Source organism: Myotis yumanensis, unplaced genomic scaffold, assembly GCF_028538775.1.
Source record: "Myotis yumanensis isolate MYYU_CA2020_CCGP unplaced genomic scaffold, mMyoYum1.0.hap1 SCAF_15, whole genome shotgun sequence".
In the NCBI taxonomy this organism is placed as follows: Eukaryota; Metazoa; Chordata; class Mammalia; order Chiroptera; family Vespertilionidae; genus Myotis; species Myotis yumanensis.
In genome coordinates, this window is record NW_027223766.1 from 20,632,838 (window position 1) to 21,209,553 (window position 576,716).

General features: G+C 38.1%; 1 long non-coding RNA gene across 1 annotated transcript; it reads left to right on the forward strand.

Moving 5' to 3' along the window:
- The first annotated feature begins 118,938 nt into the window (after nucleotides 1-118,938).
- LOC138993130 (uncharacterized) lies at nucleotides 118,939-451,675 on the forward strand. The gene is made up of 3 exons (XR_011468233.1): nucleotides 118,939-119,026; nucleotides 286,942-287,007; nucleotides 451,586-451,675. It is a non-coding gene; the product is annotated as an uncharacterized lncRNA (long non-coding RNA).
- The last annotated feature ends 125,041 nt before the right edge of the window (nucleotides 451,676-576,716 follow it).

Genomic DNA, 576,716 nt, shown 5'->3' on the forward strand with positions numbered 1-576,716 from the left:
TCTTTATTGATTTCAGAGAAGAAGGGAGAAGGAGAGAGAGATAGAAACATCAATGATGGGAGAGAATCATTGATTGGCTGCTTCCTGCATGCCCCCCACTGGGGATCAAGGCGCAACCCAGGCATGTGCCCTTGGCCAGAATCGAACCTGGGACCCTTCAATCCGCAGGCAGACGCTCTATCCACTGAGCCAAGCCGGCCAGGGCGGCATTTTTTTTTTTTTTATCAAAAAAAAATCAGGTTTGTTGAACTATTTTTCTTTTTAAACCTCAGCTATTTATTGCCCACAGGTTTCATTATTCTGTAAGTATTTGAAGAGTATTTCTACTTATATTTTATTATTCAATTAGAATCAGAGTTAAATAAATTCTATGTGGATTTAGAAAGACATTTAAAGTAACACAATGATAGCATTACTATATTTATAATGATGGTATTTTAGAGACTGACGTGGAGAGGTTTTCCTAAACAAAGCAAAAATTGAAGGACTCACACAGATAAGGTTGACATATTTAACTACATAAAAAATTAAAAAATTCCTGTTCTGCAAAGGAAGAGACCATAATCAATGTTAAAAGACTAATGATAGATTAGGACAAGAAAATAAATACATCAACTATGCAAAGAGCTTCTGCAAAACAACATGAAGCTATCCAATAGGAAAATAATTTAATCTAGTACTTAAAGAAATATAAATGTCAAAAAAATGACATACAAAGATATTCAGAGAGTGGAGGTGGAACAGGGCATAAATGGTATTGGAAACATTAAAATAAAAAAGAAAGAGAAACTAGAAATTAAAAAAAATTTTTAAAATAGTCCACATTTTACAAAGTTAGGAATATGCAGAGTTATGAGGAAAATTGTTGTAGTGAAAATTGGCACAATCTTTTTGAGGAAGGTGGCTTGGATTCTGACACCTAAGAATCTGCCCTATGGAAATAATGGCATAAGTAATAGATATATGTATAAGGATTTTATGAAATGGCAGAAAATACAAAACAACCTAAGTGTTGTTCAGTAAGCAAACAATTAAATAAATTATCGTGTCTTCATTCTATAAAATAGAATGCTGATATATTCTGGATAGACACTTCTGACACATAATTAAGTTCAAAAGCAACTTGGAATATGCCACAGTCGTATTTGTTATTAAACAAAAGGCTGTGTGGCTAGGTCCATGCAGAAAAAATCTAAAAGAAGTTTCTGAACACTTAACTGGGGTAGGAGGGTCAAGAGTGGGGTTTCTCATAAGTTACTTTAAATATTTTTATAAAAAGTGAAGAGATTTATAGGTGACACAGATATTTACTGTTTATTATGTGTATAGCATTTTTTTCACAATTAAAAAAGTCAAGAGTAAAAGATTGCATGAATAAAAGTGTTAATAGTTCCTCTAGGTTCTTTTGCTCTCCATTATTTGCCCCTCAAATTTCATTACCTAAAACCATATTCTTTCATGTCGTTTGGATCAAGAATGCATTTAAAAATAATGATGATATTCATGAACAATATGTATTTTTGCTTAATCACAGATATTTGAACTTCTTTACTAGTAATTATATTTTTGAAGAAAACTCATGCCATTTAAAATACTTGATGATTATATTGCAATGACTTTATTGAGTTTCAATAATGGATAATTTTCAGTTTAACTTTGTAAATTAAGCCATTTCATGCTTATATTTTAACTATGATCATAGAACTACTTTTTAAATAGCAGAAGAAATAAAGATTTTTTTGTGGGGTGAAAATTCTCACTTTCAGCTTTGACAAGTGATTTTGGAGTATGATTTTATCTTTCTGATCTCCTTACATGTGTTTGTATTGTCATTTGCCCATTCTGTCTCCTGGTCCAGGAGTGAAAGGACAATGGTTTTTGCTTTTAAGGTTACTAAATTCACACTTTAATCTTTCAGGGGCTGCTATTTCCCGGTCACACTTGGATGTCTGATTGTCAGCTTTATGTCTCAGAAAGTATTCCCCACAATTCAGGTACAGTAAAGTATCTAGCTTCAGCTAGCCTCTGTGTACTATATAACTTTTATAGTCATTATAAAAAATAATTTATTGAAAAAACTTAAACCTTTTCCAACTCAAGTGACTTTTGATTTAAATGTCTATGATCCAGGCTATGGTAATCAGCAATGGCAGGTTTTTATCTTTCCTGAATTAAGTTTGCTGTTTAGATTACAAAGTTTAGAAAATATGAAAGTAACATCATCTTAAAGATAATGGGTTAGAAGAAATGGAGAGTCTATAGTCTACATTTTATCATTACTTGCTTTGGAATCACATTTAATACAAGGCCTGCAGACATGTCCTATTCTTTGTGTCATATTTTTTCTCTTCTATATATTTTTACTTTATTTGGGCTGCTACATAGTAAACTCTAAAATATAGCAAGCCTCACTCTGCCGTGACTATTTATTGGAAATACATTGTTAGGTGAAATTATGAGAAGCAAGTTAAGCTATTAACAGTAACATTAGATATTTAGAATAATAATTAATTATTAAAAGATTTTTAGGAGGTCATTTTAAGGTGGTGGTACAGGCAGCAAATCTCTGTAAATACTTAACTGTTTAACCTATAAAGACATAAACTCTCAAATGCTGTGATCTGAATTTGAAGGTGCTGAGCTGACAACGGTATTTCCTATGCCCACGGATGTAGCTGACAAGACCAATGTGTCCTCTGCACCCTTCGACACCCTGGTCAGGGATGGTATCCATGGCTTTGCAAGATGTGTTTCACTACCTGTGGGTTTCTTTGTTATCTAGACTTGGGCATTAAAATGAAATCACTGGTTACGCAAATGCAAATGCAAATAGCACCAATATATTTTTATATTTGCCAACTGAGCTCTTCTGACTTGTGGTCAAAGCAATTAAGTTATCCTTCATTTGTGGGTAGTTTGATGTGCCACGACCCAGAAATGTAATTTGTGTTGATACATGCCACCATTTTAAAAGAAAGCGATTTGCATGTGAGTTTGGTCAGAGCAGCTCTTCACTGTTTTTTTTGTTGTTGTTGGTTTTTTGGGGGGTGGGGGGTTGGTACCATTTAGCTCCCCATATTATCTAATTACTAATGCTAATGTTATAGCTGGTTTTCTTTTAAATGCATGGACTTTTTAAAAAAATTTAAAAATATAGCCAAAACCGGTTTGGCTCGGTGGATACAGCGTCAGCCTGCGGACTGAAAGGTCCCAGGTTCGATTTCGGTCAAGGGCATGTACCTGGGTTGCGGGCACATCCCCAGTAGGAGGCAGCTGGTCGATGTTTCTCTCTCATCGATGTTTCTAACTCTCTATCTCTCTCCTTTCCTCTCTGTAAAAAATCAATAAAAAATATATTTTAATAAAAAAAATTTAAAAATATAGTATGGCGCTGAAATAGACATGTTGAAAACAATCTCAGACTACAGTTAAGAGGGAATCTGTTTTCTTGTTTCTTTGCTTTTATAGATCCTGATGCTGATTAAGGTATGAAGGAGGACATGATTGCTGTCTATAGAAGCTTTAATAGCAATCTCATCTGTCAACTTTAAAATATATTGAAGGATAATGAAAGACAAGACAGCAAAGCTTCTTTTTAGAGAGATCTGAGGAGATCCTGAACACTGCCAACTTAGTAGAATAGCTTAAGTGAGCGTATGAGAAAAAATCCTCCCATAGTAAAAGAAGCTTCAAAAGAGGACTATATTAGAGAGGTTTACAGATGACGAGGTAAGCGAGAAAGTACTTACTGATTCTGACTGAGTGTGACTCCTAACAGAGTTGACAGTTTTGAACCACGCCTAGGCTTGCAAGCGGTAAAAGAAAAAGCAGAGGGATCCAGCAATAATTTCTTCAGTCTATTTTTGAGGAAGAATAGTCCTGCAAGGAGAAACTATGCTTCAAAGCTCATTAGCAGGATAAAATGTAATTTTCATCTTGATAAGAGTAAGCAGCCAGTTTAAAACTCACCTGAAGGAGCAGAAGCAGGAAAGCTCCTGCCTCTATGAAGCATGTCAGAGCAATTTTGTAACCTAAATTAAGGTAAGTGGTGACAAAACCTATTTAAACATTCCAGCATCTATCTAACTTGATTCAGTGTGTGCACCCCAACTCAATGGGATGCAGAGCCATACAGCAATATTCAACAATGTTCGAGGCCATCTTCCTTTAAATCCTGATTCTAATATTTCTTTTGGAAACAGTTATATCTAATTAATTCTTATTTGTTAACTCAGTTGTATTTTAACAACAACAACAATTTTCTAAATGAGACATATAATAGTTGGGAAGCTTCAGAAGCTGTAAAGAGAAGGTGTTGGATGATCAAGATAAGGTCAATGCTGCCCTAGATAGCACTACTGCCACCTAGTGGTACATAAATGAATTTGTAGGCATGGTTCAGGTACATAGAGCAGTATCTAATTAATTAAATATAATTTCAGCAGCAACCATTCTTCCAGATATCATCATTAAATATAAAAGAAATTTTTTACTAGTGACTGAAAGTAGCAAGTTTTACCTTCTTATTTACTTCAAGAAAGGACAACCCCTCACTTCACAACCTTCCATTATTCTTAAGTCTATACACACTCCATTGCCCTTATAATTGCATATAGAGAGTTTATTTTAGAAAAGAAATAGAAAGCAACGATAATCTCCTAGGCATGTAAGTTTATTTGGCGATTACAAAGGTACTTACTGCCAAATGGGCCATTAGGTAGACAAACAGATACTTCTTAAAATATTTTATAATATAAAAATGGATTTTATGGATTTTCCATTTGCTCAAATGCATAGCATAATTTCAACACTTCACATCCTTATAATTATTGAGGATTTTTAAGGGTGGCTAGTGAATACCTTCATAGCTTTCTCTCCTTCACTGATTCTTTGTTTTTAACACATCTGTAAACACATATTTGATATTTTATGTTCCTCATATTCAGGTTTCATCTTATTTTCATTGTGACTTTAATTTGTGGATGTGAATAATTACACAGTTTATTTTATATCTCAAAGAGAAAAAAAGTGCTTGCAGCCATAGTCTGTGAACTATATATAGGAAGGCATGTTACTCCATTACTTGCTCCTTCACCTTCCAGAGCAGCAGGTCAGATAGGAAGATGGTCCTCTTCGGAAACACATTCAAGCATGATGTTCCTGGGAAATAAGAAAATAAAGGCATAGCTAGCTAACCCTGGCATTTTCTTGCATTTCTATTATGAACTTTAGGAAGAATATAGTATTTTACTACCTGTAAAACGAGTACTATCAACTTGAGGGGCTTGAGAAGCATTGTTTATCATATTTACTCCTCCCAAGGGTCTGTTAGAACCTCTGAGTGAGTGAGTGACTACTGGATTGTGTGTGTCAAGAACCCCCCAACCCCATCCGAAGGTATTTCACCTCTACTCAGACCTCCATATCCAGCCCAAACACTGGAGAGCAAAAGAATCTAGAGGAAATATTAATACTTTTATCAATTTGGTTTAAAAATTTATCCAAAATTAGAATGTTTTACATTTCATTCTGTTTTGTTAAGTGAAAATATCATTAAGTAATTTTAAAACCTGCATAATAACAATCCCTATTTTATAGTCACTTATACCTCTCTTTCTACCTATTTATTATTTATCTGATTTTATGCCTAGAGATGTCTAGGCTGATGTTTACTTATGGTTAGTAAGAAAAACTTCTGGCTTGTTGGATTTAAAATCATTATTTCCTTGTGTTTTGGCTTGAATTTCACTTAAAAATCATGTATCATTTGTAAAATTAATTTTTTAAGATAAAAATAAAATCTGATGTTTTAACGTTAGCTCAGACCATTCCCTTTTCGTATGATTTTTGGTTTGGGGCTTGGTTGGTTATAGACTTGAAGTGAAGCATTTCAATATGTTGTTAATTTGGGGGACTGAAATAAGTGGTGCTATTTGACATGCTGAGTGCATAACACAAATATAATATTCAAATTAAATATTATGCCAGATGTACTCACGCTCCATACATATAGTTTGCAAATGTTGCTTATTGTGCGTTATGCATATTATGATTTCCTTTGATACCTAAAACTGTGAACTTTTGTTAGAATATGCATTATTTTGCTTCCAAACTCTTAACTCCATGTTGTTAAAATTGTGTAAATTAAAATCTGGTCTTTAAAAGGAGGGCTCTTTGGACTTCTTCAAATGGAGTCAGAAAAAGAGTTAAAATCAACTTAAGCAAAAAAATAATTATTTGCTGTGTGAACATAGAAATGTAATTTTAAAATTCAATGTAGGTTTTGGAACACAGAGAGCACTTTTGGAATATTTGATAATACTTAATTGACAACAATATGCTGTTTAGACTTTTTGAGTATACCCACATAAAAATATTAGGATCTAGCATAGAGCAGGAATGTGCTATCCTTGTCTATTGCCAGTGACATAGGTCTGCTGTCATCAACATGTGCAAATCACTCAAATAACCCTGGCCATTACATAGACTATTTTATGCAATCTACACCATAGATTACTTTTCTATCTTAGTTGTTTCTTGGTTATCTCATTACAAGTTTTTTTAAAAACATTTTTCACTTTCACTTGTCTTCCTTTGTAATATTTTTATTTTATCCTGCTGTGAATATGGAAATAGACTAAGGAAATGAAATTTAGTACTACAATCACTTATTGTTGTGTGAACATAGAAATGTAATTTTAAAATTCAATGTAGGTTTTGGAACACAGAGAGCACTTTGGGAATATTTGATAATACTTTATTGACAACAATATGCTGTTTAGACTTTGGACACTTTTTAAAAAATCCTCACCTGAGAATATATTTTTATTGATTTTAGGGAGAAGAAAGGAGAGGAAAACATTGATCACTTGCCTCTCATAAGTGTTATGATGACGGATGGAACCTGCAACCTAAGTATGTACCCTGACTGGGAATTAAACCTGCAACTTTCCTGGTGTATGGGACGATGTTCCAACCAACCGAGCCACCTGGCCAGGGCACTTATTGGACACTTTTAATATACGTAAGCACTGTGTTATGCGTAAGAAATACAAAGGTGAAAAAGACATAGACCTTGTTCTCAGAAAGTTGACAATATAGGAACTAAGGTGCAGAAACAATATATATCCATTCTGGTTTATTTGTCTCCAAAGTGAATGCTCTTTCATTGCCTAAAGCAATAGCAGTTTGGAAGTGTAAAGGGATGGTGAGGTTTTCAGTCAAACGACATGAGTTTGAATGGTAGCTCTGTTACTTGATAGCTGTGACCTGAATTCCAGCTGACTCATTAGGGAAAAAAATGAAGATAATACCAATGCAGTTGGGATGTGGAATGAATGAGAAAATATTCGTCAAACTAGTCTGTCCATTACTTGGTACACCCTTGATAATAATTAGTTTACTTCTTCTTCATTTAACTCTGAATATTTACAGGATAACTATCAACTATATTGCAGTATCTATAAAAAGGCTGTCTTTTCCTTCAATGCATTGTTTTTACTATATTTCACATCTGTATTTTTTTATGTGAATCTATCTCTATATCTGTATCCTTGCAGCCTTCTTCTTCTTCTTCTTCTTCTTCTTCTTCTTCTTCTTCTTCTTCTTCTTCTTCTTCTTTTTTGGTTAATACTCACCTGAGGATATTTTTCCATTGATTTTTAGGAAGAGTAGAAGGGAGAGGGAAAGACAGAAGTAAAACATCGATGTGAGAGAAACACATTGATTGGTTGCCTCTTGCACGAGCCCCAACCAGGGCCCAGGACTGGGAGGACCCTGCAACTAAGGTCCTTGACGATATTTGAGCCTGGAACCCTTTAGTCCACAAACCAATGTTCTATCCACTGAGCCAAACCAGCTAGGGCCAGTCTTCCTCTTTACTTGGTACTATATATTTTCATTCCTATTTCATTGTACATTGTCTTGACATAATTCCCTTTTTTTTATTATTGACTGAAACATTATTGTCCATATCCCTTAAATTCTTTACAATCCCCATCGTGAGAGCAGGCAGCCATCCCTCCTCCAATTTGCACCTGGGCTTGCCCCTTGTTTGTTAGAGAAAGAGGTGATTTTCCTGCCATCCAAAGCAAGTCTACCCACGTAGATTTTATACAAGTTCCCATTTTCTCAGGAGCTCTCCTGTCTCTCCCATCATCCCTTTCTGCTGCAGTATTTCCAGGAATATCTACCAGTCACTTCAACCCTATAACAAAACAAGTCTTTTCCTCATTCTTGCAGCTTCCTCTAGCGACCTTTGTACGTTTTTCCTCCCTTTAATGGCAAGTTTCCGGAAGAAGCATTTTACGTTTCTTTTCTCTACTCAGTTTCACTCCAGTCCTCGTCCACTCTAGTCTGACTAACTCAACCAACACTCAAGGAAAACTGCTTTCACTAAAGAATTTTACGACATTTGGTTTCCGAAATCCAACCACTTTGAAGGAATGTTTCTTGTCCTATTGACCTCTGTGCCGAATTGAAGAGTGGACCATTGCCCAGCTCTTCATTTCGGCCATGCGGACCAATTTGCTGTGATCTCTCTCTCACTTCTCACATCACATCTGTATTCTCCCAGCCAGAGCTTTTGTTTCTTCCCTGCCCCATTCGCTCTATCCTTTGCATAGCCTGTGACAACTGGTCAAAAATGAAACTTGAGAAGTAAAAATATGTTACGAAGAACGGTAAAAAGTGTCTAGGGATGGTAACAAACGACTCTAAAGTATCAGTGGTTTAACAGATACAGTTTTATTTCTCACCCATGCTTGGCCCAAGGTGGGTGTTTGGTGTGGGCAGCTCTCCTGGGTTGCTTCCCTCCAAGGAGGGAATCTGGGATGCAGGCTCCTTCCGTGTTTGGATGCCACTGACGCCAACATGGAGGTATCAGAGGTACTGCGGGAAGGGAAACGATTATGGCAAGAGCACAGCTACTAATTATCCGCCTCGGTCTGGAAGGGACACCCATCCCTTCTAATAACCCGCCATCAGCCGGAATAGCCACGCGGCTTCCCTTTGATGCCTGGTGGCCCGGAAAGGGAGTCCCTGGTTGAGCACGTGCTTCCCGGGAGCAACGCTAAAGTCTAGAAGAGAAGCACAGGTCTTCATTGTTAGCCAGACACAATTTATTACATTTTCAACTTTTATCTGACAGTTCTGGGTAATGATTGCATTCACTCTCCCAAAGGGTAACCAAGTGCTCTTCCGTGTCTCACCAGTGATCGCTATTAACATTCACTGTTATTTGAGATGCTGATGCATTTAATGTCCTAATGAGGTCCCAGGGAATGTAGCAGATTGTCTAAGAAGAGACCTGTCTCTATCTTCTCTCAAGTAAAACAGCTTTTCAGTCTCTCTCTGCCTCATCGATTCACCCTATTTTTAAAATCTCATCTGAAAACATTCCCTTCTCCCTGGATTATGCCTCTTAATTTACCTCTTCCTTTGCTCTTTATTATTTAACTTCGTATTGTTTAATTAAATCAGGCTACATGACTGTGTATTGAAGATGTTATTCAAAGGAAAGCTGTCATACAATATTTAGCATTTTTTATTTCACTTGATGTTTCCAAAGCACTTTATAGCATTAATTAGTAAATTGTCACAACATATCCGGGAGGTAAAATAATGATATGCGTTTCTTTTGAGAAGTAGTCCATCTCAGTGAAAGACAAAAGGATAGACTTGGCTTCACAGGTGCATCTGTGCTAAACTCCTTCTCCTTGGTCTAAGACCAATTGAAGTTTATAATGACAAAAATACTAGCAATACTTTCTTGAGGTCCTACAATGCGTCAGAAATCATGGTAAATACCTTACAAAGGATAACCTTACAAAGGTTAAATCTTTAATTGTCACAGTATCCCAGTTATGTAGTTTGAGGCATTATGTTTGACACCACCCACCTCCTTCACACTATTAAAAAGAGGTGTGTGTGTGGGGGGGGTGGGGGTGGGAGTGTAAGTAAAGAGGTCGCTATACCATGGCTCCTTCAGAGCAGGCTGCTGACAAATCTCCTGGTGTTTACCTGCAGGGTTCTGGGTGCCCTGCAGGAGGCCAGTGAGACCTACCTGGTTGTGCTGAGTGGGAGGGACTTCCTGAAACAGGCAACAAGTATGGAAACCATAAAGGAAATGTTTAAAGGGGTAGCATGTAGAGATTTGAAAACTTTGTACTAAAATGTTAACGTAAACAAGATAAGAAATAACTATATTTGGAGAAACTATTTGCAGCACATATGCAAAGTTAATATTTTATTATAACAAAACTTTTTTAAAATGGAAAGAATAAAAAATTAGAAAAAATGAGAGTAGAAAATTAAGCAAATTCATGTTATGCATGTAAAATAAGGATTGCCAAATAAAGCAATGAAATACGTTTTTAAAAATCTATAAGAGAGAATGTTTAAAGAGATTGTTAACATGCTCTGATACAAGGGTGTGTGAAAATGGCACCAGTGTGTTATTGATGGGAATAAATTGCTACAAGTTTTTAAAACTACGTATTTATATTTTAGATGGGCACCCTTTGACTCAATCATTCTACATCTGGGAACTGATATTAAGCGATTTGAGATGTGTGCAAAGATGTATTGAGTAGGACATTCTCTGAAGCACTTTTTAAATAAGAAATCTTGACATGTCCTCAATGTCAATCAGCATGGAAATGGCTACATAAGTTATCTTATAACCATACAATGCAATATTATGAAGTCATTAGAATCCATTATGTAGATCTATATTTATTGACAAATATTCTACAAGGGAGTAGAAATGGATTTGAGTGAGCCGATCTGTTCCGTGATTATCAGGTATATATTATTAAATTGCTACCTATGCTTACTATACAAGGAAGACTTCCAGAGTGAGATCCTTGAGAAAAGGAGCAAGAACAATTTTAGGTATTTTCATGTACAGTGGGGCCTTGACTTACGAGTTTGATTCGTTCCGAGACCAAGCTTGTTTAGGAGCTCATTAACTCAAATTACTCTATCAACTCAATGCAAAAAATCAGTCGAGAGACAGCTGGTATCTCAAAAAACTCATTAGTCAGGACACTCGTAAGTCAAGGCCCCACTGTATATTGCCCAAATGACTTCCAGAAGAGTATATTAATTTGTGCTTCTCAGAAGGACCGTTTTCCTGAACACTTATCAATCCCTAGAATTTTAGCTTTAAAACACTTTTGATAATTTGATGGATGAAACATATCTCAACATTGTTTTAATGAGCATTTCTTTGATTACTAGTGCTTTGTACACTTTTCCATATGCTTATAGACTGGTTGATTTCATCTTTTGTAAAGTGCTTTTTCATTTCATTTGTAATTTTTTTCTATTGTTTTCATTTTTAAAATTTGTGAGAGACTTTTGTTGCAAATATTTTTTACTGACTTTTTTGTATTGTCTCATTTTTTTTTCACAGTGGATCTTTGATGCACATAAGTTCTAATTTTTATATGATCACATTTAACAGTATCTTCTTTGAGTGGTTTTTGCTTTGGGCACAATCCTCAAAAAGGCCTCCACACCACACTTATGTAAATCATCACTCCTACTTTCTGTTAATATTTTATGATTTAATTTTTATATGTAAATCTGTAATCTAAGTGGAACTTATTTTGATGCTGTATAACATATGAGCTACTGTAACTTGTCGTACAAATGATTGGTAATGTGTTCCAATACCATTTAGTGAATAATACATTGTTTCCTCCATGATCGGAAGTTCCAGCTTTATCAGGAAAAGTTATTCATTTCTTTTTTTCTTTCTTTTTTTAAAAAATATATTTTATTGATTATTTACAGAGATGAAGGGAGAGGGATAGAGAGCCAGAAACATCGATCAGCTGCCCCCTGCACATCTCCCACTGGGGATGTGTCCACAACCAAGGTACATGCCCTTGACCGGAATCGAACCTGGGACCTTTCAGTCCGAAGGCCGATGCTCTATCCACTGAGCCAAACAGGTTAGGGCTCGCTCTTCCCTCCCTCCCTCCCTCCCTCCCTCCCTCCCTCCCTTCCTTCCTTCCTTCCTTCCTTCCTTCCTTCCTTCCTTCCTTCCTTCCTTCCTTCCCTTTTTTTTTTTTTTTTACTGCAAAAAGCCTTATTATTTTATTTGGTCCAATGCATGGGAGAGGGCTTCAGGGTGGTTAAAAGATGGCTAGTAGTTTCAGGGAGAGGCTCAGGTAAAAACCAGACACCAGGGGGTGCAAAGGGGCCCCTCAAAGGCCTCTGGGCGCTGTAGAGGTGAATCAGGTGTGGCCCATCTTCTTAATGAGTTTCACCTGCTCACCCCGGAAGTGGTTCTGCAGAAAGTCACAGGATGAGGGTGTGCGCAGGTAGAACCCAGGGCCTGCAGGTCCACAAGGGCCTGGTTCGGGTTCCTCTCCAGGGCTGCTTCCGTGGTGCCCGGAGTTTTGCCCACTCACCTTGGGGAGGCTTCAGCCCGTCCCGGAGAGAATGCAGCTGCAGCGCTGGGTTTGCATCTTTAAGAGACGCTCGGAGCCCCCGGGCTTCCAACTCGGGGAAGAAGCGGCCTGCGCCCTCCAGAGCCACGTCGTGGAGGTGGAACTAGAAGCCGGAGAGAGGTAGGTGTGGGGCCCGCAGGTGCAGGCTGGCCGGGCGGTTGACCGCAGCAGCCTCCACCTCGGTGGAATAATGCTGACGATTTTGGGAGCTTGTGGTTCGGAAATAAGGAGTTAAGGTAGAAAAACAATGGTGTGTTGGCTGGTCTCGGAGGTGGTTCTGAGGTGGTGAGTGGATGAGACGCAGGAGCGTGGCCTGAGGCTGGAAGAAGGGGTGGTTCTGGGTCTGCTCGTCCAAACACTGTTGAAGCAGGAGACAGAGCCGGGACCCCCGAGGGCACTGTGAGAAAACGTTATTTTTAATGTTTGTACTCAGTGGTTGGTAACTTGTAACATGTATTTCCCCCTTTTCCCCTTAATTTACATGGCCTTCCTACCCCCACTTTTAGTCCCATAATTTTCCTTAATATCAATCTAAACTACTATTTGAGACTTTAAAGAGGATGATTACTTTATTTTTTGGATGTCGAGTCAAGGCTCTGAAGAAAAGCTGTGTAATTAGTGCTATTTCCTCACATACACACACAGCACCAGGAAAGGCACACACTGAATACACGGTTTAACTTGGTAGGTTTATGAGATTTAAGAACACGGGGGCTGACTTCAGCTCGAATGCTGCTTGGAGCTTAGGTGATGCTTTCCTTTTTGGGGGAGGCAGGTAGATGTTTGCTCTCCTTTAGTTGTGAGACACTTACAGTTGTTTTCTAACTAGTCTCACCCGTTCTTGAAAAAAAAAGGAAAAATATTTGGACAATCTGAAAAAGTTAAGTGCGTCATATTTGCCAATGACTAATGAGAAGTTTGAAGATCCCCCCAAGGGAAAATGGTAAATAAAAAGTTGGAGGAAGACAAAATCTTGCAGCAATATAATGTCTCCCTGGCTTCATAATGCTGCCCCAGGTTGCTGTGTCCTGTCTCGGGAAGTTCTGCTTTCGAGGTCACAGAGGGTATTTTATTTTCCTGCTCGCAGCGAGGCGAGGTTCGACCACCCACCCATTTCTTTCACTTAATCAGGGAAGTGCACAAGGATGATTCATTCCATGACGCGGACCCCGGGGCTGACTCTGGAAGATGCTTTCTCAGCTGAAACTAAATGATGCTTTATGTGTCTTCCCTAAATAGAGAGATTAGAATGTTATTACAAAAAGGCACCAGAAAAGCTCATAAATATGTGATAAAGTCAGTGGTTTTGTAAGCGATTTTATTACTTAAGTTCAAGTATTTTTTCCTTGCTAGTCTTTGTCAACTATAAATTAAGATAGAAGAAGTTGGAGTAGGGGTGCCCAGAGCCATGCAGAATGCTTCAGGGATCACGTCTTTAAGGGTTATTAAACACAATTTGTTTTTGTCACATTTCCATTTATCTGTATGTTAGCAAGTCCAGGGAATGTGAGTTCTGACATCTTGTACATCCTTATTAATTATTCATGCTTGAGATTCTGTACTTGCTTGACCTTAAGGAACATGTGCTGTGTACCCCAGTGAGAATGGCCCAGAATACTCTGCCCATTTTGAATGAACACAGCTGACCCCTCTCCCCCCATTTTCTGGTTTCAGGCACATTATTTGTCTGGTACCCACCTCCCTTACTCCCCTATCCCTCCTTTGGAGGAAAAAATGATAACAATAAGTGGACGTGACCTTAAAGGGATGATATTAACATGCAGGGGTTTTTTAAAAAGATCCAAAGACCTTAAAATTCTAAGTTACAAGCCCCAAAGTGTTTTATTGTCAGAAATAAACTCTACACACCTGAGTTCTGCAATCATGTTTTTTAAATCCCCGATTATTTCTGTGAGTTCTGATGTGGAAAAGTAATGTGACTTCCTGTGTGGTCTATAATTGTGTTGTCTCCCTCTAGGCACTTGGGTTTGAAACCTTGGACATTTGTTAAGATAAAGATACTTTGATATTTGAAAGATAATGAAACCATTCAGATTTTATTCCTCAGAACTGTAGAACAACACAAACAGATTCCTTCTAAATATATGATATGAAGCAGCTGGTAACATTCAGTTTAGGATCGATGTGTCAATACTTCCCCTAAAATAGTTTCTTACAGCTATTTGGGGGTCTACAGATGTTCACTATCCAGGCAGAAGGATACACTGATGCTAAGAGTTCAGGTTTTTTATTTATTTTTTAACAAGAATTTCCTACTGTTGCTCGAATAAATAAGCCACACTGAAATAGCCATGTAAAAAATATTTGGTTCCTCAAAAGACTAATCTTCCTAGTGTTCAGAGATTTTATTTAGGAATTTCAGTCTTGACTTCCCTCACACCCTGCCGGTTCTGTCCAGGGCAGGATGAGAGAGACAGAGGCATCAGATGGCATGAGCCCATATTGCTAGGGCCCCTTAACTTGCCACTGAAAAGAGAATAGGAGCAGACAAAAGACAAAGGGGTCAGAAGTAGCTTTTGGGACTCTTCATTTCCAAAATGTCAGCCAGTGAGAGCTAAGGAGTAAAAAGCAAACTAACAATGAATAAAAATGAAAGAGCAACTGTGATACTGAGTAGTGTGGTATAATAATACAGTGGGGCCTTGACTTACAAGTTTAATTCGTTCCGAGACCGAGCTTGTTAAGGAGCTCGTTAACTCAAATTACTCTGTCAACTCAATGCAAAACATCGGCAGAGAGACAGCTGGTATCTCAAAAAACTCATTAGTCGGGACACTCGTAAGTCAAGGCCCCACTGTATTTTGGAAACATTGATTAGTATCATTCGCATCAATTTTTCCTCTTTTCCCCTTCCTCCCACTTAAGCAGAAGAGATGGTCAATGACCAACTTCCCCATTGGCCTAGGCTCTTTTCACAACTACATGGCAGGAAAAATAATCTTGAAGAGCAGGTTGAGAGAACATATCACGACCTCAAACTGGAAAGTGACTCTGGGCTTGGGGAGAAGGAAAAACAAAGGGAAAGCAATGAAAGTAGCCATATTGATGGGCCTTACATAGAAGAGCACTGCCCTCAGACTTTGGGGCAAACCCTGGAGATTAGCTTCTCCAGGAGCCCATCGTACGTGGAAGATTCCTGTGCAAGTAGCTTTATTGAGGAAGAGCTCCCAGGAGGTACCACTAGGGAAGTGAGAAGGTGGGTCAGAAAAGAGGGAAAAACCATGCAAGGGTGTGATGATTGAGGAGTATCATCAAGCAGCTTACTCAAATGATGAAAACCTATGACTTTAACTCCAATCCCAGTGGCCTTTCTTCTGCAGCTATGATCTAAAGAATATTTCTGTAATCTTCTCATACTAATCCAGAATCCAGGGGTCATTACAGAGTAGAGGCTATATTGTGGTCCCTGTCAGAATTTGTGGCTCACATCTGACACCCTCAAAATCACTCAGGGTGAAGCCAAGAGTTTCTGGTTTTCACAGGCTCCTCAGGGGTATGTGTGCAGCTGTGGAAGGACAGTTGTCCAGTCTTTGTTTGGGAGAGACCACTGGTTCAGAACATAGTTAGGGGTTTTAGGCAGGACAGGGTTTGAATCCTGGTTCTAGCATTTCCCATCTGTGTAAGTTTAGTTAAGTCATTGAAGTTCTCAAATACTCACTTCTGCCAAACTAGGCTATGTTGTATTTACTTCAAAAATCGTGTTGAGAAGTCAGCAAGATGATATTGGTAAAGTGCTAAGCCCAGGGCCAGGAAGGAGCAAGTTCCCAATAAGCAGAATCTACTATGATTTTATTATTTGTAGTCCTCACACTTTTCTGCAAATTACTGAAACTCAGGTCATCCGTTCTCTAAAAATGATGTTTTCCCCCTATGCCACACTGAATGTCAGTGTGGGACACTTTTCAGGACTTGAAAATGATTCGGCAAAGTGAACCTTTTGGTTAATGTTGTTTACTGGAGTGGGATTTGAGCTGTAGCAATTTAGACACTTGGCTGGCAGATGGTGGATGGCCTTGGGAGGCTATACCATTTGCTTAGAATACAGGGTTTGTAGTCTGTCTTCACCCGTCATTTCAAAATTGAGTCTCACTTAGAATTCCACAGAAGCAAATGAGCCTGTATGTAAAATCCTGGTGAAATAACCTCTCATTTAGTATTTATTTACAGCCTAGAAACCCAGCAGGTACAATCTCTGGTGTACTTAATCTTAAAAGCAAATTCAACAGTTCCCTTAGAGTTCCTAATTTCTGGGCATCTAAAAAGGTATTTTTGAAAACTAGCTTCCTCCCAGCCCCCAGCCCCATGACAGAAATAAAAAACAGGGAAAGACTTTTTCTCTCTTAATTTGTAAAGCAAACAGCAGAAATAAAAAGAGCAGGAGGAAGCCAGCTGCTGGAAAGACACCCAAATAGAATAGTTTTCAGTAGGTGAGAAAACACAGCATGAATGAAGCCAGAACAAGGGTGGTCTCTAGCTCTCAGACCTCTCATCACATGCATAAGCAAAATGAAGCATCAGTGATAGTTGAGGAACACTGAGGACAGGACTGAGAAGAAAAAAAATACTGGTTCATCTTAGCACATAGAGAGCACAAGGGCAAAGTCTGCTGAGAAAGCATCTATCAATCATGGATGTCCAATGGTGTCATCCCAGGACTAAGGGGCCAGGCTTTGCGGGGGAGTTCAGCACAGACACTCATTCTGAACATGGCTGGAGACATGAAGGATATTGACTTTTCACAACCAGCAAGACCAGTGGGCACTAGAACATGCATCTCCACATTGCCACTGGCCCTCTTCCCAATGTGCTCACCTGTATGAAACAACCTAGTCTGGTGAATATTCCTTTAATGTACTGTAAATGCAGTTTCCTAATATTTTGCTGGGAAATTTTGCATCTATATTCATCAAGGATATTTGCCTGTAATTGTCTGATTTTGTAATGTTCTAAGTACAATTGAAAAACCTGTATTCAGTTTTGGGATGAAATATTCTAAAAATGTCTATTAAGTCGATATTGTCTAAGGTGACATTTAAGACCATTATTTCATTAATAATTTTTTGTACAAACTAGCTATTCATTGATGGGGAATAGGGTACTAAAATCCACTACTATTATTGTATTACTGTGGATTTCTCCCTTTATGTCTGTTAACAATTGCTTTATATATTTAGGTGCTCTTATGTTGGGTACATAGACAATTACAAGTTATGTCTTGTTCTTGGATTGCTCCCTTTATGATAATGTAATGTTATCCTTTGTCTTTTTATACATTTTTTTTGCTTTAAAATCTATTTCTGATATAAGTATTGCTACTTCAGCTTTCTTTTCATTTTTGTTTGCATGAGATACCTTTTTTTATCCCTTCACTTTCAGTCCTTATGTGTCTTTTGGTTTGAAGTGAGTGTCTTGTAAGCAGCATATAGATGAGTCATGTTTTTTTAATTCTTTTATCCACTCTATATTTTTTAAAATATGTTTTTATTGACTTCAGAGAGCGGAAGAGAGAGATAGAAACATCAATTATGAGAGAGAATCATCAATCAGCTGCCTTCTCTGCACAACCCCAGTGGTGATTGTAAATCCAGGCATGTGCCCTGACCAGGAATCTCCTGGTTCACGGGTTGATGCTCAACCACTGAGCCACACCAGGGGGGCCACCCTAAGTCTTTTTATTGGAGCATTTAATCCAATTAAATATAAAGTCCTCATTGATAAATATATGGTTATTGCCATGTTGTTGTTTGGGAGTTGCTTTTATAACTGTCCTCTCTTCCTTTCTTCTCTTGATCTCTTCAGGTCTGCTTGTTTCTTCCTCATACTTTCTGACTCTTTATTGAAGTTGTCCCTAAGTTCCTCTACTCCATTCTCAAGTTAGGTGAGGCAATTTCTTTGAATTATTTATCAGGCAAATTACTTATTTCCGTTTCTTTAGAGTTTTTTGGGGGAGAATTTTTTTGTTCCTTCATTTGAGAGATAGTCTTCTGTCTTTTCATTTTGTCTGACCTTCTATGTTTGTTTATATGAATTAGACAACATTACTGCCTCTTCCAGTCTTGGGAAAGTGGCCTTGTATAGACGCAGGCTCTGTGGAGACTGCAGTGGTTTTGGCAGGCCAGCAGGAGCTGAGCTGGTACTTAAGGCATCAGGGGCAGCTTCATGTGGGGAGGCCAGGTGCTTGTAGTAATGCCTTGTTCATCCTGCCTACTCTCTTTCATGCCAAAAAGGGTTTGAGCAATGTGTCCAGGGACACACTGTAGAGACCTTGCAGACAGGCCAGAGGACCTGGAGAGAGCCCCCTGCACACCCTCTGCAGGTGGAGGGAATGAAAACAATGGAGCTCACTGGCCTTCTGACCCCAGAAAATCCCCGCAGAAAATCCTCCCATAACTCTCCAGTCTTCCTCTACAGTCTTTCTCTGGTTTATTGCACCAAAAGTGGTCCCACGTAGAAGAGACCTCTGTGCAGGCTTTGTGTGCAAGGAAGTTTGGGGAAGCTGCTTAGAGGAGAGCAGGAACTTAAGGCTCCTGGGGGACTAGCAGCCAGGCCTGAGCAGCTCTGGGCTGGAAGCCAGGTGGGTGTGGTGATACCCTGAACAGGCACTTCAGGGCCTCAGGCACTAGCCTGCCTACCCCATCCTGAGGAGCTGTGGGCAGGGAGGCCAGGTGGGTGTGGTAAAGCCCTGTTGTTCCAGCTTGCTCTCATTGTTCAAGGCAAAACACTCCGGGCAATAGAGCTGAGGTCCTGCTGAGGTGATCCAGCAGGTAGCCAACCCCCCACTCGCACCCCTCCTTCCCAATAGAACTCCTGCAGGTCTGGTGAGCGGGTGGGAAGTCAGCAATGGTGCTCCTGGGCTCCTCTGTGCTGGAGAGTTCTAGCTGGTCCTGGAGGGCTCTCTTGGCCTCCTGGCCTTCTCTAGTTGGTCTCTTTCACTTGTTTGTTGTTAGAAGCTGTTCATTCAGTGCTTGGTTGTCTCACAGAGTAATTGCTCCCCATATACATGTGAATTTGATTTTGCTCGTGGCGGGAGGGGGGGGGGGGCAGGGCAAATTCAACTTCCTTTTTGCTTCCACCATCTTAATTTGTTGCCATTTTTAAAGATTTGGTTGTTTTCTTTTTATTGAGTTGTAAGAGTTCTTTGTATACTCCATACAAATCATTCATCAGCTATTTTGTAAATAGGTTCTCATAGTCTGTGGCTTGTCTCTACTGGCACTTAAGAGTGCTTTAAAAAAGCAGAAATTTTTAATATGGTAAAGACCAAATTTATTAAGATTTTCTTTTGTGATTTTTGCTTTTTACATCTTATCCAAGAAATCTTCCCTATACCAGTCACAGACTTTCTCGTGTGTTTGTGTGTGTGTGTGTGTGTGTGTATGTGTGTGTGTTTTAGGAGTTTTATAATTTTAACACTTTAATTTAGGTCTAGATCCATTTTGAGTTAATTTTTATGTATGTTGTAATGGAAGAGTTGACATTTTTTTCTTCTTTTTAAAATATAATGCACAGTTGTTTCAGAAATACTTGTTGAAAAAACAATTTTTTAACCTCATTAAATTATCTTGATAACTTTGTCAAAATTATTTGAAAAATTGCATGTGAGTCTCTAAACACTGTATTTTATTCTATTGATCTATTTGGCTTTTTTTGGCATTTCTCGGCTTATAAGTACATATCTCTAATCATTCACCTTCACATGGCATTTTCCCTGTGTCTCTTTATACAGCCTTCCCTCTGTGCTTCTGTCTTTGTGTCTAAAATATATATATTTTTTTATTGATTTCAGAGAGGAAGGGAGAGGGAGATAGAAACATCAGTGATGAGAGAGAATCATTGATTGGCTGTCTTCTGCATGCCCCCTACTAGGGATCAAACCCCAAACCCAGGCATATGCCCTGAGTGGGAATCAAACCATGACTTCCTGGTTCATAGGTGGATACTCAAGCACTGAGCCACACTGGCCGGGCCCCAAGGCTGTTTTTAATCGAATGTCTGTGGAGTGTTTCATGGGTTGGCCTTATTTAAAGGACAATCTAGGGATTTGGACAAAAAATGGTTAAGTACAGCAGAGGAAGTATAGTGAACAGTATTCTAATAACTCTGTATGGTGCCAGGTGGGTACTAGAAATATTGGGAGACCAGTTTGTAAGTTATATGATTGTATAATCACTGTACACCTGAATCTAACATAAGGTAATATTGAATGTCAACTGTAAAAGAAAAAAAGTTTCCTGAAGGTCTGGAGCTGGCCATGGCCATGTGGACCTGTGCATGGAGGAAGCCTGCCTGAGCATGAGTTAGCACAGACAGCAAAGCCTAAACAAGGAGCAGGAAAATGCTAGGGCTTGTGCTCATTATTTTAATTTCTGCATAGAACCCCTAGATTTCAGTTACTGATGCCAACAAATGCCTAAGCTATTTTGAGTTCAGTTTCTGTCATATGTGACCATATAAATTTTGATTTATATAATTGTGATGAGAACACACACCCCCCTCTCAGAGGCAGACAGTACTTTTCAGAAAATAAGAGGAGACTTCCTACAGGCAATGCAGAGCCTTACATTATAATGCAGAGGCAACATCAATTTTCCTTTTCTCATCCTTCTGCTTCCATACCATGACCAGGGATGTGCCAAGCAACAGACTCAGCAACTTTTAGTTATTCTAACACCAGGCAGAATTTGGGGGATTAAATTCCCTCTCCTCTTCTCCTTCTCCCCATACCTTTTGACTAGGTCAAAGTGTTGGGCGGTACTGCTTCCCGCTCCCTAGATTCTGTAGATGGAAGCAATATAGAAATTGAGGAGGGGTGTGACTGCACACAATGAGCAAATGACTGTTTTACATTGGGAAGAAAATGCTCAAAGACATACAAATTCAAACAGTGACACTTTTTTTTTTTTTTTTTTTAAAGAACTCAATTACATGAGCAAGTTTTGATAAAATTGACACCTCAAAGTGGAAATGGTTCAGTGAAACCAGCGCTGTTACGTAACTGGCTGGAAAGTCAGATGATTGAACCTTTCTGAAAAGCGATTTGTCAGAATACATCCAGAAGTTCATGTATTTCCATTCCCCTTTGCCGAGTATTTATACTTCTGGGAATAGATACTAAATAACTTATCAGAAAATCAGATGGAAATTTATACACAATGATATTCTTTGGAACCTTGTTTATAATACGGAAAAGTTGGCAAAAATACATAACTGTCCAACAAAAATGAATGCTTAAATTAATTGGGACTCTTCTATATAAGAAAATATGGTATTGTCAAGAATTTGAAATATGACCCTGATATAGCATTGTAGAAAAGCCCTACACAAACTGGTTAATAGTAGGATCTCATATAAAAATATATGTATACTGCCCAACTCATCAGGTGTAGGCTGAGAATATCCCAATACTATGTGTTTGCATCTCCTAGGCCTTAACCAGCTTTCCAGCTGGTGAATTATTCTCATTTTTCCTTAAAAATCCAGCTCACATATACCTTCTGTGGATACCTTTCTTGGGAAGGTAGTGCCTAAGGGGAGTTAATCATTCTGTCCTAACAAATACCAAAGAGCAAACCACAGTTCCTGGGAATTTACTTACAAGTCCCTCTCCATCAGTGCCTTTGTCTCTACCACCCACTGACAGTGGCACCTGAGGTGAGACCATTTGCCATTGTGCATCTGTGCTGGCCTGGGGGACCTACGTCAGGTCTTGGCCAGCAAGGAACCATGGGGATACCTGGTTCCCATTAGCAACAGCAGCCTGCAGCGGGGTACTCTGAGCAGGCTTGTCATAGATGTATATCATCTTAAAAAAACCTTTCTACTCCAGAATGCAACACTTCATTACTGTGAGATGTTGATACATTAAAAAGAAGGCCACCTGTAATGTGTTAACTATTGGGTGGATTCCATGAATAAAATCAGCCAAGCTTTAAAAACATATATAATTGTCTTTAGAAACCATAAGGAAACCATGGAAATGACTCTTCTGTTACTAACACAAACCACAACCAAGGACCTGCCTCAGGCAATATGAAACCACTGCATAGTGTGACAAGTGAAGAGAAGGTGAATCCTTAGTTATTCTTTGTTGTCTTCTATCTAAACAAATGAGCAATTCTACCAATATAGTCCCTGCACTTGCTTTTAACGAGGTGCCTCCTCCGGAAATGTTTAAGTGGCAAGTCAGATTGACTGATAACTTCTCTCTCTGCCCAGCTGTCCACTTTCACAACTATGCTATTATTTTAATTATTACTATTTTGCCAGTAACCAGTTGCTAATGGCACCCACACTTCCTTTTATTATCATAACATTTTTCTAAAGGACTGGTAGCTTTCAGATAGATGTACCTCTGCCACATCTGACTCTGTGTTCTTGGACAGATTACTTAACATACTTGACAGCAAGTTGGGAAACGTTACAGGAGGTTTTGGGATCAATAATAAGACCTGATGTCTAAAAGAGAAATTTTAAGGATTACATGAGATATTGCATGTGAAGTGTTATATACATATCACTATATAATAAACTAGAGGCCTGGTGCACGAAATTCTTGCATGGTGGGGAGGGGGGCGTCCCCTCAGCCCAGCCTGTACCCTCTCCAATCTGGGACCCCTTGGGGGATGTCCGACTGCCGGTTTAGGCCCAATCCCTAAACCGGCAGTCGGACATACCTCTCACAATCCTGGACTGCTGGCTCCTAATCGCTCTCCTACCTGCCTGCCTGGTTGCCCCTAACTGCCCCTGGCCAGGTTGCCCCCAACTGCTTCCTCCCTGCCGGCCTGGTCACCCCTAACTTCCCCCCCCGCCGGCCTGGTCGCCCCCAACTGCCCCCCTCTGCTGGCCTGGTCACCCCTAACTGCCCCCACCTGCTGGCCTGGTTGCCCCCAACTGCCCCCCTGCCAGCCTGGTCACCCCACACAGCCTGCTGTTCAGTCGTTTGGTCGTCCCTCACTAACCCCCTTGCCAGCCTGGTCATAGGCATGAGGGTTAATTTGCATATTACCTCTATTATATAGGATGCTCAATATATGGTAGGTAATATTAGTTTTGCTATGGTTATTTTTATTATTGGATAACTATGGCAAGAAAATAATCTCTGTTTATTTCATAGTTAAGGCAGGTCTCCTATTGGGAGTGGGAAGACAGGAAAATCTCTCTGGAGTGGCCGTGAGATAGATAGGCCATCTAAGGATTGGTCAAGATGGGATCTGAGTTGGCAAAAGGGTGGCATTGTCTGTCCACTGCTATTCTGGGGGAAGTGGGCATTGGGTGGCTAGTACTGGACTACTGTCAAGAAGGCTCTCATCTTAGCTAGTAATTATATTTTATTAATGCTTTTGCTTCGTAAATGGGCAGGAATGGTTGTAGTCCGGAAATGTTTAAGTGGCAAGTCAGATTGACTGACAAGATTCTGATATTCCATGGAATAAGCCAGGGGCATACCTTTAGGGGCTATCTGGGTTTGCATTCCCATACCCCTTTATTTCTCTGTCCAATGCAATTTATCAAATAGTTTCTGTATCTTTCTTCATTATGCTCTCAAGGGCAGGAATAGATTTCATCATTCAGTCATTCATTCAACAAATACTTACTAAGCAATTACAATGGGCCTACTATGTTTATTATTGTATTTCCAGTTCCTAGCAGAGTAGCTGGCATATAATTGGTTTATAATTGTTCAAAGAGTAAGTGGGGAAAGTATGTGGTCTTGTGACATGTGAAGAAGGGGATTGCTCTGGAAGTAGTGGGAGAATCCAATGTGAAGAACAGAAAGAGACCAGTTAGAAAATTCCTCTACAGGGGAAGACATGCTATAAGTAAATATTTAAAGTTATGATTTTACAAGAGAATATTGCTTCATTGAGCAAAGATATTGGTGACAGCAGCCACAGCAAAGGATAAGGGGAAGAAAGAAAAGAGAATGTGGATAAATACTAAATTTAGAAGAGAAGTAGCCTTTGGGCAGGAGGGAGATACTGGGTTTGGGGAAGAACTTTATTTACATTTGTAGCATTTTATATCTTAAGCTGGGTAATAGGTAAATGGATACTCATAATTTTCTGTATAGTTTTCATATTTTATTTTATTTTTTTAAAGAAATATATATATATATATTTGTTTTTTTACAGAGAGGAAGGGAGAGGGATAGAGAGTTAGAAACATTGATGAGAGAGAAACATTGATTAGCTGCCTCCTGCACACCTCCTACTGGGGATGTGCCCGCAACCAAGGTACATGCCCTTGACCGGAATGGAACCTGGGACTTTTCAGTACACAGGCTGACGCTCTATTCACTGAGCCAAACCACTTAGAGCATAGTTTTCATATTTTATTTAAAAAATCAGAGGCTTATTATGATGTTTCATTGCCTCTAAGAATTTTTATAATTTTATTAAAAATGTATAAAATTATAAAATCTGTCATAAAGTTTAGTCAAGTCAACCTCAGTAATGCCCCTTCTACTAATACCCACTCATTCAGGCCTTTGGTAACCTTTTTCCAGGGACTCAGTGACTATTGTCTAACTGTCCTGGCTTCTCCCAGCCACCCCTGACTCTGTCCCAGAAAGGTCTTCTTAAAATGCACATCATGTCATTTTTCTGCTTTAAAACAGTTTAGTCTAAACTTGCCAACCCAGCATTCAAAGAATTGCACAGTTTAGCTCTTATTTACCTCTCTGATTTTTCTCCCCAATGTAGGACATTGGGTTCCAGTTACAGTAGCCCAATCACTCTCCAGCCCACCCACCATGCTTTCACCAGTCTTCATTTCTGTCTATGACACTTATAAAGGTGAGTGCAAAACCAGATGACTTTGTATTTTTTTGTTCAGTTTGGGATGATGCCTTTGAATAAACTGAAGCTATTGGTATCTGAGAACCTCATAAGAATAAGAGTAACAGCCGAAACCGGTTTGGCTCAGTGGATAGAGCATCGGCCTGCGGACTGAGGGGTCCCGGGTTCGATTCCGGTCAAGGGCATGTACCTGGGTTGCGGGCACATCCCCAGGAGGAGATGTGCAGAAGGCAGCTGATCGATGTTTCTCTCTCATCGATGTTTCTGACTATCTCTCTCCCTTCCTCTCTGTAAAAAATCAATAAAGTATATTAAAAAAAAAAAGAATAAGAGTAACATTAATCAAACATATCAGTAAGCAGATGTTAGATATATTCTGGTATCCACAGTGCCTAAAATAGTCCATTCTCTCTTATGGCAGTTGGCTTTCAGTATAATACCTCTTCAGTGAGAATGTAAGGCCAATATTGAGATTATAATAATAACTACACACAATTTAAAAACCAAACATTATGCAAGAGCTGAGGATTTGATTTGTGTGTGTTTTTTTATATACTTCTTACATATAGATGTGTGTGATCAATAGGTAGATTGGAAATAGAGGAGGTGAAACACTAGTCTGAAAATTTTTATTCTAATCCTAATTTTGCAAGAAATTCATTTTTCATAATGCTTGAAATCTTAAAGTTTCAATTACCTTGCCTGTTGGTTAGAAATAGTCGCCTAACTTTAACTCCAGGATCTAATCTGTCACATGTTTGCAAGCCTTTTGTCATGTAATACTAAAACCCAGTAGGAGTGCCTATCTAGTACAGCTTGTCCATGAGGGTGAGTTTCCTTCTAGTGTCCTATGAACTCACTGTCATTATATGACCTCAAGGAAATAGTCTTAATTTGTTACAAAAGCTGTTGACTTAACAATCATAGTTTGAGTAAATAAGATCACAACATATTTTACAGAAGAAACTGAACTCATCCTTCACCATGCGGTCTTTAGTGTAATACCTGCTGCTGGAGTAGATTCCAAATGGTGGCAGCCGTGTTAGGAGGAATGCCATTTACCACCTCCCTGGTTTGGTTTTAGAGAACCCCGGGAGGCCCCACTGGCTCCCCCCCCCCCCAACTTCAATCCCGAATGCCATTTTTAGAATTTTTAAAGACTTTTTATAAATATTGCCTATATTAAAAACTTCAGCCTGGCATTAAAGATCTGAGAAAAGTCTTTGGGAAAGTAATAAGAAAATCTGCAGAATAGGTAAGGAGAACTTATGTGTCCATAAGAGAGAGAAAAGGGTAAACACTATAGAAGCTGGAATTATTGAAATTTTTACTTGTTTATCAATTACGCCAAGACTTAGCACTTGTATATTTTGTTATTTTCCAAGTAAAATCCAAGTTCTAAATGAGAAGAAATGATAAACAGGTACAGTGACAGATATAATACATTAGGTTATTATTCAGCAAATAAGTCACACTTTCCTCATTAATGTTGGGCGTGGCTATGTGACTTGCTTTGCTTTTGATGGTCAAGAACTATAAAGAGGCCTGATATTTTACTCTATTTTCAAGCTAATAAATTCTTCTGTCACAATTTCACAGATATTGGCAAGAAACATGAGACCCCTGTGACAGAGACAAAGAACTTTATTGTAGCAATAACAGTAGCTACAGAATCAGAATTTTCTTGTGTTGGTTCCCCAAGCCCCAGTTCCCATAGACTGGTATGAAGAGGGTCATATGACATCTGCACTCAGTAAGTTGCATGACAGGTCAGAAACCCTGAGCTTAGGGGACCCCAATCTTTTATAATGGGCAGTCAGCATGTCTGCCTTTTATTCTGGAGGGAGGCCCTAGTTTTATTTTCTAAGGCTGTTTGCTACATATCCTTGAAAAGATAATCTACAATAAAGGTGCCTCTAATTAAAATATGTACAGAGATGTGAGTGGTCCATGGAACATTGTCTCTCAAAATCAGCCTTTGCAGGAGATATCTATTGCCATGTGGGTCAAGCTCAGTCAAGATACAGGCTAACATAGTGCTACCACAGCTAAACTCATCCTGAGTCATCTGAACAGCAGTCAGCATGAAAATGCATAAAGATGAGAATACATGGTTATGGCTGAGATGGTTTGTTATGTAGCATTGTTGTAGCAATAACTGAATGATACATAAATTGAAAAGGAAATGAGGTGACGTTATATTAAAAACTTTAATATTTGGGTTGACTTTGGGACCACATAGTGAGTGATGAGAAAGGTATTATAGGAGGTTAAAAAAATGACCTGTGTTATAAAATACAAAATATTTGTTGATACTGTTGTTTGCAGTAACTCAGAAGACAGAAAATATGTACCTAATAAACTTGTAGCATTTGATTAAGTTCAAAAGCATGAGCTGATAGCTACTCATCACACTTAATAAAATGCTATAAGGAAAAGATAAACTCAGTAAACACAATTGGTTGGTTTGCAAGGAGGATTGAAAGGGACTATTGAGAGCCCAGAAATCTCAGGTTTGGAAAATAAAATAGTTTTTTTTTAAATCAAAGCAAAGATGTGATAATTATAAAGGCCAAATTAGCTCAGAATTTAACGTCCTTTTTAAGACATATAAACAGATTACCCATCAGGGCACATACCCAGGTTGTGGGTTTGATCCCGGTTGGGGCACATGAGGGAGGCAATGGATGGATGTTTCACTCTCAAAATTGATGTTTCTCTCTCTCTAAATAAAAAATATAGGTATAGGAATTGCACTAAAACAAATATTTTTAAAAATGTGTTTGCATGGTTGGACTTATTCTCTTGCACCTTGGCTATTGCTATGGAGTAGTACATAGCCAGTAGCTGCTGGCCCTCTGGCCTGGACGCCAGTGTTAGATACATGGAATAGAGTTGTCTCTAACCTACAGGACTACAGTCTAAAGCAGAACTGCCTTAGCCAACGTGCAGATGTGCGAGACAGTAATAAATTCTCCTTGTTATGCTGCTGAAATTTTATGATTATTTTCTTTGTAGAAAAATACGGCTTCACTCAATGACAGAAAATGCTCATTTTTAGAAGAGAATAATGACAATATTATCGATTGTGGGTGGTGGTAAGAGGGCAAGAACTGAATCCCAGGCCAGTTTAGGTTTCAGAAAGATGAACAGCAATGAGTGTTCAAAGACGTCTATGGCCTTCTGAAACCAACATTTTTCTCTACTTGTAAAGTTGAATGATTTTAGTGAACTTCTGCCCCATGAGTCTTTATTTGAGGTTTCCTAAAATGAAATGCTAAGTGTTGTTTGTTTGCCTGCAGTATGTGAAGTGTTGGCATCCGGTACCCCTGGGACTAGTGAGCAGGAGTGGAATTTGGGCTCACTTGGAGTGCAATGACTTAGCAGTTGATCACATTTTGCAGAATCCTATTTGCAAGCTTAGAAAATTATCTCACACAGTTCACCATATGGCACAACTGATTTTTCTAAGGGAGCTATTGTATTTGAAAAATCAAAAACACTCACTAAATTCCCAAATCTCTTTTTTCTCTGTCTACTGTCATGGTTTCCATGACTACATTTCACAGGTCCATTTTACATCATAAATGTAAATGGTTTCTACTGAAAAACTCTATGTAGAATTTCAGATGGAAGAAAGAGAGAGAGGTTTACTCTTACAGGAAAACTGTGTGCTGACTTCCACAACTCTGTATGGAATTGGGCAGGACACAAATGAGAAATACATTAAAATCTGATTTCTCAAAATTTTATGATGAATCCTCTGACAGGCTAGAGATATTGGGGATACAAAACTTCAAATGACAGATATGGTTTGGTGAGAGTAAACTTGTATGTAATGAGTTGGATTCTTATAACTCCTAACAACCCTTAAATATTCTACTTTTTTTGTTTGTGGTTTAAGGTATGCTCTCAGCACTATTTTGGGGAGTGAGGTAGGGGAGAAGGGACAGTACATAAACTTTCCCCTCATGAATTTCTTTTTTAAAATCTCTTTTTAAAAATATATTTTTATTGCTTCAGAGAGGAAGAGAGAGAGAGAGAGAAAGATAGAAACATCACTAATGAGAGAGAATCATTATCGGCTGCTTCCTGCATGCCTCCTACTGGGGATCGAGCATGCAACCCCTTGATGGGCCCTTCACTGGAATCAAACCTGGGACCCTTCAGTCTGCAGGCCAACACTCTATCCATTGAGTCAAACCAGCTAGGGCCCCCTCATGAATTTCTTAGAATAAAAAAAGGCAGATAAACATGTGTTGTTGTTTTCTTTATATATTAGGAAAGGGAATGTTGAATTTAATTTTCATGCCTCCTTCTTAAAAATATTCTTTAGAGCTGGACTTTCCTACCTTTCATTTTGTTGAATACCGTATGTTGTTTTCAGTTGCATGAATACTGTCTAGTCCACGGAGTTATTATTGTGTTTAAAATGAATACGACTTAGCTTCTGGCAGGCTGCTTCCAGTGCCAGAGATCTTCATTGGTGTGTTTTTAAGCTCTGATGCAAGGCCTTTCTAGAGTTGTTGCTCAAAAGGAAAACTCCAAATGTGCCCCATTTTACAAACAGAGATCACTGCATCGAAGCTTCCCAATCCTTGTAGAATAACATCATGCTGTTTCCAGAGGAGTAATACTTGAAAGGTAGGTTTGATGTAAATGGATATTACTTTTTCTTCACTTGCATATTTCAAGATTTAACATTTTTCCTTGTTAGTAATTCACACAACTGAAATTGGCCTGTTAGCAGTGCAATCTCTACCTTGTGCAAGGGAAGTTTTCCTAGGTTTTCAGTGACGTCTAGAATTTGAAAAATCAACATTGGGCAGGTCAAGAATTGGATGACCTGAAAATGCATAAACTTTGTCAGAAGCTACTCTTGGTATCTGCAAGTCCTAGATTTTTGTGTTCTGTTTCTCAGTAAAGGGAGGTGGGGTGTTGATGTAAAGAGAGCCTTACTGCATTTCCAGGTTCTCGTCAGCGATTGAAGGTCATCGTTTCTGATGAAGGTTGAAGAGTGGAGGCATGAGATAGTAGAGTCATTATCCTTGCAGAAATTGCTGCTTCTACAAAATTCTATCCCCTATTTGTTTCTCTCCTGAATAATTCAGGGAAACCAGCTGATAAGCACATAGGAAGAGAAATTAGTAAACACTGGGGGCACAGGAGGAATTGCATGGAAGGGTTTGCATTTGTGTATGTGCATAATGATTAGGGGATTTTGTGAATCCTTCCTTTTGTGACTATTTGTGAAAAACTGCATTTATGCATAGGCATAAAAGGAAATATTATTAGTAATATGTACTTAATGATATGCCAAAGAAAACTTAGGTTTTCGAAATGGGACAAAAATTTTGCTCAGGCAGAGGAATAAAATGAATGTGCATTGTGTTGGGGCCGTGGTCGGCAAACTGCGGCTTGCGAGCCACATGCGGCTCTTTGGCCCCTTCCTAAGCCTTAGGAGTCCCCTAATTAAGTTAACAACAATGTGCCTACCTATATAGTTTAAGTGTAAAAAATTTGGCTCTCAAAAGAAATTTCAATCGTTGTACTGTTGATATTTGGCTCTGTTGACTAATGAGTTTGCCGACCACTGTGTTGGGATGGTGAGGGGACTTCAATGCAATAATCCAAAAATTTTCTTCTCTATCAAAGCAATGAAAACACTGGCAAAAATAGTCAAAATCAACTTTTTCAGAAATCTGTTTATTAACAAAGAGCTTGGAGCAATCTGGGGAGTTTTATTAAAGAACAATGGCTGAATTTGATCAGAACAGTGAATTTTGTGATATTTTAAGCTGCCCTATTCCCATTCTCCCTCCCCAGGTCTGTGCTAGCTTTGAAAAAAAAAACAAAAAACAAAAAACAGCTTCTAATCACTGCTTCCTCAGTGCAGATAGCCTTTTCCCCAAAGGCATTGTCAAAATGTCTTGCGGGAATTGTTTAACATTGTGACTGCCAGAGATGGCAAATAACAATTGGGGCAAATAGACTAACCAAAAGGCTTAAAATGGAAAACTGAGGAAGGTTCATTAGGAGCTTGGACAAGTTGTGACATATTTTTGGAAATCTGGAAGTGAATGCATATATGTAGGGCTGTGCACGTACCTCCCACCAGCAGGATAGGCAAACTCTGTATTGTACTAACTGTTTGGATGGTGTGTGTGCTACTCTATATAAGTATGGACCATGAATGAATTCTCTCTCTCTTAGCTGTCATGGTTTAAATGTCCCATCCTCGTTGGCAACCTGCTTTCAGCCTCATGTCATTTTACATGGTTGACATATGAGCCCATCTCTCCTTCTTGTCTTCTCCCCCTCCAACCCCCTTCAGTAAATTGGGTTTATAATAGAAACACTAACTCAACATTAACTAAAGTGATACTGCCAAGTGATATGATAAGACTGCAGAGTGATGTTTTATGGTAATAGATTATCTTTGGGCTCCGTTTCCAAGATCATGAGATGGTGCCTCACCCCTTAAAGGGCAAAGAGAAAGTGTGGGAGCCACAGCAGAAGGAAATCTATGGTATGTATGACTCCATTGTGTTTTCTTTTCCAGTTTGGTTAAAACAAACAAATAATATCCCAACCTTTGATTTTTTTGTTAAAACACAGAAAATATTTTTTAGAAAAAGAAACTCTATGTAAGAAGAGGAAACCTATAAAATGAATCATAATGAGGTCCAGTCTACCCAGTTTTTCTTTCCCTGGAGTTGTCAGTATGGTCACATTTATATAAACCTCTTTATATCTGTAACCCCTTAGCCCTAAAGTATTTGTTTAAATTCCTTCCTTGGTTTCTTTTAACTGATTTAAGACAGATAAAATTTTCAAAGAAAAAAAGAAAAGGAAATCAAGGCACAAACAATGTGAAGAAATATAGAGTGTTACAATAGTGAGCTTTGAAAAGATTTCTACTCTTATCTTAGCCACTTCCAGTGCTGGAGGCCTGATAGAATTCTTTAGGAACCTTGCCAGGCTTCCGTCTTTCTAAACCTGCTCCTCATCCCAGGCACCATCTTAAAACTGGGCTTTCACACCTACTATCTGTGTGATGTGTTACAAGTTACAAAACCTCAGTTATTTAATCTGAAAAATGGAAATAATAAGAGCACCTACCCCATTGGATTATGTGGAGGATCAAGTATTTTTAAGTACTTAGCACAATGCCTGGGGTAGAATTAAATATTCATTAAATATTAGCTATAATTATTGCCATGTATCTTGATGGACAAAACTGTACTCCTGGGAATCTAGTCATCTTTGGAGATAATGCCAGGAAAGAGGGGATTCCAAATTCTCCACTCTTCTAGAAACAACCCATTTAGATTTTATATTGGTCAGAGGAACATATTCCTTTCTTGGTGCAAAAAATGATGCCACCCATATCTGAAGTCTGTCCCTTCCAGAAATAGAGGCATGGAAGCTTGTCTTATACTTTACACATTTCCCATATATTTTCCTAAGAAGCCAAAGACCATAGGAGCCATGCATAATTTCAATAAACAAAATTTTGATTTGAGGGAAGAGAGTAACTATTATGGAGTTCAGTCCTAAAGTGGCATTGCTGGGCTTGGATAGTGGCTCAAATAGCCTTGAGCATTTTTACAGGCTTAAATTTTGAAGACCCAAAAGACACTGGCCAGGAAATAAAACTGAGTCTTCATAACTTTGCATAATTTTAGAAATCCACAAGGCTATGACCCACACCACTCCTGTGTAGATAACCAAGCTGTTGGGACCGCTCACTGTGCTTACCATGTGAAAGTTCTTGGGAGTTGTTTTTCTGGCCCAAAGTTTTTGGAGAAATATAACTTCTGGGCAAGAAGCAGGAAAATATTTCAAATTTCCTTGTTTTGGATATTTTTGTGATGAGTATAAAATAGATGTCATTGTAGGATACAGCTACATTTTGAGCTGAGTGGCCTGAAATTTGTGAGTTTGGAGAGTGGAGTAAGTAAAATGGTATCCATTCTTGGGCCAAGGATCATTCTGTTTGCACATGTTAAGTCTGGGAAATAAGGGTCTGTGTTAGAAAGAGGGCAGATGGCTGGATTTTTCCCAGTGGCAGATTGCTCGGCCGGCAAAGGCTCGCACCTGGTTGCCCTGCTGTCTGGCTATCTGGAAGCCTCCTGGATGACTTGGTCACTCCCATTCCACAAAGATGGATGTGCATTTGTACACTGTCTTTTCAATCTGGGAAAGGATGCAGATACTTCCAGTGGATTTGCATCTAATCTGAGGAAAACCTGATTCTTTGAGCAAAATGCTGCCCAGCAGGTGTGTGCCTCTTCATGCAATCCAAATGGCCAAGATACTTCTCCAAAATTTCAAAAGAAAATGTGACCGTTAACCATACTTCCCCTTAAATTAATCAGATTAGAGACCTCTTTCCTTGTTTTACCTACATGATTCTTTACAAAGTAAAATGATACCCAAGAGGACTTTGCCAGCTTCAGGCAAGAAGACACATAATTCAGGCAAAGCCACTGTGACCAAATTCACCTTCACAAACTGCTTTGGCTGGAACCCCTGGGGCTTGAGCCTGGAACATTCTTTCCTTGCTCACCTGCTCTTATCAGCCTCTCCAAAGAACAGGTGATCCAGCAGGAATAATCGATGGAGAAAAGATGATGCATTTAAGAACCAAGTTTGCATAGCTTTGTGATTCTATGTCTTTCCCTGAAGCAGAGCAAGGAAGTTGAAGGATGGGGCCCAACGTGTGAAGTCTGTGATGTAACAGCTTGTCCCAATATAAAACAAGACTGGCCATGACTCTGATTGGAATGAGGTTACAGCTTAATTAGAATATCACAATGGGATGGCACCTTAGAGGCGATAGGATGCAACCCTGAACCAACCACATGGATCTTTGATACCATAGTGCTGGAGAAGGGGTGTTGAGGGAAGAAGGGTGGGCTTGGACCAGGCACAGAGATTCTGGCATCCATGCCTGCCTTGGTGCCACAGACTAGAAATCTTATTCTGGCGAAGGTTGCCTGGCGAGTAATTGCCAGGATGGAGTGCTAAGCAAGCAGCCGCTGTGTCAGAGAATCTGACCTTGGGAAGATAATGAGACAAGGAGAATTCAGAACAGATGAAAGCCAAGAGCACCTACTTTATCTACTGACAGCCAGGGAACACCTTCATGCTCAATCAGTTCCTGCTAATGAGACAAGATGGGGCAAGATGGTAACACAGCAGTAACAGGCAAACTTTTTTTTTTTTTTCAGCTTAATGATCTATAACTTAGTTAGATCAAATTGTCTTTCAGGTCAGGCAGCAACATAAGTCTGAGCATAAAGAATACAAAGCAACACTTGAATCACTTTGGTTGTGTTTACTTTGTAAGGGGAGTGATGAGACCGAAAGAAAGAAAGAAAGAAGCCCCGCTCGCCGTGACCAGGCCATTTCCTGATGGACTTTTCTAGAGAAGTAGCGTGTTAATGTGGCTGTGCCACGGCCAGTGGATTCCTTCAATCATTCTCTTCTACAAATGCTGTCGCTAGCTGTTTTCACTGCAACAGGAATTTTAACGCGCACCTGACACTTTTATTAATGAGTGCTGTGGTCTCTCCAGTGCTGCAAGTTATTATAGGCCTCCTGCAGATGACACCATAGTCTCCAGGCAGATTTGAGTACCTATCAGCAGGGGAGTCTGAGGACACCTCCTGTTTTGTCTGAAGTTGCAGAAATGGTGTCCAGGTCACAGAGAAGGGATGGTTTCCTGGGTCACTTTCATGCCCTTGACATGGAACTAGGAGCTATATACACAGTTCCCTTTCATTTTCCATCCGACTCTGGGTGGTGATTCTTACTTAGCTTCGTTTATTGATGAGAAAGCTGAGGGCACACAGAAATTATGAAAGTTTGAAAAGGTGACCCTGATAAAATTATGAATAATCTTAAAAGCAAATCATGGAAAATTGCTAGAAAACGGGCAATGAGAAAATTATTTTTCTTAATTTTAAATAAAGTGAAAAAAACATATTCTTTTATACTGTATAGTAATGAAGTTGCATTCTATCACCAGCAAAATAATACAACTGAATTACTAAATAGGTGAGTTTTGCATATTTGCAAAAGAAACAGTGATCAATAGAAGTCATCACTAAAGTATTAAGAATAAGAAATAACAAATTATTACCATTTATGTCTGCTAATAAAGCTATTGGATGGATAGTCCTGGGGAATGTCATAGACATGGTGTTTGCTGATTTTGACTAGGAAGTTCACCACCTCACTCACCAGGTCCCATGTACAACTGGATGAACTAGGGAGCTATTGACAAACTGAAGAAAATTAGGAGAGCAATTATAATCCTAAACTGTCTAGGAGAGGAGATAAGACAACAGCAATGTCTTAGATACCTGAGGAGTTAAATTCTTATTTATTCCAGAGGAAAGAATTTAGCTAGAAGTTAGATGGAAGTACCATATTTTTTCTGTGAATAAGACACTATTTTTTTGTAAAATTGTTAGACTGAAAATCAAGAGGTGTCTTATACACGGAAATCAGCTGAAGAGGGAGCCCTGTGGGTGCGTAGCTGCCCATACCTTGTCAAACAGGCTTCCTCCAATCACGAGCCTTATTGTTACTGACGTCAGCTGATGCCATAATTGGAGATGGAGGTGGAGAGTGCACAGATGCAACAGGGACCGGAGTGTTTTGGCCCATAAAGATGTCAAAAAATAAAAAGAGAAATACCGGTAAGTGATTGTCTTACTCTACAAAATTCAAACTGAATGTAATCAGCTATGCAAAAGAACATGGAAATAGAGCTGCAGAGAGACAATTTGGACCTCCTCCCACTGAGTGTATGATCAGACAGTGGAGAAAACAGGAAGAACAACTTCTTAAGATGCCAAAAAAGAAGAAGGCCTTCAGAGGAAAACCAGCAAAATGGGCAAACGTGGAGCAGAGGCTTAAGACTTGGATTATGGAGCAGCGCCAGAGTGGCTTACTCAGTGTCAGGCAAGAATGTTTGCAAGTGAAATGAACATTGTTGACTTTACAGGAAAGGCAAAATGGTGCTTCAATTTCATGAGGAGAGAAGGGTTGGCCACGAAAACACGAACAAAGTTAGCTCAGAAAATCCCACCAGTTTATGAGGATAATCTCACAAATATAGACAGCGACTCAGAAGACAGCTGTGATAGAGTAGAAGTTGAATAAATTGATATGTCTGGAACTAATAGTTATGAAGAAGAGAGCAGTGATGCAACAGAGGCTGAATAAAGTGATAGGCTGCATAATATAGCACTGGTATGTAAACATTGCCTGCAGTAATTACAAAATAAAAATGTGTTCTGTTTTATGCCTAAAATATTGATTTCTTAATTTTGGGTTGGAAAAGTGGGGGGCGTCTTATACATGGGGGCGTCTTATACACAGGAAAATATGGTAGATTCTTGTTTTAAAGGAATGCTTTAAAATAATTATAACATTCTGAAAACAGCATTCATTGACTATGGGGTAATGAGTTAGTTGCTATTTATTGAAATTTTATTTTCAGAGAGATTATAGAAAATATTTTTTTTTGCATTTGGCAGGGGATTGGACTAGATGACCTCTAAAATCTGTTTAAATTAAGGTGCTATGGCTGATTGATAATATTTTATGAATGTCATATATCTATTTCTCTATCCTTAAAGATGTAAAAAAGGACCTACACTTATTTTTTCTTATGTAATGTAAGTTTATATTTCATTTTTTCCCTTATATCTGCATAAATGTTCTTTAGCAATGCAATCTTTCTAAGTGACTCATTTATCCATTTATTATTATGTGTTACAAATTCTTTAAATATTTTGCAGGCAAAAAAACCCCCACAAAAAACAACAGAAACCAAGTGAACTGTGCAGAAGTTAAATTCAGCAATGTATCTGGCCAGCATCACCTAAAATAAGAGACCAACAATTAGTGAACTGTGAGGCAGAGTTAGAACAGATACTCAAAATTCACAAAGTAGAACCAAAACTCTTGTTCAGAATGGAAATAAGTACAAGAATCAAGGAACACTACCATGTACCTGGTTAAGCAGCAGGGCAACATGGACACATTTAATTCTGCATATCTTCTCAGTGTCCTTAGGATGTTGATTTGTATTGTATTGTATTGCATTGCATTATATTGCACTAGAGGCCCTGTGCATGAATTTGTGCACGGGTGGGGTCCCTCGGCCTGGCCGGTGATCAGGGACAATTGGGGCCGTCTCGCCCAGACTGATGGGGCTGGCCAGCCAACCTCCCTGGGAGGGAAGGACCACGGGAGGTTGGCCAGCCACAGGAGGTTGGCTGTGGGAGCACACTGAACACCAGAGGGCAGCTCCTGCGTTGAGCAGCTGCCCCCAGGTGGTCAGTGCGTGTCATAGCGACTGGTCATTTAGGCTTTTATATATCTATTCTATTCTATTCTATTCTATTCTATTCTATTCTAATGTGTCTAAATTTTACTTCCTGCCCTATTCACAATTAGTGTTAGAATCATTAAGTGTCTTAGCATTCAAGATTGGAGCACAAATTGAGAGACTATAGTGAAATCTAGGTTCTGTATGAAGTAAGCCAAGTCCCTTTTCTTTGTGTCTCTTCAAATACATTTCCCTTAAGTGTTAAATAATTAAAATAGAAGATATCTCCTAAGCCAGTCAAAGGTGATGTTATCCCCTCTATTATCTATGAAAGCATTTTAAAATTCTATGATAGTTGTTAACTGGATACTATATTGCTGTCATTCCTTTAGACTATAGATGCCTTGAAGGCAAAAGCTGTGTTTTGTCAAACTTTTGGTACATGGTAGGCCCTTAGTGAGTGTTTGTTGAACAAATGATTGAATATTGTTAATCCATTGTGTTGAATATTATTAACTCATTGAGTCCTGGGTCTGTAGTAGATTAGAGTCCAGGCTGGGAGGTCGATAGATCTTCAGATCTACATGATGGATCCATAGATCTGATGCTGTCAGTACTAGCCTTGTAATTCTCAGGAATTTACATAACTTTTCTGTCAGTTTTCTCGCTGGTATAATAAAGAAGTTGGAGTAGCTGTTCTCTTCTAGATCAATTCTATGGCCTATTTTTCTTCATGACATTTAAAGTCATTCCCCAATCACCTATGATAAATGGCTCTTTCACAAAGAGAAAGGACAGGTAGGAGGAGGCAGGGCTGAGAAGTGGTTCTGATAAATTGGGGGCAATGGACAATCCCTAAATCCCACTCCTTGCTTTTATAATTCAATAGATGACTTTGCCTCCTCCCAAAGTTTTCCTTTCCTAATTGCTTAGACAAATACTAAAAAGATCTTATTTTTCATCCTTTGAGTACCTGTCACTAATGTCAGGGGAAGGCGATGCAGAGTCGTGCTGGGTGGGCCAGCAGAAAGAAGCATAGGTGAGGATTAAAGTGTTAGCACTGTTCAGACATTGATTTTTAAGCCTTTGTTTCAGGGAAGTGATTTTAGCCACCTGGATAAGGGCTATTTTTTAGAATCTCTCTTTGTAATTGCACCTTCTTATGGGCATGATGGATGGTCAGGGTGACAGGCAACATCTGCCCCTGACGGCATGTTATGTTGTCCTGCAGAGAGGCAGTGTGGCCCAGTGGACCTCTCAGGGTGGGGCGAGTCAGACAGTACAAGTTCTAACCCCAGCTCTGTCCTTCAAACTTGCGGGATGACCTTATGGAAGTCATTTAACGACTCTGTGTCTCTGTTTTTTATCATCCGTAAACATAGAGGAAATAACAAGTTTTCAGCCTTTAGTGGAGAACTGGCTAATAAATCATTGAAACGTGCTTGGCAATAAAATGCTCTGCAGAAAAGCGGAAGACTAGTAGCATGCAAATGGACTAGGAATTGCACTTGTCCAGGAAAAGTTAACTTCGCTCAAACCTGCACCAGGTGAAATGAACATATTCACAGCAGAACATCTTTGAAATGACGAACAAAAGTTTTATGTGATCTGCCCAGCTCCCTGGACAGAATGGGCTGGTCTCAGTGTGGCTTGAGTTGAGGAATGTGGTCCCTCTGTGGCATGTGTGTCTTATTGAAGTTCTAATTCTACCACGAAAGAAGAGAATCTGAAATGGGATGTCAGGTCTGAAAAGTCAGTGGAGAACCTAGGGGCAGAGAGTTCAGGAAGAAGCAGGAGGAGGGAGGACTTCAAAGGAGCGGGTGTCCAGTTACAGTGATCTTTTTCTTATATAACTGTCCTGTGCTAGTATGTCTATGCCTTGAAGGCTAAAGCAGAGAGGTTCTGGTACTGAAAGACTGCTACCTAAGTAGTGTGTTGTTTTTTTTAAATCCAAAGACTGACCACTTTGAACTTTGATATTTAAATTTATCTTTACCCAACTACAAGAATGCTTTCTGTTCTGCCCACTTCTTCAATATGAATTACATCCATCCTTCCAATTTCCCTCTCCAGTAGTTTCTCCCAACTATAGGTCTTTACCTTTGATGACCTGAACTCCAGAGGGGGTCCGTATTTAGCCTTAGCTCATCTTGCTAATCTTGAGTGCAGCTAACACACATAGGATCTTATTACATAGGGGCTCCCTACCCAGAGGATGAATAAATTATGGAAAAACTCCTCCAGCTCTACTCCAACCCCATTTCTTCCCTGCCCTCCCCACCTCCTCTCCTTGTCTTGTCCAGTCCCCATTTGCAGTGCACAAACTGCTAGATTCTATGTGGGGTTCTTGTTATCTGGGTTATTGTTATCCTCTCTGATACTGTTGATAGGTGGTTTCCAAGTGTTCTCTGGGTGCAGATGTTGAGGATCATCTCTCTGCAAGCCCAGTTCTCCAGGTGCCTGGGCTGGTACTCCCCAACCCTGGGGGACTTCCTTGGGAGCCTATAGCTGTAGGGCTCACCCAGTGTTCATTCCACATTCTTGCCATCATTCTGGTCAGTCATATCTTGAATCCCCACTGGTCTTTCTAGTCCTCATGATTGAACTATGGTTTAGTCATCCTTTTATTGCCCCCCCCCAAAAAAACAACAACAACAACAGTTTTGCTATCATTATAGAAACAAAACTCATGCTCTTGCAGAAATAAAGGGTACAAAACAAAATACAAATCATGCAAAGTCCCAACTCCCAGCCCATTTTGTATGGCTTTTCAGACCTTTTAGTGTTATACACACTTATACACACATGTGCATCTACACACACACACACTTATAAGAAATGGGAATATAAAAATGTTTATCTTGTATGCTTATGTTTTTTATTAAACATGATGTTCTCAGTCAAGAATAGTGCTTTTCATGCTTATTATTAAACATGATTGGGAAAAGTGATTTTGAGTAGCTACATGGTGCTGCTTTATATAAATATGCTAAAATGTATCGTCAAACACCTAATGTTGGACGTTAATATTGTTTCCAACTGTCCTCTCTGGTAGATGAATATAAACATAAATGTATCTGCAGTTTATCAGCTTCTGTCCCTCTCCATTGGCACCGCCTGGTCCAAGTGACCACCGTCTTTCTCACGGGTGACTGCAGTACCGCATGTGGGTCAGCACGGGCTAGAGTCAGAACACGTAAGTTTGGACCCTGGATCTTTATCTTATAAATATGGCCTTGGGGAGGTTTTTTGGCCTCCCTCTGCCTCAGTTACCTTATCTGTTATATGGAGGCATCATTGGTAATGGTACTTGCTTAATGAGGTGTTAAAATAAAAAATAAAATACTATATATAAGACACTTGGAATAATAACTGGCATATAAGAACTTTTCAACATATGCTACTTTTTCAAGAACTCACTTGCATCCACTCTTGCTTGAATGTGCTCTGTTCTCCATGTGGTAGCAATGTATCAACATGCTGATCTTCCCAAAGTTTACAAACATGGTACGTTGAGTAGGTATAGCAAAGCTTCTATTTAGATTCAAAAGGGAGCTCAAGTATACACGTTGTTCAGAAGGGGGTTATTCAGTCTCCTAGGATTTGAAGCACTTGCTAGAAGTTCATGAGACCTTTGCACTGAAGCAATCGAGGTTTTTTTCTATGTTTTCCAAATATTATGCCGCATATCACCATAAATTGTTCCCAAATCAATCCCACCTCAAATAAAAATTTCCTGATACGGTTGATAGGAGTGTGTAGTGACTCATTGAGAACTTATGGAAAAGAACAGCCCAGATTTTATTTGATAAATTCTTCAGAACATTAATTTAACATCTTGTTCTCTAAAATATGTCCTCTTTGGTGGTAATAATTATTGTGGATGTGCATGAAGCTGAGTTTGAATCATTTAAGACCTCGACATTTACAAATAATGCCCAGTGGAGTTTATTTCTGAGATTGGTGTCTAGACAGTAATTCAAATAATGAAGTCTTTTTGTGTTTCAAGAAAGTTAGCAACCAAGGAAACAGCTTGTACTCTGTGGAGATGATTAAGTGTAGGTATTCTAGAGAAAACATCCTCTCACTCAGTTAAGAAGGGCCATTATGAAAGCATTTGGGGGTTTATAAAGGTGTGAGCCTTTAAAGCAGCATTTATTTATCATCAGTAGGGTTATGAAAAAAGTAAGAATCAAGTTATAAATTGTGTCAGCAGTGATAAGACTGTGAAATTAGTCAAACTGAAGGGCATCTGTAATTGCCCATTACGACTGAGGGACTGACCCTCAACCATGCTTTTAACAAAACTTCTTCCGTCAGAAGTAATTTCTGTCTAACTTTTGTCTTGCTTATTTCCAGTAACCTCAATCTTTTACAGGGTTATGATATCATTCTTTGGGTTTTGATGAGTTGACAGTTTTTGAAAAAACAAATCAAACTGTTAAAAAAAATAGGGCAATAGGGCCATAGCCAGTTTTGCTCAGTGGATAGAGCATCGGCCTGTGGATCGAAGAGTCTTGGGTTTGATTCTGGTCAAGGGCACATATCTCAGTTTGGTTTCAGGCTCCTCCTTGGCCCAGGTCCTGATCAGGGTGTGTGCAGGAGGCAACCAATCAATGTATTTCTCTCATATCGATATTTCTCTCTGTCTTTCCCTCTCTTTTCCTCTCTCTCTAAAAATCGATGGAAAAATATCCTCAGTGAGGAATTTTAAAAAATAGGGCAATTATAAGATTAAGCATATCTTATATTTTTCTTCTTGTCAGGGGCTGTGTGTGTGTGTGTGTGTGTGGTCAACAGGCTGCCTTTTGGGTGGGCATGAGGGGAACACTCCAGGAAATGTGGCCCCAGCTTTTTTTGTGAAATGCAGAGCACTTTAGAGCAGGAAGGGTAAGTTCTAGATCAGTGGAGCCAGTCGTTTCGTTCTACAGGTGGAAAAACAGCTATAAAGAATTTAAAAACTACTCCAAAGTCACATCACATTTGTGACTTATGATAAGTGGCATAAAAAGGATAGCTCTATGTTTAGGTATAGTCAAAAGATCCAACTTCCGATTTTTTTTTTGGTGTGTGTGTGTGTGTGTGTGTGGGGGGGGTAATATTTTAAAAAAAGAAGAAGAAGCAGGAGTCATGGTAAAACTGTTACTAGTTATAAGCTGTTTATACTAATTGTAGGCCCATCAGATTTTATGTTTTCCAAGGCAGCAATAGCCTGTGTGCAAACCACAAGTGCAGGGATTATATCCCTATTTGCCATGGCAAGAAATAGGAACCATATCTCCAGGAAGAAAAATGAAGGGAATATCTATAAGTATGTAGCCTGGTATGAATATTCAGACTTATTTTAATATAAAAATGTCTTCATCCTTTCTTTGCTATATGATAGAGAATCGAAGATTAAATTCTCTCTATTTTTTGAGGAAAAGAGAATTAGTTTTAGGTTGTTTGGGGGGCTTTAAAGGACCTTCAAAGCTTATTGGGAAAAAATAAAGAGGCATGTGTTGGGGAGCAGATGACAGAGAGAAAGGGGAATGATGTGGCAGAGACACATTCTTAGGAAGGCAGCAAGGAGCGCAAGGTTTTACCCGTGCCTCCCGGACTAACGAGCTTTCCTTGGACTTGGGAGAAGGGTGATGTTGGAGAGAAGCTTGTGGGTCTGTAGTCCTGGGAGCACCATTCCAGAGGCAGGAGTCCTTGATCAGGCCAGTCTTGAGGAGAGTCTTTGAATGATAGGAAATTGCAAAGGCTTGCAAGACTTTTAGTGGAGTTCCCTTTGTCTGCACAGGAACCTTGCTAGGGCTCCCTTTTCTTCAGTCCAACGAGTAGTTCAGTGAGGGCTTTACCTATGACTCACTGTGGCCAGGTCCTCTCTCACTATTAGGGTGCCATATGCCCAACGGGAAGTGGGTAGATCCTGGACAACTAGTGGAGTCAGATGGAGTCTGGATGGTGTGGAAATCTTTTCCTTTGTATTTTGAGAGGCTGAACTGAACTAATTTTGACCCCAAAATTGGGAGAGTGATTAGTGACATCCCACGAAAAGCAGAGGAAACCCAACTCTGGGAGTATCTAAAAAAGCCTGAGATAGGCACTGACCATTTCTTTTTTAAAAATTTTTATTGTTGAAAGTATTACATATGTTCCTTTTTTCCCTCATTGATTTCTCCCACCCACCCCTGTCCCCCACCCCAGGCCTTTACCACCCTATTGTCTGTGTTCATGGGTTATGTATATATGCATATGAGTTCATTGGTTGATCTCCCTTGCAGGTTGCCATGCCCTTCCCGCGCCCCCCCCCCCCCCGCCCTCCCCCCGCCTCCCCACCTGCCTCCCCTGCCTTCCCTCTGAGGTTTGACAGTCTGTTCGATGCTTCTATGACTCTGGGTCTATTTTTGTTCATCAGTTTACTAGAGGCCTGGTGCACGACATTCATGCACTTGGGCGGGGGGGGGTGGGGTGGGGGTTGGGGGGGCGGTCCCTCAGCCCTGCCTGCACACTCTCGCAGTCTGGGAGCCCTCAGGGAATGTCTGACTGATGGCTTAGGCTCACTCCCCACCAGTCAGACATCCTTAGCACTGCCGTGGAGGCGGGAGAGGTTCCCGCCACCACTGCTGCACTTGCCAACCGTGAGCCCGGCTTCCAGCTGAGTAGCACTCCCTTGTGGGAGCACACTGACCACCAGGGGGCAGCTCCTGTATTGAGCGTCTGCCCCCTGGTGGTCAGTGTGTGTCATAGTGACCTGTCGTTCGCTGTTGGTCGATTTGCATATTAGCCTTTATTATATAGGATGTTGTTCATTAGCTGACACTTCTTAAGTCACTTTGATATCTCTAAAATTACTGACTTTCAGGATTTGAAAAAGTGTATTTCTCAAACTATGACTAAGATAAAAATTTCATTACTGCATTGGAGTGAGACAGGATTGATCCCAAAGCTCCACTGTGACTTGCCCTTGCACAAACCTCGTGTGAACATCTCCACTAAAAGATAAAAGTAGGGAATGGAGCCACACTATGGATAAAGCAGATGTTGGTCTGACTTGGATCTCTGTCTCTCTATTTCTTGACCTTCCTTCCACTGTCCATCAGTTTGGGACTTGCCTAAAGCTGCACTGACTGCTCCTAATGTGTGGGCTTCCAGAATAGCTGGATGTGGGTGAGATGATTTACAAACTTTCCAGACATGATGCTTCTTTCTCCTGCCGCAGAAGCAGTGTGGGTGAGCTCATGAAGACCCCTCAGAAACACCTGACTGCACTGCCTGTGGCTATATCAGTAACCGACATGATGAACATAAGTTAGTTGTATGTGTCACTATGAATAATAAAAGGTAAAATACACTGATACAACATATTCAGAATTTCAGATATCCCAGATGTTCTACAGGGCAACTGATTTTGTTCCCTTACCAAGGCAAGGGCATGAAAAAGGGTGGGGTAGTTAATTATAAATTTAACACAGCTTAGAACACATAACAAACAAACGCAATCTGTGGGCTGTTTTCTGACACTGTTTCTGACAAACAAACTGGAGAGAGTTAAATGTAGGACAGTCAGGAGAGTTTGAATATGGTTTGGTATTAGGCGATATTAAAAATTATTGTTCACTTTATTAGTTTCAATAATGAAACTAATATAAGAAAAAATCTTTATTTTTTAGAAATGTTTATAGAAGTACTTATGAATAAAATATCATGTTTAAGATTTGCCTTAAACTACTTCACCAATAAAAAATGTAAACATAGAAAAATGTTAATCATTATTCAGTGCAGATCATGGATTTATAGAAATTAACTCTACTATTCTCTTTAACTCTTATTTTTAAATTTTAAATTAAAAATTTTTTAAAAATGGCCCTAACCAGTTTGGCTTAGTGGATAGAGCATCGGCCTGCGGACTGCAGGGTCCCAGGTTCGATTCCAGTCAAGGGCATGTACCTTGGTTGCAGGCACATCCCCAGTAGGTGGTGTTCAGGAGGCAGCTGATCGATGTTTCTCTCTCATCAGGGTTTCTAACTCTCTATCCCTCTCCCTTCCTCTCTGTAAAAAATCAATAAAATATATTTAAAAAATTTAAAAAATGTATTGACACTGATTTTCAATGCTTGGAAATGTTATTTTCTCGCATCTACTTTAGTGCCACCAATTTATTTATTTAGACATCTAGTAATCATTTCTAATTTATTCAGCCAGCCCACAGATTCAGTGCCAGCTATCTTCACAAAGGAAGTGCTCTTTCTTTTTCTCCTTCAGGTTTTGGAGCTCAGATCGTGAGAGTCTTTCATCCATGCTGACTTCAACCATTTCCTCTCCTAGGTTTCCTTTTGTTCAAATCAACTACAACATGGGATTTATTCCCATAGCACCGTGGTAGGCAAACTGCAGCTCGCGAGCCACATGCGGCTTTTTGGCCCCTTGAGTGTGGCTCTTCCACAAAATACCATGTGCGGGAGCATGTACAGTGCAATTGAAACTTCGTAGCCCATGCACAGAAGTCGGTTTTCGGCCTGGGCGAGTCTATTTTGAAGAGTACTGTTGATATTTGGCTCTGTTGACTAATGAGTTTGCCGACCACTACATAGCATGTTCCTTTTGAGTGGGGAAGGAGGCATGGCAAAACAAAAGGTAGCTCTGTTTTCAAACTCTGGCTCAGCCAATTACTTGTGATGTGACCCTCAATATACATCCTATCCTCTCAGATGCTCATCCGTAAAACGAAGGCAATGCATTCTGGGCGCCTGGCATGGCAGTTGCTCAGGCACCTTACCCATATCCCATTGGTACTCATGTTCCCATAGATGCCAACGACTTCCCACTGCAAATGTCTGCGGCACTGTCTGAAGGCTCTCTCTGGACACAAAAGCTGTTTGTTTGTTTTTTTTTCTTTTTGCTTCAGTTTCCCTTATCTTGTCTCAAAATGCTAACATTTTACTGAAAACCTGGAATCTGAATTATGGTTAAGTGAGAAAGTGGGAAGAAGAGATCAGGAAAAAATATAGAGCAGTGGTCCCAGAGCAAGGGGTGGTAATTGACAACTAGGATTTGAAGCTATCAGTCCTTAAGAATTCTTAGAAGTATTTGGGAAATGAGTTTATAAGTTTACACTTGTTTCCCAAATAATTTGGGGGTTAGGGTTATTTTCCTTTGGAATAGGTGACTGTAATCCTATAGAGTTTGGGGGCATAAGCCACACAAAATTTCCAAAATTAACATGTTGGTCATAATTCAGACGACCTAGCTGTAAAAATTCTGGAACCTCCCCAGTGGGTCAGTGAGGCACAAGGGAGTTTAGAGACAATGACTCAACTGTAAAAGGTGGCCGCCAATCCAACTTACAGTGTCTAAGGGAGTATGCTGTCATGGGCAGGCGTAGTAATAAGCACGTCTAGAAAGCAGGAGCATTCCTGTAGAGAATACCCATGTGGCTCTAGGTGGTACATGTAATTGGAAACATTTGGTTAGTAAATTTCAGAATACCTAAGCAAGTTATCCCAGATCCCACAGAGAGAGGCTCCCGGTTGCTTGTTAGGAGTTCTAATTAAAAATCAAATGGGAGAAGATGCTTTAAATAATCAATCTAGTTGAAATAGAACATTACAAATGTCTCCATGATTCCTGTTTGCTCACTGGCCCTCCAAATCCTAGATAATTGGGATTCAATTATATTTTCTTTTTCACAACCGAATTCAGGACCCCTATGTGTTTGTAGTTTTATGTTTTAACTAGAGGCCCAGTGCATGGATTCGTGCACAGGTCTGCACCCTCTCACAATCCAGGACCCCTCTGGGGATGTCCGATTGCTGGTTTCGGTCCGATCACTGGGCCAAAACCGGCAGTCCGACATCCCTGGAGGGATGTAGTAGTGCATGAAGTGGCAGGTGGCTGGGGAGGAGCCTGGGCCGGGTGCTGCACCACTCCCACTCATCCCCGCCCCACTGCGCCTGCTGGCGAGGAGGCCAAAGAGGCTCATGCACTGCAGCTGTGCTATCCAGCCCTGAGCCGGGCCTCTGGCACCTGTGGATCAGCTGAGCGGTGCTCTCACTGTGGGAGCGCACTGACCACCAGGGGGCAGCTCCTGCATTGAGCGTCTGCCCCCTGGTGGTCAATGCATGTCATAGCGACCAAGCAGTTGACCGGTTGACCAGTTGCTTAAGGTTTTATGTATATAGACTAGAGGCCCAATGCACGAAAATTTGTGCAAGAGTAGGCCTTCCTTCCCCCGGCTGCTGGCACCAGCTTCCCTCCAGCACCTGGGACCTGGGCTGCCAGCATTGGCTTCCTTCTGGCACCCGGGACCCAGGCTGGCTTCCCTCAGGCTGCCCGCAGGCACCCAGGACCCTGCTGGCTTCGCTCTGGCCCTGGCTTCGTCAGGAAGGACATCTGGAATGATGTCTGGAAGATGTCCAGTCTAATTAGCATATTACCCTTTTATTATTATAAATAAGTAATTTCTCATGTCCATCCAATGGTCATTACCTTTGGTAGTGATTTTTCTACTTTAAAGTTTTGCTGTTTTAAAAATATATCTATTTTTGCATTTATAATTTAAAAAGGAATTCCTGTTCATTATGACAAAAACAGTTATTTATAATCTCACTCCCTAGAAATAACCATTGTTAATATATTGAGTTCTATAATTTTAGTTTTTTTCGGCCCATATTACACACATATTTTCTTACAAAATTTTTGGCCAATTTTTTGCAGTCAATTTTTTTGTTATTAAAAATATATGAACATTTTCCTCTGTCATTAATTAGCCTCATCAATATTACTTTAATGATATCAATGATAAAGAAAATTGCATCATTTATTATGTTATTGGACATTTTTGTTTTTTCCTCCAATATTTGCCAACAAATAACAAGATAATGAACATTTTAAAATACACTTACATTTTTAAATGCAAATACTTAAATTTTTAAATAGATGCATGATTATTTCATCAGAATAAATTCATAGAAGTGGAACTTCTGATTGAGCACTATCTTAGTCAGCTTGGGCCATTATAACAAAGTACCACAGATTGGGTGGCTTATAAGCAGCAGAAATTTGTTTGTTACAGTTCTGGAGGCTGGAAGCCAAAGATCAGGGTTCTGGCGAGAGCCTTGTTTCAGGTTGCAGAGTGCTGACTTCTCATTGACTCCTCACAGAAAGAATGTGAGATGCCTCTTTGTTCTCTTCTTATATGGACACTTATCCCACCCCTGAGGGCCCCATCCTCATGACGTAATCACTTTCCAGAGGCTTAACCTTCTAATACCATCACCCTGGGATTACTTCTCAACTTGTGAATTTGGGGGTGGAGGTGGGAGGCAAACATTAAGTCCATAACAAGCAAGGAGGCAATTCTTTAAAAAAATTTCTTTTAATGCAGATTGATAACTAGGTATTCAAGAGGGTGGTACCAATCTACAATTTGATGTATTTTTTGTTTGTTTTTTAAGTTCTTGCCCTAATTTTTTTCTCATTGCAAATCTCTACAGTTATTTTCCTTATTTTTAAAATAAAATAATAATATGAGGAAAGTGAAGTGATATTAAAATAGCAAATATAAAGGCATATTTTTCTGTCTCTTCCTACTTTTGGGTGTCTCTGTGAAGTGTTAGAGAATCAGGCATTTCTCAGGCTCTATTACCACAGTCTGCCTTTCAACTTTCTAGAATCACTTCTTCGATCCATTCAGGTTCTTAAAAAAATCTGAGGGCTCATGTGAATGCAGAAAACCATCAACTCAAAGATGTATTTTCCTTTTTGTGGTTTTCCCACAGATCTCCCCTAGGTCAAAAGCTGCAGTTCTCCCAAATTACCACTAAGTGTCAGACAGGGAATAGTCAATCGCAAGTTTCGATGATTTTTTTTTTTCAGACTTGCAGCCTCTTTCACGTGGAAATATCTAATAAGAAAGCACATTCCGTAAGCACACAGTGAAATTTCTGATCCACTTCTCCTTAGATCCTGGGAAGAAAACAATAATCGGATGCACTGCTCTCAAAATTAACACAAAATCCTTTGATTCACAAAAATGTCTTTCTTCAGCTTTTTCCCCCCTTGTTCAGTTACTTGGTAATTTTGACCACTTTTCAGTGATAAATCTTCATTGTAGTGTTTATATTTATAAGAAACATACCACAAAAATCCCTGGATGAGTGCAAAGCAAACCCAAACTCTCTAAATTAATAAACTGTCTAAAAATAAAATACTCATTCAACTATAGCTGTTGATTTGAAAGGACTAAGCTAAAGTCACCTCATCACCCTTCAGGATTTTTCTACTAGATCATGTCAAAAAGATAGTCCTGTCAGGCAGTCGTTAAAAAAAAAACCCAAAACCATATGGCTCAACATAGCATTGTAATCAACAATTTCATAAATAACTCTTTCTGGGAGATGTGAGAATCCTAAAGTTATTTCCTGCTGTTTAGAAATACAGGGTGAGGCAAAAGTAGGTTTATAGTTACAAATACGTGAAACACAAAATTCTTATATTGTTATTTATTTTATTATTTTTCATACAAACAGCTATAAACCTACCTTTGCCCAACTCTATATTTCTTCTTCCTCTTTTTTAAATGTTTTTATTGATTTTAGAGAGAGAAGAAAGGTGGGGGGGAGAGAAATACCGATGAGAGAAACATCAATCGGCTGCCTCCTGCACACCCTCTACCGGGGATCTAGTCCACAACCCAGGCATGTGTCCTGACTGGGAATCCAACCAGTGACTTCTCGGTACATGGGACAATGCTCAGCCAACTGAGCCACACCGGTCAAGTCCCACCCTGTATTTTCTACCCAAATCAATTCCTAAATACAGATGGTAGCTGCTGACAATTATTGTAGAAAATGCATACTTTAAGAAACGTCTAGAGAAATGCAAACACTTTGATCAAATAGCCAGACGGCCTGTAGAATTGAGGCCATTCTATCTCTATTTGACTTTGCAATACATGTGAACCTATTTTTGAGATTTACTTTTGTTATTGGTTGAATTACATTTATCCAAAAAAAGATGTGTTCAATTCCTAGGTCCCATTACCTCACAGTGTGACCTTATTTAGAAATAGGGTCATTGCAGATATAATTATTTAAGATGAGGTCATCCTGGAGTTGGGGGTACCTCACCCAGGATAACTGCTGTTCTTATGAGATGGTGGCCAGATGAAGATAGAGGTGCACAGGGAGGATGCCCCATGATGACGAAGGAAGAGATTGGAGTTTACTGCTGTAAGCCAAGGGGCACCAAAGATTGCTAGTAAATCCCAAAAGCTGAGAGGAGGCAAGGAGGGATCTTCCCCTATAGGTTTCAGAGGAGCATGACCCTGTCACACCTTGATTTGGGACTGCCAGCCTCCAGAACTATGAGATAATCCATTTCTATTGTTTTAAACCACCCAGCCTTTGGTACTTTGTTACAGAAGCCCTAAGAAATGAATAAAACTTTCTTTAGAACAATGGAAATTTGTTAAACCTGCTTAAAAGTATACCCATTTATGAATATATCATACAAATAAAGATGTGTTCAGTATTTTCCAAATAGCACTAAAGGACATTCTTCCTCATTTGTTAGCAAATCTATAATAATAAAAGTATAATATGCTAATTAGACCAGGCATCCTTCTGGACATCCTTCCGGATGACCTTTCAGACGAAGCTAGAGCTATGAGGGAAACCCTGGTCCTGGTACCAGATGGAAGCCGGTGCCGGCAGCCGGGGGAAGGAAGGCCTACTCTTGCACGAATTTTCGTGTATTGGGCCTCTAGTTTGTTTTATAATGACATAACTTTGTGCTCTCGTGGATTGCTATCTGATGGTTGTGGAAATCAACAACCCTACAGCACACTCACAAATGGTGAAATGTCCATTTGGTGTCTCTATAGATTTGCTTGTCCACATACTAACATATCTCTGAAGTCAACAAGGCCCTTCAGAAGGCTAAGCTACAAAGCCAGTCTTGAAGACTGACATGTGAGAAGTGCCCAGACCAAGTGTGGTACTGGGATCATGTCCATAAACAGTGTCTCGAGTAGAGATTTGGACTTAGAAGATGCCCCAAAAATATCTGTTGGGTGTGATTTTAAAAGAAGTTCAGAAAATATTTCACTGAGATAAAGTGTTTATTAATTTATTGAGTACATATATATTGAGTATTATGACAATATTTTTGGCCAAAAAAAAAAAAAAAAAAAGCTGGCACTATTTTAGAACAACAAAAAAGAACAGAGAGCAGGAGAGACTGTGCTGGGGTAGCCACACTGTAACTCATCCCACTTATCAGTAAGGGCTCAATACATACTTGATGAGTTGCTGCCTAAAATTAGTTGTGAGGTGTAATTTAAAGAGGAGATAGCACCATTATTTTAGGCAGATAGAATTTACTGATATTATTGCCTTGTTTTATAGTGTCATTATGGTCTATGGGTTTTCAAAGTGTTGATGTGCAAGAAGAATAACCAATTAGACACCATTTCCCGAACCCCAAATTGGCTGTTTCTTGAACAACAACAAAATGAGTATATCCTTAACTCTATGCTGTGAAGATGAAATAAAACTCCCAAGGAAGATTGTATATGTGAGATCTGGGATTCTTTCAAACAAAGGATGCATACAAATCCAAATTATTACCCAAATCACAAAGGCAACCACTTATTTGGACTCACGATGTGCTAATTCTTGAGTCAAATTAACTCATTTCTTCTTCACCACAGACCTAGGGGGAAGGTGTGGGCATGTAAAGCAAAGCATGAGAGGTTAGTAACTTACCTGGGCCTGACAGCTGGTAAATGCTACAGTGGGGATTTGAGCAGGTATTCTGACTCCAGAGCCTGTGAACATTTATTGTGCACCTACGGTGTACTAGAAGCACCATAGTGAACAAGGAAGGAAGAGGACACGTAGGGAGTTGGAGCTTGTATTCTAGCAAGTCTAACTATTGCAGTACAAGTTGTCATTTCCTTCTCTAGTGGTTTTTTTCCCTTTCATTTAGTGGGCTGTCTCTCATTCCCAATGTGCCATAAACAATTTTACTGACGTGGGAGGTTTATGCAGTTAAACTATCAGGTGCAATGGGAATGTAATTGTTTGTGGGCCCCTGACTAAAAAGTTGATGGCACTAAGCCTTGCATCCAATTTGTTCAGACTACATACAGTTCATTCACAAAGCAAGAAGCACCATCTGACTAACGTTTTGCACATTATCATTTCACTTCCAAATGTCAAGTACTATTTTTTTTTAAAAAAACAACCGTCAGTCCTTCCGCTATGTTATAGTTGAGGTATTCACCCACACATAAGTTGTGGCTGCATCTTCCTCACTTTTCACATTGACAAACATGGTTTTTACCAAGTTGCAACTCACTAAAACGGACCTTAATTTTGAAGGACTTCCATGCCCATTTCTTCACAGTGGGTCTTTATGCAATGGACACAGAGTATACAATTGTTTTCCTTTCTTTTATTTCACAATTGGCAAACAGAGATTTTGTTCTTGTTTAGGACACTTTTAACCCTCAACTTTCCTTTTCATTTTCAATTCCAGTGTTTTCTTTTCCATCATTAGTTTAAATCAAACTGAGCAAGTTGATCTCTGATTCTTAGAAACACATTTCTAAGCCAACAGTGAGCAAATATCCATTGGAGCAACACGACTCTCTAACCACTAGAGAAGGTGTTTGTTTCGACCAAGATATATCTACAATTTTATTGGAGTAGCAAAAGCTTGGATAATTATTATTCTCTAAACTGATGTTGGTCCATAATTTGTCTGCCAGATTCTTCTTGGTGTCATTTACCTTTCTTCACTCAGGCTTACTTCTTTCCCTAGTTCTAGTGTCTTCCTCTGCTCAGATTAGCTTTCTGTTTGGAGATGTCTGCACTCTTAAGGCATGCATGGGTGTGCATGGTCAGTAGGAAGAGACCCAGGTAATCACATCTAAGTCTAGAAATATGCCAGAAACCTGGAAGAGTCTTCTAGAAAATCTATTGTAAGTGATACCAGTATCCCTCTTCCAGAACTGTCCTCTGCCCATTAACATTCCACCGGTGCTTATTTACTTGTATTTAGACATAGCAGCACCTGATTCTTGAACATTTCTCCCAAGTTACAGAGAAAATTGAGGAGGGAGTCATTCTCTTAAAGAAGACCAGAAAAAGGGGTTGGGTTAATGAAATCATTTTGTGCTTAGCATTACCAAATTTAGGACTAAGAACAGCCAATTTCCTAACGATTTAGCACATTTATTCTTCCAAGCCAAAGAGCACATCTGATCTGTCTTTAATGCAAAGGTCTTAGTGTAGGGCCGACTACACTCTGGCACTCGGTAGCTATGACTGACTGACCACCATACAACTGTCTGTCGGAGATTGCCAAGAAGGTTTGGCACACATGTCCTCAATTAACAGATTGGATCGTTGTTAATTATCTGGATGAGGGATTTGGCTCCCTGAGCTTGCCTTTTTTTTTTTTTTTCCAAACAGGAAGAAAAGATTCCACCATAGTGTTCTGAATGATTGGAATTTGTCCCACGTGGACACACTGGCATTTTCTCACAAGTAGTTTTTGAGGTGAATTTGGAGTTTAGAAAATTAACCCAATGGCTTAAATGACTTGGTTTTTAAAGTACCATATATCTGAATGTTCTAATTATAACGAAGATTTTAGAAATGCAGGTTTTTGGAAAATGTTATTTTCAGGATATTTAATTATTTCCATGGTTAACTACTGCTCATGACATTTTATTTGTCTAAACTGACTTCCTTTGCCACCCAACGTATTTCTGTTGCTTTCCTATATCATGGCCCACCTTCATCAGCAACACAGACTCATTCAACATTAACACGATAAAACTGCACTGAGAAATATAATTGTTAACCAGAATATAGATTATACATATCCAACCCTTATGCAAAAGTTACTCAGACATTTGTCTTGCTTTTAATTCTTATTCTAATTATTTTAAAAAACATATAATTCATTTTGTTAGTAAGTAAAGTATAGGGAACATCTTACTTTGATGGCCAAGAATATTGTTGAATCCCAGAGACTTCAACATCAATTTTCATCATAGACTACAAGATAAATGAATAGACAGATGTATACCAATTACAGTCTTTGAAAGATATTTTTTATGTCATAAAACATGCAAAAAATAAGATTAACAACAAAAACAAAGCAGCTACAACAACAAAACCTAGATAGAATATTAATTATTAAGCCACACTTCCCAGGATTGAAAACGGTTCTCCTACTTCCTAGTTGTGTGACCAGGGGCAATACTTAAGCCTTCTTTGCCTTAATTTAAATGGATTTCTTAAGCAGGAAATGTAGTTTTATAATTTAATCTTGAGTTAAACTATTCTTTCACTAGAGAGTTAAACCTGAAAATATCAATCTTTGGGAAGACATTGCCATGTCAATCAGGATTAATCACTCTATGCCTTTAAAATGTGTTATATGACCTTTTACTTAGGTGCTAATTCTGCCCTATAGTTTGTGGTGTATATGTTTACCCATCTCTGAAATCTAAAACCAAGACCACATAGTAAATATTTCCCATAATTAAGCAAGTCTTCCCTACCCAACATTCATTTCCATTTTTGCCAAAGGCTTCTAAACGAGGTCTTATATTGACAACTTAATTCATATTATAAAATATGCAAAATCATATACATAGAAGGGTAAAAAGAAGAATTATGTGTTTGTTTCCTTTTTTCCCCCTTTGGAAGTTCTAGACATTTTTTAATTCACATGAAGCCCAATTAGAGTATTAAAAATATAGATGCTCCCACCATTCCTGGTTATCTGGAGAATATTTGATTGTCTGTTTCCCTCTCACAATGGTCAACAGCCATATTAAACTACATAAACATTCATCTAGGAGTTTAGGAAAAGTCAAGCTACAGCTTCAATCACCAATGCGGGGTATAAAAAGCTTCCTTTATTAGATAAGAAGGAAGATAAGATTCTGGACAGTTTGTGCTTATTACAGGGATCTAAGCAGGAAACAAAGAAACATGAGAAAGTCTTGGTGATAAAAGGAGAAAAAAGGACTATTAGTGTTTAGAAAGTAAGTAAGTTCTGCTTAGGATAAAATGAAGAAGGGAATTATTGCAATGTATAAATCTTGACCTTCAGCAAAACCTTCACTAATTCTGTTGAAATAATAACTGTTTGCAATAATCTTTGTCTTTTTGTAGATCATCTACCCATACTCTTTTAGCACTTCTGCACAGAAATCCAAACTCTCTCATATTTTTCAATTGTATGTATGCTTCCATCAGTAGTTAGCAAATTACATGCAAGAGTGTATCTAGGTTTTAAAGCTATCTGAGGGGACCTTAGCAATTGAAATAATATTCCAATTGACTAAGATGACCAAAGGAAAAAAGTCCAAAGCCCTATTTACATGCCAACATCCACTCTAAAATATTTTTTTTGGGGGGGTGAGGGTGGGAGGGGAGAGCAGTGGATTCTTTCTTTACTTTAAAAAATTCAAATTAACCAGGGAAAACAACAAAAAGGAGTTCACTTATTTCTCCCAACCCCAACCCACCCCCTCTGTCAACTGCCAGTCTGTTCTCTGTTTCTATGAGGTTGGGTTTGTTTGTTTGTTTATATTTTTAGATTCTACATATAAAAGAGATCATATGGTATTTGTCTTTCACTGTCTGACTTATTTCACTTAGCCTAATGCCCTAGAGGCCTATCTGTGTTGTTGCAAATGATAAGATTTCATTATTTTTTATTACTGAGTTATATTCCATTGTGTATATACACTGCTCTTTCTTTATCCATTCATTCATCCTTTGACTCTTAGGTTGCTTCCATATCTTAGCTATTGTAAATAACGCTGTACTGAACATGCAGGTGCTGATATTTTTTTGAGTTATTGTTTGCATTTTCTTGAGATAAAAACCCAGAAATGGAATTGCTAGATCATAGGATAGTTTTATTTTTAACTTTTTGAGGAACCTCCGCAATGTTTTCCAAAATGGCTACACTGACTTACATTCCCACCAGCAGTACACAAAGGTTCCCTTTCTCCACATCTTTGCCAACATCTATTATTTCTAGTCTTTTTGATAATAGCCATTTTAACAGGTCTGAGGTGGTACTTACTGTGGGTTTGATTTGCACTTTCCTGATGATTAATGACATAGAGCAGCGGTTCTCAACCTGTGGGTCGCGACCCCTTTGGCAGTCGAACGACCTTTTCACAGGGGTCGCCTAAGACCATCCTGCATATCAGATTTTTACATTACGATCATAACAGTAGCAACATTACAGTTATGAAGTAGCAACGAAAATAATTTATGGTTGGGTCACAACATGAGAAACTGTATTTAAAGGGCCAGAAGGTTGAGAACCACTGACATAGAGCATCTTTTCATGTACCTCTTGACCACCTATATGTCTTCTTTAAAAAAAAATGTCAGATCCTTTGCTAAATCAGATTGTTTGCTTTTTTTGCTGTAAAGTTTTATGAGTTCTTTATATATTTTAAATGTTATTATCCCCTTTATCAAATATATGATTTGCAAATATGTTATCCAATTCAGTATGTTGCCTTTTCATTTTGCTGATAATTTTCTTTGATGTGTAGAAGATTTTTAGTTTGATGTGATACCACTTATTTGTTTTTGCTTTTGATGTCAGATTTAAAAAATCATCACCAAGACCAATGTCAAGGAGCTTATTATGTATATTTTCTTCAATGAATTTTATGGTGTCAGATCTTTAATCTATTGAGAGTTGATTTTTGTGTATGGTGTAGTGGTCTAGTTTCATTCTTTTGCATGTGGCTGTGCAATTTTCCCAACATTTTTTATTGAAACTACTGTCCTTTCCCTATTGCATATTCTTCGCTCATTTGTTATAAATTAATTGATCACAAATTCATGAGTTTATTTATGTGCTCTCAATTCTGTTCCATTAATCTGTTTCTGTTTTTATGTGAGTACCATGCTGGTTTTGTTAGTATAGCTTTATAATATAGTTTTTAATTCGGGAGCATATACCTCCAGATTTGTTTGTTGTTTTTTTTGCATTTTTATTTATTTTTCATTTTTTACCTCCAGGTTGCTTAGGCTATTCAGGGTATTGTATAGTTTCATACAAATTTTAGGATTGTCTGTTCTATTTCTGTGAAAAATGTCATTGGAATTTTGATAGAGTTTTACTGAATCTATAGTGTGGGTAGTATGGACATTTCAGCAATCGTAATTCTTCCAATGCATGAGCACAGAACAGCATTTCATTCATTTGTGTCTTCTTCCACTTATTTTATTAATGTTTTATAGTTTTAAATATGAAGGTTTTTCACCTACTTGCTTAAACTTATTCCTAGGTATTTTATTTTTCTTGATCAATTACATATGGGCTTGTTTTCTTAATTTCTCTTTCTAATAATTACTAGTGTATAGAAATGTAACAAATTTTTGTGTATTCATGCCCTGCCTGACACCATGTTATACATAGACCCAAGGACTCAAGAACAAAGGCTGCTCCATCTCATTAAAAGCAATAAAGTCAACAAATATGAAACCCAACCAATAAGATAAAAATGATATCGGTCTAGATTGATGGAAGCTGTTCTTCCTGCCGTAGCCTATGGAAAATCTTAACACTAGCTAATATCTATTTAGTTTTTATTCTGTGCCATACATTGTACCATGAATTTGTCACCTAACACTCATAGTAACTCTATGAGATAGGTAGTTATCTTCCCATTTTATAGGGAAGCAAACTGAGCTTTAAAGAAAGTTGGGTCATGAAGCTAATGAAGAGCAGAACTGAAAATAGAATTCATGTCTGTCTGACTTCAAAGACTTATCTTTCATTTCAGTTTCATGAGGCTGGAGAGATTTTTTTTTTTTTTTTTTTTTAAAGCAAGGGCATGTACTTAAACCTTCTGTGCCCAATATCCACATCTGTAAAATTGGGATGATATAAATATACCTATCTCATAGGGGTGCTAAGAGGATTAAATGGGTCAATTAATATAAAAAAGTGTTAGCTATTATAAATTAGGGATTTTTAGTTAGTTTTTATTTATTTAAATTGTAAGCACAATATGTGTAGTCAATTGCCCAAAGTAGAGTATTTTAGTAACTTTAATTGTTAAAAAACAAAGCCTTTTAGAGAAAGTGTGTTTTAGAAGGTTGTTGGCAATTTTTTATTTCTAGATGTGAGTATATTATTACTTCATTTTGATAAGCTCCAAGATAAGCCTCATAGTCAAACAAACAAGGCTTCCTGAAGAAAGCTGAGAAGCTGTGGCCTGGGTTCACTCACACTTGTTCTGCTTAGAGAGGGAGGCACAGAGGGCATAGGGCTTTCAAGGCAGGAGAAAACTGATTGTCCTGGGGATTATTACTGTTGCCTTCTATAGACTCTGAAAGCTTTCTTTAGTCAGAGATGGGCTGAGGAGTTGTTCTTAGGAGAGGACTGTGTCAAGTGTGGGGCAACCTAGTGGGAAGGTCTGGTCCTGACACAGGTTCTAACGTGTCTCTTGAACTAGCACACAGAGAAATCCGTGCTCTGAGCAGTAGTAGTGATGTTGAATAGACATTGGTTCCAGCTTTCTCTAAGTCCTCAGGTTATGGTAACAGCCTGTAGATATAGCAATAGGGAATATCCCTTTAGTGGATCAACTAGACAGGGGACAACAGAAGTCCAGAAAGGTTAAGGGGCCTGCCAGATTCGCTCAGGCAGTCCGTGATAAAGGTGGAACCAAAGCTCTAGTGTAACAACTTCTCATCAAACGTTCTTTCAGTTCCTTCCAGGCACTTCTAGAAATTTAGAAATGTGGATAGAACTGTATGGTGCCTGTAACTCTTTTATTCTTATTTTTCAATTAAAGTTGACTTTCAATATTATTTTGTATTAATTTCAGGTGTATAGCATAGTGGTTAGATAGTCATATGTTTTACAAAGTGTTTCCCCCAATATTTCCAGTACCCATCTATGGTGCTGGTAACTTTTTAAAATTGTTTTTATTAATTTTTATTGATTTCAGAGAGGAAGGGAGAGAGAGAGAGAGAGAGATAGAAACATCAATGATGAGAGAGAATTATTGATCAGCTGCCTCTTACACGCTACCCACTAGGGATGGAGCCCGAAACCTGGGCATGTACCCTTGACCAGAATCGAACCTGGGACCCTTCAGTCCTCAGGCCAATGCTCTATACGCTGAGCCAAACCAGTTAGGGCAGTGCCAGTAACTTTTGATAAAAATTTATTTATTTCCCTTTATTGATTAAGATATTACAAATGTGCCCTTATCTCCCCAATGTCCTCTCATCCCCCCAATCCTGCCCTCACCCTCACCCCCTGTTGTCCGCATCCATTGCTTATGCTTACATGCATGCATACAAGTCCTTTAGTTGATCTCTGCTAATGTTGCAAACCTTGTCAGTGTACTATGTCTTCTTCAATGGGGATGTGCACATGTCCGGGTAGAGGTTACCTGGTAGAATGTAGCTTCAGAGAAACGAGTCAGGAGCTATACCTGACCATGTGTGCAGTATGAAATATGCATTGGTCCACTCCTGCTCTCTAGTTATACCACTTTTATGTCTGTGTACTGACAAATGCAAAGGACACCAAAGGAAGCTTTCTACACACATAGCAAGCCACCCAATATACAGGAGGGTGATTTGGAGAACCACCTCTCTTTAATCAGGGGAGGAATTGGTGGTTCCAACATTTCTTCCCGGAAGAATGGAAATTAATATCTTGATCTTTTCCCTCCAGCAAAGACTGTCTGCTAATACCCCAACTACTTTCAGATTTATTGTGACAAGTGATACAGTATCATGTTCAAGGAAGAATTTTGGGATGCGTGCCTTGGAAACTTTTTTTTTGTTGCCCATCTGTTTTGCTTGTCGCAATTCCTGTTTGTTTAAGATGAACATGTGCCAGAAATGTGGAAAGGATGTGTGTAGCGACAAGTGCTATCGAGCCATTTTCACACTGGACTTATGGGAAGCATGTGCTGCCCATCTGTGAAGTTCTCATTTTATGCAAATTTAGAAAATATATTCTTATGTCATGTTGCCTTAATGCCCAGGGGTAGATTGGAACGTGCATAAGGAGGAGAGAGACAGGGAGGAAATAACCTCACTGCTAGTGACAGGGTGGCCTTGCTCTGACTGAAGGAAAGTCTGAGATGCATGCTGTTTGTCGGAAGTGGAAAGCCGGAGGGACATTCTCTCTCCAAGAGTGTGGTAAACAGTAAAGCAGTGTGCCTTTAAGGAGATTGGTTTTTAATCTATGAATGAGATTGTAAGAGTTCCTTTCTCAAGAAGCTTTGAATGGTAGAGAGACAAGAGTCCAGCCTTATCTGTGGGACTTTCTCCTCTTCTGGAACACTTTGTGATGATGGCTTCAGATATTCTCTGAATTCTGAAGCAGAGCATTTTTAAGGAGGACATCAGTGTGTTGTCAGGTCAGTGAATATCGCTGAGGGGCTGCTCTCGCTGGACCTTTAAGACTATGATTGGAGTCTCATTCATAACCGTGTTTCCAACTGAGTCAATGAGTATGTTAGGCTAAAGTCACCACAAGTAAATGGGGAAGGAAACTGCTCTCAGAGCACAGCCCTGTGGACTTAATGTGGGTTGGAGACGCTATCTGAAGCTGACTGTGTGGGGGTGTCCCCAGAGTAGGTCAGACTAAGGGTCTGGTGTGTTGAGAGTACTTGCCTCATTCGTGTCTCCACATTCAGGGTATTGGGTGGACATAACTCCTCATGTTTCATTTCAGCATAAAATATAACTACTTAAAAGGTTAGCTAAGTCTATCCTTAGTCTTCAAGACAATAACAATAAAAAGCTGAATATACTCCTCAACACAGTGAGGGTTAGAAAATTCTAGAATTCAGTTTAGGTTGTTAAGTTTTAGGTGCCTATTCATAAGCTAGTGGAGGTAAGGGTAGGTGGTTCGCTATAAGTATCAGAACTCAGATAAGTTCAAGGGTCCTATAACTGAATTTCTACATATCCACTACCATTGCTACACAATGACCCAAATATAGCTTAAAGATTAGCCTTTAGCAGAACTCAATTAAATCTTAGCTGATGTCTTCTTTTATCTGTCTAGAGAGGGGGAAACAATAGGGTCACTTTATTCTTCCACTTATACTTATTCCACTTTCATACAATGATAATAGGTCACTAGGTGACAACAGTGATTTGGGGAATGGCTTGATATAGAAGCGAGTACTAGGATGTAAAGGAGCAGCTGTAGATAGCCACACTTGGCTGAATGTTTTTAATTGTCATGCCCTGACTCTTGTAACAGCCTGCTGAGCTTGGCTTATGATGGACTGGCTGCCTGAGAGTGGGTCAACTTGCTCAGTGTCTGGCACATGCAAGTAGCTCAGTAAACAACTGTTAAATCAATGGCATGCCTTCAAAAAACATTTCTTCAAGTTGAATATAGGGTAAGTTACCTATAGGGTCAGTCACCTAGACCCTAGGGAGCCCTAGTCATGGTCAGAGCCTCTGTATCCCTAGTGGAAGTTTGTTGCTACTATTGTTCATAATACTTCTTATGGGCTTACTTCATGGGCTGTGCATGCTGGAGAAAGAGAGAGAGAGGTGGGAAGGGAGGGAGGGAGGGAGAGAGAGAGAGGAGAGAGAGAGAAGAGAAGAGAAGAGAAAGAAGCATAGAATAGCTTATTATTTGTTTGTTTTTAATTTTGAGAAAGAGAGAGAGAATTTGAGTTTCCTAAAAGAAAAAAGCTTTGAGAACTGAATCTTTAATTCTGAATATGCTGTAGCCAAATATCCATTTGGGCCCAGTTACTTTGTGTAGCTTTTATTTGAAGTCAGTTTCTCTTCCACTTAATTTGTATAACTTTTCTATCATGAGTGGCTGTTGTCCTCAAGCTATCTTTCACTGCCAAGCATTCCACTGTGGAAGGTTGAATGGAAGCTCCCATTACAACATATGCACACTGTAATTCCCAGAACTTGTAAACATGACCTTATTTATAAAAAGGTCTTTCCAGATGTAATAAGGGACTCAAAATGATATCATCCCGGATTATCTGTGTAGGCCCTAAATCCAATGACAAGCATCCTTATAAAAGATACACAGGGAGAAGAGGAGAAGGTCCTATGAAGACAGGCAGAGATTAGCATTATGTAGCTACAAAGCAAGCAATGCTTGCAGTCACCAGAAGGTGGAAGAGGAAGGCTGAATTCTCCCCTAGAGGCCTTGGAGATAGCAAGGCCCTGCCGATATCTTGATTTTGGACTTTTGGCTTTTAGAACTGTTAGAGAACACATTTCTGTTATTTTAAGCTCCCCAGTTTGTGGTAATTTATTACAGCAGCTGTAGAGAACTAACACACCTCCTGTGATGCTCTTCTGAGCAGAGCTTATATTCTAAATTCATTCCTCACTGCACCTCACCAAAGCTCTACTCTCCAGGTGATATTCCTTATGGACCCACATGGGTGAATAGCCCTGCCATCCAATAAACCAAGGTTTATCTGCATGTCTATTAATTATGGATGGCATTTGCATTTCTCTGGAGACCTTCCTGCCTGAATGAAAATAGTGTATTATTTTGATAATACTTTATGTCTTAAAGCATTTTTAGGAACATTATCTTATTCCTCCACAAAATACCACGTGCGGGCATGCACGTACAGTGTGATTGAAACTTCGTGGCCCATGTGCAGAAGTCGGTATTTTGTGGAAGAGCCGGTATTTTGTGGATGAGCCACACTGAAGGGGCCAAAGAGCCGCATGTGGCTCGCGAGCCGCAGTTTGCCAACCACTGAGTTAGAGACATCATCGCCCCATTTTGCAGATGAAGAAACTGAGCAATAATAGATGAAGTAACTTACCCCAGGACACCCAAACTGTAATGACACAGATAAGATTGGAACCCAAGTCTCTGGCTCAAAGGTCATTAATCTTCTTATAATCAAAGGACTCATGGAGAGATATATTGAACACAGTAGCATGTACATGCTTCTTAAATCATAGCAAAGAAGTAACTTGCAAAGCTGTCAACTACTAAATAACTAACCCTCTATCAAATTAGGTAAGTAACTCCCATCTCATTAGAGGGGAAAGTCAAATTCTTAGCAGTGGTCTACAGGATCTGGCCCCACTTCTTACCACAGCTTTTCCTCTCTCACCTCAACTCCTGCAAGCCTCCCCTTGCTCCCTCAGCTATAACCACCTCACCCTGTGTGCTGATGCTCTGATGCAGACTAGACCTCCTCCCCCTGGACACTGGCCTGTTCCTGGTCTGACATATTCATCTGCCAGCTATCCTTACTGCCAGCTCCCTCCTTCTTTTTGGTCTTTTTTTACAAATCACCTTCCCAGGGAGGTCCATCTTAATTACTCGAATTAAAATGGGACCTTAACCTCACCTTCAATTCCCGTTTGCTTCCCTGGTTAATTTTTCTTCATATCATTATGTATTCTGCTGGTCCTGAAGGACGAGTGAGACCACCAAAGGTAAAATAAAATGAAAATAGGCTGGAAAAGACAGTTTTATCCATGGGAACACCGTGAACAAAGGCATAGGGAATAAACATCTCGGGTCATCCTGGAGCCAACATAAAAGGCCAGCTGTGCACTTGGAAGTTTCTGTGTCATAGGGACACATGCTGCTCTGGCCAGGGCTTTGCTTCCTGTGTGTGAGACCAGTCAGTGGCAGCCTCAGGTCCCTGCTCTGGCTGTTTCCAAACCAGAACACAGTGACAGCCTGGAAATATCAAAACAGCATCTCTGAAGGCAAAGTAAAGAATTATTTGAGAAGTTTTCTGTTTTATTTATAAGGAAAAAAGAAAATGTATCAACAAAGTAGACAATCACAGATTAACTGCCTAAGATCTTTTGATATAATTAGGCAGTTGGTCTCTGGAACTACTGGTGTGATTTGCAGCACAAGGGCAACTGTCACACTCACCTGTGACAGCTAGTGCAACTCAGGGTCTAGTGTTGCACCTCACCTGCTCCATAAGACTCACAGCTTGCTCAAAGAAAGGAATATAAAGCATATTTAAAAAAATATATATTGTTATTGATTTCAGAGAGGAAGGGAGAGGGAAAGATAGACAGAAACATTAATGATAAGAGAGAATCATTGACTGGCTGCCTCCTGCATGACCAGGAATTGAACCATGACCTCCTGATTCATAGGTCTATGCTCAACCGCTGAGCCATGATGGCTGGGGGATGAAATATATTTTTAAGTCATGGAATATGAATATTGTTAACCAAAACCAAGTCTTAGTCAAAGAGGTATGTGTCGGTATGTCTGTGAAGTTCAAAATTTTATCCTCAGGACTTTGACAGAAAAGTTTAAGGTTGTTAGTTAAATTAAAATGAAAATAAGTGAGTTTCTACCATCTTTAATAGGGGCCTAGAAAAAGACCATTGACTGCTTGTTGATCATGTGATTAGGGAATAATAACTGAAGTCCTTCCCTCTGTGCCCTGCCCCTTCATTTTACCCCTGCAGAAACATGCAAATCAGGGTAAAGGAGAGAGGGCGCTAGACTGGAGTCTGACAGGCCACATGCATGAGCCTGGCTCAGAGCTCTGCATTTTTACAAGTGAGTTTGGACAAGCCCTTGGCCTCTCTCAGCCTGCTTCCTCATCACCTATCTCCAAGATTTGTTGTAAGAACCCACCTTTACCCTAGATATTAAAAAGGCCCAGTATTGCATGGTGTTCAAATTCCAGCTTTGTCTCAAGCTGAGCATTCAAACTTCTGCAAGTTGTTTAAGGCTCCTAAAACTCAGTTTTCTCATCTGCAAAATGGAGATAATAATAGTGCCATTTGCATAGAGTTGCTGTAAGGATGAAAACAACCCACAAAAAGCTACGTAGAAATCCTATATAATAAAAGGGTAATATGCAAATTGACCTAACAGCAGAATGACTGGGAATGACTGGTCACTATGACACACACTGACCACCAGGGGGCAGATGCTCAATGCAGGAGCTGCCCCCTGGTAGTCAGTGCGCTCCCACAGGGGGGAGCTCTGCTCAGTCACAAGCCAGGCTGACGGCTTCCAGCACAGCGGTGGTAGCAGGAGCCTCTCCCGCCTCCTCAGCAGCGCTAAGGATGGCTGACTGCAGCTTAGGCCTGCTCCCTGCTGGCAAGTGGACATCCCCTGAGGGCTCCGGGCTGCCAGAGGGATGTCTGACTGCCAGCTTAAGCCTGATCCCCCGGGGAGCAGGCCTAAGCCAGCAGGTGGACATCCCCTGAGGGGTCCCAGACTGCAAGAGGGCACAGGCCGGGAAACCCGCCCCCCCCCCCCCCCCCCCGAGTGCACAAATTTTTGTGCACCGGGCCTCTAGTGCATACATAAAACTCAATACATATAAATACTATAAGATTAGTTGTTATAGTTGTTCGTTAATTAAATATTATAATAATTATTTAGTACAGGTCTTGGCATGCAGAAGGTGCTCAGGAAATAAAGGTGGATAAGTTAAATTTTGCAACTAGCCACTTCCAGCAAAAAGGTGCTTCTTCCTTTTGTTGAGTATTCCGTTCAGAATGCAGTACCCATATGGAGTGTTGACCTAGACAGCAACAGGTCAGATGCCACAACAGCCAGGATTCATGTTGGGGAATAAATATGTTGGAGTGGCAATGCATTAATAAAGTTCGACAGTTCTACAAAAGAAAGTCCTGGAGAACCATATAAATTTCCTAAAAAATGGAGGATTACAAAGGACTAATATATTACTCCCAGTCTACAGGCAGTTATTTCATTTGCTCTTCCCAATAACTCTACAGATTGTCATTGTTACATATTCACTTTATACATTTGAGGACACTGTACCTTAGCGTGGAAAAGCAAATTGCTTTGGATTCCAATCAGGCTTTCCTGACTCTAGAATCCATATAACTACCCCTCAGCAGGATAAGGTCCTGAGCAAGACCAAGGCTTCTGTATTTAAAGTGCTTATCAGAGTAACTGTGCAAGTGAAGACAACTATGTAAATGGTGCAAGTTAACACAAAACTGTAAAGGTCCCAAAAAGGCATCATTATAAATGTTGGAATTTCTTTCACTAAAGGTTCAAAGGAGAGAGGCCACATGTGGGGAAACAGGATAGAATTTGTCATCTGGTCCTAGAAGGGATTCTTGGTTTTACTGGGCAGAACCAAGGGCAGGGGCTGGAGAGAGACACAGTCCAGCGAGGTCAACAGAATGCCATGTCAGGTGCCAGTGAGACCTGTTTTCCCAGCTCTGACATTTGGTGGAGGGATTGTGAACATTAGAGATCATGCATGTTCAGTGTCTCCATAAATGATGCTATTATGATTTCTCCAGGTAGCTAGGGGTAAATTATATGCTCTACTTAAGGGCATACCTAAGAATAAAGATAACAGGAAAAAAATCGAAATATTGAGACAAGAAGGAAAATTTGCCTCTACAAATACACACATGCTAGTGCATGAACATGAACATGAACTCAGGCATGTAACAAAAACAGAAATATTTTATCTGTGTCTTGGGAGTGGGCGGGGCTGGAGACCATTTTTACTTTAGGAATGAAAATGTAGCTGGTTTGCCAAGTGACTTCTTTTTCTGTATCTGGAGATTTACCAGGACAAGAAAAGAAGTACCTTTCCTCATCTTCAGTTTTTTTGGGTTCAGATATTAGTTTTCATGAAATATGGGGTCTGGTCAAGGGGCTGATCCCAGAAACGTAGCATATTTCTCACAACCACAGGACTAAAAAAAAAAAGCACTCCAAAACAAGCGGCAACCCAAAAAAACAACATATTGCCACCCTGCAAAAAAATCTAAGCGTGCCGAAAAAACAACAACATATGGCTGGGTGGGGTGTGACCAAAAGGAATATAGTTATCACGTTTTGAACATTCCTTTTACAGACTTGAGTGAAAAGAAATTTTCTAGGACAGGACGTGGAGTCGTCCCAAAGCCTGTCTTTTCTGAAAGCACAATTGGGGACAGGAAAAGCAAAGAAGGGTTTGTTCTGGGTGAGTTACAGCTGAGAGCCAGGAATGGAATCTCACCCTTGACCCAAGAATATGCTGAAAAGAACCAAAGCAGACAGAAGAGGAAGAGATAAGGTCGGGCTCTCTGCTTTGTAACCAGAGTGCTGTTGAGATTAAAACAGAGAGAGGAATGGAATGTACTTGAACATGCTCATTATCAACACCAAAGCCACAATATACACTGATAATAGCTCCGGGGTGCCATCATTATGTACCTGGAAGTCTGGGTTTCATTTGAACAAAACAGAATCAGCTTCAAGTGCAGTGCTCTGCTGGGGATCCCTATATATAACTGTTTCATAACTCAAGGTGAAGTCACATGGTGAAGCTAGAAGAGTTCAGGGCAATGAGTTTTCAAACTTTGGAACTTTTGCTAGTATCTAAACCTGGCCTGTTTGCCCACTAGTTGCACAAACCAAGGGTAACCTACAACAGAGCCCCGTCAGTGTAGACTGATACATCTTTGGATTATTTATTCTTTCTGTAGGAAATTATAGAGCATCATCATGCCAGGCCTAGAGATGGATAGATGCACAAGAAACATTCCTGCTCCCAGTGAGCTCCTAGCCTAGGAGGAAAACTTATCATTAGACAGATCATTAGCATTTACTGTTTGTACCATGATCACAAGTCTCTACTACAATTCCAATGTACAAAAAAGGAATGCTCTCTGTTTTCACACTGATCTCACCCAGTTCTTCCTTCTCTCGTCCTGCTGTACCACAGCTCTCGCTTGATGGTGGAATAAAGAAATGACATTTGTCCATTCAAGGTACCTATTTATATTTGGATACTAGTGGCCTGGTGCATGAATCAGTGCACATTGAAAGGAAATTAATTAGAAGAAATATTTTAATATCGCTATTTGCCCTTTCTCTATAATAGAAGTGTCAACCAAATTCATGATCGACAATGACAGATGGAAACACACATGTGCGATTGGTGCCAGTGAAAGCTTTATATGCATCATGCATGCGTGAGTCAACTTATCCTTTTATATATACACTAGAGGCCTGATGCACAAAGATTCATACAAGAATGGGCCTTCCTTCCCCTTGCTGCCAGCACCACCTTCGCTTTGGCCAGAACTGCCTTTCCACCTTCCCATACTGCCTAGAGGCCCGGAGTGGCTGGGGTGGTGTGGAACGCATGCATCATCACCATGATGATGACACAAGCATCCCGCCTTGCCCCCAGCCACTCAGCGCCTGCGTATGCAAATTAACCCACCATCTTTGTTGGGATAATTTGCATACTCACTCCTGATTGGCTGGTGGGTGTTGCGAAGGTATGGTCAATTTGCATCTTTCTCTTTTATTAGTGTAGACATTTTATATATGTACTAGAGACCCGGTGCACAAAAATTTGTGCACTAGGCGGGGTGGGGAGGGGGGGTCCCCCAGCCCGGCCTGTGCCCTCTTGCAGTCTGGGACCCCTCGGGAGATAATGACCTGCTGGCTTAGGCCTGCTCCCCGGTGGCAGAGGGCAGGCCCAATCCCTAAGTGCAGCCCCTGGTCAGGCTCAGACCAGGGCCGATTGGGGAGTTGGGGCGCCGCCCCCTGTCATGCACAGAGCAGGGCAGATCAGTGGGTTGGGGTGATGCACCCTGTCACACTCAGGGCAGGGCCAATGGGGAGGTTATGGCTCTACCCTGTCACACATAGAGCAAGGCCCGTGGAGGGGGGTTGGGGCGCCATCCTCTATCACCCACAGAGCAGGGCTGATCAGGGGGATGGGGCGCCACCTCTGTCACACTTGGGGCAGGGCTGATGGAGAGGTTATGGCTCTACCATGTCACACACAGAGCAGGGCTTGTGGCGGCGGCAGGGGGGGAGGGGGTTTGGGGCGCCGCACCCTGTCACACATAGAGCAGGGCTGATCAGGGGATTGGGGAGCTCCCCCCTATCAGGCACAGAGCAGGGCCCGTGGGGGGGGGTGGTGGGTTGGGGCGCCGCACCCTGTCAAACACAGAGCCCCAGGGCAATCAGGGGATTGGAGTACTCCCCCCTATCAGGCACAGAACAGGGCTGATCAGGGGGTTGGGGCGCCTTTCCCTGTCACAAACAGAGCAGGACGGATAGGGAGGTTGTTTCCCTGCCCCCTGTCACACACAGAGCCGCAGGGCGATCAGGGGGTTTGGGCGCTGCCCCCTGTCACGCTGATCCCGGTGCCGGGAGCCTCGCTGCTCCGCTGATCCCGGTGCTGGAAGGCATATTACCCTTTTACTATATAGGATAGAGTCCTGGTGCACGGGTGGGGGCTGGCTGGTTTGCCCTGAAGGGTGTCCTGGATCAGGGTGGGGGTCCCCACTGGGGTGCCTGGCCAGTCTGGCTGAGGGGCTGAGGGCTGTTTTCCGGGTGGTGAGTGACTGGAGCTCCCAACCGCTCCTTGTTTTCTTTTCTTTTCTTTTTTTTTTTTTTTTTTTTAATTCTGGGCCAGCTTTAGCTCTGAGGCCTCGCTGCTGAAAACATTGATACAAAGTTTCGGTCCGGCTGGGTTTCAGTCCGGCTGTTTTCTGGTGTTTTGTTTAGCTTCTTATTTGCAACATAGTACATAGTTGCTTAGAGTTGCAACTGAGAGGCCGGCAGTGGCAGGCGGGGAACGTTGGAGTCTGCAGCAAGCAAACTTCCCTGCTCGCTTCAGTGCCTGGCTGCCGGCCGCCATCTTGGCTGACAGTTAATTTGCATATACTCAACTGATTAGCCAATGAAAAGGGTAGCAGTTGTACGCTAATTACCATGTTTCTCTTTTATTAGTGTAGATGTGTGTGTGTGTGTGTGTGTGTTTGTATATAATAGACTTGCTTAATTAGACCTGCTTTCCGATTTAGCTAAACTTTTTCCAGCCCAGTGAAGCACCCCAACTTCTCTCTCAGGTAATTGTCAGCAACACAGCAGTAAATATCAACATGAAGCAGATTATTATTGTAGATCATGCAGAGAGAAAAAAGGGTAAAATATTTAACTGCAGCAGTATTTGACTATATTCTGTGTAATGAGAAAACCTGAAGTTGTTTCCAAGGTCCACCATTTCTTACTTCTTTTCAGTTGGGATAAGTTTCTAAGCTTTCTAAATCTCTGTTTTCCTGCTAATGAAAAGAAAATAGGATTCCACCGAGTCTCCTATCTACCTACTCCAGGACTTCTGTGAGGATCAAATGAGATGAGGCATGGAAAAACACTTCACAGACATTTGGTTAAAGTGTGAAATGTTTGCATCTGGCTGTAAAGCAAGTTGTATTCCTGGGCTGAAGAAACTGCAAGGAGGCTAGTTGTTGCTAGGGAGAGGAAGCTGGGCATTGCTATGTGACGTCATTACTGGGTGCCCACAGAGACAGTTTCTGGGCTGGGCTGGGCTGTAGGCCACATTTTGCACCATGGCGTCTCAGCAGCTTTGGCTGCAATTTGGTAGGCTGTTGTCCGGGGTGGTGGTGGGACCCGTGTCCCACTTGGGGGAAGCCGAGTGTTGCTTTGTGGGCGCCAGGACCATGGTGCCATTTCTCTGTAAATGACCAGTGCATATCACAGCAGCTCCTGAGTAGAGCACCTGTCCCCTGGTGGTCAGTGTGCATCATAGCGACTGGTCAGATGGATACTTAGCATATTAGCCGTTTATTTACACTAATAAAAGAGAAACATGCAAATTGGTGTCACACCGCTACCCTTCCCATTGTCTAATCAGGGCGATATGCAAATTAACTGCCAGCCAAGATGGCGGCTGGCAGCCAGGCAGCTTGAAGGGAACATGAGGCTTGCTTGCTTCAGTGACAGAGGACTTCAACGTTTCCCGCCTGCCGCTGCCGGCCTCTGAGCTTGCAATTTGAAACATTGTTACAAATACAGAAGCTAAACAAAACCTCAGAAACCTGCTTTCAGCCAGCTGGGATCTCAGAGCTGGAGTTGAAACAGTGTTTCGATTATAGAACCGAAACCAACCAGATACCTGCTTTCAGCAGCCAAGGCCTAAGAGCTGGAGCCAAGCCTCAGAGCTAAAGCTGGCCCAGAATAAAAAAAAAAAAAAAAGGAGCAGTTGGGAGCTTCAGTCACCCACCAGCCTGAAAACAGCCCTCGGCCCCTCACCCAGACTGGCCAGGCACCCCAGTGGGGACCCCTACCCTGAAGGGTGTGTGACCAGCTGCAAACAGCCATCATCCCCTCATCCAGGCTGGCCAGGCACCCCAGTGGGGACCCCCACCCTGATCCAGGACACCCTTCAGGGCAAACCAGCCGGCCCCCACCTGTGCACCAGGACTCTATCCTATATAGTAAAAGGGTAATATGCCTCCTGGCACCAGGATCAGCGTGACAGGGGGCAGTGCACAAACCCCCTGATCACCCTGCGGCTCTGTGTGTGACGGGGCGGGGCCACAACCTCCCTATCCGCCCTGCTCTGTTTGTGACAGGGAAAGGCGCCCCAACCCCCTGATCAGCCCTGTTCTGTGCCTGATAGGGGGGAGCTCTCCAACCCCCTGATCACCCTGCGGCTCTGTGCGTGACAGGGTGCAGTGCCCCAACCAGCGCCCCACCCCACCCCACGTGCCCTGCTCTGTGTGTGACGGGGTAGAGCCATAACCTCCCCTTCGGCCATGCCCTGAGTGTGACAGGGTGCAGTGCCCCCTGATCCACCCTGCTCTGTGTGTGACAGGCGGCGCTGCCCCAACTCCCCTATCAGCCCTACTCTGTGAGTGACAGGGGGGAGCTCCTCAACCCCCTGATTGGCCCTGCTCTGTGCATGACAGGGGGGAACTTCCCAACACTCTGATCGACCCTGCTCTGTGTGTGACAGGGGGGAGCTCCCCAACCCCCTGATTGACCCTGCTCTGTGCGTGACAGGGTTCGGAGCCCCAAACCCCCTGATTGGCCCTGCTCTGTGCGTGACGGGGTGGCGCCGCAACCTCCCTATCGACCCTGCCTTGAGTGTGACAGGGGGTGGTGCCCCAACCCCCCAATCGGCCTTATCCTGAGCATGACTGAGGGTGGCATCGCAACCTCCTGATCTGCCCTGCTCTGTGCATGACAGGGGGCGGCACCCCAACTCCCCAATCGGCCCTGCTCTGAGCCCGACCAGGGGCTACACCTAGGGATTGGGCCTGCCCTCTGCTGCCCGGGAGCAGGCCTAAGCCAGCAGGTTGTTATCTCCCGAGGGGTCCCAGACTGCAAGAGGGCACAGGCCGGGCTGAGGGACCCCCTCTCCCCCCTGAGTGCACAAATTTTTGTGCACCGGGCCTCTAGTATATATATATAGGTAAATGGATCTTTAAGGTAAACACTGTTTGTTCTGGATAAATCTCAATTCAGGGCAGTTGCCCTATGACAGAATAACACAGACTTGGTTGTTTATTAACAACTGAAATTTATTCCTCACAGTCCTGGAAGCTTTATGGCTGCCCAAGTGCTTATCTTGCATTTGCTGGACAGTAGGAGGCTCTGTCAGATGTTTAGAGGCCTAGGGGAGAGTGAGGACAAAATGGGTTTTGGGTGTCCTGCAATTCAACTCAATTCTGACACTATCTGGAGATAGCACCAGATCCCACATAGGAAGGGCTCAGCCCCACAAAACTGTGCCCCCCTTCAGATGCCAGTTGCAAGCCCAGGTTGTTCTCTGTGCTTCTCACAGACAGACTATAGATTGGGTTTAAATTAGTTTGCTAGAATGCCCCACAGAACTTTATTTACTAGACTAGAGGCCCAGTGCATGAATTCATGCACCAGTGGGGTCCCTTGGCCTGGCCTGCAGGATCAGGCTGAAACTGGCTCTCTGACATCCCCTGAGGGGTCCCAGACTGCAAGAGGGCTCAGGCCAGGCCGAGGGTCCCCACCGGTGCACGATCCGCGCTGGGGAGAGATTCAGGAGGTTGGCCAACCCAGGAGGGACTATGGGAGGGCTCCAGGGTGTGTCTGGCCCATCTCGCCCAGTCCTGATCAGCTGGGCCCCAGTAGCAAGCTAAACTATCGGTCAGAGCATCTGCCCCCTGGTGGTCAGTGCACATCAAAGTGACTGGTTGACCTGTCTACTGTCTGGCCCCTGGTGGTCAGTGCACATCATAGTGAGCAGTTGAGTGGCCTTAGCATATCATTAGCATGTTACGCTTTGGTTGGTTGAATGGCTCACCAGTCAACTGGACACTTAGCATATTAGGCGTTTATTATATAGGATTGCTTGTGTATTATAAAAGTATATAATTCAGGAAGAGCCCGATGGAAGAGATGTGTAGGACAAGGTATGGGGAAGGGTCTCAGAGCTTCCATGTCCTCTCAGAGGGCACCACTCTCACCGAATCTCCATGTGTTCAGCAACCTGGAAGCTCTCTAAAGCCGGTCCTTTTGGATTTTTAGGGAGGATTTATTACATGAGCATGATTCATTAAATCATTGATTATATCACTCCAACCAGATAGATAATCACATGGTTGGCTCCAGGGGCAGCCAGCCCCCATCCTTAAGTAGGAACCAATAGCCACCTTGTTATCATAACAAAAGACATCTTTGTATACTCCTGACTTCAGAAATTCTAAGGGTTTTTAAGAGCTCTGTGTCAGAAAGGGGGATGAGGACCAAATATATATTTGTTATTATGAATCCCAATATGGCAGAAGGCCAGGTATACATTCCCCTGCTCCTCTCCCTGTCAGACCCCATGGTACCAAGGCCACATCTCCTATAGCCAGTTATTCTTTCCATGTGCCATTCCTCTGCCTTTCTCAGACTCCCTCTCTTGGTCCATTCTCTATCCCTTCTTTGTTTCCCTTACCCCTATCCACACCTTTTAAATAAGCCCTTCATTAGACTCTTTTCGATTTTTTCCACTTGAGTGGGCTACCTGTTTCTTACCAGGACTGTGGCTCATACAGTCTCCCCTAGTTGGTGGTGAGCCTTTGAAGCCTAGGCTGTAGAGATTTTAAGGCGAGTCTGTCGTTCAGCCGTGTATTCTAGCACAGTAGCGGATGCTACACAGTTGAAGTTAAATTTACATCTCTGAATTAATTAATGAGAAAATGGATGATTAACACTTTGGAGGAGGAGGGGATAGACAGGAAAGGCTTCAAAGAGCAGGTGATTGTTGAGCTACATTTGAAGACTGTTATGCAGGAACATTCCTTGCAAAGAAAATAGCTTGTGCCAAAGAACAAGGTGTGACTGTTTGGGGAACTACAAGTAATAATTATTCTGGAGCACAGAACATATTGGGCTCCCATATAAGCTTTCTTTGGTACAAATGATTCTGCTGCTATTACAAAGTTTGAAATCACTGTCTCAGCCAAGTTTCTCACTTTACAGATAGAAAAAAAATAATATCTAGCAAAGGATAGAGGATAAATCTAGGAAAGAATGATCTAAGTTCATTGTAAGCCCTTTGGAGCAGTGTTTATTTATGACAGGAAGTTCAAGTCTCTTGACTCCATCTGCTACCTTGAGTATACTCAGCACTGGAAAACCAAAGAATTTGAGTCCCATAGAGTGAAAACAGACTTACTACAGACCTTGAGGCAAGCAGATTAACGGGGCCAATCTCATTGCATTGTTAGAGGCACGCTTGCCAAATGGAGTTGGCTATGTAGGGAAAGCTCTGGGGCAGACCTCTTGGGAGGCTAAGGACATTGCATTGCAGCAAGCAGACACAGTTAGGCCAAGATTCCATTCTGCATGGTTCCCTTCACCAGAGAGCTGGCCTGGGAGACCAGGTTTCAAGGGGTGAGTCAGATGGCAAGCATGTAAGATGCAGTCACTTGGTCTAGTCCTAAAGGTCCTGTCCTTGCTGAAGTAGAGTCACAAAAACTTGGGAGTCCACTGTCCAAATGGCAGGAGAGAGCTCCCTGCAGGAAACCACACCTAACACCTCTTCTTTGTAACTACTTTTCTCTGTGGGCTACTAGTGACAGAGGGGAAAAAAGCAAACTGGATGTCACTTAGCAATGTGGTAGTAATGACCATATCTGCCTCCTTCAACCTCGTGTAAGTAGAAGTGTGTGGTATAGCAGGTGCTAAAGTGAAAGGTTTAATTCATAAATGAGTGAATGAATAAATACCTTGTATCTCATCTGTTTATCTTGTTCCTCAGCTATTTACATAACCACAATATGGACTAAATGTTTGTGTCACCCCACCTTAATTTTGTTGAAACCCTAACCCTCCCATATGATAGTATTTGTATGTTAGTGCTGTAATAAACATGTTACATATATCAGTTTATTTAATCTTTAAAGGAGAGAGGCAGATATTAAATGAACCATTCTAAAGAGCTGTGTAACATGCCTTAGACCACATAGCTGGTCACCTTTTAGCCACTCTGCCACACTGCCTCCTGCTGTATGGACAGAGAGGCAGAAAAGTTGGTTGCCATAAGGTAGAGAAGATTGAAAAAGAGGCAGAGACAAGAAATGGCAAATGAGGAAACGATTTTTATTTTCAATTTACTGGTTTTAGCCCTTCCTGGGATTTTGCTTTTTTTCCTGGGTCATAATACATCCTATTTCCTTAACAAACTTAATTTTGCTTAATCTAGTTTAGAATCGTTTATATTACTTGCAAACAAATAGTTCCAACCAATGCTATGTGTGGAAAATATTATTCACCCAACTGTGATAGGTGAAGATATTGAACCTCAGAAAAATTAGGAGACCTAACACAAGAAAACAACAAAATCAAATAAAAAGCCCTCTCCTGATCAGTAGTCAAGGTAGTTCTCACACCAAGGTTGTCTACCCGATGAGCTCTTTCTACTGCACCATGTTGCCTCTTACTAAGTAAGGATAACCTTTTCTGCATTGATTAGCTCCATGTTATATTTAGTTAAAAGTTTCGTGGTGTGCTGTTAAAAGCTTAGGAAGAATGCTTTCAGTGCAGAAACAGTAAAACATAACAGAATGACACTTGGGAAAGTGAAAATTTTAATTATACATTGAACTCAAAGAATCAACCAAGATGAACGGGTTGTAATTTTCAGAGTTTGTGTGTGTTGGACAAGGGCAACGGGGGTAAAGAGAAAAAAAAGCAAGAGTGGGGCTCTTTGTTAGTGTGAAAAGCACCTTCCAAGTTGGCCATTAGCTCAAGGCCATTTCCGTAATAAATGGTAACAACATTGCCCATTGTTCCTAGGGTGACCATACATCTTCTGTGGGTGCTGTTGGTTTTAGCTCCTCTTTTGCAGCTTAGATGTTTCTTTTATTTATCTGCGCTATCTTACACAATATACTACCTAATTCACTAGAGAGCATTTAGCAGGCAAGCCACAAAACACATTTCATTACTGTAATTGGCCTACAGCCAGAAGGGGTGAACTGCAATGCCAATTATGATACTCTGACACAGGTAAGCTCTGGTTATGTTTGTCTTTGATGATGGCTAAGGGGTTAATGGTCATCCTTAGGATGGGAATTTTGGCCGAATTGTATACCTGTGCTCAGCAGACAAAACTATACAAAAGACTTTGGTTTATTCCGCAGGTGTTATCTTAGTAGTGAAGTTTGATAAGGGAGTACACTTGTGGTGCAACATGGTATAAGAAAAAGAAGCGTTTTCTTAAAAGAATCCCTGGTCTAAGCAGGATTCAGGGTTCAGTCTAGACCTGGCTACAAATAAACTGTGTGACCTTGACTAAGTTAGAGACTGTTTCCTTACCTGGAAAGTGAACAGATTCAATACATGTTTTTAAAGGTTTATACCAAATTCTAAACTTGAAAACTTTAGAGACCTTTAAATTATTTAAGTATAAAGAATTTAGTAAGGTTAGCAGAAAAGTAGACTAAATTAATTATTTAACTCTGGGCATAGGACAAGTCAGTGAATTTCTCAGAGGACAAGTTTTCTCAAGTAGAAATTCTTGGGGCAATAATTTCACGATAATAGAACTATTGTGTGAAGCTAATTAGATAACAAATGTTAAAGTGCTGGAAATTTTAAGAGAATTTGCTGTTAACTTAATTTTAAATAATGCTTAATCCATATGATTGCCATCTAGTGGCCATTAGAATAATTACACAACACAGATTCCCTGGGCTCCTGAAATCTGTGACAAACGTGTAGCATAAATGGGACCTACGAATGAGGTTTTAATCAGTTCCCCACATCAGTAAGTGCCAATTATAACCTAAATTATTTTACCTAAATTTTCAAAGATAAGTATCTTATTAGGATTATTAGGCATTTGTTGGCTTTTTAGCTAGTCAGCTTTTTAAAAATAATGGTGCAAGGTGTCTTTGGGGGATATTGCTTTTCTCTGATGGATCTATCCTGGGAAGGTGATCTTGAACAGGAAGACTACAAGAAACTGTCTGGACATGCCTAACAAAATCCCTATTGTTGCTCGGGTCCACAAGGTTAATGGTTACATCTCATTGGTGTGCCTCACTCTCCAGTGTCCCCATCAGGTTTTTATGTGACCCATATCTATATATATAAAACCCTAATATGCAAATAGACCGAACAGTGGAACAGTCGAACAACCAGTTGCTATGACATGCGCTGACCACCAGGGGGTGCGCGCGGAACATGGTGGGCATCGGCAGCAGGTGGCAGAGTGTGGAGCATGGTGGGCGTGGGCCATGGCGGGATGGTGGAGCAGGTAAGCGGGGGCGCCAGACCAAGGTGGGGCACCGGTTGCTGTCATTCGGGTGAGCCTCTAGTGGTTACTGAAAATTCTTTGCTACTGCATGCTGCAGTCCTGCCTGGTGCTCACACCCACTGCTGGACCCTGATTGCTTGGCACCGTCAGTGGCTACTGGCCCTGATCGCCCCTGAGGGCTTCTCCACCTCCCCCTGCTCCTGAGGAGCGATTGGGGCAGCAGGTGCTGCTTGCACCTGCTGACGGTGCTGGCCCCGCTTGCACCTGCTGCTGGCGCCAGCCCCAATCGTTCCACACCATCAGTGGGTGTGAGTGGGGCTGGCACCATCAGCGGGTGGGAGCAGCAGCTGCAGGAGCGGGGCTGCCAACAGACAGGGGACCGGGGGCCACAGTGGGAGGGGCTGGGCGGGGTGTGGAGGATGGGCTGAGACCTGCCCCTGTACCCACTGCAGCCTAGTGGCCCACAGTTCCTTTCAACGTGCACGAATTTGTGCACTGGGCCCCTAGTCTTTTTATTTTAATTAATTAATTTATTTTTAAAATATATTTTATTGATTTTTTACAGAGAGGAAAGGAGAGGAATAGGGAGTTAGGAACATTGATGAGACAGAAACATCGATCAGCTGCCTCCTGCACACCTCCCACTGGGGATGTGCCCGTAACCAAGGTACATGCCCTTGACCCGAATCGAACCCGGGACCTTTCAGTCCACAGGCCAACGCTCTATCCACTGAGCCAAACCAGTCACGGCAACCCCTAGTCTTTTTAATAAAAATCTTCATTTTATGTATGTGGAGCAGATTTAATTTTATTTTCAACCTAAGGGCCTTCACTTATATATTAAGGACAGCGCATTACTTTGTGATATTAGCAGCAAATCAATGGCCATACGACCTCCCATTTATTGCTCTTACTATAGGCTGTGGGCTATGCTAAATTTTTATCAGTGCAACCATTGTTTGAGTTTATTACCATAAACCCCCATTTTAAATATAATGAAAGTAAAGTTGAAAGAAGTGAAATAACTTGCCTAAGTTCACACAGTAATTAAGAGGCAGAGCCAAGGGAGGCCCCAGCCATTTTTAATGGCCTGGAGAAAGAATAGCAGGGCTCCCTTTTTTCAGTAATCTGTAATTTGGACGTTACATTTCTTTGCAGCCTAGGAATGTTAGTAGCTACATCACATTGTGAGCTTAACTGAATTTGTTAGCCAAAATCCTATGCTGTCCTTTATTTGAATTGGTATCATGCACTTCCCTATCATTGAGCCTTGCATGGTCCTTCCCCTTGAAAGAGAACACAGAACAGCCGGGACAGAGAAAAGTAGGAAAGAAAGCATTTTCCTCTGTCCTGTGACTTACACTCTGTCCTTGGAGTCATTCTGATTTATACTGGCGTGGAGCCATATCCATGCCAATCTAGTCCCCAGGAGTGACTGAGACCAAACAAATATTTTCATGGCACATGGCCAAACCCCCCTTTCCTTAGCTTCTCTTACCATGTGTAAAACAGGATATAATTTTAAAGAAGAATTTAATTATCTACTGATAGCAAAACAAAGACAAGCAATCCCCATGAGGAATCATAAGAAGTCTGAGTCAGAAATCTTACAGAGTTTTTGTAATGGGGTTAGTGGGGTTAAAATGGATCCTGTTCTACGTTTCATCCTGTCTGAGGGCCTATGAAGAAGATGACACTTTTTAATTCGGAGGCTTTTCTCTCTTCTCATCAGGAAGAGAGATCATGACCATAAAGATCTTTAGGAGAAGATGGAATAAATGTATTAATTCATTCAACAAATATTGGTGTCTGAATAAATACATGAAGACCTCGAGTCATTTTCAGAACCAGCCTCTCTGGACACCCTCTCGCCTGCACCACGATCCCTCCGCCTCCAGTCCTCGCTTCTCCTGAGCAGCAGCCAGTGCCCAGGAAGCACCCTCACGCCATCCTGCAGGAAAGGCTCTGATTATGAGGGTATAAAACCACACCGACGTCTCTATGCAAAGCCAGTTGGTTCCTACAGGAATCAAAGCCTGATGCCAGGCTCATTGGTGTAGGCCTGTGAATACCTGAGCCAACTGGGCATTCGGGCATTGTTGCTCCACGGAGTGAAGTGATTCTCTCCTGGCCTGAAAAAACCTACCACACCCTCCTCAGGGGCCCTGGTTACCTTCAGGGGAAGATCGATGAGAAACTGCAGTCTTCCAAGATCCATGTCCATCCAGGAGCAGGAAGTAAAATTGTCATCATTCATATGGAGCCAGCAAGGAGTGTATGACAACCCCCAGAGGCCTTGCTTTAACGTTGACAAAGTCTCCACAACCTAAAAGCCGTTGGCTTGACTGCGTTTTGTTTTCAGTAGCGGCCTTTGCAGCTCAGTGATGAACTCGGGAGCCCGGGGAGTTGTGCTTTTCTCCTACTTTTAGGACAGTAACCACCCAAAAAAATGACAATGAGGGGAAAAAATGCTTTTGCTTGTGACTTAATAAATGGTTCCTTTTCTCTGAAAGACTTGCACACTTTAAACAGTGTAATTGGAGCATATTCTGCCTAGAACAGTTTGGTGGCTAAGAGTCTCAGCTTCAATCAGATGGACTCTAATTGTGTGATTTTGAGCAAGTTACTTAAATTCCCTGAGGCCAGAGTTCTCATAATTAAGTGGAAATACTAATAACTCCACCTTTAAGATTGTTGGGAATATTGAAACAATATTATATATATATATATATATATATATATATATATATATATATATATATATTGCTTAGCACACAACTTAACCTAGTAAATGCTCAATCTAAATATTACATTACTAAATGAATTAATATGCATAACCCTAGTATACCTTAGGTGATTAACAAAATTTTAGGGTAATATTTGTAAACTGTGAAGCACTATTCAAATGTAAGGGCTGAATATAACTGGCACTTGCCTTAGTGACAAAGCTTTTAGTGCCATCATGGTCCAGTAAAGGATGAGTCAGAAGGAAAAGTAGGGCACATAGCAGATGGCTTTCCCAAGCATATGACCTACTCAGTCTTGAAAATCAGCCCAGGGCTGGTCAACTAAAATACTTGGGTATTTTTTATTTGAATTGCTCTCAAGTATTCCCTCCTGTCCTTGCTAAAAGGTCTGACCTTTCTTCTTTAAAACACAGAATACTTCAAGGAAAGCATTAGAAGGAGAAAGTTCATGTCTAAACCTTTGACCTTATCTTCCCCTACAGTCATTCTCATTCCTGCTTTGCGCATTACAGTCTGGTCCACAGGAATGCATCAGAGCTCAAATCTGAGTGTGACCAAGGTCCCCTTTCTTTCATTTCCCTTTGGACATCTAAAATTGGCCGAGCTATCCAAGAACTTGGCTGCAAACTTATGATTCTTGAACCCAATGACAAAGAAGCTGTGTCTTTCAGAATGACAAAAGGCCTTCTACTTCTCTTTCCTGATAGTTTTCATTTGTGGTTTGGGTCCCTCTTGTTGGACACTGTGCATGCCAGATAATGAGCAGAGCTAACTGACAGGTCTGGTGTGTAGCAAAACAGGCCAGAATTGATGAAGAGGCACTGCTGGGATTGGCTAAGTACTTAGGTGGTGTTAGATTATGCTTTGAATCCTCTTTAAATGTGTCTGATTCAATAAAATTTTTAATTTTTTTTCAAAGATGCAAATAATTTAAGGCACATTAGACCTCTACTTCAGCAGTTCCCAAACCATGGTGTGTGCATCTCTTTTGGGGAAGTGAGGGAGAGGTATCCCTGAGAGTCTGGGGGTTCCCTAGGACCAAAACAAGTAACATAATAATGCCTGGATATTTGGGGACCTTCTTTACTGGGTTGACATTTGCGCTAATGATGCAAAAGCAATAGTGAGCCAAACTGTGTGAATCAAGATAGTGGTATTTAACTCTACTTCTTATTTTCCATTGTGTTTTTCAACACCCCAAACTGACAGTAAAGAAAAAAAGAAAGGGTTGGTTTCATTTACAGATGTCCTTAAAGAAGAGTAAAAAGCATTTAGTTTTATTAAGTCTAGTCTTTTGAGTACCCGGAACACCATTTTTTACTTAAAAGAATGGCTATTAATTTATAATTATTAAGAGTTGAATATTTGGCACATAATTTCTTTAAAAACTGAACAAAATGAACTTACCACTTGAAGGAAAGCAACTCCCAGTACTTGTTACCAGTAGTAAAATTTAAACTTTCAAATGAAAATTAGAATTTTTGAAAACTTGAATTTACCACTGTGGGTTCAACTTCCCAATATGTAAATACTTTTCTAATGAGATAGATGGTGGTATTAACAAATATGACTTTTCGATATGTATTGTGTCATAAAATCTGTGAACATTTGGAGAACTTGCATAACTCAGTATTGTTTTACAAAGGTAGTTTCAACAAGTTTTGGTATAGTTTCAAAGAATATTTAAAGCACCTTAAAAGGCTATTAAAACATGACTTCCTTTTCCAACTTCACATGTGTTTGAGGCTGAATTTTCTTCATATACTCCAACCAAAACAACATCCTAACTAACTGACTCACAAGCAGATATGAGAACCCAGCTGTCTTCTGTTATGCAAGAAGTGAAAGACATTTGCAAAAATCTAGAACAATGCCAAATTTGTTACAACATATAGCATCTTTTCAAAAAATATATTATTTATGCTAACCTGTAATATTTTTATGAAATAGTTTTAGTATATTGAAGCTTCAATTTCTTGTATGATCGATTTTTATAGATATGACCAACATAGACAAAAGCTCTCTTTGGGGTCCTCAATAATTTTTAAGAGGGTAGAGTGGTCTTGGGACCAAAAAACTTGAGAACTACTGCTTCTTTTATCTGAAGAAAATCTGACATATTAAATAGCCATGACTTCATTCAGCCATTCTTTCAACATTCACTGAGTTCTTACTGTCTTCCAGGTACTATGCTAGCCTGATAGAGGAGAAGCATGCAAATAATTAGAAAGTGATATGATAATTCTGTAATAAAGAGATGTGTACTAGTACAGAGTACCAAGAAAGAAAGCATCACAAATAAGGAGACATTTAAACAAAGGCCTTTGTATGGAGTGGACATTTAATAAGAAGATGAAAAAAGGGAAAGGCATCCCAAAACAGAATCTGTGAAAACAGATCTGAGTGCTGGTGGAGGTGTGAACGCATAGTATTTTCATTTTTAGGGAAGTTGAGTGTAGTTGGAACAAAATGTACTAATATGTGTGGAGAAAATGGGGAAATTCACTCACTCAGGAAACAAGTGTATGGCAGAAGCCTTTGGATCAAAATGTATTAGTACGTGTGGAGAAAATGGGGAAATTCACTCATTCAGGAAACAAGTGTATGGCAGAAGCCTTTAGTGCCCCATCTCCATCAGAGCACTTGTAATTTCTGCTTCGCCTGTGGTGGGAAACTCTGCAAGCTCAAACTCACCCACAGCTGTTGGCCTCCACCTCCAATGTGAACACATCTTCCTACTCTCTGTTGTCTGACTCCGCTCCTCCTCTGATCTCTGGGGAATCTGGCTTGTCCTTAAGCTAGTGGCCATAAGGTACAGGAGCAGGCATGCTCCAGCCTCCTGTCCTTCAGGTAGACACCTCTGGGAGGCATTCCGTATGCTTTTCAGAGACGTGGGTGGAGTGAAAGTCCCATGACCTACAGTGACAACCTTACACATGCTCCCTTCTGTTGGCTTTTCCTCCTCCCTCACACTTGCTTCTTGGGAGCACCTCCCAAACAAACTGCCTGCACCCAAGTCATAGTCCCAGACTATGAGACAACCTAGATTAGAACTATAAGTCTACTACGTGCAGGTACTATGCAAGCAGCTGAGAATCTAATGCTAATGAAGCCAGGTTGTACCAAGCAGTTGAATCTCTGCATGTTGGTGATGTGGCACTATTGAGTGATTTTAGGCAGGGCAATAATATAATGAGATTTTTTTTTTCATTTTGCAATGTACCATCCATTCCAATGAATGTATACAACTTTATATACATACAAATGGCACTCATCAACTTGAAAAGATGCCCCGTACCCTTTAGCTATGACCCACTCCTATCTGTACAACCCCCATCTCCACTCTCAGTCACAAGCAACCGGTGATCTGCTTTCTGACTCTACTGATTTCCCTATTCTAGACTTTTATATAAATAGAATCATATATTATATGGACTTCTGTGACTGGCTTCTTTCACTGTTGAGGTATGTTCCCTCTATTCCACTTTGCTGGGAGTTCTTTTCATAAATGGGTGCTGGATTTTATCAAGTGCTTTTTCTGCATCTATTGATATGATCATGTGTTTTTTATTCTTTATTATGTCTATATGGTGTATCACATTTATTGATCTGTGGATGTTATACCAACTCTGCATCCCCAGAATAAATCCCATTTGGTCATGGTGCATGATCTTTTTGAATATTGCCGGACTCAGTTTGCTAATATTTTGTTGAGGATTTTAGCATCTATGTTCATCAGGGATATTGTCCTATAATTTCCTTTCTATGTAGTGTCTTCATCTGGTTTTGGGATTAGGATAATGCTGGCCTTGTAAAATGAGTTTGGGAGTCTTCCCTCTTGAATTGTGGAAGGTTTTGAAAAGGATAGGTATTAGTTCTTCTCTGAATGTCTGAGAAAATTCACCTGTGGTCCAGGGCTTGGTAAATGCTACTCTTGCTTTCTCTCATTGGTAGTTCCTTGAGAACAAAGGCTTTGATTTCATCATGATGAGTATAATGGCCTATGTAGGATAGTTGTTTGCTAAATATCTAAGGAATTAATCACCTGGTAAGTGGACACATATGCAGATGATTTTAACTGTGAATGATTTCAACATGAGAGGAGACTATGGTGTTTATTTGTGGGCTTCTTACCTTCCTGGATGGCTCCAACCTTCACTCATTTTACTATTTAGAAAAACCATAGTTTTTGGGACAGGAATGGGATGATGAATGAGACAGGAAAGTGGCAATGATTCAGGACAAGCTCACCCAGGGAAACAGTTCCAAGCATTTGTTGTACTGAAAACTTGTCAGGAGTATAATCCTCTCATGTTAGAGGAAGCTCATCAAAAACTCACAGCGGTCTTTATTGGCCTATGTTATTCCATGTACCAAGCACCTTTCTTAACAAAGCACCAACAAAGTCATCTAGTGACTTAAAACCCATTTAATAAAAATCCTTGTATTTCTGTATAATAGGCTAGAGGTTAAATAGTGTCCTAGGCTGTGGGCCTTTTGGGGAAGGTGTCCCTCAAACGAAGCCTCAGGGCCATTTCAGATTATAGCATCTGTTACTCCACAGAAACCCAAGCTATGCTGAAATACCAACCTTTTGTATTTTACCCTTGTTCTTTGTAGTACTTAATGCTAACCAGACAGACCATGTTGATTTGGGATTAACACTAATGCAAAGTAGCAAGATCTGGTGAGAGAAACTTCTCCCATAAATCTTTATGTAAACACAGACTTGTGTTTTTGTTCTATTGCCTAGGAGGGAAATGTCTCTAAAGTGGGGTTTCAAATTTGGAACATTAATCACTCTAGTTCCTTATGGAAGTGGTGAAATATGTTCCTGATAAAGTTTGGGTTTTCATCCCAATCTGCCCTTGATTAAAAAATACAAAAATACTTCATTTTATACAAATTCCCAGAGAAGCAAGAATTTTAACAATTTTTAATTATTTTTATTTTTAATTTTTAGTATAAGAAGGACAGTTTCAGAATCCTTGTTTACTTGTTTATAAATCACTATTTAACCTCAATTTGCACACCTTTGCCTTTTAAATGCATTTGTTTTAAAATATGTCATCCTTTTTCTCTTTCTTCCCTTTAATAACATTCAAAATATAGCAAAAACATTATGAATACCTGGTTTTCTTCTTTGTGATATCAGTTAGTGATATTAAAGAAAAGATTGTATCAAACTCTTCTGAGTACATTTTCTCGACCCATCTTTGTTTCTCAATTAGATTGGTCACTAGATGGCACCAGCAGCTTAGCAGGTGAATGGAAAATCAGCTTGTTAAAATCTGCACTGCCAACCTCTGGCAAGGGTGGTCATTATCATGACTTTGATGCTTTTATTTTTAAGAAAAGCCAACAGTTAGAGAATGTTGCTGTCTGAATATGTTGCAATTATAGGCATGTATTTTAAGAAAAAAAATATTGTCCAGTTTTAATATTCATTATATGTAGGTAGCCTCTGTAACTTTGGGGAAATTTGAAAATGATTAGCTTACTTTCCAGCTCTAAAGGGCTCTATAATCATTGAAAAAAAAGTAGTACATAGCCCTAGCTGGTTTGGCTCAATGGACAGAGTGTTGGGCTGTGAGCTACAGGCTCCTGGTTCGATTTAGGTCAAAGTCATGTACCTCGATTGTAGGCTTGATCTCTGGCCCTGGTCGGGGCACATGCGGAAGGCAACCAATCGATGCATCTCTCTCACATCAATGTTTCTCTCTACCTATCTCCCTCCCTCCCTTCCGCTCTTCTCTAAAAATCAGTGGGAAAATATCCTCAAGTGAGGACTTGAAAAAAATAGTACATAAAAGCTGGAAAAGTAACTCAATCCATACAAGGTTTCTTATGTATTGAATTTGTCAGGTAACTAAGTCTTCCCCTTCTTCCTAAATTGGTTCCTTAATCCAGGAGACTGCGTTTTACCCCTTCTTCAGTCCTCTGGTTGGTTGTGGGAGAGGAGCTGAAAGTGGCTGTTGACACATACATTGGATGATAGCACAGTGTGCAGACACTGTGACTCCTCGACTTCCATGCAATCTTTGCTCACCATGGATGAAAGGACTGATTCATCTAAGAGCCTGAGGCTGGAATTAATTATTTCTTGAATCTCTCGAAGGCCAAACTTTTATATATTCATAAATGACATCCCATTTCCCCAAGAGTTTCTGTAACTGTCATCTAAAGTTTCTTTTTTATCGTAGGGAATTGTGCCCACAGATGGGATTAGTCACCCACATGCCATTCATACCCAGAAAATATACTTCAAGATTATTTCCCACTAGTCCCGTGGTTGGCAAACTGTGGCTCGCGAGCCACATGGGCCCCTTGAGTGTGGCTCTTCCTAAGCCTTAGGAGTACCCTAATTAAGTTAATAACAATGTACCTACCTATATAGTTTAAGTTTAAAAAATTTGGCTCTCAAAAGAAATTTCAATCGTTGTACTGTTGATATTTGGCTCTGTTGACTAATGAGTTTGCCAACCATTGCACTTTCCCCCTTCCTGAGTGCTTTAGTTTAATTAGCCTAATATCTTCCAAATGCCATACTTGGTCTTTCCTCCTTGCCTTTTGCCTTTGCTTGAGCTCCATTTTACTTGGATACCTCATCGCCTCTCTCCACCAATGCATGCACAGCTGTTTCTTCAAGGTCTCTCTCTTCCATGAAACCTATCTTCCTCAATTTGATATTTTTCCTTTGTCTTAATTCCCATAGGACTAAGATTCTGTATTGGAATATACAATCTAGCACACCAGTCAAAATTCAGTGCATAATTTTCAAGTCCCTACCATCTTCAGGCACTGCTGAGAGATGAGGACTCAGCAGTGAACCAGAGGGGCACGCCTCCATACTCACAAGGCTTAGGGTCTAAGGGGAAGACAGACCATACCAAAGTAACTTACATGTAACAGAACTTAAAGACCAGAAATAGACTCTTATACACTCCATGACTGTCCTTGGAGTAAGTCAATTTTTAGAGAGAAAAAAAAACCTTATCAAAAATGAGAGATCTGGGATAAAAATGACTTTGGACTTATCAACAACATCAGAAGCAAAAGAAAATGGAGTAATACCTATCAAATTTTGTAGGTGCCTTATTTTCAACCTAGAATTTATACTCAGCTCAACAATCAGCAGGAGGGTAAGCTAAACACTTTGCAATATCAGATGAAAAATTCCCATAACCATCTCTCAAGAAACTGTTAGAGGATATGCCCCACTGAATAAGAGAGAGAGAGAGAGAGAGAGAGAGAGAGAGAGAGAGAGAGAGAGAGAGAGAGAGACAAAGAAAAAGGAATAAAGGAACACAGAGAACAGGATACCCCAAATAGAGATTAATCGAAAAACTATCACCAGGAGAATGAACAGACATTCTAGGATTCCAGGTGTGCACCAGATATGGAAGGACAGGCAAGGTGCTGAGAGCAGGACAAGCATGGCCATCACAAGGTTCTTTCTTCTTAACATGAGGACACAGTGCCTGGTGAGACTGACCAAGATTCCTGTCTATACCAGCCTCCCTTTGACCATGTATTTATGAAATTTCTCATCTTCTCTACTTGCCTTTTTTCCCTACGTGTGGACACTCACATTACTGAAAAAATTGTGCTTTAAACTTCTCCTGGTCTCTGGTGAGCTTAGAAATATAAAATACAGAGAAGCTTGTTCTCCATGACCAGAGTCCCATCTGATATTTTAAATCTGATTTATACGTAAGCCCTGCCACGTATCCCCACTGGGGTGAGCCCTGTGTTTCCTGGGAATCACTTGTGACCGTGCCCACTGACTTCCTTAGAAGAGGTTCTTGTAAATTGTCAGAAGCTGAAATCAGACTCACAGGCTCTTTCTGGATGCTTCTTTCTGATTGTGGCAGTATTTTCTTTCCATACACAGCTGGATCTGAGCTTACTACTCACCTTTTCAAAACTAAACATTTTACTGCTTAGGGATACATGTACATGTGCTAGAACTCTTAAGAATTGCAGAGACACAAAGAACACAAAAGTCAGGATCATGGCTACCTTTGAGGGAAGGGAAGGGATGGGTATCAAGGAGGAACATGCAGAAGGCTTCTAAGGTAGGCTGATGTTCCATTACTGGATAGAAAATACACAGCAGCTTATTGTATATTTATTTAAACTGTACATGTACACTCCTTTCTATACATGATACATTTCACAATTAACACCATATCCCATGGCAAATGTATTAGGCTTTGAGATCTGACGTAAAAACATTCGATTCTGTTTATCTGTATACTCTGTGTACTTCAATAGATGTTGAAGCCTTGCCTAGCAGGATCTCTATAAATCAGGTTTCAGACATTTTACCTTCAAATATATTGACTTTTGAGGTTCAGCATTTCAAAATTGCTAAAGACTGATAACTCAATTTCAAATGATAAATAATATTCAAGAATACCTTTACTGCGTTTTAGAGGCTGTCAGGTATTTTGTGACTATAAACAAACAACATAGTAATTTAATTTTAATTGATCAAGCTACTTCTTGTTTCAGATTATTAAATATCTATGTATAACTTCCAATGACATTCCCCCCCCGCCCCCCGAAAATTTTTATTGACTGGTCAGACCTAGAAATATATCTCAAGTACTCTTCCCTAGGCAGTGAGAACCGAAAGGGAAGAGACTGCAGAGGCTACGGGCGAACCTTGATGAAATGGATGACATGTGAAATCGGAGAGGCACATGAGGCATTATTAAATGATTAGGCTGAATATTGAAGGGCTAATGTAGCCTGGAGAATTGTGAGAAAATGGAGTTCCACATCTCTATTGAGAAAATCAGGATTTATTAAGCTGGTTGCTGGACTCATTCAAGCCCCATACTTGTTAAATTTAGAAATTATTTCTCATAGGATTTCAAGAATATTCCAAGGCTAGGGACTATAAATATTTCAGAAATTTCTATTGTGATTAAAATGCTTTCCCACACTACCAAAAGAATAACCCCTTGATGAAAGAAGTGTATAATAGCATGCTATCTTTATTTCCTAATGTGGGGATGGAAAGTCAAGGACAGTGTAGCATGGGAACAATCTACGCTAACGTAGGTGTTCATTGTGGACTTCTTGCTTAAAAAGACATTGTTAAGAAGAGATTAAGAAATAAAAATTATTTGACAGCTCATCTTAATTTCTTCATAGAGTTTCTATAATTACAATGCATCAGGAATATGAACAATGTTTAAGTAAATGCTAAAATCTAACATGCCTTAGATTTTTAGAAGAGTGTAAGCTGTTACTCAACACTGGCTTGTATTTAGGAGGACCAAGAGGCTAAGCATTCTCCTTGCACCCAAGTTAGAAAAAAGAACAATTCTCAAGTTAGCATGGGACCAAAAACTTTATTTGAAAAGGAAGTCAAAACAAAACAAAACATAAAACTATGAGGTAATTTTCTTGCCACAATACATATTGGCATTGAACAGACTAAAATTAGCTACAGTGAATATTCAAGAGACGGAGGATTGCCTTTATGCTTCTCAGACAGTTTGGTTTAATGGTTCTTTTTGTGAGCACCTCCCAAATTTTAAGTTGCCATTGTGTCAGAACATCAAATGGCTATCTCAACAGTTGCATGAATGTGGCCTACAATCTCCTCACAATAGTGTTAAGGGCAATTTCTGGTTCCAAATATAAAATTCAGCTTCTGGTTGAATATAGTGCTTGTTGCAATACTTATTCCATAGTCCTTTATTGAGGGCTTTTCCCCTCTCTGATATACTATGCCCATGTATTCATTTAAAAAACTGAGATAGTATCTTTGGTTGCTATTCTTAATGTTAAAATCTCTATTGGTAATAATTCCTTATACCTTTGAAAAATGTTTATTTAAGGTATCCCAAATGATACAAAAAGTTAATACAGTGAACACAAATGTACCTGCTACCTGGCTTAGATAAAAAACATAGTCAATAGAATGTGTTTATGCCCTTTCTGGATTACAACGCCTTTTCTTCCCTAACCAAAGGCTATTGTTCTCTGGAATTGTTTTCTGCCATTTCTTTGCATTTATTTATACTTTTACTATATATAAATCCATTTGTAAATAATATAATATGGCTTCACAGGTTTTTCACATTCATATAAATACTGTATATACTCTTCTGAAATTTGCTTTTCACACAATACTAGGTTTTTGAGATTCATGAGTGTTAATATGTGCAGCTACAGTTTATTTTTAGTATTTTATGAATATCTCACAATTTACTTATCCATGCTCCTGTTAATAAACATTCAGGCAATTTCCAACTTTTTTTTCCTACTATAAACAGTGTTCAAGAACATTCTTGTACTAGTTTCCTCATGCACATGTAAGAGAATAGAATAGGCACATGCTTAAAACCGGTATGTGCATCAGAGGTATGTGTAGCTTTACTATTATTAGAAATTGACCTAGTGTCCTCTGCACTGGTGGTAGCAATTTATATTCCCTAGATTGTAGATTAACAGCTCTCCTTTTTTTCAATATCCTTGACAACATTTTTAAAAATTATTATTTTTTTATTGATTAAGTTATTACATATGTGTCCTTATCCCCACATTACTTATTACCATTTGCAACAGCCTTGGATGGAACTGGAGAGCATTATGCTAAGTGAAATAAGCCAGTCAGAGAAAGATAAATATCACATGATCTCACTCATTTGTGGAATATAATGAACAACACAAACTGATGAACAAAAACAGATCCAGAGACAGAGAAGCATCAATCAGACCGTCAAACCTCAGAGGGAAGGTAGGGGAGGGTGGGGGTAAGGGGGAGAGATCAGCCAAAGGACTTATATGCATGCATATAAGCATAACCAACGGACACAGACACTAGGGGGGTGAGGGCTTGACAACATTTTTATGGTAAGATTATAAATTTCACCAATCTGATGGGTTATCTAAATGTGCAATAAGATTTTAAAGTGTTCTGTGAGGGTCTCCAGGTGATGGTAATTTTGGCATACTTGTAATTCACCACACATTTTTCTCTAACCATGAGTTATCAATATTTCTTTGACACAGAAGATTGATCCTAAATGCATGAGAGAACATTTCTAACAACTTCACAACTCTGTCTCCATCCTCAAGTTCTGATCTTCAGGCCTTGGAAGTGATGGGAGGAAGTGGGTTGTTTGGTCACCTAGAGCACTTTAGACAATATCAGGCCACTGGGCAGTGCATGTCAGGTATATTTGGGATGCTGTTATTGTTTTTTTCTCTACCTACGCTGGGCAAATCATCTATCCATTCTTAGAAAGGGGGAGAAGAAGGTAGACATGCTAGCACATTAAATCAGATCTTGTCTTTGAGAGACTGACAGACTAGATATAAATGGAATTTTTGCTAATTACTGCAACTATGGCAACTTCAAATATGAGTGTAGCTTTTATTTTAAATGAAATTAGACACGGAGAAATATCAGTTAGTCTGATCATACATCCATTCAATAAGTATTTTACCATAGAACCAAATACATATAAGCTACTGGTTGTGTTCCCAACCAGTGGGAGAGAGAGATATACACAAACAAATAATCATGATGCCACAAATCTTTACAAAGGAGATAATGTGTAAAGGTATAGATAGAAAAGAAAATGGAGAAGCAAAACACTGATTTGAAAAATTATTTTAGGCTATGTTCAACTGAAAGATGGAAAAAAGTCAAAAATAAAATTAAAGCCAAGGTTGTCCATCAAGTCTAATATGTTATAACTAACTAGATGCCTGAGTTTAAATCTCAGCCTCGCCATTTACTAGATGTGTGACCTTGAAGAAGTGAAATATACTCTCTAAGCCACAGTTTTCTGATTAATAAAATAAAAAAATAACTATATATCTCTTAGAATTATTGTCATTAATGAATAATTTATATATGTAAAGTACTTTAAAAATTTACTGACATTGAGTTAACACTCAGTAAATGCTAGTGACTGTATGATCACTCAGTAATATTTTATGAAGCAGAATAAAGTTTCCCTTCATCCCAATGTGAGGATTTACCTCTATATTTTCTAATTTCATCAGTAATCTGGAAACAAATATCACCCACAAAATCATGGTTTCAGTCACTTTCACACTTCATGGTTTTCTCTATCTATTTAAAGACTTTGACTTCAGCTGCATATTTGAATCTTGTCTCAAGCCACATTAAACTTCTAATTTTGTTCCTTTTATAGGATGTCAGGACATTTGTCCACTGTGCATCAGAGATGCTTTAATCTCTGCTCTACTTTCTGAGTCTTTTAAATCTCATTCTGCCTCTGGGAACAGCATTTTCTCTTTCCCTTTCGATAGCATTGTGGAAGCTTTGTGTCTAACTGTTCTAAAACTTATCTTCACACTGGCTTCTTTGATTTTGAATGCCATTATTGGGGGGGGGGGTGTGAAGAAGATAAATATAGAATCTCTGTTTCTGTTTCATGTGCAAGTCTTGAGAGCCTCCACCTTGTGGCAGTGGCCAGCAGTGGGCTTTTTGTAAAGCCTTCTTGGTGCTTTTCTCAAACCCAGGCTAGGCTGTCATGCAGAGAAACGGCCACGGGCAGAGCCCCTATGCAATCTTTTGATGATTCTCCCCACTCTGTCCCTTTCTGATGGCACACCGTCACCCTATCTGAGTGAGATACTGGGTAAGGGGAGAGAGCAAAAAAAGAATCCAAACTGTGAAATAAGAAGGGAAAGGCTAAGAAAGGAGTGTGAGGGTAAAAAAAAAAGGCAGAGAGAGTGGAGCAAGAAATCAACATTTATTTAGGATTCATTATATGCCTAACACATAGAAGCTTTACACATGTGATCTCATTTCCTTCTCTGTGGGTGTGTATGTGTGTGATGTGGAGGGGCTGACTCATAGTGTGAGGGCTCCTTTAGCAAGTACTTAGTGAGCTTTATTTGGAAAGTAAATAAATATTTTGGATGTGGCAGAAGGTACGCCCACATATAGGTATTTTGGAATGTTGTTTCCCAGTTGTTGGCAGGAACATTTAATAAAACTCTTGAATCTAAAAGTATTTGTTTTAAATAATAATAATAATAATAATAATAATAATAACTTGTTCTCACTTCAGATTTAACCACAAGCAATTATCCACACCCACTAATTCATTGTCAGTTTTGAAAGAATTCAGCGAGTTCCTACAATGTGCAAAGGAGTGTGTTAGGCACTGCTGCGGGTATAGACAATTACGGTATGTGGAAGAGCCAGAATCTACTTTGCAAGTCTTATATTCTGTGGTTCTGAAAATAAAGTTAGCTGTGTAATGTGGGAGGAGCGGCATTGAAGAAATGAAACTTGATCAGGGTATTATTGATGAAAGAATGTAGATAGGCAGAGAGGAGAGAAGGAAGGCTTTCCACGTAGATCAAGAAAAAAACCCGATACCGAAGTCAGTGGGGCATGCTTTGAAAAGGCTAGTTAGGAATCACGTGGGAAGCATGCTTATGTGTTACAATTTATGTCTGAAAAAGTCCCAAGTACCAGATACGGCAATGCCCATTGTTATTCTCTAAATGTGACTTTCTGATAGTGGGCCCAGTATATGAAATTTTTATTTGCTCTGTATAGAAAATGTGCCACTCTGAAGCAAAGGCTAGTGAGTCATGGGTCAAGCTGTGAGCTCTCTGTGAGGGAGACTGAGTGCTACACTATTCATGATAAACTAGAGAATATGAAGATTGAAAGACAGTGGTTGAGGTGTTTATTTTTCTCCTGTCTGATGGCTCCACCATGAAATTAAATAAAGAGTCCAATTGCTTACTCCCTAAATGTTTCTGACTCTCGCTTCATCTCAATTCCCTATAACCCAACAATAATCCTTAAAAAACAAAACAAACAAACAAAAAACCACACCCTATGCCTGCAGCTGAAAGGCATTCTTATGCTACTCATTAATATTCCTTTGGGAGAAATATTCAGAGGAGTGTGTAGAATATAATTGTGCTCCAAGGATAATTGCTTGTGGTTAAATCTGAAGTGAGAACAAGTTATTATTATTATTATAGTTTTGAAAAGTTCTTATGGAGATTGCTTTCCACATCAAACTTAGGATTCGGCACTTGATCAGAACTAAGGGCGGTCGCTTACCTCACAGACACAAAAGCCAAGACACAAGGACAAGTATGAATGAATAAGCTTCTTGGTGTCCCTTGGCAAGGAGAGGTCCCTGTGCAGCCTGGACACAAGCCAGTGAGCTACTTGGGGTTGGCACAGTTCAGGGACAGGAAATAGCAGTGGGTTTTGCATCCGAAGACGTGAGCTTCAGTTCCAACTCTGCCCCTGTCCTGTCCTTACGTTTTTTACCACTTCTCTGAGCCACCATGTCTTGCTTTGTACAGTGGGAGAATGCTGCTTTCTCCACAGCACTGCGAAAATGCTGTGGAAACTATTAAGTGCGAGGCAATGGGAGTTTAATGTTATTGTGATTAAAAGGGACTCACGTGAACTGTACTGAAATTAGCGCTTACAGCAGCCCTGGCAGCTATAGAATTTCTAGCATCTCTATCCTCAGCCTGATGGACACACTGCTGAGGGCTGAGTATCCGGAACAGCAGGGTTAAAAACTGTTAATGGATTTCACTACTTTGTAGAATTTTAAAAACTATACTTGTTAGAGAACACAGTTTATTGATAACTATGTTATATCGTTAGTAATTGATTTGTGAAACATATAGTGGTTAATTAGCATGAATTATTTTCAGTCTGAGAGATACTCTGCTCATACCCACATTGGCTAGACCATGGGACTACTCCAAGAGAAAGGGTCATATACACACATGTGAGTTGTGACCAGCCCTTCATGCTTTTGAGCAGCATGAAAAACCGATGATTCCAACAGGCAGGCACATGTAAGGATATGCATTCAGCAGTCACTTGGAAGCTGGTTTCCTAGTTATTGGCTTAATTATCATGTATCATTGGGTTAAAGATGCTAATGGGTTTAGATCGCATCCTTCTTCAGTTTCCCATATCTTACTGAAAATTGGATAATGAATATCAGAAAAATTATTTTAAAAAAAAAACAATAAAAAATTATTTGGGTTTTAAGTGCTGTGCCTGTCAAGTGTGAGAGTAGAAGGACAAACTTATATACAATAGACCTTGAATAGCCTTTTGAAGAATCCACAGCTTCTTGGGGTCCAGATACTCCACATTATGTTAATTAACTCTGAGCAGTTGGTACAAATTTTAGCTATAAAAGTTTAATATACAGCCACTTCTATAAGAAATCATAGTGTACTAGCCTTTTATAACGAAGGGTAGCAGAACCTTCTCCTGAAGATAAATGCATACTATGAAAGTCTGTTCTACGTAGGTATATTATTATGCATTGAATTACATAGCATTTAGACCATGCTTTATAATTAAGTGTAAGTCCAGTGGTAAATAAGGATACACACCCATCCAACAAGATCCAATAAATCTTAAATCTGCCGATTATAGTCTCATTTATAGTCTCATTTATCAGGAAGGTATTCCCACTGCATTACATAAATGCAGTGTTAAAGAATGTCTCCCCAGATGGATAAAAAATCATTAAGTTTCATGCACATTTACCTAAGTGGGAGCTGATGTACTTGATGTCAGTGTCGGATTTCCTACCCTTTCTCAGCCTTCTGTGCCTGACATGTTGCTTTGTGTGCCATCTCAATGTGCTTCAGTGTTTCTTCTTCCTCAGGGTAGCCTGGTTACGCTCATGTAGCCCAGATCAGCTCTCCTGGAGTTGGCACAGCAGCAGCCTCTAACCAGTTCATGTCTCAGGGTGATTGGTTAGAGAAGACGGGGGAAAAGAAGGCCCCTGCTTGCCCAGGAAGCACATCTAGGCTGTATTTGAGCACTGTTGTTTATTTCTCTACATACTAACCTGGGGTTTAGAGGTATCTATGCATCTGAGGAGGTGTTTTATTCTTTTTATCGCTGATGCACATCATCAGTTATCAAATTAACATGTGGAAAGTGCAGAATTGCATTACAGAATTGCAGGAATCTGGATGCAGGAACCTGGATGCCTTTCAGTGCCCGCCCCTCCCCCCCCTCTTTTTTCTGCTCTTTTACAGCACAGCCAGAGAGATGGAAAAATGGGTCCCAGCTTTGGAGTTTCTCAGAGTCCTTATTTGGAGGCTCTCTGCCTGTATGAGAATCCCTACACTCTCATGAAAGTAGCGTTTTGCCTCACCTATGCTATATATATATATATATATATTGCTGGAGAAGGCCCAGAGAGTCCCATGAAGAGTCCTTTCTAACTTTTGAGACATAGAAATGGACTCAATGGTGAAGCCGTACACTGGATAAGGGTTGGCCGTGTGAGCATTTACATCCCTTGCCACCTTTGATCCTGTGTATGCTCTTATCTGGCTGAGATTACGCTGCTGCCTGCGTGTGGGTTCCCCTCCGGAAGTGCTGACTACGGCAACGGCTTTTGTAGGCTGATCATTTATTTTGAGAGTAAAGCCATGGGATGGATTTGGGGTAGGGGTGGTAAAGGGGACGGAAACAGAAGGAAGAAAAAAGTTCACTTAAGAGCGTGTTTGTGAGTTGCTCATATTGTGGGCTTGATCCTGCCACAGCCCTCTGGGGAGCTGTGCAGAATGCTTCTCGGTATCACCCATTCAAAGGATGAGTTGCCCATTTCCCTCGGCATCCTGGAAGCCCTTTATTCTGAAAATATCCATGAATACACGCAGAGAAACTTATGACCCTTAATATCCAGTCTTAGAGCAGTTCTGATTTCCTCCATGTACAAGGAGAATGAAGAGCTTTCCTGCACAGATTGTATCATGTTTCTACTGCTTTTAATGTTACCGTTATTATCTGTATTAACTTAATTCAGGAGTATATCTTAGGCATCTAATTCTATCCTTTCGTTTTTTCAAATGAGAAAGCAAGGGCCCAGAAAGGCAAGTCAGATTTCTAAAATCGCACAGCAGTCCAGAAAAAGAGCCTATTTTTACTACAATACTACTTGGCTCCCTGTTTAAGCCCTATCCACTACACCCCAGTGCCTTAAAAAATGCAAAAAAACATCTGAAGACAGGTTCTGTTTAGATTCCTGAGTTCCAGTACCCTGAGAGGTGAGGTAGCCAGCCACTATATACAAATAATAGTGATTGCAGGAACTCTCATTTGGATAAGCATTACTATTCACCAGTATCTCTTATCTTTAATTTCAGATATGTGGATGATTCTAATTCTCTGCATGGCCATGTGAGCAATTCTAGCCAATAAAATGTGAATGGAAGCGATATTTATAACTTTTGGGTCAAAACATTTGCCTGTACTTGAATCTCAAGCCTTCTCTTTCCCAAAAATATTGTTTCAGACACGTCATGTTCATGTGTTTAAAAGGATGGCATCTTCAGATAGTGAAGCCTCCACCAGCTGCATTTCTTGAGACACCACTGTGAACAGTCTCCCTTATAACCTATGCATGTTACACGCCATTGAGTTGGCTCTGACCCCTGATGGCTCTATGAGTGAGCGATGTCTGCAATGTCCTGTCTTCAATAGCCCTGTTATACCTGGGCAAGTAGTGTGAGCAAGATACCAACCTTCATGAGTTTGGGAGTTGTTGTTATCATAGCTTAACCTAGCCCATCCTAATTAATACATTTTGGGAGCAAGGTAATTATTCTCTATTTTTGAATCATCTTCATCTTTTATTGATTGTAGATCATGTTCATATCAAATACGTTTATTCTTTAATATGATAATAGACAAATCTGTTACATTTCCTAGCAACGCACCCTTCTATTAGCAATGATTTGCCTCTCTGTGGCATCCATGAAAATACACCTCACACACCTCCAACTACAAGGAATGTAGTTAAACAAGGACCCCAGTGCTTGTGCTCTAAAATCTATCAGTATGTTTGTTCAGAGACCATGTTTCCCATGGACTGCCCCAACTTCTAACTATGGTAAGAGTACTAGAGCAACCATGTTCTTGGATGAACTTCGACTTCGCTGACAGCCAACTTTGGGTCAAGGACTTCTTGATGACCGTGCCAAACCTTTCTACCTTCCTTGCCTCTCTCTTTCATTGAATATCAGATCTGCTCACCTAGCTTAGCCACTCCCCTACTATTTTCTCTCATACAGGTATTTTTCCTCAGTAAGACATTGCACATTTAATTCCATTTTTTGCATTTATTTCTTAAAGAACCCAGACTTACACACTGTCCATATCATAACCAAGATTTCCCCCAAATATAGAGAATTTCTGGGCTTGCTTTAATCCGTGATCACCTTCGTTATCTTAGAATTATTAAATTTTCTTTCATTCTTAGCTAGAAATTTTAAAGCAAGAAAAATGCTTAAGAGAACTGATCCAGGGTTTCTAAAAATGTAGAACAGTTGTACCAGAACCAGCTGTTGTGCTTGTTTAGTTCATCTCAGACCTCTGGGTATCTCTGAGGATGGGACCTAAAAGACGTACATTTCTGAACTAGCTCCCCAATTACCTCTTACTGTTTATTATAGAGAATCACTGATCAAGTTCACATAAAACTGAAATCCAGTGAAAGAAATAAAGGAATCCCAATTACTTAACCAATTCAAGTCAGAGTTCAGTCTAAAACATAGGTCTTCAGATTCCATTGTCAGCACATTAACTATGTACATGACATACTATATATATATATATATATATATATATATATATATATACACTGCATCACAGCTAAAAAATTCCTACTCTCAGATCATTTGATAAGTTCAATAATCAAAACTTACAGGAAAAAAATCTTTACCCCTTTGGTACACACAACACCTGTCATTGTCTTGAAAAAAATCTGACACACATCTGACCATTTTCAAAGACTTGGTCAAGGTGTTAGCCAACAGCTGTGAGCAATAGACTGCAGAGGTAATCATGACCACTTTTCCTGAGCCATAAACTAAAAATTTCACAGCTAATGTTAGGAATTAAAGAATAGCTGGAAAATTACATATGTGCTAATATTTTGGAATAGACTTTGAAGTGATTAGTTGATTTGGTGTTGATTTTAAATGTTTGAAATAATGAGGTCATGAAGAAGTGGGTCTCATTATTATGACCAGTTTAATAACTAAATTAGTTATTAACTGTTAATCAAGCTAATGAAACCAAATGATGTTTTCTTTTTTATCTAAGTAAGTCACATTTACAAGCCCTGTTAAAAAAAATAGCATATAAATGGAAAAGAATCTTGATAATTGAAGAAATAGCTCATTAAAATAAAAGAAAAAAATGAACAGGAACAAAGCTACAGTTTACCAGAAACATGCATAAATAAAAGATAAGGACCAAATCACAGAGTTTAGATGTACATATAAGTGGTGAAAAGTTAATGGGAAGTCAATATCTGTGTCAAACTGGAAATAAATATAATAACAATCCTATATAATAAAAGCCTAATATGCTAAGTGTCTGGTTATCTGGTTGGCCGTTCAACCAAAGCATAATATGCTAATGATATGCTAAGGCCGCTCAACTGCTCGTTATGACGTGCACTGACCACCAGGGGGCAGATGCTCCGACCGGTAGGTTAGCTTGCTGCTGGGGTCCAGCCGATCAGGACTGAGTGAGATGGGCTGGACAGTTCCTGGAGCCCTCTGGCAGTCCCTCCCCAGATGGCCAACCTCCCATGTCCCTCCCCAGCCCCAATCGTGCACTGGTGGGGTCCCTCCTCGGTCTGCACCCTCTCACAATCTGGGACATCTCGGGGGATATCAGAGAGCCAGTTTCGACCTGATCCCGTAGGCCAGGCCGAGGGACCCCACTGGTGTAGGAGGCCTATAGTAATATATAACAATGTAAACAACAAGTTCAGGCATGACTAGTAAACAACCACTCAAATTTGACAGGGGATAGTAAAAGCAGTCATTATTATCAATGGGGGAAGGAAGTGGAATCTGCAAGGGAAATGTAAGTGTATTTTCTCGTTTATCCTAGAAAAGTAAAACACAAATCTGCTTTTTAAAAAAAAATTTCAGTGGTTGGAATAGAACCACTTAAAGATAAAAGGACTTAAATAATAAGTTAGTTTATGGGAATAGAAAATTTGACTCTGAGATAAGTTTCTAGATGAACTCCATAAGGGTAAAAATCATATATATTTCACTCACTATTAAATACTCAACCCATGGAACAGTGTCTGGCACCTAGTTATCATTCAAACAGTGAAGAAATGAATGAATGAACCTGTTTTATAGTTGAAAGTCTAGAAGACTTTAGGTGTTTACTAAAGAAGGAAAGCTTAAAATAAATTCAAGTTTTTTAATATTTATGATTCTGTGGTGTAAGTTTGAATCTTATATCTAATGACTGGTGGGTGTGTTCAATGTTATGTCTAAAAACCCACTTTACTGGGTTCCATTATTCAATTCATCTAAGAGGAAGAAGAGAAAAAGTAGTGGAGAGATGATGTAGAATTTTTTGTAATTGAAAGGACATTAATGGATTTAGAAAATGTTAATTATTGCAGAAAATTATTGCAATAACAACAGCAGGAGGATGGAGTCTGAAAGAGCCAGTCAATTTTTAAATGTTTCTTTATTAATAATTTTCTTGTACCAGGGGGTTGTACCATGTTGATTAGCTGATTGTCTGCAGATAACTGCAGGAGAGACCGATTCAGGTCACAGCAAAAGTTGGTTTTATTTTTCCACAACCATGTTTTATTTTTAAAAAAAAAATATATTTTATTGATTTTTTACAGAGAGGTAGGGAGAGAGATAGAAACACCGATGAGAGAGAAACATCGACCAGCTGCCTCCTGCACATCTCCCACTGGGGATGTGCCCGCAACCCAGGTACATGCCCTTGACCGGAATCGAACCTGGGACCCTTCAGTCCGCAGGCCGACGCTCTATCCACTGAGCCAAACCGGTTCCGGCCACAACCATGTTTTAAATGTCAACCATAGATATTCTTTCTTACTAGCTTTTCTCCTGTATATGTATGTCCATGCACACTCACCACAACCTTCTCATATCCAACTAACACAACTGCCTGATGCTTACTGGGCACTTAGAAATATTTGTAGTTTGAGTTGAAAAATTAAATAAAAACAACCATTTCACAGAATCAGAATCCAGGTTGTAAAAACCACTTATTGATGAATGTATACATGGGGTGCTTTTGGCAGGTCTCATTTGATTATCTGATATTGTCAGGACAATTAAAATATACAATTACTGTAGCCTTATTCTGGGAATTCGGAGTAAAGTCAGGTCAAGACATCCCGAGAAGGGTGAAGTTCCTCTGATATGGAAAATTGATACTATGCAGCTCCGGGTAAGAGAATGGCTTTCTCCACTTAATGTTTTCATAGCAACCCAGGTTTCATTACCTTTGAATTGATCTTGGCCAAAGTTCTTAATATTTAGCATGTCAGCCTGGAACTCACTAGCATTGCTATTGGGAACTCCTATGAAACATTGTGGCTGGGTTCCCAGTAAGTACCTGTCTGCCTAAATACACTGTGACTATTACGTATAAAACACTTTATAGGTAATAGACACAGTATACTAAAATAAGCAAGGAACGATTTGCAAAACCAAGTTGCTTTTCCACATATTATTGTTTTGTATTTAAACAAATTAACAGGGGGAGGAGATTTTGCCCAACATATGCTATGTTATAATAGTTCTATTATTTTTACCATGCATACTATTACATTCAAATTAGTGCCTTCTTTATAATTAAAACATTTGACCAACAACTAGGGAAGGAAAAACAATTCTGCCTTTCAATCTATAGGATAAGAGTTGAAAATAAAGTAATATTTTGCTAATGTTTTTTCTGTCTTTAACATAACAAAATCAATATTACAATGCAGTCCAATAAAGAAATACTCTTTAGATAATATTTAGTAATTACTTAAGAATTTGCTTCATAAATATTTTTTATCAAAATATTGAAAATAAAATTTAAGTCAAATATCTTCTTAGTTCTTTCTACTGTAGCTCGCAGACAGAATTGGTCCCATTTCACCCTCTTCTGCCTTGGTAGTACCTTCTGCTTCTAATACTAAGCTTTTTTGCTTTCCTGGTTCTTCAATGGAAATATTTTCCCTACATTTTGCAGCTATTGATCTTCTAAAAAATATTCAATTCCAATTTCTTGACATTTCAATTTTATTGTATCTTAAGAGCATGATATTTTCAATTCCTACTCAGCCATATTTCTATATTGTACTAAGTAGCAGCTGATGGAAATTGCAGTGACAGCTGAGTCTGCATACAGGATTAAAAAAATACTGAATTTGTTAAAGCCTAGTCAGTCTCATCTAAAGAGCTTTTATTTTTGTGGTCTACAAGTATTAAATTCTATATTAATTTTATCTAAGAGCCAGCATAAATGAGGACACAATAATTGTGTGGTTAATTCTTAAAAGAAGTGTCAGTAATTAGCTGCTTTTATTGTATTACTAGAGGCCCGATGCACGAAAATTTGTGCAAGAGTAGGCCTTCCTTTCCCCGGCTGTCTGCACCAGCTTCCCTCCAGCACCCGGGACCCAGGCTTCCCTCCTCCCGCCTCTGGCAGGCACCTGGGACCCGGGTTGGCTTCCCTCAGGCCCCAGCTTTGTCAGGAAGGACGTCTGGAAGATGTCCGGTCTAATTAGCATATTACCCTTTTATTATTATAGATTGCTTCCCATAAATATATTGTTTATATGTTACTCCCATAGAAGTGACTGTTTCCATGGATTCTAAACAGCCAGAAGAAGTTAGGAGGAGTGTTTCAGGTATAATATGTCACCCCTTGTACAAGGATAAAGAGAGAGGTTAAAAACCCTCCCATGCAAATTCAAAAGCAAATACTGGTGCATGCTTTTCACCCTGGGTAGCATCTCTCGGGCATCTGAGAAGCTCTTTTAGTCAGTTCTCCTTAGGTTTTTTTAAAATCGAACAAATGGTTTTTTAAATAGAAAAACATGTTTCAGTATGTATTTTGCATCTTATTTACTTAGAAATTGGTTTTAAACTTATTATAATAATTATCAGGAATATGGTAAAATCTGTCACTGTGTTCATTCTCTCCTGGGTAAAATATGAATTTACTTAGGAAATTGAAATTCAGCAAAAAGAAAATAATATTTTAACTTTTTAAAAGAATGCTTAGAATGAAAATACAAATGTTCTAACAATTTTTTAAAATTTCATTTAAGCCATAAATCTACAAATGCATTCTTTGGAGAAGTAGTTTTCAGAAGACAAATATACCTACATTTATATGGAATTTTACATATGTAGCTTAATATTTAACTTAGTTTAATATTTAATCAAGACTTTTTCTATTATAGAAAATTAGAGAATCAGATAATTTTTAAATGTTAGTTTAATATTCTCAGCAACCTTACGGCTTAATATTCTTGAAAGAGTTTACATTTTAAAACTATGCTTAAAATGAGTGATATTAGATAGCTATTTCATTCTGGCGCCATAATATAAATAGAACTTTATTTTTGCAAGATTTATTTAACAACCACATTATTAATAGAAACATTTTATTACATTAGCACTGATATACTCAACAACAGTCTTCATGGCAATGATGTTTGTTTAGAAATAGGCTATAATTTTGAAATTTACAACATTGAATTAGTACAACTGTACATGTTTCTATTATTATACACCCTGTAATACATAAAAATTAAAAAGGATTTTGAACCTTTTAAAAGAATCTCCATTTCATTTGAGAAGAGATTGTTCCATACTGAAAAAACTCATTTTTAAGCACATAACACTCCTTATGTGTTTGCCTATGCTGCGACCATACCTAATCACTTCTACTCAGAGCGGGTTCTTTGCTAAAGAGGTCTTCACAATTTGATATATAACAAAAAAAAGAGTGCAGAAATGTAACTACAGAAATAATTTGACAGACTGAACATTTCAAAACACTGCCGTTTCACTATCCTCCAGAATAGAAGCAAATTATCAAAGGAGTGCTCAAAAATTAAAATCGGGTGGCCCCTTCAAATGTACAATATGATTAGAGCTTTTGAATTTCACAGATTAAATGTTTCTAAGAGCTTAATGTTTTCACCGTTTATTGCGACCCAGAGCCATCTGGCTTTTGTAATTCATGTCCTGCCTCTTAGGGGCAGCAGAGGGCGCGCTAGCATTGTTGACTCTAGGTACCTCCTGGTGCATTGCGCTAGCATCTTTTCTAAAAAAAATTTTATCTTTATTGTTGAAAGTATTACAGATGTCCCCCTCTTTCCCACCATTGACCCTACCATCCCGCTCCCACCCTCTCCCCAGGACGAAAACCTACGATTTCCCTGGAGGGTTGTCCTTGAGCATCTGAAAGGGTCAAGCTGTTCCTATATTATTCTGAGAAGCTTTAATTTCAGACCACTAAATGAAAATTGTGATTGTCAAAGGGCCTCCACGGCGCACTGAGCCGAAATTCTCCAATTACGAAGTCTTGATTGATGTATTGGAAAAACGCTGAGCATAGGGTTTCATAACGGGGGAATTGGCAATGGACATTAAAGCAGATGATTATTTTTAAGAGAATTAGGAAATAGTCTTTTAAAAAAACTAGAAATATCACAAATCAATAACCACTTCAGACTTAATCGCAGCAAGCAGATTACTAAACTGTGTGTTCCCTTATCTAAGTGGTATTTTACCTTCTCTTTCATAGCATGCACTTTATTTCTACTTAGAAAGTAATTTCTTAAACTGATTAAGCTTTCAGGAGGATGAGTTTAGACTGCCCTACACAGGAAGGATTGGGGTGAGAGAGATTAGGTGTGTTTCTGTTACGTAATGTGAATTATAGCACTGCGCAGGCAGGAATATTTTGCAACATTGGACCTTGTTCCTGGATGAACTACCTGGGGGGATGGTAACACAGGCGATCAGTACAGTTGCATAAATACTGAAAGGAAACCCAGGCTTTCATGCTAACATGTAATGTTTTAAACCCATTTCAATATGACTGCTCTCAATGGGCACATGAAGAAGAATATTCCCCCAACCCTTTCCTTTTATTATTCAAGTAGTCCCCCCCTTTCCTCATATGTTTTACCTACTCCCTCCCAAATTGTATAACATAAAATATAAACCTAAGTCATCAATATATATGAAAGACCAGACTCGTAGAGTTCTAAAATCAGAAGACAAATAAAATCTACCCTGAGGGGGTGGGGCAAGTATATATCTGGCTGGGGATATTGTGCTTGGTCATTTATTTTATGAATCATTTCATGTATCTCAATCATTCAGGTATACAAGAATGAATCGGATGAAATGTATGACCCATTTATAGCCCATTTCTATGTCTGGATCAAAATTTGTGTTGCTGCCTCTATTGCCCATCTAAATTGTTTTATCTGTTCCTAATTTTAACATCATTTACGTTTTTGAATTTATAAACTAACGCAAGTAAACGCGTAGCAATTTATTTTGAAAGCCCAGGCTGGCTACAAATTGGTCGCTTGGTTCTTGCTCCATCTCTGTCTCCCTCTCCTCTTCGATTCATTATTTAGTGAGAATATTTATTTATAGAAATGCTATCACTATTTAGGTTAAGGCAGTGAAATAGGCTGAGATATTTAAATATGTATTGAATACATTGATACTGACCCACATGTCCCTAGACTCCTAAAGCGAATCTTCAGTGACTAGGATTTAGAAATCCGCCCTGCTGTATTCCACCTGCCAGAAATATGAGGATGTTTCTGTGGCCGGTTTTTCCGCAGTGCGGGGTTTCAGGCCTCCTGGCCCTGCAGTGCCTCCCGCCAGCCTGGAAGCCTGAAGCAGGCTCTGCACTTGGGACCTGCCAGGGAAGGCTGCTCTGGGGTGAACTTGGCCCCAGGCTTCAGGCTAGGTGGTGGGCTCCTTTTGGGGGTCACCTAGTCAGTCCCCATCCCATCCTGTCCTGGCACTTCTTTAAGCCCACACTTGAGTCCCTTTGGTGAAAACACCAGCATTTTGCGTACCTGAGGACCGTATGTTTTAAGGTACATGACCTAAAAAGAAAATAAAATAAAAAGAGAGACTTAATTCTCCTCATTCTCCTTACAAGTCCAGCTCATTGCTTAGATTCGGGTGTCGGCCTAAATAGATCGAAGTTGTGTCCCAGGGCACATACACGAACTGTATATGCATATGACTACCTGAAGTGTGGCAACAGCTAGAGTGAACTGTTTCGGTAAATATTAGGTTTTGCTGTGTATGGCACTTCTCTGCTTTTAATTTTTCTTTCGCAAATTGCCTAATGTCCTGTTAATCTTTGGGACAGGGCAGGAGGGTCCTATTGCATTTGGGTGAAATCACAGGGAAGAAGGCCCTGGTCAGCACCGCGGACAGCGGCAGGCGAGGAGGGCGCGGCCACCTTCGTGGATCCTCCTCAGCTCCTCTCCTTTGTTCGCGGCCCCTGCAGGCCAAGGCAGAACAAAGGCATCTATCAAGGCTGGCTTTCTCAGCCTGGGTTTGTCTCTGGCTCTAAGGCCCTGGTGCAAACCTTAACAAAGTCCACCTCATTGACTTTCACATAATTTACAAAGTCCTTCTAAAGTTTCTTGTCCTACTCCTTTGACTAATTTGGCCATTGGGGCTATAGCGAAACAAGGGAATTATCTGGGCTTGTAAAAGCCAGGCTAGGCCGACTGGAGCCTGGGAAGAGAAAGAGAAAGTGCTGATGGTGGTGGTGGTGCGGGGGTGGGGAGTGGGAGTGCGGGGGAGGGTGGTGGTGGTTCTGAGCGTCCCCAAGGAGCTGAGCTGGTTGAGGTTTCTTGCGCAAGGTGGTGAGGGCGCCATTTAAGGTTATTTTCCTCTCTCCCGTCGGTTCTGTGACCGCAGCTTGGCCCAGATCGCACACAATCACACTACCACCTCTTGGAAGAATCACTGCTTTCTACACGCTTCCACGCTCTAGAATATTTGCACAAACTGGAACTCCTGCTCTCCTGACAGCTGTCACTGGCGTGCTCCTAACCTCCCCTTGGGGATTTGCCTGCGGGTTTCAAGCTCTGACTGAGAACTAGGGCCCCTTTGGCTGGCGGAACACTGGGTGGTTCTGAATCAGTTTCAGGGTCTCTATCCTCAAAGGATGGGTTCCTTCTACCACCTTTCAAATCCCACGGCTGTTGCCTTTTCCCCTTTCATATCCAGAGTCGCTCGGGTGTCCTTCAAGTGCAGCCGTAGGCTCCGCTCTTGGCATTCACCGCGTGCCTTAATTGTATGACATTAAATCAAGGTCCGCTGTGAACACGGAGGGCAGAGTCTGGTCTTGATCCGAAAGTGACTGACCCCCTGCGAACTCCACACATCTCCTCCTGCCCTTCCCCCTCCCGGGAGCGCGGAGTCCCCAGGACTCCACCAGGGTCTGCGCTCAGAAGCCCAGCTCCTGTCTCCGCTCGCTCGCCTCCTGCCATCGCTGCCAGGGCCGCTGCTAATGAGATGCCTGCGCCTGCCTCTGCGTCTATCTACACGCCGTTTACCGCGCACCCACAAAACCTACATGCGCCCATAAATCCAGTCTTCAGAGAAGGCGTGGATCGCAGTTAATTCCCCCTTGGGCGGGCACAGATCTAATGTCGCAATCGTGTTATTTCACGGAGGGCAGTTAACCGGGTGGGTGGGTTTGCTCGGCAGCTCTTCTAAGTCACTTGCATGTAAGGAATGGCAGGTTTTAAGGACCGGGCCAGGGCAGGTTCTGCGGCAGGAAGCCTTGCCAACCCTTTCCTGCTGCGGGGATGAGACCCAGCACCCGCAGGAGAAGAGAATCATACGTGTGCGCATGTAAGGGGGATGCGCAGATACGCCTCGGCTCTGTGTCCTCTGAGAATGTCACCGCGGGTTGGGTTGGGAGCTGTGGGGAAGCTAGGAGAGTCCAAGGACAGGCTGGGTCATCTTTCTTTATAATTCGGAAAAATTAACTCAGCCGCACCTGCCTAGTCCCCAGAGAGCTGGGCGGCCCATCTGGTCTGGCTGCGGCTTTGCTGCGCAGAGAAAAGGCTGTTCCTCCCAAGGCTTCCTGCCCCACTGCCCGGGAGCGCGGACGCAAGGCTGGGCCTGGCTCGGGGTCCGAGCAGCGCAGTGGACACGCACCCCTCAAACTGCGGCCGGAGTCCAGAGGCCGGAGGAACCTGGGCCGGGCGGAGGGCGGAGGGAGGGCGAGCTGGAGAGAGGAAGGGGTGAGGGGGGTTGACCTCTACGGGCGGGCGGAGCCCTCAGCGCAGCGGGCGGGAGGCGGCGGCTTCTGCGGCTCTTTTTGTGGCATCGGCTCCGGCGCGATCAGCCTGGAGGGAAAGGCCCGCTGCGGGTCCAGGGGTCCGAGGAGCGGCGATCCGAGGCCACGGGCGGCGTCGAGCTCGGCTGCGGCAAGAGAGAGCGCCCAGAGCCGGTCCCGCTCGGAGAGCCCGGAACACGCCCCTGAAAAACAGAATCACAGGGAAGAATTAGAGAGGGAGGCGGGAGGGGAGTGGGAGGCTGGGGAGAAGGGGCAGGAGGCGGGAGGGAGCAGGCGAGAGAGAGAGAGAGAGAGAGAGAGAGAGAGAAGGTGATGGGAGGAAGGGACCCCAGCTGGCAGGCCGAGAGCTCGTACCCAAGCTTTACCCGGCGCCCAGGAGCCCACGGCGGCGAGTGGAGTAGGGAAGCGCAGCCCCAGGGGGCGGCCCGGCGGCGGTGCGTGCAGGTCCCGGCTGCGGAAGCCCCCAGGTGGGGGCCAGACGCTGCGGCACCACCGCGGCCAGAGAAACACATTTCTCGGGCAGGAACCTGCAAAACGCGTCTGTGGATGGTCCTCCGGTGCAGCCCAGCCATTTCCGCACCTTGTGCCCCCTTCCCCTGCCTCACCCCTTCGCGCAGACCACACTCCGGATCTGCACGCCCCACCCCGGCTGGGCTTAGGACCCTACAAAACTGCAAGACCAGCGAGTCTGAGCAAGAAAATCGAAACGATCGATAAGAGGAAGAACTACGTATAGACATAGCCTACCTACTAGCCCTGCTCAAACCTGCAGAGGACCAAAGCGCGTTCAATCGCTGCTCGGCGCCGCGTTCGCGGAGGAAAGAGGAGGTGGAGAGGCTGCCGTGGTATAAGGTGCTTTGGGGTGGGAGGTGGGGGTGGGGAGGGGGTGGGTCGGAGCGGTCCGGTCTTTCCCCCTCGCTTGCTGATCCAGAATTAGGGATTAATGGCTCGCTCCAGCCAAACAAATAAGGCATCTGCCTTCAGCACAAGAGGATTACACGGGCTGCTGACGTCACCAGTCAGACAGATGTTGGCTCCCAAAGTCCTGAGCAGCTCGCTGTGTCCTTGAAACCAAAGAGCCGCAGAAGGCGCTCAGCCCCCAAGAGCTGCGCCTGGGTACAGCAAAGGGCGAGCACCCTGCCCTTGCCTCCCCCTACCCCCAGGAGCCAACACAGAGGCCCGCGGACAGCCCCCTAAGACGTATCGCCCCTAGTCTCACTAGCCCTTCCCTCACAGCCCTTCCCTCAATGCTCAGCTCGCTCAAGGCAAGCCAAAGACCCTTCTCAGGGGCCTCTCCCTAAAATGGAGACAAGGGCCGACCCCTTCAGAACATCTCCTCTAGATCCCTCATTCTAAGCTCTTGGGCCCCTGTTCGCTCACACATGGTTGGCCAAGGAACAGCACAATGAGCATCTTAGGCCGGACAGAGCCCACGCTCCAGGTGAAGAGCAAGCAGCAGAGCAGGGCTATCTGCATCTCTACTCGCTCCACAGCCATCCTGTCCTCAGGCCAGGGTCTAGGTTTCTGTTTGATCTTATCACGAATGACATTCCAGACGAAAGTGCCTCTCTCAACAATGACCCTCTCCCAAACTTCAAACTCCGTGCCCCAACCAGAGCCTCAAGCCACCAGCCTGAGCCATGGGGACCTCACCATGGTCCTGACCATTGTGTTTTCTTTGCAAGCACTTTGAAGATGTTGTGTGTGTGTGTGTGTGTGTGTGTGTGTGTGTGTGTCTCCAAAACATGTCTAGCAACTAATGTTAAGAATACGTACATTCAAATGACTACAGTTTTATTTGATAGCCAAATACAATGAATAAAGAGAAATGAATTTCTTTATAAACCATATGCCCTCAATTTAATGTTGTTTTGAAATTCAATTTTACATATAAGCTATTCCAATGTCTCGAACTGGTGTATTATATTTTCTTTATATGATTCCCCAGGCCTTTACAAGTCGCACTGAAGTCAGGTTATAAAATAAACCAAAGATAACATGAAGTTGGAAATTTAAGTGAGCAACAATGAATGTGTTATGTAACCCACAAATGAAATGGTTTTCAATGAAATGAAATTCTATAAAGCAATAAAGGCAACTCAAACAATGTTTGAAACAAAATAAATTAATCTTTCATACAGAGCCACACTGAACCAACCCTCTGCCTCTAATCCAGTAAATATATATATATATATATATGAAATATCTGCGACTTTATTAGGAAAAAGTGTTTGTCCACAACATTGCACTGTTAATTATAGACTGCAATGCCTAAATACGAGGAGTAGATGGATTATATCTCTACTCATATTATCCCTGTCTATCAAAATGGCATTTAATTTTTCTAATTCTATGCATTTAGAAATTCAGTCGCTGATAAAAATCAGTTTAATTTGCTCTAGTGTCATTCAGCTAATGCCAGCCTAAAATGGTAAAATTTCTCTACCGGCATTCTGCTTCAAGGCCTTCTAAAAAACAGCCCACATCTTAAATGGATGGATTTAAATTTGTTCTTTACCAGTAACAAAAGGTAGACCTCATCTTACTTTAAGTGGATAAAGAACATATACTGTTTGAGACAGAGGATACATAAGTCATTCTTTTTTAAAACCTGGTTTGAATAAGTTTGAAATGCCACACTTTATAGGAGTCTAATTCCTTCTAAAAATCAGAGGGATTGTTTTTTTTCGCCTAATGTGTTTTGAATGTAAACTTTCATTCTGCTCCTACAAAATTTTACTAGAGTCCCTTTTTCTCAGTGATTTAATATTAGTTCGCTGTCCATGGTCTTGATCCACATGAAGGGAGATGCTAGTGGTGCATTTTTGAAAAATATAAATCACAATGTTTTTTACACCAATTTGATGCCCTTACATTTTAAGATAATGCCAAAGGGGTAGACATCTGTAGGCTTTAAATTTTCTTTCCCATTCTACTTCTTTGCATTTTTTTTCTATATTTGCCACCAAAATTGAGAGGAAGCAGATTCGGAAAGTTTGCATTTCACTATTTTTGAGCTGACAAAAATCACATTCCATTTAGAGGTCCAAAGAATTGTAAATATAAAATAGTATTTTCAACACACACACACATATATATAGTTTTAAAAAAGTCACATAGACATCTTTGTATAGGCATGATTGTCCATTTTTACATAGAGTTTAACGAGTGCAGAAATTTTTACAAAAATGGTAGATTAAGGGAAAAAAGCCAAACAACAGCCTTCTTACCTCTCTGTTCATAGAAAGACACATATAGGTAGATAGGTATCACACATTCTCTCTCTCTCTCTCTCTCTCTCTCTCTCTCTCTCTCTCTCTCTCTCTCACACACACACACACACACACACTAAAGAGCATTAAACTGAATCTCTTCTTTTAAAAGCTTATTTTTTTTCTAATGAAGTAAAGGAGGCATATGCTATAGTACTTAAGGCTACTTAATAATTCCTTCTGTCAAAAAACAAACAAGATTTCACCTTCACCTTCGGTGTAAGAAAACAAAAGACTGACCTGGCAGAGTAACATTTTCTGGGGGTAAGAGAATAAAGAAAAACTTCCCTCTTTCCTCCAGATTGTCAGGAAAACTGTTATTTACATAGATGCACATGAACACATATAAACAGACACGTATTGTCCGAATCCTTGAGAACCGCTCCTGATCTTTTGAAGGGCACGGACCTGCACACATTGGCCATATTTTTGTTTTGATACAAGTATCCCATCTGTAAGAAAACAGGCTCACCACGCCGGGCCACGGGACCAAACTTCAGTGACGAGCTCTTTTTCCCGGCATGAGAAAGCTCTTTGCCACGAGGTGCTTAGAACTTGGCAAAACCCTGGAACCGGAAGAAAATGGCCTAAACACAATAGAACTCGCCATTTTCTCCTTGGGAAGCACAAAGCGCTTGGCGCTGCCCGGCACACAAAGAAAGCGTGGGCCCGCGGAATTCTTGCACATTTTAAAAGAGGCCCCAAAAATACCTCCCAGAAGCACAACTGCTCCCGCCTGGGCGCTCCGAGAGACCCTTCTCCACCCTCGCTCAACCCTGGCCTCAAGCAGATTCTTTATTTGAGATGGGGTGATGCTAGCGACAGAGCTACCCCCGCTGAGACTAAGCCCCGCAAATCAAGGAGGCCAGCCCGCGGCGGCTCCGCACTCCATTCCAGGCCAGGGATACTCACATGCTCCCTCTCTCCCCCTGGGGTACCTCCTTCCAATTCATCCCGACTCTGCACGTCTGGGAGTCCGGGAGCATAGGATTCTCGGTGACTCGATTTCCATCCAGTGCCTGGGACCAACCTTGCAGCCCGGAGCCCGGTGGGAGGCTGTCGAGGGTGCTGGCAATGCGGGAACTCCGGGACTCGGTGCCTCCCGCCGCCCCCGCCCCCTGCTCCAAGTCGCCGCAGCCCAGGCAGCCCCGTCCCGTTCTGCAAGCTCGAAACGGCGGACGCTCTTCACCCTCTCACGTGCAGAAAGTGCAAGCTTCGAGGAAGCCCCTGGGAATAACAACATCCCCAACTCAACCGGCGCCCCGACTCACAAAGCAAACACTCCCCATCAGCCAGCGAGACAGAGCCCGGCGAAGGCAGGAAAAGATAGTACTTACAGCCCGTGCGCGTGTGGGTAATCCGCGTCTCAGCCCGTGAGGTCAGGTTGTTTGTTTGAAAAGTATGTACGCATCTCTGTACATTTGATTTTGCACATCTTCCAGCGCTGAGAAAGAACGAAAGCAAGAATCTTGTTGCCTAGCGGGGGGTGGGGGAGGGGGATGGAGATTTTCATTGTCTACCCTCTGCACACGCAGCCCAAGGAAAGACGCTCATTGCCTTGTGGGGCTCCTTCTACTTTCTGCTTGAAATTCAGAAGCTTTCAACGCAGTCAAGCGGGGGTTTGGTCTCCCTCCCTGCCTCCCTCCCTCTGCGTTTTCTTCTCTCTCTCTCTCTCTCTCTCTCTCTCTCTCTCCCTCTCTCCCTCCTCTTTTCCCTCCTCTCCCCTCTCCTCTCTCCCCTCCCTCTCTTCTCCAGCCTGAAGTCAGCCTCTCTCTCTCTTGCTTCTTCTTCGTCTTTTTTTTTTTTTTTTCAAAAGAGGGCAGGTCGCTTCCTGCATCCCAATGAGTTAAATCAGTCACTTACTTCTCATGCATCAGCAGCCTCTTTAACAACCCGAGGGCTGTAGGCACAAAAGAGCATTTAGCTGCCTCCAATTTGTGTAGAAGGCCTGTCCTTAATTTGTTTTTGGGGTATAATTAAATCATGTATTTCACGTAATATAAAAATACCAAGTTCCCAACTTTAGCAAATGAACTGCTAATGGTAACCTTTGAAAATATATAACCCCTTCTGGTCGGTAGAAAGGGCCTAGGGTGGTCCAGCTATGCAAAGGCCAGAGGTTTGGGCCCAAATCTACCTGCCCCTCCCCCTTTCACACGTCAAGGTCACAGTCATATGATCTACCCCCCTCATTGATTTAAAATAGAGCCTTTTAAAATTATTATTATTTAAATGGACCCTTCGCCTTGGAAAGGAATTAAGTCTTTTTTTGTGGTACGGGAAGATCGTAGGATTAAATAAATAAATAAATGCATCCTTAATCTGAAACTCACACGTAAGCAGATCCAATGGTGATCAGATGTTGGGATGGGTGGGGGAAGGTTGACATACCCTGTGAGCGTGTGTGTGGTTTTCATCTCCCCCATCCTCGCCTGGCGAATTCTGAGGTCTCTCGGCTTTGCTCGAGGTTCTTCCGGTGGCTGAGTGGGCCTACGCGAGACAGGGCGCCTTTTTATTTTTATTTTTTGGTAACCTCTCCCAGAGCATCTGAGGGGTCCGGAGCTCAGGACACCGCCCCATGGTCAGGGGGGTCATGCGTACAGCCCCCCCCCCTCTTCTAAAGGGGCTGGGGCACAAAGAGCAACTCTGCCTTCCCGCAGTTTCTCTTTGAGAAAAAAGAACCCCAGGCCCGGCCATTGTTCTTCCTCAAAGAAGGGGGCCAAGGGTGACCACAGAGACCTCCTCTTCCCCACACTCGCCACCCACCTCCTTCCTCACCCCACCAAAGGCCACTGCTGGGGGGAAATTTGGGAATATGTTCTTACTCGTGAGACTCTTGTCTGGAAGACCATGGGATCCAATATCTTGGTTATCTTTTTTGTATCTCCTTCAGCAAAATTCTGTTCAGTCGTGAGTCCCCAGCCCCCATTTTCTGGTTCTAATTGCCTGTTGAGAAACATTGTATTTGGATTCGGGGGTTGGGATCGCAGATAACTGCATTTAGTTCCATCGAAAGGGAATGAAACAATGCACCTCGCCACAGTACCTCCTCTGAATATCCGTTCTTATGCTCTAAGTCACCCTGGGCCTGGGGTTTTGGGTGAGGCTGTGTTTCACCTTGAACATTTATCAAACCGGACTCTGCCGCCTTTGCTGCCGCAGCAGGAGGCGCAGGCCGCCGCCCCCCCCCGCCCCCCCCCCGCCCCCGCCCCCCCCGACATCTGCTTGAAGTCCACAATACCTCCGGCAGGGTATTTGCAAAAAGTGAAAACTGACCATGAAAAGGATTTGTTTTGAAAATAGAAAGTATATGTACTTATGTTATATATTCGCACCTATCTATTTATTCCCCAAATGCTGAGTTGGGGGGCACAAGTTACCCAAGACTTAACAACATCTCTGCGGCTGAGCCCAGACCAAGGGCCTGGATGCTCCGTGTTTTATTAGCGGCGAGAGACAAGGCTCTCTTTGGAGGCAGCAGAAGGAATGCGCATCATTCCGCTGCCCTGCTGCCCTTTATCTTTCACCGGGTGATGCTCATTCTATCCGTTTCCAGTTTATTGACCTGGGATGTGGGACTGTTAAAGATCGGAACGCCTCGCCAAAGCCTGAGGGAGACAAGGTCACGCGGTGCGCACCGCATCCCGCCGCCTGGAAGGTGCGGCTCCGGGCTCTGGTTCGCCAGAAGGGTCTGCCCTGTGGGGTGACGACTTCTGACGACCCTGGGGGGGGGGGGGGGCCTTAACCCAGAAATCCTTCCACCCCCTCCCCGTGGCTATGGCAATGCGAGCTTTGCCTCTTCTTCCCGGATCCTGGAATTTCAGACTTGTTCGTGGAGAGGCCTTAGGAGGAAACTCGGGCGGCCTTTGCCTTTCCTCCATACCGGCCGCTCCCTCCCCCGCTGTTTATTCCACGTAGAGGTTGCGAAGGAAAACACTAGAGGTCAGAGACGAATGCTGGAACATTCGCCCGGGCCTTTCACCCCACCCCCCTACCCCTGGCAGATGGCGAGGCCGGGACACCTGCGCAGCGGCCGGCAGCCGCTGCCTCCGCGCAGCTCTCCGGACGCGGGCCCCAGTGTCGTATCCAATAAGGTCACCTAACATCCAGGTTCCAGATCGCCCAGGGAAACTTTCTCCGGGACCTTCCGGTCCATTCGGAGAACAGAGCTTCCCCTCCTCGGCCGGGGAACCCGATCGGGAGACTCCTTTGCAGCCCCGGTTTTTTTTGGGTTTTGCATTTAGTTCTGCATTTAGAACTAAACGCGGAAACTTCCTCCTGCCCAGCGCACCTCCTCTCCAGGGCTCAGAGCTTATGAAAATGTAACCCAACTCATTGCCAGAGTTGTTGCTAATTAGTGGATAATAAACTTCTGTAGCCAGGGCACAAAAGTCTTTTAAAAGTGCAAAGGTGTTCTTTGTTATGGCATCAGAAAAGAGATTAGCATATCAATTGGACTGGGGGGACCGGACAATGAGCCCTCCTCCCCCTTAGCCGCCCAGAGTTCGCCGCCCGGCGCTGCCACCTCCTCCTCTTCTGCCCTTCCTCCTCCTCCTCCTCCTCCTCCTCCTCCTCCTCCTCCTCCTCCTCCTCTTCCTCTTCCTCTCAAGGCTCCAAAGCTGTCAAGTAGCCGTGGGGGAGCTCGGGGCGGCGGGCCGGCCTAGCGGGCGGGCGCAGTGCGAGCTTCCCGCCGCGCACCTGGCCGCACCCTCGCCCTCTCCCGGCGCCGCGGCGCAGGGGGAATGGGGAGGCGCGTGGCTGGACGCGCGGGGACGCGGAGCCCAAGCCGGTCCGGGCAGCAGCGAGGGTGAGGACCGCGCCTGTCCCCGAGCCAGGCCCTGAGCGCGGCCTGGAATGGCCCCTCGCTGCGCCCCCTCCCGCAGGCCCGCGCCCTCCGCGCGAATCCCAGGTGCCGATCCGCTCCTGGGCCACGGGGAGCCGCGGGCGCCCCCCCCCTCCTGCGGCCTTTCTCCCGGACCCGCTGACCTCCCGGCCCTCGATTGCACGCGCCGGGCCGGTAGCCACCGTTTGGGGCCACCCGAGGCCTTCAGTCTCGAGGCGGCCACGTCTTGGGGGCGGCGGGTCTATCGGCTGGTCCCGGGGCGAGGTGCCCGCCGACTGCGCGCGCCCGGGGGGCCGCCGAGGCGAGGCGACCGGAGGAGCCCAGGCCTGACCTCGCCTGGCCCCGCAACCCTCCCTCCTCCCCGCAACCCTTCCTCCTCCCCGCCCAAGCCGGTCCCGAGGGAGCCGGCTCCCTGGGTCGACAGAAAATTCGGAAAAACCGCCCCCGGCCAGGTGCAGGGAAGCCGAGCAGGAGCCAGCGCCTCGGAGGCGTAGATGCGGCCCAGGCCCGCGGGGGCCTGACCCCCGCTCCCTCCGTGGCCCCGCCCGGCTGTTTGGCCCTGGGCTGCGCGGGCCAGGGCCGCGGGGCCTGGGAGGGGAGGCGCAGAGACCCGCGTGGGAAGAGAGGCGAGATGGGGAACGAGCAGCGAAGGCGCGCTTCGCTCGCGGGCGGCCGGGCGGGACCCGCCACTCGCTGGCCGGTTGCTCGCCTCTGCGCCCGCGGTCCCCGGAGCACGGGCCACCCCGGCCTGGGAGCGTTTTCTTTTCTGTTTCTTCTCCCCTCCCCCTTTCCCCTTTCTCCCTAGAGGCAGCTTCTGTCCTCTAACTGCATTTCAAAAAAAAAAAAAAGAAAGAAAAAAGAAATCTCCGGGGCCCTCCTTTTCCACCAGGCTGGCCTCCTCCTAACACTGGTGTTCGGCGAACAAGCGCCAAACTTACACAAGTTTCTCCCCCAAACGAACCGCTTTAACTGCCGGGAGGAATGTGGGGGGGGGGGGGGGGTAGCGGAGGGGGAAGTGGAGGCCGGTGGCTCCCTAAATGCAAAACACCAGAGAGGAATGTGAAAAGAGCTTTACTTTCCCTGCGAAATCTCCATTGTTGCTTGGCAAACAATAGGAGCCCGGGCGACTGTGGGGCTGTGAGAATGAATAGGCCATCGGCGGGATGTGTGCGGGTCAGTGCTTGGGGTCCCGAGCCCAAAGCCCCTTTCTCAGCTTGCCACAATAAACCAGAGCAAGGTTTAGTCTTTCCTGGGTCACCGGCCATCCTCTATTATTCAACACTTCACAACAAAAAACACTTATTAATCAGCGCTGACCAGAGGCCCCTTTTGAAACAAGAGAAGAGGAGAGAGAGAGAGAGAGAGAGGGAGAGAGAGAGAAGGGTGAAAAGAAGATTGAGGAGCCCTGGACAAATCTTTCTAAAGCCAGAGCAACCATAGGATCCTTTCCTCCAGTGGCCAAAGTTTATTTGACACAACAAACTTTCTAATCAGGCCGCGGAGACCTGGATTTCTCCTCGGTTGCCTCACTCTCCGTGGTGGCTTCCTCCGAAGATTTTTTTGGAGACTTTGTTGCGAGGAAGGATGGCGTTAGGTCAAATTGCTCAGGCCTGATCTTAAAGATCTAATTGCCATTGGAAGAGAAGCCTGTTTCCCAGCTGGGCCTCCACTCTGGAGATGGCACAAGGAAGACTGTCCAGCTCTGCTCTGGGCACCCTGCTGATGGATGAGGTGTCAGGCCAGTAGTCATGTGAGGACTGGTTTCCAAATGGTATGGGCCGCAGTGATACTTATTGGTGATGCTGAATGCAATCTATAGATTTTCTACTTCATGATGTTTCATTCTGGGTGTAGTAAACGACTAAACTTGCTTTGCTAGGATCAAGAGGGACTGATTATTCCTATGTTTAGACAGGGATTTAGAGAAAAGAATGTGATGAATAGTTTTCGAGAAGAAAATGATTCCGAATGCTCCATGCCACTACAATCTGGGTTCTTGGCTGAACTTTGATCATTTATTTTTTGCAGTTTATTTGATGTTTGCAACCTAATTGTATTTCTTTCATTTATCTGGTTACATGATAATTATGAATACATGCTCAGACATATATGGATACTCATATACATCAAAGTGAAGTGTTATATCCATCAGCTTTATGGATGAATTTCATCCATTTGGGACTCAGCTAGATACTTTTGATGGCAAAATTTTGTCACTTTTTGATTTGAGGTTGAAAGCCAATATTTCCTGGTTAGTCTGTCTGTTTTGCATTACTCAAGTTGTAATTTAGCCAAGTGAGCAAAGCTCCTTTGTAAGGGCTGATGTGTACAAGTGAAAAGAGGGAGCAGATATTGAATCATGGTTGTCAAGAGACATAAAACAATTATTTTCCTAAAGAAATAGAAGTGAATGTCAAAGCAGTATTCTTTTTAAGTTTAAAATTTTGTTTGTGTGCACTTTTGGATCCCCGTGTAACATAACTAAGCATTTCACTTGTTATGACTCAAAGAGTCCTTTAAATCCAGAAAATGTATGGACTGTGAGTTCAGCAAATTAAGCTGTAGAACTAGATGGCTTGGTAATGAAGGCAAGGAGGCAGAATTACTTGGTAGTAAACGACACCAGTATGTACCAGAGTTTATGTACTAAAGGCAAAAATGGGTTGCATGGTTTGGTCTCAGGATCTATTTTACTTAGATGCCTAGTATTTGAGATTGGCTTTTTATGTAGAAAATATTGTGTTACTCAGATTTTGCAGAGCTCAACGGTTCTTGCAATGGAGTAATCAACTGTTATCTGCATTATTTAAAGCCTGGGATTAAAGGCCTTGGAGTCCAATGCTGACAAGCTCTCACATGTAGGCAGGGGAAAGTTAAGTATTCTTTTCTTTCTGCATATACTTTGAAAATAATTTGGTTAAGTGTGGTGAATTATTTTTAAAATTTATGCATAGGAAACAATGAATAATTCTTTTATAAGTTGTCTCCCAAACGAGCAAATAAGGTCATTCAGAAAAAGAGTAGGAATATGTTTAAGACAAAACAACGTGTCACCTAAAATGCATTGCTTTTTCAGGATTATTCTTTTAAAACACATATTTGCTAGAGAAACCGCCACTGTTTCAGAACAGTGTTAAGGATGTGGATATGCAGACTATATTCATTCAACAAATTCATTTGTACGACATGACAATTTTATTTCACGCTTTTCCTTTTAGTATTTTTGCTTTCTAATTTGCTTAAAGGAAACAACATTCCATTTGTATGTGTATTTTTACTTGTAAACTGAAGGCATGTACTAAATGGGACTAATTATTCACAGATTATCTTCTGAATGAGTTCTACTGAATAAGCAAATAGTTGAAAAAGGCTTTAATCATAATATATAATACTTTGAATATCTATCTATCTATCTATCTATCTATCTATAATATGTCACATAGCACCACATAGCACATCATTTTAACACTTATTTATAGACTCAAAATCCTATTCTTTCTTTCTGTGTTTTTTTTTTTTTTCTAAGAAATTAGATAAATAACATTGTAATGACATTCCCTTAAACATACCAGTGAATTTGTATGGAAATTGGAATAGCTTCCACATTTGGCAAAGGGGAAAAGAAGAATACATAAACATTATATTCAGCAAATGTTTAAAATAGAGAAATGTTATTTGTTGATATTATTTACCATGGAAGCAATACTTATTAAATTTGGTATATCTTTATGAAATCATTGTTATTCCAAAGTACATTTATTTGGTACTATATACACACTGTTGCATTTTTTTTTAAAAAGAAAATACATCTGTAACAAAAACCTGAACATTACATAATAGATTTAGCACATCATAAAAATTACTTTATAGGTAAGTAATCTACATTATGGAAAAACATTTTTTTTGCCTTAAAGAAATCCATTTAGATATTGAAAAAATATGACATATTTAAATAAATCTCAACTACAGAAGGAAAGAAATATCTTGATAGAACTTGTGCATCTTAATTCAAATGAAGGTTAGATAGCAAAGCCTATGTGGCTATAAAATGAAAAGTATACACAATCTGGTAAGCTTATTTTGAAACATATTTTCATTTTTGCATTTGTTTTCCTTCCTGACAGATGCATATAATTCAGAAGTTTTTCCATCTTGACAGAATTTGTCAAATTCAGTTCCAATTTATATCAACATGATTTGACAAAGTATAGTATCAATAGGTTATCATGAAGTATAAATGTAAACTCTACCAAATGTTGCCTTAATACATGCTGCTTTTTCTTTTATCTAAAAATAAATCAATATGGTTTTTCATGATAGAGAGAAGGTGAAAAGGAACTGATTGAAATTTGACTTGCCCCCTATGATTCACCCTGTTGCCAAAGAATCTGGTTCCTAAGACTTCTGTGGAGAGACTCAACCTGGTACTTATTTATTTATAAACTTCCACCTCACTAGAGATTCAAAGTTATAGTTAGGAAACTAGAATCTCACACGATATGTGTTTATTTGATGCTTTGAATTAAATACTTCATGAGTACACCAAAGGTAATTTTTAATGGAAAAGTTTCATTAGGGTTACATGCATCCCATCTAAGCATCCCTGATGTATTTCTGTATAGACCATGATATGGCATCTCATTTTTTGAAAACAAAGGAAAGTCAAGCTTCTGAACGAAACTTTATCCCCCAAATTATTTCCACAGTTCTTCTTAGTTTAACATTTCCATCAACTAATTACATTTTGATACATATGCTGATAAGTCCATTTTGGCTTAGGCAACATTTTTCCACCCAGAAATCTATCTGCTTTTATAACCATTTGTGACAAAGCAGAATATTCTAGAGAATTTCACAAAAGGCTTTGACGGTGTGTGTGTGTGAACTATTTAAATTTCATTGCTTTGTAGCAGTTTAATTTTAAGTTTAAAAGGAATTATTCAGCACTCCCTATATGGTAATTTTTAAATGAGAGCTAAGTTTTAGACATGCCTACGAAATAAAATTATAAGATAGATATTTACCTTAGCAATCAGAGGCTGAGTCAATAAGGTTGACGCAAGTATTTCTTTAATAGAAGGAGGAAATCTGAAGGTACTATAGAAAACTAGCTGTGTTGAGGTTATGGCAAAGGACTAAAGTACTTTTGTTTGCTTTTTGTGTGTGTGTGCTGTTAGGGGTTAGGATGTAGCTCCATGTCCTTGAACTCCTCTAGTTCCCCTTACATGATTTATTGCTTTTGTGGGAATACTAATGGGGGTAGTGGGGTTGGAGAGGAGGAGGGGTGGGCAGTAGACTCTACTGAACCAGTCTCCCTGTACCAGAAGAAGATCCATTTTTCTAGCTTTTCTTTTTCTGTGATTCTCCTGCCTCTCCACTCAAAATGCCTAAGAGACCCCATGAAAATTAAGCGCTGGTAAAAATCATCTGTTCTGTACCCGACGACAAAGGCATCAAGAGGCCCGAGAAGGACTCAGGTCTCACGTCAAGACAGGCCCTTTGGAGTTCATGCTGATCTGCTGCAATATTATGTTATGTTTTATGTATGTGCATGATGTTTTATTTCCCAGTAGTTACACATACATTGCTGATGCATGGATACCATATTTAAAATTAAAACCTGAGAACACTTACTTGAACATATTTTGTAAGGAAAAAACATTAGAGGGGAAAAGGCACTAGCCAAAGTGAAGGAAAATATGTAATGACACTGCATTGCAATTAGCTTTCATCAAACTTCAGTTTTCTGAAGACCACGGTGAACTGAAGTTTCTGAATGTCCCACGAGTTTTTGTAGATACTCTAGCTCTTTATGAAAGGTACCATTGATAAAACCAGCCAGCTGAAATCTGACTCTATCTCAGCTGCTTGTTATCCCAAGGTGGGCCGGGGATCCCCTGAGGCCTAGAAACAAGCAGCTTTGGTTGTACTTACACATACACCCTAGAGCTTAGCCAGGACAAGGCATTCTGGGGCAACCTGGGAGGAACTGAGACTGGGGCTGTGGGGCGAGGCCAGAAAGGCTGAGCCTGGCCTGACAGGTTCCTTGGGCTTTTTGTGAAGGACCATGCTCTCAGGAGCAGAGCCACAGTTGCTTCAAAGTGCTAGGATAATACCAGTTTCACGCTTTGGTGTGGACCTGGGTTTGCTAACAGTAATACTGATGGTCCCTACAGCTTTAAAGAAAATGAGCTTTGTGATTAAGCTTTCCTGTCCTCTCCCTTCACCTCTTCTTCTTTCTCTCCTCCTCCTCTTCCTCCTTCTCTTCTTCTCTCCCTCTCTGACTACAGTGGTGTGGAATAAGCCCCGTGGATAGATACATACCCTGCTAGTGGTTTATTTGCTCTGTTAGGTATACTTTAAAACTGGTCAGGTAAGGGCTGAAATGAAGTGTCTTTACTCATTTTTTTTTCTCCTATTTCTTTCTTCTGAATGCTGCACTCTTCGAAGAACCTAAATGTCTTAGATGACTGTACGTGCTCAAAGCCTCACCCTGGAGTGGAGAGGTCTGGCCGAAGGCCTGGGAAAGACCAGGCTGCAGGTGCGGTTTACTTCCAGGGCGGACTGCAGGTGTCCTGAAGTTTGCTAATTGGAGGCATATCTCTGGGACTTCCAAACACAACTGCTGACCTTTAGGTGCCCTCTTCGTTTTAGAAGTTCTTCTGGATTTGGGAAGAAAAGGAACGAGCTGCCATTCCTGGATAGTGCTATTTTGATCGTGTTCCCATCCCCTTCTGCAGTGTGTGTACATGTCTGGGTATATGTAAGCATGCAGAGGGTGAGAGAGAACAAGATAGAGAGACGGGGAGAGGAGACATACTGGTAGGAGTAGTTGTGGAGATATGGGAATGTCCTTAGTTTAAAGTTGGAATGCATACCATCCTATATAATAAAAGCCTAATATGCAAATTGTTCCCTCTACCGGGAGTTTGACCGCTCCCTATGACATGCACTGACTACCAGGGGGTGGCACAGAACATGGCGGGCGTCGGTGACGCAGTGCTTGCAGCGGGTGGCAGTGGAGGCACTCCTGGCCCGACAAGAGTGGGATTGCAGCAGGGATGGTGGAGCAGGTGAGTGGGTGGTGCCAGGCCAAGGCAAATGCAAGCGGGGCTCAATACCCCCGCAGATGGCGACCAGTGGCAGCAGCAGGGGGCAGGGCTGCCACCCGGCTCCCAGGTGCTGAGGGAGCCAGGTGGGGCCAATGACTCAGGCAGAGGGAGGTGTGTGAGGGTCTGGGGGCCCAGGTGCTGCCCAGGGCCCAGAGGTCAGCTGGGACCTGCCCTTCCATGCATATGCTGGTGCTTTGATCACCAGCCAGGTCTAGGGACAGCATCTCTGCAAGAATTTCATGCACCGGGCTTCTAGTACTTACATAAACATGGTTATCAAGACATTTTTGGAACATCAAAACAAGAAAAATAAGCTAGGAGAAATAATTGTGCAACTTTACACTGTATCTTGTTTGGTAATGTACGTCAATAGATGGATCAAGAGATTAAGGAGACTCAAAATATGAATTGCCCGGGAGATAGAATTGTTGGGTTGTAAGAGAGGTTGTCTGTGGATCCTCCAACCTTTAACTAATATGGTGGGAAGACGGGAAGGAAAGAGACATGACATTGGTTGGGTTTCCTATACGTCATGTGTTCTAGCAGGCTCCCTCACAGCACATTATTTCATATATTCTCACCAGAACCCTTGAAGGCAAGGATTAATTTTTCTTCATTTTAGAGATTAGTAAACTGAAGCTCTGGAGGGTTATATAACATGACCAGGAGTCACACAGCTAACACATTTTGGAGTCCTGATTAGAATTCCAATGAGCTTATCTCCAGAATCTATTTTCTTTTTCTCAAATCAGAAATATCTCACATAATTGATTTCCCTCATAATCATTTATGACAAATCTAAGTGTTTAATCACCAGGTGTTTTCCCAGACTCATCTTTCTCTCTCCTCTCCTCTCTGTGGTTATTTCATACTCGGTCAGAGGGGCAGACCTCACGCCAAAGCTCTATTCTTTGGCTCAAACTGTTCAGTTCATCCACAATGCCTTGGACAGACCAGGATATTGACTTGGGTTGCGATTTAGAGGTGTGTGAATTGATAGGTTTGGGGCCAAACCTATTTACATACATATAAAAACATGGCTTGGTATTTTATGTTATATTAAACTGTGAAAGAGAGAAATTGGGTAAAGGCACTAACAATGATGCTTTTCAGAAATTTAATTTTTAAATTTTTTTTACTTTATTAAGGTATTATATATGTGTCCTTATCCCCCCATTGCTCCCCCACCCCCCACTCATGCCCTCACCCCCCTGGTGTCTATGTCCATTGGTCAGGCTTATATGCATGCATACAAGTCCTTTGGTTGATCTCTCCTCCTTACCGCCACCCTCCCCTACCTTCCCTCTGAAGTTTGAGCATCTGATCAATGCTTTGTCTCTGGATCTGTTTTTGTTCATCAGTTTATGTTCATTATATTCCACAACTGAGTGAGATCATGTGATATTTATCTTTCTCTGACTGACTTATTTCGCTTAGCATAATGCTCTCCAGGTCCATCCATGCTGTTGCAAATGGTAGGGGTTCCTTCCTTTTTACAGCAGCATAGTATTCCATTTTATAGATGTACCACAGTCTTTTAATCCACTCATCTGCTGATGGGCACTCAGGCTGTTTCCAAATCTTAGCTATTGTAAATTGTGCTGCTGTGAACATAGGGGTGCATATATTCTTTCTGGTTGGTGTTTCTAGTTTCGTGGGATATATTCCTAGAAGAAGGATCACTGGGTCAAATGGGAGTTCCATTCAGAAATTTAATTTGAGGATGTGATGATTCCTTTTCCTCACCCCCACCCAGTTTTTAAATATTTATTTTTAAAAAGCTTTCCCCCTCTATCCTGTTTCACATACTAATGCACAATCTAGTTAATTAAATCATGTGTGTGAAACTGAGGGCTTGAGCTAGTACTTTATTCAGGATAGGCATCATTTAGCAGCAGAATTAGCTCTTTCAAGCCCTCAGTTCACTATGTTGCACTTATTAAATGTTTGGTATTTAGTGCTTAATTCCCAAAGAAAGGGAAAATAAGAGTATGCTAGTAATATACCTCTATTGCATGGAGTTTTCTCTGAGTATACTTTTAGTATATTGAATGTAATTCTCTGCTCCAGCTTTTTTTTAAAAAAAGTACTTTTATTGATTTCAGAGAGGAAGAGAGAGGGAAAGAGAGATAGAAACATCAATGATGAGAGAGAATCATTGGTTGGCTGCCTCCTGCACGCCCACACTGGGGGTGGGGGGGGTGGGGGTGGGGGAGGGTCGAGCCCACAACCCTGGCATGTGCCCTGACCTGAAATCAAACTGTGACCTCTTGGTTCATAGGTCGATGCCCAACCACTGAGCCATGCCGGCCGGGCTGCTTCAGCTTTCTTATCATGAGAGTAATAATCCTGATTCTAATGGGACCTGTAAAATTTAATTAATATTGGTAAAACACCTTGAAAATGATAAATAATATAAAGCATAAACATTTAAAAATGCTAAGTTAGAAAACATTTAGCTTCAGGTTAAATTAATACTTCTAGTTTCTTATTGAAATACTAGTTTTCTTTCAAGATTTTCATAATAAATACTTAAATGACTATTACTCACATACAAAGACTATTTTTGAAAAAAAATAAACAACAACAAAAAGACCTTAATGTAAGTAATTCAAGAATTTCTTTTATTGAGCTAAAAACTCAGAGGAACTGTAGGTTAAAATGAAAATAGAGTAGTACTGCCCTAACTGGCTTGGCTCAGTGGATAGAGTGTCGACCGGCGGACTCAGGCGTCCCAGGTTTGATTCTGGTCAAGGGAATGTACCTTGGTTGCGGGCACATCCCCAGTAGGGGGTGTGCAGGAGGCAGCTGATCGATGTTTCTCTCTCTCATCGATGTTTCTAACTCTCTATCCCTCTCCCTTCCTCTCTATAAAAAATCAATAAAATATATTAAAAAAAAGAAAATAGAGTAGTATTTTTAAAATTAAAGTATTTTAGTGATTAAAATGACTTAGTAAATGAAGATAGAAACATGAAAGATAGAACATTAAAATTTAATGTACTGGTTTTGGATAGGCATTAACAGTGCACATCACACCAAGTATTTGCTCGCTCTCTCTCTCTCTCTCTCTCTCTCTCTAAATATATATATATATATATATTAGGATTTTGGATATAAATTCCTGTTTGCAGTATTGCTCAAAACTAAGGATTGAGCCGAAACCGGTTTGGCTCAGTGGATGGAGCGTCGGCCTGCGGGCTGAGGGGTCCCAGGTTCGATTCCGGTCAAGGGCATGTGCCTGGGTTGCGGGCACATCCCCAGTGGGAGATGTGCAGGAGGCAGCTGGTCGATGTTTCTCTCTCATCGATGTTTCTGGCTCTCTATCTCTCTCCCTTCCTCTCTGTAGAAAATCAATAAAATATATTAAAAAAAAACACACAAAAAAAACTAAGGATTGAGAATTACTATGGGGAACATAGAAAAAGAAACAATAAGAGCACATACTCACTTGATTGTTTTTCAGAATAGTAATCTAATGTTCAGTTCTCAAAATAGTAGTCCAATAATCTTTACATCTTGAGTTTTATTTGGAATCAAATCTCAGGTGAAACAGTATAGCTCTTTGACTTTAATTTCTCCATCTGATAAATGAAGATTAAATTGCTTACTTGCAAAGGAGATTATAAACATTAGTTAATTAATAGGTTTGGACATTGCTAATAAATACCCTTTTTAAAATTCAGTTTTCAAGGCTTCACACTCAGACATACTAAAAATGCAGAAGTTTTGTGTTTATATATAATGTACCTCAATATTTGGGTTGTTCAGATGTGTACCTGGAAGATTCAAAACACAGATGAGGCTCTAGCTGGTTTGGCTCAGTGGATAGAGCGTAAGCCTGCAGACTGAAGGGTCCCAGGTTCGATTCCAGTCAAGAGCACATGCCCGGGTTGTGGGCTTGATCCCCAGTAGGGGGTGTGCAGGAGGCAAACGATCAATGATTTTCTCTCATCATTGATGTTTCTATCTCTTTCTGCCTGTCCCTTCCTCTCTGAAATCAATAAAAATATATTAAAAACAAACAAACAAACAAACAAACAAACAAACAAACACAGATGAGTTTCTTGGATGGCTGAATGCTGGTTTCAAGGTAACCAAATCACAGTGGAACTTTGGGTAGAAAATGTTAAGTTCTACTGGTTTCACCAATGAGGCTTAAGATTTGTATGTGTTTTTGAGTGTATGTGTGTGCAATAAGTATGTACTTTCTTTTGCCTTTTAGGTAGAAATCAGAAAAATCACAATGAGTTTAAACGAGCGCTCATCTTCAGTTTCTAATATGTACACAGTGTCTGAAGGCATGGCAGAGTCACATGTGAATCAGCACGTAGGGGTTTAAATGGAGCTGGTTGGATCTGACCTGCTTAAGCTAATTATAAGGAACTAGAGGCTTGGTGCATGAAATTTGTGCACTCACAGGGGGCGGGTCCCTCAGCCCGGCCTGCGCCCTCTCACAATCCGGCAGTCGGACATCCTTAGTGCTGCTGTGGTGGCAGGAGAGGCTCTTGCCATCGCCGCTGCACTCGCCAGCTGTGAGCCCGGCTTCTGGCTGAGCAGCGCTCCCCTTGTGGGAGTGTACTGACCACCAGGGGACTGCTCTTGCATTGAGCGTCTGCCCCCTGGTGGCCAGTGCACATCATAGCGACCTGTCATTCTGCCATTCGGTCAATTTACATATTAGTCTTTTATTAATAGTATTGTTTCAGGTTTGCAGGAATTAACTTATAATAGTATCATCTGAGCATTAAATAACTTAGACACCGTGGTAGTCTTCCAGGGTAAATGGGTTTTACTTGTACATGGTGTCATGGAAAAGGCACTGAATGAGGATTGGGAGCTCCCATTTCTTTTTCTTTTCTTTTTTTTTTTTTTAATAAATATTTATTGTTGAAAGTATTACATATGTCTCCTTTTCCCCCCAATTGCCTTTTCTCACCCCACCCCCAAGCCTTCAGCTCCCATTTCTAAGGCTTTGCTCCATTTCTAACCAGTTGAATGAAGAGGGAGCAGTGCCTGTCTCCTCCACTGTAAAATAAGTGCATTAACATCATGCTCTTCAGGTCCTGCAACCTGGATCTCTTGATTCCTAGGCTGATGCCCTCCTCATTGTTTTACCCTATCTTTGCAAAGGTGTTGGTATGGGCCAGGAATCAACTCCAGACAAACTACGTGGCAGGGAGTATTGCCTGCAGAGAGCTGTGCACATATTCAATAAGTGCATGTTGCTAGAAATACTTGATGATTAATTAACCATCTAGAGAAAGCCTGTGATCAATGTTGATGACTAAGTCTTAATGGCAAAATAGTTAACATTTATTGAGCACCTCTAATATGCTAGGGACTTTATTTGCAGTTTGCATATGATACCTCATTTAAGCAATCATCCAGGAAACACATCTAAATCTTACTGGAGTTTTGACATTAAAGTATTATTGGCTATTCTTCTTAGGAAAAGTCTTTTCTGCTGGACTTGTTTGCAGCCTCCCTCAAGATGTCATTTGAAAAAATTCAATAAAGGCAATTGGATTTGCATTAGAAGAAAGCAGGGCTAAATATCATAGAAAACTGAAACTAAGGCATTGAATGTATAAATTGCATCTTGAATGCTCTAACCAACACCAATGTTCAACCCAGAATCTTTCTCATTATCCATGGTTCTTTTCTTTCTCTGAATATTAGGCAGGAAGTAGGGTTTAAAAAATTTACACCGTGTAAATATCGCAAGAATCCATTTTCTCCTCTCTATCCATGGGATAATTGTTTTAGTTCAGACATTCACCTCCTCTTGTGGAATATTATGATAGCCTTCTCACTGTTCTCCCTTCTTACCCTGTTCTAATCTATTGTCTTTTCTTGCTGTCAGATTGTTTTCTAATGCTCAAATTGGCCAATATCAGCATTTTTTGACCTCCTACATGGGACATTGCCTCTTTGCCATCTCTGTTCCAGGAGGAGGTTGCTGCCCCATCCTCTGGTTTGTGCATACTTTGATATAGACTTCTTCGCAAATATATTTTATTATTTTTTCTCCTATTGGTTTGTGAACTTTCTAGAGTGAAACATCTTTGAATGATATCAGTCATTGGCAGATTATTAATAATTGTTGAAGGAATAAAGCATTTGGGGAGCCTGAGCTATTTCCTGTGTTTGTTTGAGGAGACACCTCTTTCTTTCTGTGACTATCATCTTGGCCATCAACAAAAGGTTAGATAAAATTTTGATTTTTAAGTTTCCATTTCTTCTGCCCCACAAATATTTCTCTCAAAGGTTTTATGTTGTTAAGCCAGTTTTATAGTTATATCTCATTGAGAATTTTGGCATTTCAAAGCCTCATGCTTGTCTCAATTTGTAAGTCAATAAACTTTTTTCTCTAGCTGCTATATTTAGAGCAGTATAGAGCCAACCAGTTTGATGGGAACAATTTGGGATCTCAAAGCATAGCCGTAGAGTAAGAAAGAGCTAGTTTCTAATGATGATTCCATCATCTATTAGTTGTGTGAGCTTGAGTGAATTTCTTAGCCACTCTGAACCTTAATCTCCTTTTCGTACATAGAGATAATTCTTAGGATTTAGAACTGCTTTCAATCATTCAGTATTATGACATGTCCAAAGCATCTGGTATAGTGCCTAGCATAGAGTAGATTCTCATTGTAGTAGCTGTTATTATTATTATTATTATTATTTAGCATTGAATGTCTGCCACAGTGGAGAGTAACATCAGAGTTCATTAAAATTGCTTTTCTAATCCATTATATTGTTTGATTCTCATGAAAAACACAACCCTACAATTTTGATCCATGAAAAGGGCTTGGTTCATTCACCTTAGAATTTCTTATAGGCAACTTCTTTTGCCAGGTGACACTTGAGCAGGGCCCAGAGATAACTATTTCAGGATCAGTTATGGAAGGCCTACTTCTCCTGTCTGATAGTAAGAACTAAAATCTTAGGGCCAAGGTTATCATGAGAGTCAAAGATGAATTCCTAGACCCAAAGGAAAATGTTCTCAGTGATGAGTCCAAGATGATACAGGAGGCTGCAGGAAGCAAGGCAGGAGGAAACATTCTTAGGATGATCTGAAGGAAAATGAGTGAAGAAGGAGCTTTCTTAGAGGCTCTGCAGAAGCTTCTCAGATTTGTAAAACCAGAATCTGGGGACTGAGAATTGCCATGTTCTAGCAAATAAAGTTAATGGCGAGGGTGTTCAGGAGCCTTTTACACTTAGCAGAGATAGCCAAAGGTTTTTTAGCATCAAGTTATGTCTTCAAATTTCTTACCAAATTTCTTCACATTCCATGAAATATGGACTTGTTTTTGTTAATGAGCCTCTTTTCACACACAGATGTGCAAAAGGCATCTCAAATTTAATATGTCCAACACAGAGGCCTTGAGTTTCTACCCTCTTTGAAACCTACCCTCTGCCAAATCCTCCCAATTTCCCCCTCTCAGTATGACACATACATTCATTCACCTGAAGTCTTTTCTTTCTTACCCCATATCCATCCATCCATCCATCCATCCATCCATCCATCCATCCATCCACCCACCCACCCACCCATCCACCCACCCACAAACCCTATTATTTCTCTCTTCAAAATATTTCCTAAATCTGGTGACTTTTCTCTATCTTTCGCACTATCCTCTTATACTGAGCCACCATAATTTCTCTCTTGATCTACTGCAATAGTTTTCAAACTGGTATCCTTATTTCTATTCTTGACTGGCCTATTCTCCAATCATAGCCCATCCTCCACAGAGCTGCCAGTGAGCTATTAAAATGTAAATCAAATTGCAGGGCTCCACTGCTCAAACCCACACAAAGCTTTTATCACACTCGAAATAAAATCCAGAGTCCTTGCAATAACCCCCAATTCCCTACATGATCTGCCTACCTCCGACCCCTTCTAGTTTTTTCCTTTTCTCCCCACTCATTCCTTTCTAGCCATTCTGGCCTTCCTATTTGTGAACCTTGTGTATTATGAAACTAATAGATTTTCCCTCTTGACTGGTTTCTAATAAGTTTAGAGCAAAATTTATCATCTATCTCTAGTAAGACTATAACAATACACAGTTTTAAAAAATTGCCAATCTCATTTCTGACTTGGCCTTACTTTCTTGCTATTATGTTGTACTTCTCTTACCTCAATGAATTAAAACTTAAATGTAATTGCTACTATCTTTCTTATTGTAAAATCTATATATATGTATATGATGGGAAAATCAGGAAATACAACAAAAAATAAAACAATATTCTTAACTACATTATCCCCATTCCAATCATCCAGGGTCTCCCCATTACATTTATTATAAAGTTTCAACACCTTGAGATGAGTTCAAAATCCTGGTGTCTGCTTACTTCCAGTCTCATCTCTCAACTCTTCCTTTTCACTTGGCTACTGTCTGTTCATTCCTCAGGTTTCAGTGGAAATGTTAGGAGGCTTTTGCAGATATTTCATCTGTGAGCCTTTGACCTCACTGAATCCTAGCACTCTATTGTAAGAGTTTGTTGCCCCTATTGGAGGACAAGGGCACTGTCTTTCTTATACTTCATTGTATCCACAGCTTAGTATCTGGCCCATAGAAAGCTCTTAATGAATATTGATGAGTGAGTGAATAAATGAATGGATGAGAAGCTCTTGCTAGGAGAGTGTTTCTTAAAGTATCTGTCTAGGGCTGACTTTATACAAGAAATATATTATGAGAGGTGGGCAGGGAGTAGGTGTGAATTATAAAACACTTGGAACAGGTACACTTTAAGGGATAATATTTTTGGAATCCTTTCTCTTGTAGTGCACCCCAAAAGACTCAAGATTGCCAAAGCCCTTTCTTTGATAGGGGATCTCTTCAGTCATCTTTCCCTCAGTGCTATTCATGGCAGCTATTGAGCTTGAGTGCTTGAACATGGCAGAATCAAACAAAAAGTTGGAGAACCAGAACATGACCTTTGTCACCATTCTAATTTTATTGACTCACAGTATTCATTTTATTGATTTATAAAATCAATGGTGTTTTCTTTATGTCCATAGCCGGGTAGCAAGCACTGTGAGCTTGCAGCAAATTTGTGGCTATACTTTCAGGCTGTCTCTTATCAGGATGGTGGAGATTTGACTCAAAAGCAATCTGTTTTCTGAATTAATTAAATAGCTTTCATTGGACCCTGCCATATTTATGTAGCAGTTAAATCTTTACTCTAGGAGGAGCAATGGCAACACCACTGTTTACAGAGACAGAGCAGTATGCAGGGTTGGGAAATGCAGATAGTTCTGGTAAATAGTTCATTCTAGGCGTCCTGGTTTTTTAATAAATTGGCCCAAATTATCTCTTCATATGCAGGTGATTTTTATGAAAATGGGAAAGAAAGCATATCAAATTTAGACAGAATGCATAGAATTTTAGGTTTGGAGGACATTATGATGGAACTGATTTTGAATGTCATTTTTTTTTTTTTCATTTAGACTTTCTGTGGACACAAATTGACTATTCCCCATTCATTAAGTAGAAGTTTTTTTTCTTGACTACAAATAGTTAACCATTTATTGAGTGCCCACCATGTGTCATATAATCTTAAACTTTCAAAATAATATGATAGTTGGGTGTTTTTTACTCCCAAATTACTGATGAGTAAATGAAGGTGCAGGGATGGTAAATAACTTAAGCAAGATGACAATGCTGGGGTTCCACTCAGACTTCTTTGACCCTAAAGTCCCTCCTTCTACCACAATAAGGATCTAGGAAGAATGATGGAATTGTCAATGTATAATATAAAGTATTTGAAAATGTGTAACGGAAGCGGTAGAGGTCTTTTTTCTCTGATATGCAATTTTGCATTATAATGTAATGAATGGGTCTATTGTAAAGTTAGGAGAAAGTTCTCATGGAGGTGAGGGCAGGTGCTTTGGTGAGAGAATAGGTGTGATAAAATTGTGACATACTCATTGACTCTTAGAGCTGAAAAATAATAAAAAAGAAGGTGAAAGGTGAGACGTGAGGATGGATTATAGATCCATTGAGTCCCGGGGTTTATTAAGGAGCTAGGAGAAGACAGGAAGTAAAAAGGAGAGTATCCTAGAGGGAAGATCCTAAAAGCAGGCTTAGAAACAGACCCTGGTGCAGTGGCCAAAGGAAACAAGACAGAAATGGTACAAAGAACACAGAATACTTTGATCAGGAGAATGTGGCCCAAGTTAGGAAGCTTATACCAATCATGATCGATATGAGGGGGTGGTGCTTACAAAGTGATTATAGTTCCACTCTATAACTGGAAGCAAAAAGGTATTTTCCTCCAAAAACCATAGGAGGAAGAAACAAAGGCAACAAATACTGAAGTTTGATCTAGGGCTAGTTAGCAGAAGTCAGGTAGACAAGACAAAGGCCAAGGTCTAATTGACTGGCCTTCCAACCCAAGGGCAGTGACAACATTTAGTCTCTTGGAGGGATTGCTGAGTAACTGGCAGATTCCAAGATAAATTGGCTATAGTCTCCGTCCCGGTTCTAACAAGACTGCCTTGTGAAGGGAGGGGGGAGAGAAGGAGACAAATGTGTAAGCAGATAAATCACAGACAGAACAGTGAGTTATAGAGTATCTATACATACATAGAAGGCACTTTGGAAATATAAAAACAGTCATGACTATTTGAATAGGAACACACAGAAAAGTGCTATATACTAACACAGTTACAGAAGAATTAATTCTTCCTGGTGGCTTTAAGGAAAACTTCATTGAGCAGGGGATGTTTGAGAGATTTTGAACGATGCGATTTTCTCCAACCCGAGAATGAAATTACCTACCAAGAACAAGAATGAGGATGCTGTGCCCTTGTTCTTTCACAGAAATACTCTAGAATTAGAAGTATAATCTACTCAACCAGAAAAAGGCTCTCAAACTATAGACTCAACCACACCCTTCTCTTTCAACTAATATTAAAATGATCCAATGTAAACAGTTGCCTAGCTCCTGGGACATTAAACTTATAATAATGGCTTTCTTTGCACAAGTGTGTTTTGTAGTGGTGTCTACATCTACAGATAAAGCATGGGAGGAACTACTGGAGCTGTACCTTCTCCAGCGGTGGTTGGAGAGAATTCTATGTGTCTCTAGTAGGTGAGAGGATCAAACATGAGGTGCATGAATGTATGTGTCTGTACAAAGGGTGGGGTGTGTATAGGCATCCGAGCCTGATCAAGGCCAAATACAGGAAAGAGGCTGTGACTCCTTCTCCTTACCTTGAGGCTTATTTAATCACCTTTTGTTTGGAGTCCCTGTGGGAAGACTGTGCTGTCCTGCTATTTAGCTAATAGCCTTTGCAAAGATCTGGCCTCAGTCAGGTCCAACTCTCTTAAACAAAAGATCACATCGTATGTGAAGATGTTCTACCTCCCATAGTAAGAGAGTTAAATGAGACAGTCTCTTCTTCCAGACATCAGAGTTTAGTTTTCAAATTGTTTTCTCTGGTTTAGGATATAGTGTAGAACATGTCTAGTTGGTTTGCCATTGCTTCTCAGCAGCTGCCCTATGGTGGAAAAAGTCAGGCGCAGTATGTACCCGAAACTGTAGAAATGTCAGCATGTGCTCCACTGATATATTAATTCCAATACTGGTGATTCAGAAACACATATTGCATATACACCATATGGGCCTTAAATATTTATGAAACCTAAAAGTCACAAAAATAATTTCTTAGTGTAAAGGTTAAAAGTCTATTACTGTAAATTTTCATAAACTGTTTTAAGCATTTAATTTTTTTCAATTTGCAGATTACTCTATTACTAAAAGGACACTTAAAAAAACTTAACTTTTATTAATTACCTACTCTGTAAAAGATACTATGTTAGCATTATGGAGGAATAAAAAGAATGCCAGGAATATGTGAGATTCTTACCTAGTGTTTCTTATGTTCTGTTTTTATCCCTTCTTGGATGGTAATTTTTCACTGTAGGATAAGAATTGAAAAGGAGAATAGGGAAATCAGTTCACCCTGCCTTTGCCAAGTGAAGGCCTATAGGGGAAAGCAGAGGTTGGGAGAAGACTGTAAAGATATGATTGTAAAAACAGGTATCTTCAAATAAGGAAAACAACACCTTTTCCCCCCTTAGCATGTCCTTTAAGGTTGGTGTAATGCTAGAGTGATTTGGGATAATTTAGTCTAAAAAGTCTGGGCTAGTAACCCAGAAACCTGGCTTTAAGCTATGGTTCTTCCACTAATTAGTTGTATCTTCGTTTCCTAACTGATAAGTGAGAGTGATTAGTTTATCCTTAAATTTGAGGTCATAAAGATTTCTAGCCTTTACATGTTTACAATGAAGGCGATAGGCTGCTGAGAACTAGGATCATATCTGTTGATCACTATGGTACAGGGTGGGGCAAAAGTAGTTTTACAGTTGTTTGTGTGGAAAATATTACCATAATTAATAAATAATAATACAAGAATAAACTCTGTGTTTATGTACTTACAACTGTAAACCTCCTTTTGCCCTACCCTGTATACTACATACTTAGTACAATTCTGGGCATACAGACAACCTCAGACATAGTGTGGGTTTGGCTCCAGACCACCACATTAAAGAGAATATTTCAATAAAGTGAGTCATATGAATTTTTTTTGTTTCCCAGTACATAAAAAAAGTTATGTTTCCTCCCTACAACAGTCTATTGCGTATGAGATAGTATTGTGCCTAAAAAAATGTGTACATACTTTAATTAAAAATATTCTTTTGCCAAAAATGCTAAGCAACATCTGAGCCTTCAGCAAGTCATACTATTGTTGCTGATGAAGAGTCTTGCCTTGATGTTGATGCCTGCTGACTAATGAAGGTGGTGATTGCTGAAGGCTGGGTTGGCTGTGGCAGTTTCTTAACATAAGACAACAGTGACGTTTGGCACATCAAATCCTTCTTTTCACAAAGGATTTTTCTGCAGTGTATGATGCTGTTCCGTAGCATCTTACTCACAGGAGAACTTTAAAAATTGGAATCAGTTCTCTCAAACCCTGCCACTGCTTTATTAAGTTCATGTACTATCCTAAATCTGTTGCTGCCATTTTAGCAATCTTCATAGCATCTTCACCAGGAATAGATTTCATCTCAAGAAATCCCTTTCTTTGCTCATCCATAAGCAGCAGCTCCTCCTCCGTTAAAGTTTTATGAGAATACAACAATCCCATCACTTCTTCAGGTTCCACCTTTAATTATAGTTCTCTTGCTATTTCCACCACATCTGGAGTTACTTCATCCACTGAGATCTGGGCCTCTCAAAGTCATCCAGGAAAGTTGGAATCAACTTCTTCCAAACTCTAGTTAATGTTGCTATTTTGACTTCTTCCCATAAATTATAAAATGGTGAGTCTTAGCCCTGGCTGGTTTGGCTCAGTGGCTAGAGCGTTGGCCTATGGACTGAAGGGCCCAGGGTTCGATTCTGGTCAAGGGCACATGCGTGGGTTGTGGGCTTGATCCCCAGTGTGGGGCATGCAGGAGGCAGCTGATCAATAATTCTCTCATCATTGATGTTTCTATCTCTCTTTCCCTCTCCCTTCCTTTCTAAAATCAATAAAAATATATTTTTAAAAAATGTTGACTCTTTTCTAGAAGGTTTTCAATTGACTTTGCCCAGATCCATCAGATGAATCACTACCTATGGCAGCTATAGCCTTACAAAATGGATTTCTTAAATAATGACTTGAAAGTCAAAATTACTAGTACTCTTTGACCCATGGCTGCAGAATTGATTTTGTGTTAGCTGGCATGAAAACAACATTAATTGCATTGTCCATCTCCATCAGAGCTCTTGGATAACTAGGTGCATTGTCTATAAGCAGTCTTATTTTGAAAAACATCTTTTCTTTTCTTTTTTTCTGAGTAGTAGGGCTTAACAGCAAGCTTAAAATATTTAGTAAACCATGTAGTAAACAAATACGCTGTTGTCCCAGCTTTGTTGCTCCATTTATTGAGTACAGGCATTGTAGATTTAGCATAATTCTTAAGGTTCCTAAAATTTTCAGAATGGTAAATGAGCATTGGATTCAACTTAATGTCACCAGCTGCATTAGCCCCTGGGAAGAGAGTCAGCCTGTCCTTTGAAGCTTTGAAAATGGATTTCTCCTTTGTAGCTATGAAAGTCCTAAGAGGCATCTTCTTTCAAAATCAGGCAGTTTCATCTGCATTGAAAACCTGTTTAGTGTTGCCACCTTCATTAATTATCTTAGCTGGATCTTCTGGATAACCTGCTGCAGCTTCTACATCAGCACTTGCTGCTTCTCCTTACACAAGACACACATTTACCAATTAAGTTTGCTCTCTTATATGAACATGCTTTGTGGCATCCTAAAACAATTACAGTGGTAACATCAAAGATCACTGATCACACACCACCATAACAAGTATAATGATGATAAAACATTTGAAATACTTCAATAATTACCAAAATGTGACACAGATCCAAAGTGAACAAATGCTGTTGGAAAAATGGCACTGATAGACTTGCTCACCCTAGAACAGCCACAAATCTTGAATTTGCAAAAAACACCATGTCTACAAAGTGCAATAAAGTAAAGCAGCTTAAAACAAGGTATGCCTGTGTGTATTTAAGGAATATTTAGAACAAATGAAGGAATAAGATGATGTAGAAATATTATAAAAGCTACTTCTATTTTCTGAGAGCCAAAGACATTTATATTGTGGACCTGAAAAGTCACGAAATACCTATAATTTTCTTGACTGTACCCAATCCTCTTACCATGATTTAATCAACATCTAATTTTAATGAAAAATTTCCTGACGCCATCATGTTCTCTTTTCAGGTGATGTGACTTCTACCTTTATTGCTTACTTTTTGCAATAAGAGATGTTGGGTTAAGAGTTGCTTTGTCACATAATTTTAATATAAACATCCTTGTACTATATTTTGAGCACCTTTTTATCCATTTTAGTGTCTTCTTTTTAGTCTCTGTGTTATTGACCAATTTCTATGACTCATCTGTCTTGATAATTTCAGCTTATAGTTTGTCTTTCTACTTTAACTCCTGTGAACATCCTTGAATTTTTTTTTTTACTTATTGAATACCTGATTTTTTTTCTTAATGTTCCCATTTCTTCACCTTCACTTTATCAGTTTGATTATTCCCATGGGATCTCATTTGACTGACTTAGAATGGTTTATCTCCAATATCTAAGATCAGTTAAAAGATTAATAATTATATCAGTAGTATTATTTTTAGTGTTTCCTTTTGTCATCAATTTTTATAAGTTGTGCCTTGAACATTCCCTCATACCGGAGAACCTAATATTTACTTTTTATTATTTTTATAATACCTGGGGATATGTTTCTATTGATTTTGAGAGGGGGGAGGGAGGGAGGGGGAGAGGGAGAGAGAGAGAGAGGAAGAGAGAGAGAGAGAAACATTAGCTGCCTCTTATACATGCCAAGGGGGGGGGGGAGAGAGAGAGAGAGAGAGAGAGAGAGAGAGAGAAGAAGAAGAAGAAGAAGAAGAAGAAGAAGAAGAAGAAAAAAAAAAAGAGAGAGAGAGAGAGAGAGAGAGAGAGAGAGAGAGAGAGAGAGAAAACATTAGCTGCCTCTTATACATGCCCTGATTGGGGATTGAACCCACAACCTAGGTATGTGCCCTGATCAGGAATCATACCCACAGCCTTCTGTTGTATGGGTCAACACTCCCACCAACAAACTACCCAGCCAGAGCTCCTGTTTATTTTTACAGCTCCTTTATCCTCTGGGCTATCAAAGGACTTCGGAATTGTTTTGAATCCCTGTCTACTCTGGGTCCCGTGATTAGTGATTAAACCTTGACCGTTCAAGAGTGCATTAATCTTGCGCCTTCTTGATCTTGCAGTGGATCTGATGTGGCATTTCTGGGATCAAATACAGCCCGACTCTGCATTCTCTGCTCTTGTCTTTCTGGTTGTAAAAGGTCTAAAAGCATACTAATTGGGTCGTATAGAAATTTATGCAATCTGTCCTCAGCAAGACCTTCCCTGTTCTCTGTGACTTTACATCACCTTTGGGTACAGCAGTTTCAATCCATTTCTCTACTCCTAATGTCCCCAGTCTTGATCTTACTTTTTTTTCTTTTTTACACTGAACAGATGAGCTTTCCTGATTTACTGAGAGCATTGAGACTCTCTGTGACAATAATTCTGTTAACCTCTCTTTAATTCAGACAATCTCTTGTACCTTCACTCATTATTTGCCTTACTGCTGTCCCCTTTTTCCCGTGCAATTTGTGTTTGATCTTGTTGCCACCTGATTCCTATAGGAATCTGCTTATTTCTTTAAAGTTTAGGTTCTGAGATCTACCACTTGATTTTTTATTGTTTGTTATTTTGAGTATGTCATTTGATTTATAGGCTCAGTTTTCTCATCTGTAAAATGGGAAAATCATGCACATCACACTGGGTTCCCACAGGATCAAATGAGATAACAGATTCTTACGTTTTTCTAACTGCTTCTTTGTGGTGGTATAATCTTAGCTATTTGGAGCAGCATTGTAATATTTTTTTCCTCCCAAATCATTAACCTTCTCACTAAATAGGACCAGAATCACAGCAAGCAGCATACTCTAACTGCAGAATGTGTAAACATATTTATGATTTTTAAAAATCAGGCTAGAACTGGAGCTAAGCTGTTATCCCAAGGGGATTTTTTTTTCTAGAACCGTAGAGCTTCGGTTGTTAAGAAAAATGAGAACATTCAATTTTGAAAGTAATACTAGCAAGCAACTTGGGTATTAACATGACTTTTAAGAGCTCAGCTACTTTACCTACAAAATAATGGGGTTTGACTGGATGATCTCTAAGGTCCCTTGCAGCTTCAGGAATCTGTGATATTATGGCCCCGAGTCTGAGCTTCCCTTGTGGATATGAAATTCATAGACTGTACCTGTGTGTTTCCTAAAATATAAGGCAGCATCTCGGGGATGGTACTATTTCATCAGACAAAGAAGAATTTCTTGTTGCAAATGATTGTACTATTAGTTTTTGAGAGAAAACTCAATGATCTGCTCAGTGTACAAGGAGCAGTATTGAGTGTTTCCTAGCAGATAGATAGCTGGCAGGCTCAAAATGAGTATTGATGTGTTTATGTGGAGATAAGGATACACGTTAGCTTTTCTCAGAATTCCATTTTCAATTACTCTTGAACTAGTTTGAAAATTCATCGTCTTCACGCCAAATATCTCTTAGTGTGCTATGTATGCTGAGTAGCAGACCCTGACATCTCAAGGCTCACACAAGTATACTCAGGCAAAAATTAAATGGAATCAGGAGAGTGCAGATTCTGGTATTGCTCTGGTAGTCAGAAATTAAGACGGTCTGTCTATTAGATGATATACCCATGTCTTTTATCTTTTCATTCTTGTTTTGCTTCTTAACACCTTCCCTCTCTCTCTTTCTTTCTCCCTTTCTCTCTCTCTCTCTTTTTATTTTTGCCTTTCATGTAAAGTCAATTGCTTTTTTAGAAAAGAATGAGCAAATGCATGTATTTAGGTTTCTCTACCATAAGCTGCTCTTGTTAGTTGAAAGCAGAGGAAATATCGCAGGGACGTAGGACTCGGGCGGGTGGTGGTGGGGGTGGTTCTTTTTTTAAAATATACTTTATTGATTTTTTACAGAGAGGAAGGGAGAGGGATAGAGAGTTAGAAACATCGATTCAGCTGCCTCCTGCACACCTCCTACTGGGAATGTGCCCGCAACCAAGGTACATGCCCTTGACCAGAATCGAACCTGGGACCTTTCAGTCCGCAGACCGACACTCTATCCACTGAGCCAAACTGGTTAGGGTGGGGGTGGTTCTTGGGAGGTCATTCAGTCCACTACTCTAACTTTACACTCGCCACACTATACATAGATGACCTTTCTAGATAAAAAATTCCATCACCTTTCTTGCTCTCTCTTCCAATATTGAGCACCTCTCATTGTCAAAAATGCTGCAGTATTGAACCTGCTGCTAAATTGTCGTTAATGCTGGCAGCAGTGAATGTGTTGACACTTCAGGGAAAAGAAGGAACAGGGATCTTATTTCTATTTTCATGTTCCCAGAAAAATGCAATGTTTTTAAATATGATGCTTTACAGGATGGGTGTAGGGTATATGCCATCTAGAATCAAATTGATCCCCTTGAAATAAAATAAGACTATAATTCTCAGCTGCTTTAAATCCTGTCTTGGTCCCATATGTGGCCACAGCTGTGAGGGCCTCAGTATGGTTATTTTAAATCAAACAAACTATTTTTCTAAAGATAGACAATTAAAAATGTTACTAAAATTGTGGCATGCATATTTTTACAAAATGAAATTTTACTTATTTCACAGAATTTCATGGATTGTGGATTGAAAAGGGACCTTCAGTCCTCTATCAGATGCTTAAATCCCTTTAGAATGTCCAAATGACCATCTCTCCTCTATCTGAATATATCTTGGGGATGGAGTGTACGTGTAAAGGCTCTTTCATATTTAAGGCACACAAATGACTGAAATGTTCTGCATTGAATGAGGTTTGGGGAAAATCTAAGTATTTATTGATTCAGTCCTTTTTCCTTCAAGATTTGTAGTTTGTTTGTGATAAACCACTTTCCCCTTATCCCAATAAAACAAAGCAAAGCGCAATCAACCTGAATGTAATTTATAAAACCAAATAGATCAGTGAGAGCCTATTAAATTTATGTAATTATTTGGGTGGGTTTTTTTTTGGGGGGGGGGGGTGTTTGGTAGTAATCTAAACAGGTGATTTGTTAAGGCAGGCACACAAACAAAAGAGGATACCTGATTATATGTTTTTCCTTTGGGGGATCCATCCTATTATTGCCTGAACTATTGATGACTTCAGCTGTTACTTTTTTCTCCAAAGACTTAGGATCTGCCTTTTGTTTTGTATTTGTCAGAAACATGATATTAAATACAAATTAACTTATTTTCATTTCATAAAAGCAAAATCTTTGCTATAACATTTCCTCCAAGCCCAGTGCAAATGCAAAACATTCTTTTAGTTAAAAACAAGTCAGCTGAACTAAAAATGGAATCTATTAAGAATACTGTTTTTGAACACCACAAAACTATTTATTTTAGCTTGCTGCTGACATGAGAAACAGGCAAGTATTGGGGGAAGAAAGAGCTATTTGAGTAGATTGTGGGAAACGCAGGTGTGGTGGAACGCAGAAGTGTGCTGTGGGGGGACATACTACATTCTGCCTCTGACCCTTGAATTCTTCACACGCAAAAATGAGTTGGTTATAATACCTGATAGAGAAGGTTGTGAAGTGATTAGAAATGATCAAAGAAGGGCCATTTTTAGGACTCATATGCCTAATCTCGAGGTTTATTATGGATCTATAAATTGAGAAGGGTTTCAAGGAAGTTCCCAGAATTAAGGACTAACTTGTTGCTTCATGAGTTTGGGAGGTAGTTAATAGTACAAACATCATGGACTTTAGAGTCTGAAAGACTTGGTTTTGAATTCTGGGTGTGCCACTTGCCAGAAGAGTGACTTTAAGCAAGTTACTCATCTTTCTGAATCTACATTTCCTTATTATGAGTATCACACAAACAAAACACATGGCAATGACAGGTATTAAATAAGGGTTGATGCTTCCCCCCCTCCAATATGGCCAACCTATTGCAGATACTCCCACTGAGAGTGACCATAATCAGGAAGGGGGACACTATGTGGTTACTTTCAGAGACCCAAGGATTCAGACCACCAGGCAAGTTGTTAAGATTTGACATTGTAACATAGCTAACAAGATCACCACTGCTCCTCAAGTGGGGATTGCTATTGTTCTGTGAGGAAGTAAGGCATTTCCTCTTAATTCCCACTGAATACAGTATATCCTAAGACATAGAGTCCCTTTGACACCTCTGAGACAATGCTATGAATGCAATGTCTTCAATCCAATTATTGGTTCTATCAAGTGGTATTTCTCCAAAATTCATATGACTTCTTTTTTTTCTCTCTCTTTTTTCTCAAGAGACAGAAAGTGGTTGAAGTTTCTGAAGTATGGGCATTGAGGTAGAAATAGGGACCTGAATTCGAAATGCCTGGGTCTGGTTCTTAGCTCTGCTATTTACAAGCTGGGTGACTTTGGGCAAGTCACATACCTAACCTCAGCCTCAGCTTTCTTATTTATAGCACTAGAGGCCCGGTGCATGAAATTCGTGCACGGCGGGAGGGGGGGGGGGGGGGGGAGGGTGTCCCCTCAGCCCAGCCTGCATCCTCTCCAATCCGGGACACCTTGGGGGATGTCCAACTGCTGGTTTAGGCCCGATCCCCAGGATCAGCAGTCAGACATCCCTCTCACAATCCTGGACCACTGCCTCCTAATTGCTTACCTGCCTGCCTGCCTGATCACCCCTAACTGCCCCCTCCCTGCCAGTCTGGTTGCTCCTAACTGCCTGCCCCCCTGCCGGCCTGGTCACCCCTTACTGCCCCCGCTGCTGGCCTGTTTACTTCCAACTTTCCCCCTCTACTGGCCTGGTTGCCCCTAACTGCCCACCCATGCTGGTCTGGTCACCCCCAACTGCCCCCCCTGCTGGCCTGGTCACCCCCAACTGCCCCCCCCCCCCCCGCTGGCTTGGTCACCCTCAACTTCCCCCCTGCTGGCCTGGTCACCCCAAACTGCCCCCCTACTGCCAGCCTGGTCACCCCTCATGGCCCCCCCACCGGCCTGGTCGCCCCACGCAGCCTGCTGTTCAGTCATTTGGTTATCCCTCACTAACTCCCCTGCCAGCCTGGTTGTAGGCAGCCATCTTGTGAGGGTGTGAGGGTTAATTTGCATATTACCTATTTATTATATAGAATGAGAATAGTTATAATAAGTTGACATTTTCCAGAATTGTTTTGAGAATCAAAGGATATGATAAAGTTGCTGGAAACTGGCATGTGCTATACAAATGTGAAGGTTATTATGTTACTAGACTTGAGTGAATCAAGGATCACACCACCTTTGGAATCTCCAGTAAGACTGAGAGAGCCTGAATTACTGCACTTTCCATCATCACATGGTCCTCTAGGGGTCAGTGCCTTGGGAACATTGTGCTGAGTTCACAGCTGCCTGAGTCCACCATCTGGGCTTGACAGCTTCACAAGGAGACTGGTCTACCATACAGATTATACCTCTAACTCTGGCCATTCAAGAGGCAGACTGGACAATGTGGGAGGACAGTGACTGAAACATTACCACTAGACAAATAGCTCAAAATGCATGTCTTTCTTATGGATTCCCATCATAGATGAGGGGTAATGCATTTATCAAATTACCTAATAATTATATCACCATGCATGTTACAGGGTGCTTTTATATAGATCTTATGGTCTATCTGCATGTAAGAACCCCTGATGTCCATAAATCTAAGTATCATCATGATTCTTATTTAACAGACTAGAGCAGTGGTTCTCAACCTTCTGGCCCTTTAAATACAGTTCCTCATGTTGTGACCCCAACCATAAAATTATTTTTATTGCTACTTCATAACTATAATTTTACTACTGTTATGAATCATAATGTAAACATCTGATATGCAGGATGGTCTTAGGCAACCCCTGTGAAAGGGTCATTCGACCACCAAAGGGGTCACGACCCACAGGTTGAGAACCACTGGACTAGAGGCTTGGTGCACAAAGTTTGTGCATGGGGGTGGGTGTGTGTCCCTCAGCCCAGCCTACACCCTCTCCAATCTGGGACACCTTGAGGGAGTCGGACATCCCTTTCACAATCCAGGACTGCTGGCACCCAACCACTCGCTTGCCTGCCTGCCTGATTGCCCCTAACCGCTTCTGCCTGACAGCCTGATCACCCCCTAACTGCTCCCCTGCCAGCCTGATCGATGCCTAACTGCCCCCCCTGCCAGCCCGATTGCCCCTAACTGCCCTCCCCTGCTGGCCTAGTCACCCCTAACTGCCCTCCCCTGCTGACCTGGTTGCCCCAACTGCCCTCCCCTGCAGGCCTGGGTCCCCCCCCAACTGTCCTCTCCTGCAGGCCTGGTCCCCCCAACTGCTCTCCCCTGCTGGCCTGATCACCCACAACTGCCCTCCCCTGCTGGCCTGATCACCCACAACTGCCCTCCCCTGCTGGCCATCTTGTGTCCACATGGGGGCGGCCATCTTGTGTGTTGGAGTGATGGCCAATTTGCATATTACCTCTTTATTAGATAGGATTTACTTCAAATTAGTCAAGGAGATTATTCAATGTTGCCTCAATAGTTAAGGATGAAGAAGGATTATAAGTTGAGGTATTCAAATTGGATTGGATTCCTGATCTATTTTTTCCCTCGCACTCAACATCTTAAGGTGTTATTAATAACAAACCCAGACATTGGGAAAATGAAGCTGCAGTATGTTCAAAGGCAGCATGAGACCACTTCTGTTTTGCTATGCACACAGATAAGCCATTAGTGGCCCATGAAAATCTAGCACTTATCCATCAAGAGGACCAGCAGAATCTCACTTCTTTGTTGGATGTTCTTCTTTTGATCTGGAGTGATTAGGCAAAGGAGAATGCTAAATGTTAAGAGGAAAACAAGGGCAGGCTAAAAAAGCAGTGCTGGTAACAGAAGTTGTGAATATGAAAACTTAAAGAAGTACCGAAGTTTGTGCACAAGCACTTGAATGAATCGCTGTACTATGTTTGAAATTCTGTCTCCCTGCATTTTGACTTTCAACATCCGTGGTTGGACATAAGCGTATGAACACACATGAAAGCATCGCAAGAGGGTTTGCTTGTCCTCCTGTAAACTGACATCGGTTTGTATCAGGATAAAGTAAAATCTCCTTAGCCTGAAAAAACTCCAGGGTCCCAGTCTGCCTTTCCAGCATCTTCTCCACCCTTTCTTCCAAAAGTGGCATCCACTTTGATGACAACCATGCCAGGATGATGCCAGTTCCTGGAGAAGTCCATCTGAGTGGTCAGTTGGCTTTTCTGTCCCATCACTACCTTTTGATGCAAGACTATTACTTGTTGCTGCCACCGTTACTACAATTGAGATAATAAGTTAAAACATTTTATAAACTGTCCAGTGGGTAATGTTCTTTTCAAAATATGGCACTGAGAGAAAAATTTTCTTTTTCCTTTCTCTTACTTTTACCACTGATCACAATGTTTTCTGCTAAATGAACATGTCACAACCACTTACTTGTAAAATAATTTGAAGAATTCCTATTTAGAGTAATTAATTTCTGGTTTCATTATCCAAAATTGTTCTTCCTTCACCTCCATATCATTCTTTTCTTCCAATGAAAAATTGTTCAACTATGCCAGACTCATAATTTAAGTAAGAGTCAATATATGGAGTTTATTTTTATTTCTGTATTTATTTGAGTTTGGGGAAGGAATAAACTAATCCACAGTTTATAAATAAAACATCATTGAGTCTATAATGTATAATATCAGGGCTCCAAACAGCATTTATATTACATTAGTACCTTTATGAATTATCAATGTATCTGACTAATTTATTAGGTGAAGAAACAGAAAATAACCAAAAGACTTCATCTGAGCCTATGCAGTACAATATTTCACTGGACTAGACACAGTTTACTATTTAAAACCAACAAGTGTTAAATGCTAGCTTTAGAAGGGTAGATTATTATATACTAGAGGCCCAGTGCACGAAATTCATGCACTAGGGGATGGGGGTCCCTCAGCCCAGCCTTCCCCCTCTCACAGTCCAGGAGCCCTCAGTGGATGTCCTAATGATGTCCTAAGCCACAGTCTGGCAGCAGAGGCTCAGAGCAGGCGCCGTGTGTGTGTGTGTGTGTGTGTGTGTGTGTCTGCTGGGGGCCTGCCCCAAGCTGTGCCACAGAGGCTCGGAGCCGGCGCCCCGTGTGTGTGTGTGTGTGTGTGTGTGTGTGTGTGTGTCTGCTGGGGGCCTGCCCCAAGCTGTGCCACAGAGGCTCAGAGCAGTTGCCCCATGTTTGTGTGAGTGTGTGTGTCTGCTGGGGGCCTGTCCCCAGCCACTCCGCGGAGGCTTGGAGCAGGCACCCCTCTGTGTTGATCTCTCAGGCTCCTGGCCGCGCCTGCATGTTCTCTCCCTTGAGCGGCGGCCAGGGCGGGCTGGAAGCTTGGCTTCCTCCATCGCCAGGGGCAGCCCAAGCCTCCAGCTCTGTGGCTGCTTGGCTTCAGTCTTCAGTCTTCAGTCTTCATTCTTCACTTGGGCCGGAGCCTTCAGTCTTCGCTCCATGCCTGCGTATGCAAATTAACCGCCATCTTTGTTGGGTCAATTTGCATACCCATCTGATTAGCTGGTTGGCGTAGCAGAGCGACACCAATTTGCATGTTTCTCTTTTATTAGTGTAGATTTTTTTCTTTTTAAAAATATTTTTATTGATTTCAGAGAGGACAGAAGAGGGAGAGAGAGAAACATCAATGATGAGAGGGAATTATTGATTGATGCCTCCTGCATGCCCTCTACTGGGGATTGAGCCTGTAACCTGGGCATGTGCCTTGACCAGGAATCAAACCATGACCTCCTGGTTCATAGGTTGATGATCAACCACTAAGCCACACCAACCAGGCCTGTGTTATTTTATTTTTAAACAACAATGCCTTATTTCCCCCATTTTCTTATTTGTTTCTAGTTGGTGGCTGAGTCTCACTGGACCAGATGGACAACTTGAGGGTCTAAGAGGCAGAGAGAAGGGCAGGGGGACAGGCATGAAGATCTGCACCGAAGACTCTCATTTTGCTCAGACCCTGCCTTGCTCCTCTCCCCTTTCAGGCACACTATGCCTTCTCTCCCCCCAAAGAGTGGTCTCCCTTAGCTCATTTCTCTTAACACCCTCCACTTTATAATATCCTCCAAAAAGTGATGGGATTTTAGTTGTTTTTATCTTTATAACAAAATATCATGCTTATTATGCTGAATACTAGAGGCCCGATGTATGAAATTCGTGCAAGAGTAGGCCTTCCTTCCCCCCGGCTGCCAGCACTGGCTTCCCCCTCTGGCACCTAGGACCCGGGCTTCCCTCGAAGTCCTGGCTTTGTCTGGACCCGTCAGGTCTAATTAGCATTTTATGCTTTTATATATATAAATAACCTCATATTTGCATTTTTTCATTCATACATTCTAAGATTTATTTATATTAGTGTAGCTATAGTTTATTTGTTGATTTCTATATAATATTCAATTGTGTGAATCTACTTCAGGTCCCCACCCCCATACATTTTCCTGTGGATATACATTTGTGTCATTTCTACGTTTTGCTCTTACAGTGAACATTCTTGTATATATCTCTTCATGTTTGTGTGCCGATTGTCTAATTTAAAAATTTGCTCAAAAGCTAAAGAGCCTGACAGAACTGCTCTCAGTTATTCCTTTGTCTCAGCAACTTCAGTCCTGTACCACTAGAGGTTTTACCTTCCAGGATACAATGTGGCATGTCTTTAATGCCTTTCAACTTACTTGTTGCCATTTGCCTCCTTAGAGGTGTATTCCCTTCTTTGGTATAAATGGAGAGGTGCTGATGATGGTCAGAATGGGGCAAATGCTCTGGCTGCAGTGAGAGATGGCAACCATACAACAGAAGTCTACCTGCACCGCTATCCAGCTTTGCAATCAGGGTGAGGCAGTGGGATTGAGGAAGACACCTTCCTGTGTTCGTCCACAGTGGCCCAGCAAGGTTTAGCAGTGCCTGTGTTTCTCAGCCCCGCACCATTGGCCTCCATCTTCATGGTCAGGCCATTGGTCTTAGTTTTCAGAGTTGTAAGTTTTATCTGTTCACTATATCCAAAGAGTCTTTTTAAAAAATGCAAATCTGATTATGTTACTCTCTTGCTTTAAGCATTTTAAAGACCCCATAACTTTAAAAATAACACACACACACACACACACACACACACAAACTATATATATATATATATATATATATATATATATATATATATATATATATATTCCTTCGAGAGACTTAAGAGGCTCTGTATTATTTGGTTCCTTACAACCTAGGGGAACTATCCACATTCTCTAAGACAGTGGTTCTCAACCTGTGGGTCATGACTCCTTTAGTGGTCGAATGACCCTTTCACAGGGGTCGCCTAAGAACATCCTGCATATCAGATATTTACATTACAATTCAAACAGTAGCAACATTACAGTTATGAAGTAGCAACAAAAATAATTTTATGGTTGGGGTCACAACATGAGGAACTGTATTTAAAGGGCCAGAAGGTTGAGAACCACTGCTCCAAGATATCTTAGAAAATCTTTGGAAGTTCCCTTTCAATTCAGTTGACTTTAGTTGAAAATGGGAAGTCCCATTTCAATTTAACATCCTTAGGGTTCTATATCTTCATTCATTTTTTTATTCTGTTTGGCATGGGAATTTCCGGCCTATTTTCAGGCAATTTCTAAAAGAAATTAAGTTCATATAAAATAGGTAATACATAATATGAAGTATATAATTAGCCTGATCAAGTACTTATGTGCTTTTTAAAAATTCAGTACATGCAACCTACAATGAAAATTGAAAGATAAAAAATGCAGCTTTTTGGTTGGGGTTAAAAGAAACTGGATCAAATGTTTAGGTCTAGGATAAAAGATACATGGAGATAGAATGAAAATGCACTAGGGAAGATGGCAGATGGAGCAAATCTCAGAGAAGGAGAGAGAGACAAGTACAGCAGGCACTGGGGTGGAAGAGTTAACATAGGTTTCTCTGGGATGGGGGATTAGGTGGAGCAAGTGGTGAGGGTGTGGAGAATCTTTAATTGGATTGTGGCCACCTTTTCAGAAAGGTAACAAGTGTGGAGGGTGTGGTTGATGATAGAAATCATATTTGCAGTGAGTCCAACTGACAAGATTCTGTGGCTTTTTCTGGTAATGTTGAGTAGCCTGGAGGTGGAAACAGAAAATAATGGAGCTGAGTGCCTTGTTTAGCAGAATGTCAGTCTCTCAGTTTAGGACTATTTTTTTCACAAGGAAAGAAATCTTCTTTCTTTTACTTAATCTAATGTAGTTTTGTCATTTACCAAATCATCAGAATTTCTTTTGGAAAAGTGCAAACCATGATAATGTGCAACAATTGATCACTAATTCCTTTTTCTTTCTTTCTTTCTTTTTTTTTAAAAGGAATTCCTTAATATAAAAATTTTCATGGAAATAAATTTACTAATTACATTTTAAGTGTTAATGCTGCCTCACATATGGAACATGCCTATTCACTTTTTATATCATTATTGTCTTACAGATAGCTTTTTCCGTATATGTTGCTGTAATATTGCTATGTTATTTAAAACATTTCTTCATCTTTCAGTAGAATGATTTGAACAATATAGATCCTTTAGATAACATTATATTATATATGGAGTGCTGCCAATGAGGTTTTATAACTTCGGAGTTATAAAATGATTGTGTATTAAGTTCTTGGTATTGTGTTTAGTTATAGTAGGCAAAGTCTATTTCTTATTTCAAACAGTGATATATCCAAAGATGTTAGTTGCATTCTTCATCTTTTCCCTCTTGCGCAAGCCAAAGATGGTATTTTGATCAGCAGGAGTTGGTATTAGGTATTGACCTTTCCAATATTTTGAGTTCTGTTGACTTGTCTTCATTACTTTGTAAATGTTATCTTCTTGAGTGCAATGTCATCAGTCATGCTAAGCCAATAACCAGCTGAGACAGGTAGATTGCTCCATTAAAATATGTAGGTTGGGGGTATTTAGGGAAGTGAAACTATTTTTCTTGATACTATAATGGTGATACATGTCATTATAAATTTGTCAAACCTCATGGAATGTTCAGTGCAAAGAGTGAACCCTAATGTGAACTATGGACTTCAGTTAATAATATCGTAAAAATATTGGCTCATCAACTGTAACAAATATAACACACTAATGCACAGTGTTAATGATAATAGGGGAAAGTCGTCTGTGTGGGGGTGGAGGGAATGAGGATATTATGGGAAATCTTTGCAATTTCTGCTCAATTTTTCTGGAAACCTAAATGACTCTAAAAATGTTTATTATTTAAAACACTTTATAAGGTAACATAGAGGAGATAAAGATTCATAGCTAAAAGAAACAATCAACATTATAAAGACTGCTATATCAAGTAATATAGAAAGGAACAGAATATGGGTTAATTTAAAAGTTTATAGGTCACAAGTAAAGCATTGTAATTACCTGGTTACACATGCACTTCAAGCAACATATCCATGCTGGCTTAATTATGCATATAAAAGTAAATTCACTATATATATTAGAGGCCCAGTGCATGAAATTTGTGCACTGGTAGGGTCCCTAGCAGCTGCTGGCTGCTGTCGAGGTACTACCTCCCTTACTCCAGCCAGTCCCATCCCCTGGTTGAACTCCCAAACAACTCTTGGTTGAGGGGACACTTTGCATACTGTGCTTTTATGATATAGGATACTATTACTTGTATACAGGTAGGCATAAATGAACATGGGGACTGCTGCACTGGTTTTGAGCCATGCTCACTACTTGTATTTCTGGGAATGCATCAATTATGTTTTGTGGGAAGATATGGCTGTCATCAGCTTCTGAGATTCAAAATTCCTCCAAAGTTGCCTTATTTTCCTTTATGTAATTATTTGCCATTTAGTATAGATCTTCTTGAGACTATATCTGATTCTTTTCTGAATAGGTAACATGCTCCAAATATTTACAATTACCAGTCAGAATTTCACACTTAAAACTATCTCTTTACAATATTCCAAAGGGTAATCCATTGCTCTAGAATTCTGGTAAATGAGCTTATTCTCACTTTGTTTGAATCCTTCCTAATTTTGAAAATTAAAAATACCTACCTTAATTCATATTTTTTCCAATGATCACAGCATTGTAAGTTATTTTCTTATTTATTGGAAAGAGAACCATGATATCACATGTTATTCTAAGGAAGAGTATGAGGCTCCCTAAATCATGTGAGTTCAGGAATTCCAATAAAGTGTGTTTCCTTCTAGTACCTTGTTAATTAACTGGTAGTTGCCTGAGATTTCACTGTTCAATACTTAATTCTTTAACATAATTGTGTGACCACTGTTACAATTTGATTACCCAGGGAGAGGCATATAGAATAAAGAGATTGGAAAGGGAGAAAATCAACTTCCTGAAACTTTGCATCTGTGCCTAGAAGAGCTAGAAACCTGTGAGTGGTTTCCATCAGCAGATGCTCAAGAACATGAGATGATCATCTCTTATAACCAGTCAGCAGAAATGTTGGCTTTAACATCATGTTAGCCCAGCACTTGGCAGCTAGGTTATGGCAGTTAGGCTACGGTGACTCCAGATACACTTGCTGGGTTTTAATTCATTGCTTGGTAAGGTAATGCCTTTGAAGTATTTCCTCTGAAGTTGGAATATTTGCCCTAAAATGATACCATTCTGGAAGGTAGCATTTTATGATGCCAAGAACATAAACAGGAGGGAAAGATAGATCTGAATTCAAATTCTGGACCTGCCAGTTCTCTGTGACTTCAGACAAATGTCTTATTTTCTACTCTGGAAAAAGAGAGAATCCACTCATAGGATTACTTTGAGTTATGAGGCAATAAAATCACAGTATGAGTTCAGTGCCTGATACAGTGTTGGCACCCAATACATGGTAATGATTATTGTGGCCTCAAATGAAGTTTATCTTCCATTTTTTTTCCTGTACTTTTAGGATCTTCTTATAATTTGTCCTCAGAGGCTAATTCACTGGTAGGAGAAGTTGAGTTTCATAAACGAATTTAGACTTTCCTATGCAGTCTTTCTTTTAGATCATTTGGAATCTTGGAATAATAAAATGGGAAAGAACTTGGAGAGAACCTATTTCCAAAGCTTTATAATGCATACCCCAAAATATCTGACGCCAGAGGGTTTGATGTGACTACCTGAATCCCCGCAGTCCCTGGAGAGCTTCCATGGCTCTCCAGTCTTCCTTTACAGTCGCTCTCTGGTTTATTGCACCAAAAGTGGCCCCACATAGAAGAGACTTCTGTGCAGGCTGTAAGTGCAGGGCAGAAAGTTAAGGCACCTGGGGCACTAGCCTGCCAGCCCTGAGCAGCCCTGGGCAAAAAGGCCAGGTGGATGTAGCTCTTGGCAGGCAGGCCAGGTGAGTGTGGTGAGGCCCTTAACAGGCACTTCCGGGGCCTTGAGTCTTCTGGGTCCAGGCTGCTGGGATGGAGCAGCTCTAGGCAGAGTGACCAGTTGGGTGTGGGGAAGCCCTGCTGTTCCTGCTCGTTCCTTTTTTTTCCAAAGGCAAGAGGCTCCAGGCAATGCAGGTAAGCCAAAGATTCTCAACTGAGCTCTCATCTGCCCTGGGTGGAGGGAACATAAACAATGGTGTTTATGGCTCTGTCCCAGGAAGTTCTGGCAGGTCCTGCAGGGCTCCCTCAGCCTTCCAGCCTCCTCTATTGGTCTGGTTCTCTTGTTTGTTGTCAGGTTTCATTCAGTGCTGGGTGGTCTCACGGGAGTAATTGCTGCCCGTATACCTGTGCATTTGATTTTGCTCACAGAAGGGGTGAGTTCAGCGTCCTCCTATGCTGTCGCCACCTTGGACCTCTCCCTGTACTCCCAACTTTTAAGTCTGTTTTCTCAATGAATTCTTTTTATTCTGATGTTGAGGAGTTGAGAGAGAAGTAGTGGATTAAAAGGATGACCTGCTGCTCTTCCATATTGCCAGCACTATTTTAATAAACATTCATGTATGATTAAAAAAATAAACTCACAACAAGCTTTATTTTCTTACCAATATATGACAAGATTATATTTAAGTTGGGTTTTTAAAGTGCCTTTAGAAATGTAAAATTTTTAAAAAGTCACTGGCTTGTAAGGTACTATTTTTGGCCATCTGGTGCAATCCATCTATCTTGTCTAACACATTCCTTGTAAGCAGTTTTTCATTCTTGGCCTGGACATTGCAATGTCAAGGAATATACTACGTTTTGAGGTAGCCCCATATTAGGAGAACTCTTAATGTAAAAATTTTCTTTCCTATATAAAGCTAAAAGCTATCTGTTGTATCTTACAGTCATTAGTCTTGGTTCTACACTGGAGATTTGTGGAACAAGTTTAATCTCTCTTCCACATGACAGGCTTTCAAATATTTGAAGCCACCTCATGAACAAAAAGCTATAATGCAAAGCTCAAAAGAAACACTGTAATTGTGGTATGGAGATAGTACTTCTTGAGAGGCATTGAACTGGGTGGAGATCAAATCAGTTTAGGAATTAAGAGTTTGTGACAGTTAAGATGGACTGAGATGAGTGGATAAAATCTAAACAGGGGGATTAAGAGGTGAATTTTCCAAGTGGAGTCAACTGAGGAAGCAAAGATACAAAGAAAAGCACAGAATATGTCTCAGAAACAGTGCAGTTTGGCTGGTGCATAGGAGAAAGGTAAACTCTAAGAAAGGAAGATGGGGAAGGCATTATGAGAAGACTTGCATGCAAATCATTGAAGATTTCAGAAGTAGGAGGAGTCGTGTTTGGATCACAGCTTTGGGAAAGTTAATTGAGCACAAAACAGGACTGATGGAAATGTGGAAAACTAGGAGGTGAGATCAATTAGTGTTTTCTTACAAAAGTGTAGTCAGGAGCAACGAGGGCCTGAATATGTGACAGAGTTTGGAATGGAAAGGAGGTGGATGTGGTTTAGAATGTAGTATATAACTTGGAAGTAAATTTAATGGGATGGGCTAAGAAGGAAAGGAAGCAATGGAAAGGAAGGAACAAAAGATGACTCTGAGGTTTCATTTTATAGCTCCAGAAGAATGGTGTGCCCCAATGGGAATCAAACCATGACCTCCTGGTTCATAGGTCGATGCTCAACCACTGAGCCACACCAGCCAGGCCTGGCTAACTACTCTTGCTCTGAGTCCTTCACTGCCTTGATTCAATTTCAGCCCTCAGCTTCTTTTAGAATGGAAGAAGTTCCTCAGGATTCTTGAAGCTCTGTGCTGGCTCCTGTGAACATTCTAAGACATAACCATATTTTCTAGTGCTAAACATTTATATCAAATCCTGTAAGCAATAAAGCAAAATAATATTTTGGTTTTCTAAAATCCAGTAGAGATACTTGCTTGTGTTATGAAAATGCACATTAACTTTAGATTTTAAATAAAAGAATTACTAATGATATGTAAACTCTTTCTAATCTAGTTTATTGGTTTTTTCCCTTGACATAAAAGAGATTAGGAGTTCACAGTATAAAACAGAATAAATTGGAATCTGAACCTATAAAAAATTTAAAAATTATAAAAACCATAGATTCTTGGTGACTTATGTCAATAAATAAAGCAGAACTTTGTTAGGAATTAATCAATGCTTGTTTGCTTTTTGATATTAGAAAATTAAAATATCAGTTAATGTTTTTGAATACTTTATGAAGCTTTGTGGTGTTAGTATTCTGATATTTTGAGTTGGCACCACAATTTAAATTAGATGATTTTTTTTATTATAATGTTTTTCAAACTTTAATGTACAGAGGAATCACTTGGGAATCTAGTTACACAGATTCTAATTCTGTGGGTCTGCAGTTAGGCCTGAGATTCTAATAAACTCTCTGGTAAGATGCATGGATTACACTTTGAGCAGTAAGGATTTAGGGACAATTAGGGTAATCTTATTTATGTTACTCATTTTTATTATCATTTTATTAAATTAAGTTTTTTTTTATTATTTAACAACTAGTGCTATATTTCCTTGTGGAAAAGAATTTAAATATTTTATTGCAACCAAATTATTTTAATCTACAATGCCTCATTATTAAGTATAACTTTTCAGTTATATAACTTACTTCATTCTTTTTTCATGAGTTGCAACACAATGTAATAAGTAATCTCAAGTAAGAGTGTCATCTCTATGAGTTGATTTCATCAATGTTTCAGACAAAAACAAGTTTAATTTTTTAGCTAAAAACAAAAATGGCATTGTTATTCTGGTTGAGATGATGAAGACCTGGCATAACACTTGAGTGGGCAGAGCTATTAAGTTTTTACATGTTAAATCCCTTTGATGGGATATCAGTGGGAAATGATTAATTAAGAAAAAAATTAAAAGCAATCAAAATTGAAGATAAGGATGTGCAGTTGTATTTGCAAGTGTTACGGTTGAGCAGAAATATTATTTCTTGACATTATTTGTCTGGTACAAAGTTAAGGACTATTTATAGTTCGGGAAATGTCACAGAATTGTTTGTATCATGCTTAAAGAGTGGAGTCTAATCTTGGTGGCATACTTATTAGATTTTGTTTTCCTCTGCCAATGCAGTAAAACCCAAATCAGAGGTCTCTTAGGGGAGTTAGCCATTCACAGTAGATTGCAAAACAGGGATACAGGGTCACTTGGAAAAAAGCCCTATGCTATCAATTCTTGGATATGAGAAGAAAGATTTTAAGCTTATTTTATGCATTATACTAGTAGATCTGCAAACTTATCAAATCCGCATAACTTTTATCTTCTCTTTACAGTTATTTTGGCCTGGTAGAAGACATATTGGGCTACAAGACATTAGTGATTAGAGCAAGGAGGCAGAAAATGTTACTGAAATGAACACCTGCTGGGAGCAGGGGTGGAAAGCCCTGAATGGAACAGTAATATCTGTGGTCAGCAAGGACAGAGATGTCAGAGTCAAAAGGATATACACAAACAAATAAGCTGTTTTGTAAACAACATTGGGGAGGAGGGCATATGGTGAACACTAGTGAATGTAGTGTATTTGCTCACATTTGTAATGCATTAAAACTGTAGATACATACATTCTCCAGCTCAGTCATTCTGACATCCCAGAAAAACTTCGCAGAATTACCCCAGTTGAAGAGGACATGGGCTAGTTCATCTTCTAAGACTGATATGAAGTACACATGCCTTTTAAATAAAATTTTAAAAATGCGAAAAACTGATTTTTTAAAAAGAAAACATCATTTTTTTTATACTGATACTTTACCTTTTTTTTTTTTTTTTTACTATTTATTTGGGTAGATCCTAATATCTATATTATATTATTTTTCTTCAACCCAAAATAATTTTCTTTGTCACTTATTGTAGTGCAGGCATGCTAGTTTCAAATTCTCTCAGCTTTTGATTATCTCGAAGTATCTATTTCATTTCCATTTTTGTAAGTATTTTGGTTGAATGTAGAATTTTAGCTTGACACATTTTCTTGCTCACAATGTTTCTTGTTAAAAATTAGTAATTATTCTTATTTTTGATCTCCTGTATGTAATGTCTAGTTTTTGCTTGCTTTTAAAACTTTGTCTTTATCACTGGATTTCAACAATTTAATCACAATGCTTCTTCTTGTGAATTTCTTTATGTTATTTTGCTTAGAGTTTGGTGAACTTATTGTATCTGAGTTTTTAGTTTTCATCAAATTTGGAAAATTTTCATTTTTAACAATTTCTTGAGATATTTTTCTGTTTTCCTCTTTATGTATCTCCAATTACATGTAGACCATTTGATATTATCATACAGATCATTGAGAGTCTTATTTTTATTCCATGGGAATTGTTCCTAGCATTTTATTGCTCTGTGCTTCAATAGATTTGATAGTTTGTAATACTATTATTCTCAAATTTGCTTATTTTTTTTTCTGCAGTCTTGGATGTACCCATCTACTAAATTTATTTCAGAATTGTGTTTTCCAGTTCTTGAAATTCAATAATAGTTTTATTTCCCTCATTATGCTTAGATATTTCTTTAAAATCTTGAGTATATTTGTAATAGTTCTTTTAAAATTCTTGGTTACTAAGTCCATCATCTCTGTCATTTATGGGTCTGCTTCTATTGACTGATTTGGCTTCAGGCTATGAGTTAAAATTTGCTGCTCCTTTCCCTAGCTGGTTTGGCTCAGTGGACAGAGCGTTGGCTTGAGGACTAAAGGGTCCCAGGTTTGATTCTGGCCAAGGGCACAGGCCTGGGTTGTGGGGTTGACCTCCCCTCCCAGTAGGGGACATGCAGGAGGCAGCCAATCAATGATTCTCTCTCATCATTGCTGTTTCTATCTCTCTATTTCTCTCCCTTCCTCTCTGAAATCAATGAAAAAAAAATTTAAAAAAAGAATACGGTTCCTTAAATGTTAAAAAAAAACAAACTGCTGCTTCGTATGTCTTGAATGTTATTTTTCTTTAACAGTTGTCTTGTTTTGGCAGGTAACTAATTTACTTACAGTACAACTTAATCCTTTTATGGATCTAGACAGACCTTTATTCCAGGACTATTTCTAATGCATGACCCTTCTCTACTGAACAGTTCTAGTGAATGCTCTAGGACGGTATTCAACAAACTCTCTCCATTTGGCTGGTGGAAATTCAACTATCTCCCTTCTCTGCATGATCCCCGAGTGTTTGGCTTTGCAGAGTTTTATCCTGCAAAAAGTACAGTTTTATATTCAAACAAGGACAAAAGAAGAACCCTATTTAGATTTCTGGAGCTTTTTACACACAGCTCCCTTCTCTCTGATAGTCTTCTGTTCTAAGTACAACTCCTTGCATCTCCCTGTGCTCAGCTTGTTTCTATCTCCTCCCAGAAATGGTCTGTAAACTTTAATGGTAGAGGCAATCGTAGAGTCACTACATTTGTTTCCCTTCTCTTAGGGATCACAGTTTTACACTGCTTTTCAATGTTTGAAAACAGGTGGGGTTCTCCCCCAAATATTTTGTCCAGTTGTCTAGTTGTTTATCATGGGAAGGCAAGTCGCATTGCTGAAAGAACAAGTCTGGAACAGAGTTTTTCTCCAGCCATTTTAGCTTTTTAACAATTCTTCAACAACAACAACAACAGAATCAAGTTAATACTTGCCTTAAGGCCTTTGCAATTGTACTTAGAAGTCTTCTCTTTCGTCTCTACAAGCTGCATTCTTCTCATTCTTTACCAACCAAAATAAGCCTTTCTTTTAAAAAAATATTTTCATTGATTTCAGAGAGGAAGGGAGAGGGAGATAGAAACATCAATGATGAGAGATAATCATTGATAGGCTGCCTCCTGCATGCCCCATACTGGGGATTGAGCCTGCAACCTGGGCATGTGTCTTTAGCTGGAATCAAACCTGGGACCCTTCAGTCTGTAGGCCGACACTCTATCCAATGAACCTAACTGGTTGGGCCAAAATAAGCCTTTCTTGACTACATTATTTAAAGTCACTATTTATCATATTAATTCTTTTTTCCTTTCTTTCATAGAATTTATCACAGTCTGACATTATAATTATATATATAATGTCTCCCCTCCCCTTGCTATGGAAGTTCTCTAAAGAGAGAAACCTGTTGATTGTACTCTCATATTCCTTGGCTTCCTGAATGGATACCTGGCACATAGGAGGGAGCCAGCAAACATTTCCTGAATGTAAGTTTTAATAAAGGTAGTATCTAGCCGTATACTCTGAATTGTAAGGTAAAGAGGTGCTGAATAACACAGTACCAAAGGTCTACACACTAGAGTAGGTTATGCTGATATCTTTCCATATAATCTTTTTCTTCATGTATTGAATCCATTATGTTCACAAGGAAAAAAATAACTTTAAATTCCAGATATTTAGCTATGTTTCGTATTGGTCTCTACATCATATGCTATCTAAATATACTCTATCCTTATTAGTTGCATTAAACATATTGTCTATGACAATTCATTTGAAATAGAGGTGGATAAATATTTTCTCAACATGAACCTGAAATACATTGGTTTGGTTGTGTCTTAGTTTGGGCTGCTATAACAGAAATGCCATAGACTGGGTAGCTTTAACAACAAATTTTACTTTATATGGTCTGGGGTCTAGGAAGCCCAAGATCAAGGTGAAAGCACTAGCAGATCTGATGTCTTGTGAGGATACTCTCCCTCTCCCTAGTTTGTAGAGAGCCAAATTCTCATTTTTTTGCAGTATCTTCACATGGGGCTGATGATCTTTCTCATGTCTTTTCTTGTAAGGACATTAATCCTATTAATGAGGGCTCTATCCTCATGACTTAATTACTTTCCAAAGGTGCCACCTCAAATATTACTACATTAGGAATTAGATTTTTTTTTTTGGGGGGGGGGGCGCACAAGCATTCAGTCCATAGCTGGTGGAGAATATAATAGTTTGTATAATGGTGTGAATAAATATTATGTGCCAGTTTTAAATTTGATTGACATTGAAGGGGCTGGCCTGCTTTAGTATGAAATAACTATGTTTATGTTAATGATTTTATTTCTGAAGAGATAGAAAAATAGCTGACCTAAATAGTTATGCAGCACTTAGTTTTACATTCTCTTAGGTACATTTTTTTTATTAATCATCCACTTCACTAAAATGTAGGTCTGCATTTTTTTGCATTAAAAAAAAAAAGCCTGTCCATGATCTTGGAATTTGATATTCTCTTAGTATTACTGATTTATGTGATGGAATTCTAACTCTTTCCCCAGTTCGGGTTTGGTATTTGGGAGCATGGAAAACTTTGCGACAGCTTTTGGGCCCATGCTTAGTGATAGGAATCCTCTTGGAATCTGTAGAATAGCTTTTGTTGGTTTGATTTTTTGTCCCCAACTTTGTCATTAGAATTATGTTTATGGACTATTTTTTTCATCAGATATTGTTAACTTTTAGTATTTCATTTAGAATCATGAGTACATTTTAATACAAACTGAGACATTTATTTAATTTTAAAAGTTACTCCTCAGAAATGGTATCACTCTAAGTATAAACACTGAAATTTATCTTTGCTATAATTCAGTATAAAACTACAAACTTAAAAATCAACTCAATTTACATAGGTGAATAAATGATATAATTTATAATATATGCAATTTTTAAGATATTTTTCAAAATATTCTGGGAAACATAATACCTAAATGATAATAATCCAGCATAAATATTTAAAGGTTAAAAAGGATCCTCGTGATATGGTGAGGCAGTTTATTTTTTTAAATATACTTTGCTTGTAATTTTTCAGATGTGAAAGAGAAGGATCACTTTTATATCCTCAAAACGTTCTGAACATTATGACTTTTAGGCTCTTATATGAATAAAGCCAAGGTGGTGATGGGTGCCACTAGTAGCTTTTATCTCTTATCTATCTATCTATCTATCTATCTGTATTTATTTTTGCTACTAGAAGCTTTTAGGTAGAGGTGGGAGTGGCTTTCAAGATCTCATGTAATAGTGGTCCAAGAGTAACTTGTGTCTGTCTCTAATTTACATGGCCTCACTTAGCTGTTGTCATTTTCAGAGCACTTGCTCTCAAGGACACTTTCCCCAGAGTCCTAAGATATCTGATGTTAAATTAGAAGCCTCATCCCCACAGATAAGTGCTGAAAATAAATTTTCTGACCTAAATATGGTGTCTAGTGTTGTAGCCATTTTGCTTACTAAAGATACCATGGGTCCCTGTCAGTCCCCTCCCCACGTCTACTCCTCACTTGACTTACCTGATGGAGTAAGATTTAGCTTTTTTTTTTTTTTAAATTTTTCTTTCCTTTTAGATTGTTTGGGCTGGATTCCCCCCCACCCTCCACTTTTTCTTGCCAAAACAGAGAAATTATACTTAACCTCTTTTTGAGGGAAACATAAAATTTATAAGATTGAAAATAAAGGAATAATACATAGGAATATAATACCCATCGTTTCCTGCAGGTATCTGTGCCTTTCTTCATAGCTGTCTTTGGTGAATATTTGTTGACTAGATGAGCAGCTTAGTGAACAAATAAACATATTAACATATTTTAGAAATTCTTATACAAAGAAGATATGTTTTCAGATTGCCAAATCACCAAAACCTAGCAGAATTGGGTACCTAAATCTATTCTCTCAGTAGGGTATGACTAGTAAATATTTCACAAATAATGAAAACTGCCCTTTATGACTAAAGCAGTTCACCAACACCCATCACTATCGGCTCCACTTTGTGATCGGTAGTCGCGTAAGGAAGTAGGATGCCTCTGCTGAGAGACCCCATGCATCTATATACCTAAAGTTGTAGCATTTGTCATTTTATTCTGTAACTTGTGAATTAAAGAAGATTAATCTGTTGTGAACATATTGCAAATAGTTTAACATTTTTATGTTGAAATTGCTAATAATAAGGCAATTGTTCATAAGCATCACCATATTGTCTGACCTTTTTAGAAGTTATCTTACTTCAGACACCCATTTTCTTGCAAAGTTTCAAATTTCCCATTTGCTTTTTTTTACTTGATTTCTTCTCTCCTCCCTCCACCCCCTCCATGAGTTTAAGATGCTTTTCTAAGAGGGAAAAGTGTATCAATAAGTTCCTTAGCACTGCTAAAATTATCAGTGAACATCTTGTCAGACAGGGATGTGTGAATCTGTTTTGTAAGCCTCTATCCAAGGCCAGGTTTGTTGATGAAAGGAAACACTTTCTCATTTTTAAACCTGATTCCCGCCCTGTGTAGAACACATTAGTATAATGCAGAGGCTGTGGGAGAAGTCAACATTTTAATTTTCTAGCTTTCTTATTTGTCCATGGTTTTCCCTAAATGTGAAGTTTAAAACAATGGATTCCACTAGTTGCTCTTAATATTCACTTAATGCTTTCAGCAATCCTTTATTTCTTTTAGTTCAGGCAGAATTATACCTTAGTTCTAGAAATCTGTGAGGTAGGAGTGGCACTTTCTTTGTTATGTTCTTTAATGTCCTTCGATCTAGGTCCAGCATGCATCGGCTGCTACAGCTATTCCAGAATAATTTACTTAGCCACTAATGCCATCTCTGAAAGAGGAAATAAACCAGGTTTGTATAAATGTAGGATTCTAATGTGGCCACTGACATTAAGTCGCTAATGCGACCCTCTCATTAGCTTTTACTTTCAATTAGGTGTTCTCAAACAATTAGCTTTTGTGCTACATAATCTTATTTATAGCTTATACATTCCCTGATGAGAGAAGAAATTACTTCTGGGAAAGCTGAGTCTCAAACTTTTAATTTAGGTCCTAAATTCAGATACATTACCTCAGTTGGACTTTCTTCGTGTGGAATTACTAAGCTTAATTCTCTTGATCTTATGATTATCTAGGCATCATGAGCCTCTTAAAAAGAGAACTACTAAAATCCATGGGTGCTTAAAGAACACAGGGAAATAAATGCAGCAGAGGCTTCTCTTTACAAATGGCATTAAAAGTTTTCAGATTTTTCAAAGCATTTTCAGGGAAAAAAATCCTCACATCTTATTAATATTACTTAAAGCCTTATATACATAGGTTCCTATTCTTATGTGCCGATTTGTCAGAAGTTTTTGTTGTTGCTTCTTTGACTTGATTTCCTACCACAAACCTGAGACTCTGAAGTCACTTTAAATGATGGTCCTGATAGTTTTCAAAATCTGTAATAACATCTATTGTAGCTACAGTCACATGCTACCTTCCGGGGTGCCGTATCAAATTCTCTCCTAATAAGCTGTGGTCATTGCCTGCAAAGTGGTTGCTATAAATGTCAAGTCATATAATAGACATTAAATATGTATTTATCCATTTGCTCAAGAAATCTGTACTGGGCACCTAATATTTTCTAGATTCTGGAGAGTCAACATGTAAGAATAGAGATAGTCCTGCTATTTTATTGTATGTGGAGGACTCGGGTGGGAAAGGACAGATAGTAACAAGGAAACAAATAAAGAAGATAATTCCAGATTATAATAAGTGCTGTGTAAAGGTGTCATTTCCCACCTGAAGGATGGGAAGGAGCTAATGATGGCAGAGCATCCTAGTCAGAGAGAAGAGTAAGTACAAAGGCCCAAGGCAGGAACAAGCTTGACCCTTTGAGGAACTAAAAGTTCCATGTGGCTGGAATATAGCGAATGAATGAGAGAAGTATCAGAGATAAGGTTGGTTTGAAAGCATGAGTCATGTCATGGAGTCCAGATTGGATTTTATTTTAAAGGCAGCAGAAAGTCATGATGTATTTTAAGAAGGGTGGTATCTCATTAAACTTTAAAAAAAGGATGTCTCTAGCTGCTGTATGGAAAGTAGATTCTAGAGGTAAGTATAGAAAGAGGGAAAAACATTAGGAGCCTATTTAAGTGTGCTAGTATCTTAGTGTTCAGGACTAGAATGGGGTCGATATGATGGAGAGCAATAGATAGATTTAAGATATATCTGATATATTTTGATGGTGGATTGGCATTAGGGGATAAGGGAAACAGAGAAGTGAAGGATGATTTATTGATTTTTGACTTGAAGTGTCATTTGCTGAAAAATAGGGAATAATGGAAATATATAAACTGAAAGATCATAAGTAAAGAGGAAGCAAACTTGTAACAAGTCAGGAGGTCATGATAGTTAAATTTTCTTTATGTGTTTCTGTGTATCATATTGAACAAATATAATTGTGTGCAAAATTCTGTTAGTGCCATATGCAAGAATAGAACAGATATAATTTTGAATCAGTCAATTACTTTGTATTAAGGGATTATTATGTTCTACACACTCTGCAAAATCCATCATAGTACTCATTCTTGCTCTCCAGGCAGAAAAATTGACATGCCACAAGCAATTAAAATATGATGTGATGATGCTATAATGGAGGCGTATGTAAAAAACCATGGGAACAGAGAGGGAGATATAGTCACCCCTGAAGGCAGGGCAAAGGCACCTGGAAACAGTCATCATTCTAGCATTCTTAATAGGAGGGGCTGAAGCTTGCAGGAGGAGTGGGGACAGGGCAGGGGACCCAGTGATCTTGTCCTAATAACTGTGTTTGAGAGGGAGGCTGAGGATGCGTGCATGGAGCCCAAGTTCTCATGACTGTCACTGCCTCAAAAGCAACATCTGTGTTGGCATTTTATTTTATTTTATTTTTTTATTTTATTTTTTTTTTTATTTTTTTTTATTTTTCGCTTAAAGTATTACAAAGGGTATTACATAAGTGTCCTTTCCCCCCCCCCCCCCGCCCTTGACAAACCCCTACCTTCCCTTACCCCCCAGTGTCTTATGTCCATTAGTTATGCTTATATGCATGCATACAAGTCCTTCGGTTGATCTCTTACTCCCCTCCCTCCTGCCCCCCAACTCTCTCTGGCCTTCCCACTGCAGTTTGACAATCAGTTTGAGGCAGCTCTGCCTCTGTATCTATTATTGTTCAAAAGTTTGTAATGGTCTTTATTATCCATGAATGAGTGAGATCATGTGGTATTTTTCCTTCATTGACTGGCTTGTTTCACTTAGCATTATGCTCTCCAGTTCCATCCATGATGTTGCAAATGGTAGGAGTTCCTTCTTTTTAACAGCAGCATAGTATTCCATCGTGTAGATGTACCACAGTTTTCTAATCCATTCATCTACTGATGGGCACTTAGGCTGTTTCCAGATCTTAGCTATGGTGAATTGTGCTGCTATGAACATCTGGTTACATATATCCTTTCTGATAGGTGTTTCTGGTTTCTTGGGATATATTCCTAGTAGTGGGATCACAGGGTCAAATGGGAGTTCCATTTCCAATTTTTTGAGGAACCTCCATACTGCCTTCCATAGTGGCTGCACCAGTCTGCATTCCCACCAGCAGTGCACAAGTGTTCCTTTTTCTCCACATCCTCTCCAGCACTTGTCGTTTGTTGATTTGTTGATGATGGCCATTCTGACAGGTGTGAGATGGTACCTCATTGTTGTTTTGATTTGCATCTCTCGGATGATTAGTGACTTTGAGCATGTTTTCATATGCCTCTTGGCTTTCTGAATGTCCTCTTTTGAAAGGTGTCTATTTAGATCCTTTGCCCATTTTTTGATTGGATTGTTTATCTTCTTTTTGTTAAGTTGTATGAGTTCCCTATAAATTTTGGAGATTAAGCCCTTATCAGATATGACGTTGGCAAATATGTTTTCCCAAGAGGTGGGTTTTCTTGTTGTTTTGTTGATGGTTTCTTTTGCTGTGCAGAAGCTTTTTATTTTGATGTAGTCCCATTTGTTCAGTTTCTCTTTAGTTTCAACTGCCCTAGGAGCTGTATCAGTGAAGAAATTGTTTTGGCATAAGTCTGAGATTTTGTTGCCTTTGTATTCTTCTAGAATTTTTATGGTTTCCTGTCGTACATTTAAGTCCTTTATCCATTTTGAGTTTATTCTTGTGTATGGTGTAAGTTGGTGGTCTAGTTTCATTTTCTTGCATATATCTATCCAATTTTCCCAACACCATTTATTGAAGAGACTATCTTGGCTCCATTGTATGTTCATGCCTCCTTTGTCAAAAATTAATTGAGCATATTGGTTCGGGCTAATTTCTGGACTCTCTATTCTATTCCACTGGTCTATATGTCTGTTCTTGTGCCAGTACCAGGCAGTTTTGAGAACAGTGGCTTTGTAATACAGTTTGATATCTGGCATTGAGATCCCACCTACTTTGTTCTTTCTCAGGATCGCTGCAGCTATTCGGGGTCTTTTTTTATTCCAGATGAATTTTTGGAGAGTTCGTTCTAGATCTTTGAAGAAGGCCATTGGTATTTTAATGGGAAGTGCGTTGAATGTATAGATTGCTTTGGGTAGTATGGACATTTTAATGATGTTGATTCTACCAATCCAAGAACATGGTATGTTCTTCCATCTGTTTATGTCTTCCTCTATCTCTTTTTTCAACGTCCTGTAGTTTTCTGAGTAGAGGTCTTTAACCTCTTTAGTTAAGTTTATTCCTAGGTATCTTAATTTTTTTGGTGCGATGGTAAATGGGATTGTTTTTCTAATCTCTCTTTCTGAAAGTTCACTATTGGTGTATAGAAATGCCTCAGATTTCTTGGGGTTAATTTTGTATCCTGCTACATTGCCAAATTCATGTATTAAGTCTAGTAGCTTTTTGATGGAGTCTCTAGGGTTTTGTATGTATAATATCATGTCATCTGCAAATAAGGACAGTTTTACTTCCTCTTTTCCAATTTGGATGCCTTTTATTTCTTCTTCTTGCCTAATTGCAATGGCTAATACTTCCAGTACTATGTTGAACAGGAGTGGTGAGAGTGGGCATCCCTGTCTTGTTCCTGTTCTTAGGGGAAATGGTGTTAGTTTTTGTCCATTGAGTATGATGTTGGCTGTGGGCTTGTCATATATGGCTTTTATTATGTTGAGGTATGATCCTTCTATTCCCACCTTTCTGAGAGTTTTTATCAAAAATGGGTGTTGGATTTTGTCGAATGCTTTTTCTGCATCAATTGATATGACCATGTGGTTTTTTTCTTTCAATTTGTTTATGTGATGTATCACATTTATTGATTTACGGATGTTGTACCATCCTTGCATCTCTGGGATAAATCCTACTTGGTCATGGTGTATGATCCTTCTGATGTACTGCTGGATCCGATTTGCTAAGATTTTGTTGAGGATTTTGGCATCTATGTTCATGAGGGATATTGGCCTGTAATTCTCTTTCATTGTGATGTCTTTACCTGGTTTTGGTATTAGGGTGATGCTGGCTTCATAGAATGAGCTTGGAAGTGTTCCTTCCTCTTGAATTTTTTGTAGTAGTCTGAGGAGGGTAGGTTTTAGTTCTTCCTTGAATGTTTGGTAGAACTCCCCTGTGAAGCCGTCTGGCCCTGGGCTTTTGTTTGCTGGGAGCTTTCTGATGACTGCTTCAATTTCTTCCATAGTTATTGGCCTATTGAGGTTTTTAGATTCTTCCTGATTGAGTTTTGGAATGTTGTATTTTTCTAGGAATTTGTCCATTTCCTCCAGGTTGTCTAGTTTGTTGGAGTAGAGTTGCCCGTAGTATTGTTTAACAATCATTTGTATTTCTGTGGGGTCTGTTGTTATTTCGCCTCTATCATTTCTGATTTGGTTTATTTGGGACCTTTCTCTTTGCTTCTTGGTGAGCCTGGCGAGGGGTTTGTCAATCTTGTTTATCCTTTCAAAGAACCAGCTCTTGGTTTCATTGATTTTCTGTATTGTTTTTTTGGTCTCTATGTCATTGATTTCTGCTCTAATCTTTATTATCTCCTTCCTTCTGCTCACTCTGGGGTTTTCTTGTTGCTCTCTTTCTAATTCTTTGAGTTGTAGAGTTAGATGATTAACTACCATTTTTTCTTGTTTTTTGAGATAGGCCTGTAGAGCTATAAACTTCCCTCTCAGGACTGCTTTCATTGTGTCCCAGAGGTTTTGGATTGTTGTGTTTTCATTGTCATTAGTGTCCAGGATGTTTTTAATTTCTTCTTTGATGTCATCGGTAACCCAATCAATATTTAATAACATGCTATTCAGCTTCCAAGTGTTTGAGTATTTTGGGTTGTTTTTATTGTAGTTTATTTCTAACATTATGCCATCGTGGTCTGAGAAGATGCTTTTTATGATCTCAATCTTCTTGAATTTGTGGAGACTTTGCTTGTGACCCAATATGTGGTCTATTTTTGAATATGTCCCATGAGCACCTGAGAGGAATGTATATTCCGCAGCTGTGGGGTGTAGAGTTCTGAAGATGTCAATTAAGTCCATCTGATCTAGTGAGTCATTTAGGATTGCTGTTTCTTTGCTGATTGTTTGTCTAGCGGATTTATCCAGTGATGTCAGTGGTGTATTAAAGTCCCCTACTATGATTGTGTTATTGTCGATATCTCCCCTGATATCTTCCAGAAGTTTTCTTATGTATGTGGGTGCTCCTGCATTGGGTGCATATATGTTTACCAGGGTTATATCTTCTTGTTGTATTGATCCCTTTAGTATTATGAAGTGGCCTTCCTTATCTCTGGTTATGGCCTTCACTTTGAGATGTATTTTGTCAGATATAAGTATTGCTACCCCAGCTTTCTTTTCCTTTCCATTTGCGTGAAAGATATTTTTCCATCCCTTCACTTTCAGTCTGTGTGAGTCCTTTCCAATGAGGTGGGTCTCTTGTAGACAGCAGATGTATGGGTCATGTTTTTTTATCCATTCAGCCACTCGATGTCTTTTATTTGGAGCATTTAGTCCATTTACATTTAAAGTTATTATTGAAAGGTACTTGTTTGTAGCCATTTCTTTTTTTGTGTGTGTGTGTGGCTGATTTCTTTCTGAGCTTGATATTTCTTCTTTTACACCAGTCCCTTTAGCATTTCTTGCATGGCTGGCTTGGTGGTGATAAACTCCCTTAGCCCTTTTTTGTCTGTGAAGCTTCTTATTTCCCCTTCAATTTTGAATGATAGCCTTGCTGGATAGAGTATTCTTGGATTCAGTCCTTTGCTTTGCATCACTTTGTAGATTTCCGTCCATTCTTTTCTGGCCTGATGTGTTTCTGTTGAGAAATCATTTGATAATCGAATGGGAGATCCCTTGTATGTTACTTTCCGCCTCTCTCTTGCAGCCTGTAAGATTCTCTCTTTATCCTGAACATTTGCCATGGTAATTATGATGTGTCTTGGTGTGGGTCTTTTCGGGTTCACCTTGTTTGGGACTCTCTGGGCTTGTGTGACTTTTTTCTTCCCCACCTCAGGGAAGTTTTCTGATATTATTTCTTCGAATAGGTTTTCTAATCCATGTTCATCTTTCTGTTGTTCTGGCACCCCTATTATTCGTATGTTGCTTCGTTTCATGTTGTCCCAAAGTTCCCTTAGGCTCTCCTCCTGTCTTTTAATTTTTTTCTCCATTTGCAGTACAGTTTGAGTGTGTTTTGCTTCCTTGTCTTCTAATTCACTGATTCGGTCCTCCGCTTCTCCCAGTCTACTGTTGATACTTTCAATGGTGTTTTTTATTGCAGCTAAGTCGCTCTTCATTTCTTCTTGGGACTTACTTAAGTTGTTGATTTTTTCATCTGTTTCTTCTAGCTTCTTGCATACGTAGTTGAGTTTTTCATCTGTTTCTTCTTGCTTCTTGAACATCCGGTGCATGTACTCTAGGAACCTTATTCTGAATTCTTTTTCCGTCATGTTGCATATCTCTGTCTCACTTAGCTGCTTTTCTGGCGAGTCCTCCTTTTCTTTCCTTTGGGGGTTTCTTTGTCTACCCATGTTTGATCTCACTGACATTACTTGTTGTTGAATCGTTCAGTGGCTGGACCCTGGGTGGCAGTGGCTGCTCCCTGGGTGGCAGTGGCTCCTTGGTCTGTGGTTGCTCCTTGGGCGGTTGTGGTAGCAGCGGCTCCTCTGTTGATAGCAGAGCCTCTGATGGGTGCTGTTCACAGTTGTGGTGGCTCTTCTGGCTGGTGGAGGGTGGCTTCAGACTCAGCAACTGTTCCCCAGGCAGAGCGTGTGGTGATCAGGAGGCCGCTGTTGCTTGAATCTGTTGCGTTGATTTAGAGGCACAAAATACAACACAACAAGGCACAACGTACCGGGCACTGAACACTATTGTATTTCCGATATTACTAACCCCAAATAAAGGTGGCCACCCGAGCTAAGAGAGTTGGGAGGTAAGGGGGAAAGAAGAGAAAAAGGTAGAAGAGAAAAAAGCAAGAAAGAAAAAAAGGAGTGCAAAAATGAGATTGGAAAAGGGAGGGGAAAACGAGGAGGAAAAAAAAAGAAAAAAAAAAAAAAAAAAAAAAAAAGAAGAGAGAAAAGAGAGTGAAGTGTAAAAGGGGGAGAGACTATTTATGTGAGGAGGAAACTCCTATAGGACCGCCACTAATACCAACAAATTGCAGCAACAGATTCCTGGAGATGAATACAAACTATAAACAACCAATATTATCAAGCTACGCAAGGGGACAGAGAAGCGCAGAAATAACCGGGGGGGGGGGGGGGGGCGGGGAGAGGGAGAGGCAGGAAAATAAAAAGAATAAGCAGTCTAACCTTACAAACAATCAAAAAAAGAAGAAGAAAAAAGAAAAAAAAAGAAAAACAATATACTCGTCAATCAGACAAACAACGATAAAACAATAGAGAGAGAAAAGAAGAAGAAGAGAGAGAGGAAAAAAAAATGGATAGTGAAGGAAGATAAGGGAAAGGTGTGTATGGATTTAGAACAGGGGATTGGACGTAGGATATTTAAGCAGGGTTAAATTTTGACAGAGGGTAAAAAGAATAGGGAAGATCTAAAGCTGGAGTAGGGTAAGAGAAACAGGACAGCAAAAGGGAAAAAGTGGGGAAGATTGTTTAGCACAGAGGCAAATTGAGGTAGAGAAAAATGTTGCTAAAGGAACGATGAAAATAGAATGGAGAACATTAGTCCCAAAATAAAATAAAGACAAGATAAGATGACACTTTAAAAACTGGTAAAATGGTAGCGGTAATAATACTAGTTAAAAATAAAAATGTAGTAGCTGAAAGGGCAAAATCGGGTGATGGAGAAAAAGAAAAATGAAAAAAAAAAAAAAAAAAAAAAAAGAAAAGAAAAAAAAAAAAAGAAAAATGTTTTCTTAGTTAAAAGGAGAAAAAGTAATTTAAAAAAATAAAAATAAAAATGTGCATTAATGCAGGTGCTTCAGATCTTCTACTCTTCTTATTGGCACGCCCGGAATTCAGGAGAATGTTGACTTTCTCTCTGATACACTGCTCCTCCTTGTTGCAAGCCACAGTCCTTATTGCCTTATCTGTATTTACAGAGGAGTCAGTTCGTGGCTCTGCCTCTGGGTGGCAGTGTGTCTGGGTTGACCTCCGAGGTTATAATTTCTCTCCGACCAGTTCTCTATTGTACCTGAACCAGCTCCGCCCAGAGGTGGTTCCCTCGGCGCCACTCCCAGCTCTGTTTCCCAGGCTCCCCAAAAACAATCTTCCCCTACAAGCTCTGCTAGTGACCCCAACTGGGCACTCACATGCACTGGGCTCAACAATCAAACTCACAGAAGTAAGAGGAAGTGTGCAAACTAGAGCCTGGGAAGCTGTTCGAACTCGCAGGGTTCCACCCTCCAGAACCGCGCGGAGTGTCTGCGTGCGCTCAAGCCCCTGGCATCAACAAGTAGCCGGTTATCAGGGAAACTCTGAGGCAGCCCTCATGCATCCAGTCCAACTATGGGCTCATTTATAGTGTTACCTTCTGGCAGCAGCCCTGCGGGAGCCCTCCCCCCTTGCGAGACACGCTGGCCTCTATAGGCACGGATTTTGGAGAGCGCGGATTTTGGCGGACGCAGATTTCCCCCTGCGCCTGTGCGCGCGTTCCTCGCTCCAACCTGAACTGCGAACCGCACCTTTGAGGTAAGTCTAACCTTTCCGTGGAGGGGTGCAGGTCTCCCCTTGGCTCTTGCAGTCGCGCTGTTTGCGAATCGTTGCCTCCGGGTCAGTAGCCGATCTCTGGATGCCGGTGAACGCTGCCTGAGATGGCGCGGTCTCGCCGCTGCGCTGGCGCCCAGGGGGAGGTTTCAGCCTCAATCTCTAACCATCCGCATTTTTTAGGAGTTTTCTGTCTTTCCTGGCTGCAGACTGTCTCTCAGCTGAACCTCCCCAGCTTGATCGGGCCGATTGTTACCCGTTTCAGCTGCTCGCCCCTATCTGGTCCGGGACAAAGCACCAACACGTCTGTCTAAGCCTCCGCCATTTTCTCTCTCCCTGTGTTGGCATTTTAAAGTGAGAGAGGAACTTGGCCAAGTAGAAGGGGGACAAAAGCTTTCTACATAGGGTAAAAACATAATGTCCAGATACAAAGGGGAAGAATGGCAAGAGATGAAGGTGGAGAAGTAGACTGGAAACAGCTTGTGAAAGCCTCGGGTGCTGAACTTAGGAATCCTAGTCTTGCCCTTAAGGAGCTTTGCATCTAGAAAAAGAGTTGTACCACTCACTGCATGCTGATGGACTTACCCGTCTTCCATTTGACATAATTGAGAGCATAATAAATTCTCAGTGAAGACTTGATGATTAAGAGACAGATGTCTTTGCTGTGACAGTGCTGGGACTTGTGTTTCCCATGATTCAGGAGGAAAGCACCAGCAACCTGCTAAGAGCCAGGAGGGAATGATGCGGGCCCAACTGTTGAGAGGCTTCAACGTTAACTTTTAGGATTGTTTCTTTTCTCAAGTTCTATTTTTTTCTTTATAGTCTTTATTCTCCACCTTCTTTTCATCTTTATAGCTATTATCTTCCACTTTATGTCTTGGATTTCTCTTACTATTAAAGTGGCTTCCAAGTGCATGACAAGTCTGCCAGCTGCCAGCTGCCAGAAACCACTTGGTCAATAAAGTGCTTGAGAGAGAGTTTGGCCTGAGGGACCAGATTTGCATTTTGACTCTGTCATGTATTAGCTCTGTAACTTGTGCAAGTTCTTAAACTCTTTAAATCTAGATTTTTCTCTTTTAACCTGTAAGCTGAAGATAATACTAATGCTTACCTCATAGGGTTGTTTTAAAGGACAAATGAGATGATGTATATGAACTTAGTACAGTGCCCAAAGTACAATTGTAAGTTCTTAATAATTGGTAGCTATACCTCAGCAGTAGAAAACAACTCTTCTGTAGTTATTCTATAAATGCTGGCTGCTATATCATTAATGCTCAATAGGATTAACAAAACCAACAATCACACACCATAAGTAAAACATGTAACTTAGGTTTCCAATGGCCATATCACCACAGAAGCAAGGATAGAGTCATGTGCAAACAAATTTGTTTCTCTGGATCTACTTCCTTTTGCCTATGAAAACAACATACTTCACCCATTCTTCCTACATGGCTCAAGAGAACACAAAGATAGCTCTTGTGTCCTGAAGAACTGGCCCTTTAGGTCACAGCTTAGTTGCCTGCACCTCCACTGGCTCACTGTGGTCATAGCTCCTTTTGCTGATTCCCCTGTGGCTGCTGCCATCATTGCTCTGGATGTGTAGACCTTGTTATAGCCTCCCAGGTAGATCTGGGAGGGTCCAACTCCTGGCTTATTCCACCGTTTCCATTCTGGGCTCAGCCTTGGATCTTAATGGAGAAATAAGCCTTCCCCCATTGGCCTGTGACATTCCTCTCTGTGACATAGGCTACTTTGTAGTACTCCATCACACTGTTAGTGTACAATTACGAGCTCTTGTCACAGATATCTGAATGTTTATCAGCTACTTCTCTGTGTCGGATTCTTCTTGAAATACAGACATGATTCCTTGGGAATTAATTTGAAAACATTGAGTATGGAGGACATCATGATAGTCTTATAAAGCATGTTTGCTAATCTTGACTTTGTTGCTGAGATAGTTATTGGAAGTTACTCTAGGCGTTTACTTTTTACTTTTATTCTAAAAAATAAATCTCCTTTGTCCTTTTAACTTTCCTTAGGAAAAGCAAATGATAACTGTGTTTCCCTGGGAAGGTCCTCTTGAATTTCTATGGAAATCTGGCTTAGCCTTGTCTTGCCAGATATCAACACTATAAGGAAAGAAGACTCTTTTCCCATCTTCAAAAACTACTGTGAGAAGAAAGAAACTATAAGAAAACTCTATGATTACAGATATACATAATATGCAAACAAAAATGTTTTGTACATAACCCCAAATTTTAATGTTCTTGCTATATCAGTTAATCTTATTTTGAAGATTAGTGGGAAAACAGGAAAAATGGCAGGACATAAAGAATAATTAGGAAAAATTGCTCAGAAAAAAGAAGACAATGAAAGATAAAAGAGAAAATAAATTGAAAGAAATAGATGATTTTTTTTTCATTTGAGTACCTTACATCTGATAACAAGAAACCATGCCCTCTGGCTTCTCCTCTGCTTTTATCTAATAACTAGAGGCCTGGTGCATGAATTCATGCATAGGTGGGTTCCTTGGCCTGGCCAGTGATTGGGGCCAATTGGGGCAGCTGGGGGTAGGGACCACAGGAGGTTGGCCGGCTGCGGGGAGTTGGCTGTGGGAGCACACTGATCACCAGGGGACAGCGTCTGCCCCCTGGTGGTCAGTGCATATCATAGCTACCGGCAGTCATCTGGTCGTAACAGTTGCTTAGGCTTTTATATATATACTAGAGGCCCGGTGCACAAAAATTTGTGCACTGGCAGGGGGTGGGGGGCGGGGGGTGTCCTTCAGTCCCACTTGTGCCCTCTCACAGTCTGAGACCCCTCGAGAGATAATGACCTGCTGGCTTAGGCCCGCTCCCGGGTGGCAGAGGGCAGGCCCAATCCCTAGGTGCAGCCTCTGGTCGGGGTCAGAGCAGGGCCAATTGGGGAGTTGGGGCACCGCCCCCTGCCACACTCAAGGCAGGGTCGATGGGGAGGTTGTGGCGCCACCCCCTGTCACGCACAGAGCAGGGCCCATTAAGGGGGTTGGGGCTCTGTACCCTGTCACACACAGAGCAGGGCTGATCAGGGGGTTGGGGAGCTCCCCCCTGTCACGCACAGAGCAGGGTCAATCAGGGGGTTGGGGAGCTCCCCCCTGTCACGCACAGAGTAGGGCCGATAGGGGAGTTAGGGCACCGCCCCCTGTCACACACAGAGCAGGGTGGATCAGGGCATTGGGGTGCCTCCCCCTGTCACTCACAGAGCAGGGCCGATCACACTCAGGGCAAGGCCAATGGGGGGGGGGGGGTTGGGGCGCCGCACCCTGTCACACACAGAGCCGCAGGGCGATCAGGGGGTTGGGTAGCTCCCCCCGTCACGCACAGAGCAGGGCCCATCAGGGGGTTGAGGAGCTCCCCCCATCGCGAACAGAGCAGGGCGGATAGGGAGGTTGTGGCCCTGCCCCCTGTCACACACAGAGCCGCAGGGCGATCAGGGGGTTTGGTCGCTGCCCCCTGTCATGCTGATCCCAATGCCGGGAGGCCTCGCTGCTCCGCTGATCCCGGTGCTGGGAGGCATATTACCCTTTTACTGTATAGGATAGAAGCCTGGTGCACAGGTGGGGGTGGGCTGGTTTGCCCTGAAGGGTGTCCTGGATCAGGTTGGGGGTCCCGCTTGGTTGCCTGGCCAGCCTGGGTGAAGGGATGATGGCTGTTTGCATCTGGTCACACCCCCTTCAGGGTGGGGGTCCCGCTTGGGTGCCTGGCCAGCCTGGGTGAGGGGATGATGGCTGCTTGCATCTGGTCACTCCCCCTTTAGGGTGGGGGTCCCCACTGGGGTGCCTGGCCAGCCTGGGTGAGGGGCTGAGGGCTGTTTTCAGGCTGGCAGGTGACTGAAGCTCCCAACCTGTCCTTTATTCCTTTTTTTAAAATTCTGGGCCAGCTTTAGCTCTGAGGCTCGGCTCCAGCTATGAGACCTCCGCTGCTGAAAGCAGGTTTCTGGCCTTTGTTTACCTTCTGTATTGAAACAATGTTGCGGTCCTGCTGGCTGAAGCCCGGGGTTTTGTTTAGCTTCTATATTTGTTACAATGTTGCTTAGAGTGCAGCTGAGAGGCCGGCAAGGCAGGCGGGGAAGCTTGGCTTCCTCCGTCACTGAAGCAAGCAAGCCTCCCTGTTCACGCCAGCTGCCTGGCTGCCAGTCGCCATCTTGGTTTGCAGTTAATTTGCATATCTCACTGATTAGCCAATGGGAAGGGTAGTGGCCATACGGCTAATTACCATGTTTCTCTTTTATTAGATAGGATATATATATGTATGTGTATATATATATATATATTTATTTATATTTATATTTATATTTATATATTTATATTTATATATATGTTTCTGGTTCTTAATTTAAATATTATCATTTTTTTCATATTAAATTTTAAACAAGTATAGAATCTAAATAATTCAGAAATTCGACATTTCCATTTTTAAAGGTTTAAAAGATACCTCATTATAAAGTAAAAATAATTTTTGTGTGTCTAATGGCTACTTAAAGTATCATAAATAAGAAATTGAATTAAAACTTACAAGTAACTATGTTTATAACCTTTCCATTGGCAAGTAACTTGGCAGCAGATGGGATTCTTTAAATAAATATTCTGGTTTCCTGTCTCAAATGAATATTGGTGTTATTTGAAATAATAAACTATGCAGAAATAAACTGATAGGCAAAAGGAATTCTTTATTTTATAAAGACAAAGGAAAAAAGTATCTTACCAAGTCTTAAATTTGGGAAAGAAATCTCAAGAAAGTACTGTTTAGTGTCCACAGTGTCTCAGGGAGTGTGGTGGCAAGAGACAAGGATTTGAGACACTGATGAGAAAATACAATTGATTTACTTCCATTCTGTAACTGTTTAGGATAGAAGTTAGAAATAATAGATTGATAAAATCTAAGGCTGAGGACTGAGCCAGGGGTGTTTCACTCAGCTCTGTTGTTCTTTCTTAGGAGTATCCATGACTTTTGGTCCAACAGCTGCCTCACAAAGCCCACTCAGTTCTCTGACCCAGACCAACCCCCCATAGGAATCAGGAGCTGGATGAAGGTGGCTGGGCTAAAAAACAGTCTATTTATATACAAAAACATATTAAGCTTTGTTATCAAATACTGCTATGTTCCTTTTGTCTTCAAGTCACAGAGATGAAGACGGGTGTTAATATTCACTTTTTCTTTTGCTCTTTTCATATGTATATATTTCTGTCAAAACCCATCTGATTTTGTGAATTTTGCCATTATAATTATAGTAAACATTTCTATATGTCTTGATTGCTTCTTTTTTATATATATTTTTTATTGATTTTTTTACAGAGAGGAAGAGAGAGGGATAGAGAGTTAGAAACATCGATGAGAGAGAAACATCGATCAGCTGCCTCCCGCACACTCCCTACTGGGGATGTGCCCAAAACCAAGGTACATGCCCTTGACCAGAATCGAACCTGGGACCCTTCAGTCCGCAGGCCAACGCTCTCTCTACTGAGCCAAACCGGTCATGGCATTGATTGCTTCTTTTAAAAAAAATATATTTTATTGATTTCAGAGAGCAGAAGAGAGAGGGAGCAAGAGATAGAAACATCAATGATGAGAGAGAATCATTGATCGGTTGCCTCCTGCACACTCCCTACTGGGGATCAAGTCTGAAACCCGGGCATGTGCTCTGACCAGGAATTGAATTGTGACCTTCTGGTTCATGGGTCCATGCTCAACCACTGAGCCACACCAGCCAAACTTGGTTGCTTCTTTTAATTGCTATCATCTCTAATTTTTCTGACTTACTGCATTTTTTGGAGAAGCCTTCCTTGACCTTTTTGACCTGAGTAAGTTCTTAATGTGTACTATTGAAGCACAAATCCGATTATAACAGATTATAATATTTTTAAAGTATTTTAAGTATATGTACACATATAATACTTTACATGTATTCATATATTGAAAGTAAATTGTTTTAAATTGCACTCTTTATCATTAATAATTAACTGTCCTTTATTTTAGGGCCTGTTTCTTATTTTGTATTGCTTAAAAGTACCAAAAAAAAGCACTAATATAATGAGAAAAAATTAAATAGGTTTATAAATTTAAAAACTTAAATTTTTGATGGTGTTTCAAGAACAAAATTACACTGACATCTCTTAAAGTTCATGAGGATATGCTCATTTAAAAGGTTTGAGCTGGCATTTTGTGTTAAAATAGGTTATTTAACTCTTAGGAATTGCATAGTTACTGGCTTCCAAATTAGATTTATTATAGACAAGAAGGGACAGACATGAATTCGAACTTGGCAGAGTTGTAGGCCTGGGAGAGTATTCATTTTTGATGGAGAGAAAAACTATCTAGAAACACTGTCACAGTCATGCCTAGAATAATGTTTAACCAAATACCTGGGCATCCCATGGCCTAGTCAATTTCAGATATAAAATTAATCATCTGAACCAAAGTCAGATACAGGTCCTGTATCAAATCACACACTCAGACATCAGAACTGGGGCCCAGGGCCTAGGTCACAGAAGTTACAAAAGTATTTTCTGTGGAAGCTGAAGATCTGGTTTGGCCTCAGACTAAGAGAAGACTCAATAATGGAACTTATCCTAGCTGCTGGAATAAGGAAAGGGATGCCGGGCCAGATATACCACAGTTATCGTACATCTCCAAGTGATTCTGACTTACAAGAGGGAGGCTGACCAGGGAGGACTTGAGCCTAGTTGATGTTGGCATTGACTTTCGCTATGACTCACAGATTTAAATGGAAAGGTTTATTGAAAATGTCTCTCTGCAAGATTTGAATAAAGATTGAGAGTTCCCCTGGGCAGGAATATTGAGAATATGATGTGGATTTCAGAATGTCAGTATTCTCTTCCATTCTGTATTCCTGTGCCAGGAGGCCTCTGCCACAGTGATGTTGTTACCTGGAGTGGAACAACTTTGCACTTGGAGTTGGCAAGTTATGTGAAAAACTAGAATAGCTCGAGGAAGGAATTAAAAGTGAGTGAGGAGGTTGAAGACAAGGACAGCACAGATGGGTAAAGAAATACCCATGTTGGCTGTGACTATCTGGAAAGCTGTGGAAGAGGAGAGAAGAAGCTGTTGAGTCTGGAAAGCATCTAGGCAAAATTTTTGAAAGAAGAGGTACTGGATTTAAAAGAAAGTGGTAGAAAAAGTATTACCGAGTTGGGGCTGAATGACAGCGCAATCTTGACTTGGTGCTGCGAGTCTAAGGCAGTTTGTGGCCTTAAAAAAAGAACGGTATTATTTGAAGAGTGGGGATCAAGTAATGAGTCAGCTGACTTGGAAATGAAACCTGGATGAATAACCTTTTAAATGCATGACTATTATGTCAAAATGCACCGTGTCAACATAAATGTCTTTATGACCATCTACTCTTGTAAATAACTTTCAAATCTACTGTTTAAGATAAAAAAAGGTATTCCCTACATGAGAGTAAAGTAATGTACTCTCTCTGGTTGACTAAAGCTTGAGTGATATTGTTTCAACAGTATATTTTCTAATGTAGCTATTTTTCTAATATAGAAATGTAAAGTACTGTACACATTTGTTTACAACATATAAAATGTATTCTAGACCTTTTGTAGTTATTTGCAATGAATCTCTGGGTCAAAGGAATAAAATACATCCCTCTATTTGTTAAGGCATTTCTTCATTACACTTTTATTTGTAACTGCTACCATATCAGGTGCTGGTTATAGAGAAATAAAGGGTGAAATATATGTTCTCCAGGAGCCTATTTCTAATAGAGGACCAGACAAGTAAATGCTAAATAAATTAGAGATATGATAGAGGGATGTCATGGAAGCTTGTAAGGGAGCACCTAACCCAGATTAGAATGAATGAAAAAGTACATCTCGGTAACTATTTATTGGGACTCAGTAACCTCTGTGTTGAGTTTTGAGGAACAAAATAACTAGCCAAGAGAAGAACACTTCAGAGAGAGCAATATGGACATGGTCATGAAGAATTACTATAACAAGCTGCACTTGTCATATTATAAATAACTACAGAATATGGGGTATAGATGTTAGAGAGTTGGGAAAAAGAAGAGGTGCAGAGGAAAGTTAGAGAGACCTCTAGTTATTAGGACATGAGGAGGCATGCTTATCCTGATGTCAATATTCATCTGAAATCCTTGAAGAGTATTAACAATTTTCAAGTTTGTCTTTTAAAGACATTATCATGATAGTAGAGAGGAGCATGGTTAGAAGGAGATTAGCCTGGGGGCAAGATATATTGCAACCCAAACAGAATGTATGAGCTTCTGAGCTAATGTGATAGCAGTGGATATAAAGAGGGAGCATCCGCAGCAACTCCAACCATACTCACCGAGGCAGTGGCCGAAAGCTTGTTAATACCTCCCAATGGTAACCACTGAGATGTATCCTTTGATAGAGAATTGAATAAAGAAGATGTGGTTACATCTATACAATGGAATACTACTCAGCCATAAGAAAAGATGAAATACTGTCATCTGTGATGATATGGATGGACCTTGAGAGTGTTATGCTAAGCAAATGATTTTACTCATATGTGGGATATAAAACTGAAAGCAACAAATAAGCAAGCAAACAAACAAAAACTCACAGACACAGACATCAGTATGGTAGTTACCAGAGGGAAAGGGGAAGCGGGGAGGTGGTAAAAGGTAAAAGCAAGTCAAATATATGGTGACAGAAGATTTGACTTTGGCTGGTGGGCACACAATTCAATATAGTACAGATGATGTGTCACAGAATTGTATACTTGAAACCTATATAATTTCATTAACCAATGTCACCCCAATAAATTTAATATAAAAAGTAAAAATAATATAAAGAGGGAGCACCCAAATTGGAAAGGGGAAAGTAAAACTGTTATTATTTGCAGATGACATGATACTGTACATAGAGAAACCTAATGATTCCACCAAAGAACTGATAAATGAATTCAATAAAGTAATAGGATTCAAAATAAATATCTAGAAATCAGTTGCATTTTTATACATCAATAATGAACTATCAGAAAGGAAAGCTAATAAAACAATCCTATTTATGATCGCCTAAAAAATTGTACCTAGGAATAAATTTAGCCAAGGATGTAAAAGACCTGTACTCAGAAAATGATAAGAAACTGAAGAAATTGAAGATACAAATAAGTGGAAGCATATATTGTGTGTATTGATAGGAAGAATTAACTTCATTAAAATGTTCATATCACCTAAAGCAATGTATGGGTTCAATGCAATTCCTATCAGGACACCAATGATGTATTTCATATAACTACAACAAATATTTCAAAAATTTTATATGGAACCACAAAAGATCCCAAATAGCCACAGCAATCCTGAGAAAGAAGAACAAAGTTGGAGGAATCATGCTACCCAATATCAAACTATACTGCAAGGCCAAAGTAATCAAGACAGCATGGTACTGGCATACAAACAGACATATAGATCAATGGAGCAGAACAGAGAGCCCAGAAATAAATTCACACCTCTGTGGTCATTTAATATTTGACAAAGGAGGCAAGAATATACAATTGGATAACAATAGTCTAGTCAATAAATGGTGCTGTGAAAATTAGACATGTGCAAAAAAAATGAAACTAGATCACCTTCTTATACCATGTGCAAGAATAAACTCAAAATGGATTTAAGACTTAAATGTAAGACTCTAAACCATAAAAACCCTAGAAGAAAGCATAGGCAGTAATTTTGGATATAATGCATAGGGCAAGGGCAACAAACGAAAAACAAAACAAAAACCAATGGGACTACATCAAACTAAAAATTTTTGTACAGCAATGGAAAGTATAAAGAAAATGAAAAGACAATCCACTGATTGGAAGAACATGTTCGCCAATGACATATCTGATGAGGAGTTTATATCCAAAATTTATAAAGGACTTATAAAACTCAACACCCAAAAACTCCAAAAATAACAATTAAGAAATGGACAAAGGAACTGAATAGACACTTCCCAAAAAAGGACATATAGATGGCCAATAGACATATGAAAAGATGCTCAATGTCACTAATCATCAGAGAAATACAAATTAAAACCACAATGAGATAGCACCTCACACCTGTCAGAATGGCTATCATCAATAAGTCAACAAACAAGTGTTGATGAGGATGTGGAGAAAGGGGTACCCTAATGCACTGTTGGTGGCAGTGCAACCCTATGTTCATGATAGCATTATTTACAACTAGAGGCTCTGTGCATGAATCCGTGCACCGGTGGGGTACCCAGGTGTGTGGGAGGTGGGGGCCAAGATGCGATCAGCACTCTGGAAGGGCAGTGGGATGCCTTTGCCAGCCTGGGATCCAGATCTGTCCCGCCGCTTTATATCGTTTCTTCCTTGTGGAGCATCTAGGGAGGGGAAGCGGCCTTGGTGCCTAAGGCCAACTTCCAGGAGGCCAGCAGCGCTGTTGGGATCATGCTGCCAGTGCTGGTCCATCAGTGCCTGGCCCGTTCTCTGGAGATTGGACCTGCAGGACTACTGAGGGAGTGGTTGCCGCCAGGCTGATGGGCCACCAGAACAGGTCTCAACTGAGTGGCGCTCCCGCTATGGGAGTGCACTGACCACCAGGGGGCAGCTCCTGCATTGAGTGTCTGCCACCTGGTGGTCAGTGCACATCATAGCGACCACTCGTTCCAGTTGTTTGGTCACCTAGGCTTTTATATATATACACTAGAGGCCCGGTGCACAAAAATTTGTGCACTTGGGGGGGAAGGAGGGGCCCCTCAGCCCAGCCTGTGCCCTCTCGCAGTCTGGGACCCCTCGGGAGATAACGACATGCTAGCTTAGGCCTGCTCCTGGGTGGCAGAGGGCAGGCCCAGTCCCTAGGTGCAGCCCCTGGTCGGGCTCAGAGCAGGGCTGATTGGGGAGTTGGGGCACCGCCCCCTGTCATGCACAGAGCAGGGCGGATTGGGAGGTTGTGATGCCAACCTCAGTCACGCTCAGGGTAGGGCTGATTGGGGGGTTGAGGCACCGCCCCCTATCACACTCAAGGCAGGGTCAATGGGGAGGTTGCGGCACCACCCCCTGTCACGCACAGAGCAGGGCCAATCAGGGGGTTGGGGCGCTGCCCCCTGTCACTCACAGAGCAGGGCCAATCAGGGGGTTGGAGCACTGCCCCCCCGCCCCCCGTCACGCACAGAGCAGGGCCCATCAGGGGGTTGGGGAGCTCCTCCGTCACGCACAGAGCAGGGCCCATCAGGGGGTTGGGGAGCTCCCCTGTCACGCACAGAGTAGGGCCGATAGTGGAGTTAGGGCACCGCCTCCTGTCACACACAGAGCAGGGCGGATCAGGGGGTTGGGGCGCCACCACTGTCACACTCAGGGCAGGGCCGATGGGGAGGTTATGGCTCTACCCTGTCACACACAGAGCAGGGCCCGTGGGGGGGGGGGGGGGTTGGGGTGCTGCCCTCTATCACCCACAGAGCAGGGCCAATCAGGGGCTTGGGGCACTGCACCCTGTCACACACAGAGCAGGGCCAATCAGGGGCTTGGGGCACCACACCCTGTCACACACAGAGCCGCAGGGCGATCAGGGGGTTTGGGCGCTGCACCCTGTCATGCTGATCTGGTGCCAGGAGACCTCGGCTCTGCTGATCCCGGTGCTGGGAGGCATATTACCCTTTTACTATATAGGATAGAGGCCTGGGGGCCGGCTGGTTTGCCCTGAAGGGTGTCCTGGATCAGGGTGGGGGTCCCCACTGGGGTGCCTGGCCAGCCTGGATGAGGGGATGATGGCTGTTTGCAGCTGGTCACACACCCTTCAGGGTGGGGGTCCCCACTGGGGTGCCTGGCCAGTCTGGGTGAGGGGCTGAGGGCTGCTTTCAGGCTGGCGGTTTTGACTGAAGCTCCCAACTGCTCCTTTTTTTCTTTTTTTTTTTTTCTTCTGGGCCAGCTTTAGCTCTGGCTCTAGCTCTGAGGCTTCCGCTGCTGGTTTGTTTCGGTTCTATAATCGAAACAATGTATAACTTCAGCTCTGAGATCCCGGCCTTCTATATTTGTTAGAATGTTTCAAACTGCCAGCTCAGAGGTCGGCAAGTCAAGGCAGGCGGGGAACGTTGCAGTCTGCAGTCCCTGGAGCAAGCAAGCCTCATGTTCGCTTCCAGCTGCCTGGCTGCCGGCCGCCATCTTGGCTGACAGTTAATTTGCATAAGGATACGCTGATTAGCCAATGGGAAGGGTAGCGGTCGTACGCCAATTACCATTTTTCTCTTTTATTAGTGTAGATAGCCAAGATTTGGAAACAGCCCAAGTGTCCATCAAGAGATGAGTGGATAAAAAACTGTGGGAAATTTAAACAATGAAATACTACTTGGCCGTAAAAAAGAAGGAAATCTTATCCTTTGCAACTGTATGCATGGACCTGGAAAGTATTATGCTAAATGAAATAATCCAGTCAGAGGAAGACAAATACCATATGATTTCACTCCAATGTGGAATCTAATGAACAAAATAAGCCAACAAAATAGAAACAGACTCATAGCTATAGAGAACAGGCTGACAGCTGTCAGTGGGGAGGGCTCTTGGGGGACTGGGTGAAAAGGTGAGGTTATTAAGCAGTGCAAAGCAAAACAAAAACAAAAACTCATAGAGACAAAAGTATGGTGATTACCAGAGGAAGAGGGACACAGGGAGAAGTAGAAATGGATAAAGGCTAGATAAGTGATGCTGGAAGGAGACTTATTGGGATGGTGAGCACACAATACAATATACAGATGATGTAATTATAGAATTGTATACCTGAAGCTTACATAATTTTATTAGCTAACTAGGGACTCAAAGCATGAATTTGTGCACCTTGAAAGGAACTGTGGGCCGCGAGGCTGTGGTGGGCACAGGGGTGGGTCTTGGCCCATCCTCTGTGCACCTGCCTGGCCCCTCCTGCCATGGCCCCGGTCCCCTGTCTGCTGACACACCTGCTCCCACCGTGGCCGCTCCCATGCGCTGATGGCACTGGCCCCACTCGCATCCGCTGATGGTGCCAGCAGCGGGTGTGAGCGGGGCCAGTGCCATCAGTGGGTGCAAGCGGCGGCTGCTGCCCCAATTTCCCTTCAGGAGCAGGGGGTGGTGGAGAAGCCCTGAGGGGCAATCAGGGCCAGGAGCTGCTGCTCGCACCTGCTCATGGTGCCGAGCAATCAGAGGTGGCGCCGGGCACCGGCAGTGGGTGCGAATGGGGCTGGTGCTGGCAGCAGGTGTGAGAGCTGGGTGGGACTGTGGCACATGGGAACAAAGAATTTTCAGTAACCACCAAAGGCTCGCCCCGATGACAGCGACCGGCACCCCACCTTGGTCTGGTGCCCCTGCTCACCTGCCCCACCATCCTGCTACAGCCAATGCCTGCCATTTTCTGTGCTCTGCCACTTGCTGCTGACGCCCGCCATGTTGCATGCCCCCTGGTGGTCAGCACACGTCATAGTGACCGGTTGTTCTATTGTTCGGTTGTTCTGTGGTTCGGTCTATTTGCATATTCGGGTTTTACATATATAGATGTCATCCCAATCAATTCAATAAAATTTTAAAAAAATTTTCTGAAAAAGAAAAAAAGAAAGGTTTATGGGAAAAGAGAATGTGAAATCTTCGAGAGACCAAGGTAGTTATTTACCAGGATCACAACTACTAATGGATGAGAGAATTGAAGTCTCTCAGGATGGAACCAGTTTTATGGGGGTGTAGTCACTAATGCACAAAGACTGAAGAAATAACTCACTAAATGTGACCAGGAAAGAGTTAATGTATCACATCGTGTCAAATTTTCTACTAGTACTTAGGCCCTCGACAGAATTTGAATTAATGTATTTTCAACTACCTTGATAACATGCTGTATTTAATAAATGTTTTCCAATATAATATTTGCTCTACCAGCTCATTTCATATCTACCTTGTACTTTTTAATAAATGTGTTATAGATGAGCTTAAAAGCCCTGAATAACCTTGGACAGAGAATTGTATATTAATACCTTCCTTGACCTACAGCCTTAGAACATAAGCTTTCAAATAATGAATGCAAAAAACTCCCATTTAATTGTTCTTAGTTCTGTTGTTTGCATTATTCATGTGTACAGCACCTTGCAATCCTAGTATATATTGTTCTGCAAGGGTGGATTTGCTATGGGTTCTGCCCACTCCCAGCAAAGCTATGACCGACTATAACTCAAAAATACCAGATGGCTGTCTGTAATCAAACAGTAATGTAACAGAGAAAGATTAGTCCTGATTTTTAAATATGATGTTAAGCTTTTGCAAACCTATTTCAGGTTAAGCTCAGGTTATTGATTTATGTTATCATAGACATATAAAAATAGAATGTTGTGATATTGAAATGGCGTGTCTAGATTTGTCAATATTTACTGTTGTGAGAAAATACGAATGTGACCTCAACTTGTAATGTGTCTATATTCACTTGCTTAACCCAAAATAAGTTTATCTACCCAGTGCATTTAGAACTACAATGAAAACTTTCTTTGGTTCCATTAATGAGGCAGAGCCAGGCTCCCCTCCCCTGCCCTCTTCAGACCTCATTCATAACATTTGTGCACCTATTGGAATTCTTTGTTTATCTTTGTCCCTTCTGTGAGCTCTTTGAGAGGAGAAACTGTGTTTTTTATCTTTGTGTTTCCAGCTACAAGGCACAATGCATTTGTTCAATGAATGAATGAATGAGGTTGAAATCATGGACCCAGCAATTATAATTATCCTCGAGGTCTTCCGTATTAACTTGTATCATTAGTGATGGGTCTAAAAAATATTTTCAAATGCAATTTTGTTTGCATAAGAGAGTCCAGTTTTTGTTTGTTTATTTTTGTTGAACAGTGCGAAGCAGGTGGTACTCTCAAAGGCCTCTGGATGGGTGTTTGACTACCTGATTCCATGGATTAAGAGAAAATAGATAACTGGATTTTCTTTATTGTCTATTTCCTAAACAAACAAAAAAATGACATTTTAGTCATACAGATGCCACTTATTTAGGTAATGTGTCCTAGAAGATCATTTTTTTCCCCTCAAAAATAAATGCCCTTGCAATTTAAAGCTGTTTCCAAATGAGTAGTATGTGGCATCGGGAATGTCTTGACATCAGCTCCTCCTGCTTTCCTTGAAGCCTTTGAAGGCCATGGCTTGTATGTCTGGTTCTGCAGAGACACATCACTGCTCATCACCTATCTTCTTGCCAAAATCCTGCATATTTTTGTTCTGCTTTCCTTCCATTGCATTCACATGGTAAATACCACTCCCCCCACCAAAAAAAAATTAATTTATGTATCTGCCTTTCAATACCTACCCCAAAGCCACTTAATATCACTGGAGAAAATAAACTGGGTAGAGTAATTCATCCATTTATGGTCTCTACTTCTCCTGTGCCTTTGATACTACTGTGTAGCACACCTGTCTTTCTCTAGTCAGTTCTTTTTTTCTTTTTATTGACTTCAGAGAGGAAGGGAGAGAGAGAGAGAGAGAGAGAGAGAGAGAGAGAAACATCTATGATGAGAGAATATCATTGTTGGCTGTCTCCTGTATGGCCCCCTACTGGGGATTGAGCCCACAACCCAGGCATGTGCCCTGACTGGGAATCGAACTGTGACCTCCTGGTTCATACATAGGTCAATGGTCAACCACTGAGCAATACCGGCTGGGCCTCAGTGGGTTCTTACTCTCATGCTCCACAAATGTTATTTCATGCTCCAACACTGTTTTGAAGTTTTGACTCCACCAAATCCTGTTTTCTCTCTTCTTTCTTTCTTTAAAATATATTTTTTATTGTTGATAGTATTACAGATATCTCCCATTTTCTCTCCCTTTCCCCCCCTCCTCCAATCCTCTACCCTGCCCCCAGGTATTCACCTCCCTATTGCCCATGTCCATGGCTATGTATATAAGTATATAAGTTCTTTGGTTTATCGCTTCTTGCCCCTCAGCCCCACATCGAGGTATGTCAGTCTGTTCCATGCCTCCTTGCTTTGGGTCTTATTTTGTTGGTCAATTCCTTTCATTCATTAGATTCCACAAATAAGTGAGATCATTTGATATTTATCTTTCTCAGTTTGGCCTATTCCACTTAGCATAATATTTTCCAGGTCCATCCATGCTGTCCCAAAGGGTAAGAGACCTCTCTTTTTTACAGCTGCATAGTATTCCATAGTGTAAATGTCCCACAGTTTCTTTGATATCCTATATAATAAAAGGGTAATATGCAAATTGACCCTAACAGCAGAACGACCGGTTGCTATGACACACAATGACCACCAAGGGGCAGACACTCAATGTAGGAGCTGCCCCCTGGTGGTCAGTGCGCATCCACAGGAGGAGCACCGCTCAGCCAGAAGCCAGCTCATGGCTGGCCAGCGCAGTGGCAGGAGCCTCTCCCACCTCTGCAGCAGTGCTAAGGATGTCCGACTAATGGCTTAGGCCAGCTCCCCGCTGTTAGTTGGACATCCCCTGAGGGCTCCTGGGCTGCCAGGGGGATATCTAACTGCCAGTTCCGGCCCGCTCCCCCAGGGAGCAGGCCCAAGCAGACAGGTGGATATCCCCCAAGGGCTCCCGGACTGTGAGAGGGATGTCTGACTGCCAGCTTAGGCCTGCTCCCCAGGGGAGCAGGCCTAAGCCAGCAGGTGGACATCCCACAACAGGTCCTGGACTGCGAGAGGGCACAGGCCGGGCTAAGGGATCCCCCCACCCTCCCCCCCAAGTGCATGAATTTTCATGCACTGGGCCTCTAGTCGCTAATACCAGAAGATAATCACTGGTTCCTGTTCCATAGAGAGGTTAGAAGTCATTGGGCAGGTATGCCCTCCTCTCTTCCTGTTCCCCCTCCTGTTACTGTATAACATTTTCCCTCTTTTCCCAGACCAGTTCTTGTGTCTTTCCCTGCCTAACAAGGAGGATTTTGCACTACTGACTATCTCTTTCAGGTTCCTTCTCTACAAGCTCCCTCCTGTCAGCATTTAAACAGGCTCAAATCTTTCCTATATTTAAGAATCTTCACCTTTCCCCTACTGTATGCTGTTCTTATCATAGCTAAGTATCTTTTCTGTTTTATGTATTCCTGCTATTTTTTACATCTTTATCTGTCTCTCACTTTTTAACATGCTGAACTAGTTTCCAACTTAACTAATTCTGCTATTGAAATTCCTTCAGAAAATCAGAAATGACTTTTTTATAGAAAAATTCTGTGGATACCTTTAGGATTTATCTTTATGGTCTCTAGGTGACATTTGTGGTTGGGATCACTTCTTAATTCTTCAAAAACTTTTCCCTTGGCTCTTTGGACAATTCTCTCTCTCTTGATTTCCCCCTAATCTCTTTGGATTCTTCTTCTCAGTCTGGTTTGCAGCTACTTCTTTCTCTGCCTTTTCCTCAACCATTGGTTTTCCTAGAAGGTCAGTCCAAAGCCCTGCCTCCTGCTCATGGTCACATGTTCCCTGGATGATTTCATTCACCCTTTGGCCTTGAAGTACCATCTATTTGATTATAACTATCAAATCTATACCCCAGATCTTTCTTCTGAACTTCTCTTGGTACCCAACTGTCTTCTGGAGAATTTTTCAGTTTCTCATATAAACGTCAAACACTATATGTCTCCAAAAAAAAGTGACTAGTGTTCCCTCCCAGTGTGCTACTTTTCCTGTGATTTATAGCGATGAGTGGCAGCACGCAGTTGTTTAGTTGTTTAGCCTTGTGTATTTCCCTGGAACATCTCTATTCCCATGTACATATTCGTTTAATCACCCAATGCTGTGAATATTGTCTCTAAATCATTCAAATTCCCTCCAGGCCTATGATTCTGATGGGCTCTTGGACTGTTTCCAGATCTTAGCTATTGTAACTAATACTGCTATGAACATAAGGGTGCATATTTTCTTTCTGATTGGCATTTCAGACTTCTTAGAATGTAATCCTAGAAGAGGGGTCACTGGATCAAATGGCAGTCCCATTTTAAATTTTTTTGAGGAAACTCCACACTGTTTTCCATAGTGGTTGCACCAGTCTGCATCCCCACCAGCAGTGTACCAGAGTTTCTTTTTCTCCACATCCTTGTCAGCACTTGTTTGCTGATTTATTGATGGTAGCCATTCAGGTATGAGGTGATACCTCATTGTTGTTTTAATTTGCATCTCTCTGATGATTAGTGCCATTGAGCATGTTTTTATATGTCTCTTGGCCATTTCTATGTCCTCTTTGGAGAAGTGTCGATTTAGGTCCTTTGCCCATTTTTAATTGGATTGTTTGTCTCCTAATTGGAATAAGTTGTATGAATACTTTATATATTTTAGAAATTAACCCTCATAAGATGTATCATTGGCAAATATGTTTTCCCATACAGTGGGTTTCTCTTTTCATTTTGGTACTAATTCTGCTGTGCAGAATCTTTTTAGTTTGATGTAGTCCCACTTGTTTAATTTTTCTTTTGTTTCTCTTGCCCTAGGCAATGTATCCATGAAAATTCTGCTATGTGAGATGTCTGATATTTTGCTACCTGTGTGCTTATAGGATTTTCCAACCTGAGTAAGGTTTACTATGGCTCATCTTTCTGTTACATCAACAGTGTAGAAATGTTGCCAAGTACATGAAAATATAATATCAAATAAACTTGACTATGAAAGATTTTGTATTTATTTATTTTGTGAATCAGTGTACCCATAATTATGGAGTCTTTTGAAGACTTGGGACTTTTTGTTCATGAATGCTACAGCTTTTAATTTCTGAATATTGCATTTTTATCCTAGCAAGACCAGTAGTTATTGCTGAATAGTTTACATTCATGTACTTTTAAAATTTCTTTAAATAACACATACATTATTTTACTTGATCCTCATAATAACTTGCAGAGGAGGTAAAGTGCTTTTCCCATCATTTTTTTATGGTTTCATGACTTACATTTAAGTCTTTTACCCATTTTCAGTTTATTCTTGTGTATGGTGTAAATCGGTGGTCTAGGTTTTTTTTTGTTTTTTTTTTCATGTACCTGTCCAATTTTCCCAGCACCATTTATTGAAGAGACTTCCTTTATTCCTTTGTACACTTTTGCCTCTTTTGTCAAATATTAATGGAGCAAAATAGCTTTGGTAAATTTCTGGGTTCTCTGTTCTGTTCCATTAATCTATATGCCTATTCTTATGCCAGTACCAGGCTGTTTTAATTGTGGTGGCTTTGTAGTATAGCTTGATATCTGTTGTTGTGATACCTCCAACATTGTTCTTTCTCTGGATTGCTGTGGCTATTTGGGCTCTTTTTTAGTACCATATGACATTTTGGAGTATTTGTTCTACATCTGTGAAATATGTCATTGGCATTTTAATAGGGATTGCATTGAACCTATAAATTTCTTTGGGTATTATGGACATTTTTTCTACATCTGTGAAATATGTCATTGGTATTTTAATGGGGATTGCACTGAATCTATAGATTGCTCTGGGCAGTATGGACATTTTAATGATGTTAATTATACCAATCCATGAACATGGTATAGTCTTCTCCTTGTTTATATCTTCTTCTATATATATTTTTTTCAATGTGCTGTTGTAAACTGGGTCTTGAATGTTGTCGTCCCATGTGTGGATGGAATCTCCTCTCAGGCTGACTGACTGTGAGGCCCACCCTGACCACATTGTGCGAGCTATTGTGGAGGTGCTGACAGAACAGAACACAATACAACAAAACAAAATAAGAAACAAAACAAAGACATACACAAGACCCCTGAAACAACAAGAAAAACAACCACAAAAGAAGAGAGAATTAGGAAGGAGAAAAGCAAGCAAAATGCTAGAAGAAAAGAAAGAAAAAAATATATAAGGAGAAACAAAGGGGAAAGAAAAAGGAATATGAAAGGGCAGAGATGAAATTAAAAAAATAAGAAAAAAATAGGAGAAGGAAAATTGTATAAAAGAAAAGTGGAAGAAAAAATTTTGAAAAGAAAAAATAGAGGAGAAAGCAGATAGACCAAAAATAAGAAAAGGAAAAAAGGACGAGAGAGCAGGAGAAAGAAGAAAATAAATAGAGAAAGAAAAGGGAAGAGAAAGATTAGATATATGAAGGAAAAAATAGAGGCTAAATGATAACAAATCAATAAAGTAGAAAGTAAAAAAAGAAAGAAAAAGTGGTGTTTGTCTCAGCAAAGTTTAGAGCCTCCGGGGAGTTCCCTTTGGATCCTGCTCTTCTGATGACTGTGGCTCACTGTTTTGCCTGCCAATTCTGAGCTTCCCAGGAGGTACCTAGGTGCTAACCACTGTCAGAAACTGTCTTGCTTTGGCTTTCAGCAACCTGTTTAAAGCTTCAAACGATCCACACTTTGCGTCTGCCTCCACAGGATTTGGCTGTGCACAGAAGGGACCAAGCTGCACTGTAAGGCCGGTTTATTAGCAGCACAGGGCCCGCTGGATAGGTCAGAAAACTTCCCCAGATTTCCCAGGCTCTGTCTCCAGCCACCTTCACCTGCCAGCCAGCTGTTCATCACTCAAAGTCTGTTTCTAAAGGGGCTTTAGGTGGAATGGAAGTATTGACCCCTGAGTGGCCCATGAGGGGAAGGTGCTGTTCAGATTTCAAGGAATATGATGGTTGTGTTTCCTCATCCCAATGCTACTCCTGAGAGTGACTTAGAATATTTCTCTGCCTTTGGCTGAGTGGAGATCCTTGTATGCAACCCAGTGGGATCAACTGGATACCAGGAGTTTCTATCAGCTCTCCTATTGGAGGGAAGCACCTGTCAGGTTCCCAGGATAGTGGGGTGGAGGTCCCCACCCACAATCCAGTCACTGATGCCCCCTGAGACTGTTCAAACCCGTAGGCTTGACTTCTGCTCTGCAAAGTTCGAGTGCAGGAAGTGGCAGGCAGGGCCGCTGAGGGTGGGGCAGGCTGTATCATCTTTCCCTGAGCTGTGGCTTCTGGAAGAGGCCAGGCCTCTCTGGAAAAATGGTTGTTTCGGTTTGGGGTGGTACGACTGAATGTAGGTCTCCGGGCCACCGCTTTGCACATCTCCCCCAATGCTTCCCAGCCCAGCTTCTCCTTAGGCTCCTTGAGTCAGCACCGCCCTCCCTCCACTAAAGTCTCAGGTGAGTAGCTGCAAATAAAAACCCTGTGCTCTGGGTTAAAAACAAACAAACAACAACAAAAACCCCTTAGGGTTTATCTACTACCGGCTCTGGTCTCCCCAGCAGCCAGAAGCCCTGCCCCCTTTCATGGCTGGATGTTATGTGAGCCATTGTTCTTGGCTCTGTTGTCTTGGGCTGTGGAACCCAGCCTGGGTTCGGGCCTTGATCTTCTCAGGGAAATAACCCTCCCATAGCTGAGAGGTCCCTCTTCACTCTTGGCCTGCTGCCTGTGGAACCGCTCTTGGGACCTCACCCGTTCGGCCACTCTCCAGGTGCCTTCTGACCTTTCTTGATTTAATCTCCTCCTCAGCTGGTCCTCAGTTAGTAATTCCAGGCGAATGTTGCTCAAGTTAGTTGTATTTCCTGTCTGGCCCTGGGAGGAGGTGCAGACTGCCTATTCAGCTGCCAACTTCCCTCCAACTATTACTTCTCTTCTGCATCAAGTCAGCCCAGATATGAAACTCAGGTTCTCTCACAATTTTCAAAGAGCCTAACATTAATAATTGTGAGTGTGGGAAATTTACTGAAACTGGAGTGGAAGGGTATGGATGGGAGTCATGGAGGGTTTTATACTGTAGCAGTGTAGACAGCTTCAAATGGACCCTACAACCACCAGGGTCTCTAACTTGTCCATTGCAGTGATCCTTTTCTCTAATTTTTTTTCTTAACTCTCTTGCAAAACTCAAATTCTTCTTCATCTTGTGCAAAACTATTTATCTAGTCTCTGACCTTGCTTTCTGATCCATGCCTTCAATGCTCATTTTACCTCAAATAGCTTATTGAGATATGTTCCCTATCAAAGGCAGTTCATTTATTGAAAGAATGCTTTTTACTCTATTTTAATTTCTTATTGATTTCTTAGAGAGAGAAAAGAAGTATATGCTCATCATGTCTGATAGGAAACTTGCACCACAATGCTGTATAATTAATATATGTTGAACGTGATCCCAGATTGTTTCATGCTTTCAGAAGTATACACGGAAAGAAAACACTTCATGGGGTCAACTTTGCACGTGGTTGGTTGGTACTGCTTATGGCAGGGTTCATGTAAACACTCTCTCCTCTCTGACTCTATCTTTCCACTTCCTACACCCCTGGCTTATTCTCTCATTGCTGTTCTTCCTACCCCTACTAATACATATGCAACACAAAAGGGAAGAGGAAGTGTTTATGTCCCCAAATTGTATCAACTTGATAAGGACTAAGAAATCATGATGTGAAAGAAATGTGGGAAAAGTTAAAAAAAGAAGTGTGTGCATGAGAGAGAGAGGAATATCAATTTGTTGTTTCACTTATTTATTTGTTCATTGGTTGATTCTTGTATGTGCCTTCACTGGGGAATCAAACCCACAACCTTGGCAGATTGGGACAACACTTTAACCAATTGAACTACCTGGCCAGGCTTAAACTAATGCCTCCCAAAGCTCATTAGGATTCTATTATTCATTCCTTCATTCAGTAAGTATTTTTCAGGTGTGTGATGTGATAGGCACTGGGAATACAGAAGTTAAGAGGATGGGGTCCTTTATCTTGAAGAACTTAGTCTGGTCAGGAAATAGATGTGCCACGAAGAGGTATATTTACAGAGCTGAGAGCACAGAGAGGGTATGGGGATACTAGTTTAAAAGGGCAGGAAGTAGTTGTAGTGGCATTTCAAAGGGAAGAGGACTCAATGATTCCTGCTTATTTGTAGCCAGGTCAGAAATTTACAGAAGAAGCACATGGACGACTGTGGATGCTGAAGTTTAAATAGTTTTATGTTGGGGGTGGGGTGGTGGCCTTTTAGAAGGAGTTAATAATGTGGCATGACAGAAATTCTAGTGGTCTAGGTATATCAGTTGTAAATCTAACTCCCCCACTAAGTAGAAGGTGACCATGAGCAAACTGTCTGCCTTCTGGGATTTGGTTTCTTTGCTTTTTAAATAAGGGGAGAAGCACTTTTCCTCCTTTGGAAGTTACTGTTAGGAGCAAGTGAAAAAATGTATGTGTTATTTAAGGAAATATAAAAAGTACATGAATGCAAGCTATTCAGCAGTAACTACTGGTCTTGCTAGGATAACAATGTAATATTCACAAATTAAAAGCTGTAGCATTCATGAACAAAAAGTCCCAAGCCTTCAACAGACTCCATGATTACGGGTACACTGATTCACAAAGTAAATACAAAATCTTTTATAGTCAACTTAACTTTATTTTTTATTTGCATGTACTTGGCAACATTTCTACACTGTTGCTGTAACAGAAAGATGAGCCATAGTAAACCTGACCCTGATTCCCCTCCCCCCCAACCTGAGTAGATTGAAGGTGATGAGTCCAGGATTTTTAATACTGATGGTGGCTCCAAGTTTTTTGTCCATTTAATCTCATGGAGTATTCTGCCTGGAGAGAGTCCCCCTTTGCATGTGTGTTTAATTACAAAAGAATACTTTCAAACTGTGAGTCAATTTACGAAACAGCAAACTGTAACATCTCTGAAGGCCACACAGGAACAAAAAGGCAAACCGAGATCTACAGAAATGATTCTAAGCCATTAGCTGGCTCTGGGCTGAAGTGGTTTCAGGAAATATTCCTAGAGGTACAGTGTAACTTTAAAACACAAAGTCTACAGGATAAAAAAAAAAGTTAAAAAGTATTCTGATTGATGTAGATTAGTATATAATTCTCAAAAGAAACATTTTAGAATGATACATTGGGCTTAGAAATAACTTGTGATAAGATTCTTTTCTCAAATATAGAATGAACTATTATTTGCAATTCAACTTTTTGTGTATTAAAAAAGATCAGTGTACAAGAAACCTAAGTTAATATCCCCTATCCTTTAAAAATTAAAAACTTCCAAAAAAGCATTTTTAATGAGGAAAGTAATAGTGAATTTAAATATTTTATTGTTTTAATTATATGTTTTATAAAGGTCTTTTTATATTTAAAATATAATTTGGGAAACTGTGTTTTATTTAGTGTGTTTCAGTATGTCTTAATTAAAATTTATTTATTTATTTACCAAATCAAAGTTTAAAACGTTGTGGTGCAAGTCTAGGACAAAAATAAATAGCTAAAACCAATAATGAACTTGATTCAGTCTTTTATTCAGTACTAATGTTAAAAACAGAATATGAGACTACTCTCCTATTTTAATTCAAAATGACTAACGGAGTATAAGTAGAAACTATAATTTTGCTTCTACCTGAAAATCAAATATTTCATAGAATTTCAAAACTATTACAAAATAGAACAGTAACATCTAGCATTATGTCTCTAGGATTTGAGAAAGTGTTTGGCTGACTGATTTAAAATAACAATATGAATATTATGTAAAACTTTTATTGGATCAGATGAAAGTTTAGTTTTTGGTATCATGTAAGAGTAATTGAAATGTGAACTGATGTTTTATTGTTTTGAACATGTTGAATAATAACTAATCATCTGTTAGGCCAACTTCATTCAAGATTAGTACAATTATGAAATTATTAAGTTCTATGAAAGTGACTTTGGTCATTTGATCTAGTATTGACTAAACATAAATGGACTTATTTATAGAAATTTTTCTCTTCCAAGAGAATATTCCTTAAGGAACTAAAACTTTTATGATTAAATATTTTATTTTCAACCTTTAGAAAAGAGAGAATACATTCAAATAAGAATTACACAACAACCCTATAGCAATAAGTATTCTCATACAAACATAGTATTCTCAAGAGGGTATGAAAGGAAAGATGTCTTAAAAATTATGGTGATTTAATTTTATTTTGCCCTAGAATGACATTCTCTTGAGTATTTGTGAAAATGAAGATGAATATGCAGGGATACATTCGGTTGATTTTGTGCCAGATGGCCAGTTGCAGAGGCTGAACTAAGCTGAACTGATTGATTCGTTTTTGCCATATTGCATGCTGGCGTTCACCACAGTTCACATCATTCAAGTGGGAACATATTTGGTAGTTGTTTTTTTTTTTTTTAACCATTTCTTAAAAAACTTTCTTGGAGTGACCTCTGCTTTAAATACACTTTTTTCCCCCTGTTATATCAAATGGTCAGTTCCAGTAAACAGTTTCTTAAATTTAACTGTAATAGAAAAAAAGTTACACTTTCAATGTACTGTTTTGTGATCATAAGATAAATTATTCATATTGAGAGATAAATATTTAGAGTAAATAAAAAACCACTTGTCTAAATTTTAGGAGGAAATCCATAGTGAATAATAATTATGACTTAAATGAATTAAGTCCACAATAACTTTAAAGGAAAACAGGAGCATAGTTCCTACCTTCAAGCTGCTTGTATACAAATAGGGAGAAGAAGACAAATGTCAAATCTATTTTAATATTGTTGTTGTAATAAGTAGTTACATACACATATTAGCCATATTTACTTCACTATCTATAGAAAGCTACATGATTAAAAAGTGAAAATATAAACGACCGGGGTCCCTATTAGTCTATTTTAACAACAATATCTTAGTAGCCTCTTGGGGTATTTTGTCATTTCCTCATTGTGATTCTTCTCTGTTTTGTTCATCAATACTTATCTGAAGGGAAAGAGAGAGAGAAGTTCAAAATATGCAAAATCTAGGTCTCTTTATATAGGCTTCTTCCTAGTATGTGAAGGCTTTGGATATGAGCTATTTTATAGTGACTGATAATTTAAAAAGCAAACAGTGGCAAAAGCAGTTATCAAAATCCTGAAGAAAAAAATCACTAAAGGACTCTTGGCCTAGGGTGAGTGATAAATGCAATGTATATTTCATTCATAGGCATTAAACTCAAAGGAATAGTTGCATTTTCACAACTTTGGTGTTTCCCATTTTTAATATACACTTCATGGGTCACCAAACAAAAACTTGAACATTTAGCATAGTTTTTAAAATTTTCCCCCAAGAGTAAGATGTTCTTGTAACTAAGCAAAGCAAACCTTTAGAAAAATGAAAAAGCAAAAGAACAGTCAATCATCAGAAACCTAAAAAAAAAATCACAATTTTAAAAACTTTAATTACAACAAAGGACTTTGAATTTCTCATTTGAATTCCCCTTATTTCTTATAAAGGGAAAATATAGTCTGAAAAACACTTAAAAATTATCTATGGGCATGAGATACCAAGTTTTGAATTTTTGGTTATTCTTTCCCCACAGAAATTTTAGAGCAAATTGTAGGAAATGAAATGGATTTTCTCAAGGTGCACAAGGCTAAATTCTAATCTATTTTAGTTCTCATTTATATGTTTATCAAGATTCTGTGATGTCTTCTGTGAATGATGAGTGTGAGAAAAATTTAATAAGGAAACAGATTTTATTGTGAAAAGAGGGCTATAAATAGCATTACCTAGAAATGAAATTTGGCCTTTATTATTTGAGTTGAGAGGGAAAAACTTGCCAAATTATTCTGAGAAATTAGTTTTTTTTTTCATCTTCTGAAACTTGAAACTGACCAAATATATAAATCTCCACTCTGCCAAAAATTCCTATGACATCCACGGTACCTCTGGTGATTTGGTGAGTCAAGCAGAGTGGCCGGCACAGCAGACTATAGGATTGAAAGAGATTAAAGCGGTGAACCTACAGTACTTTATTGACCTAGGTTCCCACATTAACCTGATCTGATCCTGTAATTACTCTGAATACAACAGGGCTTACAGTTCTCCTTAATAACACCCCATGCTTTTTATTCTACAAAGAGATTTTGTACTCATATTCCTTACTTCTTTTCAGATTTGCAGATTTGTAGCAAGAGAGAATGTGTGTGGCTTTGCTGACACACCAGGAGAGAAACATACCTAATGTTCATGGGCAGTAAGTGACATAGTTTAACCTGTCCACAATTTTTTTTAAAAACTTAACTTGAAAGTTTTGTCTCCTATTTTCAGTTATCCAAATTTCCTCCTGCACTTGAGCAGCAAAACAAAACACATGAGTACAAACACTGGCTAATTATGAAGGAAGATTTGGCATTAAACTTAGAGAATGGTTAAAATACCATAATTTCATAGCCTCTTCCAACTTTTACTTTTAGAATATATATATATATATATTTAAAATTATATTGAAACCCATTACCTATTTTAACCTATTCAGAATGATATATAGTCAGAAAGATCATGTATATGAGTGATATACAATGGTATAATTAATAATCAGTATTTTCTTTCAATTTAAACAGCTGCAGCTAGCTGATAAGGTATATTATGAGAAGAAAGTAATACCTGACTATTAATAATTATGATTTGGGGTATCAAAAATAGTGACATAATCATTCTACTCTTAAAAATAGATTAAAGTCTATAATAATTGACTGAGTTAAGAATTAAAAAGGTAAATAACGGTCAATATTAGAAGTTGGCAATTCAGTGTGTCATGAAGTCTTTAAAAATGTTATAGAGGAGGAGTTCTACTTCTCCATTTATAGCTTTTAATTTTCAGTGCAGTTGTGTAAAATTTCGAAAGCACATCTTCATAGTTCAGAAGTGATAAATGTGCTTGTGAGTAAGAAAGTAAGTGAACGTGAGAGTCAAAACAAAATGGCCATCTGAGTTTCAGTAAGAGAAGAAATGACCAGACAGAGAAACAGCTTTACAAGTATTACTTACAACACCTGAAGTAAAAATATATTTTGTAAGATTTCTATGAATATCATATTTGTCAAAATAATAATCTCTCTAAAGTGCCAGCATGACTAAGGCTTTTCCAGGATAATAATTAAAATAAGACCATTCACAGACTAAGTTTTGTTAGTTCCATTTTTTTAAAACAAATATTTAAAAATCAAGTATGTTCTATCAATCCCCAGAAGGAAAGTAGGGGAGGGAGGGGGCAAGGGGAAGAGATTAACCAAAGGACTTGTATGCATGCATGTAAGCCAAACCAATGGACATGGACAACAAGGGGATGAGAGCATGAGTGTGTGTGTGGGGGGGAGGATGGGGGTTAATGGGGGTGATGAGGACACATTTGTAATACCTTAACTAATAAAGAATTTTTAAAAAATAAAATAAAAATCAAGTATGTTCAAGAAAAAAAAGTGTGCTACTCAATAAAGTAATGCTTTGACAGTTATGGGATATTGGATGGATGATATAATTTCACTTCTTTTTCAAGTTCCTGTTTAGAGCAATTAATACAAGTAGAATGTGGCATTTAATATCAGGACTTTGTTTTAAAATCTTTTATCATAATTTTCTCACCTTCCCAAATAAAGGGTTTATTATAAGTCAATTTGATTAGGCTGTCAAAAGACTCTTTCTTTGTTTCATTTTACTAAGAGTATGAATAATATACCAGTATATCATACTTTTAAGGAATAAGAAGTTGAAATGAGGCAGGTTAATAGTTTGCCAAACAATTTCAGTTTGCTTGTGTTTGCTGTGAGAACGATTTTGCTTTAAAAGTTTCATGTGCATACAATCTATTTAATAGTGTAATTCTTGGACACTATATTGTTATTTGAGGTTTTACATTGGAGGGAATATTAATAATGTAATTAATGGCATTATGAAAATGTTTCAGGCTTAAAAATACCAGTCAGTATTTTACAACTTTAAAAAGTATACGTAGCATGTGTTTGGTAAGCGATGCACAGTGAAATCTCATCTTTTTGGTAGCTATTTTTACCATAAGAATGAAAAAGCATTTGGAAACAGTAGGGTAGTTTTCATCTGTAGGATTAAAAGGAACCTGAACAGAAAAAAATGGATTCATATCATCTTTTTCGGTACTAAACCTAGAGAAACATATAGCAGTTGATTTATTATAAGTGGGTTGAATTTTCTCTCCTGGTGGGCCTTTCAAACCTTCAGTTGCTGTTCTTATCCTTGCTGTGTGAATATCATTTTTATATCACTTTTTGTTGAAAGGAATTTCCCATGAAAGCTCACAAAAGTAGCCTGGAATGTGATTATCCTTTTTCCATGAAAATTTTGATGGTTTTGGGTCAGTATTACACCTCTGTTCACTGACTTAATGTGCACCAGTCTCTATAAAAAAGGGAATTGTTCGTGAATGGGAATGGGCATTATAGTTCCAAGGACCAGAGAGGTTTTCCTCTGTAAAACACAAAAGCACCAAAATGACAGTAATAGGAAACCATGCTATTAGAAAATGCTATGGAGTTTGGTAAATTTTTATATTTCTGGTAGATGATAAAGTAACTATTTTCCTCCTCATCTTGGAAAAATTTAGTTCAAATAGAGGGTAGAAAAGAAAAAGTGTGTTTTTTATTACCCCCCCCCCTCCCCCCCGCCTTTGGAAAAACCTCCCTTAGCCCTTCCTTTAGGCTCTTCTATTTTTAAAATTTATGAAATCATTTGAATTATCTATGTCTAAATGTATTTGTCTTATTAAGAAAGAAGGTAGGATGTGATTAAGGACCATAAGTTGAACATTAGGATAAACAAATCATACATTTTTAAGTGCAAATACTATTGTGTTTTATTGCCATAAATGTAGACTTGTCAATAATTAATCATTTTATGTATAATCATTCATAGAACCCATTATAATAATGTTGGGTTAGAATATATTCTGTGAGTCCTAGAGAGCTTACCTCAGGCCTTTGAGGTGGTATTAACTGTTGGCGGACATCTGACAATTGCGCTTTAGAAAAAAAAATTCAGCTTTTAAATGCTTGCTTTTTTTGCAGCTATAAATAAATGTTTACTTTGGTTCAGTGATTTAATATAAGCACTGTTTATTTTCCCTTAAACTATGGAAACTTTGCGCTATTATAACGTTGTGACATTATTATATGTTGGCTTGTATTTGCATACGGCAAAAAATCATCCTGAAATTATTTAGTTTGTAAGATTGCACTCTGAGTGGTAACTTTAGCAAATCTGAAATTGAAGATTATAAAAGAAGGCTCTCAGCTGAGCAGTTTTCTTTCTAAATATAAACTAAAACAGTGAGAGTCATAAGTTTATATTCAGAGTGCTAAGTCTTATAAATATAAGCTTTTATTAAAATTTATATAATAAGAATTTTGAATTTTTCTCTGTAAGAACACTGTACATTTTAATTTTATTATGCACTAGTATTTCATAATTGACTGTGTAGAAATTATGAGAATGCATACAAATGCCTACAGTTTCAGTTTCTTTTTTTTTAATTGCTATGATTTTCTTTTTCTATTTTTTTTTTTTTTTTTTTAGAAAACATGGAGTTATTGTACATGTTTTACTAGGTAACTTTCATATGCCTTATTTTTTATTCATTAAAGCATAGGTCTGCTAAAAAAGGGAAGCATTTAAAAACACTTTTTCCTTTTTAGTGGAAAATCGTATGGTTTCCATATAAAAGGAGAATATTAATCCAGATTAGAAAACAAAACATAACACTGCCTGACTATTCTGAATGATGCAAGTAAAACTAAAAATTGAATAAAAAATGAGAATACACAGCAAAAACAATAAAAAACATTAACCTAATTCAAGAAAGCCTTTCTTAAACATTAATATGGATTGTTGCTTTGCATTACTTATGCAGAATTAATGGTGGGCTTTGCTGCATTCTAGATAATTCCCTTTTTAAAAATAAGCATGTTAAAAGCACAAGTAATACATGTGGTCTTGGACAAAATTCTTGGCTGTAGGGATATAATCAGAGCCTCCATTTTCCAACTTTCATCTTATATTTATTTTTCTCGTCATCAAACCAGGTATGCCAGGATTCTGGAAAACAAAGTAGATGGTTATTTTTTCCACCTGATGTCAGTTACATTCCTATATCCCTGCAAAACTTTAGTTACAACAAAATTTCCCATTGATGTATGTATAATTGTGCATATGTGTATGTGTAGACACACAATTGTGGCACGTGTGTACAAAATAGCCATAGGTTTCCAGGGAGGAGGGCCTTTATCTAAGAAAGGTTACAATAGATGTGTGTTACATACCTATTTAAACAATTCTAACTATTATTAGTAGCATAGTACAGGAAATTATGGCTGTGATCATGATTTTAAAAAGATTACAAATGTTACATTTAGCACCTACTTGGTGTCATGTACTTTTCACACATTTACTCCTAAATGGTAGCTATTATTATCCTCATTTTAAAAAGAAAATGAAGGCTCAGAGAGGTTAAGTGACTTGCCAAATGTAATGCCACTAGTAAATGTGAGTTTTAATCCCCATCCATATGGACCCACATGGTCTCTTATAAAGATTTAAAGTTTACAAAGCATCCTGACATAAAGGATTCTAAGATCACGAGTTCTAATAAAACATAAAATATCTAAAATGCTTAAAAAGTAAATTAATTTGATCACATTTGGGGTATTTCCATACTTGATAAGTTGACAGGGATAAATGCATATTATTTTACATTTTGTAAAAAGACTTTAAACAGGCTGTAAGACTCACATCCTTTACCTAATATAAGTGGCCTATTGGGCATAAGTGTTTCAAATGTAGTCTTCTATTTGCAAATCAGAACCAAGCACTAGATATTGTATGACTGAATGGGATGAAAAAGGAGATAATAAGGAACCTTTTTAAAAATTTCTTGCTCTAAAAAAATGACAAAACTCCATTTGTACATGTACATTGCCAGGTGGATTGAAAACAGGTAGATACTGTATGATGTTGATAGATTTCTTTTATTTTTACCAAATAATTTCCCCCTGAATGTTTCTAATCAATGAAATACCTTGATATTGCTTTATTTAATACTATTCTAGAATTATAGAATTATTTTAAAAATTTAAAAGTGAGCAATTATGTTTAGTCTTTTGCTATGCTCTCTGGATTATTATTATTATTTTTGCAAATAATTTTTATTTTTTGCTCTTGTGCTGGGTATTCCAAAGATAATAAATATAATTTATATTTAACAATGATGGGAGAATAATTCATGGCACTAGCCTTAGAACATAAAGGTGCTATGAAACTCCTTTATTTCTAATCTGGACATTCTATCAGCTCTCAGGAAATGGGGGTTTAGAGGAAGGAAAATCAATCACAAAGTGTTCAGGCACCCCAAATTTTCATTACAAGTCACATGAGTGAAATGGCTGAGGGATCCAGACCCAAACTATAATAAACCAAATTATTTTAAATGAGTTGTAGGTTTTCATACTTTCCGTGACAGTAGCAAATGACTGTGCTGCCCTAGCAATTCATTCAAATTAGTAATAGAAAACTGAACACCCAGGATAGAGGCTGGGTATCGTCCCTTGTAAGAGGTAATCTTCTATGGCCAGACATAACATTTCCTTAGCAGCACTTTTGCCAAAAACGTTTTACCTAAATCTCATTTAAAGAACAATTAGAAGAAGAAATGTAAGTTGTGAAACATTTAAAGGACTGACATGGATTTTTCAAAAGTGTTAATGCATGCAAGACAAACGCTGGGAACTGTTCTAGATTAAAGGTGACTAAAGAGAAATATAAATAAAATAATATAGTCCATAAGTCTTGATTGGATTCCAGGTCCCGACCTCAAAAAAGAAATTAGTTAGAAAGGACATTATCAAGAGAACTGGAAAAATTTTACACGTGGACTTTATAATATATACTACTATGGTAACAGTGTTAAACTGAGTATGATAATGGCATTGTGGTTTATGTAGCAGAATGCCCTTGTTCTTCGGAGGCACAGGCTGAAGTATTTAGGAGAGAAATGTCATGATGCTTGTAGGTTAAGTTCAAATAGTTCAGCATAAGAATATATGTTTTAGGTTGAAACATGATTTTTCCAATATTCAACAACCTTAGAAGCAAGCAAAAGCAAATGTGGCAAAAATGTTAACAAGTGTTCAATTAAGTGGATTTATTATAGGTTTTCAAATTTTCCGTAGCTATGAATATTCTCAAATAAGTTGGAAAAAGATTATACTTTTGTTTATTTTAGTGAGCTATAAAAATAAGTTAGTTGAAACTGGTGTGCTATCTTTAATGTACACAGCTAATTCCTATTATCCAAGCCAAATCAAACCTTTGTATTCTCAGTCACGGGGAGTCGTGCTCAAATTATCCAAATAATTGCGTCATAGATTCATGTCACTGTTACAGAAAATAGCTCTTACGGCTTATTCATCAGAAAGCCAGTTTAAAGTGTATTTTGTACCTTCAGCCATAGGCATATCCTTTGCTATATGAATTGGGATGTATTCTATTATTATGGAACTCAAAGACTCCAATACTTTGACTAGTTTTGCAATGGCAAATTTAACCTCAGTTTACATTGTGCAAATTAAGTTTTTTGTTGTTCAAGTGTCCTTGTTATACAAATTGAAATGCAGTATCTTCCCATTAAATATAGGATGTCTTTAGCAATGACCAAGATCTAAAACAAGCCGATATAATTTTTATAGTTCTCAGTATCTAAAGGGCCGGTTTAAAATCCTGGTTGGTAAGTTTGCATTTACCTGAGGGTGAGCTCTCTGCCCTATTTTCCAGTAAAATGCAAGCTGTGATGAATAGGCCGTAAGTGCGAGTCTACAGAGCTGCACATGGTGCCCTGTTGTATGTATCAGGCTGGGGATTTGTTTAGTGGTGATCACCCTTTCTGATTTGAAGATTGCATGACAAGGAACTATTAAAGTAAAGGGCAAAGAATTCAATTTCTTGATGTCGCGTTCCTTGGACAGGCTTTAAAAATAAGTCACTTAATGTTATCTGGATTTGTGTGTTGCCGCAGCACCTGCTAACACCACTATGCTTAAGGGCCTATCAGTGTTTTCGTTTTCAGGGTTTGTAGACTGTATCTTGATTCTCTAAACCCAAATAAGCTTCTGTCCAAACGGCAGGTTACAAGGTCTGTGGGGGAGGAGGGAGGAGTGGTGCATATTTTTATACTGAAATTAAAAAATGAATGTTTGCTTTAATATATGTCAGGAGGTAAAAAAATGAAAAAATCAGATTAACAAAATTGTTCTACCATTGGATCACTCAACATTTGGTTCTTTTGAAAAGGTCTATGAGTTCTGCAATTAGATATCTACTTAAAGATCCATTAAAATGGTAATTATAAGTTTCTGAAATTTTTGTGTGTGTTACATTTTAACCATGAACATACTAAAGTGCTACCTTTTAGCTATTGTCAAATTTCACCTTTTAAATGTGTCTAAGTAAAGCTTTTAAGAGTGGGCAATTATGCTTTATTATCATGTACTATTCTACTAATATAAAGATAACATCACTAATACTTTACATATATGTGTGTATTTTATATATACACATAGGTATACACACAGAGATTTTATACACTACCATTTCATTCAAGAAATATCTTCTCTGACATGTCTAGATATAAGGTCCTAAGTGATACATAATAAAAATAATGATTATGTTCTATATAAATATTAAAACTGAATATCCATCTTTAGCACTTGATACCACTTATGTCTATCTTAAAGTTAAAATGGAGGACTTCATTTTAATATAGCTACATTTTAGAAGTTTATATATAAGAGCAGAAATGCATTTGATAAATCTAATATTTTGTGGATTTGTGAATATTTTTTACAAATTCAAAAACTGAAAATAAAAAGGCAGTCATTCTACATTATAGAGCAAAAATACTGTGCTGCCATTAGAGTATTATTAAATATAATAAGATCTACTCACTTGCTTGTCTGCTGGTGAGTATTACATCACATAAATTAGAAGGCAAAGGGATAGATTGCCCTTAAGTAAAATACTGATAATTAGCAATAGTTCTTAGCTTTCCATGAAGAAGTATTGCATCTCCAAATAAGATATTAAAATATTAGAATAAAATAGTAAATGATTATTGTTTTGGTGACTTTAAACCTATATTTGAACAAATATGTTCAATGAATGCTATATCGTAAATTATTTCTAAGTTCAAAATATTGGGCCTGTGCATTAGAGATTGCCTTTTATGGGAAAAAATTATTAAATATCCTGGTATTTAAGTATCTTGGAATACCCAGGCTCACCAAGACTAGATTAAAAATTAGTTGGAAAGAAATATCAGTGATGATTTTCCTACTATCTCTGTTCTTTGGCTTTCTTTTTAAGGATTTTGATACTGGGTCACGTGCTGCAATATTTAAGCTTGATGGAATGGGTTCAGGATAGAGGCTTAAGATGGCTTAACTGGCATTTCTGCTTACATTTTAAAGACCTGGATCAGTGTCATCTGAGGTATCTTTGTGGCCTATTCAGACACAACGGAAAATATTAGAAATACAGATGGAACTTTGGGACAGGGGCCATGCCTTGCGTGTCAGGCTAATTTATGTTTTGGCCAAGTTGCTTGTTTCATACAAAGGTTTCTAGGGGTATTGATTTTCTTTTTTCCTGTTGACATTAAATGAGAAAGCCCCCCACCCGCCCCAATTTTCCCCCAGAAAGCCCACAGTTTTCTACATACATGGGTTCAGACTTAGTTTTAGTGGAAGTGAAACATAGTCAATAGAGGCAAATTAAAACCATATAATTTTGTAATCTTAGTTTAGCTATAATTGCGGCAATAAAACAGTGGAAAGAATAATTGTGGAACATATGTTTGTGAGTGACATTATCTAGGTGACTTCCCCTTTACGGCAATGTGCTGTCCTATTTGTTTCCCCCTCCCTATGTATTGGAATGACAAACCTGCAAGCCTGGAGTTAATGCTGATTGCAGCAGCTGCTTACACATGGAGTCTCCATAGCAACTGTGAAGGTTGCCATGCAACCATATTCTTTTAGGGACAGTGAAAATGCCCAAAGGCTTACTAAAAATACATGGGGAAAAATCTGAAATTTTCTTACTACTTTTAGTGGTTATAAAGAACTATGATACAAGTTGAAAGCACAGGTCAAGCAAATAAAAACCCAGCCCTGACCTTTCAAAAATTGCTTGCTGTTGCTTGAAATCTCAAGCTTTATTCACAGAGATGACTTTTGATCGATTGTAAAATTGGTAGCTTATGCAAGGCAGCCCTTGAAAATGGGAAGATTCAGTATGGTGCTATTGGTATTCCTCGGGAGGTTAAAGGTCAGGAGAAAGTCATCAATGCAATATTGATTGGTGGGGCTGAAAAATGCCCATGTTTACACCTTCGCTCTGCTTAGGGTTGCGTACCAAGCCATGAGTGGCCTCGTGCAGCCTCTGAGCGTGCTCTGGAACAAACCATTCCATCAGCAAATGTGACATCACTTCAGTCAGCTCAGCTGTTTCTGCAGCTTTCTATAAATAGCTGGATAAAAAATTGAAGACTACTTGCAGAACATTTAACCCAACCAACCTGCTTATCTGAATCAGTTAAGATGGGTTATGATTCTGGTTTTTAAAATCTTGTTATTATTCATATTTTGCATTGTAATTTGTTATTTTAACAGCAGAATCTTTTTGGTATGCATGTAAAATATGCTTATATATATATATGCCTTTATTATATCTTGACTCTTCTAAAAGGTGACCCTTTTAAGAAATTGAATAGACGTTGGTCAGCATCTAATGGGATAGGCTATGTCCTAACGTTTGATCATACATGCTCGTGTACATATAGATTTCTTATTCAATTTATTATTTTAGGAACACAAATTTAGTGAACAAAAGATATATCAGACAAGATGACTATCATTAAGTTATACCATTGTATGGCTTTAAAAATAATCAGAGATGAATATTTGAAAAGGATAAATAAAGAATTTATGTGCATTTTCTTTAAGCATAGAATGTGATCTTAATCAGTCATATTCTAACATTTTGCTGTGCAATTTTTTCAAAGATAGTTACATGGTTATATTTTCAAATGTATTAGTTTCTCTACAAATACTCTGAATTTGCAAACTATTTATATTAGACTAATACTAACATTTCAATCTTTTGTGTTTAAGGCATTTCTCAGGTTTCCATAGATTTTGTACCAGTACAGACAATAGCAGGTTATCTGAGTCACAATAATAAAAAATTTTACTACTTCAAATCGGCAATACAGACTTCCTGGGAACCTTGTAGGGAGCCTGTGTACCAAAATATGTGATTAGCTTATTTGATCTAGTTAGAGGATCAAAATGAACACTTTTTTCCCCAAGACTTTGAATATCCAGACCGATCTAAGAATGAATATATATGTATACCTAAAAATGGAATAAATTTCCATTATTTTGAAGCATGCTTAAGAACAATAAAGAACACCCATCTAGTAAGAAAAGCTCAATCTCTGCACCAGCTCATTTTACTATTTTTAGTTCTTTCTTTTGCTTTGTGGCCAGCAGTTTGTGTTTTTAAATACATTCAGCACCTTTTAAAGGAAAAATTATAGTAGGAAATGTAAATTTTATCTAATATATATTCTTTTCTTACAAAAATGAGCACAGATATCCTAGACTATTACCACATTTTTCCACATTTTCCTTTAATTGACAATTTATAAAGGCGATATAGCAAATGTATAATTAAATATAAATTAAATTAATAACTGAATTGAGAGCTAGATTTATTTTTAATAACAATTTACTTTATTATATAAGCAGAAAATACCTAGAACCAGGCATAAAATTAATCTATAGTATAGTGATCTGAAATGATAATTGTTTTTTTGAAAGATCATTCTAAAATTAAATATGTAAAAAAATTAATAACCAATAGATTTGAAATCAAGTTATTTGAACACAGCTAATACTTTTACAATTTAAAAACATTTGAATTGACATTGTTTAAGCAAACTGCAAACAGGTATAAGCAAACTATGCAATAAGTTGTATAAATGACCCATAAGCAAGACTGTCGATTTATACTCCACAGGGCTTTTTCTTAAGCTGCATATCTTCTTATGTTATAAATGGAAATATAATATGCAAGCTTGAAAAAAAAGTATTGTTATATCACTATCCCCCCTCACATTCTAGTATTTGGAAACATGAGAGAAAAATGTGCTAGTTTTAAGATTATTTATTTTCTTTCTTAGAGCTATTTGCTGTATTCAAACTATACATTTTTACTTTATTTTACTCTGGTTTGGTTTTAAACTTGATTTTTTCCTAAATTTTTTCAAAAGCAGCTTTGAATTTACATTTAATTGCCTTGTTTATGTACTCAAGCAAATTTAAGAATATACTAGTAGATGGACTATTTTTACTTAATTTGATAAATAAGCTTTCTAAATATGTGAAAATCCCCAAAATGTTCTGGCTTCTTAAGGTTGTTGTAATTTAAAGTGGTTTTTCAAAGAGCCATCCCAAAGTAGTGAGAAAAGTTACATGTAAATTCCATTTGAAAATGAAATAGAATTAGAATGTACAAATATGGTGCTATGTCTATTTATCTAAAATTAACAGTACATGTTCATCTATGCCTAAATCTATACCAGGGACAAGAGTACACTTAATATTTGAGCATTGGTTTTATATGTTCTACAAAAATTTTCAGATGAGCATGTTATAGCTTGGAAAGACAACTTATTAATAACTAAAATTTAACTGTTAATTAAAATACGATAAAATGCATCTTAAAAATAATTTAGGTCAGTATCTCAGGGCATTATCAACATTTTAAAAAGAAGGAAAAAAAAACACCTTTTTCATTTTTTTAATGACAGCGAACCATTAAATCGCATGAGAAATGTTGAAAAAAAGCTGGATTGTGCATAGATTGCTCTTTACCCAGGATGCACTTGTGTCTGCAAGATTCTGAATAGAGACACACCTGCTAGCTAGCTGATAACACTCTGGGGTCATTTCATTGAAGAAACTGTCAGCCAGGAGGAACTTAAAATAAAGCCACAGACAAAATCATGACCTGCACTGTTGAGACTAAAAAGGTGTAAAAGCAGAAAGAAAATGTAGATAAATGCACATTCCTTTGTACCATAACAAAACTTTTACATGTAAATTCAACTGAATAGGGAAGAATGGGGAAGACTGTTCCCCTCTACAGTAGAAACAAATTAGATTGTTCAGCTGCACATTTGGCTCTCAGCCAAAGGAGTCGTGTGCCATGCTTGTTTGCCTACCAGTGCTGCTTAGATTGGCAAATGCCCACGCCGTTTGAAGAGGGCAGGCGGATGACTGGATGCCTGCCAGGAAGTGTGTGGGACTGATGCCACTGCTGGACTCCACAGCCTGGTAGGAATGAGGAGTACAAAGGCATTCAATAATCTGAATGTCCCTTTCCTTCAAGAGCGTGGTGCCAGGCAGCATTTAATGAGAGATTGCTTTGTTACAAAGTCCTCAACATCAAGTGGGCTGGTGAGCTCATTAACCTGACTGCAGCAAATAAAAAAGGCGCACTCAGAAGACTCCCATGATAGCCTACTCAATGGTGTAAGAGCCCTTTTGCTTCCTTTATGGTGATCCATTAGCAAGCAGCAGTGTAAACACCATAAAGCAGGCCAGGTTTCTGATTGTTCAACTAAAGTCTGTTTCCCCTTGGGGATTATGCCACCAGTTGATATAGGATTTTTCCTCTTAAGATTTCTATCTACTCTATAATGACCTTCTTGGCAATGAAGGATTTGGGGGGTTGCTTTTAAGAGCTGAGCTCCAGTTAAGGAAACATGAATAGTTCAGGTGTCTGCAAGAAGGTAATGATGTAGGACATAGAGAGAAACAAGCTACAAAGTCAAGTGATCCCAAGGGGAAATCTTGCCGTGCACTTCTGAAGCCCAAAATGGTGAGCACATTACATTACTTCCCTATGTTCCCATTTATTTTTAGCGTTCATGGGGCTTTACATTTATACAAGAGGTAGGCCACCCCTGCAGTTAGGAGACAGTTAGTTCACTGAGCATCTGTCTCTGAGTGCTGCTCCGGCTCTCTGGGGATTGCATTACTCAGCAAAGGCTCTCCAGCAAGGCTTCATTTCTCCTCCATATGAAACGTATTGGATGGTCAGTTATGCAAAAATCAACTCAGAGCATCTACAGAGAATGCAATAGAAAAATTATTATTTTTTGCAACTGTCAAATTAGAAAGGCAAAGGAAGACCCAGATGAAAACACCAAACATTTCAACATGTTGTCTTTGGAAATCGAAAGGCCATCTGTTGCTTTGTTATGTATTCAATTACTAATCTGGGGATGTCAGACTAGGGGGACTGTGTGCCTTTAGGGATTGGTTTGAGGGGAGGAAAGTAAAAAGCCTGTTACTTTCAGGTCACCAGTTCAAATCCAGGACTAGTCACTGATGAGTGCTGCTCATTGTCTTTGGCTGGTACTTTGTGGTCAAGATAAAATGAGTTAATCACCTTGGTCTTGTTTTCAGTTGACATATGTCTTTAGTGATCAAAATTACTACCTATATTTGCAACATAATCTGGACACAGAAGCTGCTATTTTTGTTTTCTCTATAATTATTTTGGAAAAAAAAGGATCTTGTCTAACTGTGATAGAATCATTTGTGAGACTGTTTGGCACTTTGTTGATTAAAAAATAGAATATATCAGATTAACTTGTGCATATATTTGAGTGAAATATGACTCAATCGCTAGAGAACGGAATGAAAAGTAAAGGAATAGTGAAATTACTTTATGTGATAATAGCATTGGATCTACTCATCTGACCATACAAAACAAAAGCAGCTCTGTGCCTCAGTTTTCCAATTTATGTAAATAATACATTTTTAAAAGGTTATCGTTCATGTATGACCTATATATGTTTCTATATATGCAGTACCTACTTGTAGGACATATAGGTACACCTATGAATCTATACACAGATAGATGAATAGAAAGGTCAGGTTAAAAATATTGATCACTATTTTGAACTGGTGGCTTGTTCAACTTAAAATGGAAAATTCATAAGGAGAAAAGTACCCTTCACAGGCATATGGGAAATAGATTTTGAAGGTATGGTTAGACCACTAAAGTATCAGAAAGGCTAAATAAATATTTTAGAGGCTTCTTACTGGATGGTGAGCTTTTTGGAGGGAGTCACTATAGTTTATATTTGTCTTGCTTGTCATTGTTTTCCCTCTTAGTGCTTTACATAAATAAATTAAAATTTTTCTTTAATTTTTTTTCCATAGATATTTCTAAGCAGGGAGATAGAATTACACAGTAGAAAAAGCAAGGGTTTGGAACGAAGTCAATCCTGAATTATAAATCTAGCTTCTCCACTCATGAGCAGTGTGTCCTTGGACAGAGTACTTGACTTCTCTAAGCCTCAGTTTTTCTCACTTATAAAATAGACAGAAGTGCCTCCCTCTCTTAGGAGATTAAAGGACTCAAATCTGAAAAGTAACTTGAGCACTGCTGGCATATAGTAGATGTGTTCTTACTGTTATCTCAGCAACATTGCTATTTTGAGCTCCTGTTCCTTCCCTTATCCTGTATTTATTGAATATCTACTGTCCCATGCTCATTTTATTAAGCTGTGTCCAGTGATCTCTATTTGACATATTGTATTTCCTGCTGCTATCACCAGTGGTAATAGAGTCCTTTAGATCTGTAAAAAATTATGCCCTATTACTCAAAGAAACTAACCATAAGACTTGATGTAGACAGCTTATTGATCAACCCTCCCTTGGCAATGGTAAATAACTGAAAATCTAAGAAAATAGTAAACCCTCTTTTAAGTGCCCATAGTATGCCCTATATAGGGAGCTGGATATCAAGATTCTGTTTATTTTTAAAGTAGTTCAAAAATAATATTGACCCATGTGGTACTGTGAACTACAAAAGTCAGCCAAAGGCCCATGTTCCACTAGGAGGCAGCACCATGTCTCGAGAAGGTCCAGGACTGAGGTCAGTGAAGACCCGGGTTCAAATCAGCCTTGTCATTGACGAGCTGTGTGTGACTTGACACACCCTTCCAGGGTCCTTCTTTTTCATCCAGGGAGGAGGCATATGGCTTTATTTGAAAAGTTACTGTGAGAATGCCTTAAATAGCACTGGGTAATACAAGGTACACACAAGGCATTTATAATTGCTTGTTGCTTGCCACCAACACAAGGGCTACCTATGAACATGAACCCTGAAAGCTGCCCATGACTGGCGTTGGAACTAGAGAGGTGCCTGGCAGATCTGAAAGTATGTAACGAAACGGTGGTAGAGAATGTGACTCCACAGACTACTGGGGTTATCAGGGAGCAATAGATTGGGATAGTGTGGAGTGGGGGAAAGAGGCAGCTGTTTCTTCTTGACATTATGCAGAGTCAAGAAGAAATTGTCCTGAGATTGTTGTGCAGTGGAACTTCAAAATGACTGATCATGGACAATAGAATAAACCTAGAACTCTTTGTCACAACAGGAAATGAGCTAGTCTACAACACCATCTTTTTTTTTTGGTTAGGCAGCCACTTTAATCTTTTTTACTGGTCTCCTTTAATCCACTCTTGCCCTCTCTTTGCTACACTGAATCTAGATTTTTTTTCCCCAAAACACACATCACTGCCTTAGTATTCTCCTCTTGACTTTCTTACTCTAACTCCAATGGTCTTGCTCAGACTTCTATGGAGATATCAGCGGGCAAGGGGAACATTCAAAGGAGAAAATGCCACAATTGCTATAGTTTAAGCCAGTTAACAAAAGTCATCCAGTGAATGAATTTCATTGTCTTTCTGTCTAGAGTTTGTTTATTTACTGAAAATGAACGAAATTCTCAAGGCTCTTTGAATTCATCTATATTTATCACTCAGATCACTCCCTGTTTTGTAATCTCACTTCTTGTCCTCTCTTTATCCAAGCCTTTATATCTTAACTCCCCTACCCCCTGCAATGTGAATCTCACAAGACCACATGTTACTCTGCCTCTGATTATTAGTTACCACATTTGCATATGTGTTTGCTCATTATAATGTTATTAGCTTGTGGAGCAGGCCTTGTAACAGAAGTTACCAGGAGTGACACCATGCAGTTCTTTTTAGCCAGGACCTTCCTCAACTTGTAGCTGTCATTTTCGTGGTTGTAAGAACACATTATCTTCCTTTTCTTGCTTACCTTATTAATGCCTTCATATATTTTTTACACCAAGAATGTTCTCCTAAATGTACTGTTAGTTACTATAGTTCTACTAATATTACACAAAATATTGTCAAGCATAAAAAAACCCATGTGATTGTATCATTATAAACTAACCACCCAAATATGTGTAAGCACAATTTAGTGTCCCAATTTGTTATAGGGACCTGATATGTTATAGTGCTATTTGTATCTAAATCTATTTCTAAAAATAACCTATATGCATACTCACTCATATATAATATAAACATTAACTGTTTGGATATAGCTGTGCAGCAGAATCTCTTAGCCAATAAGAGCCAGTGTGACATTTTGTGCTAGATTTATTCTCTTAGCCAATCCATGTGAATGTATCATACTGAAAATGCTCTCAATGTCAGTGTCTCTTTTTGCCATCCTAATATATAAAAACCCAGGGTCTGTAACATCCAAAACGACCAAAGGCTTGACTGACCGGAAGTCAGTGCTGGGTTGCCATGGCTGTGGGCACCCCAACCCAGCACTGACTGCGAGGGGGCTGTGGATCAGGCCCGAAGAGAGACCTGGAGAGAAAAGCAGGGTCTGATCCGTAGCCTCCGTGGCAGCTGTTGATCAGCACTTGCCTCTCTCTTTCGCTCTGAGCCTGGCCAGCAGCCATGCCTCTCTTTTTCTTGGACCTCAGCTGGGGCTGCTGATCAGTCCCGCCTCTCTGATCAGGCCCGTTGATATGCCCAGAGATGCTGACTAGCATAGAAACCGACCAATCAGAACCAAATCTTGGTGAAGTGTGAGGAGCCAATGGCTGCCTAGGAGGCGGAGCTTTTGACGCTGACTGGCATAGAAACTGACCAATCAGAACCTAATCTAGGTGAACTGCAAAGGCAGAACCTAAGGTGGGGGCTGAGGAGGGGTTTTAAGGGCAACAGCTGTTTGGTGTAAGGTGTAAGAAAGTGGTTCAATTTTTTAATGACCGGTTTGGCAGTATAGTGCATATGGCTGGCTATCAGTCCAGATATAGAGATTATGTATTTTTGTCTGCCAAGAGCAACTCCTCCTAATGAAAAAGGCTTTTCCCCCTAATTTAAGCAATCCCATTCTATATAATCTATCTATACTACTAAAAGGGTAATATGCTAATTAGACTTGGTTGACTGGCCATCTTATGGACGTCTGACTTCCTTCCAGACAAAGCCATGGTGGTGGGGGCTGAGGCAGAGGCCGTTAGGGGTGATCAGGCTGGCAGGGGAGGGCAGTTGGGGGTGAGATCAGGCTGGCAGGGGAGGGCAGTTGGGGGTGAGATCAGGCTGGCAGGGGAGGGCACTTGGGGGTGAGAGGCTGGCAGTGGAGGGCAGTTGGGGGTGAGATCAGGCTGGCAGGGGAGGGCAGTTGGGGGCAACCAGGCTGGCAGGGGAGGGGAGTTGGGAGTAAGATCAGGCTGGCAGGGGAGGGCTATTGGGGGCAATCAGGCAGGCAGAGGCAATTAGGGGTGATCAGGCCAGAGGGAAGAGCAGTTAGCCATTGGGGGAGCCATTGGGGGCAAGATCAGGCTGGCGGGGGAGGGCAGTTAGGGGTGATCAGGCAGGCAGAGGCAGTTAGGGGCAATCAGGCAGGCAGAGAGGTTAGGGGCGATCAGGCAGGCAGGCAGGTGAACAGTTAGGAGCCAGCGGTCCCAGATTGCGAGAGGGATGTCTGACTGCTGGTTTAGGCCTGATCCCTGTGGGACATCCCCCAAGGGGTCCCTGATTGGAGAGGGTGCAGGCTGGGCTGAGGGAACCCTCCTGCCCCCGCCCCCCCCCCCCCCATGCATGAATTTCATGCACTGGGCCACTAGTCCTATATAATAAAAGCCTAATATGCTAAGTGTCCAGTCGACCAGTCGGCCATTCAACCAATCAAAGCATAAAATGCTAATGATATGCTAAGGCTGCCCAACTGCTCACTATGATGTGCACTGACTACCAGGGGGCAGACAGTTGACTGGTCAACCAGTCGCTATGATGTGCACTGACCACCAAGGGGTAAATGCTCTGACTGGTAGGTTAGCTTGCTGCTGGTGTCCAGCCAATTGGGATTGAGTGAGATGGACCGGACATGCCCTGGAGCCCTCCCACCCTGGAGCCCTCCTGAGGTCCCTCCCTAGCTGGCCAACCTCCTGCGTCTTTCCCCAGCCCGATTGTGCACCTGTGGGGTCCCTAGGCCTGGCCTGTGCCCTCTTGCAATCCATGACCCCTTGGAGGATATCGGAGAGCTGGTTTCAGCCTGATCCTGTAGGCCAGGCCAAGGGACCCCACTGGTGCATGAATCTGTGCACCAGGCTTCTTGTTGTTATATAATTCCTGTGAATAATTTTGACTCAGGATGGCTGCCAGAAAATGTGATGGATCAGCCTACCCTCCACAATCTAGAAAAGAATATATTGCCAAACATAAAGATTAATTTTTGCAAGTGGCTGAAGGAGTTTAATGAAATGGTAGAGAGAGCCAAATAGAGATGATAGGCAATTAGGGACTGGTGCTTTGACTTTAAAAAGGCCATGAAAAATATCAACGCAGCATGGAAGTACTAACCAACAATAACCAACTATAGTTGCAAGCCCATATGGCTGAAGCATGCTGTGATTCCAGGAATTTTGGAGAAAATGAAAGAGTGACTCTACACTCTGTCTATAAATGATTCTAAGAGCATATATCTCTGTAAGGACAATTCAGTTATTGCTGATTCGGTTGTCCCATTTCTAGAAATGCACCCAGTATTGCTCTATGGGATACCCTTCATGTGCCAAATTCTTAGCCTAATAGACTTCCCTGATCCAGGAAAAGTTTCTTTTTCAGACTCATACTACCCATCACGTTCAAGACATCCTCAATCCTCTAAGGATGGACTTTGGGCCAAGTATAGTTTGTTTCTTGTTTACCTCTCCAGATTTAGCTCTCAGTTTTCATTCTCACAGTGTCCTTTTGAAGGTGCCATTCCTTTTATCTAGGATGTTCACGGAAGCCTTCACTGATCATTCAGACAGGCCTCCATGCAATATGCCTCGAGACTGTTAATCTCTCCTTTATTTGCTGGTCACAGTTTACAGTTCTTATTCATTTATGGCACTGTATTATTCTATAATCACATGAGAGCAGGGATTATGTGAGTACCTTTACTTACCCTCTACCCCAGCACCTAACATGGTATGCTTGGCACACTGTATATGCCCAATTATTTTTTGTTGAAAGACTTGAGAGAGAGAGAGAGAGAGAGAGAGAGAGAGAGAGAGAGAGAGAACCATCAACTGTTTGCCTCCCATACTCACCCTGACCGATGAAGCTCCAACTAACTGAGCCACACTGGGCAGAGCACATAATGTATTATTAAATGCTGTAAAGGGGAGTTGAAATAGAGTTTAGAAAGGCACAGACAGGCTTCACAGCCACAAGGAGAAAAAGCCTATTAACACTTTTGGTTAAGGAATTCATTTTTTCCCCCTCACATTGTTTTATATTTCTACAATGGTCCCCAAATTATTCACTCATGAAAAAATTTTCCCAGCTGTCATGGTTCAGTGGTTCAGCATTGACCTATGAACCAGGAGGTCACAGTTTGATCTCTGGTCAGGGCACATGCCTGGGTTGTGGGCTCAATCCCCATTCAAGGGTGTGCAGGAGGCAGCTGATGGATGATTCTCTCTCATCATTGGTGTTTCTCCCTCTCCCTTCCTCTGAAATAAAAATATAAATTTAAAAACCTTACCATAATATTTGATGCAGTCCCTGGAGCGTTAAAGGTCATTTATGGTTTATGAGAAATTACATTGTGTGAAATAACATATCAAGCCCTGATGGGCTAAAGAGAAAATATACTGATTAGGGTTAAGGATGTACTTAGGACGGTGGACACGATGTAAACTCTCACAGTTCATGAAATCTAGTAAATTCTTAGAATATGAGAGTAAAGTTAATTGCTGATGTCTGTTGAATAGGGAGATGGAAATAAAGGGAACCAACTCATTTATTTGTATGTTTCAAAGTGTCTGCTGGAATATAGAATCACAGGATTTTAGGGTTAAAAGGCCAGAAGAAATAATTTAACTCTTAACAGCAATTCTGAATCTGTCAAAGTCAGTCCTGCTAATAAAGATCCCGAGGAAAGAAAATATTACAACTTTTTATTGTAACCTATTTTTAAACAACCGTTATTAGAAAAAAATATTTTTATGTTTCCTAGGGGTTTGTCATTGTTCAACTGTTTTGACTTTAATCTGGCCAAAATTAGGAGACACTTAAAAATTCTTTCATGGGAGAATTTAGTGTGTAGATTACTTCTCATTCTTCTAAGGAAATTCCTTAGAGAAACAAATCTCTCCCTCTTCTCTTGACCTCACTGGTACCTTCAACTCAGCTCTGCCCCTGGAGTTACTTTTGGGAACTGAAATGGGACAATAAGCAATGTCATACTTTTAGCCTGTTGTGACTATAGTTTTGAGTGCATTTGTTTTTAAAAAAAATAAATGTTGGGCCCGGCTGCGGTGGCTCAGTGGTTGAGTGTCAACCTATGAACCAGGAGGTCATAATTTGATTACCGGTCAGGACATATGTCTGGGTTAAGGGCTCAATCCCGAATCCTGAAGGAGGCAATTGATCAATGATTCTCTTTCATCATTGATGTTTCTATCTCTCTCCCTCTCCCTTCTTCTCTGAAATCAATAAAAATTTTAAAAAAATAAATAGATAAATGTTGATATTATGGGCATAAAAGTTCAAAAAATGTGTAGCTTTGTTATATACTTCATGAAAAATAGTAATTCCTTTTAATTTAATAAGTACATGTCAGAATTCAATTATTTAAGTTGTCCCAGCCCTTTTGCCTTTTGCAGATGAACTAATCTATGACTTCTAAACCTTTTTTCTTTTTACAGGATTATATTTCAATGACTTTCCCTACCAATAATAATTCACTATAAAGCCCCCATATATATTTAAACCATTATAGGTGGGAATAAATAGTAAACAAGCAGACAAGCTTCCTGCCTTCCTGGAACTGGCTTTCTAATGGGGCCCTTACACTCTCCCGAGTCACTAGGGAACCTGAAGAATGTATAAGACACAATTCCCCCTCCTCAAGAAATTTTACTGTAGCAGGAAGGGATGGAAAACATAAAATCAACTTTCATTAAACTTATGTAGCAGGTTCTGTGCAATGTGCTTTTACAAAAGTAATGTCATTTAAGCCACAAATACTTCTAGTTATGTATTATTTTCTCCATTTATATCGTGGAAGGCGAGATTCAGTAAAATTAAGCAACTTCCCAAAGATAACACAGGTTGGTGGAGTCAGGGATGAAATGAGGTATTTGGGGACAGCAGGGGCCTAACTATTTTTATAAAATTAAGTACACAAAGCAATATAAGGCACCATTGTAATTGCTGACACATAGGAGTTGTACTATAACAGTGCCTCTCACACTTTAGTGTGCCTATGAATCACCCAGGAATTTTTTTTTTAAGTCAGAATATGTATTAGTATGTCTGGGATGGGCCCTGAGATATTGTAATTCTAACAAGTTCTAAGGTGGTGATGATGCTGTTGGTTCAAGGACCACAGCAAGAGCTATAGGGATAGAACGGTGAGAGAAACAGTTCAGATGTGGGAGCACCTTAAAAAAGAGAGGACAATTGGAAGGGCCCTTGAATAATAGGAAGAATTTCATAAGTCAGAGATGACAAGGAGGAGGTAAAGTGAGCACTTCAGGTAGCAGAAAAGTGTAAGTAAGGATGTGAAGGTCAGAAAAATAAATGCAAAGCATGATATGGAGTGGTTTAAACAGCCTATGATAAAAAAGGTATAGGTAACACGTAGGAGCATAATGCATAATTACAGCCTGGAATATAGATGTTGAGGGGCTAAGGGTTATGAAATTAATTCTAAATGTAAAAGGAATCCATTGTAGACTTTTGAATGCTATAACATTACAAACAAGGTATTGCTTTAAGAAATTTAATCTGGCAATGTTGTATAGGAGGCAAGAAAAAAAGCAATGAATTAGGATATTTTAAAATGATGTAGATATTAAATGATAGGAACAAATTTCAATGATAACAGAAAAAACATAAAAGAATCAACCAATATTAATATTGACTGTATTTGTAACTGCTTAATTTAATAGGAAAAAGTATGGAGTCAATAATGAATCTAAATTTACCATCTATATTATTAGCAGAATGGTACTGCCATTGACAAACGTGGGGTACAAAAGGATTAATTGGTTAGAGAGAAAAAATAATATGCCCACAATATCCTTTGTTTCCCAATTCCCCTGCTTGTCATTACTGGGTCCATTCTTAGAGAGACTGTCTTTGGTGCCCATCTTCAGTAAGTAACTGTTTGGATTGATTCTAGAGTGAGGTTTTGTGGTAAGTGTGGCAACATAATATTTGGTGATAAAGAGATTATGATGGAGTGTGATGTCTTTGCTAGACAGGAAAAGACATCAGTTTAATACACCATTTTGGCCCCTACAACAGGAGGTGCTGAATATGTGGTGGTGATTAGAACTAAATGGAATTCAATTAAGTTAGCACCATCCAGTATCTTCAGCAATTCTCTGAACTGGCTTCTATATGAACAGAATGGAATATTTTATTTAAAAAATCTTCACCCAAGGATATGTTTATTGTTTTTTAGAGAGACAGAGGAAGGGAGGGAGGGAGGGAAGGAGGGAGGGAGGGAGGGAGAGAGAGAGAGAGAGAGAGAGAGAGAGAGAGAGAGAGATGTAAGAGAGAAATATCAATCTGTTGCCTCCTATATTCGCCCCGACCAGGGATCGAACCTGCAAGCTAGGTATATGCCCTGACGGAATCAAAGTGACAACCTTTTTGGTGTATAGGATAGATGCTTCAACCAACTGAGCCACTTGGCTTTAGAAGAACAGAATGGAATATTCTTTTTTTTTTTTTAATATATTTTATTGATTTTTTGCAGAGAGGAAGGGAGAGAGATAGAGAGCCAGAAACATCGATGAGAGAGAAACATCAACCAGCTGCCTCCTGCACATCTCCCACTGGGGATGTGCCCGCAACCCAGGTACATGCCCCCGACCGGAATCGAACCTGGGACCTTTCAGTCCGCAGGCCGACGCTCTATCCACTGAGCCAAACAGGTCTCGGCCAGAATGGAATATTCTTTACTTATTATGTTCACCCGGCTTGTAGCAGTTTGCTTGCCTACTCTCATTTACATGATGTTAGAAGGGGTACATATTTGAGTCCCAAATGATAAGTGATTTACTGTTATTTGGCCTTATTTATACACAAATATTTGGTTGACAGTCCTTAACAAAAATACAAATGTAACAATTAATAAAATATAGAATAAAGAGCAGATTTCTAAAAAGTGCTCAATGGCTTATGTAAGATGACAATGGATTATTGAAATGATATTTTAAATTAATTTGATCTAATAATTTTCTAAAAAATTAAATTGATTATAATATTTTAAGAATTATACATGATTTTCAAAGATAAAATTGGCGCATAAATAAATTTTTCTTTTCTGGGCTGAGACTTTAGTAGGTTAAAGTTTTAGCAATGTAGAATAACTAAAGACCATTCATTACTATACATGAATGAAAAATTATAAATAGAACACTGGTTTTGGGGGGAAATGCATTTCTTTAGAGAAAATTTTTATTTCATATTATTTTGAGTTTATAGCTGCTGGAATGCCATATTTAAAATGATTATTATAAAGGTTTAAAAGGTTATCAGTTTTTTTGAAGTTTAAGTGCAAATGTGCCTTTCTCTTCTCCTTCAATAGGAAGAAATGGATAGTCAAAGAAATACACAAAATTTTGTTTAGCCTTTGTAACTAGCTTGAGCAATTAAATTTTACAATTAATTACCAAGACTCATTTTAAGGCAAGTAATGTTGACCTCATTCCCCATTGAAATCCAGAGCTACTAATCAGTTACAAGTCTGGCTGGATTTAATTTCATTTCCATTATTTTTCTTTCACACCCTCTGCAGTAGTTTCCAAATGAGAAGAGAGCAGTCTTAAGAAAGTCTGTGAAAGAGAAATAGGTAAGTGGAAGAGTACTAGTGATGAAATGATTCTTTGGATGCAAAAGGAAGATAGCTGAGATTGAATTGATCTCCTATAGTTAATTTGACACGATTAACCCTAAGTGATTTATGTCCCTCGATAGCCCCAATGTCTCAGAAGGAAATGCCATGTATTAATTCTAGAGTTCAAACCCTGAGAAATCTGGACCCTTCCAATTGTGAAATCCTTTTCCAAGCATTTGTTTTCCTTGAGGACTGGTTATGATGTTGTGTGTCATGTAGGAATTCAGTAGTCACTAGAACTATTAGAATGGTCTCTTTTTTTACAGTAATCAGGAAAGACATTATTGTTAGAACACTAGAAAGAGTTCCAATGCTGTAGCATTGTTAAAATGTCATTATTTATTTTTAGTAACAGCATATATTTTGAATTAATGCCATAGTATACCACACCCAGTTGTTTGTTGCTTTCATTTAGTCTTCACAATCTAAAAATAGAAGAGACAAACAAAATAACAGCTTGGTTTGTTGTGTAGCTTTGAGTATAAAATCAATGATCCTGACTCTACAGGTCTTGCATTTGATATTTTGTTTTGTCTTGTTGTGGTTTAATATTAGTGTACAGAAGTGCTAAATATAGCCAAAGGCTATAAGGAAGAAGTCTTTACAAACTTGAACATGAGGAAATATTAATTCACTTTTGAGAGCGCCTCCCTCCTGCCCAGAGAAGGGCTGGCTTTTAAAAAATTCTATTTGAGCCCTAACTGGTTTGGCTCAGTGGATAGAGCGTCGGCCTGCGGATTCAAGGGTCCCAGGTTCGATTCCGGTCAAGGGCATATACCTTGGTTGCGGTCACATTCCCCAGTAGGGAGTGTGCAGGAGGCAGCTAAATTGATGTTTCTCTCTCATTAATGTTTCTAACTCTCTATCCCTCTCCCTTTCTCTCTGTAAAAAATCAATAAAATATATTTTAAAAAAATTCTATTTGAATTTCTATAGTCACTCATACAGAGACCTGTATATTTTGGAAACTATTGGGACACATATACAAGATGCCCCTGTGAATTCACATGTATTATAGGACCCATGAACCAATAAAAGGAAGCAGACCCAAGTCAGGGAATGGGTTACTCACATTGGCCAGAGGAACAACATATTTTGCAAAGTAAGAAGAGGTTAATGTGGATACATACTAGCTTTACTGAATCTCTTCTTTCTACATTTCTTAGTTTTTAGCGCTGGAATCACTGCTCTTTGCTATCTACTTCTGAATCTATTAAAGTAATTCACTAAATGATAAGAGAATGTCTATTAATTAATAATCTGTTTAATAAAATAAGAAAGCACAAGTTTAGGTCATGCTGAGATTGTAAAAGTTGTGGGTAAATCCTATAAAATCACAAGATAAAGCAGAATTTTGTTACAATCTGAGTGGCCGAGGATTCACATATTTGACCACCTCTAGGAGGATGGGACTGAAATGATCAGCTTAGAGTACAGATAGGTGATGTATGAGGGGTTTTAGAAATACGAGTACACTAGCCTTGGGAAAATGATCAGGTATATGATAGAAACCTTAATTATTTGATTAAGTCCTATTTTCCCTGATACAATGAGGATTGTGTTCTTAACATATTTTTTCCTGTTAAATTCTCAGTAGCCAAAAAGTGCCTGGCACATAGTATGTGCCTTGTAAATATTGGCTGACTAGTATCTATTTAATCTGCAGCCCTGTTCCAAGTACAAGTGAGAAATTTAAATGTACTTACTGCTGGCAGTTAGTTAGGGACAAACTTTACTCATGAGACTCTTCTTACAATGACTTTTCTAGGCAGCATAGTTAGGAAGGTAGGGATGTTCATCACTGAGTGGCCACCACTGGTGTTTTATGGAAGCTTAATCTCTATTTTTTCTTAGATAGATTTCCTTAGAAAGCTTAAGTTTCAGCTTTATTGTAGATAGAAAACAAAATCATGGTTTCTTTTGGATTAGAGTTTCTCTTTAATAAAGCTCTGGCCTCAGAGTTGATTGCCTATGTATACATATAAACTATTACCTATTATTAAAGTGTACACTTTTGTTGAAACAACATGATAAAACAACTTAAATAAATATTAGAGTAACTTTAATAAATATTAGAGTCTCTTCATTCTAATCCACATTTAAGCAACTTAAATAAATATTAGAGTCTCTTCATTCTAATCCACATCTCAAAATACAGATAATCAGCACTTAATAATTTTGAAATATTTGGGATCATAAATTTGTTTAATTAATTAGACATCAAACATTGATAAGGACACTAATGGATTACCTTGGTGAATGTAGTGTACTCAGAGTTGCTTCCCTTCTAGAGAGCTTTATATTGATACCTTAAGATAATATAGCTGCGCCCATGTGTTTACTCATTCAATAAATATCTGGTGAGGATTTTCTAGCAAGCAGGCACTCTGCTAGGAGCTGGGTCTACAAAATCTAATAATATATGTGCCCTGCCTTGAGAAGATCTCAATCTAGGAGTAGAGATAGAAAAATAGAGTACATAAAATTATAACTTAAGTGCCAGAGAAGTGTAGAAGAAGGACAGTAAACTACATCATTGCCCTGGCTGGTGTAGCTCAGCTGGTTGAGTGTAGTCCCATGCACCAAAGGTCACTGTTTTAATTCCTAGTCAGGGATATACCCTATGCCTGGGATGTGGGCTATATCTTCAGTAGGGGGCATGTAGGAGGCAGCCAATCAGTGTTTCTTCCTGATTTAGAAACTGTTTGAGTGGAAAGGAGCTTTGCATAAAGAAGTACTAAGAAAAAAGTTTAGAAAAAAGTTTGAACTCAGATGAGAGCAAAGCTTGAATGTTTACCTAAAAACCATTTTTATTTCTTAGAAAGTAGACATAAAATTTTTAAACATTAACACGATTCAAATTTTACTCTTAGAGACTTAATTTGTTAGTTCTAAGGAGTCATTCATTCATGCATGTGTGAATTTACCAAAATTTATTGAATCCTGAGGAAATCATGGTGCTAGATAGGGAGAATGTTGGGAGGGTATTACAGTAGTTTCTCTCTAAGTCAATGATCGTGCCAGTGGCACTGAAAAAATAAGATGAGTTCAAGAGTTATTTTAAAGGAAGAACGGATGAATCAAAGATGAATGTAAAGTTTCATAACTGAGCAAGTGGTTATGCCATTAAGAGAAACATGGCATCACAAGGAGGAGCTGACTTCCAGAGAGAATTTATTCTTTGAACTATTATATAGACTTGAAGTACTTGTGTCCCCAAGACAGTAGAAGAAAAGGGAGAAAATAAGACTCATTAAACAATAAAAAAAGAAAATAAGACTCATTTTTATTGAAGCTATAGGAATGCAGATATTCACTGTGAAATTGAAGAGCTTGAAGTATAATGGGTGGTGTTGTACCCCAAAGCTTAAGATTTCAGGTACAAAGTAGTCCCAGGCGTTGACAAGTTCTAGGAGGAGGCCATGGGAGTGTGTGACTGAAATGGAGTAAGACAAAAAGACATTTAAATTGAGGAGGTCAAGGAATGCAAACTGGGTTTTGGGTAATCACATAGACACTGCTAGCCCAGGAAGAAAGCTGAAGACAAAGAGTGAATGAATTGTTCAAGTGTACTGTGAACTCTGGAAAGTGACCAGGGAGACAAGGTATGAAAGTAACATGGTAGCCAAACCGGTTTGGCTCAGTGGATAGAGCGTCGGCCTGCGGACTGAAAGGTCCCAGGTTCGATTCCGGTCAAGGGCATGTACCTTGGTTGCGGGCACATCCCCAGTAGGAGGTGTGCAGGAGGCGGCTGGTCGATGTTTCTCTCTCATTGATGTTTCTAACTCTCTATCTCTCTCCCTTCCTCTCTGTAAAAAAATCAATAAAATATATTAAAAAAAAAAAAAAGAAAGTAACATGGTAGAATAGAGTGTCATAAATTCTCAGGAGTCGAAACATCCAATGAAATATTTTTTTGAGAAGAAAGGGCTGGAGGCAACAAGAACAATTCTGACTCACAGGCTACTCCTCATTCCTCAAATGCTGTGGAACATGGGGATCAGGAGAGTAAGCAGCCTTTATTTGAAAGGGTCACATGGAGAACAATATTGAGTCCATGTGGATGACCCAACAACCGAGATATGCGAGAAGAAGGGGATTTTGTGAAAAGCCTATGGCTGGAAGGGTAGGGTGAGGTTCTTTGGGAAAGGATTTTAATAAAAGAATAGACAGAAAGGGCAGGGGTGGGAAGATGATTTAGGGAGGATAAATTCAGTATTTAAATGAATAGGTATAAAGGAGAGGTGAGTGGAGTGGCACACATTTTGAGGGGTTACCTAATATAACCATTTCTGGTAATTCAGACATGGGAATTCATTTAAACTCCTCTGTCCATATCATTTTTCTGCTAGATCTACTGTGGAATTTATCTTGTGTATTTTCAAATAACACAAGGTTGCACCATTTTTAAAAAGTGTGTATGTTTAAATTTTTAAGATTTTGAATTTTGGGTAATGTCATAGATATGTGCAATATCTATGAGCATATAGTAGATTCACAGTGCTTCTTTATGTTTGAAGACTTTTAAATGTGAGATGTGAAATTCTCCTATAACTTAGATGCTTACTTATTTTTTCATCATTACTTAAAAAAAAAGCAGTTAGGTTCTATTGGTTGATTAGCTGCACTGAATATTTATAGAAAAACATACCACCTACTAAAGTTACTTTATGTAATTTATTTGGGTGATAATACATGATTTAAATATTATTTTTCCCTCAGTTTATCATCAATATTTCTTTATCTACATTACCCTGTTGTTTTATCTCTCAGATATTTTTTTTTGTTATTACAACCACAAGTTGGGTTTACAAAACTTCACTGGCTTTAAAGGTCAACATGCAAATGAACTAATTAGGTCAATGCAAATCACTATAGCACTTTCTGTTACAAACCTCACACCTTTTAAATTCTGAATTAAATAATGAGCCATATTGTTAACAGAGCTAGCATACCATAAAAAGATATTAAATACTTAAGATTCCCAGATAAACAAAAAACTCATTTGCAGATATTTTACAATGATAAAATCATGCATAAAATTAGAAGTATAAAATTTACACAGTACAATATTTACAAAATGAAATGTAACCTTAGCACTGAGAAGAAGAGGAAATTATAAAATGGAATTGAAAGAGATCAAGGAAATGGAACCAACTCTCCATTTGTCTAAAAATAATTTCTCTTTCAGCTTTCTAAAAATCAGCTTATTAAAATAACAAATGAACAGAGGATAAACTAAACCAAGCCCAAACAAAACAGAAATTTCTATCATCGTATCTCTATTATTTAGAAATGTTGTGTTTTCATTGCATTAGTTACTTTTGCTATTAGTAATTTTGAATGCCATAAAATAGTAGATAAATGTATATATATATATATATATATATATACACACACATATACATACATATATAATACATAAATATGTATGTATATGTGTATATATATGTAGATAGATATAGCTGAGCTACATATTGACTTAAGGACAGATAATATAAAAAACACAACAAAAACTCTTCACTTTTGGATGCAGTAAAGTTACTTTTATAATCCAAGTCAGGAATTTCCGATTTTGTTAAATTCTTAGAATATTTTTAAGGACAGATATTAAATTTAACATTGTAACTTATGGGTAAATTAAAATTTAATTTTAATACTTATCTGCAGAGTAGGATATTTTATGTTGAGAAAGGGATTGCAGTAAATAAAATCCTAATCCTAATTTATTTTCTGTCCTTATATACAAGCTATTGAATAAATTCCATTGTCTCAGAACTAGAATTAGCAAAACCCTTTTCTTCTTTTTTACTGATTTGAGCATTTCAAAGACACGAGATACCTCAATTCTGAAAATAATAAATTGTAAAGTTTGAAATACAAATAAATTGACTCTTTATAATGAATATGACATAATTTTTTCTTTATGGCATCAATCAAAATATGAGTTCTCTATATTAGTTTAATTTCTTTTAAAACCATAAGTATTTATATTTTTAAAATAGAGTGGGGTTTTAAAAAGAATAACAAATGAGAAAGTAACTTATAATACATTAATTCATGCACCAGCAGCTGCCTCTTTTGCTATTAGAGTGTGCTTATGTTCTCAGTTTGGGTGAGAGAGCTCATGTGAGCACACTTCTCTTGTAAAAGAGACAGCTGCTGCTGCATGTATTAATACATTTCAAATGGCTCCAGAGTAAACACAATGCTATAAATTACTTGAGGCCTTCTGCTGACGTCATGAACCCCGAGACGACAGGAGAGCGGATGAGCTTCTCTCCCTTCTATGTGACATCATGGCAGTAATGCAGTGGGGACTGGATTCCATCACCTTTATTTCTTTTCTTTCTCTTTTATTTATTTACTAGTGGCCTGGTGTACAAAATTTGTGCACATTAAGAGGGGATTAATTAGAGGAAATATTTTAATATTGCTATTTGCCCTTTCTCTATAATAGAAGTGTCAAAAGATGAAAGAAAATTAGTAAAATGAGTATGAAAATCTTTCTCCAGTCAGAGTTTGGGGCACGTTGTGGGACCCAGAGTCAAGTCCCCGCCCACCCACAGCATCTCAAAATCACAGGAAACCCAGACCCAGCCGGCCCCACCCCCATTGGGTGAGATCCAGACCAGACCGGTCCCACCCTTGTCAAGCCCCACCGGGCGGGGGGCACAGCCTCAGGTCCCCCAGCACAACCTCAGATCCCCTGGCCCGGCGCCAGGATGGAGGGTGTGGCCTGAGGTCCCTCAGCCCAGCTCCAGGACTGGCAGCATTTCCTGAGGTCCCCCCCGTCAAGCTCCACCAGGTGGGTGGCATGCCTTGAGGTCCCTAGTCAAGCCCCACTGTGCAGAGGACATGGCCTGAGGTCCCCCATCAAGCCCTGCCGGGTGGGAAGTGTGGTCTGAGATTCCCCCCATCAAGCCCCACCGGGCAGGGGGCACAGTCTCAGGTCCCCCGGCCCGGTGCTGGGGGAGGGGGGGTGCAGCCTCAGGGCCCCTGTCAAGCCCTGCCTGGTCGGGGGCACAGCCTCAGGTCCCCCGTCAAACCCCGCTGGGCGGGAGGCACAGCCTCAGGTCCCTGTTGATTGCTCATTAATGCTCGTTAGGGGAACTCGGCCTCCGCTGTGGGCGCCGCCATCTTTGTGATGGTGTGATGGTCAATTTGCATATTCCCTCCTTATTAGATCAGATTTTTTTATTAACCTGAACAGGTCATCCACAATACCATTCACATTCTTCTCAGTTGATTCACAGAAAGGGCGTATCTGCCTTATTTTAAAAAGTTCAGTTTGTAGATTTTAGCCTTTTCTTTTCCCTTCACTGATATGTTCCCTGGTCCTTGCTATGCACTGGCACCCATAGCATTCCTGGTACTTAATCAAAGATGGCTCATCCTCTCAGAAACTGTGATATGGAAGGAAGGATAAAGGAAGCAACCAAGAAGTAACTGATACACCTTGGGAAGCCTTTAAGTTAAGACCCTTCCATGTAAGGCTCAACAATGCAGACTAGCTAATAGAGGCAAATGTATTGTGTTGCTATGAATTCATCATCTTGCTTGCTTGTTTGTAAAGGTATTATAGTACTATAAAGCATGGTGGATTTTTAACTATATTAAATAACTTACATTTACCTTGTTTACTTATATCCTATTTTTAAAAATATATTTTAATTGATTTTTCACAGAGAGGAAAGGAGAGGGATAGAGAGCTAGAAACATCGATGAGAGAGAAACATTGATCAGTTGCCTCCTGCACACTCCCCACTGGGGATGTACCTGCAACCAAGGTACATGCCCTTGACCAGAATTCAACCTGGGACCCTTCAGTCTGCAGGCTGAAGCTCTATCCACTGAGCCAAACCAGTTAGGGCAATAAGATATCCTATTTTTGATAACTATGTAAAATTATGCAAGTATTGTTATATTTTCATTTGGAAATAAAACCCTTCTTTAAGCCTTAGAACATTTCCCATTTATGCCTTTATATTAAGATCAGAAAAGAAACATTTATCAGATACTTTGCATTTTTTATTCTATATTTTGATGAGGTGAAACTTCTTTTTATGGTTCTTTTCCCATAGGAATGCAAATCAATTTATTTAATAAAATAAGTAAATTCATGGCTCTATAAAAGTAAACACATATATTTGTTAATCTTGTGGTGTTTACAGAACTAGGTAAAGGAGGCTATTAGAATGTGACCTCTTTCAGTTCATCAGGATTGGGAGTTCTAATTGGCTTAGAGGAAAGAAATTTTGTATCCTAGTAACCTCAGGACACTCTAGATACATGAGCTTATGGTTTAAGGAAAAGCCATTATTAAAGATGAAAAGGAATATCTGATTTGAAATAATTTCTAGACTTCTCTACCATCTGAAGGTTTTTCTTTTCTTTCATTCTTCCATTTTTTTTTGAAAAAAGTAATGAATAAATTAGAAACCATGTCTTTGTTCTAAGAGCCTAATTCTGAACACATCCTAATAGAATGTCAAAGGTGATGTGTAAGGCATTGTAATGCAGATCTTCAAATCTATATCTCATGTAGGCCTGAGACTCCTCTGCTCCAGAGGAAGGCAGACCCATCCGTTTAATAGCCAGAGAATGAAATGAACCCCCAACCCCTTTTCCTTCAGGAAATATTTGACCTCTCCTAAATTGCAAAAAGGTATAATTGCTATTGTAAAGATTTTAGTGTATTATCATTCAAGTGTTGTGAAAGACCATTTAAAATGTTATATTAATTACATATAGAGACACATTTCCTTATTCATATTGAGTCAAGGGCACATAGCAAAAAGAATCATTTCTGATGCTCAGGAAGAGACCTGTCTCCTAATCAGAAATGGATGTTTAACGTATTTTATCCAACGTCCTTATTTCTCATATGAAGAAATCGAGGTCCAGGGAGGTGAGTCAATTTGATCAAAGGTCAAGCTTTTCTTATTGACTAGTCACTTTAATTGTAGTTTTTCTTATACTCAAAGTACTATTTTATAAAAAAAAAATTTTAAATGGTCTGACAAGCTTTTCCTAGTGTTGTTTAAAGAAAGAAAAGTCATTATTCCATGTGCTGGTTGTTTTAATTTTGTTTTTTTCATCATTACTATGCAAAGGAATCCTTGAAAAGGGATGCCACATCTGCATAAATAAATAAACACCCTAACCCTAAAGGAGAATGTATACTATTACAAAGGTACACTTATTAAGTTCCAATTTCTTAACAAATTATTTGACCAGTAAATAATTCACGTCCAAAACCAATGATGAAGTGTGACCCTGTCGCATGTAAAATAAGAATGAGTCACAATATTATGTATTCAAAAAGATTTCAGAGTAATTGTATTAAAAAATAGAATAAAGGCAATTATTTTCAAATGAATCTCCATAAGTGGCCTCCCTTTTCTTTTTAACTGATTATTGAATTAATTTAGAATATTTCTCAAGAAGAAAAGTATTTGATTTCTTTTAAAAACATTTTATTCATCATTTTTACTTTCTAAGTTCCATATGTATCTATCTGGAAATTTTAAGGGCAGGTGAAATGGAGGAAGGGACAGGGTGAAAGCAACCTATAGAACCTATAGGAAAGCTATCAGAGTGGTCTGGATAGTCCATGGCACTTTGGGTGCGTGAACTCAGTGTTGAGATTGTTTTAACAAGGTAGAAGCAGAGTTCCTGGCTCCAGTGGTGCTTATGGTAGGATAGAAAAGTTCTGTCCAACCAGAGAGGCGGGTATTATAACAGAGGATTAGGAAGGATTTCAAGAAAAGGGTGTTGTGTGGGAGGGGAATGTCACCCTGCACAGAAAAAAACAAAAACAAAAAACCATACCAACACCCCCCCCACACACACAAAAAAAAACTCAACAAAGGGAAAGAGAGCCTGCCAGCTGCCCACTCCAATTGAGAGCCTTCCCAGCTGTTCCCTGAAGACTCCAGTGAGAATCCCCAGACACTACTTTGCACTCTTTCAAGGACATTGCTTCCCTTGAAAAGGGATAACATTTGAACGAAGGAAACTTGGGCAAGAAGACATACCATGTACTTTAGGTGGGATTTAGGTAGATTCACAAAGGTGTTTGGGAGATTTCAGTGAACAGAGGGCTATGGACATACCCTGTGCCCTTGGGAACTCTGTATGTTTGGAAAATTACCTGAATCTGTAATAACAGAATTCTGCAATAACATCTTATGACTGTGCACACTATTGTTTTATAAGAAATAGACAGATATTATATTTGAACATATTCTGTTTGAAAATAAAACATTTCCATTGATAATCCATTTGTCTTGTCACTCAGTGGCAACGTTGATTTGTTAGTAGCTAGCGCCAAGTACAACTATAATTACTATATCTAGTAATTTCCAGACAAAAGCATTTGGTGAACATGCCCATGAAAAAAACAAACCAGATAGGAGGAAAACTCCTTTATCCCCCATAAAAGGACTTGGAAGGATTACAAAGTTAATTTATAAGGGTAGGTATATATAGACTGCTCTTCTGGGACCACCTACACATTAGCAGTCCTTTTGTTAGTTCTGAGATTATTTATTGTTAACTCAATTTCTACAGAAACCAATATTATAAAGTGCTGAGTCCATCAGGAATTGAATACTATTTATCATTATTTTTATACGTTATGTTTAAAGTTGCTCCTATTACATATTTCAAACTTCAAAATTATATCTCTAAGTATAATTTTCTAAAATAATTACTTCGTTGATCAAGGAGTGAGAAATGTGTATTAATGTTGGTTAATTTTTTAATTTTCTTTGGTAATTTATAAAATCTGTGATTGTGTTAACGTGCAATAGAGGGACAAAACAGCTTAACCCAAAGGACAGATTAATATAACACCCTGGAATGGAAAGTCCACATTTAAGCCAAATTTAAAATGCTACCCTCTTCCAATATTTAGGTTATTTTAATCTGCTCTTTGGTGCCCTGTATTTCTCTTTATAGTTATTACAGATATTTATGAAATGTCATTCAGAGAAGCATCTCTAAATTACATAGTGAAGGTTTCAAAATCCAAGTTTTTCAATTGTTAGTTCTCATTTCATAGATGGGAATTCTCATCACTGCAGCACCCAAGAGTTAAGTGAGTTCATCCAAGACATTCAATTACTGAACTTGGTACAAGAGGCCAAGCCTTTTACCTTCCAGCAGAATTCTGTGATCTATCCTTAACAATCCTCAGGGAATTCTTTTCCTTGCTCTAGGAAGAATTAGTTATATGCCCTTATTGAAGTCACCCAACTGTGACTTCATGCGGCTTCGATTTTGGAGAACGGTGGGTAGGTTTAGAAAGTTACCCTATTATTTCCCTAAAGAGTCTTATAGGTGGGTTTGATGAGGTGCAGCATGGAATAGTAGAAAGACCATAGGATTCAGAGGGAGGCAGAGCTAAGTTAGTTAGAACCCTGGTTCTGTTTTCTGATTTGTGTCATTGAGGAAAAAAATGACTGAAATCCATAAATTGCTTTCCCATTGCTATGTCTAACTCATATCATAAAAGGTATATAATTCACCTGCCACCGTGAACGTTTAATTGAATTTTTTTCTTTCATTTTGAGCTCCTCGGTCAATCATTCGGTATTTTTTAGGCATGGAGTCATTGGGGGGGGAGGGTAATAAGTTAAAATATTTTACCCAAATACCAGGTAAATCTTACATAATCTGGTCTAATTTTAGGCTTCACCCAGAGAGCATAGCTGGCCTTAATAAACTCTTAAATCCTCCCCTGATGCACTAAAATTGATATTTGGTAGTTAAAACAGGATTCCTACCTTTCTGCTTAGGCTATTTTAAGGGTAACTGCTTACAGTACCTTAAATAAAGCAGACCAAACGCAAACAGCAGATTATCAGCTCCGTGACAGGAAGAGTGAATGGTGAAACTCAGGAGAGAATGCTGAAGACGGTTGTGAGTGGTTTGTAGCTATGCTGGTCTACTCTGATCAATTCATGGTTCACTGTGTGAGTCATTATTTTTTAAAATATATGTAGATACTGATGTGCTTAATAAAATATAATTAATTTGAAAATGCTACTGATTTTACATAGCAGTTTGTCTTTGCTTTATGTCAATCCATACTAGAGGAAAATTACCGTGGTGGTATGGGAACTACTGGTATAACTGAGAGAAGTTGGACCTAGGATTTAAGCAATGCTGGTTTGAGCCCTGACCCTGCACTGTAAACCACATGACCCTCATCAACTTTCTTTTCCTTCCTGTACTTTTTCCATCATTGGGGGGGAGTAATGAAATAAAAGTTTATATCATTAATATCTATAGTGTGTGAGAAGATTTTATAGTCTACACATAAATTATCAAAATGGTCTTACCCAAGTACAGCGACAAACTTTATTTGGAACTGAAAAATTGAACAAGTTAAGTGGTTTTAAAATTTATTTGTATTTTATTCATTAACATTTCAAAGATATTTTTACTGAGTTCTCATAATGAACTAGGCAGTTAACTTCAAAAACTAAATTGTTACTTTAAGAAAATTCTAGTAGTATAAACATAATTATGAGCCCAGCTGGTATGGCTCGGTGGTTGAGCATTGACCTATGAGCCATAAGGTTACAGTTTGATTCCCAGTCAGGGCACATACCTGGATTTCAGGCTTGATCTCCAGGAAGGGATGTGCAGGAGGCAGCCAATTGATGTTTCCCTCTCTCTCTCTCTCTCTCTCTTTCTTTCTCTCTCTCTCTCGTCACCCCTTCCTCTCTGAAATAAATGAAAATATTAAAAAACACAAAACTATAATTACAAAATATTTTCAATTCAATTAGAGTTTTAATGCCTGAATCAAACTTTTCCCTAGTCTTGCACAGGGACCTTTTAATATTTCCATATGAACATGCCATCATGGGCCACACGTTGTCAATGACATCCTATATAATAAAAGCCTAATATGCTAAGTATCCAGTCATCCAGTTGGCCGTTCAACCAATCAAAGCATAATATGCTAATGATATGCTAAGGCCGTTCAACTGCTCGCTATGACGTGCACTGACCACCAGGGGACAGATGCTTCTACCAGTAGGTTAGCTTGCTGCTGGGGTCTGGCCGATCGGGACTGAGCAAGATAGGCCGGACACACCCTGGAGCCGTCCCGTGGCCCCTCCCTGGCTGCCCAACCTCCCACATCTCTCCCTGCCCTGATTGTGCACCAGTGGGGTCCCTCGGTCTGGCCTGTGCCTTCTCACAATCTGGGACTCTTTGAGGGATGTTGGAGAGCCAGAATGACTGGTTGCTATGACACGCACTGACCACCAGAGGGCAGATGCTCAATGCAGAAGCTGCCCCCTGGTGGTCAGTGCCCTCCCAAAGGGGGAGCGCCACTCAACCAGAGCCAGGCTCATGGCTGGTGAGCACAGTGGCAGTGGCGGGAGCCTCTCCCGCCTCCGTGGCAGCGCTAAGGATGTCCAACCTAAGCTGTCAGTCAGACATCCCCCGAGGGCTCCTGGACTGCGAGAGAATGCAGGCCGTGCTGAGGGATCCCCCCCCACTGAGTGCATGAATTTCATGCACCAGGCCTCTAGTATTTAAACAAAACTATAATTTGTTCATATATGCATATATACAGTAAATATGACTTTCTAATGTCTCTCTTTAAAACCCTTCAAGGCTTAATATAAACAGTGTAATCTAATACTTTTTGGCTGGAATTCACAGTGCTGGGGCAATAGGTGCAGAAATTTGTGAAAGTATTAGTCTTTCAGCATTCAGATACTAAAGTCTTAAATGTCTCAAATGCTTCCAGCATTTTACTTATTTACTCAATTAGAACTTCTGACAACCCACACAGCGTAGGTACTATTATCTCCCCATCTCACAGGCGAGAAAACTTGGCCAAGTGCAGGCATCTTCTAAGTGGTTTCACTCAGTTGGTCTGCTGAGTCCACCCTCTTAACTGCCATGTTCTTACTCACTGAATACTGATAATTGCCAGCTACTGGGGGTTCGAGATTTATTATTGATAAAAAGCCACCATCCCTAAAGTAACTCAGATGATAAATGAAAGAGCTGAGCGTCAATCAATTTTTACCTTTAAAAAGCCCCTCTGTGTGTGTTTAGTAACAGCTTTTTTTTGAGATATACTCCACATACCATAAAATACACCTTTTTACACATCTACAATTCAGTAGCTTTTTAGGGTATTCACAATTGTTCAACCAGTACACCAATGTAATTTTGGAATACTTTTATTATTCCCAAAGAAATTGTACTCATTAGCAGTCACTCCTATTTCTTCCACCAAACTACTTTCTGTCTGTATGGATTTGCCTATTCTGGAGATCTGGAAGTTTCATGTAAATGGAATTGTACAATATGTGGTTGTGTGTGTGTGTGTGTGTGTGTGTGTGTATTTAGCATGAAGGTATGGATGAAGGTGCATCTATATTTTGTCATGTATCAATGTATCAGTACTTTTATTTTATGGATATAAGACTCTTTGTTTATTCATTCATCACTTGATGGACACTTGGACTGTTCCCACTTTTAACTGTTTTGAATAATGCTGCTTGAGCATTTGTGTACAACTTTTTGTGTGGACACAAGTTTTCATTTTGGGTACATAAGAGTAGAATTTCGGTGTCATATGGTAACTATGTTTAATTTCCTGAGAAAACTTCAAAAAGTGCACAGAAGCTGCACTATTTTACATTCTCACCAGCATTGTATAAGGGTTCCAATTTCTCTACATTCTTGTCAATGCTGGTCATTTTTTGTCTTTTTTATTATAGCTAAATTAGTGAAGGAATATTGCCTTGTGGGTTTGTTCTGCATTTCCCTGATGGCAGATAATGTTGAGGAACCTTTCATGTGCTTATTGACAAATTATGTATCTTCTTTAGAGAACTATCTACTTAAATATTTTACCCATGTTTTAATTGAGTTAGTTGCCTTTTTATTGTTGAATTCTAAGAGTTCTTTATATATTTTGGTTAGAGGGCCATTATCAGATATACAGTTTATAAATATTTTCTTCCATTCTAGGGGTTGCCTTTTTATTTTCTTAATGGTGTTCTTTGACACTAAAAGGTTTTTAATTTGATAAAGTCAAATTTATCTAATTTTTTTGTTTGCGCTTTTATTGTCATATCTAAGAAATCACTGCCTAACTCAAGGTCACAAAAATTTACATGTGTTTCTGAGAACTCTATAGTTTTAGCTCTTACATGAAAATTTTGTGGTTTTTAAAAACAACATTACATCTGAAAATTTTTGACAAAAGTTTAAATCTTTCAGGTCATTTCCACTCTCAATATTCAAGGATCAGGATATTTCTAACAACTGCTTTGTCCGTCATTAAGGTTACAGTGTCTTTCCAAGTTATGTTAATGTATTTTTTAATGGAGCTTCATTTCTTTTGAAGTTTTGTATTGTTAAATGCTGTTTCATCTCTTTTCCTTCTCTAAAAGGTAAGAAGGACAAAATTGGAGCAAGGCCTAAGCTTCTGTTTGGCTTATAACTTTTCTCATTGCAAGGTTCTCCTGGTTCTGCATCTCTGTTGCCCTTGAATTTTGAAATAAACATTAGCACCTGCTCCCCTGATGCCTGATGCTAGCAATAGGCATGCCCCTTGATGGTTGGCATATCAAATGCAACTGGGGTCTCTGTGGTGTACATTAGAATACCTGTCAGCATGAGTTGAGGCAGATAGAAAGGTTAACAAATTAGAAGACTAATCATTTTCTCATGTTTAAATTAGATCTTTTTGAGCATGTCATTGAGAGGTGTCCTTACCAAGGATTAGCTCTGTGAAAGTGTGAATATTTCAAAAGGTGCATTTTATGGGGTCAAAATGATCCTGTTGATTATTGATGCATTCTCAGCCTTAATTTTTCTTTATCAGTCTATTTTGGTCACATCTTTGAATGTACATTTGGTATGTGAAATCGTGAAATGGCATCAGTACTGATTGGGTACTTTGAACACTAGTTCCTGGGTATCGATCGCCCTGCCTGACTGATCCACCAGTAGGTATTTGACATTCAAAATTTCCATCTATAAATCATGGTAATTCCTTTTTTAACTTTAATGACATTATATAGAGAATATATAAATTAAAAATGTCTCTAATTTGAATGATGTTCTTAAAGAATAACTTTCTTCTTTAAGCAAATCTTTATATAATAATATTATTCTATTTTGTTCCTGTGCTAAACTCTTTGAATTCCTATAAAATAGAAACAATTATTTGTTTGTATAGTTTTAAAATGGCATTACTTTTGACTACAAGTGAGTTTCTAGTCTGCTCCTCTATAACATAATACATTTAGAATCCAGAAAATACTATTAAATTGGGATTTTTTTTAAATCAGAGAAAGCTCAAAATATGACAACACAGGAATATTGTTTTATATTCTTTCTCACAGATTATATAGCCAAAGATACGTCTTAATATTTTGTTTAGTTATTTTAAAGCACTTTAAAAATAATAGCCATTTACTTTTCTAAAGTAAGCATTTTGTAGAATAATAGATGTGAATGTCAGATAATTGTACCTATTAAGCCTGTTATAATATTCTTAATCTACATAACATATATATGTATATATTTAGAAAAATATATTTATAAATTCAAAGTACTGGGTCTGAAAGTCAGTTATTCACCTTAATTTCTATAGTTATTTCAGAATTCCTTAACAATAATGACTTTCTTCAATGAAATACAAAAATTAATGATAAACGTAATATCAAATCAGGTAGTTTTTCTCCTCCTCATCATTTCAGAATAAAGATTTCTACTTTTTTTTCATATAAAGTAAGAAAATTCAAATGAGGTTGCCTTATAATTTGCAATGGAAAGCAGGATTATCTCAATATATTTTTAAACAGGGTGGTAGCAGACATATGAATTTCAGTCTAGAAACCTGCTGTATATTCAACTATATTCAGCCCAGAATGTATAAAAATAAGCCTTCTCTAGTGCACGCGCGTGAACGGACGGACACACACACACACACACACACACACACACTGGTACTTGCAATGTACATAAAACCTGTCAAAGCTCCAATTTCCAATATTCCAATGAATATCAAAAGAGTCCACTATTTCTGACTTTGACAAATTGCAGATGAGGTTTTATTCATTAAGTGGAGCTGCTAATGTTTATTTAAATGCAATTTACTGTTGCATTATTGATTAGCTACTGCAAAATTATCTTACAAGGAGCACGTGTGGCAAGAAGATTTCAGGTTGAGAGCGGATTTATCTAGGGAAGGCCTGTAGGCTTGATTTAGGCCCCAGGACATGAGAGTTTTAATTTATCTGGAAAGAAAGGCCTGGTGGAAGGTTTGCTTTGTTTGCATTTAGACAGCAGATGAAAGGGGTTTTGATGTTGAGCTGGGAGAAAATGGCTGCCACTCTTGTTATTCACACAGAGAATTCAGCAAAAGAAAAAAAATCTATTACTAGGCAAGATAAAACAAGCCTTTTCTTACCCTCAAATCATTTTTTTGAATCAAATATGTAGCTCTTGTTATCTTCCAAAGAAGAGATAAAAAATTTTAAATGTGGTCTGTTATCAGCAAATTAAAACAAAATTTCCCCGATATTGCATTTATTACTAAAACTTCACTTCCTATTGTGGTTCTATATACTTTGATGAGGTCATTGTGTCTGGAGCCTCTTAAAAGGGGAATGTAACTTAATAAGAGAAGTAGTGCTAGACTTAAATATTTTCATGAAAAACGAATAAACAAACTTTTTCTGTGCTTCTTTTGAAAAGAGGTAGTAGAAGCAGTAAGTATGTAGGCAGAAAGCCTGGTAGACATGCGAATAAAACATTATTGATTCTACAAGGTAGATACATTTGTCCTAAGAAGTAAAGCTTTTTTATGCTGACTTATTTTAGCTTAATCACTATGAATACATTAACTGGTAAGACAAAGCCAGAAGGATTGTACTAGTAATCTTCATGTAACTAATAATAGCAGGTTTTTATACATGCATATGAAAGGATCACAATTGGATCAAATAGTTTTCTAAAATGAAGAAAATGAGTACTGTAAAAATTCATAAAATTTATAGAGGAAAATGTTCATCTCATAGTTTGATTGCATATATTAAGAAATCAACATAAACATTTTATATTTATTGTGCAGACAACTGATTTATTCCCACTAAGCAGTGGATTTTATTTGTTCAGCCCTCTATATACCCTGGGTAGAGAGCAAATTTATAAGCATAATTTGGGGATTCATAATTTTTAATCACTTAAAAATCACTTGAATCACTTAAAGCTGAGAAATACATTGGTGGGAGTTGATGCTTAAAGCTCATAACTCCTGTATCTGGAGGTCAGTGGTAAGTTTGGTATTCCTAACAATCTCATGATAATTATTTTGAATATATGTCCATCAGCCACAAGAATTTATAAAATGTCTCAATTGATCAGTAAAATATATGAGTTGGATTTCAATATGCGATGATGTAATACCTAAATGTGGACTCTGAAATGTTATCATTCAGAAGACATTTCAGCTGGCTTATTATTCTGCAAAAAAATCAATTTTATAGACAACATTCTGCATTGAAAAAGAACCAGAAAAAATTTCCCTGTGTGATTCGGGGCCACAAATGAGAGTGAAAGCAAGAATTATGTTTTCCTTTGGGGTTTATAGCACTAGAGATACAATGCTGATGACTGAGTATCAATTCTGACAACCTGAAGGTTAATTACTTACCCCATATTTCGGGTCTGCCAGAATAGGATTCTGCTATGCATTTATTTACCAAAGTCTGAAATATTCACTTTTTTTTGTAACTTTGACTCATAGTAATGCAACTCTAATGACTTCATAATTTTTTTCCTATGCAATTCTTAGTTTTGATTTCTTTAATTTTCTCCTTTGTTCTTTTTCAAGGATGCTCTTGCTGGTTTTTTTTTCTCTTCATCTTCAGATCTTGGCAAACAGCATAACACTTAAGAATAACACTTAGCTCAGAATAAGAGAAATTGAAAAATAAAGCAAGCTAGATGTTATGTGGATCGTGTCCAGATACTGTAGTCTGTAGCTGCACTCAAAGTGTTTAAAAATTGTGATTTATCTTTACAAGATAAAACTTGGCGCAGCTTTGGCCTGCTCAGTTAAACCATTGGGAACAAGAAATTAAGCAAGAGTATTCTAAAAAAGATATTTAAGATGCTATGAATGAAATAGATTAAATTATGTTAGGTTTATATATAAAAAAGAAAAATGTGGTGGTGGCCATGACTATGCTGTTTGGATTGATATTTAATTTTTAAGCTCTCTGAAATTTTATACACCAAAGTGCACTAAGTGGGAAAAAAAGAAAAGGATGCTCTGAAAGGAAGAAGGGGAAAATTTGACTCTAAGAAGCATTAGTTAATGTGCTTGTAGCCTAGTATAAATAAAAGGATGCCAAATAAAGGCCAGCAAGTAAATCTATTAGGAAATAAAATCTATATTCTCATTCATTCATTCATTCATTCAACACAGTTACTACTGAGCCCCTATCAAATGTTGGGGCAATTTTTCACTGTTTTCCACAATAATAAAGCTTCAATTCTAGGTGAGGTGATAGATGACAAGTGGATGTCAGGTACTGGGTTGTGAATAAATGATTTTTATAAATCCCTTCTAATTCTGAAACACCTATAATTATTTCTCCTTTGTTTTCTCTTGGGTTTATTTTGGCAAAAGCTCAGCCATAGTTGCCATATTTTTCTATTCATTTGTACTTGGATCTCATAACTTTAGATTGATTGATGACTCCCATATTCTTAGCATTTGAAGAACCATTCTGCGGTATTTTTATTTTTATATTTTTGGTCTCATAACCCAAGATTTAGGGTGGACACTGGTGATGATGAAACAAATTCACATTGAATACAGTCATCCTGAATCCAAAGTATATAATGGAAAAGTTACCTTTTCCCACAAAAAGTAATGGGGATGTTGAATAGAAAGAACTGTTCACCCTTTCTAAGCCAAATAGAATTTTTATAGAATACATTGGTTGAGATAGAACCAGGCTTTCTGTCTTAACTCCATTCTCCATTCCTTGACTTAAGTTAATGGCTCACATTTTTATCTTTTAACATGGAATATGCAGGGATTTCAACATAATGTCTAATATACAGTAAAAGCGACACAATGTGCAACACTTATCTTTATGTGTAATTACTCAGTTATGTCTAGTTTCTCAATATTTTTGAAAATAAGTTTTGGAGAATAACTCATAGAAATGAAAACATTTGGATTTTTATGAGATGATAACATTGTGAGTGATTTATTTTTTCTAGTATTATTTTATATTACTTCTATTCATTTTATTAATGTGGCCACTATGTAGTTTATATCATACAGAAAGATTAAAATAAACTTTCTTATAATTCTCCATTAAAGTGTCCCTTTTGGTTTCCACAGTGAGGCCTGTTGCTATCTTTGCAGGGTACAAGTGGAGGCTATATGATGGAATATTTGAAATTTATAAATCAAGTGAACAAACTTTATATAAAACTTTCTATCCTGTTTTCTGGGCAAATACATCTTCATAGGAACCTGGAAGACCAGGTTTAAATGTAGAATTCCCAGACTCCCCTCACTGTATGCACCGAAACACAGAGGGACCGGCCCTTAGTCCCCATAGCCTGACCCCTTTACATTCTGTTTGTATCCCCCATGCACAGGCTGAACTTCCTAGCTCTGTTAATGCCAACTCTCCTGTCCTCCACCAGCAGCCATTTCTTGACCATTCCTCTGGCTTATAAATGGCACATTTTCTTTGTTTCAGACAAATACTGGCATGAGCCATGGATGCACGCTTGTGGATGTTGTGGAGTGCCAATTCCCTTGAACATGATTCAGGGGTGGAGTACATTCTGGAGGTTGGTGTATTCCTTTGGTCCAATGACCCTGTGAAAGAGGGTCAGGGTGAGCCCTTGTAAAGCCTTGCCTCGGTAGAATGATGGCACTTGGCAGCATCATTTTCAGATTTCCAGTTTTCCTACTGTTGAATGACATTATTTTCCAATTTTTAGTTATTTGATGTTATAATTTGTATTGCGACGAACCTCCCTGAACATGCATCTTGATGCTCACATGCAAAGGTTTATACTAAAGAATAGAATTGCTGAGTCTTAAGGTATGAACATCTTTGACTTTACCTTATAGGGCAAAATTATTTCCCAAAGTGAATGTACCAATTAACACTCCTACTGGTAATGCTCCCAGTTTGCTACAGCCTCACAAATATTTGTCAGCCTTTCATTTTGCCAAACTGATGGGTGTGAAATAGAACCCTGTAACGTTTTTTCTCCTTAATTACTAATGAGATTAAGCACATTTTTACATGTTTTTTGGCATTTTCCTGTTCTGTAAAGTTCCTGCTAATGTATTTTGTTTATTTTCTTTTAGGTTGTTTGAGTTTTTCGCATTGATTTATAGGAGAATTTTCAGGGTCAGCATATACATGTGCACATACATAATTGATTGCATACTGGATAGGATGGCACATGTTCATCATGTTCATGTTTGATTTATTTTATGAACTTATATGCTAGTATGCAGGCATGGCCTAGATCTGGAGTAGGGGGGAGGGTCCGTTCTTTCAAAATCCCACATGGTTGTGCACAACTATGAATCACCATGCACACACTTGGGAAAGCTAACACTGAGCCCCAAGCTTCTTGTAAAATCACTTCTCTCTCCTGCCTCCAATCTTGGAGGCTCAGTTCCTACCTCTGCTTACAATGATGGCCTCACCTAAGAGTTGAAAGAGGGCATTGAGGGTTTGTTGTTGGTATGTGTGCCCATTATCTTGAGGAAGGCATGAGTACGTGTGTGCACATAATTAAGTGAGAATGTGGGAATGTGGGATAGAAAGCCATGGATGAGGCCTACTGAGGTAATTCAGGTTGTACAAAATTAAACCCACAAACAATTTGAGTAACGATGCCTTTACTAATTTGTCCAAAGGTGCCATATGGGCCGCTAGTGGCAAACCAAGATTGTTTATGTATTTTATCTCACCTCGTGGCTTATATATTGACTTTTTTTACATTATCTTAAAGTTCTCAATTGTAATGTAGTCAAATTAATCGTTTATTCCACTTATGGCTTGGATTTTTTTTTCACTTTAGAAATTCTTTAGTGAAAAGTCATAGTTATTTTCTTACATTGTTTTCTATAAGTTTCATTGCCTTGTTTATGACATTTAAATCTTTAATGTGTTTGGAATTGATTTTTGTGTAAGATATGTTAAAGATTCATTGTAATAAAAAGTATCAACAAAAATATTGAAAAGACCATTGATTTTAGAAACCAATTTAGAGAGAATTTTTAGATGATAGTATTTCAAAACATGAACATGATATATATTTCTCTACTTAAGTCTTTTTTAATTCTTATCAACATTATTTTTAAAAATTATCTAAAGATTTAGTATGCAGATTTTATTAAACATCTTTCTTGATACTTCATAATTTGCATACTATTATAACATGCATTTTAAAAAATACACTTACTAACTATATGATTCTGGCATATTAAAATGTAATTGACTTGTATATTGACAATATTTTTAAATCTAGGAAGGCTGAATTTTTTCTATTGATTCTAAATAGTTTTCTAGTGAATCATCTAATCTGTATGTAACAAAAAAAAGATAGTCTTGGTTCTTTCTTTCTAATTCATTTCACTTCTTTTTTTTTGTTTTACTACACTGTTTAGGATTGTCAAAATGTTGTTGAATAGAAGTGTAGAAGTGGGCATTTTTTACCTGATTCTGATAGTCACCACTCAATTTTTACTAATAAGTATAATATTTGATGCAAATTTTGTGTAAATTGTGTATATCAATCTAAGGAAGTTTTCTTTTATTCTCATTTTTTTGGGGGAAAGCATTTTTATCATGAAATGGGTATTAAATTTTATCAAATGCTTTTTATTTATTATTGAGGCAAGCATATAAATAAATTACCTCCATTACGCCATTAATATGATGAATTGACATTTCTCATATTAAATAACTTTTCATTGCTAGGATAAATTCAGCATGTTAATGATCCATTTTTTAAGATCTCTATTTCATGCTTGCTTATCATTTTGTTATTTTTTTAAAATATATTTTATTGATTTTTTACAGAGAGGAAGGGAGAGAGATAGAGAGCTAGAAACATCGATCAGCTGCCTCCTGCACATCTCCTACTGGGGATGTGCCTGCAACCCAGGTACATGCCCTTGACCGGAATCAAACCTGGGACCTTTCAGTCCCCAGGCCGACGCTCTATCCACTGAGCCAAACCGGTTTCGGCTCATTTTGTTATTTTTGCTCTTATCTTCCTATTTCCTTCTTTCTTCATTCATTGGTTTTATTTATTTTTTCTATAACCGAAGTGAGATGATTAGCTCATTAATTTCCACTTTTATCTACAATTTATTTGAAGCTATAGATAGATATGCCTCAAGGTACCACTTGGGCAGTATCCCACTGATTTTAATAAGATTTTCATTATTGTTTAAAGATATTTATAAATTTTTATTTATTTGATTCATTCACAAATTAGAAGTGTGTTCCTTAACCTCCAAGCTCTTTCTAAAAAAAGTTTTTATAGTTATCTTTGGTTATTGATTTCTAACTTATTTACTCTGTAGTGGGATAATATGGTTTCTATATTAATTTTTTGGAAATATTTTAAGATTTGTTTTATGGCCCAGATTTCATAAATGTGACTATGTGATTAAACTATGTATCCTCTAGTTTTAGAATACATATTTTCTATATGGCCATGAGATAAAGCATGTTAATTATTTCATGCTTATCTTGTATATTGACAATATTTTTAAATCTAGGAAGGCTGATTTCATTTTTCTCCCCTTGATCAATTAGCTACTTAAAAAGTTGTAGTAAAACTTTTCAGTATGGTTGTGGGCTTGTCCACTTACTGAAATTATTGTCATTTTTACTTTATTATATTATTTTAAGGTTTTGTGAGTAGGTAATATAAGCTTAGAATCATTATATTTTCTTATGAAACAAAACTCACTGGTGTGTTTTGGGTTCTTTTTAAATCACTGGTAGCCAAATTGTTTCTTTTGATAAGTAATTGTTTTATCAACAATTTAATTTCAACCTTTCTGAATCCTCTTGTTTTAGATACACATCTTGAAAATAACGTGTGGCTGAATTTTCAACAGCTCAGTCTTGCTATCTTTGTTCTTTAACCAAGATATCTAGTCTGTTTTCTTTGATTGATATTTATTTGCTTTTCTTTCTATCATTTTTTTTCTTGGAATGTGATCTTTCTCTATGTTCTTTTCCCTCTTATTTTACCTTCTTTTAAATTTATTACTATTTTCTCATGCAAAATTCTTCTTTTGTTATTAATTCTAAATTATACATTGTATTTTAAGAGATTCCCCTAGAAATTTTATATTTATTTTTTTTAAATAAAAATTATAAATTTCCTGGCTCTTTTAGCATATCACTTTTATATACTGATGCTGTATATTTTAATTCTATAATTTTTATTTTATTATTTTATTTTTTTACAGGTAATGTCAGTTTCAATATATTTTCAAACTTACCACATTTTTAGTTCTTTATCCTTTTTTGCATTTCACACCATCAATACGTGGAAAGTATATCTTTTATAATTTTTATTAGCACATGTTTGTTTATTAAAAACTTTAGGGATATGTGTAACAGAGTTTATTTGAAGTCCAGTACGGTCTGGCCAAACTGCCTTCTACAACGTGAACAGAAAGCCTACAGAAAAGGCAGGGATGCTATGGAATCACTTTAATTTAGTTCTCTCATCATCAGCAGCCGCCAGGCAGACCGTGGAAAGTACCATGCTCCATGTTACAATACTGGGCTTGTAATTGCTTGTATTAAAATATACATCCGTGTCAGCATTTGCTGCCCTCATGTCTTACAACAGGTTTAAAAAAATTATAAATATTTACACCCTTGTCCCCACTCTGACGTTAAAAACTCATGGGTCCAGGCCCTAAGAAGAGGCGCCAGCCTGCACAGGGAAGCCCCTTTGAGCCCTTGTGTGCAGGTCCACACCAGGTAATGGGGACAGTTAGTGCTTGAGGGCTGTTGTTTCACTTTAAGGAGTTCCAGCATTAGGGGCAGACAAAAAGCTGAAAACCTGGTCCAAAATTTGCAGGAATAAAGAAACCCTGCATGTTTAAGAGTGCTTGTCCTCCCAGACAGAGCACAGGGTAGGTGTAAGGCATCTGGAGGGCTCAGGCCTGGGCTTGCTAGGAGGAACCCAGGCTCCTCAGTGGCCCCCACTGTGTCTGCCCTGGAAACTAGATCCTGTCCTGTCAAGGAATAAAACAAAAAGTGCAGTATACAGGTCATACAAGGAGGAAATCGACTACACTCATACCATTTTTATCAGCTTGCTATATAAACTGTTACTTAAGACGATGTCTTTTGCATATAAATGAAGATTAGAATATTTGGTCAACTGGAAATATTGCTAGACATAGATGTCTGCTACTGCATCAAAGCACAATACAGAGATTTATGATGAGACAAAGCTCCAAGCGGAAGAAGGCCAGGGACACACCCTTGCGGGTCTCAGCCAGGAGGGGCACCTCAAGTCAGGGATGGGGAGAACCACACACTTGATTAAATGGAGGATGGGGAGGTAGGCAGATTCTGCAGCTCGCAGCCTCCCTCCATGTCAAGCACATGAAACCTGCGGGAAGCTGTCCCCTTAGACTCCAAACCTCTTCACAAGAAGGCCCTGCCAGATCCGTGGGGTTTGGGAACACCCACCCCGCAGGCTGCAGAAGGCACTGGTGTACTGTCCACCGGTCACCAGGCACTCCATCTCCCAAAGGTGAGCAAGGTGAATTATTTAAATTTTTTTACAAAACACAGGTAAACTGATTTCTCTTTTTTAAAAATCTGATTTTTTTTTTTTTTTAGAAGCATAGAACAGACTGTGGTATCTCAGAGGGTAGTGGCGGGAGGGTGGGTGAGTGGAAGAGATCAACTAAAGAACACGCATGCATATATGCATAACCCATGGGCACAGAGAATAGGGTGGTAAAGGCAGGGCTAGAAGAGGTCAATGGGGGAAAAAGTGGATATACGTATGTAATACTTTCAACAATAAAGATTTTTAAAAAATCTGATCTTTCAAGGTTACTTCAGCTGCTTTCAAAGTGGCTATTTTCTGGAATGATGGAAGTTGTTGCTGGGACTGTAAAAAAATATATTTGGAAATATATTTTTGATGGGTACAAAGATTCCAGGTTTATAGTAATTTTGTCATTGTAGTTATTATTCATATTAGTTTTCTCTTGCCATGTAAAAAATTACTACAAACATAGCACAGCAACTATTTGTTAGCGCCAGTACTATAGGTCAGAATTCTGGCATGGTATGGTTGGTTCCTTCAATCAGGATCTGTAAAAACTGAAATCAAGGTGTTGTCTAGTTTGACTTTTCTTCTGGAAGCTCCGGGGAAAGTTCTTCCAAACTCATTCTTTTTGGCAGAATTCAGTTCCTAGTGGTTGTAGGACTGAGGTCTTCTAAGTTTCCTTCCAGGCTGTTTGTGGGAGGCTGCCCTCGGTACTTAGAGAATGCCCATAGTCCTCTTCCACCTTTAAACCAGATCAAATCCCCTATCTTTGATCTCTAGACCAGATTTAATGAGCTCATGTCATTACGTGTGATAGATCTGCGTAACCTCTCTATCTTAAGGTTAACTAATTTGGAATTTTAATTACATTTCAAAATGTGATTTATAATTCACAGCAGTGTTTGATTAACTAGGAGAAGATGTGTGTCTACCAGAGGCAGGGAATATTAGAATTTAGGCTACCAGATTACTACACAGACTCTAGTTTCCATTTTTATTGTAAAGAAGTTAATTTTCGGTCTAAATCTTTTTCCTCTGAAGGTGACCTATCTTCACTCTCTATTGTTATGATCTTATCTTTGCTTTGGCATTCTCTTTGACTAGCTATGAGCTTCATATCATATGTACAGTTTTAAATTTGTTAGGTTTCCTGGGTCTATAACTTAATGTCTTTCTAGCCTTGGAAAATGCTCTGCCATTATCTGGTGCAATGTTATGTCTCCCTTATTCCCTTTAGCTTCATCTGGGTCTCAGATGGCACCTGTTTAAGACCTGTTCTCCTTGTCCTCCATTCTCTTATTCTCCCTTTTATATTCTCTATCTCATAATTTCCCTGTGATACAATCTAGGTAATATTTTCTGTTCTATATTCTAATACATAGTTACCTCTTTGCCTATGTGTAATCTCTTATTATAAGTCTATACTGAGTTTCTAATTTCAATATATAAACTTTTGATTTCTTGTTTAGTTACTTCCTTTTGTGTCTGATAACTCCAAACTAATGTATTTATATTTATAACTTTGTATGCTTTCTCTCTCTCTCTTTTGATGCCTTCTTTCTTTATGTATTTACTAGAGGCCCGGTTCACGAATTTGTGCACAGGTGGGGTCTGGCCAGCCTGCCCCAATCATGCCTGGTTGGCCTGGGGGAGGGGCTGTGGGCAGTTGGTGGGCCAGCCCCACCCCTTGGTCTAACACCCAATTGAACTCCAGGTTGAACTACTGGTTGAGGGGACAATTTGCATATTAGCCTTTTATTATATAGGGTAATTATAAAATTGTTTAAACCAAATGCTCATATTCCTTGAGAGTGTGAGAATTCTTTGAAACCTGGATTGAAGGTTGATTCCTTCAAGAGAAAGTTTATTTTACTTTTACTCGATATTTATGGATACTGTCAATTGAGCATTGCTTTAAAGTTAATCCTTGACTTGATGAATGTTTTGTTTTAACTCCCTAGTTAATGAGAATTATGGTTGCAGAACCAAGATGGCTTGCTAGTGACTACAAATTCTTGAAGGAAACATTTTTTTTTCTACACATAGACCTGAGTTTCAATTGTTAAGCCATGATTTCCTAGACTCAGAGGATGACAGTGCAGGAATATGTCTAGGTTACCCTTATCTTGAGATTGTAGCCTTTGAAGGCCAACTTTATAAAGGAGATTGGAGTGTTTTTATTAGATTTCATTTCTTGAGCAGATTCTGTGCTTTGTTCCTTGTCAGATGTGCCCTGAGAAATCTTATAAAAAACAAAGTTCAAATTAACTAGATTTTGTTAAACTCTTTATTCTCTGGGCTCCTGATTTCATTAATTTTTTTGTTTTTTTACTGCTTATGATTGATTATGCCTTATTTTCTTGCTAGCTCATTCATGCATTTAGCAAGTTTTAAAAATGTTTTATTCATATTTTTGTTGTTTTAGTGGAAGGATTAAGCAAAGTATTTAATCTGTCATAATGCCAGAAATAGTTGTTCTTCAAAATGTATGTGTGGGATATGTGAGTGTGAGTGTGTGTGTGTGTGTGTGTGTGTGTGTGTGTGTTTGTGTTTGTGTTTACTGGTTAAAGACTGATTAAAAATTTAATGAGTTTTTACTGTATTCTAAGCACTAGAGATACAATGATTCTTAAGTAAAATAGATATGATTCTTGTCCTTACAGATTCACTAACTTAAAGATTAGTCCAGTGAGAAAAACAGACCAAATAACTAAACAAATAAATCATTTTACTTTCCCCACTTCCACTGGTTATTCCGATAAAGCTTCTATATTTCTCTTTGTGTTACATTTAGTCTTTTTCATATTTATTCTTCCTATTGTATGTGTAGTTCTATACATTGTCAGAACTTGGGACAAATAATGTCCCATTTCCACTTACCGTGTATTATCTGCCCTACTCCCTTCCCCAAAACATAATAAAGTGAACTATAAGGGACTCTGGAAATGTAAAAAAAAGTCCAGGACATAGTAGGTCTTTGGCGGTGGGAGGTTGAGACAAAGTAAGTGAGGCTCTTTTCATCCTGAGATGTCTCATTGTATGATGCAGGGCTGGTATTCAGAAGGTATTCACTGTGCTCCGGTACTGTCTTTCATAGCTGGTATCCCAATTTTGGAGTGTCTTTCTAATTGGTTAGATGCTCGTGCTATTCTATCTGTTGAATATTTTGAATATCATCTTTGACTGATTTGGTGAAGTTTAGATCCTTTTTAGTGCCACCTTATATCACACCAGCTATCCCCAGAGCCCCAAATCAGCAGGAGAGAACACTATTCTTTCCTTCCAAAGTGTGGAGCCTGTAACATAGCCAACACTTGATCATAGCATCTTCCCTCATTGTTTGGTAAAGAACAGGATCCATCTACAGGACTGAAACAGATCCTGCTCAGCATCTATCTAGCTCACTGCAGTAAATCAGGCAAAGAGCCTATTTAAGAGTGTGCCTTTATGTAAAGCCAGCTTACCTCCGGGCTTCCAGATCTGACCTAGACTTAGTGTCAGTCTGTCCTCTGTGTTTTAATTCACTTCTTGGGACTGACCCCAATGTTCCTAGGCCATATATCTGCAGGACCCTTTGATTCACTGCTGTTTTATTCTGGTTCTTCATGGTGATATTCCCTTAGCTGTTGCTCTTCACATGTCAGAGAGTCAAAAAGAATTCTGTACATATTCTCCTGTTTGGAGCTTATGGGCTCTGTTTTCTGAAACAGGTGTTTGCCTTGCTCCCCAACTTTGTTTTAATTTATACACATTTATTGAGGTCATTTTTCACCCTGCTCTAGATTTAACAGCTGTATTTATTTTTCTTTTTGTTCATGTATCACGGATTGAAGAAGAAAGCTCTAAGTGAAGAGTATGTCTAGTTTAAAATTTAAGTGGACAGAATTTTTATGGAAAATATCATCCTTTAGCATTTAGTCCATTGTTCTACACACAACATCAGTAGGGTAATGCTTCATTTATTTAAACTTATCAAACTCTCTAATTCTTTGATCAGTATGGGAAGCAAAGGGTACATTTAAAAAATTGTTTCTAGACAAAGTCAAGCTTGCAGGCTGAACATTTAATATCTTTTGAGGTTTATCAATCACATTTAAGTTACTCATATTATTAAGAAATCAAATTTAGGCATTGAGAAAGCAATTTTTCACAATTATGTAATTAGTAAGTGTTCATTTCTAACTGTTGGATATAAACTTGCATTGCTATGATTTTTTATCCTTAGGTTGTCAGGAATGCTTTACCTTTTTATTTTCTTTTGAAGTATTAAAAACCAATCTGTGAAAGAATAAACCGTTTGCAAAGTCATAAAGAATAATGTATGAAAAGCAGGCAGAATACCACAGTGTGGATCTCAAGGAGGGAAATGTAATACACTGCCAAACGCAGTGTTTGTGAAAATGATAGAACTAACGAGTTGTATATTCCAGGCAAGTATTCTCACATAACACTGTATATAAGCCAGGACTTTCTGTCCATACCATCTTCATTATGAAGCTACTGACTAAACACAAGATTGGCTGGACTTCTACTCTTAATGATGCTGCAAATTTTTAGTGTTCTCCCTTATGTTGCATCAAAATCGACCTCCTTGTAATTAATCTATTATTTCTTCTGTTATAAGATTTATTGAGCACCAACCATATATTAGGTTGTAGGTTCAGACATATGGAGACCAAACTGAATAAAACACAGGCCCTTTTCTGGAAAATCTCACTGTCTAGATGGGGAGACAGACATATAAACAAATAATTAGAGTCGAGGAAGAAGTGCTAATAGAGCTACTCACAATAGCATTGTGTGAGTAGAGTTCTTTGAGCTGTTCATCATAGGAGGTGGTTTCAAGGCTCTTTATCATTATAATGAAAGACTCTTCAAGTAAAGGTTGAAGAGATCTTACAAATTGCCTTCTTATGTGAGGTGACTGTTCTGAGGCATTCGGTTATAGTAAGTATGGCAATAATTAGGACTCAGCGATGAGGTGGTTTCAGATAGAAATAAGTCATAAAGGATCAGCCAATCCTGGGTTCTCCCTACACATATCAGATCATGTGTTTGGATGTATAAATGTAATTTATAAACAGTAATGTGATTCATTGGCTCTCAGAAATAAGTTAATAATGCTATTTGTCTACTCAATAGAAGAAATTTCTTATTTTTATATTAATACATTACTCATGTTCAATGTTTTAAAATTTTCAAAATGCTTTCAGTTACATTGATTCCTTTTAATTATAGTTACTTCTCTTTATGCTCTGATCTATGATTTCTAGCTCAGAAACTTAAAGAGATTTATATTGTCTGTTTTATTAAATCAATCTGGAATAATCATATATGTTTTATTATTCCTTTCAAGTTAAGTAGGTGGAGGTGACTTAGTATTTGGGACTTAGATTCAGGGTGACTTTTAAAATGCTACTCGATTTATGGTTTGGTGTGCCTTATTGACAAAAGGAAAATAAAGTGCTTCAAAATTGGACAGATGATTCTCTTTTTACAGAGTTTTGCTTTGTGCAATGTCCTTAACTTGGGCTTTTTGAAAAATACTTGGAATTTTATTTAAAGTCCTGTGTTTATTTGCATGTTTTGTGCATTTTTCTGGGACTATTCTCCAGAGAATTCATCAAATACTCAAGAGGCTCTGTACCTGTAAATGTTTGCAAATCCCTGTGGTAGATCCTTCTCGCTAGAAATTCATGCAGCCTTCCCAAATGACAATGTTCCCAAAGCTATGAATATGTTTTATACTTTATGTCCTTCATAATGCCCTGTCATGCTTGCCATAGATAATATTATATATGACTTTAAAAATGGATTCTCCCAGAGGGGATTAGGTGATAAAGGTCGTGTCTGTGCATCACTTTATTGTTTCAAAATACTTTCAAATGTAATCCATCATTTAATTCTCAACATTTTATGAAAATAATATTACCTCCATTTCACAGAAGAACAGATGGAAATTCAAATAAACAAAGCTCAGAACTCATAGGACATGAACTCAGATCAGCTATTCAGACCTAAATACTTTTTATATGAAATATTTATCAAAATTGAGAAGACCTAGGCCATAGACATGTCCTGTGAGAAGGGAATTGTCTGTACAATGAACAGTGAACTCAAGGAAATCATGCACCCTCTCAGGGCCATGGTTTTTTACATGTAGAATGAGGTAATAAACCCAAACCACACTGAGAGACCTACCAGTCCATGTATCTTTGTCAAAGTTGGGCCCAAAGCTCCTTCTCAGGAGAGCAGGCCCATTTACTATACCTGCCTTCCAGGTGAGTTGGCCTATTCTCCACCATTGTAGTTACGCCACCAGTCCCAGTGTCCAGGCTGTGCACTGTGATCCTTACAGTCTTTCTTCCTGTTGTGAGGACCTCACTTTGGTTAATCTTACAAAAACAGTTTGCTGTGGCTGGCTTTCATTCATCTTCTCTTCACCCAATTCTTGCATAGAGGAATTATGTTAATCATTTCTTTAGTTCTCTTAAGTTGGCAATGTTCTAAGATGTTTTAGTTTTCTTGTAATCATGTGATACAGAGTAGGTAAATCAGTGTTCAGAGTGTGATGCTTGGGTGATATTAAGCTTCAGGACAAAAAGAAATCTGTTTAAAAAACAATATTGGGAATTAACTTGATAAAACTTACAGACCCTTAGGAGGCTTGAGTCTGAGTATTATTATTGCCATATCTGGTATGGAAGCTGCATATCCTGGTGGGAGGATTACTTAGTTGAGTATCCTTGGTACAGGATTGTCATTGGACAAGTCACTCTTTTGAGCTTTAGCCTCGTCATTTATCAGCAAGAAGTTGAACCAGATGAACTCAAAGACCCATGCCAACAGGAAGTTCTTTGCTTTTTGAGCAGTTTAATTAATGATGTTTAATAAGCTATTTCTTCCCATTCTTCTTATATTTTGAAGCATGATTAAACCTCCTGATGTTGTCCTTTAAGAGCTTTAAATATGACCTAGAGTTTTCTCTGATAATTACATGCTATCAAGGATGTGGTGCTTCTCCCCACCTTTTCCCATCATGATCCACAAAAATTGTCCTCTAGATTTCTTTAACTTTTTTATTCTTCTAATTATTTTAACTTTTAAATTGGATGCTTAAATGGAAATTGAAGCCATGGTACAATCTCCAAACACTATAGGTAAATATCAGCTAAATTTGCCATTGTAGTACATATGTAGGCTGGGCATTTCTCAGGCACAAGGGTGAGTACTTTCTTGATATGGATCCCTTCATGGATTAACTTCAGTGCTCTATACCACCTGATGTATTACCCACTCCAGAGCTGAAATCACAGGCCATATTTTTATTATGATGGGGTCACTCCCTATTGAAATAGGATTTTTCTGATCCATTTGCAGCTTGCCACTTGGTAAATACTAGATTATGAGTCAGAATAATAAACACAGAGGTGTAGTAGTAGGCTAAAAAGCTTCCCATTGTCTAATGTTACATCTGTCTTTTTAGGAGTATTCTCAAAGGAAAACAAAATTTGAATGTGCGTCTATAGTATACTAACAGTTTCTGGAAATGGCACTGCCTGTACATTTTCTTTTTAAATAAGAGCTTTCTGTAAACGCTTCACATAACCAGTTATTTGGCTTGAAATGGACTCCCCATGAAAATGCCTGTTTTAATGTCAAGCCATGGAATAGCAAAGCTTTGCTGGAGTCCCAGTGTCTAGCAGACATATTATAAATTTAATTTCATGGCAAAGTGAAGTCTATTACAAAAATCAGAAAGAACTACCTTCTCAGCAAGGCCATCTCTTTTTTTTTTATTGAGTCCTTTTTGTGTAGCTTTTTCAAGCTTTGTGCACCTGCCAATAAAAAGGGGCTCTTTGTTTGAGGACAATACTGACAAATTAACCAGCAAACATATTTCCAGTGGTAGGTGGGGTCAGGAGTTCAGGAGAAGGCCATGGCTGCTACCTGCTGTATTACACTGTAACCAAGGCGCTCAGTCTTGTTAAAAATGTTCATTCCACTCAATTAGAGTAGTCTTGATTCTCTTGTTTTCTTATATACTTGTCAATGAACCTAGGACAGTTTTATAATTTTGATGCTACAAGTGTAAGCCAAGGAAGGCTGATAATGGGGTGGATGTCAGAACCATGTTGCCCTGTAGGAATCACAAATGTTCTCAAGGACAGATACAAAAGTTCCAAGCCATACTTAAAGTGTTTCTTAATTGGTGTTGACTAATTTTTATTATGTGGTATGTATAGCACATTAGTTAAAGGTCTCCTGGGTGCTCTGAAAAATAGTCAATGACTTTTAAATGGCTGTCTGGGCCAGCAATCATTCTTTTTGTAGGGTCAACATGAAATTTGGGGGAGGAGGCATTTAAAAAAGAATTCCATTCACTTATAATGTGAAAGTGATGAGCTGGTGCTATCATTATTAAAACCTCTGGAACTGAGGTGTGTGTTTTCCCCCCCTCAAAATACAATACTAGGGTATTCTAGTATTTCTAGAGGTAAACTGGACAATATATTAACTGTAAAAAGAAAGGAAGGCCACCATCACCACAGGTGAATGATTAGGAGTTTCACTAGATGCTACTTCATTGAAATATGGAGGTCCAGTTTAAACCCAAACGAATTTATTATGAACTAGAGGCCCGATGCATGAAGATTCGTGCAAGAATGGGCCTTCTTTCCCCTGGCTGCCCGCCCCGCCTTTCTGCCTTCCCATGCTGCCCAGAGGCCTGGAGCGGCTGGGGCGGTGCAGAACACCTGCGTCATTGCCATGGCGACAGCATAAGCATCCCACCCTGCCCCTGGCTGCTCAGCACCTGTGTATGCAAATTAACCTGTCATCTTTGTTGGGTTAATTTGCATACTCCTGATTGGCTGGTTGGTGTCATGAAGGTACAGTCAATTTGCATATTTCTCTTTTATTAGTGTAGATTATTTATTAACCATTTCTCTTTGAATGCCTGTGATGTTGTTGGCATTCTTTTAAGTTTTGCCAAGTACAAAAATAATAAATGTGGTCTCATCCTCAAGGAACTAGTGACACATTGAGTGATCTCCATAATTTAAAAAGAAAAACAACAGTGAACTTTTAAAAAAGTTTTACAATTTCAGGTCTTACTATTAAGCCTTTAATCCATTTTGAGTTGATTTTTGTATATGGTAAAAGATAAGGATTCAATTTTATTCTATTACATGTGGATATTCAGTTTTCCCAGCATCATTTGTTGAAGAGATTGTCTTTTCATCATTGTATTGTCCTGGCACTCTTGTTGAAGATCATTTGAACATATACACTCTCTATTCTGTTCCATTGTTCTATATGTCTGTCTGTCTGACAGTACACTTTTTAAAATTACTGTAGCTTTGTAATATGTTTGAATCAGGAAATATTATGCCTTTATTTTTGTTCTTTCTTCTCAAGATTATTTTGGCTATTCTCCCCTCAAAATTATCATGACACCATGCACAAAGGTCAGCTCAAAACTGATCAAAGACTTAAATGTAAGACTCAAAACTATGAAACCCCTAGAAGAAAACATAGAAGGAAAGCTTCAAGACACTGATCCTGGCAATGAATTAATGAATATAACATCAAAAACAGGGGTACTAACAAGAAAGTACAGTTTATGCAAGAAATTCTATTAACTCAAGTAAAAGTTTGAGGTGCACAAATTTTTACTAGGTATAGAAGCAAGCCTGGAACTTGGATTTTGACAGTCAGTACAGTTTTCTTTATCACTTTTACATCTTCTTCAAACAAATGGTAATTGCCCAAACATCTGGAACTAGTGTCACCCAAGTTCATTCTCTTTCTGGTTATAGTTTTCTTATTTCATTTCTGGTCTTATTGGGGCTGAATGAGAGATTTATGGGAGGACTTCAAGTTTGTATTGTCTTACTGATATTCCCCACCATCTTGCTATTAAAAAGGTTATCTTTGTTTCTAATTAGAGCAGAAAGATAAAGTTTTAATCTGAGCCTACATTTTAAAATATATTGTTAATGTAGGAAACATTAAAACCTGAAAAGTATTTTTGTGAGTTTATTTGAGCCAACTTGTCAACAATTGCTTGGAAGCAGAATCTCAATTTATTGAGAAAATGCTGTGGAGAATGGTGGTTTTTCAACTGTTTTTATGAATCACCATCAAAGAAGGAAACAGTAAGTGGGTTACATGAAATCCATTGGTGATAGATTAGGGAGGTAAGAGAAAGCAAGGGGGGAACCTCAGGGATTGGAGAAAAAGTAAAATGATAGACACGTGCTTCTTTTACATAGGTGGGTACAGAATAATCAACAGTCAACAATTAACATGATCACAAAACAGTTTTGGTTTTCTCCCTGGTGCATTGGTTGTGCCCTGAGGGATCTGGAAAAAGGGAAGTTACAAGTTACCCTGGCATTCCAAAAGGGTGTTATCCTAGATGCAAAAATACAATAGGTTCAGTTAAGATTAAAGTTGATCTTTGTCAGGGAAGATACTGGCCTAGAACATGAATAACCTCCATAAACTGCTTTTTAATTTAAAAATATTAATTTCAGATCACCTTTTGTGGTTACTTTAGGTCTCCGAGTTTGCAAGGCCACCATGCAGGCCTTTCCTGAGCTTGTCAGCTTAGCCTGTGGCCCCTTTTAGTCCACAATAGTTGAATGTGTGTGTGTGTGTGTGCGTGTGCGTGCACACACACACACACATACACACACACACACACATACTCCACACACACTCCACACTCTGGAACCCATTTTGAACCACTACTGAAGATATTTTCATGGTACTTAGACATCCAATTCTTTCCAAGTTCTCTATGTGTTTAGGTCTGCCAGCGTCCCATTCTGCATGCACCCTCAATTTTTTCACCTGATCTCCTTCCAGAAAAGATGTGAACCCAAATACTTTGTGGATATTTTTAATGCACATTTCCCATGCCTGCTTGTACCCCTTGGCTCCACTGCCTTTTTCAGTTACTGCACACAGAATCTGCATTGAGAATGGGGTAATGAGGTAGTTCTTAAACTTTTCAAACATATTTTACCGGTGGTTCCTTCCTTTGCCTGAGTCTTTTCACCTCAGGGATGTGAGCACACATAGCTTGTGCAAGAACCATCAGTCCTGTTTTTAATTCTAATTCTACCACTTATTGTCTGTGTGACCTTGGCCAACTTATTTAACATTTCCTGAGTGGAGGCACATAATTATACTATTATTTTCCTCTACCTGCTGAAATCTTTTGAAGTCAAGTTTAAGGGTAATCCATTATATTTAACAATTTGTTATTTATCCCAATTATTTTTAATGTGATAATATTATATAAATACATGGTAAACATATGTAAAATATTCTACTCCTGTACAGCTGTCATTTTTAAGTGATAAGGCATCTGGGATGACAGCTGCACTGGCAGGATTTTTTGAAGGAGAATAACAAACAGATCTCAGTGCAAACCTAGTAGAATTAGTATTTTTTCTCCTACGTGTATTTTGTATTTTATTAAAGTTAACTCTTGAGGCTAATTAAGTTTTTAATGGACATTCAGACTCTCAACTGCATGTATATATTTGAAAAGGAAAGAAAGGAAGAAAAGGAAAGAGCCAAGTAGGCAGTCACATTTGATATATCAGGGTTATCATTTCCATTTGGGGGAATGCAATTACATGGGAAGCAAATAAGAGAAATGTCAGGAAATGCTGAAAGATATTGAAGTTCACATGTATGTATATTCATACTTGTTTATAATTGTCTCATGAATATCAAAGAGCATCTCTGCTCCTGCAGCCTCATCCCTTAAGATACATTTTCTTTCTGTGATTCTGTCCCCCATCAAGGTACTCTTGCGTTCACTTTGTTCAGATTTCATGTGTATAAAAAAGTTCAGCCCTTGGGGAAGGGAAGTGAGGAGAAAAGCACAGAATACGATTTGCTTCATGTGCTACTACCTCTAACAATGTCTTGGTCCACAGAAAAGAGCAACCTTCACCATGTCAAATTCAGCAGAAAAGAAGCCACACGCTCAAATCTTCTTGGAGGCCAGAGTGACATGGAACAAGAGTCACAGAGTCCTTTTGGTTTAGTTTCTATCTTTTTCAACATACAGCACTTTAAAAAAATATATATTTTTATTGATTTCAGAGAGGAAGGGAGGAGAGATAGAAACATCAGTGATGAGAGAGAATCATTGATTGGCTGCCTCCTGCACGCCCCCCACTGGGGATCGAGCCTGCAACCTGGGCATGTGCCCTGACCAGGAACTGAACTGTGACCTCCTGGTTCATAGGTCCATGCTCATCCACTGAGCCATGCCGGCTGAGCAGCACCCAGCACTTTTAATCATGCTTTCTTTTGAAAGTTTTTCCTCTTCAGTTATTTCCACTTTTGGTTCCAGCTCTTCCACTGAACTGTGCATTACAAGTTACCCGCAAAGGACTGTGTCCCCTGGCCTTCTGCCCTTTTCATTCTTTATGTTCTCTTTGTGGTCTTTCCCAATCCCCACTAAAGTGGGCTATCTATCCAGCCCCAAATCTCTCTGTTCAGCTAGGATTTACTTATCTATCTATAAATATCCAAATGCTTAGTATCCAAAACTTAAAATTTATTATTTTCGGTCCAGAAACCTGCTTTTTCTATAAGCATTCTTTTTGTGAATATATCACAGTCAGCACCCTGTCACCCAAAGCAGAAATTTAGACATCATCTTTGACTCTTCCCTCTTCTCCACATCTGATCAGTCATGGTATTTATTAGATCTCATCTTCTTGTTATATCCCCCACCCCCTTTTTCATGGCCACTGCCTGAGTTCTGACTCTAATAATTAATTCCTTTCCTCAGTCATTCCAATATTGTCTTCTGATCCATTTTTTTTATGTTGCCACAGGAGTAATCTTTCTAACATGCAATACAGGATCATGTTGCTCTCTGCCTAAATCCTTCTTTTGTTTCTTAGACCGTTCAGAAAAAAAAGTAAGACATTTTATCTCAGCACACTAGAAAATGGGCTGTCTTCTGCCTACAGCTCTGATCTCATTTCTCTCCACATACCCACACCCTCCCTTTATTCCATCCTTACCTATTTACAGGCTGTTTTTGTTTGTTTTTACTTTTATTTTTTAATTTTTAAATGAATTTTTATTTATTTCAGAGAGTCAGGGAGAGGGAGAGAGAAAGAAACATCAGTGATGAGGGAGAATCATTGATTGGCTGCCTCCGGCATGCCCCCTACTGGGGATCAAGCCTACAACCTGGCCATGTGCAGTTGACAGGAATTGAACCCTTCAGTCCCCAGACTGATGCTCTATCCACTAAGTCAAATCAGCTAAGGCCAGGCTGTTTTTTGTAGTTGTTTTTTTTTTTTTTTTAAATGTATCTTGATGTATTCTCTTCTAGAAATGCTTACCCTCTTCATTCTCTAGTGATCATGAGAATATTTAAAATTTAAAATTTCAGCTTGTGTCTTCTGTTCTTGGAAGCTCATAATTGTTAAAAGAGTCTCTCAAGATTTTATAGCAAATCTAGCAAAGAAGGTAAGCTTGGAAGCAGGTTTCTGATCATTCCCCAGACACATATGAAGCACCTATCATGAAGTTCTTAAGTTGGGTGATATAGTCTTCATGCCTTCAATCAACTCATACTTCAGTAAAGCAGGCAGAGAAGGAAATCAACAAGAGGCACTGTGGCCCAGTGTTGAAGAGCATGGTCATTGGAGGCAGAGGATTTAACATCAATCACTGCCTGCACCTCTCTTAGCTTTGTGAATGTGGGAAAGTCTTTGAAACTCTCACAAGTATGTTTTCTTATCCATTTACATCAAAATAAAAATATCTACCTGAAAGGGCTATTGTAGAAATTAAATTAAATGAGATTACATACTTAACTCATAGTAAGTGCTCATCTCATGATGTTGAGAAGGAAGTGTTGATGTTGATGATGGCATGACTGCAGTCAACTGGGAGAAGTTTTGACAGAATATGCAGGAGGTGCTAATGAAAGTATAGAAAATAGGGAAGGCTTTTAGTTGCTTTAATCTCTTCATTGATAAAAATGGAGATGATGAAAGTCTAATAGAGTCATGAGAATTAAATAAAACAATGTGTGTGAAAATGCTTTCAAAGAACCTGGAGTATTTTGTATTCTTTGTGAATATTAATTAAAATGGAGTCCATGTATTGATTTTTTCCCCCTTCTCATGTTGTTAAAGTAGATAACTTGCTGGGATTTCTAATGACAGTCAACTATGGTATGAAAGGTCTCCTTTGGAATATTTCTCACTCAAAATTTAGTTAGTATCCAGAAACCCTTGCCTGATATGAAATCAGATATGTTTCCATATCCATAATAATTCAATATGTACATATCTTATCCATATCACAATCAGACATGAATTCTTTCATGCAACCAACACTTACTGAGAGCCAACGTGTCCAGCACAATGCTGGATATTTTTCGGATGACTGAGGTGTTATCATAGGGAAGGATGTCTACAGAACCTGATGTCTCTTTTTTAATCCAACCCTTTGATCTGTCAGTGAGAGGAACCCTGTATAAGGTCTTTACACAACCTTTGCAAGGAGTTCCAAGTGCTCTTACATTGATGAAATATGGATGAGCCTGTGGACTACATAACATTACCCTAGAGATCCTCAGAAGTTCTGCATCGTATCTGAGTCTCCATGGAGAACCAAAAAAAGAGCTATTGCAGAGAAAGGGCTGCTGTTGCACTCTGAATCCCTGCACATTAAAGGGATTTAAGACATGAGTCTAAGCAGTAGTTCTCAACCTTCCAGTGCTGCGACTCTTTAATACAGTTCCTCATGTTGTGGTGACCCCCAACCATAAAATTATTTTCGTTGCTACTTCATAACTGTAATTTTGCTACTGTTATGAATCATAATGTGAACATCTGATATGCTATATGTGTTTTCCGATGGTTGCGACCCACAGGTTGAGAATCGCTGGTAGAGAGTCAGGCAAGAGCTCAATGATGAAGAGCTCTGAATACCATTTGGGACTTGGGTTGTATTCCTTCTCTACGCAGTCAGGAGGATACACTAGAAAGGGCAGATGCTGGTGTCTGAGAGACATATGGTCATGATCTAGAAGACATATGGTAGAGTCTGAACTAGGAAGGCTTGAGAGATATATAACCCAGATTTCACCTGAGCCTTTTTGTCTTAGAGTTGAACTGAAATGACCTTGTTCCACAATCCACTCCCATGTTTACTGTTGGTGGAAATGTAAATCCTATCTTAAGACTTCAGGGGGCTGCTGGGCAGAGAGAAGTATTGTATGCTCCTGGACTATTACCTATTCACAGTAGATTTCATGTCCAAATTTTTCTCAGACCAAGTGTTCATAAGTTTTATGAGTTTAATTCAAGTTTTTTTGAAAGGGTGCCATCACTTAGTACCCAGATTTTAATCACTTTACCCACTCCTTTCTCTTTTTCCCATCACTGGTCCTCATTCCTGACATAATGATTGTCAGATAAGTGATGCAACAATTTCTCATTTTCTTATTCAGAGCAAAATAGCTCCCTCAACTTGTAATACTTCCAGCAAAGATTTGCTGAGCTGCTCTCAGTGCTGTGCCCTGTGATCCATGCTGGGCAGAGAACGGTAAATAAGGGTAAATGAGAACACCAATCTCTGCCCTCCTGGAGTTTACAGTCTGTGAAGAAGAGAGTTTAATCAAATAATCCCACAGATACACAAATTATTATAAACAAAAAGCACTGCAAAGGGAAGAGGTACTGTGCTATGAGAAAGTTCCCCTGGGGACCACACCTGAGCTGAGTTTCTGGGGTAGGAAACACCTTTTCTGTGGGATGGACTAGCCACACACAGCCCCACGGTAGAAGGTACTTTTTGAAATTGAAGAACTGAAGGCAGAACCAGAATCTTCTTGCAATTTGCCAAACCCCAAATCAAGTTGTTCAGTAAACAAGGGTCTCGGTGTTGCCTGCTTTGCAGCTCCTATTGAAAGGGTTAGCCTCAATCTCTTGTTACAATGATTCCCTAGGCTTCTCAGAAGACATGACTCATTCTCTACTTAGGAGGGATGACCTGACTATGACATACCAATGTATGATATATGCTGAGCCAACCATTGTAGGTGCTAGGGATGTGGGAGCAAACAAAGATAAATATTCTTGTTTATTTTGAACGTATGTTTTCCTAGGAAAGAAAGTAGACAGGATAAATGAAATGTACAGTTTGCTAGGTAGTAAAAAGTGCTAAGGTGAAGAAAAATGGAAGGAAAAGTATATGAAGAGTCAAGGCAAAGGGTTAAATATTACAAAGGGTAGCCAGAAGAGGACTCTCTACAAAGGTATCTTCTGAATCAAGACTTGAAAGAAGTAGTGGCACTAGCCAGCCACTTGGCCACCTGAGGAGAAAGCGCTCCAGGCAGAGGAAAGAAAGTGGGTGCACAGGCCTGGGGCAGGAGTGTAGTTGCTGTGTCTGTGGAGGAGAAAGGAACCAAAAGGAGCTGGATGGTGTTGGGGAGACAAGTGAGAGAGGCAGCAGCCATCCACAGTGCCTGTTTGTTGTCTTCTGAACTTGGCTCTCCTCCTAGAGAGCTGGGGAGCTGCCAGGTGGTGGGTGGTTCTAAGCTGAGGAGAGACTTGATTAGAGTTACATTGCAAGAGGATTGCTTTTTCTATCACCGTCTCCAGAGTCACCATTGTACTGTGTAACTGAGAGTGGTCTTTTAAAGTGTACCCCAATGGGATTTTCTGTCTTCATCCATGCTGAGAACAATTAGATGCCTTTTTAATAAATAAGGAAAAAGAGGGCTCCCTTTGCCTCATAAATGTGGCAGGAATAAGGTGGCCTCCCAGAACTGCTTGAGGCAGAGGTGCTGAGAATCTCAGGGGTGACTTTTATTTACAGTAAATATTATTATTTCTCAGGGATTATGTTAACAACAGTCACAGAAGCAACTAGTGCATGAAAACATAATGAATGAAGATGAAGCATGTGCACTGAGCCCCTTTGCTCAAAGCTAAATGAATTGCCCAAACCTGCAGTGTAGATGCCGAACAAGAAGGAACTAAGTACCTGGTTCTTTCTCAATGGTTAGCTGTTTCACATCTTTGCTTTTGGACATAGGCCCCTTTCATTCTGGGAACATTTGCACAGTTGTTTCTGTGATTGGACTTGAGTGGTGAATACTCAACACAAATTCCAGAAGTCCTTAACACTGATCATTTCCTACTGAGCTACTAGTTTAACTTAGAACAGTCCTTTCTTTGCTTCTAAGGTGGTGAAAGGGGGGTATACTTCCTGAGATACTTATTGTGATGGTAAAAAATACAGAAGGCAGTTTAATGGGAAAAGAGCCTGGCTTAGAAATCAGCGTCCCTCTAAAACACCATGCCTTGGGTTCACTGAGGTGCTAAAGTGAAAGGCACTCCTATATTTGTGTCTGATGAATCTTAAATCATTCTAGTACAACCCATCAGAGTGGACCTCCCTCTTGTGCTCTGACTCTCCAGTACTGAGCCTTAACGTTTTTCATCTTCATTTATAATGTTTTGCACATATCTGAAAGCAGGGAATATACTTGAACACTGAAGTTGAATTGAATTTTCAACATAGGGAATCAGCTCCTGAACTATGTATTATGTAATGAAGTGCTCTAGGAGTAATTAAAGTTCCTTAATTCACAAATATATGTCACTTTTCACATCATTGAACACTCAAGGGTCTCTAAATAAACTAAAACTGGGAGGTTCTGATTTTCTTTGGAATTGTATTTTTCATTGGCCTTTATGGGAAAGCTAGTTTGACAAGGTATTTGAAGGACTCCTGCAAATGGTAAAACCTGCCTGTTGTTGATAAAGGAATTTCAGAAACCACACTAGGCAGATCATGAGCCTGAATGGAAAATCAACATATTAAATCAGTGCTTAATAAAAATTACCTGCTAATTCAGTTCATAAAACTCTCGACCTTCATTTTAGGAAAGATAACATTTTTTAATTGTCACAGGTAAATTCAATAATCCAAGTTTTAATCCTTCATTAATCACATAAAACTTTGGCATATTACTTTCACTATCAAAATGTGTGATTTAACATCACAATTAAATGTTGGTTTTTAGCTATATAATCTATAAATCAGTTTTGTCTGTCCATTTAATTCATGATTTATTGTTCTTATGTCAGCATGTTTAATTTTAAAAACACTGTGAATAGGTAGTTTCATGATAAAAATGAAGTTGCAGTATGAAGATAAGAAAAAGTAATTTATTCCAAACAGATAATTATACTTTTAAGCACAATAATCCTTAAAAAGTGACCACTGTGGGGTCTGATAAAGATTTGGATTACCAAAGTTCCAATGAATTCTTATCCAAATCTAAATTTTGCCATAATATTAAAAAACTCTCTTGATAGAATTATCAGTTGTCAAAAGAATATTATTATTATTTCCTTTCACTGAGTTCTTTATGTGTATAGGAGTGTAGAAAAGGTTTTAAAGTACACATTTTTTCCCCTGGGAACAACTTTTTTGAGAGTTCTTAAAATCATGCATTTACTCATCCAAGATTTCCTGAACCCCTATTGTATGCCAGATATTAACAGATTCTAGGGGCATCAGATAAATATGACTCAGTCATTGCCCCCAGGGAGCTCACCATCTAGTGGGGGAAATGGACAAAAGAAAGGTGACCGAGGTGACACTAGGGAGGAAAAATCAGCTTTGCCTGGTGATAATGAAGGAATTCATAAAGATTCAAGAAGCTTAAGACACCTTGGGTAGAATCTTTAAGGACAGATAGGAACTAACCAGGCAGTCAAGGCGAAGAAGGGTCTGAGAGGGGAGAGCATTTGGGTACAGAGAAGAACCTATTAAAAGCAAGCATTGGGTTTTATATCTAGAAGAGGTTTTATAGGCCATTAGGTCTGCATCCTCAAATCATAGATGATGAAATTGTCAGAGGGAGGCCAGATACTTCGCTACACTTCCTTTCTCCTTTTTCCTCTGAACAACTCCTATTCATCCTTTTAGCCATAGTTGCAAGCTCACTTTGCTACAGGAAACATTTAGGAATACTTCTAAGCTAAGGAGCTGCCGCAGGGCAGGCCCGGTAACACCCTTGTCTTCTCCCATCATAAGCAAACAGCTCCTTTACTGTTCTTGAATTTTGGTATGTCAGTCTTTCTTCAACTCGGAAAGCTCTGTGGAGGCAGAAATATTGCACAGCATGGTCACTCCAGGGCTTAACTGATATTTACTTAATTAATGAATTCAAATCTTACACTAGTCTCATCAATGCAACCTTCATCTTCAAAATTCCTTCAGCACTCTTTTTCAGCTCACCCCTGGAATAAAATATCTGGAGAAGTTGGACTGAGTCACCACCAGACATGATTGGTCTTTCAAATATACCATGGAGTACCTGCCATCATAACTTACTTAAAAGTTGGGAGCAATATGCATCATTTACATGTGATCCTGTGTAAGGCAATTTTTATTAACTGAATACTAAATTTAATATTGAAGTCAAATTGTAATGGATAAAAGAAGACTGGCTTTATGACAGATTATGCGGGCAAGGTGTATAATGCCATTGCAAACTGAGTTTTAATTGTTGTGAATGATTCCTCTTCCGATAACCAATGTGGGTGGCAAAAAGAAGCAAAAACATAAACAAAATTAATGCAGGATTCCTGGAGCTATGTAAACTAGAAAACTTGTCTAGGACCATTTTGGGACTCATTCCCATACAAATTAAAGAAGGTTTCTGAAAAAAAAAAAAGTTTTAGGCAATTATAAAGTTTTATTAAAAATAGAATTAACTAGTAGTTTTTTTAAGTCTCCTGTACTAGAAACTTCATGACATAAGTAGACATTTAAATAAAGTTCAAGGCATTGTCTTAACTAAGTATGGTACTGGAATAATTTTATTTTAGTGAAATAGACAAACTTATCTTCCTTCCTTGCCCCTGAAAGATGAATGTTCTCTGAGTCTCTATACTTAAGCCTTCTTGAAGAGGTCTTTCTTTGTTTCTGTTAGAATGATTATTAAAAAGTATGTTTGGCCCCAGTATTTGAATTTTTCCTGGATACCTTCCTGATATCTCAAATGCAGCAACTTCAGAAACTCAATTATAATGCTTTTTTGTTAAACAAATATTCTCTCTTTCCAACAGTTTCTCTGTTATCATCTCTGCTTTTGTAAACTGCATAGTTATTCTCATAATTATCAAACTTTGAATTAATTCTACAGCATTGTCTGTTTTCCTTAGCTCACCATTTTATCAAGCTCTGTTGATTCTCTTTCTGAAATGTCTCTTGATCTGCCATTATTTAAAGCCTGAACCATTATTTAAAGACTCTTGCTACCGGCACCCTGGGCTGTTGCTCAGACTCTTACTGGGTTCCTTCGGATCCTAAGCAGAAATACCAAATTAATCCTCTGAATGTGAAGTTCTGAGCATGTCACTCTTTCTTTTGTTCTGCTACCTTCACTTGCTTCTCCTTGCACCATGGACATTATTAAAGCTCCTCAAAGGCATCAGTGGGGACTGTCACAAATTGGCCACAATCTAAAGGGTGTCCCAAAATTCACGCAAGAAGTAATTTTGATAGAAAACACAGGTTTATAATGAAAAATTGTATAATTTTTATTGATTCATAAAGTATACAGTATAGGGTTATGTATGGAATAGCATATTGGGTAAATGGATTATCATGTCGTGATAGCAAGCACCATTAACTGTTATTGCCTGAGCAGCCGCATTTTCAAAGAAGAATGGTCCAATGATGCCTCCAGCCCAAAATCTGCACCAAACAGTAACACGTTGTGGATGCATTTGTTTCTCAACAGTCACTCGTGGATTTTCTGAACCCCAAATGCGACAATTCTGTTGATTAACCAAGCCATCAAGATGAAAATGAGCCTCATCGAAATTCAGCCACATTTATGCAAAACGGTCATGGGAAATTTCAACAAAAGATTGCATATGTGCCAGCAAAGCCATGGAAGCTATTTACCCTATATTCTATTCCATACATAACCCTATACTATATACTTTATGAATAAATAAAAAATTTACAATTTTTAATTATAAACCTGTGTTTTCTATCAAAATTACTTCTTGCATGAATTTTGGGACACCCTTCTCTCTGGTCATATAGCTCACCAGCCAAATTAGCTTATCCACTGTTCTCCAACACACCATCGCCCTGCTACCATGCTCTCTAAGTTCTGCTCTCTGACCTGTCAGAATCCTACTTCGTTCCATATTGTTTCCTATGAGATGCCCCTCCCCCTATTGATTATTGCTACTAAATATCCAGTGCCTGCAACATTGAGGTGTTTTACAGAAATTATTTTAATTCTCACAATAATACTGTAATATAGCTATGGTTTTGCTCACTTCTCAGTTTATTTAGTCAATTGGGGCACATGCTGGGCCCCTTATATAAGGCCCTCACAATGTTAGTTAACTTTGCAATCATGGTATTTTCCTTCGCAATCATGGTATTTTCCCTAAACTAAAACGCAGAGAGGTTGAATGATTGGCCAGAATCAGTGAGTGACAGAACTCAGCATTTCCCTGTTTTCTTGACCTACTCTCCACCTGATTCTGATACATTTTAAGATGTATGTGTGTTGCAGGAAGTTGAGGGCAGTTGGGATATCTCAGGGAGGGGAGGGAGTTGTTAAGAAGCTTCCCAGATGTTTCTGATATCTCATTCTCCTAGGTCACAGCCACTAGGTTAACATAGATGTAGAGAATCTCCCACATTATTCTCTTATAATTGGTTTATATATTCAGCTAATACCGCCCTGATTATAGTGTTTTGCTTCTTTAAGGAGTAAGGAAAGTCACACTGATTCACTGAATACCAATATTTTGGTAGGCATTTTATGTGCCTATGTCCCCATTCTCATAACAGTTACCTCAGAAAGGCACTTTTATCCTGATTTAACACATAAAGAGCCAGTGACCCAGCTGGCAAGGGGCAGAGATGGAATCTGAACCCATGTGTGTGTTCCCAGGGTCCTCTCTCCACTGTAACACGCAGCCTCCCTGTCTGGATTAAAATGTAGCATCCTTAAAGAGAGAGACGCGGTTTTTCCTCTTGCCCCTTATAGCACTTAACACAATGCCTTACACGGAATGTGCTCTCTACATATATTTGTCTAAGGAATGAGGAACCAAAGCAGACCAGGAAACATTTCTTTGTTCAGGGAAATCAAATGAGCATCAGTGTATAAAGCCCTTGAAGAATAAGTAAGGTATTGGAAATTATAATGTCAGACACATTATTACATTTCACAGTTTTTTACAATTTGCACATTCCTATTGATCCATGAAATAATTTAATTACATAGATTATTGCATTATGATATAGTTTGGTATTGCCATTTTCCCAGAGTGTTGTTGGATGGAGATAAATTCTCAGAAAGGAAATATATTACAGAAGAGACTGAAATAAAGATGAAAGGACTTCTATTCAACTCTTCCATCTCCAGCATAGCACAGGCTAGTTCCCTCCAGCATTTTTTAATGATGTTTTCCAGACCTGTATTCCAAGTGAAGGAGCTTCAATCATTTCTCAAGGAACATTATGGAGAAATTGAGATATTTTAATGGAAAACTGTTCTGGCTAATTTTTTTTTTTTTTTTTTTTGAGAGGGAGAACATATCCTGGCAGTTGTCCTCATTGGAACGATAAAGAAAATCAGAGCCTTAACACATACCTTTGTAATATATTTTATATTCACCTTTTTTGTAAATATAAACAGTATAAATCATTTTTTCCTATTTTAAGTAATTCTTTATCTTTATTGAAACTTGGTCTCTTTAAGATACTTACAGTTGTTATATCTTTTTACAATAAAAATACCCTATTTTGTGTAGTTTACATATTTTTATTTTCATATTTAAATTTATCTTCATTTGAGGCTCATAGGGCTGCTTATCAGAGTTCTTGGTTTCCATTCACAGAAACATGATCAGGTTACTTCAGCTAATGGGGTGGTAGGGATCGATAGGGAAATGAATAGGAAACCATTCTCATGATCTTATAGGCTGAAGACAAGGGAACTTAGATTTCAACATTTACATGGTTGATTTAATGTACCTCTGACAGTACATTTAACGCAGGGTTATTTTCCTTCCTGATGGTTGTGATGGAGACGGGAGACATCTATTCACACTGGTCTCAGTGTCTCCCTGCCTCTGGATTTACACTTTTCTAATTTGAACTTCCTGCTTCCTGCTGACTCATGATTTCTAACTATTTGTTGCTTTTGCTTATTGCCTTCTCTCTGTGTTTCTTTTGAATTTAGTCGGTCTTATTACCTGTGTGTGCTTCTCTGTGTCCATGAATGTTGGATGAGCCTATTTGTGTTGATTTCATGTCAGGCATGAATCCCTAACGCAGAGGCCCCAGAATAAAGAATTTGTTTCCAGCTCCTTGTGCAGGAGGGGCGTGTGGGTGTGTCAAGCAGTCAGAGTTTTACACTCTCCTCCCCTGTCAGTGTGTGGTATTATTTTGATATGACAAGTATAAAAATGAAATCTCAGAAAAGCTACATGGTTATTTTATATCCACGCAGCTGCTGGAGGCAGGCTCAGAATCAGAGCACAGTTTTCCTGAATATTACATCCAATGGTCATACAACTACCTCACCGAGAAAGCTTTCTCAATGCAAATTTAACCTGGCTTAACTTGATATTATAAGTGCTTCTAATAATTTATTCATCTTTATGAGCTTCAGTCTTTTTATTTGTAAATTAGAAGCCTCCTGGAATTGCTGTGAGATTAAATGATATAATATCTATAAAGCCGTTTTCACAGTGCTAGGGGCTAATAATTTATAGCTACTATTATTAGGCTCTGTAGAATAGCAAGTATTTGAGCATTTGCATCTTATAATTTACTTTCTTTTTGGCCAAAATAGTTCACCACTCTCTTCTTTTTACTTTCTCAATTATTTTTCCTTTAAGAAATATTCTCCCAATTCTAAAAATTATTTCAGATTATCCAGCAATGAGGATAATAGGATGAAGCTGAGGATGATGATGATAGGTAAGATTTATGGAACAGTAATTTGCAAAGCACTTTACTATGTCAGTGAGTTTTTATAACACTTCTTATAGCATTCTTTTATTACCTGCATTTATAGGTGAAGAAACTGAGGCTTAGAAGGTTGTCACAGGCACCCAGGTCTCTCTGACTTCAAATCCATAGATTTTAACCAGGATACTTGCTGACACATTTATTATTTTTCTTTACTTTATTTATTTATTTATTTATTTATTTATTTATTTATTTATTTATTTATTTATTATAATAAAACCTATTCTTCAGTAGTCAACGGACCACAGTCTCCCAATCACTGTATATCATCACTACAACTACAGTAATTATTCCAAGAGGTTTCTATCTGACCTGTGCCTGGCCAAGTAATCATTCTCTTGTTTTATTTATTTTATTATTATTTTTTACCAGAGACCTGAAAATCAAAACTCCTTATGTCTCTGGATGCTCATATTGAACACAAAAGCTGTACATGTCTCTGTTTTCAGTATTGAGGACAAGCCAGTCTGAGAATGAACTGACAGCTAAGGAAGTGGAGCAAAGTGAGTCCTAATGGGTTCCCATACTTGGTTTCTGTTCCTCTTAAAGCAACTGTGACCCTGCCCTCCCCTCTTAACTACTTTGGGTAGGATTGCATTTAGTTAGATACAGCATTCACCATTTTTTAAAAGCTAGTTCACCTTGTAAGCAAAGCATTTTGACTAATAAAATATTATGACTGCTAAAATAAAGAGAAGCTGAGTATAAAACATAAAATAAGAAAAAGAAGTACAATATAAAAGAAACAAGCAAAAAAGCATTGTGATTAGCAATACAGAAAAAATTTAGTGAAAAAATTTAAAAACTGCACTGTAGGAAATAATCTATATATATAAAAGCCTAAGTGACCATTCAACCATTCGACTGGTAGCTACCATGCACCTGACCACCAGGGGCAGACGCTCAATACACAGGCATGAAAACATGGAACAGACTGATGAATCTCAGAGGAAAGGGCAGAGTGGGGAGGGCGGGGAGAGATTAACCAAACATCTTATATGCATACTAGAGGCCAAGTGCATGGATTCATGCACCTGTGGGGTCCCTCAGCCTGGCCTGTGGGGATCGGGCTGAAACTGGCAGTCCGACATCCCCTGAGGGGTCCCGATTGTGAGAGGGCACAGGCCAGGCCGAGGGACCCCACTGGTGCATAACCCATGGACACAAACAAAAGGGTGGTGAAGGCCTGGTGTATGTGTGTGGGAAGACTATAAGAGGTCAATGGAGAAAAAGGGGGACATATGTAATACTTTCAACAATAAATATTTTAAAAAATAAAAATAAAAAATAAAACAGTATGTCAAGGAAAATCTTTGTGAGCATGACATAAAAAATAAAAATCATAAATGCAAAGAGGGCAATAAATTTGAATCTATAAAAACAACAAATATATATACTCATGTATACATGGAAATATTTGTGTGAACATCAAATATGTACAAAAATGTTGCCAGTAGCCAGTTGTAAGGAGTAGTTAGTGATATAGGCAGAATGGAAAAATCTTAATTTCTTTCTACTTAGACACAGCTGCATATGTTTGTCCTTTTTTTAAAAAAAAAATGGATGTGATTTAATCACACATTGAAATACCATAAAAAGAAATATATTTTAAATAAAAATTATCCAAAAGAGGAGGCAAAATGTGATTATTTATGAAGATGGTGTTAGGGTAGCCGAAGGAACGCATGAGACCAAAGTGGTAAGGAACATACATTTATAAGGTCATCTGGATACCAGATGGGCTGAGCCCCAAAATGGTGCCAGTTCCCAAAGACAGGGAGTCAGAGGTTTTTAAAGGACTCTAGGTGGGCTTTTTCTGGGCGGAGAATTCGCTGTGCAGGTCCAGATTCTGGGAAATTCTGGAGGGGTGAGATAATGGTCTTAGCAAGTAGAATGTGGTCTAAGCAAGTGGAATGCCCATTGTGAAGTGGCCTGAAGGTCAGTTCCCAGGGGAGGCGGTATTGATTCAATTATTTGATCAGACCTAACACAAAATCACTCAATGAAAAGTGGAGTTGGTCTTGCAAAGTGAGCAAGAAGTTTGTTTAAAGATAAGTAGAGTCCCGTCGGTGTAGCTCAGTGGATGAGTGTCAAGCCAGGAACCAAGAGGCCAGCCACCAGTTCGATTCCCAGTCAGGGCACATGTTTGATTGCCGGCTTGATTCCCTGTGGGGGATGTCCAGGAGGTAGCCGATCAACGATGTTTCCCTCTCGTTGATGTTTCTATCTCTCTATCCCTTTCCCTTCCTCTCTCTCTAAAAAAAATCAATAAAAATGTATCTTTAAAAAACAAAGATAAGTGAAGAGATTGTGTAGGAGCTGAAGGAGTGGCCAATGGGAAGCAAACAAAAACAGCCTAGGAAACAAAAGAGAAATAAGAGAAACCAGTCACCTCAAATCCCAATGCTTTGAAATTCAAGAGTGATGGGTTACCAGTGGTAGGCAAACTGCGGCTTTCAGGCCACATGTGGCTCTTTGGCCCCTTGAGTGTGGCTCTTCCTAAGCCTTAGGAGTACCCTAATTAAGTTAATAACAATGTACCTACCTATATAGTTTAAGTTTAAAAAATTTGGCTCTCAAAAGAAATTTCAATCGTTGTACTGTTGATATTTGGCTCTGTTGACTAATGAGTTTGCCAACCATTGGGTTAAGCCTTCATCACTTGCAAATCTTTCTCTCTCTTTTTTTTTAAATTGAAATCAAGCCTTTTACTTGAAAGATGCATTACTGACATGAAAACCAAGTAGGTTTAGGTCAAAATGAAGAATTATATATATTTTAAAAGCTAAATTAAAAAAAAAATTAGATTATTTATTTATTTTTTATTGATTAAGGTATTACAGATGTGTCCTTATCCCCCTCATTGCTGCCCTCACCCCCCCCCCCCGCTCATGTCCTCACCCCCCTGTTGTCTATGTCCATTAGTTATGCTTATACACATGCATACAAGTCCTTTGGTTGATCTTTCCCTCTTACCCCCACCCTCCCCAACCTTCCCTCTGAGGTTTGAGCATCCGATCGATGCTTCTCTGTCTCTGGATCTGTTTTTGTTCATCAGTTTATGTTGTTCATTATAATCCACAAATGAGTGAGATCATGTGATATTTATCTTTCTCTGACTGACTTATTTCACTTAGCATAATGCTCTCCAGCTCCATCCATGCTGTTGCAAATAGTAGGAGATCCTTCCTTTTTACAGCAGCGTAGTATTCCATTGTGTAGATGTAGCAGTTTTTTAATCCACTCATCTGCTGATGAGCACTTAAGCTATTTCCAAATCTTAGCTATTGGGTATATGTATTTTCCCTAGGATCTTTTCACTTAAGATTGCATTATTATTTAAGCAGAAGTCATCATCACGGTCATCTTTATTAAATCCCACATAGAAATTCTTCGACCTTGACTTTCTACTCTATAAAACAGTCTTTGGAATTATAGAAAGAACCAATTTACGAGTTCATCTAATCACTTCTATACCACAGTCCTTATCATTAAGTGTCATCTATTTCTAAATACTTAAACCATGGAGCTGCTGTTTCTCAAACAGCCAGGCAATAGATCTAATTTTCTGGAAATGTTTGTCATGTCCAGCTAAAATACACTGGTCTCCAATTATAACCCCTGGCTTTGTTACACCTTTCTTCACAATATTTATATCTTTTCTAACTATATTTTTTCATGTTTTTGAATATTTTTGAATAAATATTTCATTTTTGTTCTGCTTGTATCATCATTTCTTCATTTAACCAATGAAATATTTTTGCTAATTGAGTTGGCACCCTATTACGTAAACCATGATACATTTCTCCAAAAGAATTCAATGCTACATTAATTAATTTCATTGTGCACAACAATGTCAGATAAAATGTTTGATTTTAAAGCAAGATTTTTAACACCTAGCATTTTTTTCCTAGTAATACCTTGATTTGGATATGGGGTAGTTGTTGAGAAGGGAAGTGCTCTCTTCATTCTGATACATGCTTTAAATTCGTGGCCATTCCTCATACCTTCGAAAGAATGTTGTGGACTATATAGGGAAAAGGTGGGGATGAGAGGCAGTCTCAATAGGTTCTGCATTAGCTCATTAAATATTAAAATACCATTTCTATTTTACATAATTTAACATGGCAAACTATAAAAAGGTGAAGCCAGCAACCCCTAGGCATGCTTTTTAAAACATCCTCATTTAGATGCTAATTTTGATTCTAAGTGTATGACTGGTTTAAAAAAAGAAGCCATTAACAATGGCCAGATTACTTAAAAGGGATTATTAAGCAAATATGTGAGGGTGTTCTGATACTAAGTGACCCATTTTATAACCAAATAAGTAAAAAAGGATAAAAGTATTTGTTTTAAATAAGAGAGAAAAATCATACAATAGATTTAAAAAAGTAGAAAAGTAGATATTAATCACCCCAAACATAAATCATGCTGAAAACTAAAGTTACCTTTTCTTTGGTGCTAGAGGAACATGGATAATGGTAACATCTATAGCCTTAGAAATTGGAGGCACATGTTGGCTGTATGTAATGGTGAAATGAGCTAAAAAGAATTGATCAATAACACTTTTGTTTCCTGCCTTTTGTGTTAATAAAATCCACCATGACAGAAAAAGTGAAACAGGAAAGTAACAGACAGGAGGGAGAGTGTGTTACCTTCAGCTGAGATTGAACTCAAGGCTGGCAAAAGTGATGCTGATAATTATATGAAAATGAAATCTGCCAGGCAGAAGAGATCTATGTAACTGTATGATACCACATGCATGAATGAGGGGTAGGGGATGGGCAGATGGTTCTGTAAGTACATCATGCAGTAGAGAAAGATAAATATCACATGATCTCACTCATTTGTGGAATATAATGAACAACATAAACTGATGAACAAAAATAGAACCAGAGTCATAGAGACATGGAATAGACTGTCCAAGCTATGAAGGAAGGCGGCGGGAGTGTGTGTGTGGGGGAGTAAAGGGGTAAGAAATCAACCAAAGGACTTTTATGCAGATGGGGTGGGGGTTGAGGTCAATGGGGGAAAAAGACTTATATAATACATTAAACAATAAAGAATTTAAATTAAAAAAAAAGAATGCTGAACTGGCCTTGACTATGCTTGGATGTTTTCTTAATCCACCCATCCTTTCCCTATTCCTCTGTGTACCTTGGCCCATGCTGCCAACTCCATCTGGAATGTCCTTTCTTCTCTTCTGTGCATTTGCCTCTCAAAATCCTACCAGCGTTCAAGTTCCAAAATTAACATCAGCTTCTCCATTGATTGTTAGCTAGTTTTTCAACTTTCATGATGCCTGTAATAGTCTGTCTTTTATTATAATCTCTTTCTAAATTAAATTCTCAGGATGTTTCTTCCTTTCATCCATTTCTTCTTATTGTTATTACCTCTTCATTTTTTCTGTTTGTTTTATCTTTCCTGTTTGACTAGAATGTCCTTAAGGGCAGAAATATTATTTAACTTATTATCTTTTTTATTCTTGTTTTAAAACTGCAGATTTCAACTCATCAGTTGCTTTTAAAATTAATTCAGTGGTTTAATTTTTTATATAATAGATCATTACAATAAATGATAAATTCGAATAGGTAGAAAAATATCAGGATATATCAGACATATTAAGGTTAAATATTACTTCACAAAATATTAAGTCATAAATATATTTGTAAGTGTATGCTGTGCCATAATATAAAATTTGTTTCTTACTGTTTCTTACAATCAAAATTTCCAAAATTGTTGCCCTACAGCATTTAACTCAGTTATTTGTACATAATCAGCAATTGATAAATATTTTTAATGAAAGACTGGTGTTCCATGAATTTCTTCATTTGCTTAAAAACATCCCTATGGACCATCAGATATCCATATTTCTGCAGGTAGACTTTAATGTCAGAATAACATTGATAACACCTGGTTCAGCTGAGAAATGATGGAAGTTTTAACATTAACAATGCAGTTTGAGAACAGGAAAGGAAAATTTCTGCTAAAGTGGAAAGTATTACTTTTTAGAGGCACTTTCATGCTTAGCTTTTGAGCTTTTACTTTATTTATTTTTTACGTCAATAGTGTGGTCCATTTCTATTCATTCCTAGTGCTTTTTGTTTCTTAATTCTAGTCTCATGAAAAGGCTCTAAATAAATGTAGATTTCAATTAAAAGAGGCTAGACTGTTATTTATAATTAACCACCCTAATAGTGTGAGATTGTTTACTGGCCAAATGAAACAGAAATGGTGGCTTTTACAATAAATTTAGGGTTGGTGCTTGTTGCAGCACGTTTGACTTTCTGTTATGCCAACACAGCTGGAGACAGATTGTGGAAGTGGTTCCCAGCAGCCTGCCCATGAATAATGGCAGTCCAGGGGAGACCAGCACAGCGGGAGGGCTGTGGCTCTACCACTCTTAGAAGAGAGGTGGAAACACTTCTTTGTGTTTAGAGTATTGGTACCTCTGAACATGCTGGAAAATCCCTGCTAAAGAGCAGAAAATAGTCAGGGAGCAGTGCAGTTTAACATTAAAGTGACTACTTCACACACAAATACCCACATCCCTTAGCTGGCTACAATGGGCTATGGAGTCTGCCTTCCTTCTGGTCAGGCTTACTGGAAGCTCTAAGGCTCTTTTTACCTCAGTTGGGATCTTCTGTCCCAACTGTTACTATCATAACTAGCTAGCTAATATAATAAGGAAGGAGCAAAGGGGAGGTCAGACATTATAAGCATGGGCATCTGGGCAACTTCACCAGGAAGCTGCAACTTTATATTCCCAAGGGAACCACTGATTGTTCCCTGCAAATCACCGGGGAAAGGGGTCCCAACAAGGGAATTAATGGGTGCATGAGCAGTGAAGTCAGGATGACGTAGTGAAGGTGATTGCTTAGAAGTCTAACATGGGAACAAATTTCATTGGCTAGGAGGGTGGACCCCAATGCAAGCCAGCAAAAATTTGAGAACACACAGTCCCCAGACAAAGGAATTCTCTCTTTCTTGTTCCTCTTGCTGCTTGTATTCTCATTTCTCACTCCATGACCCTCACTTGCCATGCGCCTCCATAGCCCTGTGGCCTTAAGTAGTCTCATGGCTCATGGCCATGCAGACCCCACATGCAATGGACTGCGGTTGGGAACACAAACAAACATAGCTAGATGCTGGACTTGACTTTAATATAAGCAGAAACTCTAGGCAGTGGCTTTGATCTTAGCTCTGATGAAGGCAAAATGGGACTTTTCCCTTGGCAAATGGAGGGAGATGGGACCCTGAAGGGGAACTCCCTTAATATTACCTCATCAATAAAGCTTTCCACAATAACTCATCCTCTCATGGGGGCCGAGGGAAATTCTTATTCCCAAGCACCCCAAGAGTTCCACTTCTACCAGCAATAGGAGGGGACACGGGAGACACCCCACTGAAAATACTACTGTTAGTGGGGACCTACCTCCAGCAGTGCATAATGATGTTAAGAAGACAAGGATGAGAGTATTAGGGTTTAACGTGAATACATTTCTCCAAGTTGATAAGTTTAAAAATTTACTTCTGATCAAGTTGGAAACACTGCACATACATTCATGTTGTTATGTTTGCTATGGTCGCCCACACCTGTTTTGTACACTTTTGTGCTTCCTGTTCCCATTTATCACTGTATGTTCTCACTCCCTCTCAACATTCCCTGCTTATGGTACAATGGAATTGGCAGGATTCTGGTCTGAGTAACACTTTGGTCATCTCCAACTCTGGCTATCACTGCTATACCATTGTCATAGGCAACAACGTCCTTCTTTTTGCATGTGTCCTGTAAAGCTGGTGTGGGGAGGAAAAGATTTTCCTGGACTCCTCATAGGATCCCTGGCTGGGCCTGAAATTGAAACTGACAAAGATAAACAGGAGAAAAGCATTCAGATTTATTTTAATATAAATTTACATGACATGGGAGCTTTTATCTTTATATATAAAAGGCTAATATGCAAAGTGTCCCCTCAGGAGTTCGACCAGGAGAACAGGAGTTTGATCACTTGCTATGTGGTGTGCTGACCACCAGGGGGTGGCACAGAACATGGCAGATGACTAGCGGCGGTGGGGCACTGAGGGAGTGAGGGAAGGAGGAGACGTGAAGGTGGGGAGGCAGGGAACCTGATTGGCCCTGATCACTGGCCAGACCTATGGACCCTACCCGTGCATGAATTTCGTGCACCGGGCCTCTAGTAATGAAATAAATACCCAAAGAAATGATTAAGTCTCAGTGTTTTTGTAATATAAAAGATAAAGAGTGGAAAAAATAAAGAGTATAAAGTAAAAGATAAAGGTTTGATAAAGAGTATAAAGTCATGGAAAAATGTGGTAGGATGAAAGGGTATAAGCTAAGGGTAATAAACTAGGGAAACGTTAGCAAGGCCTGTTTGTTTAGATCGGTCTTGGTGACTCTGTCTTGGAGACAGGGATGCTTCTTTCTTCCAGGTATAGCACAGGTACTGTTTTTTGTTTTTGTTTTTTTAATTGTGGATAGTATTACAGATAGCCCTCATTTCCCACTCCTTTTCCCCCCTCCACCCACCTCTGCCTCCATCAGCCGCCCCCCCCTTTAGTTAGGGCAGGCACTTCTCACATGAGGGTCTTTTGACCTGCTACAGGGGAGGAGGGGGAAGGGGAGAGAGTCCTTCCTACACTTGCCATTTCTCAGTCCCTTCAGCTTAAAATAGTAAATATGCCAAGGTACCATATTTTGGGGAAGTATGTTCTGAACCCTGTCCCTGACATGACAAGAAGATAGGCCTGTACTGGCCTTTAAGAAATTTTAGAGGTTTAAATTGTTTAGCTTGATGGTTATTATATTAATTAAAGGCTTGAATTCAATAAGAGTTATTTTTCAGAAGATAATATTCTATCTTCCAGTCACAAGCAAAGAAAATAATTCTGTTAAAATGTTAGCATGATTTTTCCTTAGTCCTATTCTGAAGTACTTGTTTGGGATGACTGCAGAGTTTCTTTGGCATGAAAGGCATCCTTAAATGTCAGCACATGGCCTAGTGCCAATTTTTAAGGTAGAGCCTTTCTGTCCAGTACAGTAGTCAGTAATCACATATAGCAATTTGAATCCTAATTTAAATGGAAACAAAATAAATTTGATTACTTAATTGAACTATGTCAAATGATCGATAGCCACATGTCCTATTGGGCAGTGCAGATACAGAATATTCCAACCCTGCAGAAAGTTTATAGATAGCACTGGTCTAGTCTTCTATCCTTAGTCCTAGACTCCAGGATTCCAGGATAGTATATAGAATTCCAATGGCCATTTTGAAAATGTGCATACCAGCAGAAGCTTTTTAATCTCTGCTTAAAGTTAACATATTTTCTTTCTTCCTTCTTTTGTCTAAGGAATTAGAATATCCAAGGGCATTTTGTTGAGATTGTAGAAATTGATATATTTTCATGAAATATTATTTACTGTATATCATGCAATGTGCAAGATATTTCAGATCACATAGCTATGAAGACAGATGTGCTTTGCACTCTCACATTGATCACATTATAATGAGGGGCACAAATTAAATCTAAATACACATATTTCTCAGTGATAGAGCCCTAAATTCCCTCCCTTCTTTAATAGAAAATGAAAGGGAAAAATCTGGCAATGCTGAAGATGAACCAAATTATCTGAATTGGTCCACTAACATTTTGGTAATCCATTCAGTTTCAGGAGTATCTAGTGTATTTAGATCAAACTAAAGACAATCCTTACAACCTAAATACATTGCAGCCTATGGTCAGGGAAAGGATGGAGTAAGAAAGAATCGATGAAGCTGTGAAGGTTAGAGGAAGAGAGCAAGGTGCAGCCCATTTCAGAGTAAAGCCGTGGAACTGACCCTCGGAAAATGCTTTCCGAGCTTTGACTCATCTCGGAAATACATGAGCCAGGCATTCATTCACTTGCTTGTTCATTTATCTATTGAGCATTTTCTGGGTTTGGTAATGTGTTAAAAACCCCGAGAGTCAGAGAACTTCAGAATCTATTTAATTTCAGCCTGTTGGCACAATACAGCTGGAATACAGTGAAGCTGGATCCAAAATTTGAAGATTCCTGCTACATAGTTAAATGAAAGAGAGGGGATATCCCTGTTTGGATATATTATGATGCCCACTTAAAGTTGAAAGCCTTCAAAGGTTTGTATGCTCCCAAATGTATTTGGTTATATCCTGCCTTTGCCTGGTTCAGGCAAGTTTAACACAGGTGCTTGCTTGATCCATAGGGTGGAGTGGGGCATAGATTTGGGAGGACATGTTGAGTATCTCCAGGACCTTGTCTGAAATGGACATTTAGGTTCTTAAAGTGTTGCATTACTTCCCAGTAACCCAGAAGTATTTGAATTTAGGATTGTTTGGCACAGAAAACCAGGAGCCAGTTCCTGGATCTGCTTCTGGCTGGCTGTGTGACAATAGCAAGGCTAACCTCTTTTTCCCCACCCAGCTTGAGATCTAAATAGCCCGTGAAAGTCCTAAGATGTGACTTGGGGAATTTCTCCAGGTTTCACCCTCTACACTCCATGGTAGACATTTATTTTCTTCTAGCCACGTAGCTATCCTTGTCTCTACAAGGATTTTCTATTTCTATTTTACCCATTCTGATTGATGATATTCCCTCTAAACTTTTGGTGACATTTCCTTTCAAAACGTTGCCTCCCCCACTCTGCCTTGCTTCTGCTTCCTGATACACCAGATTTCTCAACTCCCATGTGCCTGGGACATGTAATCAGACAGGTGGGCATCAACCTAAGGAATCAAAAAGAGGTCTTAAAATGAGAGCTGTGCTTATGGAAAAACTACTGTTTCATTTTGGTTGGAAATCATGGTAGGTGAAAAGGCTTAGTGTGAAATGAACCTGGGTTTTTTAACCAATGTTTCTTAGTCTTCGATGCAATATCATAATATCATTTGAAGAAGTTCAAGTACTACTGATGCTCAGATCATACTGCAGACCAATTATAATTATATGAAATTCTTGAATCCTCATTTAGCTAAAAATGTCAGACTAGGGTTTGTTTGTTTTTGTTTTTGGTAAGAAATGGGGGAGTATTTAATATATTTAATCAAGGAAGTAACAGAATTTTTCATTATGAAAGTTATTTGGTGGTTATGAATAAAATGGATTAGCTGGGGAAGAGGCATATGCATTAGTTAATAGAACTTGGTCTGCAGTCATAGAATTAGAAAGGCAAAGAGAAAAAAATGTGAGAGAACAATTTTGGAAGTGAAATCAATAGGCTATTATGACTGATTAAAAATGGGGCCAAGGGCCCAGCTGGGTATGGCTCAGTGGTTGAGCCTCAACCTAGGAACCAAGAGGCCACCGATTCGATTCCCTGTCAGAGCACATGCCCGGGTTGTGTGCTCGATCCCCAGTGTGGGGCATGCAGGAGGCAGCGGATCCATGATTCCCTCTCGTCATTGATGTTTCTCTCCCTCTCCCTTCCTCTCTGAAACCAATAAAAAAATAAAAATGGGGCCAAGGAATGGACAGCAATGATGTCATCATATCTCTAAGAAGTGCTAGATAACAACAGGTGACTTTGAGACTCAGTGGATGAGATTATTAATGAGAAACAGAAAAGTCAAGAGAAGGAAGTGCTCTTATGCCAAGTGGAGGTGGTATGGAGTGATAGAAACTCTATTTGGAGTGAGAAGCTGAGAGTGGGATACCATCTTGGATAAAAAAATATCCTCTGTGAATTTATTTTTCTCAGATAAAACCTCTCTTGCAGACTGGTTAAGTGAAATATGTGTAACATTTCTGGAAATTCCTAATCCAAAGTTGGTCTTAATAAAAGTTTGTTTGGAATTGAGTCTCTGCATTGAAAGGGGACTTAACCCTAGTTCAGCTCAGCTCAGCCACCCTTCCTATATTTAAAGATGTCCCCCAGTTTCTGCACCATAGCCACTCTGCTCACACTTGGACCCCTCTATAGAAACAGGGAACCCCTCATCTTGCAAGATAACTAATTTTGTCTATGGTCAGTCCTGAATATAAGCAATCTTCAGTACATCATGTAAGGTGTCTTCCTAAAGCATCTGTTTTCATGAGAACTTCTTCAGTTGAGTTGTAGACAAGAAAGAAATTTATGTTTTAAAGAGTTTTCTAAGTGATTCTGATGAGGAGATTCTTTGATAAAAATTACCATAAAACTTACCCACATGTCTTATTTTGATCACTGAGTACTATAGAGGACAGCATGATTATGCTTTAAGTACATTGCTGTTGAGTTTCCAATGATTGTCTTCTCCAAGGAGAAAACAAAATTGTATGAGCAAAAGTGCTTTGGAAAAACAAAGAAGCATATAAAACAACTTTAAACATAATCATGAGATAAAAGAATGTTTTCTTAAGGAAATAGGAAAACTACAAATAGTAAAATTTTCTCATAACAACTAATATTTCTCAAAGCTTTCCATATGCTATTTATATTGCATGCCTTATTCTATCTCGTATTTATAGTTTATTATTTCCCATCGTACAACTGAGGCTTGGAAAGGTTAAGTATCTTTCCCACAGTCATAAAGTGGCACAGCCAAATTTCAAACACCACATCTTATTGCCTTATATGAAAACTAAAAAGATTTTTTTCTTTTGCAGCCAAAATATGCCTTCAAGGAAGCATATGGATATGGTACCACAGGGGAGACGTGTCCACATTTAAAAGTAAGCACAGATATTTTATCTGCTAATGTGTTTTTGTTCACCGCACCCCTATTTGTTTGCATGGTTATTATTGTTATGTTATCAGAAGTGCTTAACAACAACAATATATTGACTTCAAACAAGGAGTCATTTGTGTGTATGTTTTTTTTTCTGGTAATTTTTACTGTGACCTTAGCTCCATAGAGAAGTCTGTGTGGTAAGCCAAGTATTGAAAATTCAGAGGGAATGTAAATGTAGCTTGAATAAGGGAAGAGTAGGGCACTTAAAGACTCGTTTTGTCTGTCTCACAATTTTGTTCAGAGCTAGCTGTGATTGGTCTCTGCATGTGAAGTCTAAACCAATGCATCTGAATCTACCAAGAGTTGTTTTACATGTTTGAAAAGTTTAGAATAAATGAGTAGTGATCTACTTACAATGATGTGCTTCTTGTTAGTTGTGTACTTTTTAAGGCTTACACAATTTAGTGACCTAACTTCAAATTTTTTTCCAGACAAGAATATTTCTGTTTTGGTGATTATCATCCTGGAAAAAAAGGGCCTCTTAGACTTGGGTTTCTTAACCAGTGTTTCTTAGTCTTTGATTCAATATGATATCATTTGAAGACGTTCGATTAGTACTGATGCTCAGGTTTTACTGCAGACCAATTAGAATTACAGAATCTTTGGCATGCGATCTGGATGTGATGTGTTATGAAGTTCCCAGATGATGCCAGTGTACAACAAAGCTGAGAACTATAACTTAAGTCCATGTTTGGAATGAAGCATAAAATTGGAACCTGTACACAGTCATTTATGAAACCAAGAAGAAGAACACAAACAAAATTGAGTTCTCAATATCTGTAATCACTAAGAGAACTATTGGCTGTTGAAAGGTAAACTGAAAGCGTTGTGTGGGACAACCTAAATTTATGAAATTTATATGAAAAGAAAAAAGATTTTTGGGTAGAAATGTGAATGATTTTCAGAGAAATAGAAATGATACTCAGAAAAGCTTTAGAATCTAAAGATAAAATTACAATTTAAATATCACCTGGGTAAAATCTAGCTTTTTAATATCTTCATAATAATAAATCTGAGTTCATTTTAATCCTGATTCTTAAAAAGTCAAAATTGTATTTAATGTTACAAATTTGATCAAAGCTCTACTTCCAAACAGAACAATTTCTCTTTATAAAGTTTGCATATTTTCTAGAAACCTGTACTGTGGACATTTTTACTGAAATAACAATATGGTTGTTACCCAAAGTCACTTTCCTGACCAAGGAAAGCTGGAAAATGGATGTCCTAATAAGCAAAGAAACAAAAAGACATTATATCTTTGACTAATTCTTTCAGTTCACATTTTCTTTCACATGTAGGGTACTAGTCACAACATATTATTTATTTAACTTTACTTAAAAGAAAAACACTTGGATTTGTTAAGTACTTGTAGAAGTTGCTTTAGAGTCTTACTTGAACATTGTCGGATCTTCTTCATGTCACCAAGGTTTACTTGAACTGAATATAAGAGCTCTTAGAAAACAAATCCTAAATCATCTCAACATGCCAGGGATATACCATAATGGCCACTGAAAAGACACACAGCCTGGAATTACTTTGATTATAGGGGTTCCAAGGAGTACCTGTGATTGGCCCCCACAAGGTTAAGGGCCATCTCAGCTGCTGAGGGCATTTATTGTGATGCAGTCTGTAAGAGGTCTCAACAGGACATCGTGAGACTAAAAATTGAGTTACTTAGGCATTCTTTTTCCAAGAGTGCTTTCCAGTTTTGGTATCATTATAAAAGAAGGCCCTTTACTGTTTCCACTGTCTTTTCCTCACATAATTTTTTACCTTTGTGATTTACTTTTACCTCATTCTTTTTTTCAAGAAAAGTTGGTTTGGAGTCATTTATTTTCTGATTATTATAGTGTTTTGTTTGTTTTGGTTTTTGTGTTTTTTTGTGTTTTTTTTTTTTTTTTTTTTTTTTTTTTTTTTTTTTTTTTTTTACCATGGGTTAGCTCTTTTCCTTTCCCTTCACTTTGGCTCCCTCTCTCCTTCCCTCCCATGTCATCTCCCTCCCTCTTTTCTTTCCATTATTCCTTTTTGCTTTTCTTTCATTTACTCCCCTTCTTCTTTCCCTCTCTCTCCATTTCTAATCACAATTTCTAACCGTAATCAAAATATAACATAGTAAAGAGACACCTAGTTAATGACATAAGTCGACAGTAATAACACTTCCAGCTATTAGGGGTAGTTTTGAAGGGCATACATTGAACTATTTGAGCTTCTTTTTATTTAGTGTTTTTATCTTGTTTCTGACTTTTAGATCTTTTTACATCATTTTGCAAGGTTTTTATAAAGTCATCTCTGTGGAAATGTGCTGCTTTGTTGAGTCTGGAATTTTTATTGATTTGCAGTTTCTATATCTTGGGACAAATCCTCAGTTAGCTTAAATAATATATTTGTGTGTTAGTGTTCCTTTTATTGTATGCTACATATGTTCTTTTTGATGTTTTAATTTTCCATCTTCAAGTGAAGGTTTTATTTTGAATTATCAATGCATATTTCCAACACTTTATGTTTGACTCCTTTTCAGTGAGGTTAAAATTTTAAAGTAAAGTTATAAATAATTGTATTGCCCTTCCCTTAATCAATACTATTACATAGTGTTTCCAAATACATGACTGGCAGTTGTATTTCTCTTTATATGGCAGATAATCTGGATTTGCCCCTTTCTCTAATACAATAAACTGCATCTTGGTTCCTAAGCTGTTACTAAAGTCACATGTTTTTTTCTATCTTTTTCACAGGTTTAAGTCTTAAATGGTACAATGTATGATGACATTTTGTTAACTATAAAGCATTGATCAAAAATAAAGGGTTATTATTACCTGAAAAAAAGATGTATATCTCAATCAAAGTTAACCTTTAAAAATATCAGTTTAGTGATTATAGCATTTGAGGGACAAAGGAAAAGGGGTAAAGGAAGAAAAGGATAATGTAAAAAAGTCAAAATATGGAGAAAGGTAAATAATACGGTTTGAGACAACATCTAGGAAAGAAAAAGAAATTTGGAAGTTATTCAGTTGTATAGCAAAAAATGAAGAAGAAAGTTATATGTGTTGTTTTAATGAGTATTTCTTAGCTAGAGAGAAACCTAAGAAAGAACCAATCCTGCCAAAACCTTGATAATAGAATTTTTGCCTGTAGTATATTTTTGTTGTTTATGCCACCCAGTATGCTCTAGTTTGTTACGATAGTCCTAGTAAATAAATAAACCTCCACAATGTGGCCTTTTCTGATCACTCAAGATTAGCAACCCTTTGCTTTCTCAATTGTATTGTCTTGTCACTGGAAGGTAACAATGATAGAGTATGGATTTTATGTTGTTCTCTGTATATCTTTAGCACTTAGGGAAGTGACTGGCCCATAGCAGTATTATGCTCTATTGATTGAATGAATGGGTGGATGAAGAACTGATGGACTGAATAGTTGAATGGATGAAATATCTTTTACCAACAACAAACCAGAAGAAGTAGGACGTGGACTATAAATTTTGAAGAAAGCAACTTTATAGGGCCATGACTAGAAAATAACAGTGAGATCTAGAGAAGTGATGGTTTTAAGTGAAATGATTAGTGGAAATGTGCAAAGCCTTGTAAAGAGTACATGGAAGGAGAGGTGGAGACAGAACAGCTATAATGACTATGATAATATAGTTGAACACCGACAACTACAGAGTTGAAAATATAATGTGGTTGTCTGCCCCTGAGAATGAAGCAAGGAATGGACAGGCTATTATTCACTTAGGGAAACTGACAGGCAGGAGAAGCAAGACTCCACTGACATTCTAAAATCTAAGCCTGTATTTCTGGCTGTTAGGAGGGCCAGATCTCCCTTTTAAAAATATATTGATTTCAGAGAGAAAGAGAGAGGGAGAGGAAGACAGAAACATTAATGATGAAAGAGAATCATTGATCCGCTGCCTCTAGGACACCCCCTACTGGGGATCGAACCTGCAACCGGGCATGTGCCCTTGGCTGCATTGGAAGGTGGGACCCTTCAGTTCGCAGGCTGACGTTCTATCCACTGAGCAAACCATCTAGGGCCAGATCTCCCTTTTCAATGGAAACTATCTATTTGTCACATTCTAGATGTCTTCGGGGCGGGGGGGGGGGGGGGGGGGGGGGGGGAAGCACACATAGTCATATATGTGTTATGGCATTTGATTGATTGATATTTGCCTCAGACCTGCTTTGATTTCATGATTCAAACTTTTCCTTGGTCATGAGCTTGACAAAGATAAATTGTGAATGGCTTTCAAGTTCCTGCCTTTAATTGCTGCATGTGTAACGAGATGTTTTTTGTTTGTAGAGTTGATATTCAGACACGGTTCCATTTCTCTTTTGTTCATGTTATTCTGCTTTCCAGTGGGAGTCCAAGCTTCATAGTCATGTTTTGATTAAGGGACTAATGCTTTATTAAATTTTGAATAGAGTTTGTTATCAGTGTAGTGTTATTCTTATTGAAATGGCAACATAATATTCTTCAGCTACTTTGTGAAAGGAGAGCAAAATGCGATTTCTATTCTTACTCAGATTCCTAGTTGTTTACAGTGGTTAAATAATGCTTTCTGTGAAAGGCTCCCAATTTTAGTTTGAGATGATACTGGGATGATTGCTGATCCTATTATCATCAAATACTGTGGAGGTGTGGTCCACCTATTCCAGTTTATTACTGCTTGAGAGACAGAGATACATTTCTATGAAATACCGACTTCTGCTGAGTGGGTCCAAGTTTTGTGATTTAATTCTGAGGGTTAGAAGACAACTTCAAAGTTTTCTTGTATCTTCTAATTCTTTCAATATTAGTCATAAAAATAAGATGTGTAAAGACTTTTTTTTAAACCATAGATACATGAAAACAGCCACAGTTTAGAATTCATAGCACTCTCAAATGTGCAAGTCATTCAGAAAGAATTCACTTTCGCATGTCTAGTTACAATGTCTATGAAAGGAGAGGATGGAATTAGATAATTTTTAATCTTCTTACTCATAATTTTATATTGGATGATTTCATTACTTATGTCTTCCATGTTGTGTAGCATCTATAAATATATTGATGACACATTCATGTATTTACTGGCCACCTAGTAGAATGAAAATAGTTGACTGAGGCCTTGAGTCACTCCGTTATTGCAAGGGTGTCGCATGTGAGATTTATTTAGTCATTCAGAACGTGCTCATTCACTGGCTATTATGTGCAAAGGACTGTGCTAAGGAAATACATGCAAAAAAAAAGAATAGATCTTAAATAATTAACCTGCTTCTTGATTTTTGGGAATTTGGAGAGTAGTCTATGTTCATAGAACCTAGCAGATGAACAGAAATGAAATTCAAACTTCTGGTCTTTTTTTTTTTTATTGCTTAAAGTACTACAAAGGGTATTACATATGTGTCCTTTTCAAACTTACGGTCTTAACTTCATTATCAACAGGCTGAAATCTGCTGGTGTAAATGTGTGTTTTTTTCTAGAAGCCTTAGGAGAGAGTCTATTTCTTGTCCCTTCGAACTTCTAGAAGCTGCTGGAATTCTTTAGATTGGTTTATGCCCACATCACTAGGATGTGAACATCTTTGGGGAGCCATTATTCTGCCCACCACACTTGTGGAAATGTACATATTAACAATAAAAATACATAGAGAATTTTTACTACACAGGATGTCTATATACTATTATTAAATATTAAAAAATTGTACTAATTAATATGACAGTGTGTCCCCCATGCTTTAAAGCATTTCTAAGATGTCTACTTGGAAGCTACTATTTAAGACTAGAAGATATTCTTGACAGATCTTAATCTTCCAAAAGTAAAATGTATTTATGTAATACTTATGACATATAGAGCCCCAAACTGTTAAACAACATGGTTGCTTCTAATGGGTATTTTGGACTTTAACAAAGGAAAACAAATAACTACTGCTACAAAGAAATGAAGCTGATTTCTATTATGTAATAACAATAACACATTATTATTATTATTTTTCTTATTGGGTACTTGTTAAGTGCCCAGCCATGTTCTAAATGCTGTACATATATTATTTTATTTAATTCTTATAACAATGGAATGCTATTACTCTCTTCATTTTAAAATTAGAGAACTGAGACACAGAAGTTACATAACTTGCTCCAAATCACATAGTTAGGAAGATGCAGAAATATGATTTGAACTCAGGCCCTCTGATTCCAGAGTTCACGCTCACTCTAAATATTTTAAAGCCAAAGTTCTTCAGGAGGATTCAAATGTATCTTTATATATTTATAATAATATGCAATTGGAGAGTTAATGGGGCTGATGTTTTGAGGCACCTGCCAGTGCTTTCATTGTGAAATGCTCATTCTGAATTTTAAATGGATTCTCTCTGTTATTAAGCTTTGTTTTGTGAACATTCTTTGTTTTTTTTCTTTCGATATATTTTGATCACTAATATTCTAAAAAGCCACTAATCAAATGGAGATGAGTATTGTGATTGTAATAATTTTAATCTTTCTTTCTAGGCCACATTCTTTATAATCAGACATGGTAACAGTGTGTTTGCAAGGTAATATGACTGACTTTTAGCAAACATGATAGAGTTTACCTACTAAAATTAGTACCTTTCCTAGTATTATCACAGGGTTTTTTCCCATTGGAATTGGTTCAGAACGCCACTTAGCTATTATCTTCTCAAATTCAATTTACTCTCAAAGGAAAATAATGTCTTCACAAAAGTAAAAAAAACATACATCAAGATCTCTGAAAGCAAATTCAGGAGAGATCTTTCTAACAGTTGCTTGGGATGCCATAGTTCTTCAAAGCAGCACATATCCACCCACGATAATTACTCCAAAGATGATTTGCAGAGCTGCAGGGGTAAAGAGTAGCATGTTGTCGCACTTCGTTTGGTTGTCAGGTTTCTACTTATTTGGTAGCACATTGGGTATCGAACTTTTGGCTGTGATAGTCTATTTACAATCTTACTCCAAGGAATTCTCGTCTCCACACAGTAACAAAATAAATGGGTTTGAATGAGTGAATCCACAGTCTAAAATGGTAATGAGGATTCTAAGGTATTTCCAACATTCCCTCATTAGAAATTGGTGAAAAATATTCCTTAGCCAAGAAGAGCTAAGAGAAATATCCCTGTCTGTTTCACCTTTTTTTTCCCCCAATTGTTCACATCCTGTTAAAAGCAATCTGGGTGACTGTTCCTGACCACCCTGTTTTGGTCCGGTTTCTGCCTTTCATCATTGAGCTGGTTCTCTTCTCATTATGGACTTCTTCAAAGCTCATCTCAAGTGCAGGATGATATAAGTAGAATGGATGCAGAGGCTTTGCTTGCTTCTACTGTTCAAAATGCTTGCGCCTGTGTGCTTATTATGGAGGGATGGCTTCTGATTATATTTGTGTGGCCCTGTAGCTTTTATCTCTATATCTGTTTTCACCCCTATGAGCTATGGTAGGTCTCTGAGGTGGTGACCTACCATATTTACTTATTTCAGTATAAAAAAGTCACTAAATAGGATCTAAGCTGAACATGGATTTTCCCCAACTAGGGAAAATATAGCACAAACACACACCTGCATGCCTATCTGCATGTACAAAGAGCTTTAATGCCACCAAACTTCTTGCCTAGTACAATTAAGCATTCCTCCTGGCTTCCCCTCCTCAATAATTTTACTCTTTATCCAATTCATGTCCAGGGTCATCCAATCTAAATCTGCATTTCAGAGAGTGCCAGCACTCGAACTCACTGCTGGTGGGTAATGCTTCTGTTCCCTATTGCCTTGAAGTTCATCTTAAATCATTTGGCATAGCTAAATTTAAGCTAACAATTTAGCAGGATGCCTCTGGATATTGCAATCTAGAAGTCCCTTAACATGAAACTATCTAGTAGAGAGACTCTTGTAAATCAAGAGATAGCTGGGAAAGTTTGTCAGGAGCCCGAGGCCTGACTATGCCACTACCTAGAACAGTGGTCCTCAACCTTCCTAATGCCGCGACCCTTTAATACAGTTCCTCATGTTGTGGTGACCCCCAACCATAAAATTATTTCTGTTGTTACTTCATAACTGTCATTTTGCTACTGTTATGAATCATAATGTAAATATCTGATATGCAGGATGTATTTTCATTGTTACAAATTGAACATAATTAAAGCATAGTGATTAATCACAAAAACAATATGTAATTATATATGTGTTTTCCGATGGTCTTAGGTGACCCCTGTGAAAGGGTCGTTCGACCCTCAAAGGGGTCACGACCCACAGGTTGAGAACCACTGACCTAGAAGATTCTGCTTTCTTACAGGGTGCATGGATTACATTTCCCATGGGGAGAAATGGCTCAACAGCTTCCCAAACAGAAAGTGAAATACATGTAATTATTATATCTTGTAAAGTATTTTAAGAAGTGCTTTCTGTTTAGTGTTGTGCATACACACAATAAAAAATGTAGGCATAAAGGCTAAGAAATTTGGGTTGAAAAAAAATTGCAGACCCCAAAATATAAAAATTTTCATGAATGTGTATTTGGAAAATGTACATGATAAAAATAATGGATTATTCATTAAATCAACAAATGTCTAAATAAAATATCTTGATTTTTCAAATATCAAATAAAAATCTCTGAAATATTTATTATAATATTTCTTCCTTATTTACATGCAGCTTATTTTGCATAACACCCCAACCTTTGATTCATTAAACAAGAAACCTAAAACAAGCGAGCTTGACCAATATTTATTAGAATGGACCATATATACTCATCTACTAATATTTTGAAGTATGCCAGTTTATTTATTTTAGATATTTGTCCTTCTAGAAATGCTTAACATTTTATACATGACTAAAATACTATCTTAATTTAGTTTTAATCAATTTAAGCATCAACTCTTTATCATCCTATTAATTATTTTAATCACATGAAATAATTACTAATGTTGGAAATGTGCCTCTGTTACCCAAGGAATAAGCATTCTTAGATGTATTTAATAAACCAGAAAAAGAATGCAAGTGCTAACTCAATTTCTTATAGTGTAAGGGCTGCTCAAATATTGTTTTATAATGTTAAGTGTATAATAAAATTGCCTTAACAATGCACTTAACTTACATTTTCATCCTCAAAGAAATAGGCCAGCAATTTCTTTGTACATTTTAAATGTACTTAATAAATTCTCGTTGGGTAGACTAAACATGTGTTGACTAGACATTAGCCATTGGAAAGAGATCTAACGTGCTGTAATGAAAGACTTTATAACACCTACAGCAGCAGTTTTCCCAAGGATCAAGACAATTACCTTGACATTATGTAGAGAGAATGACCAGATCAGTACAGCTGCTTCAGCAGTAAGTTTCCAGATCAAACAGCTGTTTACAAAGGCATTGCGAAACTTTATCAGATGTTTTATTTATATTAGAGGTTAAATGAAACATCTGGTTATACCTGATAGCAAAGTTACAAATTAGCATCACAACTGACCTGATTATGGAATTAAGGCAACATCTGGGTCTGAGGAGGGGTTTTTAAAATGTCCTAGTGAATAGCTCTAACTTTGGCTAGTGAGTTATTTCTCTTCAAAAAGCTGCTTTCTAGTTTGACCTGTACTTATCTCAAACTTGGCTCTAGCAACTCTCTCCAGTATATCATAACATGCTCAAAGGGTCCCAAATAAATCCACTAGCTTGAATCACTGCTAGTAATCTTTTGAATTTGCTTATATATTTTCGTGGACATCAGCACATTTAAAATAGCCCTTGAAAAATTTATTGTTTGATTTAATAAAATGCCACCAAGAATGTGAAATTTATAAGCCTTAAAAAGTAACTACATATATAGGAAGTTTAAATTTTTAAGAAAAATACTAGCTAGACACTAAATCAATGACAAAACTTCTAAGCTACTAAATAAATATTGACTAGCAAAGATAATGTCTCAGGGTCTGTTAAGGCCCATATTTTGATAGTTCATACATCTAAGTGTATCACTATTATTTAAAGGAGAACATAGTTAATAAAAATAATTTTTGTTGGTCTAACTTGTGACTTTTGTTTTCTTCTTGCCATCTATGGTGTAGAAGGCTAGATGTCCATTGATTATTGCAAGAGAAGAGTGGAAGGGAAGAATGAAAGTGTGGTCTACCTTTGTCTTTCAAACTTTCATAGGAAATTCTGAAGGATTTGCAACTATTTTGTTTTTGTTTTTTAATTTCATAGTCAGTAATGTAGACCAATTTAGGGAGGATTCACAGGGTAGACATGATCTGGTGTGGCTTCACAATTCTACTCACTCTGTTTCCAAACTCAATGCATGGACACAGCAGCTTTTTTTCTGAAATGGGGTATATCCCATGTTCCTTCCTGGGGCTCCTCCTTACGCCTTCTCGTCTACTCCATAGCCCTTTAGCTCTTTTCATTTGCCCCACTCCTGCCTCCAGTCAGTCTAGGCTCCAGCTAGTTGCACTGTTGAACAAAGAGAGAAGAGGGGCTTGAAATCCCAAGGTCAAGGGTGCAGGAAGATGTGACTTCTCAATAGTCCCAATCTTGGGGGAAATTTTAAAAAATAAGCAAACCAAGCAAACTGTCAAAGTTATCCTTCTGGTTGTAAAGCTCCTCTACCTGATGGGGGTCACGATTCTTGGTCGCCCTCCACTGTAGAGTTTTATGACCTAAGACTCCCTGTGTATGTTAGATCTAGAAAGTTGGAGTTATAAGTGCATTTGTGTTTGAGTGCCTGGTTAGGGGAGGGTAGATGATTATGATGAGATATGGGGATTGGCAAGAAAAACTCATCCCATTATTAAACCATATAAGATGCATTAAGAGAATAAAAATTCAAATAATCTTGTTCAATTTTGATTAATAAAAAAGTCATTGTTCATAATCAGGTGTTTATATGAAATACTTTTGTTACCAGGAAAAGTACTCTAGAATGTGATTTTTGGCATAACCTGCACCTAATTTGATAAAGACACTGATCCCTTTCATTCATGCCAAGAAGTAGTGCTTCTCAATAAACTGGATAATATTTTCTCATCAGAATGTTATAAGCATAATTTTATCCTTAATCAAGTACTCAGAGCCAAACAAATCATAAATTTTATACATAATATGTCATAAAAGCAACTGTAAAACAACTATAAATATCTATGATAATGTGAAATCATAAAAATAAGCTGCTATATCTAGAAAAAGAGCATAAATTTCCAATACACAGTATTTATAATATGGGCCCAAAGTACAATAAAATATACCTATGAGATTAGGAAAAAACACTAGTGCTTGATAATTTAACCCATAACAAATAATACCAATAATACCAATCAAAGAAATAATAAACATGTTGATAAACAAAAAACACACAACATAATGTAATGACCATTTTGCTTGTTATCTTAAAATTTGGAAGATACTTTAGGAAAAAATTTTGTTCCAAGTTTCTTCAAAATCTGCCAAAGATTTTTGAGTGATTATTATTTTACTCTTAAATGTCTCAAAAGTTAGAGAAACATTTGAAATTATTTTAATTTTTGAATTGCCTAAAAGGAATATACTGAGCAGGATATAATTGGCAATTTGAAGAATGAATTCTGCTTAGACTATTACATAACTAGTGAATAATAACACCAACAATAATAACGGATACCATTTATTTTAAAACTTATGTTGAGCCAGGAACAGTTATTTGGTTTCTCTACTATTGCAAGTTACTCTTTTGTTGTCTTCTGCATTTGCAAATTATTGTGTCTTTGGCCAAACAATTTTAGATCAAATCAATACTCCCAATAATATACATGACTAGAGGCCTGCTGCATGAAATTCATGCGCTTGGGAGGGGTGGTCCCTCAGCCTGGCTTGCTCCCTCTCGCAATCCAGGAGCCCTTGGGGATGTCTGACTGATGGCTTAGGCCTGCTCCTTGGAGAAGGACATCCTTAGCACTGCTGCGGAGACTGAAGAGGCTCCTGCCACCACCACTGGGCTCGCCAGCTGTGAGTCCGGATCAGGGCTTCTGGTTGAGCGGTTCCCCCTATGGGAGCACACTGACCACCAGGGGCAGCTCCTCTGTTGAGCGGCTGCCCCCTGGTGGTCAGTGCGCATCATAGTGGTCGTTCTGCCGTTTGGTCGATTTGCATATTAGCCTTTTCTATAGGATAGCTGTAAAATACTTCATTTTAAAGAATAAGAAAATGTTTCTGGTCTTCAGTAGACTTGGGAGTTCCTAAATCCCTGTCATCCAATCACAAAGGAAGGAAGGTATGGGTGGCACCCTAACTTCACATGGGTATTAGAAGAGTAGTTAAAACGTTTCACTGAAAAGTATTAGTTCATTTGGAAGTGAACCCAGGTGTGTTTTATAGTGCTTCCATTCTCATACCCTCCACGTGTAATAAATATTCTATCAAAACAACACTTTTTAAATGCACCACTATTTAGTAGAACCCTGTTATATTAAGGGGCTAATACTTTATAGAAAATATTTAGTTATGAACATAAGTATGCCTTATTTATTTGTTAGGTGGTGAATTTCTTACTTAAGCAGTGGCATCATCTTCAGAGAAAAGCAATCTCCAAACAATTTTACTGTTTCCACTAACACTATTTTACTGAATTGGAAAAATTAATTTCCACAAGAGTTTTATATTTACAGTGTTAGACTATGTTCTATGAACAGTGATGTTATGCTTTCTATCTGCTCTTAAATAAAAGATCTTGAAATACTCTTACCAGTGTACCTTACTGATAAAGGCAGAGTTTTCACATAAATTTCTTTCACTTGGAGACAAGTTCCTTTTGGTCTCAAGAGCACCTTGCCTCTTCAATAGTTGTGTTTGTTTCTCCCTAGATAGAGGCCACCTGTGAGTCCTACATATTCAGACTCATAAATTGGTGAGAAACATAGATGGAACATTAAATCAGAGTAAACTATTCTCTGAAAATAAGTCTTTCAGAAAACACTTGGTATTCACCTCCATCATGCAATATAAGTAGTATTTTATTTTATTTTTTATTTTTTTTCACATATTGCAAGGTTCCATTTATATGAAATGTTTAGAACAGGACAATCTGTAGAGATAGAAAGCAGACTGGTGGTTGCCAGGAGCTAGGGAAAGGGAGGAATGGGGAATGACAGCCTAATGGGTAGGAGATTTCCTTTGGGGGTGATGACAGTGTCTTACAACTAAATAGAGGTGATGGTTGCACAACATTGTGAATATACTAAATCCCAATAGATTGTATGCTTTTATTTTATTTTAAAAAAAATTGTTTTATTGCTTAAAGTATTACAAAGAGTATTACATATGTCTCCTTTTTTCCCCCGCCCTTGACAATCCCCTGGCCTCCCCTACCCCGCAGTGTCTTATGTCCATTGGTTATGCTTATATGCATGCCTACAAGTCCTTCGGTTGATCTCTTACCCCCCTCTCCAGCCCCCCAACCCTCCCCAGCCTTCCCGCTGTAGTTTGACAGTCTGTTCGAGGCTGCTCTGCCTCTGTATCTATTTTTGTTCATAAGTTTATAATGGTCTTTATTATCCATAAATGAGTGAGATCATGTGGTATTTTTCCTTCATTGACCAGCTTATTTCACTTAGCATAATGCTCTCCAGTTCCATCCATGCTGTTGAAAATGGTAAGAATTCCTACCATTTATAAGTAGTATTTTAAAACAATATAGTTAAGTAGGCATTTTATCTTTATTATGTCCAGCATTACACTTGTCTAGCTGCAGGTTTTTGTGTGTTTTTTTTTTTGTCACAAAGCTTGGAAATCACTTAAGTTATTATTTTCTTTGTTCCCCCCAACCTCATTCTTCCTTCTACCTTGTTTTAAAGTATATATACCACATAATTAGTCAATACATTGTTTTTTTATCTTTCAGTTAGTAATTGAGTAGTCTATGTGACAAGGACAGAGGATAAACAGATAAAGTATAGTCTTTGGAGAGTGCACAGTCTCTTTGTTGTAAATAAATAATGAAAGTGTTGTTCTAGAAATGTAATGCAGTTAAACAGCAATAGTACAAGGAACTGTATGATCAGCATAGTCCATGGACATCAAATATCTCACCGAAAAGGAAGACCCTTGTATGGATTTTTCATGATGAGTAGCAATTTGCCATGTGGTCTGGGGAAGGGGACAGGCCAAGACAGGATGAATCAGCATGACAGTTGAGGAGAACTGCCTTGTGGTTGCATTTGTCTTTCTAGAAATTGTCTGTTTGCCAATGTTTGGCAGGAAGTGACACTGGGGCGTCAAGCAGAGACCACAGTGTCCTGTGTGTCATGCCAGGGACTCTGAATGTTATCCAGTGATAGGATGGCTATTGACATTTTGGAGCTTGGAGAAAACTTACCTAGTTTACCTTTTAGGAAGATGGGCTTATAAGCACTGTGGGTAAGTTATGAAAGTAGTGTGGAAAGTAGAAATTAAAATTGATAAACTTGGATACTTTAGCTAAGGACATTTCCAAGAAAAATGTTAAAGGTATGGTCTGCTTCTTCATACTGCTTAAAGAAATTGTTCATCAAAAATAAACCAGAATTTGAAGATTTAAATATTTCTAGCCAGTCTATATTATGAAAGAGAGAGAGAGAGAGAGAGAGAGAGAGAGAGAGAGAGAGAATATGAGCATGTGTTCTGAAGAGAACACCAAGGGTATGGCTGTGCAAACATTCAATAAAGAAATTACCCATGGATTTACTGTCATTGAAGCAGAAGTCAGGAACAAAGATGGAATTATACCAGAGGAGACACTTCCAGTTTGAATTAAAGGGGACAGATGTGGAACAAAATAGTAGAAAAATTTCTGAGGTTGTGCAAGACATGGCTTTAAAGTTATGCAACTGCAAACATGCCATATCCTCCCAGAAAAGAAAGAATGACTCTGAGGGTGCCACTACCCATGAAGCAAGACTGTCACCTCTTCAGTTTCAAAGGGTGAGGTTATCTCCTCCCAGGTTTCAGTGCCTCAGATGCAAGGCTGACACCCAGAGCCAAGGAAACAGTCACTTCTAGGACTGGGCTCCCTCCATGGGCCGGGAGAACTGAGCATCAAACTCAAACCAAAAAAGATTACTCTCAAACCTGAAAATCTAGGTAAATTTAGATGCTTGGAACCCATGACCCCTTTCTTCTTCCCAGTTTCTCCATTTCGCAGTGGAAATGCCTATCCTCTGCCTGTCCCACCACTGTACTTTGGAAACACATACATTGATTGGTTTCACAAGGTCACAGCTGGAGAGGAATTTTGCTCTAAGAGTAATCATACCTCAAGATCACTGATTCATGATTTAGATATTTAGATAAGACTTTGGACTGAGGGTTGATGCTGGAATGAGTTAAGACTTTGGGATGTTCTGGAGAGGTTCAATTTATTTTACATGTGAGAAGAACAGGAATTTTGAAAGTCCAGAGGTTGTAATGTTGTGGAATGAATTTTATCTGCCCAAAATTCATATGTCGAAGCCTGCAACCCGGGCAGGTGCCCAACCATGAATCAAACTATGACCTTCTGGTTCATAGCTCTACACTTAATCACTGAGACACACTGGCTGGGCTATTTTATTTTTAAGAAGAAAAATAACCAAGCTTGTTTATATATAGTTAAGAAGGAGCCAGTGAAAGGGAAAGATTGAACATAAATTAAAATAATAATTATTGGGAAAAGATCCGTGAGGAATGGGATCTAGAACACTACTTCTCAAACTTTAATGAACATGGAAATTACCTGGGGATCTCATATAAAATCCAGATTTGATTCAGGAGGACATGGTTGGGGCCAGGGATGCTACATTTCTAACAAGTGCTCAGGTGTTGGTAGTGCTGATGGGACTCAGACTATACCTTGAATCACAAGAATTAGGGCTTTATTGCAGGACTATTTAATCAGATGTGCATACTTCTTTTCTCTAAAACATGAAGGAATTGCTCAAAGAAAAATCGTGCTTAAAATCTGGTCAACATCATTCTCAATCTTATGGTCGATAAGCAATCAAAGGTATTTCTGGTTGGAATGTGAATTATTATCTTTTTAGACTACATTTTAATATGAAAATGTTCAAACATACAGATGAAACTGCACATGCCCATCAGTCATTTTGATAACCATCAGCATTTCACAATTTTGTTTCATCACCTATTGCTGGCACTACCCCCACACTTTACTTCTACCAGTGGAGTATTTTAAAGAAATTCTCACATATCTATAATTTGTCCATGAATACTTCAATGTATATCTCTAAAAAATAACATTTTTTTTTAAGAAATCACAGGGCCATTATCCTAAGGTCAGAATTGTTAATTATCTAAAAATGTATTTTCATAGTGAATTTATGTAAATCAGAAAATCAGAAGGTTCCTACATTGATTTTTGTTGACCTATCATTGAAGTATGTTTTAATATATGTATAACAGTTCTCCCTCTCCCCCCTTTATCTTTCAAAGCATTCGTTAGTTGAATTAACTAGATTACTTTATTTTCTATAACATTTCCCATATTCTGGAGATGCTCATGGCATGTTTACATGATGTTATTTAACAGGCTCCAATATCCCTCATATTTCTGTAAAATGATAGTGGACTTGGAGACTTGATTCAATCTGGTGAATTATTTATTGACTGGAATACTTCATAGATAATGCTGTGTAATGCCTTGCATCACATTGTAAGGCATGGGATTTCTTGTGCCAGTGTTGTGATGTTAATATTAGTTAGTGGGTTCAGGGGCTGTCAGTCTCACCTACCCATTATAAAGTTCCCTATTAACTTCTTATGTAATGATTTTAGTAGCCATTGATAACTGTAACTTAGATGCATTATTTGAACAGAGGTTTCAAATGGCAATTTCTCTTATTCTGCCATTTCTTTTGTATATATTAAATGTAATACTTCAGAAAGAAGAACCTTCTATAATCAAATGTTTATTGTCAGAAAGGCAAGATAAATTGATGATTTTTTAACTTATTTAATAATTCTCAGAATAGTGATTGGTACCCCAACAATTTCAAAAAGTGATCACAAGGTTGCAATGAGCAATATTTAGACTGTAGAAAAAAATATGTAGAGTAAAATCATCAGTTTTTCAACTAATAAATTAAAAGAGGTAAAAAGAAGATAGAGCGTAAGAACTAAAAGACTTAGGTACCTACCTACCAAACTCAGTGTACAAGTCTTATTTGGTCCTTATTGAAATAAATTTTAAATATGACATTTGAAAATCATTTTAGGCCCTGATGAGATTTTTGATGATATTAATGATTTATTGTTAATGTTAGGTATGATATAATATGGTAGCAATAGCTTTATCTGTTCTATCCTATTTTTCTTTGGGAATTGTTCTTATGAAATTTTATGTTTACAGATTATGAAGGAAAGTGATCATATTTTATTGTTAAGAAATTATTGGAATCTTGCAGTAATCAGAATTTGAGAAGTAGGACTGATTATTCGTTTCTTTAATGTTCAACTCATTCCATAATTGTTGGCTCTGCAATGCAACTCTCAGGGCAGATTGAAACTCTAATTAGGGGTCTAGTTTGCCTTTGATGTTGACGGCAACTCTTATTAGTATTAATGTATATGGAAGAGAGAATAGATCTTTAAATAATTTAAAAACAGCTTTGTGTATTATGAACACAGACATATAAAAGATTTAATGATGTGACTTTTACATATTTATATTATGGTGCACATAAACACACACTCCATGTATTGTGTATAACTATGTCTTGGGGACTAAATGAAGCTCATAAAATCTTGCCATTAATTATGTTGACAGAGGGAATATCCTTTTGTGTTTATTCATTCACTCCTCAAAATGGCTGGAGCTTCTTTTAACAATGATCTGTCTAATTTTCAAACCTTAGTCTCTTGAAAGAGAACTCTAGCTTAGACTTCCCTAAATTGAGGAACACACATTTTACAGCTTTGGTAAAATGTTAAAAAGAGAAGCCTCAGCTTTATGTCTTTATATGTCAGGCATATGAAAGTATACATTTCTTAGTAAAAGTGTTTCACAATAGTTGACATTTTCTCTCTCTCTTTTTTTTGTATGTTTCTTTTATAAATATTGTGAGCTACAGCTGTAATCCTTCTCTGGGCACAAGTGACCTACAGTGTGATTGTACTGCATTGTATTTATAAGTCCTAAGTGGTGCTTGACATGACAGTAAGAATAGCTTGTCTGTACCTTCCACTGTGAGAGGCACTGGAGTTTCGTTGGGCAAGAGTGGTATTTTTCAGTTATTATGACACAGCCTCTGTATTTGAATGGCTTAGTTACATTTAACTGGCAGACTCCTAGCTTTATACATGGATTGCTTAATGCCCAAATCTATCTTAAAGAAACTTTCCAAAGCAGAAACAAACAAACAAAAACAAACAAACAATAATAACTCTAAGTAGCTTTTCAATCAGGGATCACAGAAACAAAGCTAATAACAAGCCTCTTGTAGGGTGTATTTTATCGGCTTAGATGTAAGGCTAGAGCATCTCAAATTTCCTATATGCATAAATAATTTTTTTTTTCTTTTAAAAACCCTGCCCCTGAAAAGCAGCCCTGAAAAGGTTGCAGGAAAGCCCCCTTTGAAGGACTCTCAGCGCAGGTCAAGGAAGTAACAATGCCAAGGGGCAAGGTCTTTGTTATGCAGGAGGCCGCTGGCCATTTCAGAGCAGCTCTGGGTGTCAGGGAACCCAGTTGATGACAGATGGTGTGACTGTCCTTGCAAATTTTTCACCTTAAAATGACAGCTTATGTGGAAATACCCTGCAATCATTGGGAAAGATAGTCTAAAAGCCCCTTGAAATTACATAAACGGAAACAATGTTTATTTCAGGTGTAGTTCTGGGCTCTTGACATTTAAGAAAGCGGAGGTGTTTGTAATGAAGAAATAGGGAAGAACAAGAGTGCTTTAGTTCAACGGGTATTTGTTTCTCTAAACACAAAGCAATAAATGTGGCGGGGGAGGGGGGGGAGATAATCTATAGTCTTTCAGATTCTGCCTTTTAAGTACATACATTGTTTGACTTAGTACACTAAGTTTGTTAACCTCTTTAGATGAAAGACAGTGCCTTTGGTAACTTAAATTACTGTAGAAACCAGCAGAAATGATTAGGGACATTTCCCAGGTATACCTCAGGCCAGATGCATAATTCAAAATTAAGCAATAAACTGCTTTCTGCAGTTTGCTTAAAAAATTGTTGTCATTTCATGTTTAGAGGATTAAAACATGGCTTTCCTTTCTCCATTTGTTCTTATCAAATCTACGAAGGAAGAGAATTCTATAACTTCAGCAACAATTTTGGATTTCCTAAGCATCTTTTTCATTTTTAATTATGTTTGTTCAAAATAATCAAGGCAATATTGATAAATTCTGAGTGACAGTGAGAGGTTTCTAGCTTATATACTCTATAGGTTTCCAGTGATAGTCAGTATCAAACAATTAAGTCATATTAAAAAGTCGGTTAATTCTGAATACAAACATTGTTTTAGGTTGGTTTTAATGAGAAAAGCATCACTGTCATTTCTGCTTCACATTCTCCTTCTTGTGCTATAATTTGCTCATACAATACATTGTGCTCTCAAAGTATATGTCAAGGATCAGAATAAGTTCACAGCAAAAGAATCAATAGTTTATTATTTTTAATTCCATTATTTATATCTAACTGTTAAAATTAGAAGACTGAAAATTAAAACAATATTGGGATTGATTCATTAAATTGTTTATGTTCTTAAATGAGATTTTGCTTTAAGCTTTGTATGAGAAGAATGTTAACTGTCTCTATGAAATATGAGGCAGTAGCCATTACTAAGGAAGGTGCATTGTTGATGGGGATGAGGCACTTCCTAACATATCCAAGACTGGCAATTTTATAAAGTATTTCCTCCCTTTGTTCATTATTCACACTATTATAAATCCCCGAGATAACAGAAGACTCCTGCCCTTCACTATGGGAATTGAGTTTCTGGAGATATGGATGGAGTTCAATTGTATGTTGCAGTTCACTCTCTTATACTTATAAAATGTAAACATGACTGAGTCAATAAACTAAATTTTGGGGAGTTTGCCTTTGATTAACAACTGTATTATGAAAATGCAAAGAAAGGGAAGGAAGGAGGGAAGAAGAGGGTAGGGGATGAGAGGAAAGGAAAGGAAAGGAAAGAAAAAGACAGAAGGAAGAAAAATAAAGGCTTCTATATAAATATGACAATCCCCATGATTTTCTAGTGTGGCCATAATCCAGCACTCACTATTTACTTCATAAAGTTAAAAAACTGTCCCTAAAAACCTAAAAAAATTATCTTCAGAAATGGTCTCCTCATCTTTCTTTTCCCTACATAGACAACTGTTTGAGCTGACCAAAAGACACTGGGAGCTCAAAGCTCTTCCTCTGCTACCAGTGCCCTGATTGTCTAGCTCGTTCCTCATTTTGCCTGCAGTGGTCTTACCTTTCCTATCATCCTTAAACTTCCTCTATCCAAAAGGTGGTGCATTGTCCCACATGTCGTGAAACAGCTTTTCTGTGTTAAAAATCTGTTTTGAGCCTGCAGTGTGCTATTTAGATGCATTTGAGCAGGTTTGTTGCATACAGCACTTTCAGAAACTCTATATGCTGAAGTAAATTGTGAGTGCTGAAACTGAAGCAATAGTATGTAGAATGTTTTCATCTTAATTGATCCTCGAGGCATTTCTCTCCATTCTGGAAAGAGCTCACAGGACCTCTGGTCCAGAGGACACTTTGGAGGTAATTCTGACATGTGTCATAGTTTCCTGCAGTTACACACCTAGGATCAGTGGGTAAGAGGGGGTTAACAGAGAGTTATGGAGATAAGCTTCATCTCAGGCCAGGTCTGAAAACCTAGTTTGATTGCATTCTCTAAAAATATCCTTCACACAGAAGGGACACATGTTTGTCAGGTAAGAAGCACCAAATCACTTAATACCTAGTCAGCTTCTCAGCTATGAGATTAGCTAACTTTGTCAGGCTTATTTATAGGGTTTTAAAGAATAAATTATGTTTGTAAAAGCACTTTGAAAACAGCAAAGCACAATACAGACACAACAAATTATTTTTGTTGGATGCAGCCAGACCGTGAAAAAAGTATAGGATCTAACTGCACAAGTTTACAATCCAGGTTTGCAATTTTCAAGAGGTGTTAATTTGAGCAAGTTGTGTGATCTCTGGGAGTCTCAATTTCATCATCTCTAAAATGGGGATAATCATGCCCTCTTCAAAAGCCGTTGAGAAAGCCAAAAGGAAACAATGTGCTTAGAAGCTAGAATTATGCAAAGGTGATACACAATTCTTGTAGGGTTTCTTGCTGAAAATTATTTTCTTGGGCCTGACGACTGGGACACACTGAGAAAATGCTGCAAGTTCCTTCTTACCCAGACCTTGAGACTTCAGTCCCACTGCATTTATCAAAGAAACCGCAAAGAAGTAACAGTACCAGAATGAGGAGCCAAGATATATTGGAAATAAGGAGTTAGATAAAGAAGCACCATAAATGTGAGTCATGAAAATAATTTTGACTCTCAATTAACCTACTTTGTGAAGTGCTCTGAACATGGTCAAATATTCAGTCTGGGATGGCTTTAGTCTTGTGCAGTTTTTTGAGAGAGAAGCTCTATTTTAACCCTCCAAAGTTTCCCGTGTTGCGTGTATGACTTCACCAAAAGACAGAGGAAGAAGAATGTTATTCAAATCAATCACTTAGGTATTAATTATGCATTGTTATGCATTCCATGCTTCTATATTTAGTGATAGCACTTCTTTTCTATAAGCCAAACACGGAATCCACCTTTATTAGCGGTATTTGTTGCAAGCTGAGGGGTCAGTGGGTGGGAGCAGTGCCTCCTTTGCTCTTCCAGATTCACATCTTCTCTATACTCCCACAGAAGTGTATGGGGAGATGTGAACTTGATTCTATGTCACTTACAATGCACACAGGAGAATGGGCAACTTGTTAACAATCCCATAGAAGTTCAGATTTTAGCTTTATTTTTTCTCTAAAGAGATGTTTTCTTTTTCAAGTTAAAAATGTATACACTCACAAGAGTTGATGAAACATTTTTCCATACAATTAAAAAGGACAGCATGTCTAGCTTTCCACCTCAGAGCCTGTACCCTTGTCCCCTCTCCTGAGAATATTCTCATAGATCTTCCCCTTCAGCTTTCACCTTCTCTTGGCTCAAGTGTTGCCACTTCAGAGGGCTTTCCTTGACCACCTTCTCTCATCAGCTCCTCATCTCCATCCTACTCTAGGCTTTACCTATTGATTATGTCTTCACTTATTGGTTATTGGTTTATAATTTTTCTTCACACTAGTCCTTTTTTATTTTTGCTTGAAACTTGGTAGGCATTCTAAAAATTATTGAATTAAAATGCGTATAGATTCGGACTAACAAACATAATTTTTGTGTGTTTTGCAATATGATTTTTAATAATTATTGAATGTCCATTGTGTATTATATATTATGCTTCAGGCATTCTTCTGACCGATTTGTATGTACAATTTCATTTAATCCTAACAGCAACACTATGAGGTAGATACCTATGTTCCCATTTTAAAGATGCACACGGTAAGAACAGAGAACTCTAGAAAGTCAAAATCACTGAGCAATGATTTTCCCACTCAATAGTACTGTGCTCTTGGTCAAGTAACTTAATTTTACTGAGTCTTGACTTCCTCATCTGTTATAGTGGGTTCATAACACCTCCCACATGGGGCTTTCCTGGAAATTGGCTAGATAAAGGCAGAGGACTGCATTATCAGGGACAGACTGCTGCTCAAAAATGAGCATATTCTTTCTCTGTCTTTATTCCTCTATTTTTCACCCAGTTCTCCTCATGACTTCCTTGGAATTCACTTAGTCTCCAGACAGCTCAAGTATGGTTACCATCTTATAAAATCTCGCTAACATGGTAAGGAAGGTTCAGCTAAGTCAAATATTTTCAAATACAAAGTACTCTAAGCGCTGACCTGGAGTTGATGATTCAGTGATAAAAGTGAATATAGTTAAATATATTTATATTTTTGAATATGTGTACATGCATCTACATATGTAAGACATTGTATATGTATATATGTGTATGATAAGTGGGGGACCAAGAAAAGGAGGAAAGACCCTGCCAGGTGGGGATTTCCCTGAGAATAGGACCCCAGACTCTGGGCATAGCAGGGATCCTTGAACTAGTATACAGTGTACCCGGAAGAGCAGCAAGAGCCAAGCAGCAGTAGATAGGATTGAGGCCCTAATGCATCCTGCCTCTGACTCAGGTACCCTAATATAAGTCTTTTATAAGACTACACATTGCAATTGTGGCTATAAAACTTAGCAACTGAGCCATATGGCTGAATTCAGATAGAAAGTTAAAATTGTGAGACATTAGAGCTAAATTGGTGATAAAAGTGAATATAGTTAAATATATTTATATTTTTGAATGTGTACATGCATCTACATATGTAAGATATTGTATATGTATATATGTATATGTATGTACACAAATGCATATTCATGTAAGCATACACATGCATACATACTTAGAAAAATTTTAATTATAAAAAACTTGGCCAGGGTCATGAAGTTAGTTTGTGGCAGAGATGGGAGTGTAATGATTATTCTTTAATGTCATATTATCATTTGTAGTTAATAATAATACAGACACACAGAGGCCTAGTCAATTCTTAGTCTATAATATAGTTTTTTTTAGGCTCACCTTACAAATGAAAAGTGACTTCAAAAAGTTTACTTAAGGTTGCATAGCTGGTGAAAATCAGAGTCTCATAGCCAAATCACATTCTCCTTTACCCCAAGTATTACCCAGGCTTTCATTTTGAATTTTTCCCTTTCATTTTGCTGTTGCTGCTCCTAACTTACTAAATGTATAATAAATCTGAACTGAAAACATGTCTTCATTTTCATAATGTTTCTTCTAGCATGATGGAGCTCACACAGTAGCACTAATCCCTCATGTTTCCTCTCTAACCACATAAAAGTATTTGATTGTTGAATGGGATAGTGGGGAAACATTAAAAGGGGGAAAAACCAGAGGTGAAGCAGTTTCTATGTAAACTCCACTGTCTCTTCACTATTTGGCTACTTTGTAGTAAATCAAATCCATTTTATATAATGAAGCTTGTCTTTATTATCCCATTATGGCTGCCTTCGAAAGGAAATAGTGTGTATGCTTCAGTGTGGGGTCATTTGTAATTATAAAAAGAGATGCAGGAGAGCCAGGCACTCCTTGTATGCCTTTAAAATCTGCTCCTTTGGTTGTTCTGCACGTTTTTACTGCTTTATAAAGAAAGTGTTGAAAGCTGTGTTTTTATTGCCCTGATGCCTTTAATAGTGCATACTGTGAAACTAAGCTGGATACCTGATTGATGCCATTCCTACCTGTCTAGGAAGATAATGATCAAACACCGAGGGGTCTGTTCAGCAGGTGATGTGTGCATGGAACTCCCATTAATGGTAATGGGAACCTGCAGCTAAGCACAGTGACTGGAGACAAGAGGCTGAAGGTGTGGTAGGTCCATTAATACTTCTTTCTTTCATAGCAGCTGGTTGGAATATAAGTGGGAGGCAGCCCTTTTGTAGCTAACAATCAGCCATATTTAAAAGGTGCTGCTCAAGTAAGACATGTAGATGTATTGTCAACAGGCCCTTTGTATAAAATATACTTATGCTAAATTTTACCATATGGGAGCCTTATAAAATGCTTGCTTTTTTGAATGATGTTTCCATAATTTATCTTCCTCAAAATGGCTGGTGAGAAGTCTATAGAGAATTTTGATAATTGGGTAGTTAATTGGAAAATAGAGATGTCAAATTTAGGAGCCAAAAGAAAAGTATTTAAAAAGGTTGATAACATACATTGATTATAATCTAGATGAAAGAAGAAATGTATGATATACAGAAAAGATGAAATTCCATACTTAGGTCAAGTCATATTTTAACTAATTCAAAGATAAGAAACATGTATAGTATCTATTTAACATGTATAGATATGAATTAATCCACTAACAAAATAACATAAATGAATTAATCCACTATATATATTAATTCATATATCTATTAATTCCCTAACAAAAGAACATATATATATATGAATTAATCCACTAACAAAATTATATATATGTGTGTGTGTGTATGTATGTGTGTGTGTGTGTGTGTGTGTGTGTGTGTGTATTTCTCCATTTAGTCTATAATATTTCTTGAGGGCCAAGCATTATTTTAGACATTCAGGATGTTGCACTGACAGACTTAGGCCTTCACTTCCTAAATGTTATAATCTAGAGGGATTAAAAGGAGAAGGGGAGTTTAGAAATAATCATATTCAAACTTTATTATCTACAGACAGAAATTGACATAGTGATGTGTTGACTTGCCCATCATTAAAAAACTGTATAATGACAGAGCTAGAATTCAAATACTGTTGCATATGTTTAACAATGAATTGTATGAAGGTACTCTTTTGCTGTGTCCTCTGAACCTAACACAATGTTGGGTATACACTCTGGGCACCCAGTAATAATTTGCTTCCTCGATAAATAAGTGAATTATTTTGCAAATTTGCTCTTCACAGCAACTTCTGTAGTACCTAAATATTCTAGACTGTAAAATCAGGGACCGATCAGTCTCTGGTTTTTGTTTGTTTGTTTTTTAAGAATTGTGCAACTCTCAATACAATAAAAAGTATAACTCAATTTAAAAAATGACTTCATTATATGACATGTACTTATCACTTTAGAAATGTGCACAATGATCTTCTGCTTCTGATTGTGATGAACTGTTTATCAGTAATTCTAACAAAAGCAGTTAGAACAGTCATAAAAATACAAAATGAAAAACAGGAAAAAGTCAAAATTTCATGGACTAGATCTGCAGAGATGAACTGGCTGAAGAGATACATGGGTAATCTAGATATTGGACTTGTCAAATATGAACCTGTGATGAATTTGTAAGAGAAATAATGAACAAGATACAGAATTTTATTGAAAAATACTGATCTATAAGAAATAATCAAATGGCTACTTTAAAAGCTGGGAAATAATATGATTATGTAATTAAAAATAAGAACTCAATAGGTAAATTTAAAAGCAGATATGGTGAAAAGATCCAACATGTATTTGGTGAATTCCTGAAAGTGAAAGAGAAAGAAAATGAGGCATGTTATTTTGAAAAAAAAAAAGATGATATATAACAATATTCCAAAATTTATGAAGACATTAACCCACAATTCAGGAGTCTATTAAGCATCCAATCTAGAACAATGCAAATGCATAATGAGATTCTTTTCCCCATTGTGTATTTTTGACTCCTTTGTCATAGATTAATTGACTGTCTATGGATTATTTCTGGGCTCTTAATTCTGTTTTATTTATGTGTCTAATTTTGTGCTAGTACCATAGTGTTTTGATTACTATAGCTTTGTAGTATAGTTTGATATCAGGAAGCATGATACCTCCAGCTTTGTTCTTTTGCCTCAATATTGCTAAGATTATTAAGTTTCCAATATTTTCCCTCCAAATTGAAGATTCAAAAAAACTCCAATATAAATCCTAGTAGACATTTTGGGGATATAGAAATTAACAAGTTAAATCTGAAATTTATATGAAAATTCAAAGACTAAGACTAACCAAATAATCTTGAGGGCAAAAATATGCATGGAATATATTGCCATATTTAAAAACTTAACTATAAATAAAGGCCTTATATGTATAGATCACATCTTTATTTATTCCTCTTTCAGTGAACACTTAGTTAGCTTTGGCTATTCAGGCTCTTTTGTGTTCCTTATAAAATTTTAGGATTATTTGTTCTAGTTCTGTGGAAAATACCATTGGTAGTTTGATAGAGCTTGCATTGAATCTGTAGATTGCTTTGGGTAGGCCCAATGTAATCAGGATAATCCACATAAGATGGATAAAGAGTGTCAGAGTGAGAGATGTGATGACAGAAGCAGAGGTTAGAGTAATGTTATTGCTGGAAGGAGACTTCAAGCAATGGGATGTAATTAGCCTTCACAAACTGGAAAAGACAAGGAAACACATTCTCCTCTAGAGCCTCCAGAAGGGAAGGCCTGATGACACCTTAATTTTAGCTCAGTAAGACCCATTTTAGACTTCTTGCCTTCAGAACTATAAGAGAATAAGTTTATATTGGGTTAAGCCACTATGTCTTTGGTAATTTGTTACAACAGTAATAAAAAAACTAATATGTATTAATTATTATACAATAATTTATATATAATACAAAATATGATATTTTAAGGACAAAAACTATAGACAAGTAGAAGAGAATGTAGAGTTCAGAAATAGATGAAACATTAAAAAAGACAATGGATTTTTAAAAAAAGGTACAAGAGTAATTCAATCAGAGAAAGGTGAGTCTTTTTAACTAATGGTACTACAAAAACTGGATATCATTATGGAAAAAAATATACCTTAACCCCATCTCACAACATGCATTAAAACTAATTTGAGATAAATGGTAGAGCTAAACATAAAACCTAGAACTACTCTTAAAGAAAAAGAGAGAATATTTTTGCACCCTTAGACTAGCAAAGTTTAATAGGCTGCAAAAAAGTTTTAGAATTAATCAAAATTAAAAATCACCAGGAAAATTAATAGTAAGTAGAAGACTAAAAAAAAAAAAAAATTCCACAACATATATCTGATGAAGGACTTATATCTAGAATAATATAGAGAACTCTTAAAACTCAATAACACAATGCGAAACAACAGAATTTTTTAAATGAACAATGGAAAAGACTCCAGTAGACATAACAAAGGAAGATGTACTAATGACCAATTAAAAACAGAAAAAAAGTAAGATTTGGTCATTGGAGAAATGTAAATTACAATAGCAGTGAGATATCCTCTATAGACCCTATAGCATAGAAAAATTAAAAGCACTGATAGCATCAAATATTAACAAATATGTGAAGCAATTAGAACTCATACATTGCCAGTGAGAGTGTAAAATGGTTCAACTACTTCAGGAAACACTGGCAACAATCCACTCCTAGGCCTTTTATGCAAAAGGAATAGCAACATATGTCCGCAAAAATACTTGAACATGAATGTTCATAGCAGCTTTGTTCATAATAGCAAAAAATGTGAAATAACCTGAATGTCTAGGAACAAGTGAATTCATAAGAAAATAGTGGTATTTACATGCAATGGAATACTATTGGCAATAAAGAGAATAAATTCGATATGCAACTATATGGGTGTATCTCAAAACCATCATACTGAGAGAAAGAAGGCAGATACAAGAGGGTACATATGATATGATTTTATTTTTAAAAGTTCTATAGAAATAAAAACTATTCTATGGCACAAAATAATCAGATCAGCAATTACCTCTATATGCCAGTGCTTAGCTAGAAGTAATACAAGGAAAATATTCTATCTTAATTGGTTACTCATGTAACATAGGTTACTCATGTGTATGCATCAAATTGTACACATATGATAGGTATATTATATATGCAAATAATACTCAAGTGAATATAAAATAGTTTAAAAATAAAAAAATATTTTTATTTAATCACTTTAGTTACAAGAGAAGGTATCATTTGTTCTTGGTATTGAGGGGGAAAAAGGATTGTCCAGGTAAGAAAATGGTTAGAAAACATTTAAAAGCAGGCTGCAATCTGAGAAGATAGTTGATCATATATTTTTCTTTCCCTGTGGCATACTAGATACTCAATGAACATTGATTGCCTAGGTGTGCTTAACAGGTCTTCAAGTTTTCATTTTTTAAGTACAAAGAAATCTTGATAAATAAGAAAATTCAGAAGAAAAGAAAAATGTCATCTACAGTTGAATTCCCCTTTCTAATATTTTCCTTGTATAAGCTTTACTTTTACATGAATGTAATTCAAGTACATATGCATTTTATAAAGCTGTTTTTCTTTTAGCATAATGTTGTAAACATTAAAAATGTTTATATTCTCATTCTAAAAGTCACTTTAATGGTTTAGTTGTATAATGTTACATTCAGTAAATCTTTCAAAATGTATTCTTACTTCTTAGGTCTCTACATCTTTATAATTTTTATGCTTTTTAGATGGATTATTCCTGTTAGTAATGACTCTTTTAATAGCTAATAAATTTATTTTGCATTTAAGTTTATTTTTTGATATGTATATGTAAATATATATGAGCTTTCTTTTGGTTAGTAATTGCCAAGTGTGTTGTTTTTATCTTTTTACTTCCAAATTTCCTATGACAATATGTTTTAGGTTCATCTTTTTATAGTAATATGAGCCCTGACTGGTTTGGCTCAGTGGATAGAGTGTTGGCCTGTGGACTGAAGGGTCCTGGGTTTGATTCCGGTCAAGGGCATGTACCTTGGTTTCAGGGACATCCCCAGTAGGGGGTGTGCAGGAGGCAGCTGATTGATGTTTCTCTTTCATCGATGTTTCTAACTTTCCATCCCTCTCCCTTCCTCTCTGTAAAAAATCAATAAAATATATTTTTTAAAAAACTAGATATTTTTAGAATATCTGAAAATACCTCTGTAATAAATTTGTTGTATAACATTTGACAAATGCAGAAGACTATATGTAATATATATTTATAAATTTATATAGGTTTGTGTTTTATATAAGTGTATGTGTAGATAAATAACAGGTGGAAAGTCTATAGCATAAAGGAATTTGAGGTAAGAAGTGTTAGAGGTCAATTCTCAAAAGATAGTTTGACATCTGATTGTGAAAGGCATCGTAAGAAAGATACCAATAAGTGAAAAAAGAATTGATTAGCCGAAACCGGTTTGGCTCAGTGGATAGAGCATCAGCCTGTGGACCGAGAGGTCCCAGGTTCGATTCCGGTCAAGGGCATGTACCTGGGTTGCGGGCACATCCCCAGTGGGAGATGTGCAGGAGGCAGCTGATCGATGTTTCTCTCTCATTGATGTTTCTAACTCTCTATCTTTCTCCCTTCTGCTCTGTAAAAAATCAATAAAATATATTTAAAAAAAAGAGAATTGATTAGTCACTCAAATCTATTAAAATATACTGAACTAATTTTAATGATAGTGATAATTATGATATAGTCTCTTTCTTTCAAAGACATCAATAATTGAAACACTATTTTTGAAAAGTACGTAAAATGATTGTTATCTTCAATGTACAGAGACACAGTGATTTTTTTTCCCCACTTAGGTACACTAAGTGGTAAAGTTAGTTTTGCATTTTGTTCTCTTAAAGCATCTTATATTTCAAGTCAGATTCAAGAATTTTCAGAACATTCATTTGTATTTTGTCCTACAAAATGGTCAACATGACTCTCGATTTTCCCGTGAAATTTGGAGTTGAATTAGCACATTTGGTTAAAGGTCTGTGCTAATGATCCCAATCTAATTAGTTTGTTCCCCATATAAACTAGGTAGATTTGCTTGGTTTTCTATCTCAAATTGCACCCTAGTGGCCATTTTGAAATCGTATGACATTTATACACAAGGATGTCTTAACTAGGAAATGTGGATATGTTGGTGATATCCATAACCTTTATTTCAAATAATAAATGTGCTATGCTTTATTGATGTTGAGCCAGTCCGTAATCTTCACATGTTAATTTTATTTGGTTTACTGCTTTCTCTCTTTGTGTGGCATCTCTTTGTGGGTACCTGGTGATGTGAAGCTTATCTGGGTGAGCCACAGACCAGCTACTAACACCTCTGTGTTCTATTTAAGGGTACAGCTGAAAACTATCCTGAGAACTTGGTCTCTTAAGGAATGCCATGGCCTATTCACTTTAGAATTCACAGGTCCTGAGTTTTATAGTATGTTGATGAACTTAAAACTTAGAAAACCCATTATCCTCTTATGCATTCCTTAATTTGTGTACCTAAAAGGTTTTTTAGAATGTAATGGATGTCTAATTCATGTCTCATAGGTTGAACATTATACTTCTTGTTAATGGCTTCATGCTTTCACAAATTAAAAAAAGTGGCAGCACCTTTAGTAATCTCACCATAATATAGTAACAAACCATTGTTCTCTTAAACAAGATACAGAATAACTTAGTTAAGATAAGACATTATTATAAACAACAGGAAAAAAGAAAGAGGGGAGCCCATTAAAAATAACCCTTGTTTATAGGCTGTTGGAAGCTTAGAAAAGGAATCAACCATTTAAAAATAACCTTAGTCCTAAGATCTTGAAGAAAACGTAGACTTCTCCCAATATTTTTAGTATACACATTTGACCTTTTGATATTTCTTGGAAACGGAAGTTTTAGATAGCACTAGTGATAGCAGTAGGGTACCAAGGATTTGATAAATGTGGGATTCATGCTGGAGCCTGAATAGTCAGAGAAGTTAGTGAGTTACCATATGTCAGGGCACCAGGATGATTGCCCAGGATTCTGGTCTAAGAGAGAGCTTGTCAGTCCCCGCCTTCTTGTACACTTGGTGTAAACCGTTCTTAGCTTAACCTCAAGTAATATAAAGACATTATCCACTTATAATATAAATATTGTGCTTGTTAATATATGCCATAGAAATTTGAAAAATACATATGACCCCTTAAATCATTTAAGATTAATCTTATTTTAGCCTTAAATATAGTTGAAAAAGGAAGGAAAATGAAAATGTCAATCTAATTTTGATATATAAATACACTTAAATTTAATGAGGATTAAGTGAATAAAATCTTAAAACATATTTGTTAAGCATAGCTAGCATTCCAAATGCTGAATTTTTCCTTCCTTCTGATGTATATTAAACTACAGCTAATTTATAAACAATCCAATCAAAAAATGGGCAAAGGATCTAAATAGACACCTTTCAAAAGAGGACATTCAGAAAGCCAAGAGACATATGAAAACATGCTCAAAGTCACTAATCATCCGAGAGATGCAAATCAAAACAACAATGAGGTACCATCTCACACCTGTCAGAATGGCTATCATCAACAAATCAACAAACAACAAGTGCTGGAGAGGATGTGGAGAAAAAGGAACACTTGTGCGCTGCTGGTGGGAATGCAGACTGGTGCAGCCACTATGGAAGACAGTATGGAGTTTCCTCAAAAAACTGGAAATGGAACTCCCATTTGACCCTGTGATCCCACTTCTAGGAATATATCCCAAGAAACCAGAAACACCAATCAGAAAGGATATGTGCACCCATATGTTCATAGCAGCACAATTCACCATAGCTAAGATCTGGAAACAGCCTAAGTGCCCATTAGTAGATGAATGGATTAGAAAACTGTGGTACATCTACACAATGGAATATTATGCTGCTGTAAAAAAGAAGGAACTCTTACCATTTGCAACAGCATGGATGGAACTGGAGAGCATTATGCTAAGTGAAACAAGCCAGTCAATGAAGGAAAAATACCACATGATCTCACTCATTCATGGATAATAAAGACCATTACAAACTTTTGAACAATAATAGGTACAGAGGCAGAGTTGCCTCAAACTGATTGTCAAACTGTAGTGGGAAGACCAGGGAGGGTTGGGGGGCAGGAGGGAGGGGGGTAAGAGATCAACCGAAGGACTTATATGCATGCATATAAGCATAACTAATAGACATAAGACACTGGGGGGTAAGGGAGGCCAGGGGATTGTCAAGGGGGGGGTGGGGGAAGGACACATATGTAATACCCTTTGTAATACTTTTAGCAAAAAAAAAAAAATTAAAATTAAAAAAAAAACTACAGCTAACTTTTTGTTAGTGATATTATCTATATATATATAAAAGCCTAAGTGACCAATTGACTGAACAACCAGTCGCTATGACACACACTGACCACCAGGAGGCAGATGCTCAATGCAGGAGCTGCCCCCAGGTGGTCAGTGTGCTCCCACAGCCAACCTTCCATGGCCGGCCAACCTCCCATGGCCCCTCCCCCTGGCCGACCAACCTCCAGTGGTCCCGATTGACCCTGATTGGCCCCGATCACTGGCCAGGCCTAGGGACCCCCCACCCGTGCACAGATTCATGCACTGGGCCTTTAGCGAAAAGATAAATCCTTTACAAGTAACATTTCAAAAAGGACTCTACTGAAGGCATCATTTTAATTATCATTAAATTTGTGAGTTGTGATATAGAATCAAAGTATATTTCATTCATTTTCTGATTATCAATTTAAAACATTATATTGTAAATAAGTAACATTAACAAACGAAAAACAAGGAGAAAATTTGGTTAACAGTTCACTTCATCTTATTCATATAAAGAACTTTGTTGTAATTTTTACTCCTTATGAAAGAAAGATGATTTCAGGAAGCACTTTTCTATGACCAAAGTCAGAAGTGATAGATTAGCCATAGAAGCGGAATCACTGTTCTGTGACAGACAATGAGACAAGTGATATTTGGAATATCCAGGAGAAAAGATGTATCTTGATGCTTAAAGGAAGAGATTTGCAAATGCTACTTGATAATGTGATTTTTTAAAATCTGGATTGAAGTAAAGAATCCCTTATCCTTCATCCAGCTTCATTTTTCTTCATATTTCATTCCTCAAATATTTAAAGGAAGTGGATATTGCTCAATTTGACCTAGGTGGATAAAAGTAAAGAGTATAAATGACCAGAATTTAATTTATTTAGGACTTGTGTGCTTTTATTGTATATTTGTTTGGAAAAGTTATTATTATTATTATTTTTAAATAGACTTCTTTAACAAATACTATAATATACTAGGTTAAACACTAGACGAACAAGTTCATTAGGTCTCTGTGGCCTAATTCACTAAAAGTTTGATCTGGTAAATTTTCTGAATTAGCTCTTTAAAAAAGTTATTAAAAACTTTATCTGGGCTTAGAAGCCTGGCCTGATGAGTAACACATTAAAATTATGGCAGGAGGGGGTGAAGTGTCCTTTGACTTATTGCCTGACCTTGGCCTAGTCGTTCATTCCACTGACTAAATCTGGACATTTGCAGATTCCACATAAAAGGAATACTATTTCCATTCTAGTACAGGGAGAATTTTACAAAACCAGGCCTTAAGATTAGGTTAAACTAGTCTAAAATTTAGGAACAAATTTCTGGCCATTTGATCATATATCTGCTGACAAAATGCACTTAACTTTGACCATTTTATATTCTGCTTGTAGATGACATATATTTTACTATATTTAAATTTGTCATTTTTTTCTGATAATTTAATACTCAGGTTACTGTGAATATAATCTATAATTTCTTCCCCTTCAACAAAATCTCAATGACAAGATAAAAAGCATTCCCTTTTGTTAAAAATTATTTCATTTAAGCATCCTTCATTAACTCCACACACTTGATAAAGTTTAACACTTTATTTGCTTCTCCGGCCATAATTTTTTTTCTATATAAAAGTAAAAAAAATGAATGAATATTCACACTTAACTTTTAGCTTCAGGCTAAAATGTATTATGCACCATATTTTGGTTTTTAAAAATAATCACCTTGTCACAGTTCAATGGCAAAGTGAAGTCAACTCTGTCAATAGAGACAATTTGAGGGGGGAAAAACACTCGTCACCCCTTTGAGTATCATTTCATTTGAATGCTCCTGATTTTTTTTACCTGCTAGTTTTTTTGGGAATGTGCCATGGAATAATATAATGAAGTCTAAAATACCATACACTGAAAACTCATCTTTGCTGACAGCACATAGCTGACAAGTATTGATGTTCTCTTATACTTTCCCTATTTGAACACTATATTTTATGTACATAAAATGCATATGTAGAAGTTTTAAACTCTACAAGCACAGGAAAAAACCTGGCTCTCCATATGTCTAACAATGTATTGCATGAATATATTTACACCATCACAATACCAACGGCTTTCATTGTTTTTCTGTAAGTGGAATCATAGTAAAGCTCTATATCACTTAACATGTATTTTTTAACATATCACAGAAGGCACAGGTGTTTGTTAAAAAATATTTAGGTAAAAAATAAAGTAAAATAACTCTTGTAGACATTATCTGTAGTAGAATATATTGGCAATTGAATGAAGCTGACCTGATTTTTCTTTTTTATTCTTTTTTTATAGGGATGGGTGGAGTTGTAGAGGAGGTTTGGGTTCTATTATTTTAAAAACTTAACTTGCTCTCAATAAAAGGTCAAAATGATTTCCATAATTTTGTGTTGATATTTAAGATTCCAGATACTTTTATTTATTATTTATTTTTAAAATTTATCTTTATTTTGAAAGTATTACAGATGTCCCCCTTTTTCTCCCCACTGATGCCCTCCACTCTACTCCTGCCCCAACCCCAGATCTTCACTGTAGATGCCAGATACTTTTAAATTAGCCTATGTCCAAAGCAGAGTGAGAGTAAATTAAAATTATTCATTAGGAAAATCAAGGGTCTACTGTGAAAGGGCCTGAAGCTGTGATGTTGGGCTACTGTCACCCATATCCACCACATGTCACAATACTGACGTCCTGACCTCACAGGATCCCAAAATGATGATACATGGAGGGTTTTCCAAGATAATCAATTTATGACTCTTTTGAAAGCTTTAAAAATATTGGGCCTGAATGGCTCAGTGGTTGTCCAAGAAAATGCAGTTTGTGACAGAGTAAACAGGAAAACATTATTTTTCTCTCTTCTACAACCTCAATTCTCTACACTCTCCCAAGAGCCACAGAAAATGAACATATCTCAAGACAAGATTCAACTACAAAAGGACAATGCACACAGCTCACACAGGGGTGCACCTGGAGTGCCCAGCTCAGTTAACTGGGGAGGCTGAGGCACTGGGCCCTACAGGACACCTACTACACAAGGCCTCTCTACCAAGTTCAGGAGACAGAGCAGATCTACCTAATACATAGAAACAGACACAGGGAAGCAAGCAAAATGTGGAAACAAAGAAACATGTCACAAATGAAAAAATAGGAGAAATCGCCAGAAAAAGAACTAAATGAAATGGAAGTAAGAAAACTATCAGATACAGAGTTTAAAGCAATGGTTATAAGGATGCTCAAAGAACTTACTGAGAACTTCAAGGAACTTAGTAAGAACATCAACAACATAAAAAGGACCAGTCAGAAATGAAGGATACACTAACTGAAATGAAGAATAATTTACAGGGAACAACAGTAGAGTGGAGGACACCTAGAAAGAAATCAACAATTTGGAATACAAGGAAGAAAAGATACCTAATCAGAACAGAAAAAAAGAATCCAAAAATATGAAGATAGTGTAAGGAGCCTCTGGGACAACTTCAAGCATACCAACATTTGTATCATGGAGATGCCATAAAGAGAAGAGAGCAACCAAGAAATTGAAAACCTATTTGAAAAAACAATGACAGAAAACTTCCCTAACCTGGTGAAAGAAGTAGACATACAAATCCAGGAAGCACAGAGAGTCCCAAATAAGATAAACCCAAAGAGGCCCATACCAAGACACATCATAATTAAAATGCCAAATGTTAAAGACAAAGAATCTTAAAAGCAGCAAGAGAAAAGCAGCTTTTCCTATAAGGAGCACTCATACGGCAGTCAGCTGATTTTTCAATAGGAACTTTGCAGGCCAGAAGGGAGTAGTAAGAAATATTCAAAGTGATGAAAAGCAAGGACGTACAAGCAAGATTACTCAACCCAGCAAAGCTATCAATTAGAATTGAAGGCCAGATAAAGAGCTTTTCAGACAAGAGCTAAAGAAGTTCCTCACCACCAAACCAGTGTTACATGAAATGTTAAAGGGTCTTGAAGAAGAAGAAGAAGAAATATGAACAATGAAATGGCAATAAATATATATCTATCAACAAGTGAAATTTAAAAATAAAAATAAACAAACAAGCAGAACAGAAACAGACTCATAGATACAGAAAACATTTTGACAGTTGCCAGATGGGAGGGGGGTTGAGGGTGAGTGAAAAACGTGAAGTTATTTAGAAGTACAAGTTAGTAGTTATAATGTAGTCATTGGGGTTATAGGGAATAGGGAATATAGTCAATAATATTTAATAACTATGGTGTCAGATGGGTATGAGATTTTTTGGGATAATCACTTTATAAGTTTTATAATGTCTAATCATTGAGGTGTACACCTGTGAACTAATATAATATTGTATGTCAACTGTAATTGAAAAATTAAAAAAACGTTTAAGGAAAAAAAAATCAAGATGTCTTTAATGGCCTGGGTGGTTCAATCTTCCTACATTTTATTATTATTAATTTTACTTTAATAGGGATCAAAACCTTTAAGTAAAGAATTGATACTACTCTGGCATATTTTTAGATATTGCACAGCATATATGAATAAGTAAATCAATGAACTAATGCACAGGGACAGATATGGAATTTCCAGGGTCCTTCTCTAAATCACAGATAAAAAGATTATGTCTCATATGAGTATGAATATAACTAATAGAAGTTTTTCTGTAATATTTTTATCTTTTGCCCTGGTCTTGGCATCCTGTGACAATCAGTTAAGCTCTCAGAGTTTGGGATGACAATGACCATAGGACTAGTGGTGCCTAGGCCCTTCTTCTGATATTCAGAGGTCCTGTTAGACTTATAGAGACTTTGAGGTCCTCAGAAGTAAAGATTAATCTGAATTCAAATGGCAGTCATGGTCAAGACTTGAGTATATCGTATCTAAGAAAATCATTGGTTTGATACTTCTTTCTTAATTTCAGGAGAAAAAGTTAAGAAGACTCATAATATGATAGGAGACAAAAGGCCAGCAGTAGTTAAAAGTGGTTGATCCAAGAAAGAAATTTTATTGAGCTGTAGTAAATGAGCAGAGTAAGAATAACTTCAATGAATTTTATAAAGGTCAAAGACAGCTTACGGTTGTAGACAGAAGTCACAAGCAGTCTGTGTTCGGCAACTCTCCATGAATTCTACATATGTGAACCTACTTTTCTGGGGGATTGTAATAAAATTCACCAATGCAGCTATACAAATTAATGCATATGTAATCTATAGATAGATAACTCCATAAGTGTCAATTAAATACACTTGTGAGAGACTTACGTAGTTAATGATTATTTTTAATTCCATTTTACAAACCTATAAGCTTCCTGGACAGAGTGAGAAAGATATGCAGATAGTATGATATTATCAATGTGAGCAAAATGAATGAACTAAGAATATTTTTTTTGTCATGTTTTAAAATGGCCATCAGTTACACATCATTTAACAAAATTCATTGAGGTGGTCAGTTATAGACTTTGCTCATTTCTCCACACCATGTCTTTTTCTTCTAAGACAGTTTATTAGCAAGAGAAACTCCTTAACTATTTGAAAAAAAGGAGGTGAAAATCATATCTCATTATGTGCCTTGAGTTTCTACTCCCTTCCATCCGCTCAACTCTACCCATGAAGCACCATGGATGTACCTCTATCATGTTATTTCACTGACAAAATTGAAATTGTGTGTTTAGAATCCTTCTCCAACAGCATGAACTTTTTTTCTTGGTATCACCAGTGCCTATGCACAGTGTTTGAGAATAAGTAATTTTTATTGACTTGAACTGAGTGTTGTCCTTATGGCCAAGCGATACAGTGAAAAAGATGTTTGCAAAGGGAAGATTTAGTAGCGGCTTAGGAGAGCAGGCATGGACATTGTTTAAATTATTATGAAAACTATGGCCTGAATTAAGAAATGCATAGCAATGAGCGCAATGATATAACTGTACTGGTAAGGCCACATTGGGACTAATGTGTCTATTTCTCAGTAATGCATTTTGGAAGGTCACTAGTGTAATTTTGAGGAAACTAGAGAAGTGTAAGAAGACTTGGGGGGGACATAGTCTTTGTTTTGATTTTGCCAGTTTCTTAAGGGGCAAGATTATATTTGTTTTTGTGGCTCCTAAGAGAAGAATTAAATGAGTAGCTATAGTTAGATAAAAACACATTTAGCTGTACATAAGACACAATTTTTTATTTTTCAATGTTTTTAGCATTTTAAAGAAAAATAAATACATAATTCCATCTATCATTACCACTTTATAAATGTAGCAATGTTTTCACAGTAACGTAGAAGAGACATAATCTCATAATAGAGGATATTCTCTTAATATGAGTAAATTTAACTTTCATGAAAACTAAGGATATTATTATTATTTCTCTCAATTTGTCCTGAACCAATCAAAAGATCATGAATTTCCCCTAAAATAGGGACTACTTTTGAGAGCCCTTGGCCTCAATTTCATTCCTTCTTTTCCTCTGAGTCTTTAGTTACAACTGTTGATAGTAGTTTTATATCAAAGCTTTTAGTTATTTAGGGTGTGAAAACATCTTTAGTCCTCTATTAATATCTAAAAAACCCCACTAATTTCTCTAGAGCTGGTGGAGAAAGATAAGGTTATAAAAACAAACAATTTCACTTGCTTAAAACCCTCAAGTACTTCTAGATATTTCTTCACTTTGCTTTAAAATCTATCTAGATGTTAGTACAGATAGGTTACTGAAATGGGCTTTTCTGATTCCTCATCTTCTCTTCATTTTTTTGATGGGCCAACTGGTTTGAAATATCAAAAACTGTAATGATAGCCCAGCTGGTATTGCTCAGTGGTTGAGCATCAACTTATGAACCAGGAGGTCACAGTTCGATTCCCGGTCAGGCCATATGCCTGGGTTGCAGGCTTGATCCCCACTGTGTGGCATGCAGGGGCAGCCTATTGATGATTCTCTCTCATTATTGATGTTTATATCTCTCTCTCCCTCTCCCTTTCTCTCTGAAATCAATAAACATATATATTTTTTTAATTAAAAAAAAAACAAAAAACCTGTAATGATAGGTCAGAAGTTGTGTGTGACAGTTAGCAAACTCTCCACAAATGGTCCTAAGAACTGAAGAAGGTAGTCAACAGTTTAAAATGTCCTACTGCCCTTTCAGCTTAAGAAAGAAGTGAAGCTACACAGAGATTTAAGATCTCCTTCTATTGGAAAGTAGCCACATTTCTATCCAATTGTAACTAAAAGAAAATGTATTTAATTTATTATTTCAATTTACCAACTGCATCCACAGCCCAGACCTCCGTGTAATGCCAAGTATTTTATTTCATCTCAGTAAAGAAAGACTAAACTGAATCAATATTTGAAAGACCTGGCACCTTATGGAGGTCAACAGACTCGGGATCCCTGGGACGGCCCTGCATATCTATCTGTATGTTTGAACGCCTGAGTGTGTGAGTGTCTTACTCATTGCCCTGCATCTTTAAAAACAGCATGCCGAGGGGTGTTTTATCTAAGTGCTCAGAAGTGCGGCTAGAATCTGGTGCATAATTAATCTCCAGTCCTCCCCTCCATCATGCTGCATGCAGCTTGCCTGCTGCTTAAAGGAGAGTCATTGATTTCAGGGCCTTCTCTTCACTTTCTGGACTGAACGACATTTACATTCAAAACAATGCATTTCATTCTGGAAAGCAAAAGGAAGTGTTTCATTGGAACATTGTAAATAAAGTTTTATGTTTCTTTAACACCTTCCCTTAGAAGAGTTCCTGCTACTGTTTTTTAAAGTTTCCTTGAAGTTCCAGGAATTTAAATAGCAGCTGTATCACTCCACACCCTTATTTAACCATCTCTAAAACCTTGGTTTCTGTTATGCAATGGGCTACTCTGGTTTCTGTGTTCAAAGTAATATGTATTTCTTCTCATGGTCATCACAAAAGTAACACCATGATTCCCGCAGAAAAAGTAAATCAGTGTTAATAGAGGATCACTCCATAGCAGCCATTCATATGAATCTCCCTGCCGAGTTAAGTAAAAGGATATAGTATAGAGACATTCTGAGATCTAGCTTAGCTATATTCACTTCAAGATCAGTCCTCTACCATAGTGCTCTGTTTTTGTCCCTTCCCCCTCAGTTCTCCTCAAAACCTACCATGTTTTTACATCTTCTTTAATAATAAAAGCATAATATGTAATTAGACCGGATGTCCTTCCGGAAGACCTTCCAGATGAAGCTGGGACTGTGAGGGAAGCCCAGGTCCTAGTGCCAGAGGGAAGCCAGTGCTGGCAGCCAGGGGAAGGAAGGCCTACTCCTGCACAAATTTCGTGCATTGGGCCTCTAGTGTATACATATGTGTGTGTGTGTGTGTATTTTAATATAGTTGTTTGTTTGTTTGTTTGTTTGTTTGTTAGACTCCCAATTGGAGTTATACCATAGCAGTAAAGAGGGCCATGCAAAATATTCTATTGGTGTTCAGGGAAATGATCAAAGTCATCTACATAAAAGTTAGTGAGAAGCTTGAGATAGTCTAAGGGAAGCTTTCCGTGGCTTGGCACTGGAGCTCTCTGATAGTCATCCAGAATAGCATTAGCAAAAATGAAATTGTCTCCAATTGAAGGGTGTACATACTTACTTTCATCTTTATCTAAAATCTCATTATTGTCTGATATTTGCTGAGGTGTAGCCAACCTGTTGTTTGAAATACCAACCAAAATAATGTGCTAAACCTTTACCAACTAGAAAGCCCACAAACACAATACCATCTAACATAGAATTTTATTACAAAGTCATTTCTAGGCATTTATTTAAAATTAAAAAGATATAAATATCCTAATTAAAAATTCTTAAATCTATAATTTTAACTTGATATTTCTATTTTGAGAGTACTGTGGAAATCTGGGCATTTTAGCTGATCAATATCATTTTTTCTTCAATTTGGGGAATTTTCTAAGAGTTGATGCACAATTTTCTTATAGCAGATGCTAGGTATTTTAGTATTTCAAGGGAATTTTTAAATTCTTAATTACTTCTCTGCTCATTTGATTCTAGATTCCAAATAGACTCTAGCTCAATCAGTTAGCCTTAAGCTGTAAAAACAAGTGAGATATTAATCTGCAAAAACAGAGGAATGGAGAAACTGAAGATGAAGATAGGAGAGATTCACTTATCAGCAGAGAAGGTGAAGAATGGATTGAATCAGTATCTAGAGAAGATACTACAAAACTACTATTGAGGGCCTAGTAGAAGTACTCTTCCAATATTCCACAAGTACTTTTGTTCTAGTAAGCAAAATGAGACTCTATATATAGAGTCATTTATGTTTTTCAATTTACTTGCACACCCTTATTTCTATTATTTCTAGAATATACTCAGTGTGTTTAGAAGATAAATTAAAATATGACTATTTTACCTAATTTAAACGAATTTAACTGATACAATAGATTTCTCACTTTTCTCTTTCCCAAAGATTATCTTTTCATATATAGGAATATTTAAGTAGATTATATATTTTTCTTTTTTTAAATTTAAATTAAAAATTTATTCAGATGGCATAAATTAAAAGGATCATATAGGTTTCAAGTGTACATTTCTATGATACATGATCTGTATATTGCATTTTGTGCCCACCACCCAAAGTCAAACCACAGTCTGTCACCATTATGTGTTTTTTTTTTCTTTTACCTATGACATGATTAGCAATGGTTGCTAACTTCTTTGGAGTTGTGAATCTATTTGAGAACCCAACAAAGGTTGAAACCCTGCCACAGATAAAAGCTTACAAGCACATACAATTTTAGAAATATTTTTTTGGCTTTACAAAATGCTTGAAGTTCATCCATGAATGTCTAAGAAGCCCTAGATTGGAGTAAGATAAGATTGCAGGTTAGGTGACAGCTTACCATGACTGAAAGGAGTTTTATTGGTGCCTGAGAAATAAAAAATAGCTGTCAAGGCACTCACTCCTGGTTGTAATCTTTCAAAATGACATAGTTTATTGGCCTGTAATAAATGTTCAGGATTTTTGGAGTTATACCAACTTCAATTTTAAATTGAAACTTTCTTCATTGCTATCCTTTGCTGCATTTATTTGAAAAGTGAGAATAATTACCAGTGCACTTTCCAAATGGAATCCAAGTTAATTTCTATTAGTGACAGGATGTGCAATATCATATGTAAACAAAAAGGCTACCCAATTAAAAGATTTCTGAAGGATATTTAATTTTCTAAATGTTGGTGCTCATACTAAGTAATATGTCTCAATTGAGCCAGCTTACATCATTGCCAAGTTTCTGTCATGCAGAAGGTTGTTCCTACATTTAAATTCAAACATTTGATGAATGAAGTTCTGCAGAAGAGGACATTTTTCTCAATGGACAGTCTTACCTACCACTCACATATTAAAAAAATCTATTGCCCCACCCCATTTATCATTGAATAGTCAGCCAGTCATTAAATATTAATCAAGTACTTACTGGGTGTTAAGTACTGAAATACAATATACAAGCTTTATCATAAAGAACCATGATCTACTGGAGAGGCAAATAGGATTCAGTGTGATAAATGTTATCTTGGGGCAATATGGGGACAAATTTAGACATAAAGAGGAGTAGAGCATAGTATGAGTAAGGCAAAGGTATTTGGGATAGTGAAGATAGGAATGAAAAAGTTGCTCTGGGACCTAAGAGGAAGATATAATTGGTATAAATTATAGACAGCTAAGGATTTTGATCCCCAAAGCATGTGAAACTAGTGCAGAAGAATGCCATGTGCTGTTTTGAAGTTTAGAAACACTACTCTGGCTGCAAAAGAACATTAAAAATTGGATAACATTGAAAAATTGTAGGAGTATTAAATGACTCATCCAAATTAGGAATTGAATGATTTTGGAGGGAGAAGAAAAGAGTAAAAAAGTGATTCCCTGGTTTCTGTTTTATGTCACTTAAATGGTAGAACAATTCATAATGCATGACACACCAGAAGAAAAGGTCTTGGAAGGAAAAAAATGAGTTAAATTTGAAGTATATTGAGTTCTAGTTGAATATGGTAAATCCACAGGAAGATGCCCAGGGAGTAGTAAGATATATAAATTTGATAATTTGGTTCAGACCTAAGTTATAAATAAAGGTATGGGTTTTATTAATGTATGCATTGATAAAGGAAGTCATAAAATAGAACAAAATTGACCAGAAAGAATGGAAATACATAAATAGATACATAGAGAATTGAGAAGAAGAAAGGGAGACGAATGGAATGGAAGGGAAGGAAAGAGAACGAATAAGATACAATCAGATTAAAGAGATGGTGGAGAAAATGAATTTTAAGATGAAGGCTTGGAAGAAGCAGCCAGAAAGTAAAATAGAAACCTGCCTGGTTGCCCAATGCCAGGAAAAGTGAGTGCTTCAAGAAGGCAAGAATTATCAGCTGTGTTCTCCCCTACAGAATTGTCAGATCCCAGTTAAAATAAGAATTAAAAACAATCACTGGATTTCTTGACGAATGTTATCAGTGTGTCCAACAAACAAGGGTTTTGAGAACAATGCTAATGAAGGTGGCTGCAGTAGGCCAAATTACTGTGGGTTGAGAAAGGGTAAATGAGGAAGAGCAAGCAGTGAATGGGAAAGCACTGCTCTCTCAAGTGTTGGCTGCTGAGTGAAGGACAGACAATGCCAGGAAAACGTTTACTTAAAAAATGCCTTCTATCTATTGCTCAAAAGAGATGTGTATTTTTCACATATATAAAGCAAAATGCTATCAGTTGTGTATTATTGCCAAACTAAAATGAACTACCAAACATATAGATAGGTAGAGCCTAATAGGCCTGAGATTTTGTATTATTCATTTATTTCTGTGAAAATATTTATTTAATTCTCAAGATATTATTTTTCATATGAACAACTGTAAACCTCCCTTTGCCTCACTCTGTATATAATAGTCAGCTTTACCGTCATTCCTATGTAAGCTTAAATATATTGGTCTAAAAGAGATTTATTTTCTTCCCAAAATATTCTCTTCAGTGATTTGGGAAAAATAATGAATAATATAGCAGCAGTCTTAATAAATAAGTTTCAGTATTACCTGCTTTGTTTCTTTATAAACCTAAGATCCCCAGTAGAAATAGATGACTATTATTCATTCTCCCTCTTCTTTATTTTTGACTATGCAACATTTATGTGTGCTTTTTGAAGAAAATATGTTAAGTACAAAATACATTTTGTTCTGTCTTGCCTCCTCTCCTGCCATTCCACTTACCAGCTACATGCCTGCACTGGAATTATTGATCTAAAATAACTAGTGAACTCCATTTCTTTATCTGAAAAAATGAGAATAATGTATGCTTTAAACTATACACGTGTGAAAAATAATAGAATGTTTATAAAGTTCCTAGCACACAGACAGCACTCAACAAATGTTAAGATATCTCCCCATTTCAGAGATTTCCCATCTTGTAAGTAATTTTGTGTCACCCCACCCAGTTATTATAGTTATATGGATCTAAAAAAACAACCACACAAAAAATGGCATCTTTTTGAAAGCCAGAAGTCCACAATTCAAATCAAAACGAGTATTACCTTTTTCAGTGAAGACTCTTCACTCCTCTCTTTTTTTTTTTCATTTTCTTCATCACTTTTATTTTAAAATTCTGAATCAAGTGCTTTGTTTCTTTCCAGCTTGTTGTCCTTTTCTTTAATAGTCATTGGCTTAAATGTAGAAGCTACAGCATGTTCATCTGCAATAGAAATCACAGCAGAAACCACGGCATACTATGTTATTGCTCTACACTGAGAGTAAGCAGTGTGCTTGGATGTGTTTTAGTGGTGTGGTCCATCCACATCCTAGAATGAACTCTGTGACCCACCCCCCAGTTCCTGTCTGGAGCCAGCAGTCCTAGTCCCTGCTTTATTTCCCTTTGGACATCTGCTCCCAGGCAGGTTTCATGGGCCTGCGACCAGCACAGTCACACACATTCAGAAACATCCCACTCTTGGGGTTGAGTCCTCTGCCCTCCGTCTTGAAGTTCTTAAGAACTTTACCTGTGGGTTTCTGTCTTGTAAGCAAACTTATATGGGACAGGGCAGTGTGCATTTGAGATTGGAGCCTGGGCCACCCAAGGTCCTCCTACTCAGGTTGGGTTCTTGGGCCAGCCCCCAGCTATCTGCCCTCTGTTTCCTGATGCTCCGGGCCTCTGCCAAGATCTTTCTGTTCCTGTCACGTGACTGCTGGTGCCCTCTGCCTGGGTGGCCACCAGGGGATATGACTATAATTTATTCATTCCTCCTTTAACCTCTGCAGGAGGCAAAATTATGTAAAAAATAGATGCTAGTAGGCAAAGAATTTTAGACATCAGTTTCTAGGTCATGTAAGATACTAAACATTTGAGGGGAGACGTGATTATAAATGAAACTTTTTAGTGGCTTTGCTCATATAGAAACTAAAGGTGAGGGATCAATTATGACGTTTTTTAAATGATCCAGTTGTAAAATGACAAAAGTCTGAATTAGGATGAGAGCACTTGGATTAGGAATAAAATTTGGATTGGCATGATTTGGGATAGGTGATATGGAGGATAGAAGGAACAAAAATCACTGAGATTTCAACTCTAAGTGATGAGAAGATTGGAAACTGTTAGAGAATAAAAAAATAAATGATGAGTTTTAAAAAACCAACTACAAGGCAATGAGTCACCCCCAACCCTCAACCCCCAATGCCATTAAAAGCTGGAACCCACCATTCCCCCTCTGTGCTAACTCCTTGACTATATCAACTCGAAACCTGACAATGAGGCTGACAGTCCCATTTGCCCTAAGAGGCCAAATAACATTCACTGTCATTGCAAATAACAGCATTTCCTCAGTGAAGGTTGAACTAAATTGCTTTAACAAGGCTAAATTAAAAATCAAACATGCTGATGCATTTAATGTGAGGCACAGAGGACACAAAAGATCATCAAAAATGAGTGGCAATATTGATTGTCATAAACAACCTTTCACGGAGTAAATAGATTCAGTGCTGACCCCTTGAAGTGCAGCTACCCTGTTCCTAATGTATTCACTCATAGGTTATGTAATTTAGCAGAATTATTTATTTTTTTGCCATATTTTATTTTTAATGTGTCATCTTCACCTTTTCTTCCTCATTACAATTTATTTTTCTCTTATATAAAGATAATGGTGCTAATAATAATTCCATTCTAAAGTTTATGAACTTGTTAAAGTTTTTCATTCTTTTCCATTAAACATATGAAGTAGATAAAACATATCTAATTATGCATACTTCACTGGAAAAAAAATCTTATGGATTTTGAATATGTCCTGAGAGATAGCTAGGATATTGTGAGGCAACAAAATTTTATTGATACTGCTCAATTTTACTGAATTTTCATCCATTTTCTAAAGGGATTGTATGCAATATTTGTGGCCTTAATATTTTAAAAGTTTGAATTCTGTAAATAGCACAGTATGGCCTTTTAATTTGGTTATGTTATAAAATATTGGAAAATACCATGGGGTTTTCTGAAAATTGTTTAGAATTTATCTTTACAGCAGGCTTTTTAAGATTAATTTCTTACAATTCATATCTGAGAGAATTTAAGATGAGGTTTAAAAAAATACTGACAGAAATACTGGGCATTAATATAATAATTAATTATTGAAAATTTGGTGATCTGCTTTCATGGATTTAAAGGAAAAAGTCATTTTAATACTTATTTTCATATTCATGACCAGTCTCACCAACTCCTAAAATACAATGTCACTACTTATAGGCCCTATGTAGAAGAATTTAAGAAAATGTCCATAAATAGTGTCAAATAAACTGTGAAATGTATTGCTCTAAGAGCTTAAACATAAATAATTACAGCTTGGTTTCTATACAGTTATGGTTGATCCAGCCTTATTAGGATATACAAGAAACTGGAAATATTTCTTAGAATCAATGCTTATGTCCTTTATCTGTTTAATTAATATTAAATTTCTTGCCTAATATCTGTTATTGGAATTGCAGTACTGGCTAGGAAATGTTACGGATATGAAGCAGATTAAGAGTTCATTTTTTTCTTACTGTATATTCAGAATGTAATTCAGCATTGATGTAAAACATTATATGAATTATATCCCCATTCTTCAATCTAATACCCCAATAAATCCATAATTGTGTCTCCAGACACTTCTGCCTATCTTACAACAAATTACTTCATCTTTAGTCTACCCATTACTTTACCCAGGTTTTCTAATACATAGATTTAGTTATGTTTCTCCTGTGCTTCAGAGCTATGTATGTAGAATACAACTCCTTAATGTGATATACAAAGCCCTTCAAAATCTGGCTCTGGCAAACATTTCATTCTCTCAATAAGCAATTATTAAACCCTTGTTTCATGCTAGAACCTCCGTGGCATCAGGGGCTCTTGGGGTGGGAGGAAGAGGAAGACAATCTCTGTCCTCCCTCACGGTGAACAAACAATTATATCCCAGTGTGGCCAGCACTTGTGCATGCGTAAAGGTCAACTCTGATTGAAACAGTTAGGCGGGGTTTCCCAGCGGAAGTTGTGGCTGAGACATGTTTGATGGCTAGAAGTTCATCAGACAGAAAAGAGGTAAAAGGGTCCTCTGGAAAAGGAAAATGAACTACAGAAAGCCTCGGAGGCTTTACCAAATGTAAAATGCTCTGAGAGAGGCAAGCAGTTTCACGTGACTAGTGCCTGGGGCTCAATGAGAATGTTAGAGAGACAGGGTGCTGGAGCCAAGGAGACATTAAAGAGTTTTTAAGAAGATGCATGAATGATCACCTGTGGGGAAATAGGGCAGAGGGAAATGTTCAAAATAAAGTGAGGACAGGTGCAGAGAAGAGCAGGTAGTTGAGCGAGAAGGCAGTGGGCCTCAGGGTGTGAAGGTAGGCAGACCTGTGAGGCTTATAAAAACAGAATTGTCATAATTACATGATAAGGTGGATAGAGAAATGAGGGAAAAGGAGGAAGGCAAGATGACCTCTCTGTTTCCAGCCTGGGCTAATGGCTCACGGATCCTGGGACACTCCAAGAAAAAAAATGCAGCCCTAGCCAGTTTGGCTCAGTGATTGTAGTGTTGGCTCTTGTACTGAAGGGTCCCGGGTTTGATTCTGGTCAAGGGCACATACCTCTGTTGCAGGCTCGATCACTGGCCCCTGTTGGGCATGTGTGGGAAGCAACCAATCACTGTGTCTCTCTCACAGAGATGTTTCTCTCACTCTATAAAAAAGCTAATGGATAAATGTCCTTGGGTGAGGATTAAAAAAAAGAAAGAAAATGCAGAAAGAGGAGAAAATCTGGACCAAAGTAGGGCAGAGAAGAGATTAAAAGGTTGGATCCTATTGAGTTGGGGTCGAATTGGAGATTGGACTAGAAATATCCCATGGGCAATTGGGTAGAGATGCCTGTAATCTAGGAGATAATTCTGAGGTTATTTGTAGCTGTGGAGTCATTGGGTTACAGCTGATTCTGAAAGTTGTAGTAGCTGAACAAGAGCATAAAAAGTGCTAATGATATTTCTGAATTCCATATTCAGGACAGTTTTTCCAATTCAGATTAATAAGCTAATGGGTGGACTCCTTTATCTGCTCCTAATTTTCTCTTTTTACTTTATAGAAAAGCCTCAATGAATTTGCTCATTGTTTCTTTTACACAAGTCCTCCAGCAACAAATATATTATTGCTACTATATGATGCATCAATGAGGTTTCTAGCTATTAGGTTAAATATATATATATATATATATATATGATAGGGCATCAAAATAATTTTTATAAGTGATTGCATGTTTTTGTCTCATTTAATTATTAGGCTTACAACCTATGATTGCCTTTCTCATTTGAGTTACAGTGCATTTTGAAAGTGTACTAATTTTATAAAACGTACCATACCTTCATTATAATGTAGCTCCCAAATTTTCACTACCTAAAATGAGAAACTTAATTCTAAAGCATACATTTCTTAGCTGGATAACCTGCCTGAATTATTGTATGTATTTATTGCTACTATAGATTTATTCCTTTTTTACTACCCTTAATGCTTACTACTCCTTATACCAGTCCCTATATGAGCCATCCACAATTACTTTAATTATTTTTCTTGAATGTCCTAAATCATCCATGATGTAAAAAGAAAAAAGATTCTAAGGGATTAATTCAAAATTGGTAAAAAATAGTTAACTATATGTCAAATTCTAATGCATAAAATCTAAAATCATGGTAAAGTGTTCTAAGAATGTAGAAAAAATTAAATATCACTGGCATTTAATGAAGAGCAAAAAATTAACATTTTTCTGAAGATAAAGACAATTTTGATGGATATTCTAATATTTTGCAGGAAGACAATGGCATAAATAATAACACTGTAAAAATAGTATCCAAATGCATGAAACAAACAGATCAGATATATAACTGTCAGTAAAGGAAACTATATTTCTTCCTTCTTTAAAACCATCTATCTCATAAACAGACAAGAAAACATTTCGATGATGTTTGAAAGCTGTGTCAACATTCTTTCAGCCATGAATCAAACGTTGCTCCATTGCCATGCATGTAAAGTAACTGTAGTGACAAATGATACTTGCATTGGGTTTTAATTCTTCACTAAACCTTCAGAAAGTCTATCATTTTGTGTGTGTATCTTCATTAAGAGGCTCTTGGGCATGGTAGGGCTTGGCTCTTACGGTGCTTGATTTGCCCATTTAAAAGACCACAGCTTCAGGCAGAACAACAAGCTAAGAGCAAAAAAATATAGAGAGAACATATTTCTCTGCAAAATGCAAGCTTATCTCCTGGATTAGAGATAGGACTAGACTCAAGGAAGTTGAACTACAATTGTCTACTACATTTATTTTAAGCCCTTGATATATGTGATGATTATTTACCTTTCAGAATTTATTTTGAATTTTTAGGGCCGTGAAGCTATTCTGTATGATGCGGTAGTGGTGAATTCATGTCATTATTCATTTGTCAAAACCCAGAGAAATTAAAACATGAATAGTAAAATTAATGTAAACTATGTAATTTAGTTAATAATAATGTATCAAAATTGGCTCATCAATTTTAAGAAATAGACTACATTAGTGAACATTTTTAATAATAGGGAAAACTGTGAGGGAGGAGGGGAATACATTGGAATTCACACTGTGTTCCGTTTTTCTGCAAACAAACCTAAAGCTCTTTCAAAAAAGTCTATTCATTAACAACATTTTTAAAAATGCTCTCTTTCAATAAAAATTAAATGTCAGAAAAATATAAAGAAAAAAAGAAGGTTACTTCAAACCCTACAACTCAGATGACTACTCAGGATTTTTCAGTGATCATTATTCATTCTCTGTTTCTGTCTCTTTTTCCTTCTCTTTTTCCCACCCTCCCTCCCTTTCTTGTGTTAACTATTTTTCAGAAATCAAGTTAGGAACATAGATTGGATTTGCACTGCCTCTGCCTGGATTCTAATCCTGGCTTGGTGACTAAGTAAGTGTGTGGACTTACACAGGTTATTACCCTCTTGGGCTTCGGTTTTCTCATTTGTAAAACAGGAGCAATTGTAGCTTTTACCTGGTTGGATTGTTGAGAGGAACAAATGTAATAAAATTGTTAAGAACTGAGCTCACTGCCTGGTGCATAATGAGCCCTCAGTAAACGCTACTTCTCTTGCTCCTCAAACTCTGTCATATTCTTATTCTTAATACAGTGTTATTTTGTATCAATGAATATGGAATGTATATCATCATTTTAAGGCTCCCAACCCTATCAATTATTTTTGTCAATCCCCTTTTGATGAACATTGAATTTGTTTCCACGGGGAGGGCAGATGGCCTGGGTGGCTTTTATATTCTGCTGTAATCAGTGCCTGATCTATACATCTTTATTTTTAATTTATATGATTATCTCCTTAGAATAAATTCCTATATATGGACTTACTGGACTCCCACTTATTTTCAGAATAAATTATCTTCATGTAGTTTGTTTGGCTCTCCATGGCCTTTGCCTTACCTGCTTCTCCAGCCTTCCTGACCCCCACTCCTGCTCTACCTTCCAATCTTCTTGAGATACTTGCAGTTCTTTCAATGCACGACATACTTTTTCTTGTTAGGACACTTGTACACATTTCTTATTCTTAATACAGTGTTATTTTATGTAACACTTTTCCTAGAATGTGACCAGGACACTGCTGCCTTATCTATTTCCTTATCTATATTCCTTACTAGACTGTAAGCTCCCGATAACAAGAAGCATATCTGTTTTTACAGAGTGTCTGGTTACACTTTTAACACTAACTATAATAACATTTCTGGTGTTCTTGACATTGAAAAAATTCCTCCTAAATTAAGATCCTGATTTAACTATTCATATAAATAAAATTTTACAAAAATTGAGGTGGCTACAATGGATATATATTTCACTTAACAGGAGCTTCCCATGGCTCACTGAGACCCTAAAATTAGCACAAAACTTCTGCTAATAATTTTGGCCCAAATTTCTTAGATTTGGAAACCTCCATTTCACAAAAAATTATGCTAATAACCTACATATTTATCTTTATATTTACAATATAAATTTATCCTATTCTTGAACCAAAGTGAACATCAAAAAGACTCAGAGTGAGGATGAGCTTCAAAATCTTCTGTTCTCTTTCCCACATATATGTGCCCAGAGTAATCCCCAACATTGAATATGATGAATTTTTATGTCTGTGATAAGCATGTGTTATATGGCTCAGTTGGCCATAAGGAGATTATCTGTGAGGGCCTTACCTAATCACATGAGCCCTTTCAAAGCTGAGATTGTCTCCATCTAGTTGCAGAAAAAGAATCAGCGATTGGATTAATGAGAAGGATTTGGTATACCATTGCTGACAGAAAGATGGAGAGGCCATGTGACAATGATTTTGATGGCTTTGAGGAGTTGAGAGCAGCCCTACCTGAACGCCAGCAAGATGGCAGAAGCTAAGTCCCATAACTAATAATAAGAATGATCTTGGGCCGAAACCGGTTTGGCTCAGTGGATAGAGCGTCGACCTGCAGACCGAAAGGTCCCAGGTTCGATTCTGGTCAAGGGCATGTACCTGGGTTGCGGGCACATCCCCAGTAGGAGATGTGCAGGAGGCAGCTGATCGATGTTTCTCTCTCATCGATGTTTCTAACTCTCTATCTCTCTCCCTTCCTCTCTGTAAAAAATCAATAAAATATATTTTAAAAAAAAGAATGATCTTGAAATTGAATTTTTCTTCAAGCCTCCCAGTGAGAACTTGGGGTAGCCAACACCATGATTTTAGCCTTATGACAATGTAAGGGAGAACTCAGCCATACTGTGCTGAACTTTGGACCTACAAGTGTATAATGATAAATGGGTGTTGTTTTCAGCCACTAATTTTGTGGTGAATTACTATGAATCACTAAGAAACTAATACAGTAGGGTGAAGAATTGGAGTGGAAAAGCGGAGTAGGTACCTAGGCATCCCTGGGAAATATTTCTGTCTTCTATTTTGAGCCATCTTGAGAGTCTGTAAGTATTTTTTTGTGTTCATGACCAGGAGTCAAATCAGTGGGGCCATGAAGAAGGCACCCACTAAGAAAGAACTGTGGCCTGTGGTAGGTGAAGGCTCTGCACAGCTATGGAGCCCTAATTTCCTCCCCACTGACAGTAAATGACAAGGTCATACGCATCCATCTGATAATTTAGAGTTTGACACTTTTAACCTCAATTTTTAAATTTAATGATTGCAAATTTTTTATTATTGACTAAAAATATTTCTACAACTGTGTAAAATGCGTGACTGCAAGGCAAGATAGGGAGTGAGAGTGGAGCGAATATCTCCTATACAGTCGAGTCGATATTTGCATGTACACCAATACAAATTAATGGTAGGGAGTAGGCCTTTCACTAATAACTGAGTCCTCAACCTAGAAAAGGGTTACATGCAAAGACTCAGAAATGTTGATTGAATACCATTGGGCATATAGCAAAAAGTAGACATACTTCTATACTTTTGGATACACTTATAGTACAACCACAGGTTGAAAAGAAAGACAAACTAGGGGAAGAATCTGCTAGGTGTGAGACAGAGGCCTGAACTAGCTCTCTCAAGAATGTGTGAGTTCATGGGCAAACAATTTGTGGTGTGAAATATTGTCTCCTTACCATCTCCCCACCCCAGCTTTATGAAGGTATAATTGACATATACATGGTGTAAGCTTTAGGGTATACAACCTGATGATTGAAACTGGTCTTGTTGGGAGTATTTAATCAGCAAACACTATAAATCAGGGTTTTTCTTTTTTGAGTTGGTTTCATCAGCACAACACTGTTTCCATCCCATGTGCTAAGTGCCTTCTGCATGTAACGTAAAATGGGATGGTGTCCCTAGCCAGTGGTCGGCAAACTGTGGCTCGTGAGCCACATGCGGCTCTTTGGCCCCTTGAGTGTGGCTCTTCCACAAAATACCGACTTCTGTGCATGGGCCATGAAGTTTCAATCCCAGTGTATGTGCGCACCCGCACGTGGTATTTTGTGGTATTTTGTAGAAGAGCCACACTCAAGGGGCCAAAGAGCCACATGTGGCTTGCGAGCCGCAGTTTGCCGACCACGGCCTAGGGGCAATTCATGTGCTAATAATTTGTAGATGGCATCAATTCAATCTGAAGAAAGCTCTAGTCAGAAGCAAAGTCACATGGAAGTGGGGTTAGTGGGAGGAAACTTCTGAGGACATTAGTATTTAAGTAGACCTTACTGTGAGGAGAAGAATGCAATTTCCAGACATGTGAAAGATTATTCAACTCTGAGATATGAAAAGAACAGAGTCATAGCAAGATGGCTTCGTGAGTGTATTGGTTTCCTATCACAGTTATGACAAAATGCCACAAATTTAGTAGCTCAAAACAACACAAATGTATTATGTTACAGCTTTGGATGTCAGAGAAAAAGGTTCCACAGGGCTGCCTTCCTTCTGCAGGCTCTAGGGGGGATCCATTTCTTGGCTTCTGGATTATAGAGGCTGCCCACATTACTGTCACCTCTGCCTCCTTTGTCACAACTTTTCTTCAACTCTAATTCTCCTGCTTCCCTCTGTCACTTAGAGGGATGCTATTAAAAACATTTGGCCCAACCGGATAATCTCCCCATCTCCAGAACTGAGAGGCTATTCTGCCTAACAGTAGGTAACTCACTCCAGGTGATTATGGGCCTTAAAAGGCTGACTGAAGAGATTAAAGAATTATTGATATTGAACAAAGGAGTGATTTAATGAAAGTAGTATTTTAATAAAATTAATATTGCCACAGATGGCTCATTGAAACTAGAAATAGTTCCTGTAGTAGATTACTTATAGTAATCCATGTGGGAGTGATTAGAGTATGTCCTAATATGGCATTGAAATACATGCCAGCATTAAGTATTGTCTGACTTTGACATGGGCAAATGTAAGCCAAAATTAATTTTAGAACATTTTCATCCCTCCTAAAGACAATAAAAGAAAAACAAGAGAAAGAAACCTGTACTTGTTAGCAGTAACTCCTCCTTTCTTTCCAATACCGCAGCCCTAGGCAACTGATGGCCTCTCTGTCTCTGTAGATTTGTGTATTCTGGACAATTCACATAAATGGGATCATACAATAGTGTGTGTGTGTGTGTGTGTGTGTGTGTGTGTGTGTGTGTGTCTCACTTCCTTTGCTTAGCAAAATATTTTCAATGTTCATCCATCTTGTAGCAATATTTGAGTTATTTTTATTGCCAAGTAATATTCTATTGTATGGCTATGCCACACTTATTTATCCATACCTCAGTTAAAAAACATTTGGGTTGTTTCCACTTTTTGGCTATCATGAATGATTTAGAGTTCCTAATGTTATGAACATTCATGTACATGTTTTTGTGTGGGCATGTTTTCATTTATCTTTGTATATACCTAGGAATTGAAATGCTTTGCTTAGAGGAACATTTTGAGGAATTTCCAGCCTGTTTTTCCAACATTGGAAGCATCATTATACATTCCACCCAGCAGTGTGCAAGGGTTTCAATTTTTCATACCATTGCCAACATGTTATAATCTATCTTTTTTTAATTTTAGCCATTCTGTTGTATGTAAAGTGGTATCTCAATGTGGCCTTGATTTGTATCTGCCTAATGACTAATGATGTTGACCAACTTTTGTTGGTTCATTTGTATATCTTCTTGGGAGAAATATCTATTCAGACTCTTTGCCCATTTTGAAATTGTGTTATTTATCTTTTTACTATTGATTTGTAAATTTTTGGGTACACATCTCTTATCAGATGTTTGTATGCAAATATGTTCTGTTCTGTGAACTGCCTTTCATTTTCTTGATATCATTAGAAACACAAAAATTTCATTTCAATGAAATCCAGTTTATCTATTATTTTCTCTAATTTTGCTTCAGTGTTGAAACTAGAAAGGCTTTATCTTACCCAAGTTTATGAGTATGCCTATATTTTCTTCTAGGAATGATATAGCTTTAATTCTTACCTTGAGATTTATGATCCATTTTTAGCCCACTTTTGTTTATGGTGTGATAAAGTGGTTTACTTTATTATTTTGCATGTTGATGTCCAGTTATTCCAAGATTGTTTGCCAAAAACACTATACTTTCACAATTGAATGTTACCTTTTTTAAAAATCAACTATTAATGTAAGAGTTTGTTTCTGGGATCTCAATTTTATTTAATTGATCTTTGTATCTATCCTTATTCTAGTACCACACAATGTTGATAACTTGTAGCTTTGTAGTGCTGAAATCATAAAGTGTGAGTCAGAATCTGACATTATTCTTCCATTTCAGGACTTTTGCCTATTTTGGGTACCAAAAATTTTTATATAAATTTAAAAATCAACATGTCAATTTCTGAAAAGGATCCTGCTAGGATTTTTAGATAAATTGTCTTGCATTTTAGATCAATTTGGGGAGTATTTGTCATTTTACCAATATTAAGTCTCCTATTCTATGAACTCAGGAAATCTTTGATTTTATTTAGCTCTTCTTTAGTTTCTTTCAACAATGCTTTATAGTTTTCATCATATAAGTTTTGCCCTTATTTTAAAATTTTATTCTTAAGTATATTGTTACTTTTGATGCCATAACAAATGTAATTGATTTTCTTAATTTCATTTATAAATTACCTATTGCTAATAATTTTTATATAGTGATTCAAGCTCTGCAAATATCCTGAATTTATTTATTGTAATAATTTTTATTTGATTCTGGAGGATCTTCTATATACAAGATTATGTCACCTATAAAAAGATTTAATCTCATGTTCTCCTTTCTAATCTGGATGCCTTTTGTTTCTTTTTTTTGCCTAATTGACTTGGCTAAAAACTCTAGTATGATGTTGAATAAATGTGGTGAGGGAGAATATACTTTACTTGCTGCTAATTTTTACGAGAGTCATTCAGTATTTTACTATTAAGTATAATGTTAGCTTTTCATAGATTCCTTTTATCAGTGAGTAGAGTGTTTTTATCATGAACAGATATTGGGTTTTGTCAAATGATGCTTCTGAAGCTATTGAGATAATTATATGTTTTTTGTCCTATTTTCTTTTGATATTGTGTGTTATATTATTTGACTTTTGGATGTTACACCACCTTGCATTCTTGAGATAAACCTCATTTGGTTATGCCATATACTCCTTTTTATATGTTGCTAAAATCTGTTTGCTAGTACAATGAATCTTCATTATTTGCAGTATCCATTTTTGTGGATTCACCTACTCACTAAAATGTGCTTATATTCCCAAATTAATACTTGTGGTACTTTTGTGGTCATTTGTGAACATGCACAGAACAGTGAAAAATTTGAACTACCCAGTATGCGCATTCTTAGCTGAAGTTGATAAAGGCAATGTTCTGTTCTCTTGTTTCAGCTCTCATACTCAGAACAAGTGTCCTTTTTGTGGTCTAATTTTGTAATATTTCTCATATTTTATTTTGTTGATAATTTTGGTGTTTAAAATGGTTCCCCAAATGAGTTCTAAAGTCCTGTCTAGTGCGTTTAGGTGCAAGACAGCTGTGATGTGTCTTTCGTAGAAAATGTTTGTTAGATGAGCTTTGTTCAGACACAAATTATAATGCTGTTGGCCACAAGTTCAATGTTAATGAATCAGCAATATATATTTAGTAAGGTGTCTTTGAATAGGTACACACATAAAACAAAGCTATTATTGGTTAGTTGATGCAAATGTTATGACCGGAGTCTCTCGAGAACTTAACCCTGTATATTTCTATGAGTAATGGTCCAGTATTCACTAAATCAGTGTTCTCAGTGAACTTATAGAACAAAACTTCTTGTGAATAATAATAAGACAACTATTTTTTTTCTCAGAATTTATATATATGTTTACGAGAGAATTAGTTGGTAGTTTTCTATTTCTGTGATGTATTTTTCTAGTTTTTTGTTTTTTTTTAATCAGGGCAATGCTGGCCTTCTATACAAAGTTGGTATGTGTTCCCTCCTCTTTTGTTTCTTTTGGAAGAGTTTGTGAATATTTGTTATTGATGCTTTAAAAAAATGTTTGGTGGAATTCACCAGTGGCAAAAAAAAAACAAACAACTCGTCTTGGCTTTGCTTTGTAGAAAGTTTTAAATTTTCTAATTGTGAAGCAAATAGTAAACATAACAGGCCTAAGATACTTAGAAAATCTATCTTACATTTGGCTGTTGTCTGGGAACTTAGATTTTGGGAGGGATCCCACCATTCTCAGAGTTGATAAGAGTGGTTCAATGTGCCTTACCTGTCTGTACACACAATGTGGTGTATGCTGAACACCTCTGGGAGGCTGACATTTTGGTACATACTAGACAAAGGCTGTCTACATCATCAGCCCAGGACAATGAGTCTCTCATGAGCTTTCATGATTGGCAGCAGTTCACGCATGTTATTACAACTTATTGCTGGGGGAATTTAGGCATGTCCTAAGTGACTTCAGTGAGAGATGACCCATGGGAGTTGAGACTTGTTTCCCTAGGCCTTTATCAATGCTCCTTTTCTCTTTGCTGATTGTTCCTAGTATTCTTTCACTGTAATAGGTCTGAACCATGAATACAATTCCATGCTGAGTCCTCGTAGTGAATTATCCATCCTTAAGTTGACCTTGGGCATCTTCAACTATCAATTCAGTCTCTTTACTTGCTAAAGGCTTATTCAGATTTCCTATTTCTTCTTGCGTAAGTTTCAATACTTTTTCTCTTTCCAGGACTTTTTCCATTTCATCAGAGTTAACTAATTTGTTGACATATAATTATTTATAGTGCTCCTTTGTAATCCTTTTATTTCTGTATGGTCAGTAGTAATGTCCCTCTTTCATTCTTGTGTTAACCCAATTAAAAGTTTGCCAATTTTGTTGATCTTTCCAAAGAACCTAGTTTTGATTTCATTAATTTTCTTTAATTTTATATTATCCATTTCACTAATTTACACTAAATCTGGACCTCTCAGATGCAGTCATGTGGCATCTAGTCTCTGTAACATGGAGCTGGGGGGAATGAGAAATATCGGTGGCTTGTCTCTTCCAAGGAGATGTCATAGCCGTTGACCAGGAACATGTGTGAATGGGTGTCAGTCTTAGCCACACCTGCTCAGAGTGAACATTCTGTCATGGTGACCTAGGGACAGAAGCAAGTCAGGGCCAAGTCATATCTCAAGTGCCATAGACTCTCACTGTTTTTTAGCAAATCTACAAATCTCTTGTTTTTAGTAAATTGTCTTAAATAAATGTTTCTTCATTTGTTGCAAGCTCCAGGATAACTCCCAGATATTTAAAACTATTTTGTATATAATTCTCACCAATTATTATTGTTTCACTAGGGCAGTGATGGCAAACCAATGAGAGGTGTCAGAGGTGACATGCGAACTCATTTTTTTGGTTGATTTTTCTTTGTTAAATGGCATTTAAATATATGAAATAAATACCAAAAATATAAGTCTTTGTTTTACTCTGGTTGAAAATATCAAAAAATGTCTATATGTGACACAGCACCAGAGTTAAGTTAGGGTTTTTCAAAATGCTGACACGCCGAGCTCAAAGCTTCGCCATCACTGCACTAGGGAGTGGGTCTTTGGGGTGTCTCTCACCATTGTTCCAGAAGTGATCATCCCTCAGTGTAAAAAATCTTGAATTGATAATACTTAGGAATGAAAAAAAATTCTGTATAAGAGAGCTTAAAAATAGCTGAATAACCTTGAGCAAATTACTTAACCTCAGTTTACTCAACTGTAAAATGTAGATAACAATAGTTTCTACATCACAATGTTATTTCATGAATCAGATTAACTTAATGAATTTAACAGAAAGCCAGGCACACTCAACATACCTTAAAAAATGTTGCTGAGCAACTGAATCAAAACACATTTGGGATGGGATAGGTGTCTTCCTTATCAATTATTGCTGCTTCCAGATCATTACCCTCTTTTCTTGCCTAATCATCACCACTTTGCAATTTTTACTTTCTATAATAACAAAAGCATAATGTGCTAATTAGACCGAACAGCCGAAGGACCTTCTGGACTACCTTCCAGACAAAGTCAGGGCTGTGAAGGGCCGAGCCCCTTGCAGAATTTCGTGCATTGAGCCTCTAGTTAGATTATAACAATGTCACTCTTTGTCATGGTCATCTTTATACTTCAGCTCTGTGGGTTTTTTTTTCTTTATTCCTTCAAGATTTTAGATCCTGGATCACTAGCTTTCTCTTTAATATTACTTCTTTAATATTTATCGGTGATTTCAAAGTTTACTACACAGGTAAACTTCCTAATACTTTGGATCCTCAATTCCTTGACTGCTTCTCTCCAGTGATTTGTTCCCCTCCCAACCTCAACTTACTTCCATGCTCATTTCCTTGACCTTTTCTTTCCAATAGCAACAACTTCACCATAATCTCAAATTCAAACATCCAACTCTCTGGTTGGCCTCTTATCTTTTGACTACAACCTTTTATACCCCAGCCCCAACATTACTTAATCCCACCTAGTCCTAGTTAGAATCACCTCTACCAGATTTACACTGCCTTTATCTCCTAAATCTTTTATTTTTTCTTTACTCTCCTTAAATTCCATGTTGATTAACTATAATCACTCACTTGCTTGTTTGAGGAGCTTAACTACAAAATAATTTCAAATAATAGGAGGGTGATTAAAATAAAGTAGTGGTTTCAAAGAAAAAGAATTTTTAAGATTTTAGAAATTCAAACATATTTCAAGGATAGATGTTAGAGTAAAAGAAAAAAATTCTAAAGTAAAAGAGTAAGCACTACTAGAATAGGACTGTCGTCTTTTGGGGGGAATGGATCCCAAGAAAAGCAAAAGAGGTCAAGGTTTACTCTGTAGGAAGATGTTTTGTGTGTGGATGTGACTTAAAAGTAATCATGGGAAGAGAATTGCTGCATTAAAGTGAGCAGAGTGAACTAATTGCCAGTAAGTACTCTTAGAAAATGATTCCAAAATTTACTGTGCAAGAACATAAATGGAAGTATCTAATTTGAAACTGTTATTTTGGGTTGCCTTTTAACTTTTGAGGAGGCCTCTCTTATAAATTCTGTATAAAAATAATTACTATAGTAGAACCCACAAATGAGCAAATATATTTTTGGAAGTTAATGAGGGTATTCAACATCATAATCATCACTATTAAATTCTGACTCCCAAATATCCAATACAATAGTTTAACTGCGTAAGCAGGTAGAGAGATTTAGTGACCAGGGCACACTTAATCCAATGACTCTGAAAGCTCTCAGACAGTGAGTAGATGTTAGTTGGAGACAACCCCAATTGGGACTCAGTTAATAAAGTGACTGGTCTCTCCCTCCAGGCTAGCTGCTCCAGGCAAATTCCAACTTTGACTCTGCCCCGGGCAGGCCTCAGGTCTGAATATAACCTGGGAGAGAAGGAACTGCTTGAAAACCAGTTCTACCACTTTTTCTTTGATTTGCCCCCTTAACCCCTTGATGTTCCAGGTTTTTGTAATCTATACCTTACTTTCCTCATTGTCCACCCTTAATATGTGAGTAATTTTTATGGTATCTAAAAAATATAAAATGTAGGCACTGCTGATATTGTGGGTTAAGATGGAGAATTACTCAGTGTATTAAAAATTTAATAGTGATGATTATGATGTTGAATGCCCTGATTAACCTCCAAAAATATATTTGTTCATTTGTGGGTTCTACCATAGTAATTATTTTCATACAAAATTGAACATTATTCCTGGCTGGGTAGAGAAAAGGCTGCTCATTGAAGAGGTCAAGACTAATATTTTGTAGTTAAGACTGATGTTGGTTTAGTGCTATTAATTCATTGTTATTGCTATTGTTATGTTATGTAAATAAAACTGGCCTTTCTCTTCAGTGTGGTTGTGTTATGAATTTAATTAAATTTGAAATTGGGGAAGGGCAAGGAGGCTTATCAGTGTTAAAGGAATTAAAAATGGGTTCTAACAGTTTAGAGTTATAAAGCATTGTAGTTTCTTTAAAGTTAAGATATTAAAATAGGTTCTTTAATCAACCACTGTTGTATTAACAGGTTCCATCCATTAAAAGCATTCAATAGAATTATATTTCAGACATAAGATTATCATATATCAGCATTACTTCATAGTATGGAACTGACCAATGGAATTATTTTTATTTAATTGAAAACAAAAATAATTTAGATTTCTGAGTAGGATACAGAAATAGTTTCTGGTCATCTATATTATATAGAATAACTTCAAGTAGCATAATAAGATAGTGACCATTTTGCTATTTAAAATCTTTCTATTAAAAGCATTTTGGTTTTCAACGAATTAAAATCCTTTGTTGGTGTGTGTGTGTGTGTGTGTGTGTGTGTGTGTGTGTGTTACTTTTTTGAGTTGAGTATTTTATCCTCCCAGAATATAGAGTTTCTGCCAGGAAAGGATATAAATGTAGTTTGTTTGTTAGTTAGTTAGTTTGTTTGTTTGTTTCACTTGAGCGTGAGTATAGTGGCATTTGTGTTCAATATTCAGTGTTTATATATTAAATACAGTTCATTCATTACACACTATTTGCCTCCCTTTCTAATTATAGAAGATTTGTGCTGAGTGAAAAGTCATTATTTATAATCTTTGACCAATTTAGTTAGGGCATTAGTTAAATCTTTATTCTTTCATAATAAGGAGAAGTAATTATGATAAAAGAAAGAAATGCTGATTTAAAAATAAAGGCATTCTTATCATTTTTTATATGAACAAAAGGCTTTAAAAATAGCTTTAGTTTGGATTAATTTATATTGCAGTATACAGTTTACCTTTGAGAGCAAAATGTGGAAAATCCATGAGCACTAACAGAGAAATAATAATGCCCAGTTGATTATTCAAATTTGACTTAATCAGCATTTTTGTTTGTTCCTATAAAACTGAAATGACAGTTGGTCATATCAATTATAGTATAAATAATGATAAGTATCAGCACAGTACAGCCAGTAAAATCTATTGTTTTCAGTTAAAATGAGCTAGATTTTTAATCCAAGTAATAAGAGCTATCTTTCTTTCATTATAGTTAAATATCAACCACTTTTTATTTATCTGTTTTTTTCAACAAGTAATAAAAGAAAATTTTCAGCATTATTTTAACATATATGAACAGAATCTTTGACTAAAAAAAGAAACAGCTGCCCATCTGTCCCATCCTCACACAATTGTTCAAGTTGACAAATTAGATTTTATGACCTTATTCCAGTATGTGGGACACTGCACATTTGCAAATGACTGAAAAATATTGTACTGGTATTTTAGCAATATTTTTATATTCCCTCCTTCATAGATGAAATACAGTATTCTTTTCTCAAAAAAAAAAAGATCTTACTATGTCACATGATTGATTGCTATAGAATTTTTCTTTTAAAAGACATATCTGACAATGCAAAATAGCACATTGCATAGATGGTAGTCATATTGTTTTGCTTTATAACACAAAACGTGTTGACTAAAGTACATTTTAAAAAATAGGGATTATGTCACGAACAATGCAGTGTTGCAGAGGCAGCTAGAAAATAGGCAATGTGCAGTTGTCTTTTGAAGAAAGCAGTACTATGGCTACCAGAAGATTTCTGAGAATGTCTGGTGTAAATTCCAGCCTCTGCCCATGTGACTGACTCTAAAATGAACAAAGGGAAAATTCCTTCCATGTTAACATATTTCCACTTCAAACATTCTGAATAGACAAACTCACCTTGCCTGGGTATCTCCTGTATGCGATTTTATAAACAGAGGAGAATTACAGAGTCCAAGCCCCAACTGAGAGATAAAGTGTTCAGGATATAATTCCAGTATCTTGCAGGTACATGTGCATGCCTAGCTTTTCAACATGCATATAAAATGGCTACATGTAGAAAGGCGTTTTAACCATGATAATTGCTGGGATAAATGAATACTGAATGTAAGAATTGTCACTATGACATGTTTAACACTACCTATATGTTAAAAAATCCTTTTATGCCAATAATTTGCATAACATGCTTAGCCAAGCCCTATGTTGTCCCTCAATTTCTTTGAGAAATGATCCAAATTCACAGTGTAGTAAGAAAGGTATTTATATTTTATTACATTTAGTTATTTTGGGCTATAGATGATCCCACACTAAATAAAAGAAAAAAAGATAGAAATGAGGAATTTAGGGAACTGTTAAACTGATAGTTCAACAACAACAGACATATCTAAATTTTGCAATTTAAGAAATTATTACAAATTATGGTAAAAAACGTTCTGAATTTTTACTGTAATAGTTCCTACTTGATGTTTAATCTGAGAGATTTAAATCTCCCAATCCAAGTATCTATAATTAGTACAGTTGCTTTCTAACATGCACATTAAGACCAACTGTCAAATTTGAAGAAAGACCAGGCTTTGGGTATTCTTACTTATTTTTTAACAACTAATAATTTATTAAAATATTTGATTTAAGCAATGGTGACTTCCACCTGGGCTCCTAGCTATATATACTTTTAAAAAATATATATATTCTATTGATTTCCCACAGAGAGGAAGGGAGAGGGATAGAGAGTTAGAAACATCGATGAGAGAGAAACATCGATGAGAGAGAAACATCGATCAGCTGCCTCCTGCACACTCCCTACTAGGGATGTGCCTGCAACCAAGGTACATGCTCTTGACCAGATCGAACCTGGGACCTTTCAGTCCACAGGCCGACGCTCTATCCACTGAGCCAAACCGGTTAGGGCTATATATACTTTTTTTATACTTCATCTATAATGTACTTTTACCTTAAATATCATATTCTAAAAAGTAAGCATGTTACTTAAATAGACCCACCCCATTAATATAAAATGTGTTGCAAAGAGAAAGGATTTCTGCATAGCAGCAATGACTAGCTATGCTGCACTGAAGCCATCACAGTCTACAAAGCAACACAGCCAACCTTGTGGGCTTGAAGAATTCATGCCCAATATAACTGCTGCACTTACCCTGTTCTTACTTTCACTGGTTATCTAAATTCTAATGCAAAAGTGCTACTTATCAACTTTAGTTTGAAATTATGCACAACTTTGATTGAAGAAGGGTAGCAAACAAACGAAGCCATCAGAAATAGAATCAACCCTAGCTGGTTTGGCTCAGTGGATAGAGTGTTGGCCTGTAGACTGAAGGGTCTCTGGTTTGATTCTGGTCAAGACCACATTCCCGGGTTGCGGACTAGATCCCCAGTGGGGTGCATGCAGGAGGCAGTCGATCAATGATTTTCTCTGTCATCATTGATGTTTCTATCTCTCTTCCCCTCTCCCTTCCTCTCTGAAATCAATAAAAATATATTTAAAAAAGAAATAGAATCAGTGGGATTACTTAACAGAATAAAATATTATGGGAATGAGAAGCTTGACCTAGATACTTTTTTTCTTTGGCCAGAGATTTTTTATATAATTGCCTGAGAAGTACGTAATTGAATATAGTTAGGTAGCTTTGTGTTTTGCAATTTTTGTTCTCAGATATTTATCTGCACAGGCTTCTAGTCTGGTAAACTCTGTTGTGAGGATTAAAATGTCAGATAACTTATCTAAAGTACCTAGTTGCATTAAACACAGCCAGTTTTTAATAAATATTAAGGTTTTTCCCCTTTGCCATTTTAGATTTATTTGGAATTTTATAGTTGTCACACCTGTGATATTTGGATTCGATTCAATAGTTCTAAATGTTGTCTGAATTCCCCACCGCTTTTAATGAAGTTTCTGACTGTGAACTAAAACTCTTCAGTGAGTCAGGTCTTTCCTAAGTGAGAGGAGTCATACGGATACAGACTAACGAGTGACCCTGCTTTTCCTCTCTACTTAGGAAGTGAGCAGAGAGCAGCCCTCACTCCCCATGTCTCTCCCCTTGAATGAATAAGCTTATCTGGGCGGCGGGGGGTCGCGGGGGGGGCGGGGGGCGGGCGGCAGAGGCTGAGATGAATTTCGTGGGATTGAATCCTAGGCTGGGGAAGAAAAGATCTTTCTTTAAACAGCCCAGGTAGGTGTTACCTGTTTCATGCCTTAGGCTTTGGTCAGTCCATCTTGTGCACCTGTATTAAACCCACAGATGTCATCCTTGGGAAGCATACCAATTGTGCTCGCTCCTTGGCAAGGCTGCAAATAAATCAGTGGAAGGTACTTTATTTGGTACCTATCATAGACCTCACTCTCAGTTTTCCTCTCTTTCTGGTATAATAAAGAAAAAGAGAACAAAGATTCTTTATAATATCGGCACTAGTAGATTAGTTTCAATTATTTTCCTTCTTGGCCTTACTAGAGATAGAAAATAACTGGTTGGGTTGAAATGATTATATTCTCCTTAGGATCAGCTGTCATGTGGTGGGTCAAATGCTGGTCTGAAATTAAGGTTCCTGGGTCTGGCTTCTGTACCACCCTCCCTGCTCATTCAAAGCAAGTTGCTCATGCTTTCTGAGACTCTTTCCAGACTATAAAATGGTAAACATAGTATTTTGAATTGCCTAGAATAGTGTCTGTCACATAAAATATGTTCAAAGTAGAGGGTAAGATGTTAACTTAATCCAGGTCCTTTCAACCTTCCTAATATAGAAATTTACATATATTATATATACTGTCCATACATACATGTACTTCTACACATACATACACTTATCTAACTTTATAATATTGTACTCCACCATCATTTTGTTTTACTGAGAATAATATGTTGTGGCTATCTTCCATGTCATTATAGACTTCAACTTTAGTTTTAATATAGTATTTCATAATGGGCACATACTGTAATTTAATTAATTAGTCCCACATGGATGAGTATATAGGTTGTATTTAATTACTTATTATTATAAATAATGCCGCAATGGTACAATTTTGTTATCTTAGCTTTTTTTTATTTCTTAATTTGCCATCAGAATTTTGATGTAATCAAATGTACATATGTTTTCTTAAATTGTTTCCAGTTTTAATGACATGGTTATAAAGGCTTTCTCTGAAGCCAGTTTAACCAATATTTTAAGCATCACTTTCCAAGTAAATTCATGCTTGCATTGATGCAAAATGAATTACTACTGCTTATATTCTTATTATTTTTGTTAGGTGGAAGAAATGAGGTAGAGATCTGTTTTATATTTCTTCCACAAATGGCTAACCAGATATTCCATGATGACTATTGAATAACCTATTGTCCTGTAATTTAAATATTCTCTTTTCATATTTAATTGAATTTATTTCTGGATTATTTGTCATATCCATTTGGCTTACAAATATTTGCACTGGTACCATACATTTATTTTTTTTAATTTTTATGGTTTTATTGCTTAAAGTATTACAAAGGGTATTATATATGTGTCCCTTTTTTTCCCCCGCGCTTGACAATCTGGTACCATACAGTTAAAAACACTACAGGTATTGTGAATAAAATCATTATTTATCAATTGCTAGCCTAAGGAGGTGGGATTTCTTAGGGAAAATTCCAGCTACTAGTGAAAGTGTGATTTGCCAAGTATTGGTTCTGTGGTTGAGGGAAGAAATAAAAGATGAAGGATGAAGAAAAATAGAGATGAATAACATTGCAATCTCAAAGGGAAGCCATATATATATTCTGATTGGTACTTTCCCATTCAGCACTGTGTATATTTATATCAGAGTGAAGAAGGATTGGTCCAGCATTGGGATTTAAAGGGTGGTAGTTACAGAAGGACGGACAGCTAATGGGCTTGAAGGCATCAACAAAAAGCTAGATTAAATGATGACATATTAGGCATGGCTGGTTTCAGAAAGACATAAAATCGGGAGAACACCAATAGATTGAGAATAGAAGTAAGAGTAGCCATGAAATTGTAGATGTTGATGAAATTCAAGAACATGTTAAATGTAACTTAGAGAATAAAAGAACTGAGCAAGTAGAGTTGTGGTCAGAAACAAGGATAGTGAAGCTTAGGTGGTTGTGATGAGAAGAAGAAACCCATTGTTCCTTTGTGCTGCCTATTTTTGCACAAGGAACTTCTCAGAGAGGCGAGATACTAGTTGGATAAAATGAGGGAATAAAAACTTGATGGACAAACTATAGGATTCTTCTGCTATAACAGGGCAGGAAAAGTTTTGGAAGAAAAGGAGGGCAAAGTATTTTTTTTTTAATGAACATTTATTAGAATTTGGGGTATGAGACAATATATATCATAGAAAAAAAGAGGAATGGCAAGCATTTTTGGGAAAAATGAAAGTGGATCTGATCTAAAATATAGTGAAGAATTATCAATAATGAGGCAGGAAAAGAAAGAGAAAGTGAGTATAAATATGTGAAAGGAGTTCTCCAAGTTCAATTAAATGCTTAGACAAGTCCCCGAATTAAATTAGATGCCAAGAAACAGTTGGCAAGCTAAGTGTAGTAATTATGTGCCAAAGGGCTAGGAATGAGGCCGAGCCTCACCACATTATGCCATCTCTGCGTGGCCCTGTTCACCATTCTTTAACGGGAAACTTAGTGAATGAAACAAAGTGATCACAGAAAAAGATAATTGAAACTAAATGCTAAGGATAAACACAACTGTGGCCAGAGATGTGGACTCCAAGGGCAGCTCTGCCTTGGCCAAATGGGAATTTACACTCTTGTGCAAATACCGTGCCAGGCTCCCGGGGTACAGTCTGAATGAAGGAAGATGCAGTGTTCACAGATGAAAGAAACGCAGACTGCAAGCTAATAAGCTGTTAGTGTTCTTCACATAAGGACAGGCATGGATTTGTAGCCTGGGCAATGACCAGCGCCCCAAGCTTTTCATGTAAATTCTAGCACACAACACGGGGCTCATGTTGCCACCTGGGCAGTAGCTCTAAAGGACCAAGGGTACCGAGCTCAACTGGAATCTCAGATTAGAGAGTAAATAACAGAATCTTGAAATATCCAAGAGCACCTCCCAGCATTCCAATGTTAATGCACTATCTGTGAACTGTGGAAATAGACTATACATCTATAAACATACATGTAAACTATATAGATATATAAACTATGTATAAAATATATAGATATTTACATAGTTCATATATATGCTATAATATAACTTGTTGTTTGTTCTTATTTTGATTTGGTTGTTAAAATAGTGGATTTATTTATTTATTTATTTATTATTTATTTATTTTCATCACCATTTATCCCATACCCTTCTCCACATCCACCCATCCCTCCTCCCCTAGCAATCACCACACTGTTGCTGTGTTGCATGCGTTCTTTCTCTCTTTTCTTTCTTTCTTTTTTTTTTCCTTTTTGGCTCAATCCGTCCATTCCCTGCTCTCAGCCTCCCTCCTCCCTTGACAGACAGCTAATCCCACATCCAAATCACTTGTTTTGGTGTTTTACATAGTTGCTTTTGAAGAGTAGAGTAGCCTTTCTGGCGAAGAGTTGAGGAGGTTATTCTAAAAGATTGCAATTGGCAGGGGAAAGTAACTGGGAGTTTATTTGTGCCTTAGATCAAAGTATCTAGCAGGCAGAGTTAATTACTTCGCCTCTAATGGATAGCATCAGCTTTGTTGTATATGAACACAGACGGAAAAAGAAATTGTGTTGCTACCTAGAGCATTTTGCAAGGATCAGAAACCAGTTCATCTAAGGAATTAGAGTTTTTAAGATATTGTAAGAATAGAGATTCAGAAAGTACTCTTTGTCATTAAAAACCAGTAGAGGGTCTATAGGAAGTCCTCGGCATAATAGTTATAAAATAAGAAGTGTTTTTCTTTTCTTACTTTCTGAAGACAAATGATTGCATTCATTCACACACAATCCTTTGAATGAAGAGGATCCAGGACCATGATGTGCATGTAGATGCAGAAAGCTCTTAACGAACTGTCTGAAGACGTATTAACTAATGTCCCAGCTGAGAAGATAGCCCTGCTCTGATTTAAAGGTCTTTCTAACTGATCCCCATCATCGTTTATAATCTTTAGGCTCTAAAGCCAGAGTGGTCACTAGAATATAATCCTTAATAAAGCAGATTGGACTACTACAATATTGTAGAAACTGGAATATGCGATTGCTTGATACTTGATAAATGTAACTATGTAACCAACAATATACTGAATTTCAGGTCATAGCCTCCAGTGTTTTTAACTGAGCTGCAGAAAAGCACAGAAAGCAGAAAAGTTTTCCACTTTCATAACTGACAGCCAAGAATATGTGTAATAAGTTTTGCATAAAACTTACTTTTGAATGGAATTATGTGTTAAAGAATTTTGCCTAAATAAATAAATACTCTGTGAAATGGGAATAAACCAATGATGGCTTTGCTTTAGAGTGAGGATTAATAGGTAACCCTGACAGACTCCTCTAAAATGATCAGGAAAACACTTGAAAGAGAGATACGGTGTATTGTCAAAATACTAGGATTAACAGGGAAAGAGATTTTGTCCAAGAGGAAATGTTAATCTACACTAATAAAAGACAAAGATGCTAATTGACCATACCTGCTCTATGCCCAAGCAACGCCCACCAGCCAATCAGAGCGACTATATGCAAATTAACCCAACTAAGATGGCAGCCAGCAGCCACGGAGCTGGAGCAAGCAGGAGGCTTGGTTGCCCTGGCGATGGAGGAAGCCAAGCTTCCTGCCTGCTCTGGCCAGCTGTGGCCTCTGCAAAAGGCAACAAAGTTTCAATTATAGAAGCTAAATAAATCCCAGATACCTGCTTCCAGCCAGCCTCCACTGGAAGCTTGGGTGGCTGGGGGCTGTGGCCAGCCTGCAAACAGCCATCAGCCCCTCACCCAGGATGGCCAGGCACCCCAGCGGGACCCCTACCCTGATCCGGGACACCATTCAGGGCAAACTAGCCGCCCGCACCCATGCACCAGGCCTCTATCCTATATAATAAAAGGGTAATATGCAAATTGACCCTAACAGCAGAGCAACTGGGAATCACTGGTCACTATGACACACACTGAGCACCATGGGGCAGATGCTCAATGCAGGAGCTGCCCCCTGGGGGTCAGTGTGCTCCCACAGGGGGAACTCTGCTCAGCCACAAGCCAGGCTGATGGCTGCCAGTACAGCGGTGGTGGTGGGAGCCTCTCCTGCCTCCTCAGCAGCATTAAGGATGTCCGACTGCAACTAGGCCTGCTCCCCGCTGGCAAGTGGACATCCCCCGAGGGTTCCCGGGCTGCCAGAGGGATGTCTGACTGCCAGCTTAGGCCCAATCCCCCCGGGGAGTGGGACTAAGCCAGCAGGTGGTCATCCCCGGAGGGGTCCCAGACTGCGAGAGGGCATAGGCTTGGCTGAGGGACCCTACCGAATGCACAAATTTTTGTGCACCAGGCCTCTAGTTCATTTATAATTTGGGGTAGATCCAGAAGACACTTAGTTGTGCTCCCTAAATATAGTATAAGGTTAAAGCAGTTTTATTTGATCTCCAAAGAGAAACTAATAACAGAGAAATTTAAATTTAAGTAATGGCGAATAAGACGAGATATTTTAAAATCTTTACTTCACAATCTGCTCATTTATAATTCATCACAGTTCCACCAGAAGTGAATTGAGCTTTCATGTAACCCTGGTCTCTAAAAACAAACAAACAAACAAACAAACAGAAAACTTAGATAACTGAATAAAGTAAATATAATTGTTCTGTTCTTCTAGAAATAAATATTTCCTTCGCTTAACATTCAGCTGGGTTTTAAGTAGTTTAATCATACCTATTGGCCACCAGTTTTTAAAATCTTCATTTTAATAATCTAAATATTTTACAGAATGTCTATTTTACACCACTGACTTCATTTACTACTATTTTTTATGTTATGGTTTGAAAATCATTCAATAGCCTGTCAATGTTTTAATCATAATCCTCAAACTTTACAGTTTCAAAGCGATCTTTCTCCTAAGAATTAAGCTTTTCCATAACATGTCTCATACTTGCTTCCTCTTCTCCAGTCTTTCCGAATGGCCTCAGTGTAGGCTTTCCTGATTTCTCGAGTGGATTACTGCAAGTCTTCTATGTCATTGTGACTCTCTGGCATAGACACCGAATCTCACCGATCACTATTTTTTAGTGCCCATCTGAATTCACTGTTGCCATAACGATCCTTAGAAATGGCCTCTGTATTTCTACTTAAAAAAAGAATCCTTTAAAGATTTCCTATTGCCTAGATAATAGAGTCTGACACTTTAATCATGTCATATACCAGGCTTCATTCTTCACCCAGTGTTTTTCCACATCTTCATCTCCCGGCCTGAGACTCTAGTCATAAGGCCTACACTCAGGCTTATTAGCTTTTACAGACCCCCTGACCCCTTTATTTTTTTAATCCCAGTCATTCTTCTAGAAATGCCTTTCATTACTATTCCAATTGTTTCTACCATAGGTGAGAAGCTCATATATCCAGATATATTCAAATTTTACCATTTCTATGTTGATTTTCCCAACCACTGTTTTGCATGCACATCTGCTAGATTCTGTAAACACATTAATACATGACAATAATAATAGCTAATGCTTATTGGACAGTTTTGCTAATCACTTCTATTAAAAATTCACCACAATTATATGAGGATGAAACATGTTAGCTTCTTTCACTGACAGATCGTGAGACTTGGAGAGTTTAGGTGACTTGTTCAAGGAAATTTAGTTAATAAGCGAAGGAGCTGAGGTCAGATCCATACTCTGCTGTCATGTCTTCCAACAATGACCTCAAAGCGGACTCAGAACAGACACTGTGTCACCCAGTAGAGGTTGTAGAATGAATGGAGTGTAAGAATATAAAAGTAATCAAATAATGACATGGACTGCTCAAAGATGTAATGAAACCATTAGCAATGCAATTGGAAGATTTAAGATTATATTCATCCTTTCTCTGTCGAAATGTCTTCCATCTGTACATTTACATTTTATTTTTTTATTGTTTAAAGTATTACAAATAGTAGTACATATATCTCCTTTTTTCCTCATTGACCTTCCCCCAGCCTTCCCTACGGTACATTTCCATTTTAATAAATTCCAAACACTTCTGGTTTTCTATCCAACTACCATTATTTTCTATCCAACTACCCTGCCTTTATTTCTTTGCTAAAAGAAGTCTGATTTTGGCAAAGGCATGAAGAACCGCATACTACAATAGAGGCTTCAAGGGTAGACAGTAATTTGTGTGAGCCAATCAATTATTTCTACTTTGCTGGTGATTTGTTTAAGGACAAGCACATGGTGCAGTCCTAGTTGGAAGAGTCCATCCTCCAGGAAGTTTCTGGGAAGGGTTGATTATTCTTAAGGTATATGGGAAAGAGACCCACTCTCTCTGCTGGCATTTGGAAGTGTGCAATAATGTGTTTCCTGGTGTTCCTGTGAGCACTCCCTAAATATGGCAAAGGGGAAAGGTGGAAGGAATTTGTGTTCCTGTCCTAGGCGAGATCCTGAACTAGTCAATTCTGGAACTATTTCATTTCAGACATCTTATATGTGATAATATATTTTCTTTTCTGTACAAGTTACTTATTTTTTTTAATTGTTAGCTTTGTTCAGTTTTATTACAATGTTCCTAGTGTAGTTTCTTGGTATTTATCTTTTTTTGGATTTGTTGGTAGATATATTTATTGTGGGTTATTATGGTGGATGTATTTCACCAACTTTGGCAAATTCTTGGCTGTTATCTCTTCAAATATTTTTCCCTAGCCCACTTTCTCTCTTCTCTCCTTCTGCAACTTCAGTTATTCATGTGTTACAGTGTTTGCTATTGTCCCAAAGATATCAAATGCTCAGTTCTATTTTTCTTGGTGTTTCCCTATTGGATTACTTCTGCTGACTTGTTTTCACATTCACTTATTCCTTCTATGCTATGTCTAATCTATTGATAAACCCATCAAATGAATCCAGAAATGCCTTTAAGCACTATTCCAATCACAAAGAAGAAAATAAAAAATTACCCATAGTCACTTTTCATAGATATAAGCATTAGTAAGACTATATCATGCATACTTTCTGTATCAAATATTTATAAAATCATGACTTTAATGCGATATTATATTTTATGCTTTCCAAACATTTTTATATAATATATCACATGTTATTGGGCATTCTCACAATAACAGATATCCCTGTAATGAAAACCCTTGTATTCTGAAAGCCATACGGTGGTTAGTGGCTAGTCCTGCACCAGGTGTGAGGTCTACACCACTTTTCTGATCTCTGCCATTGCTCTTGACTCTACCAAACACTACTTGTAATGGAGCAACAGGAAGTATACAAGTCAAAGAAAAATGAAAATGATGGAGTTTATTATGGCAGAAATCAGGACATAGTCTAGGAGCCCAAAGTATAAAGGATCAGGGACTCAGGAAAAATCTAAGTTAGAGAAGTATAGAGCTAGGCAAGGGATATGGTTGAGTGTTATGATTGGACCTCTTGAGATAGTTCCTGGCCAGGCGTAAAATGGATCTAAGGTGTGATCTGTTTGCACTCTTGATACTCAATAATTGATGTCAGTGTCTTCTCTCACACCTTACATTGCCTACCTTGCTTACTAGAGTAGAAACAGTCTCTCTCTTTTCAATTCCTGCTCTCAGTGCCTTGTTTTAGGATCTCATCATTTCTTGATTATCAAAAAGTATCCTTACTATATTTTTCAACGTTTTCCTGATCTCCATCTAACTTATCTAATCATACCATTTCCCTTTTGTGAATTTGTCTCTGTTTAGCATGTTAGCTACATCGTTTGCCAATATACAATAGTGATCCATCATTTAGTGAGCGTCTAGTTTCCCAAATGTGCTCTATTTCTCTATGCATTTGTCCATGCTCTCCCAAATGCCTCAAATATCCCTCCATCTCTCTTAATACTTGTAATTCCCATTAACTTCAGCTTTTGTAAAACACAGCTCTAATAGTCCCCAAAATTTCATCTTTATTGGAAATACTGGATAATCTTTCAAACTTCTATAGATTCTTTATTCTCTGCAGCTCATATATCCTCTTCATACACTTATCATCATATGACTTATTCCATACTACAATTTTTAGTTGTATTTTGTTTTTGTTTTCTTTATATACACTATGATTTTATTTCTGCTTTATATTTTCAGCACTTAACACAGAGATTGACTCCTACTAACGGTTTAATCAGTGTTTATTAGAATGCTATAATAATGGTGATATATTAATGGAAGAAAAAAGCAGAAATGCCTAATTACCCAATAGCCTCTCTGCTAACCTCTCCTCCTCAAGCCTTCCACATATCAGTAAGAGAGTCTGCTGCCATTCACAAAATTGTTAGAACTCAAAAACAAAAAATCATTCTTAATATATCTCTCTCCTTCATACTCATTACTTATTCTATCAGAAAGAGCTGTTGAGCAAAATATATCCTGACTAACCATTTCTCACCCTCCACTATTGCCATTCAACACCAAGCTATTGTCATCTTGTTTTTCCTATACTTTTATTGGCTCTCTTCTCTCTCTCTCTCTCTCTCTCTCTCTCTCTCTCTCTCTCTCTCAACATTTTCACATTATTCTTCACATAGTACCTAGAAAACTCTTTTATAAATGAAAATCTTGTGATAGTTCTCCATGCAGCTTCACACTCTTACTTAGGATGAAATCAGGGTTCTTTGCAAAACTGACAAGGTCCCACATTATCTGGCAGCTACCTCTCTCTCTTTGTGCCATTTCAACCACCCCGCTCCTTAGTCACTCCAGTTTACTCATACTGACTTTGTTGCACTTCCTTAATGCATGCCCATCTTATTCCTACCTTAGGGACTTTGCATTTGTTGTGCTCTTGGCTGAAATGCTCATCTTCACACCACTCAGGTTCCTGATCAGATGTCACCTCTGCAGTGAGCTTCCTTTATCAGTTGTAATGCAATAGCCACTGTCCTACCCCTGGTTTCATTCTCTAATCCTCTTATCTTCTTTTCATGGCACTTGTCACCCGATATTATATCACATATGCATTTTTGTTTTATTTGTTTATTTTCTGACTTTTCACTATAGTATAAGTTTTATGATTTCACAGACTTTATCTTGTTCACAGTTGTACTTGTATATGAATTAAGGGTTGCATTTCATTATCTAGCCCAGGTCCTATTTTTCTTCTATGCTCTTTATACACTGCTTTATTGAAAGATCTTTCCAACTCTTGTAAGTATGATTCACAGTAAGAAATATATAATACATAACAGTATATACATTCAGACAGGTACACATTACTAATAAACATGTCTCGCCAAATAGTACTTATCTTTACTATATGACATGCATTCTCTTAGTTTATATATTCTGTTTTTCATAAAAGCAAGTTTACCCCTTTGTAATGGGTTATTACCACGATTGTTACTTATGTTTTATTTTTTTATAGGCTGTATCCTACCAAAGAAATAGCCAGAAATATGTATCTATATAAAAATAAGTATATACACATACACATATCCTAAGCACTTATAACATTAAATTTATTTTTAAAGATAAATAGAATAAAACATTTCCTGGAAATTAGAGCCCTGCTTATCTATTCAACCAGCAATTTCTTTTGAAATATTGATTTGGCTTTGAGATAATATTCATTTTTTAATTGGATTAACCATAAAAATAGTTAGAACTAAAAACCATTGAACAAAGTATTTTATATGTAAAGAAAGCAATTTAAAAAGAGAAAAGATGTTTATATTTTTGTTTTAAAACAGTATGTGACAAAAAATGAAAGTAAATATAAAAATAGATGACAATCATTCTCTTGAGTTATAATCTTGGCTCCTTTGGTCAGGAGACCAGCTCTGGGAGTAAAAAGATGAGTGTATTCTTCTCTGTGAACTCGTCTGTAGAATTGAAGTCTGGCAGAATGAGTGCACTTTTAGGGGCTCTGAGGGAAAATGGCACTGATGAAGGAGGGTCAGAAAACTTGGAATAAAGTCCAGGGATTATTTCTGTATCTTTTTTTTTTTAAGCCTGTAAATTTCACTTTGATTTGTCATGTTCATTCATCTTGTTGCATTTCTCAGGCAGAACACTGGGGAACAGCAAAGAGAATTTTATTTATATAAATTAATGTGCTAATTAGCTGCAGTCTCACAGCTCTTGGAAAATTGCCATTTCGTCTTATTGCGCATTAAAGATCGGATGTCCCAACCCTGGTATGACTTTGGAAATAAAAAAATAAACCTACTAAAATATTTTTGCCGCCCCGAGGGGAAATGTCAGTGTACAACGGGCCTCATGCTCATTTTCTCAGTGTTCCTTAGTAGCCTATTCACTATTTGTCTAGAATTTCTTTTTTTTTTTTTTTGTGGTGTGAGGGGGGAAAGTTCTATAGTTTTAGCTGTTGCATCTTATGTCAATTAATACATGTGTTTATACATAAATGTACATATATATTCTATATTTTATATATATTATGTGCAATATATTTTTATGTATATAATACATACGTATTCTGATATCTCCAGAAAAAGTTATTGTGCTAATAAATAAATAATGTAAAAATGCATAAAACGTGAGTCTCAAAGACTGAAATATTTTAATTAATATCTTAAATATTTGGATGCCATCTTCTTAAAGGATATATTCCAGAAAGTTGTATTCTCATCTGGGATCTACCATCATTGAACTCAAAAACCTTCATGAGTTAACTGGATTTCTTCACTTTGATAATTGCACAATGAGTGAAATAATTGCCTTGGAAAGAAATAGTCTCTGACTTTCTTGGAATAGCTCTGAGCCTGTGTAAATTCAGTGATGCTATGTGAGATATTCATTGCCACCCCCCACACACACAGGGAGAAGAAACTCAGCTAAACTAATATATGTATGTTAGTTATTAACTAACTAGAGGCCCGCAGCATGAAAATTCATGCACTGGAGGCAGGGGTCCCTTAGCCCGGCCTGCCCCCTCTCACAGTACAGGAGCCCTCAGGGGCAGGAGGTAACCCAGAGATCTCTGGAAGGCAATGCCCCATCATACCTCTGCTGCTGCCACTGCCGGCAGCACAAGCCTCAACCGGCCGTGGTTACCTGAGCCTCGGATGGCCCTGGGCGGCTGGGGGCTGAGGGAACTGGGGGACTCCGGAGGCAGGTGCATGGAGCGGGCCTGCCCCAGCCTTGCTGCACACCTGCCACTCCGGCTGGCTGAGGGGACTGAGCACAGCCATCTTGTGGCTGTGGGCACTGCCATCATTGAGGGCATGGCAGTCAATTAGCATATTCCCTCCTTATTGGCTGTGGGTACTGCCATCTTTGAGGGTGGGACAGTCAATTAGCATATTCCCTCCCTATTGGCTGTGGGCACTGCCACCTTTGTGGCAGTGTGAGGATCAATTAGCATATTCCCTCTTTATTAGATAGGATGTCACATGGAATGCTAAACAGATACACATGTATTTTTTGTTCTGTCCACCCTTCTTACATTTAAGATTTAGAACAACTGGCCTGGTTCTCCATTTTACTTTGTTTCCTTCATTTGCTACCCAAGAGAAGGGTCTGATTTTTTTCTACATCTCTTATGAATCCTTTCTTTCAAAATGAGCACAAGACTCTTTTCAAGGATAGTCATTTGAAATTTAATCACAAAATATCCCCGGTCTTCTGGAGAACTCTCTTCCTGACTTTCTTCCCAAAGGTAAATCCCAGGGACTGCCAAAAAGGATGCCCTGTGCTCTCTATCTGCTCAATGTCTTAGAAGTTAAAGGAATATTCCTGTTCTGAAATATCCTTCTTGTATATCCCAGAACGTCTTAGAAAGAGCCACAGCTTTTTAATAATCCATTCTACCTTCTGTAAAATGGAACGAACCAAAGCAAATGTCATGGAAACAATACAGGGTAAAAGCAATGGTCGTGGAACATAGAAGAGTTAAGCATTTCCATTGGGCTATAGGATTATGAGTGACACAGCAGAATGCAAAAAGGGGTAGGTGGACTTTTTAGATGAGTTCTTTTCATCTCTCTTCCTGGAAAAAAAAAGTTCCAGAAAGAAAAAGCCAAAAGTTGTATAAAGAACATTACACCAACCAATATATTTTGTGTCCTTGGTGGTGTTCTTGGCTCTATTGCCAAAGGTTTACTACTTCAATTAAGGCCAAATTGTTTTATTTCATTGACACATTTCCTTTGCCCTCTAGAATGAGATGGTTGGCTTTAGTAAGTCCTCAAGCCCATTCTAGTTCCACTAGAGGCCTGATGCACGAAATTTGTGCAAGAGTAGGCCTTCCTTTACCTGGCTGCCGGCACTGGCTTTCCTTTGACACCCAGGACCCGAGCTTCCCTTGCAGTCCCAGCTTCATCTGGAAGGTCGTCTGGAAGGATGTCTGGTCTAATTAGCATGTTATGCTTTTATTATTATAGATGATTCTGTAACTATGCTTATTTTTCAGACATGATATAATCTGTTAACAAATCTCTACATATTTGCTATTGCAAACTATTACATAAATTATAAAAACAATAGTGGAAAAAGTTTCCTACAATGCTAAATTAGAGTTCTCTAAAAGCATTATGTAATAAAAGTGGTAAGGTAATCAAATAGCTTGCTAACTCTTTTAATTTTATTCTTAAATTGAAATAATTAGTTCTCAGCTGTTAATGGTTATGTACAATGTACAACCTGATTTCCTAGGAATACTGTCCAGGGAAGAAAAAATAAAGGAGATCTCATAGAAGAGATAAGTGATAAGCTAGCAGCTTTTAAAAAGCTATTACATACTTTATTCTGTTATAAGTCTTTTCTCTGGAAGCTAATCAAATGAGAACTATCCGGAAACCAGCATTAGTTTACAAGACAATGGCATTTGCATCTCGAATTATTCTATTAGATTCTAACCGTGGCACAGTATAACCCCTTTTTTGCTGAATATTAATAATTGCCTAGTTACATGGGAAATAAACAATTTATTCCTATTATCTGTGTGCATGTTTTGATACAAGAGAAGCAAACTGTGAATGACTAGATACTAATAAGATCATGGGATGTCCCCAGCTTGTCATAATGGCTAGGAACGAATATTTGCGTTAGCCTTGGTTATCCAAATATTTCTTGTGAAAAGTGGCTGAGTGGGTTTGAGTTTCCTAACCTTGCAAAATCATTGGTTGGATTCTATTGCTCCTGTGATGGATATGTAGGGTAATGTAGTCCAAAGCCTTCAGGCAATGCGTGAATTGAGTATCTGCTATTTGTGGAGCATGTTGTTTCTAAAGCATCTAATTTGGGAGTGATTTAGTAAATACAATTATCAAGAATGCGGTGATGTTTCCCCATTGGTTTTATATAGAGGGATTCTGAAGGAGTCTCCCTTCCCATCATTTGTAAGAAAATGGGAAAAACAACCTAATTTAACACTTGTATTTTAAGCAAAATATGTATATTTTTGCCAAGTAGGGTCACTGAGTTTGAGGGAAGAAAAGTGCATGGATTCACTTTATGAAATAGCCAGATTTTTATATTAATGTTTATACTACCTGACAGCTAAACTCACATTATTACACAAGAGTGCTAACACTAAATGACTTTGATTAAAAAGATCATCTTTGCAGGGCACACTTGTATTGCCATGGACATTATCTGCAAACCTGAGCATACCATCAAAAGGAAAAGGCTTCATTGCAAGTCAGAATGGTTTTAATTTAATGAACTAATATTAAAAAGATTCACATAGTATATCTCTCACCATCTTTCAGCTGGGAAGCATTCATTAAGGAAAATCTATGCTAATATTAGCAGCATAAATAGAATCCCAAATAAGACAGAACACAATGACCATTCTGAAAAGCCCTGTGGTTTTCTTACAGGACTCACTGCTTAGCGCATCCCCATGGCAGCCGGCCACCCCATCACGCCCCTAGCCTCTCCCTGGTATTGGTGCTGACAGAGGCTCCAGGGACAATCTTGCTCACTGCTGAGAGGGAGGGCACACCGGCTGCTTTGGGAAAGTTTCTAATCAGTTCCAGTTTGGAGCTGACCTATTTTAGGTTAACGTCTAAAAAGCTTGACCTATTTTAGTCTTGGCTTCTTTTTAATTCCCTTGAGAAAAATCTATCTTTCCTTGGTCAAAACAAACAAACAAACAACAAAAAAAACAGTTCCAAATCATTTCAGTTAATAAACTGCATTGGATCAGTTAAATACAAAGAGATCAAGAAACAGAGATTTTATTTTTCTCCCTAGTATCCATGGAGTAGGCTGGTATGTCCTAAGACATATGGATTGGAAAAGTTCTTCACACTTTACTGATATCCATAAGCCAAGTGACCTTGAGCAAGTCACCTTCTACTTTTGGGTCTTGGTTTTCTCATCTGTAGAATCTGGGGTTATAGGATTAGGTTAAATTTAATTATTGTTAAATCCCCTCTTGCTTTGAAAATAACCTATCCATTATATTTTTATAACTTTCTGTGATAATGTTGCTGTTATAGGAAACATATAGGAAGGGTGAAAAGATGTTTTACCTAAAAGTCCAGAAAATGCTTGAGACTTAGATTCAGGGAAGTAGTTCTTACAGCTAACTTTTAAGCCTTAGTGGTTAGGTGATGAAACAACATATTAATAAGTTATGAAGAATTTTCACAGCACATTTATAAAGGTTATCCTCAAATGAATTCATTGACTCTGTTTAAATAAAATAAAACAAGAATTTAAAAGAGGACTTAATATTTTCCACATTTATCTTGCAAAATACCCAAATCTATAAAAAAATTGACCCAGGAAAATATATTAATGAATTTGATAGCTCCTTAGTCAGACAGTGTCCTATATAATCCATGGTTAACTATTTTAAATAAGTCAGTAGATAAAATGTTCGTAACTACAGTATTGATAAATCTAATATTTTCAAGTTTGGGTTGGTTTTTTTCCCCCTGTCTTTCAGTGCATCAAAATATAGTTCTTTCATGTTCCAAACTTTTGTGGCTAAAATAACAATTTCTCCCAACAACAAATTATGTTTTGATGACCCATTTTCTAGGAATAAGGGTTGAGAGTGAATAAAATATTGCCTCTTAGAAAGGTTTTATTTAACAGTTAAAGTTATAATATGCCCTTAAATCTAACTATTGTTCTGAGTTGATTTTTACCCCTAAGTAAGAAATTATTCATAGGTAGGAAGCAATCATGTAACTTACAGTCATTACATTTAAACTTTCATAATTGTATTTCTGAAATAAATAGATGTATGAAATAAAATTTTGTGAAAATGTTTTAGACACACATGCCAGAAGTTGTACAGTCAGAGTGCTGTCACCTCCAAATAATCATCTTAAGCCAATGAGTGGACATTGATCAAAATATTGGTACAAGAGACTTTTTGGAATTATTTTCACAATCTGTGACATGTTCTTCAAACTATAACTACCATCAAAGGTTGAGAACTGTCTTCCTTTGAGGATTATTTTGGTTTGAGAAACAATGAGATTTTATTGAAAGCCAAGTATAAATACATGAATTGAATATTCCAAACTGAATAATGACTTTGCAAGGGGGGGGTATAATCATGATGCTAAGGTAATATGACTGACTTTCTTCTGTGACTAATAGAAGAAATGATCAAACAGAGGACTCTGAAGGCAAAACCCAATGAGTTGGAACCAACTGCAAAAGCTATATTTACAAATGGGAAGCCTGAAAGAAAACAGTCAACTGGCTGGGACCCAAGCTACAGAATATACCAGTGCTCCAGTTTCTAACTGCACTGTTTATCATATTTTTTCTCTTTTAAGATATAAATATAGGCATAGTCATATAAAGTGTTGCTAAGTTTTCATAAAGGAATAAATGTATATAATATATGTAAATATATTTAAATTAGAATGTATATATCCAAATGAGTATTGTCCTTCAAATGAGACAGCTTGGAGCTCATATATCCAGTTCACCAACACTACTACTCTCTTTGTTCAAAATTAGTTTTGAAATTCATATTTTAGAGTTATCTTCTGAGTATGTTCATGAATTACATAAGAAGACTGGTCACATTATTATGTTGCCCAGTCTTCTTGTGTAATTATAGTCTTTCTCTTTTACTTTTTATTTATCTTCTTTACTTAAAACAAGCTAGATCACTTTTCTGTTCACCAATTTCAGCACTGAATGATATCACAAATCCTCTCAATACACAATAATTTGACCTCATTACAGATTTGTAAACAGGGTGCTCATCAAAACATATAATTTAAGAGAGAAGAATGGTCACACAAATGGAATAAATACAGACTTTGAGGTGATTCCCTTTAATGAAAAGCCTTATTTGAAAATATAAGTTTGGAATTGTTTGCTAGGTTGATCTTATTACTTTATGCTAACCTCTTACGTTTTATATAATTCTGGTACCAAAGTCAGGAAACAATTATATGGCACATGAATGGGATCCGCCAGTGAAATTGATTTTAGCTTCTTAAAGGAAAAGACTCAGTGAAAAAAATATTTAATTAGTTTTTAAACATTTTACTAGACTAACATATAAATTTTAAATTCATACAAACATTCTCTTCAAAAAACGGAGATTCTATTTTCAAGGAATTATACTCGGGTGAAAATAGTAGCATTTCAAAATTTTCTATCACATATTATATGTGAGATATGGGGAAAAGAAAACATTTCTAGAAATGTTCTAAATCCATGAGGTATAAAAGGTAATTAAGTTACTCACAAAATAAAATTTAACTTCCTGGTACAAAATCATTGAGAAAGAACAATCTCCCTTTTCACCACCAAAGAAAACAGAAAAAACAACAACAAAAAAACAAAAAACATCTTTAGCTTTTACTTTCTTTCAAATTTAGTAGTGCTCATTTTTCAATTTGATGATTTTCTGGGGTAAAATAGAAACTACTTTTTCATTTGTTGAAGAATGAGCACTTTTGTTACTTTACAAAATGAGGGTTGCAATAAAACAGAGAGTGAAGTTTAGACCTTCATTTGTGTTTGGGCTCGTGATTCTCTGCTTTGCATGTCTGGAACTCACATGATATCAAGTATATCCTAATTTTAAATAAATGACTATGTTACATATTTTTTTAAAAGCAGAAATTAGATTATTATTGTTTAGATTATTTTTTTAAATATATTTTATTGATTTTTTATAGAGAGGAAGGGAGGGAGAGAGTTAGAAAATCGATGAGAGAGAAACATCGATCAGCTGCCTCCTGCACATCCCCCACTGGGGATGTGCCCGCAACCCAGGTACATGCCCTTGACCGGAATCGAACCTTGGACCTTTGAGTCCGCAGGCCGATGCTCTATCCACTGAGCCAAACCGGTTTTGGCTAGATTATTTTTTCATATTAAAATAAACCAACAAAACAGCTCAGCGGGCAAATCTTGGGATGTATTCATTTTTGTAGAATCATTTAAATCAACCCTGTTATATTTTGCAAGCATGGATCTATCATACCATACTTCTAAATATATCCTGTGCACTTGGCTTTGAAAAATGAGAAAGACCAGAATTAATACCCCATCTAGATCTTTAATATGCAAGTAGCATATATTTTGGCTCTCTCCAGTAATGGAGTCAGGATCATCTTATAGTTGAAACATGTGAGAAACGTTTAACACGTGTAATCAATGTTTCAGAGATGCTTGTATGCATTTTTTTAAATACTTTCTGCATCTGTGATTATTTCTACTTTTTCTTAGGCATGCAGCTTTCCTACCCAACATTCCACCTTTCAAAACACAGGCACATGTGTGCATGCACACACACACACTTGCACACAAAATAAATTTCCCAAACGAAATACGATGATCAATTGACCAAATAGCTGCTCAGTTAAATTAAAATTTCAATGAGATTGTTAAATTAATCATTATATTTATTTCAAGATATTCCTCCTATCTTTAGCATCAGGTCATTTCAGTTAGAATGATCAGTGAAAGAGGAGAAAAATATTTGCCTGTATATCTGAGACACTATCTAATAAAGATGGTTTTTCACCAAGATGTCCCTAAACACCTCCAAAACCCTATTGATGTAAATGGGATCATTGCTTTCTTTGGGGAGACTTATTTTTTGTACTGGGAAAGTGGGCAAAGAAAGGAGACCTTTATGTTACCTGAAACATTAAGTATTCTAAAATGAGCACCTTGTTCACACACCGCATTGCACATTTCCCTCGTTATTTCATTTATCAGCTACTGTGATTTTTGATTCTTGCTACATTTTAAGGTGAATGTGCATACTTCACACACACACACACACACACACACACACACACACACACACACGCATTGCAGCATGCAAAATAACAAGGTTATCTGAAACGAATATGGAATTCATTGCTTTGTGTCCTTTTAAAATGACATTTGCAAATGGTTACACTGCACTTCTGTGGTTTGCTCCGAATAAATGTAAGATTATAAAGCATTACCTTTCAAACCTGCAGATTCTCCTTTCTGTTAGCTTTGGCTCCAGCAAATTTCAGCTATTCTTGTTATAGCCCTTTCTCACATGCTCCCCCGCCCCCTGCCTATCTCCCCACCCAAGTGAAGAGGAAGGTTTTGCAAGCATTTGGCAAGATGTGTTGTTAAAGCTGAGCTATTTATCTGATAAACATTTTCACTATAACTCAGCGTTTTTTTTTCTTTTCACCTTTTGTTTTAAATAACTGAAAAAATTCTAAACTATTACAGGAAAAGGAAGAAAGGAACCCAGGGTAATTATTATTTTTCACAAAAGTATTCACCATAACATCATTTAAATAGCACATCCCCTTCCTTGTTTCCTTAAACATGAATTAGGTAACATTTTCTTATGATTGATTCTCATATCTTTACAATTTTCCTTACATAGGGCTTTCATTGATGCGGGGAAATTCTAATAACATACTTTAGAACAAAAGTGCAGTATATCAAATTATGAAAATTTACAAAAAGTATTGTCATAAAAAGCAAAATCCTAGGGAAAAAAGGCTGAAAGAAAACACTCAAAAATACAGGGTGTCCCCCCAAAATAACAGCTGAGAGCTCAATTTTGAAAATAAAATGTATTTTAATACTAGTAAACACTGCCTTTATAATCATTCAAAGTGAGTGTATACATTTTTTAGGGACATCCTATATTTCTAGTAATGCCTATGGTTTTTAGCATTGTAAATTGTTTATTTTCTTATTACACATTTTTTCTTTTTTGTTTTAGATTATACACAATGAGTTAAAAATTGTTACAAAGATGTTTTCATTTGAACAAAAAGGAATTTGAAAACTTTTGTAGGGTTATATCTATGGTATAAAGCAAGGAAAACATAAATGCTTTTGAAAAATAAAACCTTTTAAAAATTCTTCTTAAGAGATTCAAACAATGATTTGAGTGGAGACTGGGTTATTTGTGTGATTTATATCTCTAATAATATATTCCTAATTATAAGAAAATTAATATAACCAAATACTACCTGAAGGGAGTGTGTTGATACTTAAGAATTCTTATTGTTTGGCAATACTATTATTATCCTGTGATAGTTCTGTTCCTTTCCCGTGGATTTTTAGAGTAGCATTTCACCAAAATTCTTATTTATGTGTTTTACAAATAAAAGAAATTTCATAAAGCTAAAAGTCATTTTAACATTACTAAAGTCCTTTTCAGATATATATTTTAAACGTTCCTAAGTGGCCAGCAGAATTCTCTTCTTCAAATTATACTCCACAGTATTTAATTTTGAGGTATCATCCATATATCTGGTAAACATATAGTTTAAGGAATTTTTTTCTGAAGTAGAGGTAATAGCATTTTGGGTTTTAATATGATTAGCAACCCTTTTGATATTTTCATTAGAAGAAATCAAGGTTTTATATCAATTTGCAGATATGAAAAAAAAACCCTGATTATTAGATCCTCCTCATACATGTCTCTTGATTTTTTTATACAGATTAAAATGGAATTTTAAAGCATATTAAGCATTGATTATATACTTGATAGGGATACATACAAAATTTGTTCCAAATTGTATGCAGAACGGAGATGAAATGTAGGTGGGGAAAAAAGGCAAGTAAAAATGGTTAGGAGTTCAGTAGTGCATGTGTACTCAGCAATTTTAAAATACGAATTTTGTTCCATTTAATGGTAAAGAAGTATTTTTTTCCTGGCTCAACTAAAGGTCATCTATAATTGAGGATAAGTTGGCAAGAGTCCAGAGGCTGAGTAAGGCTTTGAACTAGGTGTCCAGCCTTTCTCAGAGCAAATCGTTCTGGGGAGAATGGTGGGAGTCACATCATTGAATTGGTTGCCTTACTGAAGGTTATCAAGACCCTATCTTCCCTCTTCCCATGCCTCCTCCCTCCCCCTACTCTTTGTGAGCACTTCTGCATTTCTAGAGCAATTTGACTTTGTCTTGCAGAAATTGTCTCCAGGTGTAACACTAAGCCTTACACCTGCTCATCTTACTTGTTTTCAGTTACCCTGGTTCTCCTCTGAGATTCATGGCATGTGTTTTCATCTCTGACCATCTTTTATCAATCCACTCATAGACACAGACAACAGTGTGGTGATTACCAGAGGGAAAGGGGGGTGGGGGGAGGTAGGAGAGGGTAGAAGCGGGGGCAGGGGGAGGGGCTGTAAATGATGATGAAAGGACACTTGACTAGGGATGGTAAATACACAATACAATATACAGATGATGCATTATATAATGGTACACCTGAACCCTATATAATTTTATTAACAAATTTCACCCCAATAAATTCAGTAAAACAATAAAAATATTTATCACACATGTTATTTGATTTTAAATAAGCATACTATTCTCCTTCTCAAAATAGGATTAGAATACCATTTGTTATATAAATCCTTTCATATAAAGCTTTTGTTCAAGCTTTAGGGCAATAACATTGATACTATGGCTTTTCTTTTGAAATAAGAAGAATAGGACTAAATGCCAAAAATTAGAATAAATCCTGGAAATGTTAAGCAAATACTATAGAACCTAGCTACTTTTATGGAATTCTTTAAAAATATTTGTACTCATATAAAATAATTAATAAAAATATGAAAAAGATTAAAGTCATTTAAAATAACCTTTTACCAATTATTTAGACTGCCTTGTACAATTTGAAAACTTGGCAGTAACTTTATCAAACATCTTATAAATCATTGTCAGAGTTAAACAGTCATTTTGAATTACACTATAACTAATTGTTTTTATAATCAAATATTACATCAATTATAAAATGTATTAATCTTTTATCCCATTTAGATAGAAATAGTCAGCTATTTCCAAAAACAGTGCTTCTTATAAGTACTTTTGTGTGCCTAATTTATGTTCCCATAATTTTGTACATTTTTAAAATCAAACAAAGGTATTTTTTATTGAAGCAATATAATAGTTTTAATTTCAATCCCTATACTAGTTAATCAAATAATATTTCTATTTATGTACTGTTCTAAACTTAAAGAGGTGACGATGATAGCTATACATTTGTTTCCTGGTAGAGTCCTAACATTATAGGGCAATTCTTTTGGAGAAAAAAATAAATCCTTGTGATAAATAAATGGTTTCAGGTTATTCCATTTCTTTCTTCAGTGATTCAATCTTCTGGAGGACTTTAGTGTAGATGCACTAAATATTGCATTTAAAATGGCTGTAGAATTTTTGTGGTATAATATAAGTGTTTACTATTGCATTCTAAAATAAAAACATGTACTTTTTATTCTACACACCTTTCTTTTGAAACAATTTTATTTCATTTAACATACTAATTCTTCAGTGTGTTTTAATAATAATAAATATCTAATTGCCTAGGTCTATACTAAGTATGTGGTTAAGATAAAATGCCATTTGAATATATGTTGAATGGCTTTAATATATAGAATTATAAGTTTTACACTATTTACTGGCAATTTGAATATTTTGTGTTATATCATGTGCTACAAACACTTTTTGTTAGCATCAAAATAAGTTTATTGTCTTCAATCAGTTATGTAAAAGCAGAACTCAGGGTACATAGGAAATAATTACATTTATAAATGACTCTTTGTACATTTATTTGTACAGAATTTTTGTTCTTAACATTTTGAATAATAAATTCTTTTAACTTTAAAATCTATCACTGTAAAAACATCTATTTACTTTTTTAATCATAAGCAGGGCTATTTTCTTGAGCACTCTTGCCTTAAAATTGAACAAAATATTGCTATCAAGTAATATTAAATTTAATAATTAAAATAAATTTCCACTATGAAAATTTTTTATGCCTTCTATTCTATAACAAAACAGTATTTCATTTCTGTGGCACAATTATTAATCACTTGCCCATGTAGCTTGGTCATATATTATATCATATAGTCTTAACACCTGCTTTCCCCAAAATATGCAATTCTAGTGCTAACAAATAGAAGAAGCCTTTGCATATGGTATGTTTTCCCCCCAAATCATAAGTCTTGGTTTTGATGAATATCATTGATAAAGCAAGATATTTTTTTCCAAACATGTGATCAATGTGTCCATTTTCATGTCATTGTTAGTAGCAGAAGCAATCTCATTTAGAAGCAAGGTCATTTTAATGTAAGTGTGTCCTCGGATAAAAAGCAGCCCGTCACACTCCTTTCTAATAGTGAAGCATTTCAGTTCCTCTTTATGCAGACATTTGCACCTAGTATTTTCCAATTCTGTAAGGCAAACATTCAAGGAGAGGTTAAATACAATGTTGGCTTTGCAATATGTATACCGAAGACCTGCATGCATTTTGCACAGTCTTCGTGGAATTTAACCCTGGGTCAACAGCCATGTTTAAATGTGGCCTTGAACATAAGTGGTGCCTACCAAAAGATAGTAAACGAATCTGAAGTTTTTATAAAACGTCACAATTGGTATATGAGCAAGACCTCAAAGAGAAAAAAAAAAAAAAGATGCGTGAAGGGATTCTAAAATCACTTGGATGAACACATACATTTCATCCTTTTAATTTGGTTACTAAACCAAATCACAAATAATCGAATTGGAGTTACAACTATGCACTAACATTTTCTTTTCTCCATTCCCGATATGTTCTCTCACTTCCCAGCTCTTCTATTTCCAGGCCGTTGTACCATATGAAGCTGACAGCAATTGTTCTGATTCATGGTTTAGGAGGAGTAGCTGATTAATCCCATGTCAGCAGTCTTGACCCTACGTGGAAAATAGAACCTTAGACGGCCCACTCAGCAATATATCAGGGAGCAGAGCTGCATGGCTTGCCTTGCTCTTAAATGTAATGAAAGTTTAGGGCAATGCTGAACAGGGATTTGAGGCCCCCCTCTGTCCCTCCCTTTTAACCTATGTTTCAAAATAACATTCTGGTGTGGGTGGGAATGTAAATGGGGAGAGGAGGTGAACAATTAAAAATCTCTGGGACAAAATCGGATGTTTCCAAACACTTCATTTGTGTCTTCCATGAAATGCTTTAAAACTTTCTTTTGCTTAAACATTATCACTGATTTTAAAAAGATACCTGGTTGTATGTGTTTATTTTAAACCTTTAAATTTTTAGCCTTGGCATTTTTTTTTACTTGTCAATGACTACAGAATACTCTCCTATCTTTTATGCAGAGATCCAATTGTACTTATTATAAAACAACTGGAAATAACTCCAAATTCCAGAATCATGCATACTATGACAGACTCGATTTTAAAGAAAGATGTACATCATATATTTTAAATACATAAAAGACAAGCTTTGAGGAAACCATTTAGTTCTTAAGTTCGCTGCTTTTTTTTTCTCACTAGACCTCTAAACTTGGCATGTATTTCTACTATGAATTAGGAAAACAAACAAACCCTTAGTATCTGTATTATGTTCTCAGAACTTATAATTAAATAAAGGGGTAAAGTGGAATTCCGTCTTTTTCAAAGACGGACCATGTGCGTGAAGGCTCCAATGTGTGAATTTTATTTGCAACTATAAAGCAGATTGAAATGCCAAAGCAATGTGAAAATCTGTCAAATAATGCTAAATCTTAACGTAAATGATGGTCGCAGAGTACAAGTTGGATTTCAATATTGGAAGCCATGCACAACTAGTAAAAGGAAAGAAAGGAGAAAAAAAAAACATACCACACATACACGCAACTACCTAGCATAACTAGAGAGAGCTGAAATGTGCTAAAACCTCCCCGTGTAAACTGCATAATAGCACTTCCAATGGCCCCTTTCTGTCACCCACCGTAACCATCAAGCCTGATTCTGCTGCAGTCAGGTGCACGCTCACAGAGCTCTTATGGTTGGCTGCATAGCATTGCAAGGAGAGGCACATTGGTGCACTTTGGACAATCATAAACAGTACTTTTTGGTACATGTAGATTTCTTTTTCCTAAATAAAACTGAAACGAGTTATGCAGGATTTTCTTATGCACCCTCCCTAAAGTGAAGGTTTTATTTTGATCGAATCCTTCATGATGAACGTGCAGCCCTTTGATCACGTAACATTTGCATTTCTGTCTGAGGTCGGGTTTTATGTGCTTCTCATACATGCTGTCTACTGCGTGTATCGTGTTGGCTTGTGCTAGTCACCATTTAAACACTAGGTACCAAGTGTTGTCTTGTGAACAGAATCCATATGTATAAGCAGAAGACAATAGACCAGAGAAATTTAAAATTCAACATGAATAGGTCTTAGGAAGGGAACACGGTTTGAGTGTGGGTATTTTAAATATTATATGCTCAATACAAAATGCAATATTTGGGTTTTTGAGTGCTGCCTTTTTACATTAGCCCTGTCTCATAAATTAAAAGGAGAATAAAAGGGGGGCGGGGGACAAATGAAATGCTTCTCAAGGCTTCTGGTCAGAGGCACTCTGCACAGACTGTCAAGGAGGGCAGCATTAAAGACTAATAGTAAAGCAAACGAGGTTGCACGAGGTTTCCCCCAGAGTTCTCAAACAGGAGGCTCCGGTTTCACGAAAACGTGTCTTTTGAGGGATCAGCAAGCACACTGCATTGTCTACGAAAATGGAAAGGATTTGTCAGTCCATGTGTATGTATGTGAAATGATCGTTATCTTCATCAGTATTTTTTTTTTTTTAAGAAGGCAACTTTTTTTTTTCTTTGCTGAATGAAGAAATGTTCTTTTATGTCCCTTCAAAAAGCTGGTAGAAAACGGTTTCCCCTTTTCTCCGGGTTTGAAGGCATCTTTTCCTAAAGAAATCGCCAAACCCTGTGTGCTTCATTTATGCATGTGTGGCTATTAAAACTGCCTGAGACTCAAAGGCACACAGACACCTTGTCGATAAAGTAGTAAATTAAACAATTGGCATTAAAAAAAAAAAACCCACAAAAACACAATCTTCCCGTGAATTTCCTCATTCACAGCCAACTATTTGGGGTGCTTTCAGGCTTAGAGCTTGGTTAAATTTAAATAAGACAGGATTGGGGTTTATGGAAAAGGACATTCTAACAAACTTGAATGAAGCCCTTCATTTTAATATTTTTTAAGAACAATATTTCACTTTAACGTGGTTGTTCTTAAAAGAACAACAGCTTTATTTACAAAAGCCTCACACGGCACAGTCTTTGCAAAAAAAAAAAATATGATTTAAGTTCGCGTTTTTGAAGCATTGGGGTAGCAGTCATTGAAAACACAAGCTAAGCGAATGCAAATGACGTCTGTCTCAATCGGAGGGGGTTTAGGCTCTCACGCCAAGCAGATATTTTTGGAGGAGAGCCTTTACGTGTCTTCCCTGATCGGGGGGCTCTTTCTGCCTCCCCTCACCTCCTGAGCGAGGCAGCATGTAGGATCTAGGTGTGTGGAGGCCTGTGTGTGTGTGTGTGTTAGATAATATGGTTGGGAAGATGCTATTTGCAAGCCTGTTTGCTTCTGTGCTGTGTTCCCTCGCAGGAGCATCTAATTCATTTCTGCACATCTGCTGGGCTGGACAAATCAAGGTGACACTCTGTGGTCAGCTCTGTCAGGCCCTTTGTCCTGCGGCTGCTGCGAGTGGAAGTACAATGGGAGCGAAGTGGAATATGCAACAGCCCAGCTGCCTGGTTGCGGCAGCCCAGTCCCACCCCTGCACTGTGGCAGCTCGTGTTTGTGCGCGGGGAGCCGACCCCTCAGATGACAATGCAGATTGTGTGAGAAGTCTTCGGAGAGAGACAACAAATCACGTTGGGGGGGGGGGGTGCGGAGGGGGTTGGGGTGCGGAGCAGAGGAAAGGGGGAGGCTGGACACACGTCTTGGAAAAATAATGGCCCATAAAAGGTGGTGTTTGGGGTGCAGCGATGACAGCCCCACGCGGGGCCCTCATCCCGGTCCTGGCACGTGTCTGTCCCCGAGTCGCCGGGAGGCGCCGGCCCTGAAATCCATCAGCCCGCTTCTGGGCGCCAGGGTCCGCATCCGCGCTCCTTTTAGGGGCTGTTTGTGTTTCCTTGACGCACGCCATTCATCATCTTTACTGTGCGGATGCTCCTGGCGTCAGCAGTGTGACTTAATTAAATTTGAAATTACAGGACAGTAAATACAGGCTTCCAACTAGCCCGTCCAAATTAAATGCCGAGGTCTATTTCTTACCCACGGAGTTTTCCACTTTCAGGGCGCACGGGGAAGGCTACCTTCCAGACTGAAACCTGGTTTCTTGTCTCAGCGACACTGAGCTGTTGCCAACCTAGAACGGCCTCTTCCCAGGGGCGCTGTGCTCCCCTCCGCCATCCCGGGCCCCGGCCTGGACTGACTGCAGCCGCGGGGCTGTGCCTCTGATTAGGTCCCTGTGTTCTTTGGGGAACGTTCGTGGCCCGGAACGCATTTCCCCGGTCACACGCGTCAGCCCGGAGCTGATTGGCGGAGGCTTCGCCTCCATTTTGTCCCGGGCCGGGAGCCAAACAGCGAGTGCACAAAATGGAGGCGCTCCCGCAGCCGGGAGAGGTGGCTTCACCTGCCTGAAAGCTCAGGCCGGATGGCTCCCCTCGGATCTGACTAAACTGGTCTCCGCAGGATGTTCGGAATGGCGTCCGATCAATGGAATTTGCTCAAGAGGAACCTTAAGGGCCTGGTACCCGGCTGTGGAATCAGCCTCCCAGCTAGAGCTGCGCGTGTGGGCCCTTCCTCCCCGAGACACGAACCCTTAAACCGGTGCCCAGAGCATCCCCGTGCTGACCCAGCGAGCTCCGCAGCAGGCCGGTGTGATCTCTCCACGTGTGTCTGTGATGGATGACGGCCTCCTCCACCCCCGAGCGGGGCAGGGACCTGCGTGGGCGCCGGCAGGGCTTTGTCACCCGGAAGCGCAGCCGGGCCGGCCCTGGCATGGAAAAAGCACACGCTCCCCACCCCCACCCCCCTTTTCTAATGCTGCCTTGTCTGCACTTTTTGAAATTGCATATTTATCAGGCCATGAATTATGTATGAGATTGGGAAGGTGGGGGTGGGAACATGCAGAGGGCGAGGAAGAAGCGCACGGGAACATGGACGCCTGAGATGCCCGGGGCGGGAGAGGCCTTTCCGGTGCGGCCGGCCCTTCTGCGCAGGGGAGCGGAAGCGGGGTGTGTGTGTATGTGTGTTTGTGTGCCCCCCACCGCCCTCTCCTTCACGTTTAGAGTCAGTGGCCTGTATTTTGGGGTGGAAACCTCCTTTGGGTGTGCTGTCTGCTGGCTTCCGGGAGAAATGAAGAGGAAGGCCGTGCGTTTACAACCAGGCGGCCCGGGAAGGGGAACGACCCGAGCGTTTGGAAAACTTGTCAAGTGCAGAGCATTTGGTGCCTTTCCATCTTTTTGTCTGCCAGCCTCTGTTGTTGTCAGGAAGGAGCTGACAGATCGGGGACTGATGGCTGGTTTCATACATGAGAAACGACGCCATCAGCAGAAAGTCCGGCAGAGGCCTCGGCCGGTGCCCCACGCTCCCCGGGCCCGGGGCAGAGGGAGGCTTCCCGCCCGCCCGCCCGCTGGCAGCACGCGCGCAGCCGCCTTCGCTAAGAAATCCACGTGTTCCGCAGGGTCTGGGCATGCTGATGCTTCCCCTCGGAGTTCTCAAAAACACACTAAAAACCCCAAGGAAAAGAAACAACAACAACAACAAAAACCCGGAAGTGACACTGAAACCGATACACTTCATGCTAAGACTGTCGTGAGTGATTACAGACATTTCACAGGCAGCACAGCAGCCAATGCAAGTGCGGTTGCAGGCCTCCCATTTCCAAAGCGCTTTATTGGGGTCCCGGTGTGCCCGGTGGGGGTGGGGGGGGGGAGCTTTGGAGACAAGAAGGGGAAGAGGAATGGAGGACCGAGCTGTAACTTCCTGCCATGTTTCCCAATATAACATGATGAGTCACCAAACCCCCAAGGCCCGTACTGTGAAAGGAAGGTGGATGGTATAAGGACACATTGAAGAATGCTATGTTCATACTCCTTATTCCCATGGAATTTCTGGCATTAAGTATGCGATACAGGACACAGGTCAGGTTAAAATAAATAGTAGGGATATGTCATGTTTTGATCCTTGAACATTTCTTGTGAGATTATATATATATATATATTCTGTATGTATCATGTGACAAACCTCCCCGTTTTGGGTTTAGAACACCCTGATCGAGTCATTATCGGGTCAAAGTTGAAACAAGAGCTCTCTGAGTTCTTCCTTCTGCTGTTCTGTGTATTTGGACCTATTAACCTTTCTGCGTGGTGGTTCTGAACACTCACCTGAAGGACCTTTCTTCCATTCTGCCAGAGAGATATAATTTGAAAGTGTGCTGGTAGATAGAGTGTATAAAAATGTTTAGCCTAATCACTCCCTAATGACAGGGACTTATGTCCTTAGTGCAGTCGATTTGTTTCCCGGGTTTTAAAAGTAGATTATTTCCATGGTGCAGGCTTAGTGTAAGCTGTCGAGAAACCACAAGCACTGCACTTCAGCCTTCGTTTGGGACGCTCGCCAAGGGTAATCTGATTAAAAGGGCATATTTTTTTTTTTTTTTTACTACATTGTGCTGCTTTGAAAATTCTGTGCAGCCCAATAGAGTGGGGGCCAAAAAAATTGCTTTTTGAAGACTAGCTTCCTTGAACAAAATTAAAAGCTTGAGATTCTCTTCAACCTAAGTGCAATAGATGAACGAAAGTCCTTAGGAACACATCTGTTACCTACTGTAAGTCATTTTGTGATCTATTTAATGCAGCTGTTTAGTGTGTTCTGCTTAGAGTCACGTGAACTTGCCACATGAGGGCACAGCTCTGCAGCCTGGTTCCACGGAGAAGTATGGAAACCATACGTCTCCAGGTCTAGCCTTGTCACTGTGTGACCTGCTTGCGGTCTGCACTGACAGCCAGTAGCTCTTCTGGTTACCTGAGAAGTTTAGCAGCTCTAAGTTATTAGAAGGTAATTACGGTATCTCAAATAGTGAGTGTCTCTTAATGGATGGGATATAATGCTAATTAAATATGTCATGTTTGCACACATCACAATGCACTCAAAAGAACCTTTCTCGCATCATTTATTTTATTGAACTATTTTCGTATTCATCCATGGGATCTAAGTAGGCAAGGAAAGATAGATACTAACTCTATCTGCTCCCATTTTGCTAACATCCTTTGAGTAGGATGAATAGCGAATTCATGTAAGAATCCATCCATTTAAATAGCATAGGGCTGTTTGCACTGGAGCATTTTGACACACTGCCTACATATGAGCATTTGGTTACTGTTGCTTCTTCAGACTCATTTTGCTAATGGATTTTATTGGCATTTTGTCTTTGTTGGAGGGGCTTTTCAGAGTTCCCTGCCTTTCCCTTTAACAAATCAAAGCTTTTTAATATAGTTGAAACATTGTGCTGAGAAGCCATGCACAGTCCTGGAAAGAAAAATAAAGTATATTTTAATTCCATGTAAGATTGGTTCAGAAAATGTGGCAAGCATTATGTTAGTGCTGCAGAGGAATCAACCTCTGCCTACAAGCTGATCATACTCTACTGAAGAATAGTTTGATGCAAAGCGGTAAGCATTATATTTACTCAGAAACCAATAGCTGAGGGACCAGAGAGGAGGAAATAGTATTAATTCTTGAAAGAGATAGGTGTTAATGAACTATAGTGAAAAAATAAAAAGGTATTCCTTCCAAAAGTGGAATGTTTTATAATCCCCAAGTTTACCTGTCACAATAAAAACTAAGGTCAATGAAGACATAGGCAAATGTATACCCTTTAACATTAATATCCCATCATTGTCTGGCCAAAGCTTTCCTATATTTTAATGGTATCCAGAAACATGCTAAATTCTTCTACACTGTGTGTTGCTAAATGCTGCGGTCTACATTTTCATGGAAATAAATCCCCGAGTGTGCTATCTTCAGTAAATAGCAAAAATGTTGGCATTTCTTAAAATATATTTCCTAACTGTTGGTAACTTGAAGAGAATGTGCTGAAAACAACTCAAGTCAAAATAGAAATCCAGAGATAGTGCCCATTGAATTATGCCCCCCCCCCCTTCCCCCCAGTAAACAGCTATTGCATTTCTTTGTGAGAGATGACAGTTTTTCTTCTGAGCCATCTTTAACTTCCCAGGAACATTGCGATGGGATGGTTCAGGAGTGGCCAAGGTGGTAGAGATGGGTCAACGACAAAACATGGTGTTTCTAAAGAAACTCTTTGCCGTCATTAGGTCACGTTTCAGGAAAGCAGAGCTGTCACTTCACAGCAGAATTCCCATCTGTGCCAATGGGATTGTCTGGATGGATTCAGGGAGCATTTTATGGTCTTTCTTTCCCCTGCAGAATAGGAAGGGTAATTTGACTCAGGCACATTAATATGAATGGCTTGGAGTTATATGATGGAAGATTTTTTAATACTAGCACCAACATCAGTGTGTAAGATAGAAAGAAGGGCTCCAGGGTGCCAACGAGTCAAAGTACATATTCCTGTGTCCAAAGAGACAAAGAGAAATTATTTTTATCTTGGAGAGGTACAGTTAAGAATGAAAAAGGTGTTTTCCTGCTTTCTCTGCATTTGGCATTTTAGAAGCAGTCCTTTGAAAACCTTCTAGGGAAAATTGGCCATGAGCTGCCATAACTCTACACATCTGCCTGAATAACCCTTTCTTAGTACCAGTAATGTTTGTTATCCAATTCTACCCTTTGAAGTTCAATGGCAAATTTTTTAAAATTTAGGTTTTGGATATCTCTTTAAGATTTTTGGATTTTATGCCACTTAAAATGAGATATTCATGTCAGGGAGATGTCCTGCTGTTCTAGGAAAGGGAGGGGGACACCATTAAAAAAAATCTTGATAATCAAGGCCACCTGTGATCCTAGGCTGCTTTCTGGAGCACAAAGGCACTGAGGAAAGCTGTTCTCCGAACCAAAGCAAAATCTCTGTGATCCACAAGACACTTCAGCCTCTTCCCACTAAGGAAAAAAAAAATCATGCTACAGCAGGATCAGCTGCTCTTCTGTTCCTTCCTTTACAAAAAAGAAATCGAGGTGGCTGCTATTTAACACAAAGCCTTGTGACCTTAGCACCGTGGTTGCTTTGAAACACGGAGCTATTTAATGATGCAAATTACAAACAGAGGGAAAACATCAGAAGAGTCTGTCTGGAAATTAGCTTGTTGGACTGAAAATTAGCTAGCTTAATCGAACTTGCAGGACTCAGATTTTCTCTGTGGAAGCCTGGCTTGAAGCTTTGGTCCATTTGCATTATCTCTTTACTCAGTAGAATCCTTAGAATTGTTGAAAATTAGAGACAGGGAAATCTATCTTCTATTTACATGGTTGAAATGACCAAATGACCCTTTGGATTTTTAGTAAGGGCCTCTGTTTTCCAAAGAAAGATTACACTAGATACTTGTAAAGAGTCAATCTAGGAAAAGTAAATTAAATTATGACTATATTTTAGCAGTCCCTAAAATGCTAAGTGAAATTGTTCTTTCATTCTAAAGATGTAGGATGGATCATATATGTGTTGATATGTAATTACATTTTTCTTTGATTTGAGGACATTGTATGGTAACAACATGACCCGATTCATGCACAGAGCGAATTCTTGTAAACATTGAATCTAGTCAAAGACTTCAAAGACATACTTAAAACATAGGACTACCTTTGAGGCTTATGAATAATTTCAAAGGTCAAAAACTTGTACCATGTAGAGATAACAGCATCAGGTCATCCAGATCTATATTAAAACATCAGTTCTTAAAGGAAGGACTCAAAAACTTGAAAGGCATATTTTTATTTCTAAGAGCTAAAACCAGGACTGTGGAATGATTTTTTTTTCTGAATTGTTTCAGAAATATTTGTGTTTTCATATACCTATTTTTTGATAAATGAGACTATGTTTGTTTGTTTTTTATTTAAAAGGAGCAAAAGTCTGAAACCATTTGCCATGCAGATCTTCTGCTTTGTGTCCAGCCTAGCAATCAAACATCTCTGTCTGAAGGAGAAAAATAACATATATAAATAATGATACCTAGCATAGTATAAGTGGTAAGAATATAACTAATTATAATGTAGCCTCTAAAAAAATAAGTGTAAACTTGATAAATGTAGGAGCTCAGAATATAGTTGGAAGCAATACAACAGCAGAGACAGTAGGGAGATGTTTACTGCTACTATTTGGATATCATACTAAAATAATATTGATGACTTTAGGCAGAATTCATAAAAAAGAAATGATAAGAAATATTTTTATCATTTTTCTATTTTAAAAAGTAAAATATGTCATTATTTGTTATTTATAGACTTTAAATTTTAATGAAAACCTCTGGTAATACTTTCTGAATTTCAATTGAGACTACTGACAGTTCATAAATATGTCAAATTCAGTTATTGGGAACATACTGTAATCTCCAACTTTTTACAAGATGGGTAACATTATTCTTGCAACTATTATAAAACAGCTGAAGTTATATGAAAACTTGGTTTCTGAAAATTTTTAAATGGAATGTTTTTCAGTGATGAAATAGCCTATAGACTTACACAGAATGTCAGTATCAATAGAACCAGGTAGTCGGCTTATTTAATTCTGATAAGTCTATCATAGTTAGAGCAATGGCAATTCTATTTTAAAGCAAATTTTGCAAACCAAACAATAGGTATTATTGGTTAGTATTTTGATAAGTGTTGAATTAAATGTATGTTACCATTAAATGCTTAAAAATCAAATTCTATAAATACATGAATCATTTGCAAAATATGATGCTATCAGTTTATGTTAAAATAGGACTTAATATTTTGAGTTATTTACCTTTGTGTCTATAAAGTGATAGAGAAATAAGAGAGCAGTGGTCCTCAAAGAAAATAGACTACAGTGGGGCCTTGACTTACGAGTGTCCCGACTAACGAGTTTTTTTGAGATACGAGCCATCTCTCGGCCGATTTTTTGCTTTGAGTTGCGAGCTAAAATTCGGGTTATGAGCCAGCTTCGATACCCCACTGCTAGTTGGTGCAGCAAACGTCACAGTGAACGCCACAACATCAGCCCAGCATCACGTGTCTCACTCGTTCACAATTGATTTGACATATGAGTAATTTGAGTTACGAGCTCCGTCATCGAACGAATTAAACTCGTAAGTCAAGGCCCCACTGTATAAAACTTTTAATAAAGTTTCTGGATTTTTTTGTATGTGCACAAATCTACTGGTTGTTGATTGCACATATCAGTGGTCTGGTTTCCTTCTCTTATGACTAAATATTCTTTATGTCACTATGAAAATATGTTCCGGAGATGATAAAGTGTTTATTTTTCATTACCATTTACGGTCAGTAGTCATAGTGCTATTCAAATTGGGGTGTTTGATTCTAAACAGCTTTCATTTTGTAATCTGAACTATTTTCTGAAAATATTTTCACCTCTAAAAGGAAATTGCTCAAGATTCCATGTCTTTACCTTACCACTGCCTGTCCTTTGTTCTACCTCTTCCATTTCCTGAATAGGTGAATCCATTATCACCTGGTCCACTGTTTAAATGCACTACCATCATCTAACTCTTCTAATACATCAAACTTAAGTTTTATCATCCCTGGCGAATCCTTAGGCTGGTAACCCAGTGGTCATGCCAACAGAGGGACTCTAGAGCACAGAGCCATTATCTTTATTCTACGGGACATGGTTCACACTGTGAAGTCCACATTGGCTAATATACTTTTTTAAAAATTTATTTTCCCTTTATTGATTAAGATATTACAAATATGTCCTTATCCCCTCAATGTCCTCTCATCCCCCCAATCCTGTCCTCACCCTCACCCCCTGTTGTCCACATCCATTGCTTATGCTTATATGCATGCATACAAGTCCTTTAGTTGATCTCTCCCCCTCACCCCAACCCTCCCCTACCTTCCCTCTGAGTTTTGAGCATCTGATCGATGCTTCTCTGTCTCTACATCTGTTTTTGTTCATTGGTTTATGTTGTTCATTATATTCCACAAATGAGTGAGAGCATGTGATATTTATCTTTCTCTGACTGACTTATTTCACTTAGCATAATGTTCTCCAGCTCCATCCATGCTGTTGTAAATGGTAGGAGTTCCTTCCTTTTTATAGCAGCATAGTATTCCATTTTGTAGATCAGGAGTCCTCAAACTTTTTAAACAGGGGGCCAGTTCACTGTCCCTCAGACCGTTGGAGGGCCAGACTATAGTTTTAAAAAAACTATGAACAAATTCCTATGTACACTGCACATATTTTGAAGTGAAAAAACAAAACGGGAACAAATACAATATTTGTATTTGCATGTGGCCCACGGGCTGTAGTTTGAGGACCCCTGGTGTAGATGTACCACAGTTTTCTAATCCATTCATCTGCTGATGGGCACTTAGGCTGATTCCAAATCTTAGCTATTGTAAATTGTGCTGCTATGAACATAGGGATGCATATATCCTTTCTGATTGGTGTTTCTGGTTTCTTGGGATATATTCCTAGAAGTGGGATCACTGGGTCAAATGGAAGTTCCATTTTTAGTTTTTTGAGGAAACTCCATACTGTTCTCCACAGTGGCTGCACCAGTTTGCATTCCCACAGCAGTGAACGATGGTTCCTTTTTCTCCGCATCCTCTCCAGCACTTGTCGTTTGTTGATTTGTTGATGATAGCCATTCTGACATGTGTGAGATGGTACCTCATTGTTGTTTTGATTTGCATCTCTCGGATGATCAGTGACTTTGAGCGTGTTTTCATATGTCTCTCAGCCTTCTGTATGTCCTCTTTCAAAAAGTGTCTATTTAGGTCCGTTGCCCATTTTTTGATTGGGTTGTTTATCTTCCTTTTGTGAAGTTGTATGAGTTCCCTGTAAATGTTGGAGATTAAACCCTTATCGGTGATATCATTGGCAAATATGTTCTCCCATGCAATGGGTTTTCTTGTCTAATACACGTTTGTTATTATGCTATTTGGTTGGCCTTGATTCTTCCACATTTGGTGAGTGAAGCCCTCTTATACCTCATGATTTAATGAATTGAATGTGTGAGGTTTCAGTAACTAAGCTAATTGTGAAGCCTGATGTGTTTACACTATAGATTATAATAGCATCTATATGTATAAATTATAGTATATATGAATATATGTTATAAATATAGCAAGTATAATACACATTATGATATAATTTGGCTGTATTAATATATATGCATACATACCACTCTAAGTGGCAAGTAAATTTAGTTCATGTTATTTCAAAAAAGGCCCTGTGTGCCTTTAAAATGGTTTATAGACAGAGTATACATTTTATAACAGAGTAACATGATTATTCTTTCATCTCTTAAAAGACTGTGGTAGTGGTCAGCTTTTAACGTTCGCGTTGATAGATTCCGGATGAATCATCCCTGGAGGGTAGGAGGTGCGGAGTGGTCCTCCCTCTGTGCTGAGCATCAGGCTTCCCCAGATAGGGACGTGATGCGAGTGGAGAGAAACGGCCCCTCTGCAGCATTAAGTACATCCATCCTGAGACAGGCCCGTGGACAGCTTCTCCGCGGAGAAATAGCTGAGCACAGCGCAGTTCCTCTTTCCCACCCCCCCGCCCTCATCCCCTGGCTACAGTCACAGCAATCCGAGCTCTGAATGTGAGCTGCCATGTCTGACATTCTTTCAGCGGAGCCTGCGGGGAAGAAACAGTATTGGGTGCATGTGTGGGGTGGGAGGCTCAGGAAGATGGAGGGAGAGATGAGCTGCAGGGAGGCACAGGCAGGCAGGGAGATGGGTGCGGATGAGGCTTATCTCTTCCCACTAGCTCTCCCTTGATCTGAAGGCCGAGAATAGAACCGTCTATTAATAAAAGCAAATCCTATTTAAACACGTTTCCTTTCTCCACCGACTGGGGCTTATGGGCTTCACTTATCATTGCCGTAGATTTCAAAGGCCAGGAGCCCCACAACATTTCCCCCTTATAGAATTGCTTTTCCTAGAATGCTTCCAGGTGTCTACTGATGGTATCACCACCAACAGGTCATTTGGATTTCTGGGAAACTAGGGTCATTGCATAGGAGTAAATATTATTAACAACACGAATAAGAATTTGGACTTACTTTACCCACATGCATGCTTTCCTTTCTGTGGGAACAACGAAAGCTTGAGACATTTATATCAGAAGTGCTCCAGAATTGTAAAACTCAGCATTACTGCAACCGGCATCCTCTTTATTTAAAAAAATAAACATTTAAGAATTAATTAGCAAAGGATATACTGCTTATTTAAAGATAGATAGATGACACTTTAGTCAAATGAATTTGGTATATTCTAAAGTTTTAACATCACGTGACTTCCCCAGTAATAACTCTCATTTTGCATTTTCTCAGCATAGGCATCACTCAGACTTGTTCAGTGTAGGGAATGCAGGAGTGTACACTTACACCCTTCATAGAAAGATCTCATGGGAGGCAGACAGCCAGAGAGAACTTCAAGGATTTGGCAAAGGCAAGGACATATCTCAACCTATCCCAAATTCTCATTTCAAACATGTAAAATTTCAGTCACTTAAAAAAAATAAATTTAATTATGTGTAGCTCCGTACTTTCTTCACAGTACTGTACTAGAAATAGTTTCAGAACAAACTGTTCTAGGTTTTATTTTTACTAGATCTGTAGGTAAGACTGCCAAAACTGTCACTTTAAAAATGTTGTTTGCAACCAGATTTTAGACTCTCATTCTTGGTTCAGAACTTTGAAAATAGCAGCCAAATGTTTGGATTCTTGTTCAGTTGTGGAGGTAAAAATTCCACGTCAGTCCAAAGCATTCCTATCTCTAAATGGGAATAGTAATAGTGATGATATGATAATGATGATTAAAGTAATAATAATAATAACAAAGAGGAATCGAAGGAGAAAGGCAGGGAGGAAGGTTAAAAATCTAACTCGTGAGGAAAGCTACAAGCACTGCTTTGACCTACTTTGGAGCTTTTCCTTCCTACCAGACTATATATGCAAAGACAAAGCTTCCTCACAGAGTAATGTGATTATTCTTTCATGACACCTTAGAATTGCAGGAGGAAAAAAAAAAAAAAAAAAGATCTGCAGGGTCACCTTTACCTCTCCGGCCACTGCAGGCTTGAGTCAAGGCCTCATGGATTGTGCCCTGTGATGCATTACAGCAAGTTCAGATGCTAATGCAACTCCCATGATTAGAAGGGGAAAGATTTCTTTCATAAACTCAGTTTTTAGCTACCAGTTCCCAATTACTCAGCCATAGGCACTAGTTCTACCTTCCTCCTCATCTCGCCTCCCTCCCTCTCCAAACAAAAGGAACAGTACTCTGAACATTTTTTTGTTGTTCTCTGGGTTGCTCTGGTTGGGCAAAGATCATCATGCTCTGATTTAGTGTTTTCAAATAAGTGTGCCCTCTGCCGCAGCACTCTATTAAGAGACAACACAGCCAGGCGGGAGAGTTCAGCATGGCCACTAATAAAACACAAGTGCGGCTTTGTCAGGCCACGAGTGATTACTTGAACAAGTGCCAACCAAGAAACCAAACATTCGAGCTCAGCGCTTCAGACCCCCAAGACAAAGGGCCAATTGACTTTCCTCATTAGTTTTTGTGCCAAACATGTAAACACAGTTTCCTCTCTATCTTTGATGCTCAAAACATGCCAGCTTGTTAACATCTTGGGTGGTACTGTGGTTTATGGGGCTACAAAGACGGTTATGTTGAGTTTGGTATTTTTTTCTCCTCCTATTGGAAAAGATTGACTTATCCTAGTTAATTTTTTTTAATGAAAGGAGAGTCTTTGGGTCACTTTTCACTTATCACTAGCTTCATTGATTCAAACATGATAATCCAGAAATATTTAAAAAAATTTTTTTAAAGAGAATGAATAGAAGCAACCCCAGAGTGACATGCTCCTTACTAATTTCTGCAAATGTCTAGGTTAAAAGTCTGTTACAAATGTTTCAAAAGTAAAACCTGCACATATATAACTGTGAGAATAAGAATAGGACTCCAGAGGACTTGTGAGAGAACTAATAATCGTGTTGAGTCAAGTCAGAGCTCCATCTTGGGGTGAATGATATTACCCTCCTCACCACGCTGTTTCAGTCAGAGCCTTATATCAGTGTTTCAGTGGCCATGTGTTATTTTGCTGTGACTTTTATTTCTCCTCTCTTCATGTTCTCTTCTATTTTGGCTATTCTTTTGCACCTGTGCTTACCAATACATCATACACCTTTTCTTTTCACATGACTTCGCAGGCCAGATGAAGTAGGTGTCTACAAATATGTTGTCATTTGTGTAATCATATACAAAATCCTTTTCCTAATTCATCTCCATAAATAGGCTAAAAGGAGAAAAGAGCATTGGCTTTAGTGTCAGATTGTCTAAATTGTGAATCTTGGCTCCATGAGTCAGCTGTATTAACATCTTCAATGTGAAATCAATTTTTCATCTACTAAACTGGCCAACACTGAAATGTGATAACACAATATATTATTGAGGTAATGTAAATTGTTACAGATTCTGTGGATAGTCATTAATCACATTTATCAATATTAAAAATGCACATATCCTTTGTTTAGAAATTTCATTTCTAGGAATTTATTATATACAGATATATGCACACATATGTATAAAGGCTGATTTATACATATAAGGCTATTACTGTATATAAGATTATTTGTAATATCAAAAAGTTGGGAGAAAGATACCCTATATGTCCATCATGAGAGGACTGGTTAGATAAATCATGGTATATCAATAGAATGGAAAACTATATATCTGTTAAAAATAATGCTGCTACTCTGTAGATATTAAAATATAATTATTTCCAATTTATATTGTAAGTGAAAAAGCAAGGTATATACTAATATGTCTAAAAAGCTAATATTTGTATAGAAGCAATGTATGCATATATAGAATATGAATATAGATCATTGGTAAAAGAAGTTTGCACAAGAAAAGGGGGAACTAGATTCTTAAGATTAGATCAGGGAGGGAGACTTGTATTTTATTGTATAACTTTTTATACCTTTTGAATTCCTTGTAATATCAATGAATTCCTTAGTCTAATGAATTAAAATCTACTTATATAAAAACCCTGGGTGGTGTTCAACACGACCGGTCTGGCGACCAAGCGGAAGGAAGTCAGTCCTGCAGGGGTTGTCTTGGAAATGGCTGCACTCTCCCCTGAGCTGTTTCCTGTAAGGGCGGGGTTTGAGGCAGGAACCCGCCCTCGGAGCGTGGAGGCATATCTTTATAAAGTGTGCTGCGCCAGCATGGCCAAGGGTGAACCTGAGTGGGGGTGGCTGAAAGGCTTAGAAAAGAAGATAAGAGAATTAAATCTGGGTCTCGGTGGGACACTGCTTCTCTGAGAGACAGCGACCACACCTACAGCCGTGTCTTTATTTTATAGCAGATGCCACGAGGCAAAGTAAGGACATGACCAAGATGTTTACAACATTCTCCTGGGTTTCAATCCTACTCAACTACATGCACCTGAACTCTATCAAGCCTACATCACTCAGGCACATGGGGCCACATGTTTGGACCATAGGTTCAAGCTTACAGCTATAGCTGTTGGCTATAATTGTGCTGGGAGGGCCCTGCCCTCCAAGCTGGGACTTGCACGTGGCAATGAGAGGACTGTGCCCTCTCATCAGTCCAAGGCTTGAACCTGTCCAAAACACTGTAGCGGCTCCCCACAATAAAGTTTTAATACATTATATTAGAGGTTGTGGTGGTACTGTTTTACCCACAGCGTCTACAGGAATTGCTGCAAATTTACTTCTCGGTGGAATAATCTTTCATTCCCAATATAAATGACCAATTCAAGCACTCTGAAAGTGTTTTCACTTTTAATGTGGTATACAGGGAGATATTAGAATAAATTTAATCAATTTATCAGTCACTGTTTGCAGCACTGTTGTTTTTATATCATGTTTTTGTTGTTTTCATATCATGTTTTTGTTTTCATATCATGTTTTTGTCATTTTTATATCATGCCTCTGTTGCTGTTATATTCTTTTGTTACTATTTATTTATTAATAAATTTATATATTATTTTCATATACATTTTACTAATATCCTTTCATTTCTCACACTTCTATTATAGAGAAAGGGCAAATAGCAATATTAAAATATCTCTGCTAATTAATTCCTTTTTTAAAAAAATATATTTTATTGATTTTTTACAGAGAGGAAGGGAGAGGGATAGAGAGTTAGAAACATTGATGAGAGAGAAACATCAATCAGCTGCCTCCTGCACACTCCCCACTGGGGATGTGCCTGCAACCAAGGTACATGCTCTTGACTGGAATCGAACCCGGGATGCTTGAGTCCGCAGGCTGATGCTCTATTCACTGAGCTAAACCGGTTAGGGCAATTAATTCCCTTTTAATGAGCACAAATTTCATGCACTGGGCTACTAGTACATAGATATAAAACCTATGTTAGAGGGAATACACAAATTCATTTTTAGTTATTAACACAATTATTAAATGGTTTAATTTTATTGACTGGTTTAATGGTTAATTATTAACCCATTGTTAAATAATTCACATTATTGAAACCTGAATACATTTATTTTGTCCCTTAATAAAAACTGGCCAATGTAGATCTCTATGAAAATGGGACTGAATTTAGATATATTTTGTCATGGGAAAGGGAGGAGTTTGGGTCCAAAAGAGCAAAATTGTAAAGATGGAGCATTAGTCTTGATGGCACAACAAAATGAACACCTAGAGGCAGTCTGAGGACTCTGGTCCCTGGGTGAATTAGATACTGGGCAAAGTAGATAATGGGTGAATGGCAAAGAGTTTGACATTGAATCATTGAAAGTAGAAATAAGAATTCTGAAGTCAAAAGAAAGACACAAATTGACATGGTGCCAGCCTTGGCCTGAAAACCTTAAAATGTTTAAATGTTCTATGAGGTGAAGGGGTTTCAGGGGCATCCCAAAGTTTGGCAGCAAGATTGCACTAAGGAAGGTGCATTAGGTCTTTGGGCCACTAGGGTACCATTTAGAGTAGTGTACTATCATTGTAGCCAATGGACTAGAAACAAATGATTCAAAGTAATGACACCCCAGTGGCCTGGAAGAGTTAATGTGCCTCCTAAGTGACTAATTTACCATTAGGGAGTTATTTAGCCTCTGGGGAAGATAGAATTTGTTCTCACAAAGGCAGAGTAGCTTACTAGATAACATTGACAATTAGAACACAGTAGAGGCATGTTCTATTTTAATGCCTTTGTAGATTCGTTCTGCTACTCTGGTCAGCCACTTAAAATCTAAAACAGCACATCTGTGAAACAGGGTCATGGTCCTTTAGTCTACCCAAATCTCAGGCATTGCTAAAATAGCACCTCCCAAAGACTTGAAAAGAGTACACTTTTAATATGGGGGTGACAACCTGTTATAAAACCAAGTCACATATTGAAAATAAAATAACTATATTTGAGTCCTCAGAATGCTATTGACTAACTAGTTGACCTTGGATATGTTTCTTAACTTCTCTAGGCCCAAGAGTCTTTATTTGTAAAATAAAAAGATCAGACTTTGACTACCTCTGACACCTGTTCTAATTCTAACATTCATGAATTTTATCCAAATACCTAGAAATAGTCAATCCAAGGAAAAACTCTATACAGTTTTTACCATTTGACTTTCTTATAAGTTCCTCTATCATTAGTTGAGCAATATTATACTTAGGATGTAAATTTTAGAGAATACATCTTGTACAAAGGAGATAAATATGAACAAAAAAAAGATGGTGCCTATTTGAGATAGATTTATCTCTGTATTTTGAAAGTTAGAGCATAGACTCATGAAAAAAGGCAAAAGAAAACTTAAAACATATGCAACAGTACAAATAATAGAAATAATTTATAGCCACATAAAACACACACAAAAATCAGGTGTGGTTAAGCCAAGAAGACTTTCTGGAAGAGTCAAAGAAAGAAAGATATTTAAGTTAGCAGAGTACAGAAAAGAAGATTTTAGAGTGGGGGAATAATTAATTTGCAAAGGCAAGAATTTAAGAATAAGTTATATAAACAGAATGCTCAGCAAATTAGCAATCTATATATATAAAAGCTTAAGCGATCGTTAAGACCAAATGACCGGAACAAACAGAATGACCAGTCGCTATGATGGGCACTGACCACCAAGGGCAGACACTCAATGCAGGAGCTTCCCCCTGGTGGTCAGTGCATTCCCACAGTGGGAGCGCCACTCAGCCAGAAGCCGGGCTCACGGCTGGCGAGCATAGCAGCAGTGGTGGCAGCCTCTCCCACCTCCACGGCAGCACTACCAGGTGGCGGAGGCAGGCACAGCAGGGTGGGATAAGTGGCAGCAGAGCTGCGCCTGGCCCTGGCTGGGGCTTCTCCTGGGCCGCCTGCCACTTTGGCACTGCTGTATCCCTCGGGGATGTTGGACTGCTGGGTTTCAGCCTAATCTGTGGGGACAGGGCCAAATCCCGGCAGTCTGACATTCTCTCGAGGGGTCCCGGATTGTGAGAGAGCACAGGCCAGCCTGAGGGACCCCACCCATGCACGAATCTGTGCACTGGGCCTCTAGTATGATAATAAAGATTTTGCATACAAGATTAATAAAATATTGGAATGAGGAAGTTAAAGATGTTGAGGTAGAAGTTTATTGATGAAAAAGTTTAACAATGATTACAGAGAGGATTTTTTACATGAAAATATAAAAAGTTTAAGATTCATAAATGTTTAGGGGCAAAATCATGCCGTGATAAAAACACAGTTTAAAAGAAATGTGAAGTAATCTAGGCTGAAAGCAAATTCAGGGAGATTACCAAACAAATACAGAATAATTATTATAATTAATAATATTTTAATAGGTCACATTATTTTTTCTCTTCCTGTCAGAATATTAGCAAGCAATAATCTAAAAAGTACATTAGGTAAAATGAAAATAATATGAAGTTAAAGGAAGAGAAACTTTTTTACAATACTCCACAACTTGGTATATTTTAAAATCTAACCAAGGACTAAGTTAAAATTAGCATTAAAGTATTTAGAAATAGATTTTAGAAGAATTAGGTCACCATTTCTCTTCTAATTAAGGATTAGATTGGATTGCAATAAAAAAAATTATTATGTATTATGTTTTATGCATTGGGGTGAGCATCCTTAAAGAGATAATTCACTATGAAGTGATTGTCTGAAATATTTATTTCAGCTTCCTAGTGAGCTTATTGCTGATGGAAAATAACACAGGTAAAATTCCTAAGAATATATCTAATTAACAAACTTCCTATTCAACATCTTGTCAGCACCTAACTCTGCAGAACACCACAGGACAGGCAGCTCAAACTCAAGTGCTATGTTTTATATTAGTCTTGTTTTCTATATAAATCCCCATTTTGAGATTTAAATATTCAAAGTTACCATTGTTGCATAGTTGAATGAATTAACTAAGTGCAGTAACACATTTCCTCTTGGACACACAGAGAAGCACAAAGTTAGTGAGCAAATGGTCCCTGAAGAACCAAAATAGAAACTAGCAATTCTCATACATTAGGCATGTGGAATTTACTCATATCATGCCCTTCAGGCTTTCACTCAGATTCTGCTTATTCTGATTTCATACATGATATAGTCAGCCTGGTTGTATGTAATCATTTCTATCAACTCCACAGAATAATTAGAGTAAAAGTTATCAGGAGAAGAGAGCTGCTATTGGCAGGCACACTGCCAGCGGAGGCCCATGAAGACTGTCACCACAGGGAAGAGGAGGAGAGTGAATCACAAACCTGCAGATAAATGTTGGGATAAAGGCAGGCTGGGCCATCCAGTGAGGAGAAATGCCTCTGTAGACCTCACTAGCTCTTCAGGGCATGACAGCGTGGGCTACTATAACTCTGTACAATAATTGATAGAAATAATAATGAGCCCACATTATGAAGAATAAAATAAGTTATGTGAAGTCCATGTGGTTGAGTAATAAAAAGAGTTGAAACCCAAAGTGTGTTGTGTTTATAAGGATTAAAATTCTGTTATCCAGAAAACTCAGCTATTTGAAAAAACTTAGTTTCTTAAAATTTTAGGTTGTCAAGGTTTAAACATAATATGCACCTTATTTTCTGTCCTTTCTGAAAGAGTTCTATGAAAACATTTTTTTGTGATACTCGAGCAAAATCTCTGTGGCTTGAGTTTGAATTTGAATTTTACTATGGCTATTTTCTGTGTTTATTAAGTCTTATATTTTCTCAGATGTAAAATAGTGCTAGGAATATACACCTCAAAGGGATAATGTAATAGTTAACTAATGATTATAAAATTTTTAAAAATCACACTTAGTGTTTATTATATGCCAGTCTCTGTCCTAAGGCTTATATATATTAAGTTAATTCTCACAACTACTCTCTCAAGTAGATCTGTTAACATCACCCAGAGATTATAGTTGATGAACCTGAGGAAGTCACCTAACTTGTCCAAAGTCACACATTTATACAATGACAGAGCCAAGATTCAAATTCAGGCATTTTGGCACCAATGTTAACTCTTTTAATCACTAATCTAATGTGTATATAAAGAATACATATAAAAATCATAGTGCCTATCATAAAGTCAGTTTCAACTAGCTGTTTCTGACCTGCCATTCCCTTTCTATAAAATGTTAACACTAAAACAGAAAAAAATTAATTTTGTCTAATCACCAGTCTCTTATTTATGCTAGTGGATTTTTCTCCTTCTGTATCTCACAAAGCCATGATATGACTCACTGTGTATTAATTATGCAACTTCTATGTGCTAGGCACCAAAAATGTAGAGATGACTCATATATGTTCTGGTTTTTTAATTGCTTATAGACTAAGGGTTAGGGGGACATTCATTAAAACTGTTAAGCTGCCCAGTCAACACTCTGCCTTCACAGATAGAAAAGAATTCTGTCATTGGATTTTTCTGACAAAGGGGATACTCTAAAAATAGAAACAGGAAGCTTAAGGTCTCACTGTAGTCATGATTTTCAGATATGTTTTTGATTAACTGTCCACCAGCTGAACTACATAAGAGCTGTTAAGACTTATGTAGAATAAGGAATCGCCTTGAAGAAATTTTAGGGAGAAAGTAATGGGACATATTATGAAAGAAAAATTTTTAAAATTTGATACATTTTGAATGGTGCCTTGTAATGTTTGGGGACATTAGAGAAAACAGAATTGTGTACATGTAACGGCCAGTGGTTCTCAACCTTCCTAATGCCTCGACCCTTTAATACAGTTCCTCATGTTGTGGTGACCCCCAACCATAAAATTATTTTCGTTGCTACTTCATAACTGTAATTTTGCTACTGTTATGAATCGTAATGTAAATATCTGATATGCTCTATGTGTTTTCCAATGGTTGTGACCCACAGGTTGAGAACCACTGAAACCTGATATTAGAGGTTGCTATAACTGAATTAGGGAAGTTTTGCTACAACTCTTGACTATTTTTCTTTCTTTTTTTAAAAAAATATATATTTTTTATTTCAGAAAGGAAAAGGGAGAGAGAGAGATAGAAACATCAATGAAGAGAGAGTCATTGATCAGCTGCCTCCTGCACACTCCACACTGGGGATCGAGCTGCAACCCGGGTATGTGTCCTGACTGGGAATTGAATCGTGACTTCCAGGATCATTGATCCATGCACAACCACTGAGCCATGCTGACCAGGTGTGACTCTTTTTCAATTTGTCTTTATGAGGAAGCATTTGATGGTGAAAGAAATGCCATATGTAAAAAGAGATATACCATTATGAATCATATGTAACTATCTGTCTCCTAAAATAAAAAATATAGAGTTAAATATAAATATATAAAGTTATAAACGAAATTTGAACTTTTGACAGAACATTTAGAAAATAGAGGAGAGGAGAAAGGAAGAGAGAATGAGAATCACTTCCAGGTTTTATTCTAAGTACATGTTTTATCAAGTTATGTGCATGATATAAATATAGTTCTGTGTTCTGCTCTATTAGTAGCTTTTATACATTTTAACATTATCTCATACCTTAAACATCTTTTCTAATAGTTGTGTAATATTTTATTTATAGCATGTTTTATTTACTCATTTATTCTTTCTAAAAATCAAATAACATACTTATAAGGTACTATTATATACTTTAAGAATGTAAAAATTAATAAAACTGGTTCTCAATCTTAAACACCTTATAGTTTTGTTTTGGAAGACAACAGGCATATAACCAAGGAAGTACAATAAAACTTTATGGTAGATGTATATAGAAAGTAGTTTGGAAAACAAAAATGTGAAACAGTTAATCCTTTTGGGGGGAAAGGGTCACAAAATGCTTCATTTTAAAAGTTAGATTATTTGGCTCTAGCTGGTTTGGCTCAGTGGATAGAGTGTTGGACCGCAGACTGGAAGGTCCCAGGTTCTATTCTGGTCAAGGGCACATATTCAGGTTGCCGGCTTGATGCCCAGGAGGGGGTGTGCAGTAGGCAGCTGATCAATGATACTCTCTCATCATTGATGTTTTTATCTCTCTCTTCCTCTCCCTTCCTCTCTGAAATAAATAAAAATGTATTTAAGTAAAATAAAAATTAGATTATTTGGCTTCAAGCAAATACATTTCATTAAAAACAAAGGAAACACAAATTCAAAACTTGTGACTTCCTTTTTGTTTCATTACATTTTTACTATTACCTGTGTCTGCTCTTGTGTTTAAGATGGAAACACTATAACATTCTGTATATTCCACATTTAGTGACATCAATTGGTTAAAATCGGCCATGATGGGGGTACATACATCCTGGCGATCAGAATTTTTCTCCCCAGAAAGCCAGTTGTTAAACTTTGCACTAACATACCAGAGAACTATGGAAAGTTTGCTGTAAGCAAATTAGTATTTGAGCATTGACCCCACAAAACAAATGTTCTCTTTGCAGGAAGCTCTTGTCTTCCCTTTACCTCCTCCCATCCACAGCCTATCCTCTGGTGTAGGAGGTATTAACGTAATTTACCTGTTTCTCTATACTGTTAAATGTAGAACACTTTCAATGATCTGGTATTTTAAATGAGGATGTAAATACATATTTTATAAATTTGCTTTTTTATAGCTTGGTGTTTTTTTTTTAAAGAAAATTCTTAGGAATTGTATTAGAGATGATAGATATTTAAAAAATTAATATTTTGTAATATTCAATGACATATTTTCTAATCTTTTCTGAAAATGAGGTGTGTTATATATTGATATCCTGTTGGAAAATTACTGAAATTTGTGTTGTATTTTCTAATATTATATCATATTTTTTGAGAATATTAATATATGGTAAGAAAAGTCATTCCTCAAAATACCCCGTTTTCTTTTAAGCTATATATTCCATTTAAAAATTATCTGAGAGATTAATTTATCTTTTAATAAAAATTATTTTTATCACAAAAGTAAATCACGTGCATCATGAAAACAATTAAAATCCACAAGATACAAAAGGAAAGAAATTTTTCACTTCCTATACCTGCAATGTCCTCTTCAGAAGCCACTTTTGTGTTTTTAGTTTCTCCACCACAATTCTAAATAATATTGTTCTAATTCTGTCTTATCTTTTCAACTTTACAGGATTTATACACTTTCAACTCATTGAAACCGTCCCTACAAATGTCAGTTACATAATTATTTTTGCTGTTTCTAAGATATTTAATGTTGAATAATATGTAAAGCTTTCTGTCTTATTTAATAAATCTAAGTTGTTATATAAATAGTATTCTTCACAGAGCAAAGCACCTGCTGGGCCTGTGTAGAAGGAATGTAATGCCATGTTTTATGGCTTCATTGTATGAAAAAGAATGTGTCTCAAGCATCAACTTCAAGTGGAATCACATTATTACTCACCATCAATTGATCATTATTCTGCCATGTGTTCATTTACTTCCTATTTGGAGCATGATGTCGTTGAATATCTTTTTTCCCCTGCATTTCCGATTACCTTGGGTTTTTTCAGTTGACAGAAGAAACCTGTCTTCTTCACTATATCTGGAAACCTTCCAGCTTTTTCTTCAGACATTTGCAGGGAAATCCATTTTCTTTTGAAAAACTTTGTGAAGCCTTTGATGTCCTACTCTGACTTGCATCTATTGCTTCCCAGTTCTGTTGTACAACTGATATTCTGGGCATGGTTTTCATCCTAGAGTAGTTCCATATTTTTCTTGTAGGTCATGTTTAATGGCCATGTAGTGAACACATAGCAATCTAAATAATTGTAAGCTATAATTCCTTCCTGGAACTCCTCTTATTTGTTACATATCGGCATTCTAGATGAATAAACTCTCTTAATTTTCTATCATATTTTTCATTTCTTTGTCTTTTTGCTCTACTTCAAAGTCACAAAATTAGACTAGAATGCTGGATCCAGTCTACCTATATTTTGGCTCTGTACAGATTTTAAATTTTTACTTAATTACAAACATTTAAGACAGGAGTTTTCACACAAAAATCTTCATTTCTGGCTCCTCTGGAAGAATAAAAAATTATGTTAATCCCTAACTGCTTGATAATCCATACAGGTTTGGAAATGAATAGTTAAGTTAGATAGTTTGGTAGCTGTCATGGATTTCTGCTGCACAGGTGTAGGTAAATTTGGCTTTACTCAGAATAGCAGAGCTGAGTTTGAGGTCTGCAAATTAGCCTGGGGCACACCCACCTGTAGGCTTCAAGTTTGGGTGTGCAGGCAAGAGCAGACTGTGCCTTGATCATGCCAGAAGCAAGCATTTATTTCAGGCTATCCACACCCATAGCCAACTAACCTCTCCCTAAGCAGGTGTGTTCCACTCCTTATGTGATATGGAGCTCAGTCTCAAATCCTGCTGCAGCCAGTCTGAATTTCAGAAGATAGGACTTCCAGCGTACTTGCTGGCTGTTTGACAATGGTCCCTCCTATCATCCGGATCACTGTCCCCTACCCTCAAGTCCTGTTGGTTCACAGAGGCTTTTAAGGCGATGCCTTTTCCTTTGTTTTGAATTTTTTTAAGAACTGCTATTTTTGTTTGTTTGTTGTTTGATATCTATCCTTTCTTAAGTGGGAAAGAAATCCATTCTAAAGTAGTGTTTATCCTAGTCCCATTTCCTGTTCATTTGGGTGCTCATTAAGTCTTCTGTCATCACGCTAGCTGGAGGGCAGGTTGGCATATTCTTCTTCTAGACCCATCTCCAGCATCAGCAAGCATTTTTCATGTGGCTCCCACAGCACTGAGGTGTGATTTTCTCCTATTTCCTCTTACCTGATATTTTACTGTATTGCAATGGAGTTTATCTGAAACTGCAACCCCAGGGTTGTCCTAGTACCCAGACTCCTCCCATTGCCATTCTGCTTCTAGTGACTTACTCCACCCTATAATTTTTGTAGGAATTAGAGTCTCCAAATATGTGTGGAAAGAAAATGTCTGAAAGGGAACAAAATCTGTATTTTGATATTTTCCAGATGGGAGGGGAGTTGGGGGAGTTGGGTGAAGAAGGTGAAGGATTAAGAAGTACAAATTGGTTGTTATAGAATAATCATAGGAATGAAAAGTACAGCATAGGGTATATAGTCGATAATATTCTAATAAGCTATATATGGTGTCAGATGGGAGCTAGTAAATGTTAAAACAAACAGTAGTTCATCCTTTTACTTTTATTACTTATTTTTGTGTCACTACATTAATGGGCCTGAATCCGAAACCAAATGATCTGGACAAACTTATTCATAAAAAAAAGAGAAGGAAATAAGAAAGTTTTTTCTTCCTTAATCCTTTATCTTTGACATTGCAGTCCTCTGTTCCCTCTCTGTCCATTCTATTGCCTGGTCATATTGTGGCCAAATCCAGATCCACTCTGCCACCAATCAACAACAGTCCCTCATTGTTCGCCAGCCCTTGGAGAACAATCATTTTACATGCTTGGACTTATTAGTGAATAATTGGCTGGGGGCTTTTCGACTAAAATATCTCATGAACCTCAAAACTGTAAAACTGTACCTAAGAAACTATTGTAGTTGTCAAAGTCAGGAGCCCTTGGCCCTACTCAATTCACCATCACAGCATCAGCTTCTGCTTTCTCGCTTTCCATGGGTAAGAGGCCAAACTTCCCACTTCCAGTAATCAAAGCAAGGAGAGACACATGCTGAGAACCTAGTTTGTCTGATGTTTATGGTGTCCCCTTTTAACACCATAATTTTGGTTAAAAATTAACAAAACAGTCATTTTAATTTTGCTTTCAGAAAGTTATAAGAATAAAAACCTCCCTGCATAATATATAGGGGGAAAAATAGATCAACCAGGCTGTGGACAGCTGCATGACCTCGCATGTTAGCATGACTGGACCTGGGATCATCGTGCTGTTGATAGTGATGGCTTTGCAGTTATTGACCATAACTTGGAAAGCAAGATTTTATTGAAACTTACTGAATTTATTGGTTACAATGAATAAACACTGAACCCTTGAGTGGGCACTGGCCAGTGTGAAAATTGAACTGCAAAGCCCACGTGCTTAGCTGTAGAGTTCATTGTTGTAACTTGTGGGCTTACTTCAGACAGTGTTCTTGTCATTTTAAAGTACAAGTGCTCTCATGGAGAAGACATGCCAAAGCTCCACTTCTCTCTATTTAGAAAACAATGCTGCATAGCATATTTTATAAATAGATTAGAACAGCTACCGATATGCAACAAATGCTGCTCTTCATGTGTTCATGATTTTTCTAATACAAGCTTAGAACTGTGCCAGATCAACACACCAAATGTTTTACCAACTGCTGTAAGGAAGTGATGTTCTTATTCTGGATCACTTAGTTTGAAACTCTTGTCTTAACTTTACCTATTAAAGTAATATTTCAGGGATACTCTGACTATATTTTCTAATCCAAGAGTCATTGATCTTGACCTGATAAGAATGTGAATAAGTTAGGAAAACAACAATAAATTTTTATTGATGTGTACTGTTCCTATAAGTGAAAATTGTATTGTCATTTTACTTTGTGTCTATTTCTCCATGTGTAACCTGAAGCACAAAATTCTTTATTGTCATTGCCTTAATGGAGTGTTTACAAAATTAACCAGTTTATTACTGATAAAAAATGAGAAATAACCTTATAGGAAAAAAAGCACTGGAAAAATTACTTATTGCGAACAAACATTGGGAAATACATAATCAAAATAATCTAACGATTTTAGGAAAGAACACTAAAAAGCTGTTGTTTGGGTCATTGACTAAATTGATCATGTTGAAGTATATCAGTATGTTTATACACACAGAGGATTGAATCATTAGATCATGTTGTGACATGTATGCATTTTTTGGCATTGTTATCAACAAACATTGGAAGTAATTTTCTCTTTATGATGTAAACACTGTAAACTAATACCCTTCTACCGCAATATTAGTTTTGCAAACTATTAAGCTCTGCCAGAGAAAATAGCTGGGTCAAATAATAGTATATGGACATTTTGATGAGACTATGTCTTTTTAAAACATGTGTGCATTCTATTTTTATGACTCTTGGATATTGCTTTATTACCTCTTTATGGAAAATTTTCCTTTTTATTTAAGCATTGTAATATTTATTGAGAACCTACTATGTGATACTTGACATGCTGAATGCTCTCACTCTGTTTGATCTGAGTGAACAATAGGCCATGTTTACAAGTGAAAAGACATGAACAAATGTGTCTAATTGTACCTTTTCAGTGATGCAATGGGGCAGTAATATATTTGAGTTCTGAACTAATCAATCACTTTAGAACACAAGGCAAATTTAGATTAGTGTTATGCTTAGAAGCCTTTTTTAAAAATTTCCAAGCTTTACTATATATTGGCATTCTAAATATCATGCTGTTCTTCCTACCTTTGTTCTTCTGCACTGATAGTTTTTAAAATGAAAGCCCTAATCTGTATTATATAGGATCATTAATTTCTGCATTTTACACTTGAGCAACAGCACTCTGATTATCTGCTGCAATGAAAAGTAAGCAGCTCTGCTTTTGCAAACTTAATTACCTACTGCAGGGCCTTTCTTCTCCCTGTTACCACAAACAGTCTGGAAATGGGGTCAAAAGCATGATTAGAAACCAAATTAGCCACTGAATCCAGAAAACAAACATGGAAACAGATCCAATAAGCCACTCTGATGCAGAAGTCAGTTTCCTATCACACCTGGGTTTATCTGGGGTGTCTCTTTTTTTAATTGAATTTATTGGGGTGACATTAGTTAATAAAGTTATATAGGTTTCAGGTGTACAATTCTATAATACATCATCTGTACTTGTATTGTGTGTTCATCACTACAAGTCAAGTCTCCTTAATTTCATGTTCCTTACAAGAACAGAGTTACATAACAAAGCCTTTTCAATGACTGTTAGAGCTGAGGAAATAAAATGAACTTAATAATAGGCAAAGGATCAGTATTATGGTGGATCAGAGTCCATCCAGGTAAGAGGAACTTTTTAGGAATTTGATTTGTAGGTTATGTAAATGATAGAAAAACACCCATATAGTTTTTAAAAATTAACTCTCAGACTTTAGCTTAAAAAGTTATAAAATAGGTCATTTGTTAGTTTAGAAACTATTATTGTAATAGTTCAAAAATAATTTATGTTAGTCTTGATTTTTTAATATATCTGTCCTTTATTTGAGAATGTCATTATACACCATTTGATGGGTATTTTCTAAAGCCCTGCCAATTGATATTGCCAATCCTATCCATTTAGTGTTTTTCCTTAATCACTAAACACTGGTTCGAAGCACAACTCTGAAGTGCCAAGAGAATTTGAAGGCATTTTATAGCTGCATACACAAGAAAGATGTCTCATAGATTAAGGTCTTCCTTTTCAGGGAATTTAATGGACACTAATAGAATTTTATACCATAAATGAAATGCTGGTCGATTTATATTAACAGGGATAATAGTGTTTGCTTACAATATTGATAGGTACATTAATATGATGATCTAATTTAGAAGATTGTGAGGCAAGACAACTATTCTTTGAAAATATTCATAAATGGTAACAGGGAAACAAAATGATAAAATATTTAAGGTACATACAGGGAAATGAGTCAATAAAAACCAGAGTTAACATTAAGAGATAGTTCAATTCCATTTAAAATTTGCTTACTTGAATGTATTGCACACAATTAAATGCAACTAGTCATGGTAGCTAAAGCTTTAATATGAAATCAAATCTGATTTTACTTATAAGATGAATGTTCAGACAAACAATAGTTAATAAGGTTTACTTATCAGTAAGCAATTTGAGTAAGTCGGTTTATACTTAAAAGTCATGGTTTATATATTTCAGGTGGCTACATTCTTGTAACACACAAAGAAGAGTCCCCTTACTCACTTACAGCTTTATAACAGTTATCTATAAAATCCTATGTGTGGGGGGGAAAACATAGTTTTACTTAGAATAGCTATTCCTTCTCTAGATTTATGTCTATTTCACTTGTAATTTTATCTAATCTCATATATTCAGTCATAACCAAAGGTGAAAAAGCTCATACTTCACAATGAAGATACCTTATCTCCTTAAGCAAAGTAAAGGAAAGATTTCAACAATTATGTAGTGAATATATGGGAAATATACTGAACAGATACAATAAGCTAGGTCACCAATCTTTTCCTTTACTCAAAGTTCTTTCATTCTTTTTCTCTTGGGGTTAGGGGAAGGTTCTTTCAGTCTGTACTGTCCAGTAATTTAATGGATGCTTCCACTTTGTGACTGCAGCCTTGACTACTACAGTGAGACTGAAAACTCACTGAATTCATCTTAAAAAAAACTTGAGATGGCCAACTATTTCCAGACTTTTCAGAGGATATCAGTAAAATATAATGCCCAGGCCTGATTGAACTGAGGACATTTTCAAGGAGAAAATCATCTTATTGTTACTAGCTCACTTTTCTAGAGCTATTTTCTCTCATCAAGGGACCATTGTCCAGTGAGTATAATTTTGGAACCAAATAACCTTACAGCCCATCCATGTTGAACACACCTTTGATACTTCCTATTCTTATTTGGAGGAATTTTGTCACAAAATGCAACTATTCGATCAATATTTATCATCTTCTGAGGCAATTTGTGCTTGGACGATATAAAAGAAGTAAAAGACCTCAAAAAAAAAAAAACTTATGGTCCAGTAGAAAAGACTTTAAAGACTTTAAAAATAGCATTCATAACACAAAACACATTATTTACAAGGGAGCTATGGCACTTTAGAAAGAGTGGAAGCTTTGGACTATTCACATGTGAATTTAAATATATATATATATATATTGATTTCAGAGAGGAAGGGAGAGGGAGAGAGAGATAGAAACATCAATGTTGAGAGAAAATCATTGATTTCATTGATTGGCTGATTCCTGCATGTCTCCCACTGGGGATCGAGCCTACAACCTGGGCATATGCCCTGACTGGGAATAAATGACCTCCTTTAATAGATGTGAATTAGATTCACTCTTTCCACATATGAGGCCTGAGACAAACAAGAAGATTTTGAGAATCAGTATTCTCACCTATAAAATGAGAATAGAATTATCCAATCATCCAATCCAAAGAGATTTTGTTAATATTAGATGTACTTAATTTGCAGTACCTAGCATAAAATATGTGCCATGTATATAGTTGCTCAGTATTACTATGATTGACTACTTATAGTAATCCTGTGTATAAGCACCTCATATATGATACACATGCATGTGTTCTCATAGCTATATATAAGGTGGTGAGTAAAACAAAAAGACTGAGGCAAAAACCTACAAAATCTGCAGAAACCAAATCAAATGGCTATAAGAAAATGAAGTGGCCATTTTGGAAACAGAATCAAAGATCAAAATAATAGAAGAATCAGAGAAACTTAGTAGTGATTTGGACATAGGTACAAAGAGGACTGACAGACAAAGCAAGCAGTACCCAACAATCTAAAATTCACAATGTTTGTCATTCAATTGAAGAATACCAGGCATACAAAGAAGGAGGGAAATGCAGCCCAATATGAGGAAAATAATCAACTGAAATGTCTCAAGAATTGATATTCATTATAATTATCAAGATTCTGGATATCGTACCCAGATGTTCATAGCAGCACAATTCACCATAGCTAAGATCTGGAAACAGCCTAAGTGCCCATCAGTAGATGAATGGATTAGAAAACTGTGGTACATCTACACGATGGAATACTATGCTGCTGTTAAAAAGAGGGAACTCTTACCATTTGCAACAGCATGGATGGAACTGGAGGGCGTTATGCTGGGTGAAACGGGCCAGTTGGTGGGGGAGAAGTACCACATGATCTCACTCTTTCATGGATAATTAAGACCATTACAAACTTTTGAACAATAATAAATATAGTGGCAGAGCTGCCTCAAACCGATTGTCGGACTTCAGTGGTAAGGCCAGGGAGGGTTGGGGGACAGGAGGGAGGGGAGTAAGAGATCAACCGAAGGACTTGTATGCATCCATATAACCATAACTAATGGACATAAGACACTGGGGGGTAAGGGAGGGCAGGGGCTTGTCAAGGGTGGGGGGGAAAAAAAAGGACACTTATGTAATACCCTTTGTAATACTTTTAGCGAAAAAAAAAAAAAAAGATTCTGGATATCATTCAGATTAAAAAATAAATCACATTCCTAAGTACAACAAGAGATAATTAAACAACAAAATTTAAGGAACAATATTATTTCAATATTTTCAATATTTTAGATAATAAAGATAAATGTGATCAATCTATGGTAGCACTATGTTATACTGAAATGTTGTGGGAAGACTTGCACTGTATGATGTTTAAAAATAGATACATGTATTAATTTTACATTAAAAAAATAAAACAAAAAATTAATGTCAAAACTAACATAGCTATTTCCAATTAATGAAATCTGTATTATATTAGTTGAATATATGTTAACAGGGAAATGTCAAAGACGCGGTACTGCGTGAACTGAATCTTGTGCATATCTGAATCGTACCCCTGCCTTGCACTCTAGTTACCATGGAACTGTGCAAAGCAAGTTCCAATAAAAGTAACTTTTCATTAACATGGTATAATGCAAATCAGAATGCCTGTACCAGTTTTAATAAATCCCATTAGGGAATTGATCCTTCAATATTATTTAACTAGTATTCTAGAAAGATTTGCTTTCTCCTCAGTTCATGTAAGCAATGTTCTTCATTTCATTTGAAAATAACTTTCTTTAAGAATATATCGGTCTTAGAAAAGAAACCATGTCATATACATTTTGGAAGATATTTCTAAAAGATTCTTGCCTTTTCGCAAGTACCATAATATTTTTCCTTGAGGAATTTTCTGCTTACAGTCCTCAGTAAAAATAAGGTACTTGGAAGTGTAGTGATGTGTAAAAATCAATTAAGTACACAAGTAAAGTTTTAGGATTTTGCTTAAATTACTTCTAGTTTTAGATGAGAGTTCAGATCAGTTCTTACTTTATCCCTATCAATTCATCCATCAGAAAGATAATTACCTTTTTTTCTAGACCTTAATTACTTTTACCAAGAATCTGTATAATATTCAAGATGGTTTAAATTGTATTATCCAAAAGGAAATGTTTAATTCATACTGATTAGTCTGTATAGTTGATAATTAGATTGTTCCCTACAGAGAAGGGGCATTTGTTCAGAATAAAAAGTTTTAGAACAAGCAAAAAAGTAAATCCATCCTACATAATATGAAAGTGTGGAAAAACTCAATCTCTTTAAATAGAGTATATATATATGAATGTGACAAAATTGATACACTGACGAATTTAGATATGTTTAAAAATTACATTCTTATAGAATATCATATTTTGTAAATGTAGTTTTAATTATGGTTCCTTTTTAGTTTTAAATTAATGTTAAGGAAGTATAATTTAAGAACAGAGATAGAAGATTTCTTACACATTACACACTTGTTTCCACCACCATAACTGGGATATAAATTATACCCTTAAAATTTATCTTAGGCCCACTTGCAGCCCACCACATTTCCTCCCACCCCAACCAACCACTGTTCTACTTCCTGTCACTGTAGATTCATTCTCCTGAGCTGGAATTTCATATAAATGAAACTATATGATATATGCTCTTTTTGTATTTGACTTCTTCTGTTCAACACAGTGCATTTAAGACTTATCCATATTGTTGCATATCTCAATAGTTTACTCCCTTATATTACTAAGAAATATTCCATTTTTGATGGACATTGGTGTTCTACTGAATTTTGGCTATTATTACTAAAACTAGAGGTCCGATGCATGAAATTTGTGCAAGGGGCTCAGCCCTCGCAGCCTCGGCTGCCTTGTGGCTCTGGCTGCCTAATGGCCCCGTGGCCCCACGGCCCTACCCACTGGTCGTTCTGGAAGGTCATTCCGGAAGGTTATTCCGCCCTCTGGTCTAATTAGCATATTAGCTCTTTATTATATAGGACTACAATAAACATCTGTGTACAAATCCTTGTGTAAACAAATGTTATGATTTATTGATTTATTTTAAATACCAAGAGGTAGCATCGCTGGGTCATACTGTAAGGAAATGTTTACCTTTCTAAGAAACTGCCAATACATTTTCCAAAGTGGGTGCAACATTTTATACTCCCACCATTAATACATAAGAGTTGTAGTGGCTCCTCATACTTGCCAATACTTGTTATTGTCAGTCTTTTTAATTTTAGTCTTTCTAGTGTGTTTTGTAGAAAATCACTGAGGCGTAATCTACATTTCCCTAATGACTACTGATGACTAATGATATTAATCATCACATGATGTACCTACTGGTCATTTATAGATCTTCTTTTTGTGATGTGTCTGTTCAAATCTTTTGCACATTTTGAAAATTGGGTTGTCTATATCCTTACCATTGAATTGTAAGACTTCTTCATAGATAATCTCGATAAAAGTCTGTTTCAGACATACGTATTGTGAATAATTCCTCCCTGTCTACGATTTGCCTTTTTATTTTCATAATGGTGTCTTTTTCAAGAGAAGATGTTAATCTAATTAAGAGATTAATTAGATTTGTTAGTGTTTCCTATGTCCTTCTGAGCTATCTAGCTACCTCCGAAGTAGCAAAGATTTTCTATTTCTTTACCTGTAAGTTCCATAGTTTTAGTTTTTGAGTCCTTTCCTTAGTAGTGGTTTCTTTCTTGGCATCTTATAGTCTCCCCGTATGCACAGGCAGCTCAGTAGCCAGCTAAAGATTCAACAAGACCCAAGTGCAGATGTATGGAGCCTGTTTTCTGGGTTTCTCCATTTTTTCAGTACACATCTCCACAACGTCCAGCCACCTCCAGCTCCTTGAACTTTCATCCATCTCTTCATCCCGGCTCTGTTTGAGTTTGCCCTCCTGGTGCCATATCCTTAAAGTGCTGTAGCCTTTGAAGGTACTAAAGTCACAAAGCTTGGGGCCCAGCTTTTGTGATTCTCTTTTCTTTAAGGTGACAGTCTGAAAGTTGTTGTTTAGTGTATTTTGTCCAGTCTTTTTAATTGTCCACAGTGGGAAGTCAGGTCTGATTTCAGTAACTCAGTCATAGCAACAAGTTGTCATAACCAGGCAGGTGAGCTCTTAAATGAAAATATTTAAAACATACTAAGATGAACAACAGTATTCAAAATCACTTGTGTTTCTCCAATTTTTACAGTCCTAAATGACAACCTGCAGCTGAAGAAAACATTATAAATATAGTGAAGATTTCAGGATGTTTTCCAGATAAATCATTAGAAATATTAAAAGATAAGGCATTTATATTTCAAAAAACATATTGGGCCATTATGTTAAAAAATAATAGAGCCATGGGAATTATAATATGTGCAGTAATATCAGAGAGCAATTTACTTATTCTCCAGATAGTGGTAATAATATTTTTATAAACTTTCTCTCATTAGTCAAAATTGTGATAATAGATATATTTAGGGTAGAGTTAATTATGAGTTTTTCTCCCCATGATGTAAGAAGGTGTCCTGTGGTTACCATACAATTTAAAGCCGGATGGTTGCTTCTGATTAAAAGAAATAAAAGAAGTTTCTAATGCAGAGAAGAATTAATGTTAATGGGGGGAGAAGGATATTGGAAGATTTTCCACATATGTACTTGTGGCTGCCTGCTTATTCAAGTGATTTGGATGAATCAATCAGTTTCTTTAAATTTACCAGCCAATTTAATCTAACATCTGTTTTGACTACCTTTTTATCACTAAAATTTGACTGTGAGCATCCAAGTATAATTTTTTAACATTATGTAGAAATGGTTGAATGTCTTTTCAACCTTAGATAACATATAATCTATTTCTCTTTCTCATTTGCATTCCCCAATCTACTCAGTTAATTTAACCTCTTTGCAAGCATGTGAAGTTTTTCAGGTTGTTATTATACAATGAAATACCCAACAGTGATGAAATAGTTACCAAATTCTCTTCCAGACATCCATTGTTCTATTCTATCTCAATTTAATGTCACAAAAGTAGTTACTATTAATTATAATGACCTGCATCAGCAAAGGACCACTGTAGTGAAATAGTAGTAATTATCTTGAATCAAACACCTGTTTATGCTGCATGCTTTGCCTATGCTTTCTGTCTTGTGTGACTTCATTATTTCACACTTACAGCTCAGTACCTGGAGCTCAGAAAAGTTAAACAACTTATTCAAGGTCACACAGCTTCTAAGTGACAGAAACTGGGATTCAAACCTAGATCTATGTGGCTAAAAACCCATGTTTTTTTATTGTACCACATTGATATCCATTTTATCTGAGTTTTTGTGTATGTAAGTTGATTCTAAGGAATTATCTTAAAGGGTGTGTGAGCTTCACATAAAGAAAGACATCAGCCCGGCCAGCGTGGCTCACTGGTTGAGCATCAACCTATGAACTAGGAGGCCATGGTTCGATTCCTAGTCAGGGCACATGCAGGGATTGTGGGCTCTATCCCCAGTGCGGGGTGTCCAGGAGGCAGTCAATCAATAATTCTCTCTCATCATTGATGTTTCTCTCTCTCTCCTTCTCTAAAAATCAATAAAAATATATTTTGTTAAAAAAACAAAGAGATCAAACATTAATATTTCCCAGAAATTTTCTTCAAAACCTGAAGTGGTGGTCTTAGGATTGTAAAGATGCCTTTTTATTTTATACAGGATGGGAAAGGAGAAAGAGTGGCAAGCTGCACTCCAAATCCTTGTTCCCTGGTTCTGTCCATACCACAAGCTCCTGCCTTCCAGTGGCACTTCCACTCAGGATATATACCGCGGTTACGTGTTGAAATCACCAGGTGATCAATCTTACAAAAACAGCATTCGAAGTTTATACCACTTTATTAAAATATACTATACTCCTCTCTATTACTTGTGCCTGGGATTATTTTAATGCCATTTTACAATCTGAAAATAGAATAAGTATTAGTATATTAGCAAAATGTGTTTCACTGCCAGATTGGCTACCATAATTTTGGATAAGTCACTAAATAGTCTGCTTTAGTTCTTCCATTTAAGTATGAAAATAATAATTTTCCCACTCCAGCAAAAATAATGTGGCTGAATAGTGACTCAAAGAAGTAAATATGCTTTCAACAGAGTTTTGGAAAATTCTAGAACATATTTTATTATCCAATCAGGGCACACAAAGACTCTTTGGGGTATCAAGGTATCATTGCTCCTTGTTCTTTACTGTCATAGACACTCTATGTAATTTCAGATTTACTATTTGGAGAAAAAGCCAGAAATACTATTATTAATCAAAATGTTCTTCAACATGCTTTTATTGAAACAAGATAGATCTTGCCTCTGCAGTTGCCTGGTCCCATGTACTCAGTGCTGGGCACACCACTGCTCATGGTGGTTCTGCCCGGACCAGGGAGGGCTTCCAGCAACTCTTTCAAAGGTTGCTACAATGACCACAAGTGCTGGGAAGTTTCAATGGTGTTTTCTCTTCTGTTCATTTTAAATTGACCACTCAGGATTTTATAATGTAAAGTTAAAACATTTGTTCTAAGTGTGTCTCTTTTATACAAAATATAGCTGGCTTTTATTTATATTTTTCCAGTTAAACCTTTTTGTTTTTCTTCCAACTAGAGCTTTTAGACACTTATATCTATAGTGGCTATGGACACATTGGGATACACTTCTATGTTATAATTTGGTAATTTTATTTTTAAACAGTTAACTGCCATGATATTTTGAATGTAATTAATAATGGTCCACTGCTTGTGTCTATAGATGCTTATGGAGTACAAATGGTTAATACTTTTCCCAATTATCTATACTTCTTTGTTCTCTCCTCCATTGCCTCTTTTGGATTGAGCTGATTTATTATTATCTCTATTTTAGTTATTTTCTCTCTGCCAGATTGGAACCATTGGAATTATGTGTTCTGCTTATATTTTATGTGGCCATTCTCAAAATTTCTATAGGCATATTTACCTCAATAAAAATTTGAGGTTAATTAATATTTTTTCTCCTTTCCCAAATAATACCAGAACTTCTGAATACTTGAACTCCAATTACTCCTATCCCAACTCATCTGGCATTATTATCTAGGAATTCTGTTCTACATTATTATGCTTTTGTATACACAATTTTTTTAAGACATGTTAAATTCTGATATTTTGGTGTGTGTGTGTGTGTGTGTGTTTGGTATATTTTTTAATTGATTTCAGAGAGGAAGGGAAAGGGAGAGAGATAGAAACATCACTGATGAGAGAGAATCATTGATTGGCTGCCTCCTGTACACCCCACACTGGGGATCAAGCCCACAACCTGGGCATGTGCCCTGACTGGGATTCAAACTGCTACCTCCTGGTTCATAGGTTGATGCTCAACCACTGGGCTACACCAGCAAGGCAAATTCTGGTATTTTGGAGGCTGATGGATGTGGGCTTTGACATAGAAAGGAGAATCTTCTATACATAAAAAAGGCTAATATGCTACATGTCCAACCATCCGACCAATCACTATGACGTGCACTGACCACCAGGGGGCAGACGCTCAATGCAGGAGCTGCCGGGCTGCAGTGACTTGGCAGCAGCTGTTTTCGGGTGATGCACCCTGAAACCAGAGAGGAGGGGGCCTGATTCCTCTCAGGGCCATGCGATTCCACCTTCGGCCATGGATTATATTGTTGCTGGGGCACTGTCGGCCCTGACTCTGGTTTTCTGTACACTTAAGTTTGCATTCCACACCCTGGACAACAGCAACTTTGCAGAGTGCCCTCTCACCCTCCGGGACCCCTCGGGATGTTGGAGAGCCAGTTTCAGCCCAATCCCCACAGGCCAGGCTGAGGGTCCCCACCTGCTGGAGGGACCCCGCTCACTCCACAGACATCGGGGAGGGACTGTGGGAGGTTGGCTCCAGGGTGTGTCCAGCCCATCTCACCCAGTCCCGCTCTGCTGGCCACCTTCTAATTAATTTCCTTTCAATGTGCACAAATCTGTGCACCGGGTCACTAGTAAAAAATAATTCAAGGTTTTGGTTTGAGCCACTGGGGTTTCCACAAACCAAGGTGGAGAGAAGACTGAGTGGAGCATGTATAGTGGAAAGGGAGGTGAATGATTAGGAATTATGTTTGGGCCTGTTCTGTTGATATTTCTATTTGGCCAAGTGAGGGAGCTTATCTAAAAGGAGGGGGTGACAAAATGACAAATGGCAGTATTAAGAAAGAAATACACTTTTCATTGCATTTTACAATGCAAAGGTCATTGAGGTCCTTGACAAGTGCATTTGCATGTATTACTTGGGGAACAACCTTATCAAAATAGGTAAGAGAGATAATTGGAAGGGTGTGTGTGTGTGTGTGTGTGTGTGTGTGTGTGAGAGAGAGAGAGAGAGAGAGAGAGAGAGAGGGAGGAAGAAAGAGAGGGACTAGAATAGATAGCTAGTTAGAAGAGTTTTTGCTATAAAGGGGCCAGAGAAATGGGGCAGTGTGAGACAAAGAAAATGGGGTCAAGATATGTTATTTTTGTTTTATGTTTAAGTTGAATAAATGAGAGCATGCTTGTTATGATAAATAGGGAAAGAGAGGGAAGGAAGATGTAAGAGTAGCAGAGAGAGGAGGACCATCTCTGGAGCAGTGTGTTTGTTCCGGCAAGAAGGAAGGGGTTTTGTATTTTACTGCAATAGGAGAAGGTTGGCTTTAGATAGTAGCACCATTAGTTCACCTAAGGCAGAGGCTACCCATGCAGGTGCTGCTGTTAATGTGGTCCGGGACCTTTTGACTCCCGTTTCTGTGAGATGGGAAGCCAGGGTTTACTTGAGAGTGTGGGCAAGGTTCATGCCCTTGGCCCCTCTGAATAGCAGCTGAAAGGCCTGGGTAGCCCTTACCTGCCCCTTGTTGGGGAAGAGCAGAATAACATTGTTCTTGTTTGTTTTATTTCTTCATCTGTTTATTGATTTTTAAGTATGAGCTCATAGTAGTTGAGGCTTCATTTGTGAGGATTTTTCTTTTACTTCCAACAATAACATGGTGGTACAAACAATGTGGAAGCAACATTATTAAAAATTAGATTATGGTCATTGGGACACACACTTATTATGAAGTCAGACCACAAATCTCCCGAGTCAATGTTTGTGGTTAGGAACCTCCAGGATTTCCGCCCCTTTTTTCTGCTTTGCGAGGCCAAGACTGGGAGAGGCAGTAATTCATACCCTCGCTCTTTCTTGGGTACTTTTCCCCTGAGTGTAGCCTTTCCTGAATTTTCATTTCACGCAGAGACGGCAATCTGTCCTCCCTCCCTGCTCAGGCCCCAGGCCTGTCCCTTCTGGGTCGTCTACAAAGACAGCACCTGGGCAAACTGGCTGTCCAGTTCCCTTGCCACTCTGGTTCTTGCCTTCCTTCTATTTCTAATCTCTAAAAGGGGTCTCTTCTCTATACCAGCTCTGCTGTAAATTAAATATATAATACAGGACATTATTTCTTCAGTGATTTTGTGTGCTATATAACAACTAGTTTAGCATGTTGCCAGAAATATAAATTTCATCTCTTTTATTATAATATATATTTTATACATTAAAAAAATGGTGTAATCAGAGCTAAACACTCATGGATTGACCACACCATTGAAGATAAGGATATTTTTCAAATACAGATGATATTCGCTGATTCCATGGTTTTCACTTTCCCCATTTCCTCTTCAGAGCTAACTTTATCCTGAATGTAGTATTTTAATGTCCATGAATGTTTTTCTACTTTAACACAATACGTGTGTTCCCATAAAAATATGTAAATTTTATATTTTTAAAAAAACATATAATATAAATTTTATATTTTTAAAAAAACATATAAAATTTACATAAATGCTGTATTAAGTAGCCTTCTTCAACTTTCTTATTTCATTCAATGTTATGTGTTTAACATTTAATCTCTAGCTGTTTCATTTTCAGGGTTATGTAACATTCTATTGTTTATTCCACAATTTATTTATTCAGTCTCCTGTTAATAGATGTTTAAGCTATTTTCCATTTATTGCTATTACAAACAGTATCTCCACAATGTTTCCTGTGTGCTCACTATTTTAGCTAGGGAAATATATATGAAAGGGAGAGTAAGATTTATTATAAGGAATTGGCTCAGGAAGTTTTAGAGCAGTGGTTCTCAACCTGTGAGTCGCGACCTCTTTGGCGGTCGAACAACCCTTTCACAGGGGTCGCCTTAAGACCATCCTGCATATCTGATATTTACATTATGATTCATATCAGTAGCAACATTACAGTTATGAAGTAGCAATGAAAATAATTTTATGGTTGGGTCACAACATGAGGAATTATATTTAAAGGGCCAGAAGGTTGAGAACCACTGTTTTAGAGGCTAAAAAGTGCCAAGATCTGCAGTCAGCAAGCTAGAGACCCAGGAGACCAAGGGTGTGGTTCCAGTCTGATCCCAAGCCCTGAAATCCAGGAGAGTTGATGATACATTTGCAGTCTGAAAGCCAGCAGGCTTGGACCTCAAGGAGAACCAATGTCTCAATTTGAGTCTGAAGGCAAGAAAAAGACCCATGTCCCAGCTCATGCAGTCAGTAGGCCTTTTTATTTTATGCAGGCGTTCAACTTATTGGGTGAGGCCCACCTTCATAAGGGAGGGCAATCTGTTTTATTCAGCCTTCTAATGGATAATTTCATCCAAAAAAACATCTTCACAGACATACTCAGAATAATGTTTGATTAAATATCTGGTCACCCTGTGGCCCAGTCAAGTTGACACATAAAATTAACCATCACACAGAACTTTGTGATTTTGTTCAAATTTACCCAGTATATACATAATAGTGAAAGTGCATGTGCATATTCAACTCTTTTAGATATTGTCAAATTTCTCCCTAACATAATTTCTTCTATTTATATTCCCAGCACTAATTCAGAAATGTATTTGATATTCATTCTTCATCTTTATAAAGTATTGTTTATTTTTTTTTCAATTTTCTATTGGGTTGGACATATATTTTACATTTTAATAAAAATTATCTAAATTCTTAGGGAAGATGTAGCAATTCACAGTTTGAACAGCAGTACATGATAGAACTGCTTCCATGCATCCTTATGAGCAAATGATACCATCCCTATTTTTAATTTTTCCTAACCTAGTGAGTAAAAAGTGGTTTCTCACTGTTAAATTATTTTCATGTTTTTATTACTAGAGAGGATTTATTAGATTAATTACTTTTCTATTGTGAATAACCCGCTCATATATCACAAATATTTATCTAATTTAATGAATCTAATCACTAATATTCAAAGAATACACATTAAATTATTAAGAAGAGGAACCACTGTATAAAAATGAGCTAGAGATATAAATAGGCTAAATTCAGAAAATGAAATGTGAACTCTCCTTAATTTCCATTTGATCATGATATGTTATCTTTTCGATACATTGCTGAATTTTTTGCTTGATACTTTGTAAATGTATATATTAATATATATTACATATATTATATATAACTACATTTTATTATATATATTATATATTATTATATTATAAGATGTAATATTATTGTATTATCTATATATATAAAAGCCAAGTGACTGGAACAACGGAACTACTGGAATGACTAGAATGAACTGTCACTATGATGCACACCATGGCGGCCAACCAGCATGATAGGGGCCCCCATCGGTCCTTCCCAACTGTCTGTGGCCCCTCCCCCCCCAACCAACCCCATCCCTGATCACCCTCCCCCCTCCCATTGGCCGGGCCCCGATTGGCCCCCATCGGGGCGAGCTTGCTGGACCTCACCCATGCACAAATTTGTTCACTGGGCCTCTAGTTATGTAATGATTTACATTATCATATATTTGTTTTATATATATACATATATATACAAAATCATTCTATAATTTATGGATTTTTCAAATTCATTGGGTTTTTATTTTTTTGTACAGATACTAATTTCAAACATCAATTTGAACTGGAATAAATCTGACAGAATGAAAATAATATTTTCATGATATTCTGAAATATAATAACGATATACTAATATATTCATGCAGAACTTTGTAACTTTCAATAGATTTTTGAAAAATTGCCCAAAGGGATTTTTTAAAATGTCTTGATTAGCAAAAAGAATTTGTTTATAGATTTAAGCTAAAGGAAAATATTCTCTGTCATTATTGACTTCCACATTTGCAGCTCGAAGAAATTAGCCATTGCATATGATTTAAATCCCCTTTTATTTAATTATAAAAATTTTAAAAACATGAATATGTTGGGATATATAGCTATACCATAGTGAATATTGTGCAGTGTATCTCACTATCACTAATCAAAGATTAAAGCTCATTTCTAGAGGTTAATTATAAATTTTACACCTATAGTTAAGGTGTCAAAAACTGCCTTTTTCAGTCTTGAAAATGAATTTTTTCCCTAGGGTACATAGGTCAGTTTTGTCACTACAAAGACTGCTTTTCTTTTCATATTCTATCATAGTTGAAGGAAAGATAAAATAGAAGATTAAAAATTAACTTTTAAGTTTCTGTAAACCTATGTCTCTTATTATTATTTTATGCTGCTTTGTTATAATACAGAAATTTTGATGACAGCCATGGATGAATATATGGGTTCATAGAGAAGATATACAAGGAGCTAACATCAGTAACACATCTAAATCTATCCTCTCCAATTTATGCAATTCTATTTACTTATGGTAAACAGGTAGGTAACAGTGAAAAAATAATAAGCATATTTAATTTTCTGACAATGTAAAACTTTTAGAGAAATACAATTCATGAAAGAGGGTGGAAATATATTCAAGAAAACAAAATTTTTAAATAAAAATATTTAAAAATATCAGTGAATCGTAGATTGTGAAAAATTGACTTACTGATAGAGAAACAAAATAGTAACATTATCTTGATACATTTCCAAACAATCTCTTTTGGGGAATATGCCTTTAAAATCATATTAAAATTTATATCTAGTATGTTTCAGTACAGAATAGTGTTTTCTGAAGGTATGAATTTGTTTCTACCTGAGAATGTTAGTCTTCAGAAAAAAAGAATATTCCTGCAAGACTGTATTTCATAGTTATATCTATTCTTAGTGCCTATTTTCACATTTTTATCTTTGAAAAAATATTCATTTACTAAGTAAGGTATAAACTGATATTTTGCTTAGGTAAAACTGTATTAATTTATATAATTCAGATTAGGGGAATTGTAAATATTTGTTTTCATATTTCAAGAAAAAGTTACCAGATTACATTTTTAAGGAACTTTCTGCTGGATATTGAGCTCTGAAATATTCCAGTAAGAATTCTAAGTGGACTGTGTTGAAATAAATATTTTCAAAATAAATAACAGAATATGTATGTAGCCCTAGCCAGTTTAGCTCAGTGGACAGAGCATTGGTCTGCAGACTGAAGGATCCTGGGTTCAATTCTGGTCAAGGGCATATGCCCTGGTTATAGGTTCGATCCCCAGTTGGGGGTGTGCAGGAGGCAGCAGATCAATGATTCTCTCTCATTATTGATGTTCCTACCTCTCTCTCCCTCTTCTTTCCTCTCTGAAATATAAAGAATATGTATATAAAAATATTTGAAGATATTTTTAAGTAGAAATTTAGTGTTACGAAAAGCATCTGTAGTATATATTTACTAAAACATTGTGTTTATTAAAATACTGAAACCTGGTATTGATTAAAATACTAGAGTCATGTTTGGTATCTTTTTTAAAAGAGCAATTATGATATGGATAAGAACTTTAAAATTTTTCTCATTTAAGTTATTAAAAAGTAAAATAGCCTACTATCTTTAACTATTAACATTTTATGAATTAAAAACATTTTAGTTAACACAAAAAAATAGGGAAAAAATCTCAAACTGAAGGAAACCTTGAAATATACAGACTTCGACCTATGCAAAATTCACTCCTGGCATTTTTTCATTTTAAGGAGACCAGTAAGAGCTTGGTCAAAAACTGATTTCAGGCCAAGGCCTGACACTTAGCATCAGGGTTTTTTCTCCTCTTCCAATATAGCTCTCTGCGAATGGACCGTATTGAGGCATGTGCGCTTGAGAATCTCCAGGGAAGCGCTTCACTACTGCCTCTACTACTAGTGTCTCTCATCAAGGGCTTGGACTCCAGTTGAGTCAAAACTGTTAGTGCTGTTTCCCATAGCTGAGAATCCCCCAGGAGCCACCAAAGGCACAGAGCTGCTGTGCTTCTAGAGAGTTTGCAGAGAGGGCTGCTGCCATCGCCTGTGGAGTTGGGCTGTCCCTGCTGGGAGGCCAGATGTGTCCGCCGTATGTCAAGGTCAAGGGCCCTGAGTGTTCTGTGCAGAAGAGAAACCCGTTCTCCAGCCTTGTGTTGTGCTCCAGAACTGGTCACAAAGTAGTTCTTCTCTGAATCCCAATTCCGAGAGAGAGAGAGAGAGAGAGGCTCATTTTTGTATATTTTATTTTGCAGAATTTCTTTTCCTAGGACTTAGATAAAAACTCTTACTTTCTAGACCAGAAGACGTATCTGAGTAGCAAAAATAATGTCTATTCTGACAACTAGGGCATTGCTAATTGTATTGAGCAATAGTTGCACTCTTTTTATTGTGTATCTTATTAAGACCAGTTCTTTTCCAGGTTCTCCCTCAAATAATCCTTTGGCATGATTACCTCACCATTTCTCCAGAAATCTTTCTGAATGTTGAAAGCCCTGATTAATCATATCTATCTATTAGAGGCCCGGTGCACGAAATTGGTGCACAGGTAGGGTCCCTAGGCCTGCCCAGCGACCAGGGCCTATCTGTGGGGCACCCAGTGGGTCCCCCAACTGGCACCTGCCTTGGCCAGCCTGATGCCACCTGCTCGCTGGTTGCCTCCCTCTGCAGGGCGATGGGTGGGGCGATCAGGGGGCCCCCCCCGCTGGCACTCGCCTTGGCTGTCCTGGGGCCTGCAGGCTGGGAGCAGCTATTGAGTTGATCGTTTGCCCCCTGGTGGTCAGTGTATGTCATAGCAACCGGTCAGTCTGCTGTTTGGTCGATTTGCATATTAGGCTTTTATTATATAGGATTAAGGCAGCTCCTATAAAAGATAGTTTGTGAATCAACTCCTATGTGTCATTATCAAACAATCACTCTACTGCTTCACAATAGAAATTATTGTTGTAAATCTTAGGATTTCCTATGAAAACATTGTATATATGTGGGTATTTTTTAATACTAATTCAACATCAAGGAAAATTGTATGGATTATAAAACCCTCCAAGATGTAATGTGGTAGGCACTGTAGGAGAAACGTTATTACTGGATCTCATTATAACAAATGCCAAAAATATCAGTGTTTTGTTTAAACAAAGGTCTTTTGGAAAAATAAGATAGTTACTCTATTTCTGTGAGACATTATATATACTGAATGAAGAGTAGGGGTTCTGTCGTCAGACACTCTCTAGAGATAGGTTGAAATCCCAGCTCTATTATTTACTGGGTAGACATTCCAGCTCTATTATTGTGTTCTACAAACCTTTAGCAAGTTACTTCATTCTTCATTTCTTACCTGTAGAATGAGAATATTATTAGTTCTGTTTGCAGAGATCTGTTATGATGATTAAATGCCTTAGTTTGGAAAAGATGCTGGGGCAAAAATTTAAAACACAAGGTGTGCTTGCTATGGGGCCTTACCATTCTGGACTCAGGTTTGCATGGAATTGTCCAACAGAGATGCCTCTGAAATTAGAAGTGGGATCTGCTATCATATTTAAGTTTTTCCCTTTGAGGGAAGAAATAAAAGTGTGCCAATTGTAATAGATCATATAAATGTCTTTTTGAGTTATCTTTTTATAAATACCCCTAATATTTTCTGACTCCTTTTTTCATCCAACTTTTCTCTTCATCAAATGAACACCTCTTTCCACATTTTCACATATAGTGAACATGTTGGATTTTAGAAAGTGTGAAAAAAACGACAGTATTGGTAGATTTTTGTGTTTAAATGGTACATTGATTTGACCAAATGTAAATATAAATTAATTTTTTATGATAACTAGTTTATTTCAAAGTTTACCCTGAGCATTGATGTTTTAATAGAAACTCGAGGTTGCCCATAGGAATGAGAAATACTTAAATCTCTGGGAAGGTGTTTATTAGTTTCTAGTTCAAGTTTGACTCTACAATACTGTAAGTTCATTAGTTGGTCATGATATCATCCCTGTTTATATTCACTTGATGCTTTTCAAAAACCAGCATTGCCTTTTTTAAGGCAATCAAAAATTGATAAGAGAGGAACTGCCACATTTCTTTAGGACACACACATGGATTAAAATTCCAGTCCTTTAATCCTTCACTGCTTCCTTAGCAAAGGCCTCAGTGTGGCCATTTCTTTCTTTTCTTTTTTTTTTTTATTCTTAGTTTATTAATCTTCTCATGAAAAATTTGCACATCACTATAAATACAGTCACTGGAGAATCTTTACTCCTTCTTTTTGTCAGCACCAACATTGACGTTGGCAGTCCCTCCTGACCTTCTCCATTCTGTTCTTGCATTCCTTTCTCTGTTTTCTTGAGGTCTTATTATATAAGCCATGTCTTGCAAGTCTATGTTTGGGTTAGTTTTTCTTTGCGTAATCCAAGAAATCATAAATCATTGCACAGCCAGTTGTCTTACCACCACCAAAATGGGTTCTGAATCCAAACACAAAGATAGCATCTGGTGAGGTGTTACACATTTTGGCTAATTTTTCCTGAATTTCTTTCTTGGGTATTATTGCCTTCCCAGGGTGAAGGACGTCAATGACCAGTTGTATCTGTTGAAGTCAGATGGTCATGAACTTCCTGGTCTGTATAGTTACTGTGTCATTCATGATGAAGGTTGATCTTCAAGTAGCCAGGGAAGAAAAGAGACCCAGTCTTTGCTGATCTTTTTTTTAGTTTTCATTACATTTGTGCATTTGTGGGGTTTTTTTGTGTTATTTTTTAATTGAATTTATTGGGGTGACATTGTTTAATAAAATTATATAGGTTTCAGGTATATAACTTCACAATACATCATTGGTATATTGTTTTGTGTATTGGCCATTTTTTATTAACCTATCCTCTCACAGAGTTCTCACACATTTTCATTTTATGACCTTACACAATTGGATTGTATGTGTCACTTTTTACCTTACCCGGTCAAGCCATAAGCTACCAGGAAACATCTGAGTTACTCTGAATCCCTCAGCTTACTTGAGTTTTTATAAACACCCATCTATGCTTTTATCTTCTTTTACACTTGTGTTCTAAAAAATAGATTAATTTGGGATGTTAATACTTTATACCTTAAAATAGGTTATTTGTCCATATGCTGATATCAATAAAGATAACTTTTAACAATATTATATTTCACTTATACAGTGGCTTTCTCAGAAATTGAGAAGGTTGACTGTCATTTTAAGCTGCCTAAAACTTTTATTCTGACATTTTACTGGGTTGTATGGTAGGAGATAAAGAATTATTTTGACCAAAAGCCCAATTAGAAATTTCATTCTCTATACTTTCAGTTCCAGACCTAATGGAAAAATATTTGATTGCATTTCTCACATGAAGGCTAAAACTTTATTATGTATAAAATCTCTTGATATTACACCAGTTCAAACCTCAGATGTTGGATAGTTGAGAATTGATAATAATTGGGAATTGAAGATTTCCTGTGAGATCCATTGTTTATCCTAGAAAAAAAAGAGGGGGAGGCGGAGCAAACAAATTTTAAAAGTTTTCTCTTTTCTACAGCAATTCTGTTTCTCAAAGTGACCTATGAGAGGAAATGCAGAAAGGCTGTTTTGGAATTGCAAAGTCATGGCTACCACAGAGCAATGATTTCCATTTCACATGGTTAGCCATTATCCACCCTCCCATTGACATCTACCTTGCAATTGACAGGATTTCCCAGTAGAAGAACCAGTGTGTTTGTTCTGTTCTTTCCACTCATTCCACACATGACCTTCAGGAGAACTTTTGTACCTATTGAGTTTTGAACAATTTGGTGACTTTTTTTTCAAAGTTAGTAGAACTTCCTTAGAAGCTACTTAGGGACTGGGAATCACTAGTAAAGTACTTCAAGCCTAAAGATAAAAGACCTCCTATGAGGGCAAACAATTATCTTTTCCAAACTAAGCCACCCAGTTTATAAAAGCCTCCACATCTATCAGTTGATTCGGATCTATCTAAATTGAAGAGGTCATCTGAGGATAAAGAGTTTTCATTTTTTAATTTCTTGATGGTAAGGGAAAAAATGAAAAGTTTTATTCCTTTATGTCTGTAGCCATTTATCTCAGTATAAATTAAATGGTTCCCATTGGAAGTAAATGAAAGAGTAAGATTTTTATCACAACTGTTTTAAAGTAGGATGATATTTTTGCCAGCGGAACTAGCAAAGAGATCTTAAACTCCTTACCCTTCGTGAAGAAATGTGAGCTTGCTTTCATTTCTATTGGCATTTTACTGAGCCGACTCTCTTCATTCTAAACTAGAGGTCGCAATTTGTTTTGAATTTGAGCTGGAAATAAGATAACAAATATTGCCTCGGGCTTTATGGGATGCCTTTTATCTCTGAATTAGATTTGACAGTCAGAAACTATTGCAAATCCTTTGTTATTTTGTTTTTAAGTCCTAAAAATCAAAAGCAATGCATATAGGCAAAGTACATTTAAAAGTTATCATTGTACCACAAGGCCTGTATATGTATCTTTTTCTATATTATTCAATTTATATGGGAAATAAACAGAAATCTTTGTCTCCTAATTTTTAACAATCTTTGTTGTTATTGTTTGCTGTTATAGGTTAACATTTTTAGTGCAGGGTAGGTAGAGGTTTAAACTTTAGTTTTATTAGAGAAAAAAAAGTTTTATTGTTTTTTCCTTTTCTTGGAAAAATTCATGTTAATTATTCCTCTGCACCTGCCTAATGGGGCTGAAGTAATTCAATTGTCATATTGTTGTAGATTGTTGCTTTGTGTAATGTATCACCCCTGCTGTTCCATTAAAAAAAATTCTTTACTCTTCCATTATTCAGCAAGGCCTAATGATTATTCCAGCATTTGTACATGCTGCACTGTTGTTTTGTTTTTAATTGACTTCACTTTTTTAATTAAGCACATTGGTTTTAACACTGTTGTTGACAAACCCGGTTTTGTCATTATCAGCATTTACTCCCATACCTATTGACATTTTATTTAGATTCATTATAAATAATAGAGCAATATGTACACTGCAGTTTATTATCTACTCTAACATTACTTTCTGTCACACATTATTGATATATAATGGTCTGCAGAATATTTTAAAGGACCACTTATTCTGTTTTAAGTGTATTTTAAAATTGAATTATTAAATCTTCAGCACCCATTAGAAATAAAGATTAGATTATTTTCAAATATGCAATAATCTTTCAATGAAAAGTACACATTTTATACCATCATTTACATATAATCACATGTAACAAGTACATGGTAAAATGTTTGTTTTTGGCAAGACATATAAAATTACAGTTTGTATAAATTTGATAAATTAACCATTTATGGTAATCTTTTTTGAAGAATTGTTTTATTTCTTTAAATTATTTTAAAATTTATTAAACATAAATTATTTTAAACTATTAACTGATTGTAGACAATAATGTTCTTTTAAGCATAATATAATACCCCAAAAGAAAATAATACTCTTGCAAAACACATTGAAATGCCTCCTTTTGAATGATATCTCAGTCATTTATCATAGCACAAGCTTTATTTAGCTGAGATGTTAGAAATTGTTGCACTTAAAGGAAGAACTGGAAAGAGAACAAAATGATGGTAAATTTTAAGATGAATAAATGTGTTTTTAAAGCGATATGGTAATGTTTTATAGATTTCACATCCCTCTGAAGACAAATATGGCTTGTAAAACTCTCTAAATGGCATGGACATACCTTACTTTGGGAAGGGTGGGCATGAGAACTCTTATTTTCACTTTGCCATTTTTATTTTGTTTGTGGACATGAATGAATGACTGAATAGGAGGGTGAATGAATAGGGCACATGGGATTAGCCTGCCATTTGGTCATCTGAGGGACAGAGGACAAAGATTTCAAAGTGAGCCCTTCTGCCCTTGTTTGGTGCAGCTTCATTGCCGCAGTCCCGACTGTTGATGAGCCTGCTGTCTGGGATTTATGTTCAACCCCTCCTTATGCCTCGGTGTGCCTGACCCAGCTCTATTAGCATAACTTCCATTCCCAGTGACAACATGAATAAAAGATGACTGGTGTGACCTCAGAAAGTGCCAAGATAGTATTGATGTAATGAGCCCAATATCCACTGTTTTATGCATTGCCATACAATAGCAATCTCAATAAAAGGTTAAACAGCATTATAATGCATGCTTTTTATTATGTATCTCTGACTCACTGACTTTACTTTTTCATTCATTGTTGCTCCTTTGAGGATAACCAATAATCAAAAAAAAATCTTGTCATTTGTTTTGGTGAGCTTAAAACAAAGCAGGACAACCAAGCAAGGGAAGTTTTGCTTTCAGTCTTCTCAGTTTTCGAAAATAACTTTCCTTTTGGTTGGCATTGGCTTCTGTTCAACAGCAACTATTGTTGCTAATAGACGAGAGAAATGATGGCGTATTCTGACTTGAACATTCAAATTTAATTTTCAGAAATCTGTACTACCACTTCATCTTCCTGGCTCTCCACATTTTTTTCTGATTATGAAAATCTATAAAGTACAATCTTATCACCGTAAGCCCTTCAATACCAGACTCGTGTTGCATTTTCTCCTTTTCACTTGGATAGAGTTTAAATATCTGTTTTGTATATGGAACCTTAGACACCAATCTCTGATTATCTTGCACTGAGAAGCCGATGAAGCCCTAGCTCAGTTGGTTGGGGTGTTCTCCCATCAAGAGTTGGTGAGTTTGATCCTCAGTTGGGGAATGTATGGAAGGCAGCTAATCAAAGATTGATGTTTCTCTTTCACTTTGATTATTTTTTCCCTCTCTCTCTCTCTCTCCCTTTCTCTCTCTCTAAAATCAATAAATATATTCTCAGGAGAGGATAAAAAAAGCAAATAACAAGAAATTGTAAATACGCATAGATAAATATTAAGGAATCCTTTCTTTTTGGAGCTTCTTGACCAAAAAAACCACCAGTCATTTAAAGTTTTCATTATCCTTCTCCTTAGCTGTGTAAATAGGCAGGAGGTAAAAGAAAGATGAGAACATAGCAGGCACATGTCTAAAGTCTAAAGTAATATCACACCTTGCCAAGAACACCCTTTATTACATTTTTCTTTAACAACAAAAATACAGCACACTAATATTCACCGTTTTAACAACAAAGTGAAAATGGTGTGCTTTTTATAACTGCTTTTTGATAGCAAATCACAGATGATCTCATAATATTATTCTTCGATTTCTTGCAAGATTTGTTACCTAAATGACCTGAAAATATGACAATATGTTAACAGCTAACACTTTGTACATCTTTGGGCCTTATAGGTAGATTCGAATTTATTTAGAAACAAGCAATTGCTGAAACATCTTACCACTTCAAACCTCGAATTTACTGCTTGACATATCAGTTGGGTTATTTTGCATTTTGAAAGGGTGATGGTGAAGCAACAAACAGGATATAAATTTTTCAAATGTCTACCACATTGCCTTGATCATATCATTCTTATTGGGGCATTGGACATCTAGCACAACAGAAAGTGATCAGATATGTTTTGACATGACATTATGCAGGCAGGCACCACTGTCAAAGATGGGAAATGGCCGTTTGGGTGTATCAAGATGTAAAGTTAATTAGACCACATTCATGGGGGCTTTGTCTTGGAAGAAAACAAACCACTTTTATTTTATATCTACAGCCTCTCTAAGATACTAAGATACTCTCTAAGTATTGAGAAAAACAGAGTATTCCTTAGCCACTGAATACTCCTAGGTTATTTATTTAAGAAAAGTCTAACAATGCTGCCTCATTTGTCTCCCTTCAATTTGACAGTGATTCCAACAAATGATAGTTTATGAAGTTTTTAGTAGGGGGAAAGTTGTTGAAAAATGGAGATTCTTCTAATCATTGATAAGGTGGTATTTGATGTTTAAAAGTTTCAGTAGAAAAGAGGATTTTACAGCCCACAGTGTGATGTGGATTGCTACACCATTTAGCGAGGATACCTGATCAGGACTCACTAGACATGAGCATAACCCTACAAAACTCAACCTTGAGATTGCCAGGAAAAAAACAAAAAAACTGGCTGCTCAAAAAAAAAAAAAAAAAAGAAGAAGAAACAGAAGCAGATGTCAGATGCAAGCAGCTGTGGCCTGGGAAATTCGACAAAATTCCAATATTCAAATTGCTTCTCTGGGTAAAAACTGCTTGATAGCACAATTTCAGATTTGATCTGGACTGCCAGTGAGCCATCTGCCTAAAATGAAAGTAATCTGCTGACACTAACACTGTCAATGCAGGTAGGCATCAGCATCATTTGGTCAGAAAAAGCACATGGCCAGGGTGTTTTCTGGAGATTATCAGGCAAGTATTATAGTAATTAACTCCAGTTTTTAGAATAGTGGTCACCAAAATAAAGATAAAAAAGTGTTTGTTCATTGTTTAAGAACTATCTGAAAAATACACACACGACACCACCAAAATCAAACCAACAATCTTCATCCTAATTGTAGGTTCAAAATGGAATATTCTGGGAGGAATGAAGATTGGGGGGACATATTGGGAAAATTACATTTCCAGCTCCAAGGAAAAGTGATGGTCAACCTGTTAAATCTGAACTTGTGAGAATGATAGATTCACACAGTGGAATTAACAAGCAAATTGTTAAGCAAATTGTGAGCTTTAAAAATTCAGTAGCACAGGCAAAGGAATAAATCTCTAAAGAGTTACTGAATTCACTTTTCATTTTACCCAGCTATGTTTTGGGTAAAATAAACATATGTAGATGCTGAAAGGTTGCTCACAAATAGGTCAGCTTGAGGCAGAAGTCTTTCATAATTCAAGATACATCAGCTTTGGCAGTAGCTGAGAATAAGAGCGAGTAATCAAAAGTGACCCAAACAATGACATCAGAGTTTCCAGATGGTATAAAAAAAAAGTGATTTATGATTGCCCGTGCAGTAAATAAATCTAAAACAATAGGCGTGGATGGGGAAGCAGTCACAGCTGACCAGAAGAGCAGTTGTAATGCAACCCACAGAAAGCTTGGTGCCAGAAGTAATTGACATAGTCGTCAAATCAATTTCCGAGGGTGCAGACACTCAAGCACTCAATCTGATTCCGTATGCTGCACAGCACTTGGATTATACAGCTGTCTCTAATTCACATAGCCTGCGCTCAATATGAATCCAACTCAAGGAACTGTCTAGAAGTGAACAATAATTATTTAGGCTTCCTTGTGTGCAGGTTTACTTTTCCCAGTCAAATCGCTCCCTTTTGGAATGACATGCATTTCATATTAATTACTTAACATTTAATTGATATTTTTTTCTCATCCTGTATGACCAAACACAATGATATGCCTGAAATCCATGGTCCTTCCTCCCAGGACATGCACAGTATGATGTTCCTTACATCGACTATGTTCTTTACTTGAGCGTAAATGGGCAATGGCCACATGGATGTGGATGGATGGATCAATTTTATTTTTTCAATTCAATGCAATTCAAAGATAAGATTGAATAATCCTTTGATGCAAATAATTTTATTGGCATTCATTCATTTTTCATTTATCTCATGTACATAAAAGGTCTGCAGCATACCAGATACTTGATCATATGCTGGGATATTGAGGTAAGACACAAATGCTCTGCCTTTTAAAAAAAACTCACAGGCTTCATGAACTGTTGAGGTAGGTAAACAGATAGGTGGGAACGATAGTGAAAACACAAAGGACAGAAGGTAGGCACAGAGGAAGCCCGGACCCAGCTGTAGGTGGGGTGCCATTGGGAGAGCAGTAGGGGAAGGATTTTGGAGATGCCAACACTGTCATTGAGATTTGAAGAATGAGAAAAACTTTGCCATGTTGAGAGAGGTTCAATAATATTCTAGGCCAGCTCAATACCAAAAAGAGCATGGCATTTTCAGGTAGCCACATGTTCTTCAGTGGTGGGGCTGACAGCAGTATGCAAGAAGGTAAACAATAAAGAGTAAGCAAAAAAGAAATTAGAGAAAAAGGAGGAAGAGGGAAAGAATGTATATTAATTTTAAAACACTAAGAGAAAACAAGTTGGCCAATATCCTCTGGCATAGATGGAAAGAAGGTAATTCCATAGGGGCTACAGAGTCAACAGAATTTCTGTTGCTGCAGAAGATCTTTGAGAGAACAGATTAGAAGATGATAAATCACATCATTAACAAGCTATTTGCTATTAATTTAACATTTTATCTTTAGAAATAGGGAAGATTTAAGGTTCAGGAGAAATAGAAGTCGATTATAGGTGCAAACTGAGTCATTAATGAGTATGAAGATGAAAACAATGAATCAGGGTATGACAAAAACTAGTAGTTTGAAAGAAGAAAGCTGTGAAGACAAAAGAATAATGATAGGAGTTGGTCACAAAATATATTTTGAGAAAAAAATAAAAAAGAATAATAAAGGAAATCACATAGCTCACAAAAATAAAAGGATTGAGACAGAGGAACCAAAAGTTACATTGAGAAGAAATTTAAAGTAGAAAAAAAGGCCAACTATACATAGAATTAAACTTGGATGTTTAATAAAATTTATTTTAAATATCCTCATGAAACAATATCATCAATTGTAGAAAAATTAGAGAATAAAAATAGTAGGAACAGCCCTAACCAGTTTGGCTCAGTGGATAGAGCGTCAGCCTGCAGACTGAAGGGTCCCAGGTTCAATTCTGGTCAAGGGCATGTATCTTGTTTGTGGGCACATCCCTAGTAGGGAGTGTGCAGAAGGCAGCTGATCAATGTTTCTCTCTCATCAGTGTTTATAAATCTCTATCCCTCTCCCTTCCTCTCTGTAATAAAATCAATAAAATATATTTTAAAAAATAGTAGAACAGAGGATAAATACTTCTATTTCACTTATCTAAACAATCACAACTTGTATTTTGATGTACTTCCTTCCAGTCATTTTTCTCCAGACATTTTTATATAATTGTGCTCATAATGTAAGGAACTGTAGTTTCCTTTTTCTTCTAGTAGTTTAGAATAAATATTCACAATGTTGTATAATCAATCTTTATAAATATTTCCTTTCAAGCACAATTTAATAACATTGAAAAATATCATAGTGTTCTGTCCTTGAGAAAAAATATTTTAGTTTATGGGTAATTTCCAGATATCTGAGATTACCTGGTTGTTATATTTTAATTGAAGATTTTCATGGCTGCAGAAACAACTCCACTTTCAAAGTTTAAAAATATTTAAACATAACTTATGTAAGTTTTAATGAATGAATGAAATAAACATTAATTGTATGCATAGGTGTTTTCTGTTTTGTTTAGTAATTCAAATAGGAGGGAAAAAAATCTATGTTTTTGTGGTACATGCCATTGAATCAGCTCTGACTTCTGGGGTTCCTCTGAATGAATGGTGTCCACAATGTCCTGTCCTCAACAGCCCTACTCAGCTCCTGTAGATTCAGGCCTATACCTTCTTTTATGGAATCAATCCACCTTATATTTGGTCTTTCTCTTTTCCTCCTTCATTCTGTTTTCCCCCCAGAATTACGTTTTTTTCCAAAGAACCCTGGCTTCTCATGATGTGCCAGAACTCTGACAGCTTCAGTTTTGTCATCTTTGCCTCCAGTGACATTGGTGTCTTAATTTGCTCTAGGACTCACTTGTTTGTCTTTCTGACAGTCCAAGGTATCCATAGAGCTCTCCTCCAACACCACATTAGAAATGAATCAATTTTTTCCCTTCAGCCTTGTTCACTGTCCAACTTCCACATCCATGCATAGTAATCTATTTTCTCCTTCAATTTTATGAAGATGATTCAGAGGCAGATTGAAATCCATGGCCCACGTTATCTATATACATGATTTATGCTTGGCATCAGGGTGAAACAGGTGGGCCAAGAGGAATACAGGGACCTCTCTTTATTAAGATAGAAATGTAAAAACACACAAGGCAGATAGTGTTGAAAGCACTAATCCACTATTCTGTCTAATAAAACATCTGGGATCAGAATAGTCCTTTGGCATATCTCAGTGGCTATCAAATCCAAATATACTGACACTAGTGGATTAGGAATTTGAAATCTATGGTAGATACACTTGATCAAAGTAATCTTGTCTTGTTCCAAAACGAGTATCATTTATTATGATTGTGATAAACCATTGCCCAAATTAACTAAGTATTACCTTACAGTTTCTCTCATTTATATTATTATTATTATTTATGTTTTATTGCAATATATCAGATTCCTCTTTATCTAGCATATAAAGTAATTTATCAGAGGAAGAGAATGACACCACTAGCATTTTTAAAAAGTGTAGATGAGATGATCTTCTAAAACCTCCAAAGGAGACAACTTATTAGTGAGATAACAATCCATTTAAGTGTTTGCATTGAAATGCACAACAGATAATGAAACTATTCATGTTATAGTGGTATACTTGGGGACACAAGTAGTAGAAAAAAAACTATTTTGACTATTTGGATCTCTATATTCAAAGGTCCAAATGAAGAAACTCATTTTTTTTTTAAAGATGCCTCTAAAATGTGCCTGCTTCTCAGTTGAATTTGTTGCCATAAAATGGCTACTTCAGTAGTTCATTTAACAAAATCGATGCCTGTTATATGCCGACCTCTGAGAAAACAGAAGTGAAGAAAATAAACATTTTATCATATACTAAGAAAGTACATTAGCTACAATTTTCTTTTTTTAAAAAAAAATATGTTTTTATTTATTTCAGAGAGGAAAGGAGAGGGAGAGAGAGATAAAAAACATCAATGATGAGAGAGAATCATTGATCAGCCGTCTCCTGCATGCCCCCTACTGGAAATCGATAAGCCAGCAACCCAGGCATGTACCCTGACCAGGAATCAAACCATGACCTCCTGGTTCATAGGTCAATGCTCAACCACTGAGCAATACTGTCTGGGCCATGAGCTACAATATTCTAACACATGTATATGTGTAACAGTTTGCTGAATAGGTTGTAAAAGAGGGAGGGTTACCAATTTTTAGAATTTTATGTGAGAATAATGATGAATAAGAACCCCAAACCTGAAAACATTTTGACCTTTGAAATTACACATTTAATTGCCCTGGTTATATTTTTTATATTAAAAAGCACTGGACGATCTTTCAAGAAAGGCTTTCTTTTTGACCCATAGCATTTTCTACAACATTTGGTGGTTGTATTTTATAGCCATCTCCTCTTTCTAAATTTTAACATATTTGGTTCAACTGAAAGAACACATTTTTAAACTAATGAACTACATAAAGGAGATGGTTGAAAACATTATTTTATTCATTTTAACTTATATTACATATTTCTTTCAAATAGCTTGAATTCTAAAGCCCTCAAAGCAAGGAAACATCTTTGAGGTAAATGAGAATAATCCAATACTTAACCTCCAATTTTTTCAGCACTAAATGTTAAAGCAGAACTAATGAGTGTTAATGATGAAGGAAATTCCAGACCTAGTAGTCGCTAGATATCAACTTGTTGTTTTTTCTTCTTAGTCAAGAAATGTATCAATTATAGTTAGTTTTTCAATGGGGTTTGTTTTGAAGGAAATTTTCTTAATTTTTTTCATGAGTGATGATCATTATAGTGTTACTATTAAAGCTCATTCTAAGAAATTATTTCCTGTAATTTTTTTCTGTTCAATAATACATTAATTGGTGTGAGGTACATGACTAGCCTCTAACCCCCACTGCCAGTATCTGGTTTCAGAGAGCATTGCTCACCATGGAGTAGTTGTTAAACACTTTCTATTGATGCAGCTACTGGGTCTAATTGTTAAACCAGCTCAAAATCTTCCTTTTGCTAGTACTGTGTGTTCTAAAGTAAGGGGGTGAGAAACTTGGTGCTTCATTGATCTCACTGCCTATGCTAGAATGGAATACTTCAAGATGTCACCACCATTCAGTAATTCAATTTCATTAAATGTAGAATTGATTCAATTCTATGTTCAAATGTACAATTCAAGAAAACAATGATATTTGACTTTCTTATAAGGCAAACAAACATAAATGTGTCAGTGGGTCTTTAAAAACATTTTTCTACCACAATCAAGAAATTGACATATTGTCTAGAACAAAATGTATTCTTTTAATTCAAGTGATATATTAGTGCATGTGCTTACATGTAGATATACAGTATTTGTGCAGCATGTATGTATATGTAGAGTGAGACAAGTTATTTGAAATGAGAAGGCTACCATTTAGTACCATATTGTCTGGGCAACAAGAGGTTATACAATGAATCTAAAAAAAAACCCAAGTGATTGCAGGAAGACTTCGCCTTGCTTAGAAGCAGAGTGCACCTTATTCATCTCTGTACAGAGAGAGTGCCTCGCTCTGGAGCAGAGGGCAGGTTTGTTTGTTGTCCAAACTAACAAGAATAACATCAATCAGAACGTTTTCTTTGTAAAAGATTTGGAATCCCAACTCAGGATTCCTCAGCTGTGATGTAAAGCCATTGCCTGTGTAACATCTATTTGTCACCCCAGAAGGCTTTGGGTGTCAACTAGAGCCAAACCTGAAGCTCATTTGCTGCTGTGCCATCCTATATAATAAAAGGCTAATATGCAAATAGACCGAACAGCGAAACAACTGGAATAACCAGTCACTATGACATGCACTGGCCACCAGGGGGCGTGCATGGGACATGGGGGGCATTGGCTGCGGCGGGATGGTGGAGCAGGTGAGCGGGGGGCGCCAGACCAAGGTTGGGCGCCAGTTGCTGTCATCAGGGCAAGCCTCTGGTGGTTACTGAAAATTCTTTGCTCCCATGTGGCACAGTCCTGTCCGGCGCTTGCACCTGCTGCCAGCGCCTGGCACCAGCCCTGATCACTCAGTGCCATTAGCAAGTGTGAGCAGCGGCTCCTGGTCCCAATCACCCTCAAGGCTTCTCCACCTCCCCCTGCTCCTGAGGGGAGATTGGGGCCGGGAGCCGCCTCTCACACCCACTGCCGGAGATAGCCCCACTTGCACCAGCTGCTGGTGCCCGGAATGGGTGCTAGTGGTGGCTTTTCTGAGGGCTTCTCTACCTCCCCTTGCTCCTAAGGGGTGATTGGGGCAGCAAATGCTGCTCACACCCGCTATTGGCCTGGCCCCAATTGCTTCGTGCTGTCAGTGGGTGCCAGTGCCATCAGCGCTGGAGCAGTGGCAGTGGGAGTGGGGCTTCCTGCAGACAGGTGACCGATCCGCGGTGGGCGGGGGCGGGCAGGCTCATGGAGAATGTGCTGAGACCCACCCCTGTGCCTACTGCAGCCTCACAGCCTACAGTTCCTTTCAAGGTGCATGAATTCGTGCACTGGGCCCCTAGTAAATACTAAAGTCCTAGAATCCATGAAAGTAGCAGCTAACTTATTAGGTGCAGAGAGGATAAAATCTCTGCTCCTTCACAATTTTGATACCTCCATGTACAGTTGTTGTGTTTTTGTTTGTTTGTTTACTGGTATATAAGCATCAATTTCCTTTTTTTAAAAATTATTTATTGTTGAAAGTATTACATGGGTCCTCCTTTTTCCCCTATTGACCCCTTCTAGCCTGCCCCCATCTCCCACCCCAGGCCTTCACCACCCTATTTTCTGTGTCCATGGGTTATGCATATATACATACAAGTTCTTTGGTTGATCTGGAATCTAATGGACAAAATAAACTGATGAACAAAATAGATCCAAAGACACAGAAGCATGGATAAGCATAATTTTTCACCCTTCAAACTGAAACAGTTCATTTATGCTATTTTAGTAGTTTGAATTTGCCCCCATTCTCTTTCTCTTCCACTTTTACATTCTTCTTCTCTTCTGCACATTCCTGTTTCCACATTGGGTTGATGGCATTTTCTGAACCATTCATATTGCTTTATATGCTCATTAAGGTCTTTGCTGACAGCAGCACCCAACCAAGAGGTGGGTTTACAATGCGCATTCTACCTGAGTTCTCTCAACACCAATTGTAAAAAATTCAATTGTTTAGCATCACTTTCCCTCATGAATACATACAGGATGGCTCCATGCTCTACTAAGCTCCCATCAAGAACCCAAGTGGTCTAGTGGTCAGCAAACTGCGGCTTGGCAAACTGTGGCTTGCGAGCCACATGCGGCTCTTTGGCCCCTTGAGTGTGGCTCTTCCACAAAGTACCGACTTCTGCGCATGGGCCACAAAGTTTCAATCGCACTGTACGTGCGCACCCGCACGTGGTATTTTGTGGAAGAGCCACACTGAAGGGGCCAAAGAGCCGCATGTGGCTCACGAGCCGTGGTTTGCCAACCCTGGGACTCTAGAAGATTGACTATAACTGACCAAGCAGGGAGTGCATTGCCACAGATTAGCCAGTGTCTTTCAGAGTGCTAGACCTATTTTTTCTTCTCTTTCAATATAATGACCAAGAAGAGGCAAATGTTTTGTAGAATATAAACACACAGCACCATATTTTAGAAGGAACATCACTTTATGATGGAAAATTCCTATGAAGGTTGCACAACTGACCACAAGAGCCGCACGTCAAGCCACATTTGAAGGATTTGATTCTCTAAAGGACATTAAGATGTCATGCCAAGGTGATTGACATAAAGTGATTCTACATACAAAAATAGAATTCTGATATTTCCTAAAACTGACTACAAAAGCTTAAGAACTATGTTTCAGCTCAAAAACACACTGACTCTCTGGTCTTTTAGTATTCTGCACAGAGGAGTTTTAAACACCATTCTTCTCAGTGTGGCATGATATTACCATCAGTCAAAGCGTAAAATATCTGCAGAAAATAGGTTGGGGAGAGAACGCAATTTCATTCTGCCAAAGAATTCCTTTGAGCCATGGAAACAAGCCCCGGCCATGAGTCTGCATAAAGCCAGGTGATACTAATAAGAACAGTCCATGAAGTAGCTCTGTATGCTTAAGCGATGCTTGTGGCTTCCTTCTGATTCTACTTTCCAGAGGCTCTGTTGGATTTCCCACAGGCAGGTGTTGTATGCACTTAGTCTTTGGGAGTTTACTGATTCAGGAAGGCAAAAGGCAGGTAAAGATGACTATAGGAAAACATGGAGGCATGTCTGGGTCTTTCTACAGTGCGGCCCTTGGAGGCTATGCCCTGAGACTACAGTCAAGAGGACTCAGGTGAGGTTCTTTGAGTATCTTCCAAACTAATATCCAATAGGTAAATTTTTGTTAGTTTACTTTGTATTCCATTCTAGAGTAAAAGATCATCACATTAATAAGTTCCCGTTGGTTTGTAGATGGAAGCAGAGTTAGTAAAAAAAAAAATAAATGCATGAATAAATCAGGACAAAAGGAAATGTTTTGCAAGTTCAATAATTTTCTTAGCTTTTCTTCATAGTCAGATTAATATAGGTTCTTTAATGAATACATATTTCCTTCATCTAATAAGGGATTCCCCCAGTATATGATACCAGCATAAAAGAAAAGAATTTTGACTACAGCACAAGAAATGACTGAAGGGTTCCCTCTCGATTTGGCTTGAAGGCTCTGAGAACTTGCCCATAGCACAGAGAATGCCCTTCTAAATTAGATGGACTATGTGTTGGACCTGACCCTGAAAAATTTCATATCTATAATTTTCCCTTCAAGAATGACAGTTATAATCAAGGTCATGACATTTCCTCCTAACAACACACAATCGATTCCTCACTTCTGTTTTGTTTTGAAAATGCAGAATAGGCATTCGGGGGCTAGATAGCAATACCATGAAAAATTGAAAGATGTCAGAAATAACCATTTGCAGCTGGCCATGTGCCTGCTCTGAGAGCTGGTTACACAACTCAGCAACTACATGGCTTGCACTTGTCTAGAGGAAGATGGAGTGCAAATAAATTATTAAGCTTTTTTCTACTGGCGGATGGAGCATTTTCACATAGACTGCAATGCATGTCATCACATACAGCAAAAGGATAAACAGGCATGGACCAGCTTGAAGAAAATTGGTAGTGACTTGAACATCCTTATTCATAACCACTTCATCCCAGATTAAGAAAGCTTTGAACAGCAATTTCTATAATAATAATATAGAACTCTTTATAGATCTCCAAAGTCACACACCAATAAAACCATACACATACACAAAAAAATGCCAAAAACATAAACACAACCACTGATTAGAAACTAAGAGCTTTAATGTGCTGGCTTAGATATTTGCTGAGTAGTCGAAGTAGACTGTATTCTAAAGGCAGAGCATGTAATTGGCTAGAAGGCTAAAGATGAAAACTTATTTCCTTATTACTCTATGCTAACTAAGAACATCCAAATAGTTCTTTTCATTCTTATGCATGAATCTATCTCCATACAGAGCTGTCTACCTGCTTCCTATGCAAAAGGTGAGTGACAACTTTGATTTAGGGTAAGGAAATCAGAGAGGCTAATGCAAAATTGAAACTTAAACATTTATTTTTGTAATTTCAAAGGAGCAGACTAAAAACTGTTAAGAGATAGGTCCAGGAGCTAAAAAGAAAACACACACACACAAACAAAAAACACACCAAAAAAATCCACAAAAAAACCCCTGTACTTTAGTGTGAAAATGTGTCAGGGATTGGGAGTGGCAGAATATAAATAAGAAGGTTTTAGGACTCCATCCTTTTCATGCCTAGCAGGGAAAGCCATTAAGAAGAAATTTTGGAACAACCTAAGATCAACTCAAAGCAAGACCACTGAGTTGAATACTAGTATATGCCCCATCCTCTGCATTTTCTTTTCTATAAGGGAGCTTGTGAGAAAATACTTTTGTATTTGCTCATAATAGTTATTCAACAAGTCTTACTTGAATCTGTATACGCATGAGGGATTCAGAAGGTTTCATTTTTTAAATTCTTGCCTAAAGAGGAAGACCTGCTTTCAATTTGAATTGTGCAATTATGCCAAGTAATTGATCCTCTTACATTTATCATCTCCAGTGATGAAAAGAGGTGCACTCTACACCTTTCCAGTTATCTCTAGAAATATCAGAATGAAACCTAAACTCTACTAAATTTTTTAATGTGACCTTACCATCGCCACTTACCAATTAGACAAATATATTAAGGTAAGTGAGAGGTGATCCTGTCCAGAAAACTTCCTACCCTGATTTGCACCAGGTTCTGTAGTTGTTTTTTTTGAAGAAGAAGAACATATAAAATATATGAAATTACAATATCAGAGGGAGACAAGTGTAGGTGGCCTGAAAGATCTCTCTCTTCTCTGCTCAGTAACTTAGCCAAAAGCCGGCTCAGTTCTTAGTTCAATCCAAGAATGGCTGATCCCAGAGGCTGAGCTCAGGAAACGTCCATTTCTAAGGCTAGTTCCTGGCCCAGGACACTCCCTGTGTGCTCTATGTCCCTCCGAAAGCTCAGTGTCTCTCCTGCTTTTGTGTCTGTGGTGCATTCCGGTCAGCTCTACCTGGCTTATGCATTCTGCGATCATCAGAGCTAGATGACCTTGTGTGTTTTTCTGCTCCTCAGCTAATAATTGTTTTCTTCCTAAACTCTAGATTATGTTCACATCTTCTAATGGTGGTGGTGGTTCGTGTCCAGCAACTGCAGGACCAAGCTGACAAACACTAAGCTGATAAATATCTGATCTCTCTCTCTCAGTTCGGTGGGTGCAGTCCTAGACATTCAATCCTGGCCTTGAATCCTATTTGCCTGTGGTCTCTTTTTCTAAACTCTTCCAGTACTCTGAGTCTGTCAGCTCTGCTTTATTACAGATACCTGCAGTGTCTGTGTTTGTGTTTTATTCCATTATTTTAATGAAAAAAACAAACAAACAAACCAACACCCACCAATCAAGTGCTTTTCTATGTCAGGCACTCTTCTAATTGGATTACATGTATTAAGCACTTTAGCCTTATTGGGCAGGTAGGATTATTACTCCCATTGTGAAGATGAGGAAAATAGGCCACACAGACCAAAGAATACTTTGCCCAAAGTCACTCACCCAGGAAGTGGCCGAGTTTGGATTGGTCTAGATTGGTGTCAGTGGTCTGGCTCCTAACTTCCACTTAATGTTGTTTCCACTTGCTATGCTGCTACCTATACCATCCTTTTCCTTCTTTAAGAAAACTAAATAAACACATTGTATAAAATTCAAAATGTAAAAATTATTCTATGAAAGGGAGTTATTTCACTGTCCCAGCCCTAAGGTGTCTTTCTGAAGAAATAACCATTGTTCCATCCGTGAATATTTTTTCAGAAATATTCTATGTAAATATGAGTAAGCACACTATCTATACATTATTCCCTTTTTAAATGCAAATTATAGCTTACCAAATATGTCATTTAACATCCTAGTTTTTTTCCACTTAATTTTGCAGCTTTTGTATTAGTTTATGAATACTGATTCATTATTTTTTTAAATGATGAATATTTCTCTAATAAATGGATATAACAAGTGGATTTGATGCATCTTCTATGAAATTTATACAGTTAAGGCATGGCAAGTCATTTACCATGCATAACATCTTACATGTCCAGTTGCACATCTATCAGTTTTCAATTGATACTTGTAGAAATAGAATCCCTGAGTGTTAAAAAATATCTGTATTTTTAACTTTCATTGCCAAATTTACCTTTTTAGAGGATTGCATTAATTTGCATTCCCACCAGCACTGTGTGAAAGTATCTGTTTCCCCCATACATTTGCCAACACAGCACATCATGGAGTGTGCCAATGTGCAATGGCATCTTTGCCATTCTAAAGTGAAAGCAGTATCTGACCATAATTTTAGTCTGAATTGTTAGTTCAGCATTTTCCTTTTCCATGAACCATTTTTCTTATCTTTTGCTCATCTCTCTATTGTATTGTCAGATCTTATTTGTGGATTTGTAGGAATCATTTCTATGTTAAGGGCTAGCACTTTGATATTCTAGAAGGTATAATCTTTCTGAGATTAGAAGTTGTCGTCTGCCTTTATTTATTTTGAATCATGAAGGAATTATTTTTATGTATTTTATCTATTCAATCATTTCTTTTAATGACTTCAAGATTTATTGCATACTTAGGAAAGCCTTAGCAGCCAATCGATGATTCTCTTTCATCATTGATGTTCCTATCTCTCTCTCCCTTCCATTTCCTCTCTCTGAAATCAATAAAAACACACTAGGGAGTAAAGAAAGAAAAGCTTTCACTTTCCTGAAGTTTAAAAAATCGACTTGAAATTGTTTATAGCTTCATTCTTATTTTTAAACATGTCTCTGATCAAACTAGAATTCATATCTAAATGAAAAGTACTTAAGATCCAGATTCTTGTTTGTTTGCTTGTTTTCCCAAACAGCTATTCTGTTCTGTTACCTTACTGCCATTTTAAAAATAATATTGCTTTCTTGTTTTGAAATATACATTATATCATAAATTTTTAATGCATTTGGGTGCATTTTTATATTTCCTATTCTGTTCATTGATTTGTATATTCGTGTGCAGTGCAAAACTATTTTAAATGTTATCACTTTATGATACATTTTGATATCTATTAGGGCAAGTCACTTCTCATAACTCTTCAGAATTTTTTGTTATTATTGCTAGTTAAAATTTTCTACATAAATTTAAGAAGTAGTTTGTCCAATTAAAAAATATGCTGTTTCTTTTTAGTAGTCACATAAATTTATATATTAATGTAGGCAGAATTGACATATATATGTTAACTTGAATATGATGTATAATGATTAGTATTTCAAAAAAATATGATGGTGCATTTGTTTAAATCTCCTTTTGGGCCCCATAGTTACATTTTACCGATTGTTTTTTAAGATCACTAATATTTCTTCTAACATCAGTCCTAAATGTTTCATCATTTGCAATCACTGAAATTGTTGACTTTTCTTCCATTATATCTTCAAAGTGGCTAGTTTTATGTATGAAGGATCTTTATTTCTATATTAATTTATTTTTCTTTTACTTTTGATTTCTACTAATTAGTATTTTATATTCTACTAATTGTCATTTCTTTTCTGAGCATTTGTATCTTGTTTTGTGCCTTTCTATTATAAACATACTCTACTATATTTTTTTTAATTCCTGGGAAAATGTTTGATCAGAGTTTTCATATGTGTATGGCAAACTTTTTGTTTTCTGTTAAATGTTTTTTGTTTGCCATTTGTTTTTCCTTCCTTGTCTCTGGTTGTTTGTGTGTGCATATGTTCATTATCTCTCTATAAATTCTATTCTTTTTTTCTTGCTAATTATTTTTTTTTCTTATAAACACCTGAAATTTTATTAAAACATTTTATTACAATCATTCTCTTTTTTTTTTTATTTTATTATTTTTTTTTATTTTTATTTTTTTTTTCGCTAAAAGTATTACAAAGGGTATTACATAAGTGTCCTTTCCCCCCCCCCCCCCCCCCCCCCGCCCTTGACAAACCCCTGCCCTCCCTTACCCCCCAGTGTCTTATGTCCATTAGTTATGGTTATATGGATGCATACAAGTCCTTCGGTTGATCTCTTAATCCCCTCCCTCCTCCCCCCCAACCCTCCCTGGCCTTCCCACTGCAGTTTGACAATCAGTTTGAGGCAGCTCTGCCTCTGTATCTATTATTGTTCAAAAGTTTGTAATGGTCTTTATTATCCATGAATGAGTGAGATCATGTGGTATTTTTCCTTCATTGACTGGCTTGTTTCACTTAGCATAATGCTCTCCAGTTCCATCCATGCTGTTGCAAATGGTAGGAGTTCCTTCTTTTTTACAGCAGCATAGTATTCCATCGTGTAGATGTACCACAGTTTTCTAATCCATTCATCTACTGATGGGCACTTAGGCTGTTTCCAGATCTTAGCTATGGTGAATTATGCTGCTATGAACATAGGGGTGCATATATCCTTTCTGATGGGTGTTTCTGGTTTCTTGGGATATATTCCTAGAAGTGGGATCACAGGGTCAAATGGGAGTTCCATTTCCAATTTTTTGAGGAACCTCCATACTGCCTTCCATAGTGGCTGCACCAGTCTGCATTCCCAACAGCAGTGCAGGAGGGTTCCCTTTTCTCCACATCCTCTCCAGCACTTGTCGTTTGTTGATTTGTTGATGATGGCCATTCTGACAGGTGTGAGATGGTACCTCATTGTTGTTTTGATTTGCATCTCTCAGATGATTAGTGACTTTGAGCATGTTTTCATATGTCTCTTGGCTTTCTGAATGTCCTCTTTTGAAAGGTGTCTATTTAGATCCTTTGCCCATTTTTTGATTGGATTGTTTATCTTCTTTTTGTTAAGTTGTATGAGTTCCCTATAAATTTTGGAGATTAAGCCCTTATCAGATATGACGTTGGCAAATATGTTTTCCCATGAAGTGGGTTTTCTTGTTGTTTTGTTGATGGTTTCTTTTGCTGTGCAGAAGCTTTTTATTTTGATGTAGTCCCATTTGTTCATTTTCTCTTTAGTTTCAACTGCCCTAGGAGCTGTATCATTGAAGAAATTGCTTTGGCATATGTCTGAGATTTTGTTGCCTTTGTATTCTTCTAGAATTTTTATGGTTTCCTGTCGTACATTTAAGTCCTTTATCCATTTTGAGTTTATTCTTGTGTATGGTGTAAGTTGGTGGTCTAGTTTCATTTTCTTGCATATGTCTGTCCAATTTTCCCAACACCATTTATTGAAGAGACTATCTTGGCTCCATTGTATGTTCATGCCTCCTTTGTCAAAAATTAATTGAGCATATTGGTTCGGGCTAATTTCTGGACTCTCTATTCTATTCCACTGATCTATATGTCTGTTCTTGTGCCAGTACCAGGCAGTTTTGAGAACAGTGGCTTTGTAATACAGCTTGATATCTGGCATTGAGATCCCACCTACTTTGTTTTTTCTCAGGATCGCTGCAGCTATTCGGGGTCTTTTTTTATTCCAGATGAATTTTTGGAGAGTTCGTTCTAGATCCTTGAAGAAGGCCATTGGTATTTTAATGGGAAGTGCGTTGAATTTATAGATTGCTTTGGGTAGTATGGACATTTTAATGATGTTGATTCTACCAATCCAAGAACATGGTATGTTCTTCCATCTGTTTATGTCTTCCTCTATCTCTTTTTTCAACGTCCTGTAGTTTTCTGAGTAGAGGTCTTTTATCTCTTTAGTTAAGTTTATTCCTAGGTATCTTAATTTTTTTGGTGCGATGGTAAATGGGATTGTTTTTATAATCTCTCTTTCTGAAAGTTCACTATTGGTATATAGAAATGCCTCAGATTTCTTGGGGTTAATTTTGTATCCTGCTACATTGCCAAATTCATGTATTAAGTCTAGTAGTTTTTTGATGGAGTCTCTAGGGTTTTGTATGTATAATATCATGTCGTCTGCAAATAAGGACAGTTTTACTTCCTCTTTTCCAATTTGGATGCCTTTTATTTCTTCTTCTTGTCTAATTGCAATGGCTAATACTTCCAGGACTATGTTGAACAGGAGTGGAGAGAGTGGGCATCCCTGTCTTGTTCCTGTTCTTAGGGGAAATGGTGTTAGTTTTTGTCCATTGAGTATGATGTTGGCTGTGGGCCTGTCATATATGGCTTTTATTATGTTGAGGTATGATCCTTCTATTCCCACCTTGCTGAGAGTTTTTATCAAAAATGGGTGTTGGATTTTGTCAAATGCTTTTTCTGCATCAATTGATATGACCATGTGGTTTTTTTTCTTTCAATTTGTTTATGTGATGTATCACGTTTATTGATTTACGGATGTTGTACCATCCTTGCATCTCTGGGATAAATCCTACTTGGTCATGGTGTATGATCCTTTTGATGTACTGCTGGATCCGATTTGCTAAGATTTTGTTGAGGATTTTGGCATCTATGTTCATGAGGGATATTGGCCTGTAATTCTCTTTCATTGTGTTGTCTTTACCTGGTTTTGGTATTAGGGTGATGCTAGCTTCATAAAATGTGTTTGGAAGTGTTCCATCCTCTTGAACTTTTTGTAGTAATCTGAGGAGGATAGGTTTCAGTTCTTCCTTGAAAGTTTGGTAAAACTCCCCTGAGAAGCCGTCTGGTCCTGGGCTTTTGTTTGCTGGAAGCTTTTTGATGACTGCTTCAATTTCTTCCATAGTTATTGGCCTATTGAGATTTTTAGATTCTTCCTGATTGAGTTTTGGAATGTTGTATTTTTCTAGGAATTTGTCCATTTCCTCCAGGTTGTCTAGTTTGTTGGAGTAGAGTTGTCCGTAGTATTGTTTAACAATCATTTGTATTTCTTTGGGGTCTGTTGTTATTTCGCCTCTATCATTTCTGATTTTGTTTATTTGGGTCCTCTCTCTTTGCTTCTTGGTGAGCCTGGCTAGGGGTTTGTCAATCTTGTTTATCCTTTCAAAGAACCAGCTCTTGGTTTCATTGATTTTCTGTATTGTTTTTTTGGTCTCTATTTCATTGATTTCTGCTCTAATCTTTATTATCTCCTTCCTTCTGCTCACTCTGGGGTTTTCTTGTTGCTCTCTTTCTAATTCTTTGAGTTGTAGAGTTAGATGATTAACTACCATTTTTTCTTGTTTTTTGAGATAGGCCTGTAGAGCTATAAACTTCCCTCTCAGGACTGCTTTCATTGTGTCCCATAGGTTTTGGATTGTTGTGTTTTCATTGTCATTAGTGTCTAGGATGTTTTTAATTTCTTCTTTGATGTCATCGGTAACCCAATCAATATTTAATAACATGCTATTCAGCTTCCAAGTGTTTGAGTATTTTGGGTTGTTTTTATTGTAGTTTATTTCTAACATTATGCCATCGTGGTCTGAGAAGATGCTTTTTATGATTTCAATCTTCTTGAATTTGTGGAGACTTTGCTTGTGACCCAATATGTGGTCTATTTTTGAATATGTCCCATGAGCACCTGAGAGGAATGTATATTCCGCAGCTGTGGGGTGAAGTGTTCTGAAGATGTCAATTAAGTCCATCTGATCTAGTGAGTCATTTAGGATTGCTGTTTCTTTGCTGAGTTTTTGTCTAGCAGATTTATCCAGTGATGTTAGTGGTGTATTAAAGTCCCCTACTATGATTGTATTGTTGTCGATCTCTCCCCTGATACCTTCCAGGAGTTTTCTTATGTATGTGGGTGCTCCTGCATTGGGTGCATATATGTTTATCAGGGTTATATCCTCTTGTTGTATTGATCCCTTTAGTATTATGAAGTGGCCTTCCTTATCTCTTGTTATGGCCTTCACTTTGAGGTCTATTTTGTCGGATATAAGTATTGCTACCCCAGCTTTTTTTTCATTTCCATTTGCCTGAAAGATATTTTTCCATCCCTTCACTTTCAGTCTGTGTGAGTCCCTTCTAATGAGGTGGGTCTCTTGTAGAAAGCAAATGTATGGGTCATGTTTTTTTATCCATTCAGCCACTCGATATCTTTTGATTGGACCATTTAGTCCATTTACATTTAAAGTTATTATTGAAAGGTACTTGTTTGTAGCCACTTCTATTTTTTTGTGGCTGCTTTCTTCCTGGGCTTTTTATTTCTTCTTTTTACACCAGTCCCTTTAGCATTTCTTGCATTGCTGGCTTGGTGGTGATGAACTCCCTTAGCCTTTTTTTGTCTGTGAAGCTTCTTATTTCCCCTTCAATTTTGAATTATAGCCTTGCTGGATAGAGTATTCTTGGATTCAGTCCTTTGCTTTGCATCACTTTGTAAATTTCCGTCCATTCTTTTCTGGCCTGATGTGTTTCTGTTGAGAAATCGTTTGATAATCTGATGGGGGACCCTTTGTAGGTAACTCTCTGTTTCTCTCTTGCAGCCTTTAAGATTCTCTCTTTGTCTTGTACATTTGCCATCGTTATTATGACATGTCTTGATGTCGGTCTTTTGGGGTTCATCTTGCCTGGGACTCTCTGTATTTGTGTAACTTTTTTCTTCCCCATATCTGGGAAGTTTTCTGTCATTATTTCTTCAAATAGATTTTCTAATCCTTGCTGCTCTTCTTGTCCTTCTTGCAGCCCTATTATGCGTATGTTACTTCGTTTCATGTTGTCCTGAAGCTCCCTTAGGCTCTCCTCCTGTTTTTTAATTTTTTTCTCCAGTTGCTGTTCAGATTGAGCTTGTTTCTCTGCCTTATCTTCTAACTCACTAATTCGGTCTTCTGCTTCTTCTAGTCTGCTGTTGAAACTTTCCATGGTGTTTTTGATTGTAGCTATATCACTTTTCATTTCTTCCTGATTCTTGCATAGGTTGTTGATTTTCTCATCCATCCGGTGAATGAATTGTACAACCATTATTCTGAATTCTTTTTCTGTCATGTTGCACGCTTCAGCTTCATTAATTTCCTTTCTTGGTGATTCTTCATTGTCTTTCCTCTGGGTGTTGTGTCGTCTCTTCATTCTGATTATCTCCTGATGGTTCAAAGGTCGAGTTGCGTGGGCCTGGGCCGTGTGCAGTGGGAGGCTCCCACCACCCTAGTGTCACTGAAGAGCTCTGACACTAAGATGTGTGGTTGTTGTTGGTTGGTGGGAACCAGGCTCGCTCTGTGTCAGTGGTGCCAACACTCAATGTGGCCTCGCACGTGCCCTTAGAATTAGGGACCCTGCCTGCACTGTGCTGAAATAGAGGCCCCCCTGGAGCGTATTTAAAACCAGAGCAGAGCCCCCTAGCTTGCGCCAGGAGTCAGAGTTCCCCAAGAGTTCAGTATCAGAGTCTCTGTTGCTTCGCGCAACCTCACCTTGAGAATCAGGGTCCCTGTGTGCCCTTGCACCAGGAATTGGATTCACTGGCTCTTAGTATGAATGCACAGGAAATCAGGATCTCAGGCACAGGTGATTAGAAACACAGTCAAGTCACTGGTGCTTGGTGCTGCCTCCTGCCCTGAGAAACCGGGTCCCTGGGCCTGTGCTAGGTGGACAAACTCCTGTTCGCGCGATTGCTCCCAGCCCAGGGCTCCGATGCCAGCAGTGCGCGTAGGATCAGTTCCTGGTGGTGCGCGCGCTTATGCTCCCAGCCCAGGGCTCCAAAGCCAGCAGTGCACGCAGGATTAGTTCCTGGTGCTGTGCGCGTTTTTGCTCCCAGCCCAGGGCTCCGAAGCCCGCAGTGCGCGTAGGATCAGTTCCAAGGTGCTCGCGCACTTTCAGGCCAAAGTTTCTGCAGCGCTGAGGCCCCAGCAAGGGGTAGGTCTATCAGTTAGTTACTCTGGCGCTGCCCGCGATCCTGGGGGAAGGGGGGATGGGCTCTGTTACTCACGGATCTGCAGCAGGGATTTCTGAACTTTCCGTGTCTGCAGGTCTGTAGCTATGGTCACAGGTCTCTGTCCCCAGTGGCTGCAGGGTCCTGGTATGCGTCTGAGATCAGACTGGGTGGTGCTGAGGCCAGGATCCTAGTCTCAAGCAGCTCTGTTTCCCAAGATGGCGTGGTCGCTGTGCCTTTGCTGGCCGCCCAGGAGTGTCTGCGCCAGGAGCGGGACTCCGCCGCCTAAGACTGCCGGGTTTAGCAGCCCCTTAGAAGACTTGCAGAGTCTAACTGTCCCTAGCTCATACACACTCACCACACACGTCCACACACTCCTCTATCACTTCCTTGCACTCTCACACTCTCTCCCTCCCTACCTTCCTGCTGGTCGCCATTTTTCAGGATCTCTTGCTAATTATTGAGAGCTATCATTTCTTCCTGTCCAGCTATTTTTAGGAGATTTATGTCAAAGAGGCCTATGGCCATATTTTCGGCTAGCCAAGATTCTTCTTATGACACAAAATCATAATGTAATGATTTTTTTTTTTAGGCTACTCACAATGTGGAGATGACTCAGCCTAGCCTCTTTGACAGATGGATTCCTGCAAATATGGCCTCTCTGTGTGACTTTTAATTTCTCCCCAGGACCAAACCAAACCCAGGTATGCTTACCAGCTCTTATAGGTAATTTCTCTTGTCATAATGAGACTTCTGGTTTTGAGCATCACCCTGGAGAAGTATGCTGTGCGAGCTTTCTCTGTAACATGTTGTAACAAGTCTCCTCTATGTTCTTAAAACTTTAATTCTCTCTGGAAGTCCTTATTCTGATTTTACGGTTCAAAATTTTAGCTATCTCTTAGTTTGACTGAAGATCAAAAGTGCATTTCGGTTTCATATTTTCTTTGCAACTTGCGGTATTTTCTCAGAGAAAAGACAAATGCTAAATTTACTCCACTCCACTCAACACCTTTTTATGGACTGGAAGGTTTGGACATTTCTTGAAGTGACAAAAAGTCAAAACAATAACACATGAATAAATAATATTTTGTCAGGGTGATATTACCTTTATTATCAAATATATTATGAGGTCTAATATGAAAATAACTAATTATAAAAGAGAGTTCTTATTTCTTTTTTAAACATAATTCTTTCAAGTTCTTTAACAAATAGTGATAGAGTGTCTACCTTGTTCCAAGGACTAAGAGAGGCACAAGAAAAAAAAATATTAGTACATCATTGCTTTTCTTAAAGCACTTTACAAGTTATTGGCAAGATAGACAAAACCTGATATACTTGTAAGAGTATAGATGAGGAGCACTTAACTCAATCTGAACAATAAGGCAAGGTTTCCTAGAGCAGATGAAAGTTGAACTTAGTCTTGAAAGAGGAATAACAATTGACTGGGCAAAGAATTGAGGGAAACACGTTCTGTCAAAAGAAGTCTAGGAGCAAAGTCACGGAAGCAGGAAACATCACAGTGTGGTAAAAAAGTGGTTTGTTGTCTGTGGCTGTACCCATTTGAAAATACTGGATGTTTGTTTTAGAAATAATGTGCTATATGAGTATTTCTAAAATGTATTTTCTTCTGGTTTAAACTTAAAATATTTTTCTCATAGAGATTTATTAATGCTACTTGTCCTCTTCCATACTAACCAAAATACTAATATGATAATGATAGTAATAGCAGAAAATGATGATATTAATGATGTAAGAAATAATTAAGAACTCTAATCTGAATTTAGCTTCTATTTTATTTTTTTTATTGTTAACAGTATTACAGATGTCCTCCCCCATTTTCCCCCACTTTGCCCCCCTCCACCCAGTCCCCACCCCACCCCAGGCCTTCACCACATTATTGTCTGTGTCCATGGGCTATGCATATATGCTCTTTGGTTAAACTCTTCCCATCCCTCCCCCAACCCCCTCCCCTGTGAAATCTGCCAGTCTGTTACATGTATCCATGCCTCTGGATCTATTTTGTTTGTCAGTTTATTTTGTTCATTAGTTTCCACATATAAGTGAGACCATGCGAATAGTCAATAAGCCTTTTCTTTACTGAGAAGCCATTATTTGCCTAATAATATGCATACTTTTTGGAGGATATGAAAATAACAAAACTCTGCTTATACCATCAAAAGGTTAAAATTTTTGTACTTGGAGTATAGGAAAAAGAGCCTCTTGCTGTCATTACCAAACATTAATTCATCTGCTCTGCTGTTTATCATATTTTTATGTTGAAGAAATAATTTGTATAAGTGCGCCTTATATATTTATAGCTCTAGCTCTTCAGTTTCAGTTTTCACATGGCAAGGTATATTTTGATATGAATATTAATGTGCCTCTCTTAATGCTCTTTTATCCATGACCCAGTTTACTTTGGCATTTCACTTAATGAATTTGCAAAATTTTAAAAACACTTCATGTGCATTATTTTAATGTTTATTCCATTTATTTTTCTATGGAAAACTAAGCAATTCTTTAACTTTAACCCAATCAGTTAATACTTTTTCTGAATTTCCCATTTATTCTTGACTTTTTCAATCATTAAAAAAATTAAAGTTAACTACATCATTCTTATAAGTTTTTGCCATTTTCATTTTTCTGTTTTTTCCCATGTAGCCCAAATAAATTAATTTAATGCACTTTTGCTACAAGCAAGATTTAAAATGCAAAGCAAACTAGAGAAAACATATACTTAGGATGTATCTGATTCCTCAATCCAATCTTATTTTAGGAAGCATTTTGGGAGAGTAAACCTGAGACAGTCACTTCTCTGAGACAGATGGATCAGAACCACGTTGCTTCTCTAAATAATTGCCAATTTTACTTATTCTAAGAGCTTGGAATAAATATCAGTGTTAGAAATGCTGAATTGAGTAGCTATCTTGGGTCCACATTGATCCCACTTCTCAAATTCAAAATAGTACCCCAAATGAATCCAATGAGTTAGGATAATGCAATATAAACTTGAAGAGGAGGAAGAAAATTTGACCCAAATGTAGATGGTTGGTGTCTATAGATCATTCAAAAATGTCTAGTTTCTCTGAGAGGAGACAAATTGTTTTTGATTAGCTGTAAGTTTCGGAGGGTTAAAACAGTTAATTGATGCTACAACAGTTTTGAACATGCTAGGCAGAAATACGAATGTTTAACAGACAGATTGTTATGCTTTTGAGGAATTAACTAACTATGCACTGTCTTTAAGCATTGTTGCAACAAGAATTACATTTGAATTTTTAAAATGATTATGAAGTGGCTAAAGGCTGAGAATAAACCTGTATTTCTCTACCACTGCCATGGGAAAAGGAAACCCTTAATTATAATGCTTGTCTTTGAATAATATTTCAGTTGTAACAGCACATTTCTTCCAATTTTGCATAAGTGCATTAATATTTATTCATATTCTATGACCTTTACATAATTCTCCTGGGCACTATTTTCCAAACTATTATGTTTGCTCATTTTTTTTTTGCTCTTTAATACTTATCATTTATGCACTTCTTACTACTACATATTTTATGAAAAGGTTAGGATTATGATGGAATGAGTTAGAATGAGACACTGGCTCTGATTCACTTTTACCACATTTATCTTATAGCAGGGGATGCACAATTTTATATACTTGTCAAAAATCATCAAATTGATCCCAGCAAGTTTGGCTCAGTGATTTAGTATCAACCCATGAACCAAGAGGTTACTGGTTTGATTCATGGTCAGGGCACATACCGGGTTGCTGGCTCGATGCTCAGTAGCGGGCAGGCAGGAGACAGCCAATGGCTGTTTCTCTCTCGTTGATGTTTCTATCTTTCTATCTCTCTCCCTTTCTCTCTCTCTAAAATCAATGAAAACATTATTTTTAAAAAATCATCAAATGGAGTCACATCAAAAATGACAAAGTAGGAAATTCAGAAATCCCATTCTTCCACAAAAGAAATGAATAAACTAACAAAAAATATCAGAATTAACTTTTTTGAAACTCAGGAAATTAACTTAAAGCTTTCAGCATCCAGGGAAACAACTGGGGCGGGGGGGGGGGGGGGAGAGAAGAAAATGAATCTTGGTAAGATAGCTTTCTGGCATTTTAATTTACTCTGGTCATATCTCTCACACATTGCTTGGCAGTGGCCTTGAGCCACAGCCCACAGCCAGCTTAGATGCTCATACCAGGGAATAGCAGATGAGCCTTATTTTCAAAGAATAGTGATAGTCTTTTTTTTCCCACTCTTTTTTAAAAATATATATATTTTATTGATTTTTTTACAGAGAGGAAGGGAGAGGGATAGAGAGTTAGAAACATCGATGAGAGAGAAGCATTGATCAGCTGCCTCCTGCACACCTCCTACTGGGGATGTGCCCGCAACCAAGGTACATGCCCTTGACCGGAATCGAACCTGAAACCCTTCAGTCCCCAGGCCAATGCTCTATCCAGTGAGCCAAACCAGCCAGGGCAATAGTCTTTTTTATCAAGCTGGGGGCTTGCTGGGAGACTTGATCAAGAGTTTGCTTTATCTCACCTAACTCTGAAGTCTTCCAGTGCTGAGGTGGAGCATTTATTGAAAATATTTAAAGAAAAATGTGTTAGTTTCTGCTGATAAGGTCAATGGATAAGAGAAGGTATGTATAACAACAAAGTCACCAGATGCCTAGAAAGGCTGGGGAATGAACAGCTTAGAGAAAAAGGAATATGAAAAGCTCTGACATATTTCTGGAAATCTAGTAAGCCACCTGTATGTCCAGAAAAGATCTGAAAAGGCCCTAACTCTCATGTCTGGCTGACCTTCAGGCTCAGGGAAAGAAGAAAGTAAAGGCTGTAGCACAATTATGCACTTCCTGGTCGTGTTGAAGGTATGCCCCAACATACACTCTCTCATCACTTTTATTCAACACGGTACAGAAAGTTCTAGCAAAGGCAACTAGGCAAGAAAAAGAAGTAAAAGACATATATATGGGAAGGAAAAAAGAATAAAGCTAAATCTATTCACAGATTAGATATAAAACATTAACTCACCAAAGTTGTTGGATGTAATATCAACACACAAAAACCAGCTATATGTCTATGTACTAGCATAGATATATCTTAAAATAAAGAAAACATTTCCATTTATAGTAAAATAAAAATACTTAAAAATAAATTGAATCAAATTTAAGACATGTACATTGAAAACTACAAATTATTTTGAAAACAAAATAAAGAACACCTAAATAAGGGGAAAGACATCATGATTGAGAGATTTAATAGTGTTAAGATGGCAATATTCTTTAAAATTGATCTATGGATTGAATGCAATCCCTATCAAAATTCCAACCACCATTTTCAGAAATGGATGAGCTGATAATAAAATTCATATTGAATTGAAAGGTTTGCCAAATAATTTTAAGAAATAGGGAAAAAAACGTTGAAGGACTTACACGTTCTTATTTTAAAACTTACAAAAAAATTAACATAATCAAAACATGCTGTTATTGATATAAAGATAGATCAATGGAATAGAATTAAATTGAGAGTCCACAAATAAATCCAAGTATTTTTGGTCAGTTAACTTTTGACAAGAATTCCAAGGCCATTCAATGAGGAAAAAATTGTTTGTTTTTTGAACAAATGGTACTGTGATAGTTGTATATTCACATTCAAAAGAAACTGTTTGGATGCCTGCCTATAGTATATACAAAAGTTAACTCAAAATGTATCTTACTTAAATGTAAGAGCTAAAATTATAAAACTCTTGAAACATAGGTGAAAATCCTCATGACTTTGGATTAGGAAATGGTTTCTCAAATATGACTCTAAAAGCAACAAAAGAAAAAGTAGACAAATTGGACTTCATCAGAATTAAAAACTTGTACATCAAATAATACTATCAAGATCCTGAAGACAATTTTTTAAACGATTTTTAAATGTATTTTTATTGGTTTCAGAGAGGAAGGGAGAGGGAGAGAGCATTAGAAACATCAATGATGAGAGAGAATCATTGATTGGCTGCTTCTTGTAGGCCTCCTCTACTAGGGATTGAGCCTGCAACCCAAACATTTGCCTTTGACTGTGATCAAACCTGGGACCCTTGAGTACAAAGGCCAACGCTCTATCCAGTGAGCCAGACCAGCTAGGGCAAGAACCTGAAGACAATTTGCAGACTAGGAGAAAATATGTGCAAATCTTAAATCTGATAAAGGTCTATTATCCAGAATATAGAAAGTACTCTTTTTAAAGAATGAGCAAGGGATTTAAATAAACATTCACAATGAATATGTCTAAATGGCCATGATACCCCTGAAAAGATATTCAAAACCATGCATTATTAGGGAAATGCAAATCAAAACCATGAAATATCACTTCACACTACTATGAGGGCTATTCTCAATAAAATGGAGAATAGCAAGAGTTGGCAAGAATGTGAAGAAATTGGAATCCTTATACATTGTCTTTAGTAGTAAAAATGGTGCAGCAGTTATGGCAAACAGCTTAGCGGTTCCTCAAAAAGTTATATATAGAATACAAGCAATTCTACTCTACTTCCTACATGTACCCAAGGGAAATAAAAACAATGGCCTACAAAAAAATCTTGCACACAAATGTTCATAGAGTGCTATTCAAAACAGCCAAAAGGTAGAAACAACTCAAATTCCTATCCACTGACGAATAAACAAACAAAATGCAGTATATACATATAGTGGACTATTAGTTATCTATAAAAAGGAATAAAGTACTGGTACATGCTACAGAATAACTGAAATTCTGAAGAAAATCATGTCATATAACAAAAAATGTTGAGAATGAAACATTATTCTTATAACAGAGAATTAGACTAAGGCCAGAAAAAAATTATATAAAAGAATAAAAACTTCCTTTGACTTTAGTATTTTTTTCTATTTTTCCTCTCTTTGTATTAAATGTTTTATATGTTTAGCAAATTAATTTATAATTATTACTTAAAATACATAACATATATAAATATGAGTTATTGAAAATTTGTAGAGTTTTTAAGATTAAATCATATTCTGCATAATTAGCAACATAGAACTCTGAGAAATAAATATGCAAAGTCTTAAGAAATTTACTTTAAACCTCAAATAATAATGGAAATCTTGTGCTTCTAATGGAGGTAAAATTAACTATACTATGATAATTTATTTGGATTTAGAACAGTGGTTCTCAACCTTCCTTCCTAATGCCACGACCCTTTAATACAGTTCCTCATGTTGTGGTGACCCCCAACCATAAAATTATTTTCGTTGCTACTTCATAACTGTAATTTTGCTACTGTTATGATGAGTCGTAATGTAAATATCTGATATGCAAGGATGTATTTTCAGGGGTCGCGACCCACAGGTTGAGAACCGCTGAAAGGATATAGTATCCTCTGGAAAACAGTGAAAATTCAGGTTTTTTAGCAATGTCTTCCCTTAATGCAACTTGAGTAGAATAAGATATGGACCAAAATTCCAGAACTTGGAGAAAGTACTATCAATTGGATCATTTTGTACAATGAACTTTGTCCACTAATCAGTTGTCTTTAATGCCCTTACCCTTCTTATCTACATTCCCTTATTATTCTTTCTCCTCTTTTATTGGCTGAAAAGTATCTCTTTGACCTAAAACCAATAAAAACATGATGAATTTAATGACGACTGTAAAACTCTTTTGCTCTAAGGTGATATTGAGGAATACATTTTAAAATATATCCTACTAGTGACCCGGTGCACGGATTTGTGCACATTGAAAGGAAATTAATATCGCTATTCTCCCTTTCTCTATAAAAGAAGTGTCAACCAAATTCATGATCGACAATGACAGATCGAAACACATGTGTGTGATTCGTGCCAGCGAGAGCTTTATATGTATCATGCATGCATAAGTCAACATTCATTTTTAAATTGCCAGTGCGCGTCATATGTACCAGCTCCTTGGTAAGTCAGATGGTTGGACAAACGGACGGTCAGTCACTTAGCCTTTTATATATAAAGATATCCCTTCCTGGAGGTATTTGCATTTTATCAGGTAGCATAAAACTTGCAAAGGCTTGAACACCTATAGTTGACATTTCAAATATTTCATGTGGATTGCTGTTAGATTGAAGGATGTCTCCAGGACCCCTCAGATTTTACCACCTGGGTGTACACCTGCTCTGACCACCTGCAAGGTGAAGCCTGTGTCTATTTGGGGCACAGATCTCCCCTTACCACCTGGAATTCTCCCTCCAGCAAAGCTGAGTAATTAGAAATCTTCTCATTCTGTTCTTCTGCTCTGTTTTTCAATATAAAAGGAGGATTCGAGAAGAGCATTGATGGGGGTTGGGTTGGTACAAAATACATCTTGTTCTTCTGGAGTGTATCTTTCCACGCCATATGGACTTGTGGGTGCAGGATCTGCAGGCAGACATATTGCCACATCTGGCCTTTAGTAGCTATATGGCAGATGTCAGAGGCCACTTCTACTTGGTGCCGAGAACTTGGCAGTGCCAGCAGAAACACACAGCAGGGATTCACTGATGGGCAAAAGAAGCAATTGTCCTTGTCACAGGTAAGAAGGGCTTGCTCTTCAGATGGAGGAACATAGGGCAAGCAGGGTGGTGAGGCAGTGAAAGCTAAAATGTTTTCTTGGAGCAGCAACCTCTAGAGATGCTTTGTACTTCCTACAAGGGCTGCTATGGACAGGTTTTTATGCTCTTTAACATAACTATTTCAAAGAGAATGCTTGCTTTTTTTAGCCAGAATTAGCTAGTGGTGATCTAGATGGGTCACCATGAGGAAAAGATAAGAATAATTATATGAAAGTAATGTAGAACAAATGGAAGTGTCCACTGAATAAAAGGTTAAGAGGAGTAGCCCAGGGAGGGGCAGTGGAACAATTGGTGGTAGCATAAGTTACCAAACAAGAATGTAGTTGCAGAGCTGACAATTTGGGAAACTGAAGACAACAGACTAGCCTTGAAACTGGAAAACCAAAATTATGTCAGAGAAAAGAATATTCTAAAAAAACACACAACTATATCTGACTGGCATTTTCATTTAAATTTGAATAGTTAATCCAGTGCAGAGTCCTTCAAAGTGCAAACAAAAAGCCAGAGAGTTTAGGACAGCAGGTGGAGATAAAAAACCACAGAGGCAGCCAGCAGGACTTTAAAAGAAAGTTGTATTTTCCATCTTCACATAAGTGAGTTGTGATTTCATTAATCCTATGGAAAATGATTAGACATTGGCCTTGGTTTAGGTCATAACCGGGTAGTAATTTTTTTTTTCATTTTCAGTGCCACATTTTGAAATCCAAGGAGGACTTTGTATCTGAAGAGGGTGAATTTCTTTTTGTGCAAAGAAGTGGAGCTTATCTTATTTTCTAATTTTTATGAGAACTATCTAACACTTCATATTTATTCATTAGGAAAAAAAGTTTATTTTTCTTCTTCTCCTTCTTCTTTTTTAGGTTCAATAGTCCCAGAGTGAAAGATATTCAGGCAGGTTGGTGCTCACTAAATAATACCTTATATTTACCTGCATATCAGCAAATCAGCCAGTTATTTCTGTTCTGGGTAATTTAGAAAAACAAAGCGGCATTTCTTTCAAAACAAGTCCCTCTTGGTAAGCTCATATCTCAATGCTGTGTTAAAGACTGTTTCATAATGTAATGAATCAAATTAGTATCTAATCTTGCACTTGAACCTGCACAAAAGATGTTCGTAAAAAAAAAGAAGAAAAACCAATGTTGGAGACAACTATACTTCCTGGACTTTTCAAAGTCTTTTAATCACAACACAGCTGAAATGTTACTTTCTAAGTGATGATCTTTTGTTCCAAACAATTACTAAATTTGTTTTAATGTAATTTGATAATAAAATAAATAGGAACCAAAACCAATGTTGAAGATACTCCTCAGCTGCTAATTCTTCTCCAGGATTCCTGGATGCTTTAAATCAAGTCCTGGTAAACGTGCAGGACATCATAGTGCCCCACCTACTTTATCAAGCATATGAGTAATTTGAAGCTTAGAGATTAGATTAACAGCGAGGGGTGCAGAGCTAGTTAGTTGTACTGGTGTGACTTAGGTCTCAAGGTTATTTTCCTCTCACCTATTGTCCTTACTCTTTTCTTGGATTTCCTTTGCATGTATATTTTCTCACTAAAAGTACATGGTATTTGGTTATATAAATGTGCTTAATTGCCCCTCTTTCCCACTAAGCTGAACTGTCCATGAAAGTGGGGAAAAAGTTGCTGGTTTAAGTTTGTATACCTCTAGCCCAGTCTCTGGAAGAAAGCAAGGGTCCATTAACTACATTCATTTTATTTGAATTATATATAAAGCCAGAGACTTTATATATAATTCAAATAAACTATTTGGAATAGTAGGAAGACTTTAATTTTTATTCTTAAAAATATTAATATGCTCCTCAGTAAAATTTAGAAAAAGCACCCTTACTAATAACCTTGCAATTTTTTTTGGTCTGGTTGATGCTGGCTCTAATCAGCCTGTAGAATGGAAGCTTATATGTTATTAGAAATCTGCCAAAAGGAAATTATAGAAAAGTAGAGAGACCAATTTAGAGATTACTGGGTGAAGGAATCTAAGATCCTGTGACTTTCCTGAAGACTGGTCTAAGATGATTTTGCCTCTAAATGAAGTTCTTGAAATGTTTATCCTTTAGTAGAGATTTTTCTCTCTGAGATATCTACCTACATGGCCACATAATCACAAGGTAAAGTAGTTTTCTCAAAAGTGCCAGGAATCTCAGAAACATTAAATCAAGAAACAAATTTTATTTGCTTAACAAATATGTATTGAACACCTATTGTACCCTGAAAACTGCTAAATTGGGAGTGCTCAGTGATGAATAAGTGAAACTTGGTCTCTGTTTCATGGAATTTATAGAGTAGGGATAGAAATGAGTTGTAAACCAAATAAACAAAAGAAGTGTGTATATAACCTCTAATTGTGGGAATACCTATAAGTGAAAATAAGAGCATTTTTTCAAAGGAGACTAGTATAAAGCACCAGAATCTTACTGGAAGTAAATGTCAGAGATTCTCCTTGAGAAAGTGGTATTTAAGCTGCAACCAGATAGATAAATAAGGACTAACTAAGATAAGAGATAATTTTAAGGATAAGGGGGTGCAGAGGAGGGAGGAATGGTTTTCCATACCAAAGGAACAGCATATGTAAAAAGCTTTCCAATAAGTTTGTGAAATTCCTGAGGAACTAAGAGACAAGAATGAGTGAGCAAGGAAGAGAGTGAATCAAGATGAAGTTAGAGAGAAAATCCAGGTCAAATCATGTAAAATCTCAAAGATCAAGTCAGAGAGTATGGAATGGAATTTTAGTATGAATTTAATATTCTTAAACAAGGAAGCAAAGTTGTATGAATTATTTTTAAGAAAATTAGTGTGGCTATTGTATGAAGAATAGATTGTAGAGTGGCAGCAATGGATATGACAAGATTAAAAGCAAAAAGAATATTGAGAAATTATTGCATTGGCCTATGTGACAGATAACTTGCTTAGACTAGAATGTTAGCAATGGGAACTAAAATAATTTATATTTTCTATTATATAGAAAAATAATTGCTTGGACTTGATGATGCATTGGTTTGGAGACATAAGGGACAAGGGTTTTTCTTTAATAACTTTTGGGTTTATGGCTTAAGCAACTGGAGAGAGAGAGAGAGCTATCATTTACTAAGATGAGGAAGATCAAGGGTCATTTTGGGGATGTTTTCCTTTTGTGATGCCCATGACACTTGAGCAGATATGCAAATGTGAAATTGAAACTCAGAAAATAAATCTTTTCTGAAGATAAAAAAAATTCAGAGATGACACATGTACTGTTGGTAAGGATTCTCCAGAGAGACAGAACCCATAAGGTTCATATTTATGGAGAGACAAAGAGATTTTATCATAAAGGATAGGATCACATGATTGCGGAGGCCGAGAAGTTGAAATACCCGCAGTTAGCATTCTGGAAATCCAGGAGAGATGATGGTATGAGTTCCAGTCTGAAAGCTGGCAGTTTTGAGACATAAGAAGTCCAAGTGTGAAGGTCAGAAAAGACCAGTGTTCCAGTTCACACAGTAAGACAGGAGGAGTTCCCTCCTACTCAGCCTGTTTGTTCTAGTCAGGTTTTCAATTGATTGGATGAGGGCCACTCACATTAGGGAGGACAGTCTTCTTTACTGAGTCTACTAATTGAAATGTTAATTTCATGCAAAAATATTCTGAAAGAACATCCAGAATAATGTCTGGCCAAATGTCTGGGTATCCCATGGCCCAGTCAAGTTGACACATAAAATGAACCATCACAGCATATAAATGATACTGAAAGTAATGGGAGCATGAGATCATTGTGGGAAAGAGTATAATAGATGAGAGAAGAAGGTCCAGGACTAGGACAAGGGTCATCCATTATTTAGACTTTAGTGCAGACACCAGTGCACTCTGGGTACTGTTGCCGTATAACAAACTACTCCAAAATTATGCCCATTTACTAGAGTAAAATAACAATGGTCATTGACTAGAATTATGTCTCATGGTTTTGGGGGTTGACTGAACTCAACAGATGTTTCTTGGTCAGGGTCACTCATGTAGTTGCTGTCAGACTGATGAAGTTGGAATCATTTCAGAGGCTCCTCACTCCCTAATATGGTACTTGAATAGCTGGAGGCTAGAACATCTGAGTTTCCTCTGGTTGTCTCTGTCTCTCGGTGGTCTTTCCAGCATGGCAACTTCAGTCTAGCCAGACTTCTCACAGTGCATCTCAGGGTTCCCAGTGTCTGAGCCAGACTTTTATGATGGTCCTTGGAAGTCACATAAGAGGTCCCACTTTTGCCAATTCTAGTGTTCTAAGTATCAGTAAGCCTAGCCCATATTTAAAGGAAGGGGATTGCCCTACCTGGTTTGGCTAAGTGGATAGAGCATCGGCCTGCAGACCAAAGGGTCCCAGGCTCGATTCTGGTCAAGGGCACGTACCTCGGTTCCAGGCTCCTCCCAGGCCTGAGCTCTGGTCGAGGTTCATGCAGGAGGCAACCATTTGATGTGCTTCTTTCACATCGATGTTTCTCTCTGTCTTTCCCTCTTTCTTCTACTTTCCCTAAAAATCAATGAAAAAATATTCTCAGGTGAGGATTAACAACAACAACAAAATAAAGAACGAATGAATGAATGAATGAATGAATATAAAGGAAGGGGATTTAGACTCCATCTGTTGAAGTGAGGACCATGAAGTTGTAGATATTATTTTGGCAACCTAGCAAGTCTTCACCCTCTTCTTTCTGACCTTCCCTTTTGTGACTTTATAAGGAAATTGATCTGAACCAAACGACCTGTGTTACCTACTTTAATCCATGACTGATTATGCAAAAATAAAGAGAATAACATTTGTTTTCAAGAAAAGTCAGTCCCAGGCAGAAGTAATTCAATTTATGAATTTAATATTGCAAGCTATTGAACCAGATCAGGAGAAGAAAACTCTGCTTTGAAGATTGTTTGTCCTCAACCGAATCAACTTGGTGGTGTCAATCATATTTTTTTTCGAAGACTTTTGATGAAAAGATAATGGAACCTAAGTAAAACATTTGATTATGTGTCAGTGTGTGAGTGAGAACAGCAGAGTCATTCTCCAAGAGTTACTTCATGCTCTCACTGAACTGAACAAGCCAGAAAGAATCTCAGCTCCTGAGTGGTTGAGAGTTGAAGCTAATCAACAAACGATTATGAGGTCCTCTGTGTGCAGCTTTAGATGAAGGCAATGGGGAGCCCAGGAGACTTGGACCTTGTCTCTTCACCGAGTTCTATTTTGTCTTTGCTCCCCTCTTCCCCCTGCCCCTACCTTTTCATTTGTTTGTTTTCACTTTCAGGACGTGCTGGAGTACTTTCTAAGAGGGGGTTATTGATGTGAAATAACAGATATGAGTCAAGAACATGTTTGTGACTGTGCTCTATTTCTTTTCTTTGTCTATCCTGCTTCACTCTCTACCCTTCCCGACTCTTCCCTGTGTCCTGGGAGGCTCACCCTCTAGGATTACATCAACAGTGTGTGTGTGTTTTGGTTTTTTTTACTTTTTTTTTTCTTTGCGTTATGGCTTCAGGAACAGGACAGGAGTTCTGACGTGCTGAGCAGAATGACTTTGTGGTATTATTTCCAACCTGCACCTGCACACTGTGCCAAGGCTGCCCACAGGCATTGGAAGCCACAGAGCCTGTCAGAGCCTTGTCACACAACCCTCTCTGCCTCCGATTTCAGTACCACTCTTTTCTGTTCCTCTTCAGGCCCAGGAGTAGATCATGGCTTCTTCCTGCAATATTACCCGGTGATTTCTTCAAACTTCATCCTCATCTCTGGTCACAGTTCTTTATTAAAGCCTCTTTAGATTACATAATTTGAGGTTGGCTGGAATGACTTCTGGGTAGATGGAGAAATGCCATGGGGAAAATCAGAAGCCTGCTTTGGGATGTATTGAGTTTGTAATAGCCATGACACCTGAGTAGATATGCAAATGTGAAGTCAGAAGAGAAAGCTGTGTTGAAGATAAAAACTTCAGAGGTGACATAGAGATACCATATGCCAAAACCCTGTCCTAGACAGATGGATCTCAGTGGCCCAATAGGATGTAGGTAAAGACAGGAGGAGAGCTGGTGAAGTGCCGAGTGTTGCACTTAAGCTCACCAGGCATCAGAAGTGCCACCTTCCTAGTCCCTGGGCAGAGGAAAGGAGAGATACCAGCTCCAGGAAAGGCTGGCATGAGGATTGGCCTATGAGCTATGATTAGCTCTGGTGCCTTCTGGCCTGGAACTAGGCCTCTCCTGGGGTTCTTTATTAGGTTTAGTTTCTCAGCTGTGCCTGAGATTGCCCCTGTTGGTCACCCTCCCTGCCACCAGTCCCCAGTCTCCCAGGCTCCCTTTCTGAAACCTTCTCCTTCCCTGGTTCACTTTTCTAGATCATCTCTCTATTCTCAGGGAAATCTTTTCCTCATCCTAGCTTATCACCTTCTACCTTCCTTTAGGATCTTCTTTTCCTCCTGCTATTACTCAATAGACTTTGATTTACCATTAAACCCAGAGTACAGATCATTAGTTATGGAAAACCTCATCTTCCTTTCCAAATCCTCCCTGGAGGGAAAATATTTGCATTCCATCTTTTTTGTGCATCAAAGAAAGAGGAAAAGCAGAGCCCCTGCCACACCAAGCACACAAAGAATTTCAAGGAAAATGCGAGGTGTGATTTTTCAGATTTTATAATCTAAGCAAGGGGAGCTTGGATGGGAAATGAAAATACGAAGTTCACAATGAAATTGAAGCATTAGTCATGTATATAAATCCACCTGAGGAGTAAAATACAATTGGATATTGGAACACACCAGGAAGGTTTTTAAGAGGAAGGAAATTTGGGATAACAATTGAAGAAGAGGAAAATGTGAATTGTAAGGAAAAAGGATTCTGATAATGAGAACATAAGGAATATTCAAATACATAGGCAGAGACAAGAAAATTCTACTTCAAATATCCAAGCAGATTTATTTGATAAGATTGTTGGTGAGGAGCAGCTGAACCAAGAAAGGAAGAAAGCTCATCCATGAGACTGAGTATTAAATCTCCAGCCCAGAGTTAGGATAGAACAACAATGTGCTTTTTATGGTACAATCTGTAGTCAGTATTGGGTAGATCAAACAGGGCTTTTAACTTCCCTATGTCTTCCTGTCATGATATGGAGATGTAGGTAACTTTGATTCATCTGATTTCCTTCCTCATGTCTGAGGGGAGGACTGTGCCACTCTAAGAAGGAAGATGAGAAAATATGGCAACCCCTCGGCAAACCCCCAGACCAGAGGCATGCAATCAGGCTCACAACTAGTCAATAAGGAAAGAGTTCATTCCAGCCAGGAAAGCTCCAAGCCAGCAACAGCTTCTAGAGCTTTCCACATACAGAAGACACATTTAGTCTAAGAGGAGGACGATCCAGCTGAATGAGTTCTAATCAACACTGATCAAGACAAGGTTAGTTCTGGTTTCGAGGTAGCCTCTCTAAATTGGGACAATAAATGGAAAGAGAACTTCACAGAAAGATATTTTTCTTTGAGGGCATCAATTAATTCTTTATACAGACACTGCAATCAAATTTTAATTTTGAAATTCTGCATAAAACATAAGCATCTGTCAAGTCAACAAGAAGCTGAGGAAGAAAAAAATGATTGGACAAACTCTATTTGAGAGAACTGCACTGTGTTTGAGTGACAGAAATAATGACTGCACTCAAAGAAAGGGATCTGGAAGTGACCTTGTGTTGATCTAGGCTCCAATGATTATCGAGAAAATAACACCATATTTTTATTTTTGAAACATGGGTTTTTATTATCTCCCCATGTAAATAAGTCACCTAGCAAATACTGTGTTATCTTTTAGCTCAGAAATAAAATTCAGCTTGAAGAAAACATTTTCTTTTGAAAATGTGGTACAAACTAATTTCTACCTTTGCTCACTATTGAATTACACATATTAGCATAGGAAACATGTATAGGAGAAATAAGCCCACCTGTCAGTCAGAGAAGAATGAAAGAATACATAGAAAGTTGAATAAAAGTAGGAAGGAAAAACGACAAATATATTAAATTTAATGTACCCAAACTTGTTGAGCGACAAGTACACTATTTCTTGACTATTAAAATTAAATTAAATATCCAAGGGTTACATGAGCTGGAGCATGTCTTCCAGTTGTTCTGGTTATCTATGAGAAACATATTAAGAAGTATTAAACAAAGAAATATTAATAATGAAAATGACTACAAACTCTGTTAACACTCAAAATGCAATTAGTTCATTTTAAAAAGTAAATAATAAGAGGCTTACAGAAAGGTATGCCAAGACTCAGAAAAATAAGCTGTAATATTCTTGTAGCACTATGCTTTATATAGTATCATGCATATTTTTAGTGTCTGTTCTTTAAACATTTCATTAAGGATCAATCAAAATGATGTCCCGCATCATTGGAAATTAGAGGACAAGTTGGCAAGGGAGAACCTGAAATAAGAAAACCAACACATTGGCGCATCAGTTCAGATAGTCCTCTGTGTAGAGAGTGGCAGTTGCTAACATATTGCAGTTGTGGCTTCTGTAAAGACCATGATTTCCCAGGTATGAACCAAAGACTACAAGAACTGTGAGACACCATATCTAAGACTCCCTGATCCAATAAGTTGAGACACATGTGATGAAACATGTAGTGTAAACAATTTCATTTGTTTGTTATTAACTATACACCTTCATGGGTCCTTTAATATGCCATACCATGTCATAATGTCTAAGAAGGAACAATGCCATGATCATTTCCTGACCATATTTAACCATGGATTTTTTTCATAAGCTTGTAATTAGTACATATTCCATGGTACTATTTTTGTTTCACAAAATGTCTCATCTTTCATAGAAAATACTTTGGGAGGTTACAGTGTGGAACATTGATCATCAGAAAAAAAAAACACATTAGATAAATTGCATACCAAGCAAGTGGTTCTGAAGTTTACTCTGCTATAAGCTAAGGATCTTGCCCAAATATAGGAAAATTGAGAAAAACTTTTTGCTTCTGTGTTCAGTGACCTTACCACTCTTGGTGAGTAGAGAAGGTTAAGACTGAGGAGGAAAAAGAGAAGAAGAGTAGGAGGTACAGGGGGTGTGAAAAAGGGTAGCCTACCGGTAGCTTATTTTAGTTCTCAACTGCAGGCCCATCATATAGTGAATAGCATCTACATAAAAAAAGAATGAAATACTACCATTTATGACATTATGGATAGATCTAGAGGGTATTTATGCTCAGTGAAATAAGTCAGCCAGGAAAAGACAAATACCATATGATTTCATTTATATGTGGAATCTAAAGAACAAAATAAATGAATAGACAAACTAGAAACCTACCCATAGATACAAAGAACAAACTGATAGCTGCCAGATGGAAGAAGGGTTGGGAGGCTGAGTAAAAAACAATGAAGGGATTAGAAGTACTAATTGGTAGTTACAAAATAGTCACAGGAATGTAAAGTACAGCATTGGGAATACAGTCAATAATACCATAATAATCATATAGAGTACCAGGTGGATACTGGACTTACTAGGGGATCACTTCATATATTTTATAAATGTCTAACCCCTATGCTGCACACCTGAAATGACTATAAAATAATATTGAATGTCAACTGTAATTGAAAAATAAAAAATAAGTAAATGAAAGGCACTCTAATGTAGAAGAAACAGTTTCTGCCCCAAAGAGCTATTAAGAAGAAGAAATTCAGCAAATACATCCAGTGGAAAGATGTGATTAAACACTGGGTTCTAAAAAAGAAATTAGAAGGAAGTATAACCCATTCATAGAACAGGTGAGAGTCAGGATTTTGTCATGCATGTAAAAAACAAGGTGTTTTGTTTTTTTAAAAACAAATGTGTAGCAATAAGGATCTTTCTTTCTTTGAAAGAGAAGACATTTATTTGGAGTACTACAAAACTCCACTGTGCTTCTCAATTTCCTCATCTGTAAAATGGAAACAATAATCCCTACTTTGCAACATTGAAAGACTGTATATAAACATTAAATATGGGAAGGATACATAAATTCTATAACAGATTTTCTGACACAGAAACAACACTCAATAAAAACAATCATATTATCACTGACATTACTAATACTATTAGAATTCGTGCCCAAATCCCAGTCTACTATAAAATCTACATTTTTATCTTTATTAATTTAACTCAACACTAAAAAATATGTTTTACAAGAAAATCAGAAATTAGAAGCCAATCCAATTTATCTAGTTTTGTTAGGCATTCATGTTGATGGATATACAGAGTCAGCCCACAGAATTAATTAATGCCAAATATCATTGAAGGTAAAAAAAAAAAATACTTACACAAAGTGAAAAAAAATGGAATAATGATGTTTATGATATCCATTTGAGGATTTTCAGTTCCCCACTGGCAGTAAATATGCTATTGCTTCTTAGTTCTAGATGAAATAAAATAGTCCCTATTGAGTCATGGAACTTTGTTTCTGTCTTGAAGAAGTAATTACAGAATAATAATGGGATCACTAAGAAATTTATGAGAGTAAAATGTGTCCTTACCATAATCTCAAGATATGATGAAGTTAAGAAAGTCAGCAGACTCATCTCCTCAAAGCTACTAGAAACTGTTAATGTCTTCCAAATGTCAAAACAACACTACAATTTAGTTAAAAAATAGTCAACTTCCTTGAGTGTGTGTTAACAGAAGACATGAACTATATGCTTAAAATTTTTACATTTTCAACCAGTTTCTTTGAAGTCATTAAAAGAATTTCAAGGTGTTGCACCCTTATGTCCCTAGTGCCCGGGGCCAACTTCACTGTGGAGCACCAGAGCAGTCACACAGGAGGCTGTGCTGAGAAGGGTCTCACACTTAGGGTGCAATTCTTTGTGGTTGGCATCTTAAAGGTCTTAGTAATTTGGTCTTGAACGTGATTTGTGTTTTGTTATTGTTTTTGTTTTTTTTTAATTTTTACTTATATCTTTTTTTTTTTAAATTTTGTTTTATTGCTGAAAGTATTACAAAGTGTATTACACGTCTCCTTTTTTTTCCCCCCCTTGACTTCCCCTGGCCTCCCCTACCCCCCAGTGTCTTGTGTCCATTGGTTATGCTTTTGATTTGTGTTTTGTAATTAAAGTCCTATGGGACAATGGAGCATGTGACACATGCGTGGATCCTTGGCTCACATTGAGATCCTGCCTCCTGTTTCCCTGACATGGGTCCTTGACTACCCAGCACTTCATCCCTGCTACATTGGGTGCTATTGAACCTCTCCCTTAATGCCTGTGTCCAATAACCTTTGCTGCCCTCCACCCTGGAGTGGAGAGTTGGGATTAGACATATGGCCTCCTGTGTCTGGGACAGGGGATGATGGCATCTGTCTTTGTCCAAGGCTAGAAATACCATGGCATGTTTATGGGTGACAACCACGCTTCTCATCCGCACCTGAATAGGTGCCAAGCGTGCCTAGATAAAAAAGCAGAGGAGAAACAGGAGCTGTTCTGAATGCCTTAAACACAATTGTGTGAGGAGGCAAAGATCTTAAGGAGCCAGCTTGGCACCCTAGTGGGACTATGGAGAAAGACCTGTGCAGAACCATGGTGTCCTATTTCCTGTAGCAACGGGATGCCCTGAGGCTCCATGTGCAGAAACAGGAGGCCAAGCACAGGCAGCTGGCAGATGCCATCCTGACTGGGCACAGACAGGTGGGGAGTTGCAGCTGTAGAGCCAGGCCTGGCAGGAGGCCTGGCAGGCTGTGCATAGAGAACAGAAGGAACTGGTGGCCTTGCTAATGGAGTCTGAGTGAGGAGGAGATGCCAGATCCAGGAGTAGAGGGCAGTCAAGGTCGAGGGCCTATGGCCCAGCTTGCTGGGCCTGGGCAAGCTGCCTCTGACAACAACAGAAATGGTGCCCAGTCCCAGAGCAGTGATGGAATTTGTTGGAGGATGAGGCCTGAGCTGTCTCCACTGTCACTATACTTCCTCTGGGGCCACACACACACACACACACACTCACTCACACTGCCTTCAGATTCCTCCATGTTTTCTTCTAACTTCAGGATTTAATACCAGTTTCCACCCTGGAAATCAGGCACCATGCTTTCTCTCCTTGAGGTTTAGGCCAGCATTCTCCCCGCACCACACACACACACGCACACGCACACGCACACGCACACGCACACATACACACACTCCTAAGCTCTCCCTAGGACCTGCCTTGGGGACTCTGCTTTCTATCTCCACTAATTGCCCTTACCACATTCTCTGCACATCTATAAAAATAAACTTTTACTACCCAATATTTCTTTAAATCCCCTGTAGTGAACTGTCAGTTGTGGACTGTGGCAGTGAGCCTGTGGGGAAAGGAGCAGCCCTGGAGGTGGAGTATCCCAAGAAGTGGAGTATTCCATTGCCTGAGGGAGTGCAACCTTAAATAGCAAATACAATACAGCAGGAGAGGTCAAGAAAGGGAGTGCAAAAAAGGACTTGTACATATTAGTACCTCCAATGGCATTTTTCCTGCGTTTTGAATAAGCAGCTCCATACTTTCATTTTTGACTTGCACCCACAAATTCTGTAACCAGCCCTGCCTAGTTCCTATTGTGCTGGGCACACAGTAGAAACTCAGTATATTTCTTCAATGGATGGTGGACATAATCTTTATTAGAGACTGCCATTGTCATTCTTGACAATTTCACTTACCAAGTAGTGAGAAATTATATTTTTCATTAAGGATAATGTATCCTGTTAGGTACAAGAAGGGGAAAGTAAGAGTAACTAGTAACACATTTTTAGCTGATTAGATAACCTTCATAGCATTCTTATTCTTGTCCTTATATTAGCCATAGACAAAGGTCAAGACTCAGGACTATACTATGCCTAAATCCAGCATCTTTTACTCTTACTTCATTGCAAGAGTATTAAGGGTCCCAACTTATGGAACTCGAAACATCTTTTCTTCTAATAATTTCAGGTTTTCTCTCATTCTAAGCTTCACTTTTGTATAAGACTGCCTTTGGAGAAAAAAAAAACACGTTAGAAAATCACTACCAGAAGAGGCATCTTTAAAAAATAAAATCTGGCCTAGCTTGTGTTGCTCAGTGGTTGAACATTGACCCCTGAACCAGGAGGTCATGGTTTGATTGCCAGTCAGGGCACATGCCCAGGTTGCATGCTCGATCTTCATAAGGGGCATGCAGGTGGCAGCTGAAAAATGATTCTCTCTCATTAATGATATTTCTATCCCTCTCTCCCTCTCTCTTCCTCTCTCTGAAATCAATAAAAACATATTTTAAAAAATAAATTTAAAAAAATCTGGAGACTTCCACTTCTTGGAAGATGAAGTAGACATAATTTTCTATATTCCTTCCACCAAGTAGAAATAAAAACCTTGGTCATTATGTATAAAACAAGTCAAAAAGGACTCAGGAAAGTGGAAAGAAGACAGCCGACCAGGGAGGGACTTCAAGACCCGTGGAATGACATGGTGGCAAGTTCTTGGATTTCCTTCTTGCCTCACACTAGGAACGGGAGAAGCAGGCAACCTAGAAATGCCAACAGTACAGACACAAAAGGATTGCAAGCAATGCCTGCTCTCTCTAGCCAGAGGACCAGGAAAGGGGCAGCCGACCAAGACAGAAAGCTTTTAGGCAGTCAAAGACTACTGGGGAAAAAATGTCACAAATTGGGATATAATAAAAATTAGAGAGATTAAAAAAAAAGCCTAGAGGAGGAATTTATTGAGCACTATGCTATAGTCATGAAGGTGTTAATGCACATTTCTAAAAACCCCAGTCCACATGTTTATGTACTTCCCAAAGACCTTGGCATTCTAGTATTTTAATATATGCCTTGGGTGTTTATTAATAGGCACTTTGGAAAATCATTCAGGCCACTGGCTTCATTCCTTTTAGTGCTGAGAAATAGTAATTTACTAAATAGCAAGTCATTAATGTGAAAGAGTTAATGGAAAGACTGTGTTATGCATTTTGATGGTCTACTTCAATAAATATAACCACACGATGATGATTATTTAGAAATATAAGTAGCAGTAGTAAATCTAAATAAAAGCATTATTTACAAAGTTGAGGCCAGTAACATTTACCCACCTATTGGTAGTATGAAAGTGATTTTATTTTGTCTTTTTATTCTACATTGTGGGAAATTTAGAATAAAAAAAATCATTTCTGGGGAAGTCCAAGAAAAGAACTTGGACTAAGGATGATTATAGTGTGTTGTTTATCTCTGAAATTTTTATGTGTACTATCAAGTGAGATGTATTTCTTTTCCTCTACTTCACTCACAAGGCTAAGCATTATAGTCTTCACAATGATGGCAAATCTTCTCTACTATTTCTATGTAACAGTGTCCCAGTGAGAAAGAATATGAAATGAGGCAGGGATGAGGGAGACATATTATCAGACCGGTTCTTTCTTTTCATTTCCTGGAGCCAATCTGAACGAAGACCCAGAGAGAGGTAGAGGAGCTGCCAAACACAGACAATAGGAGAAAAGAAGTGAGGAGATGAGAACAGGTACCAAAAGCATCCTGGGGTGAAAATGAGAAGAAGCCGGAGATTTGTCATTTGCACTGGTATCATTTTCTGTTATATTTTAAATCTGAGGATTTTTTTATGGAGGAAGTTGTTACACTTTTATATAAAGGCTGAGAGAAAGCTCAACTTTAGTTGAATGCACCTGTTCATCATTGAATTTTGAGTCTATTTCCTTAACACATAGGCAAACAAACAAAAACTTTAACTACTATGGTGAATTTGAATTATTCTTTTGAATTTGTTCGGTTATTATAGCCATAGAATGAATGTATGTTTGCACCCATCTTTTTATTAAATATATTTTAATTGACTCTTCACTAATATGCCTAATATAGCACTTTTTTGTTTAGCTTTCTGTATTCCTTGTTTATACTTTTGAGTCCTGAAATTTGCTTCTGACAAGAGTACACGGCAAGCTGGTAGAAGTTAACCATTGGTCAATAACCATGATTGATCACTAGTCAATAACTATGAATCAGCCATGGAATGATTTGACCTTGGTGATGATGTCTTTGCCCCATCCCAGTCACTTCTATCTTGTATAGGGCTTACAATCTCATTAAATTTTGCTTTGATGCTCTGTGGGCTACTCTCATCCACCCGATCAAAACATTCCAGTTCCAGCCTAGTGATAGCTAACCAGCAGCATTACTGACTGTGACTAGCCCCCCAAAAGAGACTCTACTAAATACTTTGATGGTGCTCTATAGAGAGTAGATCTCTAGGGCCTGTGTTCCACTGGCCCCTAGGATTTAAAAGAAGACTGGTCGAGGTACTCTGCAAGGAAAAGAAAAGATACCTATTTGCATCCCCAAAGACTTTTTGGAGAAGGTAGAAAGGTCTGGTAGGGTTTTATGGCCCTTCATAATCTGCATTGGCCTCTTTCTCAAAGAGCACCTAGGACAGAACCCATGCCAGATATACTCCAGACCCACTCTTCCTCCTCTCACATCCTGCTCTCTGGGGCAGGAGGTGGAACCACGTGGGCTGCATCAGCTGACTCCTCACTGGTTAATAGTGGGGTTCGGCCAATGGGGAACCTTGGCAAGAGAAGAAGAAAGAAATATAAAGTCCAGGCACATATCTCCCTACTTAAGAAATTGCCTCAGGCTGATGGTGTCTCCTGGCAGAAGGTCACTTCTCTCTGGGCCTCCTTTCTTATCACTATCCTTCTGTGTTTCAGTAATTCCTCCCATGCATCACCCCTCAGGATTGTGGGTAACAGCCCACTATTGTTAGCCTCAACTGCCCCTGGTGGTTTCCCTTCACTCTGCACACACCTCTGTGAATAGTCCTTCTGAAATAGATCCTCCTTGAATTATGATAATTTATGTGTGTCTATTTCCTGTTGAAATCCTGGTTGACATATAGTAAATAATTAATAGTTAATATTTATTAAATGTTTACTATTCTAAAAGATTTATGGGTGTTGAATCATTAAATCCTCCCAATAGGCCTTATCAGGAGGTACTATTGTTATCCCCATTTTATAACCGAGGAGAGATTAAACCATATGCCCAGGGTACGTGATGAGAAAGTGGTGGGATGTGATTTGCCACTAGAGAATTCTGTTTTCAGAACTTAGGCTCTACACAAATGCCCATTCAATGAATGAGTGCAGCTAGAAATGTGTGAAGGTTGCAGTTTTACCTGCAACCGTCAAAAGTACGGAATATAATTTGCAATTTTAGCTAATTTAATCTACAAAGAGTTACTTTGTTTTAATTTGCATTTTGTTAATTAATAAACATTTATTTTTATATGTTATTCCTAGCAATTTGTCCTCAAAATAGATTGTCTTTTAGTGGTCTTTGAGATCTTTAGGTACTTCTCCCATTTTATGAGGTCTTTCTGCAATAAAATTTTCCCAGTTTTATAAATTTTAATTGTTATTATATTTGAGATACAAAAATTAATATATTTTTTTCTGAGAACTTCATTTAAGGAAAGCTGGTTTTCTTATTAAAGAAAGACATGGCCATTGAAGCATGTTCATTAAACACATAGAAGGAAAAGAAATCAAATAAAATTCCTTTAGCATCATGCCAACCAGTGGTAACCATTTTTCCCAACTTGAGTTACTTTCATATAGGCTTTATTTAATATTTGTCAGTGATATTTCATAATACATATTATTATGAAACTTTTAACTTTAAAGCATTTTGAATATCTTTGTATTTCTCCACATTTTATATATGTTTTCTGACTTTATTTCCATATAAATTTTTTGTAACTAAAATAAAGTGCTTGCTGACTGCAAAATATTTAACTAACAAAAATATTTCCCTCTGTCATCACTGCCCACGCTCTGCTTGGGGAGATGCACGAGACAGCTTGTTGCACAGCCTTCAGGTCTTTTGAGGTATGTGAAAACATGCATACATGCATGTATTATATGGGCATATTGTTGGCTTAACTGACCCTCTATTTTTAATATTTATTTGGAAACCCAAGGCTTTTAATAGCTGACATACTCAAGGATATATGGACACTATCTTTGAGATAAAAACTGACCCAAAACTCAGACAAGCCATACATTTTTATGGGATACTAAAATCAGGCTACATTTTTTTTTTCAGGATTCCTCAAAGAGAAACAGTAAGATAGTAAAGCACATCTTCCACCACATATTAATAATAAATGTAACAATTTGCTTCAAAGGGAAATTTCCTTTTATAATAGTTATTCCACATTAAGAAATGATATGTGTTTGTTGTAATAAACCTAAGAACGAAGTACTAGTATAAGAAATCTAAAGAAAATAAAAATTCCCCATGATTCTCAGTACTCCCAAATAGTCACATTTCTCACTTTAATGTAAATTTATTTTAACTGGTTTCTCCTCATGCAAAGATCACACAGTTTACATATTATCAAACATTCAAGGTCAGGAACAAACGATTGGAGTGAACAGGTTCTGACCAGCTGTTGTGCCCAGTGAGAGTTTGTTTCCCGTGTCCTACTTCATGGCATTCTAAGAAGGTCCTGACCCCCTCCCATTCTCTACTTGATATCACTGTCTCCTAGTAGTTATGATACTGATATCCTCCCAATGAAATCGAGGTTGTTGTCCATTATCCAATGCCAAGAATCTTAAATGATACAGTGTGAAGTGGAGATTTCCATATTATTTTTCTAAATTACTGTTTAGTTCTCACAACACCATCTGTTGAATAATTCTTATCTCTGTTTTTTCCTACTCAAAACATTCTGTGAGATAATGAAGTCTCTTTCTAGTTCATATTATTCCTTAAGCTAGCTGTATAATTTCCAACTTTGGCATTTTTATTAGAGGCACCTTCCCTCATTCAACAAATATTTATTGAGCAGCTTCTATGTGTCAGTCATAATAGTCATGAAAACAGACCAAGGGGGGCAAAGACAGAGTGTGGTCAGGTACGCTATTTTATGGTCAGTGGTCACAAGATTTCCTGATTAAGTGACAATTAAGAAGAAAATTGAATAAAAGGAAGAATGGAGCTCTGTGACTATTTGAAAGAAAATCATTTTAATCAGAGGGAAAAGCAAGTGTAAAAACCTTGAGGTTCAAAGAACTGACACATTTGAGGAAATGCAAAGAGGCCAGTATGTCTGGAGTTAAATGAGTCAAAGAAGAAGCAGGAGAGGATGCTGGGAAGAGGCTTGGATTTGGAGACTCTAAGCCTGTGGGCTCCTGAAGGCCTGTGGCTTTTATTCAGAAGGAAATGAGAAAACAGAAAATTTTTTTTGCCAGGAAGTGAAATTCACTAACATTTCTGGCTGTTGTTTTGAGAATAGACAATGGAGAGAGAGGTGCAGGGGTAGGCAGGACAAGAGTGACCACTGGGCCACTAACTAGGTGAGATCTTTATGATGTGTCAGAAATGGGATGATAACCCTTGGGAGGGATAGTGTGGATTAGTTGTAATTCTTCAGAGAACTAGAGTCTCAACTTATTTGTCTTAATATTCCTGGTCTTATCCAGCCTAGCGCTTGACACTGTCCCACAAATGCTCCTTGAATAATCTATCTCATTGGACATCCACGATCACAGTCTGCTGGACTTCCAGGCTGGAGGTCTCTCTTCTCTGTAACTATGTCTCTAATTTTGAACCCTTCCCCTCAGAGAACATGTGCCAATGGGAGGGAAAAACAAGTGTGAAAACCTGGAGGTTTGAATAGGACTGACACATTATTTTCTGTTCTTCAGAGCTTTTCTTAAACACTCCTTCTTCTGACAAACCTTTTCCATGGACAACTCTCTACCTTTCAAACCCTGGTGAATAGTGAATCATTCATTTGCTTAGTTAAGAGCTAGTTACTGAGGCTTTTGTAATATATCTGTCAATAAAACAAGCAACAATGCCTGCCATAAGGCAGATTATATTCTAGCAGGGAAAGAGAGAAAGTAAGCAATAGGCATAAAAGGTGAACCTTTTATGAAAAGACTAGGGCTCAGTGCACAAATTTGTGCACTGTAAAGGGAACTGTGGTCTGTGAGGCTACGGTGGGCACAGAGGCGGGTCTTGGCTCATCCTCCCTGCCCTTACCCAGACCCTCCCTCCATGGCCCCTGGTCCCCTGTCAGCTCCATTTCCTCCACTGCCACTCCCACTCACTGACAGTGCCTACCCCACTCACACCCACTGACAGTGTAGAGAAATTGGGGCCAGCACTGTTAGCAGGTGTGAGCAGCAGCTGCTACCCCAATCACCCCTCAGGAGCAGGGGGAGGTGGAGAAGCCCTCAGGGGCAATTGAGACCAGCAGCCACCACTAGTACCCGCTGATGGTGCCGAGAAATCAGAATCAGTGCCAGGCGCTGGCAGTGGGTGCGAGCGCCAGGTGGAACCACAGTGCACGGACAGTGCACGGAAGCAAAGAATTTTCAGTAACCACCAGAGGCTCGCCCCAATGACAGCGACCGGCACCCTGCCTTAGTCTGGTGCCCCCACTCACCTCCACCATCCTGCCATGTCTGACACTCATCATGTTCCACGTTCTACCTCCTGCTGTCAATGCCCGCCATGTTCTGTGTGCGCCCCCTGGTAGTCAGCGCACATCAGAACGACCGGTTGTTCAGTTGTTCGGTTGTTCCACCATTCAGTCTATTTGCATATTAGCCTTTTATTATATAGGATGATAGGAGCACAACTGGGATCAAGGCTCAGAGCTGGTGGCAGAGGTGGCCACATGACTGACATGGAGGGGAGCTCAGATTCACAATGAGCTGCAAGATGAACTTGAATCCTTAAAACAAGTTTTCTGTGTTTCTTCTCATTTTTTCTTTAAAATTCATTTCTTAGTAACTTTCTAACACAATGGGAAAACATGTTTACTAGTTTTAACAAGCATTACAACATACATTTATGTCAGTGATTTTCGATGTTTTAATCTCATGGCACACACAAACCGATTACTAAAATTCTGTGGCCTGCCAAAAAAATATATTTTTGGCTGATCTGACAAAAAAAAATGGTATAATTTTGATTCATTTGTACTGGAGGGCTATTGTTGTGTTGGCTGTTGTCATATTTTTATTTGACAATCTAAGGGAAAAGAGGTCAGTGCCCCTAACGAGTGAGGTATTGCATGCTTTAAAAATTCACTGATTTATATAGCTTTTATAGTTCACAAAGTGTTTTCATACTTTATTAAAAAATACTCATTTGACCTCATATCATTGTTGTGTTAGATAACATTCCACATTTTATATAGAGAGACACTGAGATAAATTTACAAGATTTAATGAAAAAATGTAAGTGATTGATGCAGAAGTATAGACTAGTTCCTGAAAAGATTTTTGAAAATTATATTCTATAATAATTTTTAATATAAATTTATTTTTTTGGCATTGGGTCATTATTCCATTGATATATACGCATACACATAGTGTCAGCAAACTGTGTAGTTAAGAACATATTAGCATGAATTAAAATCAAGGGAAGAAATACTTACAAAGAGTTTGTCACCACCTTTACATATTGGATCAGAAATCTTAGGGTTTACAAGGTCCACTTTGTAAAATGAGATTTGCTATTTTGTTTTATAGGTACATAAAAATTTCCACCATATACCTATTTATTGATTGATTTTTTGATAATTTTGATCTCATTATGAGATTTAGTGTAATAATGGGGGAAACGGTGAAAAAAGGTAAAGAAGAAAGAATGTTGCATGAGTAGGGAATTAGAAGGAAATTGACTCAATTTTCATACAATTGCAGGAGGAGACATTGAAAGGGGCCTGCTGATTGCAGGTCATACACTGCACCTTAGGTTGACCCCACCCACCCCCCCTCCAAAGTAAGGTATCTTCCTCCTAGAGAAGGAGGCACCCTGCAGAGTCTCAAATCAATCATTATTAAGAAAGTCAATGTTAACCCCAAGCCTGCTTTACTCTATTTTGCTATAGCATTTTAAACTTGGTTCTTGGTGAGTTGCTTTTGCCTCTAGTAATGAACTATGTTTTCTTAAGCCTGCTCAATGTGATGATGTATCTTTGCTTGATAAATTTATATGATGGGGAGCAATGTTTCATCTAGTTTGAACAGCAAAGAATAAATCCCCAACCTCTCACTTTTATTTTTCACAGACAGATAGGGATGGAATTTTAAATTGGCCAGGTCTATGTAGTCTTCCAACACAGTGGTTGATGCAGGACAAGTAAGTGACAGTCACAGTGTGACTAGTCCAAGAGAAATCAGAGAGAAAGAATCTCCCTTTGATAGACTATAGTCTCCTGCACATTCCATGGCAATCTTTTTTTTAAAAAAAAAATATGTTTTTTATTGATATTCAGAGAGAGGAAGGGAAGGTAGAAAGAGAAACATCAATGATGAGCGAGAATCATCGATTGGCTGCCCCCTGCACATCACCTCCTGGGGATTGAGGCCACTACCTAGGCACATGCCCCAACTGGGAATAGAAACATGATCTTCTGGTTTGTGAGTCAATGCTCAACCACTGAGCCACACCAGCTGAACTCCATGGCCATCTTAATGCTGGTAAATCTCTTTCTTTAAGTTGTAATGCCATCTTTGTGGGTCATTTATTGGAGTAATTACTTCATCTCCTCCTGCCATGAAAAATTATAGAAAAATACTTAGCTTTCCAATAGTCACATTTTTTATGTTGTATCCTATCACAATATAAGTTAATACTCCTTTTTGGCTAGTGTTTTTATTAAAGAAGCAAAATTACTACTTTATGAAGAAATAGAGAGGATCATTTTTTAAAAATTCTAAACATTCTATGCCAAATGCCATACCACACACAATTTAAAGTAGCCAGTCTCTGATTACTTTTATGTCTGAATAGCCCTGCTGATCATCCTATCTGATGTCTTCTATTGAATTGTGTTGCATGGTTTCACAGGACAGCAGAGGGAAATGACTCGGAGAATACAAAGAAAAAAAAGTATAAAACTTTGGAACAACAGCTTAAAATGTTTAATGAATTATAAACAGCTTCCACTGTTTAAATATCTCTGAGCAGAGCAATGACAAAGAACAGGAAGGAAGGAATAGAAAGCTGTGCAGTTTATAATTAGAGCTATTAGGGGTACGAAAGTGACTACAGAAAACAGCTACTAAAAGCAAGCTGCTCACCAAACCTTACACAAAACACATACTCGAAGGTGTGTCTGCACTAGTCCTTTAAAGGGAAATACATTAAAGCACATTTATATCTGCTTGGTGTCAGCATGTAGGCAACAAAAACGCATTATGCCCAAAGAATGCTTTCTATTATGTGCAATAACATCTATATTATACCTCACAATGATGGGCATTATAGTGGTGTCACTGCCATAGCTTTCAATGTTAACACTATTGGAAAATGGACTCTTTCTGAGTACCTTTAAAAAATGCTTGGTGGAAGCATAATGTTCACCAATGAATTCATGTCGCTCCCAAATGAATTTTATTTGTCTATAAAGCATAAACACGCCTTATGTAGGTATGTGTAAGATTTTTCCCTTTTCCTTATATATTTGGGACATTTTGAGCAACTTCATTATTATGAATGAATTGTTTTGGGGTCATAGTGAGCTACTTTGGTTGTTAATTATAGCTTGACTTGGAGTCTAAGAGGAGCCATGTCTGAAAAGGGACAAGAAAGACTGTGCCAGAAACACGTCATACTGCTTATAGTGCTCATAACTCATAGTGTTTGTAATCAAACAAAATAAAACAAACGACAAGAAACTACCACTCTACAAGGATGGGTATACAATTTTTGTTCATAGCCCAGTTATCTTCAATGCCTTGAATAACTACTTCACCATAGTCTTATAGTACAGGGTGTCTGCAAAGGCAATGGCAAAATTCAAATATGAATAAGTTCAAGACAACTTATATGGATTCAAATAGGGATACATCCAGTGGAAGTATGATGGCTATTCATTTTGACATCAAAGGTCTTTGATTGATCACAGCTATTCCCCAAAGCCTATTCCCCACAGCCTTTATATTTGAAAGAGGCAGGCTTAAGAGTCTCTAAATATTGGCCCAAATATTGTTCTATTACTAACAAGCTCGGTAGCATTGATGTTGACTCTACCTCTCTGAATCTTGGTTTCCTCTTTTATATGATGCTGATTATGTTACCTAGTTCATAAGATTTAGTAGACTAAGTGTAATCTATATCTATAGATATAGATATAGATATAGATATAGATATAGATAGTCACAAACTGAAACATGTGGACAATCTACATAGAGACCATGGACCCTAATAAACAACTAAATTATGTTTGGTTTCAGCACTATTTGTGAGCCATGGGAGGAATAAAAAAGGGTATAACTCAAGATTCTAATCCTTGGAGTAGAAATTGTAAATTGAAATATGATATGCAGTCTAATCTGTAGACATATATAGTTTGGCAGTGAAGAGTTTAGTTCTATTGGAGAAGGCAGGAAGTAATCCTTGAGTTAAATTTTGAGAGAACAGTGGCCGTGAATTTGCAGAGAGATGGCTCTTTAGAGATATGAAATTCAACAAAGGGGAAGAGAACTAAAGTTGTTTGTCTCTGCTCGGCTTCCTTTGTGAAAATTCTAAATCTTTACTAGTTTTTTCAAGGGTGTTGTCACTGCTCCCATCCCAGTGCAAAGCATTACCTCCTATTTTAGAAAGAAAAAAGCAGGCCATTCCTCTCCCTACTCAGACTATACTCAGACTTATCCTGCCTTCAGTCCCATAGAAAAATCTGCTTCTTATTTAGTTCCTGACTTCTCCTGGGGCTTTCAATCTATCCCCTTCTCATCCCCTCTTCACTGGCTATAGCTGCTATGTCATTTATTTCCCTTCTCCCCTCTATTTTTAGCCTCTCCCTCTTTACTCCTGCTGAGTCCTTCTCTGCTGTCTGTAAACACACCTAAGTATCTCCCCTATGTATTTATATATGAATTCCTCCACTGCCCATGTGTTTTCTTTTTTTTAAATATGTGTGTGTGTGTTTTAAATTTCAGAGAGAGAGGAAGGGAGAGAGAAAGAAATATTGATGAGAGAGAGAAACATCCATCGGCTGCCTTCTACACATCTCCCTACTGGGGATTGAGCCCACAATCTGGTCATGTGCCCTTACCTGGAATCAAATAGGTGACCTCTCAGTGCATGGGACAATGCTCAACCAACTGAGCCACACCAGCCAGGGATGACCATGTGTTTTCTCTAATTAATGTCCATTTATCTTCATGTTTATGCTCTTTAAGTAGTCTTCTGTACATCTCTATATTTCCTTCACATTTTACCTTCAAACAGCCAAGCCCCAATGTCTACTGCATCACAGAAACCTCCCTGGAAAATATCTCTAAGTCCAATCCACTCTTCATCTGTCTTTGATTACTGTGTGGCACTCAACCCATTGACCATCCCCCTCTTCTTGACTTTCACCTCAATTATTTTTCCATTACTCTTGTTCTCTCTCAATTCCTTATTTTCTGTCTTCTTCACACATTCCAAAGCCTATTCGAGTCTAAATGCTCTCTAGTTTTGTTTTGTTTTTTCTTTAGGTTGCTTCCAACCTCACTCTATCCACTTTCTCAGAACAATTTCATTTCCTTCCTGAGCTTCAGCTACCACTCTATTCCGATAAGTCCCAAACAGGTATCTACAGTCTCTGTCTCTTTTGAGTGCCAGTGTCTACCAGCTTTCCACCTTGATGTCCAGAGGCACTCGGAAACAGGCCAGTTTCTTCTGAGCCCCTCTCTCAGTGAATGTCATCGATTTCAATGAGGCAGCTTAGATAGATCTAAAAAATAATTTTAACATTTCCCCCTTTATTCCCTGAGCCATCCAACACACCCTGCAGGTTCTATGCATCTGGTGTCTTGGTATTTGCCACCCTCAGCCCTCCCCCCGCTCCCTGGTTCAGGCCAATGGCTGCACTCGAAGTTTAAAACCTCATCATTTCTTGTCTGGATGTTTGACATAAACGCTCTGCCAGCCCTGTCACTCTTAGGTCCATCCCCCACATCTCTTCAGAGATCTCTTTAGAATGGCCCTGCGTAAAGATCCTGCTTATAGAAAACAAAGTTTAAAATCCCTGCCAGATCAGTTTTCTGAAGCTGCTTAACAAATTACCACAAGCTTGCTTAAAACAACAGAAACTTATTCTGTCAGTGATAGAAGTGTAATAGACACACCAGAATTTGAACACTTACTCTAGCCTGACTGAGCTAATATCTAAAGGATCCAGTTTAGATGAAGGGCTTTGGTGCTATATAAAGGAAAGAAAGGATCTAAACTAGACAACAGGGGAACTTTAAGAAGGAAAAGGTGAAAGGGATGAGAGAAGTCAAAAGTGGGGAGGAGTAAATATTCCTACAGATAGAGGATCATTTGAGTTGGAAGTTTATTTGTTTATTCCTTCAAACAATACATATTCATAAGGTTCTATGTTATGAATTAATCCTGGATGTGTCATAAACATACAAGCATTGGTTGAGGTCAGGAACTGCTGTTACGTCAATTCATAGTAATCGTTACATGTACATACAGCACATAACATGATGTGATATCTGAATAAACACCAAGGGATCAGTTCATGCCACTTGAGAATCACTAATGCTAATATCAAGATGCCCTGAACTCCTCTGTAATGATTTCCTTTGCTGTATTGCTGACATCAGTCTTGGTCCATGGTAAGCCTAGTGTAAGATGCTTCATTAACACTTCATCTTCTACTACTTCTTATATTTTTCTTTTAGAGAGTTAATAAATAAACTTTTATTTCTGGTCAATTGATTTTGACAAAGATGCCAGGACAATTTAATGAGGAAAGAATATTCTTTTCAACAAACAATGTTAGAACAATTGGGTATCTATATGCAAAAATAAAAACAAAATAACTCAGATTACTATCTCAAACAATATAGCAAAGTTAACTCAAAATGGATTGCAGATCAAAATGTAAGAGCTAAATTATACAACTTTTAGGAAAAAAATAGAAAAAAAATCTTTGAAACCTCATTTAGACAAAGATTTCTAAAATATGACCCCAAAAAAGCATGATTTATAAGGGGAAAATGATAAAATGGAATTCATCAACAATAAAATGTTTTGCTCTTCAAAAAAATTTTGGTAGATTAAAAAAATGCAAAGATAAGGCACAGACTGAAGCAAAATATTAGCAAAGTATATATCTGATAAAAGATTTGTATTTAGAATACATAAAGTACTTTTACAACTCAATGGGAAGTCAAACAACCCAATTTAATAATGGACAGAATATTTAAATAGATATTTCACCAAAGAAGATACACACATATCTAATACACACATGAAAGAATGCTATTAGTTATTAGGGAAATATACATTAAAACCACAAGATAACGCTATACACACATACTAGAATGGCTAAAATCCAAAAGACTGACAATACCAAGTGTTGATAAGGTTATGCAGAACACACAATACAGTATACAGATGATGTGTTGTAGAATTGTGCACCTGAAACCTGTATACTTTTGATTAACTTCACCTTCTTCAGCCTCCAAGGTCTTTGTTCATTCTGAATTTATTGAAAATGGTAGTTCTTGGTGCCAGCATTACTGCTCCAGCAACCTCTCTTCTGCTGCAGGCAAACTATGTGCAACTCCTGATGGACACCATTCACTAGACTTTTGAAATATTTGCCAGTAACACTTTTCTGCAAATGCCACATGCCAACACAAAACAGATAGAATCAAATGCAACACTGCGTACTCCTCTTGTGACAAGACAAAAAAGGAGGACAGGATACAAAGAAGTTCCATAAAACTGGCTATATTTTTATAGAACAAAATATGAAGTAATTAAGGAAGCATTCAGTTGAGCAAACCCACTGGAGAGCATGCAGAGTAGAGTCTGCTGGTACCTTGACCCTTGAGAATACATAAAGGATGATGAAGAATGGATGGAGCGGAGAGTCAGGATGAGACCATTAGCAACATTTGAAGGCTCACTAGACATAGCTGGAAGTTGACTCTATCACACCATTCACCAACGCAAATAATGTACATGGAGTCCATCCAGATTCCATTTTTTAACTGTGAAAACTATACATTTATTTATTTATTTTTTAATTTATTGGGATGACATTGGTTAATAAGATTATATAGGTTTCAAATGTAGATTTCTATGAAACATGCTCTGTATATTGCATTGTGGGCTCCAGCTTCTTTTAATATATGTTTGAATTTGTAGCTGTGTATTTTCTCTTTTCATAAGCTCTTCGACTCTTTCAAGTCACTGAAGTATAATTTAGTGTACTGAGGACCAATTTATTAAACTGCTAAACGTTCTGAACATTACCTGGATACTTAGAAACAATTCACATTCTTCCATAGTGTTTAATAGATTTAAAATAGCCCATACCAAATGCTATATAAATTTACTTATTGCATTCATTTTTTATGAGAACAGGGCTTTCAATGTTAGGTACAGCCACATGTGAACTAAATGAGTATTACATATGTCACACCACCTTGAGATTTAATGCCCATGCTTCAGTCACAGGTTTACCATCCCCTTTTGAGGTCGAATCAGGTTTGGTACGTTCCACGTGAACAGCTAAGAGTGTATTGGTGCGTGTCAGCAGCAACAAGGAAAGCAACTGAATCAAGAAAGGAAAAAAGAACACCAATTGATTTACTCCCGTAGTAAATATAAAAGCTTTCTTACTTCGTGCAATTCCTGTGCAAAGTTTATCACGCTTTAAAAATCATCAAAATGTGAATATTTTAACACATTATGATGTTTGGGTCATATTTTAAGAAAGTCAATAAAGTTTTATGAAACTGTTTTACCATTTCTTCAAAAACCTGCAGTTTTCTCTTTAATGCTCCCTCATTCTGGAGTGACAGGCTGCCTCAGCACTGGATTTCCACCTCCTTGCCTTTGCTGGAATTAGTCACTGACAACCAGACCTCTAATGTTATTTTAATGTTGGGGGAGGGGGTGCTTTAATTCAAATATATTTTCATTTTAAAGTTATAATGACTAAGTACACCTGCTCACTTAAAAATTAGCACCTAGTTAGGCAGTTTTCAATAGCCTAATCATCTTTTGATTGTCTCTCCTTGGATCATAGGCAGTTCACCTGCTCTTCATCTAAACTTAAATGTTTCCTGTTTACACGACTGAAAACACTGAAAGATGATAATATTTAGAAAACAAAGAAAACTGAAACCTACATCCAAATGCATTATTTATATAATTATCCTGTAATTAAAGTAATTATAGTTTGTGAAAAACTATAGAGTTTTTTCTTAATTTTCATTTAGATTTCTCATGGGTTAAGCTGTGAACATGTAAAAAGCACACACCCATGTGCTCACGCACACACATACACTCACACAAGTTACTAATGTTATCTGCACAATAAATAAAATGTTACCTCCAGATTTCAGGATATGAAATCTGTGCTTTTTCGTCCTGAAACAAATATACCCAGAAAACCACTCAGTGTGCTAATCCTATAGAAGGGATTACCTAGACTGAACTTTGGGAAATCTTCAATCCTCTATAGTTTCAACAGCAACAATAAGAAAAAAGTCCCAGTTATAACTTGCTGAGCTGTACACTGGTGCTAGGGGTAGATGGTCATGTCATATAAATGGTGAGCTCCAGCTTTTCCCATAAGATGGGGACAGTGTCAAATAAGGTCACGAGACATGAGTGTGCTTGAGGGTGTACAGAGGAAATGCAGACTTTTCAAAGAGGTCCCAGAAAGCACTCACAGTTGGATGTTCATTATCTTCGATGAGAAGGCATATCAGTCAGTTTTTTGCTATACAGTGCCATTCACATTATTGCTTTTTATATGATTTCAAAGTGGACAGCACAGTTTGTGTCCAGTTTTTCATTCTAAGTATCCTATTCAATAGGTATTCTTCTTTTCTATACCTTTAAACAGATTTTTTAAACCACAGTGAGATCTCGTTGTACTTTGGGAGCATTAGCTTGAAAGTGGACTAATAGATCTGGCTCTTACCCATCTACAGAGGCACCTTTAAAGAAATACTTGGCATTGAATCACAAAAGTTTTATTTTCTCTTTGTTTTTGATCAAAGTTTCTGGGAGGAAAGGAAAGGTGCTCAGAATATCTTCAGGAAGTTTTCACTGAGAGATTCTACATTCTTTTTTTTAAAATATATTTTTATTGATTTCAGAGAGGAAGGGAGAGGGAGAAAGAGATAGAAACATCAATGATGAGAGAGAATCATTGATCTGCTGCCTCCTGCACGCCCCCCACTGGGGACCGAGCACGCAACCCAGGCATATGCCCCTGACCGGAATTGAACCCGCAACCCTTCAGTCCACAGGCTGATGCTCCATCCACAGAGCCAAGCCAGCTAGGGCGAGAGATTCTACATTCTTCCATGTACCCCCATAACACTTTCCCATCACCTGACCTTCATTCTGCATGGTAAGACTCAGGTTGTCGCATTTGTTGGTTTTAAGACTAGATCATTGCCATTGGAATTAAAGGGAAAGTAGATGAAAAACTCTGTGTCTTTGATCTTTTATGTTCAGGAGACATTAGTGACAACACCCCAGTGACTCCCAAATCCTGGAGAAAATTGTCCATGAGTCACCCACTGCCATCACTCAGTCCTTGGTGCACTGACTTCCACAGTCCTGAAACACCAAGGAGAAGAGAGTAGGAGAGGGGAAGCAGTCAACAATGCTACCTTCCAGAACATCAGAATATTCTCAAGTTCTGACCCCAATGCCAGAAATGCCAAGCAGAGATGAGCATTTTCTACCAGAGTGTCCAGCTAGTGTCCTCAAGGAACATACACTCTAGTAAAGTTACATTTACAAAATGATGAAGAAAAAGATTTTGCAGGTTTCATACCACTTAGAATGTATGACAGAAATACTTCTTCCCAAGTTTATGTCTCAGAAAATTAAGCAAAATGGATTTTTCTAAAAGTTTACTTTTATGTTATGATGTATTCTTGGCTCCCTCCACAATATAAGGGAAATAAATGGAGTAAAAAAATCAAGGAAGCATAAATGACATCTAGATATGCAGTAGTCAAAAAAATATCTGTCTAGACATTTAGTGAGATCAGATTTTGTAACCAACCTCTTACAATTTCCATAAAACCAAGGACTGTGTCAGCCTGACCCCTCACTGTTGTTCCAAAGGCTGGGACAAGTCTTGACACAGAGTTGGTGATCAATAAATATTTGTTAAAAATGAGTAAATGGCAGATGGATAAATGGATGGATGGGAAGCATACAATTAAAGTAAAAGGTCACCTCAAGTTCTAGTTCTAAGAAGAGAATTAGTTAAGGGAGAAAACTATTCCTCTCAAATTGTTAATGAAGGAGAGTTCAGCTGGTTGGGTCGTGTTCATGACAATAATGCCTCAGAAGTAGCAAATGTAGAACTATATTTAGTAAATCTAGTGAGGAACTAAGACTAAGATTGAAAGGGGACAAAGGGATAAATGTTGGCAAATATGAGACAAGTTTTCAAACTATGTAGAGATGATTTTGAACTTCAATCTCAGAGTAGCAGCAGTCCAATTTTGGTTACCAGTGCAAAACTGCAGAGATCTTAGAAGAAATACATTTAGAGCAGCCGTGGGCAAACTACAGCCCGCGGGCCGGATCCGGCCTGTTTGAAATGAATAAAACTAAAAAAAGAAAGACCGTACCCTTTTATGTAATGATGTTTACTTTGAATTTATATTAGTTCACACAAACACTCCATCCATGCTTTTGTTCCAGCCCTCCGGTCCAGTTTAAGAACCCACTGTGGCCCTCGAGTCAAAAAGTTTGCCCACCCCTGATTTAGAGGAAAGGTTGAGTTGAAAATAGAAGCAATACTGCTTGTAAACTTAAAGGTGAGCGTTGGTTCCAGATGTGGTGGATGAACTTTGAGATGGACCCCAAACAAGAAGCTGAGAGTAAATATTGGGTGTCCGTCTGGGCTTAGCTCCCTCCTAATTATGTTCCCACCCCTCCTACCCAAGAGCTTTTCTTTCATTTAACCTTCACTGAGGCCTTCATTGCATGGAATATGTCTACCTAAGTGATCTTTGTGGGCTGTTGGTTTCCCTGAACAAAGCTAAAATCTAAAAGACCTTTTTAAAAAAATAGTTGCCATTTATTGGGCATTTAGTATGTTTTAAGTGCTTAAATAAATCCATTGCCTCAATCATCACAATAGGTGGGGTTATTATTCCTATTTTATAGATGAGAAAACCAAGTCTCAGAAGTTAGGTACGTTATCCATGGTGACACAATAAAATCAGAGAAATCAATACTTAATTCCAGGTCTACATGACTCTGAAATCTGTGTTCTTTGTCTCCGTGGCTTCTCTCCTGTCTTCTGATAGCTCAGTTCTATTTATTTATTTTTTTGCAGTCAATACACTGTGGCACATTGATACCCACTGTTTCTACTCTAAACCATTTCCCCAAAATGTATAAAGGAATTAATGTTTAATAAAAAACAAAAAAGTAAAATACTGGAAAATATCAGAGCAATTTATTCCCTAAAGAAAATTCTGACTTCGCTCTTGGAAAGAACCAATGGAGGGAAGAGAAATTTTTCTCTCCTAGTCTATCAGAAACTTTATAATACCTTGCCAAGATGAATTTGAACACTCTCTTTTCATATTTCATGCACATGAAAAGGTTTGATTTTACATGGGGCCTAGGCTGGCAAACTTACCTGAAAAAGAATATCTAAATGAATGTCTAAATTTAAAAATTGACTTGCTCTTCTCTGATTGCTTCTGCCTAACAGAAGTCAGTGCTGGTGGTAAATTCTTCTTGTTACCTGAAATTGACATCTTCATCTCAATCTGCACATATGTGTGCATATTAATTTACCCATTTTTTTTGCCAATTGGGGATTGCACCTAGCACACAGAGACACAGAATCTTTTTTCCTTAGGGGTTTGGATGTGATGACAATCCTGGGTGTCAAACCCATTCATCACAGAGCACACATCAGTATCAGTTTCATGCCGTGTGTAGGTATCTTTTAATTAGCTTTTTCAGCTCAGAAAGAACTAATTATGGGTGTGACTACAACAACAATCATCCTGAAGACAACAAATATTTCAGCATATTTCTTCCGTGGGGGCTTTGGATGAAAAATTTGCACTTGGTTTTCTTTCTTGACTTTAGACAGCCCAGAACCATCCACTTATCCATTCACATTTTTTTTAATCCTCACCCAAGGATATTATTTTATTGATTTTAGATAGAGGAAGGGAGAGAGACAGACAGACAGACATCAATGTGAGAGAGAAACACTTATCAGTTACCTCTCATATGTACCTCAATGGGGATCAAATCCACAACCTAGGTATGCACCCAGACTAGAAATCCAATGCATCCTTTTGGTATACAGGATGATTCTCCAACCAAGTGAGCCACCTGGCCAGGGCTCCATTCATATTTTTTAAACACACACACACACACACACACACACACACACACTCGGGACTGTGCACATAATATTCATTTCTCTCTTCTCACGCAAGCTTGTCTATTTATTCTCTGCCTGTGATGGCTAAACACTTCTTATATCTCCAGATTTGGTTGAGCAACTTAGAAGTCAGTCTCACAGTCTATTTAATCAATCTGACAACAATTCGTCAACAAGTATTTATCAAACACTTACTAAACTGTCAATAGCACTAGGCTCAGCTCTGTGGAAAATAAATAGATGCAAAGTAAAAGTAGCACACAATGCTTCTGTCCAACAAGGAAGTTATTGTCAGTAACTCATGTGCTTGTGTGTTCCAATTACAAAAAACTAATTGGTAATATTCAACTGCTCTTTAGCTCCCAAATGAAAATTTTGTATGGTTGAAAGTAATATGTTCTCACATATATAATATTATGTATAATAAATAATGTTAAAAATTTTCAGCATAGATAATTTGCAACTAGAATAGAATAAAGCATTAACTTTATGGAAAAATAGGAATAGAATAGGAATTGAAGATCTCTGCATAAATTAGTAATCACATTATTTCAAAAGAATTTAACCTCTATGGTAAACAAACATTTTAAATCTTATTTTTTCAATGGTTACTCTGTTTTATCCCATGCAATCAAATAACCCAAACAGAAAAACTTCTGAGTTATGTTAAAAGATAAAATTCAACTGAGTAAATTTGATTATCTAATTTGCTTTATTAAATAATTCACTAATCCAGCAACAACCCATCTAGCAACTAGAAGGGTGCTCAGAAGAATTATAAAGATTTTCATAGGAAAAAGGGTGAGTCAAGGGAGCTATTAACAACAACAACAAAGTTTTATTTTTAGGCCAGGACATCTTTTGGAGGGAAGGGAACAGCAAGAGTTTTTATGCATGTTGCCTCTTTTTCCTGGGGCGGGGGGCGGGGCGGGGCGGGGATGGAGAGAGCCTCAGTGACAGATTATCTTACTGGTGATTGAACAGAAAAATTCAGGCTGGTTGATTAAGATAATGTTGCCAGGAAAGGTTGAAACAGCAATGAGGTCACCCAAAGAACATCAGCCAAAAAAAAAAAAAAAAAGCCTTAGAGCTTATTTGAATCAAACTGACAATGATTGCTGGGAAGCAAAATCTTAGCAGACTGGGAAAATGCTCTGGAGACTGGGGAGAATGGCAGTTTTACAGCTTATTTTATACACTAGAACCAAAGGAGGAGATGTAATGGGGGTTACATGAAATCCATTGGTGGTAGATTAGGGAGGTAGGAGAAAGCAAGGTAGGGAAATCTCTAAGATTAGACAAAGTGTAAAATGCAGATATAGATGGAGGAATACACGAGTGGAATTCCTCCGTTGTTCCTGAGAGTGGGGTTCTTGAAACACTGCTGAAATAAGAATTTTCAGAAGTCCCCAGGGGAGAATGAGAGGTGGTAGAAGAGTTTATTGGCATGGAGTTCATTCCTCAGTTTCCAATGTCCCATTTCCCCTAAGATAGTCCTAGAAGAGGGGCTGTAGGGAATTCAGCTGAGCCAGAAGCGGGGCCACTGTCCAGAGTTCCCATTCCATGTTGCAGCTGGATGTGGTTCGGTAACCAAGCTAATTAAAGTATATTAATCCATGCGTGGAGTCCAACATGGCCATGTACTATGTGGGCACGAGGGAGAGCATCCCCCTGACACGGGAGAGCCAGGAACCCGGTGAGCACCAGACACCAGACAGAAAAGAGAGAGAGACAAGGGTAGATAAATTCCTTTGTTTGGAAGCTATATATTCAGGTTTCATGCACTGGCAGTGGCCACGCCTATTCTGGCCATTGACTGACTTGCAGGTGTGACTGACAGACAAGCAGGTAGGCATCTTCGCAGTCCCTCCGACCTTACTGGCAAGCGTCTCAACTACTTCTCTCCAGTCCCTTTCCTTATGGATCAATGGGGAACAGACTTGGAACATGACATGCCTATATTGTCTGGTCTCCCCTTTCACTCCTTTCCAGGTTATTATGACAGCATCGGAGAAACGCATACCTATTTTACATTATTGGGTACAGGATAGCATTTATAGTACATTTGGGCAATAAGACAATACAATAATGAGGGGTCCTGTGGTCTCCTGCTCTGGTGGGAGTTTATGCCTTGAGGAGCTGGAAAAGGAAATTACTCTGACATTTCAAAGGTGTGTTATCTTAGAGGCAAAAAGACAATAGAGAGGCTCATTTGAGGTAGGGATGGACCTTTGTCAAGGAAGCTACTGGCCTAGGACATGACTACCTTCCATGACTTACATTCAATTAGAAATATTTTTATGTTCAGACCATCCTATATGGTTACTTTAGTTCTCTGAGTTTATAAGGCCCACCCTGCAGGCCTCCCCTGAACTTGTCAGGTTTAGTATGTGGCCCCTTTTTTTGCCACCAAAATCTAGTTTTGGTACCAGAGACTTTAATACAAATGACACCTGGGCTTCAAAAATGTAACAATAGGGACAAATTAATGAGTCTCAATGTCACCGCACGTCCATGGATTTAAAAAATAGTTGTAGAAGTTCATGATACAGCCAGTCAGTAAATAGATATTGTAATTTGAAAGAAATCCACCCAACTTTTATTGACTCTGTCCAAATTGTGGATTTTTATTATAAATTTTATTATACTAAATATTTGAGTTTAGTCACATCTACCTCTGTTCGCTGTGTTCGTGAGACCATTCTAATAGACAACTTCCTAAATTTTCTCCTGGACAATTTCTCTTGCTATTGGGTCACAATTGCCTGGCCCGAGGCTAACAGACTATTTTACCAGGCTTGCACATTTAAAGTTGATGGCCCATCTGTTTTCCTGTTTTCCAGGAGCTTTTTGTCTGATTAAACCCATTGTTAAACAAAAGAACCCAGTGTGGCAACTCAGAATGGCAGTTGTGTCAGATTGCAATTTACACCTTTAGGAAGGGATTTAGGAGAACAATATTGTTTTGACACATTCTTTTCACATTTAAGTCTTCAGATTTATGGCTCTGCTCCTTTGTTTTAATCTTGACAATCTGGAGGAGTTTTAAACTGAACAACAGTAAAAAAAAAATGTTTAATGCTCATTTTGTTGCTTTAAAAAGTATCTAAAATTTCAAAGACCTAAGCAACTGCCATTTTATACAAAGTGAGGTACAGAGTTGTTGGGGCCCTTGTCACAAGTACACAGCCGGGGGGTGCAAAGTCAACATCCCTGACTCATGGACCTATAATTGCTCTGTCCATAACTCCACATTGAAAGCATTATTCTAGTTTCAGTGACACTGAGCTAACATTTAAGAAACAAATTGCAAGACTCGTGGGTTCTGCTACTTTGCTTTTATAAATTCTTCATTTGATCAGGTGTTTTATTACTGGCACGTAGATGTCTCACAAGCGACTACACTACTTGATGGTTTGCTCGGCATATTAATGCTGGTAAAATATTACAAATTATGACAAAATTAAGTCCATATATTATGTCTTTAGTCATTCATGCTGAATCTGAAGAAACTTAAACGGCATATGGAGGACTTTCCATAACTTATGTTCCAGCAAAATATGTTAATTATTTTTCTACAAGAAAGTTGTAGAAAGTTCTTTTCCCATATGCCATCTAAACAGTGTAAGTCATAGGTACCTTCCAGTCTGAAGGCAGGAAAATGGATGGTTGGTTTCTGGGAGTGCTAAACACTCTGTATTTATAGAACTATGCTTGTCTCAAAATAACGCTTGTGTTGGTACATGGTTCTCATTTTATGGATGTTGAATTCCAGCTCACTTCAATTTAGTCTAATAAGCAGCTGGTTATGTACACAGCAGTATTAAGCACCAAAGAAACCAACAGTTCACTAACTTCAGTTTTCTGCTAATTCTTTAACATGCTTTGAATTTCTTCAGTACACCACTGTCTCCTCTATGCCTGTCTCTAAGAGCCTCCTCCATGTTGCTTATGCCAAAATTCTACTCAGTTTTCAAAATGAACCTGGAATGTTACTATTCCTGTAATTTTTTTTAAAAATCCTCACCCAAGGATATTTTTCCACTGATTTTTAGAGAGAATTGAAGAGCGAGGGAAAGACAGAAAGAAACATCAAAGTGAAAGAAACACATTGATTGGTTGCCTCCTGCACATGCCCTGACCAGGGCCTGAGCCGGGGAGGATCCTACAACCAAAGTAGGTGCCCTTGACCAGAATTGAACCTGGGACCTTTGGGTCTGCAGGCCGACACTCTATCCACTGAGCCAAACCAGCGAGGGCTATTCCTGTAAAGTTTTACTTAATATTTACTCTTTCCTAAGATAAACTTATCTTTGTCTCAGTACACATTGTAAAAACTAAAATGAGCAAAGCCACTTTAAAATGGAATCAGAGCTGCCATCCCAGAGGAACAGCCTGGTATGTCACATGACTATAAAACTGAAAATTAAAGACATTTTTTAGAGTTAGTGTATTGAGCCTCAATAATTAAGAGTGTTCTGGCCAAAAAAAAGGCAAGAGCAGGGTTTTGCAGTAAAAAAAAGGAATTATTCGAATTGGCCAATCTGGAGATGGCTAGCTTGTGTCTGAAAGACCTGATTCCTTGATGGCTTGTAGGTTACAGATTTTATTGGGTAAAAATCACAAGACACCATGGGTTACAAGTTCGGGGTTCTGTTAGGAGCAGATTGGTCAGAGGTGAGATTAGGGGAATATATCATTTCTTCAGATTTTGAGGACAACTCCAAGGTCAACTCCTACTTCCAGAACAGGTTTCAAGAAGAGGTAGTCAGGGGTCTTCCCACCTTAGGGTTTAGGAGCTGTATTAAGATGTTATCTCTAGCCTGCTAGGGGTTTAAACCTTGTGGCCTTGATTCATAACTGAGTTATTATCTTCTGCTGCCTCACACATCAATGCTCATCAAGGTGAGAGACTATGGTCACATTAGTGAAGTGTGCTGAGAGAGAGATGGGGGCGGAAAATGATTGTTTTAAAACTACAGTTCAAAGCAAATCAGAATTACAAGATTCTTGGTTTCATTAACATCACTATATTAGCTTATGGGCACCTAGAGAAATTCCTTCCTTAGCTTATTAACACCCATAGAAATTCCTTCATTCTATTCATGTAATTAGTCCCCTTCCCTTTCTTATAGATGCTCCTTACTGACACCTCATTATGGGAACACTATTTGGGTTTCTGCCTGGATCTGTGCTTCACAAACAGCTATTCTTTTAGATCTCAAATAAAGGCTTCTTGCCTCTCACTTTGACCTTTTATTATTGGTGGGGAGTTCTCCGTGCCCCTCTCCCCGCCGCCCCGTTGTTGCCAGTGGAAGTGGGCTTCTTGCAATGTCATGAGAAAAAAAATTTTTCTGAGACTTGCACAGAAGAATGAAGTAGAGTAAAAAGTTTTATTTCTGTGGGATCAAATCCCTGAGTTTCCAAGGACCCATTTCCTTCCATCCTGCCAAGGAAAAGTCCCATTTTGCTTTCAGCAGAGCTAAGATGAAAGCTATTGCCCGTTCCATATTTGCACAATCCATCTGCCATTGGGCTACTCTGTGTTCCCAGGGATAGTCCATTGCAAGTAGGGTCCACATGGCCCACGGATTCCAGGAACACGGGCAACTGCAAGGAAGCAGAGCAAACCCAGAGGAACAAGAGAAGAACCATAGAGAATTTCTTTGTCTGGGATTTTAATTAGGAGTGTAACCAATCAGCCTTCAGGAGTTTGCAGGCTTACAGTGGCTCGTTATCAGTCAGTTATCTTTGTTTCCAGGTTAGACTGAAAGGTACCTTCCCTACATCACCCCTACTTCACTGTGCATGTTCCCTCTTGTCCAGTCCCTTCCCCCAGTGATCTGCAGGGAATGGACCAGTGGTTTCCTGGGGAGTGTGCAATGGCAGCTTCCTGGTGAAACTGCCCAGATGACCATGCTTATAATGTCTGGCCTCCATTTTGCTCCTTTTCTATTATTAATAACTAGCTAATTACAATGGTAATGTTACAGAAGACCAAAGAAATACCAAGCACGCTTCCTAGAGAAAGGGAGGGACCCCATTTATTAACACTAGTGGACTCTGGGAATAATTTCCAAATCAGAGTGAAGAAACATGCAGAGAGCCTGTCTATATATATATATATATATATATCCCGCTGGGGTCTTTGTCTTGCAGATATGCCCCCTGCCCCCTTCGTGGCCCTGCTGGAAGGCCCCCCAAGTGTCAGGCCACATCCGATGGGTGATGGGTCTGTCCTGGCACCAGCATAACAGTCACACCCCCCCCCCCCCCAAGGGCAGTGCATTGTTCACAGTTTGTATGGCCTGACACGCTATGCAAGACCAGTTTCCTCCTCAGTAACACTTTTCTTTTTGGGTTAACAACATCTTTTTCTTATTCTTCTATCACTGTATATTACATATTATCTTTTATTAAAATTGTTTGTGTGCATATATTTCCACCAATAGATTTGAAGTGTCTTGAGGACAAACCATATGTCTTGCTCAATTTTTGTTTCCTTACTAAACAAATGTCCTGTACAGAAGCTAATTATAGTAACTACTGATTAAATAAATTAATGTTTATAATTATTTAGTAAAATGTCTGAGTCCAGAAAATTCTCATGTTTCCCAGGTGATAATACCCCTCAAAATAGTTGTTTTCAGCTTAGACATCTACATGGACAGATAAAACTCCCTGCTACTTTTAACTTTTATTTATGCCTCAATATCTTCATTCAAAACAGTACTTATTATGCCATGGAAGTATAAAAATAAACATCAGGATAAAACAATTTATTCAGGAATAAATTAGCTGTTTCTCTATAAATAAAAAAGGAAATATATATTTTTGAACACTCTTGCAAAAGTATTCAATTAAAATATTTTGTTCTATGAGTGCTTTTAGCTTTAGTAGATACATCTCCTAAAACTGGAAATATTTGATTCATCAATATTTATTGGATTGATCATAGTTGGCAAGCATCACCTTTATATAGCAGAGTTATAGCCATTGTAAAATGATTCAGGGAGTAAATTGTACTCAGAAATTACTTTCCAGTAAAAGTCACAAAATTCTTCAGCATGATAACTACTTTCCCCCCTCCCTATATCAAAACTTTTAATGTCACCTCAGTAGTTCAAAGCTACCTTCTATAAATTCACACATACCCGTCAACAGGATTTATTTAGAAACATCATTTAACTTTGTAATGAACAGTGAGAAATACTTTTATCTTTTCATTTAAAAGAGAACTGTACAAATTGTAGTTTCAAGTCTCAAATTTAGGCATATTCATGAAACAAAATACTAAATAATTTTAATTGGCTTTAAATTTGCGAGGTACTTAACCTGTCATTCTTTATCAGCTCTGAAGATGTTACCAATTTATTGAGTGCTTATTTTGAATCAGGCTACCCAATTTCATGAGTGTTATTGATACAACCAAAGTAAAACCGATACTTTCACCTCTAAAGTGCTTATCCTTTGCAAGTTATGCAGAGAACTGCATGTTTTCTTTTTTGAGATAATGAAGGCCTTTATATTCTTCCTTTTACTAGTAGATGGGATCGTTGTTTCTCAGAAATATTTAGATGCCCTGCAGTAGCTTCCATCTTCTATATTTTGGCTTTCCTTTATCAATGCTACAGTGGAAGAACTTTCCAAAGGAAAGTCTCTTCATCTGACTTACTCTTTGTGTACTTCTGGGTCTAGCAGAAATTCAAATATATTAGAGAGAAGAATGACTGACTTCCAGAAGGTGTGTGTTCAGCAGGACACCACCAGACTGCAGTGATATTTTTTAAAAAATCTATTGTGGAAGCACATGACGTACCCTCTTGCTAATGGCTCAGGTTCCATGTGTGTTTTTCCCTTGGTATAGCTTTGTGTTGCTATACCTGAATAGTATCTTTGCCACTAGAATGAAGAGAAGAAGAGATATCTTGTGGATGACCCACAAAAGCAGTCACAAAACCACACTAAATTTGCATGCATTTCATTTAATGGATGCCCCTGGGTGAAAACAAATCCATAAAAACAACAACAGTGCAGCCCAGCTGGTGTTGCTCATTGGTTGAGTGTCAACCTATGAACTAGGAGGTCAGGGCACATGCTTGGGTTGCAGGCTGGATCCCCAGGAGGGGGCATGCAGGAGGCAGCCGAACAATGATTCTCTCTCATCATTGGTGTTTGTATCTCTCCCTTTCCCTTCCTCTCTGAAATCAATAAAAATATATTTTTAAAAAAGTTTATAATATATTATTTTTCAAGAAGGGATAAATTTCTGACTGTAATCCCTGGTAGAACATTGGAGCAGCCCATAAAAAGTCCCTTATAGTTAACAGAATTTGTGTTAATATGTACCACTTGAATGTGTACCACAGAATAAATTAGGCTTAACAGTGAGACTTGCAAGGATAAAAATTAAGACAACCAAATAGCTGAAAAGATGTTTAAAAAGTAAAAATACTATATGTAGGTATTATAGATAATAATACAAAAGCTAAAGATTTCAAATATCATAAAAGATTCTTCATTGAAGATTGTACCCCTTCAAATAGAAAACATAATTGTTGCTACTATATACATGTTTTATTAGGCAAAATGTGTTTGCTAGAAAATTATTTTGCTTGTTTATATCTGCAATGGCTTGTTTAGAAGTTTTTGAAAAATTATATCAAAAATTTTATTTTTGAAGCATATAAAGTTTATTTTTATGTAATTCTTTGAAACACTAATAAACTTTTGGCAATAAATATAATTTTATTTTTTCCATAAAAATGGAATTACAAATTATTCAGAGGGAATAATCTAGATATTAAAAATTTAAGATTACAAAAAGCTTTAACCATCACATAGAATCTTTATCTTCTAAATATCTTATGAAAATAGTTACACCATAAACATTTCCAACTTATAAAATACTCCTACTTTCTACCTTATATAAACAGCATAGAAAACGGATTACTGCTTATTCTAGTGAAAGAGGTTTTGGCAATGAGAAACAGACCAGTTTAAAATTAGTTCAAGAAAATGTTGAGTGTGTATATATGTTTGGGGTATGTGTGTGCTTGTGTGTGTGTGTGAGTTCGAGGGAGGGAGATGGGAGAGATGTCAAAGTCTCAGAGTTTGGACAGCATCCAAGAATAGCAAATGCAGTACAAATCAGTCTCTTGAGCATTGAAAAGCTACCTATAACCTACCTAAGCCATACTTTTTTTTACTTACAGGCTATGTGAGTCTTGATTTTGCTTCTATGCATGTTATTCGTTATTTTTCTCTGTTTGTGTTTCTCTGTTCCTCTGTCCCTCTACCAAACCCTTCCTTGGCTTTCTCGTCAGTGTATCATGGTTCAAAATTATCCCTTTCATCTCCCAAGATCAAAAGGATTTCTCATTCTAGAATATACCACCAACTGATTTAAGTTTAAAATTTGCCTCAATTTCAAACTCCCAAGGAGGAAATCCAATTAGCTTTTTTTGTTTGCTTGTTTGTTTGTTTGTTTGTTTGTTTAAACTAGGTCTTACATAGATTATTAAGACACATCTACTTCTGGTCCAATCAGAGGTCCTAAGGAAGAGTCTCCCACTTCCAAAGGGCCCTCGGGAGAGCAGCAATGACTATCCTCTCCAGCACAGCCCCTTTAAAAATTAAACATAGGGTCCACATATGGGCTTTAAGAAAACATAGCATTCGTATCACAAGCTGTAAGGAATCTGTGGACCTTGGAGAAAGCCCATAGCTGTCATCAGATTCTTAAAGTGCCCCCACCCAAATTAACAATCATTTCTTCAAAGCAATCTCTAGCTTCATCCCCAGAGTCCTTTCCCTCCACCCCCAGTTGCACTTTTAATTTTTGGTATCAATTAAGAGTCATGGAGCAAATTACTAATGTAGATAATTATTGGGTAATAGATATTGTACAGTCATTTTTGTCATGTTGTTCTGTTTTTTATTTTTTTTTAATCTATTAATTTCCTGGATAGTTGCTTTATGTGTCTACTTGTGCACTAGCTATATTGTTGGTAGTAATGATAGGAAATGAAAATCTGCCCAAAAGGGCTTCAGTAAACTAATCAAAGAACATTCACTGAATACCTCTAATATACCTAGAACTGTGCTAGAAGCTACAGGGTACATCAGGAAAATAGTGCTAGTTTATGCTCCTGGAAATCTTACAGTCTAATCAGAGAGACAGAGTATCCATATGGGAAATTGTTGCTGAGCAATAAACGTGAAAATGCTAGGTTATATGGGCAGAAAGAATTGTACAAGAGTCAGAGCTTGAAGGTCCTCTCAAGCTCTTCCTCATTTTACATTTCAGTGACTGGAGGCTCAGAAGTAATAAGAGGTATTACCTTACCTTGTCAAGTACCTGAGTAACTGACAAGTATAAAAGTCCAAGTCAGGGCTCTTTCTACTATATCGAGATAGGCTTTAATTATTGCACAAGTAGTTAATGAGCCAAGATATTAATATGAGCAGAGAATGAGGAAAGAAATGACTGGACTTTTAGAAACAGGGGGCTCGTAGAGATTAGCAATGGCTGAAAGTAAAGCTAAGTATGGGTTGGGGTGACAGATGATTTATAGTGGTAAAGGAGAGAGAGAGAGAGAGAGAGAGAGAGAGAGAGAGAGAGCAGATTCAAGACAGAAACCTGCTCATAGAGGTGAGGTTCATGGGACAGAGGAAGGGTGTGATATGATCATATATCTGCTTTTAGATTTACGGCCAAAGGCCATGATCATCGGCATGCATGGTTTTGTTTTGGTTTGGTTTTAGTCTGTGTGCAATCACATGTCCACTCATGTTGAGATGGATGCAGTGAAACTGTTCAGTGTCTGAAAGGTATGCAGCTTTCCCCATTTTGGTGTGTTTCCATGTGAATTTGGTGAAACTAATTTCACTGGTGGCACCTTCTGCTAAATGGACAAATCTCATTCCACTCAGTTGCATTGTTTTCCAGTGTTATTTCACCTAAGACTGAAATTTTCATCACACATCTCGGATTTAATCAACTTATTTGCTTTTAAAAAACAAATTTTCAAAACACATCTTAAAAACAGTATTATGATATATTTTATAACAGGACAGCTAATCAAAATTTTTCAAGATATTTGTCTCTTGGAACTGAAGCTATGTTTTCAACAAGAAAACTAATGTAAAGAGTTGTACCTATAAATAAACTAGATGCTTTGAACAAAGATTGCAACAGTGTCCCTTTCCTGGGAATAAATGTTACACTAAAACTAAGCCAAAAAAATCATAATTATTAAAACCCTCACAGAAAGCATCTATTACAACAAGATCATACCAATTTTTTTAAATTTAAAAATAGAATTTGAAATTCATTTACATTCTAGGCACTACTTTTTTCTTTCTCTGAGGCTATAAGTCAATAAAACAAAAATTAATGGGATATACATTGAGTATTCAAGACAGTACTCACCTCTGACCACTCTCCAATTCCATTGAAATTAGAGACTGTGTGAGTCAGAAACTCACTTTCTGTTCTTTTCTGACCAATTTATGGAAAAGGAAGATATAGAGTTCAAATATCTAAAATCTTTTATTATTCCTTCACATATACACTTTCTGTTATCTCAGAGGCAATTGGCCAAAATGTAATTATTATTCATCATCTCTACTGAAACATTTAAACAGAAGGGGCAAGAGGTTTTGCCCTCACCCATCCCTCCCAGCACAAATTACTGCCCGATTCTAATTACAATTTTAACCACTAGCTGCTGGTTCTTTTATGGGTGGTGAGGTAATCAAATCAGGTGGATTGGAAGCTCATGCTAAACACACCACACATAGAAATTAAAGTATAACTGATGGGCTTAAAAGCTGTTAATCAATATGTAGAGATAGCTAATCCAATTCCTTTGTGTTCCCCTTCTAAATCATTGCCCAAAGCTCATTCACAGGTCTCATTCTTTAATGTAAGGGAACATAGTGTCAGGCTAACTTTTACCACTTTTACAACTTTTCAAACTGCTAGTTGGCTGAATTAGGTCTGCCTAACTCATATATTGCCTTTTTCCCCCTAAGTCAGAGGCTTTGAGCTAACAGTATATTCATAGGTCAAGGCTTTCCAGGTTTCATTAATGTGCAGGTCTTCACAACAGTTAATCTGCCTCCATAATAGAGTCACTCTGAAATACACTAGGTTTATTTCTTGAAGTACCTTTTTAACTGATACATTTAGAAGCTTGCAAGAAGCCAATTATCTTGACCTGGAAGGCCATTAAGAGACTACCTGCATCAGGGACAGGCAAGAATGTCTAAACCATGATTATAAATGGGCAGCTTACCCAGAGTGCGAGTGCTAAGGCTGGGATGAGACACATACGCAATTAAAAACATTCCCCAAATCTAAGGTATGTTTTCCTTTGAGGAAATGGTGCTGGTCTTGGCTAGTGCTATAACATGGTTTTCAGCCACACATTCTCTTGTGGTATGCGTAAGCGAGCCATATAATTTGCAGACATCTTAAAAGAGATCCGGGAGAAACAAATGGGCTTTTATTATATTTTTTAAATTTTGTTTTATTGCTTAAAGTATTACAAATAGTATTACATATGTCTCCTTTTTTCCCCCTTGACCTTCCCCCGACCTCCCCTAACCCCCAGTGTCTTATGTCCATTGGTTATGCTTATATGCATGCATACAAGCCCTTCGGTTGATTTCTTACCCCCCCCCCCCCCCCACCACACACACACACACACACACACACACACACTGCAGTTTGACAATCTGTTCGATGCTGCTGGGCTTTTATTTTTTTTGATAAGCATATTCTCATTTTTCTTAGGACTAAAAAATAATGGAATTGAGGAAGGTGGGGTCCCAGGTAGCTATTTATATATGTAAGAAAAATTTGGGGTTAGACAGTTATTTGCTTTGTGATAAATTATTGATGTTTTCAAAGATTTGGGGTGAGAAGAAAACCTCAGAATGAAAAAAAAATGCAGTTTAAGCAATGATTTCTTTTCTCCTAAAATAAGTTTAGAAGAGCGGTTTCAGTCCAATGGATTTTGGTTAGAATATAGAATCTGTCATAGTATAGCAATGCCAAATTTCAAAAAAGTCACAAGATTCCCCATGATCTCTTTAAAAAAAAAGTGAACATATTCATATTGACTTAAGATACAGTTTTATTCTATTAATGCCCAGTGACTTTTTAATTAAAGTGTATGGTCATAAAATGGTTTATTTGTAATCATGAGTTTATGCTCATAGACTGAATTTTCAGTCTTTTGGTTTGCTCTCTCTCTTAATTGTTGGGTTGAAGCATGAACTTTTACCATTTCCTAAATGCATGGAATTCTCACCCTTTCTGGACTTACAGACACAACACCATCATTGACCTTGAACATTTCACATGTCTAGTTGTTTGGCACCAACCTTCATTTCTGACCTTAACTCCTCATTGATTATTATAGAAATCAGACAACCTTGTACGTGAGATTGAATATAACACTCACACTCTGACATAGACTTTGCCTGGCTTATGGTGCCCACAACCTGGCAGAATAGGCTTGAAGAATTATTGTCCTCTTTTCAAGACAATGAAAGGGATTACAGAAGCCGTATCTATAATTACAGGAGATATTGTTGCTCATAACATCGTGTCTGACAATATGCATGGCAGAAGATGAAAAATATATCACAGATGGTGAGGGTAAAGAAGGACTGCTCTAAGACCTAGGTCTGACATTTATTGTTACCAGCAGCTTCAAATTCTTTCCTCTAAAATTCGGGTTTTCCAAAGCTTATAATAGCTACTTTTTGTTCAATTCTTACTATATGCATTGTTTTTTCCCATTTTATCCTTAAGACAATTCTTTAAGGTATATACCATTTTACAGATAAGGAAAATGAAGCTTGTCATGTAAGCAATAGAGCCCAGATCCAATCCCTGGCCACACATGCATTCTTGGGCAATGTACTAAACTCTTTCTTAATTACTTCCTGTCATAAGGGACTCTATGATAATCTACCTTCCAGTACAGATTTCAATAGAAAAAAGAAAAAAGAAAGGTCTTATGCTGAGGGTGGGGACAGGGGCGGGGGCGGGGGGGGGGGGGGCGGTAGGCGAGATCTATTGTATATAAATTGTCTTTTTCCTGACCTCTTATCCTAGAGTGAGTGTCTCTGGAAGGCTGGTACTTCCTTATAGGTACAACTCTAATTTTATCACAGTGCCTAAATACCTTGCTTGCACATTGTAGACCCAATAATGGCTAATTATTGACTAGATGGTAACTAGATTGGAAAAATTATATCTACACTTAACTGAGAATATTACAGATAGACACTAAACTGTGAAATGAGCATTAGATTGCTATAGAAGCAAACTTTGGGATAAAAAGAAATACGTATACAAGTATGTTAATGTAAGAATATATAAGAATAGCCATTAATTAGGATGTTTTTATGGCAAGTAGTGGGAATTCTGACTCAAATTGTGGTAAAAAATAAAAAGAATTTCAGCCGTAACCGGTTTGGCTCAGTGGATAGAGTGTCAGCCTGCGGACTGAAGGGTCCCAGGTTCGATTCCAGTCAAGGGCATGTACCTTGGTTGTGGGCACATCTCCAGTGGGAGGTGTGCAGGAGGCAGCTGATCGATGTTTCTCTCTCATCAATGTTTCTAACTACTCTCTCCCTTCCTCTCTGTAAAAAAAAATCAATAAAATATATTTAAAAAAATTTTTTTCAGGAGTGGGAGGAGGTCATGCATCTAAAAGTCCAGAAATCAGATTAGCTTTAGAAATAGATCTATCAAAAAATTTTTCAATGACTAAGTTTCTTTCCATCTTCCACTCTGTTTATTGTGTTGGCCTTATTCTAAGTCTAGTTTTCCTCATCTCATGAGGCTACCTGCTTCTTTATTCATGTATAGTAAAAACAAGACTCAGTTAAAGGCTTATATTCTCTCAAAAGGGTTTGCCTTAAGTCACATGCCCACCACTGAACCAATCACTTCTTCCAGAATCTTCATTTTGACTTAATATAGGTCACATGATCTAACTGGAGCAGAAATGGAGACATCTCTGAATCACATAGATTACCAAAAGGAATTAGGGATTACTGGAAGAGGAAGATGTAGATATCTAGTACTAGGATAAATCCAAAAAAATGTCCATTGAAGAACCTTCCTAACCAATTCTTGAAGCCTAAAAATTCTTACTTTGTTATGATTGTTCAGGACTCCAATAGATTTTGCATAGATATCATTGTTTGCTATGATGATATGTTGATACTTGGCTTATTTGACAATGTTCTAGTTGGTTGAGTTAAAATTATTTTATACCCGCCTAATATTCCACAACATAAATTATGTCCATTGCTTATTTCCTTTTTGGAGCTCAATTTTGAGACTTTGATAAGACTTTTGGAGGCTAAGGAAAAAGAGGTCATATTGGTTGGATAAAACTGTCAACTGTTTGCTAGTCCGGAAGCTGAAATTGGTTAACTGACATGTGACTTTTGGGTAAGAAAGCAATTCTATCACATAAGACTGAATGCTGGGACATGGACTGTGTGATGCTATAAAATGGACGATAGCTTCTTTCCACTGGCACATTTAGAGGAGAAGTTCATGCTCACATGTCAGGAGATGACAGCGATGAATTTGTGATTGGTGTGAAGACAGCTACTGACCATCCTGAAGCCAAATGTAATGAATGTCATTATAGCCACGCCAATGCTACACACAGGAAGGGAAGTTATGGCTACTACCCCAAAGACTTACCACCACTGGAACTTTAAATAAATTTTAGAGGATAATAGCTACTATCCAGTAATCAGTTTCAAGTGTTCTATGCTTGACTCTACTGACAATGACCTTTTCCAGGCATAAGCACAGTCTCAACCTTAGAGGTACTCAATTTTTATTGAAAGGATAAATGGCCGAAACCGGTTTGGCTCAGTGGATAGAGCGTCGGCCTGCGGACTGAAGGGTCCCAGGTTCGATTCTGGTCAGGGGCATGTACCTTGGTTGCGGGCATATCCCCAGTAGGAGATGTGCAGAAGGCAGCTGATCGATGTTTCTCTCTCATCGATGTTTCTAACTCTCTATCTCTCTCCCTTCCTCTCTGTAAAAAATCAATAAAATATATTTTTTTTAAAAAAAGAAAGGATCGCCGAAACCAGTTTGGCTCAGTGGATAGAGTGTCGGCTTGCGGACTGAGGGGTCCCAGGTTCGATTCCGGTCGAGGGCATGTACCTGGGTTGCGGACACATCCCCAGTGGGAGATGTGCAGAAGGCAGCTGATCGATGTTTCTCTCTCATCGATGTTTCTAGCTCTCTATCTCTCTCCCTTCCTCTCTGTAAAAAATCAATAAAATATATTTAAAAAAAAAAAGAAAGGATAAATGAATTTCTCCTTTATTATTTTTGTCAATAAATTGGGAAATCAAAAGGTACATAGAAAAGTTTCCCTTAAAACTGAGTATTATCTATAAAATTAAAATGCAATTGAACTTTAAAAACAAGTTTTCTATAATAATAAGTATTCTTTTCAATGAGATATTGAAAGAGTGAACCTGAAAATTTGACATTCAATTTCTAATTTGGGGATGATTCCCAAGAGCTCTTGCCAGGTAATTTTATCATCTTTTGATGAACTCTACTCTAGGTAGCTATGGAATTTATCACCCACCTATGAGCACAAGAAAGATCTCTAGTTGCATTTGGGACCACTCAATTATCTTGTCACCATAGTTCAATCATGCTTAGATCCCTCCAATATCTAGCATCAGAATCAAACCAAATAGTCACTTAGGGATATCCCGATATCCTCACCTCTGTGGTTTAGGCCTAGGTACTAATACAGTGATGGCGAACCTATGACACATGTGTCAGAGTTGACATGTGAACTCATTTTTGGGGTTGATTTTTCTTTGCTAAATGGCACTTAAATATATAAAATAAATATCAAAAATGTAAGTCTTTGTTTTACTATGGTTGCAAATATCAAAAAATTTCTATATGTGACACGGCACCAGAGTTAAGTTAGGGTTTTTCAAAATGCTGACACGCCGAGTCCAAGAGGTTCGCCATCACTGTACTAATAGAAATCCAGAAAACAAAAGAATAAAGCATCTATGAGCTATTTACCCTGCATCCAGGATGAGACTACCTGAAAGAGCAGTGATATCTTAAGGGGTCAGCAGAACACTTTTGCTCTTTGTGGGCACCAGTGCCTGGGGACCCCAGAAATGTACTTTGCCTGGACTATACGAGGTCTAGAGTGGTGTGGGGGAGATTGTGGGAACTGAGGCCATTGAAACAGGTCAAGATCAGAACTTGGAGCATAAAGAATGCCAGGCAGAGTCAATGGTGAGCTATTGGAGTTTTTGAACTTGGAGTATTCATGACTAAAGCTGTGTTGTAGACAAAAATAAATCTAGAATGGATGTTAGCGATAGCCTGGCATTCATTTCACATTGATAAAATTATCAAAATAATTATTTAACTTTACATTTTGACTGTGCAGCTCTTGTTTAATTATAATTAATTGCATAGAGTTGTACTTTAATCTTTAAAATTATTCCAAAATGAATCAGAGTAAACATATGATTGAAAGACTAAGAAAGAGCTGTTTTCACTTTTTTTTCTTAAACAAATTAATCTCACCTATGCTCATTGCTTTAGAACATTTGGATATATAAAATTCTTTCTGAAAATCTATCACAAACATGTCTCTGATGACAATTTTCTTAGCTTGTCTGCTAAAATCTGTGAAATTCTATGCTATTTACCAATTTAAATATACTCTACCTACTTCCAAAAAGGATGTGCTTAAATTGAAATATAGTTTTAGCACAAAAACTAGTAAAATATAGTTTCTTCTTAAGTATTACTTACATTAAAACTTTCGGAACTATTTGTGACACACGAGGCATACCCATAATGTTGAAATACTAGAATCATGGGAAAAAAAATCAATCTCTCTTATTAGCTAGATATAAAGTAGGTCAAAGAAAACATGCTTTATGTTTTATTTTCAGCTTAGATTTTTTTTTAAACAACTGGGAATCAAAACCATGTATGACATATCTGGGACAAACACATACACACAAACAATGATTTTATTATACTGCATCATTTCCCCAGGAATACTCACAGAGCTTATTACAGATCTTTAAAAGAATGAAGCTATTCAGAATTGATTTCTTCAGGCTGATGTGGATTGGCATAGTATGTCAACATAAATCCTATCATTTTGGGAAATCTCAAGATAATAAAATAATCTAACTGCTTGTTCTGTACAATTTTATACGTCATTTTCCCAATCTTCCAGAAGCATCATGCTTCTTTCAAGTGCTGTCTCTCCCTCTCCATCTTTAGCTCTCACTTTCTCTTACTTTCAATCTATCCCTTTCTTCCTTCCCTCATCCCTCTTTGCAACCTTTTTAGTCTTTCATTCTTTGAAAGCAAAGGCAGCTAGAAGAAAATACATGGTTCATTTTCTTCTAAATATACTCAAGTTTCTATGCAAAATAATAGCTTCCTTCCATAATTGTTTTAGAGGCAGTAAGCTGATTCACAAACCACAGGTAATAACAAAAGCAACTCAGTTTAGTCCCTTCTAGTAACCGCCTAAGGCCCTGGTTAATGGTAACTGAAAACCACAAAGAATGTTCCAAAGGGGGAAAAACAGCGACAATTAAATAGCTTTTGTTAAACCTATGTTTTAAAAGGCATATACTACAATTATAAGTGGGCCAAAGTTGGCAAGAATTTAGAGCAGAGGAATGGGGAAGGCCATGCCTTTCCTCACACCTGAAAGGAAGGGGTGCTGATTTTAAATGATCAAAGCTAGGAAGACTGTGGGGCCATTGTCATTGGGTATAGAGCCTTCAAAGGAGTTCAACTGTTAGCAGTATTAACTGCATAGGCTGTCTCTAGGACACATAAGAAACTGATAATGCCAAGAAAAACAACTGGGGTTACTGGGGAGATTTTAATATATTTTGTATTTTATAACATATGAATGTATGGCCAACACAACTTTAAAGCTATGTCTATAAGTTCTTTTTTTATATATAGTTTTATTTCTTGCCCCTTTATTTGTGTAATCATTATTATATACAGTAATATCTATGTGTTATAGGCACAACAATACAGTTTTATGAATTGTTTTTAATCAGTTAAGAGAAAATAAGATTAAAAATATATTTACCTATCATATATATATATATATATATATATATATATATATTATTATGTATACTCTCATTACCCCCCTAGTTTCATTTCATTTCAGTCTAAAAAATTTCTTTTAAGGCAAGTCTAATAGCAATAAATTCCTTTCATCTTTGTTTATCTGGAAATGTCTTTATTTTTATAATTTTGAAGTATATAAACTATTTGGTTAAGTTTTCTTTTTCCTTTCAGCACTTTGAATATGCCATCTCACTATTTTTAGACCTCTATTGTTTCTGATGATAAGTTAGCTGTTAAACATATTGTTGTCATCCTGTTTTGTGACTTTATACATTCTACTTTCAAGATTTTCTCTTTATTTTTTTAATTTAAATTCTTTATTGTTTAATGTATTACATAAGTCTCCTTTTTCCCCCATTGACCTCTCCCTGGCAGCCCCCAACCCGCAGCACATACTCTCACCCCACCCCCCATGTCTGTGTCTATTGGTTATGCTCATATGCATCCATACAAGCAAGTCCTTTGGTTGATCTCTTACCCCCTCCCTGTCCTTCCCTTCCCCCTCCCCCCCACCGCCTTCCCTCAGAGGTTGGACAGTCTATTTGTTGCTTCTATGACTCTGGTTCTATTTTTGTTCATCAGTTTATGTTGTTCATTATATTCCACAAATGAGTGAAATCATGTAATATTTATCTATCTCTGACTGGCTTATTTTGCTTAGCATGTAAGTTCTTTACTATTCCTCTCCTCAAGAGATGGTACTTAACTTACCTCTCCATGAGTGTGGACTGGACTTAGTGATTTGTTTTCATCAATTAAAATATGACGGAAGAATGGGATGTCACTTCTAACATCTATACTAATAATAGACAAATATGTAAATTGGCCATCCCTCTGCAACACCCACAACCAATGAGGAGTGAGTATGCAAATTAACCTGACAAAGATGACTGCGCTAGCTGGAGCCACGGAGCTGGCTAGAGAGCAGGCGGGAAGGTTTGGCGTCGCCAAGCCTGGGTGGAGAGCAGAGCGGGAGAGTGGATGGAGAGCGGGCAGCTTGGGAGGCTTGGCTCCTTCGGTCACTTGGGGTGACATGGTGGGCATCCCCGGGACCCTGCCCACTCTGAGCCTGTGGCCAGCACACATGTGCACCGGCACCTAGCAGTCGGGGTCCCGGGGATGCCACTGGAGTGTCTGGTCCTTTCAGCCAGACCTGGGGGCGGCTGGAGTTTCCAGTCCTTTTGGTTTCTGCAGCCCCTGGACCGGAAGTGGATACCAAGAGTGCAGGGAGCACCAGGAATGCTGGGAATCATATTTCTGAAGGTAGATGTGTTGCAGGATCTCCTAGACACTAGAGCAGTGGTTCTCAACCTTCCTAATGCCGCGACCCTTTAATATAGTTCCTCATGTTGTGGTGACCCCCAATTTCATTGTTACAAATTGAACATAATTAAAGCATAATGATTAATCACAAAAACAATATGTAATTATATACAGTGGGGCCTTGACTTATGAGTTTAATTTGTCCCGTGACAGAGCTTCTAACTCAAATTACTCGTATGTCAAATCAAAAAGTGAACGAGTGAGACACGTGATGCTGGGCTGATGTTGTGGCGTTCACTGTGACGTTCACTGTGCCAACTAGCAGTGGGGTATCTGAAGCTGGCTCATAACCCGAATTTTAGCTCACAACTCAAAGCAAAAAATTGGCCGAGAGACGGCTCCTATCTCGAAAAACTCGTTAATCGGGACACTCGTAAGTCAAGGCCCCACTGTATGTGTTTTCCGATGGTCTTAGGCGACCCCTGTGAAAGGGTCATTCGACCCCCAAAGGGGTCGAGACCCACAGATTGAGAACCACTGCACTAGAGCAAAGTGAGCCTGGAGCAAGTTACTGTTGCGTGTGGGGGATGGAGGGAAAGCAAAGGTGAGAGACATAAGTAAAGTCAGAGTGTTGAGGAAAAATTAAAGGGAAGATATCCTGCAACTTCTAGTAAATCTCCACCAATGGAGCAAAGAAGAAAAAAAGACCTCTATTATTCTGTGAGCACCAAACCAAACTGGGTTGGGGTCTCTGACAATTCGCTCAGAAACTCCTGAATTGGAGAGGGCTCCCCTGAGGGCTCCCAGATTGGAGAGGGTGCAGGTCAGGCTGAGGAACCGACACCCCGTGCACAAATTTCATGCACCAGGCCCTTAGTTGAGTTATAAAAAGCCTGCCTCTCCTGTTTTGAGCACTCTTTCTCTTTCTGAAATCACTGGAGTAAGCCAGCTGCCATTAGTAGGATGATGAGGTCCACATGTAATCACCTGAAGCCTCCTCTCTTCACATACCCCAAGTGCTTGAAAGAAGATTCTCCAGCCCCTTCAGATAACTGCAGAGGCAGGTCAACAGCTTGACTGTAACCTAGTCAGAAACCCTGAGTTGAGGACCATCCAGCTAAGTCTTCCCAGTTTCCTGACCTTGAGAAAATCTGAGATAATAAATGCTTGTTGTTTAAGTTGCTAGTCTTGGAGTAATGTGTTATGCAGCAATAGATGCCTAATACAATTACCACTCTAAAAATATTACAACAAAAAAACAACCCAAATTAATTAATTGAATGGGAATAGGAAGTCATTGTGCATGCATGTTCTCTTTGGTCTAACTTGCTTTTATTATGCTTGAATGGTAACAACATTAATACTACTCCCAAAGGGGAGGTGATTTGTTTATTTTCTCTCAGCCTCTTTTTTCCCAGCATTTAAAAAGGACAGGACTGCCTGGCTGGCATGGCTCAGTGATTGAGCATCGACCTATGAGCCAGGAGGTCACTGTTCGATTCCTGGTCAGGGCACATGTCCTGGTTGCAAGCTCAATCCCCAGGGGGGTGGGGGGAGGGGTGGGGTTGGTTAGGAGGTAGCCTATCAATGATTCTCTCTCATCATTGATGTTTCTATCTCTCCCTCTTTCTTCCTCTCTGAAATCAATAAAAATATATATTTTTTAAAAACAAACAGATTGGCTCTGGAATGGTTCTCAATCCTATCAAATCAAAGAATTTTCTTGCAGCAAGTTGTTATCCCTGCTAACTAGGTCTAGAAGAGAAAATGTTGGGCTGTGGTAAAAGGGCCTTGAGTGGACTGCTCTCACCTTAGTCTCCATGGTGAGGACACATTGCTCCATCCTAATTTCTGGCCATGCCAGAATAACCTTTGGTTATATTTAATGGTCTTTTCTGGTTCCTCCTCTGTGAAATACATGTATAATCTTTTGAGTTTCTTGTTTGTTTGTTTTTCTGTCTCTCTTTTGGGATTTTGCTTGATTTTTGCTTTTTTATTTATAGTTATGTATGTAGCTTAAATGTTAACCATTTATTGGTTTTGTTATCGGTGGAAGTGGGGTTCTTATGGTTCCACTGGAATAAGAATTGACAGAGGCCCCAGGAAAGGATGAGGAACTATAGAGAGCTCTATTTCTGTGGAACACTCCCGAGTTTCCCTGGTCCCATTTCCCTTTGGCTGAAAAGGAGGAAGTGTGGCTGTGGCTTCAATAGTGCTAAAATAAAAGCCAGTGTCCAGAGTTTTCATTCCATATTGGGGCACAGTCCAATCTTGCCTCAGGTTGGCTTAATTTGTATCCCCAGTTACAGTCAATAGTCCATTGCATGTGGGGTCTGCAGGGCTGCATGGCTATGGAGGAAACATGAGCAAATGCAAGAGAACCGAGAGCTAAAAGCCAAGAGAGCAAACTCCTTTATTTAGGGGATTATGTATCCCCAAATTTTCACAGGCTTGCAGTGGACCTGCCTATTCTACCCAATGATCTGTTTCCAGGTTTGACGGAAGGGCATCTTCCCTGGGCATCCTAACTCACTGTGAATGCCTTATCTCCCCTTTGTTGGATCCCTTCCCCCAGTGCCTGCAGGGAATGGACCGGTGGTTCCCTGGGGAGTGTAAAGTTGCAGCTTCCTGGTGAAGCTGCCCAAATGACAAGCCTATAATATCTGACCTTCCCTGTGCTCCTTTCCTGTTATTAATAATGAGCCGATTACAGTGGTATCAGTTTTATATATCGCCAAGTACCTTTTCTCATGAGTCTTACTTTTTTTGTGAACATTTTTTCTAGTTCTATATAGTTTTCTTAAACAGCCTCTACATTTTTTTTAAACTTCATGATTCCACATCCCCCCTCCCCCAATATTATTTTGTATTGGTTTCAGGTGTACAGCACAGCTGGTTAGATAATCATATACTTTACAAAGTGTTCCCTATGATATTTCCAGTACCCACATGGCACTATACATATTTATTGCAATGTTATTGACTATATTCTCTATACTGTACTTTACATTCCTGTGGCTATTCTGTTACTACCAATCTGTCCATGTCAATCCCTTCACCTCTCTCACCCAGTCCCCTAATCCCCATTAGTCTGTTTCAATTTTGTTTATTTTGTTCTTTAGATCCCACATATAAGTGAAATCCTATGGTATTTGTCTTTCTCTGACTGACTTCTTTCACTAAGCATAATACCCTTTAGATCCATCCACTATTTTTAATTAAAGAAGAGCACACTTATGCAAAGATAAATCATAATGCCCACTTTGACAAATAATGATTTTTTTTTTAATTAAACACTTCAGTGTAGCATCATTCAAATATTACCACACCCAAAACTTCTTGACTGGCCCCAAGTCATTATTTCAGAGAAAAGGTAAACAATATTCTGATTTCTGTAACAATAATTAAATTTTTCCTGGCTTTTATATAAAGAGAATAACACAGTATGAATTCTTTTGTATCTTTATTCTTGAAAAAAACAACAAGGCTTGAATTTATTAATGTTGTGGCATGTATTAAGAATTTGTTATTTTTTAGTATGGAATAATACATTGTATAAACATGCTATAATTATTTAGCCATTATGGAAGAGCAATTGAGTATTCTTTGTGTGGGGCTATTGATAATAATGCTGTGGGCATTCTTGTTTATGACTTTTGATACACACAGTATATATTGCTGTTGAATATATACACTGAGTGGCCAGGTTATTATGACCACCTGATGTTTGTAGGCAATTAGCTATAATTTTGCGCTGAAGTTGCTAGAGAGCCAGACCATTATAAATAAAGAAGCAGGTTGTTTACCATCACAGTAGAAGTGATTTTTTTCCTGAAGATATGGGTAAACAACACGATTTAACAGCCTTTGAACGTGGGATATATTTGAACGTGAGTGGCCAGATTATTATGACCACCCCATCAGTACTTCGTTGGGCCACATTTTGCCTTTAATACTGTGGTGATTCTTCTTGGCATTGACTCCAGGAGATGTTGAAAGGTGATGCGAGGAATCTGACACCATGCCTGATGAATAGCACTGTCTAGTTCTGTGAGATTTGATGGTTGTGGAACCAGCTGCCTGATGGCTCTTTTAACTTTGTCCCACAAATGCTCAAGTGGATTGAGATCTGGTGATTGTGGGGGCCACCTAAGCAAGGTAAAGTCTCCCTCATGTTCTTGAAACCACTCCTGCACAATACGAGCACCGTGACATGGCGCATTGTCTTATTGGAAGGAGCCATCTCCATTGGGATATGCCATCAGCATGATAGGATGAACTTGATCAGCAATGATACTTAGGTATGTTGTGCTATTCAGACATTGTTCCACACGAATTAAAGGGCCCAAATAATGCCAGGAAAACATGCCCCAAACCATAACACTGCCCCTACCAGCTTGAGGGGTTGTACTCATGCATGTGGAGTGCATGCTTTCATGCTGTTTCCACCAAATTCTTACTCTGCCATCTGCATGATGCAACTGGAAACGTGATTTATCAGACCACATGACTTTTTTCCAGTGATCAACTGCCCAATCCTTGTGTTCCTGTGCAAATTGGAGTCGTTTTATCTTGGTAACTACAGACAGCAAAGGTGTTCGAACAAGCCTTCGGCTTTCATATCCCATATGATGCAGTGTACGGCTAATTTGCCTACAAACGTCAGGTGGTCATAATAATCTGGCCATTCAGTGTACTTAGAGAAAGAAGTAGCTGGATTATTGAGAGAACATAGATCTATAAATTTAGTAGTTATTGTCAGATTTTAAAGTTCTGAAACTAAATTTACTCCTACCAGCAATGCATGGTCATTCTTGTTGTTTCATATACCCCAAATACACTGCTATTGACAGTCTTTTTAACTTTAGTCATTTTGGTGGATTTATACTAGTATCACATTTTGGTATTAATTGGCATTTTCTTGATAACAAAATGTGATTGATCACCCTTTTATATTCTACCATTTTGACATTGCCTTTTGTGAAGTGACTATTCAAGTGTTTATTCTCTATTTTATTTATTAGAGCATTAGTTATTTCTTATTAATTTGTAAGGCTTCTTCTAGATAGGAGATCTTTGGTTGGTGGACATATGCATTTTTTAAAATCCTCATCCAAGAATATGTTTTCATTGATTTGAGAGAGAGAGAGAGGGAAGGAGAAAGAGAGAGAGAGAGAGAAATCAATGTGAGAGGGAAACATTGATTGGTTGCCTCCTATACACACCCTGACTGGGAATCAAACCCACAACTTCTTGGTGCTTGGGGTGATGCTGTAACCAACTGAGCCACATGGCCAAGGCTGGACATACACATTTAAAACATATTTCTCACACTGTGGTTTGCATTTTCAGTTTTCTAATAGTGTTCTTTTGATGAATGAAAGTTCTAACACTGAACTTTTTCGGAGGATGAGGCCAAGAAATCAGGATTTTAAAGATTCCCAGGTGATTCTATTTTGCAGCCAAGGTTGAGAACTACTGTTCTAAGTTATCTCCTAGTAGCTTTATTGTTTTAAATTTTATATTTAGGTCCATAATTCATCTGGAATTTGTTTTTCCAAAGGAGTAAGGAAAAGTCAACATTTATTTCCTTATAGATAGCCAATTTACCCAGCATCATTTATTGAAATGGCAACCCTTTTTACACTGCATTATGGTGGTAATTTCATCAAAAACCAGGTGACTACATACATTATTGGAATATTATTCTATTCTATTGGTCCATCTGCAGGCCCAGTGGGATACAAAACTGTCTTAATTATAGTAGCTTTTTTAGTAAGTTTTGCTATCGAGCATTGTAAGCCTCATTTTTCTCTTTTATTCACATTTTTTAACATTCTTAAAATTTTCATTTTCATATTAATTTTTAATCAGCTTATTGTTTTCCACCCAAAGATATTTTCTTTAATTTTTATTGTAATCACATTGTATTTTTAGATTTATTTGGAGAAAATTGGCATTTTCACAATTTCAAATCTTCCAATACAAAAACATGGTATGTCAGCATTTGTTTAGGTTTTTGTAATTTTTTTTTCAATTATGTTTTGTAGGTTTCAGTGCAGAGAACATTTTCCTTAGTATTTTCCTAAGTATCATTTTTAAATTCCACGCTTATCATTGCTGTTTGCTAGTATATAGAAATATTTTAAATTTCTATATATCAAGCTAGCAGTTTTGTTAGCTTCCCTTATTAATTCTGGTAGCTTATCTGCAGAGTCATTAGATTTTCTAGATACACTATCTTATTGTCCTGAATGATGACACCTCGACACCTTTCTTTCTTTCCAGCCTTATCTTATTGCAATTGTTAAGACAACCTGTTGAGTATAGGACCATAAAGAATAAAAGTGGTTTAAAGGGTACCTCAACATGCACATGCAACACCTGGAGCCCTTCTTAAAATGCAAATTCTAATGGAATAAGTCTGGAGTGGAGCCTGGAATTCTGCATTTCTAACAAGCTCCCAGGTGATGCAGATGTTGTCAAGCTACAAACCCTACTTTAAGTAACAAGGCTATGGCAAATATCCTTGTCTGAATCCCAGTGCCGGGGATGAAGTGTTTAACATTTCAGCTCTAAGAATGATGAGTGCTAGAGGGTTTTTTTTGTTCATCTGTTTTGCAGATACATGTATCAGATAAAGAAATTCTCATTTCTGTGCTGGTTTGGCTCAGTGGCTAAAGCGTGGGCCTGTGGACTGAAGGGTCCCGGGGTTCAATTCCATTCAAGGGCACATGCGGGGGTTGTGGGCTCGACCCCCAGTGTGGGTTATGCAGGAGGCAGCCAATCAGTGATTCTCTTTCATCATTGATGTTCCTCTTCCTCTCTCCGTCTCCCTGCCTCTCTGAAATCAATATATATATTTTAAATCTCATTTATACTTTATTTGTTTAAAATATTCAAGTATTAGATTTTCTAAAGTTATTTTGCTTTAATGTAATCATCATATAATTTTTCTGCAGTATTCTATTAATGTGAATTACACTGATTGATTTTCAGACTTAAACTTACATTCCTGAAATCAGCTCAACTAGGTCATGATACATTACTCAATTTACATATTGCTGAATTCAATTTGTTAATATGTTATTTAGGACTTTTATGCTTTGTTCATAAGTGAAATTGAAATGTAATTTTTATTTCTTTTAATATTCCTATCAGGTTATGGTATTATACTTACGTTGATCTCTTAATTCAATTTGGGAATTGCCCCTCTATTTTTATACTCAAAGAATTTGTGCAAGAATGGTTTATTTCTTCTTTAAATGTTTGAAAGAATTTACTGGTGAATATGTAAGCCTAAGCTTTTCTTTCTATAAAGGTTTTTAATTAGAGATTTAATTTATTAAATAAGAAGTTTTCAATTTGTTTTCTTTTTTAAAATATATTTTTATTAATTTTATAGAGGAAGGAGAGGGAGAGAGAGATAGAAACATCAGTGATGAGAGAGAATCATTGATCAGCTGCCTTCTGCACACCTCACACTGGGGATCAAGCCTGAAACCCGGGCATGTGCCCTGACTGAGGATTGAACCCTGACCTCCAGGTTCATAGGTTGACACTCAACCGCTGAGCCACACCGGCTGGCCTTATTTTTTCTTGCACCAATTTTGGTAAAATACTGTTTCCCTAGGAAGTTTATCTTTTATTTAAATTTTCAAATTTATTGGCATTAAGTCTTTTATAATATACTAGAGGCCCAGTGCACAAAAATTTGTGCACTCAGGGGGGCGGGGGTGTCCCTCAGCCCGGCCTGTGCCCTCTCGCAGTCTGGGACCCCTCATGGGATGAGCACCTGCTGGCTTAGGCCGGCTCCCCTGGGGATTGGGCCTAAGATGGCAATCAGACATCCCTCTGGCAGCTGGGCAGCCCTCAGGGGATGTCCACTTGCCAGCGGGGAGCAGGCCTAAACTGCAGTCGGACATCCTTAGCGCTGCTGAGGAGGCAGGAGAGGCTCCCACCACCACCGCTGTACTGGCAGCCATCAGCCTGGCTTGTGGCTAAGCAGAGCTCCTCCCATGTGAGAGTGCCCTGACCACCAGAGGGCAGCTCCTGCATTGAGCACCTGCCCTCTGGTGGTCAGTGTGTGTCATAGTGACCAGTCATTCCCAGTGATTCTGCTGTTAGGGTCAGTTTGCATATTACCCTTTTACTATATAGGAGAGAGGCCTGGTGCACGGGTGGGGGCCAGCTGGTTTGCCTTGAAGGGTGTCCCGGATCAGGGTGAGGGTCCCACTTGGGTGCCTAGCCAGCCTGGATGAGGGGATGATGGCTGTTTGCAGCTGGTCACACCCCCTTCAGGGTGGGGGTTCCCACTGGGGTGCCTGGCCAGTCTGGGTGAGGGGCTGAGGGCCGTTTTCAGGCTGGCAGGTGAATGAAGCTCCCAACCTCTCCTTTTTTTCTTTTTTCTTTTTTCTTTTTATTCTGGGACTAGAGGCCTGGTGCACAAAAATTTGTGCACTCGGCGGGGGGGGGGGGGGGGGGGGGGAGGAGAGTCCCCCAGCCCGGCCTGTGCCCTCTCGCAGTCTGGGACCCCTCGGGAGATAACGACCTGCTGGCTTAGGCCTGCTCCCGGGTGGCAGAGGGCAGGCCCAATCCCTAGGTGCAGCCCCTGGTCAGGCTCAGAGCAGGGCTGATTGGGGAGTTGGGGCGCCGCCCCCTGTCATGCACAGAGCAGGGCGGATTGGGAGGTTGCGATGCCACCCTCAGTCACGCTCAGGGTAGGGCTGATTGGGGGGTTGGGGCACCGCCCCCTGTCACACTCAAGGCAGGTTCAATGGGGAGGTTGCGGCGCCACCCCCTGTGATGCACAGAGCAGGGCCAATCAGGGGGTTGAGGCACTGCCCCCCCCCTCATCACGCACAGAGCAGGGCCCATCAGGGGGTTGGGGAGCTTCCCCCTGTCACGCACAGAGTAGGGCCGATAGGGGAGTTAGGGCACCGCCCCCTGTCACCCACAGAGCAGGGCCAATCAGGGGGTTGGGGCGCCACCACTGTCACACTCAGGGCAGGGCCGATGGGGAGGTTATGGCTCTACCCCGTCACACACAGAGCAGGGCCCGTGGGGGGGGGGGGGGGCTTTGGGGCACCACCCACTGTCACACACAGAGCAGGGCCGATCAGGGGGTTGGGACGCCACACCCTGTCACACACAGAGCCGCAGGGCGATAAGGGGGTTTGGGCGCTGCCCCCTGTCATGCTGATCTGGTGCCAGGAGGCCTCGTGGCTCCGCTGATCCCTGTGCTGGGAGGCATATTACCCTTTTACTATATAGGATAGAGGCCTGGGGGCCGGCTGGTTTGCCCTGAAGGGTGTCCTGGATCAGGGTGGGGGTCCCCACTGGGGTGCCTGGCCAGCCTGGATGAGGGGATGATGGCTGTTTGCAGCTGGTCACACACCCTTCAGGGTGGGGGTCCCCACTGGGGTGCCTGGCCAGTCTGGGTGAGGGTCTGAGGGCTGCTTTCAGGCTGACTGAAGCTCCCAAACACTCCTTTTTTTCTTTTTTTTTTTTCTTCTGGGCCAGCTTTAGCTCTGGCTCTAGCTCTGAGGCTTCAGCTGCTGGTTTGTTTGCCGTTCTATAATCGAAACAATGTATAACTTCAGCTCTGAGATCCCAGCCGGCTATATTTGTTAGAATGTTTCAAACTGCCAGCTCAGAGTCCGGCAAGTCAGGCGGGGAACGTTGGAGTCTGCAGTCACTGGAGCAAGCAAGCCTCATGTTCGCTTCCAGCTGCCTGGCTGCCGGCCGCCATCTTGGCTGACAGTTAATTTGCATAAGGATACGCTGATTAGCCAATCGGAAGGGTAGCGGTCGTACGCCAATTACCATGTTTCTCTTTTATTAGTGTAGATTCTCATGATCTGTAGAATCTGTTGTGGTTTCTTTTTTATTCCCCAGATTGGAAATTTGTATCATTTTTTTTTTTTTTGTAAGTCTTGACAAATGTTAAAGTAACTGATTTTAAAGTAACTGATTTATGGTATGGTTAATTCTTTCTATTTATTTGTTTTCTATTTTATTGATTTCTATATTGTTTTATTTCTTTGTATTTTCTTTGGGTTTCATTTGCTGTCCTTTTAAAATAATTTTGGGATAATATTTGGAAGATTAGATTTTCATCCTTTCAATTTAAAACTACAAATTTTACTCTAATTACCAGCTTAGCTGCTTCTTACAAGTATCTATTTTTTATTATTATACAAATATATTTATGTTATCTGAAAATTCTTCTTTGATACTTTTGGTCAATTGCTATGTTTAATTTTCCTAATCTCTAACAGATGGGTATTTTTAGGTTAATGTTTTGCTATTACTTTCAAGATTGATCCTTATATAATCAGAAAATATATTCTAAATAATTTTCATTCTTTGAAAACACCTGGTCAGTTTTGATAAAAAGTTCATATGCATGTTTATCTCTCCCCTATAGAATATTTTTACTGTTATCATGCATTTTAATTCTATATATATTGTAGGGCTCAAAACACTAATCCTATGTTTTGTTTAGTCACTAGTCACTTACTTTTACTCACATATTTACCTTTATTTTGTTTCTTTATTACTTTCTATAATTTTGTGTTTCTAGAATAATTTTTTTATACATGAAAATTTATTTTTTCCCTTTTATTCAGATTTACAGGCAATAACTTAAATTATGACAGTGTTTGGTTATCTGGAAATGTCTATATTTTACTGGAACTATTGAAATATGATTTTCAAGGGTATAAAATTTTAGGCTGTCATCTACTTTTTCTGCTTTCAAAAATTGGCATGCTGTTGCCAATTGTTTTGTTTGTTTGTTTTAAAATACTAGCTCTGTTTCTTATTGTTGCCTTCCTGAAGATAATGTGTTTTATTTTCCTTGCCTTCTTTTAACTTTTAGATTTGACTTTGTTATTTTTAGATATTTTATTGTGATATGTCCAGGAGTAGTTTTTGTTTTTCCTATGTAGGGTTCAGACTTCTACTTGAAAATTTGAGTTGATATATTTTCCTCAGTTTAGGAAATATATTTTTGCCACTATTTTTTCAGATATTACTTCTGTCATATTTTCTCTTTCCTGATTTTCTGAAACTTCAGTTTGATGCATGTGTTGGACCTTTTCACATTTCTAAACAATTTCCAATATGGTTATTTATACTCTTTTACTAAATTTTTATTCTTTTTGATCTTTATGTTTGAGTGTGGATATTTTCTATTATCTTATCTTTAAGTTTATGTAACCATTCTTGTGCTATGTTCAGTCCATGTTCAAACCCATTTATTGTTTTTTCATTTTCATAATTGTATTTTCTGATTCTATAATTTCAACTTGATTCTTTTCATGGAATTCAGTTTTCCAGTAAAATATTTCAATTTGTCATATATTTTCTTAAACAGGATAATTACAAATATCTTAAAATTTATGTCTGATAGATAACTCCAATGATTGGATCACATGAAAATTTTGTAACAGATTTTTTTCCTCTTGAACCTTTGTTATGAGTAAATTTTTTTTTTTGTACTTAATGGCTGTTATTGTACAAGAAAAATAAAGAATTCTCTGGAGAATACACATACTTTAATTTGTCTTCTGAAACAAGCCTCAGGTAGGCCAGATCACCTTCATCTGAACAAGGAATGAGCCGACCAAATTAACATGATATAAGTCTCTTTTTAACTCCGTTTCTCCCCTGCTCCCAGGCTTGACTCTTCTGTATCTGAGTAAATGTGTTGGATCCTTCTTCCATGGCAAGTTCTGAACTCTAGTCCATATACCCCGAGCACTAGAAGAGTACTGAAATCCACCTCGTTCGCTTTGTTTCTTTGCCTGTCACCTTGCACAACATTATAATCTATCAAATGCTTCTCAGGAGGAACTGAAAGTGTCTTGCACCCCTTTCTCTGTGCATTCTTTCCCTCCAGAATCTCTCCCTCATGCTGCATGACCACCATTAAAAATCAATTGTCAAATATTGATGATGTTTAGAAATGTAAATTGTCTATTGAAAAAGGAGACAGCTTTTAATTGCATAATGTCACAGAAAAACCTGGAAGTTCTTTAGTTTAATTTTTGTTGTTGTTCCCATAGAAGTCTACTTGTTTAAATGTTGTCATAAGAATATACAGCTCTCTTGCCCTGGCCGGTTTGGCTCAGTGGATAGAGCGTCGGCCTGCGGACTGAAGGGTCCCAGGTTCGATTCCAGTCAAGGGCATGTACCTTGGTTGCGGGCACATCCCCAGTGGGAGGCGTGCAGGAGGCAGCTGATCGATGTTTCTCTCTCATCGATGTTTCTAACTCTCTCTCCCTCTCCCTTCCTCTGTAAAAAAATCAATAAAATATTTTTTAAAAAGAATATATAGCTCTATTTATCAACAAATAGAGTTTAAGTGATACCTAACACTAAAGTTAATCACATCTAGGATATGCATAATTGTCCATACTTCTTAATCAGACATAAATAGAAACCAAATAGGCAATAGTAAAACTCAAAATGAAAATAAGCTCACCAAGAAAGCTCCATTGTACTGCGGCATACACAATAGCGTAGAGTTTCAACATGGCTGATTTTGACTCTCTGACAGATAGCATTTTTTTAAGTTGGTTGTTTTTATTAGCTGAAGGGTAAAGTTGGCATCCTGTAAGATGAGTTTCAGTGAGGTTTATGGTTGTTCTTTCCATTTCTGGGCTCTTGTCCTGTGAGATATTATCCATTTCAAAAAGGTGTGCTATTTCAGCAATTTCTTGTTCAACATTGACAGTTGCCATTTCACAAATATTAGAAAGATTGAAAAGTCCTATAAGATCATTAAATCTACCCCCCTGGCACTGTAGGCGAAGCAAGTGAAGCAAAACTATTTTTTTGTGTGTGTGGGTTATATTTGGTATAGTCGTCTCTATTGAAAATAATACCGAGTGAAAAGTGTGAGGGTGCCTAGATAAGTGAGAAGTTTCTGGTAGGAGTTCTCATTGTTTCCTTTCTATCTTATCAGTTTGAATATTTTTTATCATTAGGTGCCTATTTTATGTCCCAAATGTGTATTTTAAAGCCCTGTTTGAGGTTTGGATTGTACTTTTCATTTAAAGTCCATGTTGTGATTAATTTCAGCACTGACTAGATAATCTGAAACTGAGTGGAATCTCACTCTAATAGTTTTGGAAATCTATTACCTCAATGTTAAAGTGATGAAAACTATATAGACTGCATTATCTTTAATATAATAATTTCATATATGTCTGTACATTTTATAACTCTTAAAGGTCGCAAAAGTGTTCTGGTTAATACTAAATACCTGAATATTATTGAATTAAGTCGAATTTACTCTTTCACATTAGTATTCCACATGATAATACAGTAAGGAAGCATCCATAGATAGTTGGTTATTCAAATATCAGTGTTGTGTTTTCATTACATTTAGTTAAAATTTAGAGATTTAAGCATCTTATAAATATATCTACTTAACCCTAAAATATCAGTGGATTGATCTTTTGAATAGAAAAATATAGCTAAAAATATTAAATATATTTAAACACAATAAGGATTCCTTTTGGTGATAATCATATAATCACCAAAATACTTTCTGATTCTGCTTGTTATTAAATACTATTTAGTTAAATCACCAAAAGTACTTGGTAGGATTAGCTTTGTAATACAAATCTGAATGAATAACATATAAATGAATAACAATCTTCCTTAGGCAATATCAAAACATCACCTCTTATGAATAAATTAAAAGTAGAAATAGCAAGAAAATAAAAGAGATTATATACCAACTATTACACTGTCATTAAAGCAGCTAGTTCTAAAAGTGTTGGCTTCTAGCCCTGTCCAGTGTGGCTCAGTTGGTTGGAGCATCATTGTGTTCACTGAGAGGCCTATACACTGAAAGGATGTTTCTCTCTAAAGAAGAAAAAAGAAGAAAGAAAAGAAATGAAGAGAAAAGAGAAGAGAAGAAAAGAAGAGAATAGAAAAGAAAAAAAGAAAAGAAAAGAAAGGAAAGGAAGAAAAAAAGGGAAAACATGGTTTCTAAACTCGAACTAGAGCAGCAGTTCTCAACCTGTGGGTCGCAACCCCTTTGGGGGTCAAATGACCCTTTCACAGAGGTCGCCTAAGACCATCGGAAAACACATATATAATTACATATTGTTTTTGTGATTAATCACTATGCTGTAATTATGTTCAATTTGTAACAATGAAATTGGGTGTCACCACAACATGAGGAACTGTATTAAAGGGTCGTGGCATTAGGAAGGTTGAGAACCACTGAACTAGAGACTAAAACAATTGAAGCTATTTCTTTCAGGCCTTACTGCATCATGTATTTAATTTTTTCATTACATTATTTGGAAAGCACAGAGCATCAAACATGTTATAAAAATTCTTTACCAGTTCCCAAAATGTTACAGAATAAATTATGGATCCTACCATGCCTGGTGATAGACATTTTAAAATGTCAATGGGTTTCTGGTACAAAATAATTCAATATTATAGCACCATGCACTTCAATCACACTCAGAAAACAGGTATTGCAGGTAATCTCAACTTCTAAGGAGGACTTATAACAGTGTTAATGAAGTTCACAGTCAGGTATAGATTGTGGCTGCTCACATTCTAGTACCAAATAATGAAATGCCACCTGCAATATTCTGCTCCTCTCATCCTGCTTTGAACATGTAACCCAATATGCTATTTCAATAATTGAACAGATCTTCATTAGCAAAAGCAAAGTTCTCCTGGCTAACATTTAAAGAATATGCATGAAAAGATTTCCATAGGTACAGAGTCCTTCTGTTGCAAGAGTAATTATGTAAATCTACATGTGATATTATGTTATGCTCATATTAATACTTTATCTCTAGAGTTTTTAACAAGGCAGTGATGTTTGCCTGGCTGGCGTGGCTCAGTGGTTGAGCGTCAACCTATGAACCAGGAGGTCACAATTCAATTGCCGTAAAGGCACATGCCGGGTTGGGAGCTGGATCCCTGGTGTGGGGCATGCAGGAGGCAGCCAATCAGTTGATTCTCTCTCATCATTGATGTTTCTACCTCTCTCAGTCTCTCCCCTTCCCTCTTTGAAATCAATAAAAACATATATTAAAAATATATAAATGTGCATATGTATAATTATTTGCCTAAGGTCACTTAATGAATAAGTGGTAAGGCAGGGTTTGAACCCAGACATTGATCTATTATAATATCTGGACTCAGAATTTTAAGATTGAAGGAGTCTGTACATTATCTCTAATTCAATCCCTCATTTTAGAGATTAAGGGGCTGAGACCTAGAATGCAAATGATTCATCCAGGTTTACAGCTTGAGTTAGTGGAAGAAAGAGCAGAGAGAGAAATCAGGTCTCCTGGCTTTCAAACTAATGGCCTTTACACTATACAAAGCCAATATAACAGCCCCTATCCCTTGTGGAATAGATCACATATTCCAGTTCCTAGAGATGCCACCGTGTATAACACCATCAAGTACACACTTACATTCATTGAGAAGTGGCATTGGATAGACCAAACAACCAGGAAGTACTGGGCTCTTCCTTCCGCTGGCCATCTTAGGTGATGTCTGTGGGCTGTGGAGGCAGAATCATCCTATGCAGAGCAGGAAACCGGAGGAAACAAGGTGAGATTAACTGGAGAAAGGAATTTAAGTGCCTGAGGAACTGCCATCAGTAAAAACTGAGAAGCTAAAACACCCAGAGCTTTCAAGGGCTGCAGAGTTCATGGGAAATATCCAGAACTCAAACCCTGAAAGCTAAGAACTGGAGGTAAAATAGAACTTTGCGAGAAGGCAAACTGAGGCATAGCAGGCCTAACCAGAGGATGGAGGCTCTGACCTCCAAACTTCAGTAAGAGGAATGAGCATACATGAGCATGAAACTACTGAGACTTAGTAAGTCCATCAAGACATCGCTACCATCTGTACTTGCCTGACTCCAAAGCCCATGGTTTGAACCTCTGCTATACCACATCCCAAGGCTGGGCTAGGACAGAAAAAGATTTCCCATTTGGAGCTACTGCCTCCCTTTTCTTCTGCATGACTAGATCTCTTCCTCGAGACCCACAAGTCCTCTTTGGTTAGTATGTGAAGTGACTAGAGCAAACTCAAAGCCTAATAGGAATCCATAGAGTCACACAGGTAACATACCTGAGCCCATGAGAAATGCATCCAGTTCTATTAGTCATTGTACCTTTTGTTATGCCCAGATTTCAGGATCCCCAAGAAACCACATCAGGGAGCCAGCCATGTCCGATGCAAAAGCATAAGAGTCTTTATTCGAGCTAGCTCGGCTCCCCCACCTTGCCGACACAGCAGCAGGAAGCAGAGAGAGAGATAACTCTGTGTGGAGACGGGTTATATAGGGGGAGTTGGAGTAAGGGGAGGAGAAAGGACTGTGCTCTGCCGATTGGCCAGGCAAGAGTCGGTGTCTTGTTCCTGGGTGTGGCTAGCAGAGGCTTAGACTTCCGGGAAGAAGCTCCTTGCCAAGCACGTGGCCAAGGTAAGATGGAGCACTTACCCTGGGGCAAGGTGGAGGGCGTAGCCCTTACCCTGGGGCAAGGTGGAGGGCGTAGCCCTTACCCTGGGGCAAGGTGGAGGGCCTAGCCCTCGCCCTTTCACCTTTCATTCTTCCAGTTGGCCAGTAACCTCTTACTGGGCCCACCCAAGGTTAATGCAGTGCCAGACTCAGGATTCCAGAAAAAATAATAAATTTCATGAACCCTAAGATGCCACTCTTCTATGTACTGCTCAGAAATAAATAACATTGCCTTCTAAATTTATAGTAATAAAAGCATAATATGCTAATTAGACCGGACATCCTTCTTGACGTCCTTCCTTCTGGACAAAGCCGCATCAGGTGGGGGGCCGCGGCAGAAGTGGCAGAGGCCCCAGGCCACGGCAGCGGCAGACAGGGGCCAGGGCCAAGGCCCTTCTTGCATGAATTTTGTGCATCGAGCCTCTAGTAAATAAATAAATGCCTTAGGACACTTTTGTACATGTTACCACCCTTAATGCAAAACATCTCTTTTAAGTGATGCTCACACCACCTCTCACCCAGCAGGATGTCTTCTGCTTCAGAAGGGAAACTGGTAGTGCTGGATTCTTGAGACACTGCATGCTGATTTCCAACTGGTGCTCTTCTAAAGAACATCTAAGTGTAAATTTGATCACACACCAATGTCATCTCTACTACCCTTCTACACTTCACTTCTATACCCGCCTCACGTCTACGTTTTTCTTCACTACTTCTCCTACCTCCTCATTCTTTACTTACTATAATTATGTTAGAATCTTAAGTCTTCAGGGACTGTGTAGATCACTGAACCCTCTTCTCTCACTTAAGAAGTATCAAGACCTAGGAAGAACACTTGATTTGCCCACGTTGCCTGAGGGCACAGTAAAGTTGTCACTAGATACAAATTAGTTTTGACTCCCAAATCAATGTCGCACCCTATGGCATTGGGTTTCTGATGAAGGACTATGCCTTCTCAAGGACTGGCACACCCTCTCCCAGCATAATAGTCAGGGCTCACTCTTGTCCTAGAGATGACGTGCACCAACTTGCCTTCATGTGGCTGTCCAGTTGTATGGAATGCTGCAAGAAATTCTAGAAAGAACATAAAAAATAAGATAAATTAAACGTCATTATCAGAGATTCAGGATAATATTAACTTTGGTTTATACATTTAGGAGACGTCTGAATATCAGAATGCTGGATTAAGAATTGGGAAGCTAGTTTTAGGCTTGCTTCTAAGTACCTTTGAAAGTTTGGGTAAATTTTTTAATCCCTCTGGTTCTCATTTGCAGTATCTGGAATTTAAGAGGATTGTACTAGATGATTCTTAAGGCCCCTTCCAGCTAGAAATTTTTTGTGATTCTTTATCATGCAAAGTAGAGAACTGAGATAACCACATAGCTGTATCAAAGTGTAAACAAGGCTCAATACTTGGCTTTACTTATCTGCATATTTCAGATAAAGAGTGTTTTTTAATCCTAACTCACCAGCAAAATTGCTTCTGCTTTTACTTTACTTTGTTTGCCAATACAGCCAGAACTCTGTGCTGTACTCACACATACTGAGTCCAGAAGATCATGTTAAACAGAAGGCTAGATTGAGCTATGTGAAATTGACATACACTGTACTTATATTAAAATGGATGCATGTTCCGTGTGGCGGAATCAGAAAGGCAATGCACACAAATATAAACAAATGGAAAACTTCAAGGCTTGTTTACATAACCACATGTAAGCACTCTAGTATACATATATAAAGATGTTGCAATTAGGAAAACTTTATCTGTCAAAACTGGTCATTTAAAATTTGTTCTCACTTCCTTTCCCTGTGATTTTTTTTTAACAGTGATTTTTAATCACCTTCACCAAAAATAAGTTTCAGTGTCTCTTCAATTCGTTTGCACTTTTCCTTTCCCAGCTTTTCCTGGCAGCTTTTTCTTATATGTAGCATTAAATAGTTCTGCTCTGGTTCCCCTGCATCACCCTGGGGCTGAATTTCGCCTTTATATGAACATATTAGCACATTGGCCGCACAGTAAGCTTTTATTAAAACACTGGATGCACCCAAACAAAAATTTGTCCACTATTTTCTGTATTTCACAAATTTTCCTGAGAATACCCAATTTTAAAAAGCTCCACTATTAAATCCCCTACTTCCCAATGAGACTAAAGTGAAGGTAGGTTCCCAATTAAATGCTTCCCTTTACTGCATGCCCTATCCCTAAGCCTAGTCTCTTTTGTTTTCTGTTCAGTCTAGCAGTGGTCACTATAGTCGAAGTAGAAACCCAGTAAATGCCTGACAGAGGTGAGCAGCTCTTTCTTCTCATCTCTTTCCCCTTTGATGAGCTAACCCAGTAAATCCGGGTGCTTTTTCTAATGCAGTTGTGCTCTATGCTGATGGTTTTGCAGATTTTCCCACAGTATCCTTCAAATCCCTTTCTGGGTGCATGTTCTGCATAATTGGCTCCTTGAGCCTGTACTTATTAGACTGTATCTCTCTACCTGAACTGCATTTGGCATCCTCTGCCTTAATCACCCACAATTCAAATCCTCTCCAATCTGATAATATTGCACCTTATTATTTGCTAAGACTTCAATTTTAGTATCACCAGCAAATTCAATGATCTTTTCTCCTCTGCACATGTCCCCAGATATTTATGCCTTATTCCCAGAGCTCTGGAAAACATGTTATTTCTAACCCTCTTCGAAGCTGAGTTTGCCATCTATGACCGCCTTTTGTCTACTACTCTTAAATTAGTTTTCTGCTGCAATATGCTATTTTACCTCCCATTCCCTGGGTCTGCTTGAGATATAAATCTTCCATGTGAAACCTTGTCAAATACTTTTTGAAAACAATTTTTTTCTTATCTATTGAGGCAGTGGTGCTGGCCAAGAGCTCTGGAAAATTAGAGAAATACAGCCTCCCACGCATGAGTCTATCTTGACAATCTCAAAGCAATCTTGTTAGGATCCTCTATTTACATTCAAAGAAGTCCCAGAGATCTCTTAAAGTAGACAGATAAAATGTGCCATAGCGTTTTTTATTTCCTACTTGTTTAGGAACAGAGGAGAGGAGCCCAATTTTTCCATTTCTTTTCTGGAGAGCATTACATGTTGGTAATATGCTGTCACAAAAGGCTCAGATTTGGAGCAGTGCACGTATGTGCAGTGCAGTAGTTCATTCATTGTTGGGTGTGGCCAGGCAAGGCAGTCTGGGCAGACTGAAGCTACAAGGACATTGGCCATGACTATCTACAATTTGTTAAGGTCACCTATAAGCCACTTATATTCTTTTAACTTAAGTAAATTATTTTGAAGTAAATATAGACTTAATAGAAAAGTTGTTTAAATGGTACAGATAATTCCTGTATACCTTTCACCTAGCTTTACTAGTGTTATTATCTTGCAGAATCATAGACTAAATCATGAAGACTTAGAAATTAACATGGATATAATACTATTCACTAAACTACAAACTATTAAATGTTTACAGTTTATCCTCTAATGTCCTTTCTTCTGCACTAAATTGTTGTGTCTCCTTAGTCTTCTTTAATCTCTGACAATTCCTTGTCTCTCCTTGTCTGGTCTATGACAGTCTTTCTTGTTTCTCATGTTTCTCATGATTTGACATATTTAAGAGCGCCGGTCAGGTATTTTGTAGAATGTTCTTCGATTAGTTTTATTTTTCTGATCTTATCTAATGATCACCTTAAGATTATGCATTTTTTGGCAATAATACTGTAGAAATGATGTGCCCTTCTCAGTGAATCATATCAGGGCATGGTGCTAATCTTGATTATTTGATAAGATGACATCTGCCAGTTTCTCTACAACAAAGTTACTATTTTTCCTTTTGTAATTGGTAAATATTTGGAAGGAGATGCTCTGAGCCTATGCAAATGCCATGCTTAATCTCAAATCTCTGCCCACTAATTTTCCCATCCTTCAGTGGAATTTACCTATAAAAATTATTACTATAGTGGTTGCACATTGGCAATTTTCAACTTCCACACTTTCTCATTTATTAATTGGAATTCTTCGGTAAAGAATAGCTTTCTTTGCTCCCCACTTATGTATTCAATTATGTATCTATATCAGTTAGAACCCATGGATATGTATTTTGTTTTAAGGGGGATATGTAAGAGGGACTCCAAAGAATTTACCAATATAAAAATATATTGCCAACTAGAAGTGAAAACTTTGGCAATGTCTATGTAAGAAAAATAAGTCTAGAAAAATATACTTTGTCAGGTACTCAGCATAAATAGGCTTGTCTGATGGATAGCATAGCTTACCAGGACTGCCCTTGATGACCATCAGATTTTCCCATTGGATTAAAACAAACGAACAAACAAAAAATCATCATCCCTGTATCTTACCTCATAAGATGTAAGGTTGGAGAGAGCTAAACCAGAGGTGTATAGATTCAGTATTGCAAAGGATTGAGTTGTTGATAATTGTAATAATTCAGAAACAGACTAGGTAGCAGGGTGTGATGATGGAAAGAAAGAAAAAACATGCCTACATGCTGTCAGTGGAGGAAGTCAAGTCTTGGAAGTGGATGTACTGGCATATAGCAGAGGAAATTGAAATTGATAGGAGGAATGATGAAATAACCCTGCCAAGTGTGCCTTCCTCACCCAAGGCTATTATTAATAAGCTGCTGACACAGTCCCAGAACATATTCTTAATGCACCCGGCCTTGGTAATCAACAAAATGAATCCCAGGAGTATAGGACTGAGGGTATTGATATAATTCCTGTCCCTGTTAGACCTGGCTCAGAACTGGCATAGGCCTGGGCCTGTAGATATGTCTGCCAACATAATCAGTTGCAGGGAGTAGAAGAAGACAAAGACAGGAGAAACGAAATTGAGGACAATGATGCCTCTATCAAGCAGAAAATCAAAGTTTTATAGCAATATATTTGTTGACAGCATCTACCCATCCGTTACTTTAACATATCCCTTCATTTACTCAATAAATATTTATGGACTGCTTACTATATTTCAAGCATTGTGCTAAGTTCTGAGAGCACAAAGGTAAACAGGAAATGGGCTCTACTCTCAAGAGGTATCTATAATCTTGAACTGCTTTCTAAGCCCCTGTTTGAGAATGATTGCCTCCAATTTATTCATTCATCAATTTAAAAAATATGTAATGAAGACCTATAATGATTCTTACACTATGCTACATCATAGAGATATACAGATAAAAGTCTGTGTATTTATTCTAACGAAGCTTATAGGTAGAGCTGTTAACAAAACCCAATTGTGATATAGTGTGATAAATGGTACAATGGAGAGGCACTGGCCTGAGTCATAAAGGGATCATGAAGGGTTTCAAGAGAAGTAGGGGTAGAGAGGATAGTAATTCTGGATGCAGGAGACAGCAAAGCTCAATCATATAGAAATGCAAGTCATAGAGTGAGTCTGGATTACTGAGTCCAAAAAGGAGAGATGGGAAATATAAGAATAGAGAAGCAGGCAAGAACCAGATAATGAATGCTTTGGAAAATATTCAAGAGTTTAAATTCTAATCTGAAGGTCATAAGAAACTATTTAACAAAAAAAAAGTGACTCAAGGAAGTTTATATTTTGAATGATCATTTTGGAGGCAGTTCAAAGGGTAGATTTGAGTGTATAAAACAATAGACAAGGTGACAGTAGAGGATACCATTATAATAAACCTGGCAAAACTTCTGGGTTTATATCCAAAGGAAAAGAAAATAGGACCTCGAAAAGATCTGCCTTCCCATGTTCACAGTAGCATTATTCACATTAACCAAGATATGGAAACAACCTAAGAGTCTGTCAATGGATATAAGAAGATGTGAGATATATATATACCGTAGGGCCACATGATATTCATGCAAGAGTAGACCTTTTTTCCCTGGCTGCTGGCACCGGCTTCCCTCTGACACCCGCGACACGGGCTTCTCTCTGGCAGCCAGCAGGCGCCCGGGACCTGGGCTTTCCTTGCAGCCCAGCTTCATCCGGACATCTGGTCCAGAAGGATGTCCGGTCTAATTAGCATATTATGCTTTTTATATATCTATATATTAATATAAATATTAACCATGAGAAAGAATGAAATCTTGCTTTTGGCGACAACATGGATGGGCTTTTAGGGCACTGTGCTAAGTGAAATAAACCAAACAGAAAGACAAATAGCACATGGTATCATTTATATGTGAAATCAAAATGAAAAATAAAACTGGTTAAAAAAGAGAGTAGAAAAGTAGTTGCCAGGGGCTGAAGGATGAGGGAAGTAAGGAAATGTTAGTAAAAGGATACAAACCTTCAGCTATAAGATGAGTAAGGTCTGAGGACCTAATGTATAACATGGTGATAATAGTTGATAACCCTTTACTGTAAAATTGACATTTGCTAAGGAAGTGGAACTTAAATCCTCATTTAAAAAAATTAAGTTAAATATGTAAGATGATGGATAAGTTAATTTGCTAGATGGGAGGAATCAAGAGCCATGGCTCTACATGACCCCAGCCCAAATGGCTTCCCTTCCTCCAGGACTTGTGGATTATGGGTACCTTATCTCCAACCAAGAGATCTGAGACCCAAAACAGGCCTATGAAATAGACCTCATACCATCCTTGCCAGCCCTCATGTCCTGTGACCAAGGGCTGAGGGTACTAGAACATCCCTAAATTCCATCACTCCAGTAAATGTTACTACATGAACTGACAAACAGAATAAAACATTTCTATGTAACAAAGATCCCAATTCCTACTGATGAGGTAAGCCTGTGATCAGAGAGGATAAGTAACTCTGCTACGTGGCTGACCTGGAGTCCGAACCAATGCTCTGGTTCCAATTCTTTTTCCTGCTGCTTAGAAAAGACTCTTGACAATAGCTTCCAGAGTTAAATCCTTCTTTTCTCCCTCTAAAAACAGCTCTTATGAAGCCAGTACATTTTGAGAGCCTAGGCTGTCCTCTGAAAAATCTCTTAGCTTTATGGAAATTATCTCACACAGTGCCTTTTCCTCTTAATTAGCAAGGACCTGCTCATGGCTCAGTGCCCCCCAAATAACAATATATGTCAGAAAAATAAAAAGCCATTGTTCTCTCTTCACCACTGCAGTATTGCACAACAAGCACAGGGATAATGGAGAATTCTGCAGAGGCCCTCAGAATTCCTATATCTGTAAGAGTAAAAATCAAATTCAGAATTCAGACAAGTAAAATACACATACAAACAAGAAGAATGAGGATAAGAAAGAGGAAGAGGAGAATCCTAAGGACATTTTGCCCGAATATGATACTCCAACTAGAGAGTAAGAACTAAACCTGAGAACTCACCTCCCAAATACTATTATTCATTCAGTTTTACTCAGACTACAAATGTGATATATCAGTCACGACCAGAAACAGAAAATGAAATTGTTCCAGACTGCCAAGAGCTCATGATATGAAATGAATAGTAGATAAAAATAAAAATATGCACTATACATATTTTAAACAAGCTATACTCAATATTATATGATGAAAATTTGTTTTTATGGTAGTTATCAATTCATATTTATAATTATTAGATTATGGTTATATATTCCTAATATGTTGCTAATGTTTCAGTTGAAATCCACAAGTTATTAATATAGATGCTGCCAAAGAGAATAGTTCATAGATAAATCAAATAGATGAATTTACATAAAAGATTTAAATCACATAGGTATATTTAAATACCTTCATTATTTTGGGAATCAGAAGATTAAATAGTCATATGCCCATAATAACATTTTGGTCAACAATGGACCACAAAGATAGTGATCCCATGAGATTATCATGGAGCTGAGCTTTCTATAAGAAATGAAAGGCTATGTGGCTCAGGAAGAATTTTATTTTGATGGTAGAAATATCTGGGGGCCTTGGTCATAGATTCCCTCTCACTCACAGCACCTCAATTTTTGAGTGCACACATTATTCAGAAGGTTTACAGCCCTCCCAGATCTAGCTTGATAGTCCTCAGAAAACATCGCTGTAAATAAATTCTTTATTTACCTAAGATTCTGTGCAAGGACACAGGTCCACAGAAGCTACCTTAACCAGTATTAAGCGCCATTGCCACTTGAGTAAAAGCTTTCTGCAGCAGTGTTGAGCCACCCTGTCCCTGTACTTTAGAAATATTTTCAGGTTGTAATGATGTAAGCATAAATAAGTTTTATTGTTTCCATCAATTCAATGCCAGAGAGAGCCCTTTGTGCCAGATAGGGTCAATGGAAGCCAGAACAAATTTTCCAAAATCAAAATATTCAGTCCTCAGTTCTACACCCATTCCCATGTTAAACACCCTCTTTTTCTCTTTTTTATGAATATCACAAAGTTCCTTAATCTGATCACTGCTCCAGTATGCAATAGCCAAAACCGCATTGCCATGACAATCCCCTGTGTTTATCTCTCCATCTTGATTTCTTACTCCCACTGATTCTCAGGCCACCTTTCACTCCTTCCTATGGTCACTGTTATGGTGATCTATGCCTTACTCAGCTGGTTTCTCCTCAATATTTCCAATCAATCCAGCTCACATCCCTGTTCATGGAGCAGCATTTATAGCTTCAATATTTTATATCTGATCCTGTCAGGAAGAAGCAGGGGCGAGGGCTTGTGGGACTGTATTTATAATGTCTACAGTAGTGTATAGACATGTCCTAGGATTTCACATTTACTCACCACTCCCAGATCAAGTTCCGGTCTGCAAGCTCCATTCATAGTAAGAGCCCTATACATGTGTATCATTTTTTAACTTTTATACCAGTGATATTTGACCTTTCTAAATTTCATGGTACACATTTAATAAAATTCTATAGCACACCAAGCATATAGTTTTGCCAATCTAACAAAAAATGGGCATAATTTTTATTTATTTACACTGGACTGTTATTGTTGTGTTGGCTGTTATCCTTTTTTTTTTAATTGTCTAAAGTTTTACATATGTCTCCTTTTCCCCCAATTGACCCCTTCCTTCCCCCCCCTACCCGCCCCCCCCCCCCAGCCATTCCCACCCCGGGCAAGCCCCCACCACCTCAGTGTCTGTGTCCATTGGTTATGCTAATATGCATGCATACAAGTCCTTTGGTTGCTCTCTACCCACCCCCCACCCCCAATACCATTTGTCTCTGGATCTATTCTTGTTCATCAAATTATGTTGATCATTATATCCCACATATGAATGAGACCATGTGATATTTCTCTTTCTCAGACTGGGCTGTTATCCTTTTTAAATTTTATAATTTTATAAGGGAAAAAGGTCAGTGCCCTGACTAAATAGTCAGGAATTGTGTGTTTTAAAAATTATCATGGTACATCAGGGTGCCTGTTGTGGCACATGGGCTGAAAATCGCTGTTTAACCTTAACCCTGACCCCTTTAACTTCTAACCCTACTTTTACTATACCCTTTCTAAGTGTAGATATATCTAGATACACAAATATTTACCATTGTGTTACAATCTCCTACTGTATTTAGTATAGACCTGTAGCCTAGGAGCTATAGGCAATACCATATTGCTTAGATAGGTAGTAGGTTGTACCACCTAGGTTTGAGTAAGTGCACTCTAATGTCAAACAATGATGAAATCTCCTAACGATGCCTTCCTCAGAACATATCCTCATCCTTAAGCAATGCATGACCATAATTAAAACATCAGAAAAAAACAGGCTTCATTATTCTCTCATGCTCAACACTCTGCTGTGCTTTTGATGGAAAATTAGAGCAGTTAGAGTTAATTTAATTTAATTTAATTTAATTGTTGAATTTGTATTTTGTACACAATATTGGCAGCCCTAAAGCAATGGTATGTTTTTCTTTAAACAAAATAGATTTTTCTCACAGTTCAAGCAAATGATTGGCTTAGCAGACAGTGGATAACAACCAAAATAAGCAAAGTACTACAGAAAGATGTCCCTGACACCAATCCACCAATTAAAGCACTAAAGGAATTAAGCAGTTTATTTCTCTCCTTTTACAAAAATGCAATTTAGTAGTAAAATCTCATGAAATACAGCTGCCATGGTTACAGAATTTAAAGTAATGGTTATATCTCCATCCCAACTCACCTTCCCTCACCCAGCTTTCTCCAACATGGACTTCATGCTCTACCATCTTGCTTTGACTCCATGAATGTAGGTGCATTGACACTTTTGAAGAAGTATGTGTCTCACATCATATTTATTCATTCTCTAAATTGTCATGAATGTCAATAAAAGCACAACAGTCCCTAATTCCAAACAAGTTAATGGACTTACTTAAAGACACTGAAAGTTAATGAAAAGAAAAGTGAAAAATGAAGAAAAATTTCCTTATATCTGGCTTGAGTTATGAACAGTTAGGTATCTGGCTCTTCTAGTTGTCCTCTAATTTCAAGTCACATCTTCTCTCTCCCCCTGCCTCCTCAGAGCCCTCATTCTAACAGGACTTTTAATCTAACTCTGGGTTCCAGAGAAAAAAAGGATATGCCTGCACCAGCACACGTTTAGGTTGAGAAAGAATTAGAAATAAAAATAAAGAAGGTGTTTGTGATTTATTCCAAGATTGGAAACTGGGAGTGGAGAAAAGAGTGTGGATACAGTAAATTGGTTCTTTGCCTTTAAACTTTGTGATGTAAAGTCTAGGAAGGATAATACTGGACATCCTCTGCCTGCTCATGTCCCCATGCCTGAGGAGGGCCTTTTCTGCCTGGTCCTGGGGCACCCGCAAAGGGCACTGGAACCAGGGAGAATAATGGATCCCAGAACCCTGAATTGTTTACTGGCTGATCCTAGAAGAAAAGGTGGCTTCCTGGGCACAGTGTGCTCCAACTCCTCCCTCTGTCCCCAGGCCTCCAGCCTGCTCTGGCTGGCACTCACTTCTCCAGCCTGTTCCAGAGGCAGGCACTGTTCTGACACCACTCTATGGGCATGCTCCATGTCCTAACAGTACAGCAAACCATCACTGAATTTACTCTTTGAAAGGAAGCAATTATCAATCCAACTCATGTGGTACCAACACGCATGGAAGAAATGGTGACCTTTCCAACAGCCAGTGTCTGGGCAGAAGAGGATAAGGAAAGGAGAAGGAACAGCAGGGTCAGAGACCTACTTGTCAGGATTTCAGCTGAAATCAAAGGCATTTTTAAAAACAAATCCAACAGCTATCCTGAGCTTCCTTCCATCCCCTCCCTCTTGGTTTCCTCCACCCTCTGGAATTGCATAGAATTCCATTTTCTAATTTTTGTATGTCTTTAAATTAAAACAAAATAAACCTCAAACCATCTTCAGTAATATTTACTTGAAAATGTCTTCCTTCTTTAAGATGTAGATTCTTTTTCTCAATTGATCATGAAATAGTAAACATTTTCCCCCAATTAAAAAAAGGGTGTGAGGTCACGCAATGTTTCAAAGATCTGGTCAGTCTATTACCATGCTCCGCAGAGGGCAAGATGCTAGTGGAGTACCACGAGGAAATCATTCAAGAAAATGGTTGCTTTTCAAAGATGTCAACAATTTCTATGTTCATGAAAATTAACATAGAGGACTTTTTCATGGGTTCCCTAGTTGTCCTGCATCTGTGTTTGGAGCCAGCCAAACTTTTAGCGATGGTCCTCACTGCTCCTTCTTACTGTCCCCCTTGCACCTGCATTCCGTTCCCATCTTATTCCCAGCTCTCGTCACACCCAAGAGATTACTAATTTCAGTGGTAAATGAACAAAAATATGCCCAAGGTTTGAAATTTTTCAAATCAGAGTGTTAAGCGAATGCAGAAGATTATACTTAAAATACCTGTCACAACTCAGGTGGCATCTGTTTCAAGAACACAAATAATCCAATATTTTGATTGTCGCATTATTCACAACTCTTTTGAGAGAAAACAGAAAGCAGAACAAGCCTACACGTGAAACCAAATAAACAAATTTTGGTTTAGACAAGAGGGACAAACCAGGCTATTTTAAAACCTGAAAACATAGTCACCTTACTTGCTTGTGTGAAGTGCGCATGTTTTGACAAACTTTTAAAGCCTGCATTTTCTGAATTAATATGCGTGTCCAAACACCAGTTGATTTAAAGTGAGAATGAAGATGACATAGCTGCTGTGCTATCTATGAGGTATATGTAAAAAAAAATTAACACATTTACACACACATCTATACACAAGCTTTGTAAGTGATCAGCCAGGACTTCTTAATTTGTATAAGTAAAACATTCGCAGGCTTTAAGTTAGAGATCAGTTAATGCCTTTGGAGAATTTAAAGTAGATAGCAAACCTTAAATAGTACATTCTGTCTCCCTGTATTTCATTTTCTATTTGTATAAACAAAACAAACTAGAAATGTATATCTTGAAGGTTGCCATGCAAGTTGCTGAGTTGCGTGATTCTATATCATTTTTTCACTCCTATACGCATATCAATATTTAGAAATTTGCTCTAGGGGGAGATTGATTTACCATATGTAGTGATAACAGCCATTACAAACTCCCAATATTTCGCAAACCATGATATAAATTGACTTTACTTCACACTCCTGGATGCCATTAGGCTCTTCCACTACCAGGGAAATTGTTTCCATGGTAACTGAAAGGGGAAAAGCACAGGGAGGGGGGGGAAAAAAGACACAAAAAGCGAACGCAATGAGATATCTATGGAATAAACAAAGTATGGGCAAGTGTTGGATGTCATAACACTTTTAGTGCTTCTAGATCCACATCCTTCTAGAGATGCTAGGGCCATGCGGTCTGATAGATCCAATGAGAAGGGAAGATTGTGCCTGAGGTTGGACGTGTTAAAATGGCCACAGCCGGCAGGGCTGCCTGTGGTTCCCAGGGTGGATGGTGCCTTGTACATGGAGCCTGCTGAATCTTTCTTTTGCAACCAAGTCTGCAGAATTGGTGTGGGCGTGGTTAGACTCATTCAGAAGACAGCCAATAGTAGCCAATAGTTAGACTGAAAGCAGAGCTTTTCATGGAAGCTCCAAATGCCCCTTCCCAAGGCAGCTGCAGGGCTTAGGAATTCTCCAGTGGGCATCCAGCACGAGAATCCACTTAGATGAGTTGGGTCGCTCCAGAAGTTCTCTAGAACCAAATATTAGGTAGCACTGGCTTTATCTTCTTCTTCATGTTGCTGAAGTATAATATGCAGCTAATACAATTTAATTTTTATTAGATTCTGCATATTTGTGGCTCTTAGAATGAACACACATTACTTATAAACATATACTTTTTAATTAATTTTTCTTTGTAATTCAAAGTAGATGTCTAATGCAGTCATAGAACGATGTGCACTCCCCTCTGGGGGGCAATTTTAATACCTGCAATTCCCTAGCTTATTAATCAAAGACTTTTTAGCCTTGTAGGTAATGTATATGTGCTTGATGTTCAAAAGGTTGGAATTGCAGCTATATGAAAAAAATCCTTACCTCTGACAAAATCAGAAAAGATAAAGCCTCATGGAAATTCTACAGAAATGGGAAATGATAGAAATATCCTTTCTCAGATGCTTTCTGTGAAAATGTTTTGTGGCTTTATGGGGGAAAAGGCAGCCTTTTTTTTTTTTCCTCTCCAGAAGACACAATGAAATTGCTTGGCTTAAAATGCAGTAGTGGTCAGGAATCTCCATCTCAGAACATGTCTATTTCTAGTAGATTTGTATTTTGAAAGAACATCTTTTTTGCTTCTTATGAAAATATGATTGGCAAAGAAGTTACATAGGAAAAATTTAGATTTTGTGGGGTTTTAACTTCAGTTTCGAACTGTGAGGTTTCCTTTGTTTCTGTCCTGTTACATTGATGTGTCAATGTCATTAAGTGCAGTTTTCTCCTGCACGTAGTCAGACAAGGTGAAAAAAATGGCTCCAACCACACCCAGGGATGTGGCTACAGACACAGAGAAGGAAGGGGAGTGCCAGCACCATGTTCTTACTGTCTGTGATCCTTCTCCTTGGTAAGGCACTGCCCCTTTAGATGTGTGCATGTTTTTGTGGGCATTTGCGTGCGCACATGTGCGCGCACACACACACACATTCACACTTGAACACATACATACTTTTCCTTGTGGAGGCACAGCTACATTTCAACTGAATGTGATAAGTCTATGATGGGAGCAAGGAATAGAATCATGGACTTTTAGAGATGGAAAAGGTTTAACAAGTCCCCGTGTAATCTCTGCGCGGTGTGGAATTCTCTATATGCTACAGCAGTGCCATATGGGGACAGTCAACCAAGGCTTTAAAACTTCAGGAAGGGAAACTGACTATTATATGAGCCAACCTAGAGCATTGTGGGATGGCTTAAATTATTAGAAAGGTGTCCTCTTTATCAACCTTCTATCTGCTTTTTTTAAAAAAAATTCTAATGGTATTGTACTCTGATACCAAATAGAATAAGATGATTTATTTTCTTAGGCTGACAATCCTCTATCGTGTTTAACATAATTGGCTCCCTCCCCCTTTTTTCTTGAGCTATACATCCTTCTTTGCCTTGCTTGCTTCTCCCTGGATATGGCTTTGGGAGCCCTACTGTCTTGGTTGACATACTTAAGTCAATTTGGCACCCAAACTGGATATTGTACTCTAAGTTATGGTTATCATTTACATAGTTGAGAGGGCAATAGACTCTGTTTACATTTATTAGCACAGTATGCTTTTATTGGTGTAGTAGAAGATCAGATGTAGCCTTATTTTTATAGCCAGGTCATTCTACCAGCTCACATTGAACTTGTAGTTACCTTTACACTCCTAGATCTTTGTTCTGCTTAAAGTCTGGCCTTCCCCTTCTGCACTGACTTTCCGAAGCTAACAGCAGAATATTATATTTATCACTGTTACCATTTACCTCACGGGTTTAAGCCTTCCTTTTAGCCTGTTCATGTTATTTTTCAATACTAGTTCTATTATTTTTAATACTTTCTATTAATCTTGGATTTTGAGACAGTCACAGAGTTAGACAGGATGTGTGATTCATGACTCAATCTAAGTCATCAGTAAAATTTTATATAAGTGCTGATGAAGAAAGGGTCTCCGGGCTGCTACTAGAGACCTCTCTTGGTGTAATAAGAATATATATTCTCTGGTGTTTAATCAACTCTGAATACACCTCATTATGCTATGAGACCACAGTTCTAAACATCACCCATTAAGGGAAACTATAAGGAAGTTGTATGCTTGCTTTTTGAAATTAAGGAGTACTCTTTCTCATTAACTGTTTTAGGTGTATAAGACAGGAAATGTGATAAGATGGATGAGACTGTTATACCTTGTGTTGCTTCCAATACCCTTTCCTTCTGTTTGCTCCTTAGCTTTGCTGGGCATTTCTTCTTTCTTGGCATTTTCCTGTAACACAATTATCTTCCTTTATAGGAACTTTGTTAATAGTTTTATCTGGGTATTTTTCTCCTTCAATTGCAAGCTTCCTGCTAATGCAATACAATCTCTTGCCACATGCCTTCTTCCTGCTCATTATCCTGCCAGTCTCTGATCAAGAACGCAGGTGTCAGTATCACAACCTACAGTCCAGAAAGGCAAGTTTTATATAACATGTCTGAAAAGTTACAGTGTTCAATAAGAATGAACTGATGTCATCAACTACAACTTCAAGTCCTTTAAAAAGTAATTTTTGTATTTTTGATTTAAATATCTTATCATTCCTTGATATACATCTACAGAAATGGTAGGGGCTCATATATCTGATGACTAGATAAGTCTCTGCCCTTGAGGATGTCATTTTAGGGAAGAAATCTCATCCTTCCAACATGTCAGCATGTTGTGTGCTTGGCTGCCTCTTCTCTCTGCAGTAAGAACTCTTACTCCATTTTTGCAGAAATTCAACTAGCTTAAGAGACAAGAGTAGACAAAAGAGCAGGTTAGGGTAAGAAAGGCAGAGTGTATCTCTGGGTACTGACTGAGCTGAGTACTCACCAACCACTCCACAGCCACTCACCAAGGTCATGAGTGCCAAAAAAAGATCTCATGTCCCTGCCCAAGAGGCTCAGACAGTCCCTTCTGGGTCCATATTCAACACTAAATCTCCTAATTCAGAACCCGTGTTTCTGTTCTGGTGCTCCCCAAAATTTCCAACATAATAACCCAGGTCTTGTCTTGGCACATCTAACTCACCCCCTCATATCAAAGCTTTCCTTGAACTACAAAGTTTTAATGTCAAATTCACCTAGAGGTTGTTTCTTAGATATGTTAGATGATATTTTGAGAAGCCATTTGATGCTGTGGACATTTTGTGTCTCTAGGTGTGAGAGATCGAGTAAGAATCAGGGATGGAGCAATTGTTACTCGGTAGCTATTTTTTTTCATGAGCATTTCCTTTTTAGAACCAGAAAATACCCATGGCACCAAATGTCTGCATCAAAATGGTTATTTTAAAACCTTCCTCCCGACTCTCTGGTTAGCTTCTGGCCTCAGAATGGCACTGCTAACATAGGCCCCAGCCAGTACCATTCCACACATTTCATATCCAGGCCCTGCCCCTAGAAACGTGGCCTTGCATCCCAACTCCATTCAGATAATGGTGGGAATCAATTGAGCTAGTTTTACACAATTCTGATCACTCCTAGTTTATCTGTTCTTATTGCATAGAAGGAAGAAAACCAAATTATGCTTTATGTTGCTCACCATTCCTTCATCAGCTCACAGAAGAACAGAGTCTGGGTCAACCCACGCACAGTAAAAACATCTGAGGGGATGTCAGAGTTCAAATATGGAGCCTGGTGATACAAATACAATAGAAGCTAGAGTTTGGAGCATGAGAATATTCCACAGATTTGAACAATTATATTTGTACAGTGGGACAATAAGATCTCTGATGGGGAAAGAAAGATGCAGAATAAAATCAGAAATCAGCAATGCACCATTACAAGGAAAAGAACTGTTCCTGTTAAGTGAGTTACCGTGAGTTTGAAAGGCAAAGGAAATGAGGCAATAAAAGGATATTTGATTCAGTTCTTGAGGGATATTATAATATTTTGGTGCCCTGGCCTTTCAGAGTCTTAACCTTGAGATTCTCCCAAACTGCACAGAGCAGCAAAGTGACTGTACTGTCAGGGTAGATAGTTCTGTTTTGATTCAGGTCCCTCAATGACTCACAAACATGCATGTTCAGCTCTGGCCTCTCCTCTGAGCTGCAGGGTGATAAATCTAACTCTCATAGAAATCTCTAAAGTATCTCAAAGTTAGAAGGCCCAAACCAGGATGTTTGATTTACCTTCTTTTCCAAGTCTGCTCCCTATATCAATAAATAGGGATTCCATACATCCCATATTTCAGTAATAGCACCATTGTCCATTTACATGGGAAGTGAAAAACAGAAGTTTTGGGGTCAGCCTGGCCACATAGCAGTAACTGAGGAAACAGCTTTTGGGACAACCCTGCCTCAAAGGAGTAACTGAGAGAGTGAAAATAGCTGGAGGCGATTGAGCCTGAGGTGAGGCTACACTGATCCACAGGGCCAGATCATGCTGTGCTTGGAAGGCCATGTGAAAGGTGTTTGCCCTCAATCTAAGTACAATGGGAAGCTAGTGCATATTTTCTGAGCCATAATCACTGGCTATCAAGTGGAGGATGAACTGGAAGGCAGAATGACTGAAGCTAGTGCAATGGTCCAGCATACTTGAAAGAGATTGTAGGAGAGAGCCTCACCATGGCCAACTGTTGTTTCTTTTTCACAGGCAAAAATTGGAACAAGTCTTGAAATTAGCTAAAGCTCAAAGGTAACAATAGACAAGACTTGTTGAGACAAGACTGTTGCTTAAAGCTCTAAATATCTAGCAATGAATACTTATCAATGGACTGTATCTTCTCAAAAGAACTTGTGAACATAAGTAAAACTACTGTCTACCATTACCTTGACAATATCACTGTGAGTAGTACTTGCTGAATGAATGACTAGATGAATCAAGGGCTACAATGGGAGACTAGGAAGTACCAGAGAATACCATTTTCTTTTCTAAACCTCTGGTTTCATGACTTGCAAAATCCAATTTTTTTTTTTCATTTTAAAGCTTTTGTACAGATGCCCAATCTATATGCTGAGAAATCAATGAAAATAAACTGTACAAAATGCCCACTCGGCAAAGTGCGCCTGCTTCTGGCACATGTTCCATTTCAACACTGGCATAACCAAAACAACTAATGTGGTTGTTCATTTCTAGGGTTAGTAACTTATTAGTGTTCTCCCTTGATTTCTAAATCAAAAGGCAAACAGTTTTTAGATGCTAGAAGAAAGAGAGCTAAAAAGAAATTTACAGTTCTTTTGTTGTCTTATTCAGTCTGGAGTATTCTACTAAATCATATCTTCCTCTAGGATAAATAAACTGTTTAAAGAAAAATGCATTCCTGGTACCTGAATGCTCTCTTGCAATAAGAAGCAAAGATCAAAGAGGGTGCATGTTCTAATCTTTGAACATTAGCAATGTCCCTTGAACTGAAAAAATGGAATTACTTAGGGTTGTTATGGAGGCCCCTGTAGTTTTGAGCATATAAATGGAATGTCTTAATACAGCATATGAAATTAATTGCAACATATCCTCAAATAAATTGAAAAGAACAAGGTATTTAGCATTTGGATATTTATTTTAAACATTTCACCAAGTGCATAAAGCTCTGTAATATGTATGAAATATTTAACCCACCTAAGATATCTTAAGCAAGCTCAGCATTTTTCCCAATGTTTGTAAATTTTATTATGAAAAAATTGGACAGTTTTATCACCAAGTAATATTTGTTAACTAGTATCTAGGAAAAGGAAAAAGATGGGTAACTGCTGGATCAGCATGTGGCCAGCCAAGAAAATGAAAGAACACTCATAGTAAGTGATTTTAATCTGTTGGTCAGTGATCTGTTTAGGATGTCAGGTTTCTTTTATGGAAATGCAAAGGAAAAGGTTCATAACACACGGGGTATATAACTTCCGTTTCATGATTTGCAAAGAGTAGGCAGCTCATTGACTTGTGAATTTATTCTCTGTATTTGAAAGATACTTGGTTACCCAAAGAGAAGCTTCTCATTTTTGTAATTGCTCTATCATTCCAAGGGGATTCTGGTATATGGCTCATATTTCCCCTATTTCTAATGCCGACCATACTTCTGCCTTTTAATCACAGGACTCTTTGCCCCCCAAAAATGCATTTACAGAAAATTGAGATAACACATTCTATATGGAAAAAGGCAACTGTGTCATCTACATTTCCCACAATCCAGCCTTGCCCTTTGTTCTTGGACATGATAGAAAATCTGTTTTCACTCTCAATTGGAAAGTCAGCATGAGTTAGGCCAGATGGCTGTTGACCTCAGGTGATAGAGAATGGGGAAGATTCCCAACTGTTCTCATTACTCCTGGTAGTGACCTCCTTTGGAGAAACAGCCTCAAGAAGCTGACACCTAGAAGACTTACTTTCTCCTTGAACAGTAGATACTTTACGGGTTGTGTGTTGAGAGGCTCTAGGTTACCTAAGTGTCATGCTGTCAATGCCTTGTGTTAGTGTGTGTACTAGTATGTGTGTGTGTGTGTGTGTGTGTGTGTGAGTGTGAGTGTGTAACATATATATATATATATATATATATATATTTATAATTATTGAAGTAAAGCTGCTGGTGTTATAAATGTCTCAATAAATAAGATGTTAGAAAAAACTTCCCTATTTTTATATCTCTATGCATAACACAAAAAAATCGATCATAGTAGATAGCCAGTGTGTGTTTGATTTAATGATTAAATATAAATGAACATTTACCTTACATTATCCATAAGCTATTTTCAGAAAATGTATAAATAGAAACATAAAATATTATAAACACCATCTCAATTTGTTTCCCAGTAGAGCCGGTAAGATAGTTTTTGTTATTATCCACTTTTCCAAGATGAAGAATTTGATATGATATAACTAGTAAGTGGAAGAACCAGAACTAAATCAGGTCTATCCATCCAATATCCAACTCTGATGCTCAAATGTTTAACTGCAATGTTCAACTGCTTTTTCTTTTGTTACCATGAAGAAATCACTAACAAGAGTTAAAATTTTGTCCTCTATAACATGGGATAATTTTCTTTTGGAGCCCATTCTCCATTTATTTACATACTGTAAAGCAGTATATATATATCTTATATACATAAGATATATCAGTGTATTCGCTATAAAACTGAAAGAGCTGATGAGTGCTTAACAGTGGTTGGATAAGTGTATTTTTCTCTTCTATTTCTATGAGGTTACCTTTTAGATCTGATCTGATCTGATCTGACATCTCCCCCCAGGACGTCTGTGTGTGCAGAGTTATCAGTTCTTCGTCTATTTCCTATTGACTAGCCAAGGAAAAGCTGGCATCTTGCAGGGCTGGCTCTCTAGCTCTCTGTACTGCATATATTACATGAACAAAACTGAAACATTTCAGTCATTGGAGCAAGTGTACCCATTTATTGGACCACAGATGAAAGGGTACGAAAAGTGTTCCCTTCACCATGGAATGTATCTGAATCCAGTGTTATGTCACATATTGGTTGAAATCATATACAGAACAGCATTTGTCACCCCCACCGCCATACACGTATAGCTTCTATTCACGCACACGAGAGCAGTAAAGAGAATTTGCCGCTGTTGATCTTATGACAATCCCCTTTTGTAACAATTTAGCACCATAAATCTGTCACAGCACAAATACTCATCCCTCAGAGGTAGAACAGAGTGGGATGAACCTCCATTATCAAGATAGAGAAAATCCACGAGCCAGGTCTTAGTGGGACTGAGGGACTGAGGGGCTGAGGGAGTGGCCTATGGCTGTTGCTCCTCATCGCTCAAAACTAACACCGCAGTTTCCTTACTGGGCACATTTGTGCTGCTCTTACAGGAAAGTAAGCCCCAAGTCAGAATGAATGCACATGTCCAGTTTACGCTCAGCCTCGCCTTTACTCCCTTCCTAGCAGAACTTTGCATAAAGCTAAGAACTCTTCTTCTTATACTGTGTCTCCTTTCCCCTGACATATCGCTTATCTATTCTAAGGATGTTAGTTATCATGGAACCAGTTTAAAAGAGGGTTTTTTAGAAAATATTTTGCTACACATTCGGAAGAGAACCATTATATATGTTTAAGGCCTTAGTTTTTTTATTCCTAAGGAAAAGTGTAATTGGGAAGAAGGTTATTTACTAGGAACTTTTGAAAAAACTAAATAATAGCTTTCAGCATATCCTACATTAAGCAGCATCAAAATGATACATGAAAATGGTGTTTGACAATGACTTGGTAACTGTGTGTATATATGGTGATAGGATTTTAATGTGTCTGCCTACGTTAGGCACCATCCACACACACAAAAAAAATGTTCTGATCTACTCAAGGGTGTTTTTACTTGACTTTATATTTATTATTTGGCACAAACTTAGTTATTTCATAGTCATCACTTTAAACTAACACAATTGATATAAAACTATGTTGAGTTTGAAGAAAATTACCAATCAATAATCTGAGATACAAAGAGACCTCAACAATTTTAAAAGTATTCCTCTTATTCCGTTAAGAAAACTCATTTCACTGTTCACACATTTCACATTCTTATTCCTAAAAATGTATAAAGACAGCGCCTTTTCTCTCTGAATTAAAATAGCTGTTTGCAGTGAGGGCTTGCAGGAAAGAAAAATGCCCTCTGCCTTCTTCTGCCTTTAATCCAATTAAAAAAATAATGGATTTCATGGTTCAACTCTTATATATTGGTTTTAGCTACTTGGGATGTTAAGAAGAATTTTGCAGCTCCACCCAGGCTCAGTGGGAAAAGGGTTGTTATCAATTAGTGATGTCTACCTTGGGAGCACAAAAGGAATGAGGTCCCATATGCAATATATTTGTCATCTGTGCTTTAAGGCATTTCTTAAATATAATCACTTTAACGGAGTTGAACTAACTACATAAAAATAGTTGCACATAGTAAGATTCAATTATTTGTGTTTATTGAATATTACATTTTGAAGATATTTAAATGTTGTTTTTTCTAGATGGTAGAAAACATAAGACATGACAGAAATCTCATCAGCTTAATTATAAAAAGCTTTTGTATTGCACTTTCCAGGTTACACGCACTTTTTGTAAGACATGATCTCATATGTGCTCCAACAAACCTGTGGAGTAGGTATTATATTCTTCCTATTTAAATATGGTTGGACTAAGGCACAAAGAGTTGCATTAATTTTTCCAAAATTATACCAAGAATGAAAATGCCTGCCTCAAAAAAGAGGCATAGGGAGGATTTTGAGAATATCGAAAGAATTCTGAGAGGGGTGTATTCTCTCATCCTGAGGGATCTGAAATCAATCTGAGAAGGTTCTCTCTGGACCACCCAGGGCACAGTTGACTGCTCACTAGATGGTCCAGACAAATCAAGCTGCTCAGAGTTCCATAGAAAAACACCTGATACTTTTTTACATATTTTTCTTTGCTCTGAAATGCGTCCTGGCCCATTTTTATCATCTGCCCAGTTCCTACCTATCTTTCCAGACAAATCAGACATTAGCTCCTTTTGAATGCTTTACCTGTTCCTTACCAGAACTGGAATAAAGAGCCATTTTCAGTATGTTACTTAGCTAGGGACGGTCCTACCAAAACCTCACACAAGGAAACTTTGACTTCCAAGTGTTCTTCTGGAAAGAAAATAAGGAGGATTTATTTAACTTTTCCGACTTCCAGGACATTCACGGGGCCATATTGGATTACCATGTTTTAAAGCACAGAAAGGTGTGATTGATGTACTCTTTTCTACCTCTCTTGAAAATTCATCTTTTCCTAGTTCTATGTGGTAAGTGAAACCTGGAAGGACTAGCTCCTGGAGCCATCCAGAAAACCTTTATCTCTTCCACTCTACGGAATGAGATGAGATGTGTCTGAAAACTCAAATTATGTTTCTTTTCTTTCCATTCATTCTTTCTCTACTTCCAGAGATTGGGTCCACAATTCAGAATATTCTTTTTACTAACAGTCCCCACTTAAATCTTCAGGTGCAAGAAACACCCTCCAAGTCGATTTGAATAGAAATGTTTTGTTAAATTATTAAACACATGCAAGCCATGCAAAGCTACGTTAATACTTACTCGGCTGCTGTTTTTGTGGGGTGTTTTCTCTAGGAAACATGGAAGGTAGTGGCCATTCTGGATTCACTGGCTATAAGAGCATCTAAATAGCAATGCATCACCTTCATTGTAATAGTCCCCTCATAGATTTCTATTATTCTATTTACAAATCAGTTCAAACAAAGTAGGCCTTGCAACTGAAAACCTACTAAATCCTTTTCTTTAGTATCATTTTTGCAGTCTCTGTTATTCATTTTCATTTAATCGATTACCTGATTTTATAATTTCCTACATGCCGTCATATCGAAGTCCTTGAACCCACTCACCAAAATGTATAAACATAGTTCCCCTGTAGTTTTGAGGCAGTGAGATAATAATCACATGTTTATTGGGAGGGTCACTATGGATAACTGTTATTCGCTACTGTCATACATTTTATTTCACTGCTGTTATCATGATGTGTAATAAAATAATGATGCTCTCGAACAGACTGTCCAACCTATGAGGGAAGGCAGGGGGTGTGAGGGTAAGAGATCAACCAAAAGGACTTGTATGCATGCATATGGGCATAACCAATGGACACAGACTGGGGGGGCAGGGGGTCTGGGCAGCTGGGGAGAGATCAATAGGGGGAAAAGGAGACTTATGTAATACTTTAAACAATAAAGAATTAATTAAATAAATAAATAATAAAACAATGATACTCATGTCAGTGCCAAAGGGCCAAAATATCAAATTAGACTCATCACTATTTCACTATTTTCTTTTCTTCTTTTAAATCTCTTCACATTTCATCTGTCTTTGCAGATATTTGTATATATATACATATATATATATATATATATTTACTAGTCTAATTAGGATTCACCATGCTTTTACCATGCTTGTTTTCAGATTATTTTCAAATGACTAGAAAATCAAGGAAGAATAATATTGTGAGGGATCCATTAAGATTGAAACATTTAAGTGCCTGAGCTAATACACGACAAATGTAGTTCACTATAGGTAAATGCAAAATCATGAGCTTTTGAGTAAAAAATATAAAACTGGAAATATATACTTAATGGAAAGGTGCTACAGCATACTGATTAGAAACATGTTTGAGAAGTTGCTGACAAGTTGTATTCATTTAGCCTTTAGCCCAACATAGAATTGTAGACAGATACCAAGTTAAATTAGTAAAAAAAATTGCATTATACATGGTAGGAAGAATTACTATAATAAAAAGTAACTACACATTTACCCATAGAAAATACAGAGCATAGTTCACCTTGTTTTTAAATCAAGATATCAAAATAGTCGAAATGGGCCACCTGCTGGGTCCACAATAACTCTGAAATTCAAAACAAGTTCTATGAAAATGAAAGATAAAATTATCTTTCGTGATGGTAAAATAATTACACTGGAAACAAACTGAATAATACAGAAACTCAATGTTTCAATATTAGAAAAGGAGAAAAAATGTAAAATTTATTTCACAAAATGATGTAAATGTGAATGTTTTTAAATTATCTTGAATCAACAGAAATGGTGAAATAAAGACACAATTAAATATTTTCCAACCAAGGACTATAGGATCTTGAATCAAACAATCAGACTATAGTAGAAAAATTAATGAAACCAAATTAACGATTAGTTTTTCAGTTTTTGAAGTGACATATTTTAGGTTAATTTTATGGAAATTACCCTCTTTTGCTGACCCCAATCATAAGTATTTATTGAGAAAATCATCAGCCAGACTAAAAATACATTGCCTCAAGTATAGAACCTAAAATATTCCAATATTTACTTAATGTGCACCCAAATAATGAAAATATGAGTTCTGTAAGACTTATGTCTCAAAGAGAAGAGTCTAATTGTTCCAATACATGATCAGTAGTACTGGGCAAAGTTGCTTTTTGATTCACAAAAAGAGAAAGTTTCCCTAGGGAAAGTGTAGGTCGCAAGGGTCCCATTATTGTGTCTAGATAGTTATGATATATTTTTAGTTTCAGAAAAAAAACAAGTAACTAGATTAATGTATTCCAATGTAAAATTCAATAAATGAGGATTTTTAAAGTTTTCTAAGTTATTTTGTTATTTCCTCAGATCTCATCAGAATTCTCATTCCACCCATTAGCCTTTATGCCTACATAAAAATATTGCACACATATTATATCTATGGAACCTTGTCTAACTACTTAGCGACTAATTAAACTTTACCTTCCCCAAAACATTTTCCACAACTAATACAGGTTTTCTTCGCTGCCCTCGCGGTTCTTTAGAAAAAAGTTCATTGTTTGCTACCATGGATTACCACAATACAGCAGTGTGGACATGAACAAGCAGCTCCCAGACACACATCTACATACTGTGCGAGAAAAGAGTCCTGAAAATGTCTGGCTATTTCGGGAAAATTACAGTATTTCAGTTCAATTTTATTTAAGTTGACTCAATGGTTATTTTTTCAATGTCTATTTTGTGCAAGGCACTTGGAAATATATATTTTTTTACTTTAAATAATTTTTTAAATGTGCCCCTAAAGTCCACAAAATGGATAGCTAATCCTAACTCCGATTATAAAAGTGAGGCAGCACTGTGTCCTTTGCTGAGGGGTTATCATGACCTCCACATCCAACAGTTTCTTTGTAGGGGATCATCTGGGCTTCTTATCTGGCGCATGCGTCTGTGAGGTCTAGTGCAGTTGGGGCTCAGGAAATGTCATTGGCTGGAATAACCTACAAAAAAATGGCCATAATATTGTAGGTTAGGCCTGAATATAGTCCCAGAGCTTGCCCCCGACTTCTTCCATCTGCCCCTTGGAGTCTGTACATTCAGAAAGTGGTCTGGAGATGAAAGATGGGTAAATGAGAAGGAGCATTTACAGGGCATCTCTCTCTGCTTCTCAGACTGAATCCTGAAGCAGCCGCTCAGTGCTCTTTTATGTTGATTATCTTTCTGAGCTCCTTAATCCTCCCAACATCTCTACGAGGCAGGCGACACTATTATCCTCAGTGTACAAATGGGTGATGTTGGAGAAAATGAATCATTTGTCCCGGAAAAGCTGTGCTTATCTCTTCGTGGGTTGCATTAAGGTTACCTGGTGTTTGGTTTAATCTCAGGGGTGGGCCAACCAATGCCTAGGGAAGGAAGAAAAAATAGGAAAACTGCATTCATGTTTTGCTGAAAAGAAAGACTGGCAGAGACTTCATTCCAGAGTGATATCTGTGCCCTGTAAGTATACAACCTTGACTATCTCTCAAGGCATTGCTCTAACCTAGACAGAGGCATAGGATGAGAACTCCCACTGATTTTCCCTCTGACATTCTTATAAATCCTCTCTACAAAGGGAATATCTATTCCCTTTCTAAACTTCCAAGTAATTAAGTAGGGATTTGGTAAACTCAACCTGGTCAATATCCATCTCTCCAAAGGATCTATGTCAATGTCTGTGCTTGGTTAACACCCATTGCCTTTATTCATCCATTCAGCAAATGTTTACCCAGAACCTACTGTGCTTGCCACACTGTGTTTGACATCAAGAGCCTGTAAGAGGAAGAAGCTTTTTGCACTTAAGACATTTATTTTCTATTGGATGAAATAACTAATAAATATGAAATCATAAGGTAAACTTTCTGGTCAAGATAAGCATATGATATTATGGGGACGTCGAGGAATGAAACTTTAACAGACAAGGCCAGGGGAGGACTTTCAGATGTTTTGAAGGGTGAGGAAGGGTTAGTTGAGAGAGAAGCATGTGTAAAGGAAGAAAGCTGTGGGTAAGTTGCTGTCGGCTATTGCACCTGGAGGAACATTGATAGAGCCCAGAGAGAAGGTGAGCATAGTGAGGAAGATAGGAGCCCTGATATGAAATATAAGTATTACCCCGAGGGCAATGGAGAACCACTGAAGGATTTTAAAATGGGCACACATTAGCTAAAGAACACTGACAGCATTGTGGAGAGTGGATTGGGAAAGGGCGATCTCACCCATTAAGGAGTAATGACACAACTATGACAGAATTAGAAACTTGCAGACTCCACCATTGCACATGAAAATTATTTGTAAAAAGGTGATTTCTCTGTCCATTTTAGGACCAGGCAAACCACTGTTGATAACTGAGTTATATATTTTAGTCAAATCTGATTATACTTCATATCATATCTTTCCTTCAGGTCAATGAAGTTCAAAATTAGAATGTGCTCTGGCTTCTGAACCTTCTTGCAAGCATGTCAAACTCAAAGGCTAACACGGGCCAAATAAACAAAGTTTAAGTTTATGTGGGCAGCAAAAAACAAAAGCTTTAATTTTCATAGAAACGTAGGTTTATTTTGATAGAGACACGCTGAATACAAAGGGCTGAATAAACGAGTAATCATTAACATAAAATAATAGAACATTTTAATAAAAATTAATATTGTTTAACATTAACTTACCAGACACTGAATAAATGCACAAATTAATAAGTGTAACACAAATAAACCTATTTTTCTTGTTCTCGGAAAGTAAATATTTCCTGTTGCTCACACCAAACAAGTCAGTACAAGACTAATGACGTGGCAATCAGCTGCTAAAATATTCGCTGCTAGTATTAGTGAAGAGAAATGATGTGCCTGTGTGTAAGGCACATAAGGAAAATGAATGCAATATGATTATAGTAATCAGTTATTAGCAAACGTTGTTTGTCATTAATAATTACGTATAACAGGATATTGTAAAATTTAAGTTACAAAAATTTTATTAAAACATTTCTTACATACCATTATATTGGCTGGGCTGCAAAAATATTCATTGTGGGCCGCTTGTGGCTCACGGGCCACGAGTTTGACATGCGTGTGTAGACAATTCTAGCAGCATTTACATGTATATCTAGAAGAAATATATGTATCCTTTAAAAAGATTATGTGTACCTAGAGACAAAAAAACACCAACTTATATAAAGAAAGATATATGTTGAAAAGGTTATTATAAACTTTGTGGATATTCACTCAGATATTGCACATTTATTTGCATTGTTATTTCACAATAAAAAATGTTGTGATCATAGCATTCCAGCACAATTTTCTATGAAAGAGAATGTGTTTTAATCTGTAAGAAAATCCAGGCACTGTGCAAGGTATCTTATTCCTTGTTTCCTAGGTTAAATTTAGGATTTATAAATAGAAATATAGATTCTACACATGGTCTGATCTTTAAACTCAAGTTTATTAAGGCAATGCCTAGCATAATGTGTTATCTACATTTTTCAGATGGGCAATTGAGATTCAGAGAGATTAAGTAACTTGCTAAGGGTAACACTATAAGGAAATCTGTAGAAGATCTAGTTCTATAGTCCATGTACTTTCTTCCACAGCAAACACATTATTTGCAAAGGGCTTTATATTTTACAAAATGCTTCCATTTACATATTCTTATTTGATCCATTTTACAGATGTGAAAACTGAGTACGGTAGCTATGAAGCTATTACATCACTTCTAGGTATAAGGCTAAAAAGGGCTTCACACGGCACTGAACCAATGAACCCCCATTTTCAAAATAGAAATTTTTGCATCCTTCCTTCGACATCTTTTTCCCTGGGATATATTTCACAGAAAATCAAGCTGGAAAATTACATGAGAGCGTATCGAGAGAAAAGGAAGGACAGATCCCTCAAGCATTTTGACTTTTCTCCCTGAGTGATTCATTCTTAAGATTGGCATCTGTACACAAAACATTCCTTCTAGAAGTAGTCAATAAAGAGCCTCTTGTACTACACACTACAGAAGAATGAGGGTTGAAATATTGAATAGAGATAGAAAACTTTAAAAGAGGCTCTTGATAATTGTGTTTTATATAAATAACTAGAGCTCCATGTATTTATGAGAATTCACACATATAAATACAGACACATACATCAAGTATAATGTTATTCCTACCAAAAATCCTAAAACACGAAAAGAATCAAGATTTCAATAAACTCTATTAGTTAACTATTTATATTCTATAAACATAAGCTGTGCAACACTAAGAAACAAAAGTCTTAGTCTTCATAAGGTTTTTATCTCTAGTGACAAAATAAATTTAATTATCTATTTAATGATTTTGAATAGCTAAATATTCTAGTGGGCATTGATAGGAAATGCATGCTAAGTTGACATGACATTGTAAAACAAACAAAAAAAAATACTGTAACAATAAATGTATCCCCAATAACTGTTAATTTGTGAAGTATATAAAATATTAGAAATAGATAAGAACTACATGGGTCGCCGAAACCGGTTTGGCTCAGTGGATAGAGTGTTGGCCTGCGGACTGAAAGGTCCCGGGTTCGATTCCGGTCAAGGGCATGTACCTGGGTTGCGGGCACATCCCCAGTGGGAGATGTGCAGGAGGCAGCTGATCGATGTTTCTCTCTCATCGATGTTTCTAACTCTCTATCCCTCTCCCTTCCTCTCTGTAAAAAATCAATAAAATATATTAAAAAAAAGAACTACATGGGTCCTAGTTCTGCCTGTGTCACTTCTTAATTTGTTACCTTAGGCTAGTCTTCTCTTGCCCCTTATCTATTAAAAGTGATTTTTCCCTGGTCTACTTTATGTATATTCACCCAGATATTGCACCTCATGAGTTGTTTTAGTAAGTTATATGATTTATGTAAAAAGTGTTTTACATAAAATTATGGAATGCCCCAGTATGATATGTTATTGTTATAGCAATCATTTATTTATTTTGAATGAACTATTCTGCACAACGTGATCTTTCCAAGGCATAAAATTTTGAATTTTTAAAAGGATAAAAAATGCCAACTGTTTTTAACAAAGTGATAATGACCGTGAGTCAGGGTGTAGGTGTATTGATGCAATACAGAGATAACCCATTTGAAAAACAAAAAAAGTAAAGTAACCTTTTTTTTTTGATACTTATATATCGAAGTACATTTATGTCACACAAAGAGTACCCCATGCTTTATAGTTCCTTAATCTTCTCAATTCTAAAGACCTTCAACTCTACTCCATTTCAGCAACCTACTTAAATATAATTGTTACAATCATTGGTTTCTGAGATCTTAATTTCCAAAATCTCCTTCTTTTACATAACTTCCCTTCATCAAGCCCTCATTTTCTTCAATCTGTACCCACCTGTGGCATAACAGTAATTTTATGAGAAATTTAAGTACCTGCGGGGCTCCAAGCAGGCTATGAAAAGTAGTGGGTTCTGTGTTGGGCTGAAAAAACTACCATTCACTTCTGGAAGATGGTTGCCCCTCAACAGGTGAATCCAGAGTTGCCAAACTTTTTATTTTCTGATGCCATGTAACTTAATTTTTATGTGAATCCTGATGACTTTTATACAATGGCAAAGAATTCAGTGTGTTTAAGACACTTTGAACATGTCTACAGCCAATTTGTAATTCTGATTTTTAAGCAACCGGAACAAGTATAAGTAAAACACACCTATTTGAGAGCCAAGAAACTAGAAAACAAGTACTTGAGGATCAAACAAGGCAATAAAAAATTGAAATAGTTTACAAGGAAAGAGAAGAATGAGGAAGAGGTCAAGAGAAGAGAGGATTACAAATGAGGGCTGTTCAGTAATGTCATATGGTGTGGAGAGGTCAAACAGGACAAGATTGAAAATAGACAATTGGCAATTAGGAGGTCATTGGTGACTTGGTGAAAGTACTTTCAGAGTGTTAGGGCAGAAGCCAGATCATAATGGGCTGAGAATAAGTAGGATTAAAAGAGAGAGGAGATGACCCAGCCAACATAGCTCTTTCTGTTATCTGGTGTTGTTTTTCTTTTAATTTTTTATCAACTTTTTTTCTTCACTTTCTAGGTTATTTTTGTTTGAATAATGACCATCATATATAAAAAATGATAATAGAGATCATTTAAAGCTTGAACTTATCATCTACCAGAGCAGATTTACCTTTATTTCTAACAGGTGGCCAGGGTCATTAGCAATCTCAGATCATCCTATATAATAAAAGCCTAGTGTGCAAATTGTCCCCTCGGATGGTCATTCGTCTGCTTGCTATGATGTGTGCTGACCACCAGGGAGTGGCGCAGAACATGGTGGGCGTCAGCAGTGGAGGCACTGCCAGCCCCAATGGGCCCTGACAAGAGCAGGACCATGGAGGATGGTGGAGCAGGTGTGTAGGCGGTGCCAGGCCAAGGCGTGTGCAGTAGGGGGCCCAATCGCCCTGCCGATCACCCCATAGATGGCAACAAGTGGTGGTGGCGGGGGTGTGGGGCTGCCACTTGGCTCCTAGAAGCTAAGGGAGCCGTGCGGAGGGCCCACCCCTGATCAATCACCCTGGAGGCGGGATGGTGGAGCAGGTGAGGGGGCAGCGCCAGGCCAACGAGGGGTGCCAGGTGAGGCTGCGTGGCTGTGAGGCAGCTGGGGGCTTGCGCTGGGACCTGATCTTCGGAGGCCACCTGGAGGGAACCCACCCATGCATAAATTCATGCACCGGGCCTCTAGTCTTAATATTATCAGGATCTGAGATAACTCAAAGCTGATTTTTTGTCTCTGTAAGAGCAGATCTATTTCTACCTTTAATCTTATTCTTAAGATGTTGACCATTGGTTTTCAACTTAAAGCCTGGGTGGTATTGCAAGGGTCCAAGTAAAAGATGATGTTAGTTTAGACATGAGTAATAACAGTAAAGTTAAGTTAAGTTAATAGTGGTCAGATTTGAAATATATTTTAGAGATTGTGACAATAAGATTTTTTGGTGGTTTAGAGATGAAAAAAAGGTGAAAAATTACTCCTAAGTTTGTGGCATGAGCAATTAAACACCATGTACTGAGATATATGAGAATGATGGAAGAATTTGTTTGATGGATGAATATCAAGAATTTTATTCCCACATACATAAATAGTTTTTATTCTTCAAACTATCTCTGGAGCACACATCTGGAGTACCTTTCAGATGGTTGCTACAGGATTGGCAGCTGCCTATAGTCAAACAAAGTTTGAAAGTTTGAGAACTCCCCCAGAAGTCAAGAATTGTCTTCGCCACGTAAAATGTCTGTTAATTCAATTAATTTTTTTTGGCAAATGGAAGAAACATGCTATTTTTTATACTTAGTGTATTCCAGGTCGCAACTCTAAGAAGTTTGCCATGTATTACCTCCCTATTATTTGTCATGTAATATTTATCTTTCCATTTTAGGGGATGGATAAACAACTAAGGCACAGAGAGATGAAGTTACTTGTCCAAAGTCACACAGAAAATCAATAGGGAATCAGATTTGCAGCTAGTTCTGTGGGGCTCCTTTTCAGTTTATCACACCAGTTCTAATATTCTATAAACAACAGAAAATATAAAAATAAGCCTGAAAAAAAATGAGAAAGGAATATGCAAAACAGCTTATATTGTATTCAGCAAAATCTAAGAGAGTCTTTCCTAACATACTTTCTTCATATTTATTTCCATTTATTCTGTTTAGAATCATCTTGGAGATATTAGTTATCTGAACTTAAACTAATGTGTTTATGTTAAAAGACAGAGCCCCAGGCCTCAGTGGCCTCTCTCTTCTTGGGCCAATTGATGGGCACTCTTAGATTCACTTTAGGACCAAGAACAGTCGTAGGCACAGGGTAGCATTAAGAGGGTATTTGTGGATGGGTGTTAAAGAAAACAACCCACAGTCTTTAGTGTGGCTTTAAAGGCCTTCCCTCCTCCAGCTTTCATCCATCTTCTTGACCTTCTCAGCCATTACATCCCAACTCTTCTCTTACATGGGGGAAAAAATTATATTGAACATATTAAGTTACTTACCATGCAAATACACTGGGACAACAACATGTTTTGTCATCATGTATCTACTACAGGACATATCTTTTCACAATTCAGTCATGAGAGAACCATCTTTATCTTGGACATTTAAGGGCCCTCCTTGCTCTCATGGTCACCAAGACTTATATCATGGCACCATGGGCATAACCTGATGCATATATGGCTCTCTGAGAAGATTATTCACTAATGTCTTCTCACAGAAACTTCTACTGGGTTAGTTGTTACACTATAGATACTAGAGAAAAGAAAGAAATGCATTCAAGTTTTGAAATAAGGAGGAGAAAGATTGTGAAATAGATTTTAGCCTATAGATGCTCAAAACATGCGAGAAGTGGCAAGATGGAGATGCAAGCACCCTCTGCATGGATTCATTAAGCCTGGAAATGAATCTGACCTAGAGCCATGATCTCAAAGAGCACCAAAGGGTAATGAATGGCTGCAAATTTGCATCAACAGAAATGTGAAGTCATTTTGTGTTTTTATTTTTACAAACACAAATCCACAGGGTCTTGTATAACATTTCCACTTATGGTAACCTTTAAAAAGGTTATATTATCCTTTGTAGAGAATGATCTGAATAGACTTTTACCTGCCTTTAGGGACTGAGAGAAATACACTGACCAAGTTAAACCAACAGTACAAGTGTTGGTATTATACATGTTGAGTGTATTTCTCGCCTGCAATTAGTTCAGACAACAGAGGGTTCAAAATACAGTTTACTTTTCCAAAGAATTTGGAATATTTATATTTTCAAGAAAGAAAACCTGCTAAAGTCCCACTTTAAGTACTGATTCTTAATTTAGAGTAAAGATATTTTTTAGTATTTCTGTTTCTGTAGATATCTTAAAGAAAATAAAGAGTTTAAAAATAGTACTGTCTTTCTTCATTACTATTATGCTTCCTTTTTCAAAAAAATGTGGAGTAGATTTAAGGGGTAAGTTGTATCTATAGAAGAATATGGTAAAATAGAGACTTAGAAAAGAATAATAGGAAAATGTCACAATCTTGACTGTTTATGAGCAAACTTTATAATTTTCATTCAAGTTATAAAATGGCCCTTTTACAATATACTGTTATATGTTTTCTATATATGAACGGGAACATTTAAAATTACATTGGGAAATATGTTACACATTAGAATATCATGCTCTCTGTGACAACATATGACAAACCCACAGAGCTGAACTTCCCAGTGTTGCCTCTCCCCTGTTCACTTTTCAGAAAAGAGAAATAAGCTAAATACACAATGTCAAATGCTATATTTTCTATTTTGCCGTCTTTTGTTTATTTGTTGTTGTTATGCTTTAAAAGTTTGAAGTTATACACTAATTAGATAACTGTATTAAATATGACTCAATTAGAATCATGGAGGAATTGGGTTTTTAGGGGCCGGGTAACAAGCAAAAAGTAAACTAGGCCACCGTTAAAATTTCGTCAAGGTTGGGAAAATCTAAATGATATTGATATTTGATTGCTTATGGGTGACATGAACTAGGATCTGTCATTGAGCACCAATAGGCATTCATCTGTGTCATAGAATAATAATAACTATTTGATTTCTTCTTGAAAAACAAACTAAACTCTCCACTTTACCAACCTCTTCAATTTAGGGAAAAGAGCAATTAAGGGAGTTATAGGGAAAATAAATATTTCTGTAACCAATTTCTATCTGTTCAAATTAAGAAATAAAAAAAAATTGATGAGGATTCACTGGGAAACAAATTCACTGGATCAGAAAGTAGATAAACAAATATTTGTGCTTTTCATGATAATCTGCATGGTAAGTATAGATGCATAACTAATATTTAAAAGAGGTAACTACATTAGCAATTAAATTTGGAAATTTTTAACTAACATGACCAATTCAGAAAAAAAAAATCCTGTAAGACAAGGACTTTAATGAATGTGGTTTGGGTTATGTTTTATTTAAATCTATTACAATCAAATCTATTATTGAAAATGTTAGGTCATGGTTGAACGTCTCCTGCTAGTTGCATATTTTACAATTGTGCCTGTTCTTGTCAACATGCTGAAAATTTACATGTTGAATAAAAAGGGGGAAGAATTATTAACAATTATTTTCTCCAAAACAAAAAATTATAAAGATCATAACTTTTCAATCCTGAAGATCGTATTATAAGAAGGTTTTAAGGTAGCTTTCAATTTTTTCTTTCAGGAGATTCTATATGCCAGTGAGAACATATTAGAACAAAAGATAATATAAGGCAATATTGGCAATAGAATAAAACAATGGTTTTTGTCAAGGACACTTGAATGAAAGGGTAAAAAAGTTCTATGATATGAAATGAATTTTACCCATGCTGTAACATTCAATCTGAATCTTCTCTGGATGTTTTGATGAGAAAAGGTAAAAGTATCAGATATTATTACATAAATTTAATTTAAAGGAGAGAGTAAGAGCAAAAGATTAACAATCATACTTTTATCATATGCTATAGATGTTGTGTAGTTTAACTCCCAGATTTTTAAATGAACAATTTTCCCCCTGCAATATACTTGGAACAATTGTTCCTCATTCCATTGGTCAAAAGCCAGAAGAAAATTCTGTTGCAGTAACTTGGGTTCATTTTTCTTAGAAAGAATACATGCAAATTTTGGGGACCAAAGAAACAATATTTTATATCTAACATATAAAAAAAGAAGATAGCAGATTTCATGTCTCTATACACACACACACACACACACACACACACACACACACACACACATGCACATGCACTCAAGCAGACATTCACACATTCACACACCTTCTGCTTGATGCAAATGTGGCACAGAGCCCTGATCTTTTCCCTGCAGGAACTTCTAGGACAGCACAAAATGTAAACTTCCCTCACAGAAGCACACAATAGACAGTTGTTAGCCTATAAAGTTAAGTTTATGTTGTGTTTTTATGATTATTCAGTATACTTTTAGGATTTTTTAAATAATACCTATAATACTTAAAATACTCATTTTGAAGAAAAATCAAATTTGAAAAAGCATCAATTATTTCAGCAGTCAATATTCTAGCCTAGAGCTTTCCAGTAGAAATATAATACAAATCACATATGCAACTTTAAATTTTCTAGTAGATACATTTTTAAAAAACCCACTAAAACTAAGAGAAGATATTCATAATATACTTTACTTAACCCAAGGTAACCAATATATTTGTATTTCAACATATTGTCAACAGAAAAACTATGGAAATAATTTGACTTGTTGGGTTTTTTTAATTGAGTCTTCAAAATTAGTGAGTATAGTATCCTTACAGAACACCCCAGTTTGGATCAGCTCCATTTCAAACGCTTAGTAGCCACATGAGATGTAATTGTGTGAAGACTTGCTGACTCCCAATCTCTCTCCTAAACTTCTGACTCCTATTTCCAACGCTACCACCCATTTCTAAGTATATACAATGTACCGTGACTGATGGTAATGCTTTTGTCCTCCTCTGATTTCCTGGCTTCCTGCTTAGAGTCCTTATTTTGGTCAGTAGATTTCCTTTCCCACTCCAATCATTGCTCAAACTAGAAATCCAAAGGGTATGCTCTATTTATTTATCTTCAGGTGAATAAGTTCCAAAACATCCTGAGTTTGCACTGTCTTTGTTTCCACACCGTCCCAGCTTTATTCAAAGCCTTCAGCATCATGTGCTGGGATAATCAAAGACTCCTAGCTCATCTCTACCATCCATCAGTCCCCACAACTTCAAACCACTCTCAACACTACAGGGAAACTGGTCTCCTGAGCATGTGCTATTAAGTATCTTTAAAAAAATTAAAATTGAATTAGATTATTCTTTTAAATAAGAATATAATGCAGATTCTTTTGGCTATATATTTTTAAATAAAACACTTGTTGCATTTTCTGTATGTACTAATTGTCAGAGATACAGTGGCAAACCAGACAAGTTGTCTTCCTGTTCTCAAGGAGCTGAGAGTGTAGTGCCTATGAGAGTCCTGCTAGGGCAAGAAGAACGCTTTTGTTTTATTTTTATATTTTAATAAATTGTTAATATGTTTTTATTAGAGAGAGAGTAAGGGAGAGGGAGCGAGAGAGAGAAACATCGATGAGAGAGAAGCATTAATCAGCTGCCTCCTGCACATTCCTACTGGGGATTGAGCCCACAACCCAGGCATGTAGCCTGACCAGAAATTGAGCTGGTGGCCTTTGGTGCATGGGATGATTCCCAACCAACTGGCCAGGGCAAGAACAACTTTTAAAATATGACCCATGCCGAAACCGGTTTGGCTCAGTGGATGGAGCGTCGGCCTGCGGACTGAAAGGTCCCAGGTTCGATTCCGGTCAAGGGCATGTACCTGGGTTGCGGGCACATCCCCAGTGGGAGATGTGCAGGGGGCAGCTGATCAATGTTTCTCTCTCATCGATGTTTCTAGCTCTCTATCTCTCTCCCTTCCTCTCTGTAAAAAATCAATAAAAAAAAATATATTAAAAAAAAAAAATATGACCCAACACTACATGTTCCGTTTTCCCTGAGCAAGTAAACACGTGACTGGATGAATTACAATTTTAAAAAGTCACCTTTTGTGATCTAAGGCTTTCAAAAAAAATAGTTTCATCAGAATCATTGGAAGGCTAGTCAAGCTTTTTTCCCCCATTAGGTAACTATAAACACTCTAATTTAATCACTACATAAATTGTCATTCTCTATATAAACCTTTAAAGGTCAGAGAAATGGTTCTCACTTTAAACAAGTGTCAACATTTCCAATTATATTTTATCTATGAATTATAATAGTATTGATCTGTGGTCTCTTTCACTTTTTGTTTCAATTCCCTCATTCCTTCTTAGTTCTAATCACCATTTATTGTATTGTTTCTGGCCTGTTTCCATTCCTAAATAAATCTACCAAAAATTACTTTTGGGTCATGAGAAATAAGACAACTTTTAGAGGACATATTGTATTCTATAAAATACATATGAATCATACTACAACTTGGGTTGTTGTTAAGATAATGAGTTGTGGAGTTTTGAATTCTTGCACTAGATCCTTGGGATCTAGCTGGAACACAGGAAGTAAGAGTATGGATGATTGTACAGAACTCTTTATGGGCCAGGCCTGGACACAGGGAACTTCACTTCTGCCAAAGACTCCGTTGGCTTGAATGTAGTCCCATGGTCTGGGAAATATGGTCTTCCTGGATGCCAGGGAGGGGAAAGAAAAGGTCTCACATAATGAAAGCGACATTACTTCTATGTGAAGAAGTGACTATTTTTATCCTCGATTTATGAATGAAGAGAGGAGGTCCTAAGTAGCTCATCCAAGGTCACATAGCCAACAAAGGGAAGAGACAGATTTCAAACCCAAATAGTCTGACTCTAAAACCATTTATCTTTCTACACATTATTTCCAGCTGATGATTTCTTTCCTGGACCTTACCAAAATAAGAGGTTGCCCTATCTTCACATCATTACTCTCAGAAGTAATTTATTTGATTGATACATTTGAAAGAAGCACCCAAGCATGCTTGAATCCGTCTTCCTGATTTATTTAGAGCAGCCTGTCTTCAGAATGGTTTTCTTCATCTGCTACATCAGACATGTCTGCCTAGTCAGGGGCATGTAAGCTTTGCCAGAGACTACTAGTAGTGTTGAGGAATGGAGGTTTTTTGGATGTGAATATTAGAAGGACTTGGCCATGGATCGGACCACTTTCCCAATGTTTTCCACTAACATGTCTTGATATCTCTTCCTCTCAATCCTTTCTCTCTAGTAGTTCCAAACTTCAGAGGGAAAAGAATGAAGTTTAGCTGATCTGATAGTAATGTACTATTTTATTTACTTTTCTAGAGTAGTATTTTTTAGTATGCAAAACAAAAAAAGTCAATGTATGTCTAAGATGACTAACTCCCTCCCAGAAGGAAATGCAGCCATTGGAAAGCCTATGACAATAAAAAAAATAATAATAAAATAACAGCTTTTATATATTGTGCAATACTTGACAATTTTATTCTTACTCGTGCTATTTAACTTTGGTTATAACCAGTAATGGAGCAGGACCTTGAAATGGGTGGTTAGTAACGTAAATGATCCCAAGAATAGCTTTGTCTTTCTTCAGAACAGCAGAAGTTTAACATCTTAGGATGCCCTGGTGACTCATGCAGGCACACATATAGAGAGAAAAAAACTGAAGCTCAGAGAGATCAGACTAGACAAAAAGTTTGTGACAAAAGAGGAATGAGGACAAAGGTCTCCTGGGACTTGATCCAGTTTACATTATTTAATTTTTGTGAGCATATGTGTGTGTGTGTGTGTGTGTGTGTGTGTGTGTGTGTGTATATATATATATATATATATATATATATATATATATATTTGAATTTATTTATTATGAGTAACTTAATTGACTTGTAGTAAAGGAAAATATTCCAATATATACTCACTAGTAGAGGGTTAATATTTCACTTTGGTTAATCGTGAAATAAAAATAAGAACATTAATGAGGACTGGATTTTTAGATTCTATTTTCCAGTGGGATTATTTTTTAATGAAATTTTTTTTCACAGTGGAAAACAAATATGAAGGCAGTTCAAATGACATGCTCTAAGTCATAATTTAAGTGCAAAGCCAAGCTATAAAATAAGCTAAAAGTCTCTCTCTACCACTTGTAAGTAAACGTAATAAAATGTATGATAATAGCATTCTAGTTTTGTCATAAAACCATAACAAACCATAGTTATTACATGAAAAATAGAGTAACTAATATTTTGCCTAGTAAAACTATAGTAAATTGGTTCTAGTAATAGCAACACTATAATAATCATACTGAAAAATAGCTGCAAGTTACAAACTGAATATTTACTATGCTATTATAATAATTATAGTTCTACCATAGATTTCTTTTATACAAAAGCTAAATTTACTCTAGTAATTGCATTCTCTTTTCTTTTCTGCATAATTATAAGAATATAAAAGTGCAACTTTTGATTTGAAGTATGAATGCTTTGAATTTGTTACTTTTTTTACCATTATTAAATGATTGGGAATTAAGAAAGAGTATTTGGAGAATAACACAAAATTTTGGCAAGACCTAACATCTCTACCTGGGTAAGACTTGTGAATAGTTTATAAGATGTCAAAATAAAAAGGTTAGTTATTAGCAAAATTTTAGCATGAATGTAGAAAACAGAGTAATTTGAAGTAACTGAACTTAACTGAAAGGAAGCTCTTTAACCTATTTTATGCCTTCTCCAAAAAAAGCCTCCCCATTTTTTTCTTGAGTGTTGACATGGACCAATGCACCTGGACTTAGCCTGCTGTTCCAGCCCTCAGACAAGGGCAAGGGCTCATCAGAAATTTTAAGGAAAAATTATCTTAAGTATTGAGGGAACACAATGCACCCTTGACTGACAATGAGCCTGGGAAGAAGTCAAAATAGCTTTTTGGCCATGGCTAATCTAAATCATTTCATATAGACGTTTATTATGAGTATTCAGCTTAAAAAAAATTAACAAAAGAAACTTTAGCTTCTATAGAAAGTATGTTATGAAATCTTAGATGTAAATATTACATGTATAAAGTAAAGTTTCTCCTCCCCTGTCATTTGTTTCTACCTGCCCTTAACCTGGAGGGACCATGCTGTGACAGAGACTGGGTAGATGTTCACCAAATCTGTTTTCATTTCTTGGACACACAGTTAAGCTACACTTCCCAGCCTGTTTTCAATGAAGTGGGGCCTTATCAATCAGTTCTGGCCACTTCCAGGGCTACCCTCCTGGGAGCCTCATTGTGCCTGCCTTCCTACAGCTAGTAAAGATGGTAGCCCCACAAGATGAAGAGAACCCAAGTTCCTGTGTCTCCTGCTCATTGGAGAGCTTCCCAACCATGTGGGCTGTGATGTGGGCAAGCAGTTAATCTTTATCATATTAAGCCACTGAGAATTGGGTAGTTATCTTTGTTGTTGTGACAGCACTTAACCTTCCCTGAAAAAGCTCAAGTTCCAGTGGTCTCTCTACTTCTACTGTAGCACTGTGTGTAGGAGCAGTCACAAAAAGCATCTTTATGGTAGTTCTATTCTGAGGAGGGTCCTTTTCCCTCACACTTATTGCCATTTTTTTTTAAATGATAGTCTTCTAAAAGGTGTGAGGTGATATCTCATTGTGGTTTTGATTTGCATTTCTCTAATAATTTCTAATGTTGAATATCTTTTCGTGTGCCTGTTGGCCATCTGCATGTTTTCTTTGAAAAAAACACCTATATTCAGCCCCTCCACCTAGTCTTTTAATTGGATGGTTGTTGTTTTGTTGTTGAATTCTTTATATATTTTGGACATTAACCCCTTATTAGATGTATGTTTTGCAAGTATCTTTTTCCATTTGGTAGGTCACCTTTTTGTTTGATGATTTTCTTTGCTATGCAAAAGCTTTTTAGTTTGCTGTAGTCCCATTTGTTTATTTTTGGGTTTGTTTCCCTTTGTTGGTGTCAAATCCACAAAAACATCACTAAGACCTCTGTTCAAGAGCTTAGCACCTGTGTTTTATTCTGTGTATTGTATGGTTTGAGGTCTTACATTCAAGTCTTTAATCTCTTTTGAGTTATTTATTTTGGTCACGGTGTAAGATAGTGGTCCAGTTTCATTCTTTTGTATGTGGCTGTCCAATTTTCCCAACCACATTTATTGAAGAGACTTTCTCTGTTGTATGTTATTGGCTCCTTTGTCATAAATTAGTTGTTCATATATGTGTGAGTTTATTTCAGGATTCTCAATTCTGTTCCATTGGTCTGTGTGTGTCTTTCTGCCAAATACAATACTGTTTTTAATTACTATAGCTTTGAAATCAGGGAGTATGATACCTCCAGCTCTGTTCCTTTTTCTCAGGATTGCTTTGGTTATTTGGGGCATTTTATGATTCCATACAATTTTAGGAATTTTTGTTCTACTTCTGTAAAAAATGCCATTGAAATTTTGATCCAGTTATTCCATATCTGGGTATTTATATGAAGAATACCAGAACACTAATTCAAATGGTAAATGTTTATAGCAGCATTATTTTTAATATCTAACAAATGGAAACAACCTAAGTGTTCAATGACAGATGAATGGATAAAAAAGATAATGGAATACTACTCAGCCATAAAAAGATGAAATCTTGCCATTTGCAACAATATGGATGGGACTTTGAGGATATTAAGTGAAATAATTTAGATGGAGAAAGACAAATACTGTATCAATCCCCTCATATGTGGAATATAAAAGCAAACAAAACAAAAACAAACTCATGGATGCAGACAACAGATTGGTGGTTACCAGAGTGAAGAGGGGGAGGGTGGGAGGAAGGCAAAATGGATAAAGGGGGTCAATGGTGTGGTGATTTATGGACACTAGACTTTTGATGGTGAGCACACTGTAGTATATACAGATGTCAAATTATAATGTTGTACACCTGAAACTTATATAATTCTATAATCCAATGTAACCTCAATTAAAAATACAATATGAATAAAGTATGAATTTAATAAAACAAGAAAGCAACTTTAAATTACTCCTTTCTCTTTACCCCTTATTTCCTTGTTTTTTCCTTTCTTTTGCCTCTCAGTACTATTTCTTTGCTTGTGTTTTGAATTCTATTTAAAATAATACTGTAAACTCAAATGTGTAATGTTTTGACTGTAACCCCCTAAGAACCTCTGCCGAATATCTATACAAATCTAGCAACTGAGATTTAAGCAATAAAAGGTTTACGTAGAAACTGTCTAAATAGCTTAAGGATGTATTGCTGCAGTGAAGTTCCTATTATTTAACGTTTCTTAAAGTAAGGCAGAAAAACATCAATAATTTTAATTTTGAGCTCTACAGTTCCTAAGGCAGAAGACAAGTTATGTTTCATTATGTTTACAGTTTTCTTCGGTGATTTCCTGCCTATTGCTTATTTTCAGAATGAGCTTTTTGCACACACCTCTGCTGTTACTTCAAGACCGTCTCGTTCACTTCTTGTGAGAGAATTCACACTTCCAGCTACTCAACCCCAAAATAACTACCATATTTTACATGAATTGTTTCAGAATATTCTGCAAATTGAATTTGGTCACCTCACTGTCTTCCCATTGCCTTTGTTTTCCTAAGTAGAATTCATCTTCCCATATCTCTTACAGCCTATTACATGGTATTATCCAGAAGACACAAATACCTATCAGGGTCTTTCTGCCTTTAGTAAGTTTCTCTCTCAGCTGAAAATTGAGAGAAGAAAAGGCAGTAAAATCTCAAGTTCAATATATGTTTAAGTATTAGACTGTGCTTATTATTTTTAATTGCTTAGAAGGGAACACACTTTTTAATGTTTTTATTGATTTTAAAGAGAGAGGAATGGAGAAGAATAGAGAGATAGAAACATCAGTGAGAGAGAAACATTGTTTGGCTGCCTCTTACACAACCTTATTGGGAATTAACCTTGCAACATGGGCATGTGCCTTGACCAGTAATTGATCCAGTGACTTCAAGGTTCATGTGTCAACGCTCAACCACTGAGCCACACAGGCCGGATAGGAGAACACTTTTTTTTATAGAGTTTGTTAAAAGCAAGTGTTGCTCTAAATGAACTTCGGATTTTAATTTTTATACATTGCAAACATGAGCACATCTGCTTGATTTGTTTGTCAGGAGGCAAGCATGGGAGCACTTTGCTGCTGTTGTTCAGCTGGTTTGGGTTGCAGAGGCTGGAGCAGCATTGCTGAGATGGGGTGTCTGACCCAAGTTCTCCAGTTCTCTCCTCCCCAGCTTGTGGCAAATACTCATGGTGATCCTGGAAGTGGCCCCTGAGAGTGACACCGGAATCCTTGACATAGTGCTAAATGCTATTGCTATTAATTGATCAGATTAAACCTGAGTTTATTACTATATCTTTATTACTGCATTGCTGAACCTAGGTTTTAAGATCAGAAAAGTCTATATTCAAATCTCTGCCACTGACTTGTGATTAAATAAGAGGACATTTGAAGCTCTGCTACTTACTCGTGGTAGGATGACAACAGGCTTCTAGAAGTGAGCCCAGAACATGTATGAGGCTGGCACCCATCTTTCTTCTTGTTTTTCATAGCCCCCTTCTGGGAGGAATATAGCACCAGAGGGAAGGTCATGGCTGCGTCAGGCACCTGCCATCTCGTGGATCCAGAGTCCTGACAACTTTATCAAAATCTGTCCGGATCTGTTGACTTCTTTTAAAAACCAGTAATGTATAAGGGTTTTTCCATTGAATTGCTGACTTTCATCCATGCTTACAGAGAGGGACTGGTTGTCTGTGTATCAGTTGAAGGGTGATTACACTTATATCCAGGGAACTTATACTTGCCCTTCCTACAATAGCAATCACTTCTCTTATGGACACTAGCCTTGCCACAGCAAAAGCACATACAGATGTGTTTACATGGGCATGCACACACACAACTTCACTTGTCTTTCTAGTTGCATCTATTGTTTATTGCTGATTGCTCTCTCTGGGTATTGCTATCATTTATTGATTTTCCAACTACTTTATACTTTATGAAAGGGGATGAGGGTGAGGGGGTCTCTCATCCAAACAAGACTTAAATGAATTCTACCTAATATGGGGAGTTGAAATGTTAGATACTCTTAAATTTAAGAATGGAGATCTATGGTCACTAGGAATAGGTATATTAGAGAGGTTTTCTCAATATTTTTTTTCTTAATTGTGTAAGTATAAGGGGTAAATAGATGCCCCTGGTATTAAGAGACTAAATAAATAAGAATGTTCAAGAATTTGATTTTAGATTTCCATACAAAAACAATCCCCTCCCCTACCATCCCCCTTGTGTAGAGAGCTGGGATCTATGACCAATTTACAAAAGACACTCAGGAGTCTTCAGATATGAAGAGATCCATTGGGGTGAATGTGGATGCTCCACTTGAGGTACAATGGTGAGAAAGAGCACTAATGCTCCTACATTGAATTATCTGGAGGAAAGGAAGACTCTGAGCTAATTCCTGCTCTTTCTACAAGGGATTAAGTGCTCATTAGAGAGAATTTCTGTATGTCTCTTTGCTGCTGTACATGCTAGATTCTGGAAGCTTCTACTAACCCAGCCATGCTGGCCCAGTAGTTGGTGCCTGTGAATGTGAGCACTCTCGCAGCACTGGCAGAGATTTGGGTATCACAGCAATGTGGCGGAGGAGACCAGTGGCTTTCAGACACTGCAATCTACAAGAGTGACCCTGCCTGGCAGCTATAGGCTGTGGCAATGCTGCGGTTCCAGTTCCAGGTCCCCCTTGGATGAGGCAGAACGGGTTCTGCTTCAGAAGGAGTGAGCCGACAGGGGTTCTTGAGCCTTTGGTGTGAGGGAATCTCAAGACAAACATCTAAGATTTCATAGCTTATATAATAATTTCCTTGCTAAAGTGATTCATTTTTTAAAATTAACTGATGTTTATCAATTGAACTGGTGAAACAAGGCATTGGGATACATTTACATATACAATGTCATCTATTTCCTTCCATTTCTTACTCTGTATAACATAGAAAACAGAAGAAGCTAATCTATGCTTCCATAAATAGCAAACATCTTATTTACTACTAGAAGGCCGGTCCATGGATTTGAGGACCCCTCAGGGGATGTCAGAGGCCCCTCTTGCAATCTGGGACCCCTCGGGGATGTCAGAGGCCTGGTGCAAGGATTGGCCCAATCCCCGCAGGCCAGGCAGAGGGACCCCACCGGGGCACAGATACCGGGCCTCTAGTATGCATATAAAATCTTTGGTTAATCTCTTCCCACCCTCCCCGCTTCCCTCTGAGATTCATCAGTCTGTTCCATGTTTCCATGCCTGTGTGTGGAGCATCTGCCCCCTGGTGGCCAGTGTGCATCATAGCTACCGGTTGAACAGTCAAATGGTGGCTTAGGCTTTCAGATAGATAGATAGATAGATAGATAGATAGATAGATAGATAGATAGATAGATGATAGATAGATAGATAGTAAAAAAGAAGCTGAAGAAATCACTCCAAACTCAAATATATAAATGAGAATTCAGAACTGTGCATGTAAGGCCCTCCAAAATTGATCACTACTGGTAGCGAGGACTCCTATATATGCAATCATGTAGATAATTAGATCCAATCCACAGTTGTTAGCACCAATTCTATGCAAGGCACTACATTTGAGACTTTAACTTTGAGAGGTGGTAAAGAACTATGAAAAATAATGATTGAAGAGCCTAACTGCCTGGTTCCTATGGCAGCTATACCTCTTGCTACCTCAGCTTCTCTGGTCCTCAATGTCCTCAGCAGGAAGTTGGGGTAATAATAGCACCTATCTTACAAATCTGCTGTAAAAATGGAATGACTATAAAATTTAAAGCTCTTAAAACAGTGCCTAGCACACCCTAATAATTGTCATTATTATTATTATTATTGTCCTGGTTACTATTACTAGTAATAACAGCAGTAGTATTATGTTACTTGACTTAAATAAGGAAGTAACACTAGACACTTCCTTCACAGATAAAAGGAATTGTGGACTAAAAGAATATAAAGAAAGGAAAAGGGGATAATCAAAATTAGATACATAGTTTAAAGTACAAAAATACTAACTTAAGGCAATTGGGTTGAGAAAATTTTTGAGAAGTTTTACACATTTAGTCAGTATGTAAAACACAATCCTGTGTCATTACATCAAGAAATAACTTTGTAAAGCAGAAGTCTAGGATTCCCTGTGTTTCTGGTGGAGACCCCTCCCAGTGTGACAATGCCTTTCTTGGTGTTCAAATAGGAAATATCCATCCAATAACACTCTCCTCCTCTGCAGCCACAGGGTTGGGGGATGCAGGAAGTGCGCTTACAGTCACCAGTTGTTAATTACTGAGCAAGATGGTAATTAGCAATAATTACCACACTTCAAAGAAATCGAAAATAGTGCAGTTTGCTATCTTGACTCTGTTAAGGAGGCATGGCCTCTGGTCTGAGTACAAGCAGGAACTCGTCCCAAAAATCAGTTGGAAAGCTGAAAGGAGTGATGATTTCTCTGTGGCTTTTGGTATTTACATCCTTTTTGGACTCATTCTCCTCTCTATCATGACTTCAATCAAAAGTTACAGTGAAAAAAGGAAAAATACAGAAATATGATTTTTTTCATATTTTTGTAAGGGGAAAACAAAGAGGAAAATTACTTTTTGTAAGATAGAAAAGCACACGTTTTTAGGACAAAGATTATATTTAGATTGTGTCAGCCCTAACAGTCTATAAGGGTGTTAATTTAGTTGTGTTTATAACTGTTACCAAACAACAAATTTGGCAATTGTTTTCTCTCTAGTGCTCTATTTCTTCCCTTTTTGTTGTTATTGTTGTTGTTGTTTATAAGAAAAGGGACTCAAGTTCCAAAACAATTGCTGGTTCAAAAATGGATTTTTATTTTATTTTTCATTTTTTGATACCATATCAAAAACTCATACAAAGAGTTAGCATATCCCAATTTAGGAGAACCCAAAAAGTGACTCATGATCCTACCACATTCTGAATACTGGCATTAGTTAATGAATCATTCTTTTCTGGCTTGCTCAGACTCTAAAATTGGACCCATTTTTCTTTCCTCATTTTTCAATTGGCTCTGTCTACTAATTTTAACTTTTTACTTTGTGTGTGTGGTGGTGGGGGGGCGGGGGGGTGGGTAATGGTTTTCAAATAAACTTTCAATGACACAAAGGAGAAACTGGAGTTTGCAATTTGGAAAAGCTAGTGTTTCAAATTAGTAACTGCATCCAACATCAGAGCTATGATTAGAAACAATCTCCTGCCAAGATGACCAATGGCAGCAGCGAAGGGAAACAAGAAGCAAAGGCACCTGGGAAGAAAACCTAAGCCTCCTGTGGCAGAGAAAGGAGAGTGCTGACGGTGTTGGAGAAAGGGAACTTATTTTATCATGATTTTCAAAATGA